Source organism: Macaca nemestrina, chromosome 4, assembly GCF_043159975.1.
Source record: "Macaca nemestrina isolate mMacNem1 chromosome 4, mMacNem.hap1, whole genome shotgun sequence".
Lineage (NCBI taxonomy): Eukaryota > Metazoa > Chordata > Mammalia > Primates > Cercopithecidae > Macaca > Macaca nemestrina.
The window spans coordinates 16,635,565-17,180,251 of NC_092128.1; the positions used below are offsets into that span (position 1 = coordinate 16,635,565).

A 544,687-nucleotide genomic window follows, 5' to 3' on the forward strand; every position below is an offset into this window, starting at 1 on the left:
TGATAAGATTCCATTACTGAGCAAAACTAGTTTTTTTTTTTTTTCTTTCAATGTTTTAGGTTGATTTAGGTTGATTTCATCAAGGGTGATTAACAAGCACCTTTGACTACATTCCACTTTCACCAAATCTTTAAAAATGTGGTTGTGGAAAGTGTGGTTATGGTGAGGAAGTTTTTTGCAGGATTATGAGTCTTTAGGAATATTACTATACCATAATTTTCTTTTTTTAGTGATTCTTCAATCAGCACAAATAACATAGTTTTCTTCACTCCAAAAGAACATTTGGAAATTCCAGCATTAGATATACTTCAGATACTTAACAGCACTGGTCATCAATCCTGTGTGAAGACACAATTGCTAGGAATACTACAGAAGTTACATGAAATACTAAGACTACTCATAATCATTCTGCATGATATTTCAAGTGGAGTCCCTTAATCACACTCCAGGATTCTGTATAAGAGGGCAATAACTTATTAGTTTTACAAACATCAAAGAGTATCAATTATACCCTTGACTTTTCCTATGAAAATAAAGGGAAGAGACTGATACAGTACAGTCCCAGGGAATGTCACAGTAAGAAGTGAAGAGAAAGGCAGATGTGAGCCTGTCCTTGGCAGATGATTGGTATGTGACCCCGTCTTAGGAGAACAAAGGTCCTCCCAGGCCATGGAAATAGTGAGGACAAACACAGAGGATGTAAAGACTGCTGAGTTTTAGAAAATGTTCAAAGAGCATTTGGTCATAGAAGGTAATTGGATCTGGGAGGTGAATGTCAGAAAGGAATCCCAGGGTCACAGAATGTATTTGGGGGAAAACTGGAAAGTATTTGCCCCTTTAGGAACAAGGGTGACTTTACCTTCCTCTGTGTTTTGGGAAGTACCTGACTGTGGCCTGAGGAGTGGAGATTAGGGCCGGAAGAAGGAAGACAGCAGAAGCAGCTCTAGGGCTCTCACAATGGCCAAGAGGCTCTTTGGTGATGTCTCCAACTGGGACCGGCTACCAGGTGATTCCAGTTGCTATAAGACCTTTCCTTAATTTTTCTAGGTATTGAAAACTTTGGGAGAGGGGAGAAGAGAGTTCATGGTGCACAGACCACCACTTTTCATCACCTTCTGCTCTATCTCTATTTTCAATCATCTTTCATTTTCTCTATCCTTGACTTTCCCCAAAATCTTGATTTCTTCTCCCCAAGTTGTATAAAGAAAACCCTGTTATTCTCCCTTCTACACTACGCTGTTATCAACAATCTTGACCACAAAATTAAATCCCTTGTCTTGAAAAGGAGCGCGCCAGCTGTTAAATTACAAACATTTCCTCTATCCCTGTAGCTTACTGTGTGGGCAAAGAAGGTAATGTTGCAGTCAACCTGCGGAAGCAGTACCTGTCCTCTGAGTAGGCTCTCTTGGCCTTGTTTTCTCCAGCCCTTGTTTCCTCCAACCCCGAATTGCAGAAAGCCCCAGGCTGTGGGTCCTAACATTCTAAATTGCCTTTCTTTCTCCCTGCAGTCCCCAGGTTCTCACAGATATGTCAGGGCTGAGGTTGCTCCACACTGGGCCCGGGAGGTTTGTGCACAGAATGTGGTTGGCTTTGTAGGGCTGTGCCAAGCTGCTGGCACAAAGATAAAGGGCCGAGTCCCCCAGCTCTAAGGTGCTCACATTCATCTCAGAGCGAGAGTTAGAGAACTGGCGCCCTGAGAATCGATTAGGGAAGTTTCCTTTTTGTCTCTGTGTCTCACTGAAGTATTCGAAGAGGAACTGAAGGCCCTGTCCTGGGGTCTGTTGGTACCAGGACACACTCCTATGCCCAGAGATAGGGGAGCAGCTCAATGTCGCTTGCTGTCCTCTCAGTTTGATCAGAGATCTTGGAGTTTGGGTGACTCCAGCCTCTACTGGGCCTGTGGGAAAAGCAGATGGAGGATGAGCACGGGAGACAGTGTGGTGGTACCTCCCCAAGGTAAAGTGGAAGACACAGGGGTGGGGCAGGCTCAGGATGGGGTGCTGTCCTGTCTGCAGGGACTCACCTGCTCCCAGGAGACAAAGCAGTGCCCAGCAGAGCAGCATGGAGCCCGTGGCACCAAGGGGCAGGCAGCAGTGTGTCTGTGCTCAGGGCTTGGTCCTCCTGGGGAAGAGCTGAGTTCTCAGCCTTGCTTTTCCTGGTGGGAGGGGCATCCTGTGATGTCACCGTCCTATGTCCTCCCCTTGCAGGCCTCCCGAGGTCCACTGCTCTCTGTTCTGCACAGCAGAATCCACTGGGCCTGTGAGGGAGGGAGACAAAGGCTGGGGCAAGAACACAGGAGGGAGCCTGAGGGTGCCTTGGATGAGGGGTGCTTCAGAGATATCCCACCTGTGTGAAGGATTCACTTGCTCCCAAGAGACAAAGGCCTTCCCATCAGAGGTACCTGGAGCCCATGGCCGGGTGGGACAGAGCTGGTCAGGTGTCACCCTGCGAGGGATACTGGTCCTCTGAGAGCTGGGGTTTTGGGCATCACATCTCTGATCGGATGTTAGGCTGTGATGTCACTGCTCTGATGTCATCTCTGCAGGTTCCCCTGCACCCTGCCTTCCTTGTTATGCCCCTGGCTTACCTGATCAAAGACCTCTGCTCTGTGCTGTACTCTCACATACCATGTGGGGTTGGTCTGGGCTGCTCTGAGCTGGAATGAGGTTAGGCTGCATGTCCCCCCTCCACCCCAAGTTCCTTTGCTTTTCCCTCCAGGCTGTTGTTCCTCTGTCTGTCCCTGCCGGGGACATGCAGGTTGTCCCATCCCAGCATGGGACAGCCCATTTTCATTCTCCCTTGCAAGCTCACGGAGACTTCCTAACCCACGCAGAGCTGAAGTGCATGGCTCCCTGAAGAGAGGCACACCTGCAATTTTACGTATCTGCCATCACATTTTTAGTGAGCACAAACATCAAGCAAGGCTGCTCCTTAACCCTCCGTGTCCCAGGCTCCTGGCTCTGTGCACACCCCAGAGACATTTGGAGCTCAGTGGTTCCACAGCACCCCCGTGTGGCCCGCTGCGCAGTAACCAAGATTTTGCCATTGTTAACCGACTGAATATGTATGTCCCTCCAAAATACAACCCCCAGGGAGACAATATTTGACGATAGGGTCTTTATAGAGAAAACTATGTTTACATGAGCTTATAAAAGTGGAGCTCTGATCCAGTATGATTAATGTCCTCTGGGATGGGGCACTCGATGCCTGGCTTGTTCTCTCTCCACCATGTGAGGATTCAACTGGAAGAGGGTGCTCTGCAAGCCAGGAGGAGGGCCCTCACCAGAGCCCCGCATGCTGGCATCCCCTTTTCACACTCTGGAGATGTGAGAAAAAAAAAGATTTGTGTTTAACCCGTGCAGTCTGTGCTGTTTGCTGTGGCTGTCTGAGCTGATGGATACAGCCTTTCTAACACGGTGCATGGGACATGTTTAAATTAGGAACGATTTCACCATCTTGACTATTATACTTTTTCTCTAGGGGAACTAAAAGAAGCCCCCACATTTTAAAATTTATGTCCTTCAAGATCACTTTTTGCATTGTAAAAGGGGAAAAAGTGATAGAGAAGACATTTTACCTTTGAGAAAATTCTGATGAAGGAGATGAGGCAAACCCGGCCTAGCTCATGTAGGTGTGCTACGGGAAGAACTGTGCCAGAAATCACACCGAGTCATCCCGTCCCCCTCGCTGCAGGCAGACTCTCAGGGATTTGTGGGTGATTGATTATTAAAGTTCTTCTTTCTGTGATGACTCCAGCCAACTTCCTCAAAGCAGACCTTTCAGACCGCTCTGTGCTACGTACCAACTAATCAGCTTATCCAAAAATAAAGAAAACAATACCCACTGTTGCCATGCTGCTGGGGAATTTGTTTCTTTCCCATCCATACTCTCTCTCTTAGAAATCCTCTTTTTGCTGATTTCACTGACAATATCCTCTTGCCCATTTTCCCATATATGAGTAAAGATATGTGCAGAAAATGATTAAATTTCTAAGATTCTATTTGTGGTTCTATACTTAGTAAGCGAAGGAGGAGAGGCCAGACTGGATTTAAAAAAGAAACATGAGACTTGGGAAAACAGAATCTGAGAAAGAGTCCATTATAGAACCACTATCTTTCACTTGCTTCTTCTGATTTAGTTTATTTCCAATCCAAATTTCTTTAAATATCGACATTTGACATATCTGTCATCGAATTTTAATAATAGTTACATATGTAGAGCAAGTCTAGATATTGTCATTATGAAGTATTTCTTGATATTTAAGTCCAAAGGCAAACGACCCCATGAGAAATCAATGAGAAGAGGTTCCAATCCAGCTGCATCTGACATTAGCAGTCACTAGCCAATGTGCCAGTGAGATGTGATCAATAACCAGTACCTCTTCCAAGAGGCCATCACAAAAATACCCTACTGTGGGAGTATTCATGGATATAAACCTGTTAAAATTATCTCAAGTTCAGATGGCAGTGTTCTACAACTTAATACTTTTTATAGATTTTCTGCATACCTAACTCTCCAAAACCTTTCATAATAGAAGCTGATTTTCTGATGTGGTTTCTGATCCTAGGGAAGGTAAAGCTACTACACAAAATCATAAACATATAAACTATCCGTAGAAGTCACGTTAAGAAAAACTATGTATTTTTGCTTTAAAAGGAATGCCTAAAATTTTTCTGATTCAACTAAATAAAATTGCTAGAATACTGGTCAATTCTTTACTAGAAAAAGAAACAAAACAGATATCTAGATTGCCTCTGAGATGCCTCATATCCCATGATGAATAGCCATTATATTCAGAGAAGAGAAGGCTTAGATAATATTATAAAAATGTGTGAAATACCAAAGCACTCGATCTGACTCCCCATAAAATTGCAGACTTGTAGCATCTCCTGGCTCCTTCCCCAGGGAAACCTGATCAGACAAGATATAACTAAGAAACCAGAAACAAACTGAAAACCATGAGAATCTTCTGGTAAGATTGAAGCTATTTGGGGCCAGAGTATGAAGAGATGAGTGGTGAGCCCAAGACTGCAGTGAGAAAACAAACCGTGGACATTGGCTAAGCTCTGCCCTGTCTGACTTCCTCCTTGCGTGGAGACAATCTGATCTACATTTAAATTTTAGAAATCAATAGCAGAAGCCAGGCATGGTGGCTCATACCTGTATCCCCAGCACTTTGGGAGGTAAACGCAGGAGGATCACCAGAGCTCAAGAGTTTGAGAGAAACCTGGCAATGTAGCAAGACCTCATCTCTACCAAAAATGTAAACAAAAAAGTTAGCGAGTGGTGGTGGTGTGTGCCTGTAGTCATAGCTACCTGGGAGGCTGAGGTGGGAGGATTGCTTGAATCCCAGAGGTTGAGGCTGCAGTGAGCCACGATTGCACCACTGTACTCCAGCTTGGGTGACAGAAAGAGACCCTGTTTTTAAAAAAGACAAGGCTCTGCTACCTCAATTCTTACAGAGATAGAAACTTTAGAGGAAAAAATAACCATTGTAACCCCAGAAAATATAACTTGATTAACAGCAGCTAGCCAGTTACAATTAAGTGAGGACAAATAAGTAAAAGAGAAACACAAAAATGTCAGATGTTAATCAAATAAACTACAATTAAAGGTAAAATATAAATGGAAAGGACAATAAGAAAGAGGGAAGTCTGAGAAGCATGGTGACTGCAGGTTTCAGGAAAAGCTTCCCAGAGAAAAATAGGGAGCTAAGTAGAGATCTTGGCTACCTTGTACTAAGCAAAGGGGCTAAATGATTACCTGGCACACAGTTGTGTTAATGATTTGAGACAGTGTGTGGAGTAATTACAGATGAGAGAATCTAAATGAAAGCACAATATTAGGAAGCTGCATCCTCCATTAGAACGCGTACTGAGTTTTCCGTTTTACTTCAATTTATAGCATTTCGGCCCAAATGCCTCCATTTTCACCTCCATGGCCTTGCTCATGTAGCGCCTCTATAACCACAATTGGGCATTATCAGAGAACCCCACTTCTGCCTCTGGCTGAAATCTAGTGTTGCTGACTTGGTGAAGACATTGCCCACTTTTCCCACCCTCTAAGGCAGGAGGAAACCCTTCTTTCACAGAAACTCCAAAGCCATTAGCATGTACTTCTTTCTAGAGGTGATTAAATTTCTCTTTATGAGAACTCGTTTGTTCCTTCCAGCCTCATAATTCTGTGAGAGCACAATCATATAAAGGGACATGTAGACAGCACTAGCCCTGGGCAATATACACATAAAACAAGATTTACTGGGGAAAACTCACAAGCAAGAAGCAGGAACACTGACTCAATTATTCACCCCGTCCTTAGTCCATGCAGAGATGTGCTTGGATAGGCATAGCTCCATGCATTGTGGAAAGTCTGCCAAAAGAAGGATCCATCACCATTCTGCCATATGTATTACGGAGAGAGTGGGAGGTGTGCATTTAAGGTCTACTCATGGTAGAATACATAGCAGGGGTAGCTTCTGGGCTGGCAAAATGGTCTCGTGTGATTGGAGACCAGAGGTATATCCAAGCCAGTGTTGCGAGGACTAGCTAGAACCCTTTGCATATCTCAATCTGACTGAATTAATTACCTGCCTAATACTGATAAGGGTGAAGGTAGAGAGAAAACAAAAGGAGAAAGAAGGGTACTCTCATTTCATAGGGATTGTGTTCAGGTACCATCAAGAAAGTGGAAAGGAAAATTTTCAGACCGAGGAAAAAGTTTCACAATACATGTATTGGACTAGAATACTGTATCCAGATTATATAAAGGATTCCTATAAATCAATATAAAAGGTATATAATTTAACTTTTAAAACTGGGCAAAAGCATTAATAATAGGTATATGAAAAAGACATATCCGCAAATGATAATAAAAACATTAAAATGTACTCAACATCATTAATCCTTAGAGAAATGCAAATTAGAACTCCAATGAAAGATTAATATTATGCCAATAAATTCAACAGCAGACAAAATAAACAAATTCCCCAAGAAACACAATTACTCACTCAAAAAGCAGTAGATAACTTGAATGTCCATAGGGATATTAAAAAATACACAAAGATGAAGTTTTAAAAATTGAACTCATAATAATTAAAAGCTTTTCCAGAAAGAAAACTCCAGACCCAGCTTACTTTATTGATGAAATTGACCAAGTTTATCAATTTACAAATTGTGAGGAATAAATAGTACTAATATTAACATAGAAGCAAAAATCCTTAACAAAAATAAAGTAAATTTAACTCACAATGTATAAAAAGATTAATATCTAATCAGTAAGTGAGATTTGCCCCAGGAATGCATAATTGGTTCTATATTTAAAAAGCAATTAATGTAAGTCACCATATTTAAAAATTATTTAATTCGATGCGAAAATTTTTAACAAAATATTGGCAAACTGTATCCAGCAGCACATCAAAAAGTTTATCTACCACAATCAAGTAGGCTTCATTCCTGGGATGCAACATTGGTTCAACATACACAAATCAACAAATGTGATTCACCACCTAAACAGAACTAAAAACAAACCCAGATGATCATCTCAATAAATACAGAAAAGGCTTTTGATAAAATTAAACATTCCTTCATGTTAAAACCCCTTCAACAAACTAGGCATTGAAAGTACATATTTCAAAATATTAAGAACTATCTATGACATACCACAACTAATAACACACTGAAGCAGCAAAAACTGGAAGCATTCCTGTGAACAAGACAAGGATGCTCATTCTCACCATTCCCAATCGACACAGCAGTGGCAGACATAGCAAGAGCAATCACAAAAGAGAAAGAATAGAAGACATTCAGCCGGGCGCGGTGGTTCAAGCCTGTAATCCCAGCACTTTAGGAGGCTGAGACGGGCGGATCACGAGGTCAGGAGATCACGACCATCCTGGCTAACATGGTGAAATCCCGTCTCTATTAAAAAATACAAAAAAAAAAAAAACTCTAGCCAGGCGTGGTGGCGGGCGCCTGTAGTCCCAGCTACTTGGGAGGCTGAGGCAGGAGAACGGCAGTAAACCCAGGAGGCAGAGCTTGCAGTGAGCCGAGCTCCGGCCACTGCACCCCAGCCTGGGCGACAGAGCAAGACTGCATCTCAAAAAAGAAAAATGAGCAAAGGACATGAATAGACACTTTTCAAAAGAAGAAATGCATGAAGCCTACAAGCCTATGAAAAAAATGTTCAATATAACTAATTAGTAGGAAAAATGCAAATGAAAACCACCATGAGATACCATCTTACACCAGTTAGAATAACTGTTATTAAAAAGTCAAAATATAACAGATGCTGGCAAGATTGCAGAGAAAATGGAAAGCTTATACATTGTTGGTGGGAATGTAAATTAGTTCAACCGCTGTAGAAAGTAGTCTGGATATTTTTCAAACAACAACAACAAAAAAACCCTACCATTCGGCCCAGCAATCCAATTAATATACCAAAAGAAATACAGCACTCTACCATAAAGATAACATGCACACGATGTTCAATGTAGCACTATTCACAATAGCAAAGACATAGAATCAACCTCAATGCCCATCAATGTGGACTGGATAAAGAAAATGTGCTACATATACACCATGAAATACTATGCATCCATAAAAAGAACAAGAACACATTCGTTTCAGCAACATAGAGAGAGCTGGAGGACATTATCCTAAGTGAATTAACCCAGGAACAGAAATCCAGATACCACACATGTTCTCACTTATAAGTGGGAGCTAAACATTGAGCACACATAGACACAAACAAAGGATCAGTAGACACTGGGGCTTACAGAAAGGTGGGGGGTGAGAGGAAGGTAGGGATTAAAAAACTACCAATTGGGTATTGAACGGATTACTTGGGTGACAAAATTATCTGGATACCAAATACCCACGACATGCAATTTACCCATGTAACAAACCTGCACATGTAGCCCTTAAAACTAAAATAGAACTTGGAAAGAAAAAATTTTTTATAATCATCTTAATAGATATAGAAAAATTATTTCCCAAAAATTCAATGTTCTGATTAAAAACTCTTAGCAAACTAGGAACAACAACAACAAAAAAAGTCCTCTACCTTATAAAAGGCATTCATGGAACATCTATAGCTAATATCATACTTAATGGTCAAAAACTGAAAAAATGACTGAATTTTTTCCCCAAAGATTAGGAAGAAGAACAGGATGCCCATCCTCATCCCTTCTTTTCAACATGACCATGGAGCTCCTAGCAAAGCACAGAGGGTAGGGGATGATGTTAAACAGTCTTTATTCACAGAGGACCCAAGCACCTATGTGGAAAACCCTAAACAGGGTACAAAATTCTACCAGAAATAATAAATGAGTCTAGCACAATTTTAGGATACATTTTAAATATACCAAATTAAACTGTATTTCTATGTAAATGTGAAAGCAAGAAAAATTTGGAATTAAGGAGTGCCATTAAAAATATTATCATTTGAAAAGTGTTCATGTCCTTTGCCCATCTTTAAATGGGGTTACTTGTCTTCTGCTTGTTGATTTGTCTAAATTCATTATAGCTTCTGTATATTGGGAACAGAAAACCAAATACATGCATACTCTCACTTACAAGTTGGAGCTAAACATTGAGCACACGTGGACATAAACATGCAAAGAATAGACACTGCGGATTACTAGAGGGAGGAGTGGAGAAGGGGGCATGGGTTGAAAAACTACCTATTGGGTACTATGTTCACTACCTGGGTGCAATATACCCAAGTAACAAACCTGCATATGTACCCCCTGTATCTAAAATAAAGGTTGAAATTTAAAAAATATATAGTATCAAAAATACTAACTACTTAGGGACATTTTAATAAAATTTGCCCTGGGTTTCAGGGGACATTGAAAGAAAGGGGAACACTTCCTCTTAGGAAGTGATAAAATACTCCACATTTTGGTCGTGGTGGTGTTACTGGAGTGACTGCATTTGATAAAATGCATGTAACTGAACACTTAATACTACGTAGTTCACTGAGAGTAACAAAAATATATCCCATTCTCCAGAGTTAACAATCATTAATATTGCTGCATTTATTCTTTCAACTAGCACTTTTCTAAAATGACTTATGTAAATGTGATTAGACGTTCACAGAGCTCACTACACAGTTGTTACAAACGAAGGCCACGTATTCACGGGTATCCGAATGGCACTAATTCTGGGCCTGAACATACCAGCATCCCTGGAAGTCCAGCCTCACCCAGGGCTTGATTTCCTTATATTCCTAAGGAGCCCAGAGTTGTTTACTGTTCACAAAATACATTGCCCCTTCGGTTGAGCTCTGTAAGGGTTGCCTCATGGGTGCTGCTGGCCAGGGTTTCCCAAAGGTCCTGCCTTTCTTCCCACCTGCCTGAAACACTGGCCTTGCCTGCTGCTGCCAGGGGCAGGGACTGGGGAGGGAAAGGGTCTTTTGCTGCAAATAAAGTCCCCAGTACTCAGGTGTCTGCATTGCTAAGCTTGAGAGCCAGATTCTGCCTGTGTGCTCAGACTTTTGTGGTTCTTTAAGGACTGTGCTCCTGAATCAGGGCAGATCTGTCAGGGAAACCCCACAGCAAAACTCCCTTCCCATTTTCCCCATGACCTCCCCACCGCATCAGGGTGGCTGGGTCCGGAGGCTTTAAAGTATCAACTCATCTACTGCTACTGTAAGGGAAAATGCAAAATAAATAAAAGAGGCTTAATTTTCCCTGTGAAAAGTAATGCAAGAAACTCCTCCTCACCCCTTTTCTAAGAACATTTAGTTTCAAAGCCTTGAAATTCAAAATTCTTCCTTTGTCTCTTTGAAATGTGTGTAAATCCTGTTAAAATCGATATAAATTTCTTGCCAGTTTTATGACCCAGGAATGCCTTTCCCAAGACCTTCTTTTCCCAGGCTTTCCTGGGAACCATATTTTGAGATGTAATCATCATGGAAGATAGAGTCCCTGTCGCCCAGTTTTTGTGGGAGGGTAAGAGCCCAATTTAGGATCCTAACTTAACTTAGGCAAAAGGCTAATTTTGACGACTAACTTAAAAGGTTGCTTTCCCCCAAGTTGTGAAGCTACCTCATTTCATAAAACTGTGACAAGAATATCTTCTCTTTTGATACAGCACAAATGACCGTATATCTTGGGATAGGGAGCCTTTTGTCTCTATCATAAATGAATGAATGAATTAGTGAATGAAAAAAGACGTAAACAGAACAGCCAGGACCCACTCTCCTCTCTAAAGGCTAATGTAGAGCTCTGGAGGCATCTAGCTCTGAGCCTGATGATTTAACACACTGGGAATAAAGAGACCGTAGGGGGAAAATAATCCTTCAAAAGTCAGTCTGGAGAGGAAATCCAGGGAGGAGCTGAGACCTGAAACCAACAAGGAGACTTCCAGCCAAGGGAAGGAGAGTGGATGAGTCAGGAAGCTTCTAGACCATGATCCACAGGCTCTAGAGCAAGGGGAGCAGACAGAGGCACGTTTGCTGCCTGCAGGGTTCAGAGAAGGTGTCTGTGCACATTCGGAGCTTTGATCAGGGCTAGAATCCACAGTCTAGCTTTCAGTGTAAAAACGAGAAAATAGAGAACAGACAAACTGGAATATAGAACAATAGAAGTGGTGAAAATTGATAAATATTTCTCAAACACATTTCCCAAAGAGTAAGTCTACTACTGTCCTCTCTAGCTGACTTCTGGACTGGGACCCTTGCCTGGAAGTTCGTTCTCTGATTTCGCAATGCTCAGTGCTGCTTGACTCTGCATGACAACAACCTATGATGGAAGGGAACCCTTGGTCCCAAAGAAGAGTCATGAAAACCACTGGACGTGAAGTGTCAGGAGAACATAGCTCCTCACAGGACGGTGTCTGACCTAGTGCAAGGTGTAACTCTGTGGTGACACAGGTGATTATTTAGAGGGTTCTTCTAAAATTTTAAGCTAAAAAATCCTTAGAGCATGCTTGCTTCATTTCAGAATTATTATTATTTTTATTATTATTATTATTAGATGGTATCTCACTCTGTCACCCAGGCTGGAGTACAGTGGTGCAGCCTCGGCTCACAGCAACCTCCACCTCCCGAGTTCAAGCGATTCTCCCGCCTCATAAGTAGCTGGGATTACAGGCATATGCCACCACGCCCAGCTAATTTTTGTATTTTTAGTAGAGACAGCGTTTCACCATATTGGCCAGGCTGGTCTCAAACTCCTGACCTCATGATCTGCCCGTCTCGGCCTCCCAAAGTACTGGGATTACAGGCCAGGCCTGAGCCACCATGCCCAGCCTATTTCATGATTTTAAAAAAGCATTTTTTAAAAGTAGATCTGAATATGTTTATCTTTTTTTCAAAGCAGTTGACAGGGCAGTCACACTCAGGCAAAAGAAAACCCACACTCTAAATATGTGCACAGGATGTAAAGTTGCCACATGGATGAATTAGCAGGTGCTGTGATGTTCTGAAGCTTCTGTCGGGGCTCTTGCAGGAAATGCTCACCCGAGCCCTCCGTGGCCCCCACAGCTTCCTGGCAGGCCCCGAAGGTTTCTGCACAGGAAAGCGATGACTCTGCAAGGCTGTGTCTTGGCTGCTGGCGCAGAGATACAGGGCTGAGTCTTCTGGCTGCAGAGCGCGTAGGTGAAGGTGTAAGAGAGAGCTCTTGGAGCATTCAGGTGAGAAGCGACTGGGCACACTTTCATTAATAGAGAGTTTCTCATAGTTGTAGATAAACATGATCTCCGGCGGCTTCTTAGCTTTCTGCTTGTACCAGTACATAGCATTGTGTCCCAGATGTTGTTCACATTTCAAAGACTTCTTATTTGTCATTCCCATGACCAGGTGCTTTGGTGTCTGGGTAACTCCTGTGTCTGTGGGGACTGTAGGAGGAAAGGGACAAAATTCAGGCAGAGCCCAGGAGGAGGGTTGTTGCTGCAGCCACAAGGAAAAAGCTTGGAGTTCAAGGACAGACAGTTTGAACCTAACTCACCTGCTCCCAGGAGACAGAGAACCGCACAGCAGAGCAGCCTGCAGCCCATGCTAGCCTCGGGTCTGAGATGAGGCCTCTGACTGGGGTCCTCTGGGTGAGGCACTGGGCTCTGGTCTCCTTGGCCCTGATTGGTGGTTTTCCCTGTGATGTCACTGCTCCTGACAGTTTCCCCAGACCCAGGGGATGTTTCTTCCTAGCCGTTTTACATCCTTTCTAAGTTCTGATAGAAGGTAGATTTGAATAGTCTGGGCTGGGATGAATGGGCTGGGCAGAAAGGACAGAGCCAGCTTTTTACCCCCAAGGATATTCCTCTGGCAGGGGCTCTTTGCTCTCAGCTGCTTCCTCATTAAGTGGATCCTCCCTCTATCTCTGTCTCCCTGTCTTTCAGGACCCCTCTCAGCAACAGACCACTCCCATTCAAGGAATCTCCTTCTGTCCTGCGGGATCACACAAGACAGAACCATTCAAAACGTCCCTTCCCTCAATGCCTAAGCACGGTGGAGCCCTCTTTGCCTGGCTCTGTGGAGGGAGGATGACTGCATGACCACAGATGCAGTGCGGACCAGCGCCCATCATTCAAGGGTATGACTGTGATGCCAACCAGCAACCAGGCACTGGGGAGGGAGCTGAGGGAGCACGAAAGGGATGAGCCACCCTCTGTCCCTGAAGCGGAGGGCATGAGGCTTGGCTGGGCTTAGAGCTAACATACACAGGATGCTGAAAAAGAACAACGCAAGGTGTGTGGTGCAAAGGAAAGGGAAATCAGCTTGAAGCTGATGTTAGTGTGCTTGACCTGAGTACAGCCATGCTCTCATTTGAGGTACGGATGGCTCCCCGTGGGCAAGATCCCTCCTGGGCCATCTCTCCTCTCACTCTCTATCCCTCCCCAGGTCCCTGCCTCAGAGGTTTCACGGGAGCACAGCTCCTCCCTGTGGCCAAAGCAGCACTTGGCCACTCACCAACCCAGTGTCAGGATCCAGACTGGATCCATATCCCACATCCCTGAGCAGCAGGGATGGGTTTGAAAGGCCAGGGGAGAATGAAAAGGAAAGAGATGTTGGCAACAATACAGAGCGTCAACAGTCGGAACACCAGGTATCCCCACACCTAAGACATTCTAAAGTTTTACTCAACAGAAATTGTCTATGTCTGAGTCTGGGCACCATTGCAACACCTTATCTCTACAAAAATTACCAAAAATTAGCCGGATGTAATGGTGCATGTCTGTAGTCCCAGTCACTCAAGAGGCCGAGGTGGGAGGATTGCTTGAGCAGGGAAGTCAAGGCTGTAGTGAGCCTTGTGTTACTGCACTCCAGACAGAGCAAGACCCTGACCAGCTAGAGAATAAAAATGTATCTTACATGAACTTTAGGAAATGTAATCAGTATGTCAGTGTTCCATCACTTCATATATGTGATGCCACATTTCCTCATATATTAAATCAGGGGAACTGAAAGGAGATGATCTCCAAAGCCCTTCCATTTCTAAAATGTTAGAAACCACATTAGGTCATCAGTTCTGTGGAGAGTTTTCCAACTTGAAACCAGCTCGATGAATTCCTATGGGTCATTTCTATTTCGCTGCATACGCTATTTATGCTTCGTGACCATTTATTGAAATATCATCAATTTTCTTAAAATGTAAAGTTATGCCAATATTGACTTTTCATTCTAGAACATGTGAAGATACAAATGAACACAAATAAACACAAAAATGAGATGATTCATACTTTCTAAGGGATTTTTACCATCTATTTATTGTTGTATTACAGCAGTATTACCATTTTGTGATGATCATTGTAATTGTAGGAGTGAGATTAGGGTCGTAAATCTATGTTATATGTAAATCTACACTCGGCCTAGGGAGGATACTTATCCATGATTTTAGTCAAGGATATATAATTTAGGTTTGTTTTAACCTGGGGATATGTTCAGTCAGGAAGAAAATTTTAGCATTCCTCTAATGTATACATATTATCAGATTTTCGTTGTGGCCCATAAAGCAAAAAAAAAAAAAAAAAAAAAAAGGTAAAGGAATGTAGATAGGATTTTAAGAAAGTGGGGTTGAATATTCTTCCCCTCAACGGGTTACATATAGGATGGACCTCTAACCTGCTATACTAGATAAAAACCTAAAATTAATCTTGTTTCAAACTCTAATATCATTCCTATTAAAATTATTTCAATTGGTATCTACTTCAGCAAGAAAACACTTTGGTCCTTCTACAAAGAAATAGAACAAATTTGAACAAATAAAAATTTATTGCATTGTTTAGTTCCCAATAAGTAAACCCAATTGCAAGGAAAATGGAAAAAAAAAAAGCAATAGAGTTTAAACAGAAATCTTAAATAAGGCTGGAAGTAAAAGGTTTAACTTTCCTGAGGACAATAGCTAACTTATGTTAGCATTTCCCACAACAAGGGGCGGTGACCAGAGAGCTCAAGTCATCTGAATTAGGAATGGATCTAAGAAGGAAAATGATCTCAGGATCGTGTGAATTGCAAGAAGAGTGAAGAGTGGAATGGTAAATATGAAAAAAGTCAAGCAAACATATTTATATAAAATAGAAGCAGTATATGTGATTGAAGACAAGAGGACTTAACTGACTCCAAGACAGCTGGGATTTAGGACACAGAGTACTAACAAGGAGCCCCAAGAACTCGTGTAAGAAAATCTTTTTTAATTTTTATTTTTCTTTCTGGGCCAGATCCTAAGTTGTGCATGCAGAGGGTGGCACTCCTGAAGGCCCAGCAGGGAACAAACTCTGGAAGGCTGAAGACATGGGCAGGGATGTCAGAAGATACTCAGGCCCAGAAGGCATTCAGACCCAGTGAGAGTGGAGAGTCATGGTGGGAACACCATGATTCCCACTAAGACCCTGGAAAGGCATGCACTAGCAATGATGACCACATGCTGGGGCTCCCTAAGAGGGGGGGCAAAGCTGAAATAGACCCTAGCTAGTCCTACATTCAACCTTCCCAGATAAAACCCAATACTATTTCCAAGAGATAACATAAACCAGAGCCTCAAGCCTATGTCATCCACAATGTTTCTCATAAACCCTTTCTAACCTTTCATGTAGGATATTTAGAAGTCTCCTAATCCTTCATGCTACCCAAAAATCTATCTCCTTTCTGATCCATACTACTACCAGTGTTCCTGTACCAAAATAACAGTTTCATCATGTTGTTTCACTTGGAGTAGGACCAATGGCTCACCACTGCCTAGAGATTTGTGTCCAAAGTCCTTTCCGTGTCTCCCAATATCCCCAGTCATCCAGCTGTCGCCTACTCTTGAGAAGAGTTCAAGATGACATTCATCAGAATTGGAGAGACACTTGCTTGTCACACTTCTTGAAGAGAAGGAGTCTACAAGGCACAAGTCTGCCTCCACCGGCTTCTCCTCAACACTTTCCAGTTTACCTATTGTCATGGAATTTCATGTCTCTCCAAATATTTTTCTGTTAAATAAAGTACTTACTGATCATCAGAATTGTCTCTTGATCTTAGAAATATTTCCCTCCCCCTCCTTTATGCTTGTGCTCATCAACCGTTTTTAGCAATCATATTTTTTTCATAATGTTATATAAAATATGAACAAATGTGTGCAGCACAGAAAGACAAGAAAAGGTTTCCTCCATCAGTTAAGATCTTTAGTGCTTGAAACAGGCTCCGTTTTTGTTTGTGGGGCCCTAATACTTCAGTGGCTTTGTTGTGAAGCCCTGCCCTAGCCGAGAAAAAATTCTGTGAGACTCTGTGTGCATACAATGGAGGATTTCTCCACTGGGTGCACTAGCCATCTGTACTACAGACTGAAACTCCATCAGAGGCCATCAGACAGTGGAGACTGGAGCCTTGGGTGCAGGTGCACACACTAGCCCACAGCTTCCTGGCTGAGCCGGGAGGTTTGTGCACAAGCACGTGATGCATCTGCAAGGCTGTGCCTTGGCTGCTGGCACAGAAATACACAGCAGAGTCACCAAGCTCCACAGACTTGATGTGAAGATTTAAATGAGCTTTGTCTAGAGATTCAGGTGAGAAGCGATTTGGAACTGTTTCATTTAAAATGGGCTCCTTATTACTGTAGATAAACATTATCTTCAGCAATTTCTTGGAGTCCTGCTTATACCAATACATAGTATCATGACCCAGATTTTGTTCACATTTAAGGGACTCCTTCTTTCCCATCTGTGTGACCAGGTATTTTGGAGTCTGGAAAACAGCTGTGTCCAAGGGACCTGAAAAGGAGAGAAGCAGAATTCAGGCAAATCCCAGAAGGTAGCCTGCTGTTGTCATGGTGAAAAGGTTTAGGGACTCCAACAGTATCATGTCACCTGGTCCCAGGACTCACCTGCTTGGAGGAGGCAGAGGACCACACAGCAGAGGAGCCTGCAGCCCATGGCAGAGTCAGGCAGACCAGGCAAGGCCCAGGGCAGGATTCTGGTGTGCAGTGGTGAGAAGTCTAGGCTGTGCTTTCCACTGCCGCTGAGAGGGGCTGCGCCAGTGAGGTCACAGCCTGTAATTATTTCCCCACTCCCAGGCTCTCCTCTAGCATGGCTCCTGCTTTTCATGTCCTGCACTTGCTACATTGAAGAGTTTTTGGAATTTCTGGGAATAGTTGAGAGCCTGGACTTGTGGCCTCCAGGATGTGTCTCTGACAGTCATTCCTGTGCCATCAGCCCCCTCCCTCCCCGCTTCTTACCCAGGATTGACCACCCCCTCCCTTCCTCTCCCTTTCATGCCCTTCCCTCAGAGTCAGGCTGCTGTTCCTCTCTGGATCCTTTGCTTCCCCTTCACAATAATGCAGAACATTGTTTTGCTCTCTTGAATCTTTGTTCACGTGAAGGTTTGATTAATGGTCAGCTGGCCCCCTGATTCAGAAGAGACTGGCCTGAGATTTCACCTGAGTACCAGCTATAGTCACCTAACCCACATGACTGCGATGCTAGTTCAGAGAAAACCCTGTTGAAGGGTCATTGTTGGGAGTGAACTGCAGCCCTGCTCCCTCTGATGCTCGTGTCTATCCAAGGGGCAGATCTATGAGGAAACAGGAGGCTGCTAGACAATATGTAGACACCGTGTGCTGGGAACGAATGGCGATGAATGTAAACAACATGGCAGTCATGGAAAACAAAAGTAGGTGATGTCACTGCCCTTGAGTTGTCTGCAGATTATCCTCCTTCTTGGTACAAAGTTTGCAACCCAAGCTTATTGCGGGGTTTCTCAACTTGGGCACTACTGCATGTTGGATCAGGTGATTGTTGTAGGGGTCTGTCCTGTTCAGCTAGGATGCTTATTGGCATCCTTGGGCCCTACCTACCTGTGCCAATGGGACAACACAACATGCCTTCGTGTTTTGTGAATTATCCCCTGTTGAGCACCTCTGTCCCCGTTATTCTTGCTGATGGTACTCCCCTCCTCTGCCAGCCATCAACCACCCAACCTCGGAGGGTGTGGCCAGGCCGCAGCTCCTCCTACTTTGGTCAGCAAGGCCCAGCACTCAGACATCAGTGCCTCAGTAAGTGGCAGCAACCTCCAGGATTTCTGGTTGTTGTTTTGTTTTGTTTTGTTTACAGGAGACATGGAAAGCAAATGTGTTTTATTGTCCATCAAAAAATTGTCCTAAGGATAGAAAGGAGCAAATAAATTGATGATGTACGTCTTCTTTTCTGACAGGGCCCACTATGCTGCAGAAGGGGGAAAAAACTACAGAAAGGAGAGAGGATAGACGCTGGGATCCCTGGGAAGAGCCAGGCTTCCAACAAGAAAGTCAAAGAGGGAAGAAAACAGTAGTTTTATCATGGAGATAACTTAATCCACAAAAAGGTGGAGAGTTGTAGGGGCAAAGGGAATGAGGCAGAATGCTGCAGAAGTACAACACATTGAACTGAATGATATCATGTTGCATATTTTGAACACGAGTCATATTTTTGGCTGTCCAATATTTTGACCCCATCTTATATTTGGGCAGTTCCCCAAAGTTTGCGTCTCAGAAGGAAAGGCAAGTGTGTTGATATGTTTACAAGCAAAATTTTCCACCTTTGTAGAATCAAACTCTCCATCTCTGCCTCTTCTTTTTACACTTCTCATGGGGAAACCACTGCACCTGGCAGAGCTGTTTCCCTCCTCCAGCTCCCCAAGAACTCACGGGAAGACTGTGCTGGAATAGAATGGATGAACAATCTCTTGTGGCCAATTATATCAAATTTAGTTTCCTGAGCACAATCTTATGACAATTTCATTTCAACTGATTCCACCTCTCTCTTCACTGATGCTCAACACTGGGTTTCCAGATCTGCAACGGGACAAGGGCCATGGTTTCACTTCCGTTCGACCCAGCTGGCTGCTACTTACGGGAGGCAATGGTCTTGATTTAAAAAATATTCTTTCTGCTGACAAAAATACAAACATCAACATGCATCTCAGCTCATGGGATCATACCCCTGCAGGTCGACCAGCAGCTTCCAGTTTTCCAAATGAAATTCAGACCAAAACCAGATAAGACATCCCGTCACAGGCCATGTGTCCCTCACCTTTGCAAAGCATCAGTTCATGCTATTTGCCTATTGAGCTATTAAAATCTCTCTTGGCCACTTAAAAAGTTGATATTTATTATTTCTATTATTATATGGATCACAATGTTTAATCTGTAGTCATTTGTTAGCAACAATTAACACAAATTAAATGCAATGCCATGATGGATAGCGATTATTTATTAACAATGAAAAACGATTATACGTCATCTTATTTTTGTTACTGAGAAGAAGTTCTAGATTTTTTGTGAGGGTAGGAGTTTGAAAAGCCCAGGGGGACCCTGACTTTCCAACTCTTATGGTAGTCACTTTAAGTATTTAATATTGACCTTAGAAGTGTGTGTTTCTCATAGTCTGCTTTTATGACTTTAGAGGATTTGAAAATGGCCCATACTACAGAGAGTTAAGAAATTTAGATTCTAGCATGTAGACATGATTTTCCTATCTTCAATACATTCTTTTGTTCCATTCCAAAATAAACCGCAAAATTAACCTCCACGGGACGGCTAATGGTTTTCCTGTTAAACTTTTTAGCTAGACTTTCACTTCCAGGCAGCATGCTAGAATATATCTGGTAGAGTATAGAGATACTCTGAAGCTCTATCCTGATGAATAGCTAGAGCCTATATAAAATGTATCTTTGCTGTATTTTTGGATTTCCAAGAAGTAAGGAAAATTTCAACTGCTTTTTGAAAAGGTGAAACAGGAGCCTGTAGTGAAAACAAAATGAAGAGCCTGTTTCAGATGTGCATCCTGGAGGTCTGTCCACGCCACCTTCTTTCCTATCTGCAGCTGTTTTGGCATCATCTTTTGACATGTGGACAAGTCTAGCTTCCATGAGTCTTGGGAGACAGGGATAGATGTTGAAGCTGGAGGCTGGAAGGGAGTCTGGTGATGTTGTTTTGATAGAACCATTTGCTCAGACCCAGGAGACGGGTGTCCTATCCTTAGAAATTCTTGCTCCAAGAACTTAGAGGAACATTCAGAGGAGGAAAAAGAAAAAAGAAAACCCTTTCTAGCTTAAGTCTTTCATCATTTAGAGTCAGGGGAATGGCGCTGCAGGTATTCTTTGGTCTGATAAGTAGATTTCCCTTGGTAATTACTCTCTTTGCAAGATCCCTCGAGGAAGCCCTGATTTGTCAGGCTCACTGCCCAGGTCTCAGGAAGTCATTTCATGGCAGGATTGAGCTGGAGCAGAGACCCAGTGTCCAGAGCCTCTCTTATTCCTCTCAGGAAGGGGTCCTCCCCCGGCATCTGCTTGTGAGCGCTCCTCTTTCCCATCTCCCCCTTTCTCATCCCATGCAGGGTCACATGCAACAAATCTGGCAGTCTAGGCTCTTTGCTAGAACAAAAGCACCTGCACAGCAAGGCAAATGAACAGTCTGTATTTAACCTCTCACATTTCAGCATTAACACAGCTTCTGCAGACCATATTTTCCCCTGTTGTAAATAAACCCAACATTTCTTTTAACTGTCTCCCATGCAGAGAATTCTCTGTCCTTCCTCTGAGTTTCCTTAATCTCAGTAGAGTCACAGCTCCTCCTTGTGGTAAAAGGTCAAACGTGTGAAGACTCTGTCCCATGGTGGACCAAAGGCAGAAGTGGGGTAGAGCTCTTAGAAATGGAGATATGTGGCCGGGTGCGGTGGTTCATGCCTGTAATCCCAACACTTTGGGAGGCCAAGGTGAGCAGATGATGAGATCAAAACGCCGAGATCATCCCGGCCAAGATGGTGAAACCCCTTGTCTACCAAAAATACAAAAATTAGCTGGGTGTGGTGGCGCATGCCTGTAATCTCAGCTACTCCAGAGGCTGAGGGAAGAGAATCACTTGAACCCGGGAGGTGGAGGTTGCAGTGCGCCAAGATCGCCCCATTGCACTGCAGCCTAGGTGACACAAGAAAGACTCGGTCTCAAAAAAAAAAAAAAAAAACAAAAACAAAAAGAAGACAGAGAGGTTCACTTCTTCCTTTCTTCAAGAGGCTTCTACCTAAAATACAAACATACAAAATTGCACCTCACCTTTGACAAATATAAAAACTGGCTTTCGGAGTTAATAGACTAAGTTTTGCAGAACAACATTCCCACCAAAAACAACTAGAAAAACTTAATAAAATATAAAAATAAATGTTTGAAGACACTTGGAGCCACTGAGGAATTCAGAACTTAAGGGATTGGGATCTCAACGAGAAAAAAGAGATCTAACAGACCACTTTTGCCTCTAAGTCATTTGCCAATTGTATATCATTGGCTAAGTGGCTGAGGAAAAAAGGGAAGACAGAGTGTAGCAGGCTTTGAGGAGCATCCACCACCTTTCTGATCTGGAGAACATTTATGTTCAGTGACTACTGAATAGGAGAGGAGCCTGGCAAAGGCCCCAGGCCTTGGTGCTGGGGGCAGAAGCAGGGATTGACTGAAAAAGAGCACAAAGGAACTATCTGGGTGGGGAGGATGAAATGTTTTACAGCTGGATCAAGGTGATTGTTGCACAACTCCACAAATTTATCAAAATTCGTTGAATTGCATACTTACAATAGCAAATATTATGTTATGCAATTAACACTTTGATTAAGCTGTTAAACTCCAGACATCTAGTTGGAACTTAAATGGCTAAGACCGAAGGCGAGCAGCCGTGAGGCAGGCTGAAGCTCAGCTCTGATCCAGCTCAGTCATAAGCTCAATTAAGGTGATCTGCCCCTGCTACAATTCCCAGCAGAAGCAAAAGTGAATCATTTGAGGAAGATGAAATCATTCAGAGCCTCAGATTATCTCTATAGTTTTTATATACAATATCTAGCATTCGAATAAATTACTAGTTGTGTGAGAAAACAAAATCACATGTCCAGAAACCAAACAGAGAAAACAGAAAAAAGAAACAGACCCAAACAGATTCAGACGTTAAAGTTATCCAAAACTGGCTTTAAAATGATGAATGTTAATATAGTCAACAAAGTAAATGACAAAATGTAGAATTTTAGCAGACAACTGGAAATTGTAGTAAGATTTAAGTGGAAATTCCAGAACTGAAATATACAAAATACCTAAAATTTAGAATTCAGTAGATATGTTTAAAAGACAAATAGTTTCTTAAATGAAACTCAAGAAGTTAATCTGGCTGCCTCATGTTAAGTTGAAAGTGACAAATTCATTCCTGCCTCTGCCTCTAGATGCCTCTTGACTTTTGCTGCTGAATTCTGTTCCTGCACTGCCTGACTTTATTCTGGCGATTCTCATGCTAATCTAGACCTCTGTTGACCTTGAAATGGTGTGAAATGGTGTCCCAATATTAGACTCCATGTTTTCTACTCTCTTAACTTGTTATTTTGTGAGCTAGCGTCATTAGCCCAAATGCATCACGCCAGGTTGACAGGGTCATCAGATTGTTCTGCTCTTGACCACATGCTGAGCAAGACTCATTGATATTGAGGCCCTTGTACGAAGCCCCTTCTCTTTCTGAAGGTTCCCATGGGGACCCTCTATATTCTCATGGAAATACCTGAACTCCCACTCAGTAATCATCTTGCAATTCTTTGGGTCAAAATATGTTTTCCTAAACAACTAAAACAAAAAAAAAATTCTAATAAAAATGGCAAAATGGGAATAAAGAAAAGATATTGGTTATGTGGTCGTGTACAATTGTCCTATACTCAGAGTCCACAGTCACACCTTCTAGTATCTGTAAAAGTTCTTCAAATCCTACAGTATCTGGCCATTTCTGCCCAAGATATCTTTGGGAATTTAATTTCAGATATCTGTCTATTTGGAGATGGCTGCAAGAACAAACCCAACCAGATACTTCCTTTTCTTAGACAGGAAGTGGGAGCTGGCGGCTGGGAGGGAGACAGATCTATGAGGGTTTTTGAACAGGCTGGAGGTGTCTTTGCAAGGCTGTGGCTTCACTGCTGGCACAGAAGTACATGGCTGAGTCCTCCAGCATTGTGGACTGGATCTTCAGAGTGAAATTTGATCCATCAGGCCTTTCAACTGAGAATCGATCATCGAACATTTCAGACTTGTCTGAGATCTTATCATTATAGAAGTAAACCAGAAACTCGACTTTCTGCCCCAAGATTTGTCTGTACCAATAGAAGTAGAAATGATTAGAGATGGGGACACACCGCAAGATCACTTCCTGTCCCATCTGTGTGACCTGATGGCTGGGAGTCTGGGTGACTGCAGGTTCTGTGTGTCCTGTGGGAAAAGAAAGAAGATTAAGAGAATGGTTTAGAACTGTCTTAGGTAAGTTCAAAGCAAGAATTTCCTAGAGTCCTAAGCATCGACCTGCTTTCAAGAGACTAAAAATTGCCCAGCATAGGAGCCAAGTATCCATGGCAGGATCACAGCAGGAATGAGGCCTCCCCTAGCTCAGGCATCTGGTCCTGTGGAGGAAAGGAGTGGCATTTTGAGCTCCCATGGCCCCACAGGCAAGGTCTGGCAGAATTACTGTTGTCTCTGGCAGCACCCACCGTCCCTGGAGCGCCCTCTATAGGAGAGAGGAGGGATCCTTTGTGTTGGTGCAGAAACCTGACAGTGCAGGGCTCTGCTCAGCCCTGGGGTCTGATGGTGTGTGCAGGACTGAGGGCCGTTACTAAGAGCAGTGCTGGAAAATATGGGGCTCAGCAAGGTAACCCTGAGTACAAAGTCCGGCTCAGAAAACCCAGGAAGTCTTCTTGTCTTATTACCTGCTGTGAGTAACAATTCAGGTGCAACAGACTCTACCACTGATAATGGATGCCAAGAAAACGCGGTATTGGGATTAAAAAGACAGAATGAAAAGAATAAGTGTGAAAGTTTTAAATCCTGAGAGGAAGAGAGAAACCAACAAGAAGTTGAAACTGCACATGCTCCTGAGAGAGTGAACTAGAGAACAATGATCCAAACCCCATGGGGAACTACTGTCCTCAGAGTCAGGCACTGATACAGCCACCTAAGGAGGGGACAGGGGGAAAAAAAAGAAAGAAAAAGAAAGAAAGAAAAAAAAAAAGAAAAGTTCTGACCTGCCGCGGTGCCTCACACTTGTAATCCTAGCACTTTGGGAGGCTGAGGTGAGCAGATCATGAGGTCAAGAGATGGAGAAATATGAGAATATGGTGAAATCCCATCTCTGCTAACAATACAAACATTAGCCAGTTGTGGTGGCAGTGCCTGTAGTCCCAGCTACCCGGGAGGCTGAGGCAGGAGAATCGCTTGAACCCAGAAGGCGGAGGTTGCAGTGAGCTGAGATCACCTGCCCCACTGCATTCCAGCCTGGTGACAGAGTGAAACTCCGTCTCAAAAACCATACCAAACAAACAAACAAACAAAAAACAAAGAAACAAACAAAAACAATAGAAAAGGTCTGAGCACATTTGGAGCTGGGATGAGGGCTGTGATTCAGGGTCTAACTTGGGTGGAAAGAAAAGTCAAAAAAGCTTCATATTGGAAGGTGGATTGGTGTGGCCAGAGTATTAAATGCTTCACACAAGATTTCCCAGAGGCACAAACCAACTGGAAGATACTTGGAACAACTTAAACTTGACATCATCGGTCTTCCATTCAAGTTCAGGCACAGTCTTGTTCAAGACAAACTCAGGCCACAGGCTGCTGGTGTCAGGGCAATGCAGCATTGTTATATCCAATAAATGACAGTATTATGGTCTGAGATTTCTGCCGAGGTCCTACGGAATGCTGAACCAAGTGTTGAGGCTCTGCTGGACGCGTTGCCCCCACAGGTTCCTGTCGCACAGGGAGGCGATGACTCTGCAGGGCTGTGTCTTGGCTGCTGTGTCTTCTGGCTGCAGCGCGACCACATGAAGGCATAAGCGAGAGCTGTCAGGGCATTCAGGTGTAGAGTGATTTGGCACAGTCTCGTTTTCAATAATTCCTTATAGTTGCAGTAAAACCTGAACTCCAGGGATTTCTTAGCTTTCTCTCTGTGCCAATACAAAGAATCATGTCCCAGATGTTGCTCATATTTCAGTGTCCTTTTACTCCCCATTCCTGTGACCAGGTATTTTGGTGTCTGGGTAATTCCAGTATCTGTGGGGCCTGTGAAAGTAGGAAGTAAATTCAGACTAAGCCCAGGACAGAGTCTTCTGGGGCAGTTCCATGAAAAAAGCCAAATATCGAAAGACACAAATGTCCCACCTGTGCCCAGGATTCACCTGAGAAAAAGGATGACACCACAGTGGAGCCTGCGCACACCGCAGGGTCACATGGAGCGGGAAGGGGGGACCCTGAGTCTCCCTGCTTGGCATTCTGGTCCTCTGGGTGTGCTTCCCTGGCCCTGAGACAGGGGCTGCTTGGGAAAGTCTGCTCCTGTTGGTGTCACTCTTAGTGTCTACAGCTCACACTTCCTCTTTCCCTTCCAAGCTTTGTGCCGCCACCTCAAGAGGTGGGTATAAACTAGCTTGTCAGGGCCAGGTGTGCAGGGAAGGTTCCTCAGATAGTTGCTTTTTTCTTAGCAACTAACTGCCTGCCCTCCTCACAATGAATGACTGGGTCTCCCCTTCCTCTTTCTACTTGTGGCTCCCCTCCTCCCTAACACACAGACTCCTTACCTTTGCGCAGATGCCTTCCCCATTCTTGTCTTAGACCCAGGATGAGCACACTCCGGCTCCACTCCCTCATCTCGGTGAATTCCAGGAGGCCACCTCGCCTGGCTCAGTGGAGCCCTTCCCTGGAGCCAGCTGTGCATCATTTTAAGACCCAGTAATGTAATGCCAAGTAGGGAGGGAGCATCCTTCAGCGGGTGCTGAGGGGGCGCGAGAGGAATAATCTGCGAACTCTACACCCAGGGAGCATCTCACCTACTTAGGATGCCGGACCTGAACACAGACTAGAATAACAGAAGGCCCTAAGGGCATGAGCAGAGGGACTGCAGAGACAATGCTACGCAGGTCCAGGTGGAATGGATTCAGTGTCTTCATGTTGTCCACACATGATCTCTCAACTAGCATAAGGAGAAAATTCTGATGCCAGAGCATTTGATTCCTTCCTTAGTCCTTTCCTCCCTCCTGCCTCTCTTCTCCTCCCTCCACTTGACTCAGGAATGTCCCTAAAGTCACAGCTCCTCCTGGAGGTGAAAGTGGCACATGGCCTTCGTCTCAGCCATCTGCCCACAGTCCTCCAGATACAGCATTGGGAGCATAGATACACAAAGGGATTCCACAGGGGAACGCACAAAGCAAGAAGGCATTTGAAACACCAAAGTAAAGCCTTAGCAACTCTAACTCCCATCTACTGGTGAAATGCCTCCAACAGCCTCCACAAATACACTTAAGTAATAAAAAATAAATATGATCCAATAGGTATTTATGGAACACATAACTATATGGCAGGCACTGTTTGAGAACCAGGAATAGAGCAGTGAATAAAACCAACTCTCATGGGCACATGGCCATTTTAACTTGTTCAAGAAGCTTTTGTGAATAATGTTCTCATCCTCTAAGTGCTTCAGAGATTCCAGGAGCTGATAAGACATGTTTGACATGTTTACAGATAACATCTAATTTGGAAAGTTTTACAGGGTATGCTTTAGGAAAGTTAAAGTAATTGGTGTTTAGGTGCCTAAATCATTTCATATACTGACCTTCTCATTTCCTCATCCTTGACATCTGGTTGTAGGGAGAGGCTGAAATAATTTTCCCCAACTGTCTACCCAGCTCTGAAACAATGTAAGCCAAGCAGGGTAGACTTCATTAGGCTGCTGTGCCAGAAGCTTACATGCTTCACGGCCCCTATCAAAATACTTTACAGAGTACAGGTGCTTAATATATGTTTGCTTAATTGCTCAATGGATAGATGGGTAGAATGGAAAACAGTAAATTCCACAGGTAAAAGGTAGGTCTAAGCACTTAAAAATTGTGTTTCTAATGTGCTATGGTTGGCATTGGTATATTTGTATCTGTAAATCTGCAGAAATCAGGTCATAGTCTCAGTATGTAAGGCTGGAATGTAACTGATAAAAATAATTTTTATTTCAAAGGTTTTATTAATAAATGATAATTTTTCAATGTTGATGATGCATTGTCCAAAGGAGATATGGAAATAGAGGGGGTGTTACTTCTTAAATTCTCCTTCCTGTCAGGGTCCCCATCATTCTTTGAGCATTTCCTTACTTTATGGCACAAGGGGTTCTAGGCTTTTCCTGCCTGTCTTGGTATCTACTATTTGTCCAAAAGTCCTGTTTCCTTCTCATGGACAATGGTATTTAGAAAACAGAATATGGACACTAGATGTTTTGGGGTGAACTACCCTTAGGCATCACAGTGGACAGAGCTGTACATATACATGTATTTTCACAGTATACATATATTTACAAGTATCTTTAATTCCTCTTTAGACATATTAAGAAGCGATGAGTTCACACTAGTTCCCTTCCAATATTATTAGGTTTATTGTTGTGTTCCACTGTTCTCTCTTTCCACATTTGCAACTCCCTTATCCAACACTGAGAAGCCTGATTCTGTTAACCTTACAGATTTACATATTTGATCAGTCCCTTTGCTTGTAACTACGTGTATGCTATGGCTGTCACCACCACTCCCTTGTAAATGGCCTCATCCCTCCATTCAAGTTCTGACTTCCTGTGCCAGGGAGACCACCTAGGAGAGTTGAAACTCTCCTCACCTCAGTCCAATTTGTGACATACCACACAAGGGATACCTTGCTCTACGCAGTGTCCTTTGCAATTTGCCGGGGCTTCCACAATCTGCAGGAGGCTGTTTTCCACACCCCATTTGGACTCCACCCCACTTTTGGGGAGACACTTTCCACATGCTGCATGGTCTCTATCTCCTTCCAACAGACCTCCCTTCTATGCAGACACAAAGAAATGCACATTATTCTTCTGTATTCATGTCACTGTGTGTTTATTGCATAACTTGAGGCACCTGACATGGGCGATGAGCAGGGAAGGCCTCAGGACCTTTTAGGAAGATCTTCTTAGTGTACAGGGTAATGGTTGTTGCTAATGAGTTTGTTTGTAGTTGATTTGTCTGGGCTTCCCTGAGCCCTGTGTAGTTCTATGATTCTTCACCTCGTTTTTCAGGGAGGAATGCTAATTTTGTGGTTCTAAAAATCCTAGGGTTTTCCTTCCATACTAACACATGTTGATGTAAGTACTTGTCTCCCTTACTCAATTGGATCTTCTTAAGGTCACCGGCTGTATCTTAATCACTTTCTTTTTTCTCCTTCCTCATGCAACCACCCACCTTACGTGCCAGCGTTTGCAGAACACCTTAAAGGTGCAACAGCAGCTGCTCCAGATAGCCCACCACATGCCTCTTTCCATTCTCTCCCTTGAAAGTGGGAGCTGGGGGTCCCCTTCCAATATTTTCAGGTGTACAGGCATTCTAATCACCTCTCATTCATCTTGCTAGGACCAAAGGCTTGAGAACCACAACCAGATGTTTTCTTCTCAGCATTCGAAGGCCTGTCTGAAGACTTGGTTCAAGGACTGATCCTATGCTCTGTTCTGGTTACTGAACACCCATTGACCACAGATATATAGAAGGACCCTGATTGCAATGGGTACCACGTGAAAGGGGAAAATAAGTCAATACAAATGAAAAAAACTCATAGGACATACATCCTTGTTTTCAGTGTGTGTCAATATTCTAGATGGTAAGACTGAGCCAACATTGAGATGACACAGCTTTTTAAAATCATGGATGATATTTGACTGATCATTAAGTAATGTGGCACAAACTATTCTCATCAGCATTCAAAGACTATGTAGAAAACCAGTTATCAGTTGGGAATTGATGCAATAACAGAAGGTTTTTTGAAGGAGAAGACTTCAAGGCAGATCTTAGAGCAATCCACCTAGTCCATTCCAACTATTTTTTTCTAAGAAACTATTTCTGCTGGATTATCTAGAAAGAAGCCAGCATCAACTTTGACTACTAGTACCGGGCATGCTATGCCCCAGGAATGGGGAGACACTTTTGAGATTTCCTTTCACAATGTGTAGCTGCTACCTAAAGAGAAAAATGTATATTAGTTGGGCTAGGGTTTTCACTTATCCGACTCATCTTTAACTATTTTAGAACCTACAATCTTCTTTGGGCTTTGTTGACTACTTACCTTCTTATTATGCCTCTCCTGATCCTATGTCCACAAGGTATAGGACCAAGAGCAAAAGATTCAAAGCTCTAAGGAGACGATTTTCTGGCTCGACAGAAGGAAGAATTTTCCAGAAGGTACTGTGGTCTCCTGTCCAGAATAGAGGCTGGGTGACTGTTGGTGAAGATGTTTTAGACAAGGCTTAAGTGCCCAATGCAGCAAAGAAGAAGTTTAGCATTTACTCTAGGCCAGACACAGTGTCATAAGCTGGGGATTTTAACATACAATATTTTCTTCAGAAGCTCATAATCCAGTTGAAGAAATGGATAAGGAAATCAAATCCTGCAACAAAATTGAAAAGTTATAGCAACATACACAGCATCTTAAAAGGGTACCAAAAAGGAATAGAACTGGTTTGCCTCTAATAAATTGGGGTGTTATAAGGGTGGAGTTAGGGGAGGGCATTGAGAATAATGAGAATAAAGTGGCAAAAGTAATCCTTCAAGTGTCAGTCTGGAGAGGAAATCCAGTGGGGAGCTGAGATCTGAAACCGACAAGGAGACTTCCAGCCAAGGGAAGGAGAGTGGGTGAGTTAGGAAGCTTCCAGACCATGGTCCATGGGCTCTGCAGCAAGGGGAGCAGACAGAGGCACGTTTGCTGCCTGAAGGGTTCAGAGAAGGTGTCTATGCACATTTGGAGCTTTGATCAGAGCTAGAATCCACAGTCTAGCTTTGAGTGTTAAAAGGAGAAATTAAGGAATGGACAAGCAGGAATAGAGAATAATAGAAGTGGTGAAAATAGATACATATTTCTCAAACCCATTTCCCAAAGGGTGAGTCTCCTACTGTCTTCTCCAGTTGGCTTCTGAACTGGGTCCCTTGTCTGGAAATTCCTTCTCTGATTTCCCAATGCTCAGTGCTGCTTGACTCAGCATGACAAAAACCTATAACGAAGGGAACCCTTGGTCTCAAAGAAGAGTCATGGAAACCACTGAGCACAAAGTGTCAGGAGAACTCAGCTCCTCACAGGACGGTGTCTGGCTCAGTGCAGGGTGTGACTCTGTGATGATACAAGTGATTGCTTGGAGGGTTCTTATGTAACCTTAAGCTAAACAATCTTTTTACAGGATGCTTGCTTTATTTCATGATTTCTTTTTTTCCTTCTTTTTTCTTTACTTTTTATTTTTTTTGAGATGGAATCTCGCTCTGTTGTCCAGGCTGGAGTTCAGTGGCGCAATCTTGGCTCACTACAACCTCCACATCCTAGGCTCAAGCGATTCTCCTGCCTCAGGTTCCTGAGTAGCTGGAAAGGCATGCACTAGCAATGCTGCCCACATGCTGGGGCTCCCTAAAAGGGAGGACAAAGTTGAAATAGACCCTAGCTAATCATATATTCAACCCTCCCAGAATAAAACCCAATACTATTTCCAAGAAATAACATAAACCAGAGCCTCAAGCCTATGTTGTCCACAATGCTTCACATAAACTCTTTCTAATCTTTCATGTAGGATATTTAGAAGTCTCCTAATTCTTCATGCCACCCAAAAATCTATCTCTTTTCTGATCCATACTACTACCAGTGTTCCTGTACCAAAATACCAGTTTCGTCATGTTGATTCACTTGGAGTAGGACCAATGGCTCACCACTGCCTAGAGATTTGTGTCCAAAGTCCTTTCAGGTCTCCCGATATCCCCAGTCATCTGACTATTGCCTACTCTTGAGGAGAATTCAAGATGACCTTCATCAGAATTGGGAGAGACGCTTGCTAGTCACCCTTCTTGAAGAGACGGAGCCTACAATGCACAAGGCTGCCTCCACTAGCTTCTCCTCAACACTTTCCAGTTTACCTATTGCCATGGAATTTCATGCCTCTCCAAATATTTTTCTGTTAAATAAAGTACTTACTGATCATCAGAATTGTCTCTTGATCTTAGAAATATTTCCTTCCCCCTCCTTTATGCTTGTGCTCATCAACAATTTTTAGCAATCATGTGTTTTTGATCATAATGTTATATAAAATATGAACCCATGTGTGCAGCACAGAAAGACAAGAAATGGTTTCCTCCACCAGTTCAGATCTTCAGTGCATGGGACAGGCTCCGTTTTTGTTTGTGGAACCCTAATACTTCAGTGGCTTTGTTGTGAAACCCTGCTCCAGCTGAGAAACAATTCCGTGAGACTTTGTGCGCATAATATAGAGGACTTCTCCACTGGGTGCACTAGCCGTCTGTACTACAGACTGAAACTCCATCAGAGGCCATCAGACAGTGGAGACTGGAGCCTTGGGTGCAGGTGCACACACTGGCCCACAGCTTCCTGGCTGAGCTGGGAGGTTTGTGCACAGGAATGCGGTGACTCTGCAGGGCTGTGCCTTGGCTGCTGGCACAGAAATATACAGCAGAGTCACCAAGCTCCAGGGGCTTGATGTGAAGAATTAAACGAGCTTTGTCTGGAGAGTCAGGTGAGAAGCGATTTGAAACTGTTTCATTTATAAAGAGCTTCTTGTTATTGTAGCTAAACATTATCTTCAGCAATTTCTTAGAGTCCTGCTTATACCAATACATAGTATCATGACCCAGATTTTGTTCACATTTAAGGTACTCCTCCTTTCCTGTCTGTGTGACCAGGTATTTTGGAATCTGGGAAACAGCTGTGTCCAAGGAACCTGCAAAGGAAAGAAGTAGAATTCAGGCAAATCCCAGGAGATAGCCTGCTGTTGTTGTCATGGTGAAAAGACTTAGGGACTCCAACAGGATCATGTCACCTGGGCCCAGGACTCACCTGCTTGGAGGAGGCAGAGGGTCACACAGCAGAGGAGCCTGCAGCCCATGGCAGAGTCAGGCAGACCAGGCAAGGCCCGGGGCAGGATTCTGGTGTGCAGTGGTGAGAAGTCTAGGCTGTGCTTTCCACTGCCGCTGAGAGGGGCTGCGCCAGTGAGGTCACAGCCTGTAATCATTTCCCCATTCCCAGGCTCTCCTCTAGCATGGCTCCTCCTTTTCATGCCCTGCACTTGCTGCTTTAAAAGTTTTTGAAATTTCTGGGAAAAGTTGAGAGGGTTGAATTGTGGCCTCCAGGATGTGTCTCTGACAGTCATTCCTGTGCCATCAGCCCCCTCCCTCCCTGCTTCTTACCCGGGATTGACCACCCCCTTCCTCTCCCTTTCATGCCCTTCCCTCAGAGTCAGGCTGCTGTTCCTCTCTGGATCCTTTTCTTCCCCTTCACAATAATACAGGACATTGTTTTGCTCTCTTGAATCTTTGCAAAGATTAATTCTGATTAACGGTCAGTGGTTCCCTTTTTTCAGGAAAGACTGGCCTAAGATTTCACCTGAGTACCAGCTACAGTCACCTAACCCACATGACTGTGATGCTAGTTCAGAGAAAACCTTGTTGAAGGGTCATTGTTGGGAGTGAACTGCAGCCCTACTCCCTCTGATGTCCTTATCTGTCCAAGGGGTAGATCTATGAGGAAACAGGAGGATGCTGGACAATATGCAGTTACTGTGTGCTGTGACTGAATGGCAATAAAGGTAAACAACAGGGTTGTTGCGGAAAACAAATGCAGGTGACGGTACTGCTCTTGAGTTGTCTGCAGATAATCCTCCTTGTTAGTACAAAGTTTGTAACTCAAGCTTATAGCAGAGTTTCTCAATTTCAGCCCGAGTGCCATGTTGGATCAGGTGATTGTTGGTTGTGGAGGGCCGTCCTGTTCAGCTAGGATGCTTAGCGGCATCCTTGGGCCCTACCCACCTGACGCCAATGTGACAACACAACATGCCTTTGTGTTTTCTGGATTATCCCCTGTTGAGGACCCCGTCCCCTTTATTCTTGCCCATGGTACTCCCCTCCTCTGCCAGCCATCAAACACCCAACCTTGGGGGTGTGGCAGGGCCGCAGCTCCTCCTGCTCTGGTCAGCAAGGTCCAGCACTCAGATCTCAATGCCTCTGTCAGTGACCCCAGGGCAGGAACCTCCAGGAGGAAAACCAGGGACCAGCACAGCCAGAATGGCATTTCACACACACATACACACACACACTTTGGTAGTGTTGTCATCTACAGGTGAATCCCCTGCAAACACAGACCCTGATGGTTCATTTGTGATTTACTAAACACAGAACTTGAACTAAACAAAAGAAAAATGACCACCATCCTTCTTGGAACGTCAAGGATGCTTTATTTGTTTATAGTCATTGAATGTCTACTTAGTGCCAAGCATGAGTAAACTATATTCTCACTCTCATGATGCTTATAATCCAATAGAGCAAAAACACATTCACACATTACCTGTAGACTAAGAATATGAAATGCATGTTACATGGTGGCCAGCAATATAGTTACTGCTTGCATTTAAATACTTTTTTAAAAGCATCCCATTTCCTGATCTATGAAACAGTGGGCAGAAGTAAATAATTTTCAACATTCTGTCTAGTTCTACAATTCTGTGAACAGAAGCAGGTACCCCGCTAGATGTGGGTCTTATTCAGTACTTACCTCATTGCACCACACAGCTGACATGGGAAGCTTTTCTAATGAGGAAAGGAAGGAAGGGAGGGAAGATAATGAAATGACAAGAGGCTGTATACAACGGTGATGATGATAACTATATAAAGATGTAACCACTCTTAAAGAGTAGACTTTAAATAAATATGTATCTCAGTATTTTACGCAAGAGTTTTTACCAAATCAGATGGACAGCATCTGGGAGAGTCACTGGAATGAAAATGATAGAAAGAAACTAGCCTCACATGAGGCAATGTTAGTTCTGGGTGTTGTTTTGTTTTGTGTTTTACAGGAGACATGAAAAGCAAAAGTGTTTTATTGCCCTTCAAGAATTGTCTAGGCCGGGCACAGTGGTTCATGCCTGTAATCCCAGCACTTTGGGAGGCTGAGGGGGGCGGATCACTAGGTCAGGAGATCGAGACCATCCTGGCTAACATGGGGAAACCCCGTCTCTACTAAAAATACAAAAAAATTAGCCGGGCATGGTGTCTGGAGCCTGTAGTCCCAGCTATTCAGGAGGCTGAGGCAGGAGAAGGCGTGAACCCAGTAGGCGGAGCTTGCAGTGAGCCAAGATTGTGACACTGCGCTCCAGTCTGTACGACAGAGCGAGATTCAGTCTCAACGGAAAAAAAAAAAAAAAAAAAAAAAAAAAAAGGAATTGTCCAAAGGATAAAAAGGAACAAATAAATTGATCAGGTATGTATTTTCTGACAGGGCCCACTATGCTGCAGAAGGGGAAAAAAGCTACAGAAAGGAGAGAGGATAGACGCTTATATCCCTGGGAAGAGCCAGGCTTCCAACAAGAAAGTCAAAGAAGGAACAAAATATAATAACTTTATCATGGATATAACTTAATCCACAAAAAGGCAGAGAGTTGTAGGGACAAAGGGAATGAGACAGAAGGCTGCAGAAGAACCAGAACACGTCGAACTGAATGATACCACGATGCATATTTTGAACATGGGTCATATTTTTGGCTGCCCTATAGTTAAACCTCGTCTTATATTTGGGCAATTCCCCCAAAGTTTGTGTCTTAGCGAGAAAGGCAAGTGTGTTGATATGTTTACAAACAAAATCTTCCACCCTTCTAGAATCAAAATCTCCATCTCCGCCTCTTCTTTTTACACTCCTCATGAGGAAACCACTCTACCTGGCAGAGCTGTCTCCCTCCTCCAGCTCCCCAAGAACTCACAGGAAAACCATGCTGTCTGCTCTGGTGGAATAGAACAGACAATCTCTTGTGCCCAATTATGTCATATTTAGTTTCCTGAGCAGAATCTTATGTCGATTTCATGTCATCTGATTCTGTCTCTCTCTTCACTGATGCTCATCACTGGGTTTCCAGGTCTGCAATGGGACCAGGGCCATGGTTTCACTTCCATTCGACCCAGCTGGCTGCTTGTTACTGGAGACAATGATCCTGATTTAAAAAATTCTTTCAAGCTGACAAAAACATACAAAAGTCAACATGCATCTCAGCTCATGGGATCATATCTCTGCAGGTCAACCAGCAGCTGCCAGTTTTCCAAATGAAATTCAGACCAAAGCCAGATAAGACATCCTGTCACAGGCCATGTGTCCCTCACCTTTGCGAAGCGTCAGTTCATGCTATTTGCCTGTTGAGTTATTAAAATCGCTTGTCCACTTAAAATATTTGCATTTATTATTTCTAATATTATATGGATCACAAATGTTTAATCTGTAGTCCTTTGTTAGCAACAATTAACACAAATTAAATGCAATGCCATGATGGATAGAGATTGTTTATTAACAATGAGAAATGATTATACGTCATCTTACTTTTGTTACTGAGAAGAAGTTCTAGATTTTTTGTGAGGGTAGGAGTTTGAAAAGCCCAAGGGGACCCTGACTCTCCAACTCTTATGGTAGTCACCTTAAATATTTAATATTGAGCTTAGAAGTGTGTGTTTCGCATAGTCTGCTTTTATAACTTTTAGTACATTTGAAAATGGCTCATACTACAGAAAGCTAAGAAATTTAGAATCTAGCATGTAGAAATGAGTTTCCTACCTTCAATACATTCTTTTCTTCCATTCCAAGATAAATGGCAAAATTAACCTCCACAGCACGGCTAATGGTTTTCCTGTTAAACTGTCTGGCTAGACTTTCACTTCCAGGCAGCGTGCTAGAATATATCTGGTAGAGTATAGAGATACTCTGAAGCTCCATCCTGATGAATAGCTAGAGCCCACATAAAATGTATCTTTGCTGCATTTTTGGATTTCCAAGAAGTGAGGAAAATTTCAACTGCTTTTTGAAAAGGTGAAACGGGAGCCTGTAGTGAAAACAAAATGAAGAGCCTGTTTCAGATGTGCATCCTGGAGGTCTGACCATGCCACCTTCCTTCCCATCTCCAACTGTTTGGCATCATCTTTTGACATCTGGACAAGTCTAGCTTCCGTGGGTCTTGGGAGACAGGGATAGATGTTGAAGCTGGAGGCTGGAAGGGAGTCTGATGATGCTGTTTTGATAGAACCATTTGCTCAGACCCAGGAGACAGGTTTCCTATCCTTAGAAACTCTTGCTCCAAGAACTTAGAGGAACATCCAGAAGAGGAAAAAGAAAAAAAAATACCCTTTCTAGTTTAAGTCTTTCATCACTTAGAGTCAGGGGAATGGTGCTCCAGGTATTCTTTGGTCTGATAAGTAGATTTCCCTTGGTAATTACTCTCTTTGCAATATCCCTCGAGGAAGCCCTGATTTGTCAGGCTCACTGCCCAGATCTCAGGAAGTCATTTCCTGGCAGGATTGAGCTGGAGCAGAGGCCCAGTGTCCAGAGCCTCTCTTATTCCTCTCAGGAAGGGGTCCTCCCCCGGCATCTGCTTGTGAGCGCTCCTCTTTCCCATCTCCCCCTTTCTCATCCCATGCAGGGTCACATGCAACAAATCTGGCAGTCTAGGCTCTTTGCTAGAACAAAAGCACCTGCACAGCAAGGCAAATGAACAGTCTGTATTTAACCTCTCACATTTCAGCATTAACACAGCTTCTGCAGACCACATTTTCACCTGTTGCAAATAAACCCGATATTTCTTTTAACTGTCTTCCATCCAGAGAATACTCTGTCCTTCCTCTGAGTTCCCTTAATCTCAGTAGAGTCACAGCTCCTCCTTGTGGTAAAAGGTCAAACATGTCAACACTGTCCCATGGTGGACCAAAGGCAGCAGGGATGTTGAGGTCTTAGAAATAGAGATATGCAGCCAGGCATGGTGGCTCATGCCTGTAATCCCAACACTTCGGGAGTCCGAGGATGGCAGATCATGAGCTCAAGAGGCCGAGACCATCCTGGCGAACATGGTGAAACCCCGTCTCTATTAAAAATATAAAAATTAGCCGGGTATGGTGGCATGCGCCTGTAATCCCAGCTAGTCTGGAGGCTGAGGCAGGAGAATCACTTGAATACGGGAGGTGGAGGTTGCAGTGTGCCGAGATCGCCCCAATGCACTCCAGCCTGGGCAACATGAGAGAGAATCCATCTCAAAACGGAAAAAAGAAGATAAAAACGGGAAATCAGAGAGGTTCACTCCTTCCTTTCTTCAAGAGGCTTCTACCTAAAATTAAAACATGCAAAATTGTACCTCACCTTTAACAAATGTAAAAACTGGCTTTCAGAGTTAACAGACTGAATTTTTGCAGAACAGCATTCCCACCAAAAACTAGATAAACTTAACAAAATATAAAAATAAATGCTTGAAAGCACTTGGAGCTACTGAGGCAGTAAGAACCTAACGGACTGGGATCTCAAGGAGAAAGGAGAGATCTAACAGACCACTTTTCCCTTTAAGTCATTTGCCAATTTTATATCGCTGCCTAAGTAGCTGAGGGAAAAAAGGGAAGACTGAGAGTGTAGCGGGCTTTGAGGAGCATCCACCACCTTTCTGGTCTGGAGAGCGTTTATGTTCAGTGACTACTGAATCGGAGAGGAGCCTGGCAAAGACCCCAGGCCTTGGTGCTAGGGGCAGAAGCAGGGATTGACTGAAAATGAGCACGAAGGAACTTTCTGGGTGGGGAGGATGAAATGTTTTACAGCTGGATCACGGTGATTGTTGCACAACTCCACAAATTTATCAAAATTCATTGAATTGCACACTCACAATGGGCAAATATTATGTTATGTAATTTACACTTTAATTAAGCTGTTACACTCCAGACATCTAGTTGGAACTTAAATGGCTAAGACCAAAGGCGAGCAGCCATCACGGAGGCTGAAGTCCAGCTCTGATCCAGCTCAGTCACTAGCTCAATTAAGGTGATCTGCCCCTGCTACAATTCCCGGCAGAAGCAAAAGTGAATCATTTGAGGAAGATGAAATCACTCAGAGCCTCAGATTATCTCTATAGTTTTTATATACAATATCCAGCATTCAAATAAATCACTAGTTGTGTGAGAAAACAAAATCACATGCCCAGAAAAGAAACAGAGAAAACAGAAAAAAGAAACAGATCCAAACAGATTCAGATGTTAAAGGTGTCCAAAACTGGCTTTCAAATGTTGGATGTTAATATAGTCAACAAAGTAAATGACAAAATGTAGAATTTTAGCAGACAGCTGGAAATTGTAGTAAGATTTAAGTGGAAATTCTAGAACTGAAATATACAAAATACCTAAAATTTAGAATTCAATAGATATGTTTAAAAGAGCAATAGTTTCTTAAATGAAACTCAAGAAGTTAATCTGGCTGCCTTATGTTAAGTTGAAAGTGACAAATTCATTCCTGCCTCTGCCTCTAGATGCCTCTTGACTTTTGCTGCTGAATTCTGTTCCTGCACTGCCTGGCTTTATTCTGGCGATTCTCATGCTGGTCTAGACCTCTGTTGACCTTGAAATGGTGTAAAATGGTATCCTAATATTAGACTCCATGTTTTCTACTCTCTTAACTTGTTATTTTGTGAGCTAGCATCATTAGACCAAATGTAGCACACCGGGGTGACAGGATCATTAGATAGTTCTGCTCTTGACCACATTCTGAACAAGACCGATTGATATTGAGTTCCTTGTACCAAGCCCCTTCTCCTTCTGAAGATTTCTGTGGCAATCCTCTGTATTCTCATGGGAATACCTGAACTCCCACTCCATAATCATCTCGCTATCCTAGGAGTTAAAATATGTTTTCCTAAAAAACTAAAACAAAAAAATTCTAATGAAGATGCAAAATGGGAATAGGGAGAAGATACAGGTTACTTGGTCGTGTACAATTCTCCCATATTCAGAGCCCACCATCACACTCTGTAGTATCTGTAAACATTCTTCAAATCCTACAGCATCTGGACATTCCTGTCCAACATATCTTTGTTAATTCAATTTCGGATATCTGTTTATTTGGAGACGGCAGCAAGAACAAACCCAACCAGAGACTTCCTTTTCTTAGACAGGAAGTGGGTGCTGGCGGCTGGGAGGGAGGCAGATCTATGAGGGTTTTTGAGCAGGCTGGAGGTGTCTTTGCAAGGCTGTGGCTTCACTGCTGGCACAGAAGTACATGGCTGAGTCCTCCAGCTTTGTGGACTTGATCTTCAGCGTGAAATGTACTCCATCAGACCTTCCAACTGAGAATTGATCTTCAAATATTTCAGACTGCTCTGAGATCTTACCATTATAGAAGGAAACCAGAAACTCGACTTTCTGCCCCAAGATTTGTCTGTACCAATAGAAGTAGAAATGATTAGAGATGGGGACACACCGCAAGATCACTTCCTGTCCCATCTGTGTGACCTGATGGCTGGGAGTCTGGGTGACTTCAGGTTCTGTGTGTCCTGTGGGAAAAGAAGAAGATTAAGAGAATGGTTTAGAATTGTCTTAGGTAAGTTCAAAACAAGAATCTCCTAGAGTCCTAAGCATCGACCTGCTTTCAAGAGACTAAAAATTGCCCAACATAGGAGCCAGGTATCCATGGCAGGATCACAGCAGGAATGAGGGCTCTCCTAGCTCAGGCATCTGGTCCTGTGGAGGAAAGGAGTGGCATTTTGAGTTCCCATGGACCCCAGGCAAGGTCTGGCAGAATTGCTGGTGTCTGGGGCAACACCCACCATCCCTGGAGCGCCCTCTATAGGAGAGAGGAGGGAGCCTTTGTGTTGGTGCCGAAACCTGACAGTGCAGGGCTCTGCTCAGGGGTCTGACGGTGTGTGCAGAACTGAGGGCCGTTAATTATTAAGAGCAGTGCTGGAAAATACGGGGCTTAGCAAGGTAACCCTGAGTACAAAGTCCGGCTCAGAAATTCCAGGAGGTCGCCTTCTCTTATTACCTGCTGTGAGCAACAATTCAGGTGCAACAGACTCCATGGCTGATAATGGATGCCGCGAAAACTTGGTATTAGGATTAAAGAGACAGAAGGAAAAACAATCAAGTTTGAAAGTTTTAAATCCTGAGTGGAAGAGAGAAGCCAACAAGAAGTTGAAACTCTGCACATGCCCCAGGGAGAGTGAACTAGAGAACAATGATGCAAACCCCATGGGGAACCACTGTCCTCAGGGTCAGGCACTGATACAGCCACCTGAGGAGGGCATTGGGTATTCTTTATTTAAAAAAAAAAGAAAAAGGAGCTGCCGGGTGCGGTGGTTCACGCCTGTAATCCCAGCACTTTGGGAGCCCGACGGGGGCAAATCAAGGAGTTAAGAGCTTGAGACCATCCTGGCCAACATGGCAAAACCACGTCTCTACTAAAAATACAAAAATTAGCTGGTTGTGGTGGCAGGCGCCTGTCATTCCAGCTACCCGGAAGGCTGAGGCAGGAGAATTGCTTGAACCTGGGAGGTGGAGGTGGCAGTGAACCGAGATCACGCCACTGCACTACTCCAGCCTGGTGACAGAGTGAGACTTCATCTAAAAACAAACAAGCAAACAAAAAACAAAAGAAAAGGTCTGAGCAGATTTTGAGCTGGGATGAGGGGTGAGATCCAGGGTCTAACTTGGGTGGAAAGATAAATAAAAAAGGTTCATATTGGAAGGCAGATTGGTGTGGCCAGAGTGTTAAATGCTACACACAAGATTTCCTGAGGCACAAATGAACTGGAAGATACTTGGAAAAACTTAAACTTGACAGCATCTGTCCTGCATTCAAGTTCAGGCACAGTCTCATTCAAGACAAAGTCAGGACGTGGGCTGCAGGTGTCTGGGCAATTGTCACATCCAATAAATGACAGTATTATAGTCTGAGATTTCTGCCGAGGCCCTCCGTGATGCTCAACTGAGTGTTGAGGCTCAGCTGGACATGTTGCCCCCACGGGTTCTTCACTAGACCCAGGAGGTTTGTGCATAGGGAGGCGATGACTCTGCAGGGTTGTGCCTTGGCTGCTGAAACAGAGATTCACAGCTGAGTCTTCTAGCTGCAGCATGACCACATGAAGGTGTACACAAGAGCTGTTGGCATTCAGGTGTGACACTGTGTTGGCACAGTCTCGTTTTGAATGAGTTCCTTATAGTTGTAGTGAAACATGAACTCCAGGGATTTCTTAGCTTTCTGTCTGTAGCAGTATATAGAATCATGTCCCAGATGCTCACGTTTCATCGTCCTTTTACTCCTCATTGCTGTGACCAGGTATTTTGGTGTCTGGGTAATTCCAGTATCCATGGAGCCTGTGAAAATAAGAAGCCAAATTCAGACGAAGCCTAGGACAGAGTATTCTGAGGCAGTTCCATGAAAAAAGCAAAAAATTCAAGGACAGAAATGTCCCACCTGTATCCAGGACTCACCTGAGACAATGGACCACACCACAGTGGAGGCTGCAGCCCATGGCAGGGTCACACGGGCAGAGGCGTGGGGACCCTGAGTCTCCCTGCTTGGCATTCTGGTCTTGTGGGTGTGCTTCCCTGGCCCTGAGACTTGGGCTGCTTGGGAAGTCTGCGCTCCTGCTGGTGTCACTGTTAGTGTCTACAGCTCACACTTCCTCTTTCCCTTTCAAGCTTTGTGTAGACACCTCAAAAGGTGGGTTTAGACTAGCTTGTCAGGGCCAGATGTGCACGGCAGCTTCCTCAGACAGTTGGTTTTTTCTTAGCCACTGCCCGTCCTCACCATAATGAATAACTGGATCTCTCCTTCCTCTTTCTACTTGTGGCTCCCCTCCTCCCCATCATACAGACCCCTTCCCTTTGGGCAGATGCCTTCCCCATGCCTGTCTTGGACCTAGGACAAGCGCACTCTGGCTCCCCTCTCTCATTTCAGAGAACTCCAGGAGGCCTCCTCAGCAGGCTCAGCTGAGCCCTTCCCTGGGGCCAGCTGTGCATAAGTTTAAGACCCAGTAATGTGATGCCAACTAGGGAGGAAGCACCCTTCAGTGGGTGCTGAGTGGGCACGAGAGGGATACTCTGTGACTCCTACCCCCGGGGAGCATCTCACCTACTTAGGATGACAGACCTGAACACAGACTCGAATAACAGGAGGCCCTCCAAGCATGAGCAGAAGGACTGCAGAGATGAGGCTACACAGGTCAAGGTGGAATGAACTTTAGTGTCTTCATGTTGTCTACACATGATCTCTCAACTAGCACAGGAGCAAACTCTGATGCCAGAGCATTTGATTCCTTCCTTAGTCCTTTTCTCCCTTCTGCCTCTCTTCTCCTCTTTCCATTTGACTCGAGAATGTCCCTAAAGTCACAGCTCCTCCTGGTGGTGAAAGAGGCACATGGCCTTCTTCTCAGCCATCTGCCCACAGTCCTCCAGATACAGGACTGGGAGCATAGATACACAAAAGGATTCCGCAGGGGCATACACAAAGCAAGAAGACATTTGAAACCCCGAAGTAAAGGCTTAGCAACTCTCACTGCCCCTTACTGGTGAAACGCCTCCAACAGCCTCCATATACACACATAAGATATCAAAATAATATGATCCCCTAGGTATTTATGGAACACAGAACTATATGTCAGGCACTGTTTGAGGACCAGGAATAGAGCAATGAATAAAACCAACTCTCATGGGCACATGGGCCATTTTAATTTGTTCAAAAAGCTTTTGTGAATAATGTTCACATTCTCAAAGTGCTTCAGGGATTACAGGAGCTATAAGACATGTTTGACGTGGGCTGGGCACGGTGGCTCACACCTGTAATCCTAGCACTTTGGGAGATAGAGGTGGGTGGAATACGAGGTCATGAGTTTCAGACCAGCCTAGCCAATGTGGTGAGACCTCATCTCTACTAAAAATACAAAAAAACTTAGCTGGTGGGGGTGGCGTGCACCTGAAGTCCCAGATACTCAGAAGGCTGAGGTAGGAGAATCACTTGAACTTGGGAGGCGGAGGTTGCAGTGAGCCAAGATCGCGCCACTGCACTCCAGCCTGGGCGACAGAGCGAGACTCTGTCTCAAAAAAACAAAACAAAACAAAACAAAAAAACACATGTTTGACATGTTTACAGATAACATCTAATTTGGAAAGTTTTACAGGGTATGCTTTAGGAAGGTTAAAGTAATTGGTGTTTAGGTGTCTAAATCATTTCATCTACCAACCTCATTTTCTCATCCTTGAAATCTGGATGTGGGGAGAGACTGAAATAATTTTCTCCAACTCTACACAGCTCTGAAACAATGAAAGCCAAGCAGGATAGACTTCACCAGGTTGCTATGCCAGAAGCTTCCATGGTTCACAGCCCCTATCAAAATACTTTACAGAGTGCAGGGGCTTAATACGTATTTGCTTAATTGGTCAATGAATAGATGGGTGGAATGGAAAACAGTAAAATCCACAGGTAAAAGGTAGGTCTAAGCACTTAAAAATTGTGTTTCTAATGTGCTGTGGTTGGCATTGGTATATTTGTATCTGTACCTCCTCAGAAATCAGGTCATAGTCTCAGTATGTAAGGCTGGAATGTAACTGATAAAAATAATTTTTATTTCAAAGGCTATATTTATAAATAATTATGTTTAAATGTTGATGAAGCGTTGTCCAAAGGAGATATGGAAATAGAGGGATTGTTAATTCTTAAATTCTCCTTCTTGTCAGGGTTCACATCATTCTTTGAGCATTTCTTTACTTGATGGCACAAGGGGTTCTAGGCTTTTCCTGCCTGTCTTGGTATCTACTATTTGTCCAAAAGTTCTGCTTCCTTCTAGTGGACAATGATATTTAGAAAACAGAATATGGACACTAGATCTTTTGGGGTGCTTCCGGGGTGAACTACACTTAGGCGTCACAATGGACAGAGCTGTACATACACATGTGTATTCACAGTACATATATATTGACAGGTATCTTTAATTCCTCTTTAGACATATTGAGAAGTGATGAGTTCACACTAGTTCCCATCCAATATTATGTTTATTGTTGTGTCAACTGCTCTCTCTTTCCACATTTGCAACTTCCTTATCCAACACTGAGAAGACTGGTTCTGTTATCCATATAGATCTGCATATTTGATCAATCCCTTTGCATGTAACTACATGTATGCTGCGGCTGTCACCATCTCTCCCTTGTAAATGGCCTTATCCCTCCATTCAAGTTCTGACTTCCTGTGCCAGGGAGACCACCCAGGAGAGTTGAAACTCTCCTCACCTCAGTCCAATTTCTAACACACCACACAAGGGATGCCTTGCCCCACCCAGTGCCCTTTGCAATTTGCTGGGGCTTCCACAATCTGCAGGAGGCTGCTTTCCACACCCCATCTGGACTCACTCCACTTTTGCGGAGACACTTTCCACATGCTGCATGGTCTCTATCTCCTTCCAACAGGCCTCCCTTCTACACAGATACAAAGAAACACACCACTTTGGTCCACTGTATATCATGTCACAGTGTCTTTATTGCATAACTTGAGGCACCTGACATGGGTGATGAGCAGGGAAGGCCTCAGGACCTTTTAGGAAAATCTTCTTAGTGTATAGGGTGATGGTTGCAACTAGTGAGTTTGCTTGTACTTGATCCGTCTGGGCTTCTCTGAGCCCTGTGTAGTTTTATGATTCTTCACCTTGTTCTTCAGGGAGCAATGCCCATTTCATCTTTCTAAAAATCCTAGGGTTTTCCTTCCGTACTAACACACGTTCTTGTGAGTACTTGTCTCCCTTACTCAATTGGATCTTCCTAAGGTCACAGGCTGTATCTTAATCACTTTCTCTTTTCTCCTTCCTAATGCAACCACCCGCCTCACCTGCCAGCATTTGCAGAACACCTTAAAGGTAAAATAGCAGCTGCTCCTTATAGCCCACCACATGCCTCTTTCCATTCTCTCCCTTGAAAGTGGGAGCTGGGGGTCCCCTTCCAATATTTTCAGGTGCACAGTCATTCTTGCTAGGACCAAAAGCTTGAGAACCACAACCAGATGTTTTCTTCTCAGCATTTGAAGGCCTGCCTGAAGTCTCAGTTCCTCAAGGACCCATGCTCTGTTCTGCTTAGTGAACACCTCTGACTACAAATATATAGAAAGACTCTGATTGCGATGGGTACCATGTGAAAGGGAAAAATAAATCACTACATTGAAAAAAGCCCATAGGACATACATCTTTGTTTTTAGTGTGTGTGAATATTCTAGATGGTGAGACTGAGCCAACATTGAGCTGAAACGACTTTTTAAAATCACTAGGTGATATTTGGCGGATCATCAAATAATGGGGCACAAGCTATTCTCATCAACATTCAAAGACTATGTAGAAAACCAGTTATCAGTTGGGTATTGATGCAATGAGAGAAGGTTTTTTGAAGGAGACGACTTCAAGGCAGATCTTAGAGCAATCTACCTAGTCCTGCTCCAACTATTTTTTTCTAAGAAACTATTTCCGCTAGATTATCTACAAAGAAGCCAGCATCAGCTTTGACTACTAGTACCGGGCATGCTATGTCCCTGGAATGGGGAGACACTTTTGAGATTGGCTTTCACAATTTGTAACTGCTACCTAAAGAGAAATATGTGTATTTGCTGGGCTGGAGTTTTCACTTATCCGACTCATCTTTAGCTATTTTAGAACCCACAATCTTCTTTTGGCTTTGTTGACTACTTACCTTCTTACTGTGCCTCTCCTGATCCCATGTTCCCAAGGTATAAGACTGAGAGCAAAAGATTCATAGCCCTGAGGAGAAGACTTTCGGGCTCGACAGGAGGAAGAATTTTCCAGAAGTAGGTACAGTGGTTTCCTGTCCACAATGGAGGCTGGAGGACTATTGGACTATTGGTGGGGATGTTTTGGACAAGGCTTAAGTCCCCAATGCAGCAACGAAGGAGCTTAGCATTTACTCTAGGCCAGAGACAGTGTCATAAACTGGGGATTTTGACATATAATATTTTTTCAGAAGCTCATAATCTAGTTGAAGGAACAGGTAAGGAAATCAAAGCCTGCAACAAAATTGAAAAGTTATAACAGCAACACACGCAACATTTTAAAAGGGCACCAAGAAGAACAGAAAGGGTTAGTATCTAACAAATTGGGGCCTTATAAGGGTGGAGGTAGGGCAGGGCATTGGGAATAAAGAGAACAAAGTGGGAAACATAATCCTTCAAGTGTCAGTCTGGAGAGGAAATCCAGGGAGGAGCTGAGGCCTGAAACCAACAAGGAGACTTCCAGCTGAGGGAAGGAGAGTGGATGAGTCAGGAAGCTTCTAGACCATGATCCACGGGCTCTGCAGCAAGGGGAGCAGACAGAGGCACGTTTGCTGCCTGAAGGGTTCAGAGAAGGTGTCTGTGCACATTTGGAGCTTTGATCAGAGCTAGAAATCACAGTCTAGCTTTGAGTGTTAAAAGGAGAAATTAAGGAATAGACAAGCAGGAATATAGAATAATAGAAGTGGTGAAAATAGATGCATATTTCTCAAACCCATTTCTCAAAGGGTGAGTCTCTTACTGTCCTCTCCAGCTGGCTTCTGCACTGGGATCCTTGCCTGGAAGTTCGTTCTCTGATTTCCCAATGCTCAGAGCTGCTTGACTCTGCGTGACAAAAACCTATAACGAAGGGAACCCTTGGTCCCAAAGAAGAGTCATGGAAACCACGGAACATGAAGTGTCAGGAGAACTCAGTTCCTCGCAGGACGGTGTCTGGCCCAGTGCTGGGTGTGACTCGGTGGTGACACAGGTGATTGCTTGGAGGGTTCTTATGTAACCTTAAGCTAAACAATCTTTTTTAGAGGATGTTTGCTTTATTTCATGATTTCTTTTTCTTTTTCTTTTTCTTTTTTTTTTTGAGATGGAATCTCGCTCTGTTGTCCAGGCTGGAGTAAAGTGGTGCAATCTTGGCTCATTGCAACCTCTGCTTTCCAGGCCCAAGCAATTCTCTGTCTCAGCCTCCTGAGTAGCTGGGACTACAGAGCTGGGACTACAGGCGCGTGCCACCATGCCCAGCTAATTTTTTGTATTTTTAGTAGTGACGGGATTTCACCACATAGGCCAGGCAGGTTTCAAACTCCTGACCTCATGATCCGCCCGTCTCGGCCTCCCAAAGTGCTGGGATCACAGGGGTGAGCCACCATGCCCGGCCTATTTCATGATTTAAAAAAGCATTTTTAAAAAGTAGATCTGAATATGTTTATCGTTTTTCAAATCAGTTGGCAGGGCAGAGTCACACTCAGGCAAAAGAAAACCCACACTCTAAATATGTGCACAGGATGTAAAGTTGCCGCATGGATGAATTAGCAGGTGCTGTGATGTTCTGAAGCTTCTGTCGGGGCTCTTGCAGGAAATGCTCACCCGAGCCCTCCGTGGCCCCCACAGCTTCCTGGCAGGCCCCGAAGGTTTCTGCACAGGAAAGTGATGACTCTGCAAGGCTGTGTCTTGGCTGCTGGCGCAGAGATACAGGGCTGAGTCTTCTGGCTGCAGAGCGCGTAGGTGAAGGTAGAAGAGAGAGCTCTGGGAACATTCAGGTGAGAAGCGACTGGGCACACTTTCATTAATAGAAAGTTTCTCATAGTTGTACATAAACATGATCTCCGGCGGCTTCTTAACTTTCTGCTTGTACCAGTACACAGCCCTGTGTCCCATATGTTGTTCACATTTCAAAGACTTCTTGTTTGTCATTCCCATGACCAGGTGCTTTGGTGTTTGGGTAACTCCACTGTCTATGGGGACTGTAGGAGGAAAGGGACAAAATTCAGGCAGAGCCCAGGAGGAGGGTTGTTGCTGCAGCCACAAGGAAAAGGCTTGGATTTCAAGGACAGTCGATTTGAAGCCAACTCACCTGCTCCCAGGAGACAGAGAACCACACAGCAGAGCAGCCTGCAGCCCATGCTAGCGTCCGGTCTGAGATGAGGCCTCTGACTGGGGTCCTCTGGGTGAGGCACTGGGCTCTGGTCTCCTTGGCCCTGATTGGTGGTTTTACCTGTGATGTCACTGATTCTGACAGCTTCCCCAGACCCAGGGGATAATTATTCCTGGCCATTTTACATCCTTTCTGGGTCCTGATAGAAGGTAGATTTGAATAGTCTGGGCTGGGATGAATGGGCTGGGCAGAAAGGACAGAGCCAGCTTTTTACCCCCCAAGGATATTCCTCTGGCAGGGGCTCTTTGCTCTCAGCTGCTTCCTCATTAAGTGGATCCTCCCTCTATCTCTGTCTCCCTGTCTTTCAGGACCCCTCTCAGCAACAGACCACTCCCGTTCAAGGAATCTCCTTCTGTCCTGCATGATCACACAAGACAGAAGCATTCAAAATGTCCCTTCCCTTATTGTCTAAGCACGGTAGAGCCCTTTTTGCCTGGCTCTGTGGAGGGAGGATGACTGCATGACCACAGATGCAGTGTGGACCAGTGCCCATCATTCAAAGGCATGGCTGATGCCAACCAGCAACCAGGCACTGGGGAGGGAGCTGAGGGAGCACGAAAGGGATGAGCCACCCTCTGTCCCTGAAGCGGAGGGCATGAGGCTTGGCTGGGCTTCGAGCTAACATACACAGGATGCTGAAAAAGAACAACGCAAGGTGTGTGGTGCAAAGGAAAGGGAAAATAGCTTGAAGCTGATGTCAGTGTGCTTGACCTGAGTACAGCCATGCTCTCATTCGAGGTACGGATGGTTCCCCATGGGCAAGATCCCTCCTGGCCCATCTCTCCTCTCACTCTCTATCCCTTCCCCAGGTCCCTGCCTCAGAGGTTTCACGGGAGCACAGCTCCTCCCTGTGGCCAAAGCAGCATTTGGCCACTCACCAACCCAGTGTCCGAATCCAGACTAGATCCATATCCCACATCCCTGAGCAGCAGGGATGGGTTTCAAAGGCCAGGGGAGAATGAAGAGGAAGGAAGTGTTGGCAACAACACAGAGAGTCAGCAGCCAGAACACCAGGTATCCCCACACCTAAGACATTCTAAATTTTTACTCAGCAGAAATTGTCTATGTCTGAGTCTGGGCACCATTGCAACACCTTATCTCTACAAAAATTGCCAAAACTTAGCCAGATGTAATGGTGCATGTCTGTAGTCCCAGCTATTCAAGAGGCTGAAGTAGAAGGATCACTTGAGCCATGGAAGTCAAGACTGTAGTGAGTCTTGATTGCATCACTGCACTCAGGACAGAGTAAGACCCTGCACCCACTAAGCCCCTCAAAAGAAAAAAAAGAAAAGAAAAGAAAAGAAAAGAAATGAAATGAAATGAAACAAAGAAAAGGAAAGAAAAGAAAAGAAAAGAAAATTATCTGTGTCTGGATCCCTAGTAATGAGCAGAACAGACAGTACCCCAGCCCTCTGGAACTTATGGGCCAGTCTGACTTGTTCAACAAATACTCCTTGAGTAACAGCTAGGAACAAGCAGAAAGTCACCAACATTTTCACCCCCAGAATTCTATTTGAGTAGGGCAAGTCAACATATTCAGAAAACAACTAAAGAATAAAAATCTATCTTACATAAAGTTTGAGACATGTAATCAGTATGTCATTGTTCAATCACTTCATATATGTGATGCCATATTTCCTCACATATTAAATCAGGAGAGCGGAAATGAGATGATCTCCAAAGCCCTTCCATTTCTCAAATGTTAGAAACCAAATTGGTCATCAGCTCTGTGGAGAACTTTCCAACTAGAAACCAGCTGGATGACTTCCTATGGGTCTTCTCTACTTCACTGCATAAGCTATTTATGCTTTGTGACCATTTAGTTATTAGAATATCATCAATTTTCTTAAAATGTACTGCTATGCCCATATTGACTTTTCATTCTAGACCATTTAAAGATACAAATGAACACAAATAAACACAAAATGAGATGATTCATACTTTCTAAATGATTTTTACCATCTATTTATTGTTGTATTACAGTGGTATTACCATTTTGTGATGATAATTATAATTGTAGGACTGAGATTACGGTCGTAAATCCATATTATATGTAAATCTACACTGCGATAAGACACTTATCCATGATTTAAGTCAAGGGTTTATAATTTAGATTTGTTTTAACCTGGGGATGTGCTCGGTCAGGAGGAAAACTTTAGCATTCTTCTAATGTATAAATTTCATCAGATTTTCAATGTGGCCCGAAAAACAAACATAAAAAATGTAAAGGATGTAGATTAGAATTTAAGGGTGTTGAATATTCTCCTTCTCAACAGGTTACATATAGTATCGATCTCTAACCTGCTACAGTTGGAGATATTCTATTCACTAGATAAAAACCTAAAATTGCCTTATTTTAAACACTAGTATCATTACCATTAAAATTTTTTCAATTGGTATCTACTTCAGCAAGAAAATACTCTGGCCCTTCTACAAAGAAGTAGAACAAATGCGAACAAATAAAATCGTATTGTATGTTTGGTTCCCAATAAGTAAACCAAATTGCAAAGGAAATAAAAATAAAGCAATAGAATTTAAACTGAAAACTTGAAAAATAGTGAAAGTGAAAGGTTTAATTGTCCTGAGGATAAAAGCTAACATAAGCGTTTCCCACAACAAGGGGTGGTGACCAGAGAGCTCAGGTCATCTGAATTAGGGATGGACCTAAGAAGGAAAATGATCTCAGGACCGTGTGAATTGCAAGAAGAGCGAAAAGTGGAATGGTAAACATGAAGAGAAGCCAAGTAAACATATTTATATAAAATAGAAGTAGTACATGTGATTGAAGATAAGAGGACATAACTGACTCCTAGACAGCTGGGATTTAGGACACAGAGTACTAACAAGGAGCCCCAAGAACCTGTGTAAGAAATTTTTTTTTATTTTTTATTTTTCTTTGTGGGCCAGATCCTAAGTTGTGCATGCAGAGGGTGGCACTCCTGAAGGCCCAGCAGGGAACAAACTCTGGAAGGCTGAAGACATGGGTAGGGATGTCAGAAGATACTCAGGGCCAGAAGGGATTGGCATTCAGACCCAGTGAGAGTGGAGAGTCGTGGTGGGAACACCGTGATTCCCACTAAGACCCTGGAAAGGCATGCACTAGCAAAGCTGACCACATGCTGGGGCTCCCTAAGAGGGAGGGCAAAGCTGAAGTAGACCCTAGCTAGTCATATATTCAACCCTCCCAGAATAAAACCCAATATTATTTCCAAGAAATAACATAATCCAGAGCCTCAAGCCTATGTTGTCCACAATGCTTCACATAAACTCTTTCTAATCTTTCATGTAGGATATTTAGAAGTCTCCTAATTCTTCATGCCACCCAAAAATCTATCTCCTTTCTGATCCATACTACTACCAGTGTTCCTGTACCAAAATATCAGTTTCGTCATGTTGTTTCACTTGGAGTAGGACCAATGGCTCACCACTGCCTAGAGATTTGTGTCCAAAGTCCTTTCAGGTCTCCCAATATCCTCAGTCATCTGACTATTGCCTACTCTTGAGGAGAGTTCAAGATGACCTTCATCAGAATTGGAAGCGACGCTTGCTGGTCACCCTTCTTGAAAAGAAGGAGCCTACAATGCACGAGGCTGCCTCCACCGGCTTCTCCTCAACACTTTCCAGTTTATCTATTGCCATGGAATTTCATGCCTCTCCAAATATTTTTCTGTTAAATAAAGTACTTACTGATCATCAGAATTGTCTCTTGATCTTAGAAATATTTCCTTCCCCCTCCTTTATGCTTGTGCTCATCAACCATTTTTAGCAATCATATTTTTTTCATAATGTTATATAAAATATGGACACATGTGTGCAGCACAGAAAGACAAGAAATAGCTTCCTCCACCAGTTCAGATCTTCAGTGCATGGGACAGGCTCCGTTTTTGTTTGTGGAGCCCTAATACTTCAGTGGCTTTGTTGTGAAGCCCTGCTCTAGCTGAGAAACAATTCTGTGAGACTTTCGTGTGCGTAAAATAGAGGATTTCTCCACTGGGTGCACTAGCCGTCTGTACTACAGACTGAAACTCCATCAGAGGCCATCAGACAGTGGAGACTAGAGCCTTGGGTGCAGGTGCACACACTGGCCCACAGCTTCCTGGCTGAGCTGGGAAGTTTGTGCACAGGAATGCGGTGACTCTGCAGGGCTGTGCCTTGGCTGCTGGCACAGAAATATACAGCAGAGTCACCAAGCTCCAGGGACTTGATGTGAAGATTTAAATGAGCTTTGTCTGGAGAGTCAGGTGAGATGCGATTTGGAACTGTTTCATTTATAATGAGCTGCTTGTTATTGTAGCTAAACATTATCTTCAGCAATTTCTTAGAGTCCTGCTTATACCAATACATAGTATCATGGCCCAGATTTTGTTCACATTTAAGGTACTCGTTCTTTCCTGTCTGTGTGACCAGGTATTTTGGAGTCTGGGAAACAGCTGTGTCCAAGGAACCTGTAAAGGAAAGAAGCAGAATTCAGGCAAATCCCAGGAGGTAGCCTGCTGTCGTCATGGTGAAAAGGTTTAGGGACTCCAACAGGATCATGTCACCTGGGCCCAGGACTCACCTGCTTGGAGGAGGCAGAGGGCCACACAGCAGAGGAGCCTGCAGCTCATGGCAGAGTCAGGCAGACCAGGCAAGGCCCGGGGCAGGATTCTGGTGTGCAGTGGTGAGAAGTCTAGGCTGTGCTTTCCACTGCCGCTGAGAGGGGCTGTGCCAGTGAGGTCACAGCCTGTAATCATTTCCCCATTCCCAGGCTCTCCTCTAGCATGGCTCCTGCTTTCACACCCTTCACTTGCTGCTTTAAAGGATTTTTTGGAACTTCTGGGAAAAGTTGAGAGGGTTGAATTGTGGCCTCCAGGGTGTGTCTCTGACAGTCATTCCTGTGCCATCAGCCCCCTCCCTCCTCACTTCTTACCCCAGATTGACCATCTCCTCCCTTCCTCTCCCTTTCATGCCCTTCCCCGAGAGTCAGGCTGCTGTTCCTCTCTGGATCCTTTGCTTCCCCTTCACAATAAAGCAGAACATTGTTTTGCTCTCTTGAATCTCCGTTCACTTGAAGTTCTGATTAATGGTCAGCAGTCCCCCTGATTCAGAAGAGACTGGCCTGAGATTTCACCTGAGTACCAGCTACAGCCACCTAACCCACATGACTGTGATGCTAGTTCAGAGAAAACCCTGTTCAAGGGTCATTGTTGGGAGTGAACTGCAGCCCTGCTCCCTCTGATGTTCTTATCTGTCCAAGGGGTAGATCTATGAGGAAACAGGAGGCTGTTGGACAACATGCAGACACCGTGTGCTGGGAAAGAATGGCGATGGAGGTCAACAACACGGCAGTCAGGGAAAACAAAAGTAGGTGACGGTACTGCCCTTGAATTGTCTGCTGATAATCCTCCTTGTTGGTACAAAGTTTACAACACAAGCTTATTGCAGAGTTTCTCAATTTCAGCCTGAGTGCCATGTTGGATCAGGTGATTGTTTGTTGTGGGGGGCTGACCTGTGCAGGTAGGATGCTTAGTGGCATCCTTGGGCCCTACCTACCTGATGCCAATGTGACAACACAACATGCCTTCGTGTTTTCTGAATTATCCCCTGTTGAGGACTCCTGTCCCCTTTATTCTTGCCGATGGTACTCCTCTTTTCTGCCAGGCATCATCCACCCAGCTTCAGGGGTGTGGTCGGGCCACAGCTCCTCCTGCCGTGGTCAGCAAGGCCCAGCACTCAGACCTCAGTGCCTCTGTCAGTGGCCCCAGGGCAGCAACCTCTAGGAGGAAAACCAGGGACCAGCACTGCTAGAAAGGCATTTCTCACACACACACATATGCACGCATGCACGTGCATGCACACACAAACAACACACACACACACTAACTTTGGTAATGCTGTCATCTAATGGTGAAACCCCTCCAAAGACAGACCCTGATGGTTCATTTGTGATTTGCTAAACACACAACTAGTACTAAACAAAAGAAAAATGACCACCGTCCTTCTTGGAACTTCAAGCATGCTTTATTTGTTTGCAGTCATTGAATGGCTACTTAGTGCGAATCATGAGTAAACAATATTCTCACTCTCATGATGCTTATAATCCCGTAGGAGCAAAAACACATTCACACATTATCTGTAGACTAAGAACATGAAATACAGGTTGCATGGAGGCCAGCAATATAGTTACTATTTACATTTAAACACTTTTTTAAAAACATCTCATTTCTTCATCTATGAAACAATGGGCATAAATAAATAATTTTCAACCCTCTGTCTAGCTCTAAAATTCTGTGAACACAACTAGATACCCCCTAGATGTGAGTCTTATTCAGTACCTATCTCATTGCACCACACAGCTGACATGGGAAGCCTTTCAAAGAAGGAATGGAAGTGAGGGAAGATAGTGAAATGACAAGAGGCTACATACAATGGTGATGATAACTACATAAAGATGTAACCATTCTTAAAGAGTAAACTTTAAATAAATAAGTATCTCATTATCTTACGCAAGTGTTTTTACCAAATCACATGGATAGTCTCCGGGAGAGGCACTGGAATGAAACTGATAGAAAGACACTCGCCTCACATGAAGCAATGTTAGTTCTGGTTGTTGTTTTGTTTTGTGTTTTACAGGAGACATGAAAAGCAAAAGTGTTTTATTGTCCATCAAGAATTGTCCAGCCTGGGGAATAGCGGCTCACGCCTGTAATCCCAGCACTTTGGGAGGCCGAGGCGGGTGGATCACAAAGTCAGGAGATCAAGGCCATCTTGGCTAACACGGGGAAACCCCGTCTCTACGAAAAACACAAAAAAATTAACCAGGCGTGGTGTCGAGCGCCTGTAGTCCCAGCTACTCTAGAGGCTGAGGCATGAGAATGGCATGAACTTGGGAGGTGGAGCTTGCAGTGAGCGGAGATCGTGCCAAGGCATTCCAGCCTGGGCGACAGAGCAAGACTCTGTTTCAAAAAAAAAAAAAAAAAAAAGGTCTGAGTACAAAAAGGAGCAAATGAATTGATGACGTACCTCTTTTCTAACAGAGCCGACTCTGCTGCACAAGGGGAAAAAAGCTACAGAAGGGAGAGAGGATAGACGCTGGGATCCCTGGGAAGAGTCAGGCTTCCAACAAGAAAGTCAAACGGGGAAGAAAACGTAATAATGTTATCCTGGGGATAACTTAATCCACAAAAAGGCAGAGAGTTGTAGGGGCAAAGGGAACGAGGCAGGAGGCTGCGGAAGAACTAGAACACGTCGAACTGAATGATATCACGATGCATATTTTGAACATGGGTGATATTTTTGGCTGTCCAATATTTCAGCCCCGTGTTATATTTGGGCAATTCCCCCAAAGTTTGGGGGAATAATTAACACAAATTAAATGCAATGCCATGATGGATAGAGATTATTTACTAACAAGGAAAAATGATTATATGTCACTTTTGGTTTTTTTTTTACTGAGAAGAAACTCTAGATTTCTTTGTGAGGGTAGAAGTTCGAAAAGTCCAGGGGGATCCTGACTCTCCAACTCTTACTTACGTTAGTCACTTTAAATATTTAATATTGAGCTTAGAAGTGTGCGTTTTGAATAGTCTGGTTTTATGACTTTACCAGATTTGAAAATGGCTCATACTACAGAAAGTTAAGAAATTTAGATTCTAGCATGTAGACATGAGTTTCCTATCTTAATACGTGCTTTTTTTCCATTCCAAAATAAACTGCAAAATTAACCTCCACAGGACGGCTAATGGTTTTCCTGTTAAACTGTTTGGCTAGACTTTCACTTCCAGGCAGCATGGTGGAAAATCGTAGAGTATAGAGATATTTTCAAGCTCCCTCCTGCTGAATAGCTAACGCCTATATAAAATGTATCTTTGCTGTATTTTTGGATTTCCAAGAAGTAAGGGAAATTTCAACTGCTTTTTGAAAAGGCGAAACAGGAGCCTGTAGTGAAAACAAAATGAAGAGCCTGTTTCAGATGTGCATCCTGGAGGTCTGTCCACGCCGCCTTCTTTCCCATCTGCAGCTGTTTTGGCATCATCTTTTGACATCTGGCCAAGTCCAGCTTCCATGGGTCTTGGGAGACAGGGATAGATGTTGAAGCTGGAGGCTGGAAGGGAGTCTGGTGATGCAGTTTTGATGAACCATTTGCTCAGACCCAGGAGACAGGTTTCCTATCCTTCCAAGCTCTTGCTCCAAGAACTTAGAGGAACATCCAGAAGAGGAAAAAGAAAAGAAAATCCCCTTCTAGCTTAAGTCTTTCATCATTTACAGTCAGGGGAATGGTGCTGCAGGTATTCTTTGGTCTGATAAGTAGATTTCCCTTGGTAATTACTCTCTTTGCAAGATCCCTCGAGGAAGCCCTGATTTGTCAGGCTCACTGCCCAGGTCTCAGGAAGTCATTTCCTGGCAGGATTGAGCTGGAGCAGAGGCCCAGCATCCAGAGGTTCTCTTATTCCTCTCAGGAGCGGGTCCTCCACTGTCATCTGCCTGTGAACTCTCCTCTTTCCCGCCTCAAACTCTCCCCCTTCCTCATCCCATGCAAGGTCACATGCAACAAATCTGGCAGTCTAGGCTCTTTGCTAGAACAAAAGCACCTGCACAGCAAGGCAAATGAACAGTCTGTATTTAACCTCTCACATTTCAGCATTAACACAGCTTCTGCAGACCACATTTTCCCCTGTTGCAAATACACCCGATATTTCTTTTAACTGTCTCCCATGCAGAGAATGCTCTGTCCTTCCTCTGAGTTTCCTTAATCTCAGTAGAGTCACAGCTCCTCCTTGTGGTAAAAGGTCAAACGTGTCAAGACTCTGTCCCATGGTGGACCAAAGGCAGCAGGGTGGTAGAGGTCTTAGAAATAGGGATATGCAGCCAGGCACGGTGGCTCATGCCTGTAATCCCAACACTTTGGGAGGCCGAGGTGGGTGGATCACGAGGTTGAGAGGCCGAGACCAACCTGGCCAATGTGGTGAATCCCGTCTCTACTCAAAATACAAAAATTAGCCGGTTGTGGTGGCATGCACCTGTAATCCCAGCTACTCCAGAGGCTGAGGCAGGAGAATCACTGGAAACCGGGAGGTGGAGGTTGCAGTGTGCCGAGATCGCCCCAATGCACTCCAGCCTGGGTGACATGAGCGAGACTCTATCTCAAAAAGAAAAAAAAAAATGGGAAGGCGGAGAGGCTCACTCCTTCCTTTCTTCAAGAGGCTTCTATTTAAAATACAAACATACAAAATTTTACCTCACCTTTAATAAATATAAAAACTGGCTTTTGGAGTTAATAGACTGAATTTTTGCAGAACAACATTCTTATCAAAAAAACTACATAAACTTAACAAAATATAAAGATAAATGTTTGAAGGCATTTGGAGCTACTGAGGCAGTAAGAACCTAACGGACTGGGATCTCAAGGAGAAAGGAGAGATCTAACAGACTACTTTTCCCTCTAAGTCATTTGCCAGTTTTGTATCGCTGCCTAAGTAGCTGAGAAAAAAAGGGAAGACTGAGAGTATAGCGGGCTTTGAGGAGCATCCACCACGTTTCTGATCTGGAGAACATTTACGTTCAGTGACTACTGAATAGGAGAGGAGCCTGGCAAAGGCCCCAGGCCTTGGTGCTGGGGGCAGGAGCAGGGATTGACTGAAAATGAGCACGAAGGAACTTTCTGGGTGGGGAGGATGAAATGTTTTACAGCTGGATCATGGTGATTGTTGCACAACTCCACAAATTTATCAAAATTCATTGAATTGCATACTTGCAATGGGCAAATATTATGTTATGTAATTTACACTTTAATTAAGCTGTTACACTCCAGACATCTAGTTGGAACTTAAATGGCTAAGACCAAAGGCGAGCAGCCATCACACAGGCCAAATCCCAGCTCTGATCCAGCTCAGTCATCAGCTCAATTAAGGTGATCTGCCCCTGCTACAATTCCCAGCAGAAGCAAAAGTGAATCATCTGGGGAAGATGAAATCATTCAGAGTCTCAGATTATCTCTATAGTTTTTATATACAATATCCAGCATTCAAATAAATCACTAGTTGTATGAGAAAACAAAATCACATGCCCAGAAACCAAACAGAGAAAACAGAAAAAAGAAAGAGACCCAAACAGATTCAGATGTTAAAGTTATCCAAAACTGGCTTTCAAATGACAGATGTTAATATAGTCAATGAAGTAAATGGCAAAATGTAGAATTTTAGCAGACAGCTGCAAATTGTAGGAAGATTTAAGTGGAAATTCCAGAACCCAAAAACACGAATACCTAGAATTTAGATTTCAATAGGTATGTTTAAAACAGCAATAGTTTCTTAAATGAAACTCAAAAAGTTAATCTGGCTGCCTCATGTTAAGTTGAAAGTGACAAATTCATTCCTACCTCTGCCTCTAGGTGCCTCTTGACTTTTGTTGCTGAATTCTGTTCCTGCACTGCCTGGCTTTATTCTGGCGATTCTCATGCTGGTCTAGACCTCTGTTGACTTTGAAATGGTGTAAAATGGTGTCCCAATATTAGACTCCATGTTTTCTACTCTCTTAACTTGTTATTTTGTGAGCTAGCATCATTAGCCCAAATGCATCACACCAGGTTGACAGGGTCATCAGATTGTTCTGCTCTTGACCACATGCTGAGCAAGACTCATTGATAATTGAGTTCCTTGTACCAAGCCCCTTTTCCTTCTGAAGATTTCCGTGGGGATCCTCTATATTCTCATGGAAATACCTGAACGCCCACTCAGTAATCATTTCACCATCCTAGGAGTTAAAATATGTTTTCCTAAGCAACTAAATCCAAAAAATTCTAATAAAAATGACAAAATGAGAATAAAGAAAAGATACAGGTTACTTGGTTGGGTACAATTCTCCCATATTCAGAGCCCACCATCACACTCTGTGGTATCTATAAACATTCTTCAACCCCTACAGTATGTCGTCATTTCTGCCCAAGATATCTTTGGGAATTTCATTTCAGATATCTGTCTTTTTGGAGACATTTGCAAGAACGAACCCAACCAGAGACTTCCTTTTCTTAGACAGGAAGTGGGTGCTGGCGGCTGGGAGGGAGACAGATCTATGAGGGTTTTTGAACAGGCTGGAGGTGTCTTTGTAAGGCTGTGGCTTCACTGCTGGCACAGAAGTACATGGCTGAGTCCTCCAGCTTTGTGGACTTGATCTTCAGAGTGAAATTTGATCCATCAGGCCTTTCAACTGAGAATTGATCATCGAACATTTCAGACTTGTCTGAGATCTTATCATTAACAAAGGAAACCAGAAACTCGACTTTCTGCCCCAAGATTTGTCTGTACCAATAGAAGTATAAGTGATTAGAGATGGGGACACACCGCAAGATCACTTCCTGTCCCATCTGTGTGACCTGATGGCTGGGAGTCTGGGTGACTTCAGGTTCTGTGTGTCCTGTGGGAAAAGAAGAAGATTAAGAGAATGGTTTAGAACTGTCTTAGGTAAGTTCAAAGCAAGAATTTCCTAGAGTCCTAAGCATCGACCTGCTTTCAAGAGACTAAAAATTGCCCAGCATAGGAGCCAGGTATCCATGGTAGGATCACAGCAGGAATGAGGCCTCTCCTAGCTCGGGCATCTGGTCCTGTGGAGGAAAGGAGGGGCATTTTGAGCTCCCATGACCCCACAGGCAAGGTCTGGCAGAATTGCTGGTGTCTGGGGCAACACCCACCGTCCCTGGAGCGCCCTCTATAGGAGAGAGGAGGGATCCTTTGTGTTGGTGCCGAAACCTGACAGTGCAGGGCTCTGCTCAGGGGTCTGACGGTGTGTGCAGGACTGAGGGCCGTTAATTATTAAGAACAGTGCTGGAAAATGTGGGGCTCAGCAAGGTAACGCTGAGTACATAGTCCGGCTCAGAAATTCCAGGAGGTCGCCTTCTCTTATTACCTGCTGTGAGCAACAATTCAGGTGCAACAGAATCCACGGTTGATAATGGATGCCAAGAAAACTTGGTATTAGGATTAAAGAGACAGGAGGAAAAACAATCAAGTTTGAAAGTTTTAAATCCTGAGTGGAAGAGAGAAGCCAACAAGAAGTTGAAACTCTGCACACGCCCCAGGGAGAGTGAACTAGAGAACAATGATGCAAACCCCATGGGGAACCCCTGTCCTCAGGGTCAGGCACTGATACAGCCACCTGAGGAGGGCATTGGGTATTCTTTATTTTTTAAAAAAGAAAAGAAAAGGACCTGCCAGGTGCGGTGGTTCACGCCTGTAATCCCAGCACTTTGGGGGTCCGAGGGGGGCAAATCAAGAAGTTAAGAGTTTGAGACCATCCTGGCCAACATGATAAAACCACGTCTCTACTAAAAATAGCTGGTTGTGGTGGTAGCGCCTGTAGTTCCAGCTACCCAGGAGGCTGAGGCAGGAGAATCACTTGAACCTGGGAGGTGGAGGTGGCAGTGAGCCGAGATCACGCCACTGCACTATTCCAGCCTGGCAACAAAGTGAGACTCCATCTAAAAAAAAAAAAAAGAAAGAAAGAAAGAAAAGAAAAGGTCTGACCATATTTGGATCTGGGATGAGGGCTGAGATCCAGGGTCTAACTTGAGTCAAAAGAAAAGTCAAAAAACGGTTCATTTTGGAAGGTGGATTAGTGTGGCCAGAGTGTTAAATACTTCACACAACATTTTCCAGAGGCACAAGCCAACTGGAAGATACTTGGAACAACTTAAATGTGACAGCTTCTGTCCTACATTCAAACTCAGGCATAGTCTCGTTCAAGACAAAGTCATGCCCCAGGCTGCAGGTGTCTGGGCAATTTAGCGTTGTCACATCCAATAAATGACAGTATTATGGTCTGAGATTTCTGCCGAGGTCCTACGGAATGCTGAACCGAGTGTTGAGGCTCAGCTGAACGCGTTGCCCCCATGGATCTCTGACTAGACTTAGGAGGAGGTTTGTGCACAGGGAGGCGGTGACTGTGCAGGGCTGTATCTTGGCTACTGGTACAGAGACACAGAGCTGAGTCTTCTGGCTGCAGCGCGAACACATGAAGGTATAAGCGAGAGCTGTCAGGGCATTCAGGTGTGAAGTGACTTGGCACAGTCTTGTTCTCAGTGAGTTCCTTACAGTTGTAGTAAAACATGAACACCAGGGATTTCTTAGCTTTCTGTCTGAGCCAATACAAAGAATCATGTCCCAGATGCTCACGTTTCATCATCCTTTTACTCCTCATTCCTGTGACCAGGTATTTTGGTGTCTGCGTAATTTCAGTATCCATGGAGCCTGTGAAAATAAGAAGCCAAATTCAGACGAAGCCTAGGACAGAGTATTCTGAGGCAGTTCCATGAAAAAAGCAAAAAATCCAAGGACAGAAATGTCCCACCTGTGCCCAGGACTCACCTGAGACAATGGACCACACCACAGTGGAGGCTGCAGCCCATGGCAGGGTCACACGGGCAGAGGCGTGGGGACCCTGAGTCTCCCTGCTTGGCATTCTGGTCTTATGGGTGTGCTTCCCTGGCCCTGAGACAGGGGCTGCTTGGGAAGTCTCTGCTCCTGTTAGTGTTACTGTTAGTGTCTACAGCTCACACTTCCTCTTTCCCTTCCACCTTTGTGCCTGCACCTCAAGAGGTGGGTTTAGACTAGCTTCTCAGGGCCAGGTGTGCATGGCAGTTTCCTCAGACAGTCGCATTTTTCTTAGCAACTGCCTGCCCTCCCCACAATGAATGACTGGGTCTCCCCTTCCTCTTTCTACTTGTGGCTCCCCTCCTCCCTGACACTCAGACCCCTTCCCTTTGGGCAGATGCCTTCCTGATGCCTGTCTTGGACCCAGGCGAGCGCATTCCAGCTCCACTCCCTCACCTCGGTGAACTCCAGGAGGCCTCCTCACCTGGCTCAGCTGAGCCCTTCCCTGGAGCCAGCTGTGCATCATTTTAAGACCCAGTAATGTAATACCAACTAGGGAGGGAGCACCCTTCAGTGGGTGCTGAGGGGGCGCGAGAGGAATAATCTGCAACCCCTACCCCCGGGGAGCATCTCACCTACTTAGGATGACAGACCTGAACACAGACTTGAATAACAGAAGGCCCTAATGGCGTGTGCAGAGGGACTGCAGAGACGAGGCTACGCAGGTCCAGGTGGAATGGACTTCAGTGTCTTTGTGTTGTCCACACATGGTCTCTCAACTAGCACAAGGAGCAAACCCTGATGCCAGAGCATTTGATTCTTCCTTAGTCCTTTCCTCCCTCCTGCCTCTCTTCTCCTCCCTCCACTTGACTCAGGAATGTCCCTAAAGTCACAGCTCCTCCTGGTGGTGAAAGAGGCACATGGCCTTCTTCTCAGCCATCTGCCCACAGTCCTCCAGATACAGCACTGGGAGCATAGATACACAAAAGGATTCCGCAGGGGAATACACAAAGCAAGAAGGCATTTGAAACACCAAAGTAAAGGCTTAGCAACTCTCACTGCCCCTTACTGGTGAAACGCCTCCAACAGCCTCCATATACACACTTAAGATATCAAAAAATATGATCTACTAGGTATTTATGGAACACAGAACTATATGTCAGGCACTGTTTGAAGACCAGGAATAGAGCAATGAATAAAACCAACTCTCATGGGCACATGGACCATTTTAATTTGTTCAAAAAGCTTTTGTGAATAATGTTCTCATTCTCAAAGTGCTTCAGGGATTACAGTAGCTACAAGACATGTTTGACATGGGCTGGGTGCAGTGGCTCACACCTGTAATCCTAGCACTTTGGGAGGCAGAGGTGGGCAGATTACAAAGTCAGGAATTTCAGACCAGCCTGGCCAATATGGTGAAACCTCATCTCTACTAAAAATACAAAAAAATTAGCCAGGTGTGGTGGCGTGCGCCTGACGTCCCAGCTACTCGGGAGGCTGAGGCAGGAGAATCACTTGAACTCGGGAGGCGGAGGTTGCAGTAAGCCACGATTGCACCACTGCACTCCAGCCTGGGTGACAGAGCAAGACTCTATCTCAAAAAAATAAAAATAAATAAATAAAAAATAAGACATGTTTGACATGTTTACAGATAAAATCTAATTTGGAAAGTTTTACAGGGTGTGCTTTAGGAAGGTGAAAGTAATTGGTTTTTAGGTGTCTAAATCATTTCATCTACCGACTCTCTCATTTCCTCATCCTTGAAATTCGGATGTGGGGAGAGACTGAAATAATTTTCTCTGTCTACCCAGCTCTGAAACACTGTAAGCCAAGAAGGGTAGACTTCACTAGGCTGCTGTGCCAGAACCTTATATGCTTCACGGCCCCTATCAAAATACTTTACAGAGTACAGGTGCTTAATACATGTTTGCTTAATTGGTCAATAAATAGATGGATGGAATGGAAAACAGTAAAAATCTACCTTTTAGGTAGGCCTAAGCACTTAAAAATTGTGTTTCTAATGTGCTACGGTTGGCATTGGTATATTTATATCTGTAAATCTACAAAAATCAGGTTGTAGTCTCAGTATGTAAGGCTGGATGCAACTGATAAAAATAATTTTTATTTCAAAGGCTTTATTTATGAATAATAATCTTTCAATGTTGATGATGCATTGTCCAAAGGAGATATGGAAATAGAGGGTTGTTACTTCCTAAATTCTCCTTCCTGTCAGGGTCCCCATCATTCCTTGAACATTTCCTTACTTTATGGCACAGGGGGTTCTAGGCTTTTCCTGCCTGGCTTGGTTTCTACTATTTGTCCAAAAAGTCCTGGTTCCTTCTAGCGGACAGTGGTATTTAGAAAACAGAATATGGACCCTAGATCTTTTGGGGTGCTTTTGGGGTGAACTACCCTTAGGCATCACAGTGGACAGAGCTATACATACACGTGTATACTCACAGTACATATATCTTTACAGGTATCTTTCATTGCTCTTTAGACATATTGAGAAGTGATGAGTTCACACTAATTCCAATCCAGTATTATAAGGTTTATTCTTGTGTTCTGGTGTTCTCTCTCTCTCCATATTTGCAACTCCCTTATCCAATACTGAGAAATGTGGTTGTGTTATCCTTATAGATTTATATATTTGATTAATCCCTTTCCATGTGACTATGTGTATGCTGCAGCTGCCACTGTCTCTCCCTTGTAAATGGCCTCCTCTCTCCATTCACGTTCTGACTTCCTGTGCCAGGGAGACCACCCATGTTGAAACTCTCCTCACCTCAGTCCAATTTCTAACACACCACACAAGGGATGTCTTGCTCCACAGAGTGCGCTTTGCAATCTGCTTGGGCTTCCACAGTCTGCAGGAGGCTGCTTTCCACCCCCCATTTGGACTCACCCTTCTTTTGGGGAGACACTTTCCACGTGCTGCATGGTCCCTATCGCCGTCCAGCAGGCCTCCCTTCTATGCAGATACAAAGAAATGCACGTTAGTCCTCTGTATTTCATGTCACTGTGTGTTTATTGCATAACTTGAGGCACCTGACCTGGGTGATGACCTGGGAAGACCTCAGGACCTTTTAGGAAGATCTTCTTAGTGTACAGGGTGATGGCTGCAGCTAATGAGCTTGTTTGTAGTTGATTTGTCTGGGCTTCTCTGAGCCCTGTGTAGTTCTATTATTCTTCACCTTGTTCTCCAGGGAGGAATGCTAATTTCATGGTTCTAAAAGTTCTAGGTTTTTCCTTCCATACTAACATATATTTATGTCAGTACTTGTCTCCCTTACTGGATTGAATCTTCCTAAGGTCACAGGCTGTATCTTAATCACTTTCTTTTTTCTTCTTCCTAATGCAACCTCCTTCCTCTCCTGCCAGTGTTTACAGAACACCTTAAAGGTGCAACAGCAGCTGCTCCAGATAGCCCAACACATGCCTCTTTCCATTCTTTGCCTTCAAAGTGGGAGCTGGGGGTCACCTTCCAATACTTTCAGGTGCACAGACATTCTAACCACCTCTCATTCATCTTGCTAGAACCAAAGGCTTGAGAACCACAACCAGATGTTTTGTTCTCAGCATTTGAAGGCCTGCCTGAGTCTAACTTCCTCAAGGACTGATCCTATGCTCTGTTCTAGTTACTGAACACCCATTGACCACAAATATATAGAAGGACTGTGATTGCAATGGGTACCATGTGAAAGGGGGAATAAATCCATACAAATAAAAAAAACCTATAGGTTATTCATCTTTGTTTTCAGTGTGTGTGAATATTCTAGATGGTGTGACCGAGCCAATATTGAGAAGAAACAACTTTTTAAAAGCGCTGTATGATATTTGACTAATCATCAAATAATGGGGCACAAGTTATTCTCATCAGCATTCAAAGACTATGTAGAAAACCAGTTATCAGTTGGGGATTGATGCAATTAGAGAAGGTCTCTTGAAGGAGAGGACTTTAAGCCAGATCTTAGGGCAATCTACCTAAGCCTGCTCCAACTATTTTTTTTTCCTAAGAAACTGTTTCTGCTGAATTGTCTACAAAGAAGTCAACATTAGCTTTGACTACTAGTACCTGGCATGCTATGTCCCAGGAATGGGGAGACATTTTTGAGACTGGCTTTCACAATTTGTAGCTGCTATCTAAAGAGAAAAATGTATATTTGCTGGGCTGGAGTTTTCACTTATCTGACTCGTCTTTAACTCTTTTAGAACCTACAATCTTCTTTTGGCTTTGTTGACTACTTACCTTCTTTCTATATCTCTCCTGATCCTATGTCCCCAAGGTATAGGACCGAGAGCAAAAAATTCAAAGTGCTAAGAAGATGATTTTCCGGCTTGACAGAAGGAAGAATTTTCCAGGAAGTACTGTGGTTTCCTGTCCAGAATAGAGGCTGGTTGACTGTTGGTGGGGATGTTTTGGACAAGGCATAAGTGCCCATTGGGGCAAAGAAGAACTGAAGCATCTACTCTAGGCCAGAGACAGTGTTATAAACTGGAAATTTTAACATAAAGCATTTTCTTCAAAAGCTCATAATCTAGTTGAAGAGACAAGGAAATCAAAACCTGCAACCAAATTCAAAAGTTATAATAGCAACATGCACAGGGTTTTACAATGGCACCAATAAGGAACAGAAAGGACTAGCATCTAACAAATTGGGCCATTATGGGGGTGGAGTTAGGGGAGGAAATAGGTTAATGTCAGAGATTAATTATAGATAGAAATGATACTTTAGGTAAATTTAATGGATGACTAGAAGTTCACCAGCAAAGAGGGAAAGTAACCTCATTCATTCATTCATTCAGCAATTATTCACCGAGCAATTACTCTGTGCCACGTACATACTGACTTTGAGGCATAATAGTGAGCAAATCAGACATTATTTATGCCCTCAGGAATTTTAAACCACCTGGAAAAAGTAGACATTAGGCAGATATTTATACAAGTAATATGTGACTGGAAGTAAATGTAATGAAAGTAAAGGCTGCCTAGAAAGTTCAGGAAGGACTGATTTTAGCTGGAGAATGCAGGTGGATTTCAGAGTTCTCCACGGTTAGAGTTGAAGAATGACAGGAGTTAACCAGGTAAGGTGTATGTGGAAGGCACAGAGGTTTAAAACAGCATAGAGTGTCCAAGAACATGAACTTTAGTGATGGAACTTAAACTTATCCTGGTGTCAATGTGGAGCCGCCAAAGCATTGTAAGCAGGAAAATGTAATGATCCTTGTGCATTTTAGAAAGATTACTCTATGTGGAGAGTGAATTGAAGGAGAATAAAGCCACAAACAAGGAAGTGGTTTTAGCATGATTTCAATAATTCAGGAGAGAAAATGTGACACTGAACCAAGTCATAGGTGGTTGAATTGAAGGAAAAATCAAGAATCTTCAAAGAAAAGTCCAGGATCTTTAAGACAGGTAAAATTGTCAAGACTTTGAATACAGGTGGTGAGCAAGGTGGGTAAACAAGTTAAGGGTGGGCCGGGCATGGTAGCTCACGCCTGTAATCCCAGCACTTTGGAAGCCGAAGGCAGGTGAATCACCTGAGGCTGGGAGTTCGAGACCAGCCTGGCCAACATGACGAAATCCCATCTCTACTAAAAATACAAAAATAACCGGGCGTGGTGGCACGCGCCTGTAATCCCAATTACTTGGGAGGCTGAGGCAGGAGAATCGCTTGAACCCAGGAGAAGGAGGTTGCAGTGGGCCGAGATCACACCATTTGCATTCCAGCCTGGGTGATAAGAGTGAAACTCCATCAAAAAAAAAAAAAGTTAAGGGTGGCTTCCGTGTTTCAAGTTTGGTTAACCATATGTGTGTAGCTTCATTGCACTGACAGAAAATATAGAAAGAGAAAGCTATGATGAATTCAGCGCTGAACTAGTTGACCCAAGGTACAGGAGCAGATATGTTTAGTAGAAGTTGGGTCTGAGAAAAGCTCAGGAGAGAGTAGGTATTTCAAGGACTGATTATGAATGATAAGAAATTAGATCATAAAAAGGCAAAGAGAGGTAATGTGTACAGTGAGAGAAGAATTTATCTATTAGTTGTATTGAAAGCATTCCCTCTTCAAGTAATGCAGCTCTGTTTAACAGTGCTTTTTGTGTTACCATAGTAAAATCTTATTAAATCAGGAAGGCCATAAGTAGTCCTTAACCAGCTGGGGTCTGTAAATCCCATACTTCCCTCTGACGGCATGTTTATGAATAACCTCAGCAACAATATCTGCCATACTTGAGAAATGAAGAATCCTCTTGATGAATGTCCGGGTGTCTCCTATCATGGTCTTGCTATTTCTCAGAGGTCTTGGAATATCAATAAAGTTGGTTCGTTCAAGGGATGTAAAGGGGACTATTCCCTCATTTTTCTTCATCATTGAGTGAATTCAGAGAGCCACCATGAAGAACATTATCTTTGTCATGTTCCTAGAATTGCTGATAAGTGCTTTACTTTCTTTAATATTGTAGAAAGAGAGAGTGATAGAGAATGAACTTTCAGCATCTATTGTCTCTTGTGTAGGTCAGAAACTCAACAGAAAATTTGTGAATTTCCATTCCTCCTATAATAGCATGGAGAAATAGAAAACTTCCCCCCCATGCAAAATACTTGCATGCAACATACTCCTCATTCACCCTCCGGTTCTGATAATCACCTGAGACTTTGCTATATAACTAGAGTGAATATGCAATTTATTGACCAAATAGGGACATTTTTGAGAAAGAAAAGTGATGCAATTTGTAACTGTCCCAGGACAGCATGCATAAATCAGACTGTTCTTAGCAAATCAAGACTTAGAGTCCATTTACATTTAATAGTAATGCACCAGGCCAACGTTGTTGGTCCTTGCCCTTCTCAGCTTTCTCCTCTCTAAAGTCTAGGATTCAGACTTGGTAAAAGGTGAGATTTGTATGATCTGAAGAGAAACCAGGGAATGGATTCAGACTTGGATAACAGTCCAAAGAGATGTGGAGTTTTTATAATTTTACTGAATCAATAAGTAGTTCTAGTACTGATTTCTCTACTCTTCATAACCAATCATGTTTGTGTTTTCTTACTGGGAGATCCCTGAAGATATGTCTGTGAAATTTGTTAAGCTTTCAAAAGTATTTTAGAGTTGATAAATTCATTGTTTCAAACGATCTGCAAAATAGCATATAAAATAGAGCCTAATTTGTGAAAAATGTATCCTGTGTACATGTGTGGATGTGCGGATGTGTGCAGGTATATACAAAGACAAATACCTATAGGAATTACTGCTGCAAATTTACAGTGATTGATTTCTTTCTTTTCTTTTCTTTCTTTCTTCTTTCTTTCTTTCTTTCTTTCTTTCTTTCTTTCTTTCTTTCTTTCTTTCTTTCCCTCCCTCCCTCCCTCCCTCCCTCCCTCCCTCCCTCCCTCCCTCTCTCTCTCTCTCTCTCTCTTTCTTTCTTTCTTTCTTTCTTTCTTTCTTTCTTTCTTTCTTTCTTTCTTTCTTTCTTTCTTTCTCTTTTTTTTTTTTGACAGGGTCTTGCTCTGTCACCCAGGCTGGAGGGCAGTGGCATGGTCTCTGCTAACAGCAACCTCCACCTCCTGGGTTCATGTAATTCTCCTGCCTCAGCCACCCGAGTAGCTGGGACTACAGGTGCACGCCACCATACCTGGTTAACTTTTGTACTTTTAGTAGAGACGGGGTTTCACCATGTTGGCCTGGCTGGTCTTGAACTCCTGCCCTCAAGTGATCCACCCACCTCAGCTTCCCAAAGTGTTGGGATTACAGGCATGTGCCACTGCACCAAGCCTGTTATTTTCAATAAGTAGAATTTGGGATAATTTTTATCTCAACATTGCTTAATTTATACTGTACTATAGTTCTGCTTAGATTTCCTACATGATATTACATGTTACAACAGTAGATATAAAAGCCTTTTTCATTTGGGAAAAGAAGAGGTAATGAAAGATCTAGGCTAGCAGAACATTGGCAGTGTTCCCCCACAGAAGGCTATAGTGAATGTTTTTTAATCTACCTCTTATTCAGAAACTTTGGGACAAAACGTAATCTTTGTTTCGTTCCCTCCCTTCTCCTTCTCATCTCTAGAGGCTTTAACCATGGATTGTGACAATGACAATGACCAGATGGTTGGGGGCTATACCTGTAACAAGAATGCCTCCCCCTGCCAGGTGTCCCTGTACATTGGATCTCACCTATCTGGGGCTCTCATCAGCAGCCAGTGGGGGCTGTGGGCAGCTCACTGCCATTGACCATGGTGTGGACCCTGGAGTGTCCCTAGAGGATGTTCATTCCTCCTGTGGGTTGCCTTCCTTGGTCTGAGGTCTGCTGATTCATCCTGTTAGGAAACAAGGCCTTGGCAGAGAGGTGCAGGAGTGAAAAAGGAAATGTGTCTTACAGTGCTCTTCTTGAGCATCCTCTTCTCTCTAGGAAAAAATATCTCCCTTTTCTTTTCCATGGTTCTCTGATCTTGTGACCTGAATCCCAATACTATTGTCTTCACCAGTCTCCAGCCTTTCAAATTAACTTCAAGGTCTCCCTCTCCATGGACACCTGACTTTCTGCTGGCAGTACACACATTGTTCTCTTCTCTCTTGACACATTTCTGGCAGCTGGTAGTGCAACTTCTAGCTGCTGAGAAAGAGTTTCAAAAATGAGAGTACTCAGCTCACTGCATCCATTTTTGCATGGAACAGAGTCCCCCAGCTGACAAAGCTTTTTTTAAGGTTCACTAGTGGGCCCAGCTTTGTCTCTGGGCCAGTTCATTTGCTTGCAAGGTTCTGATGTGGTGACGCAGAATGGGCAATGGGTATGAAAGTAAGACCCAGCTGCTTAGTAAAAGCTCTGCAGCCTCTTTCTTTCTTTCTGGACAATTCCAGGTGAGATTAGGAGAACCTAATCTTGCAGCTCCTGGAGGGACTGAACAGCTCATTAATGCAGTTAAGATCATCATACACTCCAAATACAAGAGGGCAACCATGGGACATTACCTCGTACTAATCAAGCTGGCCAAACCTGCTGTCCTCAACAAAAGCATAAACACCAGCTCCCGACCCAGCTCCCGACCCAAAAGCAGTACTCGGTGCCTGATCTGAGATTGAGACAGCACACAGCTTTCTGCCAGTGGGTGAGCCTCAGTGTGACTCAGTTACAGGAGAGTTGGAGTTCAGTTAGGCTGTGGGATGGTTGAGGCTGAGGGATGGAAACTTTGGTTTCCTCCTCTGAAACATGGGAATAAAAATAATAATAATTCCTAGCTCACTAGTTGAGTTTAAGGATTAGATAATGCAATATATAAAATAAGTTTAGATCATTATCCTCAGCAAACTAACACAGGAACAGAAAACCAAACACCGCATGTTCTCACTTGTAAGTGGGAGCCGAATGATGAGAACACATGGACACAGGGAGGGAAACAACACACACTGGGGCCTGTTGGGAGGATGGGTGGGGAGGTAGAACATTAGGAAAAATAGCTAATGCATGCTGGGCTTAATGCCTAGGTGAATAGTTGACCTATGTAACAAACCTGCACATCCTGCACGTATACCCCAGAACTCAAAATAAAAATAAACTTTTAAAAATAAATAAATAAACAAAATGAGCTGAGAACAGTAAGTGCTCAAGAAATGTTCATTGTTATTATAATTATTATTATCGGCTTGTTGCTGCCCTTTGGGGGACCTGACCCTCTGGGGAGTTTGGAAAGAGGGGCACTAGGAGGGTTTGGAGAAGTTCATATCTTTGGGGTATGGGTGTCACTTATTGTCTGAGGATAACGGTTATCACCATGTATTTTATTCAAGAATGAGTTCTTCCACAGAATACAGTTCAAAGAGTAAAGAAAAGGCTGGATCCTAGCTCCCTAATTCCTTGCAATGTTTAAAAGGGCCTGTGCACTCCAACAGCACATGCTATGAAGCCTTCCTGGGCCCGATTAGTGACAGCATGGTGTTCCTGGCTTTCTTGAGCACAGGAAGAATGCCTGTCAGCTGGGTTTAATTTATCCCTACCCTGGACCCTGCATCTGCTCAGGAGGTAGGCACACTTCTGATACTCACTTTCTCTCCCTTTGGGATGACTCTAGTTGTCATGTGGTCTGCAATGGAATTCCTCAGGGTATTGTTTCCATGGGTGCAGGCTGTGCCCACAAAGGCAAACCTGGCATTTATACCAAAGTTTGCAACTACATCAAATGGATCCAGACATCATGGAAAGCCAACTGAGGGATTTCTATCATCCCTGGGTCCAGGTCCAGAACCTGGAATCCACTGTAACTGTCTTACCTCTGGAGGGGCTCATATTTCTCAGATAGAGATATCAATAAAATACCTTCACTAAAACTGGTGTTGCCATCCTTTAAAATTATTCCAGGTTTCAAGGGAAAGATTTAGAGTAGTGTTTCACCAAAATGAGGTCGACAAATCACCTACATTAGAATAATTCCAAGGAGTTTTTAAAAATGTTATACTACTGGGTTCTACCAATAATCAAAATTCTTCCACATTTCTAACCACAACTTTCTTATGATGTTTATGGGCTCCAGGGTTAGAGAACATTGGCCCAGAAAAGATCTTTCCTTCCTCTGCAACCTTTGGCTGAGCTCAGCTTACTACTATGAGGGCATTAGCCATGCTTAGTCAGACCAGCACAGGCTGCTACCATGATTTTCTTTAAACCTATACAACTGGCAGCTACAGAGATAGCTTGCTTCAGAGCACCTCAAACATCAAAGTCTACTTATTTATGTGAAAAAGTAAATGCTTAAGTGATAAATACCAAGATAAAACAAAGTTTACCAAGGAACATCAAAACCTGCCCTTCCAACAGTAAGAAAAGAACCTTATAAATCTATCCTCCTGTATCATGTAAAGATGAGCTTCTTCTTGCTACCCAGATGAGTTGCCATCCATTCTTACAAAGTTCTTTGTTGCATTAAATGATGACATGTTCTTTTGTGACTTCCACTTCTTTGTGTGTGTCCTGTCATCTAGAATCCCGTGGCTTGATTCTGTGCTTCTAACACAAGAGTGCTTCAGATGTTCGAGAGTAACTAACACATTCCTTTAGCATATCTTTTCCAGGCCCTGGTCTCTAGCCACCACTGAGTGATGGGGTCTGCACTCCTCTAACCAAGTCCTCAAGACAGAGTTCCCTTTGGCTATATCTGTTCAAGTCACGGTAGTTGGAGCAGATGCTCTCCACAGGCGCCAAAATTGGGCAGTAGGATTGGCAGCGCAGTGATGGAGGATTTTGACTGAGAACAGGGGAAAGCTCAAGAAGGTAGCTGCCAGCTTCAGAGAAACTGGAAGAAGGCTTGGGGTTGTCAATTTGGTCATGGGGACTGGTAAGAGCAACAATGAATGTTGTCTTGAAGGAGTCAGGATACCAGCATGGATATTAGCACAGAAAACTGGGGACAGGCGAGCATCCATTTACTGGAGATGGTGTCAAATGTGGACTTGGTCACAGGGAACAGGGCAAAGCTGAGATGCCTGAACAGAGAAGAGACAAGATCTCAGGTGGGCAACCAGCAAAGGTAGCCTGTTGCTGTGTCGCTGGCCTCTCCGTCTCCTTAGATTCCACTTGTCTAGGAATGACATTATATCTAATTGTGAGTGAAAACAAAGTCTGATACTAGTACTTAAAAGACTAGGATGATTGGAGAGCTATTAGTATGAGCTAGGCAGATTTTTACATGGAGTGTGATTTCTTTGTGTCTTAAATCAATCTTTGGTGGCATTGATTCTTCTCAGCTTTGAGTCATTAGTAAATCAGCTGTTTGGCTTCTATGTTCTCAAATCAGAGACAGTAGGGATTTTCTTACTGGAGTTCATACGGGCTGTGAGACAAGACTTGAGAGAACTTCTGTTAATCAACAGCATCTACCTTGTAGTATCACATCAAGAACCTTAACTGCAAAAATATCATGAAAAAATCAACAAGTACTTTGCAGAAAACAAGTGTGCTAGGTTCCAGATCTTCTCCTCATTCTGCAACCTAATAAGCTCACCCAAAGGAAAATGGGTTTAGTTTGACATGACTTGCTCTTAGTGAACCAGTGTTCTCTGCTAAATTCACTAAATATTCCTAATCTGGCGACTGTCACTCAGAGGGAGTGGGGTGGGGAGAGTGACAATGATTCTGAAGCTCTAAGGGTCACTGCATTTGTGAATTGTTTGCTCACAATGTGTCTCCTTGTGTCTTAGTGGGACCGAGTCATTCTTCCCAGGTTGTAATTCAAGATGCTTATAAGTTTCTGTTTTCTACTCTCCAAACTAAAATTTCCAAAATTGTAACAGGAAAGCATGGCTGAACTAAGTAACATTTCTCTTTGCATATCAATTTATTTGGATTTAGGAAATGCATCCCATAATATTAAGGTGGGTCTATTAAAGGGGGCTGGGATAATGGAGCTAGGAGGAAATAAAAAATACAGTTAGAATTAATAAATCCTAATGTTCAATAGCGGAGTAGGGTGACTATAGTTAACAACAATGTACTATATATTTCAAAATAGCTAGAAGAGAGGATTGGAAATGTTCCCAACACATAGAAATGATTAATACTCTAGACGATGGATACCCCAAACACCCTGAATTGACCATTACACATTCTGTGCATGTAACAAAATATCATGTGCATCCCATAAATGTGTGCAAATGTTATGCATCCATGAAAAAATTTTTTAAAATTATTAAGTTCCTATTATATGCTCAACATGGTTGTGGGGATATAACTATATTTGACAGAAATTGTCTTTATCTAAAAGTTAACATGAAGTATGTATTATACATTAAAAATTAATATGAGGTGCATATTATACATTCTTTCCATGTTTCATGTCATTTATCACTTACGATGCTCTATTTGGTTGTTAGCTTCAATTTAATCTCCGTTTTCATCTCTGTTTTTCTTCCTAATCCCATTTCCTTCTGATCTAATAGAATGCTTTCTCTCCATAAATTCCTCACTGACCCCTTATATTCAGAAGTGGCAAATTTGCAATTATTTCATGATAGCATTTGTGCATGTTCTGACAGCTGTGGGTTTCACATATACACACTTGTCTGTTTCTGTGATAAAACAATTTCTTTTGTTAGGTATGCTTTACCATCGAATTTTATGTGATGGAGGTAGAATATGGGCATGAACAGGAATACAGAGCAATGTAAAGTAAATTCTGACAGAGACGTAAATTTGTACCTTAACAAAACTCTAATACGTGGATGAAAAAATTGTGTTAGTTTGTCCTATTTTCCCATTAGTTTCTGTGGGTATTCATTTTGTATTATTTTAAATCCAGAGACCAATAAAAAGCTAGAAACAGAATAAAGTCTAGAACGCTGGTCACCACATTTAAATGTTCTTTCTCCACATTTTATTGTTTCCGATACTTTGATGTACATTTTCTGTCTCCATCAATATTTCCTTTTTTTCCTGCATTATTCTCTGTCACTCTAATACCCCAGCCCTAAATATCCATTCCTCCACTTCTTCCTTTCTCCCGAAAGCATTTGGAGTGAAGTAAAAAGTGAGATATTCTCAATAAGATTACTAATTTTATTTTAAGCCATTCTTGATCATTGAAACTGAACCACCATTTAATTTTCGATCTAGAGACAGGGTATGAAAATGGTTTCTTCCCTATCTTCTAGAGCAGGGTTGACCAATTATGGCCTGAGGAAAAAATCTGGCCTACAGCTGACTTTAGTAAAGAAGCTTTTACTGAAACACAGCCACACTCATTTATTTACATGCTTTCATTGCAGGCCAGCAGAGTATTCATGACAGACTACATTGCCGGCCAAGCATGTGAAATATTTACTGTTAGGGCTTCCCTTGGAAAGGTTTGCTGAGCCCTGCAAATGATTTTATGGAGAGAATCACATGTAGCCAGAGTAAAAATGCCTCCAAACTAATTCCACCCTTGAGTGGGTTCTCAAGAAAACTTAGATCTGGTTCTAGGGTTCAATTTCTCCAGAAAGATCATTCTATTCACTAATAATGATTTTCTATATGTTACAAAGATGAGCAATTCAGCTTAATGTAGACTTCCAGGTTCACAAGCATATACTTTACACCTTGTTCTCTTTTGCACTTTTTTTCCCCTGACTGTTTATGGGGTGTGGTGTGTGTGTGTGTGTGTGTGTGTGTGTTAGTACTCATTTTTTTTTCAGGAAAAAAATTTTTACTTAAAATTGTCTCCACACACTAGAGTGGTTAAAAGCCAGCATGATCTAGTGATGCATTAGCTACAAAAGTGGCTGGAGAAGATAAGAAAAACAAAAAACGTCTATGGAGAAAAAGAGTATGAAATTGCCTTTAGAGTCTGGAGCCTTTTCTTCTTGCCAATACAAATGTCAATATATTTGCTGGAACCTAATCAGCCCCTAAGTTAGGCACAAGTTCAAATAGTCTTCCAAAGCCACTAAGTCGTGTGCGTGGGAAAAAGAGGTGACAAATACAGGCTAGTTAAATGTTGGCATCTGCCTATGGGTCACCCTGTGTTTGAAGTTTGGAAAAGAAGTATGGATACTGAACCACTCTACTGAGCAAAAGAAAAAATATGGGCATTCCCCACAGCTGATGGATCTTGTGAGATGAGGCTGAGGAAGGAGGCCCCCACACGCTGTAGCATGTCCAGTATTGATTACAAATAATAATTTATTGATGTCATCGGGAACAGAAGTTTTGCACACATAAAATGCAGACAAAAATACTTCATCGAGTCTGAGAACTTTCAACCCACTTCTCCAGTGTCACACTTTACAAAATGACTCACAGTATCTCAGAAACACAGGATATCTTACAGGTCCAAGCTCCCACACAATAATGTAAGAATATTTGACTCAGATGTACTCAGCTGTATTCACACGAATGACAGATACACATGCATATGTACAAAGGCATCTCATATTAATCCTGTATTCACCTGGCCTTTTCTACAGGGAGCATTCTCCTAATCACTTTCACTTAACATCCCAATCCACTCTGCTCCACACCCCTTCCACTCACAGGCAACACTGCAGCACCACCATTATCCTTGGTTTTGCCCACCCTCATTTCCCCAGTCATCTACCTAACACCATGTTTCCCGAAGACTGGTAGACTCATCACTAGCAGTCCTCAACATAATTTTAGATAGTACTCAGATGAGCATTTTTATTTGATAAGCATATGTTCATTTTAGTATGCATTAGATAAAAAAGCCACCAACACTAGAGATGTCGATGTCATTGCTAAAAAGAGTCTAAAAAAGAAGTCTATTTAAAAATAAAAATGTAAGTGGTTTACATGCAAAAAAAAAAAAAAAAGTTAAAGCAACTGAAGTCTGGAAACTGAAGTCTAGAAACCATCACTTAACATTTTCCTCACATGCCCTCCACTGCTTTAGATGGCTAGAGAACCATCCCAGTAGCCAGACAGGACTATTTTCTTGTCTCAGGATTTTTTGTGTGGGAAATTGCAACTGTTCCTAGATGATAACCCACACCACCTACTCCCAATCTGGCAACTCTCACTCTTTCGCTCCTGGAAGGAGTCCAGATGATCAAGCCCAGGGCACACCACAGGCAGCTTTCTAGGCCAAAAGAGTACATGAGCCAATTATTCTAAAAAGTTCTACAATGCTGTATTTTTTATATGGGCCAAGATCTCTGAGGAATCTCTGGGGAAGTTCCAAGAATGATGTAGAATTAAACAAGTTCTATCACCTCACAGGTTAAAGTATCAGCAATGGAAAATATTGAACAGGCTAAGAAGACTCCCCCTTTCTCATTTGGGCACCGCTCCTTCCCTTACTCCTTAATATTTTCTGATCTTTAGGAATCAATTAAAGGCAGCTCCCCACTTTGGGTGTCATTTATTCAGTAGTTATTGAGCGTCTATATTGTCCCACAGCTCAAGGCACTTTTTAAAGGCTATCACCTTAGAAGCAAAGCCCCATTTCCCTTCTTTCTCCCTTAGAGCTCTGGTTCTCAACTGGGGGTGATTTTGCCTCCCAGGTGACATTTGGCAATGTCTGGTGACATTCTTGGTCATTACGACTGGGAGACAAAGGTATTGCTTTTTCTTCCGGATACCAGACATATGCAGATAAACATCCTGCAATGCACAGGACAGTTACCCACAACCAAGAAATATCTGGCCCAGCATGTCTGTAGTGCCAAGGTTGAGAAACTCTGCTGATGAGTAAGTCATCTTGATAGCAGTAGTAGTTCAAATGTAAAAGAAGCAGAAACTACTTCAGGAGTGATAATTTGCTTAAGCAGAAATAGATCCCGATAGGATGTTTCAAATGTTTTGCATAGATGTCAAATCTAGCTACATCTGGCCAGGAGTTACTTCTCACTGAGATTCACTCAACTGTATGTTTCTGTCATGTTGTATTAATTCTTAAAACTCCTACTCTAGCAACCTCTTTCTTGGATTTTCCAGAATTCCAAATAGTCCTTGAAGTTAGCCATTAGTTTGGTAGAGTTCAAACTGTTCTCCCTTTTTTTATTTCATTTTTGTTTTTTGAGACAGAGACTCACTCTGTTGCCAGGCTGGAGTGCAGTGGCGTGATCTCGGCTCACTGCAACCTCCACTCCCAGGTTCAAGCGATTCCCCTGCCTCAGCCTCCTGAGTAGCTGGGACTACAGGTGTCCGCCACCATGCCTGGCTAATTTTTTGTGTGTTTTAGTAGAGACCGGTTTTCACCATGTTGGCCAGGATGGTCTCAATCTCCTGACCTCGTGATCTGCCCACCTCAGCCTCCCAAAGTGCTGGGATTATAGGCGTGAGCCACTGCGCCTGACCTTGTTCTCTCTTATTATATTCATGGCATCACTGTTGAGAGCATGAAACCTGAAGTGAGGCTGTTTAAGTTTTAACCATAGATTGGCCACTTAACAGCTATGAAACTTTGATATACTCACTTGACTTCTTTTAGCCTCTTTCTCCACATCTCTTAAATGGTGAAATTTGTAGTTTAACATTTACAGTGCTGCTTGCGAAGATTGAATGAGTTGATGCACATAATCCACTTCCACAATGCTGGACACACAGTAAATACTTTATAAATTTCAGTTGTGTTATCATTGTCCAATAATTTTGCATTATCCTGGCATCCAGATTTTGGTGAACTTACTGAGATAAGTGTTTCACAGTGGTCAGGATCACAGACTCCGAAGGAAGATTTTTCTGGGTTGGAATGCTGATGTTACCAGGTATTTGCTATGTGATTTTGGTCAAATCCCCTACAGTTTTGTGTGCCTTAGTTTTCACATCTGTAAAGTGGGAATTATAATAGGTATCTTATATGGTTGTTGTGAAGATTGCTAAATTAATATAGGCAAATACTTAAAATATCCCTGACATACACAGCAAACTGTACTTATGTACTTACTCAATAAGTACTTAGAATAAGTACAGTAAGCTCAAGATAATTATAAGCTCAAGATAATTATCAGTTATTAGCATTTTTAAACTTTCCTTTTTTTCTCTAAGTTCAATTAATAGCAATCTTCTTTTTCTTAGGGAAACAAGCTGTTCCTTTAATAATGAAAAGGTGAAGTACCACCTGTTGGGTACTATGCTTACTGCCTGGGTGATGAGGTTGTTGGGACTCCAAGCCTCAGTATCACGTAATTTACTTATGTAAAAAACCTGCACGTGTACCATTTAATTTGTAATAAGAGTTGAAATTTAAAAAAGAGAAAAGCTAACATGGATATATAAGACCAGAGCGGTCATAAAACAAATGCATAATTGTAAAAGAGTCCACATTATGAAACTTCAAAAGTGCAGTAGTTCTTAGAATAGACATTTATAGTTGAGACGCCCAACTACTTAAGATTTTTTATCTGGGAATCTGGACACCTGCAACTCTGCCCTGTGACCTTACTTACCTATTATGGGGCACAGTTTTCACCAGGTGGTTTTATTACTTTCAGTCCCATGACCCCCTAGAAAAGCAGGCAAATGTTAATGTTTAAACTTAATGTTAAGTTATCTTCCATATGTCACAGAATTTAGATTTAGATTTGTGAGTTTATAGTGAAATCACTTTTCTGGCACATGTGGCCATGAATGTCAAGACAAGTCCAGAGGATAAATAGCTGTGGAAAAAAAGCTGTCATCCTATTTCCCAGTCCAGGTGAAGTGAGCAACCATGAAGACCTTCATCTTCCTTGCTCTCCTGGGAGCTGCTGGTGAGTCTCTTTTAATGAGTGAATCAGTGGGTGTCTAACATAAACTTAAGTTTGTACTTTACACTCTGGAAGACAACAATGAATGTTGAATCTGGTCTCTGTATTCAAGAAGCTTAAAATATTGAAACAATTGTGTAAAATACATAGGTTTGTGGATAATTAAATTTCACTTGGAGGAAGATCACAGTTAGCAAAAGTGATCAGAGTAGAAAATATAAAGACACAGGACTTGCTCTCAACTTCTGGGTAAAATTAATGAAGAAGGAGAGAAAAGGAAAAGACAGCTCAGATTAAGGAGGTGCTTATCCTGACCTTTCCAAGAATTTGGAGTTAATAATCTCTGGCTGTCTATTCTGTTCCATTGGTCTATGTGCCTGTTTTTGTATCATACCATGCTGTTTTAGTCACTGTAGCTCTTGTAGTATAGTTTGAAGTCAGGTAACTTGCTTCCTTCAGCTTTATTCTTTCTGCTTAGCCTTGCCTTGGCTATTTGGGCTTTTTTTTTTTTTGGTTCCATATAAATTTTAAAATATTTTTTCTAATTCTGTGAAGAATGTCATTGATAGTTTAATAGGAGTAGCATTGAATCTATAAATTGTTTTGGGAAATATAGCCATTTTAGTGTTCTAAAAATTCTTTAGTGTAGCATCCAGAACAATTTTTATTTTTGCTACTGTATTTTAGTTTTGAATCTGATTTGGACAATGGAATAAAATTGTAGTTAGACAAGCTTTAACATTGGCTTGGGGCAAAAGATGATCCACATCTGGGTAACAAGAATGAGGCAGGATGGGGAAGGTATATTTCTTTGTCAATCATAACAGTTACCAAATGTTAGAAATAAAATGTCTTCACACCATAGAAAATTTATCTCCCCATAGCTCTGGGTTCCACCAAAGATTTTTCCTCAGACATTGTATTACTCCAGATTCATTCAGGAAATACAAACCATATCAGCAATATAAAGAGGAGAAATTTTAGTATAAAGAACTATTAACTTTTGGCCGGGTGCAGTGGCTCATGCCTGCAATCCCAGCACTTTGTGAGGCTGAGGCAGGAGGATCTCTTGAGGCCAGGAGATTGAGACCAGCCTGGGCAACATAGCAAGGCTTTGTCTCAATAATAATAATAAGAAGAAGAAGAAGAAGAAGAAGAATTAGTGGGGTGTGGTGGTGCATGCTTGCAGGTCCAGGTATTCAGGAGGCTGAGGCAGGAGAATCACTTGAGAAAAAAGAATTATTTACTTTTTTGGTGAGAGAAAAAATATAGAGAATGGGGCAAAGCAAAAAGATCATTTTGCAGTGCCTGACATGTTAATGCGAACAACTCTAAAAGGAGTGAAGGTTTTTATTGTTGTTTCATATTTGTGTTCCTTTTCTGCATTTTTCTTGATAAACAAGTGTTAGGTTTTATAAAACAAAGATAACATTTGTCTTTAATGAAATTTCCAGGATGTTTGGCTTATAAAATTTAGTATTAATCTTTCTCACCTTACAAAAATCCCTTAATCCACCCTAATCTACAGGAAGAAAGCCAGCTGACAATGAGTGCAACCCAGTCAGGCAAGGAGGTTTCCCAGCACTGACCTCCTCCATCCTCTCATCCCCCCACATCTTTTCTGAGCCTCATGCTTGTCACAAGATGTCCCTAGTGAAACATGAGTAGAATTGTAGGGAGTAATACATTTTCTCGTAGAAAGAGGGGTATTGAGCTAGGAAGAGCTGAAGCCTAAGAAGCCCAGTAATTCTGAATTCCTAACTTCAGGAGGGACCCATTTCTGGGACATTGCTGGAGCCAAATCACACAATTCTGTGAACTAGTAGCATCCAGAAGATTTTCTCCTTTCTAGTACTCAGGAGTTTTGCAGAGGTGAAAAAGATGATAGTCACGATAACTCGTATTTATTATCTTCTGTTTGTCATATACTATGCTTAAGTGTTTTTAAATAATATTTAATCCTCATGACTATCTTATGAGGTAAGTACTAATCTTCTTTCCATTTTATAGCACAGAATACTGAGGCTTAAGAGAGTTAAACGTCTTCAGGATAAGGCAGCTGATAAGTCAATAGGAATTTAACTCTATCAGCCAACTCCAAAGCCCACGCTCTTAATCATGTTAAAAACAAAACAAAACAAAACAAAAAACACACAAGAAAATATCATAAAGATTTAAGAACATCACAATATTTTTACATTAAGATAAATTACTGTTCCTGAAAGCCTGGAAAATATGGGAATCCTAAAGTTACAGTTATTTTATTTTATTTAACTAACATTTAAATATACTATTTGTTAGGCAGTGTTCAAAGCCACTTTAAAAACATGAACTCTTTTCATTTTCCTAAAAACAATCGATGTGATGGGCTCTTCATTTTATAGGAAAGCAAACTGATAAAGACAGAGATAAAAAACTTGCCCAAGGGCGTATGACTACAAAATGTGTCATAATCAGAGCTCATTAATATCAAGCTTCAGAGGCTACCATGAGAATTATAGGCAGTATATTATGAATGACTCATACTCTTATCTTTTCTACCGTAGATTCCAACATCTTCTCTCATAGGAGCATTGTCTAATCTTTTTTCTATTTTACTCCTAAAGGTGAAAAGAATCACACCTCACGCTCCCTTTAAACTGCCCCACCAAAATCTTCTCCAGATGATCTTGATCCTTTCCTCCATCAAGCCACCACTCCTCAGAATTGAGGGTTAAACATGAAATTAAAGCAAACTAATGAACCCAGATAAATTGTTTTTGAGTCCTTCAGGATTGAGAGGACACAACAGTGGAACTGGGAACCACTCAGGCAGAGTCACCCCCTTGGAACACTTGCTTCACCTGCCACCATTATAAAATGGAGTAGAGTTGGAAACGATTTGTCTCCTGTCCTGGTTATTGATTACTGCATAGAAAACCACCTCAAATTTAGCAGAGTATGGCAATGTCAATCACTTGCTATTACTATTTCTCATGGCTTCAGGGTGTGACTGGGCTCCTCTAGGCATCATTGCTGGGAATCTCTCATGCTTTGCAGGCAGCTGGTGACTGGGCTTGGAGCCATCTCAAAGACTTCCTCACTCATAGGTCTGGTGGCTGATACTGGCTGTCAGCTGGGCCTTCAGCCTGATTTTTGGCCAGAGCACCTGTGCATGGCTTCTCTATGTGCCTCCAGATGGGATGGCTTGGGCTTACTTATAGCAAAGCATATGTACTCTAAGAATATTTGAAGAAGAGAGCCAGACGGAAATTTATTGACTTTTAGAATCTGTTCTCCAAAATTATGCCAGTTCACATTTAAGAGGAACCAAATTAGAATTTACATATTGTAGAGAAGAGAGCCAAACAATAAAGGAGTACTGTCTAAGCCACCACATCATCTCACATCCAGGAAAAATCTCTTGGAAACTGAATTATGATTTTTTAGAAGTTGTATTTTAGGTTTTGGGGTACATGTAAAGGTTTGTTACATAGATAAACACGTGCCATAGGGGTTTGTTGTACATATTATTATATCACCCAGGTATTAAGCTCAGTACCCAATAGTTATCTTTTCTGCTCCTCTCCCTTCTCCCACCATCCCCCGTCAAGTAGACCTCAGTGTATGATGTCTCCTTCTCGTGTTCATAAGTTCTTATCATTCAGCTCTCACTTACATGTGAGATCGTGTGGTATTTGGTTTTCCTTTCCCGTGTTAGTTTGCTAATTTGATGATAGCCTTTAGCTCCATCCATGTTCCTACAAAAGACATGATCTCATTCTTTTCTATGGATGCATAATATTTCATGGGGTATATGTACCACATTTATTTTATCCAGTGTGTCATTGATGGGCATTTAGGTTGATTCCATGTCTTTGCTATTGTGAGGAGTGCTGCAATGAACATTTACGTGCATGTCTCTTTATGGTAGAACCCTTTATATTCCTCTGGGTATATACCCAGTAATGAGATTGCTGGGTCAAATGGTAGTTCTGCTTTTAGCTCATTGAGGGATTGTTGTGCTGCTTTCAACAATGGTTGAACTAATTTACACTCCCATCAACAGTGTATAAGTGTTCCCTTTTCTCTGAAACCTTGCCAGTCTCTGTTACTTTTTGACTTTTTAATAATAGCCATTCTGAGTGGTGTGAGACATCTCCTTGTGGTTTTGATTCGTATTTACCTTATGATCAGTGGTATTGAGCTTTTTTCATATGCTTGTTGGCCACATGTATGTCTTCTTTTGAGAAGTGTTTGTTTATGTCCTTTGCTCACTTTTTAATAGGGTCGTTTGTTTTCCTTTTGTAAGTTTGCTTAAGTTCCTTATAGATGCTGGATATTAGACCTATGTCAGTGTGTAAAAATTTTCTCCCATTCTGAAGGTTGTCTGTTTACTCTGTTGATAGTTTCTTTTGCTGTGCAGAAACTCTTAAGCTTAATTAGATCCCACTTGTCAATTTTTTCTTTTGTTGTGATTGCTTTTGGTGCCTTTGTCATTAATACGGTTTGGCTATATCCCCACCCAAATCTCAACTTGAATTCCCATTTGTTATGGGAGGGACCTGGTGCGAGGTAACTGAATCATGGCAACAAGTCTTTCTCATGCTATTTCTGTGATAGTGAATAAGTCTCACAAGATCTGATGGCTTTAAAAAGAGTAGTTCCCCTGCACAAGGTCTGTCTCTTTGCCTGCTGTCATCATGTAAGATGTGACTTACTCTTTCTTGCCTTCTGCCATGATTGTAAGGCTTCCCCAGCCACATGGAACTGTAAGTCCAGTTAAATCTCTTTCTTTTGTAAATTGCCAAGTCTTGGGTATGTCTTTATCAGCAGCATGCAAACTGACTAATACAGTCATGAAATCTTTGCCTATTCCTAGGTACAGGATGGTATTGCCTAGCTTGTCTTCCAGGGTTTTTATAGTTGTGGGTTTTACATTTTAGTCTTCAATACATATTGAGTTGATTTTTGTACATGGTGTAAAGAAGGGGTCCAGTTTCAATCTCCATTGGCTAGCCAGGTATACCAGCACCATTTATTGAATAGCGAGGCTCTGTCCCATTGCTTGTTTTTGCCAGCTTTGTCAAAGATCAGATGTTATAGATGTGCAGCCTTATTTCTAGGCTGTCTATTCTGTTTCATTGGTCTATGTGCCTGTTTTTGTACCATACCATGCTGTTTTAGTCACTGTAGCTCTTGTAGTATAGTTTGAAGTCAGGTAACTTGCTTCCTTCAGCTTTGTTCTTTTTGCTTAGCATTGCCTTGGCTATTTGGGCTTATTTTTTTGGTTCCATATAAATTTTAAAATATTTTTTCTAATTCTGTGAAGAATGTCATTGATAGTTTAATAAGAGTAGCATTGAATCTATAAATTGTTTTGGGAAGTATAGACATTTTAATGATATTGATCCTTCCTATCTGTGAGCATGGGATATTTCTCCACTTTTTGTGTCTTATCTGATTTCTTTGAGCAGTGTTTTGTAATTCACAGTGTGGAGATCTTTCACCCCCTGATTAGCTGTATTCCTAGGTTTTGGAGTTTTTGTTTGTTTGTTTATTTGTTTGTGCATGGCAATTGTGAATTGGACTGCCTAATTGGCTCTCAGTTTGTTGGTGGTGTATAGGAATGCTAGTGATTTTTGTACATTGATTTTGTATCCTGCAATTTTGATGAAGCTGTTTAGCACTGAAGGAGCTTGGGGGCCAACACTATACGGTTTTCTTGATGTAGAATCATGTCATCTGCAAACAGAGATAGTTTGACTTCCTCTTTTCCTATTTGGTTGCCTTTTATTTCTTTCTCTTGCTTGATTGCTCTGGCTAGGACTTCTAATACTATGTTGAATAGAAGTGGTGAGAGGGGGCATCTTTGTCCTGTGCCAGTTTTCAAGGGGAATGCTTCCAACTTTTGCCCATTTAGTATAATGTTGGCTGTGGTTTTGTCATAGATGGTTCTTACTATTTTGAGGTATGTTCCTTCAATACCTAATTTATTCAGAGTTTTTAATATGAAGTGATGGTGAATCTTATCAAAAGCCTTTTCTGCGTTTATTGAGATAATCATGTGATTTTTATCATTAGTTCTGTTTATGTGATGAGTCACATTTATTGATTTTTATATGTTGAACCAAACTTGCATCCCAAGGATGAAGCCTATTTGATCATGGTGGGATTAGCTTTATGATGTGCTTCTGGATTCAGTTTGTAAGTATTTTGTTGAGGGCTTTTACATCTATGTTCATCAAAGATACTGGCCTGAAGTTTTTTTTCTTGTTTCTCTGCCAGGTTGTGGTATCAAGATGATGCTGGCCTCATAGAATGAGTTGGGGAGAAATCCTTCCTTCTCAATTTTTTGGAATTGTTTCTGTAGGAATGGTATCAGTTTTTCCTTGTACATATAGTGGAATTCAGCTGTGAATCCATCAGGTCCTGTGCTTTTATTGGTTGGTAGGCTATTTATTGCTGATTAAATTTTAGAGCTCATTATTGGTCTGTTCAGGGATTCAGTTTCTTTCTGGCTCAGTCTAGGGAGGGTGTATGTATCCAAAAATGTGTTCATCTCCTCTAGGTTTGCTAGTTTGTGTATGTAGAAGTGTACATAGTGGTTTCTGATGGTTGTTTTCATTTCTGTGGGGTCAGTAGTAACATTCCCTTCATCATTTCTAATTGTGTATGTTTGGATCTTCTCTTTTTCCTTCTTAATTAGCTAACTAGTGGCCTATTTTATTTTATTTTATTTTTCAAAAAACCAACTCCTGGATTCTTTGGTCTTTTGAATGGTTTATCTGTGCCTTTATTTCCTTCATTTCAGCTCTTATTTGTGTTATTCCTTATCCTCTTTTGGGGTTGATTTGTTCTTGCCTCTCTAATTCTTTCAGTTGTGAAGTTAGGTTGTTAATTTGAGATCTTTCTAATTTTTTGATGTGGACATTTAGTGCTATGAATTTTCCTCTTAACACTGCCTTAGCTGTGTCCCAGAGATTCTGGTTTGTTGTATGTTTGTTCTCATTATTTTCAGAGAACTTCTTGATTTCCACCTTCATTTCATTGTTTACCCAAAACTCATTTAGCAGCATGTTAATTTCCATGTAATTGTGCTTTTTTGAGAAATTTTCATTGTGTTGACTTCTATTTTTATTTCACTGTGATCCAAGAGTGTGATTGGTATATATTGGTTCTTTTGTTGAGGATTATTTCATGTCTAATTACATGGTCAATTTTAGATCATGTGCCATGTGATAATGAGAAAAATGCATATTCTCTTGTTGTGGGGTGGAGACTTCTGTGAAGGTTTATCAGATCCATTTGGTCCAATGCTGAGTTTAGGTCCTAAATATCTTTGTTACTTTTCTGCCTCGATGATCTAATACTGGCAGCGGAATGTTGAAGTATCCCACTATCATAGTGTAGGGATCTATATCTCTTTGTAGGTCTCTAAGAACTTGCTTTATGGATCTGGATGCTCCTGTGTTGGATGAATATGTATTTAGGATAGTTAGGTCTTCTTGTTGAACTGAACCCTTTACCATTATGTAATGCCCTGCCTTGTCTTTTGTTGATCTTTGTTTTGTCTGAAATTGGAATTGCAACCCCTGCATTTTTCTGTTTTCTAATTGTTTGGTAGCTTTTTCTCCATCCCTTTATTTAGAGGCTATTAGTGTCATTACATGTGAGATGAATCTCTTGAAGACAACATACCATTGGGTCATGTGTTTTTATCCAGCTTGTTACTCTGTGCCTTTTAAGTAGAGTATTTAGCCTGTTTACATTAAAAGTTAGTTTTGATGTGTGAATTTAATCCCGCCATTGTGCTGTTAGCTGTTTATTATGTTGGCTTGTTTGTGTGGTTGCTTTACAGTGATGCTGGTCTGTGTGTTTAAGTGTGTTTTTGTATTAGCTGATAGCAGTCATTCCTTTCTGTATTTAGTGTTCCTTTCAAGATCCCTTGTAAGCCAGGTCTGGTGATAATAAAGTCTCTCAACATTCGCTTATCTGAAAAAGATCTTATTTCTCCTTCACGTAGGAAGCTTAGTTTGCTGGATAGGAAATGCTTGGTTGAAGACTTTTTTCTTTGATAATCTTGAATATAGACCCGCAATCTCTTCTGGTTTCTAGGGTTTTTCCAGCTACATCCTACAGGTGCTTTTGGGCTGCCAATATGTCTGTACCTCCCTGGAACAAAACTCCCAGAGGCAGGGACAGGTTACCGTCTTTGCTGTTTTGCAGTCTTCGTTGGTGACAACTCCAGGTTCTAGAAAATCCAAGGTGACTAGAGACTGGAGCAGGCCCCAAGCATATTGCAGCAACCCTACAGAAAAGTGGCCAGACTGGTACATAGGTGCCTATTCCCGTATCTCCTCACTAGGCAGGTCCTCCAGGCCTGGGGCTCCAGCCACTCCTCACCAGAGCTATCAAGCCAGTACCAACTCAGCAACTCCCTGGTCAGAACCTCCAGGGGAAACTGACAGCTCTAGGCCACTGCCTCTGCAGTGAATTATGCTTGCCGAGGACACCACTGAGTGACCTTTATCTTTTATGAGAATATTATATGAGAAATTATAAAGAAGATAGTGACTATAATCTCTTATATCCATTAAATAAATTATATCCTCCCACTTCTTTACAAAGCAAATAGTTGTATTTAGCCTATTCTTTCCATAAGAGAAAAGAAAAGAAAAAGACAATTTAAAAGAAAGGAAACTAACAATAGTTGCCTTCATATTCTCATTGGTGAGGCTTTGTGGGAGGGAGGCAGAGACTGAGACCAGAGAGAGAAAATATGGATTTCTCAATATAAGATAGTAACAAAAATTTTCAGTTCTCTTCTGATAGTTTAAAAGGGTAGATGTTTGTCTGTCTCTACTTGGGGCTTCTGGGCAGCAGAAATGTGAGCTGACTAAAGACATGAAGAAAAAAACAGAAAAGAAAAGGAATTCAGGGTAGGTTCCAGCAATGTGGCAGAAACCAGGCTATAGGTAATAGACTCCGTGGACTGTAGGTGATTCATAAACATTCACAAAGTGATTTCTGATATACTATTTAAAGATGTTTTCAAGCTGGTGCAAAAATTTCCCATAATATCTCCAAAGCTTCAGTTAAAGTCTGAAACTCATCCTAGCATTAGGTTAGTGGTGAATTAAGAAATAAAATGAAGAGAGCTGTTTTCATGTGCTGGGACAAAGAAGGCTGGAGATAAGCAAAGAACTTAGCAGAAATAAGGCCCAGTCCTACCAGATAAATCATTGGAACAAGTAGAGGGATGCTGGATTTCCTAAAATGTTGGTGGTCATGGGCTTCAACAGTATGGTTGTAAGTTGTTGGGAGCAGGCCCTCCAAAATCTGGCCATAAACTGGCCCCAAGACTGGCCATGAACAAAATCTCTGCAGCACTGTAACATGTTCATAATGGCCCTAATGCCCGCACTGGAAGGTTGTGGGTTTACGGGAATGAGGGCAAGGAACACCTGGCCCGCCCAGGGCAGAAAACCACTTAAAGGCATTCTTAAGCCACAAACAATAGCATGAGCAATCTATGCCTTAAGGACATGCTCCTGCTGCAGTTAACTAGCCCAACCTATTCCTTTAATTTGGCCTATCCCTTTGTTTCCCATAATGGATACTTTTAGTTAATTTAATATCTATAGAAACAATTCTAATGACTGGTTTGCTGTTAATAAACGTGTGGGTAAATCTCTGTTTGGGGCGCTCAGCTCTGAAGGCTGTGAGACCCCTGATTTCCCACTTCACACCTCTATATTTCTGTGTGTGTGTGTGTCTTTAATTCCTCTAGCGCCACTGGGTTAGAGTCTCCCCGACTGAGCTGGTCTCGGCAAGTGGCATCCATTCGTGGAGGCTTGAATCCAGGTCGAAGGGTCACTGGAGTAACAGCTGGAATGGAAAACTAGCTGGAGGACACCCGAGTACTCTTAAAGCAATCCCCGTGGTGAGTAAGAAGGGGAGCTCAGAAGCGTCAGGATAACAATGGGACAGGTATGGGGTCTGGTTGGTTTCACCTTGGAATTTTTTCACACTGATGATGAGGAGGAAGGAGGGTATAGCGAAGTAACAAAAGAGGTTACAGAGCATGTTTATTTACCAGCTAAAGCTAAAGCAGCAAAGGAAGGAGAGGTTCATCCCTACCTACTTCTGTACCCCCTCATTATTATTTTGAAGAAAAAGACCCTCCAGATCTTTATTTTCCAGAGGACACTGGGAATAAAGTAGTTGCCCCAGTGACTGTTCAAGCAGCACCTCGAGTGACCGCTCTTAGTTCTATTCAGGCAGGAATTCAGCAAGCTAGATGAGATGGCGATTTAGAGGCTTGTCAGTTCCCTGTTAGAATACACCCCCCAGAACAACAGGGAAATATTATAACTACATTTGAGCCTTTTCCTTTTAAATTTGGGAAAGCACATTTAGTTGATTATATCAAGGCCTGTGATGGTATCAGAGGTAATCTGCATAAAGCTACCTTGTTGGCACAGGCAATGGCAGGACTGAGAGTGGATAAAAAAAATACTCCATTTCCTGGAGCTTGTTTTAACTGTGGGATGCGTGGTCATACTAAAAAAGAATGTAGAAAAAATCAGTCAGTCAGGCCGCCAGATAGGGGAAAAAAGAAAACTGCTGATCCTGAAATATTTACAAAATGTAAAAAAGGAAAACACTGGGCTAGTCAGTGTCACTCTAAGTTTGATAAAGAAGGGAACCCAATTTCGGGAAATGCCATGAGGGGCCCATCCTGGGCCCCATTCTAAACCAGGGCATTTCCAGCTCAAGTCATTCCCTCACCCCTGTACAACGTCTGTCTCCCGCCACAGCCAGGAGCGCCACAGTAGATTTATGCTGCACAAAAGCTGTGAGCCTTCCGCCTGGGGAACCCCAGCAAAAGGTCCCAACAGGAGTCTGTGGACCCTTGCCAGCAGGTACGATAAGATTACTTTTTGGAAGGTCTAGTGTAAGTTTAAAAGGGGTACAAATACATACAGGAGTCATTGATTCAGATTACAATGGGGAAATTCAAATTGTTTTATCTACTTCTGTTCCCTGGAAAGCAGAGCCAGGAGAGCGCATAGCCCAGCTCCTGATTGTGCTGTTTGTGGGAATGGGAAAAGGTGAACTTAAACTAACAGGAGGATTTGGAAGCACAGATAAACAAGGCAAAGCAGCTTACTGGATAAATCAAATTAGTGATAAACGTCCTACCTGTGAAATAACTATTCAAGGAAAGAAATTTAAAGATTTGGTAGATACAGGAGTGGACATTTCAATCATTTCTCTACAGCACTGGCTGTCCACGTGGCCAATTCAACCCGCACAATTTAACATAGTTGGAGTTGGTAAAGCTGCTGAAGTATATCAAAGTGGTTATATTTTGCACTGTGAAGGGCCCGATGGACAACCTGGGACTGACTATTCAACCAATTATAACTTCTGTACCTATAAATTTATGGGGAAGAGATTTATTACAACAATAGGGAGCACAAGTTCTAATTCCAGAACAATTATATAGCCCTCAAAGTCAACATATGATGCATGAAATGGGGTATGTCCTTGGTACGGGACTAGAAAAAAGTTTGCAAGGTTTGAAATAACTGCTTCAAGTGGAAAAACAAAGTTCCCGCCAAAGATTAGCAAATAATTTTTGAAGGCAGCCATTGTTAAGCCTCCAGAGCCTATACCTTTAAAATGGTTAACAGATAAGCCAATTTGGATAGAGCAATAGCCGGTAAGTAAAGAGAAACTGGAGGCTTTATAGAAATCAGTTACTAAACAATGAGAAATGCACACATAGCTCCAACATTTCCCCTTGGAATTCTCCAGGTTTTGTAATTAAGAAAAAATCAGGTAAATGGAGAATGTTAACTGACTTAAGAGCCATCAATTCAGTTATACAACCTATGGGAGCATTACAGCCAGGATTGCCTTCCCCGGCTATAATTCCAAAAAACTGGCCTTTAATAGTTACAGATTTAAAAGACTGTTTCTTTACTATCCCTTTAGCTGAGCAAGACTGCGAACGGTTTGCATTTACAATTCCTGCAGTAAACAACCTGCAGCCTGCAAAGTGTTATCCTTGGAAAGTGTTGCCACAGGGCATGTCAAACAGCCCAACAATCTGCCAGACATATGTGGGGCAAGCAATTGAACCTACTGGTAAAAAATTTTCACAGTGTTACATTATTCAATATATGGATGATATACTTTGTGCTGCCCCCACTCAAAAAATACTACTCCAATGTTTTGATCGCTTGCAAAATTTGATTTCTTGCACTGGTTTAATTATAGCTCCTGACAAAATTCAGACTGCTACTCCTTACTCCCAATTGGGGACCTTAGTAAATGACACTACCATTGTGCCACAGAAAGTAACCATACATAGGGATCAACTAGAAACATTAAATGACTTTCAAAAATTACTAGGGGATATTAATTGGATAGACCTGCTCTAGGCATTTCTACCTATGCCATGAGTAATCTGTTTTCTATCCTTAGAGGCAATCCTAGTCTCACTAGCCCTCCGCAATTAACAAAGGAGGCGGAGGCAGAGTTACAACTGATTGAGAAGCAAGTCCATAAAGCTCAGATAAATAGAATAGATCCAGAGAAGACTCTAGATTTGCTAATTTTTTCGACACAGCATTCACCTACTGGTGTTATTGTCTAAGAACACAACTTAGTAGAGTGGTTTTTTCTTCCACGTACTAACTCATAGACTCTAACTCCTTATTTAGATCAAATTGCTACTATGATAGGGATTGGGGGAACTCAGATATGATGGATTACATGGATATGATCCTGGAAATATTATTGTCCCTCTCACGAAGGCACAAATACAGCAAGCGTTTATAAATAGTCTTACTTGGCAAACCCATTTAGCTGACTTTGTGGGTATTCTCGATAATCATTTTCCTAAAACGAAGCTGTTTCAGTTTTTGAAATTAACTAATTGGATTCTCCCTAAAATAACTAAATTTAAACCAACTGAAGGTGCTGAGAATGTTTTTACAGATGGGCCTAGTAATGGTAAAGCTTCTTATTCTCGATTGAAAAGTAAAGTTTTCCAGATGTCCCATATTTCAGCTCAAAAAGCAGAGCTTGTAGCTATAATTGAGGTATTGATTGCTTTTGATATGCCTATTAATGTGATTTCTGATTCTTCATATGTGGTTCATTCCACACAGTTAATTGAAAATGCTCAGTTATGATTTCATACAGATGAACAACTTATGACTTTATTTACCCAATTGCAAGCAGCAGTTAGGAATAGAATGCACCCTTTTTATATCACTCACATTAGAGCTCATACACCTCTTCCAGGACCTTTGACTGAAGGGAATCAGATGGCTGATCGCCTGGTTGCTACTGCAATATCTAATGCTACCGCTTTCACTATTTGACCCACGTTAATGTCTCTGGTCTCAAACGCAGACACAGCATTACCTGGAAAGAAGCTAAAGCTATTAAATAATAACTTGAGGTAGAAGTTATGCTTGTATTTCTCCAGGTCAAAATCAATAGCTGATTTGGGTACCATCAAGACACCTGAAACCTTATCATAAGCCAGATGCCAAGGAATAGACTCTGGGAGAATCCCGAGGACCCCCCAGTTGCAGCCATGTCAAGACTGATGCTGAGGAGGACCCCAACTGTCACGAGCAACACCCATCCAACACAGCCACCCACCTCGGGACAGATCAAGAAGCTGTTACAGATGGCGGAAGAAAACCTGAGGAAAGCAGGACAGTCACAATGAATAATTTAATGGTAGCTATGATAGCAGTTATCACCACTGCCGTGAGTATTCCTTCAATAAGGACTGGTAATAATGTCTAGATGCAATCACTCTATAACACTGTTACACATGCTTTCTGATCTCAGTGTTTACCATAATCAATCTGCTCCTATAATTGAGGCATACAGCCCTTAAAAACCTATTTGTAAGCAGGATTGGATCCAGTTAGAAAAAATGAACGTACTTGTTTAGGAAGATTGCTTTGCAGAACAGGCAGAGGTGCTGCACAATGATTCCTATGGAATCATTAATTGGTCCCCTAAGGGGATGTTTAGCTTGAATTGCACCTCTCAGTCTGCATGCCACGGTTACACTATATTCAGATGATCTGAACAAAACCGTCAGATGGTAGAAATGATAAGAAGTATGGCAAAATTCCTATTATCTGGAACCATGGCGGTATAGTGGCACCTCAACCTCAAATGATATGGCCCGCTCTAGGAGCTAAACATAAGAATTTGTGGAAACTATTAAATCCTCTTAATAAGATCACAATTTGGGAAAAACTAAAAGAGCATCTAGAAGGACACTCTACAAACTTGTTTTTGGATATAGCAAAATTAAAAGAACAAATATTTAAAGCATCCCAGGCACACCTGACCTTAATGCCAGGGACTAGAGTGCTTAAAGGAGCTGCAGACAAAGTAGCAGCTAGTAACCCATTAAAATGGATAAAAACACTTGGAAGCTCTGTGATTTCAATGATGACTGTGCTTTTAATCTATATTGTTTGTCTTTGTACAGTCTGCCGATGCAGACCCTGACTCCTGAGAGAAGTAGCTCATCGTGACAAAGTTGCCCTTGCTTTTATGTCTTTACAAATCAGAGAAGGGGGACATGTTGAAAGCAAGCCCCCCACAATCTGGCCATAAACTGGCCCCAAGACTGGCCATAAACAAAATCTCTGCAGCACTGTAACATGTTCATAATGGCCCTAATGCCTGCACTGGAAGGTTGTGGGTTTACGGGAATGAGGACAAGGAACGTCTGTCCCGCCCAGGGCAGAAAACCACTTAAAGGCATTCTTAAGCCACAAACAATAGCATGAGCAATCCATGCCTTAAGGACATGCTCCTGCTGCAGTTAACTAGCTCAACCTATTCCTTTAATTTGGCCTATCCCTTTGTTTCCCATAAGGGATACTTTTAGTTAATTTAATATCTATAGAAACAATACTAATGACTGGTTTGCTGTTAATAAATGTGTGGGTAAATCTCTGTTTGGGGCGCTCAGCTCTGAAGGCTGTGAGACCCCTGATTTCCCACTTCACACCTCTATATTTCTGTGTGTGTGTGTGTCTTTAATTCCTCTAGTGCCGCTGGGTTAGGGTCTCTCCAACTGAGCTGGTCTCGGCAGTAAGCAAGGTTTTTAACCATATAGAGCTTCAGCTTGAAAGTGAGTAGGCCGGGTGCGGTGGCTCATGCCTGTAATCCCAGCACTTTGGGAGGCCGAGGCGGGTGGATCACAAGGTCAGGAGATCGAGACCACGGTGAAACCCCGTCTCTACTAAAAATACAAAAAATTAGCCGGGCGCGGTTGTGGGCGCCTGTAGTCCCAGCTACTCGGGAGGCTGAGGCAGGAGAATGGCGTGAACCCGGGAGGCGGAGCTTGCAGTGAGCCGAGATGGCGCCACTGCACTCCAGCCTGGGCTGGGCGACAGAGCGAGACTCCGTCTCAAAAAAAAAAAAAAAAGAAAGTGAGTAATAATGATATTTAATGTATAGGCCTGTGATAAAGGATAAATTAGTCACACATGCTGCGCATATAACACGGTATTTTTCACATGGTACAAAACAAATACTGACTTTATTATTATAACTATTATTATTTTAAAACCTTTGGGTACTAAAGAAATGTTGTCTCCAAAAGTTTAGAGTACATGGGAACATACTGATGACATGTTTTAAGTTAATAATTAAATTTTAGGAGAACTAAGTCTGCCTACAATTTTTACAGATATAGGAATGTTATGTTTATGGACTTGTATAACTGTCAGCTCTTTAATTACTTTGATAAAAGTCAGTTTGATCCCAATCAGTTTGCATTTGTCCAGTCTACTCTATACAAAATGTGGGATTGAACCTACTGTTATTACTTGCCTCTGTGGGACAGCCTGGAAGTTATCATACAAGGGTAGCTAATAAAAAGAAAATATGGGGTGCATTTTGAGAGAATAATCAGCATAGAAGACAAAAAGTGAACTAGTAAGGAGTCTGGTTGTATTCAGACCACCCAATAGGAGAGCATACCAGATCTGAAGATTATGAAGTGTCTTGGCAGGGTGGTTTTGCCCTGGACCTTTTATAGGGAGAGAAATATAAGTTTGAGGTGGGGAGATTTATAGTTGGGGTTGTTTTACAATCAGGGGGAAGTCTCGGTCAGTTGGCTGAATAGGATATGTTTATTTTTGAATGTAGCTACTTTTGAGAAGACAAATCATTCTAATCTCAGCTAAACATTTTTGAAACAAAAAATGGGGAGTTGGATGGTCTGTGTCTGGCCATGTCAGCAAGTATGGGCAAAAGAGGAAAGGTCTGTGTTTAATGTGTCACGGGTAAGCAAGAGAACCATGGGAAATTTTCTGGAAGTTGGGAGATAGAAGGGGGAGAGAGTCTTATCTAAGGCATATGGGAAAGGTAGTTCTTTGTGGTAATTCATTTCCAAGAACACAAAATGGTGGGGGGATTTCTTAACCATTGCTTTTTTCTGGGAACACAGGCTAAGATAGGGTTCAGCCTTGACACAGAGAATATGGAGACTGAGTTCTGAGTCCTGTCTTTGCCACTAACTTCCAAGAGAACCACAGCTTCCTCATCACTAAAATTAGAAGGGATGAAAAAAGCAATGCTTTATTCAGTGCATTTCATACCCCAATCTTCTGGAAGTCTCTGGAAGAGGTGAGAGGGCAGCCGGGGGGGGGGGGGGGCAAGGAGAGAGGTTTAAGTCACAGAGGGAGGAGGGGACAACAAAGAAAGGTTGTGTCACAGAGACGGGAGGGAAAATCAGCAGGTACATAATGACTCTGGGCAAGATTTGTAGGATAGGAAAGGGGGCACCAGGACCTTGGTTTGGTCTGTGCCACTATCTTTCACCCACATCAGACACGGCTCCCAGCAATGCCGTATATATTTGGGTCTTGATAAGGACTCGTTTGAAGACTGCTCTCTTCTCATCTCTCTTCTGCCCATAATTAGTGTTTCTCCACAGCTGTTCCTGACAAGAACACTTGGACTAAAGATTGGGACAGTTTACAGCTTAATCAACTTGTCTGCTCCTGGCGAGATCAGTCTGCCATGAAGGGTTTTCTCATCGTCGCTCTCTTGAGTGCAGCTGGTGAGAGTTTGGGTCTTTGTTTCTGCCTAGCGTGACACCCAGGGTAGTCTATGAAAGATGGGAAAGAGGATTAGCTGGGCACAACTAAAGAGCTAGGAACTGGAGGACACTTAAATAAAACAACTGTTGAAGAAAACAAAAGGAACCACATTAGAGGACATGGGCCTGGAAAAGGAGAGTGAGCTGGGTCAGGGGCTCTGGAAGCCCTAAGCTTTTCTATTTATTTCATCACCAAAGTCAGGCAGTAATTTTTTTATCCCAATTTATGGCAAAAGTGAATTTAAAAAAAAAATTTCAAGTCGTCATTTTTTCACCTTTGTAACACACAAGCCCTGCCAGTAAGAGTTTCTGATCAGCATGTAATTTAGTTTCACAGAATTTTTATGTAATTTCATCTCAGCAAAGCTATGTGTCAGTTTTCGTATTGTGTATAACTTGGGGGACATGCCTAATTTTCTTTGATTAAAATATAAAAGATAAATTGAAGACCTTTATATTACGTTTGAAAACCTTAGGTTAGGGAAAACTACCCTAGTCAGTTGTGGCCTTTTAACTTCTTTGTCTCTTTCAACCTATGGCCCCTTGATTCTCCAGGAGCTGTTCTGGCTAAAGACTCTAAAGATAATCAGGAATCATCATACAATTTTACTATTCCTTACATGGTCTATCTTCAGTCCTTCCCAGAACCCTGTGTGGGGTCTCTCATTCATCCTGACTGGGTATTGACAGCTGCCCACTGCCCCTTACCGTAAGTATCCCTTTCTCTTGTGAGCCAGGAGGAATCTGTTCAAACAAATGTAGATCTGGTGAAGCATCCCAGAAAATTTTTAGTAAAATCAGAAGACACGGAAAAAGAGAGACTCTTGTTCCCAATGGGAAATAGAATACAAATTTGGGCAGTTTAGGAGGAGATCAGTAGGAAGATGTCAGAGGATTCCCTCTCATGGGTAGTAAATAATATTCATTCATCAACAATACTTGTTAAACATTTATTATATAGCAAGGGCTGTTTAATCACTGATAAAACTGTGAAGGAACAAGATGAAAATAAATGTTCCCTCATGGAGCTTACATTTTGGTAGAGGGTGTAGCCAACACAAATAAACTGCCAAAAACAAAGTGTTGTTTTTTTTTCGTTTTTTTTTTTTTTAATGGCAAGCTGTAATATATGGGCATGAAACAAGAGATCTGCTTTAGTTAATGTGGTCATGTCCATCATCTCTGAAGAGGTGAGTTCCATAGGAAGAGGAGCCAGCCAAATGAATAAATCCTGGGGGATATTCCAGACCAAGGAAACAATATTCATATAATCCCTGAAGTAGCAAAGACATTAAGGTATTTGGCAAGCAGAGAAATCAGCAGGAACTAAGGGTAATGAGTAGGGGGGATGCCCATAGGATGAGGTCAAAGATTTAGGCAAAAGGAGTATCACGCAGTGACAGTAGAGGGCACGGGAGCACAGTACAAAATAAAGCAATTCCTTGCAAATCTCAGTGTTTCTGCTGTATGTGAGAATGTGTTGTGTGATCAAGACCTACTCAGTTTCGTGAGTATAGAAGGATCCTTTCAAATTCAGAAATCTCAGCCATCTGGCTGCTCAAGGCAGTTTAGTTTAACACAGACTAACCTCTGCTCTGTGATATATGGGAAATACAAAGGAAATACACAGTTCACATCCTTCCAGAATAAGAATTGAAAGCGCAGATGCTGTTTCTTACATCCATACTTAACCCATGAACAGGATGTGTGGTGCCTCTCTATTAGCTGCTAATTCAGATGATAAAAATCTTAATAACAAGGCTCCACTGACTGTGTTTTAGGTGCCAGACCCCATGTCAGACATTTTACAAATTTATGTCTCTAATAGAACAATTCTGTAAATTATTGCTATTATTTTATAGACAAAGGAAGGCCATGTCTGTTCTCAGGTTAAGAAATAAAGTTAAAACAATTAAGGAGGGTGGCCTGTAGCATTTCTTGTAATCTGTCATCCTATGACTCTCTTTCTTCTCATCTCTCTGCCCTCTTTCTTCCAAAGTGTTGAAATCCGACTGGGAGTTTCTCAACCTAGCATCACAAATAAGAAACAACAGATACGAAACTATTCATCGATTGTGACCTACCCTGACTTTGATGCAAAATCTTTGAACAATGACCTAATGATGATCAAACTGTCAACGCCTGCTTCACTCAACCCACATGTGGGGACTATAGCCATAGCCTTGGAACCCATTCCATTTAATGAGTCCTGCTTTATTCCAACCTGGACCTGGAATGAATATAAAAACCGTAAGTGTTGGATGCTGTGTTCTTTATGCTGAGGAGGTTGGAGCCGGGAGAAAATGTAGTGGGATGTCCCTAATGGAAATCACTGCTATGAGACAAAGTTATCCACCATAGAGGGATTCCTGCCAGGGCCCCAAACCACCATCACTGGAGGTCAAAGATAAAATTTGGGCCGGGCGTGGTGGCTCAAGCCTGTAATCCCAGCACTTTGGGAGGCCGAGACGGGAGGATCATGAGGTCAGGAGATCGAGACCATCCTGGCTAACACGGTGAAACCCCGTCTCTACTAAAAATACAAAAAACTAGCCGGGCGAGGTGGCGGGCGCCTGTAGTCGCAGCTACTCGGGAGGCTGAGGCAGGAGAATGGCGTAAACCCGGGAGGCGGAGCTAGCAGTGAGCCGAGATCGCACCACTGCACTCCAGCCTGGGCAACAGAGCGAGACTCCGCCTTAAAAAAAAAAAAAAAGAAAATGATAAATTTCAAAGAGACTGATAAAGGGCAGCCGCTCTGACATCAAAAAATGGAGCAGACAGTAATTTTTATATCTCTAGAATATTGAAGACAAGAGTCCAGAGAACTGGATTGAAATACAGGTGGGAGAAATAGGAGTCCTCATGCACAAAAGACAGCATGAAGGCAGTCTGTGGGAGGGTGACTTAGTCGTTGATAGTTGCTGAAAACCCATCACACAATGGAAGAACAGTGGGGGAAATGAACATAAAATATATGTGATGCGGTGAAGCAGCAGAGGATGCTTCCTGCCCCCTCCACAGAGAACCCAATTATGTGCAGAGAACCCTGGGAGACAAGAGAGTGGTTGAGGGAGCACCTGTCCTGTCACCAGAGCTGGTTCCCTGCACAGAGTGCTACTCATACCTACTCCTCCATCCCAGAGTTCCCACTAAGAGGTGGAGACTTGGGTGGTTCATAAGGAAATTGATTATTATGGCATAATCAGTTGGTATCTCCCTGGCCTGACATGCTTCATGGGAAAAACAGTGGCAGCCCATGTTGTAAGCACACACCTGTCTCCCCTGTGAGCTGAAACTGGGATGAGCAGAAAGATCTGGTCTCTGCAGGAGTCTGTCTAGTAAAGAACACTTATGAAGAAAGTTACTTTCTTTTTTTTTTTTTTTTTTTTTTTTTTTTTTTTTTTTTGAGACGGAGTCTCGCTCTGTCGCCCAGGCTGGAGTGCAGTGGCCGGATCTCAGCTCACTGCAAGCTCCGCCTCCCGGGTTCACGCCATTCTCCTGCCTCAGCCTCCCGAGTAGCTGGGACTACAGGCGCCCGCCACCTCGCCCGGCTAGTTTTTTGTATTTTTTAGTAGAGACGGGGTTTCACCGTGTTAGCCAGGATAGTCTCGATCTCCTGACCTCGTGATCCACCCGTCTCGGCCTCCCAAAGTGCTGGGATTACAGGCTTGAGCCACCGCGCCCGGCCGAAAGTTACTTTCTAATGTGTTTGTTGGTCCTTGTTGGCTGTTACTCCACTATTCTCTCTTTAGGTATTGTTGAGGATAAGGATGCCACCACTTCATATCTGAAATGAAATGACAAACCTAAATCTATTGCTTATTACAGCAAGTCAGAGCAATGCTGACCAGGCACCATCCCACTAAGCAAAGTGGAGTGCTGATTAGCATATGGGGTTTGTGGAAAGCTTGGAGTTGAGGGATTGGAGGACTTTCAGAGGTATGAATGGGTCCCATCATCTGTCGAGGCCTGGCTACTTCAGGGGGATTGCTGTTGATTGGTTGGTGCTTTGAGACGTGTCTGTCAGAGGACCTCTGATCCTGATCAGCTGATTTTAAGAAGTGAAGGCTGACATTGATTATCTTGCAAAAGCCATGTTCGCTCAAGCAAGTTGTCCTGGATCTATTAATCAGGTTTAAATCTTTCTCTGGTGGCTACAGAACAATGTACCTGTTCTGTAAAAGCAATTAAAAGTGGAATTTTAAAAGTCAGTCTTTGATTAAAAAAAAAAACAGAAATAAAAAGCAGAAACTATTATATTCTCCGTATTTTGCAGCTTCATTTTTCAATTTAGAAACAAAGTACTTGGGAATCTAGGTGAACATGTTTTCTGAACAATTGCAGCTTGGATGATTTTTGTCCTTTATAAGTCTTATTCAAAGTAATTGAATCACAATTTACAGATGTAATTTATTCCTTACTATTTGAAAACAAAACAAAACTATACAGAGGTATACAGGTTCTGAATGTCAAAATCACAGTGACAAACGATACCTCTATAAGCTTTCTGGTACAGGACTTCCAATATTTGTTAGAAATTCATTATTTTAAGTAACTTAACTTACTTTCACCTAGCTTTTTACACGTATTTTAATTTAGTTCCCATAAAAACATAAAACTGAACATAATTTCTCTTTCTTCTCTGACCTGACACCTTCTGGCCTAATCTGCTTTAGGGCATTTGATTGGATGCACTCTATCAGAAAAAACCCTGCTCCTTAAACAACACTGGACTTAGTTTGAGCAATCTCTGGTCAATGTTTTTTTTTTTCCTCTCTCTTTGCTATTCTCTACCAGAAATTTAAATTACATAATACCTTGGTTAAAGTCCCTGTATCCTGAAGTTGACAGTATAATAGCAATTGCTATTATGGAGTTGAACAACATGGCAACTACTTAGGGGGAAACATATATGTATATTTATATCAATACACATACTATAAACACTTATAAATAATCTGTTTAACTTCAACAGCAGTTTTATATGCATTAAAATAGTTTTTCCCTTTATAACTAAACGTGAAAAAGATCAAGTAGATACCCAATAAAGGTGTATGTGTAGGGGCAAAATCTTTGGGACGATGGCTTCATTACTGTCTCTTTCTCCTTGTGGTCACTAATAACTCACAGTTTTTTCAATTTTTTTATAAAAGATGCATAGTACAGAAAGAACTATGGATTTGATATCTGACAAAGGGGACTTATAAACCTACTTCTCCACCATGGAGATTACTGAACAAGGAATCCTATGGAGAATGGAGTGTCTGCTGCTACCTGCATTGAATATTCTCAGGACTGAATTTATTTACAAAACAGGATCTGGTTACAAGAGCTCTTGTGATAAGAGGAGTCACTCTGGAGTTTGTTTTCTCTTTCCCACAGTCAGTGATCCTGACATCCTGACATGGATCAACCAACATTCTCTTCCATTCCATGACTGTCAGGATAGACTCAAAGAAGAACAGGCAGGAAACATCATTTGTGTGGGACACCCTCTAAGGATCCTATCTGAAAACAAGGTATTTCTCCCTTCTGTATACAGGAAGATAGCAAGAGTCCCAAGGGACGAGTGGTGATATGCAGAATCAAAGAGCACTCATCCAAAAGGCCTCCCGAGAGTGAGGAGCAAAGAGCTGAAGTCCCTCTCCCTTCCCTACTCACCTCTGGGTTTCTAACCACTGCCCTTCTCATCTTTCAGAGTGGCAGAGATTTAGGGTAGAACTATTTGTCCTTTGTCTTGCTTGCTCTGGGGTTGGGTCAAGCTTGAACCTTAGAGGTAAGACTTCTGTGGATGTAAAGAGAGGTCTGCCACCTCTCAAGAAAAATAAGCCCATTCTCTTAGATGGTTTTGCTATTCTTATGTGCCACTTTTTGGCATTTACTTTTTTTTGTTTTTTTTTTTGGAGATGTTGTCCACTCTGTCACCCAGCCTGGAGTGCAGTGATCTTGGCTCACTGCAACCTCCTTCTCCCAGGTTCCAGCGATTCTCCTGCCTTAGCCTGCTGAGTAGCTGGGGCTACAGGCACGCACCACCACGCCCGGCTAATTTTTGTATTTTAGTAGAGATGGGGTTTCACCATTTGGCCAGGATGGTCTTGATCTCCTGACCTTGTGATTCACCCACCTTGGCCTCCCAAAGTACTGGTATTACAGGCTTGAGCCACCACGCCCAGTTGGCATTTACTCTTGTTCCGTAAGGACAAGGACACATTGACCTTCTGTTCCTTCTCTCTATAAGGAAGTTTCGGCAGCCCCAGCCATCTGCAATGGGAGGTTGCATGGAATCTTGTCCTGGGCAGAAGGAAGCGTCACCCTAGGAAGTGAAGGATTCTTCATAGATGTTCATCACTATGCAAGATGGATCTTGAAAATTATGGATACCCACTGAGGCGTCTCTGTTCCCCAAATCCCCTCAGTACCACCTCTTCATAATTTCTACACTGGATCTACAACTCTCTTCATCTTTGTTATTTTGGAACAAAATCCAAAGAGGAAACATCTGATTAAAAAAAAAAATGAGTGGCTAAGAACCCATGCCATGACTCCTGATGCCTTTGTCATGTGAACTTTGAGGATAATGAGAAATTTAGCAACCTCTTCACCTTGTGTTTATTCATTCAAAAATTAACCACTAGCTGTTTAGTAGGCACTGCCTTTGCTAAGGATGCCTGAGTGACTATGACATGACCTTGGCCATCAGTTAGCTAATTATAGTACCTTGTGATAACTGCTACAACAGAGATGAGCAGTAAGCTCCATGAACACATAAAATAAAACATTCTGAGTGGCAGTGTCAGGAGAAGTAACACCAGAGAGGCAGACAAATTAGGGGAGGATATTGTAAAACTGAGCACATAGTTTATTAAAAGGTAAAAAAGCATATGAAAGTGTGGTAAAGTCTGGAAAATATATGTAAATAAGCAATCCTTGAGGGTAGAAAATAAATTGTAGAGAAGGAAAAATAATGTAACAAAATATTATTCTATATAGGCAGGCAAAAGTTGGGTGATGAAGGGCCTGACCTACTCTATAAAGGAACTTAGATTTTTTATCTCATAGGAATTAGAGGGGGTGTCATTGAAGCTTTTACAGTAAACAGAATACCATGCAATTTCTGATTTGAGAGATACTAAGGAAATAACATCTGTAAGATTTGTACATACTTACTGTAAGAAGAAAAGGCAAGGGAGGTGTCAGATATAACTCCTAAGTCTTTTGACTTGGACAACAGGTAAGATGGTGATTCTCAAAGATAATATGAGGATAACAAGTGCATTTGTGTGCAAGATATCAAGAGCATGGTCCTGCATGAGGAGACAGGTGGCCTGCTATATTGAAATCCTTTAAGGATGTAGAGGTGGTTATTTCCAGCAGGCAGTTGGAGACAGTGATCTGAAACCCAGATGCTGCCTGAGGAGTGACTAACAAATAGGAGTCCTACATTGGTGGGTGGGAGCTGCAGGGTTTGGGAGGGCTTTCTGCTATGGAGAAGAGCTGTGATGGGTGCTCAGCCCTTCTCGCACACTGGCATATGTTGGGGAGATATGCAGCATCCCATAGTCACTGACTAAAGCATCTTAAAACAGAGACAGAGTTAAGGGGATTCTGAGTGGCCCCCCAAACTTAGGGGTTTGAGTGACATAGGGGAGACCAAAGAGCACCAGGGAGAAAAGGGTCAATGTGACATAGGGACCTTATGTTAAAAAAGAAAAGATGGGCAGAGGAGGCCAGTGAAGATGGGAACAGAGAACCACACCATAGGAGAAAACCTCTGTGGGAGGCATAAAGAGGTTTGAGGTTTTTTCCCTTGAGGGGCGCAGTGAATCTAGGACACCTATAAAGGCCACAGAGGTGAGTGGGCTTTTGGACCCTGAACCTGGATGCCTGAATGTGTTTTCTCTTCTCCTAAAGCAAAAAAACAAAACAAAACAAAACCCACATGTGATGACTCATGTCTATACTCCCAGCACTTTTGGAGGCTGAGGTGGGAGGATTGTTTGAGACCAGGAGTTTAAGACCAGCCTTGGCAACATAGAGAGACCTTTGTCTCTACGTAAAACAGTAATAAAAAAAAACTCCTAACTCATGGGAGGCTGACAGAGGAAGAGGTCGCGGCTGCAATGAGTCATTATTGTGCCACTGAATTCCAGCCTGGGTGACAGAGCAAGACCCTGTCTTTCAAACAACAACAAAAACCAAAACCAGAGAGCTTAGGTGCATCTGAGACCAATAGCTTGTTCTGGCCCATTCACAGAAATTTTCTTTTTTCTCAAATCTAGATACTAAGGCCATTTCATTCACTGTATGACTTTTTTTCTGTAATCCCTGGCCCCATCTGAACAGCACATCCTCAGTTTGCCAGTCTTCTCTCACATTTTCCCCAGTTTCCTGTCTCTGACTCACTGCCCAAAGCACCTTTAATGAATCATGTCTGTATTTGTGCCAGAGGTTTTTTGTGTTTTTTTTTTTATTTCAACTTGTATTTTAGATGCGGGGGGACATGTGTAGGTATGTTACATGGGTATATCGTGTTATACTGAGGTTTGGGGTATGGATCCCATCACCCAGGGAGTAAGCACAGTACCTGGTAGGTAGTTTTTCAACCCATGCCCCTCTCCCTCCCTCTCCCTTCTAGTAATCTGCAGTGTCTATTGTTCTCGTGTTTATGTCCATGTGTGCTCAATGTTTAGCTGCCACTTATAAGTGAGAACATGCAATATTTAGTTTTCTGTTCCTGTGTTAATTCACTTAGGATTATAGAGCTCAACTAATCACTTCTTGTAACTCTTGAATTACATTTTTAGCACTTATTGGCAATCCTATCTTCTCCAAGTAAATTGTTTGTATAATTCTCCGCAGTAGCAATTTCAAACCCTCTCCTCTCTCCTCAAACTTTCAATGCTCACTTTTAGCAGATGACATCTAGTGTGTGATTAGGGAAAAGTCAAAACCAGCAGAAGATACCTCCCTGAAATTGCCACCACCAAAACTGCAAACATACCTGCTTTCCCCCACCTTTTTTCTTTTTCATTCTTCCTGCTATATTGGAAGCAAGACTTCATTATTTACAGCCTCTAGCTCTACCTGTGAAATGGACCCCATCTTCTCTGACTTCCTCATGGACTTGCTTTATTGATTAGCTCCAATTTTCCCTATCTATCACCTTCTTCCTGTTATCATTTAAGGAAAATAAAGCCTCATTCATCTAAAATACAGAACCCAAGGACATGTTTCTTTGACCTACTCTCTGGTTGCCTCCTCTATCTCCTTTGCAGGCAGTTCTTACTTGACAAATCCTGCAAAGTCTGTTTCATAGGATTCTCCTATCTGTGTCTCCTTGCCTGTCTCTCTCTCCATTCTCTTTTTTACATTCCATGTTCTTCTTGGAGCTCTGGTTCATCCACCTGGAGATTTCTTCCCCAGCTCTTCATTTGGCTAACTTCTACTCATCCTTCAAGTCTCAGACTTCACTTCCCAAAGGAGGTCTTCTTCTGACTTTATATTAGGGTCCTGTGACATGTTTCTCTACCTCCCTTTTCTTTTGACATTCATGATGATTATTCTTATTACATCTGTGTCCCCCTCATTAAGCATTATGATGTATGAGAGCAAGCTTCTCATCTCCCTTGCCATGGAATCATTAGTATTGAATACAATGCATCCAGTATGCATTTGTATTAGTTTTCTATTGCTGTGTAAAAACATCACAAATTTAATGGCTTAATAAAAATACACATTTAGGAGGAGTTCAAGAAAAAATGGTGGATAGGAGCAGGACTGGCTTGCAGCTCCCACTGGGAGGGACACAACAGAATGTGGATACCCACATCATGAACTTTTTCTCCAAGAATTACTGCAGGAACATATCAGGAAAGCCAAGAGAATCCACAGACCCTTTGAAGGAGGTGGATTGCCACTGCAGGCTCTGTGGGATAGCCGAGGAACTCTGAAGACAAAGGATATAATCTCTTGGGAGCTCTATGGCCTGAGAAACCTGAATACTTATCCAAAGGTGACCCTAGGGAAAGCTTGTATTGTTCTTATACAATCACAGCTGATGTGCACCTAAAAGCACCACCTCCTGGCTGGAGGCCAACCAACACAAAACCAGTGCACTTAACAAAAATGCAACCAAGGACCTTCACAGAGTCCACTTCACTCCCTGCTACCTCCACTGGAGCGGGTGCTGGTATCCACAGCTGAGAGACCTGAATACAGATCACATCACAGAACTCTTTGGACCAGCCTGGAGCCTGGAAGCTCTTCTGAGTGGCTAGATCCAGAAAAGAAACAACAATCAGTGCAGTTCAGCACTCAGAAAGCCCCAACCCTAGAGGAAAGGGGAGAGCACTGCATCAAGGGAGCACCCCTGTGGGACAAAAGAATCTGAACAGTAGCCCCTGAGTCCCAGATATTCTCAGTGACATAGTCTACCCAAATGAGAAGGAAACAGAAAACAAACCTGGTAATATGACAAAACAAGATTCTTTAATGCCCCCAAAAGACCACAGTAGATCATGAGCAATGGGTTCAAACCAAGAAAAAAATCTCTGAATTACCAGGAAAAGAATTCAGAAGGTTGATTATTAAGCCAATCAAGGAGGCACCAGAGAAAGGTGAAGTCCAGCTTAAAGAAAGCAAAATGTTATACAGGATATGATTGGAAAAATCTCCAGATAGCATAAATCAAAAACAGTCACAACTTCTGGAAATGAAGGACACACTTAGAGAAATGCAAAATGCATTGAAAACTCTCAGCAATAGAATCAAATGCATAGAAAAAAGAACTTCAGAGCTTGAAGGAAAGGCTTTCAAATTAACCCAATCCAACAAAGACAAAGAAAAAAGAATTTAAAAAAAATGAACAAAGCCTCCAAAAAGTTTGGGATTATGTTAAATAACCAAACCTAAGAATAATTGGTGTTCTCAAGGAGGAATAGAAATCTAGAAGTTTGGAAACATATTTGAAGGAATAATTGAGGAAGACTTTCCTGGTCTTGATAGAGATCTAGACATTCAAAAATAAGAAGCTCAAAGAACACCTGGGAAATTCATCACAAAAAGATTATTGCCTAGGCACATACTCAGCAGGTTATCTAAAGTCAAAACAAAGGAAATAATCTTAAGAGTCATGAGGCAGGCTGGGCGCGGTGGCTCAAGCCTGTAATCCCAGCACTTTGGGAGGCCGAGACGGGCGGATCACGAGGTCAGGAGATCGAGACCATCCTGGGTAACACAGTGAAACCCCGTCTCTACTAAAAATACAAAAACTTAGCCAGGCGAGGTGGCAGGTGCCTGTAGTCCCAGCTACTCGGGAAGCTGAGGCAGGAGAATGGCGTGAACCCGGGAGGCGGAGCTTGCAGTGAGCTGAGATCCGGCCACTACACTCCAGCCTGGGTGACAGAGCGAGACTCCGTCTCAAAAAAAAAAAAAAAAAAAAAAAAAAAAAAAAAAAAAAAAAAAAAGAGTCATGAGGCAAAAGCATCCGGTAACCTAAAAAAGAAAATTTATCAGATTAACAGCAGTTTTCTCAGCAGAAATCCTACAAGCTGGAAAGGATTGGGGTCCTATCTTTAGGCTTGTAAACAAAACAATTATCAGGTAAAAATTTTGTGTCCAGTGAAACTAAGCTTCATAAATGAAGGAAAGGTACAGTCTTTCTCAGACAAACAAATGCTAAGAGAATTTGCCACTACCAAGCCAACACTACAAGAAAACTGCTAGAAGGCACTCTAAATCTTGAAACAAATCCTTGAAATACACAAAAATAGAAACTCCTTAAAGCATAAACATCACAGGACCCATAAAACAATAACACAATTTTTATAAAAAGGTATTCAGGCAATAAATAGCATGACGAATAAAGTAGTACCTCATATCTCAATGCCAACATTGAATGTAAATGGCCTAAACGCTCCACTTAAAAGATACAGAATGGCAGAATGGAAAAGAACTCACCAAATTATCTGCTGTCTTCAAGAGACTCACCAAACACATAAGGACTCACATAAACTTAAGGTAAAGGGGTGGAAAAAGATATTCCATGCAAATGGACACCAAAAGTGAGTAGGAGTAGCTATTCTTATATCAGACAAAACAAACTTTAAAGCAACAGCAGTTTAAAAAGACAAAGAGTGACATTATGTAACTTTTTTAAAGGACTAGTCAAACAGGAAAATATCACAATTCTAAATATATATGCAGCTAACACTTGATCTTCCAAATTTATAAAACAATTACCACTAGACCTGAGAAATGAGATAGACCGCAACACAATAATAGTGGGGGGACTTTAATACTCCACTGACAGCACTAGACAGATCATCAAGACAGAAAGTCAACAACAACAAAAAAATGAACTTAAATTATACCCAAGAACAAATGGACTTAACAGATATTTACAGAACATTCTACCCAACAACTGCAGAATATATATTCTTTTCATCAGTACATGGAACTTTCTAATAGGTCACAAAACAAATCTCAACAAATTCAAGGAAATCGAAATTATATCAAGTACTCTCTCAGACCACAGTGGAATAAAATTAGAAATCAACTCCAAAAGAAACCCCCCAAATCATGCAAATACATGGAAATTAAATAACCTGCTCCTGAACAATCACTGGATCAACAATGAAATCAAGATGGAAGTTTAAAAATTCTTTGAACTGAACAATAATAGTGACACAACCTATCAAAACCTCAGGTATACAGCAAAAGAGATGCAAGAGGAAAGTTCATAGAATTAAATGCCTACATCAAAAAGTGTGAAATTGCACAAATAGACAATCTAAGGTTACACCTCAAGGAACTAGAGAAACAAGAATAAACCAAACCCAAACCCAGAAGAAGAAAAGAAATAACCAAGATTAGAGCAAAAGTAAATGAGATGGAAATAAAAACAAAAGAAAATACAAAACAAAAATGAAAAAAAACCTGGTTCTTTGAAAAGATAAATAGAATTGATAGACTATTAGTGAGATTAACCAAGAAAAGAAAAGGGAAGATCCAGATAAGCTCAACTAGAAATGAAATGGGAGACATTACAACTGATACCACAGAAATACAAAAGATCATTCAAGGCTACTATGAACACCTTCACATACATAAACTAGAAAATCTAGAGGAGATGGATACATTCCTGGAAATATACAACCCTCCTAGATTAAACCAAGAAGAAATAGAAACTCTGAACAGACCAATAACAAGCAGTAAGATTGAAATGTTAATTAAAAAGTTGCCAACAAAAAAAGTCCAGGATCAGATAGATTCACAGCTGAATTCTATCAGACATTCAAAGAAGAATTGGTACCAATCCTACTGACATTATTCCAAAAGATATTGATGCTATTCCAAAAAGGGAATCCTCTCTAAATCATTCTATGAAGGCAGTATCACCCTAATATCAAAACCAGGAAAGGACATAACAAAAAAGAAAACTACAGGCCAATATCCATGATGAATATGGATGCAAAAATCCTCAACAAAATACTAGCTAACAGAATCCAACAGCATATTAAAAAGATAATCCACCATGATCAAGTGGGTTTCATACTAAGGATGCAGGGATCATTTAACATCTGCAAGGCAACCAATGTGATATGTCATATAAAAAGAATTAAAACAAAAATCACATGATTATCTCAGTAGATGCAGAAAAAGCATTTGACAAAATCCAACATCTCTTTATGATTAACACCCTTAGCAAAATTGGCAAAATGTGGTATAGAAGGGACGTACCCTAAGGTAATAAAAGCTGTCTATAACAAACCCACAGCCATTATACTGAATTGGGAAAAGTTGAAAGCATTCCCCCTAAGAAATGGAATAAGACAAGGGTGCCCACTTTCATCACTTCTATTCAACATAGTACTGAAAGTCCTAGCCAGAGCAATCAGACAAGAGAAAGAAATAAATGGCATCCAAATTAGTAATGAGAAAGTCAAACTCTCATTGTTTGCTGATGGCATGATCGCATACCTAGAAAACCCTAAAGACTCATCCAAAAAGCTCCTAGAACTGGTATATGAATTCAGCAAAGTTTCAGGACACAAAACTGATGTACACAAATAAGTAGCACTGCTATGCACCAACAGCAACTAAGCTGAGAATCAAATCAAGAGCTCAATCCCTTTTACAATAGCTGCCAAAAAAAATAAATTAATTAATTAACTAAAAAAAGAAAAAAAGAATATAGTTAACCAAGGAGGTGAAATACCTCGACAGAGAAAACTACAAAACACTGCTGAAAGAAATCATAGAAGACACAAACAAATGAAAACACATTCCATGCCCATGGATGAGTAGAATAAATATTGTGAAAATGATCATACTGCTAAAAGCAATCTACAAATTCAATTCAATTCCCACCAAAATACCACCATCATTCTTCACAGAACTAGAAAAAGTAATTCTAAAATTCATGTGGAACCAAAAAAGAGCCCACATAGCCAAAGCAAGACTAAGCAAAAAGAACAAAACTGGAGGTATCACATTACCTGACTTCAAACTATACTTTAAGATCATAGCCACCAAAACAGAATGGTCCTGGTATAAAAATAGGCATATAGCCCAATGGAACAGAATAGAGAACTCAGAAATAAAGCCAAATACTTATAATCAACTGATTTTCGACAAAGTAAACAAAAATATAAAGTGGGGAAAGGACAGCCAATTCAACAAATGGCACTGGGATAATTGGTAAGCCACATGTAGAAGAATGAAACTAGTCTCATCTCTCACTCTACACAAAAATCAACTCAAGATAGACCAAAGGCTTAAATCTGAGACCTGAAACTGTACAATTTCTAGAAGATAATATAGGAAAAACCCTTCTAGACAATGGTTTAGACAAAGACTTTATGATCAAGAACCCAAAAGCAAATGCAACAAAAACAAAGATAAATAGATGGTACTTAATTAAACTAAAAAACTTCTGCACAGCAAAAGAAATAATCTGCAGAGTAAACAGACAACCCTGAGAAAATCTTTGCAATCTATATATCTGACAAAGGACTAATATTCAGAATCGACAAAGTGCTCAAACAAATCAGCAAGAAAAAAACAATCCCATCAAAAAGTGGGCTAAGGACATGAATAGATAATTCTTAAAAAAAAATACATACAAATGACCAAAAAACATATGAAAAAAATGCTCAACGTCACTAGTGATCAGGGAAATGCAAATCAAAACCACAGTGTGATGCCACCTTTCTCCTGCAAGAATGGCAATAATCAAAACATCAAAAAATAATAGATGCTGGAATGGATGTGGTGGAAAGGGAACACTTTTACACTGTTGCTGGGATTGTAAACTAGTACAACCACTATGGAAAACAGTGTGGAGATTCCTTAAAGAACTGAAAGTAGATCTACCATATGATCCAGCAATCCCACTGCTCTGCTCAGTATCTATCCAGACGAAAAGAAGTCATTATAGGAAAAAGGTTCTTGCATACACATATGTCTTCATAGCTTTGCCTTCCCCAGAATGTCATATAATTGGAATTGTATGGTATATAATCTTTTCAGACTAGCTCTTTTCACTTAGCAACATGCATATAAGTTTACTCCTTGTCTTTTCACGACTTGAGAGTTAAGTTTTTTAAATCATAAAATCTCTGAATAACATTTCATTATACGGATGAATCACACTTTGCTTATCCATTTGTCTATTGAAGGACATGTTGGTTTCTTCCAAGATTTGGCAACTTTGAACAAAGACGTTATAAATATTTATGTGTAGGATTTTTTGTGAAGACAAGTTTTCAAATCTTTTGGTGTATCAAGAAGTGTAATAGCTGTGTCATATAGTAAGGTTATGTTGAGCTTAATAAGAAACTTCCAAACTATTTTCTAAAGTGACTGTACCATTTGGCACTCTCATCAGCAATAAATTCTCACCAGCATCAGTTCCTGATACTTCATATCCTCACTAGCATCTGTTTTTTTTTTACTCTTTGGATTTAAGCCCTTCCACAGGGTATGTAGTGGTATCCTATTGTTGTTGTAATTCCCTAATGACATACTAAGTTAAGAAGTTTTTCATATGCCATTTACCATCTGTTTATATTCTCTGGTGTTATCTTCCACATCACTGCAAAATATATCTGTTTGAAGCCCTAAACCTTAATGCAACTCTATTGAAGATAGGGCCTAAAAGGAACTAATTAAGGCTAAATTAGGTTAGAAGGGTGGGACCCTGATCCAATAGGATTTGTGTCCTTATAAAAAGAGTCACCAGAGAGCTTTCTTTCCCTCTTTCTCTCTGTGTGCACAGAGGAAAGGCCATGTGAGGACACGGTAAGAAGGTGATCATCCACAAGCCAGGGAGAGAGGCCTCACCAGAAACTGAATTTGATAGCACCTTGATCATGGACTTCTGACCTCCAGAACTATAAGAAAGTAAGTTATCTGTCATGTAAGACACCTAGACTGTGGTATTTTTTTATGGTAGTCCAAGCAGACTAAAACATTTGGTAAGGATCTTTGGCCCACTTTTAGGTTGTGTTGTTTTCTTAATGTTGAATTTTAATATTTGCTTATCATGAATTATTTAACAGATATGTGTTTTGCAAATATTTGTGTCTAGTCTGTGACATATCTCAATTTTTAGCCCTGAATACTTTGTTTCATAACCATCAGCTTAAGTATCTTTCCCACTAGTCTGTAAGCCCTTGGAAGGTAAGGAAGAAGTCCGTAAATTGAGGCAACCCCAACAGCAAGCACAGATCCTGGCACAAGTTAGATACATAAGATAAATAATTTGCAGGTTGGTTCACAGAATAAATGGATAAACAGTGACATGAAGGAAAAGGTTAACGTATTTTGAAGAGGAGTTTAATGTCAGGCAGAGGAAGCAATGTCAGCTCCACAGGGCTACGTTATGTCCACTGGAGAAAAATACCATCTCATAGTGGGGGATAGCATCACACAGACAGGAGGGGCAGCAGCCCACACATAGTTTAAAGGGGCACCTGCCTGCCAAGGCTGGCAAAAAGGAGACCAGACAGGAGGTGGCTATAGAGACATCATGAACTTCAACTTACCTTAGCTTTGGTACTTTCTTCCCTGAAGACGGAGTGCAGAACTCTGAATTCCAGAATCATTTCAGTCGTATTGGGGACCAGTCACTTGATTCTATTCTTATCTCTCTGACAGACGACACTACGTCCTCCTCTGAGTAATGGACACCATTTCTAAAACTGAATCTTGCTACTAAAATAATTCAGATGATATATTTTTCCAATTCTAGAATCTTGCTTTATTTTATTTAGTCGTTTTCTCTCTCTCTTCCATGTTTTCCAGAGACTGCAGCTAAACTGGGCTTTCAACATCAACATGAAGTTTATCCTCCTTTGGGCTCTCTTGAATCTGACTGGTGAGTGTGTGCATATTTGTCTCTTTACTCACCAAAGAGAAATCCTGGGAAAAGCATGAAAGATGAGTAACAGCGAGAGGTGTCATTCCAGAGCTCAAGTGTAGAATGGTTCTCTGTCCCTCCCCACTGCCCTGTTCCCATCAAGTATCCTCCTGTGATAGTGCCTGCCTGCCTGCCACAGGAGGATTGCTTATGTGCTTTTGGGGGAGGTGTGGACATTGTCACTCAAATACCAGACCCACTCCTAAGAGCTGACTCTGGACCTGCCTGCAACAGAATTGATGTTCTGCACCACAGAGGGCAGAGCAGAACATTGAAGAGTCAGATATCTCCTGGCACAGTTCCTGTTACTCAGGCATAAACCCAGGTTTATGCATAAACCTTCTCTTTCTCTCATACCCCACATTTGATCTCTTAGAAAAACGTTATTGGCTTTATCTTCTAAATGTATCCTAAATCCAATCACATCTCACCATCTCCACTGCTCACAATGATCCAAGCCACCACCTCTTGCCTGGATTAGCAAATTATTCTCCGAACAGATCGCTCTACCTCTATACTTCTGCACTCTACAGGTTCTCCATGAGGAGACTGTCATCACTTCTTTGCACAAATCCTTGAGTGGTTCCATTTGTACTCAGGAAACAAGGCCGAGTTCTTACAATAGTCTACAAAACCCTCCATTCACCTTTGAGCCCCTTTCCTGCTCTGCTCCTCTTCATTCACTCTGGGTCAGTAGCCATGGCCTCTGTGACATAACTGACACAAGCCTCAGGACCCATGTTGCAGCTGTTTCCTCTGCCTGGAGTCCCTTCACCCAGATATTTGACTATGCATCTTCATGTTATTGTTCAACATTGCCCATGAAGTTCTATTCTGATGACTGGTTTAATATTACCTGAGGCTGGATGTGGTGGCTCACGCCTATAATCCCAGCACTTTGGGAAGCTGAGGTGGGAGGATCACTTGAGCCCAAGAGTTTGAGACCAGCCTGGGCAACATAGCAAGACTCCATCTCAATAAAAAAAAAATTCAAAAATTTAAAAATTAGCCAGATGTAGTGGCACACACCTGTAGTCCAAGCTACTCAGGAAGATTGCTTGAGCCCAGGAGGTTGAGGCTGCAGTGAGCCTGATCTTGCCACTGCATTCCAATCTGGGCAACAGAGTGAGATCCTGTCTCAAACAAACAACAAACAAATACCACCTGATACCCCTCCTTCTCCCCCAACACACAATTGGTAATACCTTTCTCTCTTTCCCTGTCCTACTTTTATTTCCATAGCACTAATCAACATTTAACATCATATGTAGTTTACTTGTGTGTTTTTCCAGAGCACTAATCACCATTTAATAACCTACATAGTTTATTTGTGTGTTGTGTTTATTATTACTGAATATATTCATTAATCGTAGTAAATGAGAGCAGGAATATCTACTTTGTTCACTATTTAGCCCAAGCTCCTAAAACAGAGCTTGACATATAGTAGGTGCTCAATGTATATTTGTTAAAACAATAAATTATTTTTCCCCTCCTCAGACTCTTAGCATTTGGTCTGTTCTTGTCGTGATACTTACATAATTCTGTCTTGAGTTGTTGTTGGGAAAAAGAGATAAGACTTATTAAAGCATTCTAAAATTGCTAGTAAAAAAAAATGCATTGACTTAGCATACAACCCACTAAATTGTGGAAGGTATTTAAGAAAGTTTAACATTTAATTTGAAAGACTTTATTGACAACGAAAAAGCTAAACACTTTTTGTTTTTCAAAAGAGATATGTTTCTACCATTTATCATTTTCTTCATGTTTTAGAACAAAGTAAGTCATTTTACAGATTTAGTTTACAGATAAAGTTGCTAGAGAAAAGGGTAGGGGAACTTGGAGCCTATTAAATGACTTTCCTGAAGTTCTTCTAGTGAAATCTTGGAATTTCTTTTCTATGCTTCTCTTTCCAGTTGCTTTGGCCTTTAATCCAGATTACACAGTCAGTTCCACTCCTCCCTACTTGGTCTACTTGAAATCTGACTACTTGCCCTGCGCTGGAGTCCTGATCCACCCACTTTGGGTGATCACAGCTGCACACTGCAATTTACCGTGAGTGATAAGCCTTCAAAGGTATTCCATTCTTTTGGTTCTCAGGTTGGGCACAGACTCTCACTCTCTGAGACCATCTCCCAATTAAATGGGATTAGAAAGGCCTTTGGGAGACATAGGAGGGTACAGAAAAAGGTCTGTGGGGAGGAACAATATAATAATATAGGCTCACAAAGATGGAGAAGCCATCTCTGTTAAGTCCACTCATAAACGTCTATATTGTTCCAGAAAGCTTCGGGTGATACTGGGGGTTACAATCCCAGCAGACTCCAATGAAAACCATCTGCAAGTGATTGGCTATGAGAAGATGATTCATCACCCACGCTTCTCAATCACGTCTATCGATCATGACCTCATGCTCATCAAGCTGAAAACAGAGGCTGAACTCAACGACTATGTGAAACTAGCCAACCTGCCCTACCAAACTCTCTCTGAGAATACCATGTGCTCTGTCTCCACTTGGAGCTACAACGTGTGTGATATCTGTGAGTTCCAGACAACGTTCTCTCAGAATTAGACATGCTTCTACACCTTTGCAACTCTTGGCTTCTTCAATTCTGCCTAGTGAAGCTTTCTTCTAACCACTTTATTCATCCTCTTTCTCCCCTTTCCTTTTCTCTGTACCTCACTGAAGGAGTGCTTCAAGGTTTTTGGGTTTTTTACTCACTCACTGTATCTTTCTATCATTTTCTCTTTCATATATGGTAGAAGCGGTTTTAGTGGAAAGAAAACATTTGTATTCTAATCCTAATTTTGTATGTGACAGCAGATCATTTTACCTTGGAGCCTCAATTTCCTTAACTCTAAAATAAAGCAGACTACGACGTTGTGTATTTTCAAACCATTTCAGGCAATAAAGCAACTTGAAATAAATATCAATGTATTAAATGTAAAATCAATGCATCATATTTTACTAAATGAGATAGAACTTCCTTATGAAAGATTGTAATAAAGGTACACAGTTAAAACTTTAAGAAGAACTTCTGAAGTCAACATTTTTAACTGGTAACATTCTAAGCATTCACTCATTTCTTCAGAAAACTGACAGAGTTCCCATTATTTTTATCAATGAAAATATTCTATACATAAATTGAAACTCCTGAACTAGATATTCTATCTAAGCTTTCTTCTATGCCTCATATTTCATATTCCATAAAAAACTCCCACAACTCAACTCAGCTTTCTGTTTTCTAAGTTGCATCCCCATCTGCCCATTACCCCATCTCCAAATTTTTATGCAAACCCTAATTAACTGCCTATAGTTGTTAATTATGAGAGTTGAGAGTAGTGGTGAAGGGGAGTTGATTAACTTTTAGCAAAATAGAACAATGATATAATCCCTCAGGAAGAATTATTAACGCAACTTTACTCATAAGTTTGAGTATGTATAATACACATCATACACTAGATACTATAGTGTGAAAAGGAGTTTTATTTGAAACAAGCCTGTCAGGTTACATTCATCTATCCATCACCACTTTCTTTTTATAGAAGCCAGTGGGCAGATATATACTTATTCTATCATTGTTGCCATGATTCAAGCCTTTTAAATCTACTGCTTAGTAAATACCTTCAGATTTGGAGCACATTTTCTTGCATATATTAAGAAGTAGAAATTATTTGTCCTCTGACAGTCAATCTGATTTTTGGAAAGAGCCAAATGTCCTTTCAGTGACCAGTATGTTTGATTCATCTGGGTTATGGCACATGGGTCAAAACGAGATATAACTTCAAAAAAAATGCATCTTATTTTTATCTGGCTCATGAAGTAGTTAAGTAAGAATTTCCTACGGAAGTATTCCCAAAAGAAATGTTTAGCCATGAAATTATTGCTTGGAAAATAAAGTGAAGGACCTCAAACATTTTCTTTTCAAGACCTAACACATTATTTTCAAATAAAAACATTAAACATACTCCTCCATTATTAAAAAAAAAAAATCTTAAAATTCAGCACTTCTTCCCAAAGAAACGTCTGTGGAAAGAACATGTGCCACATGTGTTCATACTACTTTGTTGCTTTTCTCATTTTGTTTCAGATTGGACAAATTTTGTTATAAGTGTGCACAGTTCACACTTTGTGGACCATTGACATAAAGAAAAGAACTTTAATTAGGAACCAGGAAACCCAGTTTTAAATCCCAGCTTTACCACATACTAGCTTTATATGTTTAAGAAAACTGTTTTTTCAGTGACTTTTTTGTGCAGATACTTGTTTTTGTTTTGACCTGACAAATGAGAAAGTAGGCCAGATATCTGTAAATTCCTCCAGATTCTAAAAATTACATGTCAAAGGAAACTCTTTGAATGCTTAAATTTTGAGAAAAGTTTTTTTTTTTGAGATGGAGTCTCTTGTCACCCAGGCTGGAGTGCAATGACAGGGTCTCAGCTCACAGCAACCTCCACCTCCCAAATTCCAGTGATTCTCCTGCCTCCCAAGTAGCTGGGATTACAGGCTCTCAGCACCACACTCAGCTAATTTTTCTACTTTTAGTAGAGAGAGGGTTTTACCATGTTGGCCAAGCTGGTCTCGAACTCCTGACCTCAGGTGATCCGCCTGTCTGGGCCTCCCAAAGTGCTGGGATTACAGGCGTGAGCCACTGTGCCCAGCCAAATTTCCAAAAAAGTTTAAAACAAAGTGTTTCATTTCATTGCAGGAGTGTCTCATATTTAGATATAACTTCCAAGAATTTGATCGCTTTTATAAGGTCAGACATTTGCATCATAAGAAATTGTTAATCTGATCATCTTCTGCACCTTCGTTGTCCTAAGTGCCACAGTTCTGATTTCTCTGAATGTTTGATCTCTTTTAATTTCTGATGGCAGGAGAAGAAAAGTTTTTTAGAAGAAAGTTTAATACCTAAGAGAACTCTTAAGAAAGTTTGACTTCTGTCTTTTCTTTAGACAAGGAACCTGATTCACTGCAAACTGTGAACATCTCTGTAATCTCCAAGCCTCAGTGCCGCGATGCCTATCAAACCTACAACATCAGGGAAAATATGCTGTGTGTGGGCATCGTGCCAGGAAGGAGGCAGCCCTGCAAGGTAAAATACTCTCCATGCTTTAATTTTCCCATTTTCTTCCTTCTGTCTTGCCAGAAAGATAACCTGCTTTTTTGTTGCTGTTATTATTGTTTTCCTGGCAGGAAGTTTCTGCTGCCCCGGCAATCTGCAATGGGATGCTTCAAGGAATCCTGTCTTTTGCGGATGGATGTGTTTTGAGAGCCGATGTTGGCATCTATGCCAAAATTTTTTACTATGTACCCTGGATTGAAAATGTAATCCAAAATAACTGAGCTCCTGCGGCAGTTGTGGACCATGTGACACGGCTTGTCTCCATCGTTCAGCTTTAGAACTGAATATAAATTAATTCCTTACATTGCCCCATGCATACCTGTCTCACTTCTGCTAAACAGAATGGGTGCTTGAGCAGTTTTACTTGTACATATCTTCACTGTGATTATTCCTAACAACCCTTCTTGCCTTCTAGATAAGAATGGAAAACCCCAAATTCCTTAGATAACTGAAGTTTATGAAGTGGGAATTATGTTCTCTGTGACGAATTGGTAACTGACATAAAATAAAGACCACTCCACAGCCATTAGACAATGTGTGATTTTGGCACATTACTATGCTGATTGAAAAAAGAAAGTCTAATAAAGAGTCATCTAATTAGAAGTGTAGGGGAGGGCAAAGGTGAGAGGGAGGTATTACACTAAACTTCTCCTTGCCCATACAGCTCTCAATGCCATAGATGGATTCTGGTCATTCATTTTGCAGGATTCTGGGTGTTTGCTGGAGACATGAGGAGTTACCATAAAAGTTAACTGAGGTTTATGACACAGCAGATAAATGGGAAATCAATGACAGATTTTCCTAGTACATACTTGCCTTTTATATAAAGCTAGTTGCCCAGGAACTCCACTTTCTCACTCTATAGTATTTTTTCCTCCCTTCCTTCCTTCTCTTTCAACTTCACCCTGTAGTCTGTTACCTCCTGAGAGTTTTAATTGATAGTTTTACGTGGGGAGGTGTTTTTTTGGCCAGTTGACTGAGTATTTAAAAAAACAAAAACAAGAACAGATTTTAGAGAGTTCAGCCTGTGGCTGCTACAAGTGGACTACTGGTGTCTTTCAGCCCAGCTAGGGAAGAAGAGAACCCCCTCAGGAAGCAGAAGTTCCAGTAGGAAGACTTGATCTCTCCAGGGCTCTAAAACCCCTAAATCAGTAATGCCTAGCTGGCAGTGTGGAGAAGCTAAATTTTGAGTGTGAATTATTAAGTGCAACTGTGAGAGCTTCATCTTCACATATTTTATTAACTGAAATTTTAGTTTGGGAGAAAAATGGTTGGGAGGCCACTTTTCAGAGGAGCACCTTAGCCTCCAAAGATGTTTCCCAACTTGAGCTTGTCCTAAAATTGCAATAGATCAGAGTGATATTGTATAAGGTCAGCTGATCCTAGGTGGTGAAACATGGAAAGGTCACTGGATTTCATGAGCATTAGCACTATCCATAAGACTCCACTAGCACAGTGAGGTGACCTCCTTGGTTGGAGAACACATCATTTTTGTGTGGAATGCAATAAGGCGTTCAGAGAATCCAAGGGATGTGACGCTAGGACAGTAACGGTGATGGGGAAAGAAAATCCAAATTCAGTATATGTTATTTTGAGTGAGGACAAGTAGCTACTCCCTCTGGCCTGAGCTGCACCATGCTGCCCATTTCTTTCTTACTGTACATGTGCTAACAAAAAAGGGAAGATGGAGCTTCCATGGTGGACATGCCTGGCCCCCAGATACACCTTTTCTTCTGGTGTAGCTGCAGGCATCCCCCCATGCAAGTTTCCAGCTTTCTTACCTACGTTTGTAGCTTAATATTTCTGTATGCTCTTTGTTAGGAAAAAAAAAAAAATGAGGCTAGGTGCAATGGCTTACTTACGCCTGTAATCCCAGCACTTTGGGAGGCCGAGGCAGGCAGATCACAAGGTCAGGAGATTGGGACCATCCTGGCTAACATGGTGAAACCCCATCTCTACTAAAAATACAAAAAAAAAAAAAAAAAAAAAAAAGCCAGGAGTGGTGGCGTGTGTCTGTAGTCCCAGCTACTTGGGAGACTGAGGCAGGAGAATTGTTGGAACCCGGGAGGTGGAGGTTGCAATGAACCAAGATCATACCACTACACTCCAGCCTGGGCAACAGTGAGACTCTGTCTCAAAAAAGAAGAAGAAGAAGAAGAAGAAGAAGAAGAAGAAGAAGAAGAAGAAGGAGAAGGAGAAGGAGAAGGAGAAGGAGAAGGAGAAGGAGAAGGAGAAGGAGAAGGAGAAGGAGAAGGAGAAGGAGAAGGAGAAGGAGAAGGAGAAGGAGAAGGAGAAGGAGAAGGAGAAGGAGAAGGGAAGGAGAAGGAGAAGGAGGAAGAGAAAAGAAAAGAAAAGGAAAGGAAAAAGAAAAAGAAAAAGAAAAATCAAATCATTTCTTTGGCTGCTTTTTGTTGGAAGGGGAGCCCTGCCAAGGACTCTCTTGCCCTCACTACCTAAATAATTTTTCTATCAATTATTGTATCAATAAGAGTGTCATTTTTTAACCTCCTCAAACTCTAACAATATGTTAGGATTTGTAGAGAAAGTTGTTCTTGTAAAACCAAAGAATAATGACTGAGGCACGTTTCCATCAATTTAGAGGTTTATTTTGCTGCAATTGAGAACATATCCAGGGAAAAAGAGACACAAGCCACAGTAGGATCAGTGGCCTATACTTTTTCCAAAGAGGGTTTGGTACTTCAATAATTAAAGGGATTAATTAAATAATTAAAGAAGGGTTAGTAGGGGAAAGAGGAAAACAAAAGGGGGATGGTAGATCAATAAGGCAAGTGGGTGCATTCTTTTGAGGCCTTGATTAGCATTCACTAAATTCACATTTTACATCTGAAAAGAGGAGTAGAGGAATGGTCAACTACGCATTCCTCTCCACTCAGTGAATCTGCATTTTTACATAAGATAAACATAGAATAGAGGACACAGTCAGATATGTATTTGTCTCAGGTGAGGGGGGAATGACTCTTAGTTAAGTCTTTATCCATACCTGTAACAATAAGCTGCTGATTTACATTGTCAGGGTGGAATTCAACAGAACTCTCTTTTAAGATAAAGATCTTGCAGCCCACAAGGAATTTTCTTGTGAGAAAATTGTGAGGTGGGCTCCCTGGGAAGATGTGTGGCATCCTATCTTCGCAGCTATTATTTAAGAACAAAATGGGAGATGGTTTTGCACGCCTCAGTTCTGAAGCTTAACTGTTCCCTTTGGCATAGTGAGTTTAGGGTCTCAAGATTTTATTTGCCTTTCATGTGGTATTTAGTAAGAAAGATCCTCTATAAATACCTCTATCAAATTTGAAAAGCTATGATCTTAAAAGATAAATGCCCATTGATAGGACAAGATCTGACAAAAACAAGGTAGAGCCTATTTTTGTGCGCAGAGATGAACACTAGTTACTGCACTGATGAGACTTTCAAGACTTCTTAGAATTTGCAACTCTCCTCTTTGTGTATTCACTCCAGGAACAGGTGGATTTTGTAAATCACAAAACTGGTTTTGTGAAATAGGAAATCAGGGTAGAAAAAAGCGTTCATTTGAAGTCACTGACTATAACAGTTGGAATAGAATCAAATTGTCCACTGTAGTATAGTACAAAGAGCACAGATTTGAGATCAATCATTGATTCCAACTTCAACAGCTACTAGCTATGTGTCCTTAAGCCAATAATTAAGTAATTAAACCTTTCTGGTCCCACTTGCTTCATCTCTAAAATGAGATCAATAATATTTCTCTGGATTGTTGGGAATAAATAAAATGACTTATATAAGCCATGTAGTGTAGTACTTAGCACACAGTAGGCATTCAATAAATTGTAATTTCACTTATGTCTTTGACAAGGAATGATTGGTAATCTAGATCACCATTTTTTTTCACACTTGTCTTTGTCTATTTGTGCTGCTACAACAAAATAGCTGAGACTGGGTAATTCATAAACAAAAGAAAATTATTTCCTACGGTTCTGAAGACTGTAAAGTCCAAAATGAAGATGCCAGCATTCAGTGTCTGGTGAAGGCCTTTTGACTGCATCCTCACATGGCAGCAGGCAGAAGGCAAACAAGGGACTAGCTAGTTCCCAAGAGCCTTTTTATAAGGCTCTAATCCTCCCACGAGGGTGGACCCCATCACCTCCTGAAGGCTCCACCTCTTAACACTGGGGATTAAATTTCAATGCAAATGTCAGGGGGGACACAAACATTCAAACATAGCACCTGTGTTTATCTTTCTTCAATCAGAGTGGGAACTATTTTCATGTCCACAGAATAATTGATAACTCATAAGTCAGAGAGCCAAATATTCTAACTGAATTTGCCTATATATGTTATTCCTTCTCAAGTTTGAGGTACCTGTGCCTTACCCAGCCTGACTGAAAGAGAGGCCCTTAAATATAAAATATAGAGAAGATCTTTTTAAACAATAGTATTGTACTTCTTTGGATAGAGGTCTATAAATATAATAACCATAAGACAAGTACATTTTAACAACATTTTGGTAACCAATTTCTATATAAAGATGCTTTGCTATTGAAGTATTTCCCCCTGATCTCAGAATTAATAAACACCTATTGCAGAATATGAATAAAACCCCAAAATTAGCAAAAGAGTGTTAAAGTCGCCATACCCCATGTGACTAATTATACAAGTAATTGTGTAGAGTTTTCTAGTATTCTGTACTTCCTCCTCAGATTACTAGCTGCTAATTCATGTCAGGATTTGTTAAGTCCGCCAAACGCCATTTATCTGTTTATAGACTCCTTAATATTAGCTCCCAACAGGGAACGCTGGATGTGTGCCTAAGCTCAAGGGCCTCCCACTGACCCTGAAGCCCTAATACATATTAGCCCATTATGAACGCCTCCTCAGGTTCACCTGTGTCTAAGCCCCTACCTCTCCATTAGATCCATTTCTGTTCTCCTCCTCAGAAGCCCTGAAATAATGGGATATAGGCCATAAATTCAGGCTATGTTTCTGCTTGGTTTGCATAAATCTGGATGATAAAGGAGTATTCCCCTCTCTCTGCCTTCAGAACTGCAAGTGAATTTTTGAGCTCATGCTTTTTGTTCTCTGAGAATGTTTTAAATGAAGAAATAATAAAGGAAAGAAAAGGAGTAAAATCTGGAGGAAGTGAAGAGGAAATACGCCACATATTTCTTGAAATTCACAGTGTATCTAGTAAACATCTAAAAGTTGAATAAGTATCGTATACATTTATCGGTTAATTGAGAGGGTGACAGAGACAAGGGAGAATAAACAGCTCTGTTAAGTGGCTATATTCACTTACCAGTCTTAGAATTCCACAATATTTTTTGTGTGTGGAGAAGAGGAATGCATTAATTTGTAGGCTTTATTCTTATTTGAATAATTTTCTTTTTCCTTGCTAAACGTAAGAAAATGTCACAATGCTAACAAAATCATTTCTCATTATCGAAATTTTGAATGGATGGGAATTTTCCCATATTAAATGGCTGCTTTTCTGTTTCAAGAATACATTTTTTGGGGGGAATATTAAAAAGATAGCTTCTAATAGACAGATGCTTTAATAGGTAATAGACAGGCATAAGTGAAAAATAGACATAGGCTATTATAGTCAGGTTGACAAGTACATTTATTGGTAGTTGGACTTCTCATTACATAGGCCCTTATCTAATCATATTTATGCATAATTCATAACTCTTTATGCTTCACAGGACTATTGTGAAGGATAATTAAATGTTATTTACAAGTGGCAAATAAATAGTACACTTTCTGAAAAGTTTTGTAAATATTAAATCATACATTTTTATACCTAGCATGTGTAAGGAAAAAGAAACTCTTGGTGAATACTGTTCACAAGGTTAAAAAATCCTTTCTATGATATAAAGTCATATCTACTTTAATTGTTGTATAAATTCAGATTTCAAAACTTAGGCCATTTTACTAGCTGACTTTTGTGCAAACAATTATTTGTTTTATATGCTTGTATTATACACATACATATATATTGGCATATATATGTATGTAGAAAGAGCATTAAGAATTAGCTGTGAATTAGTAGATAATTAAAAGGAAGTAATTATCTTTTATTTACTTATAGTTTGGTGAATCTCTTTGCAAATCAGCAATATTGTCTTAGAAACTTAATTTTTATCTCTTGCCCATAGTTTCTTATTTTCTACCATTTTCAAATTTTAGAGAAATAAATTTAACCTCAAATTGGGTAACTAAACCACCAACAGTGGTCTAGTAAGATCTTCATTCCTTTCACAGACTGTAATTTAATTCATTTATAAGGGTAGTTGAGAATTTTCTGTAATTGGACTCTTTAGTGACAGTCTCTGTTGTAGACGCCCAATTAGTTAAATAGTTAATCTATCTGAGTACTGCTAGATGATAACTATTGGCAAGCATGTAATGTATTTTGTTCATACAAATAGTAAAAATTCAAATTTCTTTCTTAGAAGTTGTAATTTTTCAGAAGGTAAATTTGAAATAATTTTATTTGGTGGTGTGGCAATGACATTTTCTCAGATTTTAAAGTTAGTAAATTAAGCAGAGAGAAGTCACTTAAATACTTACTGAAAAACTATACTTAAATACTTTTTTAAAATCTCAACTTTTATTTTAAATACAGGGGCTACATGTGTTGGTTTGCTACGTGGGAATATTGCACCCAGGTAGTGAGCATAGTATTAGATAGGTAGTTTTTCAACCCACATCCCCTTTCCTCCCTCCCCTCTCTAGTAGTCCACAATGCCCCTTGTTCCCAAGTTTATGTCCATGTGTGCTCAATGTTTAGCTCCCACTTATAACAGTGAACATGCATATTTTATTTTCTACTCTTGCATTAATTTGCTTAGGATAATGGCCTCCAGATCCAACCATGTTTCTGCAAAGGACATGCTTTTATTCTTTTTTATGGCTGCATAGTATTCCATGGTGTATATATACCACATTTTCTTTATCCAGTCTGCCATTGATGGGCACCTAGGTCTTTGCTACTGTGGCCAGCATAAGGATGAACATATGAGTGCATGTGTCTTTTTGGTAGAATGATTTATATTCTTTTGGGTAATATAATTACCCAAATGGGATTGCTGGGTCAAATAGTAAATCTGTTTTAAGTTCTTTGAGAAATCCCCAAACTGTTCTCCACAGTGGCTGAACTAGTTTACATTGCCACCAACAATGTATAAGCATTTCCTTTTCTCTGCAGCTTCACCAGCATCTGTTGCTTTTTTGACTTTTTAATAATGTTCATTCTGACTTGTGTGAGATGCTATTGCGTTGTGGTTTTGATTTGCCTTTCTCTGATGATTAGTGATGATGAGCATTTTTCACGTTTGTCGGCTGCTCATATGTTTTCTTTCGAGAACTGTCTGTTCATCTCCTTTGCCTATTTTTTAACGGAGTTATTTGATTTATATCTTCTTAACTTATTTAAATTCCTTATCGAATCGGGACATTTGATTTTTGTTGGATGTATAGCTTGTGAATGTTTTCTTCCAATCTGTAGGTTATCTGTTCTGTTGATAGTTTCTCTCACTGTGCAGAACCTCTTTAGTTTAATTAAGTCTCACTTGTGAATTTTAATTTTTGTCGTAATTGCTTTGGGGGACTTAGCAAAACATTATTTGCCAAGGCCAATTTCAAGAAGGGCATTTTCTGGTTTCTTCTAGAATTTTTGTAGTTTTGAGGTCTTACATTTATTTATTTATTATTTATTTATTTATTTTGAGATGGAGACTTGCTCTGACACCCAGGTTGAAGTGCAGTGGCACCATCTCAGCTCCCTGCAACCTATGTCTCCCTGGTTCAAGCAATTGTCCTGCCTCAGTCTCCCCGGTAGCTGGGATTACAAGCACATGCCACCATGCCCAGCTAATTTTGTTGTATTTTTAGTAGAGATAGAGTTTCACCATGTTGGCCAGGCTGGTCTCGAACTCCTGACCTCAAGTGATCCACCTGCCTTAGCCTGTCAAGTCCTCTTAACTTGAGGAATATAGATGCTGTTTATCTTGAGAACATGTATATAGTAGGTTGTATCTGCTGGGCTGCACAGCAGAGGAGATTTCTTTCTGTTTTCACAATCTCTTTGCAGGTTGGCGTTAACTTGCATCACATTCTGGCTTAATGTTTATCTAATAATAACTAGTTTAACACCTGGGTGACAAAATAATCTGTGTAACTACCCCCCATGAAACAAGTTTACCTATATAACAAGCCTGCACATACATGTACCCCTGAACTTAAAATAAGTTAAAAAAAAAAAAAAAAGAAGATTTTTGGTCGGGCACAGCGGCTCACGCTTGTAATCAATCCCAGCACTTTGGGAGGCCGACGTGGGTGGATCACTTAAGGTCAGAAATTTGAGACCAGCGTGATCAATATGGTAAAACCCTGCCTTTACTAAAAGTATAAAAATTAACCATGCATGGTGGCGGGCACCTGTAGTCCCAGCTACTCCGGAGGCTGAGACAGGAGAATCGCTTGAACCTGGGAGGCAAACACTGCAGTGAGTTGAGATCACACCACTGCACTCCAGCCTGGGCGACAGAGCGAGACTCCATCTCAAAAAAAAAAAAGATTTTAAAGCTGTTTTTGTTATCATCTACCTTTGTAGAGAGGTTTTCTGAGATGGGGGATTTTTTTCTCCTTGAATTATTTCTAATAATATTTAATTACTTATGAAATATATTTAATTATATTTGATTAATTCATATAAGTATATAATATTCAATTATTTTACTGAAACTCAATAATAGATTTAGTTATATTTTCCCAACAACTCATAATGCTGCCACTACCCAGCAGTGTGACCTTGGGCTTCTGTAGCTTCATCCATAGGATGGAAATAATAACAAAAACTATAAATGGAGGGTCAATACATTTTAGAATAGAGCTTGGCACAGACCAAGCTTTCAGTAAGAGCTGACTTCTATGACTGCAATGGTAAATTTTAAATTCAATTAAAATATGACAACTGGTAGTCACTTCAGTCTTTAATTACCATTCACTTAGTACTCAACCGAGATTATGTACCCTAGAACTTGAAGTATAATTTTTTTAAAAAGCTTGAATTCTCATAATTTTTTTAATTTTTAAAATTATTTTTAAAAAATTTTATGGGTACATAGTAGGTGTAGGGTACATGAGATATTTTGATACAGGCATGCAATGTAAAATAAGCACATCAAGCATTTAGCCTAGGCTGGGTACAGTGGCTCATGCCTGTAATTCCAGCAGTTTGGAAGGCGGAGGCAGGCGCATCGCTTGAGCCCAGGAGTTTGAGACCAGTTTGGGCAACATGGTGATGTGCTGTCTCTACAAAAAATACAAAACTTAGCTGGGCATAGTGGTGTACACCTACAATCTCAGCTACTCAGGAGGCTGAGGCAGAAGGGTAGCCTGAGCCTGAGAGGTCCAGGCTGCAGTGAACCATGATTACGCCACTGCAATCCAGCCTAGGTGACAAGCTGAGACCTTGTCTCAATAAATAAATAAATAAATAAAAAGAATTTATCCTTTGAGTTACAAACAATCCAATTACATTCTTTAAGTTCAGCCATAAAAAAGAAGGAGATCCACCTATTTTTCAACATTGACAAGAGGCCTCATGTTTTCAGAAAGCTTGGAAACCAATCATCTGGGAAATTCGACTTAAAAGGCCCTGTATCCACCATCTCTCCAACCTCAGTGTTTTACAGAGAGCAAGAAGGAGGCACAGAGGAGTTTAGAAGCTGAACTTCACTATTTCAAGAACTGGGACTGCACTGCCCTCAGGTCAGTATCCCTCCTGCGGTGTCTTTCCTGTCACAGGCACTCAATAAATGCAGAAGGGAAGCAGGGTCAACCCCAGCCCCATCTCCCTAGAGAGCCCCATGTAGGTGTTGCAAAGGCCTGGCTTCCTGGGGTGGAAGCCAGATAAGGGTCCAGGAGAAGAGACCCCCTGAGTCTGCAGTCGCTGCTCCAGCTCTTTGGTGAGTACGTTGCCTCTTTGCTGAGGAGGGTGCTCTGGCCAGCAGGACAGATTGCAGGATAAGGGATCCTGGGCCCGTCTCAATTTACAGGACTGGCTCTCCTGTATCCTTGCTGCCCCCTCCCTTAATCCTCAAGTGAGATTGGGATCAGAGTGTCTCCGTGCACCTGTTATCTCTCTGGTGTTATTGCTCCTCAAGGTCAGTGCCTCCCAGGCTCCGACCTCTCCTCTCCTCTTGGCTCAGCTCTGGTCCTGGGCCAAGATACGCCTTTTGCTTCCAGGTGGCTGCCTAGCTCCCTACCTTCTCTGTCAGTCGTAGAGTTAGGGGTTGTGACTGCCCCCTTGGGGCATTTGTTTTCTCCCTCACCCCACCCCAGCTACTACTCAAGTGCTCACAGTAGCAGCAAACTACTTTAACTGAGTCCTTACCAGCTTTGAGGAGCTCAGTAGCTAAAACGAAGACTGCGCCTGCAATGAGAAGCTGTAAGCAGATCGCACTGGCATCCGTACACCCACACCTGAGCTGAATTCTTCTGTGGAGATGTGAGGTCCAGTCTGTATGGGAGAGGCCCTCAGGGCCCATGTCTTCTCCATTGTCAAATGGAGAGCCAGCAACCGGGAGTCAGATGAGGTGACTTCTAGCTCTAGGTCAGCTGTGTCAGTCTCCAGGGGGGAAATACTGTGGAGTTAGAGTCAGACTTTGATTTCTTCCCTAAGAAGCATCCAACAAATGTCACTGAATTCCTCCTCCAGAACAAGCCATGTGGAAATGCATGGCAGGGATCTGGTACCTGTGGGGTGTCTGTGGCCTAAGGAAATTATGGTCAGGGACCATGACCTGCCATTGACTCAAGGGGCATCAAGCACCACTCTTGTTATCCTTTGGAGCTCCCGTTTCACATCATCTAGAAATTAACTGGATTGGAATGTTTGGAAAACTAAGTGGCTCTAAAGTTCTTTTCTATTCTGGTGTTGTAATATTCTAACCTTCCTTCTATGTTGCTTACATTGTTTGCATAATACTAATGTGCTCAATCGGGCAAGTTCAGCCCGCCATGGAGCCATTAAACTAATTTCTCTGAAAGGTAATTGATGGCCGGAAGGGAAAGCACAAAGCATCCCAAAGGCGAACTCATGTTTATTTCTCACCTTCTCCCTCTTCTTCCCCTCACCTCCCCCTGCTTCCTGCTCCTCCCCAGGAGTGTGCAGAAAACCAAAGCTGCCCCAGACAACCATCTGAGAAGCTGATTATCCCTCCTCTCAGTGTCTTTCTAGGGATTAGTAGCAAAGCCTCCTCCAGCAGGTGGAAATCACAGCCTTCCCCGCAGTCCCTGCCAGCAACTTCCCTCCTTCCTGCACTGCACTGGGAAACTAAAAGACTAGGTTTACAAGGGGTCCCCATCCCTGCTAGAACTGCAGTTCTATGCATAGACAAAATGGAAAATACCTGTAAAAAGTGGGGTAGGGGCATATTCCAGAGGCAGAATGTCCTGTAAAGACATCCCAGGATAGAAGATGGAAGAGGGGGGCAGGAAGCAAGGGGGAGAAAAAGAAACTAAACTTTCTTGATTCTGCAGAGTCCCCACTGGCAGCATGCTGGCATGGGGTCAGGGTGGAAAGTCTAAATGACTCCATCCTGAGAATTTTCTGCCAGGCCCCTGCTTCAGAGTGAAAGCAACTTGCCCTGTATCCTCTCCAGGCACCTCTCACCTCCAGAGTTATGTAAGGGGCACCGCTCTGAACCTGAAGGATAATCAGATCAGAAGTGCCCCAGCCTGGCCCTCCCCCATGGCATGGTGCCTGGCCCAGGTAGGACATAAAACTCCGAAGCTCTCCAATGTTCCTCTGCAGGGGAGATGCTCCAGGTCCCAGGAGCCATGGCCCATGACCTTCTCTTCAGGCTTTTTCCGCTTTTGGCCCTGGCAGCCCCCTTACAAAGCAACCGCCCTGGCCCCACATCTCGCCTGCGCTATTCCAGGTTCCTAGATCCTTCCAATGTCATTTTCCTGTGTTGGGACTTTGACCTTGAGGCTGAAATCATCAGTTTTGAGCTCCAGGTCCGGACAGCTGGCTGGGTGGGCTTAGGTGTCACAAATCGCTACACCAATGTGGGAAGTGATCTGGTTGTTGGAGGAGTCTTGCCCAATGGCAATGTCTATTTCTCAGTAAGTCTGAGGGCGACTTGCTTCCAAGGATGAGGGTCTTTGTTGGGTTGAGGTTGGTTTCCTGTCCAGAAACAATCCACATTCCCCAAGGATATCTAAACACACTCCCAGAATGCCCGCTGAATGCTGGTTGTCTCCCTCCAGAAATAATCCACTGTAGAGTTTGAAATCTAGGTCTTCTATACCGCATGTCTCTAAGACTGCTGAGAGAATGAAACCATTAAATTGTGAGATACTTTTGCACTCCTTACTTGCTGATAGCCCACTAAATGCAGGTCACTGGGGAAAATTCAAAGCTGTTTGAGAAAGAGTTACATGAAGAGCCACATGAGAGAAAATGAATGTCATGCATACTTCAGATAATATGTGAGCCTTCAAGTATTAGGGATGCAGGAATATCAGACTTTATGGAGATGAGATTTGAAATGGGAGAAGTAAAGCAAGGTCAGGTGGTGAAACTCCATTATCCATAAAAGGGTGCTCTGCCATGTTCTTCAGCCCATGCTCTGCCCAAGGAGAAAACTACATAATAGAGAACACCTGGGTTCTGCTACTCTAGTATCCTAGGTGAGCTGAAGGGACAGCTACTGCTCCAAAGCATGAGTTCCTAGTTCTTACTTCTTGACCTTCACTGGACCCAAGGATCAGCACTTGGTAAATGGAGACACTCTGAAGGAGGATGGGAGCCAGGATGCTGAGCTGCTGGGGCTGACAGAAGATGCTGTCTACACCACCATGCGCTTTTCCAGGCCCTTCCGCTCCTGTGACCCGCATGACCTGGATATTACGGTAAAATAGCGAGCAGAGAAAAGCATTTAATCACAAGCAGGTTTTCCTTCTGGAGAGGTAGTTGCCTCCAGTCAGGCAGCTAGTCATCATTCCCAGGACTTCTATTCCTCTCAGCCTTCTCAGGTCATATTCCAATTGTGCCACCTGTTGAAATCCACAAGCCTTCCGCAGGGTGGCCTCCTACTGATTCACCTCCTGCCCACCCACCCCAGGGTTCTCCTCTTGAAGAATTCTAACCAGTTTCGTTGACCTTTAGAGCATCAGGATTTAAGAGTTTAATTCAGTCCTTTCATTTTACAGATGTGGCCACAGGCTTAGAGAGGGCATGCGAGAGGGAATGTGACTTGCTCAAGATCACCAGCAAGTGAGCCTCAGAGGCAGAAATAGAACCTGACCAGTTCTCACCCCTAGTGTGAAGCTCCTTCCATTCCACCATGTAGATATGAGCAAGTACCTTGTGTAGGTCCTTGGGTGCAGGGATATGCAGAGTGCTGCTCGGAGGTGGCAGCACCTCAATGTTCACGGCACCCCGCAGAGTGACACTGTGAGGGTGCTGGCCGCCTATGGTCTGGATGACACTCTGAAGCTGGATCAGGAGCGTACTTTTGTCAAGTCCATCTTTCTGCTACAAGTTGTCCACCCTGATGATCTGGATGTCCCCAAGGACACCATCATCCATGACTTGGAGATCACTGATGTAAGATGCCTTGGTCCCACCCAGCAGCCTCCAGCTCCCTTCTCCTTTCCCCACTCAACCCAGATTCCACCTCTAGCACTCAGTATTCAGTACATCCCTTGGGTGGAGATTACTCTGACTCTTCTCTGTCCCCTAAGGACTGCCAGTCTGACCCTAACATGAAACTCCTTCCCTGGCCTGGCCCTTACCCTATTTCTTTGGAGCCTCACTGTCATCTGGTTCAGCTTCTGTGCACCCTTCCACAGTTCCTCATTCCAGAGGATGACACCACGTACGCCTGCACCTTTCTTCCTCTCCCCATTGTTAGCGAGAAACATCACATTTACAAGGTATGGTGGACGAGATGGGGGGCATTGTCAAGGCAGGGAAGGGTGCTGGAGCGGAGCGGGGGGTGTGGTCAACCCCGGATGATGAAGTCTGGAAAATTTCTTGGAGGAAGCAAGAGGGAAGTAGTTGCAAGAACAGGGGGACAGGCAGGGCTTGGTGGAGGCCGTGGCTACATCATTTCCTGAGCCCAGAACTGTAACTCCCAGCTCTGTTTTATTTAAGCCCCACAATGCAACAGACATGTTGATGAAGGTTACGAATTAATAATTGTTTGCAAAGAACAAAGTATGAGCCTCAACCTGGCCCCAGAATTGTGCTTTCTTAGCCCAAGAGGAGGTAAAGGCAGGGAGAGGATGTGGCCAGGGGCTGTCAGGAGGTTAGTGAAGTCTGGCTAGAATGAACTCAAACTAGGTAACCCAATTTCATATTTGAGTGATTTCAATTTTGATCAAATAAATAAAGGTATGATGTCACAATCGTAAGTGACAAATGTGGAGACTTTTTTTCTTTAGGCAGATAATTTGAGAAGGCATGGCTACATGTTCAGATACAGTGAACTGAGGAGGTTACTAAGGGAAGGCAGAAGTCTTGGAATGTCCCTCGCTAGATTTCATATGTCTGCTCTCCAGAAGAGGCTTAAAGGAGGAGGGAGTTGAGAGAAGAGTCAAACTGAGTGGGTGGGAAAATGATAGCTTGGGGAACAAAACCAGAGAAAAAGGGAGAGAGACAAACAGAGAGAAGAGGGAATTGGGTATAGTTTTATTTGACAAAAAGGAAGGAAGATAATATGGATTTGATGTAGGTGGTCTTGATCATGCTCTGCTCTCCTTTTTCCACCCAGTTTGAGCCTAAGTTGGTCTACCACAATGAGACAATGGTGCATCACATCCTGGTGTATGCCTGTGGCAATGCTAGCGTTCTCCCCACAGGCATCAGCGACTGCTATGGGGCCGACCCTGCCTTCTCCCTCTGCTCACAGGTCATCGTGGGCTGGGCTGTCGGGGGCACTGTGAGTCCTGTGATGGGGGAAACACATGGCTAAGCAGGTGCATGTGGTTGGGTAATGAGATCACTGGGCTGGTGGAAGACCAGCGGATAGGGGAAGTCTGGGATGACAATTAGAAAACAAGGCCAGGAGCCCCGAGTCCCTACACCTGGTTCCCAGTCCTTCTTGCTGCCAGGTGTCCCTTCTTCCAACAGAGCTACCAGTTTCCAGATGATGTGGGTGTCTCTATTGGGACTCCCTTGGACCCTCAGTGGATCCGACTGGAGGTTCATTACAGCAATTTTAACAACCTGCCTGGTGAGCACTCAGAGGATTTAAGGAAGGGAGGCTGGTGGGGCTGGCTGGTTCTTTCGGTATTGGGAGCGCACTGTGGGATGTGTGCTGACTCTGTGTGGTCACAGCCCCACTCCAGCTTTCCTGGGCCTCTTTCTGTCTGCATTGTGACCCGCTCTCCTGCCTCCTGTGATTGACTTTTCCTCTCTGCACCAGGTGTGTATGATTCCTCGGGGATTCGCGTGTACTACACTTCTCAGCTGCGCAAATATGACATGGGCGTCCTCCAGCTGGGCTTCTTCACGTTTCCCATCCACTTCATCCCCCCGGGCGCTGAGTCCTTCCTGTCCTACGGGCTGTGTAGGACAGAGAAGTTTGAGGAGGTGGAGCTGGGAGGCGCACCCTTCCTGAGGAGGAGACACGCTCTCCTCGCCCCCCATCCCAGATCTGGTCTGATCCACAAGCCCACACAGCCTGAGCCCCAGACTTGGAGAATAATTACAGCCTGGTGCTCAGGAAATTCACTAACATGACTTTTGCAAGGAAGGGAAGGAGTAGGGGCTTTAAGAACAAGGGGAGTGGGGAAGGAAGAAGGGCCAGAAAGGTTTAATAAGAATTACATTGGCAAATGTCAGTCATCAGAGGAAGGTGTCAAATATCAAGGGAGGAAAATCAAGCAGCAGGTCAAGAACAGAGTCCTTAACAAATCAGGTGCACCTCTTCCCTGTTACAGATGAATGGAGCCCCCGTGCCTGACATACAGGTGTATGGCTACCTGCTGCACACCCACTTGGCTGGACTGGCTCTGCAAGCCGTGCAATACAGGTGAGGAAAGACCTCGAAGCTTTCCCTTCTGTAGTTGGGAATGAATTTTAAGAACAGTGATTTATTCTGTAGCATACAGTTATGCCCGGTTGAGAATAAGGAAGAGCTAGAACTATCTTTGGAGTAGAAATAACTGGAATAAGACTGTGGAAGAAGTTTTTTGTTTATTTTTGTGGATAATCTACTCACAGAATGACCCCACCCACGTGCTACATCTTTATTGGCAGATCCCTCTCTATTTCATCTTCTCTTTTTTACTGAATTCTCGCCTTCCTCTAGGAATGGAACACAACTTCGAACAATCTGTAAAGACGATTCCTACGACTTCAATCTGCAGGAGACTCGAGATTTGCCCTCTCGAGTGGAGATCAAGCCGGTGAGAGTCTGAGGGAGGCCAGAAGAGTTGGGGGCAGCAGCATCATATGTCATCACTGCCAGCCAAGAAAGTTCTCAAGCTGTACCAGTCCCTCTGTGTCTTACTCTCAGCCTTCATGTTTCACTCTGAACAGGGAGATGAATTGCTGGTTGAATGTCACTACCAGACACTGGACCGTGACTTCATGACATTTGTAAGTGACCTCTCTCCCCACCATGGTCACCATGGACCATAACCCCAGTGGAGAGCCCACTCATAGCTTTCGCTATCCAGTGACCCCTGTGATTTCACTGAAGCCCCTTCCTTCCTCCAATGGCATCACATATCCACACAGGGCTTTTCATGTTCTCACACCCCATGCATCTAAGATAGGAACAGGGATTTCTTACATTCTCTGCCAATAACCCACCAAGATCATGGAAATATAGTATGCTATAGCGACTAAGAACAGAGATGCTGGGGCCTCACTGCCTGGGTTTGAATGTCAGCACAATCATTTAGTACATTTTTAGACAAGTTATTTGACTTCTTTGTATCTCAGTTTCCCAATTTGCATAAGATTAATACTACTTTCTACCTCATAAAGATTGTTGTGAGAGTTGGTTGACACACGCAAAACACCTCGATCATTGCCTGACTTGTAGTAGATGATCAGTTAAAGTTGGCTATTGTTTCTATGATCACAAGAAAATCCCCTGTTTTGTGCATCAGGAGTGGTTCAGTGCTTGTGGGGTTCAAAAGGTGTTGCAGGCTACTGAGGAAAAAAATACTGTCCTACAAATGATTATAATATAAGGTAGTAAGTGATATATACCATGAAAGAAGAATGGGAATAATCCACTGGGGAAATTCACAGGAAAGAATCACGAGATCCTACCACAGTGAACTGAACATGTGATGTAGGTGAATGAGTCCTGTTTTAGGCACATAGAGAAGGGGAACTCCGGAGAAGGAGAAAACTGAGAAAGCCATATATAAGGAAAGCATGGGGTGCACATGAAGAAGTTTGGCTGGAAGTTAAAAATTGGGAAAAGATATCTGAAGGAATGGAATGAGGATGAGGATGATAAACTTGGAAACAGTCCTTGAAGCAGGGGTGATCCTGACCTACCTATATCCCCAGGACAGCAGGGCTAACTCTGTAAATATTTGCCAGGTAAGTAAATGGAATGAATGAATAGGTTGGAATTTCTTAGATAGAATCAAATAATTGGTTTAGTGATGACTGACTATTGTTTAATGGACTACTGGAAGCCACTGGAGGTTTCGGAATAGGCAAATGGCAGGATGCAAGCTCAATTATAAACAACTTGTCTGGCAGCTCTACAGAGGTCAGATTGCAATTAGAACAGATGAGTAACTGACACTAGTGGAGAGGCAGATGATCTAGCCCAAACCAGGATAGTGGCAGTGAAGCTGAGGACAGGGCAGATATATGGAATGGTTTTTTGGAAATAATATCAATAATTGTCCACCAGTGAAAACAGAGCAGCAAATAGGGGAGTGAGCTGGCTCTACCTTAAGGGAAAAGGAGAATGGCATCACTGGTAAGAAAACCACTTCAACTATTTTCTGTTTGCTTTGTCCTCCTCTCTCTGCGTGCCTTTGTATCTCTGTCTCTCTGTCTTTGTCTATTTCCTCCAGGGAGGCCCCAGCACCATTAATGAGATGTGCCTCATCTTCCTCTTCTACTATCCGCGAAATAACATCTCCAGCTGCATGGGGTACCCTGACATTATCTACGTGGCCCACGAACTGGGGGAGGAGGCATCAGAGTGAGTCATCCTGAAATATAAGACCTCGTGTGTTGGGGAGGGTCCTTGGGGAGGACTGGGGGAGGAAGAAAAGAAGCCCTACCCACTACCTCCTAAGCTGGTGAGCCAAGATTCCTTCAGGGGCTGCCTGACCAGCTCCTGCCCACCTCGCTCCTATTCCCATCAGGATCTAACTCTGAAAGCTCTGGCACAAGACAGGAATTTTTGTGGGACTTCTTTTCCCATATCAGCAAGGTCATTCAGAGGAACCGATAAATCTGAACCCTAGAAGTGAGATCCTTTATTTACAAATTCTTTGTCTGCCTTTTTTCGCATACACTACTTGACTCAGCCAAAGACTGTGTTTACTTTCAAGTCATGACCTTTCATTACTTTGGGGTAAGGATCCCCTCTGAGGTTCTCATGAGAACTATGAAATGTTTTTGCATGAAAAAAATGTACATCTGTGCAAATACATCCTATTTCACATACAATTTCAGGGCAATGAAATTGCTTCCAAGAAGGAGGCAATAAAGTGACTTCAGGAAACCTGTCTCACTCCATGCCCACCAGAGGAAGAACCACTTCCTAAAGAGTCAGAAGATCCGCTTTTTCATGTTTTAAAATTCTCATCTCTGAGTTCTCATATTTCTCTTTTCAAACTCCTTATAATTTTCTCTTTGTATTGTAAGACATTACTTATGGCTTTTGCTGACATGGAATTGATTCTAACAAAAATGAGGGTACATATTTTGCCAAAGCTCTAAGTCAACCCTAAACTACGATTTGTTCCCCCTGTCCTGATCCTACCACCCACGGCAGCTCCATGGAGGGAATCATGGCCATGAACAATGTCGAGTGGACCCCGGAGAGCATTAAGAAAGCTGAGAAAGCCTGCAAGGAGGCCCAGCAGACAGTGATAATAAAGACCATTGATGTGAGTGTCCCAGGAGAGACCACCCTCTAGAGTTAGAGATGGAGGGGTGGGGGCTGGTGCTGGTTGGCAGCAAGAAAAGAGAAGAATGAGGGACATGAATGGCAATGGTAGGAACACTGGGTCAGGGAACAGGGTGCTGAGAAGGCAGAAAGGTGAGTTGTTGCTGTCCTGGGTTGCAGATGTGGTCAGAGCCTCATGGTTAGCCTGTGAGCGCTGTGAGGACGGGGGATGATCTCAGGAAAGAAAAGGGAGATCTTTACCTTTAGCTTGTTTTTCCCCCTCTCTTGCAGGAGGTGGTGGAAAACACAACAGGCTGGATTCCAGACATCATCCCTACTCCCCGGGGGCCCTGCTTGGAGTCCTTGGGAGGCAAAGTGGAGGCCCACGACAAGACCCCTGCAGGCTTCAGGCCCTCTCAAGCTCTAGCAGGGCCACCCTGAGGCATCTCTCCCTGGCGGCCGTCCTGCTGGTGCAGCGCACACTCTCCTGGCTCCTGGCCATGCCGCAGACTGGAGTCTGATGCTGTCTCTTCATGTACATACCCACGACGCTCTCTCCTCAGTCCTCCCTTATTATCAAACACAGAAACTCCTCCCTGCGTTGTCCCCCGCCCCAAATCCCTCATCTGTGTTCCTTCTCATGACCCAGGTCTTGACACTGCAGGCCTGGGCACTGCACATATTCCATAAATATTCTTCTGTGACAAACTATGCAAATCATCCTCTAAAGCATTAGAATCACTGGTGGGGCCACATATTTTCTGGCAGAGTCTTGTTCCAAGCCTGGGTGTGAGGTAATGGATCCACTCTCTGAGAAGGCTGGTGCCCCAGCTTTCTTAAGAAGATGTATGGAAAGGAAGGGACTTGAATCAGAGAGAGAGCCCTGTAAACCTCCCTTGGCCCATACCTGGCCCTGGAGGTGGTTTCTGTTTCTCTTTCTTCTGGCATTTGTGCCTGGCCCTGTAAGTTGGGGAGAGAAAACAATAATTGCAGTAAAGGGAGGGGCTCTGTTTATAAAGGACACATCTCAATACATCGTATTAAAGAAAACTCGGCTCGCTTCCTGTTGCCATCTCTTTCCTTTGAGCTTTTATTCCAGAAGGGGCAGCTGGACGGTCTCAAATTGCTCTATATTAGGTCCTCAGGGGGCACTTGAGGACCTGGTTGTCCAAATGTGACATTTAATGCACAGCTTTGCTCTCCTCACCTGTATCCCTGCTGTCCAACGATCTTTGTTTATCCCATTGAGTATCACGTTGTCAAGACTGAGGCCACTAGGTTTCAAGAGCCTACCTGAGCAGGCAGGCTGGATTGAATGCTAAGATCAGGACAAGGGCAAGACAGAGAGAGGCAGTCTTTAGCACTGGAGCCCAGGCATGTCAAGGAGGTTCGCACAGGAACAGAGCAGTGACTAGGTGCAAATCGTTCATGGAGTCAGGCTGCAGTTCACAACTTCAGTTTTCAGGAAAGGACAATTTTCACTGTGGCTGCCTTGAGAATTTCTGGAGGTATTTATGTATTTTTCTAAGCTTGACAGGCTCAGCACCACCCTATTCTTCAAGTTTTAAAGTCACCATTCTCATCTATGAATCGCTTTGCTCATTGTTCATGTCATCTAAGAGGGACCCCTACTCTGGATATCCAAAGGTGTTTAGAGGGATCTGAATCCTCTGGAAACCAGGACTACGGCCTCAGCGAACTCTGTGTCACTACTCCAGAGGCCTAGTGTTGAACTAATATCATAGCTCTGCTTCCTGGCAGAGCAATATGTCCCTCTGGGATTGGTGACACGAGAGGTAATGAGCCCTTGGCCTTTGCTGTCTTTTCCCCTGGAGAATTCTGGATGCTCCACTTTGAGACTCTGCAAAATCCTCGGTGTTCACATTCAGTGCCTGCAGTCTCAACGTTGACCCTTCTCATAGATCAGCATCACTTCCAGGCCGTGTTTGAGCACGGGGCTTGCTGTACCTGAAGATGCGTTTTAAAGTTCGTGATTATGAAAAAAAACTAGGCTCAACTGAATCCTACGGTGTCTATATTCATTGCTGGTCTTCTCCTTTGTCACTATTCAAGGGAAATTAAAATTATCATTTTATGTAATAATCCAAAGATGTCTGCCCACTATTTGAGGTAAACACAATATAGTTGACCCTTGAACAACACAGGTTTGGACTGCATTGGTTCACTTATACATGAATTTTTTTCAACCAAATGTGCATATTGAGAATAGAGTATTTATGGGATGCAAAACCTGTATACATGGAGGACTGATTTTCTTTGTATACACACGTTGTGAAGGGCCCACTACGGGATTTGAGTATACTTGAAATTTGGTATCTATGGGCAGTCCTGGAATGAATCTTTCACGTATACCTAGGGATGACTGTACTCTCTACAGTATGAGGAAACACACAGATAAAAATATTAACTACATTAAAACTTAAAACAACCAGAACAGATCACTTGTTCTTCATTGCTTTGTCCAATTTGTGAGCAAGTCTATCATTTCTAATCCAACTTGTTTTTCTCCAAGTGTCCCCAAGCATACTCTTTCAGCATCTTTTAGGTAAACACACACACACACAAAACAAAACAAAACAAAATCCTTTTTGGCTGGATTTCAGATGCTATCCCTCAGTTTGTGCTGTAGTCTTACTCTTGGGCCTTTTCTAGCAGGTTCAAGCTGGGCAGCGCCCCCAGATTCTGCAGCCAGAACCTTCCAATGGCTCCCTTTGCCCAGGTCATGGCCAATAAGATTCCCAGGCTGTGCTGTTCTTCCTTGCTCTCTCCTTCAATTTTATATTCCTTTCTAGCCTCCTTTTTCTCCTTTTATTTTTCTATCTATTGCTCGTCTCAGCATTCAGTCATCATGAACATATTTATTGAGCACCGTCTATCTGCTTGACATCAGGTCAAGAACAGGTGCCACTGAAATAAACAGGAAATGGATCATGCATTTATCTTCCCTTACAGAGCTGCAGTTACATGCCTACAAGCCCCTCAGCAGCCATTCTCTCCCTGAGCTCACACTGTCCCCCTCTGAGCCTTACTCCATGCCACCTAATGTTTCCTCTTCCAATCGCCTCAGGAAATGGACTATATATTTGTCAACCTGTAGAGAATAATGCATTTCTATAGTTAAAAGGTATGTGTTCGTATTACACATATTAGACAGAGAGTGCATATGAATACCACTGGTAAAGTGCTTTAAACACTCCCACAGGTGGTGGGAGCTTGAACTCGATGACTTCAGGATCCTCTCCAGATCATACGTTCTGGATGGTAGTTTCCTGACTGCATTACACGCTGCAGGAGAAAAATATCCCAACTTCCTCCGAGAACACTCTGTCACTTGGGCCTGTCTGGCATCTCTCATCCTTCAGGGGTTTCTGAGGTCAGGTTTGCTCCTAGTGACTATGAGAATGTAATTCCTTTTCTCCCTCACCTCCTCTACTCACAACTCCATATTAAATGTGGAGGGTAAACAAAAGATGTATTCCTTAGTTTTACTTTTCTCTGTGGTTCTACAAGGACAAGAGGAACCATGGGCTAATGTTTACAGTGACTTTTGTCTTTTCCTGTGAATTAAGAATATTTTGATACAATTTCAAATTCATAAAGAAGGGCAGTAACTCACATATATTCTTTACCCAAATCTAACCATTGATTACATTTGGCTCCATTTCTTTCTCCTTCTGTTTTTTCTTATTTCTCCTCCTCCTTCTCCTCTTTCTGTCTTCCTCCCTCCCTCTCCATACCTTCGTGAGTCTAATAATTTAGTTTCTTCTCTCTGTTTGCGAGGGTTTCCATCAGTGTCTAATTCTCTGCTACTACTTAGTTAGCTGAGAATGAACAGGAAAGCTCTCAACTACACGAACCCAGTGGCTGTCAATCTTGACTGCATATTAGCATCACCTGATGATGAGGTACCACCCAGGCATTTGTAGATTATGGAATTCTCGAGGCATTTCTCCATTCTCATCTATGAATCGCTTTGCTCATTGTTCATGTCATCTAAGAGGAACTCCTACTCTGGATATCCAAAGGTGTTTAGAGGGATCTTAATCCCCTAGAAACCAGAACTATAGTCTCAGCAAACTCTGTGTCACTACTCCAGAGGCCTAGCGTTGAACAATATGCTATTAAGACTGAGGACCCCTGAATTAGAAGTTCAAATGTTCTTCACTAGCCTACTTCCTGGATGGAACAGAAATCACATTCTAATACCACACATTTAAGCCACAGCACAGGCATTGACCAGTCAAAATGAACATCAGTGGAAATAAATCCTGGAAGACCCCTGATTTCCTGTAGTTAGAATTTTAGTTGCTAGATTGTGAGACTATGTGGCGATCTCAGAGAAGGGGCACATTTAGAGGCCTTAGAAAGTGGCTATTACCGAACATTCCTCAATAAATAAATAGCAAAGAAAGACAAGTTCTTCCCATGCAAAATAGCAAATGCAGAAGGAATAAGGATATACAAAATCACTGTTTAACAAAATTCAGAGTAATAATTGATTCAGCAGGAATCATCAATGGATACCAAAACTAACAAATGGGATAGCTGCATAGCTTCAAAGTATTTTCTCACAATATATTTATTAATTATGCTGAGAAAATATAGTAGCTTTAGAAACCTGGAAGACACCACCTCAACCAAGTAATCCCACAGAAACTTAGCAATGATGGACAGATGGACACTGTGTGGCTCCTGATAGGGAAGACTGAGATGGGCTCAACATCATGCCTGTGTTATTTCCGTCAAAAGTGCATAACCTCGGTGCAATCATGAGGACTTATTAGGTAACCCCCAAGTATGAGGGATATTCTACAAATAACTGACTGGTAATCTTCAAATGTCAAAATCATGAAAAAAAAAAAAGAAACTAAGGAATAGTTCCATAATAGAGGAGAGTAAAAAAACAAGCAAAATAAAACAATGAAACAATTAAATGCAACACGCAATTGTGCTCCTGGACTAATTTCTTTTGTGTTGCTGTTGTTGTTTGTGCTTCCTATATAGGACATTATTGGTGCAATTGGTGAAATGTGACTGGGGTCTGTGCATTCTATGGTGGTGTTTTATACATGTTAGTTTCCTGGTTTGGATGGTTATGTTGTAGTTATGTGAGAATATGTTCTTGTCTTTTTAGGAAATACACACTAAAGTATTTTTGTGATAATGAAGCATATTGTATACAAACTGTCAAATGTTTGTGAGATAGACAGGGGAAAGGAAGAGAGAAAAAGAGAGAAAAGTGATAAAGTAAATATAGTGAACGATTTGTAATTTACAGGTGATAACTGGGAAATATGGATAAAGAGAACACTGGGATTTGTTACCGTACTTGCAATTTTTCTCCAAATTTAAGCTTATTCGAAAATGAAATATTAATTAAAGCAAAGAAACCAGTACAGGATTGATACAAAAACATAATAAAAAAAGGAGAATGTAGGAAAAACAGAAACAAGGCAGAGAAAGAGTAACCTGGAAAAAAATTAGAAAACTGTTGTTTCTAAACAAACCTGCATGTTTTCCCAAGCAAGAGTTCTTGACCAATTTTTATTCTCAGCACAGAACTTTCCATCTCCAGGCTATAGTATACCCCTGGACCCTTGGACTAATCTCAGCTGTCAAGCTGTCTGGCATAACAAGTAGTAACATCCAAGGCTTAAGGCTGCAAAATACCTAAATAGGATTTTATAGATAATTATTTAAATAACCACAAGATGGTGGAATTCAAATTATATATATATGTATTTATAAATTTTAAATATATATAAATATATATTTATAAATTATATATTATATATATTCTTTTTTAGCTACATGTTGTGAGACAGATGTTTTAGAGGAATGAGGAGTTTTAATCTGGATGATTGGTAAGAAAATAGTAGCCATTATCTAAAAAGTGAAACAGTATCAGAGAGATGGTTTAAGATGAAAAATTGAAGCTTCTGAGTAGACCTCTGGGAAGCCAGAATTTATCTCAGTACCAACAAAAATGTTTTTAAAGTAAATACTGCCCCAAAATTTAATGGGCAGCCTTTTGAGGATGTATAAATCACATGCTGATGAGACTGGAAATATATGGTGTGGACGAAACTGTTTTATGGGTGGAAATTTTAAACTACATATACCCTAAACTCTGTTCCTATTCTGGTGTACTTTTATCTGGGCATATATTGGGGGAAAGTTTCTGTTGCATCTTATAACACACACTGTCCTCTATATTATCAATTTTCCCTCTGACTAATCATCTATTTAAATTATCTAATAAAAGACTAAATTTCTCTCAAGTTGAAATTAGAAATACGTATCTTCATACAGGTCACAGGAATTGTTGTAATCATAAGTTATAATCTGCCAGGAAGAAAAATATAATGTCCAGTCTAATCTGATATTAGAATAGCTTGTATTACTCTTGTAATTATCACACCGTAAAAATCTAATATTGGGTGAAAATAATCCCCTGGAATTTTTAAAGCATCTTTTCCTCAAATAAATCAATCCTCAGCTGGATTACAATCCCCTTTTCTGAGGTTTTCCACTGCCTAATGTGATCTAGAAAACCCTCAAGCCATGGGAAAATCACTGCTTACTCTCCAACCACAGTACCATTACTGTCTTGCTCATAACCCCATATGCCAAATCACCATCCACAATATAATCCTCTGGGGTAACTCACCATCCTAAGGGCCCTCATCCACACACTCTTCTGCACAACCCCAGTCTAACTCCATCCCACACCTTCTCTTAAACCCCTCCACAATAAAAGACCTTTAGAAAGCAACAAACTCTCTCAAAGTTTCTACCATCTCTTTGCAATAAGTGGAGGTAGACTGACATCTTTCCTGCTCCCCTTTCCAATTTCTCTTCTTCTCTCAAACCCCAGCTCCTTTGAAAAGTTTGTACTAAGAACTTTACTACCCTCCACAGCTGCTCGTTGCTGTCATCCAACATCCTCTGCAAGTCACACCAGTCATCCATTGATGACTACAACCGTCTCTTCTACCACCACTCCTCCTGTGTCTTTTTGGAAATATCGATATTCACAGAGTGGTTCTGTCCAGCATACCAGCCTCTCAGTTTCTTGAACTCAGTCTTTTATTGTACTAACTTCCCTTCTTTCCCAGGCCAGATTCCATGGGCCAGAACTATAACTGCTTCCTTACAAACATCCTTACCTTTATTAACCCTCTCTCTCTTTCTGTCATATTTGCATAGTAATATCTCAGTTCTGGCCAAATTTTCTATCTACGTTTCTTTCCTTCAGTTGTACCCATGTAACTGACTGTTTCAGAAGAAGCAGCACTCATGCGTGTTTGCAACAAACTGGCGTACAACACAGCTTTCAATCCTTGTGTAGGTAGGTCCCTTGTCTTTTAATGTTTCTTCTTTCCAGGATGGCTATTTCACCTTCTTTCTTAAGCTTCCAACAACCACCTCCCCACATCTCTGATTCACAGCTGATGGCATCATCATATGCTTCATAGAAGAAATAAATCATTAAGCAAGTAGTTGTTTTATGAATCTGGGTGCTCCGATGTTGGCTGTCTATATACTTAAGATAGTTAAGTCTTCTTCTTGGCCAGTAATGGTCTTTCCTTTCCGTATTTGGCACTTCTCTAAGGACCTCTTATAAGGCAGGTCTGGTGGTAACTAATTTCCTTAGCATTTGCTTGTCTGAAAAGGAACTTATTTATCCTTTGTATACGAAGCTTAGTTTTGCTGGATATGAAATCCTTGGTTGGAATTTCTTCTCTTTAAGAATACTTGACCATAGGCCCCCAATCTCTTCTGGTTGGTAGGGTTACTGCTGAAATGTCTGTTCTTAGCATGATTGAGTTCCCTTTGTAGATTACCTGTCCCTTCTCTCTAGCTGCATTTAACATTTTTTCTTACATTTCAACCTTGGAGAATCTGATGATTATGTGTCTTTGGAATGGTTGTCTTGTATAATATCTCACAGGGTTCTCTGCATTTCCTGAATTTGAATGTTGACCTGTCTAGTGAGGTTGGGGAAATTTTCATGGACAATATTCTCAATATGTTTTCCAAGTTGCTTGCTTTTACTCCTTCTCTTCCAGGCACACCAATAAGTCATAGATTTCGTATTTTACATAATCCCATAATTCTTGGAGGTTTTGTTCATTCTTCTTTATTGTTTTTCCTTTTTATCTGACTATTTTGGCAATCCATTCTTCAAGCTCTGAGACTCTTTCCTCAGCTTGGTCAGTTCTGCTATTAGTACTTGTGATGGTATCTGCAATTCTCGAAGCGAGTTTTTCAGCTCTATCAGATCAGTTTAGTTCTTGCTTTAAATGGCCATTTTGTCTTTTGTCTCCTGTATTGTTTCACTGGATTCCTTAGATTCCTTGGATTAGGTTTTGACTTCTTCCTGGATATTGATGACCTTCATTACTATTCATATTCCGAATTCTATTTCTGACATTTCAGCCATTTCAGCCTAGTGAAAAACCATTACTGAGGAACTAGTACAGTTATTTGCAGGTAAGAAGACACTCTGGCTTTTTGAGTTGCCAGACATCTTGCACTGGTTCTTTCTCATCTGTGTGGGCTGACGTTTCTTCAATCTTTGAAGGCGCTCTACTTTGGATGGTTTTTTGTTTGTTTGCTTGCTTTTATTTTCTTTGACGCCCTTGGGGGTTTGATTGTGGTATAACATGGGTTCAGTTCACTGGGGTTGTTTCTGGAAGATTTTTGGGTCCCAAGGCTCAGCTCAGCACACCTGAGCCGTGTACTCTAACTCTAGGGAGCTGGTTCCAGGACCCCAGCTTTCTTCTCTGGCCCCTCAAGGCTAGGAACCCACTGTGCTGAGGGGCCGAGGTATTCCTGGTCCACTAGCCACAACACTCCGATGGGTTATGTTGGCAGCCGTGGCAGCACAGCAGGATGCGTGCATGTTGGCTGGGACAGGCAGGTACTGGCAGAAGCGGGACTGTGACATTCCTGCACAGGCTCACGCCAGCAGTGAGTCACAGGTGGAGACAGGGTTGTCAATGTGTGTGCTTGCACTGGCACCTGTGGCAGGGGTTGCTGGCCTCTGTGTGCATGATTACACTGGTGGCCATGGCAAAGTGAAGGGGAGGTGTGGGTAGCCAGTGTCCATGCACACATTCATGCTGTCAGTGGAGTCCTGAAATCTTATCCTTATGTAATTGTTTACCTATTTATTGTTAGCCTACCCTAATAGAATGTATTTTCTCCAAGGACAAGACTCTCTTGGCCACCACTGCTCGGCTTGGACAAGACTCTCTTGGCCACAGGTCAGTGTCTGGTGCAGAGGAGGAGCTGACTTCTTTAAGCTCTCAGAAATATTTTTAAACAGAGCTGGGGACCATGTGGTAGAAAGATCAATAGACTATGAATTGCCATAATACATTCGCAAATTGCTTAATCATTTAATCACTATGAACCTTACTTTCCACAGCAGTAAAATTAAGTAGTTTTGTAAAGTCATCTATAATATTCCCTATGGTTGTAAAATTATACAATTTTATGAACAGGGTGAGATTGAGTAATGGATGAATAATAATTTGGATATTAAAAATTGAATGTTAAATATAATACATTGAAAAATACCAAGATGTTATATCTTAATATTATTCTACTTCAAATGTGAATTATTTTTATAGATTATAAAATGTTTATAACTTATTTCAACAAATATTTCAATATTAATATCATATTTTGACAAAACATAAGTGAGTATAAATAGAACCGTGTGCAGACAAGTTGAGGGACAATTAGCATCCTGTGTATACCTCAGCTGAGGCTGGACACAGTTGGCTTTGGAAAAACACTGTGAAACTCAACATCTCACTGCCAGAACAGGAGACAAGCCAAGGTCTCTCTAAGCAATAATGATCACATTTATTCTGTGGATCACCATCAAATAACAGTGTTCCTAGAAGAACATTATGGCCGGGCACAGTGCAGTGTAATCGTACAGGATTATTCACCTGTAATCCCAGCACTTTGGGAGGCCGTGTGCGGATCACAAGGTCAGGAGTTCGAGACCAGCCTGACCAACATAGTGAAATCCCGTCTCTAGTAAAAATACAAAAATTAGCCACGCCTGTAATCCCAGCTACTCAGGAGGCCAAGGCAAGAGAATTGCTTGAACCCAGGAGGCAGAGGTTGCAGTGAGCCGAGATTGCACCTCTGCACTCCAGCCTGGGCGACAGAGCAAGGCTCTGTCTCAAAAAGGAAAGAAAGAAAGAACATGATGAAACACTATGTTTAATTTAATCACACAAACCAAAGAAAATTTTACTTGTATATTGCCACATAAAATAATGGTCAACCACACTCATACATTCAATATGCACTCTACTGACTGTTTCAAAATCTTTCTTGCCTGTTATTTGTTCATACATTTTGTGCTGAGCCAGAGCTTCTACAAGGCAACAAATGAATAGCAGCAAACATAAGAGGCTTAAGAAAAAAAAATGGAAAAATATCATAAAATTGGGATAACTGTATCCATGAACTATTTTATAAAGTGAGGAAAGATGAGCATTATTTAATTTAGCAGTGAAACATTTTGTTCAAGTTCAAATAAAAGCCCATTTTACCCACAATCACAGTTTGAGACACACTAGAGACACCTCTGGAGGAGATAGCTTTCCTTCACAAAGCTTCAGTTTGAAAAAAGGACTCACAGCAGCCTTATTACAAAGCACCAGGTGATACAGACAGGAGGCGGAAATGCTGGGTAGAAGAGGGTGGTTCCCCGGAAAAGGCCCCACCCTCAAGTCTGAAGACTCAAGGCTCTAAGTGAGGACAGGCAATTCTGTTTTGCCGCCATCCTGCCCACATATAAACCCTAGACCTTAGTGGGCACATGCAAGCAAGCTGATGAATGTTGGAACCAGTAGAACAGCAATGACAGAACAAGAGGTAGAGAAAGAGAGAAGAAAAAGGAGGTGGGGATACCTAGGGGAGTTCAGCTGGGGGCAGTTGGAGGAGAGTCTTTCTCCCACTGCTGGGTGGCCCAACTCAGGGGAAGACCACCTTCCCACTCCATCCCCCTTCTCTGGCTCCCCATTCATCTCATGAGATGCTATGCCACAGAGTTTTCCCTTATGTCTGGGAAAATTCCATAAAAACCAAATCCAATCAAGTGAAAAGATCCCTGGACTTGTATTCAGCAGACTGAGAGTCAACATTCAACTCTGCTTTTAGGAGTCCTCTGACTGTGGGAAGTCACTGGCTAGAGATAATCTTACTTATCTCTTGTGGTCACAGCACCCCTTCTGCATCTCTTATTTCTTGTTTCTTTTTAGCAGAGTACCTAGCTCTCCAGAAAACCTAGATTCCCATATATTTGAAGGGGTTCTTAGTTCTCTTCACACCACAACTCCTATCCTCTATTCCTAGTGTTGTATTAAAATTAAGTAATTACGTGCCACTGTTGACTGACTGAAATGGAGAATAGTTTCATCTCCACCACTCAATAAAAGCTTGCACTCATCCTTCAAGCCCACGTGTGATCTGATTCTTCCAATACACTGGGCAAGGACTTGAGATGCAGAAGGTTGTCACACTGGCCCCTGCACTTGTAATAAGGCAGAGGATCCACTAAGCTGATTAATACACAAGACATCTGCAGACAGCATATCTAAAAGAGCTTAGTAAGACACGTTCACTTGGGCTTCAGGAGTCTCAGACACTCACCCCTAGACACTGCCCTGGGGCTGGAGCCCTGAAGCGCTCATGCTGGTCTCCGCACCTGCCCGTCTGCATGCTCCCCCTATAGGGGGTTGAGCTGTGGGGTGACCAAGCACGCCACACCCTTGTCACATGTCCTGTGGGGGGAATCAGGGAACTCTCCTGTTTCACCAGCACTAGAGAGAAACTTCTCTGCTTCCAGAAGATCCAAGGGGAAGAAAAAGGAAGAAAAAAAAAAAAAAGGCTGAAATAGACATCAGAACACTCAGGGAATTATAGAATAACAATAATAAATAATAATAAACCTTTGTGCAGCATTTTACAGACTGAAAATGCATTTCCATGTACTTTATTGTAGTTCAGATGTTTACCTCATCCTCCAGATGTGGGAATTGAGGCAAGAAAGGAAAAAAAGTGTCCACCTGAAGCAACAGCCCCCACAGGAGGTGCTCTTAGCGCAAGTCCAGTGGAGTCTACTGCACGTATTGGGATCTGGCATCTGAGCCAGCTGAACTCAGGACTCAGAAGTAGCAAGCTGCTGGCCGGGCGCAGAGGCTCATGCCTATAATCCCAGCACTTTGGGAAGCCAAGGCAGGCAGATCACCTGAGGTCAGGAGTTCGAGATCAGCCTGACCAACATGGTGAAACCCCCATCTCTACTAAAATTACAAAAATTAACTGGATGTGTGGCGCATGCCTGTAATCCCAGCTCCTCGGGAGGCTGAGGTAGGAGAAGCGCTTGAACCTTGGAGGTAGATGTTACAGCAAGCTGAGATGGTGCCACTGCACTCCAGCCTGGGTGACAGCAAAACTCTGTATCAAAAAAAAAAAGTAGGAAGCTGCTAATTTGCTTTTACCTCTTCTATCTCCACACAGGCAGTCCGTCCCTGCCCATTGATGGCCTCTTCACTCTTTTCCTTATATCCAGGCACGAAGCTGCCTGTGTTCTTTTATCCTAACTTGTGGAGATACAATTCGTTCCACACCTTCAGCTCCCTTTCCAGAATGTCTGTTTACTTCCAAGACCAGATACTCTCCTGTGCTTTAAAATGTATTCTTTAATCCGTTTTCTCTGTTTCAATCCATCAACACTGACATATAATTACTTAATTTTAATACAAAACTAGGAATAGAGGATAGAAGTTGTGGTGGGAAGAGAACTAAGAACTCCTTCAAATGCATGGGAATCTAGGTTTTCTGGAGAGCTAGGTACCCTGCTAAAAAGAAATAGGGAAGAAATAAGAGATGAGGAAGGGGGGCTGTGACCACAAGAGATAAGATTATCTCTAGCCAGTGACTTTTCCAGTCAGAGGATGCCTAAAAGCAGAGTTGAATGTTGACTCTTAGTCTGCTGAATACAAATCCAGGGATCTTTTCACTTGATTGGACTTGGTTTTTATGGAATTTTCCCAGACATAAGGGAAAACTCTGTGGCATAGCATTTAATAATTCTGGCTCTGCCATCAGATGGCAAGTGTTCAAATCCCACCTCTGCTACTTACGAACTTGCCATCTTAAGCTAATTATTTAACTTATGTAAGCTTCAATTTCCCCATTTATAAGATGGAAATAAAATAGTATTTCTTTATATTTCTAATAGTATTGTTTTGCACATTTACTTCAATAACACATGTAATACATTTAGTACAATGCCACCAAATAATGTAAATGATAACTATGAAGCTGACGTCTGCCTAAGACATCATTCCCCATACGATGTGATTAATTCCCTACACAACCACAAATGACAAGCTCAAAAATAAAGAAAATGTGGTACATATACACTGTGGAATACTAAGCCATAAAAAGGATGCAATCATGTCCTTTGCAGAAACGTGGATGAAGCTGGTGGCAATAATTCTAAGCAAATTAATGCAGGAACAGAAAAGCAAATGCCACATGCTCTCACTTATAAGTGGGAGCTAAGCATTAGCTAGTCATGGACCTAAAGATGGCAACAACAGACAATGGGGACTGCTAGAGTGGGGAGGGAAGAAGGGAGATGAGATTTGGAAAACTGTTGGGTACTATGCTTACTACTTGTATGGTGGGATCAGTCATACACCAAACCTCAGCATCACATGATATACAAAGTTAACAAGTCTGCACATGCACACCCTGAATCTAAAATGAAATTGAAATTATATATATATATATATATATATATATTTTTTTTTTTTTTTTTTTTGAGACAGAGTCTCGCTCTGTCGCCCAGGCTGGAGTGCAGTGGCCGGATCTCAGCTCACTGCAAGCTCCGCCTCCCGGGTTCACGCCATTCTCCTGCCTCAGCCTCCCAAGTAGCTGGGACTACAGGCGCCCGCCCCCACGCCCAGCTAGTTTTTTTGTATTTTTTTTTTTTATTAGAGACGGGGTTTCACCGTGTTAGCCAGGATGGTCTCGATCTCCTGACCTCGTGATCCGCCCGTCTCGACCTCCCAAAGTGCTGGGATTATAGGCTTGAGCCACTGCGCCCAGCCAAATTGAAATTATATTTTTAAATAAATGAATACAAATTAAAAAAAACAAAGATTGGAAAAAATGGAGAGTACTACCTTTAAATGCATAGCTCATATTATAATCCCATTAAATGGAAAACATCGTGTAATGGGGAAAAAAAAATCCCATTCTTCTCTGGGCTGCCATGACAGAAGAGTAACAGGTAGTAGTAAAGAGGTTATTCAAAAACAGTGGAGCTGTTCCTTCAGTCTATCCTTTACACAACATATGGGGCAGGTCCTAGAGGCCAAGGCAGCCTGGGTCCCAGACAAGCTCTGTAGTCTGCCCTCTCCTGAAAACCGGGTATCTCCCGCCATCATGAGGAAGAGGCTTTCATTCCCTTCTCCTAATCTCCCAACATTTGCTTTAAGGATTTCTTCAATTTGGCCATCTTTGTATCCTTACCTAAAGTTCTTAGATTACATGGAGATTGTGTTCTGAAAGTTGATTTATAGGTAATATGCTTCCTACTTAGAAAGCATGTTGGTTAGGTTCCTGAGCTAGCCCACGAAATACTGTCTAACTCACACAGCAGAAATTAAAGAAAGTACGTCATTGTTCGGAATTGGTTTTCCTCATTTTTTTTTTAAAGCAATGATGTCCTTTCTTCAAATAAAATCTTATGCAAAAATACAGAAGAGAAAACACAAAAAACAAAGCAACTCTGATACAACTGGGAAGGAAGAGTTTGACCTTCCCTCACCCTAAAGCAGCTTTTAGGAACCCCAAGGGTTCTTCCTCAGGGGAAGTTTGAAATTATAATGCTATTTACAGGCGGGCAGATCTCATTGCAATCATTTCTCCAACACTTAACCTGATAAACAGTAACAGACCAGTTGTTTAATCCTCTGAACAACAGTTTTGTTTTTCTATTTCACATGTCTATAGAATTAAAAGGCTTAGCACAGGGTCTTTAGTAGATTAAATTTAGTAGATTAAATCTTTAGTAGATTTAAGAAAATGCCCTTTTATTCAAATAACTAATTGTGATCTTGTTGGAACTCCCCTCTGGAAAGGAAGAAGAAAGTCAGGACCTAAGAGAGAGAAAAATGGACTAATTAACAGACAGATATAGCTCAGACATCCTTTCTCTGAGAACGCAGTAAGAAAGGATGGATTCTTATCTTACAGAGAAAATGATCATAATTCTTATTCTCTGTTTCTTGTCTAGTATGCTTTCCTAAAACATTCAGTGGTTCCACCTTATCTCAACTGCATTCTAAAATAAGAGAAAGATAACAGTCTATATTGGACAGAGTATTGGAAGCAGCAGTGAGGGAGGGCTTGAACTCCAGATCAGTTTGAAGACTAGCTGAAATAGAGAAGAGGCAAAAGCACCTCTCCCTGAGACGCGTCCACCAATGCCATGTCACTCGACCTCTTCCCAGTTTATCACTGCCATGGCAACAACCAGAAGTTACAACCCTTTCCATGGCAACGACCTGGAAGTTGCCACGTCTTTTCTAGAAATTTCTGAATGACCTGCCCCTTAATTTACATGTAATTAAAAGTAGGTATAAATGAGGCTGCAGAACTGCCTCTGAGCTGCTACTCTGGGTACACTGCCTACAGATAGCCCTGTTCCACAAGAAGCAATGCCTCTGCTGCTGCTATACACTGCCACTTCAGTAAAAGTTCCTGTTCAGCACCACCTACTTGCCCTTGAATTATTTCCTGGGCAAAGCCAAGAACCCTCTCTGGCTGAGCCCCAATCTGTGGGCTTGCTTGTCCTGCATCAGCACTCCACTTCTGCCTGATGTCAGCATATGGAGGTGAAATTTATCAGTAAGTGACCACTAAGGAGCAATTAACCTCCCAGGGGAAGATTTAGAACCACAAGGTCTGTCAATTCTCCCTCTAATGCCACCTCTATGTCCAAACACATGCACCCTGAAGAGGCTCTTTGCATAGCTTACCCTCAAAAATTTGGGTTTTCCTTTGATTGAGAAAGATTATAATTTTCTTTTTATAGACAGTCAATAAATAAGAATCTTCCTCTACAAAAACTGCTGATGCATTACTAATTTAAGTAAAAGTAAATTTAAAAATGAATTATAAACATATTAAAATGGTGGTATTTGTTGAGAAGTCATTGAATTAGAGGGAGGAGCAAATGGCATATGGTGACCATGTTCCATGTCAAGCTTCACTCCTGTGTGGAGGCACGTGACAGAGCTACTCTGCGACACCTACTTTCTGCGTGCAGAGCTGCTCTTGGCCTTGCCCTCCAGGGCGTTGTGGGCATCTAGAATCAACTATTGCTGCTGTCTGACTTCATATTTCCATCCAGCAAAAGAGGGTAAGAAGGAAAGCAAAGGCAGAGTTAAAGGGTGTCAACTTCCAAGAAAAAAATGTAGAGATGTTCCCAAAGCACAGAACTTTTATTTGGAAATAAGATGTGAAAACATAATTGCAATTTGGGATACAGGCACAACAGGGTGGCCTCTGCTATATCCAGAGAACAAAGGAAAACTTTAAAGTTTTATTGAGGAAAGAGAAGGTTATGCAAGTTGTTTTGAAAGAAAGTTCATTGGCACTAACAGTGTCTTACAAGAGTTGGCGAGTTCTGATCAGCAACAGTCTGTAGTTGCTAGGTGGGATTTGTAATTTGGGAGTTACTGCAGGGCCCTTGCAGGAATTAGGTTTGTAAGACAGTGTGTCAGGCAAGTATTCTTGTGTAAGCAGCTAGCTGTCTTGGTGTGACTCATGTAAAAAGCTTCAGTTTGGAAAAATGTCCTGTGATAGTTCCTGTTATCAGTCAAATCATGTATGACAGCCCTCTCTCCAGGACCTTCCCTGACTCTATTTTGCCAGGGTTTGGCACAAGTGACTCCATTTTGAATCTTACCACTTTCATAAGGGGTTACTTTTCGTAAGTTCCACTCAATGTTTCTAATACATTGGCAACCTGGCAACCTCAACACAACTTATCTATTTATTGTTCATTTTAAAATTGTTATCAAAAAGGGAAGAATTTGGGAGAAAGGACCTAGGAAGTCAGACATCTCATCTTGGTGTATTAGCAGTAAGGAACAGAGTGGTCGGCTCTTTTTTTTTTTTTTTCCAGCTCTATTGAGGTATAATTGACAAATGAAATTGTATATATTCAAAGTTACAGGATGTTTTGATATACCAAAAAGAGTACCAAATTATGAGTTCTTGCTATACTAGGTATTTTCGTAGGCAATCCCTCAATCCTTCCATTTTACTAATGAAGGAATTAAATAAGGCTCAGAGAATTCAGGTAAGTTGATCCAGGTCACATAAATAAATAGGAATAATATCAGGACTCTCTTATAAGACTTTTTTGGTTCTAGAAGTGAGTTTTTGTTTATTTTATTTCATCACATCATGGCAAAGATGGACTTTCCTTAGGAGATGGAACCCTGAAACAGATGGGTAATAGGAAGTGAATCAGAAGGCCAAGCTCTACTGTGTGTTAAGAAACTGTGTTCTTGAAGCAGTCATTCAACCTTTCTAAGTCTTCCTTTCTGCTTCTGAGGAAAAAAAAGTGTAAGGATTCCTTCCCTCTCTGCCTCACAGCAGGAGTGGAACTAACTAAAACATTTGTGGGAGGCCCTTTGCAAACGATGGATTATGGTGCAAATATAAGGGGTTGTTTTTATGTAACAAGGCCCATAGATTGTACAAACCCCTTTACTTCTTCTCTTAAGCCCAACTTTTCTCAATTATATAGTAAAAAATTTCCAAAGCCACCTTCTCTGAAGCCATCAGAGATTGGCTAAGGTGAGAAAACCTCAAACTTCCTTTGGGTCCCAGATCTAACTTTTCTACTCCAAGTGATTCTCCATTTTTCCTCGGAATAAGTGATTTATAAAGCATTACAACGGTAAGGATGAATGTTCACCCATCATTCTAACAGATAAGAGCAATGTGAAATGAGGCAGTGTATGTCTTTTCTGTATTCTCAGGCTTTTCATTTTTTCTTAATCTTAGCCCCTCTTCCTCAATGCTAAGTTGAAATTCTTTTCTTATCCAGTCAACAGACCTCATCACTTTCTGGTCATTTGGAAGTTTTCAAGAATTTGTATCATCTAAATCGGTATGTCATTTTCACATCCATGTCAAGTTTTCTGCTTCCCCAGAGACCACCTCCAGCAGTGAGGAAGGGGATTATGGTCTATGCTTTCACACTTCCATATTCTCCTTCTCCTCTTCCTTGACTATTTCTGGGTATCCTTCACAACCAATGGAAATTAAAGGAAAAGACAAAGGTTCCCATGTGATGGATGCTATGGCAAGGCATCCTTGGGTACCCTCAGTGTGAGAGGACCCCAGTGTTGATTTCTTCTCATAGGCACATTAGTGAGTTTTTCAGAGACTCCTGGTGCAGCATCTAACATGAGGTGAGATGCAATCTGCATGACCTACTTTGACCTCTCCCCACTACAAACTTAGTTTCTACTCTTGGAAGTCCATCCACGACCTCTCATCACTCGAGTCTCTTCTCCACTGGACAGATTGCTTCATGACAGCCCTAGTCCAGCCGTCTCCTCACACCCATCTGAGGAGCTTCAGCTTCCTTGTCCATTGAACACTGTTGAGTCCAGGTTGCACCACTACTTCCCTGGCTCCACATCCACTACTGCAGGGTCTCCAATCCCTGCCACCTTTGGAATTCTCCTAGCGCCATTCTTTGTGATTTCATTGGCTTCCACACTCTGGGAGATGCATGACGAGGTTTCTGAAAACTTTGCCCATGTTCCACTGTATCACCTGGTGGGAGTGAGGGGCAAGAGATCCTGCAGTTCAGCGAGTGCCCAGCTGGGAGTGAGATGCCAGTCCCAGCTCCTCACAGGCACTCTTAATCTCCATGAGCAGTTCTTCTGCAGTGCCCTTCACACAGAGCACCACTCCACTCCCCATGGGGAAGGGGATGTGAAAACCAAAGCGTGCTCTAGCCCTATAAGTTCCTTTACTGGCATGAATACTCTTTCAACCCTCATTTGAATGTCTAATCTCATACACACTGAAGTTTGGTGATGGAAATTGATATATTTTAAATCTTGTCTCTTCTCACAATGCTCCTCCTGTAGAAATAGTGGACTATTTTATATCTCCTAATCATACTATATAAAGTCAGTCTCTTTGTCCAACTCATTCCCCAACTGAAAGACTTTCCATGACTCTTTCTTTTGTGCTATAGGGTACCTCCCAGCTTCCTCTACTCCTTGACGTATTCCTAAATACCTCTAGACTCCCAGTGAGTTTCCTGTTAATCCAAAACATCTGTCATCTGTATTCCTCACTGAAAAATTAACCATGCACTATGTGTGGCATCTCTTAAATAGTCAATATGTATAGTGTTTACATAGTGATGCTTGGAATACCAGAAAATGAAGTTTAAATTAATAACTAGAAATTTTAGGTGTAATAATAATGATGTCCATGGTAATGGTGAAGGTAGGAATGTGTCAAGTACCAGAAGTGTAGAAAAGTAAATTTCTTTATACTTAGAAAATGAGTTATAATCATTAGTACAAAATTAATATCACATATGTGGGTGACCCAGTGGGGCCAGTCATTATGGAGCTTAGGAGTTTCTTTAGACCTTGTAAATCAGAGTCCACGCACAGGTTTTGCTAATGTTGCCAATGGTAGTATTAGTGTGCCAACACTGCTCTCATGTTCTCTGAACCTGGTTCCAGGACCACTACTTGTGCATTGACTCCTGAGTTTCAATTCTCAAGTCTCTTCAAACATCTGACCAAAGTCCAGACTTTTGTATATTCAAAGTATTTCTTACCTTTTCAAAATTCCATAATTTCAATTATGTTCTATTTACATGTTTAAGACGTTGGACTTTGGTAGCTTCAGAACTATGCTTGTTCAAGCAGATTCATCTTCAGTTTTCCAAATCTCAGCTGCTTCAAGAGAAGTTGTTGGTCAGTGAATGAGCACTGGTATGGTGGGCTGGCAGCAGAATCTCACGGTGCCTTAGCACACAGAGCACTTTGTCCTGTATCAGAGTTTGTGGTGCCAACAAGACAAACGCACTAAGTTTCCCTCAGTAAAGATACAAGTGAGGGAGTCTGTGACCAAGCCCATAGAATTTTGAGTTTTGTTTTGAGTTGGAAGGTCAATTTAAGAGTCATATATACACAAGAATAAGGTCTATCAACTTTGTTCAGAGGACTGTAGCTTGTGGGTAGATTCCAAAAGGCAAATGTTGCTGACTGATGAATCTGTGCCCCTCATCTGGAGCACCATCAAATCGTCTGGACAATAGTACAGCTGGGCTGGCAGATCAAAAAGCTGGGCAGATGTGTTTGTAGACAGTGGAAGATATTCATGTGGAGTAAGTCACAGATGCTGGAGTACCTATATGCTGGGGAAGTTGATACTACACTTGACAAGGACATGAGAGTGGAAATAAGATGTTTCTGCCCACTTAAAGGAAGTTGTTCTCAAACTCTTTAGCTTCAGAATCCCTTTACATTCAAATTTGGTGAGGGCACTGTGCTTTATTTATGTGGGTTATATCTGCTAATATTTACTGCATTAGAAATCAAAATTGAGTCATTTGTAAAATATTTTTTAAATATTTATTTTTCGTTCATAAACAATAACATATTCACTTTGTGATAACATAAATATGTTTTTAATGAAAAATAACTATATTTTCCAAAGCAAAAAAAAATTAGTGAGAAGAATGGCATTATTTTACATTTTGTAAATCTGTTTAATGTCTAGCTTAACAGAGGACAGCTAGATTCTTTTTTCTGTTTCTATATTCATCTATTATGACACAATATGGCATAGAGTATCTGGACAGTGCCACTATACACTAATGAGACAATAAAACTGAAAAAACAAATAACTTAGTATCATTATGAAAGTAGATTTGAAGAACCTGTGTGCCCCAGAAAGTCTTGGGGAACCCCATGGATCCCTGAACTAAACTTTGAGAACACTGTCCTAGGGTTAAACCTACAATAGTATCCAACTGACCAGATTTGGTAATGACCATGGGTCTGCTCATGGGGGTCTGAGTGATCTAAGAAAAGAATGGATCAAGGATGAACGATGAATTTGGATATGAAAAACCAGGAATAGACTGAAAACCCTAACACAATGAAGGAGAGTCTGAACAGTGAAATTATAAGGGAAAAGCTTGTTTTAATAGAAGAAAATGCAAATAAGATTATGAACTCTGATTCCAATGTGGAGGCTGTTTTCCTTATGCTGTATATTTACATTCTCACCTCTGTCTGGGTAATTTCTGATTTATACTAGAGTCAGAGCCAGTCATTGGTGGTAACAGTGAGGCTTTAAGACTATCTCATAATTTAGATTAATTCTAAGTTTCTGAGAATACTCCACTGTCTACAAGTGGAAGTACTTATAAAATCTGTAGTAAGAGTATTAGTAGTACCTATGAAATAATGGTTACAACATTCAGGAATTTATGTTTTAGGATCTATAATAATTTTATTTTCTATGATAGTCAAACCCACATGTAATATTTATAATTTAAATTATTTCAGTGCCTGAAGTAAGGTTACACAAGATCTTCAATGGTAGCATGTTCCGTATCTGTAGCTACAGCTAGGATCTCTTCAGAAGCAATAATACTATTAGTATGTGTAATGCAAATGACTCTATTGGTAGATATGGCATTTGGAAAAGCCCATAGGAAAATAAAGTGCGTTTTTTTAGCATTACTAATTACATACTCTACTGTAATATCAATAACTGTTGGTATAGAAACCATTTGAGTGCCAGGAGTATCACCAGTGCTCTCAGTTATGGTATTATGCCATGTGACCCAAGAAACAAGTTGGGCTACTTCAATAACTACATCTAAGGCAATAGTATTTACAGAGCCTAATGTGGTGTTATCTGAGATACCAAAGTTACCTGTGAAATCTGTAGTAAGGATATATAGGATATATAAAACATCTGTAGTTTAACTGATGAAGTTATAGGGATAATAACTATAATTTAAAAGAATAAGAATACATATTATGGCTGCAAAATAAGTACCCACAGCTTCTTTGGTAAAATCTACAAGGTTTGTAAGCCTTCCTAAACATGTCTACAATGACAACAGTGTTTGGAGTAGCTGTGTCTTTTATGGCTAGAGTACTAACATTTGTGAAAACTTAAGTAGCATAAGATAGAGTATCTCATAACTGATTTTCTATATCTGTAATAGTTGTTTGAAGGAGTTATATGAGGTAACTACCCTGCCTTGAGTAGCAATCATGGAACTTGAGTAGCATTTATGGCATTTGTAATATAAGTAGGTGCAGTAGCAGAGGTATGTACTGTACTATCAGGAGTGGTAGTATTTAAAGCATGTTTTGTAATACTTGTAGTATCTTTGGTAGCACTAGTTGCAGTAATAGGTAAATAACTAGCCACAGAATTTGTTACCATGTGGGGAGTCTGTGAATCTAGACCAGTAGCTGTTATTGTGTCTGAGACTGTTGTGATATTTGAAACGGAAATGTGTGTAGTGTTACCTGTAACACTGCTGGAGTTATCTGCATCAGTAATATCCATGGTGCCTAGATTAGAATGATTTGTAGGAGCTAATGATGTGTGGCTTAAGGCCAGTGTTGTAGTAGTAGTAGAATGGGGAGTAGTGAACTGTGTGATGTGTGTGGTGAATTTGTCTGTGGAAGTAACTGTTGTATCTGGACTTATGGTATTATCTTTGGTGCTGGTAGTAGTGACCATAGCATCTATTATCATGGTACTTTTTGTATCAAGAGTGTTGAAAATCATGGTGTTTGCATTTGTAGGGGTAGTAAAATTAGTAATTTTATCAGTAGTGAATGTATTACTTGTTGAAAACATGCTCAAAATAGGAGTAAGAGTATGGGTAGGAGTGGTAGGAGAAGTTTGGTAATAAGTAGTCATGCCAGGAATAGTATTATTACTTGTAGTAGTAGCATCAGTACTTGGAGAAGGAGTAGTCACAATAGGAACACTATTACCAAAAGAAGTAGTTGTTATGGAAATACTATTACTAGTTGTATTACCAGCAGACATTGTAGCTAAAAGAGAATTTGTCACAGAAGCATCATTATTTGTGCTAGCAACATCAGCACTTGTAGGAGAAGTGGTTACCATAATAACAGCAGAGTCCATAGCATTACTATTTTCAGAGAAAGAAGTGGTCATAATAGAAAAACTGTTGCTAGTAGTGTCAACACCAGTATTTGCAAAAGAAGGAATAGCTGTAATTGGAACAGTATTATTAGGAACAGTATCATCAGTACTTGTATGAGAGGAGGTAGCAGTTATATTAGCAACATTAGTACTAGTGCTAGCATTAGTAGTATTTGTTTGAAAAGGAGTACTTATATCATTAATAGTAGTACTAGTGCTAACATCAGTAGTACTTGTTAGAGAAGGAGTAGTGGCAATAAGTACAGTAGTACTAATGGTGGCATCAGCAGTACTTGTCAGAGAAGGAGTCACTGAAATGGGAATGGTAGCAATAGTACTCACAGTAGTACTACCTGTAGGAGAAGGCATAGTGGTATTAGGAACAGTATTATTAGTGTTAGCATCTGCAGTATTTGTAGAGAAAGGTGTGGTTGTAATAGGAACACTAGCCCTAGTGCTAGCACCAGTACTACTTGTAGGGAAAGGAGCAGTTGTATCAGGAACAGTAGTACTAGTTGTAACACCAATAGTACTTGTTGCCAAAGGTGTGGTTGTGATGGGAACAGTAGCATTAGTGCTAGCAGTAGTAGTACTTGTAGGGAAAGGAGCAGTCGTATCAGGAACAATAGTACTAGTTGTAACACCAGTAGTACTTGTTGCCAAAGGTGTGGTTGTGATGGGAACAGTAGCATTAGTGCTAGCAGTAGTAGTAATTGTAGGGAAAGGAGCAGTCGTATCAGGAACAGTAGTACTAGTTGTAACACCAGTAGTACTTGTTGCCAAAGGTGTGGTTGTGATGGGAACAGTAGCATTAGTGCTAGCAGTAGTAGTACTTGTAGGGAAAGGAGCAGTCGTATCAGGAACAGTAGTACTAGTTGTAACACCAGTAGTACTTGTTGCCAAAGGTGTGGTTGTGATGGGAACAGTAGCATTAGTGCTAGCAGTAGTAGTAATTGTAGGGAAAGGAGCAGTCGTATCAGGAACAATAGTACTAGTTGTAACACCAGCAGTACTTGTTGCCAAAGGAGTGGTTGTGATAGGAACAGTAGCATTAGTGCTAGCAGTAGTAGTACTTGTAGGGAAAGGAGCAGTCGTATCAGGAACAATAGTACTAGTTGTAACACCAGTAGTACTTGTTGCCAAAGGTGTGGTTGTGATGGGAACAGTAGCATTAGTGCTAGCAGTAGTAGTAATTGTAGGGAAAGGAGCAGTCGTATCAGGAACAGTAGTACTAGTTGTAACACCAGTAGTACTTGTTGCCAAAGGTGTGGTTGTGATGGGAACAGTAGCATTAGTGCTAGCAGTAGTAGTAATTGTAGGGAAAGGAGCAGTCGTATCAGGAACAGTAGTACTAGTTGTAACACCAGTAGTACTTGTTGCCAAGGGTGCGGTTGTGATGGGAACAGTAGCATTAGTGCTAGCAGTAGTAGTACTTGTAGGGAAAGGAGCAGTTGTATCAGGAACAGTAGTACTAGTTGTAACACCAGTAGTACTTGTTTCAAAAAGTGTGGTTGTGATAGGAACAGTAGCATTAGTGCTAGCAGTAGTAGTACTTGTAGGGAAAGGAGCAGTCGTATCAGGAACAGTAGTACTAGTTGTAACACCAGTAGTACTTGTTGCCAAAGGTGTGATTGTGATGGGAACAGTAGCATTAGTGCTAGCAGTAGTAGTACTTGTAGGGAAAGGAGCAGTTGTATCAGGAACAGTAGTACTAGTTGTAACACCAGTAGTACTTGTTTCAAAAAGTGTGGTTGTGATAGGAACAGTAGCATTAGTGCTAGCAGTAGTAGTACTTGTAGGGAAAGGAGCAGTCGTATCAGGAACAATAGTACTAGTTGTAACACCAGTAGTACTTGTTGCCAAAGGTGTGGTTGTGATAGGAACAGTAGCATTAGTGCTAGCAGTAGTAGTACTTGTAGGGAAAGGAGCAGTTGTATCAGGAACAATAGTACTAGTTGTAACACCAGTAGTACTTGTTGCCAAAGGTGTGGTTGTGATGGGAACAGTAGCATCAGTGCTAGCAGTAGTAGTAATTGTAGGGAAAGGAGCAGTCGTATCAGGAACAGTAGTACTAGTTGTAACACCAGTAGTACTTGTTGCCAAAGGTGTGGTTGTGATAGGAACAGTAGCATTAGTGCTAGTAGTAGTAGTACTTGTAGGGAAAGGAGCAGTCGTATCAGGAACAGTAGTACTAGTTGTAACACCAGTAGTACTTGTTGCCAAAGGTGTGGTTGTGATAGGAACAGTAGCATTAGTGCTAGCAGTAGCATTTGTCAGGAAAGGGGCAGTCGTATTGGGAACAGTAGCATTAGTTGTAACACCAATAGTACTTGTTGGGAAAGATGTGGTTGTGATGGGAACAGTAGCAGTAGTGCCAGTGGTGGTATTTGCACTGGCAGAACTGGTGATTGTCTCAGAACTGGTGGCATTGGTAGTAGATGGAGAAGGATGAGAACTCATTGAGATGGTGCTTGTCTCAGTTGTAGTGGAAAGTACAGGATCACCATCAATCCAAATAACCTCAGTTAACTTTTCCAGGTTGATAGTGTTGTTAGTCAATTGAATAGTTAGTGTCTGCCAGAAAAGAAGAGATATAAATGCATATTTTGGAACTTAAATCTCACATGTAGGTCACCTCTTAAATTACAATTTAACAAAAAATGTTTATATCCAGCAATAGGATATAAACATTCCTTTTTAGGTTAGGTCACATTGATTTTGGTCAGATATTACAGAGAGATGCTCTGTGTGCATAATCCCTATGCTGGAAATCTTTTCTTTTCACTTCATTTAGTGTTTACAAATATTTGTAGCTGTGATTAAAACCAACATTTATTAAAATCTCTTTGCTTTGCCATTGGGTTTTAGTCCTCTTGACAGCAAGCTGGTTTCATGTTTTCCTCACTCCAGACAGTATAGTGTCTGGCACATACTAGGCATCAGATATGCCGTAGAGTTTTTAAAAAGAAGGTATTCAAGGATTTTGTGCACAATCTTAACTAGAAGCAATTACTTGCAAAGAGTGGTTTTGAACTCAATAGTCCAGGTAAAATGCTTTAAGGTAAGTACCCAGAAGAGGCTAGAGGGAGAAGATCTATTCGAGTGCTCAGAGGGGCCATCTTCCGAAGTCCAAATACCATCAGGTCACCCATTTCAGTTTTTAGAACACAAGAACTATGGTTATCCATTTTCACTTTTCTAAACCATCCCCTATGGGTTGCTGGTTCTGTATTTATGATGTCTTATGTTCTAAAAATGAGATACTTTTTTCTTTGTGGTTGCCTTTGGCAACTATTGGCATTTCGTCTTCCAAAATTCTGTTTTAGTTGGTTCTAGAATCCTCCGGTACGGCCTGCTATTTACGTCCCCCTGTTTTATCAACCTTTTATCTTATACCACAGGTGGGATGTATTCATTTGACAATTACCACAGTTTACTGCCAATTTTCATCCACCTGTAAGATCCATCAGTTTGATCAGGGACATGAATAACTGCAGGAAGCATGGGGGAAACCTTCGACAGCTTTAGGGAATCACCTTTGTTTTAGCCTTTGCAGCAGAAATAAGTTTTATTTTGCTAATGTGGAAGACTAATCTATCAAAACACAGTACAGTTTCTTTGGTAAATACATGGAGAGGATCTCATCAGGCCAGTGATCAATGACCCCTAGGCTATACCAGAAAGACCATTAATGTTGCACATCTTACAATATGATTCAACATTTGCAACTTTTCAGGAACATATCTATTGCACATATTTATAACCTTCTAATACACGAGAATATAACAATGATAATAATTTTAATTGTTAGCAAAATTATTGGTGATAATTTTGCAGAACGATAAAATTTACTTATGATATGCTAATATTCCTTTCAGACCTACCTGATTATGAGGGTCACTCGTGAAATTTGTCTCCATAAATTGCTGGTTGTCATAGGTGAAATTGACTTGTGTCACATAAGTAGAGTTCACACCCCAGATTCTAATATATCTAACTTTTAGTGGATTCGAGTCACTCAAATATTTATTGTGTATGGTCTGGATTTGCAGGATGTTCTATAAAGAATTCATAAAGAGAAAAAAATAACATATTGTTGATAGACTATGGTCCATATTAAAATATTAACAACAAACCTAAATTTACTTTTCTTCTATCAGTTTGCTATTTCTATTTATGTATTTACATTTTTATTGATACATAATAATTATACATATTTATGGAGAACGTGATATTTTGATACATGTATACAATGTGTAGTGATCAAATCAGGGTATTTAGGATATCCATTACCTCAAATATTCATCATTTCTGTTTGTTGGTTGGTTTTTTTTGAGACGGAGTCTCACTCTGTCACCCAGGCCGGAGTGCAGTGGTGTGTTCTGGGCTCACTGCAACCTCTGCCTCCTGAGTTCAAGCGATTCTCCTGCCTCAGCCTCCCAAGCAGCTGGGACTATAGGTGCGTGCCACCACACCCGGCTAATTTTTGTATTTTTAATAGAGACGGGGTTTCACTATGTCGGCCAGGCTGGTCTCCAATCCCTGACCACCCACCTCAGCCTACGAAAGTGCTGGAATTACGGGCCGGAGCCACCATGACCAGTCATATTCATCATTTCTTTGCATTGGAAACATTTCAAATCTTCTCTTCTAGCTATTTTGAAATTTACAATAAATTGTTGTTAACTATCATCACCCTACTATGTTACCAAACACAAGAACTCACTCCTGCTATTTAACTGTTTCTTTGTTCCCACTAACCAACCTCTCTTTATGGCTCCCACCCCTTCCCAGCCTCTGGTTATTATAATTCTACTCTCCACACACTTCATGAAGACATACTTCTTGAGTATCTGCTATAATAAATTTGGTAATGCCAAAAATAAGTTTATTGTACCAGCATTATGAAAGTTATTTCCCCTATATTATAAGTATTCTTATAACCATTTTGAAAAGAAAATATCATTATTGCTATCTTAGAGATAAGGAAACTGAAGCTCTGGAAAATGAAGTGAGTAGTCCAAAGCGACAAGGCTAGATAACAGAGGTAAAGTTGGAAGTGCAAGGTGCCCCTGTACATACTACTGCACGAGTTAATTTAGAGTGAACAAAGAAGTGTGCAAACAGTCCCTGGACTGAGAATAGTGTGCAAGAAACAGGAAGTTAACCAAATCATGAATTGTTTAAGTATCAATACAAGGGTTAAAATAATATGACATAAATTATGAGGTGGCACATGATGAAGGCCCAGATGAAAATCATAGTGGATATTTTTCATGGATGTGAAGAGAAAGGAAAAATTACACGGGAGGAAGAGGGTCAAGAGAGAACTTAGGAAGGACATGTAACTTCAGAACTCCTGGAAGTATGGGAAGGATTTATTATGAGACAGGAAATAAGGGTACGGGGACACATTGAACAAAGCCACATTCATTGAGGAGTGCAAGGGCAACCATAGCTGGTGCTGAGTAAACACAGACATGAGGCCAGTTAGGTATGTAAGGAAAGATTTTGAAGATTACGTGCAATAATCAAGGAGATCGTTGTAGCAGAGTGAAGCTATGCATTTCTCAATTATTATGGCTGCAGTAGGAAGAGAAAAAAGAAACGTTCAACTGGTATTATGAAGGATGAATAAGACTTTTGCTACTGGGCAGGCAGAATCAAGGAAAAAATTTATAGCTCAAAATAAATGGGTGTACTAAAGCTAGTAGATTTGAGAGAGTTGATTTTTAAATTTCCTAGAATTTTGCAAGCCAGATGATTCTTGAAATTGGTTAAGATGGTGGGAGCAGCTACACTACAGAAATTAGCAAATGTTACAAATTATCTCCCACCTCTACAAGCTGGTTTACCAACCAGGAAACCGTTGATAATAGTTATCCCCCAGGGAAAGTTGGGAGCTTTCTTTCATTTCAGGCCCCTTATTCTTAAGGAAAAAATTTATCAAACGTCACAGAAATAAGAATTCATTTATCAGAAAAATGGAATTTTGAAATTAGATGTTATTAAAGGGCAATCTAATGTTTTACAATTTTTTTAAAACTCAGATTAAACAGGGTGTCATTCCTAATTTGAATAATAGCAGTAGAAATAGAACTAAAATTCAGGATTTCCAGATCATTAAAATAATATTCATTAAAATAATATTTGAGAGGAAAAAATATGTACAGTCTTCAACCCAACTACTCTTGATTTAAGAGCAGAGAATACACAAATTTAATTAGTATACAATTAAATTTATACAAAGTCTGGCAGTTAGTTTCAGAGAGGCCAAATGCAGGATGGAACAATATGACCTGATAATCATGTCTATGAGAAGAATTTGAAGGTCTTAGCTGACCATGAGATTTATATGTGCCAAACATCTGATACATGTGTTAAAAAATAACGCAATGCAGTAACAGCAGAAAAAATATAGAATATAGCTAAAAAGAGGTAGTAGGCAATATGGAAGTCTGTCTCATCTTATAGAAATGTAAGGTAAACTATATATGTAACTGAATATTTTCTAGTAGTCACATTTTTTTAAAAAGTGAAAAGAAAAAGGGCAAATTAATTTCAAAACATATTTTATTTATATTATATAGCCAAAACGTTATTATTATGAAATTTTTCAATATAAAATTATTCATGAGATAATTTTTTTTTTTTTTTAAGACGGAGTTTCGCTCTTTCTATCCAGGCTGGAGTGCCATGGCATGATCTTGGCTCACCGCAACCTCCGCCTCCCAGGTTCAAGCGATTCTCCCACCTCAGTCTACCGAGTAGTGGGGATTACAGGCATGCGCCACCATGCCTGACTAATTTTTGCATTTTGAATAGAGACAGGGTTTCTCCATGTTGGTCAGTCTGGTCTCAAACTCCCAACCTCAGGTGATCCTCCTGCCTTGGCCTCCCAAAGTGTTGGCATTACAGGCATGAGCCACCGTGCCCAGCCAAATTTTTTTTTTTTAATTATACTTTAAGTTCTGGGATACATGTGCAGAACGTGCAGGTTTGTTACATAGGTATACATGTGCCATGGTGGTTTGCTGCATCTATCAACCTGTCATCTACATTAGGGATTTCTCCTGATGCTAGCCCTCTCCTTGCCCCCTTGCCCTAGTGTATGAAGTTCTCCTCCCTGTGCCTATATGTTCTCATTATTCAACTCCCACTTATCAGTGAGAACACGCAGAGTTTGGTTTTCTGTTCCTGTATTAGTTTGCTGAGTGTGATGGTTTCCAGCTTCACCCATATCCCTGAAAAGGACATGAACTCATTCTTTTTTTATGGCTGCATAGTATTCCATGGTATATATGTGCCACATTTTCTTCATCCAGTCTAACACTGATGGGCATTTGGGTTGGTTCCAAGTCTTTGCTATTGTGAACAGTGCTGCAATAAACAGACATGTGCATGTTTCTTTACAGTAGAATGATTTATAATCCTTTGGGTATATACCCAGTAATGGGATTGCTGGGTCAAATGATATTTCTGGTTCTAGATCCTTGAGGAATTGCCACACTGTTTTCCACAATGGTTGACCTAATTTACACTCCCAACCACAGTGTAAAAGTGTTCCTATTTCTCCGCCTCCTCTCCAGTGTCTGTTGTTTCCTGACTTTTTAATGATGGCCATTCTAACTGGTGTGAGATGATATCTCATTGTGGTTGTGATTTGCATTGGGCAGTATGACCATTTTCACGATATTGATTCTTCCTATCCATGAACATGGAATGTTTTTCCATTTGCTTGTGTCCTCTCTTATATCCTTGAGTAGTGGTTTGTAGTTCTCCTTGAAGAGGTCCTTCACATACCTTGTAAGTTGTATTCCTAGGTATCTTCCTCTCTTTGTAGCAATTGTGAGTGGGAGTTTGCTCATGATTTGGCTGTCTATTATTGGTGTATCAGAATGCTTGTGATTTTTGCACATTGATACTTTATCCTGAGACCTTGCTGGAGTCGCTTATCAGCTTAATGAGATTTTCGGCTGAGACAATGGGGTTTTCTAAATACACAGTCATGTCATCTGCAAACAGAGATAATTTGACTTCCTCTCTTCCTATTTGAATAAGCTTTATTTCTTTCTCTTGCCTGATTGCCCTGGCCAGAACTTCCAATATTATGTTGAATAGGAGTGGTGAGAGAGGGTATCCTTGTCTGGTACTGGTTTTCAAAGGGAATGCTCCCAGCCTTTTTCCATTCAGTATGATATTGGCTATGGGTTTGTCATAAATAGCTCTTATTATTTTGAGATCTGTTCCATCAATACCTAGTTTATTGAGTGTTTTTAGCATGAAGGGGTGTTGAATTTTATCAAAGGCCTTTACTGAATCTATTGAGATAATCATGTGGTTTTTGTCATTGGTTCTGTTTATGTGATGGATTACCATTATTGATTTGCATATGCTGAACCAGCCTTTCACCCCAAGGATGAAGCCAACTTGACTGTGGCTTTTTGATGTGCTGCTGGATTTGGTTTGCCAGTATTTTATTGAGGACTTTCGCATCGATGTTCATCAGGGATATTGGCCTGAAATTTTCTTTTTTTGTTTTGTCTCTGCCAGGTTTTGGTATCAGGATGATGCTGACCTCATAAAATGAGTTAGGGAGGAGTCCCTCTTGTTTGGAATAGTTTCAGAAGGAATGGTACCAGTTCCTCTTTGTACTTCTGGTAGAATTTGGCTGTGATCTGTTTGGTCCTAGTGCCTCAATTTCAGACCTTGTTTTTGGTCTAGTCAAGGATTCGACTTTTTCCTGTTTTTGCCTTGAGAGGGTGTATGTGTCCAGGAATTTATCCATTTCTTCTAGATTTTCTAGTTTATTTGCATAGAGGTGTTTATAGTATTCTCTGATGGCAGTTTGTATTTCTGTGGGATCAGTGGTGATCTCCCCTTTACCATTTTTTATTGTGTCTACTTGATTCGTCTCTCTTTTCTTCTTTATTAGTCTGGCTAGCAGTCTAACTATTCTGTTAATCATTTCAAAAAACAAGCTCCTGAAGTCATTGATTTTTTTGAAGAGTTTTTCGTGTCTCTCTCTCCTTCAGTTCTGCTCTGATCTTAGTTAATTTTTCTCTTCTGCTAGCTTTTGAATTTGTTTGCCCTTGCTTCTCTAGTTCTTTTAACTGTGATGCTAGGGTGTTGATTTTAGATCTTTCCTGTTTTCTCCTGTGGGCATTTAGTGCTATAAATTTCCCTCTAAAAACTCCTTCTAAAAACTCCCAGAGATTTTGGTATGTTGTGTCTTTGTTTTCATTGGTTTCAAATAACTTATTTATTTCTGCCTTAATTTCATTATTTACTCAGTAGTCATCCAGGAGCAGGCTGTTGAGTTTCCCTGTAGTTCTGTGGTTTTGAGTGAGTTTCTTAATCCTGAGTTCTAATTTGATTGCACTGCAGTCTGAGAGACTCCTTGTTATGAGTTCTGTTCTTTTTCATTTTCTGAAGAGTGTATTACTTCCAATTATGTGGTTGATTTTTGAATAAGTGCTACGTGGTGCTGAGAAGAATGTATATTCTGTTAATTTAGGGTGGAGAGTTCTGTAGATGTCTATTACATCTGCTTGGTCCAGAGTTGAGTTCAAGTCCTGAATATCCTTGTTAATTTTCTGTCTTGTTGATCTGTCTAATATTGACAGTGGGGTATTAAAATATCCCACTATTATTGTGTGGGTGTCTAAGTCTCTTGTAGGTCTCTAAGGACTTGCTTTATGAAACTGGGTGCTTCTGTATTGGGTGCATATATATTTAGGATAGTTAGCTCTTGTTGTTGCATTGATCCATTTACCATTACGTAATGGCCTTCTTTGTCTTTTTTGTTATTTGTTGGTTTAAAGTCTGTTTTACCAGACACTAAAATTGCAATCCCTGCTTTTTTTTTTTTTTTTTTTTTTTTTGTGCTTCCCATTTGATTGGTAAATCTTCCTGCATCCCTTTATTTTGAGCCTGTGTGTGTCTTTGCACGTGAGATGGGTCTCCTGAATACAGCACACCAGTGGGTCTTGGCTCTTTATCCAATTTGCCAGTCTGTGCCTTTTAATCAGAGCATTTAGCCCATCTAAATTTAAGGTTAATGCTGTTGTTTGTGAATTTGATCCTGCCATTATGATGCTAGCTGGTTATTTTGTCCATTAGTTGATGCAGTTTCTTCATAGTGTCAATGGTCTGGTACTGTTTTTTTCTTTTCCATATTTAGTGCTTTCTTCAGAAGCTCTTGTAAGGCAGGCCTGGTGGTGACAAAATCCCTCAGCATTTGCTTGTCTGTAAAGGATTTTATTTCTCCTTCACTTATGAAGCTTAGTTTGGCTGGATTTGAAATTCTGGGTTAAAAATTCTTTTCTTTAAGAATGTGGAATATTGGCCCCCATTCTCTTCTGGCTTGTGAGGTTTCTGCAAAGAGATCTGCTGTTAGTCTGATGGGCTTCCCTTTATGGGCAACCCAACCTTTCTAGCTGACCTTAATTTTTTCCTTCATTTCAACCTTCGTGAATCTGACAATTATGTGTCGTGGGGTTGCTCTTCTCAAGGAGTATTTTTTGTGGTGTTCTCTGTATTTCCTGAATTTGAATGTTGGCCTGTCTTGCTAGGTTGGAAAAGTTCTCCTGGATAATATCCTGAAGTGTGTTTTCCAACTTGGTTCCATTCTCCTCGTCACTTTCGGCTACACCAATCAAACATAGGTTTGGTCTTTTCACATAGTACCATATTTCTTGGAGGCTTTATTTGTTCCTTTTCATTCTTTTTTTTTCTAATTTTGTCTTCATGCTTTATTTCATTAAGTTGATCTTCAATCTCTGATATCCTTTCTTTTGCTTGATCTATTCAGTGATTGATACTTGTGTATGCTTCATGAAGTCTCGTGCTACATTTTTCAGCTCCATTAGGTCATTCAGGTTCTTCTCTAAACTGGTTATTCTAGTTAGCAATTCCTCTAACCTTTTATCAAGATTCTTAACTTCCTTGCATTGGGTGAGAACATGCTCCTTTAGCTCAGAGGAGTTTGTTATTACCCACCTTCTGAAGCCTACTTCTGTCAATTTGTCAAATTCATTCTCTCTCCAGTTTTGTTCCCTTGCTGGCGAGGAGCTGTGATCCTTTGGAGAAGGGGCATTATGGTTTTTGGAATTTTCAGGCTTTTTGAGCTGGTTTTTCCTCATCTTCGTGGATTTATCTACCTTTGGTCTTTGCTATTGGTGACCTTTGGATGGATTTTTTTGCATGGTCATCCTTTTTGTTGATGTTGATACTATTGCTTTCTGTTTGTTAGTTTTCCTTCTAACAGTCAGGCCTCTCTTCTACAGGTCTGCTGGAGTTTGCTGGAGGTCCACTCCAGACCCTGTTTGCCTGGGTATCACCAGTGGAGACTGCAGAGCAGTTAAGATTGCTGCCTGCTCCTTCCTCTGGAAGCTTCATCCCAGAGGGGCACCTACCAGATGCCAGCTGGAGCTCTCCTGTATGAGGTGTCTGTCGACCCCTGCTAGGAAGTGTCTCCCTGTCAGGAGGCATGGGGGTCAGGGACCCCATTGAGACGGCAGTCTGTCCCTTAGCAGAGCTCCAGCACTGTGCTGGGAGATCCACTGTTCTCTTCAGAGCTGGCAGGCAGGAAGGTTTAAGTCTGCTGAAGCTGTGTGTACAGCAGCCCCTTCCCCCAGGTGCTCTGTCCCAGAGAGATGAGAGTTTTATCTACAAGACCCTGACTGGGGCTGCTGCCTTTCTTTCAGAGATGCCCTGCCCAGAGAGGAGGAATCTAGAGAGGCAGTCTGGCTACAGTGGCTTTGTGGAGCTGTGGTGGGCTCTGCCCAGTTCAAACTTCCTGGTGGCTTTGTTTACACCATGAGGGGAAAACCACCCACTCAAGCCTCAGTAATGGCAGACGCCCATCCCTCCACCAAGCTCAAGCTTCCCACATCGACTTCAGACTGCTGTGCTGGCAGGGAGAACTTCAAGCCTGTGGATCTTAGCTTGCTGGGCTCTGTGGGGTTTGGATCCACTGAGCAAGACCACTCGGCTCCCTGGTTTTCCAGGGGAGTGAATGGTTCTGTCTCATTGGTGTTCCAGGCACCACTGGGGTATGAAAAAAAAAAACAAAAATACAAAACAAAACAAAACAAAAAAACGCCTGCAGCTAGCTTGGTGTCTGCCCAAACGGCCACCCAGTTTTGTGCTTGAAACCCAGGGTCCTGGTGGTGTAGGCACCTGAGGGAATCTCCTGGTCTGTGGGTTGCAAAGACCATGGGAAAAGCGTAGTATCTGGGCCGGATAGCACTGTCCCTCATAGTTTCCTTTGGCTACAGGGGGCTATCATACTGGATAGAACAGCTCTAAAATATGCTCTCAATTCTGGTGTTTTAAAAGAAATCTAAGTTAACTGGAGTCTAAACAGAATGATCAGATCTGGAAACCACTATAAGCAGGAAACAGAGGAAATATGAAGTTAGCCTGGTGATGTATAATTCTAAGAAGACAAAAGGAATAACTGAGAGACATCTTCAAATATGTGAATCACTGTTATAGAAAAAAAAAAGATTTCTGCTATACTACTCCTAGGTTAAAGTGACTAGGTAAAAATAGAGAAGCAGAATCCAGGTTTGACCTAGAATGATCCTCCTCATACTCTAATTAAAATTATATAGATTATCCATGGGATCATTTAACATGCAAGGTGCATTGATTGCATCACTGTTATGAATTATTCACCCCTTACAAATCCATACCCCTTTCCATGCAATTTTGCAATGCCTTCCCACTCCAGTTGAGGCATTCTGTCCCTCCTCTGTCTCTGGGCTCGACCATGTGATTTTGCTTTGGTAATGGGAAATTAGTCTACTCAATACAAAAAAATAAAAAATAAAAAGAATTAAGGGATCTCCACTTTTATTTTTTTATTTTAGCCCTCTTCCATAATTATGAAGAAGCCATGCCTAGACCTTCCCACAAGGCCATGATAAGCCGTATGAGAGTCAGCTGACCTCCCCAGATATGTGAATACACAGCCAAGATTATCTAAACAGCCCAATAGAACCAAGACTGACTGGAGATGTATGTGAGCTGGCAAAGATAAGCCAAAACCAGGCCCAGATTCTCTGAGCCCTGCAAGCTCATGAGCCAAGTAAGTGCTTATTATTAGATGCCACTAAGGTTTTGAGGTCTTTCATGCATTATTGCATAATTAATAACTTATATAGCATTTTCCTTTCAAAATTTATCAGCCAGTAAATTTCTTATCTTTGGGAAACATGTTATACATTTAAGGCCCCATTTTTTCGCCAGCATTGTATGAATTCCAAGTTTCTTTTCATAGAGATGCTATGCTGGAAAACTGTCAAAATAAGGATTGTTTCTTCCTTATTTTAAGGACAACAGACCTGGATTATAAAAGTAAAGGCAAGAAGAACCTCCTATTAAGATGTGGGATATTACATTTACACAGTTGACTGTAATGTTTAATCTGTAGACAACTGGGAAAAGATTTATAAAATGTAGTAAATTAGTCTTACCTGAGCTGCTATAAAGTTTGCCAAAAAATAATTTCCATTTTCATAGGTATCTGCAAACGAGGAAAAGAAAAGAATAAACAACTACTAACTGCTTCAATTGCAGCAAGTAATCTTGAGCATGGTCAGAAAATATCTCTGTGGGGTCACAGTTACTGATGGTTGTCACCTCTCTGAGGAGTACTGAAGATAGTGACTAAGAGACTATTTCACTGCATGTTAGTGTGGGGATGTGCAAACAGAAATGGGTACCTTGCTGGGGAGGTCAGAAGATTACAAATGCAAGAGACTCTGGGTTGGAACTAAGGATAGATTAGCTGAAGTGTGGAGACTACTGTTTGGTTATTCTGCACGAGACAGCAAGCATGTAGTCATAGGAGTTCACATAGCTATGATGTTAAAGACTATGATGATAAAGCAGAGGCAGGTGGTTAGGAATTTAGGCTCCCAAGTCAGGTAGACATGTATTGAAATCCCAACTCTTGTACTTAATAGTTGTGCAACCTCAGACAAGTTACTTAACATTTTATTATCTATTGAATGGAGATAATAGTACCCACTTAATGGCAATAAGGCACATAACATTCTTCTTGTGCAGAATAAGTACTTAAAATTGATTGTTCACTGTCATTGAAGTCATAATCAATCTTCACCTTCACCATTCTTCTCTCCCTACTCTTAGCTCATCCTCCCACAGTGCTCCAGATTCCAAGCACTTCTGCCTCTGTAGAATTTACTCCATCAGTTCTTCCCTATACCTTCTCTGCTTTTTCAAGCTACATTTATGCTCCAGAGTACTCTGTTCTGGTAACACTTTTACTTAATTCTATTTATATCAAGCTACTACCATGTCTCCTTTTTATTACCATACATCTTAAAAAGGTAACCTTTGCTGGGTTGGGCACGGTGGTTCACGCCTGTAATCCCAGCACTTTGGGAGGCCAAGGCAGGCAGATCACGAGGTCAGGAGATCAAGACCATCCTGGCTAACATGGTGAAACCCCATCTCTACTAAAAATACAAAAACAAAATTAGCCAGGTGTGGTGGTGGGTGCCTGTAGTCCCAGGTACTTGGGATGCTGATGTGGGAGAATGGCATGAACCCAGGAGGCAGAACTTGCAGAGAGCCAAGATCGTGCCACTGCACTCCAGCCTGAGAGACAGAGCGAGACTCCATCTCAAAAAATAAAAATAAATAAAAATAAATGAATAAATAAATGTAACCTTTGCTTGTTATGTCTGTGTACCCAACTCATAATTCAATCTTACATCTCCTAAACTCCAGCTCCTGTGTTTCCTTTTTCCATGGAATCTGACCCTTTCTAAGTCACCAGTGACATAGTATATAAACTCTAAATATCTCCTAATACTGTTCAGGATTTTTAGGTCACTTTGACCACACACCTCTCCTTTGAAATACTCCTTACTTTATGTCTCCTTCCCATATGGTTCCTATAACTCCCTGTTTCCTAAAAGTCAGTTTCATTTCATGTTCTGTTCTTGGCCCTTCTCAACATTCCAACTCTTGCCAGTATTCCAACATATTCTCTCCCAAACCAACTCACTCTCTAAGTATTCTAAATTACCTCCACTTTTATGGAAGCAATTATACAACCCATATTTTAAAATTTAGTCTTGGCTAGAAAATGTAACCTGGGCAAACACTACAGCCTCTTGTAGCCGTTAATAAAAAATTGTAAAGAATGGGATTCTGTCAACATGCTTTTTTAAGATTATCCTTGAACCAGCCATTATATCACCTTATGTGAGGAAAAGTTAAATAAATGGTTCCAAGTCTGTTAACAGAACATTTAAGTTACACTTACACTTACACTGTATCTTAGTAGTTTAAATTTGAATTTTTAAGCCTGTCTGATTTTTTAAAATGATAAAAAGTTCCATGAAAATTTAAAAGTTGGAAGTTTCAGGTACGATTAATTTTTAACCTTAAGACTAAAATATACTGTAACAGAAAGTTAAAATTTTGTAGGAAATGGCTTTATTTGTTTACATTTTTGAAACATATTGCTCATAGAGGGCTGATTTTGCATACTAATTGTGATGTTATTAACCTGCAATGACATCACTCATCTAGTTCTAATCAGTTAAACCTGTATCAAAGGACTTTCTATGTTCTCTTAAAACATTGATTCTCAACCAGCAGTAAATTTGCCTCTCTGGGGACATTTTACAGTATTTAGAGATCATGTAGTTATCTTGAAAATGACTTTGCTTTTGACATCAAGTGGGGAGAGGGCAGGGATGCTGCTAAACAGCTGTAATAACCAGCCCAGTCACCACCACAAAATAATTAGTTAGCCCAAAACGTCAATATTGTTGAGGTTGCAAAAACCTGCTTTAAAATAAGGCCCATTTTTGAAAACGAACAAAATTGAAGAACTCATGCTTCCTGATTTTAAAACGTACTACAAATCCACTGTAATCAAGACAGTGTAGTGCTGACATAAGAATAGACATGTAGATTAATACAATAGAACTGAAAATTCAGAAATAAATCCTGACATTAATGGTCTATTTATTTTTAACAAAAATTCCAAAATAATTCAATGAGAAAATAATAGTCTTTTCACAAATGGTTCTGGGAAAACTGGAATCCACACACAAAAGAAAGATGTTAGACCCCTGTCTCACACCATATACAAAAATTAACTCAAAAAGAACCAAAGAGTTAAATGTAAGAGCTAAAATTATAAAACTCTTAGAAGAAAACCTAGTAGCAAATCCTTGGGACTTTGTAATGGGCGATGGTTTCTTAGATATAACACCAAAAGCACATTAAACAAATGGAAAAAAAATAGATAAATTAGACTTCATCAAAATTTAAAAGTTTATGCCTCAAAAGAGGCACCTGCTAAATGAGAGAAAATATTTGAAAATCATGCATCAGATGAGGGACTTTTATCTAAATTCTATAAAGACTGTTTATGATTCAATAATAAAGACACTTTAATTTTACAATGTGAAAAGCATATCAAAAATCATTTCTCTGAAGAAAATGTACACATGGATAATAGGTACATGCAAAGATGTTCAACAACATTAGTTATCAGGAAAATATAAATTAATCAAAACCACAATAAACTACAGCTTTTCACCCACTAGAATGACTATAATCAAAAAGATAGATAATAAATGTTGATAAGGAAAAAGATAAATCAGAACCCTCATACACTGCTGATTGGGGTGTAAAATGGTGCTGCCTCTATAGAAAACAGCTGGATATTTCATCAACAGTTAAACATAGAGTTACCATATAAGCCAGAAATTTCACTCCCAGGTATGTATAGTACACAAGAGAGTTTTTAAAAGTGTGTCTATTCAAGAACTTATACTCAGATGTTCATAGCAGCATTATTTATAATTGCCAAAAAGTGGAAACAATCCAAATGTGCATCAATTGATGGATGAATATACACCAAGTACTTGTCATGATCTGATAACATAAAATAGTCTGCAGGCCCATTGGCAAAAGTGTCACTGAGGTACCAAAGTGTTGAATGTCTCATCATGGGCACTGACTCCTTTTATTATCATTCCTTCCTCACCTAGCAAACCCTTGATTAAACGTTCATCTTTCACAAAGGCTTAATTTGAGAAAAAAATGTACTTTCCCAAGAGACAAGAATATTAAAGTGCATTTAATAAATACAGTTATTAAATTTAAAAATTGGCACTGTAGTATATTATGCCCTTATAAGGCTCAAGTCCTGTCACAGCTTTGAAATCCAGGATGGCTGGTCAACCTCCTCTTTTTGACTTTTGGGTGCCTTATTCTTATTATCTTATTAACCACACTAATTTTATTTTATTTACTTATTTATTTTCATTTTGTTTTCATAAGTTAGATATGCTAATTTTAATGTAAAGTATCTCATATTAAGTGTTTAGAATAGAGTTTTATTTACTTTACATATAAATGACACATTTTATTCAGAACTCATGTGCCAGGAATGTTTTATGTATGTTAAATCATTTTATCCTCATAAAATTACAACAGAGGTGTATGTTGTAGATAATAAAGAAGAAATGGAGACAACAAAATGAAAGTAATTTTCCAGAAGACATACAACCAGAAAGTTACTGAGATGGTATTCAAACCTAGATCTATTTAATTTCAGAATACCACATGCCTCTCCTAGAGTTTCTTACCAGATTATGTTAAAAAGAAAGTCCAAAGACTAAACTGAGTTTTGAAGAGAGAAGTTGTTTAATTCCTTCATATTTTTTCTTTAGCAAGTTTTCACCCATAAATGGATAATAAAACCATTTGAAAAATATCTCTCATATATCATATTAAGTGAATATAGGGTTATAATATATTATCCATAAACTGTTAGGAGAAATTTAAAATATTATTTAAAATACCATCAAAAACTTAAAATACTTAGGACATATTTAACAAAATATGTACAAGATCCATACAGCGAAAAATTATAAAACATTGTTAAGAGTAATTAAAGAAGACCTAAGTAAATGGTAATTATATAGAGATAGATAGGTAGATAAGTACGTAAGTAGATGAGAGAAAGAGACAGAGGAAAAAAAGAGATGACAAATATTCAAAAATTGGTCTTAAGAATAAAAGCAATTCCAGTCAAAATTACAGAAGGTGGTCTTGTTGTTAAAAATTGATAAGTTGATTTAAAAACCTGTGTGAAATACAAAAGAGCTAAAATAAGCAAAGAAAAAGAAGAACATGAAGAGTATTTCCTTCTAGGATTTGTAGAGTTTGAGTTCTTACGTTTAAATCTTTAATCCGTCTCTAGTTAATTTTTTTACACAGTGAAAGGTAAGGGTTCAGTTTCATTCTTCTGCACATGGCTAGCCAGTTGTCCCAGCACCATTTATTGAATACAGAGTCTTTCTCCACTGCTTGTTTTTGTCAACTTTGTCAAACATCAGATGGTTGTAGTTATGTGGCTTTATTTCTGGATTTTCTATACTGTTCTATTGCTATGTGTCTGTTTTTATAACAGTACTATGCATGCTGTTTTGGTTACTTTAGCCTTCTAGTATAGCTTGATGTTGAGTAGTGTGATACCTCTGTCTTTGTTTCTTTCGCTTAGGATGGCTTTGGCTATTTGGGCTCTTTTTCTGGTTCCATAGGAGTTTTCAAATAGTTTTTTCTAATTCTGTGAAAAATGATGTTGCTAGTTTGATAAGAATAGTGTTGAATCTGTATATTGCTTTGATTCTTCGAATTCATGAGCATGGAATGTTTCTTTCCATTTATTTGTGTCTTGTCTGATTTCTCGACATTGGTCTTAGCAAAAAATTTTGGCTAAGTCCCCAAAAGCAATTACAACAAAAACAAAAATTGACAGGTTGAACTTAATTAAACTAAAGAGCTTCTTCACAGTGAAAAAAAGCTATCAACAGAGTAGACGACCTACAGAATAGGAGAGAGTATTCACAAGCTATGCATCCAACAAAGGTCTAACCTCCAGATTCTATAAGAAACTTAAATCAAGAAGCAAAAGTCAAATAACCCCATTGAACAGCCAAAAGACATGAACAGTCACTTCTCTAAAAAAGACATGTAAGTGGCAAATAAACATGAAAAAATGCTTATCATCACCAATCATTAGAGAAATGCAAATCAAACCCACTATTATTAAAAAGTCAAATAATAACATATGCTAGCAAGGCTGCAGAGAAAAGAAAACGCTTAAACACTGTTGGTGGAAATGTAAATTAGTTTAGCCACTGAGGAAAGTAGTCTGGAGATCTATCAAAGAAATTAAAACAGGACTACCATTCAACCCAGCAATCTCATTACTTGGTATGTACCCAAAGGAAAATAAATCATTCTACCAAAAGGACCCATGCACTCTCATGTTCCTCGCAGCACTAGTCAATTGCAAAGACATGGAATCAACACAGGTGCCTATCAACAAAGGATTGGATAAAGAAAAAGTGGTACATATACACCATGGAACACTACACAGCCATAAAAAAGAATGAAATCATGTCCTATGCAGCAGCATGGATGCAGTTGGAGGTCACAACCTTAAGAAAATTAACACAGAAAAAGAAAACCAAATAATGCATTTTCTTACTTTTAAGTGGGAGCTAAACACTGAGTACACATGGACATAAAGACAAGAACAATAGACACTGCAGGCTATTAGAGTGGGTTACAAGGAAGGGGGGCATGAGTTGAAAAACTACCCATTAGTTACTATGCTCACTGCCTGGGTGACGTGATCCATACCCCAAACCTCAGCATCATACAATATGTCCATGTAACAATTCTGCAAATGTACCTCCTGTATCTAAAATAAAAGTTGAAATTATAAAAATTTACCATTTTATATAAGGAACTTGAGCATCTGTGGAATTTGATATCCACAGGGGTCCTGGAACCAACCCCCTATGGATACCCAAGGACAGCTGTACTTCTTTCTAGCCAGCTTCTCCCCACTCCTGATCCTTCCTTCCAGGATCTGTCAACTACTGTTCTGCTTTCTGTCACTATAAATTAGATTTGTATTTTCTAAATTTTATGTGAATAGAATCACACAATATGTACTATTTTTTGTATTTTTAGCATCTTTAACTTAGCAAAATGCTTTTTACATTCATTCATGCTGTTGCATGTGAAAGGAATTAATTACTTTTTATTCCTAATAATAATCCATGGTGTCTTACATGGTAATATTCCATGACTATTGACCAATGTACTTATTGATGAATATTTTAGTGGTTTCATTTTTTGACCATTAAAATGAATCTGACATTATTATTTGAATGTAAGTTATTTTGTGGTGTAATATTTGCATATAACTTATACACATCCTCCCATGTACTTCAAATAATCTCCAGGGTACTTATAATACCTGATCCAATGTAAACATTATATAAATCATGGTATTCTGTATTGTTTACAAAATAATAACAAGAAAAACATGTCTGTACATGGTCAGTATAGATGCAACTATTGTAGGCTAACTGCATTTTCAAACCACAGTTGGATGAATCCAGAGGCTGACTATAAAAGGGGAACTTTTGGGGTTATAAAAATATTTCACATCTTTATTGTGGTAGTGGCTGTACAACTGTACACATTTGTCAAAACTTCACTGTATTCTTAAAATGGATGCATTTTATTTGTATAAATCACAACTCTTTTAAAGGTAATTAAAAGATAGTAATATCACTTCCAGGAATCTACTCTATGGACATATTCTAAAGTGGAAACAATGGTTAACACTCAAGGATGTTATTTATGGGCTGGGAACGGTGGCTGACACCTGTAATCTCAGCACTTTGGGAGGCCGAGGCAGGTGAATCATTTGAGGCCAAGAGTTCGAGACCAGCCTGGCCAACATGGTGAAACCCCATCTCTACTAAAAATACAAAAATTAGTGGGTGTTATGCCACACACCTGAAATCCCAGCTACTCTGGGAGGCTGAGCCAGGAGAATCACTTGAATTAGGGAGGAGGAGGTTGCAGTGAGCTGAGATCACGCCACTGCAGCCTGAACGAAAGAGTGAGACTCAAAAAAAAAAAAAAAAGAGAGAAAGGATGTTATTTATGACAATGAAAATCAAAACCGGCCAGGCGCGGTGGCTCATGCCTGTAATCCCAACACTTTGGGAGGCCGAGGCGGGCGGATCACAAGGTCAGGAGATCAAGACCACGGTGAAACCCCGTCTCTACTAAAAATACAAAAAATTAGCCGGGCGCGGTGGCGGGCACCTGTAGTCCCAGCTACTCAGGAGGCTGAGGCAGGAGAATGGCGTAAACCCAGGAGGCGGAGCTTGCAGTGAGCCGAGATCGCGCCACTGCACTCCAGCCTGGGCAACAGAGCGAGACTCCGTCTCAAAAAACAAAACAAAACAAACAAACAAACAAAAAAATCAAAACCATCCTGTATGTATCCTCTCAATAGAATATGATCATCATAATGGTATTTATAAGAAGTAAATAATAACATTCACACATGTTTCTGTCATTATGTTAGAGGAAAATAAACAGGATTCACAAATTAAATATGCAGAACATTTTCAGGCATATTAAAAATTAAGCATTTTATTAATATAAAAGCCAAAGTCAGTACAGCAAAAATATTAAAAGTGCTTGTATTTTTTTCTAATTTTCTATCTTTAACATGTGTTACAAAGAATATCTACTCCTTTAATGAGAATTTCTTATCTTTATAGTGAAGGAACCTAAAAGAGAAGGAATCTCTAGAAGTATTAGTAGTGAAAAACAAGCTATAATTTCAGAAAATGTGGTATGTTGCAAGATTAGAAGGTTCTGGTCCACAGTAATAAGCAGTGAAAATTGAGAGTCAGCTGGTAACAGTGTGTCCATATTTCTATAGAAAAGTCGGAGTTATAGGGTGTTCTGATTATAATGACAAATCTCACTTATCGAAAGTAGAACTAACATATCCTACCTTTAGTGGGGAAAGGAAGCATACAAAGTAATATTTCATTGATGTAAGTATCCTTTGAGCAATACTTAATTCCCAATTTACGAGTCACCAAGAAATTTTCTAACCTCTAAATTGCCTCCTGAGCAGGCCTATTTGCGAGGAACAGGGTGCCTGGTATAGATGGCTGACCCAAATAATAGAGTCATGTTAGTTCATGAGAATGAATTAACCATCAGCGTGATATTTGCATCCACACTTTTTTTAAATCAAGAGTGAGACAGTTATACAGAGATAGATCATCCCTGACTGATTGCATAACAGCAAGTTCCTGGACCTACAAAGGTAGGGACTGTACCCCATCTATACTAACTATAGTATAATACAAATGAGCAGGCAAAAGTTGGAAAAATTCTCCAAATGTTATTGCCTTATTGACAATAGGCAGAGAGAGGTTTTTGGTTCATGCTAATTATATGCCGAGCCTCTATGGTATGATTTTTCTCAATGATGTACAGGGACCCTGGAAAGTTTACACTCACCAATGCTTTGTCCATCATCCCAGAACACCTGGCCTTCAGCTTTCCCATTGTCATCCAAAGCAACAGTCAATCCCATAAAATTCTGTCGACTACCAAAAAAAAAAATGATGAGTTATTTTTCTCTAGATTGTAGGTTGTAAGAATAAAGAACGGACTGTGTTAAAACATTACTTATCTAGAAATAAATGTATTAAATATGCATATAAAGTTCTAAAAACAGGTAAAATAGATAAAATATAGGACACCTAAAAGTTAATGGAAAACATTTAAAATTTAATAAAACATTTGATTTAGCTTCAATTTCCAAAAATCAAATATACACACAAGTAATATAATGAAATATTAATTTCATAGGAAGAAAATCCCTGAAAAGAGAATCCTCAGTAACTTCCAGGTTGCCACAGAATAAAATGCAAAGTAGTGGGCTTGCCATTCACCATCCCCCAGGATCTGATCCTAACCTGCTGGAGTTTTACTTATTTTATCGCTTCCTTTATCTGTGCTCCAGTTAAACTGGATAGTTTACTGTTCCCAAATCCAACCCATTTTTCACCTTCAGTACTTTAATCTGACCAGGATCTCTCTTTCCTCTTTGTACATTCAAATCTCATTCATTATGCAAGATCCAGCTCAAAGCCCTCTTTCATTTAAACCATGCATTACGCCACAAGGCTGAAAGTTAACTTCTCTCCTTTTGAGTTGTTAATGTTTTTATGTGCCTTTCTTGATGTGACATGTTCTGTTTAATCAATGATTTTATAAATTTTTACATAGTATACGTGTAATTTATATATGTGTGTGTACATGCACACAACACACAAATATATCTTTCCTTGGTTGACCAAAGTAGACCCAGGAATGAGGACTAAGTCCTTGGATAGGACAAGGACTCAATCCTACCTAGTCCTTGTTCGATCACAAGGCAAAGAGCTCATTAACATTCCCTATTCCTTTTTAATAGTGTGGAAAGAGAAACATTTTTCTGCCTTCAGGAAAATTTTTGCCTTTGATACAGCACTACAGACAAAAAATACGTGTGTGTGTGTGTGTGTTATATATATGTGTGTGTGTGTATATATATATATATATATATATATATATATATATATATGTATATATCCCTAAGACTAACTTTATGAACTCATCTTCTTCCAGGTCCCACTCAGACAGCACTCACAGGATCTGACCAGTAAAGCTGTTTGGCAATTTAGTTTCTAATCCACATATCCCTGGTGAAGGTGGGACAGCCTCCTGTAAGGTTTCCTCATTAGGGCATAGCAAGAGACTGTGAGACATCACCTCTTCTCCTCACCTGGAGTGAGTGTTCATTGCAGGCTCTTGCCAGGGCAGGATGTAGCCTCCTCTGACATGAAGGTTGATGTGGTCAAGGGGAGCCTTCAGGATTTTCCTCTGACCTGCTGATTGGCTGCTAGTTCCCTAGAAAGGAGAATACAGGCAAAAAAATGATGGGCGATAAATATATTAAATGAGAGCATGTTTAATTACAAGTCCTTCCTTTCCTGGCAAGCATGTTAGAAAGTCAGCAAAAGACTGCAAACCTAAAGAAAAAAATCTCTAATCTTTCATTTTTGCTTAAGACTGAAAATCGAGACTGCTTCTCCAGAAAAGTTGAAAGGCAAGGGCAAGGGTGAGGGGGGAGCATCAATGAGATATAGGTGCTCAGATTTCATCTATGCTCTTATACATGCTTTCATTTAAACCAGCCTTGCCAAGGCTAAAAAGGTCAAAATTATTGCCTTAGAAAATATGTGCTTGGAAATAGAAGGCTCTATCGACTTCTCCACGTCTCCACCCTGCTGCATAGACCAACCTGGTTCTTCACAAATATATTAGTTCTTACCGTGCTATAGTCATACCAACGGGCTCTCGGAAAATAAGCAGAGATCTCAAATGTGCTCTGAAACATAAAATTGACATGTCATTATGAGTATTTCAATAAAAATGTTTCATTTTCATTTTCAAAACACTCTGTAGAATTAAGACAAAAAATGAAAATTTTATTAGTGATTGCAATCATTTGAGGGATTTTATTAAGAAAAATCCTGAAAAATTATTCCTCAAAACTACAGAAAAAAAATGTATTTTTAAAAAGTATATGACAAAATTTTAAAATGAGAAATCAGTCAGTGTAGTAAAGATTTCATTAACAGAGAGATCTTTTAAAAAAGAAGATCTCCTGTAGATGTTCTAGAAAGGCATTCGCCTGAAAATAGTGCGCTGGACAAAACCAGATGATCTTTAAAATGCTTTTCCCATGATTTCAGATCATGTGATTGAAGGGTTTCTGATCTACAGTGAAGAACTCACAGTTTCCAACACAGGGCTGATTAAGATAGCAGGACCCAACATGAACTGACGGTCTATATCCCATGTTGTCCTGTCATCCGTAAACCTTAAAAAATAAACGGGGAAAATTCACCTATCCTCTTATGACTGCTACAGAGGATTATTTGCAAGACATGCCTAAACCTGCTGCTTGGGGAAAGAGACTGTACTCACTCATGGAGAAGGGGTCGGACAACAGTGCTGCCCTCAACGTGAGCTTTATGCATCAGAGTATAGAGATAAGGAAGCAGGGTGTATCTGGTCTCTAGGACTTTTCTGGATAACATCTCAAAGGCTGAATTCCAGGCCACAGGATCTTGTCTCTGTAGGGATAAAGGAGCATATAGTGGATTACCTTTTCTTCATTCCATCCCAGTGGCATCAGAAAAGAATCAATGGGCATTTATTCAATATGTAGGTTACAAGCCACTTATCCCTTCATTCCTGGCCTACCCTTTCCCCCTTCTCTGTCACCCTACAAAATTAGAATTTCTTGCTTTCTCCTCTTTATCACTGATTCCTAAGTCCCTGGAATAGGTCCAGCTCTGGCCCTCTACATGTGTAGAGGGAGAGGTTTCTGTGTAGCACCAACATATCTTGGATGCGTTTGAGTAAAATACAAATTCGATATTCTTAAAAGCAAAGGGAGCTTCTTTTATTTTAGCCACATGGGGAACTATAAAAACTTTTCCTCATGGGTGCTAATTCTCCAGCAGATGAGAAAGGGTATATTTCTAAAAATTACTGATAATTCCAGAGTTCTGAACTCTGTGGATTTTCCAAGAAATTAAGATTCTGGTGATGTTCTCTGATTTTTATCAGGAAATGAGTATAATACTCCTGGGGGTTAAAAAGAAGTTATGATTTGAGGGTACGCAACACATGGAGCACAAACTGCTGCCTCACCCTTGTCCCGATGTTGTTGTGGTTTCTGGAAAATGGATAAAATGCCCCCAGCTGCATCCAGCGAACACACATCTCATATTCAGCATCTCCAAAGAACCCACAGATATCTGCTCCTGTCTGAGAAGATGCACAATGAGAGCATGAGGTGGGAATATCATGAGGCGCTGACTCACTAAAATCTGACTGGGCAATTAGTAATGGTCTGAATGTGACTTACATAAGGTATTCCAAAGAGACTGAACTCCATCATGCCTGCAAGGAGAAGACACAGCTGTGTTAGATGAAGGAGAACTTTGGGAGGAGAGTGAAGCCTTGGCCTGATTTTTCCTTACCCCATTAGAAAGCCCTGGACCATTCATGATGAAAATATTAAAAGATGGGTGTAAATTAAAATCCATGCCCAGAGAGAACTCAGTTCTTGTTAATTTTACCACCCACCTAGATGATGATACAGACATAACCAGTGCTGCCGAACAGCACAAACTCCAGTGCCCTCCTTGCCGGCACAGGCCCCTGGGTTGAGCCCACACACCAATGATAGATTTCCCCAGCTGGTCCCACGCAGCTGTATTGTCTCCCAGCCAGTGTCCTCCCCAGCGTCCAGAAGAGGGAAATGTGGAGCGGGTGATGACGACCCCTCGCTGTCCTGTCACCTCCTGCACAGCTCTGGTGGGAGGGGAACAAGGAGGTGAATTGAAGAAACGAACTCCTTTACAGAAAGTAACTGCAGCTTGGAGCATGAGGTGGTGAGGGTACTTTGGTCCGAGTCGGATAACTTCTTCCCGGAAAGAATCTGTTGTCTAAAAGCCATGCTAAAGATCCCAGCAAACTCCACAGCAAGACTAGAGGTATATCTGCACCTAGAATGTGTGTTTCATTTTTGAAAAATCTGATTAATTAACTATCTCCCTGGAGTAAGAGAAAGGGTTGGGAGTAAGGGGAAATATAGCTATTTATGGAACAATTCCTCTATCCTAGTATTATACCGGTCACTTTCCTATGTGGTGTCTCATAACATCATGAAAAGGTGTCTTTACACTCCTTTTACTGTTAAGAAGCTACGGTTCAGAGAAGTTAGAAAGGCGTTCACCTGAAAATAGTGAGCTGGACAAAATAAGACGATCTTCAAAATGCTTATCAAAGGTCATTTAAAGAGTAAAGAGGGTCGGGTATGGTGGCTCATGCCTATAATCCCAGCATTTTGGGAGGTCGAGGTGGGTGGATCGCTTGAGGTCAGGAGTTCAAGACCAGCCTGGCCAACATGGTGAAACCCTGTCTCTACTAAAAATACAAAACAAACAAACAAACAAACAAAATTAGCTGGGTGTGGTGTGCACACCTGTAATCCCAGCTACCCAGCAGGCTGAGGTAGGAGAATCATTTGAACCTGGGGATGTGGAGGTTACAGTGAGCCGAGATCATGCCACTGCCCTTCAGCCTAGGTGACAGAGCAAGACTCTGTCTCAAAAAAAAAAAAAAAAAAAAAAAAAAAAAAAAAAAAAAAAAGAGTAAAGAGGAGGCCAGGCGCAGTAACTCACACACGTAATCCCAGCACCTTGGGAGGCCAAGGCAGAGGACTGCTTGAGACCAGAAGTTCAAGACCAGCCTAGGCAACACATTGATACCCTATCTCTACAAAAAAATAAAATTAGCTGGGCAGGGTGGCACACGCGTGTCTGTAGTCATATGGCAGGAGGGGAAAGAGAAAAAAAGAATAAGGAGTCAGATCTGGGATCCAAATAAAAGCTACAGCATTTTGGAAATATTCACTCTGCTTTTCTAGACCTCAAAAAGCAGACATGTTTTGCACACAGAGGCAGATATACATAAAAGATGTTTATCTTTCAGTGGAAGATAGATCATCTGCACACGCCCTTAGAAAATAACAACAACTGTGTGAGGGAAAAATCAACTGAACAAAAGAGAAAGTCTATTAATAGATCCTAGTATGTATACAATCCAAGTATTTGCTTAAAAAAAGCATCACAGATCAACAGACACAGATGAATTAGTCAATAAACGATGTCAGGAAAAGTAGCTGACTACTGTTGTGGAAACTAATCCATTCGGGTCACTTCCAGTTTTTCACACCTAAACAAATCCAAAAATGAATGGAAATATGCACACACACACACACACACACACGTTCTATTAAAACTGAAAGAATACATAAACCGCCTGATTTCTACAAGAGAAAGGAATTTCAAATAAAAACAATGGACAAAACATAATGAAGTAAAAGGTATAGATTTAACCATACACAAATTGGAAGAATGCACATGTATGTACGTGTGATAAAGAAATGGAGGTAAGGATCACTTAGATTTTTATAATAGTCTAGATGAGAGGTAATGAAGACTTGGAATAAGGCAGGAAGATAGAGTAGTGACTGATGTAAAGAACTGAGTCACCAGCTGAAAGCAGGAAAAGAAGGAGAATCTAGGATGATCTAAATGACTAGTTAAACTTGGTTCCTTTCACTAAACTAAAGAACGCTGGAGAGGCCGTGCGCGGTGGCTCACACCTACAATCCCAGCACTTTGGGAGGCCAAGGCGGGCAGATCACCTGAAATCAGTAGTTTGAGACTGGCCTGTCCAACATGGCAAAACCCTGTCTCTAATAAAAATACAAAATTAGCCGGGCATGGTTGTATGCACCTCTAATCGCAGCTACTAGGGAGGCTGAGGCAGGAGAATTGCTCGAACCCAGGGAGGTGGAGGTTGCAGTAAGTTGAGATCAGGCCGATGCACTCCAGCCTGGGTGACAGAGTGAGACTCTATCTTAAAAAAGAAAGAAAGAAAGAAAAGACTGCCGGAGGACAGATTTAAGGGAGAGACAAATAGTTCAACATTTTAAGTATTAGGTTTGAAGTGCCTATGGGACATCATAAATGAGACATCTATGGGCAATTCTAGGTTTGAAGCTCAAGAGAGGTCTGGGTTGGGAACATAGATTTGGGGGCCATCTGAATCCAGAATGTATCCAGACTTTCTGGATCATCCCAGTAGAGTTAATTGATTTTCCCTCTCATGTTTGACTCCTGTAATCAGACAATGAGGTCCTTGAAAGCAGGGACTATGACTTATTCGTCCTTGTACTCTTCTGAGGTAAGGTTATTTCTAAGGGTACAAAACATCTATTTGTTTTGTGTGTATTTCATACATAGACATGGATGTTTTCCTGAAGAACTAGTTTTTCCTTGATTGGAAAAGCCTCAAGCTAGGTGTAGAAAGCAAGACTGCGAAAGAGCAACTGAAAGATGAAGATGTAAAGAAAGTGGGAAAGGGAAGAAGAATTTCTGTTCAGAAGACCATGTTGCCCCTGAGTGTGGGACACCCAGGGGCAACATGATCTATCACCTGTTGATAGCCCAAAATCAAATATATGAGGTTCTTGAAGCTCTGCGGACAGAAGGCAGAGAGCTTAGACACTTGAGCAGAAATGGGCAGTTGAACAGAAAAGATCACACTCTGTCCTGGGAAGAACTAAAGAACAAGTCTGAAATTTCCCAATGACATTGGAAAATGGCAAAATCTCAGAAGGATAAAAGAAAAGACAAAGGGACAGATAAATATTTATAGAAATAATGGCCAAAAACATATACGTTGAAAACTAAAAATAATTGTTGAAAAAATTAAAGATCTAAATAAGTGGAGAAACATCTCATGCTAATGAATCAAAAGAGACTTAATATTGTTAAGATGGTAATACTCCCCAAACTGATCTATAGACTCAATGTAAAACCTATCAAAATCCCTGTCTTCATATTAGACATAGAAGACAGAAAGTCTTCATAGAAGAAGTGACGTTTGAATGTTGCTTAAAAGAAGAGCAGAAATTTTCTTTTGGCAAAGAAGGGGTTTGCAGGGCAAAGAAAGCAGCAATAAGAAGATGTGAAAACTTGATAGAGTTCCTACCAAAAGTTCATCTTTCCCATGCACCATCCCCTCCTGTCTCTTCAGGGAAATTTGCTTTTCACACATCCGCATCCCATCGCCATCTTTCTCTTCACAGAAGCTTGCTATCTTGTCAAAACTGACAAACTGATTACAAAATTCATATCAAATGCAAGGGACCCATAGTAGCTAAAACAATCTTGAAAAAACAAAATTGGAAGAGTCACACTTCATCAGTTAAGACAGTGTGGTACTGGCATGAGGATAGATACATAGAGAGAGATCAATGAAATAGAATTGAGAACGCAGAAATAAGCCTTCTCATTTACTGTCAATTGATTTTTGACAAGATGCCAAGACAATAAAATGAAGGAAAGAATAAAATTGAACCACTACTCACACCATACACAAAAATAAACTTAAAATGGATGATAGATCTCAGTGTAATACCCACAACTATAAAGGTCTTAGAACAAGACACAGGAGTAAATCTTCATGACCTTGAATTAGGCAATAGTTCCTTGAATATGACACCAAAAGCACAAATGACAAATAAATAAGTAAGTAAATGAATAAATAGGACTTTATAAAAACTTTTAAAAATGTGCTCCAAAAGGCATGATTATGGAAGTGAAAAGTCTACAGAATGAGAGAAAATATCCTCAAACTATCTCATGAGAAGCTTGAATTTAGAATATTTAAAGAATTTTTATGATCCAATAATTTTTTTTTCTGTAGAGATAGTCTTACTTTGTTGTCCAGGCTGAAGTGCAGTGCCATCATAGTTCACTGCAGCCTCAAACTCCTAGGCTCAAGGGATCCTCCTACCTTAACCTCTCGATTAGCTGGGACTACAGGCATGCACCATTCTGCCTGGCTTATTTGTTTGTTTTTTGTAGAGACAGGGTCTCATTATGTTGCCCTAGCTGCCCTCAAACTCCTGGACTCAAGCAATCTTCCCACTTCAGCCTCCCAAAGTACTGAGATTACAGGTGTGAGCCACCATGCCTGACTACAACTCAATAATAATAATAAAAAAGATTCTATCAAAAATGAGCAAAGGATTTGAATAGATACTTGAATATATACAAATAGCCAATAGCATATGAAAAGATGCTCAATAACATTAGTATTAGCAAAATAAAGTGAAAACAACAATTAGACATCACTTTACCCCCATTAGAATGTCTGTAATTTTAAAAGGTGAATACCACCAAGTGTTGGCAAGGATGTGGAGGAATTGCAACCCTTATACATTTTATCATACATGCAGGTAAGAATGTAAAATGGTAGGCTAGGCATGATGGCTATGCCTGTAATCCCAGCCTCTGGGAGGCCGAGGCGGGTGGATCACCTGGGGTCAGGAGCTCGAGACCAGCCTGGCCAACATGGCAAAACCCTGTCTCTACTAAAAAACACAAAAATTAGCCAGGCATGGTGGTGCATGCTTGTAATCCCAGCTATTCAGGAGTCTGAGGCTGGAGAATCACTTGAACCCAGGAGGTAGAGGTTGCAATGAACCGAAATCACACCATTGCACTCCCGCCTGGGCGACAGAGCAAGACTCCATCCAAAAAAAAAAAAAAAAAAAAGAACTTAAATGGTACAGCCTCTTTAGAAAACAGCTTGATATTTCTTCAAAATATTAAAAATACAGTTCCTATATGACACAGAAGTTCTACTCTTGATACATACTCAAAACAAAGAAAACATGTCTACTCCAAATCTTGCACATAAATATTCACATAATCACTACTTATAATAGCCAAAAAAAGGAAATAACTTAGATGTTCACTCATTGGTAAACAGATAAGCAAAATATGGTGTATCTATACAATGAAATATTATTAATCAGTAACAAGAAATCAAGTACTGATACATGCTACAACATAGATGATCCTTGAAAACATTATGCCAAATGAAAGCAGCCAGATACAAAAGAGCACATATTGTGTGATTCAATTTTATAAAATGTCCAGAATAGGCAATCTACATAGACAGAAAATAGATGAGCAATGGCTAGGGCTCAGGAGGTAGGAACAAGCTGGAAGTGATTGCTAATGGGCAAAGGTTTTCCTTTTGGTGTTTTAAAAATGTTCTGAAATGTAATTTTTGTGATAGTTGCACAACTCTATGAATATACTAAACACTACCTCATTGCTCACTTTAAATAGGTAAATTTAGTAACCTACTTGATAAATGTGCTCAGAGGTGGTAACCATGCCTGAAATTTTGACATTAACCCATTTAACTGGGATCACGTAGATACATGCACAATGCAAATATGAAATGGCAAAAGGGACAATGTGGAAAACTATCTTGGCTGCCATGACAAAAAGACACTCACTCGTATGTGGGTCTGGTCTGGGACCACCCGTATAGGCTGTGCACATTGTAGTGTTTCACGGGGGAGCCGTCTGGCAGGATCTGCTGACTCTCCATGCACAGGGTCTTGCTGTTCAGGCCGTTGTCCCTAGATTCCAAATCTGAGGGGAAATGTCGAGTTATTTCCTAAACAACATAATTTGCACATTCACTAGAAATGCCCATCATTTTGGCATTTCTTTATTTCAGTCAACAACTTTGTTACAAGTAACAGGCCCAGTTTTATGAGTTTTTAGTCCATAGAAAACAACGTTCTGTGTCTTTGTAACTAATGAAGGGTAAGGATAAAATATGGAGCTGGGAAAAGCAGCTCCCCTTCTTTTTTCACCAACTCTGATTTAATGTATAGAGTGTTGTCATAGCCCTTTTGCCAACATAATAAACTCCTTCATTGTTAGGACTGTTTCTTCCACTAGATGGTAATGTTCTCCAGGGAATAAATCTTATTTCAATCATTTTTTGTATTTGTGTCTCTAGATCTTTCTGATATGACAGCATTTGCTTGATACATAAGTACAGATGATCCTCAACTTACAATGTGATTACATCCCCATGAACCCATCACAAGTTGAAAATATTGTAACTTGAAAGTGCATTGAGTGGACCTAACCTACTTTAAATGTGCTCAGACACTTACATTAGCCTAAGATGGGCAAAATTATCTAACACAAACCCTGTTTTAAAACAAAATGTTGAATATCTCTTGTAATTTACTGAACGCTATAGTGAAAGTGAAAAATAGAATGGCTATTTGGGTTCTCAAAGCTCGTTTCTACTGAATGTATGTCACTTTCTCATCGTTGTAAGGTTGAAAATCGTAAGTCAGACCATTGCAAGTCAAACACCCTCTGCATTAAATTAATGAAGGAGACAATGAATGAATGAATGAATGAGTGAGTGAGTGAGCAATGGGCAGCATAACAGTGATGTAGACATCAAGAAACTTGGATTCTAGATTCTGTCCCAAGATTACTCGTATAGTGTCTTTTGTTGTTGCTGTTTTTCTGTTTTGGGGTGTTTTTTTTTGTTTTGTTTTGTTTTTGTGTGTGTGTGGGGGGGGGGGGGTCTCACTATGTTGCCCAGGCTGGTCTCAAGACTCAAACTCCTGGTCTTGAACAATCCTCCCACCTCAGCCGTGGTACAGTACTTTTAGGAAGTAAGTCATTTCCTTCCTTCTTTCTCTGTTACATTAGATGATTCAACTTTCTGAGATCCTTTTGACTCCAACATTTTATTTTTGTTTGTACCACAGGATGACCAAGAAATATGCTTCATCAAATGTCTGTTTACACTGGCAGAGAGACTTCAGAAACTAAGTTTTAATTCTCTAATCCAAAGAACATCTCTGTAATCCTAGCACTTTGGGAGGCTGAGGTGGGCAGATTACCTGAGCTCAGGAGTTCGAGACCAGCCTGGCAACACAGCGAAACCTCGTCTCTACTAAAATACAAAAAATTAGCTGGGCGTGGCAGTGTGGGCCCATAGTCCCAGCTACTCGGGAGGCTGCGGCAGGAGAATTGCTTGAACCCGGGAGGCGGAGGTTGCAGTGAGCCAAGATTGCACCACTGCATTCCAGCCTGGGCGACAGAGTGAGACGCCGTCTCCAAAAAAAAGAACATCTCTCCGTGTGTGTGTGTTTGTGTGTGTGTGTGTGTGTGTGTTAGGGTTTATTTAAAATTATATCAATCCGTTCATAGTTATCAATGGAATCAAATGTATCACACATTGTGTGGCTTCTTTCACACCACATCATGTCATTATTTCTTGCTCATTTATCTGCACTTATTCAAGGTTATCTTACTTGGGATTTCATGGCATGTTGGAGAATGCTTTCTGTCTTCAACATTAGGCTTCACTTTGACAGTAAAAGGAAAACTTTTAGAGTCTTTGAGTAGGGAAGTAAGTTGATGAAGTAATTATCTTACATACATGGCATATAGGGTGGGTTATTTAGCATTTCATCGCTGCAGCCCCTGACAGATCCATCCACAAAGTTTGATGGCTCATTCATATCCTGAAATGAGTTAACAAAAAAAGATCCCATCATGTCAGGGGCAGGATGGCTTTGGCTATAGAGGACACTACCTCAGGGAGATGACTTTTGAAACCCTCACCTCAGCTGGTGGTTTAGTTCACTGTGTTTAATCCCTGGCATTGACCTAAATGGACTCTAAAAATGTGTAGTTTAATTCCTGGAATTGACCCAAATGGACTCTAAAAATGTATATCAGCCAAAGTGGAGTGCTAAACTCCTTCTTGCTTACCTGGCATTTTAAAACTTACAAGGATTGTTTTATAGTGGCAAAAATAGTGAGGTAATGCTGGATCCAGGACCTAAGGAAATCTCTTGATACAAATCCCCAACAGAGGTAACCCATCTTTGTTTTTCTGTGCATGGATTATTCACTTTTTAATCTGTGGCCAGAGGTTACTATTATCTTCGTCTATTTTACCTTAGTCCAATCGCTTGGACTAATTCTGATATTGGCATAGCCCAAACACGAGGAGAGTTATCTCACTTTCTGCCATAAATATATTTCTGAAAAGCTGTACATAACTCAGAAACAAGTTTGGAAATAAAAACGTGCTTTGGGGAATTTATTACTTAAATGCAAGGAGTAGGGGCTCCTAAGGGAATGCTCGCTTCACACTTAGACAATGGAACAGTTAAATTTTTGCATGCCAGACTATTTTAAATAGGACATATTAAAGACAAATGAAAGTACTTGAGGAACTATTCACTACTTTGAATTACCCAGCTATAGCTTTCCCTCCACTGGAAAAACAAATATGACCCCAGAGTTCTCAGTACATCTTATTTTCAAAGCTGCCCACAGCTCTTCACTGTCTGATTTGCCTGTTTGAGTTAATTTGTGTCCTTTCACGTGTCTACTCTGTGCCTAACTATCCCAAAGGTGCAGATGGCCAGGAAGGCCCCAGGAGTTTCAGTGGACTTTTGTCCACGGAATCACAAACTTCTTCCAGCCTGACCCAGCGTTGAACAGCCCTTCAGAGCTGGCCTAGAGCTTGCTTAAGATTTCAGGCCACTGGACAGTGGGGAAGGAAATCAGGACAGAAGAAAACATAGATAGAGTTGCCCTTGGACATATATCCCAGGGATATCTCAGGAAGTCCTGCTTTTAAGTCCAACTGGCATTTACAACAAACGTCTGAACAGGTCCTTTAAGCCATTCCCTCAGAGTTGTCTGCCCTAGTACTATGGTGAATGCCTACTTGCTCTCAGCTCCATGCCTCACCCACTCCCAGTTCTGCCCTGTAAGACGCCCTTACCAAAAGCTTTCAGGTAAATTTGGCCAGTGGGGGATATTGGCAAGAGACTGGAGATGGGAGGTGATTTCTCCCTCTCTCTTTTGCTCTGGCATCTCCAGCAGTAGCAATCTCCTCTGTGGGCTCCCACTTCCACCAGACAATATGTCCCTGGGCAGATCAGCAATGGTCTCTGCTTCTCTTGGTCCCTGCACCTCGATTCTGTAACAGCATTTCTCCCTTTCATCTCTTCAGTCATACGTCTCTGCTTTGCTAGTCTCTCCTCCCCATGTTTTGACTTGCTAATATTCAAAAAAAAAAAAGATAACCAACGGTGCACTTACAATCCACAATCCATCAAACTTCAGGCTCTTCTCTGGTTCTCGAGGGTTTGCATAGAGCTCTTCTATCTCTTTCTTCCACCACGCAGCTGTGCTATTACGAAAGAAGTCAGGAAAGGCAACGTAGGCCTTGTAGAGCTGTAAGAATAACACACACTGTCATGGTTGGGGTCTCAGCCTATCCAGGGGACCACAAATGGGAGACAAACAGGAATTTGTGCCTGCCCAGATCAGTCTCTGCTCTAATCTCAGATCTGCTGTTGCAGAGTTTACAACAGAAGCAGAGATTGGGGTCTGATTTCATTCTTTATTTTCTTAGAAGAAGGTTAGATTAAAATCCCTTTCAAATACAGGATTTGTTTTATAACTGGACATATAATCACAAGACTGGTAAATTAGCAATGTCTAAACAAGTGAACTTTAGAGATGCAAATACTTTTTCTTTTCTTCTTTTTTTTTTTTTTACTTAAAAACCAGTGAATGTAGCAAAAGCTTTTTTTTTTTTTTTTTTTTTTTTTTTTTTTTTTTTTTTTGCAGGCCAGTTTAATTCTCAACATACATACCACTTGAAATTGCAGAAAAGATGCATATTCTATAGGCTACTTTTTCTGGATATTTCTGTGCTTCATTATAGTTCATCTTCAGAAAGACACTGGCTTAACTTAGAAAATCATTTTAAAAAATTTTTTTATTATTATTATACTTTAAGTTCTAGGGTACGTGTGCACAACGTGCAGGTTTGTTACATATGTATACTTGTGCCATGTTGGTGTGCTGCACCTATCAACTCATCAGCACCCATCAACTCGTCATTTACATCAGTTATAACTCCCAATGCCATTCCTCCCCCCTTCCCCCAGAGCAAACACATTCAAAAGCTAACAGAAGGCAAGAAATAACTAAGATCAGAGCAGAACTGAAGGAGATAGAGACACAAAAAAGCCTTCCAAAAAATCAATGAATCCAGGAGCTGGTTTTATGAAAAGATCAACAAAATTGATAGACCACTAGTAAGACTAATAAAGAAGAAAAGAGAGAAGAATCAAATAGACACAATAAAAAATGATAAAGGGGATATCACCACCGACCCCATAGAAATACAAACTACCATCAGAGAATACTCTAAACACCTCTACGCAAATAAACTAGAAAACCTAGAAGAAATGGATAATTTCCTGGACACTTACACTCTCCCAATGAGATCACTTGGACATGGGAAGGGGAACAAAAGATTTTTCTAAACCAGTCAAATGAGATGAAGGAGGACTGTCATCCAGGGACAAGTAAACTCCAGAGTAGAGGGGATGCTAGATGACCAGGCTGAGATGAACAACTTTCCTTCATTCAACTGACTTGTATTTTCTTTTGTATGCAGATAATTTATTAAAATTCAGTCTGTTCATAATGGATTCCCCTCTAGTGAGAAAATGCAAGACTTTGGTTCATTATTTTTCAAGCGGCATAAAGTTAAAATAAATCACAGCCCATTAAAAGCACACTTATGAGAGATTTCATTGATGATTTCCTTCTACACATTTCCATGTTCACTGTTTGTTGAGCCTTCCACTCGAGGAGCTCTTTCTGCCAAGAAACTAGTAGTGGATAAGCACCTTCAAGTTAGGGCTACTTAACTCAAGGGTTAGCTACTCATTCATCAGGATGAAAAACATAAACATCCAGATGTTTAGGGCAATGTTGACAAAAATGTATATACAACTGTACCTTAACCTGAGTTGCATGGTCAAGGGATCCATCTACAATTATATTAGGCAGATCTGGCCAAACCTAGAGAAAAAGAAGGGCAATAAAAACCTTTAAAGATCACTGCATACAGACTATGAAATATTTCATGTGTTAGACTCTGATGACTTGCATCTCCACAAAACGCTTGGGAATCTTTGCCATAAATTAAACTGTAAAGGCAGAATCTACAAAATTACATTGGGTCTCTTGATTCATTCCACATGTTTTCAAAATTCTATATTTGAATTTAATAATTAACTGAATTTCTTTTAAACATATCCTCTGAACAACCAACTTTCAAGTGATTTCTCAGATCTCTGATCTCCTTGTCATAGACCTATAACAAAATTCACAGTAAGTGTGAAGTGTGACTCTAAAGAAATAAGATTGATTTCCATTCACAACCCATAAACCTCATCTCAACACTTTTAATCACTATCATGACTTATAGGGGACTCCAAGTATATGTAGCATTAAAAAAATCCATAGCATCAACCAATTTTACCTGTAACTACCAGGACATTAACTATACACACCCTGATTAATTGATTCAATCAACAGACACTTACTGAGTACTTCCTGTATGACAAGCACTCTTCCAGGATCTGTATTTACTGAGATTTAAGTAAGAAATAGTACTTGTTTCCTAAGAGTTCACAGATAGTACATAAATGCTACACTGTATCCTATACTGAAGGCAATATTACAGACAAGGGAAAATAGGAAAAACTAAAATAGGTACTAGCTGCTTCAAATGAGTTAAGATTTGAGTTGATCCTGAAGTGAAGATATTATCTGGGTAAGCTGAGAAGGTAATATTCAAAGTGAGCATGGGGCCAGGCGCAGTGGCTCACGTCTGTAATCCCAGCAATTTGTGAGGCCGACGCAGGTGAATCACCAGAAGTCATGAGTTCGAGACCAGCCTGGTCAACATGGTGAAACCCCATTGTTACTAAAAATACAAAAATTAATCGGGAGCGTTGGCGCACACATGTAATCCCAGCTACTCAGGAAGCTGAGGCAGGAGAATCGCTTGAACCTGGGAAGAGGAGGTTGCAGTGAGCCAAGATTACGCCACTGCACTCCAGCCTGGGTAACAGAGCGAGACTCAATCTCAAAAAAAAAAAAAAAAAAAAAGTGAGCATGGAATATGCTCAGAGCAGCAGGAAGTAGCATAGTATAATTAAGGAACAGAATTTAAATCTAGGCTAAAAGCTACTATCACCTGAAATCCACCTAAAATTCTATTGCTATAAATCAGACATATGAAGATGAAGACTGAAGCCATAAAGATGAATTAAAGGAAACAAGAGAAAGAGGAGAATCTATAGGATTTAATGATTCATTTAGATATGAAGGCAGATTAAGCACAATAGGTCAAAGATGAATGCATGCTTTGCATGTAGGTGGCTAAGAGACACAGATTTCAGTGTCATTCTAAAAGGGATTCTTAATGTTTATTAAGTGACCATGTGGAATAAATAAAGAGTGGGGACATCAGAGTATTTCCAGGCAATAGACAGTGCTCAATAATAATAGAGGATAAGATTTGTAACTTTGGTCTTATTAATGCTTATTGAGCTAATCAGCATCGGACAGATTTCTACTCATTCGTAATTTACTGATTGTCCAATATATTTTCCAACATGTATCAAGAGCTGTTTTATTTCAAGACATTGTGATGTTAATTAACTATAAGCACATTCCCCAAGCCTTACCTTCCCCCAGACAATGTCACTGGTGTCAGGCCATTTGATGAACACGTTATTTTCCTGTCCTCTAATGAATGGGAGATACTGTGTCTCATTGCCAGAAATGGCTGGGTCCTGCAGTAAAAGAATTTCAAACAGCAAATGTGAGGAAAACATCTCTAAGAAAATTTCTCTCCTACTAGTTGATAGTGCAGAAGGAAATGGTGAATCGCAATACCAAAAATAAAATGAATTAAAATAAAAAGCAATGATAATTTGTCTTATGTCTTACTGCATATATTACCATAGCCAATTGAAAAGAGATGGTGCCATGGGTACTCAACGTAAGATATAAAACCCTTATGCGGGGCAATTTCTTTCAAAGGGTATACAAATCTGTGTCAACAAACGAAGAAGCCTTTCTATATTACAAAAAGTTACCACCCAAAGCTATAAGTAATAAAATGAGAGGAAAGGGGACAATATGGCCAGCTAGATGCGGCTGGGAAGCACCTCTCCCACTGAGAAAAACCAAAATACTGAGTAAACTATCACACTTCAAACAGAGCTTTTGAAAGAAAACACTGACAGTCTATAGAGAAGCAATGCAAACACTGAGGTGTAAGAGGGAGAAAGTTGGAAATCCCACGCAGAGTTGCTGAGTGCCAGGACGCTCCTGGAACTGAACAGGTCCTAAGGAAGGGGTGAGTGAAGGGACACTCCCACAGCAGACATCCAGGATCCTAGCTACAACAGACGCCACAAACACCATAGACATTTGAATTGGCAAGAGAAACTGCCTGGAGAGTAGGCAGAGGCAGAGTTCAAGCCTGTGCAGAGACCAGACAGGGCATCTACAGCAAAACACGACCATGGGGACCCATCTGCAAAGGTTCTCGATCTTGCTCTGAGTAGCTCTAGTCCCTGCTGACAGCTGAGCTGGGAGACGGCAGCATTGTCTTTCCTGCAGAACCAGGGTGCATGCGATCTGCCTGCCACCCCTGTCTGCCAGCCCCTTCCAAGGCCACTGCTTGGCTGCTCCCAAAAGAGAATGCACACAGCACAGCCTCCACTGCCCTACCTGAGTTCTTTGCTGGTGGCCTGAAAGTACTCTGACCCCTAGCAGAGACGGTGCTTGACCCTAAGGCTAGAAAACAAAGCTGCAGGCCCAGTCCCAACCCACCAGAGTTTAAACACACAAATCAGGATTATCTAGCTGAGATTGGAACAGGAATTAAAGAAATTAAAGAATGTGTAAGCAAAAACTCAGTTATATGTAAGAAAACCCAATTTCCCCTGAAGAAGAGAAAGGGCTGGAGTCCTTTAAAATTAACTGTCTATTTTTCTGTGGCTAGCGAGCCTTATCTCTCCTTTTCCCAGGCATTGTGAAGACCCTGTTTCTCTAGCTGTGCAGATGCAAGGTCACTAGACAGATAATCTCAAGTTGTAAAACATGTTGTTCCTTGAAAAGTAAGAAATAATGTAATTCATGTCTTAATTGAATAACTGTCTTTGTTTCTCACTTCTGTAATATGCTTCTCCCTGCAGAGATCTCTCTCTGCCCCACAAAATGCTTAAAAGGTAGCTTGACTCTTTGTTTGGGGCTCAGTCCTTTGGATGTTAATCTGACTGGGTCAGTGCACCTAAATAATTAAATAATTCCTCCTCAACCCCTCGGTCTCTCTGATTCCTTAATTATCCCACTGCAAGATCTGTGGCTGAGGCTTGAGGAGAGGAGAAGCCCCACTCTCAGAATGCTGATGAGAGTGAGGTATGGGCTTGTGTGCTGGTGTGGGAGTTGGGCATGCCTCCCTCTGCAACACTGGTCTGGGAAGCATGTAACCTATTTACCAGCCACAGCCTCTGCCCAAGGGAGCTCCACAGCCCAGAACATCTAACAGACCAACAATCTGGGTGCAAAAGGCTTGGGACAAAACTAGATTGTCAGGGCAGCTACTGGGGCAGACATTGGAAGGAGACTCAGTCGGGGGAGAGCAAGCTGAGAAGTCCCCAAAGCCATCTGCTGTGCAGAAAATACTGGATCATGGCACCATATCAGCTGCACCCCTACAGCAACACTGCGGTGCCTGGGGATCTTCTGCCATTGAACCACTGCATCAACAGATCACCCCCAGACATACCCCACAACCCACTCCGACTCTGCCAAGTACAGAGGACCAACAGGGAGCTGCAGTTCTTATGGTGACCTGAACTTTGGCTCAGGCTGCCCCTAAGAGGGAAGAGCATAGCCTGTCAGGGATTCCCTTGGGGCTAAGAAAACATAGTCATGACATCAGTGATTAGAGGGGGCTTCCTCAAGCACCAAAAATCAACTTGGCAAGGGGGCCATCTCTGGATCTCCCATCTCCCTCACCCCATAGTACTATTGCAAATGTACTGAAATATGAAAGAGGCACGCAGCTGAGTAAGAGGCTATTTTCTGGTAAGTACTCTTAAATACCATCTACTGTATTGTAACCTAAATTACACCACCAAACAAAATTATTTTAGTATACACTGCCTGTGAAATCCAATGCAGGAATTCAACCACAGACAAAGATCTCTGAAAGAGCCCTGGGCCTCTGAAAGCACCCAGAAATGAAGCCAATCAACTATATTCAACATACACCACAGTCAAACCCTCAAGGAAAATAAAGACTTTAAAGGCAAAAAGCCATATCCAGAAGACAGCAACTTCAAAAAGATAAAGGAACATCTGCCCTCTCAGATGAGAAAGAATCAGCACAAGAATCCTAGCAATTCAAAAAGTCAGAGTATCTTCTGACCACCAAACAATTTCACTAGCTCCCCAGCAACGGTTCATAACCAGATTGAAGTGGCCTAAGTGACAGATATAGAATTCAAAATCTGGATGACAAGGACACTGAACAAGATTCAGGAGAATGTTGAAACTCAATCCAAAGAAGCCAGTAAAATGATCGAAGAGGTGAAAGATAACAGAGCCATTTTAACTGAATGGCTAAACTGAACTTCCTAAACTCAACTTCTGGAATTAAAACAAAAAATTATAACACAATTGCAAGTATTAACAACAGAATAGACCAAGCTGAGGAAAGAATCTCAGTACTCAAAGACCAGTCCCTGTAAACAACTCAGTTAGAAAAAAATATATTTTTAATAATTTTTAAAAATGAACAAAACCTCTGAGACATATAGAATTATGTAAAGAGGCCAAATCTGGCTGGGTGCGGTGGCTCACGCCTGTAATCCCAGCACTTTGTGAGGCTGAGACGGGCGGATCACGAGGTCAGGAGATCGAGAGCATCCTGGCTAACATGGTGAAACCCTGTCTCTACTAAAAATACAAAAAATTAGCCAGGTATGGTGGCAGGCACCTGTAGTCCCAGCTACTCGGGAGTTGGGAGGCTGAGGCAGGAGAATGGCATGAACCCAGGAGGTGGAGCTTGCAGTGAGCCAAGATTATGCCACTGCACTCCAGCCTGGGCGACAGAGCGAGACTCCGTCTCAAAAAAAAAAAAAAAAAAAAAAAAAGAGGCCAAATCTATGACTCATTCACATTCCTAAGAGAGAAGGAGAAACAAAAAATTATTTGGAAAGCATATTTGAAGATATCGTCCATGATAATTTCCCCAATCTTGCTAGAGAGGTCAACATGTGAATTTAAGAAATTCAGAGAATCCCTATGAAATATTATGCAAGATGATCATCCCTAAGACACACTAGGAAAGTTTATAGCCATAAATGCCTACATCAAGAAGTTAGAAAGATCTCAAATGAACAATCCAACTTCACAACTAGAAGAACAATAAAAACAGGAACAAACTTACCCCAAAGACAGCAGAAGAAAATAAATGATCAAAAGCAGAGCAGAGTTAAACAAAATTAAGACTCAAAAATTCATACAAGAGACCAACAAAAGCAATAGTTGCTTTTTGGAAAGGATAAACAAGATTATAGGCCACCAGCTAGATTAAGAAAAAAAGAGAGAAGATACAAATAAGTATAATCATAAATGACAAAGATGCCATTACAACCAGTCCCACAGATATACAGAATATCCTTAAAGATTTTTATGAACATCTCCATGCACACAAACTAGGAAATCTAGAGGAAATGAATAAATTCCTAGAAACACACAACCTCCCAAGATTGAACCAGAGAGGAAATAAAACCCTAAACAGACCAATAATAAATTCTAAAATTGTATCAGCAATAAAAAGCCCAGCAACCATAAAAAAAAGTCCTTAACCAAATGAATTCACAGTAAAATCCTACTAAATGTACATAGAGCTGGTACCAATCCTACTGAAATTCCAAAAACTTGAGGAGGGATGCCTCCCTAAGTGATTCTACAAAATCAGCATCATCCTGATACCAGTATCTGCCAGAGACAATAAAAAAAGAAAACTTCAGGCTGATATCCCCGATGAACACAGATGCAAAAATCCTCAACAAAAGATTAACAAATGAAACCCAGGAGCACATCAAAAAGTTAACTGACCATGTTCAAGTAGGCTTTTCCCCATAACACTGGGATGCAAGGTTGGGTCAACATAGGCAAATCAATAAATGTGATTCACCATATAAACAGAATTAAAAACAAAAGCCATATGATAGCTTCAATAGATGTAGAAAGAGCTTTTGATAAAATCCAACATTCCTTCATGATAAAACCCTCAAGAAATTAGGCATCAAAGGGAAGTACCTCAAAATAAGAGCTATCTCTGACAAACCCACAGCCAACATCATACTGAATGGGAAAAAGCTGGAGGCATTCTTCTTGAGGACTGGAACATGACAAGGATGCCCCCTTTCATCACTCCTATTTAACATAGTACTGAAAGCCCTTGCCAGAGCAATCAGGCAAGAGAAAAAAAATAAAACGCATCCACATAAGAAAAGAAGAAGTCAAACTGTCTCTCTACACAGATGACATCATTCCATATCTAGAAAACCCTAAACACTTTGCCAACAGGCTCCTAGAACTGATAAACAGCTTCAGTAAAGTTTCAAGAAACAAAATTAATGTACAAAAATTAGTAGTTTTTGTAATTCAAGAAACAAAATTAATGTACAAAAATTGTAGCATTTCTATATATATATATAAAACATCAATAATGTTCAAGCTGAGAAATCTCAAATTAGAAATCTCAAGTTAGAAAGACCTCAAATTAACGATCCAGCTTCACACCTAGAAGAACTATAAAAACAAGAATGTTTTATAGTTCATCAAGAATGCAATCCCATTTACAACAACAACAGAAAGGATAAAATACCGAGGAATACATCTAACCAAGCAGGTGAAAGATCTTTACAAGAAGTGCAAAATACTGTTGAAGGAAATCAGAGATGACACAAACAAATAAAAAAACATTTCATGCTCACGGACTGGAAGAATTAATATCAGTAAAAAGGTCACACTTCCCAAAGCAATTCATAGATTCAATGCTATATCTATTAAACTACAAATGTCATTTTTTGCATAATTAGAAAAACTATTCTAACATTCACATGGAACCAAAAAAGAGCCTGAATAGCCAAAGCAATTCTAAGCAAGAAGAACAAAGCTAGAGATATCACATTACCCAACCTCAAAGTATACTATCAAACACCTACAATTATTATCTGATCTTCAGAAAATTTGACAAAAATGAGTAAGAAGGAAAGAATATTTTATTAATAAATGGTGCTGGGATAACTGGCTCACCATATGCAAAAGAATGGTATTGGACTCCTACCTTTCACTGTATACAAAAATTAACTCAAGATAGATTAAAGACTTAAATGTAAGACCTCAAACTACAAAAATCCTAGAAGGAAATCTAGGAAATGTTCTTCTTGACATTGGCCTTAGCAAATAATTTATGACTAAGTCCTCAAAAGCAATTGCAATGAAAACAAAAATTGACAATGGATCTAATTAAAATAAACAGCTTCTGCACAGCAAGAGAAACTGTCAACAGAGTAACGAGGTAACCTACCAAATGGGAGGAAATATTAGCAAGTTATGATTCTGACAAAGGCCTAAAATCCAGAATATATATGGAACTTAAATCAACAAGTCAAAAACAAACAATCCCATTAAAAAGTAGGCAAAGGACATGAACAGACACTTCTCAAAAGAAAACATACAAGTGGCTAACAAACATATGAAAAAATGCTGAGCATAACTAATACAGAAATGCAAATCAAACCACAATGAGATACCATCTCACTTGAGTCAGAATGGCTTTTGTTGAAAAGTCAAAAAATAGATGTTGGTGGGGCTGTGGAGAAAAGAGAACACTTAACACACTGTTGGTGGGAATGTAAATTAGTTCATCCACAGTGGAAAGCAATTTGGAGATTTCTCAAATGACTAAGAATTGATCTAACATACCACCCAGCAACCCTAGTACTAGGTATATACCCTAAGGAAAATAAATTAATCGCTCAAAAAACATATGTACTTGTATGTTTATCACAGCATTATTCACAAGAGCAGAGACATGAAGTTAACCCAGGAGCCCATCAATGGTAGATTGGATAAAGAAAATATGGTAAATATATATCATGGAATAGTACACAGCCATAAAAAGAATGAAATTATGTTATTTGCAGCAGCATGGATATAGCTGTAGGCCATTATTCTATGTGAATTAATGCAGGAACAGAAATGCAAATACCACATGTTCTCACTTATAAGTGAGAGCTAAGTATTGTGTACACATAGGCATAAAGGTGGGAATAAGAGACACCAGAAACTACAAGAGAGGAGAGGGAGGGAGTGGGACAAGGGTTGATAAACTACCTGTTTGGTACAATGTTCACTATCTGGGTGATGGGTTCCATCATACTCTGATATGGTTTGGGTCTGTCCCTACCTAAATTTCATGTTGAATTCTCATGTGTTGTAAGAGGGACCTGGTAGGAGGTAATTGAATCATGGGGGCAGGTCCTTCCCTGCTGTTCTCATGACAGTGAATAAGTCTCATGACATCTGATGGTTTTAAAAAGGGGAGTTTCCCTGCACAAACTCTCTTCTTTTGTCTGCCACCATGAGAGACATGCCCTTCACCTTCTGCCATGATTGTGAGACCTCTCCAGCCATGTGGAACTGTGAGTCCATTAAACATCTTTCCTTTGTAAATTGCCCAGTCTCAGGTATGTCTTTATTGGCAGCATGAAAACAGACTAATACATACTCCAAACCTCAGCATTACATAATACACATTTGCAACAAACCTATATATGTACATACTGAATCTAAAATAAAAGTTAAAAAAACTTTAACCCTGAATTATTTAAATAAACAAATAAATAAGATGTTAAAAACCCCTATAGGAATTTAAATATGACATAAGTGATTTTTTTCCAATGACATAGAAATCTATTTTTACAAAGAGAGTTGAGAAGTAAAAGAATGTATTGGTGTTTCTCCACACAATTCTTGAGAAAAACTTTTGCTAGTGTTTGGAAACAACTCCTGGAGATAAACCAGGTTAATAAGACTTAATCTTCAAGCAGAGAGAGCCAATTTATTGTGTTTCCAGAGTATAATAGCAACATTCCTCAAAAACATGAAACTTCTTTATTGCCCTCTGTGTCCCAATGTGTCTATCTAAAGTAGCTTCCCCTGTTCACTCCATCCCATACCTGACCCAATTATTCTCTATAATATTATGCTGTTTCACAATTGTCATATAAATCACTACTGTCTGAAATTATCTTTTCAAATGTGTATTGGCTCTCTCCCTCCATTAGAATAAAAACTTTGTAAGAAAAAGGGCACTGTCCGGGCGCGGTGGCTCACGCCTGTAATCCCAGCACTTTGGGAGGCCGAGGCGGGCGGATCACAAGGTCAGGAGATCGAGACCACGGTGAAACCCCGTCTCTACTAAAAATACAAAAAAAATGAGCCGGGCGCAGTGGCGGGCGCCTGTAGTCCCAGCTACTCGGGAGGCTGGGGCAGGAGAATGGCGTGAACCCAGGAGGCGGAGCTTGCAGTGAGCCAGGATCGCGCCACTGCACTCCAGCTCGGGCGACAGAGCAAGACTCCGTCTCAAAAAAAAAAAAAAAAAAGAAAAAGAAAAAGGGCACTGTCTTGCTAATTTAGACTATGCATGCACCCTCACACATGCACACACAACTTGTAGAAGAGTGATTTTCAAATATTGTGTTCAATAAATACATGAATGAGTAAGTGAACAAAAGTCACCAAATAATGCTGTAATTTTTTGGAAGCTAGAAGGGAGAATCATTTGCAGGTAATTACCTCTGCATTTATCAAGACGCAGCTTCCTAGTAATATAAATTGGTATTCTGGATCTTAACTCAAATGTAAGTTCAAGAAGAAATGTCACCTGAGCCTTACCATTTCTGAGTGATGATACAACGTAAGAGATTTTTGAACCCCCTGAGGTAAAGATGAGACTAAGATACAGCTATTTTTCCTGAGACATAGCCTGAAACATTGAGATGCCCCTTTTTTTATTCTATCTTCAGTGCTTCAGCCCACAGTTGTTCTAACTCTACCAAGAGAACAATAATTATATTCCAGTGACAGTTATGGAAAATAAACATTATAATGTATCATATTTTAAAAGCCCCTTTTCATTTCTTTCTTTCATTTGCTTTTAAATTAAAAATAATAATTATAGATTCACCACAAGAAGTTGCAAAACAAAAAAAAAGTACAGAGTACAGGAACATTTCTTGTACCCTTCATCCAGTTTCCCACAATGGTGCTATTTTTAAACCATGAATATGGAAACATAAAGTAGGATCTAATCTGTCTCAATACCTACCAAAATGAGAATAAATCTCATGCCATTTTTCTTCATTTGCTCAATCAGAAGACTGAGGTTTTGAAAGTTGGCACTGAGGGTGAAATCCAGCTTCCGGTTCATGTAATCAATGTCTACATGCTGGACGTCCTGCAGAAAGAAGCAGCAAGGTGCTTGGAACCCTGCAGAAGGTGCCCTGCAGGTCACACTAACTGCTCTGCCAGGCCCCTGGTCCTGCTACCTGCCTGCCCCAGTCCAGGCCCCTCTTCATTCCTCATCTCATTACTTCCCTCTGCTGACTTTTCAGTTATGCAAATTGAAATTGCTTTCTGATGCCTGCATGCAGTTCACCTGTGCCCATCCTTCTTCTGTTTCCCCAGTTGGAACTCTATCCCCTTTCCTTTCCTCAATTCATGTCTTTCCTACTCTTCAAATCTCAAACTCAGTCTATCAAACAAAGTTCTAATTGAAATGTTCAAGGGTAGAAACTGGGACTTTCCTAGGAAACAAACAGGATTGTATATCTGGGTTTTCTTCTACAGTAAATATGGCTGATTGAAAACTCTCAATAAACTAGGTACTAAAGGAACATATCTCATAATAATAAGAGCCATAGATGACAAACCCACAGCCAATATCATACTGAATGAGCAAAAGCTGAAAGCATTCCCCTTGAAAACCAGCACAAGACAAGGTTTTCTCTCTCACCACTCCTATTCAGCGTAGTATTGGAAGTTCTGACCAGGGCAATCAGGCAAGAGAAATAAATAAAAGGGTCAGGCACAGTGGCTCATGCCTGTAATCCCAAGCACTTTGGGAGGCTGAGGCAGGTGGATCACCTGAGGTCAGGAGTTCGAGACCAGCCTGGCCAACATGGTGAAACCCCGTCTCTACTAAAAATATTTAAAAAAAAAAATTAGCTGAGCGTGGTGGCCTGTGCCTGTAGTCCCAGCTACTCAGGAGGCTGAGGCAGGAGAATCACTTGAACCCAGGAGGTGGAGGTTGCAGTGAGCCGAGATCGCACCACGGCACTCCAGCCTAGGCAGCAGAGGGAGACTCTGTTTCAAAAAAAAAAAAAAAAAAAAAAAACAGAGACAGAGAGAAAAAAAACAAAGGGCATTCAGATAGGAAAAGAGGAAGTCAAGCTATTCATATTTGCAGATGACATGATCTTGTATCTAGATACTAGATCTTGTCATATAGACAAGATCCTATATATAAAACTCCATCATCTCAGCCCAAAACTTTCTTAAGCTGATAAGCAACTTCAGCAAAGTCTCAGGATAGAAAATCAATGTACAAAAAACTCTACCATTTCTATGCACCACCAACAGTAAAGCCTAGAGCCAAACCACAAATGAACTCCCATTCCTAATTGCCACAAATAAAATACCTAGGAATACAGCTAACCAGGGAGTTGAAAGATCTCTACAAGGAGAACTACAAACCACTGTTCAAAGAAATCAGAGATGACACAAACAAATGGAAAAACATGCTCATAGATAGGAAGAATCGGTATCGTTAAAATGACCATACTGCCCAGAGCAATTTATAGATTCAATTCTATTCCCATTAAACTACCGTTGACATTCTTCACAGAACTAGAGAAAATTATTTTAAAATTCATATATGTAACCAAAAATGAGCCCGAATAGCCAAGGAAATCCTAAGCAAAAAGAACAAAGCTGGAGACATCAGACAATCCCACTTCAAACTATGCTACAGGGCTACAGTAATCAAAACAGCATGGTATTGGTACAAGAACAGACACAAAAACCAATGGCAAATAATAGAGAACCCAGAAACAAGACCATACACCTACAACTATCTGATCTTCTACAAAACTGACAAAAACAAGCAATGGGGAAAGGACTCCCTATTCAATAAATGTTGCTGGGAAAACTGGCTAGCCATATGTAGAATGGAAACTGAACCCCTTCCTTACACCAACATACAAGAACTACATTATTTTATAGCTTTCTTGAATGTCTAGATTTCTCTATGCAGTACCAACCCAGGTTTCTGCACATGAAACTTGCTCAAACCATGATAATTGAATAATAACTAAAGTGGTTAATATTTAGTAAAAAAAAAAAAAAAAAAAAGAAGTTGCTTCTTTTTAGCCCAAAGGGATAATCACCTGCATTGCCATATGACCCCAGGTGAAACTTGTTTGGTAAAACAGAGACTTGTGCATAAGCCAAAATTTGGAAAAGAATAAACCAGCATGTTATTAATGTTGATTACTTTGGTAAGGTATATCAATGGATTTTTTTCATCCTGTAATTTTCCTATTTTCTAATTTCTGTTTGATAAGTATATAGTATTATACTATATACAAAGAAAAAAATTCAGCCTGGATATATCAAGTTATCTTTGATAAGAACATCATAGTACTTCTAATAAAAAATTAGCCGCAAATTCCTGTAACTGATTACACCTCGGGCTGAGTGAGGGTTTCATACATAGGGAATCTGGGCTGCCACCATTGCATCATACAAACTGGAGATTTCAGCATCATTCTCGTATCCATAGCGACTCAACTGGAATCCCAAGGCCCAGTATGGAATCATTGCTGGCCGACCGATCAACTAGAATAAAAAGAAAAATGCATCCAGATGGACTTCTTAGGGAAGAAAAAAGGTAGTTGACTTATACTTGAATCAACTTGAGTGTTTCTGCTAAGTACTGTCTAAGAGGCCTCACCCAAGAAAGATAAGAAAGTACAATAAATGTGGAGCAACTACGGACATGCAGAATGATAGAAACATTGTAATTGGAGTTTTTTTATATTCCAGAGTTTTCATTCTAGGAAACCTGAGATTTGCTGGTTATTACTGATTAGCAATTCTTAGATAGGCTGTTTAGCAAGTGAGGGACACATGGGATATTAATGTGGCTTTATAGAACCATAATACTAAAATATGATTTCAGCAAAGGCAGTAATAATCTAGTAGTGACACTCAAGGGTCAAAAGAAAAAACTGCCTTATCTCAGTGCTAATAATGTGGTAATAGCCAATAAATATTTGACAATATATTGATGGACAGATTGGCTTCTAACCTCAGTGTATTGCTGAGTTACAAGTTCAGGGGTTGGCCCCAAAACAATGTAGAAGTCCAAAATTCCTCCGGTGGTGCGGTATGTCAGGGCAGGGGTGGGCTGTAATGTCACATCTGTAAGAAAAACAACATACATGAGGCACATCCTTGGAGGTGTAAATCACCCAGATAGAAAACCTGCTCTAAAATTTGCTTTCTTCACACTCTCTCTTTGATACCTGCCTTCTCTAGAAAATCTCTCATTCATTAGAATCAGAGGTGTATTTGCAGGTACCACAAATGTAATATGCAACCTCAACTGCTTTTATTACTCCATGAATAGGAGCCAAAGTTTCACAGTAAAATACGCTATGCCAGAGTAGGAGCCATAATTGGTCAAAATTCCACGCTTAACACCTGATCCAGAGTTCTTAATAAATCTTGAATAAATAGATGAATAAATGGAAAGTCAGTTTATTTGTTCCATTTCCCTTGCCCCCTGAATGCCTCTATTTCTATTGATAATCCAGGTCAAAATAGAGTGGTTACAGCTGTTTCTGGTGGTGCACGGGAGCTGTGCCTCTGCCTTACCCATGGCATTGCTATTTAGCAGGAGCACTCCATGGGCACTACCATCCTCCTCCAGTGCCATGTAGTAAGGGTGGACACCATAGGAATTCTTCTTGTACTGGGAGTCACGAGGGTAATAAACAAAAAGAAAATTCAAGATATTGTTTTCATACCATAACCCAAACAGCAAACTCTTACTCATCATTAAAGATTCAGCTCAATGTCATGTCCTTTGTTGGGCCTTCCTTGACCCTCCCTTCTACTCCAAGTTAAAAGCTGTGTCTTCCCCACTTCATGCCTTCCTCATTTACTATTATTTAATTCAATGATATATTGTTACATAACCCAGTGATTCCACTGTGCTATCACTATTTCCACTTCTATTTCTCTCACTAGCCTATAAGCCTCTGGAGAGCAAAGAGAGTGTCTTATTAAATCTGTAGCTAAGCACTTAGCAATGTGCCTGACACATAGAATATATTAAGTAAAAGTTTGTGAGATAAATAAAATCCATAATTGACAGAGGGAAATATATATATATATATATATATGCCTTTTCAGGACAAAAGAATGTGACATATGGCCTGTTAAAACTGAGAGCAGAATATAAGATGAAGTTGATGAGTAAGGTATCATATATAAGCATAAGGATTAAAAGAGATTTACATTGAGAGAAACTGATTGCTAAACTTATTCCATTGTCCCTACCGCAGGTGGCTCATCGCGAGCAAACATCCCCCATGTGTTCCAGGTCATGTTTCTTCTGAAAGTCGTGTGCTCAGTTTCCCCAAAGCCATAGATGTACTGAGAGGGCAGACGCGTAGAAATGGAGAGAAACATGTCATTGAAGGTGAAGCCAGGGAGTTGAGAATCCCAACTGCAACACAAAAGCAGACCACGCTGAGCTGGAGACCACTGGCCAGAGCTACTTGGAATGTGTTTGGAATGTCTAGTTGATTCCAAAGCCTCCTTAATTATTACAGGTTCAAATACTGTGACATGACCCAGAGGTCATAACAATGGCCCTGACTCAGGACCAAAGTTCCATGTTCACATTTCTGTTCTGTGGTTTGTCAGACTGAGATCTCCTTTTCTGGGTCCTTGAGAGCAAGGGCCGTGACTCATTCTTCTATTTATTTCAAGTTCTCAGTGCCTGGCTTATCGGCTTGAGTAAATATATAAATAAACAAATAGGGTTAAAGCAAACTTTCCAACAGAAAAATGTGAAACTCTTAGAACAATGTCTCTTGAGTTAGTCAAAGGACTTCCTACCAAAGAGGGCAACAGAGAGGAAATCACTCGCATAGCCAAAGAGAAAAGACATACACAGGAAGGCAAAGGTGCACACACAGGTGACAGCTTCTACTGGGACAGGGAACCTTGCCCCAGGCAAAATCCAGAGCTTCACTTCATTCTATTCAGCAGCAGGACAAGAGATGGGAGATGACAATTCCTTTTATGCTTAACATTGTGAAAAGGCTTGAAGGCTTCTGTGTCCACAGAAGCAAACATTACATGAAGTTATTTCTTTCTCCTTTTAAACATTTGCCCCTCTTTCTTGCCTCTTATTATTTCTTAATGAGACATAATATGGAACTCATTTGTATCTTAGGTTATCTACTGTACTTATTAAATAGAGTTTTCTGTTTTACTTAAGAACAATAAGTAGAACATGTATTTTTCTTTCTCTGAAATCAAACAATACTTCATTTCTTTAAACTTTGATTATCTTTGTTAACGACTAACCAAAAACAAATTACCCATTAAAGCATGGGAAACATAGATATACTCTAACAAATGCACACATATTTCCATAGCGTCTCTGAGATTAATATTTCACTTGAATTAACTGCAACCACTGTAATTAAATCTAGAACTACTCTAATTAGAACCAAATAAATAGTGCTTACATCACAGTGTTGGAGTTTTTGCGTTGGATCTGGATTCCAAAAGGATTGTTCTGAATCCTGACATCATACAAACGGTTTTCAGGGTCACCAACTGGTTGGGGAGGGGTGTTCAGTGATACTGGAACCTCATACCTTTTATTACTGGGGTCATAGATCTGGCAAGAAGAGAGAAGAAAACTTTCTGGTAGGGTATCATACCTAAAACCCCTCATGCCACCCCATATAATTCAGTTTCCACGTTTTTGACCAGTTTGTACCATATCAGTAGGCATCAAACATCCCCAAGCAAATGGGTGTGAGGCCTGCCTGCCCACTGTGCCCCATACAGATGCTGAAGTTCAAAAATGCCTCAGTAAAACCCATTCAAAGCCAAAGAGGGCTCTTCCTCTAAAGAACTTGTGATAGAAGGAGATAGAATTTCATAAATAGAATGTGTGTGTATATGTTTGTAAGTGCATGGCATGCAGACATGTATGTGCATAGAACTGTGTAAATTTGTATGTGTGTATGCATGTTAGGAATTAGAGAATTGAGTTTTCATGTGGACTCTGAGATCTCCTTACTGGTTGAGCTTCCAGATGTTGCACAGCTTTCCCATTCCTAAAGTTTCTTTTCTGTATCCACCCCTTGTTCCTACTTACCTAACAGGACTGACATGTGGGAAGAATAAAAGGAATGAAAAATGTAATGCAAGGACAAGGAGTATCACCATTATGAGTGACTATCCTCTTCCTCATATTATTAGCCCCAAATTTGTGGTTAGGTGAAGGTTTTCTTTCTTTCTTTCTTTCTTTCTTTCTTTCTTTCTTTCTTTCTTTCTTTCTTTCTTTCTTTCTTTCTTTCTTTCTTTTTATTATTATTATTTTTAGATGGATTCTCACTCTGTCGCCAGGCTGGAGTGCAGTGGTGCGACCTCGGCTCACTGCAATCTCCACCTCCTCCGTTCAAGTGATTCCCCTGCTTCAGCCTCCTGCGTAGCTAGAACTACAGGCGCGCACCACCACACCTGGCTAATTTTTTGTGTTTTAGTAGAGACAGGGTTTCACCATGTTGGCCAGGATGGTCTTGATCTCCTGACCTCACGATCACACACAGGTAGATCACACCTGCACATTGGTTAAATAAAATATTATTAAAATTAATTTCACTTTTCAAATATACATTTAAAAATGTGTCTACTGGAAAATATGTGTGGTTCACACTGTATTTCCAGTAGACATATTTTTTAAGTGCGCATAGCAGTAGGTCTCAAAGTTTGGTCTCTTGACCTGCAGTACCAGCCTCACCTGGGAGCTTGTTAGAAATACAGATTCTCGAGGCCAGGCATGGTGGCTCATGCCTGTAATCCTGGCACTTTGGGAGGCCAAGGCGGGTGGATCACCTGAGGTCAGGAGTTCGAGACCAGCCTGGCCAACATTGTGAAACCCCATTTCTACCAAAAACACAAAAAATTAGCTGGGCATAGATGCGGGTGCCTGTAATCTCAGCTACTTGGGAGGCTGAAGCAGGAGAATCGCTTGAACCTGGGAGGCAGAGGTTGCAATGAGCCGAGATTGTGCCACTATACTCCAGCCTGGGCAACAAGAGTGAAACTCCATTTCAAAAAAACAATAAGAAGAAAAAGAAATTCAAATTCTCAGGCTAGGCCCCAGCCTAGGTCTACTGAATTGGAAACCCTAGGGGTGAGGGCCAGAAATCTGGGTTTTAAAATGATTTGAAGGTGATTCTGATGCATGCTGCAATTTGAGAACTACTGCTAGAGAAAATAATTCTAATAGTGCAATTAAGTTAATGCCTCTCATATGAGTTTGCCACAAAGCAGATGCATTTTTCTCAGGGCTAAAGGATGATTCTTTGATGATGTTTGTGACCTAGAATACTCATCATTATAGGGAATTCACGGTTCTCATAGATCTAAGGTCACATCCTGGCTCTACCGTCTACTTTATGACCTTTACCTCTCTACAGGCCTTAGTTTCCTCATCTGTAATATGAGGGATTTGGATAAAAAGCTGTTTCAGCCAGGCACAGTGGCTCATGCCTGTAACCCCAGCACAGTGGGAGGTGGAGGGAGGTGAATTGCTTGAGGTCAGACATTTGAGAACAGCCTGGGAAACATGGCAAAATCCTGTCTCTACAAAAATTAGCCAGGTGTGTAGGCTCACACCTATAGTCCTGGCTACTTGGGAGGCTGAGGTGGGAAGATGGCTTGAGCCAGGGAGGTGGAGGTTACAGATTGTGCCCCTGCACTCCAGCCCTGTCTTGAAAAGAAAAAAAAAAATGTTTTAATTGTTTCAATGACTTCTATCCATACAGAACCATAAGTTAAAACTCCATATTGAGAACCAGAATCTGCAACATGGGCCTTACCTTGACCTGCAGCATGGTTGCTGTGTGATAGATCACATTCAGGCGGAGGAAGCTGATCTGTGCAGAGAGAGAATCAGAGGCAGCAGCAGCAGCAGCAGCAGCAGCAGCTGACTCAGAGGCCATCAGGAGGGAAAGGTCTGCAGTGATGCTGGTGCTCAGATACTGAATGTCACTAGCAGCATAATTAGGGATGGTGTCATAGTAACAGGTGGGCACTCCAGGAGTAGATGTGTCCTGCAACAACAGGAGAAAGTCTTGCTCAGCCTCTGATACAACACTGAGGCTGTCATTCCTGAAGAAGTTGGTTAACACAGACTAAGTCTCTGATACCATGTCCATGGTTATGGATTGAATTATGTCCCCCAAAATAGATGTTAAGTCCTAACCCTGATACCTGTAAATGTGACTATTTGGAAGTAGGGTTTCTGCCATGAACAAATTAAGATGAGGTCATTGGGACAGGCCCTGATCCGGTATTACTGGCATCTTTATTAATAAGGAAAATTTGGACACAGAGATAGACATGTACACATGTGACTATGAAGACAGAGAACGGGGTGATGCATCTACAAGCGAAGAAATACCCTCAAAGTCCTCAGAAGGAACCAGCTCCACTGACACCATGATCCCACTTCTAGACTCCAGAATTTTGAGCAAATAGATTCCTGTCGTTCTATGCCACTCAGTTTGTGGTACTCTGTTATGGTAGCCCTAGCAAATGCACACATCCATTTTTTAAACACACACATTGACCTATAATGAGTGAACAGTGACAGAGCAGCAGAAAGTTTGATCTAGAGACAGAAGCCTCCAGGCAGGCAGGGTTCTACTCCCCGGGTCCTTATTGCCTCCCATGTAATCTAGAGGAAATCAATTGTTCTTTCTAGTTTCCATTTTCCCTATTGTTCAAATAGAGAGGAACAGCCTGACCTTTTGCTTCCTGCTTGTGTTCTGCAACAGACAAAACAAGATCGGTTAAAATATGCAATGCAAAATGCATACCCAATGTATATTATTATGTTTAAAATTGGGTTTTTAATGATATGGTTGGAGTGGCAATGAAAATGGCAATAAACTTCTTCTGATCTGGGATATCTGGGGAAAATATTGATGACCTATCATGTAGAGTTGGCAAAAGGCATGTTGCACAGTGTCCTGGTTTTCTTCAAGCCACAGACATTTGAGGAGTGTTTTCTAGGTACCTAATTACCTGTGGGACAGTTTTTACAACTTCCTAATCTGTTTCTGGTCATTTACCTCCCAAAGACACCCCCGCTGCCGACAACCCTCCTCAGAGGCTGTTGGATCGTCAGGGTAGCAGTTGAACTTCTCCAGGTCACTGACAGGAAGATTCCACCTAATAGAGAATTCTTGTCCCAGTACCAGTCCTTGGAGATCAGTGATGGTTACCACCTGGGGAAAGAGACAGTCACAGTGACAAAGGAAGGGAGGGAAAGGCACCCAGAAAGAGTTCTTGGCTGCAAGTCTGGAAGTCAGGACAAGGGGATCTATTCCTTCCTCCAAAACCATTTTGCCATGAGATATTTGGAACTTGGCTGATTCCTGGGCTTTCTCACTTCATGGAGTCATTGTGGAAGTGTTGGATGGGAAGGGTTTTCATCATGCTAATGAGTGCAGATCACAGGCAGGACTGTCATTGTTAGGCTTACTGTCCTCTGGGTGTGATGCTTATCAATTTAATAAAGGTAGTAATAATAACAATAGCTAAACTTTATGGAGCATTCACACAAGCCAAGACTGTGACAACCACTTAATAAGCATGATCTCCATCAACCCTAGAGAGCAGTTCCATGCTGTCAATGTTATGACTATCTCCATTTTACAGAACAGAAAACTAAGATACCGAGACACCTAATACCCTCAGAGCTGAGATTGGAGCCCCATTCTGCCTAACTCTAAAAATCAAACTCTTACCTTATGCTATATGTCTTGTCAGCATGGAAAGGGGCTGATCTAAGAAATAATGAATTTCCCAGACCTTGAAATATTCAACTAACAATGTAAGGGAATCATTCAATAAGAGCAAAACTGGATTACTCCTTGGGTTACTCCACTCACATTTTATTAATGGCATGCAAATAGCCTAAAACAGTAAGGACAAATTTCAACTGTTTCTCAAAGAGATTCTCCCTTCAATGAGAGGATAAATGTGTAAATACCCATTGTACAATCTATTCACTATGTCACAGCTGGGATCAGAGTGTCTCATTTTAAGTGTGCCCAGAGAAGAACTTCCTTCTCTCAGGGTTCCAACTCCCACTATCTTCTACAGAGCCCTGATACAAACAAAGCAGAGAGGTCCTTCTTTAGCATGCACATGTTTCTCCTGCATCCTCCCTGTGATGTGTTGGACCTCCCAGCAAGTCAGTTGTGTCTGATTGCCCACGGTTAAAAGCAAAGTAGGGCCGGCTGTCAGAGCCAGGGCCTCTGGAAAGGACCCTGCAGAATGGAAGGCTCTCTTACCTTTGTGGAAGCATTGTAGACAACGCTTGGACTGGAGGTGGCGACATTATTCAGTAAGACGGTAAAATTAGCTGGCTGTTTGTCCATTCCCAAGATTGTGATATCTGTAAACATGAGGTTGTCAGTGTCCGTATAATTATTATTTATAATCTTTGCTCGTAGATGGTTCTGGGAGGGGAGAAGAAAAAGTCAGATTAGAAACCAGGTACTTCAGACTCTTATTATCCCTAAATACCAGTCAATGTCTCATTTTCTGACATCCAAGCTGTTTCCTTTTCTTTGTAGTTTCAAATGTTGCTAGGTCATCATCCCTAGGGAACTCGTTCACTCAGACTCTTATCAATCTTAAATTTTTAAAGTAATATTTCATCTTCCCTTTGGTTTGCTGGTTCTCTACTGATTCTATTACTCAGAAAATTTGTCCCTGACACTGTAGAATTTTCAAGCAGACAAGATAGGTACTCACACAGTAAATAAAAAGATAACGAGACTCGTTGGCACACAAAGATAGACATACACATATACACCAAAAGGGTCCAAGTAAGTTTTTCCTTTTATTTTACTAATAATGATGATAAGAGCTAAGAGTATTTGAGTGTATATTATGTGCCAGGCACTATGCTAAGCATTTTACATGTATTATTTCATTCAGTTTTCACAGCAGACTATGAGGTTGAAGCTATAATTACCCTGATTTTTCAGATGAGGAAACTGAAGCACAGAAAATTAAATAACTTATTTAGGGAACAAAGGTGAAACAGTTGAGCTATGACAAAGAAGAAGGTAGAAATTAAAACTGAAGGCTGGGCGCGGTGGCTCAAGCCTGTAATCCCAGCACTTTGGGAGGCCGAGATGGGCGGATCACGAGGTCAGGAGATCGAGACCATCCTGGCTAACACGGTGAAACCCCGTCTCTACTAAAAATACAAAAAACTAGCCGGGCGCGGTGGCGGGCGCCTGTAGTCCCAGCTACTCGGGAGGCTGAGGCAGGAGAATGGCGTAAACCCGGGAGGCGGAGCTTGCAGTGAGCTGAGATCCGGCCACTGCACTCCAGCCTGGGTGACAGAGCAAGACTCCGTCTCAAAAAAAAAAAAAAAAAAAAAAAAAGAAATTAAAACTGAAGAAAAAAGTGGCAGTTTGATAATTTAAAAAAATTAGAAGTCCCATACATATATGCCCAAATGATTTTTTACAAAGACAGATTTTTCAACAAAGATGTTGGGGCAACTGGACATATACAGGCAAAAGGTCAAACCCCAACCTAAATCTTACATGTTATGTAAAAATTAACTGAAAATAGATCACAGACTTAAAAGTAAAGGTAAGACTATATTTTTTTTAAATGGGAGATAATATTCAGAATCTAAGACTTGGCAAAGAGATCTTAAACTTGACATCAAAAAGCACAATCTATAAGGAAAAGAATGATAAATTAGATTCATCAAAATTAAAAATGTAAATATATAGATGGTAAATAGACATATGAAAAGATGTTCAACATCATTAGCCATCAGAGAAATACAAATTAAAAACACAATGAGCTATAACTACACATCAATCAGAAAAACCTTAAAAAAAATAGTGACAACATCAGATGTTGGCCATGATGCAAATAAATTAGATTACTCAAATGTTGCTGGTGGAAGTGTAAAATGGTACAGGCATTTTGGAAAACAGTTTGGAAGATTATTATAATACTAAATATGCACTACCATAAGACCCAGCAACTGTACTCTTTGGCACTTATTACAGAGAAATAAAAACTTATGGCCAGGCACGGTAGCTCACGCTTGTAATCCCAGCACTTTGGGAAGCCGAGGCAGGCGAATCATGAGGTCAGGGGTTTGAGACCAGCCTGACCAACATGGTGAAACCTCGTCTCTACTAAAAACAGAAAAATTAGCCAGGCATGGTGGCGCGTGCCTGCAATCCCAGCTACTCAGGAGGCTGAGGTAGGAGAATCTCTTGAACCCAGGAGGCAGAGGTTGCACTGGGCTGAGAATGTGCCATTTTACTGCAGCCTGGGTGACACAGCGAGACTCCATCTCGAAGCAAAACAAAACAAAAAAAAACTTATGTTCACACCAAAACCTATACATGAGTGTTAGTAGCAATTTTAATCTATTTGTAGCAGTTCACAACTGGAGCCAACTCAGACACTCTTTAGCAACTGAGTGATTTTTAAAAGGTGGTACATCCATAACTTGGAACACCACTCAGCAATAAAATGGAGCAAGCTGTTGTCACACGCAACTTGGATGGGTTTTGAGGGAACTATGCTGAATGAAAAAACCAATCCCAAAGATTGCAAACTGTTTAATTCTCTTTACAGAACACTCTTGAAAGGATACAATTATAGAAATGGCGAACAGATGATTGGTTGCCAAGAGCTGAGGAGGGATAGGGAGAGAAGCAAGTGGACATGCTGTTAAAGGGCAGCAGGAGAGATCTTTGTGCTAATGAAATGTTCTGTATCTCGACAGCATCAATGCCGGCATTCTGGTTGTGAGATTGTGCTATAGGTTTATACGATGTTACCATAGGAGAAACTGGGCAAAGGGTATATGGGAACTCTGTGCTAGTTCTTACAATTGCATGGGGATCTTTAATTATTTCAAAATAAAAAAGTTACTTTAAGATATATATTATATCTTATATAAATATAATATTTTATATATTCTATATCTCAAAGTAGATCCATTTTTATAGATATAGATGTAGATACATACACACACACACACACACACATATATATATATTTAAAAGAAAGGAGAAATAAGAGAGAGAGAGACCGCCTCAAAAGAAAGTTCTGCCTATACACGAACAGGCTTCTAAGAAAACCACGTCAGAATTCCCTCATTTTCTGCTAGCCTTGCTGCTTTTTATTCCTCAGTACCCTTGGGAAATAGATATGAGGCAAATGATGTTCTGTATCTTCCAGCCTTTGAAAATCACTGCTTGATACCTGTGCCAAAGGCCGAGTTTTACCTGCTACGAAGGAGAGCCGTTATGGAAGAACCTTAAAAAGGTGCTACACCACTCACTAACCCACCCACACCTCATATACACTTGCAAACGTCACAAAAGGCACATCTTGGAAGCCAGCACCCATCACATAAAATGCAAAGGCAATCGTTTTGTTTTGTTTTGTTTTTTCCCAGGGAAAAAAAGTTCTGCACGGAACTCATACCGGTTTTGTAGCAGCTTATAAGCCTGACACACATTAAACACTTTCATGTTCATTTGATTCCTTTTTGGAATCATGACAATAAAACTCTGTCTCTGTGCACATAACCATGTGTCTATATTAAACTAAAATTTCAAAGAGCCATCACAGCAAGGAACATACGCTGTGTGTTCCTCAAAAAAAGTACTTACAGAGGTAACAGAGAAATCATATAGAATATACTTCTTTTCAGTTACAGCATCTAGAAAAGAAAGAGGAGTACCCATTACTATGAGAAGCCATGCAGCTGGGAAGTCCTGCTCTTCTCTTCATTTCATCTGGAATTCCTTTACCAACCATCTAGTTCTGCTCATCTGAGTTCTGTGCATTTTTTTTTTTCAAACTTCTGCAAATATTTCCTGGACCATTTTCTCTAAATTCACATGTCAGTCTGTGGCACCATTTCACTGGCATGTAAAACACTTTGATTTGCATTATAGTTATCTACATATGCATTGTATCTAACCTGCTGGATCATGAGTTCCTCAAGGTCAACACAATACATACTAATTCCATGTAGGACAGGATTTTTATATAACCACATAAGCTCATGTGAGGTGTTTACATGGAAACCTTACAGTGAAAAGACACACTATTCAAATCAGATATTTCTTCCACAAACCAAAGCAGTATTTTCCAAAGCTATTAAAAAAGTGTATTATCTGTTATTAATAATAATGTCCAAGAAAGAGAATAATTAAGCTAAATGCAATAATGTCCGTTGCTTTGGTAGAGTCAGTAACACATAATTTGTGCATTTGAAGTCTATTTTAATGCATTGTGCTTGGCTAATGGAATTTTCAGAATGGATTTTAACCCATTGATTCTAAGCTACAGATGTAAACGACAGTGCTAGTAGGACTAGTGCCATATTGGGCAGCCTGTGATGACTAATTTTCAGGGAGAATCACAGTGATCCACAGGAATGGTGTCTTGAGAAAGTCTACCTTTAGATACACCGTCATCCCAGTACAGCTCTCCCTTCGCTTCTCTCTTATAGTCCAAGGCGATGATGAGTCCCAGGGAATTCCTCCGGCTGTAAAAGAGTAATTCCCAGTTTCAGCGAATGTAGATGAGATGGAACTATGTGAAACTAGCCGCCTTCATGCCCCAGGGACAGATAATCCAAGAGTCTACACCAGAAACTAAGTAGATGTTGATACTGGGTGGACACATAGGAGCTGGGTGTGGGCAGGGAGCAGGGATTGATAGTGAGTGGACATAAAGGGAAGGGTGGACAGAGGCAGTTCCTACTGAAAACTGTTTGGGTTGCAATACATAATATCAACAATTAGCCTTATTAGGTGCTTAGCATGTGCCAGGCACTCTTCTAGTGTCCCACACACATTATCATTTATATGAATTCATTTAACCCTCATAATAACTCTACAAAGTTAAACTGTCATCATCTCCAGTTTACCAATAATAAAAAGAAGCACAGAGAAGTAAGTTGCCCAAGGTAAACACAGCCCGTATGTAGCCCAAACCAAGGCTTGAACCCAGGTTCTGTAGAATCTGAGCTCTTGACCCCCAAACAATGTTGACTTCCACGTGATAACTTTCATCTCCTATTTAGCTCAAATTCTTTCACACAGTAGGGAATATACATAAAGACAGTTTCTGGGTATAGGGAAACTGACTTACCCCTTGGCTCATCCACAAAAATCCCTATTTGTCTTTCTCATAATGCCCTGCTCCATTAGAGCACCAGAATAGTCATACCTTAGAAGAGTGAGGAGCTTACCTGGCTTCTGTGGTTGTGTTCGGCTTCTGAGTGGGAAATATGTAGCCCCCTCGCAGATGAAGTCCTATCTTATCACCTGCGAGAAGCATATTCACCAACTGCTTCCTCCACGGGATGGCCACTCCCTAATCAGCAACAAAAACAATAGACCAGGTAATAAGTTGGGGCCTTAGATATCATGTCGTTCAGTTGACATATTTTAAAGAAGAGACAAACAGAGACCCCCAAAATGAAGTGACTTGCTGAAAGCATATGGGTAGTAGAGGGCAGAGCTGACACTCCAACCCCCTTTATTTATTTACATTACATCAAGCTGTCATTCCACACCTGGGCTTCAGTTTCTAGGCTATCACAGCCAAATGGCAAAGCCTAGTCCTGATAGCTACACAGTAGCCAGGTTGATATAATGAATTTCCATAAACTTACTCCAGTTATTCAAATTATTTCATCATACATTTGGAAAGGCCTTCTGCTATGGTCTGAATGCCGGTATACCTCCAAAATTTATATGTTGAAACTTAATACCCAGAGTGATAGTATTAAGGGGTGGGGCCTTTTGTGAGGTGATTAAGTCATGAGGGAGGAGCAAGGAGGTGCCATCATTGAAGCAGAGAGCGCCTTCACCAGACACGAAATCTGCCAGCACCTCGATCTTGGACTTTCCAGCCTCCAGAAAAGTGAGCAATAAACTCGTGTTGTTTATAAATTGCCCAGTGTAAGGTGTTTTGTTGTGCCATCCTGAACCAATTAAGATGCGTTTCTCACAGAAAAAGGACCACAATCAACTAACTGTAAATCTTGTACTATTATTCTATGGCAAGCTTCCAAGACTGCTGCTTTAGAATTGACCTCTGCTAGAGGCAGGTCTCTGAACCAACTGGGGCTGCCTTACTTACTGTCTCATAGTCATACCAGGTGGCATCAGGTATGTATGCTTTCACTTCGTCCACACCCTAGGTAAACAATAACAATAAGTAGCATTAGCATACCCCACTCTACAGTTTACAAAACACCTCCAAGCATCATTGCATGTGCTTATCTGAACAATCCTGAGAGATGGTTGAGATCATCCCATTCTACAAAGGAAAACACAGACACTTAAAGGTTGAGCAATTTACCCAAAGCAGAATGTGGCTAAAAATGATTTGTTCTGCTCAACGCTGCTGCACTTTCTAAGAGAAGCAGAGAACATCCATTCACTGAGTTAGTCACATAATTTGACAGTTAGGAGGACAGTGAGCCAGCCAGGTCCCAGGAAAGTCTCCCAGCAGAGCTACTGGTTGGTTAGCAGGACCTGTCATCAGATGGTGTGGCTAAAACACCAGCTCAAAGGGCCTTTGACATGGGTACATTGGCGATATTTCATGTCTACAAGCAGATCAGCATCATCCTTCTGATCCTTGCCCCACACTTTGCCACTCAGCCCTGCTTCCAATCACACTTAATAGGATACACATGGTCCTTCAGAGTTGGACTTCAGAGCATCACCTTCCCTTTGCCCAGCATTCCTCTCTCCCTCCCTTCTCGTCTCCACAGGTATTCTCTCTTTGAAGCCCAGCCTAACCCAATTCAAGAGCACACCCGCTCTGGACAAAGGAAAATACAGACAGATGTTCAGCACACACACCCCAAAGTATTTAAAGCCATTGTTAGTGCTGCAGCCATATGCCTACGGACTTAGGCTTTAATTTTAAGGCAATTTTACAACATGAAAATTGTTTTGTTTGGGGCAGTAGGACCAAGATTACTAGTTTTTTAAAACTTTCCAAACTTTCATGATCTCTCTCTCATTTATATTCATATTTTGATATAAATGCAGTCACAGATACTCAGAAACCAACTCATCCAGCTATAGAACCACGAGGACAAGCACAATACCCCCTTTCATTGTTTAGATTATAAACATACTTCATATAAAACAGGCGTGATGAGGAGTCCAGGTCCCCATAAGAACTGCTCATGCACATCCCACGTGGCTGAGTCCTGGTAGAACCTAGTAAAGAGGTAGCGCAGTGAAGGCAGGTGAAGTCTCCAAAACAGGACAATAGCACATTATGTAACAAGATCCTAACTAAGCTTGCTACCACAAACAAAGTCAAGTGAAACTACAAATCAGAAAGGGAGTCTTTGAGAATCAGGAAACTCACTCATGTACAAGGGGCCTTGCCACCGTCTCTCCCTGGGTGTGAGCACGGTAGAAAAGGGTATAGAGATAGGGCAGCAAGGTGTAGCGGATGTTCAGATAATGTCTGGAGGAACTCAGCAGCAGGGAATCAGCACCAAAGGCAGCAGGATCCTGGTCCTGTGAGAAAATGGGAAGGAAGGGCTGAATATTTCTTTCCATCATAGTTGAGAAGTTCTCTTACAATAAGAAGCTTTCCCAGATGAAAGCAGCCACTTCCTCCAACTTGAAGAACATCAAAGCATTTCTAGAACTGAAAAGATACTGATCCTACTCCTTCATTTTATACATGAAAAAACAATATTAAGGATTATATGACTTTCCCAATGGAGAATTGCAAGCAAGTGGCAGAGTTTAAATTTGGTGTCTATCGGCCGGATGAGGTGGCTCACGCCTGTAATTCCGGCACTTTGGGAGGCTGTGGCAGGTAGATCACGAGGTCAGGAGATGGAGACCATCGTGGCCAACACAGTGAAACCCTGTCTCTACTAAAAATACAAAAATTAGCTGGGTGAGGTGGCACATGCCTGTAATCCCAGCTACTTGGAAGGCTGAGGCAGGAGAATTGCTTGAACCAGGGAGTAGGAGGTTGCAGTGAGCTGAGATCGCACCACGGCACTCCAGCCTGGCAACAGAACGAGACAGTCCAAAAAAAAAAAAAAAAAGTTGATGTCTGTCCTCTGAGGGCAGTTTGCAGCATCCCCAGAGCGAAATGGAAGCCCCACAGAGGTTGCCATGGAGATAAAGTGGGACTTGCTCCCTCCAGGTTTGTTCCAATTTATTTCATATGTTGAGATTTCTCATAATATTTTATCTGGAAAATAATATAAGTTGTACAACTACTAAAAAAAAAAATCCATTGCCTTATAAGCCACAGTGCCTGCCACCATGGTCTGTAATCCACCATTTCCTTTTCATGTGCTTGTATGAATTTTAATTTTAACATTTTATGTCCAGTTTAATCTGTAATGTTTCCACCATCGACATTTGTTTTATTTTCCCTATCCCAAAGACTATGACCGCTATTTGTTCTTTGACATACGTTGTGCAAATAAATTATGAAGATGTTTTTTAGCAGATTTTATCCAAGAGTAAAAAACCCTTTAGAAGAAAAATCTAATTTTCCTTGGACCCAGAGATGGAAATTTTCCATCAATGGTCGGCATTCATTTTGTTCATTTCTCAAGTAATTTGGAAGATGCGAAAGATATACACATCATCTTTTGACTTGTCATCCTATACTGTGTTACTGAGAATGAGTTTTGGATAAAGTTACCTGAACTTTTCTTTTTCTTTTGCTCCCTAAGAGGCCCATGTCTCCCCTCTAAATAGAATGATTCCATGAGACCACTCTAGGAACCCAGCGTAGGGCTCATGAAAACCCTGAGGTCAAATATTAAAGAGAATAACACTCCACAGCCTCCATCACCCTGGTTGTCAACTGAGAAAGTCCAGAGCTGTGCTGCCCACTATGGTGGCCACGAACCACATGAAGCTACTGAATGCTTGAACTGTGTTTATTGAGACTGAGGAAGTAAACTTTACATTTTATTTGATGACAGTTACTTTAAATATAAATCTTAGAACTGAATCAGTGTAATTTTTGTTTCCATTAAACCAACTTTATTGCTTTGGTAGAATAGCATTTTACTTCAACTGCATACAAAAAATCTTAGCATACAAATTGAGATATACTACAAGTGTAAAATGCATACCAAATTTTGAAGACCTAGTAAAATGAAAAGGATATAAAATAGCTCGTTAATAATATTTTGTGTTAAACACAGGTTGAAATGATAATGCTATGTAATACACACACACGCACATCTATGTACACATATTGAGCTATATAAAGTATTTTTAAAATAATGTCCCTGTTTCTTTGTACTTTTTTTTTGAGACAGAATTTTGCTCTTGTTGCCCAGGCTGGAGTGCAATGGCGTGATCCTGGCACACTGCAACCTCTGCCTCCCGGGTTCAAGAGATACTCCTGCCTCAACCTCCCGAGCAGCTGGGATTACAGGCATGCACCACCACACCTGGCTAATTTTGTATTTTTAGTAGAGACAGGGTTTCTCCATGTTGGTCAGGCTGGTCTCAAACTCCCAACCTCAGGTGATCCTCCCACCTTGGCCTCCCAAAGTGCTGGGATTACAGGTGTGAGCCACCGTGCCCAGCCTCTTTGTACTTTTTAAATTTAAACTGACATATGTGGCTGTCCTTATAATTTTATTGAATAGAGCTAGTTTAGTCAAAAGAAAACATGTGTTTAAACCTAGCTTCCTGGGTTATCTGAGTGCCCTCATCTATGTAAGTCTTCCAGGACATGGCTGCATGAAGAGCACCCACCCACCTGCTCCCAGCCACCTGCTTAGACATTTAGAAATAATTCATCTCTCTCCAGATCATAAGTGGCCAGAAGAGCCCAGGGATAAAATACTTTGAAGGTTTGACTGTTAACCCTTCCTGGGTTAAAGACAAAGTCAAGAGCTGGAGCTAAAATGATCATTAGGAAGTTATTCTAATGAACCTATTAAGAGTTAAACCACTCAATTGAAAATATTTCAACTTAAGATTACTTTATTAAAAGAAAGGATATCTCACCCTACTTGCTTCTGCCATCATCATAACCACCTCCTTAGAGGGGACTTTGAACCCACTTCTATGTATTTGCCCATCAAAACTACTACTTTGGGTGGAAGATCCTAAAGGTGGAATGAGTCATGAGAAATAGTTGGTAAGTCCTCCCAACTATTCATAGAAAGGTAGAATGTTTCAACAAGGTGAAAGAAATTTTAAGATCACTGGCCTAAGCCTCTTTAAATTCTTTCTCCTTGCTCCTCCATACCTATGAGGGATTTCCCTTGTATTAATTGAAATAAAATACCAACAAATTCCAATTGCCCTATCTTATATAAGATAGTAACAGAAGTGATGGCAGCACCATAGCAACTTTAACAAATCTTCTCACTTTGTTGGTGAGTTTCCAAGAATAAAATCATTCAGTATATACATACCCCTTCCAATGCACCCTCACCTTGATTGATACCCTGCTTTTTAAGGCTATGATACAAGACTTTTTTATCCTTCTTCTGCAGTTAGTGCCAACCTGTAGTGCTATTTTCCTCAAATCCTCTTTAAGAGCCAGTAGATTAGCTAATCCAAAAAGTTTCCATCACTTCTCTTGGTGACCTTACCCTGAACCCAGGCCCATTGTGATTCCTTGGTAGTGGATAAAATGCTCCAAGCTGCATCCACCTTCTGCAGAGCTCCTCTGTGACATTGTTGGTATAACCACAGATGTTGGCACCTACCTGGAGAATTAACACACATACAAGCACAGTAGTCAATGAGATGTGAAAGCATGTAGTGAGTACTTACCTGATAAGGGAAAGGAGAACCTCTTAGTCACATCATTCCATGCTTAAGGAGATCCCAGAGTCACAGGGCACACTCCCAGGCAAAGGAGAGAAACAAGATAGAATCCATCACGGACTCACTGATAGTGCAAACAATGGTCTTTGTGTTGAGGCTGTTCCTTAATATTCAGTTCCCAATTTCATACTTTCTTATTTACTAATGCTCTCTTGATGGAATTTTCCTGTGATACTAATACATTTTATTCATGCTGTCTCCTTCCTATCTTCAGAGATTCCACGGATGACAACTCAGTGATAAAGTACTACCATTCTATCTTCAGAAGGCAGCTCAGGTAGCACATAAAAATTGATTTTTCCAATACATATCACCTTGGAACATGCTCCTTGGTTTTTCAGATAATCTCTAAGACTGCTAATTAAAAGAATGTCAACAGACAAAGGGTTAAAGTTCCCTGGTTGGAAATAAGGCTCACCATAGGGATGCCAAACAGGTTGAACTCAAGGATAGTGGGGATTGACCATCGGAGGTCATCCCATGTGGCCGCATTGTCCCCCAGCCAATGAGCAGCAAATTGGCCAGATCCAGCAAAAGTTGAACGGGATAAGATGAAGCTCCTATTATTCATGAAGACGGTCTCCAGGGCTCTGGAAAGGAATACAGCCAGTGGAGTGTGAGGTGGGCTGTGAATGTCTAGGACTCACCTTACAACAAGAGCAGCAATGGACTTTCTAACCAAACTGAGAAAACAACATGAGGGTGTCATAAACCAGGTGTCATAAACTTAGCACTATTTAAGAGCTTCTTTCCCATTTTTGGGTAAGGTTTCAGATCTCATATAAGACAGTACAAACCTCTATATTCTAGCCCCCACAGCAATTTCTTTAGGCTTCCATCCCCTGATTTTGTTTTCTCTATCTGGTTGGATCTGGTTGTGGTCTGGTCCTTTTGGTCAACAGTACATTGGAACCATGATTTGGGTTATTTGTCCCATCTTCTTTCTAATGTCCTTTGGTTCCACGAATTCCTGTCATGCATAATCCTGTTCAGCACAGCACCTGCTCCGATGGGAGCTCTGCACCCTCTGCTGGACTGAGAGGAGAGTTCATGCACCAGCTGGTACACCTCTGAAACTTCAGAACTTATCCCTGGGTTCCTCTGAAACTTCAGACTTATTCTTAGCAATTCTCAATGTTAGCAAATTTTAATCTAAGCAAAATAAGAGTCATTGAAATGAGTAAGTCTCAAAAGATCACATCTGATACTTTCTATAAAGTTAAAAACAACTAACATAGAAAATATTATTTTCATTGTATTATATATAAAATATTACACATTATGTAAAATGATATAGAAGTGAAAGCAGGCCGGGGCAGTGGCTCACGCCTGTAATCCCAGCACTTTGGGAGGCTGAGGCGGGTGGATCACGAGGTCAGAAGATCGAGACCAACCTGGCCAACATGGTGAAACCCCGTCCCTACTAAAAATACAGAAGTTAGCCAGACATGGTGGTGTATGCCTGTAGCCCCAGTTACTCATACTCAGAAGGCTGAGGCAGCGGAATCGCTTGAACCCAAGAGGCAGAGGTTGCAGTGAGCCGAGATCGTTCCACTGCACTCCAGCCTGGGCGACAGAGCAAGGTTCCGTCTCAGAAAAAAAAAAAAAAAAAGAAAGAAAGAAATGAAAGCAAAGAAATTAAAAGCATAGCATTCAGAATGGTAATTACTTCAGGGGCACAGATGAACAACAGTGGGGTAACCTATGGTTGGATGTAGGCTGTTTGTCTAGCTTTCATTCTGGACACCTTTTGAATAGGCATTTTATTGAAATGACTCTCCTCTTTTGTTTTTTCCCCCTGTGGTAAAAAGCCCACATCTTCCATTAGAGTTATAAAATTGAACAATAATACAATTAGAGGACAGGAAGACCTGAGCCACAATTGCTGCTAGCTCTTCACAGGCAAGCTCTTCTTTCCTGCTTTCTAATGCATGGTCTGAGACAAGTGTATCTTTTCCTAAAACCTCTCTCTGCAAATCTTTATCACCAGGTACCAGGCAATTCCTCAAGACACTATCACAGTCACCAAGGCCTCCTCACTTCATTTTCCTAGGGATGTTTGGAGAGTCTATAAATACTGAATGGCTTATAATGGCAAAAGGGAGAAAATGTTGAAATGGAAAACTGCTTTAAGAAAGTAAAGTGCTTCATTCTGTCAATTTACTGTCAAAAATAGGAGTAGGTTGGAGGAGAGGAGTCACTCAACTCCTATCCCCACTTCTACTTTAATGTAGACTGGCTGACACTTTGCTTTTATTACCACTGGCTGCAGGTTTATTATACTCTGTAATCATCAATCACGAAAGAAACACATTCAGCTTACAGAGAGTGAAACCGAAACAGGGTTGAAGATATCTGTGGTTACAGTTTATTTAGAAGCAGGCTGTTACTATGGTAAAACAGATTAGATAACTGCCGGGGGTTTTTTGTTTCGTTTTGTTTTTGTTCTTTTTACATATGAAAGGAACAGTCTTACTCAGGGACTTTGTGTTTTGTATTGTATCTTTTAGTTTTCTTTTTTCTATCCCCCAAGTCTGGCCAATTTATAATCAGGTTGTGATCACTGAAAGAATCTAGTCTCCTTCGGCTTTCAGCCTAGAGGTGGGGGTAATTTTATTCCTGCTTGACCCACTGTCCCCACACTATACTTCCATTTAAGGTTGAGCCAAATATTTATCAGACCAATGACTTTAGTTCTTCTGATGTCCAGATCCCATTGAATGAAAATCTTATCTTTTTTTTTTTTTTGAGACAGAGTCTTGCTCTGTTGCCCAGGCTGGAGTGCAGTGGCGCGATCTCAGCTCACTGCAACCTCCGCCTCCTCATTCTCCTGCCTCAGCCTCCCGAGTAGCTGGGACTACAGGCGCCCGCCACCTCGCCCGGCTAGTTTTTTGTATTTTTTTTAGTAGAGACAGGGTTTCACCGTGTTAGCCAGGATGGTCTCGATCTCCTGACCTCGTGATCCGCCCGTCTCGGCCTCCCAAAGTGCTGGGATTACAGGCTTGAGCCACCGCGCCCGGCCTAATCTTATCCATTTTTTGATCCACTTCTGCCTCTTGCCCAAAGACCAAGTTCCACTTATCTCCACTGTCCTCTGGGAGCATAGGCCATTATGCCTGGCCAGAGAAATTAGAAAGACACCTACCTATTCGTTCAATCACAATTACCTTTTAACTATTAACCATAACTATTAGAATATATTAACCAACCCATTCTTGATTTTATAGCACTTTTACCACATGGAGCCACTGGCAACAAAGCAATTTGAAACTTTCTTCCCCTCCTCCAACCCTTTTTTACACTTTCTTTCTTACCCTGACTATTCACTCTGTTTGCCACTTCTCATTCTTACATAGAAGCATCTAAGAATAAAAGTATATCAGAACAGAAGACTATGGGAATACCAACCCAACTCTCTCATTTCAGAGATGAGGAAACTGAGTCTTATTTATCCAGTTTATTTCTCAGGAAAAATAGAATGAGAGAGAAAAGACAAAGAAAGAGAAGACAATGAATCAGAAATATACGTCATTCTTCCTAGAGCTTTTTTTTTTTTTTTTTTTTTAACCAAAATACCAACTTTCACATTTTCTGGACAAGAACTCTCATCTGGACAATCTAACATAATGCAAAGTCATGAGGACAAAATAGTGCTGGAAAATAACACCGACCCAGTCTCTGCCTCGAAGTCATCAGGGGCTGGGTCCTGCCCTTCTTCTCTCTCTCAGGCCAGGCATTTATCCAACGAAGTGTCTTCAGTATACACACTATTGATAAAGCTAATGATATGAGGTGACTTTGCCCTCAAAAAACTTACAATCCAGCAGAGAGAAAATGAGCATCTAAAAATTGATACCATGTTTTTTGCGTACTAAGCATATTGGAATATGAACAAATGTGGCACAGAAAATGGGAAATAATCTTTTCCTAGAACTGTCAGGAAAGTTTCCAGAATTGAGATCTGAGGTGAGGTTTTATAGGTAAGTATAATGTGCAAAATGGACAGGGTCAGGAAGGCCATCTCGTGCAGGGCAAATAGCACATGAAAGGCATGGAAGAATGAACAGCCCTTGGATGTGGGAACAACAAGAAGCTGCAAAGGTGAGAGAAAAATTGTAAGAAAGGGTTAGATTATAAAGTACCTTACAGGTTATGCTAAGAATTTTACTGTATAAAAAATAGCAAGGCATAAATAATTTTACACCGGGGAGAGAAATGAGCAAACTGTGCTTTAGAAAGGTCACTTCGTCAGGAATGTACAGTAGTGCTTTCTAAATTTTAACATGCATTCAATATACCCAGGGATCTTGATAAAATGCAGGTTTTGGTTCCTAAGTTCAGGGTTGAGGTCCAAGATGCTAATGCTTTCTGGTGATGCTGATGCAGCTGTTCCTTGGACTATGCTTCAAGTAGAAAGGGTAGAGGACAGGTTATTGAGAGATAAGGGTAAATTCAGGGAGATTAGTTCTGGGCCTAGTGTAATGATTTGTGTGAGGGATGATGATAACCTAATTAAGAAGTATTCGTGGGGAAAAAGGGAGGTGGTTACAGAAATGTTTCAAAAGTAACATCACAAAGATCAAGGACTGATTGCATGTGAGGGCACAGAAGGCATAATGGATGGTGTCATGCTTCTCACTTGGGAGTCTGGGATGTAGGGATGCTGTTGCTACCAACCAAGATACAGAATTGAAGAGTTTCAGCCGGGCGTGGGGGCTCATGCCTGTAATCCCAGCACTTTGGGAGGCCGAGGCGGGTGGATCACCTGAGGTCGGGAGTTTGAGACTAGCCTGACCAACATGGAGAAACCCTGTCTCTACTAAAACTATAAAATTAGCTAGGCGTGGTGGTGCATGCCTGTAATCCAGCTACTGGAGAGACTGAGGCAGGAAAATCGCTTGAACCCGGGAGGCGGAGGTTTCAGTGAGCTGAGATCATGCCATTGCACTGCAGCCTGGGCAACAAAAGTGAAACTCTGTCTCGAAAAAAAAAGAATTTAACAGTTTTGAAAATGATCAGCTACAGTGGGAAGATTAGGTGAAAACAGGTAACAGAGCAAGGTGAACGGTGTTTGAGGTACTACAAAACATCCAAGTAGACAACATCAGAAGATGGTTTTGGATATTTGTGTCCAAAAATTGGGGAAAGACCCCAGGAAGAATTATAGATTTTAAAATCATTAGAATTAATTACAGTGAAAACCATGAAAAGAAATAAATTACCTATGTGTTGGCATCAACTGTAAAGAGAAGAGGCCAGAGGATGGACTCCTAAGAATCATCAACAGTGAAAGAGCTGATGGAAAAGATCCAGGCACACAGATGAGAGGGAACAGCTGGAAAGAGAGCAGAGGCACCAGGAAGAGCAGTATCTTTTTTTTTTTTTTTTTTTTTTTTGAGACGGAGTTTCACTCTTGTTGCCCAGGCTGGAGTGCAATGGCATGATCTCGGCTCACTGCAACCTCTGCTTCCCGGGTTCATATGATCCTCCTGCCTCAGCTTCCAAAATAGCTGGGATTACAGGCACCCAACACCACACCCGACTAATTTTTGCATTTTTAGTAGAGACAAGGTTTCACTATGTTGGCCAGGCTGGTCTCAAACTCCTGACCTCAGGTGATCTGCCCACCTCAGCCTCCCAAAGTGCTGGGATTATAGACGTGAGCCACCACACCCTTAAGAAACCACACCACACTCTTAAGAAACAGAGCAGTTTCTTAAGGACTGAAGGAGCTGAGTTTAAAGGAGTGGTTATGGCCTTGAGTACCACAGAGAAAGAGAAGTCAAGTAAGAAAAGGACTAAAACAGGTCCCATAAGCCTATCAAAGTCTCCCTGTCTTCTAGAGCACAACAGTGCTCTAGAAACACCAAAACAGGAGGAGAGAAGCCGAGAAAGACAAAGATGCTCTTTCCAAAGCCACTGGAGGATCCACAGCAGCTCTTCTAACACTTTAGTTTCCCCATCTGTGCTGCAAATTCAAATTAAAATCTTAAGCCTGGCCCCAAATTTTCTTGCCGTCTTAGGTATAATGATTGTATTATACCATCTTCCACAGAAGAAACTGCAGAGTGAGAAGAGGAGCTATTTCTCAGTTTACAAAGTCACAAGTAAACAATCTACCTGACAAGATATAAAGGATGTAATGGTTTGAAGAACACATTTGTCTCCTTGGTAGACTTTCATAATGGGTGGTGGTGGCAACAGCAGTAATGGAGATGGTGATAGTCATGGTGGTGATGGGGATAGTGATGATGGTGATGGTGGTGTAGGGATGGTGGTGGTGGTGATGGCAGTGATAGTGGTGTTGGTTATGATGGTGATGGTGAATGGTGGTCATGGTGGGTGGTGGTCATGGTGGTAGTGAGTGTGGTGGTGGTGGGGGATGGTGGTGACAACTGTGGTGGTGGTGATGGTGATAGTAGCAGTAGTGATGGTGGTGGTGATGGCAATAATGGTGGTAGTGGTGGTAATGGTAGTGGTTATGATAATGGTGATGGTGTTAGGTAATGATGGCAGTGGTGATGGTGATGGTGTGTGCACGTGTGTATGTGTGTCTTGGGGTAGAAGGGAGGATTATGAGGTAGACAAGCAGGACATTGGGAAGGAAATAGAAGGTCATGGTGTAGCATTTCCAGATAAATAAAGGAAATACAGGTAAATTCAAATTCCAAGTAAACAATGAATAATTTTTAGTATGAGAATGTCCCACATAAATTTAATTTGGTGTCCTGTATATTTATTTGCTAAAATCAAGCAATCCTAGTGCATTCAGTAAAAGGATCCAAGCAAGAGCTGACTTCTAGCTGAGGACTCTAAATGCCTTACATAGTATTGCCTGCTAGTATCCTTGAAATAAGCTCCTTAGCCATAAGCCAATCAAAAATAATCCTGTACAGAAACCAAGGAACTTGGTTCTTGAGAGGAACTCTTAAATACTCTCTAAGAACAGAGTTTTTCTGTTTCTATAAATGCAAAAATTATTTGAACAATATGTTACTTATAGAACAGAAGAAAAACCCTCCACCTCCACCTCCCACCTCCACATATCTAGAATTAGGGTGAAAACCAAGTCCTTACAAGTTTGTGGTTCTTGCCATGGAGTGGCCATACAAGCTGTGGATGTCATAGTGAAGGCCTCCATGAAACTCCGTGTCCATGCAGAGAGTTCTTGCAAAAAGTAAGTGATCCAGAACTCCTGGAGGGAAATACTCATTAGTGAGGCACTTCCTCATTAACCTTCTTTAACAAAATAGCAGCCCAATTATTTTCTTCCTGATTACAGTACCTTCCCCACCAATCTCCACCTGACCAAATCCATTCCAGATTTTAAATTCTATCCTAAATGCTATGTCCTGCCTGGGGCTCACACTGAGCCCTCCAAGGAGATGAATTATTAAAATTAATCTGCATTCCCTCGAGCTCACAAAGAATCCTGGTGAGGGGAGGCAACTGAGAAACGTGCTCAGAGTAAACACAGTGGATGTGAGCCTAAGTATAAAGCATATAATGTTTATCTACATATATTTAATCAAGAGAAATTGAGTGTACAATGTATAGGTATGAAGGCAGAGAAATGGAACTTTTTCTTTTTTATAATACAGTCACACTTAGAAGAAAAATAGGGGCCAGGCATGGTGGTTCACGCCTGTAATCCCAGCACTTTGGGAGGCCGAGGTGGGTGGATCACCTGAGGTCAAGAGCTCGAGACCAGCGTGACCAATATGGTGAATCCCCGTCTCTACTAAAATTACAAAAATTAGCCGGGCATGGTGGCGGGCGCCTGTAGTCCCAGCTACTTGGGAGGCTGAGGCAGGAGAATTGCTTGAGCTGGGGAGGCGGAAGTGGCAGTGAGCCGAGATCTCACCACTGCACTCCAGACTGGGCGACAGAGCGAGACTACATCTCCAAAAAGAAAAGAAAAGAAAAATAAGATGTGACATTTGGGTAGTTTGATAGTTTGATGTGTAAGTACTCAAATCCTGCCTCTGAGAATTCTCATTGTTCGCATTTTCCCCTTCCTCAAGCCTAAAACGGCCAGTCTTCTCTGCCACTTCCTCTCCTTGTGAACTCTTCACTGGGGCCGTATCTACCTTCCTTCACCAAGTCTTGCCCATACCTAGGACCTGAGCGTGAGGCACAATTCCAGAAAGTGGTGGGACCAGTAAAGATTGAGGTTGAGTTTTTCCTACCCAGTATAACAGAAGCAAGGTTTGGAGTTGGAAATTAAGTAGAAATGTAAGATGGGAAGAAAATTCTATTTCTTGCACAGCTTGGCGTGTGGCATGAGATTCACAACCACTTCAGTGCTCTTTCTCTTGCTAATTAATGTGCACTATGCAATCCTGGAAATGGGAGAGGCTGCCTGGCTATGAGCAAAAGTTGCCGGTCATATGTGAGTAGACAAAATGCTGAGGGTAGCGAGTGGGGTCCCCACCAGAAGCAAGCAGAAAGTGATAGGATTGAGGTTTTCTGTAGGGGGAAAAAAAATCAAAAACAAAAGTTAGTTTTGGCCAAAAAGAGGATTGAGAGATTAAGAAAAAACAAAACATGATAAACGAATCCAGAGTGGAAAAAAAATGGGGGAATACAGACAGAGCAGAGAAGAACAAAGAGTAAGTCGAAAAAGCAAACAGTAGATTTTGCAAGAGGTCAAGACTTCCTCCAAAAAATTATTTACTCCTTAAGTGACCAAAAGGAGTTAAAGAAACAGCTGTACCTTGGTCTCAGGGGTATAAGTAAAGTGGGCAAATCAGAATACACTGACTGTTCAGGTGCCCAACATGCCAGCGTTCTCTTCCTGGAAATATAAGAAGATTATACCTTCCCTTGAGGTTAAGCTGAGGCTACGTGACCAGATTCCAGCAAAGAAATTTGGGCAAATTGGGTACACCTCCCTTCTAGGCCTGCCCATAAAATCTTCTCCACCCTCTCTCTTCCTCACCCAGGAAGCCAGAAACAAAGGTCTCTGAGGAGATGGAAGAACCAGACATAGATCTGAGTCACCACTTGGATTCAAGTTACCCATCCCTCACCAGAGTATGATGTGGGCAAAAAACAAATGACTATGATGTGAGTAAAAAGTAAGCGATCATTGTGTTAATCCACTGAGATACTGGGATTTATTTGTTGCCAGAGCATAGTCTATTCTATACTGCCACCGCCACCCACCACCTCCACACATATTCTTTCAAAATCAGAAACTAGAAAATTGACCTTGACTAGAAATGGCACCTATAAATAGGACCTTGAAGGCACCACTGATGCTTTAAACTGTTGTTAATGATCAGAGAAAGAGGGAGGAAGGGAGGGAAAAAAGAAAAATGGAAGAAGGAAGGAAGGGAGGGTAAGGAGGAAAGAAGGAAGGAAAGAATAAAGAAAACAGTTAAGAAGATTACAGGTTTGCTTCAATTTAAGGTAGTTTGTATCCGAAAGTGTCCTGAAATTCTCATAGATTTTAAAATTGACACCTGAGGGATTTGGGGGAAATGAACAGGATGAAAGCATTTTGAACTCTAGACTGGAAGGGCAACCAGGGGAGGTAGGCAGGTTCAGACTTTGTCACACGCTTGCCCTGGAGTTATGACAGCAAAAGGGTAATCAGAGACCCGACACTGCTGCAAAGACTTCGGTAGAGGAGTGTTCAGATGTTTAGGAGACCCCTTGGACTGGGAAGTGAAATTGCTCCTGACCATACTGAGTGTTACTGAGGGTGTTTTAAACATGGCTTATTCCTACGTCACAGCAAACAGGTGAAAACTTACTAGGAAGAAAAGGAGGAAAGTTCAAGTTGTTGGATTCACACTGGTCATTAGAAGCTTGGAGTAAGCTAGCAACTTCATTCATTTCCTTCAAAGACACAAAACACACCAAGTGTAAAATGCGATTGAGCTACATTTAGCTGTTGAGAAATGCTTACTGAACTAGGAGCCAGGATATCTGGGTCCCTTATTAACCGCTTTTTGGATTTTAAATAATCTCCCTAACTTTTCTTACCCTTTGTTTTATCTTTTACAAAATTGAGTCATTGGATTAGGTTACATATTTGTACGGTATGTTCCACTTCTAAACGACATTTTTACCTTTTATCAATTGATTTCAATCAGCTAATTCAGAAATACTGTTTCAAAGGTTGATCCCTGCCTACAAATTGTAAAGATTTTATTGTTATTGGTAAGAACCTAAGATAAACTAACATTTCTATTGTATAACTGTCCTTATCCTTTATTCCTCTGAGTGAGGAACAATAAGAGAATACAATTAAGATCAAATCTATTTTCTTACATGAATTAAAAATAAGTATGTCTAATCTTGGTAACAAACAAATTTTTTTTAATCATTGCATATCTTAGTCATCAGAGTGCTTCTGAAAATGACTGCTCCAATGCCTTGCACATTGGCACTCAGAGAACATTTGTTGAAGAAATTCCTACTGTTCTTCCACAAAAATATAGACCCTCATTAAATTATTATCTAATGATTAATTTAAATTTTTATGAATGAATGCTACAAATAGTAGCAATTACAATACCATTTTAATAAAACAGTATTTTTAAACTGACAACCAGTTAATGGAGAAAGCAAAAACTTTATCAAAATGAAATAACCAGTTGATGAAAGATGCAAGATAAGAACCTAAGGCTCTTAGGAGCCTAATTCACTGGATATAGACGCAGCATTAAGTAAAATAATTTTTAATACTACTATGTAAAGCGAATTATTTTTTACTACACATCAAAGTCAAAACTCATCTGAAAATTTGGCATATCTGTTTCCAAATGAAATTTGAGTCTGCAATAATAACTTACAATCCACACTCCATCAAACTCCAGACGATCATGAAATTTAGCAACCTGATCTATCCACCACTCAGTGCATACTGGATTGGTATAATCGGGAAAGACTGTCGGTCCCGGATATCCCTAGGACACAAAGAGGAAGGCTGTGGCAATCAGCTTGGTTGAAGGTTTTTCATTTTTACAGACAATGATTTCTTCTATTAGGAGCCTCATTTTGCTTGTCATTTTAGAAATAAAATGTGTGACTCCCCCAACAGAAACTAAACAATAAAATGCATACAAGGAACAAGAGGAAGAAACAATAAAAGGAAAAGCAACTGAGTAAATCGATGAAAAGCCACCATAAGTCCTTTTCTGTGCAAAAAGAAAATTTGAAAAGTACAATTTCATTATGTCAGCCCAGTTGGGAGACAAATTGTTTAAAATACTAGAAAGTCTATAGAATATTTTTCAAGAGAATGAACTTTTTCCAAGTGTTCTTAATTGAAGGTCACATAAAGTCTACTTTGAATAATTATGATTATAAATAACCTGTTGATATTTTTGGCATATAAACACTATTTTATAAATGGTTGAATGAAGTTTGCACTTCTTACTCAGGTCATTTTTTAAATTCTACCTCCCTTTTCTGTCTATGCCTATCAAACAAAAGCTTTAAAGATTTTCCACAACAAAGATATAACCATAGCCAAATTTTTGAAAAATCGGAATTAAAAGGATACCAGTTTTTGTGAAAAAATTTTGTTCATTTTCCCCATAGATTTATAGATTGTAATTTAGGAACAACTTTACAGTCTGGGAACATAATGAATACATATTTTAAAATGTGGATAATTCTCAAAGCTCAAGATGGGAGCTTGAAGTACCCACAGGAAATGGATTGAGCTCCTGGCTCTTTGTGTTAGGTGATGGGCACCAACTAACCATTAGATGTAACTTTGCCCCCCAGGAAACAGGTGGTGTCACAAAACAGTCACCTACAGCAACATTCAATCTAGAGCAAGCCAGCAAATTTGATTCAACCAAGTGCGTTTAAAACAAACCACTGGCCAGGCACGGTGGCTCACACCTGTAATCCCAACACTTTGGGAGGCCAAGGCGGGTGGATCATGAGGTCAGGAGTTCGAGACCAGTCTGGCCAAGATGGTGAAATTCTGTCTCTACTAAAAATACAAAAATCAGCCAAGCACAGGGGCAGGCGCCTGTAATTCCAGCTACCTGGGAGGCTAAGACAGGAGAATCGCTTGAACCTGGGAGGCAGAGGTTACGGTGAGCTGAGATTGTGCCACTGCACTCCAGCCTGGGCGACAGAGCAGTACTCCATCTCAAAAAAAAAAAAAAAAAGAAAACAAAACAAAAAACATGCACCACTATGCACCTCCACTACTGCTATCTCTGCCAACATCTTAGATTAAATGATTCATGCCATTTATTGGTCAATGAAGTCAACCATCTAATTCATTCTTTGTAATTATATGCAAATTCTTAATTATATATCACTCAAACATGAGTACTATTGAAATGACTCATACGTGTGGATAAAATTTTAGGTGAGCAAAATAATTTTTATTTGACTATGGACTCTAAATGCAGTATATAAATATGGGCTTATCTAATATTTTAGAAATTAGCTTCTAACGAATCAGTAAAAGCAAAGACTTGGTGTGCAGAAGGAAGAAAACTTTCCTACTGCTTTATGAAAAGTTAGAATCAATGAAAAAAAAGTAAATAGAATTAAGCATCGAAAGAGTCAATGAAAGGAACTAAGTGAGCAGGGTTTGGTAAGGGATCATCCATAATCCTGAAAAGACAGTTCTGCAAAATAAACCACTCAGGAGCAACAAGTTCTGCAGTCACCTGAACTCTCTAGATGAAGCACCAATTTGAGTAAATCTTACAGAATCCAATTATCTAGGGCTGACCCTACATATAATTGAAATTGCCTATGTGATTTGATTTAAAGTCCTCTCAGAAATTTTGTTATCCTGAATATAGGCCCCAGCTCAGCCTATTCCAATGCCTGAGTCTGCTACCTTAGAATCAAAACCGTGCTCTATCTATAAGTCTTGTGTAAATTTAAAACATAGGCCGGGCACGGTGGCTCACACCTGTCATCCCAGCACTTTGGGAGGCTGAGGCAGGTGAATCACCCGAGGTCAGGAGTTCAAGATCAACCTGGCCAACATGGAGAAACCCCGTCTCTACTAAAAATACAAAAGTTAGTCGGGCCTGGTGGTGTGTGCCTCTAATCCCAGCTACTCGGGAGGCTGAGGTAGGAGAATCGCTTGAACCCGGGAGTCGGAGGTTGCAGTGAGTCAAGATCATGCCATTGCACTCCAGCCAGGGTGACAAAAGTGAAACTCCATCTCAAAAAAAAAAAAAATTAAAAATTAAAAAAATATATATATTAGCTGAGATCAGTTCCATATTAATCTATGAGTATCTTGCTATATTTTTGTAGTTGAATTTATGTCTTGGGAAAGAGAAATTTGGAGATGGGAGGGCTTTAGGAACTGATTTTTCTTCTAATTATATATTGCTTCTCAATTATCTATGGTATTAGAAGATCAAGGCTAGCTTTTTAAATGCTTCAGATTTTTAATCATTCTATTATTATATCTACTGGTTTAAAATAGTAATAAAAGAAACCTCTAAAGCCACGAAAACAGTAACAATATTGTAACTTGCCTTTCACCCATCTTCGTACCAAAAGTACAAACTCTCCAAAACAATCATAATTTATTTTTATTTTCTTAAGAAATTACCTCCCCAACAGCAAAGCCATTGTTCCCCAAGATCCACACTCTCTTTAGGCTTCCATTATTATAGGGCTCGTAGTTAGAGTTTTTGGAGATGCCAGGATTCTAATAAAGAAATATGATACAAATATTATTTTTATAAATTGTTTTGCACTGTGAAAGAAAAAAATAAAGTAACAAGTGTTTGAACATACCATAATAATAACATATTTCTGTCCATTTTCATGTAACTCCTTGACAAAATCTGGGAGACCAGAGTAAGCGACTTCATCAACAGTGAAATCCTTCTTTCCATCCATGTAGTCTATGTCAGAGTACTGGACGTCCTGAAAGAGAGCTCTGGCCAGTCAGAACCCAGGAAACAGCACTGTGCTGATGGGAAGTATTACAGCTCTGGTTCCTGACCATTGAAAATGAAACTACATTTCCTACTGATCCTGGAACTTCCAGGGCTTGGCTACTTCTTAGGAGTAAATAAGCCATCTTTGAAACACATGATTGCTGTTTGGTTGCAGTTTTACCTCCTTGTCCTGACAGGTGCATGTCATAAGGTATTGGGAGGGACTTAAGAGCAGGAATTACATCTTGTTCATCTCTGCAACTTGAGAGCTTGGATGCTTGACATAAAACAGATGCTCTTTAAATGATTGTTTGAATGAATTATATTATTAATGTTATAACCATGTACTAACTTAACCCAAGCATCAAGCCAGAATATATCATATGGGGAGAAAATGATCTTTTGCCCTATGAAAGTGCTAGAGTAATGATTAACAAAGATCAATGACAAAAAGATAAAGCCTTACTCAACTAAACTCTCAAGCACACATTTTTCCTTGTGTTTGCGTACCAGCCTATGGGGAGCAGGTGTTATTCTTAGTGAGCAAATTGAAATGTGAGGGAGTTCAGTGACATTTCCCAAAGTACGTGCCCTGGGAGGTGGGGTGGCTGATGAGGGCTTTGGGGACAGGCTCTTTGGCTTCAGATGCTCTTTTTTTCCCCAATCTGCCACTTTCCTCAAAGACAAAGGAAGTGTTCTTCTAAGTGTTCCTCAAGTATCATACAGTAGGAGTCTCGGCCTTACAGGCCTGAAGGAAAATGTGGCTTGTAGTCTGTTGCCCAAAGTGGCATCAACTGTTCTAATACTGGGCAATCATTTAGGACCCAGGTGTCCTCCACAAACACATACAGGGAAAGATTCTATTTGTGGAAGAAAATTCTTCCTCGAATTGGATGTTTGCAGATAGTAGATATGGGAGAAGTAAAATTAAACACAATCAGGTGTCCTCCACAAACACATACAGGGAAAGATTCTATTTGTGGAAGAAAATTCTTCCTCGAATTGGATGTTTGCAGATAGTAGATATGGGAGAAGTAAAATTAAACACAATCAATTCCCCTTTGACACCAAAACACATTGACCATCTATTTTTTTCACAGGAAAAATTGATCCTCCTGCCTGCCCTTATCACTACTCTGAGAGGGGATTGAAGAATCCTGAAAGCAGGCCAAAGCCATTTCCACATGTTCAGTCTTCCTTCGGATGTTCACATTTAACTTTTTTTTTTTTTTTTTTTTTTTTTTGAGACAGAGCCTCACTCTGTCACCCAGGCTGGAGGGCAGTGGCACTATCTCAGCTCACTACAACCTCTGCCTCCAGGCTCAAGTGATTCTCCTGCCTCAGCCTGCTTTGTAGCTGGGATTATAGGCATATGCCACCACACCTGGGTAATTTTTTTGTATTTTTAATAGAGACGGGGTGCCACCATATTGACCAGGCTGGTCTCAAAATCCTGACCTCAAGTGATCAACCCACCTTGGCCTCCCAAAGTGCTGAGATTACAGGTGTGAGCCACCACACTGGGCCAACACTATATTCTTACATCAAAGTTTCAAAATCCCAAAGAGCTACCCCAAATAAGTTGTTCTGATAAATTCTTTAGCCACATGTTATGCATCTCCTGGAGAAGATGATCAAATATTACACACTTAATAATTATCTTGACTTACTGGTGGACATGGAACATCATAAATACTGATGCAACCATGAAGCTTCAAAATTAGAGTTTGTCAGATCTGGGAGGAGTATACGAGGTCACCGTGAGAAACTCATTTACTGTAAGTCATTATAATCATCATCTCTTGTTACTCATGTCACCTCCGGTGTTGCTTTCTCTAATATCATAACAGCTAACTTTGATGATGTTCACCTTCTGTGCTAGATGCTTTACATGCACAGTACTTACTACCAGCCCATTCCTTACTACCAGCCCACCAAAGCAAGTCTTACATTCTTATTCTATAAAGGTGGAAACTAAGACTCAGACATGTTAATTAAGTAGCGCAACATTGCACAGAGCTAGGAAGAGGTAAAGCCAAAATTCAAAGCCATATCTATCTGACTTCATTAACAGTATACTTTTCATGCTCAGATACATAACTTAACATGCAAATTTCTGCCAGCAAGTGTGCCTGTCAATCTATTGATTTATCTACATTTTTCCTAATAAATTGAATTTAATGCAAAAAATAAAAATGGGAATTGGTGTCAAATGCATGCTAAAAGAAGTTTCAACTTACATATGGTATCTCAGCTAAACGATTTCGGCTTACAACTTCTTTCAATTTATTGATGCCACCATAATCCCTGCGACTAAGCTGGAACCCAAGACTCCAATAGGGAGGCAAGAATGGCCGTCCAACAAGCTGAAAAGATAAGCAAGTAAGTGTGTAGACTTTTAGCATAAACACTGTAGCCCCATGCCTAACACTGGAGGCATTAGCCCCATTTCATTTTCTGTAAAGTTCCCAGAGCTGAAAATGTCAGAGCTGAGAGTAATCCGCTAGAATAATTTGTGAAATCCCATAATCACATCCTTCTTTACTAAGTACATAAATGTATTCCCAACATCAGACACTGATAAAATTTGCAGAAAATGTTTCAATAATAGTGTCACCTTGGGGGGAAACCGGTGACATTCATTATTCTATAAGTGTTTTTCTGAGTATTTGTTCACAGTGTGGTAAGGGCTAAGATGGGCGCTTGGAATATGGTGGCACAGAACAAACATAGTCCTGCCCTCACAGAGCTTAGAGGAAATAAATAAATGTCTAATATAATTTCAGATAGTGGTATGTGCAAAGGGTAAAGGAATAAGAACTGATGAGATTAGGAGTGAGATTACGGACACATGCCACCACGCCCAGCTAATTTTTGTATTTTTAGTAGAGACAGAGCTCCGCCATGTTGGCCAGGCTGGTCTTGCCCTCCTGACCTCAAGCGATTTGCCTGCATTGGCCTCCCAAAGTGCTGGAAGTACAGGTGTTAGCCACTGTGTCCAACCTCAAGTTTCTTCCTTTTCTGTAATTTGAATCAAATATGAATAGCTAGCAAAGTTTATTTAGGTAGTTCCTTTTCACTGAATTTTAACTTATTGAATGAATAAGCTTTGCTGATTGGTGGGATACATGAATGGACCATGAGTTACTTGAAAGCAGGATGGTGTCTCACTTATTTTGCATTTCTCAAGCCTTGCACAGTGTCCTTTTGAATGCAGAAAGCACCAAATAAAGGTCATCAAAATAAATAAACAGTAGATGAAAGACTATCCCAGCATTTATAATCCATATAGTTTACTAATACCTTTTATTAATTTATAATGAGTATACGAGATAATAGCAGTAAATAAGGACTATCTAAATGCAAAAACATACCTCCAAGTATTGCTGAACCACTTGTTCTGGAGTGTTTCCTAGGAATACATAGAAGTCAAGAATGCCTCCAATCGTGCGATAAGTGATTGCAGGAGCTGGCTGAAGGGTAACCTCTGAAAAAATTATAATGAGATTTATTAGAATCTTCTGGTTGGAAGTAGACTCTTCTCTGCAGTATAAATAGCTGAGCTATCTAAAAGAGTCTCAGTCTCATTTTGAAAGGGATGAAAATCACACTGTTCTTTTTATCAGAGGATTGTTGTTGGAGTTTGTCAAAATATTTAATGTGTAAGACACCAATGAAGACTTGAGTTTGTTTGTTTTTTTTAAGAGAAAGAAGAACAAATTTTATTTTAACCTAGCCACATACAAATACAAGCTTCTGGGTTTTGTGAGTGGCTTCACCCAAAAAACCTTTTAAAAATTTTATTAGATGAGTTTGACTACAACTAAATATTTAAAAATAAGTAAAAATGCTTATTGGAGTACCATTAATCCAGAAGCTGGAGGAGGAAGATTTGGAGGGGAAAAGGGTGGCTGGGCTATGAGAAAGAGCCTACAAAACACAACCTTGTTGCCTACAGGCAGAAAGTACAATTTACACGTTGAAATCTACAGGTATTTTTGGAATGCATCTATCAGTGGATCCTATTTTCTATGGACTATAAGGGGAAACATTGTATCAAAGAAGACCCTTGCAGTGGTTTTCAATGAAAATAATGTCAAGTATGACCTGGATTTGTAGACAGGTTAACCTACTTTCAGGTTCCAGTTTCAGCAAAAGTATTGTAGGTTCAAAATGCTTTCTGTTCAACAGTGATCTCACCATAAAAGTAAGTTTTTCTAAAAGCAGAATCCTAAAACATATTCCTACCTACAGAAGACAAAAAGATGCTTCCTACCCATGGCATTACTGTTCATCAGAAAAACTCCAAAAGAGGAGCCACTGGCGTCTTCAAGGCACAAGAAGAATGTATGAGCTCCATACAGATTAATCATGTCCTGTCAGCAAAACAGAAGAACAGTAATAGTGTTATGTGTTAAGAAAGTTTTCATTCACCCTAAAATAAATTCAAAAGCCATCTATAACATATACTTGGTCAACACTTCATGTAGTATAACATTGTATCAAAAAGGCATTGAAATGATATTATCAACTGGAAAATGAATAAACAGAATACGGTATAGCTATACAATAGAATTCCATTCAACAATAATAAAATAATCATACACACTACAACATAAATAAACCTTGAAAGTGTTATGCTAAGGGAAAGAAACTGACACAAACAACCATATATTGTATGATTTCATTGATATGAAATATCTAGAAAAGTCAAATCTATAGGGACAGAAAGTAGGTTAGTATTTGGCTCGGGCTGAAGCAAGCTCTGGAGTTTAAGTCTCAAAGGGCAGAAAGGATCCTATTGCGGTGATGCCAAAGTTATAGAACTGGATTATGACGATGCTTGCACAACTCAGTATATGTGCTCAAAGTCATTGAATTGCACACTTAAAACAGATGAATTTTATGGCCTATACATTATAACTCAATCAAGTTATTTTGTAAACATATTTGCTATGATGTATACCAAAATATTAGCAGAAAGTGATGGTATTATGAGTAATTTTGAATTTTTTATGCCTAGTTGTATTTTCTAATGTTTCTGTAGTTAACATATAATACTTAAGTGGAAAAAAAGCTTAAAACTAATAAAAAGAGAAAGAAAAAATATTTAAATCTGTGACAAAGCTGTGATGAGCACTGATACAAGAAGAGATAATGTGAGTGTGTATGTGTGTGTGTGTGTGTGTGTGTGTGTGTGTGTGTGTGTGTGTATAACTCTAAGTGCCTTAAGAATAAAAGAAGTTGAGATCAGAATACGGAGAATGTTTTACAAGCTCCCTGTGTGACAGTATCATCATCTTAGCCACAGCATAAGGCAATAATACTGATAATGGTAAATACCAGGAGAGGGGGAAAAAAGAATCAACATAATTTGCAAAATTAAGAAGACCAATAAGCCTAGACTAGATGTAAAATTATAGCCAGGAAAACTAATGGCATGACACTTGGATAGCATACAGACAAAATTTTTAAAATACATTTTAAAGAAAGAAAAAAGCAGGAGAAAAAGAAAAGAAAAAAGAAAGGAAGAAAAACAGGAAGGGTAGAAGGCATTACATCTAATTTGTGACTACAATTTAGGAATGTCAGCTATAGAAAGTCAAACATAGTACGATTCATAGTTTTCAATATTTGCCAGGGTCCTTGACCAAACACTTATTACATGTGTTGGCCATTGCTTTTTTGTCTTTGCTCTGCTCTGCAAGGTCACTCCCTCCATTGTATCAGATGCTGTTAGCTAGGCTACAGGTTGATGTGCTACTTGCTTTGTTCATCTTCTGCCAAATATGAATTGCAAAATGTCAGCTCTCTGTCTCCCTTGCACCATACTTCAGCTTGCGGCTCTTGCACAGATCCAAGAAATATCATCAGCACCATGGAGGCTTCAAGACATGCTCTACAAACCTACGTGACTCAAAGCGTTGTCCATGGAACAATACCTCCTCAAATCCTTTGTTATCAGTCAACCGCAAGACAAGTACAAAAACCAAAAGTCAAAGTTTAGAAATTCTTTCCTAGTAATTGAAAAGGGTAATATTTTATGTCTGTTCAACTGAAAATTTAGGCTTTTTTGGTATGTCTTTGGATTTTTTATTTCATTTTTTCAGTAATATATTTTAATTGTATTTTACAGAAGTATTGCCCATGCTGGATTTTTTACTTTTTTTTTTTTTAAAGAAACTAGTCCTTCACTCCAGATAAGCTGAGAGGCACTAATCTAGAGCAGTCCTTCTCCCACTTTAATATGAATGTGAGTCACCGAGGGATCTTGTAAAAATGCAGATTTGGATCCAGTGGGTCTGGGCTATGACTTGAGATTCTGCATTTCTAACAACCTCCCAGGTGATGCCAACGCTGACGTCTCTGAAACATACTTTCACTAGCAAACACCTAGAACAGTATGAAAGCTGTCAAGAGACATTTTTAGTCCACTGAGTTCTACTGAGCATGGCGCCTACTGAAGCCCTCATTTCCTCAGTTATTAAACCAATACATAGTAATTTGGCAGAAGTATACTAGGTTCTAATATAATCATGAAATTATATTTCCCATTAAAAATGAAGTTTGTTTAAAAAAAATGCTACATTTCAAATTTGCTAGAAAATTTCTAATTTATTTTTTTATTTCTAATATTGCTATATTCTTGAATTTATAAGTCTCAAGAACAAATATTCCTCAACACTAACACATCTAAAATGATCGAAGTAAGATAGATGTATTCCCGCAGGCTACTTTTAGGAAAAGAGGAGGGTATCCCTTACTGTAGGCGATACTGAGGAGGAAAGTCACCTCACCTTGGTGGGGGTGGCATCCCGGGTGAAGATGGGCCAGGTCTTCCAGGTCATGTTGTGGCGGTACTGCTGGTGCACATGTTCTCCCAGCCCATACACATTGGCACTGGGTAGTCGGAAAGACAGTTGCAGGTACTGCTGGGCAAACTGGAGGGGCCCGATGCTAGTGTCCAACCTGGGCCGTAGGGTAAGTAGAGCAAGCATCACCAAAAAACACTCTTTCCTCTGCTAGAAAGCTATCTTTCCTTTCCACATACACTTAGACCTCTGTTGTTTCATGTGTTATCAATTTTCACACTACCTTTGAAGGCCTTTCTAGGGCACCTCTGGTTCTTTGATTCGAGAGGAAGACAGCATTAGTGGCAGGATGCCAGGAGCTCAGGTTGGACAATTGGGGAAAGAGAGCAGAGTTGACTTCATATTTAATGTGCGTCTACTACATTCCAGGCACCACTCTGGGTGTTTTATAAACAACGTCTCATTACCCCTAGCAAAAGTGGATATTTTGAGTCCCTTTTTTTGGTCAAGGAAACTGATACTGTTAAGAAGAGGTATTTTGTCTGATATATAACACAGTTGACTTACTGGTACCAGGATGTGAATACTGGTTTTACTGACACTAATACTTCTATTTACTCCAGTACAGTTTGTGAATTAAGCTCAAATTGTTGGTCACTGCTTGATAGCAAAATTCACAGTGAATAATAATTTAAAATAATAGACAATGAAGTTTGAGTTCCAGTATGAATAATAATTTAAAACAATAAAATCCCCTATTTTACAACATATGTAAGCCAGAAGTATATTTCTGTGTATATATAAATATATTATATTATACAACTAGATAAATATATTAAATATACTACATATTTAAATATATAAATATATATTATTGAATTTTATATAAATATTTAGATAAATAAAAATATATTATGCAAAATATATATTTATATTCAATATATTGATGTATATTAACATATATTAAATATTTATATTAAATATAAATTAATGTTTACTAAATATATTAAATATTTATATTACTATAATGTTTATTAAATACATTCTAATACATTAAATATTTACATTAAATCTAAATTAATGTATATTAAATATATATTAAACATTTATATTTAATATAAACATATAAATATGTGTAAATATATTCAATGTATAAATATGACATATTTGTATATTAAATACATATGTTATATATTATATTTAAAATATATTAATTTATATATATTTATATATGATTTAAATATATCTATATATTGTATATAATTATATAATTTAGCAAGCATTTTAGTATTACATTTTAGTATTCTGTTTTACGAGCATGATAGGCTAACACTGTTATTTTACAGCAAGCTCTTTGACATTTTTCTGATATTCAAACATTTTCTCTAGTTGTACTTAAATATTTAACTGCCCACCCACAGTAAATCAGAATGAGTAATATCAGAACTGTGTGTTCAAAGATGCACCAAGAGGGTTGAAAAGCTCACAAGACTTTTCTGTTGCTTGTCCTCATTATTTTGATGCTGAAAGGTTTATCAGTAACCTCCACATAATAGGTCAAATTGGAGGCATCAGCAGTCCCATCAACCAGCCTAATATTTTCATGGGAAACTTCATAGCGTATGTTATTATAGTCAGTGATCTGTCAAAATAAAAACAGAAGGGACAACTGCAGATAAGACCACTTCCTTGTAGACAGAGCTATAAAAGACATTCCATCTCAAATAGCACCCCATGAGAATAGCTTCTAATTCTTGACATTGTGGCTCCTGATTTGTGAAGTCACCCAATTACGTGTGCCCCATCAGATAAAAATTAGCCTGCCCATCCCATCCAGAGATTCCTGCAGAGAGGAAGAGAAGTACCTTCTGCTTCCACACTTCAAGCCCAATGTGGACACACTGCTTTCTTCAAAATGTATTTAGCAGTCACTCCCAAACCAACCTTAAAATGAAACCGATTGGATGTCTGATATTCAGCTGTGAAAAGGGTGGTGACGACATCATTTCCAAACAGAGATGGGGACGGCAACCTTTTCAACTGGGCAGTAAATCCTATGGGTGGCAAGATAGGGGGAGAGAAAGAGAAGGAGACTAACTTTTAGGGGTTTTTGTTTGTTTGTTTTTATTTTGAGATGGAGTCTTGCCCTGTAGCCCAGGCTGGAGTGTAAGGTGTGATCTTGGCTCACTGCAACGTCCACCTCCCAGGTTCAAACGATTCTCCTGCCTCTGCCTCCCGAGTAGCTGGAATGACAGTCACCTGCCACCATGCTCAGCTAATTTTTGTATTTTTAGTAGAGATGGGGTTTCATCACATTGATGGGCTGGTCTTGAACTCCTGACCTCATGATCCACCTGCGTCGGCCTCTCAAAGTGCTTGGATTACAGGCGTGAGCCACCGTGCCCGCCTGACTTTTACCTTTTATTTTACTTTGCAGTTGATGTATCTGGGCCATAAGGAGTTGTTCCCAGGCACAACATCAGGGCAGTGCTCACCTGTGCTTGTATTTGTATGGCCATTGCTGGCTTCATAGCCCCAGTTACAGGGGAAGAAGCACCTAGGGACATTGGCATCCTCCACAGGTGACCAGCAGCACTTATATTGCCATCTGCAGATATCCTGTAACAATGACACAGAGTTAGCAGTATATAAACTGAGGGAAGGAAAGTATTACCTATTTATTTATAATCCATTTTATTCCAAGGAGAATTTAAGATAGGTTATAATTACATTCACTAATTTATTTGTTCTTTATTTATTCATGCATCTATCCAACTGTCCAATATATATTTATTATCTACCAGACATGGAACTGATAATACAGATAAACAAGACAGAGCCTGTGCCCTCAGCAAACTTACTGTCTAGTGGCAAATCCATACAATTAGAAAAGCAATTACATACAGCATGATGATATGAGGTCTCCACCAAGTGTGTCCAGGAGCTGAGGGAACACACGGTCACTGTACCCAGCCTAGTAGGCTTGGAGTGGGGTAGGGAGAGCTTCCAGGTAAGTGAAAGGTAAGTGAAAGGTAACTCCCGTCATGAAGCACTAGGGGAGGTTAGATAGAGCAACAGTATTCCCAGCTGAGAAGGCAGCAATGCATGACAGACTCTGAAAAACCACACATTTCTTGTGCTGAAAACATTGAGTATGAGAATGAAGCTGGAAATCACATAGTATTTTTATTAGGAGTGGGTTGGAAGCCAGACCAAGAAGTTTGGACTTTCCCATGAGAAAGAGTCATGCAAGTGGCTAACAACACAGCAAAAAAAGAAATGCATTTCCAAAAAGTAAGCAAAGGGAAGCTAAGAAACTTAGAGATGATTAAAATAAAACTAGGACAGAGGGCAACATAGAAATTCACAATGTCTCTACTATGTCCAAGGCAAAAACAAATCACATGTGGTTCTTTCTCAGAGTGGCTTGATTATAAATATTTTTTGGTGTTATTTAGCAAGATTTATTTTGTAAAGGTCTTATAATTTTCACATTAATTTACATAAAATTATTTTGTTATGATAAATAAAACAAATGGCAACTGAGACCAATGTGTTAGAATAAACATAGGCATTCACCTTCCTCACCTAACTAAACTTACATGAAATGACAGAAGTGATTTTAAGAAAAACATTACAAATCTGTTTATAACACAGCAAAATAAAATGCAGTGTGGCAATTCAGAAATTCAATTACAATTGAATTTCTTTCTTTTTTTTTTTTTTTTTGAGACAGAGTTTCATTCTTGTTGCCCAGTCTGGAGTGCAATGGTGTAGTCTCGGCTCACTGCAATCTTCACCTCCTGAGTTCAAGTGATTCTACTGCCTCAGTCTCACAAGTAGCTGGGATTACAGGCTTCTACCACCACACCTGGCTAAGTTTTGTATTTTTAGTAGAGACAGGGTTTCACCATGTTGGCCAGGCTAGTCTTGAACTCCTGACTTCAGGTGATCCACCCACCTCAGCCTCCCAAAGTGCTGGGATTACCGACGTGAGTCATCGTGCCTGGCCTACAATTGAATTTCAATTATAATTACAACTACAGTTGGAGTTCCATTACAATTCAAGGTGAGATTTAGGTGGGTACACAGAGTCAAATCATGTCATTCTGCACCTGGCCCCTCTCAGATCTCATGTCCTCACATTTCAAAACATAATCATGCCCTTCCAATAGTCCCTTAAAGTTTTAACTCATTCCAGTGTTAATCCAAAAATACAAGTACAAATTCTTATCTGAGACAAGGCAAGTCTCTTTAGCCTATGAGCCTGTACAATCAAAAGCAATCAGTTTCTTCCTAGATACAATGGGGTACAGGCATTGGGTAAATATACCCATTCCGAATGGAGAAATTGATCAAAATGAAGGGGTTACAGGCCCCATGCAAGTCTGAAATCCAACGCGGCAGTCAAAGCCTAAAGCTCTGAAATAATCTCCTTTGACTCCATTTCTCACATCCAGGTCCTGCTGATGTGAGAGGTGGGCTCCCACAGCCTTGAGCAGCTCTGTGTCTGTGGCTCTGCAGGTACAGCCACCTTCCTGGCTGCTTTCATGAGCTGGCATTGAGTATCTGTGGCTTTTCCAGGCACACACTGCAAGCTGTCCGTGGACCTACCATTCCGGGAGTTGGAGGACAGTGGCTCTCTTCTCACAACTTCACTAGGCTGAGCCCCAGTGGAGACGCTGTGTGGGGACTCTGACCCCACATTTCCCTTCCACACTGCCCTAGCAGAGGATCTCCATAAGGATTCTACCCATGCAGAAAACTTGTGCCTGGACATCCAGGCATTTCCACACATCCTCTGAAATCTACGTAGAGGTTCCTATACCTCGATTCTTGACTTCTGTGCACCCACGGGCTCAACACCATGTAGAAGCAGCCAAGACGAGGGGCTTACACCCTCTGAAGCCACGGCCTGAGCTGTACCTTGGCCCCTTTTAGCCATGGCTGGAGCTGCTGGGACACAGAACACCAAGTCCCTAGGCTGCACACAGCAGGGGGATCCTGGGCCCAGCCCATGAAACCATTTTTCCCTCCTGGGCCTCCTTGCCTGTGATGGGAGGAGCTGCTGTGAAGACCTCTGACATGCCCTGGAGACATTTCCCCATTGTCTTGGCAATTAATATTTGGCTCCTTGTTACTTATGCAAATTTCTGTAGCTGGCTTGAATTTCTCCTCAGAAAATAGGCTTTTCTTTTCTATTGCATCATCAGGCTGCACATTTTCTGAACTGTTATGCTCTGCTTTCCTTTTAAACATAAGTTCCAATTCCAAACCATATCTTTGTGAATACATAAGCTGAATGCCTTTTATAGCACCCGAGTTACCTCTTAAACACTTTGCTGCTTAGAAATTTCTTCTGCCAGATACCCTAAATCATCTCTCTCAAGTTCAAAGTTCCACAGATCTCTAGGGCAGAGGTGAAATGCCACCAGTCTCTTTGATAAAACATAGCAAGAATCACCTTTATTCTAGTTCCCAACAAGTTCTTCATCTCCATCTGAGACAAGCAGCATTTGGTCAAAGTCATTCAACAAGTCTCAAGGAAGTGCCAAACTTTCCCACATCTTCCTGTCCTCTTCTGAGCCCTTCAAACTGTTCCAACCTCAGCTTGTTACCCAATTCCAAAGTCGCTTCCACATTTTCAGGTATCTTTACAGCAACACCCCACTACCTGGTACCAATTTACTGTATTAGTCAGTTCTCATGCTGCTAATAAAGACATTCCCAAGACTGTGTAATTTATAAAGGAAAGACATTTAATGGACTCACAGTTCCAAATGGCTGGGGAGGCCTCACAATCATGGTGGAAGATGAAGGAAGTACAATGGGATGTCTTACATGGTGGCAGGCAAGAGAGCTTGTGCAGGGGAAGTCCCCTTTATAAAACCATCAGATCTCATGAGCCTTATTCACTACCATAAGAACAGTATGGGGGAAACCGCCCCACAATTCAATTATCTCCACCTGGCCCCTTGACACATTGGGAGTATTAAAATTCAAGGTGAGATTTGGGTGGGGACACAGAGTCAAACCATCATTTCCATTTAAAAAAAAACAATGAGGAATGTGTAATGTTAAGATTTAGAACAACAAGATTTAAAGCTCCTTAATATTTGAACTGAATTACAAAAGAAAACAATGAAAGAGAAGTGTTATGAAAAAACTTTAAAAATCAAATTTCAAATATCCCAGAAAATAATATTAAAAAAATAAAGAAATGGAAAATATGAAAGAAAGAGTAGGTGAAGTGACTGACAGACTCAGACAGCAGCACTCAACTAAGAGCATTCCAGAAGGAGAAAGGAGAAGACAGATGAGGGAAAGAAAAGCAAATCAAATGTCATGGATCATGAACAACTCAATGTACAAACCAAGATACTAGAAAAGTACAAAATAAACCCACAAAAAGTGCATAAGATAATAAAAACAAAAGCAGTAATTATAAACTAGAATGTTCTGGTAACAAACTGAAAAAGCGCAGTCCAAATAAACAAGTAAACAAAAACATATAGGCCCATTTCACTTAAAAAACATAGATGTGCAAAATATCAATAAAATATTAGCAATTTGAATTCATTCATATATTAAAAGAATTAATACACAATATATGAATAGGTCTTATTAAGCAAAAGTTAGAATGGTTCCAAATTAAGAAATATTTTAATGTAATTCACGACACTGACGAAAGAAAATCATATGGTAATCTCAATGGAAGCAGTCTATTTTAAAAATATAATGTGGTAAATTTAAATGCCTTAAATTTAAAAAGCAAGTTGGAAAACTATATAGAATAATCAAATTTTTGTTAAAACAAAACAAATATATAGATGCAAAAGCTTATAAAGATCAAGAGAAGGATATACACTAAGCTACTGATTTGATTCTGGGTGATTCTGGGGGGGTAATTTGGAGATAGGAAGCTTTCTCATTTTATTCTCTACATAACTATAATGTCTGAATCTTTCCTGTTAAAGGACTGTGTTCAATGTAGATTGTGACACCAAAAATGAGAATATATCACAACACTACTCATTCGAAAAAGGCATAGTGCTGATAAGTATTTTAGATGCTAACATCTGATGTCATTTTCCTGAAAAGCCACAATGTAAATATAACTTAAGTCAGTGCTTCACACTTATTATAAACAAAGTAATTACATTATAACCATACAATCTTTGTAAATGTACTTATTAATTCTCCATAGATCTAATTGACATTCCTGTCTCAGTCTCTCTCTTCAGATAATAAAAAGGGCTGGAGGGATCAGTGAAGAAAGAATTTGGGGGTCTGGATGGCCTGTGGATAGTTGATTTTCCTAAGGCAGACATGAAGTACCTCTGCTCCCTCTGAAACTGGGGTCAGTGTAATTTAAAAGGTCAGCTCCATTGTCATAAATTGTTTCAAAGTCCACAGACCTCTATAAAAAGCAATAAACATTTAGGTAAGCGGTCTGCCCTAACACCCCTCCTTCAGTTTTCAACCATTACCAATATCCCAGACACCAAAGGTCAAACCCCAGAGGCAATTACTACTCAATCTTTCAGTCCCCGTGTATCTTCCACACGGATTTAGAATGGAGACAGGGAGACTTGTGAGTCTCCACTATAGTCCAGGCATGAGTTACAGTAACACAGACGCTAATGAACTGATGCCTGGGATATAGCAGTTGATTCACAACAAATCTCCCTGTCTCTGTTCTTTCTGTCGCACCAAACTTGAGTATTCTTCAGTTATCTTCCAAATAGATGTTATGTCATTTTTCATTAGAAATTGTTAATTAATATAATTTAAAAATTAACAATTAACTTGGAAATTGTCTAGTACAACTTCCATTTGATGCAGGGATTTCTTCAATAGAGTCTCTGATAGATGCTTAAAATCTGTAAATGGTATGTAACCAACTTCTTCCAAAACCAGGAAATTCCATTTCTATAATTAGTATTTTATTGCAATGTTATTTATTAGGTTTAGTTAAAATCAGTCTCCAGGAAGTTCCATTTTCTAAAACCTACTATAGCTGCATGTTGCCTTTCGGATAAACTGTCTCAAACTATATTGACAATTTAGAAAGAAAAGAGAATCTTATAACCTATGAGTTAAAAGACATGGAAGAAAATGGAATGCACATTGGAAAAAACTTCCAACTGTTATTATTTGCAGGTAACATTATCATATCAGAAAAAGCAAACGTCTACAAACTAGGACAATTAATAGGTAAATTTAAGATTTCTGGTTACAAGATCAGTATTCAAAAATCAGTTTTAAATCTATATATCAACAACAGAGAAACAGAAAATTAAAATTTAAGAATAAGACTTGAATAGAATCAAATAGAAAAAAAGTAGCAAAAACATGTGCAAAAGCTCTCTATCAAAAATTTCAAAACTAAAATCTCAGTGCATAGAAAGATAAATACCATGTTTAGGAATTGAAATATTCACCCTTGTAAAGATAGTAATTTTCCCAAATTTAACCTGTAAATTTTATGCAATCACAATAAAATTTCTAGTAAGTTTTGTGAGAAAACTGGCAGGCTGGTATGAGAGACACTAAAATTAAAATGTATTCAGAAACCTAAAGGGCAAAGAATAAGCTAGGCAATCTTGAGGAAAAGTAAGAATGATTTGGAGGACTTCTATAACCATACATTAAGACCTATCATAAAGCAATAGTAATTAAGGCAGTACAGTATTGGCAAAAGAACAAACTAATAACTCAACGAAATGCATTCCAGAAGCAGATCCATACCTATAAAGACATAATTTACAGTAAAGTTGCCACTAAAATGCAGAGGGAAAAAGATCGTCAGTTCAATAAGTGGTGACGGATCGATTAAAAATTCAAGAAAAAAAATGTTTCTGGGCCAGGTGCAGTGGCTCGCAGCACTTTGGGAGGCTGAGGTGAGCGAATCACAAGGTCAGGAGTTCAAGACCAGCCTTACCAAAATGGTGAAACCCCCATCTCTACTAAAAATACAAAAAATTAGCTGGACATGATGACGGGTGCTTGTAATCCCAGCTACTCAGGAAGCTGAGGTGGGAGAATCGCTTGAACCTGGGAGTGGAGGTTGCAGTGAGCCGAGATCGCGCCACTGCACTCCAGCCTGTAGACAGCAAGACTCCATCTCACACAAAAACAAAAGTGTCTGAACTCTTTACTGATACCATATACAAAAATCAGTACTATATTCATAAAAGATCTAAATTTGAAAGATAAAACAATAATGCTTTTAAGGGAAAGATAGTAATATATTTTTCTGACCTGGGAGTAGGCAAGAATTACTAAATAGAATATGAAATGAATCAACCACTGAAAAAGTGATAAAGTGAACTATTTTAAAATTATGAACTATTTGTCATCAACAGTCGCCATTAAGAGAGTTAAAAGACAAATAATAGACTAAGATATATGTCTAACAAAGGATTTGTATCCAGAATACATAAATAACTACTACAAAGCAAGAAAAAAGATGAACAGTTTAAATTAAAAATACATTTCATAAATATGATTACCAACTAGCCAATAAGCATTTCTAAAGATATTTAACCTTATTAGTCAAGAGAAACATGAAAATTAAAACCATAGAATGGTTAAATTGAAAAAGGAGAAAACACCAAGCGTTGATTAGGATGTAGAGCAAATGAACTCCTATATACTACTGAAAGAAATGCAAATTGATACAAATACTTTGAAAAATGATGTTGCAGTGTCAGTTAAAGTTTAACATGTACATATCCTATAGACTGGAGGTTCCATCCTTAGGTATAGAGCCAATAAAAATTCTTCCAACTGTTCACCCAAAGACACCCAAAAATTTGATGTAAATTTTTTTGAGTCGTGCTGTTCATAGCAGCACGACTCAAAAAAAACTCTAGATGAAAACTCACAAACGACTATCAAGAATAGGGTGGATACAGAAAAAAAAAAAAAATATATATATATATATATATATACACACACACACCCCTAATAGGCTAAATCTCATAAAATTAATTTTAATTTTGAGGTTGGGCACAGTGGCTCACCCCTGTAATTCTAGCACTTTGGGAGGCCAAAGGGGGTGGATCACAAGGTCAAGAGACCATTCTGGCCAATAAGGTGAAACCCCATCTCTACTAAAAATACAAAAATTAGTTGGGCATGGTGGTGCATGCCTGTAGTCCCAGCTACTCAGAAGGCTGAGGCAGGAGAATCGCTTGAACCGGGGAGGTAGAGGTTGCAGTGAGCCAAGATCGCACCAGTGCACTCCAGTCTGGCGACTGAGCGAGATTCCGTCCAAAAAAAAAAAAAGACATATTTAATAGAACTTGAAGTTTACAAATTTGAAAATATGGATGAAGTGGACACCATCCTACTATATGCCAAGAGAAGAATGGTTAAACTATGGCATACTCATATAATGGAATATCACTCAATGATACAAGGAATTATCTAATATTTGCAACAATAAAGATGAATCTCAAAAATGTGCTGAATGAAAGAGGCTTTACACTACACTGTATGATTCCATTCATATGAAGTTCTGCAACAAGCAAAACTAAACTAAGGTGGAGATAAATCATCAGTGATTACCTGTTAAGGGGTACAAGTCGGAATAACTATTGGGAAATGTCGTAAGATAACTTTCTGTAGTGATGGTAATATTCTGTACCTTTGGGTATAGAATGGTTTAGCTTACACATGTATAGACATCTGCCATAATTCAACAAATGTGCACCAAAGAATTGTGCAAAATGTATTAATAACAACTCTTCGTATGTGCGTTGTATATAAGTGTAATATCTGAAGATAAATAATTATAATCAAACTTTGGACTGTAGCCAATAATATACATGGTGAGAAATTTATGAAAAAGTGAACTGGTTTCTAGAACTTACTTTCAAATGCATAGAAATCAGATAGTTTAACAGATGAATGAAGTGTGGGATAAGTGATAAACATGAGAAAGCAAAGTAAAATACTAATGGTGAAATTTAAGTGGTAGGTAATGGGTATTATTGTAAACTTATTTCAGTCTTTCCATATGTTTGAAAAGTTCAATACAAAATTGTTGGAAAAAATCCATTTTCCATTTCTTTTTAAAAAAAAGTTAAAGTAAGAATATAAAGGTGGTTGCTAATATATATCAATAAAACAATTCTCTTAAGCCAGTAGCTAACTTTGTGCTTGATACTTTGACCACGAATTTCCATTAAAGTCAAGCACAAAATAAGGGTTGCCAACCATCATCACTTTAATTATATTATTCTGCAAGAAATAGACAATACAATTAGACATATGAATGTATAAGATAATATTAATACAAAGAAAAATTATCCTTATTTTAGTATAATGTAATTCTATACTTAATATCCAGAGAAGGGACTACAAAAATATTTTTTATAAACAATAGGAGATTTAACTTGATCAATTATATAATAAATAGAAATAAATATACTGTATAAACAATATAAAGTAAAAATAATAAATATAAAGTAATAGCAAGAAAAGAAGCATTATAATAAAAGAAGCACAACTTACAAAATATAATGGATTATATTTACAATAGAAACCAAGGATGTGAAATACCTAGGAAAAACATCATAATTCTTATGCAACAAAACATATAAGAGAAACATAAAACTCAGTTAAGAAATATATGTACACATGGGTTGGGCGCGGTGGCTCACACCTGTAAGCCCAGCATTTTGGGTGGCCGAGGCGGTGGATCACCTGTGGTCAGGAGTTCGAGGCCAGCCTGGCCAACACGGTGAAACCCCGTTTCTACTAAAAATACAAAAATTAGCTGGGCGTGGTGGTAGGCACCTGTAATCCCATCTACTCAGGAGGCTGAGGCACAAGAATTGCTTGAACCTGGGAGGCAGAGGTTGCAGTGAGCCAAGATCCGTGCCACTGCACTCCAGCCTGGTGACAAAGTGAGACTCTGTCTCAAAAAAAAGAAAAGAAAGAATTATATGTATGTATGAAAAGAACTGAAATGGAGATACTTTCTAAGTTTTTATAACAAGAAGATTCAAATCTATCAAAATGTCAATATTGTTTAAAATTTAACTGAAATTCAATACTGTCCTAATTAATATCTCAAGAAGATATTTAATTTAGAATATGGGGCAAATAAATAAAATTTAAATATATAAATACATACAACCTTTATGAAAAAGTCCCAAGCCACAACTAATCAGCGTTCAAGTAGCTGATATTTTATGGAAGCTACTCAGGGAGAAAACCTGTGTTCTTTAGTACATATTCACTGGGGCCTCTATTGCCAGTAACATAATTCCAGAGGGCGCTTGTTGTAGCAAGTTGCCTGAGTTCTGTAAGTGACTCAACCAGTGACTCAGGTAAATGCTAATCTATTTTCTATCACTATGGATTTCTCTATTTGCATGTGCTTAATGGCCTCTATTCTCAAAGAATACATAGTCTAGCCCACAAACTTTTAACCTTTCTACCACAATCCTTGGAATCACACGTAAAGTACCTTTAGTAGCACCTGTAATCTCCCTCCACTTTGGACTTTATAATCCACAGGTTAACATTCTTGTTAGCTTTTCCTACTCTTCCTTTTTCTCAAACACTGCTTCCCTCACGATCTTAATATTGTTATTTTAATAAGGTAAGAAAGAAAGAACTCCAAACAAATCAGAGGCCCAGAAGCCATGCCACCCCCGCCCTTTCCCCACTTCACATATTCATCTCTTTTCAATAACACCCCGTAGGCCACCAAAAGCGATCTTATTTCTCTGACCTCGGTCACCTCCTGGTCAGGTATGCAGTCTATCCTTTCCGAGTGGGGAATATCTGGGCACTCTGGAGTAAATGAAGTATCTGCATAGGAATTAAAGGATAAAGTTGAAAATGTGTAGTGTAATCACAGCTCCAGGAAGGAAGCCAGCAAAGTTACAGACTTTCAGTCAATTCTGCACACAACAGATCACCAGTAGCTGGTATCTACATTTGCATACAATGTTTAACACTTCTCCAAGCTGGTATCTATATTTGCATATGATGTTTAACACTTCTCCAAGGTTAAACACGTTTATTTCTACTTTGTTTGCTTTTTATACAGATACAATTTGTATACCATAAAATTCATCCTCTTAAAGTATATGTCAATGGTTTTTAGTTAAGAAGTTGTACAACCTATGACCACTATCGAATTCCAGAACAATTTCATCACCCCAAAAAGAAATGACATTCCCATGTTCTCCCAGTTCCTCCCAGTCCCTGGTAAACACTCATCTATTTTCTATCACTATGGATTTGCCTATTCTGAACATTTCCTATAAAAAGACTTTTTCTTTAGTCTTTAAAATTTTTTCTTTAAAATTTGTGGCCTTTTGTGTCTGGCTCCTTTCACCTGGTCTACGGTTTTGCAGGTTAATCCATGTTGTAGTATGTATCAGTGCTTCATTGCTTTTAATGGCTGAATCACATTTTGTGTGTGTGGATATACCACATTTTGTTTATCTATCCATCGGTTCATGTACATTTGGGTTGTTTCTACTTTTTGAGCATTATACATAATTCTGCCGTGAGCATTCAAAAGTTTTTCTATGAACTATGTTTTCAGGTCTCTTGGTTATATATCTAGAAGTGGAATTGTTAGGTCATATGATTAACTCTATCTTTAGCTTTCCGAGGAACTGACAAAGTTTTCCAAAGTAACCACACCATTTTGCATTCCCATTAGCCATGTAGAACAATTCCAGTTTCTCTGTAACCTCAGCAACACTTGTTTTTATCTGTTTTTAATTACAGTCATCCTAGTGGGTGTGAAAGCGATATGTTATTGTTTTGACTTGCGCTTCCCAAATAACTGATGATGTTGAATATACTTCCATGGGTTTAGTGGCCATTTATAGATTTCCTTGGGATAAATGTCTATTTAAATGTTTTACTCATTTAGAAACCTTTTTTTAAAAAAATTTGGATTTGTAGTATTTCTTTATACATCCTAAGAGAATATATTATCTTATATTCCAATGTATTATGTTAGAATGTATAAAGAAATATATTTGCAAATGATGTATCTGATAAGGGCCTAACATCAGATATGTTATCTGCAGATATGTCCCCTGAATCTGTGGATTGTTGTTCACATTCTTGATAGTTTTCTTCAAAGTGTGCTTCAAAGCACAAAGTTTTTTTCAATTTTGATGAAGTCCAATTTGCCTATTTTTTTCTTTGGTTGCTGTGCTTTGGGTATCGTCTAAGAAGCTGTTGTCTAATCCAAGGTCACAGACATTTTTATTTATGCTTTCTTAGAGTTTTATAGTTTTGGCCCTTATATTTAGGTTTTTGATAAATTTTGAGTTAATGTTTATATATGCTGTCAGGTAGGGATCCAACATTATTTTTGTTGTTGTTGTTACCAGGGAAGACCTGATTAAATAGCTGGGAAAGTCTTTTTTCTTACTGTTTTTTCTTTAGTCTCTTATATATAGGCACAGCTGCTTAAAGACACCAGATGACTCAGGCTACATATCAGGAAGATACTATTGGCCTCATTGGAAACAAACACCTTCACTCAACATTAGCTATTCTTACTTTAGCCTTTATCAAATTTGTGGAATCTTCTCCCCATAACAACAGCAGAAGTAGGACTGGCTCATGGACTCCATGAACCATCTGAAATCTAGAATTTCATCAGAATTTGGAGGAAACAGTTACTGTGGGCATTAGCAGGTGTCCGTTAATGCTTTTGTTTTGATTCAAAACAAAGCCCCCAAATATATTCACTATCACTATCTTTATGGCTTTACATTTGTATGTGTATATATGTATATATTTCAGTAAAAATTTGTCTTAAAACTGGATTCCGGCAATATGCAACAACATGGATGAACCTTGAGGACATTATGCAAAGTGAATTAAGCCAGTCACAAAAGGACAAATACTCTGGGATTCCACTTAAATAAACTATCTAAAATAGTCAAACTCATAGAGGCAAAGAAGAGAATGGTGGTTGTCAGGAGTTAGGGGAAACAGGGATTGCAGAGTTGCTAATCCCCATGTATAACATTTCAGTTATGCAAGATGAATAAGTTCCAGAAATCTGATGTACAACATCGTTTCAATAGATAACAATACTGTCTTATACACTTAAAAATCCAGTAAGAGGGTAGATGTTATGTTCACTGTTCTTACCACAATAAAAACAAATTGATTTTAAAGCCCCCCTTTCAACCCATGGAAATACATCTTCAAAAAAGAAAAAAAAAAAAAAAACCCAGAGAAAAGTTCAGTATGTAAGACAGTTAAAAGCATAACTACTCTGCATAAATCAGAATGTAGTTTAGGGTGAATGCAAGTGTGAAGATCTAGTTTTATATCAAATAAAAGAAACCAATTATTCATATACACTGGATAGCAATCTTATGAGACTTGCAATCTAAAAAATGTTTTAGAGGAGAGAAGTAGGAATAAGCTCAAAATGGCTTATATCAATGGTTTTCAGATCATCTTTCAAAGTTATAAATAGTCCCTAGAAAGTGTCTTAATGTTTACTGTGGAGAGAGATGAAAAGAGATGGAGCAGGTAGGGTTCTACTATCAGGACAGCTTCTTTTCACTGTAGGCTCAATTCACATCTATAAAGTGAGTTTGTCACGCAGAACAAAGCCCAAATTCAGCTTTACTGAAAATACATTTTTGAATTACATACATTTTATTATTTAGAGTACAATATGTGCTTGAAAGAGAAGGCATTCTGTTTGATGCTTCTGGGTGTCTGAGAGAGAGAGCGAGAGAGACAGATAGACAGATAGAACAGTTTCAAAGGCACCTATGAAGAAATTATAGCTATGTATGTTGGTATAACCAAGCCAACTTAATGTAATCTCCCTGTAACCTTTGTTTCCTTTTCCATAATATAATGGGGCTGGAGGCACTGTTACCTTAACAGTCCTTTCTCATTGAAGGCAGTATGACTTCATGACTCTGGGTTGAAGGGCAGGCATCTAGTGAGCCTAATTTTGCATCTTGTTAAAATTGCACCAAATGGGGCTTGGGAGACCCTAAATATCACTACCATTCAGGGTTTCAGTGCAGAAAAAGAACACTTATCTTTTGGAGTTTAACTTAAACTAATTGGGGATGTGAATTTTGAATACTGCAATGTAGTGGCATATTGAAAAGTAAAAGAATAAAATAATCTCTTTGGCATTTAGAGGGGACTTCCTTTACCCAGCCTTCCAACCCACAAGCATCTCCTTTACCTGAAGGTTCCTCCAACACAAGAAGCAGCAAGAGGATATCTATGACCACCACAATTAGGCAGAAGATGATCAGAAGGACTTCCAATACACTGAGCTTCCTTGCCATCTAGATAGACACAGATAATTGGGTTAAAACAAATCACAAAGCCCCACCAATCTAAGAGGATACATAATCATTGTGATTGTGAAATTGTTTGCAAGATGTGGTTGTTTGCAAGATGACCTTGATTATCAGCATCCTCTTTACATAATCTAAAGATTATTTGTTTCCATTTATCAGTGTCCCTAATTAACTCTAGCTTTACATCCAACACCTGTAAAGCCCTTGACTTTTTTGCATGCAGAGGAATTGAGGATTGTCCAAGGAAAAGTATATCAGGCATGAAGAACTGAAGGGAAAATGTTGTGGAATAACACACAGAAGATAGATGAGGGGCTGAAGTAGCTCACAAAATCCTTTAGATGTCACTTTGATCTTCACATCCACCTAATGTAGTAGACAGGAAGGTATGCTCAGGGAGAGAGAAAATAGCAAAGCTTGAATCTAAGTCTTCCTCTTTCAACTGCCCTAGGGATGATGCTGAAGTCACTGTTGAGGCTGTTTAAACATCACTGACATTCTTAAGGATCTGGTAGCAAAAACATCCTGATGCCCAGGATGAGGCTTGCTGGTATGTTCACACCACACAACTCACAGAAATTTGGTGGATCCCAGTAACCCTGAAGATCATTTACTGACCCAAAATTTAAAATATTTTCTATATTGGAGGATGTACTGAACTGGGAATCAAAGGGCTTGAATTCTTGTCCTGATTTTCTTACTAACAGATGGGCTATTTACCTATTTGGACCTGTATTTCTTCATCCACAAAAATGAGATCAGACACTGGATGTGTTCTCGTTTTTCTGCTCTGATTACAGTAAATCTAACATTATTACATGTCTCGCAGATCCATGACAGCCCTCAGCTGCCATGCCTTCATTGCCATTCCATCTCCATCATCCCCAAAAGTTAGCTAGCCCCTGGAATTTATCATCCTCAGAACTGTTCCACTTTTGAAATTGTAAATTCATATGTAAATGAGCAATGTCCTTTTACTATCTCATTGTCTTACTTTATTTTATTTATTTATTTATTTATTTATTTATTTTGAGACAGAGTTTTGCTCTCGTTGCTCAGGCTGGCACAATCTCAACTCACCGCAACCTCTGCCTCCTGGGTTCAAGCGATTCTCCTGCCTCAGCCTCCCGAGTAGCTGGGATTACAGGTATGTGTCCTGTAATCCCAGCTAATGTCCTGCTAATTTTGTATTTTTAGTAGAGACAAGGTTTCTCCATGTTGGTCAGGCTGGTCTTGAACTCCTGACCTCAGGTGATCTGCCCACCTCTGCCTCCCAAAGTGCTGGGATTACAGACGTGACCCACTACACCCGGCCTGTCTTACTTTATTTTAACAAAGTATTTTATCACATCAAGGCTACTGTTACCTTTCCATTTCCTTTTAATCTCCTAGCTCTTCCTAGCTGTTAGCCTGAAAAGACCTAGGCCTCAGTGTTGATGATTTCACTTCTCATTGCTCTCATCTTCCTTGTTCCCTATCTGCTAACGGAATCTGCAGGATGAAACTATCCGTCCAAACATCTGCCTCTGTGCTGACACACCCAGCTCAAGGGAGATGCCACTGAGGCTCATAATCTCCTAAATAAACTGGGCCTGCAAGCCAACTGATGGTCTTGACAGTGCCTCTCACTTTTCACAGCAGTAATTTTTATTTTATTTTATTTTATTTTATTTTTTTGGAGATGGAGTCTCACCCTGGGAGTGCAGGGGCATGATTTCAACTCGCTGTGACCTCCACCTCCCAGGTTCAAGGGATTCTCCTGTCTCAGCTTCCTGAGTAGCTGGGACTACAGGTGCGTGCCACTACGTCTGGCTAATTTTTTGTATTTTTAGTCGAGATGGGGTTTCACCATGTTAGCGAGTCTGATCTCAAATTCCTGACCTCAAATGATCCACCCACCTCGGCCTCCCAAAGTGCTGGGATTACAGGCGTGAGCCACTGTGCCTGGCCTCGTAGCAGTAATTTAAAAAATTGATCCTTCTATCCTTCTTTTCAGGCCTGACCGCTATTACCTACACTCTTATTCTCATACAATATCATCGCTGATATAAAATAGAAAGTAACCATTTTGCAGAAACTACTCCATCTCTCTGCTTCTCAACCCAAGCTTTTCCACAAAAGGTTATTCACATCTATGTAAATTCTTACTTTTCCCCCTCTATTCTCAGTGAAACAGTTTTTCCTCTTCTTGTGTAAGTATAATCCTTGCATTTATTGTCTAGATCTCACAGCTGTTGAATTTCTCAAAAATCTTATTCTGCCAATTATCTCTTCTTTTCTTGCAGAATCAATTTCACTCTCTGAGTATTTTTTCTTCATAAATATACCCCACATCACCTCAAACTCTGTTAATGACTCTGTGTGCTTCTCCAGGTAACATAATAACTTTCTTTTTCCTTTCATAGCTAATCCTCCAGAATGATAATTCCACACTTTCTATATTCCCTTCTTCATATTGTCTTGGCTGTTTTCTGCATTCCACTGGAAATGCTCCCACCAAGGTTACCAGTGACATGGTAGCTGAATACAATGGAAACTGTCTTGACCACTTAACCACTTCCTCCTCCATGAACCTTTCCACCTATGGATTCCTTGATAGGAATCTTGGCTTTCCACCTATATTTCTGGCTTATCTTCAATATTCTTTGTAGTCTCCTATTTCTTTTCTTCTTCTTCTTTTTTTTTTTTTTTTTTGAGACGTAGTCTCGCTCTGTTGCCCAGGCTGGTTCTCGGCCTGATCTCGCTTGATGGCACGATCTCGGCTCACTACAACCTCTGTCTCCCAGGTTCAAGCGATTTTCCGGCTTCAGGTCCCCAAGTAGCTGGGACCTGCCATCATGCCCGGCTGATTTTTCTATTTTTGTAGAGACGGGGTTTCATCATGTTGGCCAGGATGGTCTTGAACTCCTAACCTCAGGTGATCTGCCTGCCTTGGCCTCCCAAAGTACTGGGATTACAGGCATGAGCCACCACACTCGGCCCTATTTCATTAAATGTCGATGTCCCCCAAATTCTGATATAGGTTTCTTTTTAAAACTATGCACACTCCTTGAACAATCTCCACCCCTCATGTGACTTTATGTGACATGTGATGGCAATCCAATCTGTATTTCTAGCCCAGGGATTTAGATTCATATATTAAACTGCCTGTTGGATGTCCCACAGATTCAACCAAATTTAACATGTTTAAACCTGAAATCATCTCTCCCCACACTTCAGTCCCAGTTCCTACCAATTTGGCCAAATTATTTGTTCCTCAAATAATTAATAACTTGAGGAATAGAATCACATTAAAAAAAAAAAAAACCACCTAGGAATCTTTTTTTAATTCCTCTCATTCTGTTAGTTCTCACAGCCATTTACCAGTTCAGTCAGACTACTTTTCCGGTATCTTTGGGTCATTACCCAAGTGACCAGCACAAACAGGGTCATTTGGATCTCCTATATTCAAGCTTTTAGTGGATCTTTGAATAAACCAAAAACCCTTTAGCTTTGTGATCAAAGGTCTTCATGGCACCTCCTAACCCCAGCTGCTCAGCCTCTCCTCTCCCCATATTCCCACCATACTAAACCAGCACTTACGCAGCAACAAGCTATTAAATATAAGTCAACGGGGACAAAGAATGTTCTCTCTCTTGTTTTTATGTTTATTTTGCCTCTCCTCTTACTTTACATTTCCCTGTATCCTTGCTCTTCTCAACTCCTCCCCAATGCCATGACCATTTCTACAAATATTTTATATAGGTATATAGCTTCAATTTTTAATTACAGTAACCTTTAGGTTAATGCGTAATAATTCCATAAAAGAAGCAGTTGAATATTGAAATAGAGGTAAGGAACTAGGATCTACAGGTAATTTGACAACAGGCCTTTAGGAAAAACCCTTAACCCTTGGAGACTTGAGGTTTGGGATTAAAATTGGGGTTTATTAACTATTCTTTACTATTTACTTAAATTAATCAGTTTTCTCTCTTTTAGTCTAAATTATTTAAAAGATATACTCTAATCCCCATAAAATATATATTGTATTACTGTATTCTATAAAATCCCTGCATTGAAGCTGATCAGACAGATATCACGATTTCCATTTTACAGATGAATATTAAGGAATTTTGTCTAGTCACGGTTAGTGGTGGAACTGAGACAAACACTAAGAGCCGCTACTTTTTAAACTAGTACTTGAATACTCTCTCCACAATGTGCCCTAGGCTGCAGAGCTTAAAGACTTAGAGGATCGGTCTCCAATGGTGGAATTTCAGGTAGTGAAAGAAGTATGAAGGACCTACCCTGAGAGAGCTATGGTATCAAACTTCATTTCTTATACATACAGCCCACAACTCAATACCACACAAACGCATTATTCATCAATTGGTCTCTTTCTCCAAGTATTATTTCTCTCTACAGGGAGACTTTTTTCTTTCTAGCCTGTAAAAATCAGCAGCAGGGACCCACTCCACAGCTCCTCAATCCTCCTGAGGGAGCAGGTTCAGCACCTTAGCTCAGGAAGTTCAGGAACACTGGGAATAACCCTAGGTATTTTCCTGCCTTAGGAGCTATTGCCATTCAGACAGAGGACAGGATGGGGGTTCCGAAAGGTAGAAATTCTTCCCTACTTAGAAACCCTTCCTGCCCAAAGCTGGGAGGAATTCACCTTCCTCCAAATCCATGCCATCTTGAGATAGTTTCCAGAAGGATCCCAACTGTTTCCTCTGTCCTTAATTTCTCCCAGTGAGAGAGGAGGATCTCACACCAGACCTCCCCGAACCTGTCCTCCAAACACTGACAACACACACACACACACACACACACACACACACACACACACACACATCTCTCCTCTCCATCAACTGTCTCATCCTCACTCCTCATCTTTTATGGAAAAGGAAGAAAATATTAAGTCCAGGAGAAAAACATGGGCATCCAGATCACTTAACAGAGCAGCAGACAGAAAATCACACAAAGAGAAAGGGACCCCCCTGCCCTTGTTCAAAGCACTGCTTGCATGGAGAAGCGTACTCACCGCATCACCTTTTTTCTATGCTGTGTCTCTCCCTCAGCGATTCATAGGAAGCACTGAGCAAAGGTAACTGGGCCGAGGTAGCCAGCTTCTGCCACGATTAATTTATTGCCTATAAAGTTGACAGTAACTGGAGGAGGGGAGTGCATATTCCAATAGATCATAAAAGAACCCTTGCTCTCCATGTGACATAGAATGAAAGCTCCTTTTGTTAATAAAAGGGGAAGGTGGTGTTTTTTCTAATCATTGGCCCTCCTCTGTATCCCTGTTCATACCTGATTACTTTGATTGTCAAGTTATGCTTCCTCATCTGTACATGTAGCCTAAAGGGCTCAAGAGCTAGGGTCTTGTCTATCTTCTTCACTGTTGTATCTCCTGTGCTTAGCACTCTGCCCAATATCTATAGTTCTTTTTAAATGTATAGCTATTTATTTAATAGGTAAGTGAAAGAAGGATTAGCTCTCGGTTCATCACTTTGTTCTTTTCTCCATTTTCATCCTCCAGAGTTCTCTTGGTATAACTCAGCTTTTCATTAATTCAAATGATCCTTTCCACCAATTATTCTAAATAGTGAAGCACCATTAAGGTAGAAATTATGCAAACCTGTCCGGGCGCAGTGGGTCACACCTGTAATCCCAGCACTTTGGGAGGCCAAGGCGGGTAGATCACCTGAGGTCAGGAGTTCGAGACCAGCCTGGCCAATGTGGTAAAACCCTGTCCCTACAGCTAGGCGTGATGGCAGGCGGCTGTAATCCCAGCTACCCAGGAGGCTGAGGCAGGAGAATCGCTTGAACTCGGGAGGCGGAGGTTGCAGTGAGCTGAGATTGCCCCATTGCACTCCAGCCTGGGCAACAAGAGCAAAGCTCCATTTCAAAAAATAAAAATAAAAAAGAAAGAAAGTATACACACCTAAAATGGGAAGACGCCTCTAGTGGATATTTGTCATATTCTTTGATGGCTCAGCATCTTTCAAAACTTCTTGCTAAGATGGGGGAGGTGGGGAGGGAGACAAGGGTTGAAACACTATCTACTCACTACCTAGGTGACAGGTTCAATCACACCCCAAACCTCAGCATCCCACACAATATACCCTTGAAACAAACCTGTATATGTGCACCCTGAATCATAGACCTTGAATCTAAAATAAAAGTTGAAAAAAAATTATAAACAGAGGATCCTTAAAAGGACAAAAAAAAAAAAACAAAAAAAAACAAAAACAAAAACCTCTTACTTAAATCAACTTAAGGAATTTTTCTCCAAATCCTGCCTCCCCAAAGAAACAGCTGGAAATTCTCTTTCACAGCCTCTCTTTCACCCAAGGTAGAGGCAAGTGACTGGAGCTTTGTGAATGAGATATTCCCTTGAGTGACTTACATCCAGAAGAAGGTGTAGATAAGGAGGTACCATGTAAAACCTAGGATGTTGGAAAGATAGCTCGTTTCAGAGGCAGCGGGGACAAGAGACCTAGGGGCATCCTATGCTCAGTATTTGGGGTTGCAAGCTGCCAGATATGTGCTCAGGGCAGTGGCAGTAGAAACCCCTACAGGGTAACCTGGGGTTTGTCCTTAGCCACATGGCCTACAAACCTGACTCTCTAGTCCTACTGGAGTTTCAATGAGTCACCAATATCTTTTTAAAAGTTTTCTTAAGCTAGCTAAAGTGGATTTTTTAATTGACATATAATTTCCAAGCCATAAGATTCACTCTTTTAAAGTATACAATTCAGTGTTTTTTTAAAAAAAAATTACAAAATTCTGAAACTATCACCACTATCTAATTCCAGAATATTTTTGTCACACCCCCAGAAAAATAATTAGTGGTCACTCTCCATTCCCATCTCCCCCTGTTTCTGCAGCCGCTAACCTACTTTCTGTCCTTATGGATTTGCCTATTGTGAACATTTCATATAAATGCAGTCATACAATATGTGGCCATCTGTGTCTGGCTTCTTTTACTTGGCATAATATTTTCAAAGTTCATCAATGCCATTTCAGGTATCAGTGTTTGTTCCTTTCCATGTCTGGATAGTATCCCCTGCATGGATAGACCACATTTGGTTTATCCATGTATCAGTTGATATACATCTAGGTTGTTGATACTTTTTGCCTGTTATGAACAATGCTGCTACGAGCTGGCATGTTTTTTTAAAATTCTGCCTGGAACATACCTAGGAGTGGAATCACAGGTCATGTGATAAGTCTTTAACTTTTTGAAGGACTACAAAACTGCTTTCTAATGTGGCAGCATCATTTTACATCCCCATTCCTGCCAGTAATATATGAGGGTACAGAGGGCTCTTTTGGTGGCACCTAAGAACTGTAAATAACAGTGTTCATAGTAGTGAATCCTTTGTGTTTGCTTCAAATGCTCAGTATATGGAAAAGCACACATGCGCGCACGCACACACGCGCACACACACACACACAGAAAGAGAGAGAGAGAGAGAAAGAGAGACTAGGTTTCTGCATTTATGAACTCCTGGAATGACATATTCAGCTTTTCATCTGCCCCAGTACAAGGTGGACTTTGTTAGAGGGGAAACATACCAAGATTTCATTTCAAATTCGGAAGACATCCTGGCAAGATCAAGAAGGGAGATTTATTGTTACATAAGAGCTTTCTATTCTTTGTGTGATATTTTACCTTTAACTCCCCACACGCCGTGCACATTTGTGACTTCTTTTATGTAATAGTGGTAACCAGCAATCCCAGCTAATCTATAACCTGTTTCCTAAAGTGCAGAAAAGAGCTACCTTCACCATCCCTTCTTGCTAACTAACTGGAAGATATTGGATCACCGCACTGGTGTTGACCAACGAGAAAATAACAGAGCCACTTTGAAGGGTAGAGACAGGCACGTGACCCGACATCTTCCAGTTGTCTATCGGTAACAAGGCACAGTAAAGTTAGCTCTTGGTGGAACTCAAACAGTTGTCAAAGCAAGCTGCTGGTTGGAATCATCAGATCAGAAACTTGTAAAATGAGTCACCCCTAAGTTCCAGAACACCATTCTCCAAGGCCAGGTGCAAAACTCTCAATGACTCTGCTGCTATGATAAGAACAAAGAAATATTGTAGGGATCTTGACGATATCTGCCACGGCCAACAAAACCTTATCTTTGTAGGTATATATGACATTTAATGTTATAACATTAATAAGAAAGGAATAGATGTCTTCCTATTTAAGTGAAAGAGTTTGAGAGTATTATTTTTTATTTTGGCACACCTATGAAGAAATAAAGTAAAATTATGTGATCTGAAGAACAGAGCATATGTGGAAAAGGAAGGCCCCCAGCATCTTGCTGAATAGCTGGCCAGGAGTTGTAAGCATAGGTCCGTGTTGTAGGGGCTGCTCTGGGATGGCCACAAATGGATATGGTTCCATGAGAGGTGGTTCTCAGAGTGTGGTCTGAGGAACAACCTCTGGGGGTGTTATTGAGCAAAAGGGCTCACTCTTCAATGTGCTAGAAGCCAATAATCTGGCGAAGGGTTTTGAAGAAAAGGTTTTTATTGCAAGTCAACTCACAGGAGACAGGAGTCCAGCTCAAACCTGTCTTCCTGTGCTGGCTTTAAGGAAGTATTTTTATCAGAAAAGGCTTAGGGGATGGATGCTGGGATTAGCAGGTGATTGGTGAAAGAAAGGGGAGATCTAGAAAGTCCTCAGGCATGCACAGTTATCTCTTCAGGCCTCATCATGGGTCTCATGTGCAAATTTGCAAATTAGTATGAAACTGTGGTGGAAATTTAGGCTGTGACATCAGCAAGCTCTCTCTGCGCTAACTCCGGCAAGCCATATTGGTTCCAACCGATACATCTTTTTCATACATTTCTGGCTGAAATTTAGCATTTTGTTAGGTTATGAATGTAGACAACAGAGCACAGTAGTTTTCACAGAGCATGAGTTTGTCAAAAATGGAATCACAGCTCTTTCTACATTACGAGATTTTAGTGGATATCTCAAAATATTGTTGATGTTGATCATTACATTGAAATTATGGCATTGTTACTTCCACTATTGGATCTTTTCATTTAATTTGATAATGAAAAAACACATCTCATGGGTTACTATATCCATTTTTCTTTAATATTTGGATAAGTATCTTGTAATAAGTTTTCTTTGAAATAGCATGCATTTTGCTTGATGCATTTAAAAACAATGTTGTGAGGAGGAATTCTGTAGGTTTCACTAGGCTGTCAGTGGGGTCCCTGACACTTCACATGCTCCAAAACCCCACTGGCCTCACTAGGGCCTTGGCCGTCAGATTTATGTAGTCAGAATGCCTCTCCTTAAGCACTTTGTGGCAGCCAGAGCCAAATTCCATCAATATATCCTTGATGGTAACATTAAATATTTCTTAAATATCAAGTAAATAATGTTTCCATCATTGTGACCTTCCTGAGTTTGTTAGAGTTGACAAGTTTCCCAACTTTTTGACCAAAGGATTCCCATGGCCGGTTTTCTGTATTTCACCAGTTTTCTAGCTAGCTCAGGCCCTCATCCAAACGCCCCTTATTGTGATAATCACATGATTTAACAATATTGTTTGTCTCTAGCCTTACGCAGGCGCTGACACATGAGTGTGCAGGGAGAATGAATGACTTCCTGGTCATAAGAAAAGAAGAAAACACAGGGAAGCAGACTCACTCATTCCAAACACATTCATTTTCAGGTAACATCAAAACTTAATATTCCTGTTGAACATTAATATATAATTTATTTATCTCAAATTTTAACCCTATAGAATTTTAAGCAAGAGGGTTGCAACTCCTATTTTTACCGGAGTTGGTATTTTCCTAAATTTAGCAATTGCTATGATGATTAAAATAGTAATCAATAGACCCTTCCACAAACCTACATCTTATAAAAGACTCCTTGCAGAGATGTAAGAAAAAGACAATTATAAAGGTTATCATCCTATTGGTGGATTTGGCTGCAGGTTCTGTGATGCCAAAGAGAACCAGAAAGACAAACTCGTAAGAGTTTGCTAAACAACAACCTTAACCCCAAACAGAGATTACTCATGTTCAAAATAGCACAAAATTCAAAATTACTTGCAAATTCACTTGTTTTATTTTTATCCGGCATATAAATTGCATATTTTTCTGTGAAATGTGGTTATATACATTAGAAATAAGATTTACACACTTCAAAGCACACCACTGCAAAAATAAATTATTTTTAACCTCCAAACTCTCTTTTCAGCTTTGCCTGCTCAGATCTCAATCTCACCACTAGCCCTTTATGCTAAAGATTTCTCAAGACCCTCTTCTCTCAGGTGAGTTGACTCTTCCTTTTTCCTCCCCATGAGGCTGTTGATAATTTCACATTATGTTCTTACTATGATCACTTTTACTATCATCTTCTGTTTCCTCTGATCTTTCCTTGTGTTTGCCTCTTCTTTGCTTATCATGCTCCCCCCACCTATAACCAATTAGGTGTATTATTCCCCCTGTTGCCTATAATCAACTAGCAGATGTTCTTTCTGGAGACTTTCTTGAGATGCTGATTAGCTTCAAGACCTGGAACTGTCACGGAAAGCTTTTTCTTGTGTGTTTAACAAGAGAATGGGGTCCATTCCATGATTACACACATGGACATACACACACTTCATCATGGACCCGGTTCATCTTCAGTCAATGTCATATGATGAACAATCACTACCATACTAACCACATAGAGACATTCAGGTAATGCATAGATTTTCCACACCTCCCTAACTGCCCATCCCGCAGGGCTAAGATTTAACCTTTAGGGTTCACACACAAAACATATAACAAAATTAACAAAAATATTTCACCAACAGTGGGTATGAACCAATTAGCAACACACAATAATTTTTATGAGCATGAAGTATAAGTAGTTTCAAAGTCGTTCATAGTTAGAATCTTGCTCTAAAAATTCACGGAGTGCTTCTCCATGTCAATGAGGTAAAATTATGTACACTGATGTTTCTGTCAGTCACGTCGATGCTTAATACCTGTTAGGAACCAAAGGAAAAGAATTGGGCATCTGGTGTTGAAATTTACTGCATGCAAATAAATTAGGTGCAAGTATACGGTCCAAATAACCCCCTAATACTTCTATATTGTATTGTCTAGTTAAAAGATTGCCCTCAAAGTTTCAGATGAGAAAAGTGTTTTCTAATTTTTTAGAGTACAAAGAATATTCAATGGCAGAGATGGGCCTTTAATTCAAGATTTATTTAAATTATGTTTTAATATTTTATGTTTACCATTTAAAATATTAAATGGTAGAGACGGGCCAGGTGCGATGGCTCACACCAGTAATCCCAGCACTCTGGGAGGCCCAGGCAGTTGGATCATTTGAGGTCAGGAGTTTGAGACCAGCCTGGCCAACATGGTGGAACCCCGGCTCTACTAAAAATACAAAAGTTAGCCAGACGTGGTGGTGGGTGCTTGTAATCCCAGCTACTCGGGAGGCTGAGGCAGGAGAATCACTTGAACCTGGGAGGTGGAGACGGCAGTGAGCTAAGATTGCACCACTGTACTTCAGCCTGGGCAATAGAGTGAGACTCAATGTAAAAACAAAAACAAAAAAAAGAAAAAAAAAGTTCAATATGCAACCACTGAAGAGAAACAACTGCACAAACTGGAGAGAACGCCCTCTTTTCCATTCTACGGAGGTGCTGATTTTTCTTGGCACCACCCTTCTGTTTCCTTCTTCTCCTATTCCTCTATCCACCCCAGTGTTTGCCCAGCAAGAGTCCACTATTCCTGCTTCTTCCTAGGCAGATGCTGTCAAGAAGGTTTCACTGCATGTGCCCTCATCAGCTTGCATGTCTGTCCATGAGCTGGTCAGCAGCAGGATTGGGCAAAGTCCTTTAAGGCATAGTTGGGGAAGTTGTTGACAAGAAAACCACAAGTATGAGGAAATAAATGTAAAGAATGCAAAACTGAAAGAAAACTTTTGTTTCAGGTTTAATCATCAGGAAGGATTATGAAAGAAAAAAAGTTCAGGAAAAAAATAATAAGTAAACACACAAGGAAGAAAGTTTCATTTACCATCGGGATGATAAGTGTCAGGACCACTACACTGCATTAATCCCAAGGTAGAGATTTTTCATGCAACCAGAGTGTGTCTTGTAATCGATAACCATAGAATACTGTGAGCCAGGCAGCACTCATGGCATAATCATTATTGTCTGTGCCCGTGTAAGCTTCATTGCTATTACTGTGTTATGAATGGATGGACTGAAAACATTTAAGGATTATTATAGGAAGGAATAGTTAGTAAGATCAAGAAAGCACTAGGATAAAAATGTACATAAAGTGTGTCAGTGGCTCAGGAAAACACTTCATAGACACGAGTGGAAGGATTTTTATAAAGTGCTGAATCACCAACGCCTTTTGCAGTACAGAGGAAATATCTTACTAACACAGATTTTTCTTCAAAATAATAATAAATACAATAAACCATTTAAATAATAAAATAAAACAGTTTAACACAAATTTAAATAGTACAATTTAAATATGATACAAATTGGTTCAGCTATTTCTGGTGCTTCTTCACATGTAGGGTCTACCTCTTCTAAATTACTTTGAGGCAGAATCAGCAATATATCTCCACTTAACATTTTCCTCCATATTATCACCTACAATATTGAAACATATAGCTAAAAATTTATGTCTAAAGAAGTTTCAACAACTTTCTATAAGTTTATTATAAAAATTTGAGGCTGGGCACGGTTGCTCACACCTGTAATCACAGCACTTTGGGAGGCCGAGGCAGGCGGGTCACAAGGTCAGGAGATCGAGACCATCCTGGCTAACACGGTGAAAACCTGTTTCTACTAAAAATTCAAAAAATTAGCCAGGTGAGGTAGCGGGCGCCTGTAGTCCCAGCTACTTGGGAGGCTGAGGCAAGAGAATGGTGTGAACCTGGGAGGCAGGGCTTGCAGTGAGCTGAGATCATGCCACTGCAATCCAGCCTGGGCAACAGAGCAAGACTCCGTCTTAAAAAAAAAAAAAAAAAAAAGTGATAAGGAAGCATTCTATCATAGTTTTGTCATCCTTTTTTCTTTCTTTGTGGCACATGAAATAATGAAGCATATTTGATATATTTGGTATCATATTTGATAAAATATGATAGTTCAACCTATTTGGAAAGTTGATCTCTGAGGCAGAGGTGAGGGAGCCAAGACAAAGTTTTACATAGGTTTGCAGACAAGAAGACAAACATGGAAAGTAAGAATCCAGGCCATGCATTCCAAATGATGATAAACCATGATTTTTCATTCATCTCCATGTGGCCCATTCCTAACACACTGAAAACTCAGGGATTCCCAGAGGGCCTGGTAGGAGAGGGAATCATTTGGAAGGCAAGCAGTCAGGCGCTGCACTAGGCATATTAAGGGTGGAAAATACCATTCGCATTTTTCGCCAGTCACAAACCTGTGTCGTGGGGTCATTGTTGAAGGAGGGTGTTATGGCCATGCCGCTCACAGATATGCTGACACTGGTAATGGGGACACTGCCCACTCCCCAGATTTCAATGTAGCCCAGTTTCAAAGGATTTGTATCAGTGATGTAATTGTTGAAAATTATATGGCTTTGCATCGTATTCTGTCGAATTGGAGATTTAAAAAAAAGATAATAGCAGAATTAGTTCAAATTTTTTCTAACCTCTTTTTAGGCACAAATGTAGATCATAAAGTAAGACAATTTCAGAGTCACCATCTTGTGTCTTTGGATCACGGAAACCATGATTTCATCACTCTGTCTCCTATTGCCAACTCCCATCCACTTTGCATTGACAAGCAGCTGCAGGGTCTTTTGCACTGCCCTGAACTCTATAGGAGACAAAAGTCTCAACTGTCAAGATACTTATATTCTACAGGTGGAGGAATCACAAAATGTGCCGACCATTCCAAGGTAACTTAGGAACAAGGGCTAGATAACAGAAACAGCCCATCCATCTGTAACATGGTAAACTGGAATAATGATCATTACTGATGAGATGAGGATAGGTTTAATTGCAGAAAGCCTCCTGGGAGCATAGTAAATTTCCACCAGAAGTCTAGAGAAGTAGAAGAATGTGAATTAGCAAGATGAGCAATGAAGAATTTCTAGGTGGTATTTTATGCCCTTATGATATTCAGCATCCTCCTAAGCCAGTGGAATCTTATTCTCACTTCATATCAGTCACACTCACCTGGCTGGCAGAAAAGTTGGCCAAGTAATAGAGTCCTTTCCCATAGGTATCTGCAAACAGACAACAAGATAAACATGGCCTGGGCCTGTGCTGTAGAACTCTATGCTATAGAATATGTAAATACTCTTCTAATTTTCTACTTGTCTTGGAGAAGTAGACTTCCAAGTTACTTGTTGAGAGAGTAAGGCTTATCTTCATTTTTATTTTCTGTCTTTTGAGTGTTCTATTTTAAAATGTAAGCCCTCTTTATGGAGACTAATCAAACCCTGCACCAATACTCAGTTTGCACAAAATGTTTGAAATGAATGTGTATAGATGCATCTGTGTGACAGAGTCACTTCATATAACAGTTTCCTGACACCATTTTTAAGTCACTTCTCTTCCTTGTGGTCTACTATTCCCAGCATCTTCCTAATCAGCGCAGAATTTCCAGGTTTCTTTTGCTGTGTGTACACATGTCTGCACACACATTTATATGCACATACATACATAAACACCGACACTGGTGTCTTGGTGGGTTTATCTTGAGGTATTAGGCAAACTTAAAAATGTGATCTTCAGAGAACAAAGATGATCAAAGAAAAGGCTTCTTTGTCCTTTATCCTAAATGTGTGCCACAGGCCCACGAAGAATATGGAGTTCAGCACAGCCAGTGAAGGGGAACTAGTCAACAGTTTGGTTTCAAGTATTCCCATCCTACACCCTTCCCTCGTGGCTGTCATACTCTTCCCTGTGTGCTGGCCCCTTCCTTTTTCTTTCTCTTTTCTTTCTTTTTTTTTTTTTTTTTCTGAGATGGAGCCTCACTCTTGTTGCCCACGCTGGAGTGCAATGGTGCGATCTCGGCTCACTGCAACCTCTGCCTCCCGGGTACAAGCAATTCTCCTACCTCAGCCTCCCTAGTAGCTGGGATTACAGGCATGTGCCACCACACCTGGCTAATTTTTTCGTATTTTTAGTAGAAATGGGGTTTCTCCCTGTTGGTGAGGCTGGTCTCGAACTCCCGAACTCAGGTGATCTGGCCGCCTCGGCCTCTCAAAGTGCTGGGATTACAGGCATGAGCCACTGAGCCCGGTCGTGCTGGCCCCTTTATAAATGACTCACCACTCAGTCAGTTGCCACTGGCTATCCCTTACAACTGTGCTAAGAGAGTAGCCACTAATAAAATGTAATTGTTTAAACTTAAGCTTGTTAAGATTGAATAAAATTAAAAATTCAATTCTTCAGATGCACTTGTCACACATTTCAAGTGCTCGATAGCCACATATGCCTAGTAGATACAATATTGAACAGCAGAAGATATAGAACATTGTCATCACTGCAGAAAGTTCTGTTGGACAGCACTTGTCTAGAAATAGCTAATAATTTCTTGAGCAATCCTCCTGAGAGTTTACCAATTCCTATAAACTCCTAAGAGAAAATATCCCATAAAAAATACAATTGATAGAGGTATTACCCCTCTTACTGGGACAGTAAACCATGTAATTAGGCAACGTGTCCTTGACCATAAATCCTCTGAAATTTTATCTCAGCTGGCTACAGATAAACTTTCCCCATGGCTCCCATATTGCTACCTTCTACAGTGGATTACAACAGTTGCATAATGGGAGGTGATTCAGAACTGAGCTTCATTTACATGAGGAATAAAGATCACGTCCAATGTGGATTATACCCTTGAATTAACAAATGATTATATTTTAAAATGCAACATTGTTTTAACAGGGAAAAGGTGAAAGCAGGCCTGTAAGGTAATCCAGGAATGTAGTCAGTGCCATCGGCATGAATCCCAGGTGACCCCTACTCACCAATGCTTTGCCCATCATCCCAGAAGAGCCAGCCCTCAGCAGTTCCCTCATCATCCAAGGCAATTTTGAAGCCCATGAACTTCTGGCGGCTGCAGTGAGGCGGGAGAGAGCCATTAGCTAAAAGCAAAGCCACAGCCACACACCAAGAGTTTATATACAAACATAAAGCAGCAAAGGGAAGTGCTTTGGGGGATAAAGACTGCATACTAGAATTCAAGAGACTTGTGACTTAGTTCTAATTCTGTCTCCATCTGGCTATATGACTTCATATCATGAACAAATGAATTAGTGAATGAATCAAGAGGATTCTCCTTTAAGGCTCTTAACGTAATGACAACCAAACTAACTGGGTTCTTTCTTTACCTTTTGAAAGGAAAATCCTGATGCTGAAATCTTTCTGTTTTTGTGACCGAATATCCAAAACATGTAGAGGGAGTTCTACTTTCAAATGTCTTAAGTCCTTCATTTTTATTTAAATCTTTGGAATCAAATGAATAGGGAGTCTGAGAATTTTAGTATTGATACCAGAGAGATGTGAATTTTAGTCCACGTTCATGTACTTACTAGCTGTGTGACTCTGAGCAAATCACTTAGCCTTTTTGCTCATCTATGAAATAAATGGTGGTAACACTACTAACCTCACAGAATTTATGTTTTCCTTTTGCTAAGAAAAAATACATAATTTCCACATGGAAATGCCCATATTCATATAGCTCTAGGCACAGGGCAAGCATTCACTGGATGTTACTTATGGTTAATTTATACATAGACTTTGATCTAGATTTTTAACATCTTGTAGAGGAATAAACAATTTTTCAGCAACAGTTTTCTTAGGAAAGCTTCAATTAGACCCAATAGTATACTAAAACTATTATGAATCATGGCTGCTCCTCTTTTGACTTCCATTTCAACCATGAGATTGAAAGATGACACTCTTAGACCTATCATCTCACTCCCTTAAACATAAAAGAGCTGTTAATCATTAGTCGAAGAGGGTAGAGTCTGAAAAAGGTTAAAGTACAAACAAGCACAAAGAAAAAACAAGTGTTGAGTAAAATTGCATGTGGGCTTGAGAGTGATGCTTACATTTTGGTGGACTTCATTACAGATTGTTGAGCTAACTGACATGTAAAGGAAAACCTGAGTCCTGTCATTCACCTTAAGTGGGTGTTCAGTGCAGGCTCTTGCCAGGGCAGGATGTAGCCCCCACGGACATGAAGATTAATGTGGTCAAGAGGGGCTGGCAAGGTCTTCCACTCTCCTCTTGTGTTCATATCCACACCCTGTGGGCAGAAGAAGGTAAGAGATGATGAAGGAGAGGAAAGGACCCTCCGTGAACAACGCATCCTGCCAGACATCTCATCCTCCCCTCTGAACTTATGCCTGCTCATCACCCTTCACCACTTACCTGCCATTACCCATTCCGCATTCACCAAGTGCTGCATAAAATCTCGCAAGGCTGCTATCATATCTTGTTAGGGTCTACGTCTTTGCTTCCACTGTACAAACTACATTTGCCTGATGTGTGACAGGAAGAGGTGCTACTCTCTCACCTGAATCAGAAACCTAACCTAAGGGACCATCCTTCCATCCTACATGTTCTCAACTAGAGCAGGGCTTTTCAGTCTCAGCACTATTGAGATTTGGGGCCAGACACTTCTCTGGTGATGGGGCTATCTGTGCCTTTTGATATTCAGCAGAATCCTCAGACGTCAACAGCATCGCCTCTTCACCCCCACCCTGTTGTGCCAACAAAATATATCTCCAGGCATTGCCAAATGTTCCCTGGTAGGCAAAATCCTCTCATTTGAGAGCTGCTACTTTACAGGTAAGAAGCAATTACTGTTGACAACATGTAAACATATATGCATGGCTGTGTTCTAATAAAACTTTATGTGCAAATCAGCTAACAATCAGATTTGGTTGTGGGCCATAGTCTGCCAGCTTGTGCTCTAGAACGAGTAATAGGTACTCAAACTTGGGAAGATTAATTAACGTGACACTTCTTCATTAATGTTAACTATGAGATTCATCTTCATTTTAATTAAACATCAAAATTTCATCTTTTTCTAAACAGCTTTCACCATGATTTCTTTTGTCTTTCCCTCTTCAACCAAAGACATCTTCTGTTACTGAATGGGAGACTCAACATGCACACTCAGGACAAAGGCCAGTCTCACTTAAAGAAAGCTGGCCACTCTTCCTAGGGAAGACCTGGCTGGGAAGCACAGAGCAGAGCCTTAACATGTTACCACCCTAAGGGCAGATCCAGACTAGCAACAGGAAGGAGAGTCTAGAGCAGTGGGGAGGATTTTGGCTCCAACGGACTGCGAAGAGAAGGAACAAAATTGCACATCCTTCTCCAGTTTTCACCTAATCTCACTGCAATCCCCTTGGATGAAAGGGGCCAGCACGTGCTCTGCTTCTTGTAACCCTGTTTGCACCCCTTTGCTATATTGCCAGCCCTCAACTTTGTTCTCAGAAAGTCAGAAGAAGAGGCCTCATTAGAGACCAAGGAAATGCCTTCTTTGATTCTACCCCAAGAATCAGGGTCTGACTTGTCAGGGTCCCAGCAAGAGACCACCACCCCAGAGCTGCCCTGGAAGACCCTGGCTTCCCAGCTGAGTCTTTGGGAATGATACTAACAAAGAACTATGCGGCAAGGAGCTCTTCGTTGCTGCCCCATTTCTAAAGGCACTTGTGCTGCTTAGACTCACAAGGGTTGGGTGCCACACCTCTGTGTGTGTTTTGCACATTGCCTAATCACTTGCTTACCTTACATAATTATGTGCATCGCCCTTCTTTGAGCATCTATGCTATGGAAGGAGATATTTAATAAAAAGACAGAGACAAAAAGGCCTCTATGCTTACGAACTTACAGCAGGCAAAGATATCAACATTAAAAACAAAACCTATAGTTTGCAACACAATCTCAAATGTTGGCTAGCATCTGCCTTTACAAAATGTAGTAAATAGCAGTGATATAAGAAAATATTAAAAATTAACACAAAGAGAACACCCGCAAAAATCCAGACCCTGAGTGAGATGCTTCATGTGTTATTTCACAATGGTTCTATGAGGGAAGTGGTCTTACTCCACTTGGAGGTGAGAAAACTGAGGTTATAAGGGTTAAAGTGACTTATCTAAGACCACACAGCAGGTGGGTTACAGATCCAGCATTTGACCTAAGGTCCATCAGATGTAAAGCCTTTGTTCTCTCTACCATATTCCCGTGAAAACATTCAGAAAAACTTACCGTGTAGTAATCGTACCAGCGGGCTCTAGGGAAATATGCAGTGACATTTCTGGCATTCTAAAATGAAACACAAACAAGGTAAGGCAGTGGGCACCATTTTCCAGGACAGAGAAACCAAACTGCTTAGGAAAGAGGCGAAATAATTGTGATGGCCTTGGGCCCACTTGCTTTCATCTCTCAGGAGGTCGGCTATTGGGGAAACCTTCCACCCCCTTCTTCTTTTTCAAACAGGGGAAATTTGTCTACCCAAAACAAGTGCCATTCATAAAGCACTTTGGTATCCAGGACTTCGGGAACAAAAAAAATCAGTATTTGCTTATAGAAATAGGCTTATGCCATTCACTCTTAAAGAGACAAAAAACTGAGGTTGTGTCTGGGGCAGAAAAAAATTTTGTGGGTACAATCAGATCTGGGGGCTGGGCATGGGGTGGCTCACGTCTGTAATCCCAGCACTTTGGGAGGCTGAGGAGGGTGGATTATGAGGTAAGAAGATCAAGATCATCCTGGCTAACATGGTGAAACCTTGACTCTACTAAAAAAAAAAAAAAAAAATTAGCCAGTCATGGTGGCGGGCGCCTGTAGTCCTAGCTACATCAGGAGGCTGAGGCAGGAGAATCATTTGAACCTAGGAGGTAGAGGTTGCACTGAGCTGACATAGTGCCACTGCACTCCAGCCTGGACGACAGAGTAAGACTCTGTCTCAAAAAAAAAAAAAAAAAAAGATTTTGTGGAGGTGCAATTAACTGGTATTTTAATCAGAAGCCCAATCAACAACAGAAGTAAAGAAATGCCTTTTACTACTGGGAGGTAATCCTTCACAGGAAGGGAGGGTTAGCCAGCAGCAATACGAATACACACATTGCCAAGTAATACTTCTGAAGAGTTGTAATAGTGCTAGGAGATTGTTATGAATTCTTTACAATACTGCCCCCATCTGACCTTCTCTTCCTTATTTTAGTTAATGAAGAAATGATTGTGTCATTTAATACACTATGAGGTGTTTTCTTCTTGATCATCCTGTGAACCAGAATTGTTAGGCTCATTTTAAAGATGAAGGAGCTGAGGCCCAGAACACCTAAGTGATGGACTTCAGCTCAGAAGGGGAGGAACAGACACAGGGAGAATAAGAAACCATGTCTTAGGACCCCCACCAGCTCAGGTCTCTTCTCCTCGTCCTTTTCCCTAAGCCTCACAGCTGGGATCCTCCCCTCATCGGAGGCCTCCATACTCACGCGCTCCAGGACGGGGCTGACCAGGAAGGCTGGGCCCAGCAGGAACTGACTGTCTATGTCCCACGTCACCTGGTCTGACACAAACCTGGAAAGGGAAATGAAGGTGCCCAACAGAGCCCAACAGAGCCCCAGCCCGAGACTCGGAAGAAGCTCCTCAAGTTCAGATCCAGTCGGAAATCCAGCTGCCCCTGAGCCTGCCTTGCTTTTTCCCTAGGCCTAGCTTCATCAGGAGCACCAGCCTCTGCTCTCCCCACGGGATGTGCCTAAAATGCTCAGATGTATATGTGTTCTGTCCTGTAAAATACTTAACCACATTTCTTAACCATGTCACATTTTAAATGCAAGGATGGCCCTTTTCCCTCAAATCTCTTCCTGAAATCCTTCTCCTGTGACCTGGCTACATATAACCAAACTGCTACAAAAGGTAGATAGGTCTTTGCACAGCCAAATTAGAAAGAAATTATTCCATGCTGTACTGCATCATTTCAGTTTTGTTCATTCAATAAATAGCCTTTCATTAATGACCTATGGCATGTATAGCACTATGCTAAAAACAATAACGAAGTATGGTCTTCACCTGAAGAGCTCACGTCAAAAAGCAATCATGTCTTTAATTTGGAAGAATTCAACTCCCACCACATAGAATGCAGTAAGTCATCCATTAGTCATCGGGATCCCTGCTGGACACTCACTCATGAAGCAGAGGCCGCACAACAGTGACGCCCTCCGTGTGGGCCTTATACATCAAGGTATACAGATATGGCAACAGGGTGTATCTGGTCTGCAAGACATTTCTGGAAATGTTCACAAAAGCAGCATCCCAGGACACAGGGTCTTGTCTCTAAAGGAGAAAGAGAACAGTGTTGGGAGGTCACCCTGAAATTTCTAGGAGATTTAAGAAAGCATATTCCAGTTGAAGATCACTCACAGCTAAACAACAGATAACCATACATGAGGCCCAGAGAATATTCTTAATAGACTGGAAAAGGTTACTGTAGTTCTCCTAGGACAGCTAACGAAATTTCACTATAAGACATTCTTTTTGGGTACATTTGGTACATTTCTGCCTAAACAACAAGAACAAAATATAATCATAATCTAAAGACACAGAGGAATATGGTTCACTGAGGCCACAGCGCTTAATAATTTTTAAGGGTGTAGTGGCTCATGCCTGTGTCCCAGCACTTTCAGAGGCTGAGGCCAGGAGTTCAAGACCAGCTTGGGAAATATGGCAAGATCCCATCTGTACAAAACACAATAATTTTCTGGGCACATTGGTATGTGCTTGCAGTCCCAGCTATTCAAGAGGGTGAGGTGGGCGAGTCTCTTGAGCCCCAGAGACTGAGGCTGTAGTCAGCCATGATTGGGACACTGCACGATCCGGCCTAGGCAACAGAGTCAGTCCCTGTCTCAAAAGAAAAAAAAATTTTTTAAAGATATCGCAGGAAATCAGACTGCATTAACTTTAGATCAGAAATGGAGGTTGTGTTTCAAGTGAAACACGGGAGGCAGGAGCCACTGTCCTACCCTGGTCCCAATGGTGTTGTGGTTTCTTGAGAAGGGGTAAAAGGCCCCCAGCTGCATCCAGCGAACACACATCTCATATTCAGCGTCTTGAAAGAACCCACAGATATCTGCTCCTGTCTGAAACAAGAGGAAATAAAACAAGCCGGCTGATGATTTCTGAAAGATGTCCCCACCTTCTTGGTGCTTAGGAGGATCCCAAGGACACTCACATAGGATATGCCGAAGAGGCTGAACTCCATCATGCCTGCAATGAGAAGCACAGCAGTGTCACACCAGGCTCTCACCACCCGCCTCCTCGCCTCTTCCCCAAGGATCCCAACTCCCTGCCCTACCGGCACAGGCCCTGGGAAGGAGCCACGCACCAATGATAGATTTCTTCAGCTGATCCCACGCGGCCGTGTTGTCTCCCAGCCAATGTCCTGCCCAGCGGCCAGAAGAGGGAAATGTAGAGCGGGTGATGACGACCCCTCGCTGTCCCGTCACCTCCTGCATGGCTCTGGTTGGAGGGCAACAGGAAGTGAACTGAGGGCATGGTCACGGAGCAAAGGCCAGAGAGCTTCTGCTCCCAGAGCCCTTGAGCCTAGTCAATGTTTGCTGCGTGATTGGAGGGAACATGGAAGTCTGAGCTGTAATGGGGGATCCACTAATCCCAGACAATGGAGATAACGAGTCACGTGTTCTCACAGTGCTTTACAAAGAACTTCACTGTAGCAATCTCACTGGAGTGCCCCAAAAATAGAAAGAAATTACTAAATCTTGCTATTGGCTTGCTCAGTACTTAGTTTTCTATATTTGAAGAGGAACACAGTGAAGATCATAAGACTGTCCTTAGAAGAATTCATACCATTCGTTGAGCTTGCAAAGCAGGACTGTGCTAATTCAGTAGAATACCAATTACTCTCCACCAAGAATGGGCAAAAATAAAAAAAGTCTCCAAAGATGATTCACTTTGAAATAAAGGGGAGAGATGCCCAGTCTCTGTGTTCCCTTCACCTCCTGTAACTAAAGCTATTGCACCGCCGGCTGCCCTGTGTGATCATTATGGTGTCTCCATGTGTGTCGTTCCCACCAGGATCATTAAGTTTTTCACTGGTGGGACCATGTCTTATTTAAATCTGTCCTCCTCCTTTTCATCAGAGGGCCTGGCTCCACGTTAATGAGCATTTGTTTAATAAGAATCATTACACGGTTGTCATGAGAATCTTCTTAACCCCTGGAATGGGAATGAAAGAAAACAAGGTGGCTATGTCAGTCCCTGGCAATCCCTCCGGGTTGTGACAGCTGGAGAAGGCAGAGACTCACTCGTATGTGGGTCTGGTCTGGGACCACCCGTACAGGTTGTGCACATTGTAGTGCTGCACCGGGGAGCCGTCTGGGAGGATCTGCTGACTCTCCATGCACAGGGTCTTGCTGCTCAGGCCCCTGTCCCTGGACTCCAAATCTGAGGAGGAAGAACGGGTGAGATGAAATCCAGCCCTGATTCTGTTTATCCCTGACCTTTCTTCAAGGGATTGGACATTGGATCTTAAGACTGACTTGAGTCCTGCCTGTGTCACTCTCCATCTTCCCAGAGACATGAGCACAGCGACCCCAGCTCTGAGCTGCTATGGCACCTGCAGTGTTTCCAACATCAAGTTCACTGAAGAAAGCGGAGGTGTAAGGAAGAATGTACAGCTGTCAAACACTACATGACAGACTCTGATTTTGACTTTTGATGTGTCAATTATTTCATGTAATTCTTATAATTCTATGAAGAAGACTTCATTATCTGTCTTTTACAGTACATCAAACCGAAATTCGGAAATATCGCATAATCTGTGAAAAGTCACAAAACTCCTAGAGTGAACAATTTCTGGAGCTAAGATATGAATCCAAGTACAACTCCAAAGTCCATCAGCTCCACAATAATGACAAGCCAATAATTTCCACCCATTGATGACACCAAAAAATTCCTGTGATGGAATTCACATAAGCCTAAAAAACTAACAAGCCTAAGTGTGAGAACCCTTTGGTGGCATGAGCACTGCTAAGTGATTTCTGGACAAATTCAAGAAATTTGTGCAATGAGTCTAGTCACTTGCACATGCCCAGCTGGGTGAAGCATGTGCAGAGCTTTTGTCTCTGGTCCCCAGTAAACCACAGCAGCCTTGAGGATGTGCCCTGAGCTATCCAGGCACACCCCTGGCCTTGGAGCTCCTCCAATGTAATCCTTCTTCCAATCATGGCTCTGCCAAACAAGGAGGCCAAGGCTTCTTACATGGCATGTAGGGAGGGCGGTTCAGAGAGGTCTCCCTGCAGCCTGGAGAAACTGCCCCATTCACGAAACTTGATGGTTCATTCATATCCTAGAAATACCAAACACAGACATACCTTACTTTTTAAGATAATTACGTCCTGCCAATTCTGAGCCAAGGAAGCACTGAATAAATTGTTCAACATCCAGTAACTCCTGTAGATGCCAGCCCTGGGAGCTTCATCAAACCCTAGTGATAACTGGCTAGAAAGATTAATTCACCCCTGCAGAACAACTGGCTAGAGGGTTAAAAAAAAATCTCTCTCAAGGTGGGCGTGAGGCAGTGAAAGTTCCAAGAAATTCCTAGTCAATTGCCTCAGAGGTTTTATAGTAGGAACGTCAGGTCTGGTATAAGGTGTGAGGGCTATCAGGCTGTTCCCCTCCTGAGTGGAGGAAGTGTCTGATATGTCCAAAGTCTTCCTTGGACAATGACTATCCTCTTGACTGAAGGTCAGTGGTCCATATACTCAGTCACACAAAGATAGACAAGTGCCACAGGTACACACACACACACACACACTTACAATCCATAGGCCATCAAACTTCAAGCTCCTCTCTGGATTCTGTGGATTGTTGTACAGTTCTTCTATTTCCCTCTTCCACCACTTGGCAGTTGAATTACGGAAAAAGTCTGGGAAGGCCACATAAGCTCGATATAGCTGTAAAATATAAATATAATTTATTTATCCCACACAAATATATAAGACAGCAAGCAGGCACTTACCAAGAATGCAACTCACACAGATACTTGAGCTGCATGGTGACAGACGGCCTCAACATAAGCTAATAATGTTATTAGCTTATTAGAGAAATGTAGAATGAGAAGAGAAATTAGTGCAATTTGCACACCTTCCCAGCACTTGGAAAACTTCCAAAAACTGTTTTCTTCATATTGACATAGATGATGACAATCAATACCCGGAACTCATGACCTCATGCACTCGACGCCCAACCCTCAACGTCAGTCCCACCATTTCCTAAGCACTCCTCAAAGACAAAGCCAGGGAGAGACTGCAGACATGAGATGCGTGGTAACAGATTAGGAAGAAACACCCAGGGAGTCCCTCCTATATCATTCCCACTGAGAGAGGGGAGGAAGGAGTAAGATTACATTTCAGGATATTAGGCCAGTACACCTCAGTGTTTTCTACAATTTCAGAATCACATGACAACTACAGCTGTTGGAACATAAATTGAGAGGACTTAAAGAGGACATTTCAACTTCCCCTTGTTCTCATCTTTCTTCAGATAATAACAACATTGTTTTTGTTTTAACCTGAAAGATGGATTCAAGGTACAACTTCTTTTTTTTTTTTGAGATGGAGTCTTGCTCTATCACCCACGCAGGCTAGAGTGCAGTGGTGCTACCTCGGCTCACTGAAAACTCTGCCTTCCAGGTTCAAGCGATTCTTTTGCCTCAGCCTCCTGAGTAGGTGGGATTACAGGCACGCATCACCACACCTGGCTAATTTGTGTATTTCTAGTAGAGAGGTGGCTTCTTCATGTTGGCCAGGCTGTTCTTAAATTCCTGACCTCAAGTGATCCACCAACCTCAGCCTCCCAAAGTGATGCGATTACAGGCATGGGACACCGTGCCTAGCCAGATACAACTTCTTAACTACATTGTAGACTTTTGGGAGCAAGAAGCTGGTTTTATATTCATCTGAGTGATGAATATTATATTTTGCACAACGCTTAGCTTAGAACTTGACACAAATAGATACTCACTGTTTAATGGTGGGTTCACACCTCTTACAAGCAGCAAATAAATGTTGCTTGTTATGGAACATTATGGCCCTTTGTATGTCTCAGTAAATAGCCTCCTTTATGATAATCACACCATTGTAAGAGTTAAAGAGCTAAAGAATGCTGGTGAGAAGGGTGGGGTAGGCAACAGAAAGAGGACTTGGTCTAGGGGAACTCCAGTTCTTATACACAATAGACAAAAGGCAGGTAGGAACCCACATGTCTACATAAAGGGCAAGAAAAGGAACATGAGAAAACAGAAACAGATCAGCCTGCATGAGTTTGGCTGTCAAGGACGTGAGAAGACAGTGGCTCACATCAGCAGAATCTTGAGAGAAGTGGGCTTGCCAGGTATGCCTTTTGTTAGGAAATGGAGGTAGAAACCAGGAAACCCGACAAAGAGAACCTTTCATCAGAAACCGAGAGCTCCAGATCAGGCAGGGTTAGAAACAATGGGATAGGTGCGGGATGGAGAATTAGAATAAAGAGAGTATCAGCCACATCTGAGTCAGAATTGTATCCCATACGGGGTACACGTGGGGAACCCTGCCAGCCATGATGTAGGAACTTCCCTAAGTACTGCTCGGATGACCCCTACCAAATTCATAAAAATGTTCTGCCGTTCTCCAACTTGCTGGCTCTACCTTACACCTGTGCATATTCAAGTCTTGCCTTTGTGGCTTCTGCCTTCACTTTCTCCAGTCTTCAAACAGTGACGTACCCACCCACACACTGGGCCTCAGGATCACCTAGCAGTCTTTTTGTAGCACATCACATGCTACAAAATGCAATTCCTAGATCCCATCACAGACTTACTGAATTAAACCACTGGAGCTTTGGACTCAGAAATCTGCTTTCGTGGGACTGTTGGCTGTTTGTTTTATATTCAGTGAAGCCAGACCTGGACATCAGTGGCTTCATCCTCACCAGCTTCATCGAGTGGATCTTACTATAAATAATATAAATATTAGGTTGGTGCAAAGGTAATTGCAGTTTTTGTCATTACTTTTAATAACTTTCTTTCTTTCTTTTTCTGAGATGGAGTCTCGCTTTGTTGCCCAGGCTAGAGTGCAGTGGGTCAATCTTGGCTCACTGCAACCTCTGCTCCCGGGTTCAAGTGATTCTCCTGCCTCAGCCCCCTGAGTAACTGGGATTACAAGCATGTGCCGCCACGCTTGGCTAATTTTTGTATTTTCAGTACAGATGGGGTTTCACCATGTTGGTCAGGTTGGTCTCGAACTCCTGACCTCGTGACCAGCCTCCCAAAGTGCTGGGACTACAGGTGTGAGCCACCGTGCCCAGCCTACTTTTAATAACTTTCAGTGGCAAAAACGGCAATTACCTTTGTACCAACCAATAGTTATAATTATCCTATCTATGAAGACTTATCTCTTATGCGCTAACTGACAGATTCTGTGACTCCCTGATGAAGAGTTTCTCATCAGGGGCACAACTGGCATTTGAGGTGAGAGATATTTTGTGGAGAATTCCCTGCAATCAGAGCTATCAACATCCTTGAGCACTGCCCACTGAATGCCTCTGGTGTCCCTGTGATAACCAACACTGCTCTCAGATTTCCAATTGCCTCAGGATGGCAGTGTTGCCCCTACTGGCTGATGAACTGTGGGGTTCTGATACTGACTACTTGATAAAAGTCAAGAAGCCCATGACTCAGAACTTCTCTGGCTGGGCAAGTTCCTGTGTCCATGTGGGCTGCTTGGACCCCTAAGCTTCAAGTGATTCTCTGTGACAGGTGATGAGAGGACAGGAAGCTAAGTCTTCTCCCTTGAATATTATACATATATACATACATACATAGAGATAGATGGTAGATAAATAGGTAGATAGATGATAGATAGATAGATAGATAGATAGATAGATAGATAGATAGATAGAAGAGGGATTTGGATAGATAGGGTGAGTGGATGAATAAAGGTAGAGATAGATAGAGAATAGATAGATAGGATAGAATGATAGACAGATAGATATAAATGAATAGGGTGGCTGGATGGATGGATGGATAGATAGATAGATAGACAGATAGATAGATATAACCTGAGTAGATACAGTAGATAGACAGATAGATACAGATAGATTAAGTAGATGATAGATGATTGATAGATAGATAGATAGATAGATAGATAGATAGATAGATAGATAGAGTGTGTGGATGAATTAATAGATCGACCAGTAGATACATAGACATGATAGATTGAAGATAGATAGATAAATACATAGATATACATAAATAGATAGATACTTGTTCAGTAGTAGACAAAAGGAAACCAGCCTTGAACTGAGTCTGACTCATTCTTGCCAATCTTCAAAACCTGCCCCAGGTTCTGTTTTGCTCGTTTTGTTTTACTGCATCTACTGACAGTAAATAAAGACATGCAGTCCAATAGCCAAGCAGCCTGGTCCCAAGTGTGTCTCATTTTAAATTAAAAAGTGCTACTGCTGCCAACTGGCTCTGGGATCCAGGAAGTCAGAGACTGACACCAGAGAAGAACGCATCATGGGTTTGCAGTACCATCTGTTCTCCCTACCCTACTGGAGCTGTGCCAGGCCTTAGCCCCTGGCTCCAGATTGTGTGGTTCTGTCTAATATATGTCTTTCCCTCTAGGACTCACCACTTGCCCTGAAAATCAACTTATCTGGATAAGGCATGAATATTTGGCCTAACTCTTGCTAGTCACATTCCTGGTGACTGGAATGTTTCTCCTGCATCTCTGTCCATGGGCTACGATCTTACATTATGTAGAAAGAACTCCCAAAAGAGGCCTTCACGCCTGGGCTTCTGAGTGGCTGCTAACTGAATTTACAACTGCTGGGATTTGTTACAATATGGATATTTCTCTGATTAATACTTGACCCTGAGACAGTATCTAGTCTCTACAACATATACCACATTGCTGATTGCACAGGCCAGCTTCTTTATCCCTTCAATTCCTTGCAGGTGTCCTAGAGAAGAGGCCTTTTCCTTGTCTCCTCAGCTGTCCTGTGGGGGTCACATAGGCTACACATGCCCTGCTACAATTCCTACCCAGATAGAATAACCATTATTGAAGAACAGCTCAAGAGGTAGGGCAAGGTACTTGCTACCCAGGAAGTTCTCGGCCCCACCCTGAAAACCCTGTCTGTGGGAACTGTCACAACAATTGATAGTAAAGCACACAGGCTGCCTCAGTTTAGGAGACATGCATCTTGGCCAGAGGATGGGGCTGTAGGCTTCCTAGACCTGTAAGGAGCCATGTATTCATTCAAGCAAGAAATACTTAGTGAATCTGGAAAGAACTTCAGGTTCAGAAGCATGGGCTACCTGGATCCATTACAAGCAACAAACCGACCCCAGGAGTGAGCAGGTTTTACAATAAGGTTGGAAACTGAGAGGTAAAAGCAAAGTTGAGAAACCCAAGGAAGCATTGAGCTCAGAGGATGACTTGTAAGTGTGGAAATGGAGAAACGTGTTCATGAGGAAAAAAACAAAAATATATACAAATAAAAAGACCTAGTCAGTCTTCGAGGGTTGAAGACTGTTTAAAAGGGATAACCAAGGCAACAACAGTAAGTATACTAGTTCAGAGAAAAGATAGCACTTTTCAGAGGAAAAGTGGAAATTTTTGGGCCTTTGTAATCTGACAGCCTTGAAATTGAAATCAACACTCTGTCACCTAAAACCATGGACAAGTCACCTAAAACCTTGGACAAGTAATTTGAGCTCTCTGGTCTTAAATCCCAAGGATAATAACACATATCTACATCCCAGTGGGCAGTAAAGTATTACTCCATGTAAACTAATTGGCACAGACTGACACCCAAGACACATCCCCTAAGTGTTTCGCCCTTGCCAAGCCCATGTCCATGGTACAGGCATGTCTAGAATCCCAGGAAGGGCTGCTCCTGCCTAGAAACCCTGACTCCACCCAAATTTACAAAGACCCTTTTACCTCCACTTGATTGTCCCAGTCTAGAGATTCATTCACAACAACACCAGGAAAATCGGGCCAGACCTATGGAGAGAAACACGCTCAGTAGCGATGCATGAGACAGTTTCCCTTACATAGGATTTCCCTTACATTATATAAACCATGTCCTAGGAGCAATGATACTTTGATTATCATGTAGGATTCATGGAAAAGTGAATTCCATAACGCGTTACATTACTTTAAAAGTTGATAACGGGCCAGGCGCGGTGGCTCAAGCCTGTAGTCCCAGCACTTTGGGAGGCCGAGACGGGCGGATCACGAGGTCAGGAGATCGAGACCATCCTGGCGAACACGGTGAAACCCTGTCTCTACTAAAAAATACAAAAAAACTAGCCGGGCGAGGTGGCAGGTGCCTGTAGTCCCAGCTACTCGGGAGGCTGAGGCAGGAGAATGGTGTAAACCCGGGAGGTGGAGCTTGCAGTGAGCTGAGATCCGGCCACTGCACTCCAGCCCGGGCGACAGAGCCAGACTCCATCTCAAAAAAAAAAAAAAAAAGTTGATAACGGTATCAACAAATATTGTTTGACAAAAGGAGAGCATCTGACCTCAGAGCCCAAATAGAAAACGCCAGAAATAACATACACAGGCATGTGACCCACTAATCGTGACCCACCCTCAGGCTAGGGACTAGTGGATCATCCCTTAGGATTATACCTTTCCCCAGACAATGTCTCCATCATTTGGGTATTTGATGAAGACGTCATCCTCCAAGCCCCGAGTGAAGGCAGGATAGGGCTGTGTCTCATTGCCAGAAATGGCTGGATCCTGAAATCAAAGCATAAGTCATTTGGGAAAATCAAACCCAGGGAATGAAGAGAAACAGAATAAAGGAGAACTCCTCCAGGGCGAACTCGCTGGCTTCTACCTGAACTGTAGACTTTCTGTGAGTCCTGGGAAATACAGAATTCTTACTGCACTTCAATTTATCTACTTGCAATATGGAAATAAAGTATAACTCTTTCTCCACCAAAGCCCATACCTGCTCCCAAACAGACAGCACATATTCACATCAGGACTAACCAGAATGAGGATGACCCGCATCCCATCAGCCTTCATGCGGTTGATCAGAGCTGGAAACCCAGCAAACTTGGGGCTGAGGGTGAAGTCCAGCTGCCGCTCCATGTAGTCGATGTCTGAGTACTGCACGTCCTGCGGGAGGACACGGGGAGCTGAGTGGCTGCTGCTGTACACGCTCAAGCTTTACAGGAGAACAACCCTCCACTATACATGATGGAATTCCAAACAGCTTCTTGTTGATGCTTTCAAATCCCAGCTCTGCCATTTGTTAGGTACAGGTGCTGGGAAATTCACTTAATTTTTAAAATGTTCAGTGATCAAATAGAAAAAACCTTAAGTCAGCATAAAATAGGATGAGAATGCCTCTCTAACACAGCTATTCTGAGGATAAATAAGTACACTGGATTGGACAGTGCTTTGTAAACTGCCACCGTCAGGTGTGATTGTGATGACCTCCCCCAAGAGGCTTCCCCTGGTATCAGTGGTTCATGCTTAGAAAAAATACTGTTAACTACCCAGGGCTAATACAATGTGGATGATAAATCTACTGCAAAACATATCAAAACAAAGCAACAATGTATAGGTGCTTTGGAATACCCAACCCTGAGGGAAATCAGATACAACATTCTTATGGAGAATGAATACTGCATTTCACTATCCACTAATGGAAACACTATGCTCCACTAATGGAACTATTGTAAAACAATAGAAATGTAGAATAAAATTAGATATGCGATGGTACACTGGATTAATTCTCTGATGACTGGGTCCCCTCCCACTCTCCAGTGAAAGATAAGGTTTATTTATATATGTTTGCCCTCTGGAAACCCGTATCAGGATCCGTATATTCCATCAGTGATAGCTCAGAGTCGATAGGACACTGTGCTACAGCACCAGGGCTGTAGGAAATAAGGTCGTATCCACATATACAATGGTCTGATGGGGTTAGTTTTTTTCAAGAATTAAGTAAAAGAACTGTGGGATATCATTTATTCTTATGGAACCAAGGACGTTTTGACTAAATGTTTTGAAGACATGTGAAAGAAATGGAAGGAAGCATGAGATAGCAGAAAAAGCCCTGGAGCCAGCCTATCTCCCCCTCTGGCAAGTCATGGTGAATCTTGAGCTATCATCTCTAGAAGATGGAAACAAGCACCCTTACCTATATGACTGTGCTAGGGTGAGGCTGTGATATTGTCTGAAAAAGAACATTATGTTTTTATAGAATCCCACAAACATTAGACAAATGAACCCAGACACAGAGGCACCTGGGTTAGTTACAAAACTCCAGAGCCATGACTGAGAACGTACATAAGGGATCTGGGCGGCCACCATCTCATCATACAAGCTGGCGATCTCAGAGTCGTTCTGGTATCCATAGCGACACAGTTGGAAACCCAAAGACCAGTAAGGTACCATCACAGGCCGGCCAATCAACTAGAAAAAATAGACAGAATATATTAGTCCTCAGAACAGAGGCACCAGATTGAAGTTTTACATAAAGTAATAAGAGTATTTTTCCATGCCCCAAGCTAGACAACTGACTAATTGAAATCCACATCAAAACTGACAGGATATAGAGCCACTGGGATACTTGGAGAAAGCTTTCTGCTAGGCTTGAACTCCTTCTTAAAAATTATGGAAAAGCTGATTTTACTCCATTCCTAGAGACACTGTAGGTAACTCATTAAGAAGCCCAGAATCAGAGACAAATGCCTGGCTTAGCATACAGGCTCCAGTCCTGCTACCTGTGTGACTTTAGGCAAAAATTAAGTAAACTCTTAGTGCTTCAGTTTCTTCATCTGTAAATAAGGGTATAATAATAGCCTCTGCCTCAGAGTCCTTTTGTGAGGACTGAAGAAGTTATTATGTGCGAAGTGCTCTAACAGGCAGCAAGCAATAAATCAGTGATGTGCAGTAGGTAGTACATAAGTATTTGCTGCTGCTGCCAAAACCACCATGGTCACCACCACCATCACTATTTTCACCATCACCACCACTACCACTGTCATGCCCTCCACCACCATCATTACCATCATCATTACCCTTCACTACCATCACCACCACCCCACTACCACCCCCACCACCATCCCCACCATCACCACTATCATCACAACCACTATCACCAACATCACACTCCTCACACCACCCCACTGTCACCACCACCACCACCACCATAACCACCACCATCATCACCATCACTAACACAAACACCATCACCACCACAAACACCATCACCACCCCCACCATCATCAGTATTATCACAACCACTACCACCACCATACTCCTCGCACCACCTCACTGTCACCACCACTACCACCACCATATCCACCACCACCCCCATCATCATCATTACCACCATCACCAACACACCCATCAACACCACCCCCACCACTATCACCACCATCACCAACACTACCACTACTACCACCATCATTATCACCATTCCCACATCACTGTCCCCACCGTCAGCCCCTACTGCCATCATCACCATCACCACCACCATAACTACAAAAACCACCACCACCACACTATCACTACCATCACCACCACTGGTACCACCATAACATCTGCTCTTCTGCAATGCTTACAGAGGCTGTACATTTAATGATAATCTGTATGTGTTTATTTTTTCTTATTCTATAATCTCTCTCCAACAAAGACCAATATTTCCAGTTATCATCTGAGAGTTACACTAATCAATGTGGGCTCTGGCATCCAGAATGTGCTGTATAAGTGCTTGATAAAGAGCTGGATTTCCCCCTACCTCCGTGTACTGCTGGGTGACAAGCTCTGGAGTTGGCCCCAAGAACACATAAAAGTCCAGAACTCCCCCTGTGGTACGGTATGTCAAGGCAGGCAGGGGCTGGAACGTCACGTCTGAAAAGGAAGAAAAATGCCAAGCCAGATGGAAACCTTCCACATCACGAATCACCCCTGAAATCCACACATTCTCCATCTTCCTGCTCCCTCCCTATCACAGAGTGGTAAGAGCAGGCATTTTCTATCATCCACACACAGAACTGAAGAAGTTCAGTGGAAGTCTACAGGTCCCATTTCTGGGTTTGATTCCTTTTGGTGTACTTTACTATATTTTGTCATTCTACTCTTATAAAATTATTTTTACATTTCAACTTTTATTTTGGATAAAGAGGTACACATTCACGTTTGTTACATGGGAATATTGCATGATGCTGAGGTTTGGGGTAGGAATCCTGTTACCCAGATAGCAAACATAGTACCCAATAGGTAATTTTTCAATGTACCATACACCCTCATACCCCCAGACTAACTTCTCTGACCCATAGTTTTACCCTAATTCAAATTACATAACTGGCTTCCACGAGCTGGCCTCCAGGATATCTGGGACCCATGTGGTGTTACTATCCCTTCTTATGTGATTTTTACCAAAATGAGGGTTGGGTTAAATCCTCTTATCACATGATCCTATACTGAAATAAACAGAAAGGCTAAACACAAAGAAAAAATAAACACTAATGCCCGTAAAATGAAAATTTTGACTTCAAGGAACAGTTGGGCTAAAAACATTCTAAACTGACTCAAGCATGATTGGTAGCCCCCCAAAATAAGGGAGGCGCTGGACGGCCTTACCTATGGCATTGCTGTTCAGCAGGAACACTCCGTGGGCACTGCCATCCTCCTCCAGCCCCATATAGTAGGGGTGGACACCATAGGAATTCTTCTTGTACTGGAAAGTCATGGGGAGAAGCAGTAGGCGTTTAAAAGACATTACACCTGAGAAAGAAACTCAACATAAAAGTGTTTGCTAAGATGGGTCTAGTTTTCTCCATGAAATCAATAAAACACATGAAACAAAGGAGCCTGAGAATTGGCCCACTCGTCTAAACCAGAATGAGGGGACCAAGTGGAGTTTGGGAAGATGAAGCCCGAAGCCTGAGCAGTGTGGGTGGAGAGAAGCAGAGACACAGATCCCAAATGCTCTGTCCTTACCCCTGGGGGCTGGTCTCGGGAGAACATCCCCCAAGTGTGCCACTCCAAGTCTCTCCTATAGGATGTGTGCTCAGTTTCCCCAAAGCCATAGAGGTACTTGGAGGGAAGGCGGGTGGAGATGCGGATAAACATGTCATTGAAGGTGAAACCAAGGAGCTGAGAGTCCCAACTGAAACACAAAAAGGCAGATTTGAAACAGAAAATGGGTTTTCTCTCTGCTTCCAGCAGCTGACTTTTCAAGGACAACAGAATGCTTGATTTTTATCCAGAACCTGTTCATCTCCAAAACAAAACGGAAACTCAACTTGATTAAAATATCATAGAAATCCTCACTAAAAGCCCAGGAGTTATTCTTCATTCATCTGTTTCCCACTGTCACTGCCTCCTTTCACTGGTCCTCCACAACACAAACCAAAGCACTCCTCACCATCACAGCTGGGTACACCCCACACCAGCACCACCTTCCACCCTTGCACCCCTCAGCGCATTTTCTACAAAGCACTCAAAGTGATGTTTACTTATTATTGGTTGTCATGAGAAGAGAACCCTCAGTTGTCTATAAGGAGCAGCATCTACTCTAGACAAGGCACCCCATAAACATTTGTTGGATGAATCCTCAGGCACACTCAACTGCCTCAGTAATTATTTCCAGAATGCTAAAGATTTCCCATGAGAACAGGTCTGAAGGAAACAACTCATCCATGGATCTGGAAGTGGACAATGTGATGTTTGGAACCAGGATATACATCCAAGGACAATGGACCTGGCAGTGAAGGCACAAGTAGACACCAACTCTGAGTCACACTAGAAACCACTCACATTATAGTGCCTGTACTCTTGCGGCGAATTTCAATCCCAAATGGATTCTTCTTAATGAGGACATCATAGAGTTGACCCTCAGGGGTGCTGGATGGCACCGTGGGTACGTTCAGAGGAACTGGAACTTCATACCGATTGTTGTTGGGATCATAAATCTAGGCCAGAGGAAATCGATTTGAGGCAAGAATTGTGCTCTTGAAACCTATACCCTTAGCAGAATCTATTTATTTTCGGACAAAAAGTTCAGATGCTATATTTCTGTCTACTTTAAGTTGGTGATATCTGAGATTTAATTAATATATCAAATAACAACATAGGATTAAACATTTTTTCTGTCATTTCTCATTATTAAGGCCTCTATTACATTAATATACTCAATGGGATATTAGTGCTAATGTGGAAAATCATTCTGGAATCAGTATGGTATTTATGAATATGTTACTTTTTACTTTCTGTGGGCATATGAGTATATAAAAATACCTTAAAACCATTATGAATTGAAAAAAAACCCCGTCTCCCCAAAATGAAATCTATTTGATTAAAATTATCAGAATCTCCTTGCTGAAGGTGGTATCTAAACTGACTCATGAGTATCTACTACATCCCTGCCTGACACTGCACAAGACACTAGGGATGTGAGCTGTATAAGGCAGTGTTATGGTTTTACAAAATTCACATGCGAATGAGAAGTGAAATAGAGCAGCTCAAAACACCTGGGTGATGTGTGCTAAGGGACAGCTATGTAGACGTGCTGTGAGATTCTAGGGAAGAAAATGCCTAACATTGTTTCTGGAAGACTGAGATGGTGTCCCGGGAGAAATACAGTCTAGAGTATTAAAAGCTTGGTAGGCATTAACCAAACAAAGGAAGGAGATCAAGTCATTCTGCTGAAGAATAACAACCGGAAAGGCAGAGAGAATTAAAGTGGGTCAGAAGGAGGCAAATATTTTGGAAAGAGCTACTGTATCATCAAGAGGTAGAATAGGCAATGGTTAAGGCTAAAACTCCAAGGAGGTTCATTCATTTCAAACCCATTAGGTGCCTACAACATGCTAGTGCTATGATGTACAAACACACTACAACATCATCCCTGAATTAGAGGAGGTACAAAAACTCTGAATTCAGGTTGATGTCAGATTATAAAGAACCTCTCAGGCAATGTGACAATGTCCTGATCACTTTCACTTACTGTGTCAATAACATTACAGCGCTAACTATCTGCCAGGCTCTGTATTAGACTTCAGAAGCAGAAAAAGGAAAGGGCACGTTCCTGTCCTTGAGAAGCTTAATTTAATAGAAAAACAGACCTAATCTCTAGTCCATCCCTAGTCCTTAAATGCAATTAAATCCTGGAAAGAAATGAAATCACTGCACATTGGTGGCTATTTTATATATCTCAAATTCAGTATCCCAAACTGAACATATCATCTTACATTGATCAAGCACAAACCTTTTCAGTATTCCTATTCCAGTTAATGTCAGCACCATCCATATTAAGATGCAAGATACCAACACGGACATCACTCTTGATGCTTCCCTCTCCATTGTCACCTGCTTTCAATTGAGCGCCAGACCCGGTAACACAACTTCCTGAACCTTAAATAGGTGCACTCTTCTCCACCTGCATTCCAGTGTCTAGTCCAAGCCTAAGCCCTCAGCCGATCTGCTTAACTGGGAGCCTCCCAACTTGTCTCTCCGTACCCACTCTTTCTCTCCCAACCATTTTCCTAACAGTAGCCACAGTAATCTTTTCCAAATGAAAATCAGGGCAGGTCTCATTGTTCCCTCAATGATTTCTCACTGCTCTCTGGATAATGATCTAGTCTATTGTAGCATGATTAACTTATTTTAGGGTTCTGTGACCCGGACCAATAAAAGGTAATGGAACTGAAAAGGGTCAAGTCACCACCTGATACATGTGCTGTGTTTACCTTGAACTGCAGCATTTCATTCTTATGGTAAGTGACATCCAGGCGAAGGGGGTTCACGGGTGTGGAGGGGAAGGCATTGGCATACACGGAAGACTTTAAGGAGATGTCAGCTGTGGCCCCATGTGAATTATATTGAACATTACTGACAGAGTATAGATCGTTGACAAAATAGCAAATAGGGACCCCAGAAGAATTGGATGCCTGAAAAGTAAGGGTAAAGTCATAGATCAGCACAGCACATGGTCTTAAAGTTCTCTAACCTAAACAGGGGTAGAAACATCATTTTATACCACAATAAAACCAGCCCATCACTGATCACTTGGCAATAACATAACTTTAATTTCCTCGTCTCCAAGCAAAATACTCATTTTAAAAAGTTTCACACATGTCCCCACCTACTCATCACATCCAGATCATGTCCCTTAGGAAGTCCTTTCTATGGATTTTAAGTAGTTATGTAAGTACTACTGCTGTGCTTAAGAAACTATACATTAGGTGTGGAGACTTCCATGCACGTGAACCCCAGCAGCATGGTTACCTCCCAGATACAGCCACGGGCAATGCAGTTTTCTGCAGAAGCGCCATTCTCATCAGGGTAACAGTCTATTTTTTCATCATCCCTTATCTTTATATCCCACTCCACTGTGTATGCTTCTCCCAGGAGAAGATTGATGTCTGTGATAATGGCAACCTGTAGGAATGCAGAAATCACAAGGAAATTCATCTTTAGGAGATAGGCCTTGCAAGATATGAGGCTTTTTTTTTTTTTTTTTTTTTTTTTTACAAAAGAAAATAGAAATTTGATCAGACATCCAACCATCCAACCAACATATGACTTTAGCTTTTAAGAAGAGAAGTGCACATTGGGGGAATCTAATTAGCAGCAACAGGGCAAAGGTCTCCTCTCTAGCCGAATCTTGTACATAGAATAAAGAAAACAATTTGGTCAAAAAAAACCTGTTATGATCACCCCTTATTCTTTTCTGCTCTGACTCCTCTTAGCCCTCTGTGTCTTGTCTGGAGGGTGTCTTTTGCACTTCCTCTTTAGCATGACACATGGTGTCACCCAAAGTGAGCTGATCCCCTTGCTCTCCAGTCCCCAAACCAGTATCCCCATTGGCGTGGAGTGGTAGAAAGAACACAGCATTAAGAATCATATGATCTGGTTATCATGTCCACATTTCCATAGAACATTGAACAAATGATTTCTTTCTTTAATTTTTAATATTAACGGGTATACAGTAGGTATACATATTTATGGGTTATACGAAATATGTTGATTCAGGCATACAATGCATAATAATCACATCAGGGTGAGTCGGGTATTCTGTTTCATTTATTTGGGTTTCAATTTTAGCAACAGCAAAATTGAGAGGCTGAAAAAAATCATATATTTCTTTGCATTTCTAACACCCCAGCCTCTTCGCTTCTGTAACCCCAAAGACTCCAATTTTGAAACCTTCCTTGATTACCATTCATTCAAATAGTTAATATTTTTCTATATACTTTTCTTATCTTTGATATTTCTTTAAACAGCACTTCCCAAGTTCTCACTTGTCTGGAATAATAAAATCCCATTCTAAAATTATCATCCTTCTCCCAGTCTTCTCCCAGTCTAAACAATCTTGTACTTCCCCGTTCTACTAGTCCCCAAACTCACTCCCACTCCCAGCAATGCGCACACACAGTGGCACAGCCTTCATTCAAGGATCAACGTGAGGCCCTTTGACAATTAAATCAAGTTGGTATCTAAGACCCTCCAAAATCTGACCACAAGTTTCCTATGCAAACTAGCCTCTTTTTCAAAACTGAATCTTATCTATGCTATTCCAGTCATATAATTTTCACAGTCTAATAATGTAAGGCTGTTCCCCACTTTCCTAACTTTGCTCTTCTCGTGCCTCATTGTAATTATAATTCTATTTGAGGGAAAAGGAGGTGAAATCAGTTAGAGAGAGAAGAACATTGAGAGGCAGAGAAGGGAATAAGAAGGTAAACACCCAACTCATTCTAGCTCTGGCCACCTCATTTTATTCCCAGTCCTCTAACTTCTCCCAAACAGGCCTCATGGTTGCTCTGTTCCTTCAAGAACCCATGCAACCTTGGCAAAAAGGAACACCATGATACTATGGAGAATTCTCAATACATCATCTCAACAAAATGGAGTTTTACCTTCAGGTTAGAATCATAAGTGACTGTAGGAGAAGTCTGACTTGGGACACCATTGTGTTTCACTGTAACATTGCTAGGTTCCTCCGTCCCAAGAATTTTAATCTCATTAAATGCCAAATTATTGGGGTCCTTGTAGGTTGATTGTGAAATATTCACCTCCAAGCGGTTCTACAAAACAATTAAGTCCAATTATGCATAAAGGTATGCCTGTAATACACAGATTCTCAAGTCACTCAACTATTCCATTGCAGACCGGACACCCCCACTGCCCTGGATGCCTCTCTGCTTTCTCTACTAGTGTGTGCTCAAGAAATACAAAATTATTTTAATAATTTTCTAATTTAAAACAATCATAAAAACACACAGATATTTTTAAACTCTATTTACAAATGCTGTTTGCTATAGTAATGCCTTCTTTTGAAAACTCTGATGAAATCATAAATAGAAATGTGCTCACTCATAGCCAATAATGCATAGAAAGTTACAAATATAATCACACAGATACAATATACACAAGCACAGATGTGCTAATGGTCAGTCCAGAGCCCACACCTAAGATTCAGAAAAATATGATACTCACTTGAGTGACAGAAAACTCACATAAAAGATACACTTTATTGGCCACAGTATCTGCAAGTGAGAGAAAGTCAAGTCAGATTCCAGCTTGCCCACCACAGAAAAACAGATTTCACACCACCACTCTTTTCAGTTACATCCTGATGTCACAAATGGCAGTATTTCCGTTTCCTTATGGATGAATAATATTCCATTGTATTCATTCATCAATGTACACTTAGAATGTTTCCATATCTTGGCTGTTGCAAATCATGCTGTAATGAATATGGGAGGAGTGAGTATATCTCTTAGAGATCCTGGTTTCCTGTACTCTGGATATACACCCAGAAGCGGGATTTCATGGGATTGCAGGGAAGATCTGTTCTTAATTTTTTGAGGAACCTCCATACTATTTTGCATAACAGCTGTAATAATTTACATTCCCACCAACAGTCTAAAATATTCCATTTTCTCCACACCCTCGCCGGCACTTATCTCTTATCTTTTTTACGATTTCCATGCTAACAGGTGTGAGGGCATATCTCACTGTGATTTTTGATTTGCAATTTCTGTCATTTCCTGATGTTGAGCATCTTTTCACATACCAGTTAGCCACTTGTATGTCTTCCTTGGGAAAACATCTGTTCAGGTCCTTCACCCAGTTTGTAACTGGGTCATTGGGTCTTTTGCAGTTGCATGAGTTCCATATTTTTTATATTAATCTCTTCTGAGATATACGGTTTGCAAAGATTTTTATCCATTCTGTAGTTTGCCTTTTCACTTTGTTGATTGTTCCTTCTGCTGTGCAGGAGCCTCTTAGTTTGATGTAGTCATGCTTGTTGCCTTTTTGGCATTTTGCCTTTGCTTTTGGTGTCATATCCAAAAAGTCACTGCCAAGACTACGTCAAGGAGGTTTTTTCTATGTTTTCTTCTAGGAGCTTTACAATTTTAGCCCTTACATTTAAGTTTTTAATTTCTTTCCTCACAGTAGCCAAGATAAGAAAACAAGCTAAGTGTCTATTGGTAGACGCATAGATAAACATATTCTGGGATGAATATACAATAGAATATTTTTCAGACAAAAAAAGTACAACATTCTGCCATTTGCAACAGCATGAATGACTCTGGAGGACATTATACCAAGTGAAATAAGCCAGATACAGAAAGTCAAATACGGCATGGTCTCACTTCTATGTGGAATCTAAAAAAGTTCATCTCTTAGAAGCAGAGCCTACAACAGTTGTTCTGACAGCCTGCGGCCATGGAGAATGAGGAGATGATGGTCAAGGGTACAAATGTTCAGTTAGTAGATGAATAAGTTCTGGGGATCCAGTCTGCAGCATTGGTGGTGATGGATGTGTTCATTAAAATAGCTGTGGTAATCACTATACTATGCCTACGTATATTAAATCCTCACATTGTCCACCTTAAATATATTCAATCTTTATTTGCCAACTAAATATTTTACAACTAAATAAATAATTTTGAATCTACATATTGGATTAGATGGACAAGCATCTCCAAGGCCAACCCATTGTTTTTCCTCCTCTTTCCTACTGGAACATTGCAAAGATTCCCTTCTGAGGGCTTCCAAGGCATATGCTTCAAGGGAATCTATTTCCTAAACTTGAAGCACAAGAATTGTTTGTATACTGGAGCCGCAAATAGGCTAAAATGTATGGCTAGATGAGTACACACTGGAACAGTATATTCTCACTGCCTCACTGGCAGGGGCATGATTTTTATATCGTCAACGTTTGCTCATAAGAATTTTGGGAGGAAGACATTAACATTGAATTAGGGAACAGTCTTGAAACCTTTTCATCTAAGCACCCATTGACAATAAAATGAGAGCCTATTATAAATATCACTGACTAATGGGAGAATTGTCAGAGATACAAATGTATTTTTCTTTTGTCTGCAGTTCATCTACCACTATCCCTGAATGGTGCGACCAGAAACAAAATACTTCAGTGACTTGCTGCTGTGCCTGCTGAGATTTCTCCCATACCTCAATGACCAGCAGGAGGGAAGGACCCTAAGTCACAGGTGCGGGTTTGGAAACAGCAACATGATCGTAACAGCGCTCACCCTTTGTTTGCCCATCATCCCAGAAAAGTTCTCCTTTTGCTTCTTTGTTCTCATCTAGGGCAATGATAAGACCAAGAGGGTTCTTTCGACTGTGGGGAACAAGATTCAAGAGACAAAGATAGGAGTCAGAGAATTTTGCCAACTGAATTGAGAATACTTCTATCAAATATCAAACTTGAAAAGATACTAGCAGCAGATGGTTCTCAGAAAAGAGAAGTATCCCAAGAAGGGAGACTTCTGGTACTACAATTGCAACAGTCCTGGCAAATGAATGAGGCTGATCACCTGGCTGTTAGTGTGTTTTGAAAAGAAATTCAAAGGCTTTAAGGAAGGACATGAAGTACAATCTTTCAAAATCCATTGGATATGGTTCTAAAACAGCAGCTTCTGCAAAGCTATTGTGAATCGTGGCTGCTCCTATGTTGACTTCCATCTCAGATGTGAGATTAAAAATGACATGGCACAAGTATACATATGTAACAAACCTGCACGTTATGCACATGTACCGTAGAACTTAAAGTATAATAATAATAAAAAAAAAAATAAAAAAATAAAAATAAATAAATAAATAATAAATTTTTTAAAAAATGACATTCTTAGACCTATCATCTCACTCCCTTAGACTTCAAAGAGTTATTAATAATTAGTCAGAGTATCGAGTCTGAAAAAGATTAACATACAAACAAGCAAACAAAGAAAAACAAGTATTGAGTAAAATTGCATGTGGGCTTGAGAGTGATGCTTACGTTTTGGTGGGCTTCATTACAGATTGTTGAGCTAACTGACATGTAAAGGAAAACCTGAGTCTTGTCATTCACCTTAAGTGGGTGTTCAGTGCAGGCTCTTGCCAGGGCAGGATGTAGCCCCCACGGACATGAAGATTAATGTAGTCAAGAGGGGCTGGCAAGGTCTTCCACTCTCCTCTTGCATCAATATCCACACCCTGTGGGCAGAAGGTAAGAGATGATGAAGGAGAGGAAAGGACCCTTCCTGAACAACGCATCCTGCCAGACATCTCATCCTCCCCTCTGAACTTATGCCTGCTCATCACCCTTCACCACTTACCTGCCATTACCCATTCCGCATTCACCAAGTGCTGCATAAAATCTCGCAAGGCTGCTATCATATCTTGTTAGGGTCTATGCCTTTGCTTCCACCGTACAAAGTACATTTGCCTGATGTGTGACAGGAAGAGGTGCTACTCTCTCACCTGAATCAGAAATCTAACCTAAGGGACCATCCTTCCATCCTACATGTTGTCAACTAGAGCAGGGCTTTTCAGTCTCAGCACTATTGAGATTTGGGGCCACACACTTCTCTGGTGATGGGGTATCTGTGCCTTTTGATATTTAGCAAAATCCTCAGATGTCCACAGCATTGCCTCCTCACCCCCACCCTGTTGTGCCAACAAAAAATATCACAGGCACTGCCAAATGTCCCCTGGGAGGCAAAATCTTCTCATTTGAGAGCTACTACTTTACAGGTAAGAAGTTGTTATTGTTGAGAACTAGCAAATATGCATGGCTGTGTTCCAATAAAACTTTATATGCAAATCAGCAAACAACCAGATTTTTTTGTAGGCCATAGTTTGCCAGGCTGTGCTCTAGAACGAGTAATAAGTACCCAAACTTGGGAAGGTGACACTCCTTCATTAATCCTAACTATGAGATTCATCTTCAAAATTGTACATCCTTCTCCAGTTTTCACCTAATCTCACTGCAGTCCCCTTGGATGAAAGGGACCAGCACATGTTCTGCTTCTTGTTTCCCTGCTTGTACCCCTTTGCTGTATTGCCAGCCCTCAACTATGTTCTCCTCAGAAAGTCAGAAGAAGAAGCCTGGTTAGAAACGAAGGAAATACCTCCTTTGATTCTTCCTCATGAATCAGGGTCTGACTTCTCAGGGTCCCAGCAAGAGACCACCACCCCAGAGCTGCCCTGGAAGACCCTGGCTTCCCAGCTGAGTCTTTGGGAATCATACTAGCAATGAAACTATGCGGCAAGGAGCTCTTCATTGTTGCCTCATTTCTAAATGTACTTGCACTGCTTAGACTCACAAGGGTTGGGTCCCACACCTCTGTGTGTGTTTTGCATATTGTCTAATCACTTGTGTGCCTTAGGTAATTATGTGCATCGCCCTTCTTTGAGTGTCTATGCTATGGAAGGAGATATTTAATAAAAAGAGACAAAACGGCCTCTATGCTTACAAACTTACAGGAGGCAAAGATATCAACATTAAAAACAAAAACTACACTTGGCAACACAATCTCCAATGTTGGCTAGCATCTGCCTTTACACAACATGGTAAATAGCAGTGATATAAGGAAATATTAAAAACTAACACAAAGAGAACACCCACAAAAAACCAGACCCTGAGTATGATGCTTTATGTGTTATTTCACAATGGTTCTATGAGGGAAGTGGTCTAACCCCACTTGGAAGTAAGAAAACTGAGATTACAAGGGTTAAAGTGGCTTCTCTAAGAACACACAGCAGGTGGGTTACAGATCCAGCATTTGACCTAAGGTCCATCAGATGTAAAGCCTTTGTTTTCTCTACCATATTCCCATGTTGTATAAACATTCAGAAAAACTTACCGTGTAGTAATCGTACCAGCGGGCTCTAGGGAAATATGCAGTGACATTTCTGGCATTCTAAAATGGAACACAAACAAAGTGAGGCAGTGGGCACCATTTTCCAGGACAGAGAAATCAAACTGCTTAGGAAAGAGGTGAAATAATTCTGATGGCTTTAGACCCATCTGCCTCACATCTGGAGAGGTTAGCGACTGGGGAAACCTTCTTCCCGTTTTCTTTTTTAAACAGGAGAATTGCCTACCCAAAACAAGTGGCTTCATAAAGCACTTTGGTATCCAGGAGTTCGGGAAAAAATAAATCACTGTTGCTTATAAACACAGACTTACCCCATTTCCTCTTAAAGAGACAAACAACTGAGGTTGTGTTTGGGCAGAAGAAAATTTTGTGCGTACAGTAATATTTTGGGGCCAGGAGCGGTGGTTCATGCGTGAAATACCAGCTCTTTGGGAGGCCAAGGGGGGCGGATCATGAGGTCAGGATATCGAGACCACCCTGGCTAACATAGTGAAACCCTGTCTCTATTAATAATACAAAAAAAAATTAGCCAGGCATGGTGGCATGTGCCTGTAGTCCCAGCTACTCGAGAGGCTAAGGCAAGAGAATCACTAGAACCCGGGTGGCTGAAGTTACACCGAGCCAAGATCACACCACTGCACTCCAGCCTGGGCAACAAAGTGAGACTCTGTTTCAAAAAAAAAAAAAAAAAGATTTGGGGGAGGTACAATTAACTGGTATTTTAATCAGAAGCTTAATCAACAACAGAAGTAAAGAAAGGCTTTTACTGCTGGGAGGCACTCCTACACAGGAAGGGAAGGGGTAGCCAGCAGCAATACAAGTACACACATTGCCAAGTAATCCTTCTGAAGAGTTGTAATAGTGCTAGAGGACTCTTATACATTCTTTACGACACTGCCCCCATCTTTACGACACTGCCCCCATTTGACCTTCTATTCCTTATTTTAGTTAATGAAGAAATGATTGTGTCATTGAATACACCATGAGGTCTTTTCTTCTTGATCATCCTATGAAGCAGAGTTGTTAGGCTCATTTTAAAGATGAAGGAGCTGAGGCCCACAACACCTAAGTGACGGACTTCAGCTCAGAAGGAGAGAAATAGACACAGGGAGAATAAGAAACCATGTCTTATGACCCCCACCAGCTCAGGCCTCTCTCCTCGTCCTTTTCCCCAAGCCTCACAGCTGGGATCCTCCCCCCATCGGAGGCCTCCATACTCACACGCTCCAGGACGGGGCTGACCAGGAAGGCTGGGCCCAGCAGGAACTGACTGTCTATGTCCCACGTCACCTGGTCTGACACAAACCTGGAAAGGGAAATGAAGGTCCCCAACAGAGCCCAACAGAGCCCCAGCCCGAGACTGGGAAGAAGCTCCTCAAGTTCAGATCCAGTCAGAAATCCAGCTGCCCCTGAGCCTGCCTTGCCTTATCCCTAGGCCTAGCTTCATCAGGAGCACCAGCCTCTGCTCTCCCCACGGGATGTGCCTCAAACTTCAGAAATGCTGGGATGTAGATGTGTTCTCTCCTGTAAACTATTACCTCATTTCTTAACCATGGCACATTTTAAATGCAAGGATTGTGCTCCTCCCTCAAATCTCTTGCTGAAATTCTTCTTTTGTGACTTGGGTGCATATAACCAAACTGACAAAACATAGATAGGTCTTTGCACAGCCAAATCAGAATGAAACTATTCTATGCTATACAGCATGATTCAATTTTGTTCATTGAATACATAGCCTTTTTTCATGACCTATGGTACGTACAACACTGTGCTAAAGAGAGTAATAAAGTATGGTCTGGGCCTCAAGGGTTCATGTCAAAAGGCAAGCATGTCTTCAATCTGGAAGAATTGTGTATATCAACTCCCGCCATATAGAATGCAATAAGTCATCCATTAGTCATCAGGATCCCTGCTGGACACTCACTCATGAAGCAGAGGCCGCACAACAGTGACGCCCTCCGTGTGGGCCTTATACATCAAGGTATACAGATATGGCAACAGGGTGTATCTGGTCTGCAGGACATTTCTGGAAATGTTCACAAAAGCAGCATCCCAGGATACAGGGTCTTGTCTCTAAAGGAGAAAGAGAACAGTGTTGGGAGCTTGTCCTGGATGTTCTCGGGGATTTAAGAAGGTCACTGAAGGCATATTCCAACTGAAGATCACTCACAGCTAAACAAAAGAAAACTATACATGAGGCCCAGGGAATACTCTTAACAGACTGGAAAGAGTCACTGAAGCTCTCCTAGGACAGCAGATAAAATCTCACTGTAAGACATTCTTTTGGGTACAATTTTGCCTAAAATACAGGAAAAAAAATAATCTGAAGAACACTGAGGGATATGGTTCATTGAGACACTAGGTCGTAACAATTTTTAAGGGTACACTGGGTCATGCCTGTAATCCCAACACTTTCGGAGGCTGAGTCGAGTGGGTCACTTGAGCCCAGGAATCAGAGAATAGCTTGGGAAATATGGCAATACCACATCTTACAAAAAATGCAAAAATTAGGTGGGCACGTTGGTATGTGCCTGTAGTCCCAGTTACTCAGATGGCTGAGGTGGGACAATCGCTTTAGAACCAGAGGTCGAGGCTGCAGTCAGCCATGATTGGGACAAGGCACGATCCAGCCTAGACAAAGAGTAAGCACCTGTCCCCACTCCCGCAAACAACAACAACAACAACAACAACAATTTTTTAAAAGATATCCCAAGAAATACAAACTGCGTTAATTTTAGTATGGAAATGGAGATTGTCTTTCAAGTGACACAGAACACTGGAGGCAGGAGCCACTGTCCTACCCTGGTCCCAATGGTGTTGTGGTTTCTTGAGAAGGGGTAAAAGGCCCCCAGCTGCATCCAGCGAACACACATCTCATATTCAGCGTCTTGAAAGAACCCACAGATATCTGCTCCTGTCTGAAACAAGAGGAAATAAAACAAGCCGGCTGATGATTTCTGAAAGATGTCCCCACCTTCTTGGTGCTTAGGAGGATCCCAAGGACACTCACATAGGATATGCCGAAGAGGCTGAACTCCATCATGCCTGCAATGAGAAGCACAGCAGTGTCACACCAGGCTCTCACCACCTGCCTTCTCACCACTTCCCCAAGTATCCCAACTCCATGCCCTACCGGCACAGGCCCTGGGAAGGAGCCACGCACCAATGATAGATTTCTTCAGCTGATCCCACGCGGCCGTGTTGTCTCCCAGCCAATGTCCTGCCCAGCGGCCAGAAGAGGGAAATGTGGAGCGGGTGATGACGACCCCTCGCTGTCCCGTCACCTCCTGCATGGCTCTGGTTGGAGGGCAACAGGAGGTGAACTGAGGGCACGGCCAAGGGAGCAAAGGCCAGAGAGCTTCTGCTCTCAGAGCCCTTTAGCCTAGTCAATGTTTGCTGTGTGATTGGAGGGAAAATGGGAACTGATCCCCGATAATGGAGATAATGAGCCATGTGTTCTCACAGTGCTTTACAAAGAACTTCACTGTAGCAAACTCACAGGAGTGGCCAAAAATAGTAAGGAATTACTAAATTTTGCTATTGGTTTCCTCAATACGTAGTTGTCTATATTTGGGGAGGAACACAGTGAAGATCATAAGATTGTCCTTAGAAGAATTCATACCATCTGTTGAGCTTGCAAAGGGGACTGTGTTAATTTCATAGAATACCAGTTACCCTCCACCAAGAATGGCCAAAAAAAAAAAAATCTCAAAATATGATTCACTTTTGAAATAAAGGGGAGAGATGCCCAGTCTCTGTGTTCCCTTCACCTCCTGTAACTAAAGCTATTGCACCGCCGACTGCCCTGTGTGATCATTATGGTGTCTCCATGTGCGTCTTTAACAACAGGATCATTAAGTTTTTCACTGGTGGGACCATGTCTTATTTAAATCTGTCCTCCTCCTTTTCATCAGAGGGCCTGGCTCCACATCAATGAGCATTTGTTTAATAAGAATCATTACACGGTTGTCATGAGAATCTTCTTAACCCCTGGAATGGGAATGAAAGAAAACTAGGGTGGCTATGTCAGTCCCTGGCAATCCCTCCGGGTTGTGACAGCTGGAGAAGGCAGAGACTCACTCGTATGTGGGTCTGGTCTGGGACCACCCGTACAGGTTGTGCACGTTGTAGTGCTGCACCAGGGAGCCGTCTGGGAGGATCTGCTGACTCTCCATGCACAGGGTCTTGCTGCTCAGACCCCTGTCCCTGGACTCCAAATCTGAGGAGGAAGAACTGGTGAGGTGAAATCCAGCCCTGATTCTGTTTATCCCTGACCTCTCCTCAAGGGATTGAACACTGGATCTTAAGACTGACTTGAGTCCTGCCTGGGTCACTCTCCATCTTCCCAGAGATTGAGCACAGAGCCCCCAGCTCTGAGCTGCTATGGCACCTGCAGTGTTTCCAACATCAAGTTCACTGAAGAAAGCGGAGGTGTAAGGAAGAAGGTACAGCTGTCGAACACTACATGACAGACTCCTTTTTAGGCTTCTGACTTGCCAATTATGTCCATAATTCTATGAAGAACACATCATTATCTGTCTTTTACAGTTTAGCAAACCAAGATTTGGAAATATCCCATAATCTCTGAAAAGTCACAAAACTCCTAGAGAGAACAATTTCTGGAGCCAAGATATGAACTCAAGTATAACTCCAAAGTCCATCAGCTCCATCATAAGGGGAAGCCAATAATTCCCACCCATTGATGACACAAGAAATTCCTGTGATGGAATTCACACAAGCCGAAAAAACTAAGAAACCTAGCTGTGAGGATCCTTTGTGGCATGAGCACTGCTAACTGCTTTCTGGACAAATTCCAGGAAATTTGCTCAATGAATCTGGTCATTTGCACATGCCCATCTGGGTAAAGGAAGTGCAGCATTTTTGTCTCTGGTCCCCAGTAAACCACAGCAGCCATGAGGATGTGCCCTGAGCTGTGCAGGCACACCCCTGGCCTCTGGGCTCCTCCAGTGGCCATCCTTCTAGTCCTAGCTCTGCCAGTCAAGGAGACCAAGGGTTCTTACGTGGCATGTAGGGAGGGCGGTTCAGAGAGGCGTCCCTGCAGCCTGGAGAAACTGCCCCATTCACGAAACTTGATGGTTCATTCATATCCTAGAAATGCCAAACACAGACATACCTCACTCTTTAAGATAATTATGTCCAGCCAATTCTGAGCCAAGGAAGCAGTGAATAAACTGTGCAACATCCAGTAACCCCTGTAGATGCCAGCCCTGGGAACTTCAAATCCCGGTGAGAACTGGCTGGAAAGATTAATTCACTCCTACAGAATGACTGGCTAGAGGTTTTAAAAAATAAATCTCTTCCCAGGTGGCTGTGAGGCAATCAAATTTCTAAGAAATTCCTAGTAAATTGCCTCCAGGATTTTTGGGTTTTTGTTTTTTTTTTTCAATTTTTTGAGACGGAGTTTCACTCTTGTTTCCCAGGCTGGAGTGTAATGGTGCGATCTCGGCTCACTGCAACCTCTGCCTACTATGTTCAAGCGATTCTCCTGACTCAGCTTCCCAAGTAGCTGGGATTATAGGCATGCCCCACCACACCCAACTAAGTTTGTATTTTTAGTAGAGACAGGGTTTCTCCATGTTGGTCAGGCTGGTCTCAAACTCCCAACCTCAGGTGATCTGCCCACCTCAGCCTCCCAAAGGACTGGAATTACAGGCGTGAGCCACCACACCTGGTCCGGCCTGACAGGTTTTACAGTAGGAGCCTTAGGTCCGGTACACAGTCTGAGTGCTATCGGGGATGTCCCACTCCTGAGTGGAGGAAGTGTCTGATATGTCAACAGGCTTCCATGGACAATGACTATCCTCTTGACTGAAGGTCAGTGGTCCATATACTCAGGCACACAAAGATAGACAAGTGCCACAGGTACACACATACACACACACACTTACAATCCACAGGCCATCAAACTTCAAGCTCCTCTCTGGATTCTGTGGATTGTTGTACAGTTCTTCTATTTCCCTCTTCCACCACTTGGCAGTTGAATTACGGAAAAAGTCTGGGAAGGCCACGTAAGCTCGATATAGCTGTAAAATATAAATATAATTTATGTGTCCCACACAAATATATAAGACAGCAAACAGGCACTTACTGAGAATGCAACTCAAACAGATACTTGAGCTGCACGGTGACAGACGGCCTGAACAGGACCTAAATAATGTTATTAACTAATTAGAGAAATGTAGAATGAGAAGAGAAATTAGTGTAATTTGCACACATTCCCAGCATTTGGAAAACATCCAAAAACTGTTCTCTTCATATACACATGGTTGATGACAATCAATGACCTGAACTAGTGACCTCATGTAATCCATGCCCAACCCTCAACGTCAGTCCTGCCATTTCCTAAGCACTCCTCAAACACAAAGCCAGGGAGAGACTGCAGACATGAGAGGCATGGTAATAGGTTAGGAAGAAACACCTAGGGAGTCCCTCCTATATCATTCCCACTGAGAGAGGGGAGGAAGGAATAAGATGACATTTCAGGATATTTGACCAGTACACCTCAGTGTTTTCTACAATTTCAGAATCACAGGACAACTACAGCTGTTGGAGCATAAATTGAGAGGACTTAAAGAGGATGCATCAACTTCCCCTTATTTCCTTCTTCCCTCAAATAATAAAAGCAGTGTCTTTCCTTATCTGAAAGACAGATTCAAGACACAACTTTTTATCTACATTGCAGATTTTTGAGAGTAAGAAGTTTGCTTTATATTCTTCTGAGTGATATTTATATTGCCCACAATGTTCAGCTAAGAACCTGGCATAAAATACTCAGTGTTTAGTAGTGGTTTCACACCACTTAGAAGCAGCAAATAAATATCCATACATTTTAATATACTCATGTTGTTTGTTATGGAATATTATGGTCCTTTGTATGTCTCAGTAAATAGCCTCCTCTATGCTAATCACACCACTGTAAGAGTTAAAGAGCTAAAGAATGCTTGTGAGGAGGGTGGGGGAGGCAACAGAAAGAGGACTTGGGCTAGGGGAGCTCCAGTTCTTATACACCACAGATAAAAGGCAGGTAGGAACCCAGATGTCTAGATAAAGGGCAAAAGAAGGAACACAAGAAAACAGAAACAGATCAGCCTGCATGGGTCTGGCCGTCAAGGACGTGAGAAGACAGTGGCTCACATCACGCAGAATCTTGAGAGAAGTGGGCTTGCCAGGGATGACTTTTGTGAGGAAATGGAGGTAGAAACCAGGAAACCCAACAAACAGAACTTTTCACCAGAAACTGAGAGCTCCAGATCAGGCAGGGTTAGAAACAATGGGATGGGTGGGGAATGGAGAATTACAATAAAGAGAGTATCAGCCACATCTCAGTCAGAATTGTATCCCATATGGGGTACACGTGGGGAAACTGGCCAGCCATGACGTATGAACTTCCCTAAGTACTGCTCGGATGACCCCTACCAACTTCATAAAAATGCTCTGCCGTTCTCCAAGGTGCTGCCTTTGCCTGCCCATATTCAAGTCTTGCCTTGTGGCTTCTGCCTTCACTTTGTCCAGTCTGCAAACAGTGATGTACCCACCCACACACTGGGCCTCAGGATCACCTAGCAGTCTTTTTGTAGCACATCATATGCTTCAAAACGCAATTCATACATCCCATCACAGACTTATTGAATTAAATCACTGGAGCTTTGGACTCAGAAATCTGCTTTTCATAGGCTTCTTGGCTGTTTTATGCTCAGCGAAGCCAGGCCTAGACATCAGTGGCTTCATCCTCACCAGCCTCATCAAGTGGGTCTCACTATTAATAATATAAATATTAGATTGGTGCAAAGGTAATTGCGGTTTTGGAATTCGAAGTAATGGCAAATATTACCTGTGCACCAACCTAACAGTTACAATTATTCTATCTACCAATAATCTCTTATGAGCTACCTAAAAGATTACGTGAATCCCCTAATAAGTGTTTCTTATCAGAAACCCAACTGGCATTTGAGGCATACAATTTTTTGTGGAGAATTCCCTGCAGTCAGAGCTATTGGCATTCCTGCCTACAGCCCATTAAATGCCACCCGGTGTTCCTGTGATAACCAACACTGCCCTCAGATTTCCAAATGGCCTCAAGGTGGCAGTGTTGCTCCTACTGGCTGCTGAACTGTGGGACTCATAATGTAGTACCTGACTACTTCATAAAAGTCAGGAAGCCAATGACACAGAACTTCTCTGGTTGGGCAGGTTCCCGTGTCCATGTGAGCTGCCTGGACCCCTAAGCTTCAAGTTATTCACTGTAGGAAGTGACGAGAGGACAGGAAGCTACGTCTTCTCCTTTGAATACTTCTCTGATAGATGATACATAGATAGACAGATATAGAGTGGATATAGTAGGTAAATGGATAGATACAATAGATAAACAGATAGATAGATAGATAGATAGATAGATAGATAGATAGATAGATAGATAGATAGACAGACAGACAGATAGATAGATAGACAGACAGACAGACAGATATGCATAGATAGATACTTGTTCAGTACTAGATAAAGGGAAAACAGCCTTGAACTGAGTCTGACTCATTCTTGTCAATCTTTGAAACCTGCCCCAGCTTCTGTTTTGTTTGCATTGTTTTACTCAGTTTACCGACAGAAAATAAAGTCATGGACTCCAATAGCCAAGCAACCTGGTCCCAAGCGTGTCTCATTTTAAATCGAAAAGAGCAACTGCTGCCAACTGGCTCTGAGATCCAGGAAGTCAGAGACTGACAACAGAGAAGTAGGCATCACAGGCTTGCAGTACCTTCTGCTCTCACTACCCTGTTGGAGCTGTCCGAGGTCCCAGCCTCAGGCTCCAGATTTTGGGGTTCTATCTAATATAGGTCTTTCCCTCTAGGACTCACCACTTGCCCTCAAAACCAGCTTATCTGGATAAGGCATGAATTTTTGGCCTAACTCTTGCCAGTCACGTTCCTGGTGATGAGTGCTTCTCCTGCACCTCTCTCCGTGGGCGACAATCTTTCATCACGTAGAAAGAACCCCCAAAAGAGGTCTTCGCCCCTGGGCTTCTGAGTGGCTGCTAACTGAATTTACAGCTGCTGGGATTTGTTCCCACAATATGGATATTTCTCTGATTAACACTTGATCCTGAGAGAGTATCTAGACTCCACAACATATACCACATTGCTGACTGCACAGGCCAGCTTCTTTGTCCCTTCAATTCCTGGCACATGTCCTAGAAAAGAGGCCTTTTCCTTGTCTCCTCAGCTGTCCTGTGGGGGTCACATAGGCTACACATGCCCTGCTACAATTCCTGCCCAGAAAGAATAACCATTATTGAAGAACAGCTCAAGAGGTAGGGCAAGGTACTTGCTACCCAGGAAGTCCTCGGCCCCACCCTGACAACCCTGCCTGTGGGTACTGTCACAACAATCGGTAGTAAAGCACACAGGCTGCCTCAGTTCAGGAGACACACATCTTGGCCAGAGGATGGGGCTGTAGGCTTCCTAGACCTGTAAGGAGCCATGTATTCATTCAAGCAAGAAATGCTTAGTGAATCTGGAAAAAAATTCAGGTCCAGAAGCATGGGCTACCTGGATCCATTATAAGCAACAAACCGTCCACAGGAGAGAGCAGGTTTTATAATAAGGTTGGAAACTGAGAGGTAAAAGCAAAGTTGAGAAATGCAAGGAAGGATTGGGCTCAGAGGAGGACTTATAAGTGTGAAGATGGAGAACCTGTTCATGGGGAAAAAAAAGAAAGATATACAAAGAAAAAGACCTAGTCAGTCTTCCAGGGTTGAAGACTGTTAGAAAGGGAAAACCATGGCAACAACAGTAAGTATGCCAGTCCAGGGAGAAGATAGCACTTCTAGGAGGTATCACCCAGTGGAAATTTCCTGGGCCTTTGGAATCTGATAGCCTTGCAATTGAAATCACCACTTTGTCATGTAAAACTGGGGAAAAGTAATTTAAGCTCTCTGGTCTTGAATCCCAAGGATAATAATACATATTTACATCCCAGTGGACAGTAAAGTATTACTCCATATAAGGTAATGGGCACAGACTGACACCCAAGACACGTGACCTAAGTGTTTGTCCCTCGTCATGTCCATGTCCACGGTACAGGCATGTCCAGAATCCCAGGAACGGCGGCCCCTGCCTAGAAACACTGACGCCACCCAAATTGACAAAGTCCCTTTTACCTCCACTTGGGTGTCCCAGTCTAGAGAGTCATTCACAACAACACCAGGAAAATCGGGCCAGACCTATGGAGAGAAACATGCTAAGCAGCGATACACGAGACAGTTTCCCTTACACAGGTTTTCTGAAGAAATTGTTGTATAAACCATGTCCTAGGAGCAATGATACTTTGACTATCATGTAGGATTGACATAAAAGAAAAGTGAATTCCATAACATGTTACATTACTTTAAAAGTCATTAATTGCATCAACAAATATTGTTGAGAAAAAGAGAGCTTCAGACCTTGGGTCAAAATACAAAACGCCAAAAATAACATACACAGGCGTGTGACCCAGTAACCATGACCCACCCGCAGGCTAGGGACTAGTGGATCATCCCTTAGGATTATACCTTTCCCCAGACAATGTCTCCATCATTTGGGTATTTGATGAAGATGTCATCCTCCAAGCCCCGAGTGAAGGCAGGATAGGGCTGTGTCTCATTGCCAGAAATGGCTGGATCCTGAAATCAAAGCATAAGTCACTTGGGAAAACCAAAGCCAGAGAATGAGGAGAAACAGAATAAAGGAAAACTCCTCCAGGGTGAACTCGCTGGCTTCTACCTGAACTGTAGACTTTCTGTGAGTCCTGGGAAATACAGAATTGTTACTGCACTTCAATTTATCTACTTTCAACATGGAAATAAAGTATAACTCTTTCTCCACCAAAGCCCATACCTGCTCCCAAACTGACCACACACATTCACATCAGGACTAACCAGAATGAGGATGACCCGCATCCCATCAGCCTTCATGCGGTTGATCAGAGCTGGAAACCCAGCAAACTTGGGGCTGAGGGTGAAGTCCAGCTGCCGCTCCATGTAGTCGATGTCTGAGTACTGCACGTCCTGCGGGAGGACACGGGGAGCTGAGTGGCTGCCGCTGTACACGCTCAAGCTTTACAGGAGAACAACCCTCCACTATATATGATGGAATTCCAGACAGCTTCTCGTTGATGCTTTCAAATCCCAGCTCTGCTACTTCTTAGGTACAGGTGCTGGGAAATTCACTTAATTTTGTAAATGTTCAGTGACAAGATAGAAAAAAATCAAAGTCAGCATAAAATAGGATGAGAATGTGTCTCTAGCATGGCTATTCTGAGGAAAAGATAAAACACTGTTTGGAAAGTGCTTTGTAAATTGCCCATATCAGGTGTGATTGTGATGACGTCCTACAAGAGACTGCCCCTGGTATCAGTGGTTCACGTTGAGGAAAAATACTGTTAATTATCGACGGGTAATGGCAAATCTACTACAAAACAAAGTAAAGATGTATAGTTGCTTTGGAATACCGAATCTTGAGGGTAATCATACACAACATTCTTCCTGAGACTGTCATATTGCATTTCACTATCCACTAATGGAAACACTATGTTCCACTAATGGAACAATTGTAAACAATAGAAAACTGGGATAAAATTAAATGTGGGATGGTTCATGGGATCAATTCTCTGATGACTGGGTCCCCTCCCATCCTCCATTGAAGAATAAGGTTTATTTCCATCTGTATGTCCTCTGGAAACCCATCCCAGGATTTGTGTAATCCATCAGTTACTAGCTCAGAGCTGATGCAGGAACTGAGATTGTATTCACATGTACAGTTGTCTGACCGATTTGTGGTTAGTCTTTTCAAGAATTAAGTAAAAGAACTGTGGGATATTATTTATTCTCATGAAACCAAAGACGTTTTTGACTAAATGTTTTGAAGACATGTGAAAGAAATGGAAGGAAACATGAGACAGCAGAAAGAGCCCTGGAGCCAGCCTATCTCCCCCTCCGGGAAATCACAGTGAGTCTCGAGCTACCATCTCTAGAGGATGGAAACAAGCACCCTTAACTACATTACTGTGCTCGGGCTGTGATATTGCCTGAAAAAGAACATTATGTCTTTATAGAATCCCACAAACATTAGACAAATGAGCCCCGACACAGAGGCACCTGGGTTAGTTACAAAACTCCAGAGCCATGACTGAGAACGTACATAAGGGATCCGGGCGGCCACCATCTCATCATACAAGCTGGCGATCTCAGAGTCGTTCTGGTATCCATAGCGACACAGTTGGAAACCCAAGGACCAGTAAGGTACCATCACAGGCCGGCCAATCAACTAGAAAATAGACACAAAATATTAGTCCTCAAAACAGAGGCACCAGATTGAAGTTGTGCATCAAGTAACAAGAATATTTTTCCATGCCCCAAGCTAGACAACTAACTAATTGAAATCCACATCAAAACTGACAGGATATAGAGCCACTGGGAAACTTGGAGAAAGCTTTCTGCTAGGCTTGACCTCCTTCTTGAAAATTATGGAAAAGCTGATTTTACTCTATTCCTAGAGACACTGTAGGTAACTCATTAAGAAGCCCAAAATCAGAGACAAATGCCTGGCTTAGCATACAGGCTCCAATCCTGCTACCTGTGTGAACTTAGGCAAATATTAAGTAAACTCTTAATGCTTCAGTTTCTTCATCTTAAATAAGGGATAATAATAGCATCTGCCTCATAGCGTTCCTGTGAGGTATGAATGAGTTAATATGGGTGAAGTACTCGAACATGCAGCAAGTGATAAATCAGTGATGTGCACTTGGTAGTATATAAGTGTCTGTTGTTGCTGTACAACCACCATGGTCACTGTCACCATCATCATTATCAATGCCACCATCATCACTATTTTCACCATCACCAACAGTACCACAATCGTGCCCCCACCACCATCATTACCATTATCATTACCCTTCACTACCATCACCACCACCCCATTACCACCCCCACCACCATCCCATCATCACCACTATCATCACAACCACTATCACCAACATCACACTCCTCACACCACCCCACTGTCACCACCACCATCATAACCATAACCACCATCATCATCACCATCACTACCACAAATAGCATCATCACCATCACTACCACAAATACCATCATCACTCCCACCCTTGTGTCCATCACCACCACCATCATTATCACCAACACACCCATCACCACTACCACCACTATCATCACTATCACCACCACTACCACTACTACCACCATCATTATCACCATTCCCACATCACTATCCCCACCATCAGCCCCTACTGCCATCATCACCATCACCACCACCATAACCACAAACACCACCACCACCACACTATCACTACCATCACCACCACTGGTACCACTATAACTTCTGCTCTTCTGCAATGCTTACAGAGGCTGTACATTTAATGATAATCTGAATGTGTTTATTTTTTCTTATTCTATAATGTCTCTCCAAGAAAGACCAGTATTTCCAGTTATCATCTGAGAGTTACACTAATCAATGTGGGCTCTGGCATCCAGAATGTGCTGTATAAGTGCTTGATAAACAGATGGATTTCCCCCTACCTCAGTGTACTGCTGGGTGACAAGCTCTGGAGTTGGCCCCAAGAACACATAAAAGTCCAGAACTCCCCCTGTGGTACGGTATGTCAAGGCAGGCAGGGGCTGGAACGTCACGTCTGAAAAGGAAGAAAAATGCTAACCCAGATGGAAACCTTCCACATCACGAGGGAAACCTTCCACATCACCCCTGAAATCCACACATTCTCCATCTTCCTGCTCCCTCTCTATCATAGAATGGTAAGAACAGGTATTTTCTATCATACTCATAGAACTGAAGAAGATCAGTGGAAGTCTACAGGTCCTGTTCCTGGGTTTGATTCTCTTTGGGGTACTTTACTGTATTTTGTCATTCTACTCTTGTAAAATTACTGTATTTTACATTTCAAGTTTTATGTTGGATAAAGAGATACATGTTCAGGTTTCTTACATGGGAATATTGTACGATGCTGAGGTTTGGGGTATAGATCCCCTCACCCAGATAGTGAGCACAGTACCCTAGAGGCGGTTTTTCAACATACCTTACACACTCAGACCCCCAGAACAACTTCTCTGACCCATAGTTTTAGCTTAATTCAAATTATATAACTGGCTCCCACGAGCTGACCTCCAGGATATTTGGGACCCACGTGGTGTTACTATCCCTTCTTATCTGATTTTTACCAAAATAAGAGTTGGGTTAAATCTTCTTCTAACATGATCCTATACTGAAATAAATAGAAAGGCTAAACACAAAGGAAAATTAAATACCAATGCCCATAAAATGAAAATTTTGACTTCAAGGAAGAGTTAGGCTAAACACATTCTAAACTGACTCAAGCATGATTGGTAGCCCCCAAAATAAGGGAGGTGCTGGACGGCCTTACCCATGGCATTGCTGTTCAGCAGGAACACTCCGTGGGCACTGCCATCCTCCTCCAGCCCCACGTAGTAGGGGTGGACACCATAGGAATTCTTCTTGTACTGGAGAGTCATGGGGAGAAGCAGTAGGAGTTTAAAAGACATTACACCTGAGAAAGAAACTCAACAAAAATGTGTTTGCTAAGATGGGTCTAGTTTTCTCCATGAAATCAATTAAACACGTGAAACAAAGGAGACTGAGAATTGGCCCACTCGTCTAAACCAGAATGAGGGGACCAAGTGGAGTTTGGGAAGATGAAGCCCAAAGCCTGAGCACTGTGGGTGGAGAGAAGCAGAGACACAGATCCCAAATGCTCTGTCCTTACCCCTGGGGGCTGGTCTCGGGAGAACATCCCCCAAGTGTGCCACTCCAAGTCTCTCCTATAGGATGTGTGCTCAGTTTCCCCAAAGCCATAGAGGTACTTGGAGGCAAGGCGGGTGGAGATGCGGATAAACATGTCATTGAAGGTGAAGCCAAGGAGCTGAGAGTCCCAACTGAAACACAAAAAGGCAGATTTGAAACAGAAAATGGGCTTTTCCTTCTGCTTCCAGCAGCTGACTTTTCAAGGACAACAGAACGTTTGATTTTTATCCAGAACCTGTTCATCTCCAAAACAAAACAGAAACTCAACTTGATTAAAATATCATAGAAATCCTCGCTAAAAACCCATGAGTTATTCTTCATTCATCTGTTTCCCACTGTCACTGCCTCCTTTCAGTGGCCCTCACAGAACACACCCAAGCACTCCTCATCATCACAGCTGGGTACACGCCACACCAGCACCACCTTCCACCCTTGTACACCGCAGCGCATTTTTTTTACATAGCACTCAAAGTGATATTTACTTATTATTGGTTGTCATGAGAAGACAACCCTCAGCTGTCTACAAGGAGCAGCACCTCCTCTAGACAAGGCACCCCATAAACATTTGTTGGATGAATCCTCAGGCACACTCAACTGCCTCAGTAATTATTTCCAGAATGCTAAAGATTTCCCACAAGAACAGGTCTGAAGGAAACAACTCATCCATGGATCTGAAAGTGGACAATGTGATGTTTGGAACCAGGATATACATCCAAGGACAATGGACCTGGCAGCGAAGGCAAAGGTAGACATCAACTCTGAGTCACACTAAAAGCCACTCACATTATAGTGCCTGTACTCTTGCGGCGAATTTCAATCCCAAATGGATTCTTCTTAATGAGGACATCATAGAGTTGACCCTCAGGGGTGCCGGATGGCACCGTGGGTACGTTCAGAGGAACTGGAACTTCATACCGATTGTTGTTGGGATCATAAATCTAGGCCAGAGGAAATCGATTTTAGGCAAGAATAGTACTCTTGAAACCTATACCCTTAGCAGAATCTTTTTTATTTTTGGTAAAAAGTGCAGATGGTATGTTTCTGTCTTCTTTAAGTTGATGATATCTGAGATTTATTTAATATATCAAATAACAATATAAGTTTTAACATTTTTTCTGTCATTTCTCACTATTCAGGCCTCTGTTACATTAATATACTCTATGGGACATTGGTGCTGACTTGGAAAGTCATTCTGGAATCAGTGTAGTAGTTATGAATATGTTACTTGTTATTTTATGTGGGCATATGAGTATATATAAATACCTTAAAACCATTATGACTTGAAAAACAAACCTGTCTCCCCAAAATGAAATCAATTTAATTAAAATAATCTGAGTGTCCTTGCTGAAGGTGGTATCTAAACTGATTCATGAGTACCTAAGACATCCCTGCCTACACAAGACACTAGGGATGTGAGCTGTATAAGCAGTGTTATGATTTTACAAAATTCACATGCTAATGATTAGTGAAAGAGAGCAGCTCACAACACCTGGGTGACGTGTGCTAAGGGACAGCTATGTAGACGTGCTGTGAGATTCTAGCGAAGGAAATGCCTAACATTGTTTCTAGGAGACTGAGATGGTGTCATGGGAGAAACACATGATGACTCTTAAAAGCTTGGTAGTTATTAACCAAACAAACAAGGGAGATCAAGTCATTCTGCTGAAGAATAAAAACTGCACAGGCAGAGAGTACTAAAGTGGGCCCTAAAGAGGCAAATATTTTGGAAAGAGCTACTCTATGGTCAAGAGGTAGACTAGGCAGCGGTTGAGGCTAGAACTCCAAGGAAGTTCATTCACTTCAAACTCATTGGGTGCCTTCAACATGCTAGTACTATGATGTACAAACATACATTAGCATCATCCCTGCATTACAGGATGTACAAAAACTCAGAATTCGGGTTGATGTCAGATTATAAACAACCTTTTAGGCAATGCGACAACATCCTCATCACTTTCACTTACTGTGTCAATAACATTACAGCGCTAACCATGTGCCAGGTTCTGAATTAGACTTCAGAAACACAAAGAGGAAAGGGCACATTCCTGCCCTTAAGAAGCTTAGTTTAATAGAGAACTAGACATAACAGCTAGTCCATCCCTAGCCCTTAAATGCAATTAAATCTTGGAAAGGAATGAAATTACTGCATCTTGATGCCTATTTTACAGAAATCTCAAATTCGGTATCCCAAAATGAACATATCATCTGATATTTATCAAGCACATTTTCAGTATTCCTATTCCAGTTAAGGTCAGCACCATCCATATTAAGACGCAAGATAGAAACACGGTCTTCATTCTTGATTTTCCCTCTTCATTGTCACCTGCTTGCAAACGAGCACTATATCCTGTCACCCAACTTTCTCAACCTCAGACAGGTCCACTCTTCTCCACCTGCATTCCAGTGTCTAGTCCAAACCGAATCCCTCAACTGACCTGCCTATCTGGTAGCCTCCCAACTTGTCTCTCCGTACCCGCTCTTTCTCTCCCAACCATTTTCCTAACAGTAGCCACAGTAATCTTCTCCAAATGAAAATCAGGGCAGGTCTCATTGTTCCCTCAATGATTTCTCACTGCTCTCTGGATAATGATCTAGTCTATTGTAGCATGATTAACTTATTTTAGGGTTCTGTGACTCGGACCAATAAAAGGTAATGGAACTGAAAAGGGTCTCATCACTACCTGATACATATACTGTGTTTACCTTGAACTGCAGCATTTCATTCTTATGGTAAGTGACATCCAGGCGAAGGGGGTTCACGGGTGTGGAGGGGAAGGCATTGGCATACACGGAAGACTTTAAGGAGATGTCAGCTGTGGCCCCATGTGAATTATATTGAACATTACTGACAGAGTATAGATCGTTGACAAAATAGCAAAAAGGGACTCCAGAAGAATTGGATGCCTGAAAAGTAAGGGTAAAGTCATAGATCAGCTCAGCAAGTGGTCTTAAAGTTCTCTAACCTAAACAGGGGTAGAAACATCATTTTATACCACAATAAAACCAGCCCATCACTGATCACTTGGCAATAACATAACTTTAATTTCCTCGTCTCCAAGCAAAATATTCATTTTAAAAAGTTTCACACATGTCCCCACCTACTCATCACATCCAGATCATGTCCCTTAGGAAGTCCTTTCTATGGATTTTAAGTAGTTATGTAAGTACTACTGCTGTGCTTAAGAAACTATACATTAGGTGTGGAGACTTCCATGCACGTGAACCCCAGCAGCATAGTTACCTCCCAGATACAGCCACGGGCAATGCAGTTTTCTGCAGAAGCACCATTCTCATCAGGGTAACAGTCTATTTTTTCATCATCCCTTATCTTTATGCTCCACTCCACTGTGTATGCTTCTCCCAGGAGAAGATTGATGTCTGTGATAATGGCAACCTGTAGGAATGCAGAAATCACAAGGAAATTCATCTTTAGGAGATAGGCCTTGCAAGATATGAGGCTTTTTTTTTTTTAAGAAAGAAAATAGAAATTTGACCAGACATTCAACCATCCAACCAACATATGACTTTAGCTTATAAGAAGAGAAGTGCACATTGGGGGAATCTAATCAGCAGCAACAGGGCAAATGTCTCCTCTCTAGCAGAATCTTGTACATAGAATAAAGAAAACAACTCAGTCAAATGAAACCTGTCATGATCACCCCTTATTCTTTTCTGCTCTGACTCCTCTTAGCCCTCTGTGTCTTGTCAGGAAGGCTCTCTTCTGCACTTCCTCTTTAGCATGACACATGGTGTCACCCAAAGTGAGCTGATCCCCTTGCTCTCCAGTCCCCAAACTAGTATCCCCCATTGGCGTGGAGTGGTAGAAAGAACACAGCATTAAGAATCATATGACCATTTATCATGCCCCCATTTCTGTAGAATGTTGGACAAAGGATTTCTTTTATTAATTTTTAATTTTAATGGCTATATAGTAGGTATACATATTTATGGGTTATATGAGATATGTTGATTCAGGCACACAATGCATAAAAATCACATCAGGGTAAGACGAGTATTCTGTTTCATTTATTTGGGTTTCAATTTTAGCAACAGCAAAATTGAGAGGTTGAAAATAATCATATATTTCTTTCCATTTCTAACACCCTAGCCTCTTCGTTTCTGTAACCCCAAAGACTCCAATTTTGAAAACTTCCTTGATTATCATTCATTCAAATGTTTAATATTTTTCTATATACTTTTCTTATCTTTGACATTTCTTTAAACAGCACTTCCCAAGTTCTCACTTGTCTGGAATAATAAAATCCCATTCTAAAATTATCATCCTTCTCCCAGTCTTCTCCCAGTCTAAACCATCTTGTACTTCCCTGTTCTACTAGTCCCCAAACCCACTCCCACTCCCAGCAATGCTCACACACAGTGGCACAGCCTTCATTCAAGGATCAACGTGAGGCCCTTTGAGAATTAAATCAAGTTGGTAACTAAGACCCTCCAAAATCTGACCACAAGTTTCCTATGCAAACTAGCCTCTTTTTCAAAACTGAATCTTATCTATGCTATTCCAGTCATATAATTTTCACAGTCTAATAATGTAAGGCTGTTCCCCACTTTCCTAACTTTGCTCTTCTTGTGCCTCATTGTAATTATAATTCTATTTGAGGGAAAAGGAAGTGAAATCAGTTAGAGAGAGAAGAACATTGAGAGGCAGAGAAGGGAATAAGAAGGTAAACACCCAACTCATTCTAGCTCTGGCCACCTCATTTTATTCCCAGTCCTCTAACTTCCCCCAAACAGGCCTCATGGTTGCTCTGTTCCTTCAAGAACCCATGCAGTCTTGGCAAAAAGGAACACCATGATACTATGGAGAATTCTCAATACATCATCTCAACAAAATGGAGTTTTACCTTCAGGTTAGAATCATAAGTGACTGTAGGAGAAGTCTGACTTGGGACACCATTGTGTTTCACTGTAACATTGCTAGGTTCCTCCGTTCCAAGAATTTTAATCTCATTAAATGCTAAATTATTGGGGTCCTTGTAGGTTGATTGTGAAATATTCACCTCCAAGCGGTTCTACAAAACAATTAAGTCCAATTATGCATAAAGGTATGCCTGTAATACACAGATTCTCAAGTCACTCAAATATTCCATTGCAGACCGGACACCCCCACTGCCCTGGATGCCTCTCTGCTTTCTCTACTAGTGTGTGCTCAAGAAGCACAAAATTATTTTAATAATTTTCTAATTTAAAACAATCATAAAAACACACAGATATTTTTAAACTCTATTTACAAATGCTGTTTACTACAGTAATGCCTTCTTTTGAAAACTCTGATGAAATCATAAATAGAAATGTGCTCACTCATAGCCAATAATGCATAGAAAGTTACAAATATAATCACACAGATACAATATACACAAGCACAGATGTGCTAATGGTCAGTCCAGAGCCCACACCTAAGATTCAGAAAAATATGATACTCACTTGAGTGACAGAAAACTCACATAAAAGATACACTTTATTGGCCACAGTATCTGCAAGTGAGAGAAAGTCAAGTCAGATTCTGGCTTGCCCACCACAGAAAAACAGATTTCACACCACCACGCTTTTCAGTTACATCCTGATGTCACAAATGGCAGTATTTCCGTTTCCTTATGGATGAATAATATTCCATTGTATTCATTCATCAATGTACACTTAGAATGTTTCCATATCTTGGCTGTTGCAAATCATGCTGTAATGAATATGGGAGGAGTGAGTATATCTCTTAGAGATCCTGGTTTCCTGTACTCTGGATATACACCCAGAAGCGGGATTTCATGGGATTGCAGGGAAGATCTGTTCTTAATTTTTTGAGGAACCTCCATATTATTTTGCATAACAGCTGTAATAATTTACATTCCCACCAACAGTCTAAAATATTCCATTTTCTCCACACCCTCGCCGGCACTTATCTCTTACCTTTTTTACGATTTCCATGCTAACAGGTGTGAGGGCATATCTCACTGTGATTTTTGATTTGCAATTTCTGTCATTTCCTGATGTTGAGCATCTTTTCACATACCAGTTAGCCACTTGTATGTCTTCCTTGGGAAAACATCTGCTCAGGTCCTTCACCCAGTTTGTAATTGGGTCGTTGGATCTTTTGCAGTGGCGTGAGTTCCATATTTTTTATATTAATCTCTTCTGAGATATACGGTTTGCAAAGATTTTTATCCGTTCTGTAGTTTGCCTTTTCACTTTGTTGATTGTTTCTTTTGCTGTGCAGGAGCCTCTTAGTTTGATGTAGTCATGCTTGTTGCCTTTTTGGCATTTTGCCTTTGCTTTTGGTGTCATATCCAAAAAGTAACCGCCAAGACTACGTCAAGGAGGATTTTTCTACGTTTTCTTCTAGGAGCTTTACAATTTTAGCCCTTACATTTAAGTTTTTAATTTCTTTCCTCACAGTAGCCAAGATAAGAAAACAACCTAAGTGTCTATCGGTGGATGAATAGATAAACATATTCTGGGACGTATATACAGTAGAATATTTTTCAGACAAAAAAAGTACAACATTCTGCCATTTGCAACAGCATGAATGACTCTGGAGGACATTATACCAAGTGAAATAAGCCAGAGACAGAAAGTCAAATACAGCATGGTCTCACCTCTATGTGGAATCTAAAAAAGTTCATCTCTTAGAAGCAGAGCCTACAACAGTTGTTCTCACAGCCTGAGGCCATGGAAAATGGGGAGATGATGGTCAAGGGTAGAAACGTTCAGTTAGTAGATGAATAAGGTCTGGGGATCCAGTCTGCAGTATTGGTGGTGATGAATGTGTTCATTAAAATAGCTGTGGTAATCACTATACTATGCCTACGTATATTAAATCCTCATATTGTCCACCTTAAATATATTCAATCTTTATTTCCCAACTAAATATTTTACAACTAAATAAATGAACAATTTTGAATCTACATATTGGATTAGATGGACAAGCATCTCCAAGGCCAACCCATTGTTTTTCCTCCTCTTTCCTACTGGAACATTGTAAAGATTCCCTTCTGAGGGCTTCCAAGGCATATGCTTCAAGGGAATCTATTTCCTAAACTTGAAGCACAAGAATTGTTCGTATATGGGAGCCACAAATAGGCTAAAATGTACGGCTACATGAGTACACACTGGAACAGTATATTCTCACTGCCTCACTGGTAGGGGCATGATTTTTATATCGTCAACGTTTGCTCATAAGAATTTTGGGAGGAAGACATTAACATTGAATTAGGGAACAGTCTTGAAACCTTTTCATCTAAGCACCCATTGACAATAAAATGAGAGCCTATTATAGATATCACTGGCTAATGGGAGAATTGTTAGAGGTACACATGTATATTTCTTTCGTCTGCAGTTCATCTACCACTATCCCTGAATGGTGCGACCAGAAACAAAATACTTCAGTGACTCTTGCTGATGTGCCTGCTGAGATTTCTCCCACAGCTCAATGACCAGCAGGAGGGAAGGACCACAAGTCACAGGTGCGGGTTTGGAAACAGCAACATGATCGTAACAGCGCTCACCCTTTGTTTGCCCATCATCCCAGAAAAGTTCTCCTTTTGCTTCTTTGTTCTCATCTAGGGCAATGATAAGACCAAGAGGGTTCTTTCGACTGTGGGGAACAAGATTCAAGAGACAAGACAGGAGTCAGAGAATTTTGCCAACGGAGTTGAGAATATTTCCATCAGATTTCAAACTGGAAAAGATACTAGCAGCAGATGATTCTCAGAAATGAGAAGTATCCCAAGAGGGGAGACGTCTGGTACTAAAATTGCAACAGTCCTGGCAAACAAATGAGGTTGATCACCTGGCTGTTAGCGTATTTTGAAAAGCAATTCAAAGGGTTTAAGGAAGGACATGAACTACAGTCTTTCAAAATCCATTGGACACGGTTCTAAAACAGCAGCTTCTGCAAAGCTTTTGTCAATCGTGGCTGCTCCTATATTGACTTCCATCTCAGATGTGAGATTAAAAATGACGTTCTTAGACCTATCATCTCACTCCCTTAGACTTCAAAGAGTTATTAATAATTAGTCGACTATCGAGTCTGAAAAAGATTAACATACAAACAAGGAAACAAAGAAAAACAAGTGTTGAGTAAAATTGCATGTGGGCTTGAGAGTGATGCTTACGTTTTGGTGGGCTTCATTACAGATTGTTGAGCTAACTGACATGTAAAGGAAAACCTGAGTCCTGTCATTCACCTTAAGTGGGTGTTCAGTGCAGGCTCTTGCCAGGGCAGGATATAGCCCCCACGGACATGAAGATTAATGTGGTCAAGAGGGGCTGGCAAGGTCTTCCACTCTCCTCTTGCGTTCATATCCACACCCTGTGGGCAGAAGAAGGTAAGAGATGATGAAGGAGAGGAAAGGACTCTTCCTGAACAACGCATCCTGCCAGACATCTCATCCTCCCCTCTGAACTTATGCCTGCTCATCACCCTTCACCACTTACCTGCCATTACCCATTCCGCATTCACCAAGTGCTGCATAAAATCTCGCAAGGCTGCTATCATATCTTGTTAGGGTCTATGCCTTTGCTTCCACCATACAAACTACATTTGCCTGATGTGTGACAGGAAGAGGTGCTACTCTCTCACCTGAATCAGAAATCTAACCTAAGGGACCATCCTTCCATCCTACATGTTGTCAACTAGAGCAGGGCTTTTCAGTCTCAGCACTATTGAGATTTGGGGCCAGACACTTCCTGGTGATGGGGTATCTGTGCCTTTTGATATTTAGCAAAATCCTCAGATGTCCACAGCATCGCCTCCTCACCCCCACCCTGTTGTGCCAACAAAAAATATCACAGGCACTGCCAAATGTCCCCTGGGAGGCAAAATCTTCTCATTTGAGAGCTACTACTTTACAGGTAAGAAGCTATTATTGTTGAGAACTAGCGAATATGCATGGCTGTGTTCCAATAAAACTTTATATGCAAATCAGCAAACAACCAGATTTTTTTGTAGGCCGTAGTTTGCCAGGCTGTGCTCTAGAACCAGTAATAAGTACCCAAACTTGGGAAGGTGACACTTCTTCATTAATCCTAACTATGAGATTCATCTTCATTTTTTAATTAAACATCAAAAATTTCATCTCTCTCTTTTTCTTTTTCTTGAGACAAAAGCTCGTTCCATCGCCCAGGCTGGAGTTCAGTGGCACAGTCTCAGCTCACTGCAACCTCCGCCTCCCAGGTTCAAATGATTGTCCTGCCTCAGCCTCCCGAGTAGCTGGGACTACAGGTGATCTCCACTACAGCAGCTATTCTTTTTGTATTTTTAGTGAAGACAGGGTTTCACCATCTTAGCTAGGATGCTCTTGCTCTCCTGACCTTGTGAACCGCCCACCTTGGCCTCCCAAAAGTGCTGGGATTACAGGTGGGAGCCAGAGCGCCTGGCCCAACTTCATCTTTTTCTAAACCATTTGCTCCACGATTTCTTTTGTCTTTCCCTCTTCAATCAAAGACATCTTCTGTAAGTGAAGGGGAGACTCAACATAGACACTCAGGACAAAGGCCAGTCTCACTTAAAGAAAGCTGGCCACTCTTCCTAGGGAAGGCCTGGCTGGAAACCACATAGCAGAGCCTTAACATGTTACCACCCTAAGGGCAGATCCAGACTAGCAACAGGAAGGGGAGCCTGGGGCAGTGGAGGGGACTTGGGCTCCAACGGACTGAGAAGAGAAGGAACAAAATTCTACATCCTTCTCCAGTTTTCGCCTAATCTCACTGCAATCCCTTGGGATGAAAGGGGCCAGCACATGCTCTGCTTCTTGTTTCCCTGCTTGTACCCCTTTGCTGTATTGCCAGCCCTCAACTATGTTCTCCTCAGAAAGTCAGAAGAAGAAGCCTGGTTAGAAACGAAGGAAATACCTCCTTTGATTCTTCCCCAAGAATCAGGGTCTGACTTGTCAGGGTCCCAGCAAGAGACCACCACCCCAGAGCTGCCCTGGAAGACCCTGGCTTCCCAGCTGAGTCTTTGGGAATCATACTAGCAATGAAACTATGCGGCAAGGAGCTCTTCATTGCTGCCTCATTTCTAAATGTACTTGCACTGCTTAGACTCACAAGGGTTGGGTCCCACACCTCTGTGTGTGTTTTGCACATTGTCTAATCACTTGTGTGCCTTAGGTAATTATGTGCATCGCCCTTCTTTGAGTGTCTATGCTATGGAAGGAGATATTTAATAAAAAGAGACAAAACGGCCTCTATACTTACAAACTTACAGGAGGCAAAGATATCAACATTAAAAACAAAAACTACAGTTAGCAACACAATCTCAAATATTGGCTACCATCTGCCTTCACACAACATGGTAAATAGCAGTGATATAAGGAAATATTAAAAACTAACACAAAGAGAACACCCACAAAAATCCAGACCCTGAGTGAGATGCTTTATGTGTTACTTCACAAGGGTTCTATGAGGGAAGTCGTCTTACCCCACTTGGAGGTGAGAAAACTGAGATTACAAGGGTTAAAGTGGCTTCTCTAAGACCACATAGCAGGCGGGTTACAGATCCAGCATTTGACCTAAGGTCCATCAGATGTAAAGCCTTTGTTTTCTCCACCATATTCCCATGTTGTATAAACATTCAGAAAAACTTACCGTGTAGTAATCGTACCAGCGGGCTCTAGGGAAATATGCAGTGACATTTCTGGCATTCTAAAATGAAACACAAACAAGGTGAGGCAGTGGGCACCATATGCCAGGACAGAGAAATCAAACTGCTTAGGAAAGAGGTGAAATAATTGTGATGGCTTTAGACCCATCTGCCTCATATCTGGAGAGGTTAGCGACTGGGGAAACCTTCTTCCCGTTTTCTTTTTTAAATGGGAGATTTGTCTACCCAAAACAAGTGGCTTTCATAAAGCACTTTGGTATCCAGGACTTCGGGAAAAAATAAATCACTGTTGCTTATAAACAATGACTTACCCCATTTCCTCTTAAAGAGACAAACAACTGAGGTTGTGTTTGGGCAGAAGAAAATTTTGTGGGCACAGTAATATTTTGGGGCCAGGAGCAGTGGCTCACGTGTGAAAAACCAGCTCTTTGGAAGGCCGAGGGGGTCGAATCATGAGGTCAGAATATCGAGACCACCCTGGCTAACATAGTGAAACCCTGTCTCTATTAATAATACAAAAAAAAAATTAGCCAGGCATGGTGACATGTGCCTGTCTTCCCAGCAACTCGAGAGGCTAAGGCAAGAGAGTCACTAGAACCCAGGTGGCGGAAGTTACACCGAGCCAAGATCACGCCACTGCACTCCAGCCTGGGCAACAAAGTAAGACTCTGTCTCAAAAAAAAAAAGATTTGGGGGAGGTACAATTAACTGGTATTTTCATCAGAAGCCTAATGAACAACAGAAGTAAAGAAAGGCTTTTACTGCTGGGAGGTAATCCTGCACAGGAAGGGAAGGCGTGGCCAGCAGCAATACAAGTACACACATTGCCAAGTAATCCTTCTGAAGAGTTGTAATAGTGCTAGAGAACTCTTATAAATTCTTTACGACACTGCCCCCATCTTTACGACACTGCCCCCATCTTTACGACACTGCCCCCATCTGACCTTCTATTCCTTATTTTAGTTAATGAAGAAATGATTGTGTCATTGAATACACCATGAGGTCTTTTCTTCTTGATCATCCTATGAAGCAGAGTTGTTAGGCTCATTTTAAAGACGAAGGAGCTGCGGTCCAGAACACCTAAGTGACGGACTTCAGCTCAGAAGGAGAGGAATAGACACAGGGAAAATAAGAAACCATGTCTTAGGACCCCCACCAGCTCAGGCCTCTTCTCCTCGTCCTTTTCCCCAAGCCTCACAGCTGGGATCCTCTCCCCATCAGAGGCCTTCATACTCACGCGCTCCAGGACGGGGCTGACCAGGAAGGCTGGGCCCAGCAGGAACTGACTGTCTATGTCCCACGTCACCTGGTCTGACACAAACCTGGAAAGGGAAATGAAGGTGCCCAACAGAGCCCAACAGAGCCCCAGCCCGAGACTCGGAAGAAGCTCCTCAAGTTCAGATCCAGTCGGAAATCCAGCTGCCCCTGAGCCTGCCTTGCCTTATCCCTAGGCCTAGCTTCATCAGGAGCACCAGCCTCTGCTCTCCCCACGGGATGTGCCTCAAACGTCAGAAATGCTGGGATGTAGATGTGTTCTCTCCTGTAAACTATTACCTCATTTCTTAACCATGGCACATTTTAAATGCAAGGATTGTGCTCCTCCCTCAAATCTCTTGCTGAAATTCTTCTTTTGTGACTTGGGTGCATATAACCAAACTGACAAAACATAGATAGGTCTTTGCACAGCCAAATCAGAATGAAACACTTCTATGCTATACGGCATGATTCAATTTTGTTCATTGAATACATAGCCTTTTTTCATGACCTATGGTACGTACAACACTGTGCTAAAGAGAGTAATAAAGTATGGTCTGGGCCTCAAGGGTTCATGTCAAAAGGCAAGCATGTCTTCAATCTGGAAGAATTGTGTATATCAACTCCCGCCATATAGAATGCAATAAGTCATCCATTAGTCATCGGGATCCCTGCTGGACACTCACTCATGAAGCAGAGGCCGCACAACAGTGACGCCCTCCGTGTGGGCCTTATACATCAAGGTATACAGATATGGCAACAGGGTGTATCTGGTCTGCAGGACATTTCTGGAAATGTTCACAAAAGCAGCATCCCAGGACACAGGGTCTTGTCTCTAAAGGAGAAAGAGAACAGTGTTGGGAGCTCGCCCTGGAAGTTCTAGGGGATTTAAGAAGGTCACTGAAGGCATATTCCAACTGAAGATCACTCACAGCTAAACAAAAGAAAACTATACATGAGGCGCAGAGAATACTCTTAATAGACTGGAAAGAGTCACTGAAGCTCTCCTAGGACAGCTGATAAAATCTCACTGTAAGACATTCTTTTTGGTACAATTTTGCCTAAAATACAGGAAAAAAAAAAAATCTAAAGAACACTGAGGGATATGGTTCATTGAGACACTAGGTCTTAACAATTTTTAAGGGTGCACTGGGTCATGCCTGTAATCCCAACACTTTGGGAGGATGAGTCAAGTGGATCACTTGAGCCCAGGAGCCGGAGACCAGCTTGGGAAATATGGCAAGACCCCACCTCTACAAAAAATGCAAAAATTAGGTGGGCACGTTGGTATGTGCCTGTAGTCCCAGCTACTCAGACAGCTGAGGTGGGACAATCGCTTTAGAACCAGAGGTCGAGGCTGCAGTCAGCCATGATTGGGACACGGCACGATCCAGCCTAGACAAAGAGTAAGCACCTGTCCCCCCCAAAAAACAACAACAACAACAACAACAATTTTTTAAAAGATATCCCAAGAAATACAAACTGCGTTAATTTTAGCTCGGAAATGGAGATTGCATTTCTAGTGACACAGAACACGGGAGGCAGAAGCCACGGTCCTACCCTGGTCCCAATGGTGTTGTGGTTTCTTGAAAAGGGGTAAAAGGCCCCCAGCTGCATCCAGCGAACACACATCTCATATTCAGCATCTTGAAAGAACCCACAGATATCTGCTCCTGTCTGAAACAAGAGGAAACAAAACAAGCCGGCTGATGATTTCTGAAAGATGTCCCCACCTTCTTGGTGCTTAGGAGGATCCCAAGGACACTCACATAGGATATGCCAAAGAGGCTGAACTCCATCATGCCTGCAATGAGAAGCACAGCAGTGTCACACCAGGCTCTCACCACCCGCCTCCTCGCCTCTTCCCCAAGGATCCCAACTCCCTGCCCTACCGGCACAGGCCCTGGGAAGGAGCCACGCACCAATGATAGATTTCTTCAGCTGATCCCACGCGGCCGTGTTGTCTCCCAGCCAATGTCCTGCCCAGCGGCCAGAAGAGGGAAATGTGGAGCGGGTGATGACGACCCCTCGCTGTCCCGTCACCTCCTGCATGGCTCTGGTTGGAGGGCAACAGGAGGTGAACTGAGGGCACGGCCAAGGGAGCAAAGGCCAGAGAGCTTCTGCTCTCAGAGCCCTTTAGCCTAGTCAATGTTTGCTGTGTGATTGGAGGGAAAATGGGAACTGATCCCCGATAATGGAGATAATGAGTCATGTGTTCTCACAGTGCTTTACAAAGAACTTCACTGTAGCAAACTCACAGGAGTGGCCAAAAATAGTAAGGAATTACTAAATCTTGCTATTGGTTTCCTCCATACGTAGTTTTCTATATTTGGGGAGGAACACAGTGAAGATCATAAGATTGTCCTTAGAAGAATTCATACCATCTGTTGAGCTTGCAAAGGGGACTGTGTTAATTTCATAGAATACCAGTTACCCTCCATCAAGAATGGCCAAAAAAAAAAAAATCTCAAAATATGATTCACTTTTGAAATAAAGGGGAGAGATGCCCAGTCTCTGTGTTCCCTTCACCTCCTGTAACTAAAGCTATTGCACCGCCGGCTGCCCTGTGTGGTCATTATGGTGTCTCCATGTGCGTCTTTAACAACAGGATCATTAAGTTTTTCACTGGTGGGACCATGTCTTATTTAAATCTGTCCTCCTCCTTTTCATCAGAGGGCCTGGCTCCACATCAATGAGCATTTGTTTAATAAGAATCATTACACGGTTGTCATGAGAATCTTCTTAACCCCTGGAATGGGAATGAAAGAAAACTAGGGTGGCTACGTCAGTCCCTGGCAATCCCTCCGGGTTGTGACAGCTGGAGAAGGCAGAGACTCACTCGTATGTGGGTCTGGTCTGGGACCACCCGTACAGGTTGTGCACGTTGTAGTGCTGCACCGGGGAGCCGTCTGGGAGGATCTGCTGACTCTCCATGCACAGGGTCTTGCTGCTCAGACCCCTGTCCCTGGACTCCAAATCTGAGGAGGAAGAACTGGTGAGGTGAAATCCAGCCCTGATTCTGTTTATCCCTGACCTCTCCTCAAGGGATTGGATACTGGATCTTAAGACTGACTTGAGTCCTGCCTGGGTCACTCTCCATCTTCCCAGAGACATGAGCACAGAGCCCCCAGCTCTGAGCTGCTATGGCACCTGCAGTGTTTCCAACATCAAGTTCACTGAAGAAAGCGGAGGTGTAAGGAAGAAGGTACAGCTGTCGAACATTACATGACAGACTCCTTTTTAGGCTTCTGACTTGCCAATTATGTCCATAATTCTATGAAGAACACATCATTATCTGTCTTTTACAGCTTAGCAAACTAAGATTTGGAAATATCGCATAATCTCTGAAAAGTCACAAAACTCCTAGAGAGAACAATTTCTGGAGCCAAGATATGAACTCAAGTATAACTCCAAAGTCCATCAGCTCCATCATAAGGGGAAGCCAATAATTCCCACCCATTGATGACACAAGAAATTCCTGTGATGGAATTCACACAAGCCAAAAAACTAAGAAACCTAGCTCTGAGGATCCTTTGTGGCATGAGCACTGCTAACTGCTTTCTGGACAAATTCCAGGAAATTTGTTCAATGAATCTAGTCACTTGCACATGCCCATCTGGGTAAAGAAGTGCAGCGTTTTTGTCTCTGGTCCCCAGTAAACCACAGCAGCCATGAGGATGTGCCCTGAGCTGTGCAGGCACACCCCTGGCCTCTGGGGTCCTCCAGTGGCCATCCTTCTAGTCCTAGCTTTGCCAGTCAAGGAGACCAAGGGTTCTTACGTGGCATGTAGGGAGGGCGGTTCAGAGAGGCGTCCCTGCAGCCTGGAGAAACTGCCCCATTCACGAAGCTTGATGGTTCATTCATATCCTAGAAATGCCAAACACAGACATAACTCACTTTTTTAGATAATTTACCCAGCCAATTCTGAGCCAAGGAAGCAGTGAATAAATTGTTCAACATCCAGTAATCCCTGTAGATGCCAGCCCTGGGAACTTCAAATCCTGGTGAGAACTGGCTGGAAAGATTAATTCACTCCTACAGAATGACTGGCTAGAGGTTTTAAAAAATAAATCTCTTCCCAGGTGGCTGTGAGGCAATCAAATTTCTAAGAAATTCCTAGTAAATTGCCTCCAGGATTTTTTTTTTTTTTTCAATTTTTTGAGACGGAGTTTCGATCTTGTTTCCCAGGGTGGAGTGTAATGGTGCGATCTCGGCTCACCGCAAACTCTGCCTAGTATGTTCAAGCGATTCTCCTGACTCAGCCTCCCAAGTAGCTGGGATTATAGGCGTGCCCCACCACACCCGACTAAGTTTTTTTTTTTAGTAGAGACAGCGTTTCTCAAAGTTGGTCAGGCTGGTCTCAAACTCCCAACCTCAGGTGATCCGCCCACCTCAGCCTCCCAAAGGACTGGAATTACAGGCGTGAGCCACCACACCTGGTCCGGCCTGACAGGTTTCACAGTAGGAGTGTTAGGTCCGGTACACAGTCTGAGGGCTATCGGGGATGTCCCACTCCTGAGAGGAGGAAGTGTCTGATATGTCCAAAATCTTCCTTGGACAATGACTATCCTCTTGACTGAAGGTCAGTGGTCCATATACTCAGTCACACAAAGATAGACAAGTGCCACAGGTACACACACACACACACACACACACACACTTACAATCCACAGGCCATCAAACTTCAAGCTCTTCTCTGGATTCTGTGGATTGTTGTACAGTTCTTCTATTTCCCTCTTCCACCACTTGGCAGTTGAATTACGGAAAAAGTCTGGGAAGGCCACGTAAGCTCGATATAGCTGTAAAATATAAATATAATTTGTATGTCCCACACAAACATATAAGACAGCAGACAGACACTTATTGAGAATGCAACTCACACAGATACTTGAACTGCATGGTGACAGACGGCCTGAACAGGGCCTAAATAATGTTATTAACTAATTAGAGAAATGTAGAATGGGAAGAGAAATTAGTGCAATTTGCACACCTTCCCAGCATTTGGAAAACATCTAAAAACTCTTCTCTTCATATACACATGGTTAACGACAAGCAATGACCTGAACTAGTGTCCTCATGCATTCGATGCCCAACCCTCAAAGTCTTTCCTGCCATTTCCTAAGCACTCCTCAAAGACAAAGCCAGGGAGAGACTGCAGACATGAGATGCATGGTAACATGTTAGGAAGAAACACCCAGGGAGTCCCTCCTATGTCATCCCCACTGAGAGAGTGGAGGAAGGAATAAGATTACATTTCAGGATATTTGACCAGTACGCCTCAGTGTTTTCTACAATTTCAGAATCACAGGACAACTACAGCTGTTGGAGCATAAATTGAGAGGACTTTAAGAGGATGCATCAACTTCCCCTTATTCCCCTCTTCCCTCAAATAGTAAAAGTAGTGTCTTTACTTATCTGAAAGACAGATTCAAGGTACAACTTTTTATCTACATTGTAGATTTTTGCGAGTAAGAAGTTTGCTTTATATTCTTCAGAAACAGATCAGCCTGCATGGGTCTGGTTGCCAAGGATGTGAGAAGACAGTGGTTCACATCACGCAGAATCTTGAGAGAAGTGGGCATGCCAGGGATGCCTTTTGTGAGGAAATGGAGTTAGAAACCAGGAAACCCGACAAAGAGAACCTTTCACCAGAAACAGAGAGCTCCAGATCACGCAGAGTTAGGTACAATGGGATAGGTGGGGGATGGAGAATTAGAATAAAGAGAGTATCAGCCCCATCTGAGTCAGAATTGTATCCCATACGGGGTACACGTGGGTAAACTGGCCAGCCATGACGTATGAAATTCCCTAAGTACTGCTCAGATGACCCCTTCCACCTTCATAAAAATGTTCTGTCGTTCTCCAAGGTGCTGACTTTGCCTGCCCATTTGCCTTGTGGCTTCTGCCTTCACTTTCTCCAGTCTTCAAACAGTGATGTACCCACCCACGCACTGGGCCTCAGGATCACCTAGCAGTCTTTTTGTAGCACATCTACAAATGCTACAAATCTCAATTCATAGATCCCATCACAGATTTAATGAATCAAATTGCTGGAGCTTCGGACTCAGAAATCTGCTTTTCATAGGCTTCTTGGCTATTTTATGCTCAGTGAAGCCAGGCCTGGACATCAGTGGCTTCATCCTCACCAGCCTCGTCAAGTGGGTCTCACTATTAATATTACAAATATTAGATTGGTGCAAAGGCAATTGCGGTTTTGGAATTAAAAGTAATGGCAAATATTACCTGTGCACCAACCTAACAATTACAATTATTCTATCTACCAATAATCTCTTATGAGCTACCTAAAATTATGTGAATCCCCTAAAGAGTGTTTCTTATCAGAAACCCAACTGGCATTTGAGGCATACGATTTTTTGTGGAGAATTCCCTGCAATCAGAGCTATCGGCATCCCTGCCTACTGCCCATTAAAGGCCATCTGGTGTCCCTGTGATAACCAACACTACCCTCAGATTTCCAAATGGCCTCAAGGTGGCAGTGTTGCCCCTACTGGCCACTGAACTGTGGGGCTCATAATGTAGTACCTGACTACTTGATAAAAGTCAAGAGGCCAATGACCCAGAACTTATCTGGCTGGGCAGGTTCCTGTGTCCATGTGGGCTGCTTGGACCCCTAAGCTTCAAGTTATTCACTGTGAGAATGACAAGAGGACAGGAAGCTACGTCTTCTCCTTTGAATACTTATCTGATAGATGATAGATAGACAGATATAGAGTGGATATAGTAGGTAAATGGATAGATACGATAGATAGAGAGATAAATAGACAGACAGACAGACAGACATAGATAGATACTTGTTCAATACTAGATAAAAGGAAAACAGCCTTGAACTGAGTCCGACTCATTCTTGTCAATCTTTAAAACCTGCCCCAGCTTCTGTTTTGTTTGTATTGTTTTACTGAATTTACTAACAGAAAATAAAGACATGGACTCCAATAGCCAAGCAACCTCGTCCCAAGTGTGTCTCATTTTAAATTGAAAAGAGCAACTGCTGCCAACTGGCTCTGGGATCCAGGAAGTCAGAGACTGACAACAGAGAAGTAGGCATCACAGGCTTGCAGTACCTTCTGCTCTCACTACCCTGTTGGAGCTGTCCAAGGTCCCAGCCTCAGGCTCCAGATTTTGGGGTTCTATCTAATATATGTCTTTCCCTCTAGGACTCACCACTTGCCCTCAAAACCAGCTTATCTGGATAAGGCATGAATTTTTGGCCTAACTCTTGCCAGTCACGTTCCTGGTGATGAGTGTTTCTCCTGCACCTCTCTCCGTGGGCGACAATCTTTCATTATGTAGAAAGAACCCCAAAAAGAGGTCTTTGCCCCTGGGCTTCTGAGTGGCTGCTAACTGAATTTACAGCTGCTGGGATTTGTTCCCACAATATGGATATTTCTTTGATTAACACTTGATCCTGAGAGAGTATCTAGACTCCACAACATATACCACATTGCTGACTGCACAGGCCAGCTTCTTTGTCCCTTTAATTCCTGGCACATGTCCTAGAAAAGAGGCCTTTTCCTTGTCTCCTCAGCTCTCCTGTGTGGGTCACATAGGCTACATATGCCCTGCTACAATTTCTACACAGAAAGAATAACCATTATTGAAGAACAGCTCAAGAGGTAGGGCAAGGTACTTGCTCTCCAGGAAGTCCTCGGCCCCACCCTGACAATCCTGCCTGTGGGTACTGTCACAAAAATTGATAGTAAAGCACACAGGCTGCCTCAGTTCAGGAGACACACATCTTGGCCAGAGGATGGGGCTGTAGGCTTCCTAGACCTGTAAGGAGCCATGTATTCATTCAAGCAAGAAATACTTAGTGAATCTGGAAAAAAATTTAGGTCCAGAAGCATGGGCTACCTGGATCCATTATAAGCAACGAACTGTCCACAGGAGAGAGCAGGTTTTACAATAAGGTTGGAAACTGAGAGGTAAAAGCAAAGTTGAGAAATGCAAGGAAGGATTGGGCTCAGAGGAGGACTTATAAGTGTGAAGATGGAGAACCTGTTCATGGGGAAAAAAAGAAAGATATACAAAGAAAAAGACCTAGTCAGTCTTCCAGGGTTGAAGACTGTTAGAAAGGGAAAACCATGGCAACAACAGTAAGTATGCCAGTCCAGGGAAAGATAGCATTTCTAGGAGGTATCACCCAGTGGAAATTTCCTGGGCCTTTGGAATCTGACAGCCTTGGAATTGAAATCACCACTCTGTCACGTAAAACTGGGGAAAAATAATTTAAGCTCTCTGGGCTTGAATCCCAAGGATAATAATACATATCTACATCCCAGTGGACAGTAAAGTGTTACTTCATATAAGGTAATCGGCACAGACTGACACCCAAGACACGTGACCTAAGTGTTTGTCCCTCGTCATGTCCATGTCCACAGTACAGGCATGTCCAGTATCCCAGGAATGGCTGCTCCTGCCTAGAAACCCTGACTCCACCCAAATTGACAAAGACCCTTTTACCTCCACTTGGCTGTCCCAGTCTAGAGAGTCATTCACAACAACACCAGGAAAATCGGGCCAGACCTATGGAGAGAAACACACTAAGTAGCGATGCAAGAGACAGTTTCCCTTACACAGGATTTCTGAAGAAATTATTATATAAACCATGTCCTAGGAGCAATGACACTTTGTTTTTGTTTGTTTGTTTGTTTTGTTTTTTTTTTTTGAGACGGAGTCTCACTCTGTCACCCAGGCTGGAGTGCAGTGGCCGGATCTCAGCTCACTGCAAGCTCCACCTCCTGGGTTTACGCCATTCTCCTGCCTCAGCCTCCCGAGTAGCTGGGACTATAGGCGCCCGCCACCTCGCCCGGCTTGTTTTTTTGTATTTTTTAGTAGAGACAGGGTTTCACCGTATTAGCCAGGATGGTCTCGATCTCCTGACCTCGTGATCCGCCCGTCTCGGCCTCCCAAAGTGCTGGGATTACAGGCTTGAGCCACCGCGCCCGGCCGACACTTTGACTATCATGTAGGATTGACATAAAAGAAAAGTGAATTCCATAACACGTTACATTACTTTAAAGGTCATTAATTGTATCAACAATATTGCTTGAGAAAAGGAGAGCTTCACACCTTGGGTCAAAATAGAAAATGCCAAAAATCACACACACAGGTGTGTGACCCCCTAACCGTGACCCACCCTCAGGCTAGGGACTAGTGGATCATCACTTAGGATTATACCTTTCCCCAGACAATGTCTCCATCATTTGGGTATTTGATGAAGACGTCATCCTCCAAGCCCCGAGTGAAGGCAGGATAGGGCTGTGTCTCATTGCCAGAAATGGCTGGATCCTGAAATCAAAGCATAAGTCAGTTGGGAAAACCAAAGCCAGAGAATGAGGTGAAACAGAATAAAGGAGAACTCCTCCAGGGTGAACTCGCTGGCTTCTACCTGAACTGTAGACTTTCTGTGAGTCCTGGGAAATACAGAATTCTTACTGCACTTCAATTTATCTATTTGAAACATGGAAATAAAGTGTAACTCTTTCTCCACCAAAGCCCATACCTGCTCCCAAACTGACCACACACATTCACATCAGGACTAACCAGAATGAGGATGACCCGCATCCCATCAGCCTTCATGCGGTTGATCAGAGCTGGAAACCCAGCAAACTTGGGGCTGAGGGTGAAGTCCAGCTGCCGCTCCATGTAGTCGATGTCTGAGTACTGCACGTCCTGCGGGAGGACACGGGGAGCTGAGTGGCTGCTGCTGTACACGCTCAAGCTTTACAGGAGAACAACCCTCCACTATACATGGTGGAATTCCAGACAGCTTCTTGTTGATGCTTTCAAATCCCAGCTCTGCTATTTCTTAGGTACAGGTGCTGGGAAATTCACTTAATTTTGTAAATGTTCAGTGACAAGATAGAAAAAAATCAAAGTCAGCATAAAATAAGATGAGAATGTGTCTCTAGCATGGCTATTCTGAGGATAAGAAAAAACACTGTTTGGAAAGTGCTTTGTAAATTGCCCATATCAGGTGTGATTGTGATGATGTCCTACAAGAGACTGCCCCTGGTATCAGTGGTTCATGTTGAGGAAAAATACTGTTAATTATCCAGGGGTAATGGCAAATCTACTACAAAACAAAGTAAAGATGTATAGTTGCTTTGGAATACCGAATCTTGAGGGTAATCATACACAACATTCTTCCTGAGACTGTCATATTGCATTTCACTATCCACTAATGGAAACACTATGTTCCACTAATGGAACAATTGTAAACAATAGAAAAGTGGGATAAAATTAAATGTGGGATGGTTCATGGGATCAATTCTCTGATGACTGGGTCCCCTCCCATCCTCCATTGAAGAATAAGGTTTATTTCCATCTGTATGTCCTCTGGAAACCCATCCCAGGATTTGTGTAATCCATCAGTTACTAGCTCAGAGCTGATGCAGGAACTGAGATTGTATTCACATGTACAGTTGTCTGACCGATTTGTGGTTAGTCTTTTCAAGAATTAAGTAAAAGAACTGTGGGATATTATTTATTCTCATGAAACCAAAGATGTTTTTGATCAAATGTTTTGAAGTCATGTGAAAGAAATGGAAGGAAACATGAGACAGCAGAAATAGCCCTGGAGCCAGCCTATCTCCCCCTCCGGGAAATCACAGTGAGTCTTGAGTTATCATCTCTAGAAGATGGAAACAAGCACCCTTAACTACATTACTGTGCTGGGGTGAGGCTGTGATATTGTCTGAAACAGAACATTATGTCTTTATAGAATCCCACAAACATTAGACAAATGAACCCAGACACAGAGGCACCTGGGTTAGTTACACAACTCCAGAGACACGACTGAGAACGTACATAAGGGATCTGGGCGGCCATCATGTCATCATACAAGCTGGCGATCTCAGAGTCGTTCTGGTATCCATAGCGACACAGTTGGAAACCCAAAGACCAGTAAGGTACCATCACAGGCCGGCCAATCAACTAGAAAATAGACACAAAATATTAGTCCTCAAAACAGAGGCACCAGATTGAAGTTGTGCATCAAGTAACAAGAATATTTTTCCATGCCCCAAGCTAGACAACTAACTAATTGAAATCCACATCAAAACTGACAGGATATAGAGCCACTGGGATACTTGGAGAAAGCTTTCTGCTAGGCTTGAACTCCTTCTTGAAAATTATGGAAAAGCTGATTTTACTCTATTCCTAGAGACACTGTAGGTAACTCATTAAGAAGCCCAGAATCAGAGACAAATGCCTGGCTTAGCATACAGGCTCCAATCCTGCTACCTGTGTGAACTTAGGCAAAAATTAAGTAAGCTCTTAGTGCTTCAGTTTCTTCATCTGTAAATAAGGGATAATAGCGTCTGCCTCATAGCGTTCCTGTGAGGTATGAATGAGTTAATATGGGTGAAGTACTCGAACATGCAGCAAGTGATAAATCAGTGATGTGCACTTGGTAATATATAACTGTGTGTTGTTGCTGCACAACCACCATGGTCACAGTCACCATCGCCATTATCAATGCCACCATCATCACTATTTTCACCATCACCAACAGTACCATGATCATGCCCCCACCACCATCATTACCATTATCATTACCCTTCACTACCATCACCACCACCCCACTACCACCACCACCACCATCCCATCATCACCACTATCATCACAACCACTATCACCAACATCACACTCCTCACACCACCCCACTGTCACCACCACCACTATAACCATAACCACCATCATCACTACCACAAATAGCATCATCACCATCACTACCACAAATACCATTATTACCCCTACCCATGTCACCATCACCACCACTATCATTATCACCAATACACCCATCACCACCACTATCACCACTATCATCACCATCACCATCACCACCACTACTACCACCATCATTATCACCATTCCCACATCACTATCCCCACCATCAGCCCCTACTGCCATCATCACCATCACCACCACCATAACCACAATAACCACCACCAACAACCACACTATCACTACCATCACCACCACTGGTACCACTATATCTTCTGCTCTTCTGCAATGCTTACAGAGGCTATACATTTAATGATAATCTGAATGTGTTTATTTTTTCTTATTCTATAATCTCTCTCCAACAAAGACCAATATTTCCAGTTATCATCTAAGAGTTATACTAATGGATGTGGGCTCTGGCATCCAGAATGTGCTGTATAAGTGCTTGATAAACAACTGGATTTCTTCCTACCTCCGTGTACTGCTGGGTGACAAGCTCTGGAGTTGGCCCCAAGAACACATAAAAGTCCAGAACTCCCCCTGTGGTACGGTATGTCAAGGCAGGCAGGGGCTGGAACGTCACGTCTGAAAATGAAGAAAAATGCCAAGCCAGATGGAAACTTTTCACATCACGAATCACCCCTGAAATCCACACATTCTCCATCTTCCTGCTCCCTCCCTATCACAGAGTGGTAAGAGCAGGCATTTTCTATCACACTCACACAGAACTGAAGAAGATCAGTGGAAGTCTACAGGTCCTATTCCTGGGTTTGATTCTTTTTGGGGTACTTTACTATATTTTGTCATTCTACTCTTATAAAATTACTGTATTTTACATTTCAAGTTTTATGTTGGATACAGAGATACATGTTCAGGTTTCTTACATGGGAATATTGCGCAATGCTGAGGTTTGGGGTATGGATTCCATCACCCAGACAGTGAGCACAGTACCCTAGAGGCAGTTTTTCAATGTACCACACACACTCAGACCCCCAGACTAACGTCTCTGACCCACAGTTTTAGCCTAATTCAAATTATATAACTGGCTCCCATGAGCTGACCTCCAGGATATTTGGGACCCACGTAGTGTTACTATCCTTTCTTATGTGATTTTTACCAAAATAAGAGTTGGGGTAAATCTTCTTATAACATGATCCTATACTGAAATAAATAGAAAGGCTAAACACAAAGAAAAAATAAACATCAATGCCCATAAAATGAAAATTTTGACTTCAAGGAAGAGTTAGGCTAAACACATTCTAAACTGACTCAAGCATGATTGGTAGCCCCCAAAATAAGGGAGGCGCTGGACGGCCTTACCCATGGCATTGCTGTTCAGCAGGAACACTCCGTGGGCACTGCCGTCCTCCTCCAGCCCCACGTAGTAGGGGTGGACACCATAGGAATTCTTCTTGTACTGGAGAGTCATGGGGAGAAGCAGTAGGAGTTTAAAAGACATTATGCCTGAGAAAGAAACTCAACAAAAATGTGTTTGCTAAGATGGGTCTAGTTTTCTCCATGAAATCAATTAAACACGTGAAATAAAGAAGCCTTAGATGTGGCCCACTCCTCTAAAACCAGAATGAGACGACCAAGTGGAGTTTGGGAAGATGAAGCCCGAAGCCTGAGCAGTGTGGGTGGAGAGAAGCAGAGACACAGATCCCAAATGCTCTGTCCTTACCCCTGGGGGCTGGTCTCGGGAGAACATCCCCCAAGTGTGCCACTCCAAGTCTCTCCTATAGGATGTGTGCTCAGTTTCCCCAAAGCCATAGAGGTACTTGGAGGGAAGGCGGGTGGAGATGCGGATAAACATGTCATTGAAGGTGAAGCCAAGGAGCTGAGAGTCCCAACTGAAACACAAAAAGGCAGACTTGAAACAGAAAATGGGCTTTTCTTTCTGCTTCCAGCAGCTGACTTTTCAAGGACAACAGAATGCTTGATTTTTATCCAGAACCTGTTCATCTACAAAACAAAACGGAAACTCAACTTGATTAAAATATCATAGATATCTTCACTAAAAACCCATGAGTTATTCTCCATTCATCTGTTTCCCGCTGTCACTGCCTCCTTTCACTGGTCCTCCACAATACAAATTCAAGCACGCCTCACCATCACAGCTGGGTACACGCCACACCAGCTCCGCCTTCCACCCTTGCACCCCTCAGCGCATTTTCTACATAGCACTCAAAGTGATATCTACTTATTATTGGTTGTCATGAGAAGACAACCCTCAGCTGTCTACAAGGAGCAGCACCTCTTCTAGACAAGGCACCCCATAAACATTTGTTGGATGAATCCTCAGGCACACTCGACTGCCTCAGTAACTATTTCCAGAATGCTAAAGATTTCCCACAAGAACAGGTCTGAAGGAAACAACTCATCCATGGATCTGGAAGTGGACAATGTGATGTTTGGAACCAGGATATACATCCAAGGACAATGGACCTGGCAGCGAAGGCACAGGTAGACATCAACTCTGAGTCACACTAGAAGCTACTCACATTATGGTGCCTGTACTCCTGCGGCGAATTTCAATCCCAAATGGATTCTTCTTAATGAGGACATCATAGAGTTGACCCTCAGGGGTGCCGGATGGCACCATGGGTACGTTCAGAGGAACTGGAACTTCATACCGATTGTTGTTGGGATCATAAATCTAGGCCAGAGGAAATCGATTTTAGGCAAGAATAGTATTCTTGAAACCTATACCCTTAGCAGAATCTTTTTTATTTTTGGACAAAAAGTTCAGATGCTATGTTTCTGTCTTCTTTAAGTTCATGTTATCTCAGATTTAATTAATATATCAAATAACAATATAGGATTTAACATTTTTTCTGTCATTTCTCATTATTCAGGCCTCTGTTACATTAATATACTTTATGGGACATTGGTGCTGACTTAGAAAGTCATTCTGGAATCAGTGTAGTATTTATGAATATGTTACTTGTTATTTTATGTGGGTATATGAGTATATATAAATACCTTAAAACCATTATGACTTGAAAAACAAACCTGTCTCCCCAAAATGAAATCAATTTAATTAAAATAATCTGAATGTCCTTGCTGAAGGTGGTATCTAAACTGATTCATGAGTACCTAAGACATCCCTGCCTACACAAGACACTAGGGATGTGAGCTATATAAGGCAGTGTTATGATTTTACAAAATTCACATGCTAATGATTAGTGAAAGAGAGCAGCTCACAACACCTGGGTGACGTGTGCTAAGGGACAGCTATGTAGACGTGCTGTGAGATTCTAGCGAAGGAAATGCCTAACATTGTTTCTGGGAGACTGAGATGGTGTCATGGGAGAAACACATGATGACTCTTAAAAGCTTGGTAGTTATTAACCAAACAAACAAGGGAGATCAAGTCATTCTGCTGAAGAATAAAAACCGCACAGGCAGAGAGTACTAAAGTGGGCCCTAAAGAGGCAAATATTTTGGAAAGAGCTACTCTGTGGTCAAGAGGTAGACTAGGCAACGGTTGAGGCTAGAACTCCAAGGAAGTTCATTCACTTCAAACTCACTGGGTGCCTACAACATGCTAGTACTATGATGTACAAACATACATCAGCATCATCCCTGCATTACAGGATGTACAAAAACTCAGAGTTCGGATTGATGTCATATTATAAAGAACCTTTTAGGCAATGCGACAACATCCTCATCACTTTCACTTACTGTGTCAATAACATTACAGCGCTAACCATGTGCCAGGTTCTGAATTAGACTTCAGAAACACAAAGAGGAAAGGGCATATTCCTGCCCTTGAGAAGCTTAGTTCAATAGAGAACTAGACATAACAGCTAGTCCATCCCTAGCCCTTACATGCAATTAAATCTTGGAAAGGAATGAAATTACTGCATCTTGATGCCTATTTTACAGAAATCTCAAATTCATTATCCCAAAATGAACATATTATCTGATATTTATAAAGCACAAAGCTTTTCAGTATTCCTATTCCAGTTAAGGTCAGCACCATCCATATTAAGACGCAAGATAGAAACTTGGTCTTCATTCTTGATTTTCCCTCTTCATTGTCACCTGCTTACAATCGAGCACTATATCCTGTCACCCAACTTTCTCAACCTCAGACAGGTCTACTCTTCTCCACCTGCATTCCAGTGTCTAGTCCAAACCTAATCCCTCAACTGACCTGCCTATCTGGTAGCCTCCCAACTTGTCTCTCCGTACCCGCTCTTTCTCTCCCAACCATTTTCCTAACAGTAGCCACAGTAATCTTCTCCAAATGAAAATCAGGGCAGGTCTCATTGTTCCCTCAATGATTTCTCACTGCTCTCTGGATAATGATCTAGTCTATTGTAGCATGATTAACTTATTTTAGGGTACTGTGACTCGGACCAATAAAAGGTAATGGAACTGAAAAGGGTCTCATCACTACCTGATACATGTGCTGTGTTTACCTTGAACTGCAGCATTTCATTCTTATGGTAAGTGACATCCAGGCGAAGGGGGTTCACGGGTGTGGAGGGGAAGGCATTGGCATACACGGAAGACTTTAAGGAGATGTCAGCTGTGGCCCCATGTGAATTATATTGAACATTACTGACAGAGTATAGATCGTTGACAAAATAGCAAAAAGGGACTCCAGAAGAATTGGATGCCTGAAAAGTAAGGGTAAAGTCATAGATCAGCTCAGCACATGGTCTTAAAGTTCTCTAACCTAAACGGGGTAGAAACATCATTTTATCCGACAATAAAACCAGCCCATCACTGATCACTTTGCAATAACATAAATTCCTGGTCTCCAAGCAAAATATTCATTTTAAAAAGTTTCACACATGTCCCCACCTACTCATCACATCCAGATCATGTCCCTTAGGAAGTCCTTTCTATGGATTTTAAGTAGTTATGTAAGTACTACTGCAATGCTTAAGAAACTATACATTAGGTGTGGAGATTTCCATGCACGTGAACCCCAGCAGCATAGTTACCTCCCAGATACAGCCACGGGCAATGCAGTTTTCTGCAGAAGCGCCATTCTCATCAGGGTAACAGTCTATTTTTTCATTATCCCTTGTCTTTATATCCCACTCCACTGTGTATGCTTCTCCCAGGAGAAGATTGATGTCTGTGATAATGGCAACCTGTAGGAATGCAGAAATCACAAGGAAATTCATCTTTAGGAGATAGGCCTTGCAAGATCTGAGGCTTTTTTTTTTTTTTTGAGAAAGAAAATAGAAATTTGACCAGACATTCAACCATCCAACCAACATATGACTTTAGCTCATAAGAAGAGAACCGCACATTGGGGGAATCTAATTAGCAGCAACACGGCAAATGTCTCCTCTCTAGCAGAATGTTGTCCATAGCATAATGGAAAGTATTTGGTCAAATAAAACCCGTCATGATCACCCCTTACTCTTTTCTGCCCTGACTCCTCTTAGCCCTCTGTGTCTTGTCAGGAAGGCTCTCTTCTGCACTTCCTCTTTAGCATGACACATGGTGTCATCCCAAAGTGAGCTGATCCCCTTGCTCTCCAGTCCCCAAAGCAGTATCCCCCATTGGCGTGGAGTGGTAGAAAGAACACAGCATTAAGAATCATATCATCTGGTTATCATGTCCACATTTCCATAGAACATTGAACAAATGATTTCTTTAATTTTTAATATTAATGGGTATATAGTAGGTATAAATATTTATGGGTTATATGAAATATGTTGATTCAGGCACACAATGCATAATAATCACATCAGGGTAAGTCGGGTATTTTGTTTCATTTATTTGGGTTTCAATTTTAGCAACAGCAAAATTGAGAGGCTGAAAAAAATCATGTATTTCTTTCCATTTCTAACACCCTAGCCTCTTTGTTTCTGTAACCCCAAAGACTCCAATTTTGAAACCTTCCTTGCTTACCATTCATTCAAATATTTAATATTTTTCTACATACTTTTCTTATCTTTGACATTTCTTTAAACAGCACTTCCCAGGTTAAAGTTCTCACTTGTCTGGAGTAATAAAATCACATTCTAAAATTATCATCCTTCTCCCAGTCTCCTCCCAGTCTAAACCATCTTGTACTTCCCTGTTCTACTAGTCCCCAAACCCACTCCCACTCCCAGCAATGCTCACACACAGTAGCACAGCCTTCATTCAAGGATCAACGTGAGGCCTTTTGACAATTAAATCAAGTTGGTAACTAAGACCCTCCAAAATCTGACCACAAGTTTCCTATGCAAACTAGCCTCTTTTTCAAAACCAAATCTTATCTATGCTATTCCAGTCATGTAATTTTCACAGGCTAATAATGTAAGGCTGTTCCCCACTTTCCTAATTTTGCTCTTCTTGTGCCTCATTGTAATTATAATTCTATTTGAGGGAAAAGGAAGTGAAATCAGTCAGAGAGAGAAGAACATTGAGAGGCAGAAAAGTAATTAAGAAGGTAAACACCCAACTCATTCTAGCTCTTGCCACCTCATTTTATTCCCAGTCCTCTCACTTCCCCAAAACTGGCCTCATGGTTGCTCTGTTCCTTCAAGAACCCATGCAACCTTGGCAAGAAGGAACACCATGATACTATGGAGAATTCTCAATACATCATCTCAACATAATGGGTTTTTACCTTCAGGTTAGAATCGTAAGTGACTGTAGGAGAAGTCTGACTTGGGACACCATTGTGTTTCACTGTAACATTGCTAGGTTCCTCCGTCCCAAGAATTTTAATCTCATTAAATGCTAAATTATTGGGGTCCTTGTAGGTTGATTGTGAAATATTCACCTCCAAGCGGTTCTGCAAAACAATTAAGTCCAATTATGCATAAAGGTATGCCTGTAATACACAGATTTTCAAGTCACTCAAATATTCCATTCCAGACCAGATACCCCCCACTGCCCTGGATGCCTCTCTGCTTTCTCTACTAGTGTGTGCTCAGGAAGTACAAAATTATTTTGATACTCCTTTAATTTAAAACAATCATAAAAACACACACATATTTTTAAACTGTATTTAGAAACACTATTTGCTATATTAATGCCTCCTTTTGAAAACTTCGATGAAATCATAAATAGAAATGTGCTCACCTATAGCCAATAATGCACATAAAGTTACAAATATAATCACACATATACAATATACACAAGCACAGATGTGCTAATGGTCAGTCCAGCCCACACTTAAGATTCAGAAAAATATGTTACTCACTTGAGTGACAGAAAACTCACATAAAAGATACACTTTATTGGCCACAGTATCTGCAAGTGAGAGAAAGTCAAGTCAGATTCTGGCTTGCCCACCACAGAAAAACAGATTTCACACCCCCACGCTTTTCAGTTACATCCTGATGTCACAAATGGCAGTATTTCTGTTTCCTTATGGATGAATAATATTCCATTGTATTCATTCATCAATGTACACTTAGAATGTTTCCATATCTTGGCTGTTGCAAATCATGCTGTAATGAATATGGGAGGAGTGAGTATATCTCTTAAATGTACTGGTTTCATGTACTCTGGATATACACCCAGAAGCGGGATTTCATGGGATTGTATGGAAGATTTGTTTTTAATTTTTTGAGAAACCTCCATACTATTTTGCATAACAGTTGTAACAATTTACACTCCCATCAACAGTGTAAAAAATTCCATTTTCTCCACACCCTTGCCAGCAATTATCTCTTATCTTTTTTACGATTTCGATGCTAACAGGTGTGAGGGGATAGCTCACTGTGATTTTTGATTTGCAATTTCTGTCATTTCCTGATGTTGAGCATCTTTTCACATACCAGTTAGCCACTTGTATGTCTTCCTTGGGAAAACATCTGCTCAGGTCCTTCACCCAGTTTGTAATTGGGTCATTGGGTCTTTTGCAGTGGCGTGAGTTCCATATTTTTTATATTAATCTCTTCTGAGATATATGGTTTGCAAAGATTTTTATCCGTTCTGTAGTTTGCCTTTTCACTTTGTTGATTGTTTCTTTTGCTGTGCAGGAGCCTCTTAGTTTGATGTAGTCATGCTTGCTGCCTTTTTGGCATTTGCCTTTGCATTTGGTATCATATCCAAAAAGTAACCGCCAAGACTACGTCAAGGAGGTTTTTTCTATGTTTTCTTCTAGGAGCTTTACAATTTTAGCCCTTACATTTAAGTTTTTAATTACTTTCCTCACAGTAGCCAAGATAAGAAAACAACCTAAGTATCTATCGGTGGATGAATAGATAAACATATTCTGGGACGTATATACAGTAGAATATTTTTCAGACATAAAAAGTACAACATTCTGCCATTTGCAACAGCATGAATGACTCTGGAGGACATTATACCAAGTGAAATAAGCCAGAGACAGAAAGTCAAATACGGCATGGTCTCACGTCTATGTGGAATCTAAAAAAGTTCATCTCTTAGAAGCAGAGCCTACAACAGTTGTTCTCAGAGCCTGCGGCCATGGAAAATGGGGAGATGATGGTCAAGGGTACAAACGTTCAGTTAGTAGATGAATAAGTTCTGGGGATCCAGTCTGCAGCATTGGTGGTGATGGATGTGTTCATTAAAATAGCTGTGGTAATCACTATACTATGCCTACATATATTAAATCCTCACATTGTCCACCTTAACTATATTCAATCTTTATTTGCCAACTAAATATTTTACAACTAAATAAATAAATAAATTTTAATCTACATATTAGATTAGATGGACAAGTGTCTCCAAGGCCAACCCATTGTTTTTCCTTCTCTTTCCTACTGGAACATTGCAAAGATTCGCTTCCAAGGAATATGCTTCAAGGGAATCTATTTCCTAAACTTGAAGCACAAGAATTGTTAGTATATGGGAGCCACCAATAGGCTAAAATGTATGGCTAGATGAGTACACACTGAAACAGTATATTCTCACTGCCTCACTGGTAGGGGCATGATTTTTATATCGCCAACATTTGCTCATAAGAATTTTGGGAGGAAGACATTAACATTGAATTAGGGAACAGTCTTGAAACCTTTTCATCTAAGCACCCACTGACAATAAAATGAGAGCCTATTATAGATATCACTGGCTAATGGGAGAATTGTTAGAGGTACACATGTATATTTCTTTCGTCTGCAGTTCATCTACCACTATCCCTGAATGGTGCGACCAGAAACAAAATACTTCAGTGACTTGCTGCTGTGCCTGCTGAGATTTCTCCCACAGCTCAATGACCAGCAGGAGGGAAGGATCATAAGTCACAGGTGCAGGTTTGGAAACAGCAACATGATCGTAACAGTGCTCACCCTTTGTTTGCCCATCATCCCAGAAAAGTTCTCCTTTTGCTTCTTTGTTCTCATCTAGGGCAACGATAAGACCAAGAGGGTTCTTTCGACTGTGGGGAACAAGATTCAAGAGACAAAGACAGGAGTCAGAGAATTTTGTTAACTAAGCTGAAAATATTTCCATCAAATTTCATACTGGAAAAGACACTAGCAGCAGATGGTTCTGTTTCTTGAGGTACAAACACAAAATTGACAGACACATTTTTCTGTAATATCAACAGTGTCACAGGAGATAGCCACATCCCAAACATTAGCAATAACATCTATGTTGGAGGTAAGAATTTAAGCACCAGAGTCACTGCAATAGCTCAAATAAAAGCTGCTTCTGCAACTACCATTTAGAATAGAGACTATGAGAAGAGAAAGAAATCTTAGGCAATAACTCGTTCAGTCAGATCACTTTAGCAATGATGCCCTCAGGAGAAGTGTCCAGTGCTGTGAGGAAGATACATTTTCACCTGCCTAAGGACCATTTATACTCAGAAAGCAATAACATACAATAAGGTCCATCTATTTAGTAGTAACTTATCTGATAATCAGGTATTAGTTTCTTTTGAAAGAAAAACAAATCATTCTAATGATCTACTTCAGAATTTAGAATAGGAAACACAACACATTACTCAAAGACATGATAGAGTAGATGGACAGAGAGGAAGAGGAGGAGAGAGAGCAATTTTTATTTGGAATCTCTCCTCACTCTGTCACTATCTAGGCAACCTCTCAGTTTCCTGATCTTCCTGTTCCTCCTCTACCTGTCACTGGACTCACATTCTCCATTGCATTCTTTCACAGTTCAGCCTTTCACAATGCAAGAAAGTTAGTCTCCATTATCAACAAAATCATCTGCCTTCATTAAATATTCATATATTGAGTAGCAGTCATTTCTAGGAAGTCAATGAGATACAAAAGTTAACAAGTCACAACTCCTGACATGAATGGCCTTAAATGTTATAGGAAAAATTAGGCACATTCACTAAACAATGAAGGCAGACAGTGAAAACAACACAAAAGTTAGGATATTCTAGGAGTCCAGAACCACAGTTCCAGAAATATGGTGGACTGGATATTCTTCTGGAGACTTACCCAGTAAAATATTCCCTGATCCCAGATAAATTACAACACAAATTCCTGTTAAAGTGTTGTTGAATTTGCAAGAAAGTAAGGAATATATTCAAGAGACCAAAACAGTAACAGGATAACAAAACACTGAGCTAAAACTAAAGAGTGCTTGGTAAGCAAAACCTAGAATCTCCGTGCGGCAAATTCCCATAGCAAGGTTAAAATTGGGCTACTAGGCCTAGCAATCCAAGGTAGAGAATGTGAACCTCTGATTCCCACATGAAGCCGGGATCCTTGAAGGAATCTAACGTAATCCCAGCTGGAAGCAATTCTTGGCTTGCAAACAGAAGAGAAGGCAAATCATCTCTGGAGGAATGACACCCACATTTACATGGTTAAGATTATCACAGTATGAAACAAAAAATCAGCAGGCACACAAGGTAATAACTCAACATAAAGGAAAGTCAGCAAAAAAGAACTAACAATAGATTTAGATTGCCTTAAACACTTCAGATAATACAATTTTCTGGCACAGAGTATACAACTACTATTGAAATGCTAACACTATTAAAGAAGAAAGACAAAATCATCTAAGGAGCAAAATATATATATATATATTACAAATGACCAGAAACCTGGAGGTGGCAGTGCTTTCTCTGCTGAAAGATTAGGGAAAGATTTCTTGCTGCTAAAATGTAAAGTTTCATTTGGGTCATTAAGAATACACCAGGCAAAGATGTTGGAAAGGATAAATTCAAAAGCCCAAATGCAGCAAAATGCATAGGTATGTTTGGGAAATAGCCAGTTTGTTGGCATATCTGGTCTGTATGTACATGAAGGTGTGGCAGGAGATAAGAACTGTTAAGGTAACCTGGAACCAGGTTGTGATTGGTTTTGAATACCTTATTAATGAAAGACTTTGGACTTCAAGTCTAGGAGCCACCAGTTGAGATTTTCATTTTGGAAAAATCAGTTTGGTATCAGTGTACAGAACAGCTTGAAGGTGAACAGTTAGAAAAAGACAGCCAACTGGTATTGGATTTAGGAATATTTTCCATTAGTACCATAAAAAGTCTACAATTTGAAAAATTAAAGCAGTAAGAGAGGTTCAAAAGGAAAGACGGGTTTCTGGCTTCCAAAGAACTCCTAGTCTATTAAAGACAAGTAGGCTAATACTTTTAAAGCCATGAAGGTATAAATGTGCATCTCTTTAATACAGATGGAATCTATAATTTTGGAATCAATTACATATAAAGGAAAATTCAGTGACATAGAGTTTTGAGGTTTGCAGGAGGTAATTTTTGAATCAACTTTTGAATCACAAGAAAGAAATCTCTTAGCGGGAGAAAAGAAAGAGGAAGTTGAGATTCTAGGAGGGTGGCAAGTGGATTCCAACTCTCTAGAAATGAGAGCAAGTGAGTCAAGAGTAAAGAAACACGGATGGACACTGAGGCCACGGCAGATAGAGGCATCGACTGACCTGGTTTGCCCACAATTGAGAAGCATCCCAAGAGGGGAGACTTCTGGTACTAAAATTGTAACAGTCTTTGCAAACCAAGGAGGCTGACCACCTGGCTGTTAGCATGTTTTGAAAAGAAATTCAACAGGTTTAAGGAAGGACATGAATTACAGTCTGCCAAAATCCACTGGATACGGTTCTAGAACAACAGCTTCTGAAAAGCTGTTGTGAACTGTGGTTGCCGTTTTGACTTCCATCTCAGATGTGAGATTAAAAAATGACATTCTTAGACCTATCATCTCACTCCCTTAGACTTCAATGAGTTGTTAATAATTAGTCAAAGAGTATAGAGTCTGAAAAGGATTAACATACAAACAAGCAAACAAAGAAAAAACAAGTATTAGTAAAACTGCATGTGGGCTTGAGAGTGATGCTTACGTTTTGGTGGACTTCATTACAGATTGTTGAGCTAACTGACATGTAAAGGAAAACCTGAGTCCTGTCATTCACCTTAAGTGGGTGTTCACTGCAGGCTCTTGCCAGGGCAGGATGTAGCCCCCACGGATATGAAGATTAATGTAGTCAAGAGGGGCTGGCAAGGTCTTCCACTCTCCTCTTGCATCAATATCCACACCCTGTGGGCAGAAGAAGGTAAGAGATAACGAAGGAGAGGACAGGCCCCTCCCTGAATGATGCATCCTGCCAGACATCTCATCCTCCCCTCTGAACTTATGCCTGCTCATCGCCGTTCGCAGCATACCTCCTATTACCTATTCTGCATTCACCCAGTGCTGCATGAAATCTGACAAGGCTGCTATCATATCTTGTTAGGGTCTCTTGCCTTTGCTTCCACTGTACAAACTACATCTGCCTGATGTGTGACAGGAAGAGGTGTCACTCTCTCACCTGAATCAAAAACCTAACCTAAGGGACCATCCTTCCATCCTACATGTTCTCAACTAGAGAGGGCTTTTCAATCTCAGCATGATTGAGATTTAGGGCCATACAATTCTCTGGTGATGGGGCTATCCTGTGCCTTCAGAAATTTAGCAGAATCCTCAGTTGTCAGCAGCATCGCCTCCTCACCCCCACCCTGTTGTGCCAACAAAAAATATCTCCAGGCATTGCCAAATGTCCCCTTGTTGGCAAAACCGTCTCATTTCAGAGCTGCTACTTTACAGGTAAGAAGCAGTTATTGTTGACAACAAGCACACAAAAATGCATGGCTGTGTTCCAATAAAACATTATTTGCAAATCAGCTAACAACCAGATTTGACTGTGGGCCATAGTTTGCCAGCCAGTGCTCTAGAACGAGTAATAGGTACTCAAACTTGGGAAGATTAATCAAGGTGACACTACTTCATTAATCCTAACTATGAGATTCATCTTCATTTTATAATTAAACATCAAAAATTTCATTTATTTATTTTTTTTTTCCGAGACAAAGTTGCATTCCATCACCCACGCTGGGTAGTGGCACAATCTCAGCTCACTGCAACCTTCGCCTCCCAGGTTCAAACTATTGTCCTGTCTCAGTCTCCCGAGTAGCTGGGACTACAGGTGCATGCCACCACACCCAGCTAATTTTTTGTATTTTTCATAGAGACGGGCTTTCACCACGTTAGCTAGGATGGTCTCAGTCTCCTGATCTTGCGAACTGACCACTTCGGCTTCCCAAAGTGCTGCGATTACAGGTGTGAGCCACTGCACCTGACCCAATTTTATCTATTTCTAAACCATTTGCTCCACGATTTCTTTTGTCTTTCCCTCTTCGATCAAAGACATCTTCTGTTACTGAATGGGAGACTCAACACTCAGGACAAAGGCCAGTCTCACTTAAAGAAAGCTGGCCACCTCTTCCTAGGGAAGGCCTGGCTGGAAACCACATAGCAGAGCCTTAACATGTTACCACCCTAAGGGCAGATCCAGACTAGGAGCAGAAAGGGGAGCCTGGGGCAGTGGCGAGTACTTGGGGTCCAATGGACTGAGAAGAGAAGGAACAAAATTACACATCCTTCTCCAGTTTTCACCTAATCTCACTGCAGTCCCCTTGGATGAAAGGGGCCAGCACATGCTCTGCTTCTTGTTTCCCTGCTTGTACCCCTTTGCTGTATTGCCAGCCCTCAACTATGTTCTCCTCAGAAAGTCAGAAGAAGAAGCCTGGTTAGAAACGAAGGAAATACCTCCTTTGATTCTTCCCCAAGAATCAGGGTCTGACTTGTCAGGGTCCCAGCAAGAGACCACCACCCCAGAGCTGCCCTGGAAGACCCTGGCATCCCAGCTGAGTCTTTGGGAATCATACTAGCAATGAAACTATGAGGCAAGGAGCTCTTCATTGCTGCCTCATTTCTAAATGTACTTGCACTGCTTAGACTCACAAGGGTTGGGTCCCACATGTCTGTGTGTGTTTTGCACATTGCCTAATCACTTGTGTGCCTTAGGTAATTATGTGCATCGCCCTTCTTTGAGTGTCTATGCTATGGAAGGAGATATTTAATAAAAAGAGACAAAACGGCCTCTATACTTACAAACTTATAGCAGGCAAAGATACAAACATTAAAAACAAAAACTATAGTTTGCAACACAATCTCAAATGTTGACTAGCATGTTCCTTTACACAACATGGTAAATAGCAGTGATATAAGGAAATATTAAAAACTAACACAAAGAGAACACCCACAAAATCCAGACCCTGAGTGTGATGCTTTATGTGTTATTTCACAATGGTTCTATGAAGGAAGTGGTCTTCCCCACTTGGAGGTGAGAAAACTGAGATTACAAGGGTTAAGATGGCTTCTGTCAGACCACACAGCAGGTGGGTTACAGATCCAGCATTTGACCTAAGGTCCATCAGATGTAAAGCCTTTGTTCTCTCTACCATATTCCCATGTTGTATAAACATTCAGAAAAACTTACCGTGTAGTAATCGTACCAGCGGGCTCTAGGGAAATATGCAGTGACATTTCTGGCACTCTAAAATGAAACACAAGCAAGGTGAGGCAGTGGGCACCATGTTCCAGGACAGAGAAATCAAACTGCTTAGGAAAGAGGTGAAATAATTGTGGTGGCTTTGGATCCATCTGCCTCATGTCTGGAGAGGTTAGTAATTGGGGAAAACTTCTTCCCATTTTATTTTTCAAACGGGAGATTTGTCTACCCAAAACAAGTGGCTTTCATAAAGCACTTTGGTATCCAGGACTTCGGGAAAAAATAAATCACTGTTTCCTTATAGACATAGACTTACCCCATTTCCTCTTAAAGAGACAAACAACTGAGGTTGTGTTTGGCAGAAGAAAATTTTGTGGGTACAGTAAGATTTTGGGGTCGGGCACGGTGGCTCACGCATGTAATCCCAGCACTTTAGGAGGCTGAGGGGGGCAGATCATGAGGTCAGGATATCAAGACCATCCTGGCTAACAGTGTGAAATCCCCTCTCTATTAAAAATAAAAATAAATTAGCCTGGCATGGTGGCATGTGCCTGTAGTCCCAGCTACTCGAGAGGCTAAGGCAAGAGAATCACCAGAACCCGGGAGGCGGAGGTTGCAGTGAGCCAAGATCACATTACTACAGTACCCCCTGGACAACAGATAGAGACTCTGTCTCAAAAAAAAGAAAAAAAACATTGGGGGTAGGTTCAATTAACTGGTATTTTAATCAGAAGCCTAATCAACAATACAAGTAAAGAAATGGCTTTTACTGCTGGGAGGTAATCCTGCAATGCATGTACACACATTGCCAAGTAATCCTTCTGAAGAGTTGTAATAGTGCTAGAGAACTCTTATAAATTCTTTACGACACTGCCACCATCTGACCTTCTATTCCTTATTTTAGTTAATGAAGAAATGATTGTGTCATTGAATACACCATGAGGTCTTTTCTTCTTGATCATCCTATGAAGCAGAGTTGTTAGGCTCATTTTAAGATGAAGGAGCTGAGGCCCACAACACCTAAGTGACGGACTTCAGCTCAGAAGGAGAGGAATAGACACAGGGAGAATAAGAAACCATGTCTTAGGACCCCCACCAGCTCAGGCCTCTTCTCCTCGTCCTTTTCCCCAAGCCTCACAGCTGGGATCCTCTCCCCATCGGAGGCCTCCATACTCACGCGCTCCAGGACGGGGCTGACCAGGAAGGCTGGGCCCAGCAGGAACTGACTGTCTATGTCCCACGTCACCTGGTCTGACACAAACCTGGAAAGGGAAATGAAGGTGCCCAACAGAGCCCAACAGAGCCCCAGCCCGAGACTCGGAAGAAGTTCCTCAAGTTCAGATCCAGTCGGAAATCCAGCTGCCCCTGAGCCTTCCTTGCTTTTTCCCTAGGCCTAGCTTCATCAGGAGCACCAGCCTCTGCTCTCCCCACGGGATGTGCCTCAAACTTCAAAAATGCTGGGATGTAGATGTGTTCTCTCCTGTAAACTATTACCTCATTTCTTAACCATGGCACATTTTAAATGTAAGGATGATGCTCCTCCCTCAAATCTCTGGCTGAAATTCTTCTTTTGTGACCTGGGTCCATATAACCAAACTGCTACAAAAGATAGATAGGTCTTTGCACAGTCAAATGGGAATGAAACTATTCTATGCTGTATGGCATCACTTCAGTTTTGTTCATTCAATAAAAAGCCTTTTCTCATGACCTATGGTATGTATAACACTGTGCTAAAGAGAGTAATAAAGTATGGTCTGCGCCTGAGGGGCTCACGTCAAAGGCAATCATGTCTTCAATTTGCAAGAATTGTATATAGCAACTGCCACCACATAGAATGCAATAAGTCATACATTAATCATCAGGATCCCTGCTGGACACTCACTCATGAAGCAGAGGCCGCACAACCGTGACACCCTCCGTGTGGGCCTGATATATCAAGGTATACAGATATGGCAACAGGGTGTATCTGGTCTGCAGGACATTTCTGGAAATGTTCACAAAAGCAGTATCCCAGGACACAGGGTCTTGTCTCTAAAGAAGAAAGAGAACAGTGTTGGGAGCTCGCTCTAGAATTTCTAGGGGATTTAAGGTGGTCACTGAAAGCATATTCCAACTGAAGATCACTCACAGCTAAACAAAAGAAAACTATACATGAGGCCCAGAGAATACTCTTAATAGACTGAAAAGAGTCACTGAAGCTCTCCTAGGACAGCTGATGAAATTTCACTGTAAGACATCCTTTTTGGTACATTTGGTACAATTCTGCCTAAAATACAGGAAAAAAATAATAATCTAAAGAACACTGAGGGATATGGTTCATTGAGACACCAGGGCTTAACAATTTGTAACGGTGCAGTGGCTCATGCTTGTAATCCCAGCGCTTTCGGAGGCTGAGTCGAGTGGATCACTTCAGGCCAGGAGTTCGAGGCCAGCCTGGGAAATATGGCAAGATCCCACCTCTACAAAAAATGCAAAAATTAGGTGGGCACGTTGGTATGTGCCTGTAGTCCCAGCTACTCAGATGGCTGAGGTGGGACAATCGCTTTAGAACCAGAGGTCGAGGCTGCAGTCAGCCATGATTGGGACACAGCACGATCCAGCCTGGACAACAGAGTAAGTCCCTGTCTCAGAAAATAAATAAATAAATAAATAAATAAATAAATAAATAAATACATAACCTTTTAAAAAGATATCCCAGGAAATACAGACTGCATTAATTTTAGCTCGGAAATGGAGATTGTATTTCTAGTGACACAGAACACGGGAGGCAGAAGCCACTGTCCTACCCTGGTCCCAATGGTGTTGTGGTTTCTTGAGAAGGGGTAAAAGGCCCCCAGCTGCATCCAGCGAACACACATCTCGTATTCAGCATCTTGAAAGAACCCACAGATATCTGCTCCTGTCTGAAACAAGAGGAAACAAAACAAGCCGGCTGATGATTTCTGAAAGATGTCCCCACCTTCTTGGTGCTTAGGAGGATCCCAAGGACACTCACATAGGATATGCCGAAGAGGCTGAACTCCATCATGCCTGCAATGAGAAGCACAGCAGTGTCACACCAGGCTCTCACCACCCGCCTTCTCACTTCTTCCCCAAGGATCCCAACACCCTGCCCTACCGGCACAGGCCCTGGGAAGGAGCCACGCACCAATGATAGATTTCTTCAGCTGATCCCACGCAGCCGTGTTGTCTCCCAGCCAATGTCCTGCCCAGCGGCCAGAAGAGGGAAATGTAGAGCGGGTGATGACGACCCCTCGCTGTCCCGTCACCTCCTGCATGGCTCTGGTTGGAGGGCAACAGAAGGTGAACTGAGGGCACGGCCAGGGAGCAAAGGCCAGAGAGCTTCTGCTCCTAGAGCCCTCGAGCCTAGTTAATGTTTCCTGCGTGATTGGAGGGAACATGGGAATCTGAGCTGTAATGGGGGCCCCACTGATCCCAGATGATGGAGATAATGAGTCACGTGTTCTCACAGTGCTTTACAAAGAACTTCACTGTAGCAAACTCACTGGAGTGGCCAAAAATAGTAAGGAATTACTAAATCTTGCTATTGGTTTCCTCAATACGTAGTTTTCTATATTTGAGGAAGAACACAGTGAAGATTATAAGATTGCCCTTAGAAGAATTCATATCATTCATTGAGCTTGCAAAGCGGGACTGTGCTAATTCGGTAGAATATCAGTTACCCTCCCCTAAGAATGGCCAAAAACCAAAACAAAACAAAATCTCAAAATACAAAATATTATTTACTGTTGAAATAAAGGGGAGAGAGGACCAGTCCTCTGTGTTCCGTTCAACTCCTGTAACTAAAGCTACTGTACCGCAGGCTGCCCTGTGTGACCATTATGGTGTCTCCATGTGTGTCTTTAACACCAGGATCATTAAGTTTTTCACTGGTGGGACCATGTCTTATTTAAATCTGTCCTCCTCCTTTTCATCAGAGGGCCTGGCTCCACATCAATGAGCATTTGTTTAATAAGAATCATTACACGGTTGTCATGAGAATCTTCTTTACCCTTAGAATGCGGAATGAAAGGAAAACTAGGGTGGCTATGTCAGTCCCTGGCAATCCCTCCGGGTTGTGACAGCTGGAGAAGGCAGAGACTCACTCGTATGTGGGTCTGGTCTGGGACCACCCGTACAGGTTGTGCACGTTGTAGTGCTGCACCGGGGAGCCGTCTGGGAGGATCTGCTGACTCTCCATGCACAGGGTCTTGCTGCTCAGACCCCTGTCCCTGGACTCCAAATCTGAGGAGGAAGAACTGGTGAGGTGAAATCCAGCCCTGATTCTGTTTATCCCTGACCTTTCTTCAAGGGATTGGACATTGGATCTTAAGACTGACTTGAGTCCTGCCTGTGTCACTCTCCATCTTCCCAGAGACATGAGCACAGAGCCCCCAGCTCTGAGCTGCTATGGCACCTGCAGTGTTTCCAACATCAAGTTCACTGAAGAAAGCAGAGGTGTGAGGAAGAACATACAGCTGTCGAATACTACATGACAGGCACTGATTTAGGCTTTTGACTTACCGATTATGCCCATAATTCTATGAAGAAGACATCATTATCTGTCTTTCACAGTTTAGGAAACCAAGATTTGGAAATATCGCATAATCTGTGAAAAGTCACACAACTCCTAGAGAGAACAATTTCTGGAGCCAAATATGAACCCAAGTATAACTCCAAAGTCCACCCGCTCCATGACAAGGGGAAGCCAGTAATTTCTACCCATTGATGACACAAATTCCTGTGATGGAATTCACACAAGCCGAAAAACTAAGAAACCCAGCTGTGAGAACCCTTTGTGGCATGAGCACTGCTAAGTGCTTTCTGGACAAATTTCAAGAAATTTATTCAATGAGTCTAGTCACTTGCACGTGGCTGGCTGGGTAAAGCATGTGCAGAGCTTTTGTCTCTGGTCCCCAGTAAACCACAGCAGCCATGAGGATGTGCCCTGAGCTGTGCAGGCACACCCCTGGCCTCTGGGCTCCTCCAGTGGCCATCCTTCCAGTCCTAGCTCTGCCAGTCAAGGAGGCCAAAGATTCTTACATGGCATGTAGGGAGGGCGGTTCAGAGAGGCGTCCCTGCAGCCTGGAGAAACTGCCCCATTCACGAAACTTGATGGTTCATTCATATCCTAGAAATGCCAAACACAAACATACATCACTTTTTAAGATAATTATGTCCAGCCAATTCTGAGCCAAGGAAGCAGTGAATAAATTGTTCAACATCCAGTAATCCCTGTAGATGCCAGCCCTGGGAACTTCATCAAATCCTGGTGAGAACTGGCTGGAAAGATTAATTCACTCCTACAGAATGACTGGCTAGAGGTTTCAAGAAATAAATCTCTTCCCAGGTGGCTGTGAAGCAATCAAATTTCCAAGAAATTCCTAGTAAATTGCTTCCTAGGAATTTTTTTTTTTTCCATTTTTTGAGACGGCGTTTCACTTGTTTCCCAGGCTTGAGTGCACGTGTACGATCTTGACTCACCACAACCTCTGCCTCCTACGTTCAAGCAATTCTCCTGCCTCAGCCTCCCAAGTAGCTGGGATTATAGGCATGCCCCACCACACCTAACTAATTTTGTATTTTTAGTAGAGACAGGGTTTCTCCATGTTGGTCAGGCTGGTCTCAAACTCCCAATCTCAGGTGATCTGCCCACCTCAGCCTCCCAAAGGACTGGAATTACAGGCGTGAGCCACCACACCTGGTCCGGCCTGACAGGTTTCACAGTAGGAGCATAAGGTCCAGTACAAAGTCTATCAGGGCTGTTCCCCTCCTGAGTGGAGGAAGTGTCTGATATGTCAACAGGCTTCCATGGACAATGACTATCCTCTTGACTGAAGGTCAGTGGTCCATATACTCAGGCACACAAAGATAGACAAGTGCCACAGGTACACACATACACACACATACTTACAATCCACAGGCCATCAAACTTCAAGCTCCTCTCTGGATTCTGTGGATTGTTGTACAGTTCTTCTATTTCCCTCTTCCACCACTTGGCAGTTGAATTACGGAAAAAGTCTGGGAAGGCCACGTAAGCTCGATATAGCTGTAAAATATAAATATAATTTATGTGTCCCACACAAATATATAAGACAGCAAACAGGCACTTACTGAGAATGCAACTCACACAGATACTTGAGCTGCACGGTGACAGACGGCCTGAACAGGGCCTAAATAATGTTATTAACTAATTAGAGAAATGTAGAATGAGAAGAGAAATTAGTGCAATTTGCACACCTTCCCAGCATTTGGAAAACATCCAAAAACTGTTCTCTTCATATACACATGGTGGACGACAATCAATGACCTGAACTAGTGACCTCATGCATTCAATGCCCAATCCTCAACATCAGTCCTGCCATTTCCTAAGCACTCCTCAAAGACAAAGCCAGGGAGAGACTGCAGACATGAGATGCATGGTAATAGGTTAGGAAGAAACACCCAGGGAGTCCCTCCTATATCATTCCCACTGAGAGAGGGGAGGAAGGAATAAGATGACATTTCAGGATATTAGACCAGTACACCTCAGTGTTTTCTACAATTTCAGAATCACAGGACAACTACAGCTGTTGGAGCATAAATTGAGAGGACTTAAAGAGAATGCATCGACTTCCCCTTATTTTCCTCTTCCCTCAAATAATAAAAGCAGTGTCTTCACTTATCTGAAAGACAGATTCAAGATACAAGTTTTTAACTACATTGTAGATTTTTGAGAGTAGGAAGTTTGTTTTATATTCTTCTGAGTGATATTTATATTGCCCACAATGTTCAGCTAAGAACCTGGCATAAAATACTCAGTGTTTACTAGTGGGATCACACCACTTAGAAGCAGCAAATAAATATCCACACATTTTAATATACTCATGTTGTTTGTTATGGAATATTATGGTCCTTTGTATGTCTCAGTAAATAGCCTCCTCTATGCTAATCACACCACTGTAAGAGTTAAAGAGCTAAAGAATGCTTGTGAGGAGGGTGGGGGAGGCAACAGAAAGAGGACTTGGGCTAGGGGAACTCCAGTTCTTATACACCACAGATAAAAGGCAGGTAGGAACCCAGATGTCTAGATAAAGGGCAAAAGAAGGAACACAAGAAAACAGAAACAGATCAGCCTGCATGGGTCTGGCCGTCAAGGACGTGAGAAGACAGTGGCTCACATCACACAGAATCTTGAGAGAAGTGGGCTTGCCAAGGATGCCTTTTGTGAGGAAATGGAGGTAGAAACCAGGAAACCCGACAAAGAGAACCTTTCACCAGAAACAGAGAGCTCCAGATCAGGCAGGGTTAGAAACAATGGGATGGGTGGGGGATGGAGAATTACAATAAAGAGAGTATCAGCCACATCTCAGTCAGAATTGCATCCCATACTGGGTACACGTGGGGAAACTGGCCAGCCATGACGTAGGCTCTTCCCTAAGTACTGCTCGGACGACGCCTACCAACTTCATAAAAATGTTCTGCCGTTCTCCAAGGTGCTGCCTTTGCCTGCCCATATTCCAGTCTTGCCTTGTGGCTTCTGCCTTCACTTTCTCCAGTCTTCAAACAGTGATGTACCCACCCACACACTGGGCCTCAGGATCACCTAGCAGTCTTTTTGTAGAACATCACATGCTACAAATCGCAATTCATAGATCCCATCACAGACTTATTGAATTAAATCACTGGAGCTTTGGACTCAGAAATCTGCTTTTCATAGGCTTCTTGGCTGTTTTATGCTCAGCGAAGCCAGGCCTGGACATCAGTGGCTTCACCCTCACCAGCCTTGTCAAGCGGGTCTCACTATTAATAATATAAATATTAGATTGATGCAAAGGTAATTGTGGTTTTGGAATTAAAAGTAATGGCAAATATTACCTGTGCACCAACCTAACAATTACAATTATTCTATCTACCAATAATCTCTTATGAGCTACGTAAAAGATTATGTGAATCCCCTAATGAGTGTTTCTTATCAGAAACCCAACTGGCATTTGAGGCATACGATTTTTTGTGGAGAATTCCCTGCAATCAGAGCTATCGGCATCCCTGCCTACTGCCCATTAAATGCCACCTGGTATCCCTGTAATAACCAACACTGCCCTCAGATTTCCAAATGGCCTCAAGGTGGCAGTGTTACCCCTACTGGCTGCTGAACTGTGATAAAAGTCAGGAAGCCAATGATCCAGAACTCCTCTGGCTGGGCAGGTTCCTGTGTCCATGTGGGCTGCTTGGACCCCTAAGCTTCAAGTTATTCACTGTGAGAAGTGATGAGAGGACAGAAAGCTAGGTCTTCTCCTTTGAAAACTGATAGATGATAGATAGATAGACAGATATAGAGTGGATATAGTAGGTAAATGGATAGATACGATAGATAGATAGATAGATAGATAGATAGATAGATAGATAGATAGATAGACAGATGATACAGTGGATAGACAGATGGATAGGGTGAGGGGATAAATTGATAGAGATAGATGATAGATGGATAGACAGAAAATAGAGAGGGATACAAAAAGATGTTAGATAGATAGATAGAAAGATAGATATAGGCAGTTAGATAAATAGGTAAATAGAATGGAGGTATAGATAGATAGAGATAGATGATAGATAAATAGATTAGAGTGGGTGGATGGATAGATTGATTGATATATAGATAGATTAGATAGAGTGGGTGTATGGATAGATAGGTAAATATAGAAAGATGGGCAGATAGATAATAGACTAGAAAGACAGATGATAGAGTCATATGCAGAAAGATATTAGATAAACAGATAGATAATAGATACGTAAATATACATATACACACATACACATAGAGATGATAGTTAGATAGAGATAGAAGTTAGAGAGATAGATAGATAGATAGATAGATAGATAGATAGATAGACATAGATAGATACTTGTTCAGTACTAAATAAAAGGAAAACAGCCTTGAACTGAGTCTGACTCATTCTTGTCAATCTTCAAAACCTGCCCCAGCTTCTGTTTTGTTTGCATTGTTTTACTCAATTTACCAACAGAAAATAAAGACATGGAGTCCTATACCCAAGCAACCTGGTCCCAAATGTGTCTCATTTTAAATTGAAAAGAACAACTGCTGCCAACTGGCTCTGGGATCCAGGAAGTCAGAGACTGACAACAGAGAAGTAGGCATCACAGGCTTGCAGTACCTTCTGCTCTCACTACCCTGTTGGAGCTGTCCGAGGTCCCAGCCTCAGGCTCCAGATTTTGGGGTTCTATCTAATATATGTCTTTCCCTCTAGGACTCACCACTTGCCCTCAAAACCAGCTTATCTGGATAAGGCATGAATTTTTGGCCTAACTCTTGCCAGTCACGTTCCTGGTGATGACTGTTTCTCCTGCACCTCTCTCCGTGGGCTACAATCTTTCATTATGTAGAAAGAACCCCAAAAAGAGGTCTTTGCCCCTGGGCTTCTGAGTGGCTGCTAACTGAATTTACAGCTGTTGAGATTTGTTTCCACAATATGGATATTTCTCTGATTAACACTTGATCCTGAGAGAGTATCTAGACTCTACAACATATACCACATTGCTGACTGCACAGGACAGTTCCTTTGTCCCTTTAATTCCTGGCAGATGTGCTAGAAAAGAGGCCTTTTCCTTGTCTCCTCAGCTCTCCTGTGGGGGTCACACAGGCTACACATGCCCTGCTACAATTCCTGCCCAGAAAGAATAACCATTATTGAAGAACAGCTCAAGAGGTAGGGCAAGGTACTTGCTCTCCAGGAAGTCCTCGGCCCTACCCTGACAATCCTGCCTGTGGGTACTGTCACAAAAATTGATAGTAAAGCTCACAGGCTGCCTCAGTTCAGGAGACACACATCTTGGCCAGAGGATGGGGCTGTAGGCTTCCTAGACCTGTAAGGAGCCATGTATTCATTCAAGCAAGAAATACTTAGTGAATCTGGAAAAAAATTCAGGTCCAGAAGCATGGGCTACCTGGATCCATTACAAGCAACAAACCGACCCCAGGAGTGAGCAGGTTTTACAATAAGGCTGGAAACTGAGAGGTAAAAGCAAAGTTGAGAAATCCAAGGAAGAATTGGGCTCAGAGGAGGACTTATAAGTGTGAAGATGGAGAAACCTGTTCATGGGGAAAAAAAAGAAAAATATACAAAGAAAAAGACCTAGTCAGTCTTCAAGGGTTGAAGACTGTTAGAAAGGGAAAACCATGGCAACAACAGATGGTATGCCAGTTCAGGGAAAAGATAGCATTTCTAGGAGGTATCGCCCAGTGGAAATTTCCTGGGCCTTCGGAATCTGACAGCCTTGGAATTGAAATCACCACTCTGTCACCTAAAACTGGGGAAAAATAATTTAAGCTCTCCGGTCTTGAATCCCAAGGATAATAATACATATCTACATCCCAGTGGGCAGTAAAGTATTACTCCATATAAGGTAATGGGCACACAGAGTGACATCCAAGACACACGCCCTAAGGGTTTCTCCCTTGTCAAGCCCATGTCCACGGTACAGGCACGTCCAGAATCCCAGGAATGGCTGCCCCTGCCTAGAAACCCTGACTCCACCCAAATTTACAAAGACCCTTTTACCTCCACTTGACTGTCCCAGTCTAGAGAGTCATTCACAACAACACCAGGAAAATCGGGCCAGACCTATGGAGAGAAACACGTTCAGTAGCGATGCATGAGACAGTTTCCCTTACATAGGATTTCTGAAGAAATTGTTGTATAAACCATGTCCTAGGAGCAATGATACTTTGACTATCATGTAGGATTGACATAAAAGAAAAGTGAATTCCATAACATGTTACATTAGTTTAAAAGTCATTAATTGTATCAACAAATATTGTTTGAGAAAAGGAGGGTGTCTGACGTCAGAGCCCAAATAGAAAATGCCAAAAATAACATACACAGGCGTGTGACCCACTAACCGTGACCCACCCGCAGGCTAGGGACTAGTGGATCATCCCTTAGGATTATACCTTTCCCCAGACAATGTCTCCATCATTTGGGTATTTGATGAAGACGTCATCCTCCAAGCCCCGAGTGAAGGCAGGATAGGGCTGTGTCTCATTGCCAGAAATAGCTGGATCCTGAAATCAAAGCATAAGTCAGTTGGGAAAACCAAAGCCAGAGAATGAGGTGAAACAGAATAAAGGAGAACTCCTCCAGGGTGAACTCGCTGGCTTCTACCTGAACTGTAGACCATCTGTGAGTCCTGGGAAATACAGAATTCTTACTGCACTTCAATTTATCTATTTGCAACATGGAAATAAAGTATAACTCTTTCTCCACCAAAGCCCATACCTGCTCCCAAACAGACAGCACACATTCACATCAGGACTAACCAGAATGAGGATGACCCGCATCCCATCAGCCTTCATGCGGTTGATCAGAGCTGGAAACCCAGCAAACTTGGGGCTGAGGGTGAAGTCCAGCTGCCGCTCCATGTAGTCGATGTCTGAGTACTGCACGTCCTGCGGGAGGACACGGGGAGCTGAGTGGCTGCTGCTGTACACGCTCAACCTTTACAGGAGAACAACCCTCCACCACCCATGGTGGAATTCCAGACAGCTTCTTGTTGATGCTTTCAAATCCCAGCTCTGCCATTTGTTAGGTACAGGTGCTGGGAAATTCACTTAATTTTTACAATGTTCAGTGATAAGATAGAAAAAAATTGAAGTCAGCATAAGATAGGATGAGAATGTGTCTCTAGCATGGCTATTCTGAGGATAAGAAAAAACACTGTTTGGAAAGTGCTTTGTAAATTGACCATATCAGGTGTGATTGTGATGACCTTCCCCAAGAGGCTGCCCCTGGTATCAGTGGTTCACGTTGAGGAAAAATACTGTTAATTATCCAAGGCTAGTGGCAAATCTACTACAAAACAAAGTAAAGATGTATAGTTGCTTTGGAATCCTGAATCTTGAGGGTAATCATACACAACATTCTTCCTGAGACTGTCATATTGCATTTCACAATCCACTAATGGAAACACTATGTTCCACTAATGGAACAATTGTAAACAATGGAAAAGTGGGATAAAATTAAATGTGGGATGGTTCATGGGATCATTGTCTGATGACTGGGTCCGCTCCTGTCCTCTCCGGAAGGATAAGGTTTATTTCCATATGTATGTCCCCTGCAAACTCATCCCAGGATCTGTGTAATCCATCAGTTATTAGCTCAGAGCTGATGCAGGAACTGAGGTTGTATTCACATATACAATTGTCTGATCAATTTGTGGTTAGTCTTTTCAAGAATTAAGTAAAAGAACTGTGGGATATCATTTATTCTTATGGAACCAAGGACGTTTTGACAAATGTTTTGAAATCATGTGAAAGAAACGGAAGAAAGCATGAGATATCAGAAAGAGCCCTGGAGCCAGCCTATCCCCCTCTCTGGGAAATCACAGTGAGTCTTGAGCTACCACCTCTAGAGGATGGAAACAAGCACCCTTATCTGTATTACTGTGCTGGGGTGAGGCTAACTGTGATATTGTCTGAAAAATAAGCTTTTATCTCTATAGAATCCCACAAACATTAGACAAATGAACCCCGACACAGAGGCACCTGGGTTACTTATGAAACTCCAGAGCCATGACTGAGAACGTACATAAGGGATCTGGGCGGCCACCATCTCATCATACAAGCTGACGATCTCAGAGTCGTTCTGGTATCCATAGCGACACAGCTGGAAACCCAAAGACCAGTAAGGTACCATCACAGGCCGGCCAATCAACTAGAAAAAATAGACAGAAAATATTAGTCCTCAGAAAAGAGACACCAGATTAAAGTTTTACATCAAGTAATAAGAATATTTTTCGATGCCCAATCTAGACAACTGAAAGCTTTCTGCTAGACTTAAGCTCCTTCCTAAACATTATGGAAAATCTGATGTTACTCTGTTCCTAGAGACACTGTAGGTAACTCATTAAGAAGCCCAGAATCAGAGACAAATGCCTGGCTTAGCATAGAGGCTCCAGTCTTTCCAGCTGTGTGACCTAAGGCAAAAATTAAATAAACTCTTAGTGCTTCAGTTTCTTCCTCTGTAAATAAAGGATAATAATAGCATCTGCTTCACAGCATTCCTGTGAGGCATGAATGAGTTAATATGGGTGAAGTGCTCTAACATGCAGCAAGTGATAAATCAGTGATGTGCACTTGGTAGTATACAAGCGTCTGTTGTTGCTGCCACAACCACCATGGTCGTGGTCACCATCACCATCATCAACGCCAACATCATCACTATTTTCACCATCACCACCAGTAGCATGATTGTGCCCCCACCACTATCATTACCATTATCAATACCCTTCACTACCATCACGACCAACCTACTACCACCCCCACCACCATCCCCAACATCACCACTATCATCACAACCACTATCACCAACATCACACTCCTCACACCACCCCACTGTCACCACCACCACCATAACCACCACCATCATCACCATCACTACCACAAACACTCTCCTCACCCCCACCCTTGTCACTATCACCACCATCATTATCACCAATACACCCATCACCACCACTACCACCACTATCATCACCATCACCATCACTACCACTACTACCACCATCATTATCACCATTCCCACATCACTATCCCCACCATCAGCCCCTACCGCCACCATCACCACCACCACCACACTATCACTACCATCACCACCACTAGTACCACTATAACTTCTGCTCTTCTGCAATGCTTACAGAGGCTGTACATTTAATGATAATCTGTATGTGTTTATTTTTTCTTATTCTATAATCTCTCTCCAACAAAGACCAATATTTCCAGTTATCATCTGAGAGTTACACTAATCGATGTGGGCTCTGGCATCCAGAATGTGCTGTATAAGTGCTTGATAAAGAGCTGGATTTCCCCCTACCTCCGTGTACTGCTGGGTGACAAGCTCTGGAGTTGGCCCCAAGAACACATAAAAGTCCAGAACTCCCCCTGTGGTACGGTATGTCAAGGCAGGCAGGGGCTGGAACGTCACGTCTGAAAAGGAAGAAAAATGCCAAGCCAGATGGAAACCTTCCACATCACGAATCACCCCTGAAATCCACACATTCTCCATCTTCCTGCTCCCTCCCTATCACAGAGTGGTAAGAGCAGGCATTTTCTATCACACTCACACAGAACTGAAGAAGATCAGTGGAAGTCTACAGGTCCTATTCCTGGGTTTGATTCTCTTTGGGGTACTTTACTATATTTTGTCACTCTTCTCTTATAGAATTTATTTTTTACATTTCAACTTTTATTTTGGATAAACAGATACACGTTCACATTTGTTACATGGGAATATTGCATGATGCTGAGGTTTGGGGTAGGAATTCTGTTACCCAGATAGCAAATACAGTACCTGGTAGGTAATTTTTCAATGTACCATAAACCCTCATATACCCAGATTAACTTCTCTGACCCACAGTTTTACCCTAATTCAAATTATATAACTGGCTCCCATGAGCTGGCCTCCAGGATATTTGGGACCCACGTGGTGTTACTATCCTTTCTTATGTGATTTTTACCAAAATAAGAATTGGGTTAAATCCTCTTATCACATGATCCTATACTGAAATAAACAGAAAGGCTAAACACAAAGAAAAAATAAACACCAATGCCCATAAAATGAAAATTTTGACTTCAAGGAAGAGTTAGGCTAAACACATTCTAAACTGACTCAAGCATGATTGGTAGCCCCCCAAAATAAGGGAGGCGCTGGACGGCCTTACCCATGGCATTGCTGTTCAGCAGGAACACTCCGTGGGCACTGCCATCCTCCTCCAGCCCCATGTAGTAGGGGTGGACCCCATAGGAATTCTTCTTGTACTGGAGAGTCATGGGGAGAAGCAGTAGGAGTTTAAAAGACATCATGCCTGAGGAAAAAACTCAAGGAACATGTGCTTGCTGAGATAGGTCTAGTTTTCTCCATGAAATCCATTAAACACATGAAACAAAGGAGCCTGAGAATTGGCCCACTCGTCTAAAACCAGAATGAGAGGACCAAGTGGAGTTTGGGAAGATGAAGCCCGAAGCCTGAGTAGTGTGGGTGGAGAGAAGCAGAGACACAGATCCCAAATGCTCTGTCCTTACCCCTGGGGGCTGGTCTCGGGAGAACATCCCCCAAGTGTGCCACTCCAAGTCTCTCCTATAGGATGTGTGCTCAGTTTCCCCAAAGCCATAGAGGTACTTGGAGGCAAGGCGGGTGGAGATGCGGATAAACATGTCATTGAAGGTGAAACCAAGGAGCTGAGAGTCCCAACTGAAACACAAAAAGGCAGATTTAAAACAGAAAATGGGCTTTTCTCTCTGCTTCCAGCAGCTGACTTTTCAAGGACAACAAATGCGTGATTTTTATCCAGAACATGTTCATCTCCAAAACAAAACAGATACTCAGTTTGATTAAAATATCATAGAAATCCTCACTAAAAGCCCAGGAGTTTTTCTTCATTCATCTGTTTCCCACTGTCACTGCCTCCTTTCAGTGGTCCTCCACAATAAAAAGCCAAGCACCCCTCACCATCACAGCTGGGTACACGCCACACCAGCACCACCTTCCACCCTTGCACCCCTCAGCGCATTTTCTACATAGCACTCAAAGTGATGTTTACTTATTATTGGTTGTCATGAGAAGAGAACTCTCAGCTGTCTATAAGGAGCAGCACCTCCTCTAGACAAGACACCCCATAAACATTTGTTGGATGAATCCTCAGGCACACTCAACTGCCTCAGTAATTATTTCCAGAATGCTAAAGATTTCCCATGAGAACAGGTCTGAAGGAAACAACTCATCCATGGATCTGGAAGTGGACAATGTGATGTTTGGAACCAGGATACATTCAAGGACGATGGACCTGGCAGCACAGGACCTTGAGAAGGCACAGGTAGACATCAACTCTGAGTCACACTAGAAACCACTCACATTATAGTGCCTGTACTCTTGCGGCGAATTTCAATCCCAAACGGATTCTTCTTAATAAGGACATCATAGAGTTGACCCTCAGGGGTGCTGGAGGGCACCGTGGGTACGTTCAGAGGAACTGGAACTTCATACCGATTGTTGTTGGGATCATAAATCTAGGCCAGAGGAAATCGATTTTAGGCAAGAATAGTATTCTTGAAACCTATACCCTTAGCAGAACCTTTTTTATTTTTGGACAAAAAGTTCAGATGCTATCTTTCTGTCTTCTTTAAGTTTATGATATCTGAGATTTAATTAATATATCAAGTAACAATGTCAGATTAAACATTTTTCTGTCATTTCTCCTTATTAAGGCCTTTATTACATTAATATACTCTATGGGACATTGGTGCTAACATGGAAAATTATTCTCAAATCAGTGTGGCATTTATGAATATGTTGCTGGTTATTTTCTGGGGTATATGAGTATATAAAAATACCTGAAAATTTTTCTGAATTGAAAAAAAAAACCTGTCTCCCCAAAATGAAATCTATTTGATTAAAATAATCAGAACGTCCTTGCTGAAGGTGGTATCTAAACCGACTCATGAGTACCTACTACATCACTGCCTGACACTGCACAAGACAGTAGGGATGTGAGCTGAATAAGGAAGTGCTACAGTTTTACAAAATTCACAAGCAGATGAGAAGTAAAATAGAGCAGCTCACAACACCTGGGTGATGTGTGCTAAGGGAGAGCTATGTAGAAGTGCTGTGAGATTCTAGGGAAGGAAATGCCTAACATTGTTTCTGGGAGACTGAGATGGTGTCATGGGAGAAATACAGGATGAGTCTTAAAAGCTTGGTAGTCATTAACCAAAAAAAGAAAGGAGATCAAGTCATACTGGTGAAGAATAACAACCACAGAGAAATGTGGGCCAGAAACAGGCAAATATTTTGGAAACAGCTACTCTGTGTTCAAGAGGTAAAGTAGGCAATGGTTAAGGCTAGAACTCCAAGGAAGTTCATTCATTTAAAACCCACTAGGTGCCTACAACATGCTAGTGCTATGATGAGGATACAGACATACAAGAGCATCTTCCCTGCATTAGAGGATGTACAGGAACTCAGAATTCGGGTTGATGACAGATTGTTAAGAATCTTTCAGGCAATGCAACAATGTCTTGATCACTTTCACTTACTGTGTCAATAACATCACACCGCTAACTATCTGCCAGGCTCTGTATTCGATTTCAGAAGCACAAAGAAGAAAGGGCACATTCCTGTCCTTGAGAAGCTTAGTTTAATAGAGAAATAGACATAACAGCTGGCCCACTCCTAGTCCTTAGATGTAATTAAATCTTGGAAAGGAATGAAATTACTGCATACTGATGGCTATATACAGAAATCTCAAATTCAGTATCCCAAAATGAATATATCATCTGACATTGATCAAGCACAAACCTTTTCAGTATTCCTATTCCAGTTAATGTCAGCACCATCCATATTAAGAGGTAAGATACCAACACGGTCATCATTCTTGATTTTCCCTCTCCATTGTCACTTGCTTGCAATCAACCACCAGATCCTATAACCCAACTTTCTCAACCTCAGACAGATCCACTCTTCTCCACCTGCATTCCAGTGTCTTGTCCAAACCTAATCCCTCAACTGACCTGCCTAACTAGTAGCCTCCTGACTTGTCTGTCTGCATACACTCTTGCTCTCCCAACCATTTTCCTAACAGTAGCCACAGTAATCTTTTCCAAATGAAAATCAGGGCAGGTCTCATTGCTCCCTCAATGATTTCTCACTGCTCTCTGGATAATGATCTAGTCTATTGTCGCATGATTAACTTATTTTAGGGTTCTGTGACTCGGACCAATAAAAGGTAATGGGACTGAAAAGGGTCTAATCACCACCTGATACATGTACTGTGTTTACCTTGAACTGCAGCATTTCATTCTTATGGTAAGTGACATCCAGGCGAAGGGGGTTCACGGGTGTGGAGGGGAAGGCACTGGCATACACGGAAGACTTTAAGGAGATGTCAGCTGTGGCCCCATGTGAATTATATTGAACATTACTGACAGAGTATAGATCGTTGACAAAATAGCAAAAAGGGACCCCAGAAGAATTGGATGCCTGAAAAGTAAGGGTAAAGTCATAGATCAGCTCAGCAAGTGGTCTTAAAGTTCTCTAACCTAAACAGGGTTAATAAAGTCATTTCATACGACAATAAAACAAGCCCATCACTGATCACTTGGCAATAACATAAATTTAAATTCCTGGTCTCCAAGCAAAATATTCATTTAAAAAAGTTTCACACACATCCCCACCTACTCTTCATATCCAGACCATGTCCCTTAAGAAGTCCTTTCTTTCTATGGATTTTAAGTAGTTATGTAAGTACTACTGCTATGTTTAAGAAACTAGAGATTAGGTGTGGAGGATGTTCATGTACATGAACCCCAGCAGCATGGTTACCTCCCAGATACAGCCACGGGCAGCACAGTTTTCTGCAGAAGCCCCATTCTCATCAGGGTAACAGTCTATTTTTTCATCATCCCTTATCTTTATATCCCACTCCACTGTGTATGCTTCTCCCAGGAGAAGATTGATGTCTGTGATAATGGCAACCTGTAGGAATGCAGAAATCACAAGGAAATTCATCTTTAGGAGATAGGCCTTGCAAGATCTGAGGCTTTTGTTTTTCAAGAAAAAAGAAAATAGAAATTAGACCAGAGTTTCAACCATCCAACCAACATATGACTTGAGCTCATAAGAAGAGAACTGCACACTGGGGGAATCTACTTAGCAGCAACAGGGCAAATGTCTCCCCTCTAGTAGAATGTTGTCCATAGCATAATGAAAACAATTCGGTCAGATAAAACCTGTCATGATCACTCCTTATTCTTTTCTGCTCTGACTCCTCTTAGCCCTCTGTGTCTTGTTAGGAAGGCTCTCTTCTGCACTTCCTCTTCAGCATGACACATGGTGTCACCCAAAGTGAGCTGATCCCCTTGCTCTCCAGTCCCCAAACCAGTATCCCCCATTGGCGTGGAGTGGTAGAAAGATCACAGCAATAAGAATCATATGACCTAGTCATCATGCCCACATTTCTGTAGAATGTTGGACAAATGATTTTGTTTATTAATTTTTAATTTTAATGGGTATACAGTAGGTATACATATTTATGGATTATATGAAATATGTTGATTCAGGCATACAATGCATAATAATCACATCAGCGTAGGTCAGGTATTCTGTTTCATTTATTTGGGTTTCAATTGTAGCAACAGCAAAATTGAAAAGTTGAAAAAAATTTATATTTCTTTCCATTTCTAACGTCCCAGCCTCTTCATTTCTCTAAGCCCAAAGACTCCAATTTTGAAAACTTCCTTTAATACCATTAGTTCTAATATTTAATATTTTTCTATATATTTTTCTTATCTTTGATACTTCTTTAAACAGCACTTCCCAAGTTAAAGTTCTCACTTGTCTGGAGTAATAAAATCACATTCTAAAATTATCATCCTTCTCCCAGTCTCCTCCCAGTCTAAACCATCTTATACTTCCCTGTTCTACTAGTCCCCAAAACCCACTCTGACTCCCAGCAATGCTCACACACAGTAGCACAGCCTTCATTCAAGGATCAATGTGAGGCCCTTTGACAATTAAATCAAGTTGGTACCTAAGACCCTCCAAAATCTGACCACAAGTTTCCTATGCAAACTAGCCTATTTTTCAAAACTGAAACTTATCTATGCTATTCCAGTCATATAATTTTCACAGGCTAATAATGTAAGGCTGTTCCCCACTTTCCTAACTTTGCTCTTCTTGTGTCTCATCATAATTATAATTCTACTTTTGGGAAAAGTAAGTGGAACCAGTTAGAGAGAGAACATTGAGAGGCAGAGAAGAGAATAAGAAGGTAAACACCCAACTCATTCTAGCTCTGGCCGCCTCATATATTTCCCCAGTCCTCTAACTTCCCCAAAACAGGCTTCAAAGTTGCTCTGTTCCTTCAGGAACCCATGAGACCTTGGTAAGAAGGAACACCATGATACTATGGAGAATTCTCAATACACCATCTCAACAAAATGGGCTTTTACCTTCAGGTTAGAATCATAAGTGACTGTAGGAGAAGTCTGACTTGGGATACTATTGTGTTTCACTGTAACATTGCTAGGTTCCTCTGTCCCAAGAATTTTAATCTCATTAAATGCTAAATTATTGGGGTCCTTGTAGGTTGATTGTGAAATATTCACCTCCAAGCGGTTCTGCAAAACAATTAAGTCCAATTATGCATAAAGGTATGCCTGTAATACACAGATTCTCAAGTCTCTCAAATATTCCATTCCAGACCGGATACCCCCCACTGCCCTGGATGCCTCTCTGCTTTCTCTACTAGTGTGTGCTCAAGAAGCACAAAATTATTTTGATAATCCTCTAATTTAAAACAATCATAAAAACACAGAGACATTTAAAAACTGTATTTAAAAACACTACTTGCTATATGAATGCCTCTTTTTCAAAACTTCGATGAAATCATAAATAGAAATGTGCTCACCTATAGCCAATAATGCATATAAATTTACAAATACAATCACGCATATACAATATACACAAGCACAGATGTGCTTGCTAATGATCAGTCCAAAGCCCACACCTAAGATTCATAAAAGTATGCTACTTACTTGAGTGACAGAAAACTCACATAAAAGATACACTTTATTGGCCACAGTATCTGAAAGTGAGAGAAAGACAAGTCAGATTCTAGCCTTCCCACCACAGAAGAAAAGATTTCACTTGCCACTCCTTTCAGCTATGTCTTGAGGTCGCACATAGCAGTTTTCCTTTTCTTTATGGATGAATAATTTTCAATTGTATATATGTATCGCATTTCTTTATTCATTCATTCATCAATGTACAATTAGATTGTTTCTATATCTTGGTTGTTGCACATAATGCCATAATGAACATGGGAGTGACTATCTCTCTTAAAGACACTGATTTCATGTCCTCTGGATATCCACCCAGAGGTGGGATTTCATGAGATTGTATGGAAGTTCTGTTTTTAATTTTTTGAGGAACCTCCATACTATTTTCCATAACAGTTGTAACAATTTACACTCCCACCAATAGTCTAAAAAATTCCATTTTCTCCACACCCTCGCCAGCACTTATCTCTTACTTTTTTTACGATTTCCATGCTAACAGGTGTGAGGTGATATCTCACTGTGATTTCTGACTTGCATACCTGTGTCATTTAGTGATGTTGAGTATCTTTTCACACACCAGTTAGCCACTTGTATGTCTTCCTTGGAAAAACATCTGCTCAGGTCCTTCACCCAGTTTTTAATTGGGTTATTTGATGTTTTGCTACTGAGTTGCCTGAGTTCCTTATTTTTTTATATTAATCTCTTCTGAGATATATGGTTTGCAAACATTTTTATCCGTTCTGTAGTTTGCCTTTTCACTGTGTTGATTGTTTCTTTTGTTGTGCAGAAGCCTTTTTGTTTGATGTAATCATGCTTGTTTATTATTTGCTATTATTTGCTATTTTTCCTTTGATTTTGGTATCATATCCAAAAAGTCATTGCCAAGACTAATGTCAAGGAAGTTTTTTCCTGTTTTCTTCTAGGAGCTTCACAATTTCAGCCCTTACATTTAAGTGTTTAATTTTACATTGCACAGTAGCAAAGATATGAAAACAACCTAAATGTCCATCAATAGACGAATGAATAAAGAAATTGTGGTACATATATAGAATAGAATATTATTCAGACATAAAAAGAAGAAAATTCTGCCATTTACAACAGCATGGTTGACTCTGGAGGACATTATACTAAGTGAAACAAGCCAGAGACAGAAAGTCAAATACTGCATGGTCTCACTTACATGTGAAATCTAAAAAAGTTAAGCTCCTAGAAGCAGACAATGTAACAGTGGTTCTTAGAGCCTGCAGGTGTGGAAAATGGGGAGATGATGGTCAAGTACAAACTTCTAGTTATTAGATGAATAGGTTCTGGGGATGCAGTCTACAGTATGGATGGTGATGGATGTGTTTTTTAAAATAGCTGTGGTAACCATTATACTATGCCTATATATATATTAAATCCTAACATTGTCCACTTTGGATATATTTCATCTTTATTTGCCAATTAAATATTTTGCAATTAAAAAATAAATAAATATTTAAATCTACATATTGGATTAGATGGACAAGAGTCTCCAAGGTCAAGCCATCGTTTTTCCTTCTCTTTCCTACTGGAACATTGCAAAGCTTCCCTTCCAAAGGCTTCCAAGGCATACGCCTCAAGGGAATCTGTTTCCTAAACTTGAAGCACAGGAATTGTTAGTATACTGGACCCACAAATACTAAAAGGTATGGCTAGGTGAGTACACACTGGAACAGTATATTCTCACTGCCTCACTGGCAGGGGCATGATTTCTATATCGCCAACATTTGCTCATAAGAATTTTGGGAGGAAGACATTAACATTGAATTACAGGAACAGTCTTGAAACCATCTCTTCTAAGCACCCATTGACAATAAAAAGAGAGCCTATTGGCCAAGCGTGGTGGTTCACGCCTATAATCCCAGCACTTTGGGAGCCTGAGCCGGGTAGATCAAGAGCTTAGGAGACTGAGATCATCCTGGCTAACACGGTGAAACCTCGTCTCTACTAAACATACAAAAAATTAGCCAGGTGTGGTGGTAGGCACCTGTAGTCCTAGTTATGAGGGAGGCTGAGGCAGGAGAATCACTTAAGCCTGGGAGGCAGAGGTTGCAGTGAGCCGAAATTGTGCCACTGCACTCCAGCCTGGGCGACAAGAGCAAAACTCCACTGCAAACAAACAAACAAACAAAAGAGAGCCTATTATTGATATCACTGGCCAATAGAAGAATTGTCAGAGATAGAAATGTATTTTTCTTCCCTTTGTAGGTCATCTACCACTACCTCTGAATGGTGCAACCAGAAACAAAATACTTCAGTGACTCTTGCTGCTGTGCCTGCTGAGATTTCTCCCACAGCTCAATGACCAGCAGGAGGGAAGGACCATAAGTCACAGGTGCGGGTTTGGAAACAGCAACATGATTGTAACAGCGCTCACCCTTCGTTTCCCCATCATCCCAGAAAAGTTCTCCTTTTGCTTCTTTGTTCTCATCTAGGGCAATGATAAGACCAAGAGGGTTCTTTCGACTGTGGGGAACAAGATTCAAGAGACAAAGACAGGAGTCAGAATTTTGCCAACTGAGCTGAGAATGTTTCCATCAAATTTCAAATTGAAAAAGTTACCAGCAGCAGATGGTTCTGCTTTTCTTCAGGCACAAACACAAAATTGACAGGCTCCCCTATCTTTAATATCAACAGTGTCACAAGAGATAGAAATACCCCAAACATTAGCAATAACATCTATGTTGGAGGTAAGAATTTAAGCACCAGAAGCTCTTCAATAGCTCAAGTAAAAGCTGCTTCTGCAACTACTACTTAGAATACAGACTATGAGAAGAGAAAGAAATCTTAGGCAATAACTGGTTCAGTCAGATCATTTTAGCAATGATGCCCTCAGGAGAACTGTCCAGTGCTATGAGGAAGATACAGTTTCACCTGCCTAAGGACCATTTATACCCAGAAATCAACAACATACAATAAGGTCCATCTATTTAGTAGTAACTTATCTGATTATCAGGTATTAGTTTCTTTTGAAAGAAAAACAAATCATTCTAATGATCTACTTTATAATTTAGAATAAGAAACACAAAACATTACTCAAAGACATGGTGAAGTAGACAGACAGAGAGGAAGAGGGGGAGAGAGAGAAATTTTTATTTGGAATCTCTCCTCATTCTGTCACTCCTCTAGGCAACCTCCAAGTTTCCTGCTCTTCTTGTTTCTTCTCTATCTGTCACTGGACTCACATTCTCCATTGTATTATTTCACAGTTCAGCCTTTCACTATACAAGAGTTAGTTTTTATTATTAACAAAATCATCTGCTTTCATTAAATATTCATGTATTGAGTAGCAGTTATTTCTAGGAAGTCAATGAGATACAAAAATTAATAAATCACAAGTCCTGACCTGAATGACCTTAAATATTACTGGAAAAACTAGGCACATTCATTTAAAAAATGGAGGTGGACAGTGAACACAACACAAAAGTTAAGATATTCTAGGAGTCCAGAACCACAGTTCCAGAAATATGGTGGACTGGATATTCTTCTGGAGACTTACCCAGTAAAATATTCCCTGATCCTAGATAAATTACAACACATATTCCTGTTAAAATATTGTTGGATTTGCAAGAAAGTAAGAAATGCATCCAAGAGACCAAAACAATAACAGGATAACAAAACACTGAGTTAAAACTAAAAGGGTGCTTAGTAAGCAAAACCCAGAATCTCCGTGCGGCAAATTCCCATAGCAAGGTTAAAATTGGGCTACTAAGCCTAGCAATCCAAGGTAGAGAATGTGAACCTCTGATTCCCACGTGAAGCCGGGATCTTGAAGGAAGCTAACGTAATGCCAGTTGGAGGCAATTCTTGGCTTGCAAACAGAAGAGAAGGCAAATCATCTCTGGAGGAATGACACCCACATTTATAAGATTATCATAGCTTAAAAAAAATAAGATCACCGAGCACACAAGGTAATAAGTCAACATGAAAGAAAGTCAGCAAAGGTAAGTAACAATAGACTTAGATTCCCCTAAACATTTTAGATAATAAAATTTTCTAGCACAGAGTATACAACTATTATTGAAATGCTAACAGTATTAAGGAAGACAAAATCTTCTAAGGAGCAAAATATATATATATATATATGTGTGTGTGTGTGTGTGTGTGTGTGTGTGTGTGTGTATATATATGTATATATGTATATATGAAATGACCAGAAACTTGGAAGTGGCAGTGCTTCCTCTGCTGGAAGATTAGGGAAAGATTTCTTGCTGCTGAAATGTAAGTTTCATTCTGATCATTAAGAATACACCAGGGCAAAGATGTTGGAAAGGATAAATTCAAAAGCCCAAATGCAGTAAAATACATAGGTATGTCTGGGAAATAGCAGGCTTTTGGCATAGCTGGTCTGTATGTACATGAAGGTATGGCAGGAGATAAGAATTGTTAAGGTAACATGTAACCAGGTTGTGGTTGGTTTTAAATACCCTATTAATAGAAGACTTTGGACTTAAAGCCTGGGAGCAACCAGTCAAGATGTTCATTTTGGAAAAATCAATTTGGTATCACTGTGCAGAACAGCTTGAAAGTGAACAATTCGAAAAAGGAAGCCAACTGGTATTGGATTTAGGGACATTTTCCATTAGCATCATAAAAAGTCTACAATTTGGAAAATTAAAGCAGTAAGAGAGGTTCAAAAGAAAAGACAGGTTTCTGGCTTCCAAAGAACTCCTAGTCTACTAAAGACAAGTAGCCTAATACTCTCAAAAGCATGAAGATATAAATGCGTACCTCTTTAGTACAGATGGAATCTATTGTTTTGGAATCAATTAAGTATAAAGGAAAATTCAGTGACTTGGAGATTTGAGGTTTGCAGAAGGTAATGTTTGAATCACAAGAAAGAAAACTTAGTGGGAGAAAAGAAATACGAAGTTGAAATTCTAGGAGGGTGGAAATTGAATCTTGACTCTCTAGAAAAGAGAACAAGTGAGTCAAGAGTAAAGAAACACGGATGCACAGTGTGGCCAAAGCAGACAGAGGGATCAACTGACCTGGTTTGCCCAGAATCAAGAAGCATCCCAAGGAAAGGGACTTTTGGTGCTAAAACTGCAACAGTCCTGGCCAAACAAAAAAGGCTGACCACCTGGCTGTTAGTTTCAAAAAGAAATTCAAAGGGTTTCAGGAAGGATATCAATTCTTAAAGGACACTCCAGCCATGCTATACCTGGCCAGAGTGGTTGTATTTGGCTGCTGTGTGGGAAAGATGTAGCCTCCTCGAAGGTGAAGTCCAATTTTGTCTCCAGGAAGTTCCATCTCGACTTTTTGCTTCCTCCATCTCACTTGGTTTCCCTGATGCATGCAGATAAATCAAACACATTGGCATGACAGCATATTGCCCTCCACTGATTATCTATGTGCCAAGTGATCCACAATTCTCTCCCTTTTCCAATTAGTTGAATTATAGTCTAGCCAGGCAATCAAATAACAGAAGGAAAAAAATTAGGAATAACATGTTCTGCCACCAGTTGGGGGTTTGTGAAAACATTTATGCCATGCTGAGGCTACTTGATACATATTATATAAACTGATAGCTCTAAACAAATAATCCGATTCCTGACCAAGCTCACGTTGTCCATTAGTTCCTCCAATATTCATTTATGAGATACTATGTCAGCCTCTATCTTATTGCTGAATAAAGTATATGAAGGTATTTTTTCACATTTCATCATGACTGATGTTAGGGATTTAGGTTGACTTTACCCAGGTTCTGCTATGAAATTACAGAAAACACTACAAAAATACTCCTCAGCAGGTAGATGGATGTTTCTCTCTCGGGAAAGGTAATTTGTCTATGCAGCTGCAGCTACAGTCTTAAGGAGTAGAAGAAAAGTCAAAGCTACTCACAGTCTCGTAGTCATACCAGACAGCATCAGGCACATATGCCATCACTTTCTCTGCACCCTGAAATTAAAACAGTATAGTATCCCCTGAGGGAAATAAAATGGATTTCTTTTTATTATCTAGGGAACTTCTTAATCATACACAGAGAGGGCAGGAATGCCCTTTCCATCCTCTGTTATTATGCCTTTCTTCTGCTTCTCCTCTAATACAAATAATAGAAACTATAACTTGGCAACCCAGAGAGAAATCTCAAATGTAGCCACATTAGGAATAATAATAATAATAATAATAATAAAACATGTGTGGTGATAAACATTCCACCTTTACATGATTATATCATTCAATTTTCCCAACATTCCCAAATGGTAGGTACTATTATTATTATTATTATTATTACACCTCTACAGATGAGAAGCCAGTACAGCTGTCACCCCTGATCACACAGGCTCAAAGTGGTAGAGACAACAATCACATCCCGATCTGCCTGACTTTAGAGTGAGTGTTGGGACTGCTCCATCCTGTTTCTGCATCATGGAGCAAGTCAGGATCTGCTATGAGAATCCAAAAACAAATAGGACCACTCCTGATATAGTTTGGATGTTTGTCTCTGCCCAAATCTCATGCTGAAATGTAATCCCCAGTGTTGGAGGTGGAGTGTGGAGGGAGGTGACCGGATCATGAGGGCGGATTTCTCATGAATGGTTTACACCATTCCCTTGGTTCTGTCCTGGCGATAGTGAGTGAATTCTTATAAGATTTGGTTGTTTAAAAGTGTGCGGCAGCTGAGCGCAGTGACTCATGCTTGTAATCTCAGCACTTTGGAGGCCGAGGCAGGTGTATCATCTGAGGTTGGCAGTTTGAGACCAGCCTGGCTAACATGAAACCCCATCTCTACAAAAATACAAAATTAGCCGAGCATGGTGGCAGGTGCCTCTAATCCCAGCTTCTCGGGAGGCTGAGGCAGGAGAATCACGTGAACCTGGGAGTTGGAGGTTGCAGTGAGCTGAGCTTGTGCCACTGCATTACAGCCTGGGCGACAGAGTGAGACTCCATCTCAAAAAAAAAAAAAAAAAAAAAAAGTGCGTGGCAACTCCCCCCACTCTCTCTCTTGTTCCTGCTTTTGCTATGTGACATCCCTGCTCCCCTTCACCTTCCTCCATGACTGTAAGCTTCCTGAGGCCTCCCTAGAAGCTGCACAGATACCAGCATCATGCTTCTTGTAAAACTTTCAGAACTGTGAGACAATGAAATCTCTTTTCTTTGTAAATTAATCAGTGTCAGGAATTTCTTTATAGCAATGCAAGAACAACCTAACATAACTTTTAAATCTAGAGTTTCCAGTAGATGCTTCTAAACCGGTTGGGAACTTGATCGAGGGAAAAAAAAATTCTAGAAACAAAAATATGTAATTACCAGATGTCTAGCTTCTCAAAATCTAGCACACTCTCTTCAAGGCTGACTCAGTCCCAGATGTCAGAAATGAGTTTGGAATAAGGAGGAGAGAGGAATTTGCAGGGCAGCAGGAACAGAAGCGGAGATCCCTAGTGTATCTCTGTGGGAACACTTACTTCATCCAGAACTGGAGTGATGAGGAGGCCGGGCCCCCATAAGAACTGTTGGTGCACATCCCAAGTGCTGTTGTCCTCATAGAACCTGAAGACCAGAGAGACAGTTCACTGAGATTTGAGCCACTGCCAATGAGATTTATCGCAGTTCTACTCACAACCTGTTGAAAGCATACAGGCCGCCTGCCCGGGCAAACCTCCCAAATTATTCTGACACCTACTCAAGCCCCTCTGCACCCCAGGACAGATTCCCCTTCCCCAGCTTATGTCTCCTATTCTTCCCTCAGGATAAACAGATGTTTCTATCCAGTATGTATGCTAGGAAGGTCTCAGGCTGTAATTCTATTTTCCATATCCCTCCTTTTTAAAAAAAGTAAGTTGAGATCTAGATATCTGCATCAACATGGATAGAACTGGAGATCATTATGTTACATGAAATAAGCCAGGCATATAAAGACAAACATCACATGTTTTCACCTATTTGTGGGATCTAAAAACCAAGAATTTATGGATACAGAGAGTACAAGGATGGTTACCAGAGGCTGGGAAGGATAGTGAAGGGCTGGGAGGGAGGTCAAGATGGTTAACAGATACAAAAAAAAATAGTTAAAAAGAATGAGTAAAACCTACCATTTGATAGCAAAATAGGGTGACTATAGTCAATAATAACTTAATTGTACATTTAAAAGTAACTTAAAGAGTGTACTTGGATTCTTTATAACTGAAAGGATAAAGGCTGGAGGGGATGGATACCCCATTCCCATAATGTTCTTATTTCACATTGCATGCCTATGTCAAAACATTTCATATACCCCATAAATATATGCAACTTCTATATACCCACAAAAATTTAAAATTAAAAAATTAAGTTAAATAATCAATACATTTCATAACTTCAGCTGACGATCAAGAAACTGGATCTGATCATAAAATATACCAGATAATTTAACATTTTACTTTTTTCTCTTTCAGGATATCTTCCTTTTAAAAAGAAATTTCATGAACAGACAAAAACTTCCCAAAGTAATGAATATATGATAGCTTGATATGTGCCTGAGGGCCTCATATGTCACCCACATAAGGGAGTTGACTGTATTTTGACAAGAAAATGCTCTTAAGTGCCTTGTTTTAGAATTAAATTAGAGATGTTCATTGCCTGAGAAATAAGAATTCTGAAATCCTACAAATCCTTTATAATAGCCTCATTTGTATTTATATTATAGGCTCATTCCTATAGCTTGAACATATTATATCTGTTCTATATAATCTGTTATATATAATCTGGCATTATAGTGCATTACAGACAAGACCACCACAGTCAAGACTTCAAATCCTTTGAATTAAGACTGAAGAAACTAAAGAAAAAATGATTTGCCTAAGCTATAGAGTGAGTTAGTGAGCAACAGAACAAAGAAAAGACCTATAGTCCCATGACTTTTAGTCTAATTCTCTCACCAAAATGGAACAGGCGAGGTTTACAAATACCAACTAGGTATTCCAGTTAGATACATAAATGAATAGAGATAGATAGATTACAGATATAGATATAGATAGATATGAATAACTGCCCGAATTGTTTCGGTTTTCACTCCGATATTTGATGATATAGTCAATGTCACTCCAGATGCATTAATAAATTAGAGGAGGTTAGGTGAACTTACTCATGCAAAAGGGGCCTGGCCACCGTGTCCCCTCGGCTGTGAGCACGGAAGAAGAGGGTGTATAGGTAGGGCAATAGAGTATAGCGGATGTTAAGGTAGTGCCTGGAGGAATTCAACAGCAGGGAGTCAGCTCCAAAGGAGGCAGGATCCTGGTCCTGGGAGGAAATAGGAGTTTGCAGTTGTGGTTTGGCTGCAGGGTATCAGAAGCACCTGAGAATTCCAGACCTCATTCATCACAACCAAGAATTTCCCTCCTGAATGACAGAGGCCAAGGTTGCAAACCTCGCTTCTGAGCAGTACCAAGTAAGGGTCTCTCCTTGGGTTTTCAATTCATCCTGCCTCCCTCGTTCTTTAAGATTCCTCTCTTGGGAGGCTGCAATTTAAACAATTTTGAAGTATTTCCTTGTTTGCTTCTTATTTAAAAGCAAACAATGTAAATAAAGTGTACAGAAGTTTGATGAAAGACCTTTACAGACACACCATTTCCTTGAATGCAGCAGTAAATAACAGGCTGAGGCCATTGGACATTTCGATGATACAGCACAGGTTCTGGTTAATTGCACATGATGGTGCAAATCAGAGTAAGTGAAGACCAGGTAAGAGGTTGGTTCAGCAGATCTCTTGGCAAGGATGCAAACAGATCTAGTCCTAATGTACGCCAAATTCATTCTGACTCTATTTCCTAGGAGCCTTACCTTGAAGCCTTGGCCATTGTGATTTCTAGAAAATGGATAAAATGCGCCCAACTGCATCCACCGCCTACAGAGCTCCTCAGGGGCATCCAAGGCAAAGCCACATATGTCAGCACCCACCTGGAAGGACACACAGACAACAGGTATACCTCACTTCCTTCCACCACCCTCCTTTGCTTTCCACCAGGGACCTCCCAACTAAACCTTGCTTAAACTTCCTACTGAGAAGGCTAGGAGGGTGGTCAAAGTTCGGTCATAGCCTGTGTCCACTCTTGAATGCTGGATGACTTTGAGTAAGTTACTCAATCCTTCTGTGCCTCAATTTCCTCATTTTGTCAGTGAGTATTAAATTACTACACAGATATTTAGTAAATGAGTGAGATAATGAAAGTAATACACTTTACATACAAGAGCTTTTGGATGTATAGTACCTAATAATACTGCTGATATTATTATTTTGACCTCACCACTGTCAGTATTATTTTTCTAAAGCCTAACTCTGACCATGTCACTCACCTATTAAAAAATCTCCAGGACTTCCTTGCTGTTCATTCTTTTAGATCTTTAAAACCTGGTTCCAATCCATCTTTTTAGCATCATTTCTCATTCCAGTCCCACACAGCAATCCTCATAGATATATCAAATAATCCCCCTTCTACTGTTTGTGCTCACTTTTATTTCTCAGTGTTAAAATGAACTTCCCCCCTCATTAGTCAGATGAAAAAATACTCACCTTTCAAGGTTAATCTCAAATGTCATCTTTTCCATAAAGTGTCTCTTGACTCCCTGCCTTGATTCCTTTTGTCCCTCATAATTTTGTCAGATAAAACTCTTTCTCGGGATCTCCCGTAACATTTAACTCATATGTCCCTGTTGGTCTTTTTACCCTAGTTTGTCATAATTATTTGTTTACACATATGTCTCCTCTTACTAAACTGTAAACCCTTAGGGCAAAGAGAAGGTACATCTTTACTATATTTATGCTTTCCTTCCCCTCTCACCATGCCTACTCTGCTCAAGACCTTGAACATTCTAAGAGCTCAATTCATAAATATGTTGGATTTAACTAAAAAATGCCAAAGCCTGTAGGGTGCTGGCAATGTTATACTTCTTCATCTCGGCACTAAATACACAGAAGTGTTCAGTTGGTGAAATTCATCAGCTGTATTCTTAAGGATACATACACTTTTCTGTATAAAGTATGTTACACATGTTATACTTTAATAGAAAGATCAAAGTTACACCTTCTGTCTTCATAAGGCAGTACAGGAAAGAATGGTATGGTATCAAAGCCCTGCTGATGTGGATGAAACACATGCTCTCAAGACATTAAATTCCCAGCCATGGCAGGCAGGAGAGGGGAGCTTTGCAGCTTGAAAACTTTCTAGAATGAGGCTACCTGGGAATTCAGGTTCATAAGAGAGCTTGAGGTAGCAACTCACCATGGGGATGCCGAAAAGGTTGAACTCAAGGACACCAGGGATGGACCATCGCAGGTCATCCCAGGTGGCGGTGTTGTCTCCTAACCAATGTGCTGCAAACTTGCCAGAACCCGCAAAGGTAGAACGGGTCAGAATGAAGCTTCTGTTATTAGGGAACACAGTCTTGGCAGCTCTAGAAAGGGAGAGAGATTTAAGGAGCCAGTGTGAGATCTTAGCTTGTCTCAGTCCAGGGGATACAGAAACAATACCAAAGACATTAAAAGTGAACAACCCACTCTCTTCCAACTCTCTTTCGGTACAATTAGAGTCCCTGTGGGGAGCATTCTGTATCATTAAATATGTTTTGTTTTGCTTTGTTTTGTCTTAAGAAATTTTATGCATTAGCCCCATAATCTCCAAGAATTAAAAACATACATATATTCTTTATATTCAATAATTAGCAGGTCGTAGCCACAGTGGTCTTACTCTGCTGTGGCAACCGCCATGGAGTAGCCATACAGATTGTGAACGTCATACTGCTTGCCCCAGTGCTGCACTGCATCCATACAGAGAGTCTTGCAGAACAGGTACCCATCCAGGACTCCTGAAACCAAAGCGGGATCAATCAGCGACAGCCTAAGTTGCACATTTCCTGCTCCTTGACTATCACACAATCCGACATGACAGCACCCCAGGCAGACACTCTTGTGGGCATCCTGCAGTCACACTGCTCCCTCACTATGAGAACGCTATCCACATGGAGTAGTTCCTCTGACATATAAACGAATTCTGCTGACTCACACACATCCTCCCACCCAAGCTCTCATGTGATTAGAGGCAGACACTCGGAAGCAAAAAGATTCAGTCAGCCCTGAGGTTCAATCTGAATTCTCCAAACTGAGCTAAGTTAAGTGGTCCAAGAATAGAAATGCTGAATGAAAGTGTAAATTAATTTCTGACTCCTTCTCTCCCCTGATCATGTATTTTAGAGAATGATTTCCAGTCTCTCCTGTATTCATCTGTTCCTCTCTGCTCCCACTGCACCACTCTGGTTGAGATCCACATTATCTGTGGACCTTAACTATTACAGTAGCTTCGTCATGTCTTATTTACCTCCCATGTATCTATTTCTAGTTCACACTATATATTAATACCAGGTTCAAATTTCCAAAACCATCTGACTACCATGCTTCTCTCTTACTAAAAGACAAGTAGCTTCTAACACCAAAAGAATAAAATATGAACTGTTTAGCCTCTTATCCAAGCCCCTTAGCATTTGATTCTAACCTACCTGCCCCAATTTCCTCTCTTCCCACCATATTGAAGCCTTCATAAGTTATTATCATCTTAGCAGTTTTTTCCTCTCTCAAGATATAATTTGTCCTTGAACCTCCAGCATTCTTTAAACTATGGCCGATCCTATGATTCCAAGGCCACACCCTAAGAGATAGTGTTGTCCAAAGTTCAGTCAAAGCTGGGTATCATCACGTTCACTGACTTTGACCTCCCAAGTCACGAGTTCTGTCTTTTCATCCTGTGGCTCAGTTCTTCACACTGTGGACATGTCAGACATGACCCTCACCTTAAGACCAAGGCTGTTTACCTGGTGTCTCTCTAGTAAACCCTGGCCTGCGGGTGTATATTTGAGAATGACATAAACTTACCACTAGCCTCTGGCCTCTACACCATATCCTCTCTAGATCTTCCCTAGCAATAGCTTTGACTGTAAGTAGAAGTATTACATTGCCCCTTTTGAATTTGTGCCTCTTTTAGGAAAGCATAGCATGTTTTTATTTTCCTTCCTAGTGTTTCCTTACCCACATTTTTCTTTTCCTATGCACACTTATGAACAAATTCCCTTGTCAAATTTTTCGGATCTGTCCTTATGAATTTATAATATGAAATACACATTGCTACTTTAATCTGCTGACCACCAAGACTTACTGGGAGTGAATGGGGGATTATTTAGGTTGTTTGTGGAACATCCTGAGACCGAACCATCAACAAAGTTGGAGACTTCATTCATATCCTGCAAGATGAAGAGCAAAAACTATTAAGAAAAAGTAACATGTTATCTTATGATGTACTGATGGTGTCTTTTTTTAATTAATCAGATAAATTATCACAGATATTTTAAGGGAGTATTTATATATATGGAATAGAGTGGGTGTTCTTGTCTACCCACTGAAGGCTTCATGAAGAAGGTTCTTAACATTTCTTCAAATAATATGCCTATAACTGTTGAAAATGAACAATTCCCAAACATATCAGGTGAAAAAAATTTCAATTTATATGACATGTTTCAACTTATACATTTTCCATATATCAAAATAGAACTGTAAATACATACACATAAAAATACATATAAACATATATACACGGAGAGAAAAGGAGGGAGAGAGCACATGAGGGTCTAGAGAAATGCATTCTAACATATCGATAATAAATGTCTTTGGTTGCTATAATTTCGGAGGATTTTTGCTTTTATCTTTTTAACTCTCTGTATTGTTTGAATTTTCTACAGTTCTGTTAGAAAAAGAAAAAGTTTCAACTCTGGAGCTCCCTAAATTTTGCTAACCCTCGGCTGGGTTACTTTCTTTCACCTGACATCATATGACACATTTGTCTTTTTTTTTTTTTTTTTTTTTTTTTTTTTGAGATGGAGTCTCGCTCTGTCGCCCAGGCTGGAGTGCAGTGGCCGGATCTTAGCTCACTTCAAGCTCTGCCTCCCGGGTTTACGCCATTCTCCTGCCTCAGCCTCCTGAGCAGATAGGACTACAGGCGTCCGCCACCTCGCCCGGCTAGTTTTTTGTATTGTTTAGTAGAGACGGGGTTTCACCGGGTTAGCCAGGATGGTCTCAATCTCCTGACCTCGTGATCCGCCCATCTCGGCCTCCCAAAGTGCTGGGATTACAGGCTTGAGCCACCGCGCCCGGCCGAGACATTTTTCTTTACCACAGGCATAGTTTGTTCAAGCACCTGAGTGCTTTGGCTCTGATCAATTTGTTCAACATGTCCAAATGGAAGAGTCTTGAACTAGCAGTTGAACAATTTGTATACTTTGCAACAAGGTAAGGAGTACATGACCTGTTCTGAGTTCAGCTCATTCCTTTGAGGAAAGGAAAGGAAGAAAGAGAGAAAGAGAGAAAGAAAGAAAGAAAGAAAAGAAAAGAAAAGAAAGAAGGAAGGAGAGAGAGAGAGAGAGAGACAGAAAGCAAGCAAGCAAGCAAGCAAGAAGGAAAGAAGGAAAGAAAGAAAGGAAAAAAAAGAGCTAGACTTGGGAAAAAATTCCTGAGTTTCCTTTCAGCTCTAACATTTTGATTTTTATTCTAAGCTATGTGTTTTAGTGAGATTATTTGAATAGAAAGATAGTGAATATTGAGAATGATTGCTATACTTCCTTTCTTCTCCTCCTCCTCCTCTCCCTATGCTCCGTGACTCAAAGATACAGATATAGATACACACAATCTGAATATTTGTCACCCAATAATCCAAGTGTAAACAACTCACAATCCAGATTCCATCAAACTCCACTTGATTATGAAAAAGTTCAAATTCCTTTGTCCACCAAACAGCACAGTTGGGATTGGTATAATCAGGAAACACAGTTTGTCCAGGCCAGACCTTCAGGAGAAAAAGAAAAACACTGATAAGAGTAAATTAAACAAATACAGAATAAAATAAAGTACTTTGCAAAGAAATTCCTAACATGATCACAGCAACCGAGGTACCCAGGAACACATCCTATTTAGTTAGGAAGTTGCAGTGCTCAGAATATTTAAAATAAATGCCAGGGTCACTTGAAGAAAATGCATTTCAAAAAATGTTTAAGTCGTTAATGAATAAATTTGTGGATAAAGGCATTGTCTAACTTAGTCATCTTTAACTCTCTACACTTTTTTTGTTCTTAATTCTGGGAATAGTAAATGGGGGAAGAGCACTGTGTAAATTTCAGCTAGTCCATTATAAACTGTGGATTCTAACATCATTCACTTTTCTCTTTCTTTCCTGTCCAATTTCCCCCAGACCCTACACTCTGAAAAGGGACCTTAGAAGTGAACAAGCAGATGACACCTTCCTGAAAAAACAAGGACAAACAAACATTTGAGAAAGAAGTGGGTACACTTGTCAAATACTGCAGGAAAATTGAGTAAGAAGAGGCATGAAACAGTTCCGCTGGACTTACCAATGAGAAAGTAATGGGTGTTTTTTGCCAGAGCAGTGTCAGGGAAGTGATGGGGGAAGAAAGGAGACCACAGTCAGCTGCAGAGTGTGTGGGAGGTGAGAAAGTGGACACTCAGTGTGTGAGCTGTTGTTTAAAGGGACTTGGCTGTGAAAGGAATCAAAAATCTAGGATGGCCGGCATGCACTTGGGCACGAAAGGGCAGAGGAGAATTTATTCCCAGAATATATAAATATACTGAAAAGGTACAATAAAACAATTACATGCACAAACACACACACATTCACACACCCCTATGCAGCCCCTCTACCAGCCTCCAGCCTTCCCATTAAGTTACCTCCCCAATGAGTGGAGTCACTCCATCTGAACTATTCACCCATATCTTCATATCTGAACCCCTGTCATATGGGCCATAGGGTTTACTTGAGGAAGAGTTGTTGGAGATGGCTGGATCCTAAAAAGAGGAAGAATACAATGAAGAAACCAGCTGGAAGCTGGAGGCACTGAAAGGAGACTGGGAACTTGGGGAGAAAGCAAAGGAGATGGGTGTATGAAACGGAGGAGCAAATGCCTAATTTGGAGGAAAGAGGGCAGTACGTACCACAATGATGACAAGCTTCTGTCCATTTTTGTGTAAGTCATTGACAAATTCAGGGAAGCCTTTAAAATTCACTGGATCATAAGTGAAGTCCCTTCTCTCATCCATATAATCAATATCAGCATGCTGAACATCCTGAAAGAATATATAAAGTCCACAATTAGCGCCTAGGAATTTCCATGGTAAAACGAAATCAAATTTTCACTGTGATTATTCAGGATAAACAACAACTCTGTTCTGGGCTCTAAACAGAGTTCTTAATCAGTTCCTGGAACCTGAGTGCCTCTTTTCCAATGGTGATTTCAAAAACACATGACCGGTTGGTTCTCTAGGGCTTGGCCTCATCCCTGCCATCAGGTTAACTGCATCATCCTATCCTTGCCTGGCACTCTGGCATTAAAAACCAATCAAGCAAACAACACCAATTATGACAAACCCCTAAGACGATCAGACATATCCACCTAAGAAATGACCTAAATTTCACCTTATTCACAAGATAAAGAAGGGAAGAGATTGTCTCCCACATCTCCCTCATTTTATTACCCCACGTTTTATTTTGTTACTTCACTTCTACCCCACATCTTTGCTGTTTATGCTATCCCAACTTTACCTGTATAAACATAGTGAAGCCCAGAATAAAATGTACCCTTCTCTGCAACCTAGGTTTGTCTCCAAGGGCATAGAGCAGGGGAGAGAAGAAGATTATTCTAGAGACTACTGAGCTTTTCCCTTTGTATCTCTTGTTAAATTTCACACCCAATAGTACCCAATATCACAGGTACATTCAAAGTTAGCCATTCAAAGTACAAAAGGATTTTATTACATGTCCATACTATACCTTTTTGTTCACTTAAAGTGACAGATTTTAACATGTATACTGAACTCAGGTAATAGTGTTCAATTCCCTGTCTAAATACTCCCTTTCACATCTCACACCACTAGGCAGCAGTAATAGTCCAATTCTTTCATTTCCTGGATCGCTTAAAAAGAAAATGTCTATCTACATGTAAGGAAAATGGCATAAAAAGAGAGATGGCCACTATGATGTTAGAGATCTGGACTTGAAAACTAGTTCCTCTGGTTTTCTAATATTAAATGAGATTTCTAATCTTAAATGGAGTTTTGTGGGGGTTTTTTGTTTGTTTGTTTGTTTTTCCTCAAGACTGAGTCCAGCTCTGTCGCCCAGGCTGGAGTACAGTGGCACGATATCGGCTTACTGCAACCTCCACCTCCTGGGTTCAAGTGATTCTCATGTCTCAGCTTCCCAAATAGCTAGGATTACAGGTGCCTGCCACCATGCCCAGCTAATCTTTTTTTTTTTTTTTTTTTGTATTTTTAGAAGAGATGGGGTTTCACTGTGTTGGCCAGGCTGGGCTTGAACTCCTCACCTCGTGATCTGCCTGCCTCAGCTCCCCCACATGTATAAAGCCATGTTGTGCTGGAGAATGAGTAGTGGGACCCGCATCTAGGCTCAGAGTGGATTCATTGACCCAAACATCTTCATCTGCCCTGACTTTCTGCTTCCCCCATCTCCTCAGTGTTCCTAGGCTTTTTGAATCTCAATTCCGTTAAGCACTTTCTTTTACACTTCATATTTATGAACTCTCTTTCTGCCAAATTACAAAATGTCTACTGAAGTTCGGTTTCAATCGTGAAATGACCACACTACAGAGAAAGGCAAATTCTGCTTATTCCCAATTTAATAGTAATCAAAATACCAAAGTAAAAACACATGGACCTGAAACTTGTTGTATTATTTTTCACATCCATGTAGTCATGCAGTATTTGTTCTGTCATCAATTATCTATGCGGCCTTGATCATGTTATTTCCCCTGACAGCCTCAATTTACTGTGAAAAAAAAAATGATGCTAGCCCAGATGGCTCATGGTTCTTCCAGTAATATAATTATTTTGAGCTAAATTCATGGGGTCTAGAACTACTCCGCTTCCTCAATTCCTCTTTAAAACATCTGTTAAAACATAGGTAGGGAGACTGGGAATCTGCATCATTCATGACCTGACACTAAACCTAAGAAACTAAGAATTTAGACATTAAACCTTATGCCAGAATCTTAGAGGAATTTCTGAAATTATGATACAACTTTTATGGTAAGTTCCTGCCATGACACTTTTGAGTCAAAACAAACCAAGAACACGTGTAAGGCAAGAAAATCCCTACTGAGAAGCATTAAAATGCTACAATTCAAGCTGAAGAGACAAATGCCTTGAAAACTCAAATAAAAACACCTGTAAAATGTAGTCAATACAGTAAGCACAAAAAATGTTTACTAATAAAATACACGATAAGAAAAATAGAGACAAAAACAGATTACCTCCCAACACATAATTGTGGTCTCCTAGTCTATTTCATACTACAAAGAACTATGGTTCCTTCAAAAAATGATTGGTCCAACAAAAAAAGTCTAGTATTCTGACTATCTAAAATTCCTTTCATTACCAAATAAATAAATCAATCAAACTCAGGGAGAGAAAATATAAATAGTTGTTCTTTTTCTTCAAGGGAATTTCTTTACTTTTGGAGAACTATTGAAAACCTTGCTTACATAAGGGAGCTGTGCTGCGCGATTTCTCTCCACGACTTCTCTCATGTTGTCTAAGGTTCCATATTCATAACGACTAAGGTGAAATCCAAGTGCCCAGTAGGAGGGAAGGGCTGGCCGCCCAATAAGCTGAAAGAAATATGTGAAGTGAAAATTAGCAAATACTCTGGTTTTAATAAAAAGTTTTTGAAGCATTGCTTTCAGAGCACCAAACATAGTCCATTTCCCAACGCACTGATTCATTCATGTTAGAATGTTAGTCTATTTTTCCAACCCTTCATAAATGTTTGAGGGTAGGGCCATGTTTGGGGCATCTGTATATTCTCTCCCCTTCTTATAACATAAAAATGCTATACAGCAAGTTTCCATTGTATATATGAAATCTGTTCTTTAATATCTGAAATTTGTAACAGCAGATTTTGTGGGTCACACTTGCACATGAAATTTACTTTTATAAAATATTTGCTGTTTAAGATTTCCTCAGTCACAATCTTGACATCCTAAGTTTACCTCTAGATATTCTTGAACAACTTGCTCTGGAGTGTTTCCCAAGAACACATAGAAGTCGAGAATGCCCCCAGTGGTGCGGTAAGTGATGGCTGGCGCAGGCTGAAGGACAACCTCTTGAAAGGTTAAAAATGAAGAAAATACAAATCAGAATTGATTACTGAATAGTAACTACCAAGTTTTAAAATAACGCAGGATCACTAACCATGTGAACATGAACAAAGTGACCCTAGTGTCTCACATCTTGAATACCAAGGGACAAACCCTGACCATCCAAGTCCACCCTCACAGCACATGGCAGCCAAGGCATTTTTTCTGCGACAGATTTTAATAATACTGACTGGAGTGTCTTAGTGCCTTGTGCCAGGCCCCAGGCTCTGGGGAAAAAGCAGCCAGGCTCATGAAGGGGTCCAGAATAAGCCACTGTGACATAAAAAAAATTATTTTGGACTGAAGGCATTTAAGTTACTGAAATCCCTGATGTGCCTAAAAGCATAGCCTCCCAAAAAAACTCAATAAAAAGCAATTGTCATAAATCTGCGCCAAGGAGTACCTCTAATCTTTTCTGAGACAACAGGCACCATTCTCAGACAGACGGTGTCACAAGACTGTCTCATCCTCCCACCTATCTTCTAAGGGCCCATTTATCTTTCCAAAACGTCATTTGTTCTCTCCTAAGCGTCTTTCCTCCTTCCCTTTCACCTATTAATTAAGATGGTATAGAAGCCCCAAGTTCTAATCTCTGCTTTGAGTTACTCATCACTGAGAACTCCTGTGTGTATACGCATTACATGTGTAAATAAATTCTTTCTTTTCTATTGCTAGTCTACCTTTTTGCCAGTTTAATTTGCAGGCTCCCAAGAATTAACCCTAAGAGGTTAGAGGAAAAGCTTTTCCTCTCTGACTTTCACAACCACAGAACATGTCCCACCACATACCCCATCATTATTGTGAGAATATAATTCAACTAGACATGGACATAACTATCCTCAGTAAATCTCACATCAAACAAAAGCCAAACCAAAAAAAAAAAAAGTCAGAAATTGTGCCATAAATTCAAAATCCCTCTATGTGCCAATCACCATTCTCAAAAGTTGTGTCATTACACTGATTTGTATCCAGGAATAAAATGCCTCAAGAAATATTGCAATGTACTCTCTGGTCATAGGAACAACTCATACAGAGTATCTAGGATCTTGTGGCCTTGCCCACTAAGTCTGACTCATCTTATTTTCTGGTTCCTTTCACCTAGCTAAAACTGTACAGTCCTTGTATTATATTATCTCAGTCTATTCTTAGGTTGTTTGGCATTTCAAATACCTTAGGATCATCTAAGATTCTATTAGAATCATCTCAGATTCATCTCTTAGATGTCCTAGAATCATTTTAGATCATTTAGAGTGTTTCTCAGATATCTGTGTTGGAGAATCAGATCTTTATTTTGTTTAATTTCCATTTCACTGCAAGCTGATATTTTCATAAAACAACATGAAAATGAATTACTAGAAAAAGGTTCATGTGTGCATGTGGAGGCTACAGCACTGCTTACTCGCCATTTCTATACTCATCTTACTATAAACCTGAAACAATCTGTGACCCAGTCAGGGACCACACTTTGAGGAGCACTGATTGAATCAATGACTCTCAATTGAGAAGAGGTATCGATCAATACCCTATGTCCACCATCAATCCTGGCAGCTTCTGATACATCTTCTCTTCCCCTGTGGCAATTCATTGCCACTGGGATCTACTGACGAAAAGGCTGAGGACGGAGAAGAACACATTGGTGGAAACTATCTCAGAGTAAATTATAGGGAAGGGTTAGCTCCCTCAACTTGATAACAGAAAATATTCCAACAGAGGCCACCAGATTCAGGAAAATCATAAGCTAGGAGAAAATCCCCTACTCATGGCTACCATAGATCAACAGGTAATGAAGTAGGGATAGCACAATTAGATAATCTATATGGCCCTCCCTACACTATGTCTCAGTCACTCTTAAAGGGATCCATTCCTTTTATCATAGTGCTGTAAGAAAGGGACTGAAAATCACTCTTGCGCTTATTTTTTTCATGAATAGTCCTTTACCCATGGCATTGCTGTTCATCAGAAACACCCCAAAGGACAATCCACTAGCATCTTCAAGACACAGGAAGAATGTCTGCGCACCATACAAATTAGTTCCGTTCTGCAGAAAGATAATTAAAAACCAAAATTTACAACCAAGAAGCCTCAGCACCACACTGTGCGGTTGGTTTAGGAAATCAGTCCTAATCATGCAACTAATTGACAGGAAATTCATGGTCATCAAGACACATTTTTAAAAGATGGGGTCTATATCTAGTTGATGTTAACCAAGTGAACTCGTGTTTTCTTACAGAATGAGCCAGCTATGATCATTCATCCAGAAGGAATGTGAAGGCTGTGATGTTTTTTACAAGGTAAGAGGATAGGAATTTTTAAAACGTAATTCAAAAAAGCTGCCCTCTCAGAGGCCTGTCTTAACCTGACTTAACCTCATCAGCAAAAGCTCCATCAATATGCCTTAATATGAATCAGGTAGCTAGATGGAGCTCTAGTCTAGGCTTGTCTTCGAGACTCCAGAACAGGAGTTCTCAACCTAGACTGCATGCCAGACCAATTAAAACAGAATCCCTGGAGATAGAAGCAGACATAGCTGTTATTTTTTAATTTCCCCAGATAACTCCAACATGTAGTCACATTTGATAACTATTGCTCTGGAAAAGTGTTTCTCAAAATTTGGTGTATCCACAAATTACATGGGCACCTAAATGCAGATTTTCTTTTTTTTTTTTTTTTTCGGACAGGGTCTCACTCTGTTGCCCAGACTGGAGTGCACTGGCATGATCTTGGCTCACCGCAACCTCCACCTCCCAGGCTCAAGCAATTCTCCTGCCTCAGCCTCCTGAGTAGCTAGGATTACAGGTGCATGCCACTACCACCTGGCTAATTTTGTTTTTTTTTTTTTTTTTTTGAGACGGAGTCTCGCTTTGTTGCCCAGGCTGGAGTGCAGTGGCACGATCTCAGCTCACTGCAAGCTCCACCTCCCGGGTTCACACCATTCTCCTGCCTCAGCCTCCTGAGTAGCTGGGACTACAAGCACCTGCCACCATGCGCGGCTAGTTTTTTTGCATTTTTAGTAGAGATGGGGTTTCACCAGGTTGATCTTGAACTCCTGACCTCAAATGATCCAACTGCCTCGGCCTCCCAAAGTGTTGGGATTACAGGCATGAGCCACTACTCCTGGCCCTACATGCAGATTTTAATTCAATAGACGGAAGAAGGGGCTGAAAGCCCACCTCTCTCACATGGTGGTTCCCCTGCTACATACACACTTTGAGTAGCAAGGATCTGAGGCTCCTTAATGAAACAATTGTCACCAACTATTCCTAGGTTAAGTTGCTCTGACTCAACAGCTTTTCTACTTTTCTGATAGGCATATGTACAGTACAGAGCCTGAGCTTAAAACTACACAGAGAAGGGATTAGATTCTTCCTCTGTTCTTACAAACTCTTTTTTTTTCCTTTTCTTTTTCTTTTTTTTTTTTTTTTTTTTGAGATGGAGTCTCACTCTGTCCCCCAGGCTGGAGAGGAGTGGCGTGATCTCGGCTTACTGCAAGCTCCGCCTCCCAGGGTCAGGCCATTCTTGTTCTTACAAACTCTTTTGTCTTGAGCTATTAATTTGGCTTCTCTGGACCTCAGTTTTGTCTAACAAGAAATTATTATATTTTCTAGACTCTATGTCTAAATAAATATATATATATCTATATATATACACACACACACACATATATATGTGTGTGTATATATACATATATATATGTGTGTGTGTGTGTATATATATATAAATTGTTGACTAACAAATTATTGCTGTAATCTCCTTTCATCCATCCATTAATTCTGCTTAGTCAAGAAAGCCCAGCCGGGCACAGTGGCTCACATTTGTAATCCCAGCACTTAGGGGAGACCAAGGCCAGAGGATTGCTTGAGTCCAGGAGTTTGAGATCAGCTTGAATAAAATGGCAAAAACCAGTCTCTACAAAAAAATACAAAAAATATTAGCCAGGCATGGTGACACACACCTTTAGTCTCAGCTACTCCAGACACTGAGGTGGGAGGGTCACCTGAGCCCAGGGAGGTTGAGGCTAAAGTGAGTCATGGTTGTGCCACTGCACTTCAGCCTGGGCAACAGTGAGACCCCATCTCAACAAAAGAGAGAAGAAGAAAAGAAAAAGAAAGGCCCTGAACAATAGAGTATTGCCAAATCCAAAAAACAATATTATTTCAAATTTTAGCAGTCAAAACAAACAAAAGTGGAAATAAAATAAAACAATAACAATAAAACTCTGTCTATTCTTTCACTACCACAATCATTCTTTATACAAAAAATGATTGTTTTAGCTGAGACTTTATCCTATTTTGATAAACCTGGTAAGTCGGTGATTAAAGGAGAACCTAAAAGTATGGTGATCACAATCAACTGTTGTTCAGAGTACAGATATTAATAAGATCTTCTCCATATCTGGTTAGGAAACATATGAAGGAGTTGGCATTTACTGAGCACTTTCCTTCTGGCAGCCATTCTTCTAGATACTTTACATGTATCAGTTCATTTAATCCCCACCACTACCCTATTGAGACATTACTTCCATTTTATAGATAAGAAACTGAAAACACAGAGGTAAGTAACACCCAGAACCATGTAACTGGTGAGTAGCAAGACTAGAATTCAAAGCCAGGTATTCTCACTCTAGACTCTTACTCTTAAACACTACACTGTAATACTAGAGGTGACCTTCAAGAATGAGACTATGATATTCAGTGGAAAGGGACCCATCTGAAAGCTTACTCCATTGGGAGTTGTGTCCCTGTTAAATATGGGCCAGGTCTTCCAATTCATATCATGCCGGTACTGCTGGTGCACATGCTCTCCCAGGCCATACACATTAGCACTAGGCAGTCGGGTGGAGAGCTGCAAGAACTGGTTGGCAAACAGGAGGGGCCCAATGCTTGAGTCAAACCTAGACACAGGTGGAGAACAGAAGGATGGGTGAGCAAGCGGTGTGGAGAGAATGTAAGTGCTTGGAAAAGCATCCTTTATATCTCAATGACTCAATAGCCCCCATTCATTCAGTCCCATTTGCCATCCTGTGACATTTTTCTATGGACAACAAAAGATTAGGACTCCTTGAAGAAAGGGACCATGTGCAAATTTCTTACTCCCAGACCAGACAGCCTACCACATGACCAGAACACTATACTTACAATAGGAGATGTTCAGTAAATATTTACTGGTGGACAGCTGATTATATATTATAGATGGAGGGAAATAAAGGGAAAACTAAAGAGAAAAAAAAATGATTGTGCCAACAGAAGAAAGAAAAAAAAGTCAGAAAACAATATATACTTTAGAAGGTAAAGGGTCTGGTCAGTAATAATTGTCTCACAACCTTCAGGAATATTGTTGAAACACCCCCTTCTCCATGCTTACAGACCTCCCTGTAACCTTCTTACTCTGATCCTTCGATAGGTTTCCAAAACTTACAAAACACGATTGTTGCTTCTTCTGGTCACTTTGATGCTAAATGGCTCTCTGGAGATTTCAACTCCGTAGGTCAAAGAAGCAGCAGCATTTCCACTGAAGGACTGCACATGTTCGTGGGGTACTTCAAACCTGCTACTGGTTTGGTCGGTCAACTGTGCAGAGATAGAAATAGAAGGAAAGCCAAAATAAAAACTTGTCAGAGCTTCCCAATATCCCTACTTACGATACTGGAATCAGGTACTGATCAAACTGACCTCATATCTAAGGTAGATGTACTCATTATGTTACCAAATTCAAAGGGTTCACCTTTGGGCATAAGTTAGTCTTTAGGTAGAGACATACACAGCACATCTGCAAAGATGGATTGAAAGCTGTGATCTCCCTTATTTTATCTTCCTACCACATTCCACATGTTATCTAGAGTAAATAAATGAAAGCCAAACTCACTAGTAAACTGTAATACATATTCAGGAAGCTATCACACTAAATGAAGACTATTCTGTATATGTCTTTAACATACAGGTGCCAATTAATAATGACAGTAGAGAAAAATACCTCCAGTAGCAAATTTTTCTATTTTGTAGTAACTGCAGTCATCGGATAGGGAACAAAAGTCTCTCAAAAAAAACTTTAAAAAAATAAACAAATTACAACCTTAAAGTGGAAACGATTAGATGTCTGATATTCTGCTGTGAGAAGAACATTGTCAACATTGCTTCCGAACACGGGTGAAGAAGGCAGATTTTTCAACCGGGCTGTGAATCCTAACACAGGAGAAAAAAAAAAAAAAAAAAGGTTTTCATAGTTGACTCTGCAAATTCTCAAATAATACCTACACAAAAATTAGGATACATGGGGCTGGGTGCGGTGGCTCGCACCTGTAAACCCAGCACTTTGGGAGGCCGAGGCGGGTAGATCACCAGGTCAGGAGTTCGAGACCAGCCTGACCAACATGGTGAAACCCTGTCTTTACTAAAAATGCAAAAATTAGCTGGGAATGGTGGTGCATGCCTGTAATCCCAGCTACTCCGGAGGCTGAGGCAGGAGAATTGCTTCAACCCGGGAGGCAGAGATTGCAGTGAGCCGAGATCACGCCACTGCACTCTAGCCCACACAACAGAGTGAGACTCTGTCTCAAAAAAAAAAAAAAAGAAAAAGAAAAAGATTGGGATACATGTCAAAGGGATTGATGAAAAGCCTTTATTTCTCAAAAGAAGGGAAAAGACAGACATATACCCCATCATATGCACATACTATCTTTGGCAGATTATGGCACTAGATATCACCATTACATTATATAAAAATCTGTCTCTCTTCTATAAAATCTGATTGAAAACCTCCCCCAATAAGCCTAACACTCATACCACAAGCCCATCAGTCATTTGGTGTTAATCAGATTCCCTTTACATTCTCAGAATTGACATACATATACACAATTCCTTCTCAGTCATTTTCATATTGCATTATAGGTGATTATATCCATTGATGCCATCTCCCTAATTAAACGGTAAACCAGGTGAAAGCTGAGACCTTATTGGAACAGTCCATCAGGCCCAGAGCATCTGAAAGGGGAACATGCCTCTTCCTTTCTACTGAGAGCCTCCCTAAAGCGTCACCTTCTGCTATCCCCTAGAATGGTCATCATTATGTTCTGCATTTTTTGGGGGTGGGGTGTGGCTGGATGGAGTCTAGCTCTGTCACCCAGGCTGGAGTGCAGTGTCACGATCTCAGGTCACTGCAACCTCTGCCTCCTGGGTTCAAGCGATTCTCCTGCCTCAGCCTCCTGAGTAGCCAGGACTACAGGCGCATGCCACTACACCCTGCTAATTTTTGTATTTTTAGTAGAGATGGGGTTTTGCCGTGTTGGCCAGGCTGGTCTCAAACTCCTGCCCTCACATGATCCATCCATCTCGGCCTCCCAAAGTGCTGGGATTACAGGTGTGAGTCACTGTGCCCAGCCTATGCTCTGCATTTTAGAGTAAGAGGAAGAAGAGGGGCTACTCACTCCATGAACACTTATATTGACTTTCACAACATGTTTATAAAATTGGAATTATTTTCATTTCATAAAAATAGCACAAAATTAGAGTTAGAAGTAGTCTGAGAGGTTAGTGATTTCAAATCCCCCACTTTAAAAGGGATAAACTTGAAAACAAAAATGATCAATGATTATTGCAGTCATGAAGGTCCATAATGGGGAAGCTGGAAAGAGGACATGGCCCCTCAACTCCCAAGGCAGAGAATAATTCTTCCTTGGTGCCCAAATAGATTCTAGTCCTTGATTAAGAGCAGTGCCTACCTTCTGTCACATGTGGTTATGTGGTCCCACAGAGCAGAACTCTGCAGGCTGCCCCAGCTCTCCTCTGGGGGACATAGAGTCATCCTCCAGAGGGTCTGGACCTCCTGCATTGTGGCAGACTATGGCTTACCTGCATTTGTGTTTACAAGGTTGCCCTCCATGTGGTAGCTATGATTCTTGGAATAGTAGCACCAGGGAACACTTACAGCTCCCTGGGGATTCCAGCAACAGCCACGTTGGTCACATGTGGCCTGAAACAACAGGTTAGTCAAAGAAGCTCCATTTAGTCGTAGAACACAATCATTTATAAAGCATAAAACATCTAATCTGAGACTATGGTATCAAGAACTTCATTTACAAATAAGGCAACTGATATTTAGATAAATTGTGCCATATACCAAGAAATGGCAGAGCTTCTACCTATAACCAATTTTTCTGACCAGTGTCCTTCCTATGTAACAGTATGGGAAGCAAAATGCATTTTGTATCTTTTATCACAAAAAAACTCACAAACATATTTAAAGAGTCTAAACAATAATATAATTATATCACCAGTAATCCAAAATTACAAATGGAGCTTCATTTATATTTGCTTTGACTTTTAAAAATAAGACTTTGCAATCAATTCTATTCTGAAGCTTTCAAATCAAACTGATGTTGTTTTGACTTTTAAATATATGCCTTACATTCATGTGGATTATACATATGTGAGATATATGACATGTATACAGTCCCTCAACTCCTCCAGAGGCAGAAAGTAGTCCTTCTTGACACCCAAATAGATTCTTACTTAAGAAAGGTATGTGCCTTCTAACATAATTAATGACTGAATCAAGTGGAGGCCAAAATGAAGATAGTTTCTTTCTCACACCAACTAATTTGGGAGAAGCAACCAGGTTAAACACAAAAAAGAACGAAGAAGTCTCTCCTCTTGAGTGCGCACTGAATCAAGTGATTTGCAAGTAATAGAAACCAGAGAAAATAACACGATGTTGCTTTCAAGATTAGATCACAGAAAGACTGAAGCTTCTGTCTTGCTTGCTCTCTTTCACTTTCACTGTTGGAGTCCTCGTTCTGGAAGAGGCAAGTTGTCATACTGTGGAGGGGCTCACATGGCAAGGAACTGAGGGAGGTCTCCAGCTAGCAGCCCACAAGGAACTGAGGTTCTCAGTCCAACAACACCTGAAGAGCTGAATCCTGCCAACAACTGCATGAGTGAGCTTGAAAACAATCATCCCATAGTCCTGGAAGACACCTTGACTACAGCCTTCCAAGAGACACTGAGCCAGAGGCACCTAGCTAAGCCACGGTCAGATGTCTGACTACAGAAGCTGTGAGTAAATATTTGTCATATTAGGCCATTAAATTTTGGTATAGTTTATTACACAGCAATAGATAACTAATACCTCCTGCCAGATCATTTTACAGATGAATTACCTTCGGCCCAGAGTGGTAAAGCTTCTCCAAGGTACAGTGACCTGCCAAAGGTTACTCAGCTATTGAAAAGGCAAGAACATAACTTAGTTCTCTTACTATCCATTTCTTTTTTTTCTATACTCTGGGTTGAGTATCTCTAAGCACACTTTCAGGAGAATACAGCCTTGCAAATGGTAAGAAAAAATGTTTTGCTTAGTTATACGAACAATGAAATTTAATCAAATGCTATTTTTTACACTAATAGCCAATATGAGGGATAAACAATGATGTCCATACGTGGTTTATACTGCTGTAAGATCAGGTTCCACTGTGAACTCAACCTCAATCCACAGTTTTGTCTTTGTTCTTGTAAAACCCACTCAGATGAAACCTCAGCATAAAAAGAAAAAAGTGTTGAAAGGGAGGGTGTTAAGCATAACAGTTTTTGTATACAGCCTGGAGTTTAATAATTTTCCCATTAAACTGGAAAGGACAAAGATCAGAGTGGCCAAAAGAGCAAGGAATGCAAACAGTCTTTGTTGGCCAAGTCAAAAACGCCAGCTTCCACAGTAGAGCTGAGTCATTGCAAGAAGTGGGAAGAGACATGGAGCAAGACCCACATAATAAGAGAAAACAAAGTATATAAAACCTAGGAAAATAGATTTTAGAAAGAAACTATGGAAAATGATGGCATGCATAGAATTAGGGCACACAAAGAAATTAGGCCCAGGACAAAAAATGCCCCTTTAAGTTGGATATGAGAATTAAATATTTAAGGGAAACTGGCAAAATAACATAGAATGTGTAACTACCAAAACAGTACTGAAGCAAAATTGTCGGAGTTGGGGGGAGTGTGGAAATCCTCGATCCAAATAGTTAAGAAAAAAGACAAGTTTATGAAGGAGTGGGGGTGGGGACTAGCACATAAACAGAATGAAGAGAAAGCACAAAATGAGACCTTAGAAAGAATGTTCTATTCCTGCTCCCTGCCATCAATGGGATCTTTCAACTCTTGAGTTCTGGAATTGGGGATAAAAGACTTCATCAAGGAAGTGGAAAGGATTTTAGAATTCAAAGGTTCAGAATAAGTGTAGAGAGTTGTCTTTAAAATCTGCATAGAATTCTGTGAAGAAACTCATTGGTAGCTTGATGGGGATGGCATTGAATCTATAAATAACCTTGGGCAGTATGGCCATTTTCACGATATTGATTCTTCCTATCCATGAGCATGGTATGTTCTTCCATTTGTTTGTGTCCTCTTTTATTTCACTGAGCAGTGGTTTGTAGTTCTTCTTGAAGAGGTCTTTTACATCCCTTGTAAGTTGGATTCCTAGGTATTTTATTCTCTTTGAAGCTACAGAATGGGAGAAAATTTTTGCAATCTACTCATCTGACAAAGGGCTAATATCCAGAACCTACAAAGAACTCAAACAAATTTACAAGAAAAAAACAAACAGCCCCATCAAAAAGTGGGCAAAGGATATGAACAGACATTTCTCAAAAGAAGACATTCATACAGCCAACAGACACATGAAAAAATGCTCATCATCACTGGCCATCAGAGAAATGCAAATCAAAACCACAATGAGATACCATCTCACACCAGTCAGAATGGCGATCATTAAAAAGTCAGGAAACAACAGGTGCTGGAGAGGATGTGGAGAAATAGGAACACTTTTACACTGTTGGTGGGATTGTAAACTAGTTCAACCATTATGGAAAACAGTATGGCGATTCCTCAAGGATCTAGAACTGGATGTACCATATGACCCAGCCATCCCATTACTGGGTATATACCCAAAGGATTATAAATCATGCTGCTATAAAGACACATGCACACGTATGTTTATTGCGGCACTATTCACAATAGCAAAGACTTGGAATCAACCCAAATGTCCATCAGTGACAGACTGGATTAAGAAAATGTGGCACATATACACCATGGAATACTATGTAGCCATAAAAAAGGATGAGTTTGTATCCTTTGTAGGGACATGGATGCAGCTGGAAACCATCATTCTCAGCAAACTATCGCAAGAACAGAAAACCAAACACCGCATGTTCTCACTCATAGGTGGGAACTGAACAATGAGATCACTTGGACTCGGGAAGGGGAACATCACACACCGGGGCCTATCATGGGGAGGGGGGAGGGGGGAGGGATTGCATTGGGAGTTATACCTGATGTAAATGACGAGTTGATGGGTGCTGACGAGTTGATGGGTGCAGCACAGCAACATGGCACAAGTACACATATGTAACAAACCTGCACGTTATGCACATGTACCCTAGAACTTAAAGTATAATAATAATAAAAAATAATTAAAAAATAAAAAAAAAACAAAAACAAAAACAAAACAAAAAATCTGCATAGAAGTATAGCCTAAGTGAACCCATAGAGGCACAGAGGTAGGGTCTTAGATGACAGAAGACAGTGTTTGAACTTGACTCAACATACAGTAATAAACCACTATATGTACTGGAGTTGGGTAGAAATAACAACAAAAGTTGGATGTAAAAAAGAGCAATTCTAATCTCTCATGTAACGGAATGGATGGGAGAAATGGAATTCAGAAGGGATGCCAGGGGGCACCTGGAGCAACCCAAGCATGAGGAAATGATGATCTAGGGATGGCAGAGAGAATGGAAATGAAATGCCTCTTCCGGAAAATATTGTTAAGGAAAATATTTTAAAATACATGAAATACTGGCCAAAGGGATAGAAGGGATGAGCCAAGCAGAAGTTCTGCTGTTTCTGCCTCAAGAACTAGAAGCTTAATAGAATTACTAACAGAAATCTGGTAGCTGAGAAGGAAAAGCAGATTTGGTGAGGAGGTAATGAGTTCAGCTGATGTGACAGGAAGGGATTCAATGAAGATGCTCTCTAACCAGTTTCAAGCCGAGAACTAAAGATATGAACTACAGTTAGATAATTGAGTGATCTTTTTTTCTAAGATCCATGAAGGGGACTCCTAGAGTCCATTCTCTCGACAAAGAAGAGTCTCCCAAGAGTACTCAGGGTGTCAGGGTGGCTTGATACATTACTTCCTTCTGTACTGGAAAAGGATTCCCTCCCATAATTGGTAGAATGAAACAATGGTATTTACAACAAGAACCATCTGCAGAGAAAGTTATTCTTTTAGTTCTTTTACATATAATCTTGGAGGACAGATGATAAGAATGAAAAAATTATATGGGAATGGCTTCAACACCAGAACATTCTGCCTACCCTATCTGTTGTGTTCATAACTTCTTCCCACCATCCTCTTTCAGCTATATTCCCTTTAATGTGAACGTCATACAAACACATCACTATCCATAGCCTCAGCTCTTAACAACAATCTGGATCAGCATACAGCTCTCAGGATTCGTGAAACATACAACAAAAGGCCTAAGATGTACCTTCTATAAGAAAATGAATCATTGAAAGTGCCAGTATTTCTCTCTGGCTGAGCAAAAAAGGAGCATGCCAATTAATACACGCCAAGGTCATGGAGTAATTCAGTTGGGTATGACATGTAGAAAAGCCAAAGATCATTTATTGAACTTCAATCTTGATACCATAGTACTTATCAAAAGATCTTAAAATAAAGCACCAAAGAACCATTACTATGGCTGTTTCTGAAGTTCACCAATACCCAATAACAAGATGGAGTGTTGCAGTAGCGTGACATACGGAGAATGTGATAATCTAGGTGAGCTTCCAAGTAATTAGTGAGCTATTGAGTACAGCCCAATTGAGCTATTGAGTAACTTGCAAAATATGACAGGGAAAGTAAATGCGTGTGCATCAGCTTTCTGTAAGTTTCGCACAACAAACATAGGGTGTGGGCAAAGTACTTTATAATCATCATAATTAGCTGGACTTCAGCCGATAATCTAGAAACACTGGGCTAAAGTAAATACCCAGATGTCTGCACTATCTTTAATCTGGCATTAATTACCTTATAGCATAAGGTAATTCCAAAACATAGCCCTTGAAACTTTGCCCTTATTTTAAATAATGCTTTGTGCACACGTACGAATTTTTACTGTAGATCCCAGATGAGCTTTGGAAATTCTGAAAGGAGAAGGAGAGACATACAGGGCAAGAACAGAGGCAGAAAGAACTAGTAATCATGTAGTGTTGCCATATAAAAGACAAATACATTTTTAGTAAGTAAGCCCAAAATCTTTCATGGGACACACTTATACTAAAACCTGATTCATTGTTTTTCTGAAATTTGAATTTGGCTGGGCAATCACACTTTTATTTGCTGAATCTGGCAACCCAAGGGAATATTCCAGGTCTTCCTTTCCCAAAGCTGCACTGTCATACAAGCATGGACAAAGGTTAATTTGCCTGAGCGGCTAATGGCTGCAACGTAAACACCTCTCTTGAGAGTCACTAATGAAGAAAACCAAAACAAAATGAAAACAAACAAAAAAACTATCAAGTTGCATAAATTCTGAAATGGAAACAAAATTCATAACTCAAACCTTTGTTGGTGGCTGGTCAGGGATGCAATTAATTCGTTCCAATTCATTTACCACGGGACATTCAGCAGAAACAGGAGTGGTACCAGTTGTTCCAGGATCTAGGGGACCCATTGTCCTAGGATGCGTGGAACCAGTTGTTCCAGGATCTGGGGGACCAGTTGTCCTAGACTGCGTGGAAGTGGTTGTTCCAGGATCTGGGGTACCAGTTGTCCCGGGATCTGGGGCTATATCAAAAGCAAACATAAAATGACCATTAAACAAATTTAATTTCACAGACATTCAATAGTTCTCAGCACCTCCAATTAACTCCACTACTGAGTGGGCTTCACTCTGATGACCTCAAAATTTATGCATTCACTTTATAAAATGTCACTTTGTTCCTGCTGACTGTATTTACCTCTGTGTGTCTCTACATCATCTCCTTCTACTCCCAACTCCATCCCCTACAAGATGGTATGTGTAAGAATAAGCACTCCACCTTTAGACTAGAAGCTCATGAAGTTGGGGACCACCCTTCCTTTAGTCTGGGGGTCAGTAACTATGGCCTTCAGGCCAAATTAAGTCAAAGCCTGTTTTACAAACAAAGTATTACTGGAAAATTACACACATGCACATTACATGTTATACACATTACATACTCATTTATTTTTAGCTGCTTTGTGCTACAAGGGCAAACTTAAGTCATATGGCAGAGTCTGTATGGCTCACAAAATCTAAAACATTTACTATCTGGTCCTTTACAGTAAAGTCTGCAGACCTCTGATCTGATTCTTTACTTCCAACCCCAGCAGCAAGGGCACACAGAACATGTGCAGTACAAGTGCCATCCTAGTCACAGTAACCTTAACTTTGCTTGCTCAGTCAACAGCCCATCCCCAGGACAAAGAATGCTTCTGAGCAACATCATTCTTCTGTAAATACAAAGTCCTATATGACAAAAGATGTAAAGGGAGCCCACCAGTCTAAAAACTGACAGCTAGGACTTACCTAAGGGCTGGAGAACTTTGATTTCAGATTTAAAAATCAGTAAATTAGAAAAGGTGTTTTTATTGTATCCTAAAATAAGGAGGTGAGCTTTCTTGAAGGTGTTCTACAATAAATTAATAATGACATTAAGACAAAACAGTTAGTCTTTTGATTGGTTTTCCTTTCATTCGGGGTTTCAGATTCAAATTGTGCCAATGTCTGCACAACGGTTTTAGTTACATCTTTAGAATCACATAATTTTAAGAGTTGAGCAACCTTTGAGACTTTTTTCTATAAAAAGTAGAAATTGTTGTAACAAGGGATGGGGTAGGAGGGGCAGAGAAGCCACAGGTTAACCTTTGATTGCCTGGTTCTCCTAGGAAGTTGCTCCTAGATGAATCAGATAAGAAACCATGGATAACTCTGCATAATCCAGCTCCTTTTGGGGATATAAAAATTCAATAAACAAAAAAACTTTGATTAGATGAGGGTCTTCAGAAAGTCCATGAAAAATATGTATTATGAAAAAATGATGTAGAAATTTCAAATATTTTTGGTACTAAAATAAACTCACAGTAGATTGTTACAATGTGTCTGAACAGGACTTAGCTTGAGGAAACAGGAAAGATAAGGCATCAGTTTGAAAAGAGTGCCTATCAGAGCAACACAAATTCTGCTAAAATTGAAGCAAGAACAAACATCAAACTCATGATGAAGCTTGGGTGGAAAAATGGTGAAATCACTGATACTTACAAAAAGTTTATGGGGACAATGCCCCCAAAGAAATCAACAGTTTATAAAGGAATAACTCATTTTAAGAAGGGCCAATACAATATTGAAGATGAAGCCCACAGCAGCAGACCATCCACATCCATTTGTGAAGATAAAAATTAATTTTGTCATGCCCTAATGAAGAGGACTGACAAACAACAGCAGAAACAATAGTCAAAACCATGGATGTCTCAAGCGGTTCAGCTTACAGAGTTCTGACTGAAAAAATGAAAGTTGAGCACACTTTCTACTCTACGGACACCAAAGTTGTTGCACCCATATCAGCTGCAAACGAGAGGAGAACCTTAAATGGAAATTTTAAACAAGTGGGGATCAAGATTCTGAAGTATTTCTTTCAAGAGTTGTAACAGGAGATGGAACATGGCTTTACCAGTGCGAGCCTTAAGACAAAGCATGGCCGGGCGCGGTGGCTCAAGCCTGTAATCCCAGCACTTTGGGAGGCCGAGACGGGCGGATCACGAGGTCAGGAGATCGAGACCATCCTGGCTAACACGGTGAAACCCCGTCTCTGCTAAAAAATACAAAAAACTAGCCGGGCGCGGTGGCGGGCGCCTGTAGTCCTAACTACTCGGGAGGCTGAGGCAGGAGAATGGCGTGAACCCGGGAGGCGGAGCTTGCAGTGAGCTGAGATCCGGCCACTGCACTCCAGCCTGGGCGGCAGAGCCAGACTCTGTCTCAAAAAAAAAAAAAAAAAAAAAAAAAGACAAAGCACAAGGCAATGGCTCCCAAGAGGGGAAAGTGGCCCAGTCACAGCAAAAGCGGACCAGCCAAGAGCAAAGGTCATGCAACAGTTTTTTGAGATGCTCAAGGCATTTTCCTTGTTGACTTTCTGGAAGGCCAAAGAGCAGTAACATCTACTTATTATGAGAGTGCTTTGAGAAAGTTAGCCAAAGCTTTAGCAGAAAAAGCGCCCAGGAAAGCTTCACAGAGTCCTTCTCCACCACCACAAAGCTCCTGCTCATTTCGTCATCAAACAAAGGCAATTTTGCAAGAGTTTTGATGGGAAATCCACCTTATGGTTCTTATTTGGCTCCTTTTGACTTCTTTTAGTTTCCTAATCTTAAAAAAATCTATAAAGGGCACTCATTTTTTTCAGTTAATAATGTAAAAAAGACTGCATTAAAAAGGTTAAATTCCTAGGACCCTTAGTTCTTATGGATGGACTAAATGGCTGGTATCATCTTTTACAAAAGTGTCCTGAACTTGATGGAGTTTACATTGAGAAATAAAGTTTATTGTTTTTATTTTTATCTTTCTGTCTTTCTATTTCTATATTTCTATTTTTCCACAAACTTTTTGAAGTCTCTTATATACTCATTTGCTTGCCTTTCACATAAGGGTATTGTTAATTACCATTCTTAGCAGAATTAGAGCTATTTAAGGAAATTTGGCAAATGTATTTAAAATGTCAATCATGGAATCCTGCAATGCATTAATTGCTAAATCAAAGTATCACAACTTAAACCTACAATGAATATCTACTGAGCTGCCCAAAACATGTAGAACACACACATATAACAGCCCCCGCAACAAACACACACACACGAGCATGAAAGCATTACTTTCCTGCCATTGATGAAGATTTGCTCTAATAAAAACAACACATGGAGAGAGCCCCAGAGTTACTTCTTACCTGTTGATTTCAATGACTCCTTGGCTAAAAGCACAATTAGAACAATACTGATGATAAACAACACGAGCAGAAGAACACTGAGCACAATCTCCAAAGTAGTAAATTTTTGCAGCTTCTTTCTTGCCATCTCTAAAAAGTAAAAGAAAACAATTTTAGATGTGAATTTGATTTACTATATAACTAGTAAGATTTTTAATGGAAAAGCTCAAATGTATGCAATGGATACTATAACAAGCCTCCCAAGCCCCCATTATCTAAATTAAAAAATTATCAACTCATGGCCAATTCATTCTGTCTTTATTCTGGTCCACTTTTCTCCCTACCCCGAATTACTCTGAAGCAAATCTCAGGTCTCATGTCTTTTAATCTAAAAATACTCAGCATGTTTCTTTAAAAGATAAGAAATCTTGCAAAAGGCAAAATATTATCACACCTAACATATGTTTAGCATTTTTCCATGTTTTTTGGCCACTTGTATGCCTTTTTTGGGAAAAATATCTGTTCATGTCCTTTGCCCACTTTTTAATGGGGTTATGTGTTTGTTTGTTTGTTTTTTTCCTGTTGAGTTGTTTGAGTTACTTATAGATTCTGGATATTAGCCCTTTGTCAGATACATTGTTTGCAAATATTTTATCCCACTCTGTAGGTTGTCTGTTTACTCTATTTTATTTTTTTTACTGTGCAGAAGCTTTTTAGTTTAATTAAGTATCCTATTGTCTAATTTTGTTTCTGTTGTGGTTTCTTTTGAGGACTTGGTCATAAATTCTCTGCCTAGGCCAATGTTCAGAGAGATTTTCCTAGGTTTTTCTTCCAGGAATTTTATAGTTTCAGGTCTTACATTTAAGTCTTTAATCCATCTTGAGTTAATTTTTGTACATGGTGAGAGATTTCATTCTTCTGCAGATGACATTCCAGTGTTCCCAGTACCATTTATTGAATAGGGAGTCCTTTCGCCAGTGCATATTTTTGTCAAGAATCAGTTGATTGTAGGTATGTAGCTATATTTCTGAGTTCTCTGTTCTTTTTTACTGATTTATATGTTTATTTCTATACCAGTACTGTGCTGTTTCGGTTACTATAGTCTTTTAGAGTAATTTGAAGTCAGGTAATGTGATACCTCCAGCTTTATTCTTTTTGCTTAGGATTACTTGGGCTACTTACACTCTTTCAGGGTTCCATATGAATTTTAGGATTGTTTTTTCTAAACCTGTGAAGAATAATGTTGGTAATTTGATAACAATTGCACTGAATCTGTAGATTGCTTTGGGCAGTATGGTCATTTTGATGATACCGATTCCTCCAATCCTTGAGCATGGGATGTTTTCCAATTTGTGTCTTCTACAATTTCTTTCATCAGTGTTTTATAGTTGTCTGTAGACATCCTTGAACCTCCTTAGTCAAATGTATTACTAGGTATTTTATTTTATTTTATTTTATTTTATTTTATTTTATTGTAAATGGGATTGAGTTCTTGATTTGGTTCTCAGCTTGATTGTTATTGGTGTATGGAAATGCTACTAATTTTTGTACATTAATTTTGTGTCCTGAAACTTTACTGAAGTCATTTATTAAATCTAGGAGTCTTTTGGAGGGTTTAGAGTTTTCTAGGTATAAGATTATATCATCAGTAAACAGAGGTAATTTGACTTCCTCTTTTCCAGTTTGGATGCGTGTTATTTTCTTCTATTGCCTGATTGCTGTAGCTAGGACTTCCAGTACTAAGTTGAATATGAGTGGTGACAATGGGTGTCCTTGTCTTGTCTCCATTTAGGGGGAATGCTTTCAATCATACTGAACTTTTCCTTGCTCAGTATGATTTTGGCTATGGGTTTTTCATATATGGCTTTCACTATTTTGAGGTATGGTCCTTCTACCCCAAGGTTGTTAGGGGTTTTTATATGAAGGAATGCTGGATTTTATCAAATACTTTTTCTACATCTATTAATATGATCATATGGGTTTTGTTTTTAATTCTGTTTGTGTGATGAATCACATTTATAGAATTGTGCATGTTGAACTATCCTTGCATATCTGTAATAAAACTCACTGATCGTGGTGTATTATCTTTTCCACGTGCTGTTGGATTCAGTATGTTAGTATTTTGTCAAGAATGTTTGAATCTATGTTAATAAGGGATATTGGTCTGTAGTTTTATTCTTTTGTTGTGTCTTTGTCTGGCTTCGTTATCAGGGTGATGTTGGCTTCAATATTAGTTTTTAAAAGTCATTTTCAAGTGAGTCACAGAAATCTCACACTATTCTATTTCTTCCTTTCACAAAAGACACATGTGCTAAACATTTCATTAGTGTCTTATTTTTTTTTATTCTATCCCAAGTTCTTCTCGGAAGAGAGGGCAGTGCTAAATAGAGCACGAGAATCCCTGAGCTCGATTTCCAACCCTACCATTTTTTGCTGTGGTAGCTATAACAATTTATGTAATACTCTTGAGTCTCAATTTTCCTATCTGTAAAATGAAACTACAATTTCTTCTGTTATTATTATCTATTGCCAGCTTCTTATTGTGGAAATCAAATAAAAATATTCTAAGTCATAAAGCATAGGTCTCATTATATTATTATTTACCAAAGAGAAGACAGGTAGTGGGTCCTGGGTAAGAAACAGAATGTTTCTACAAAATATGTCAGTCCTACTTTCCCTGAGTATGGCACCACACCCGACTTGGTGTTCTGGTAGAGCAGCTGATGAACAATGCTGACTGCTGTCCTGGTTCACTTGCTCTGGTATGACCCCCATTAAGTGCTTTATGGCCCCATGTGTTGAATGACTCATGCATTGCCTGGGACATAAGTGTAGAAAGCCAGGAAGAGGAGCCATAGCTACAGTCTTGCCTATACAAGACCTACTTTCCCCACCAACCCACCAACACTTGCTTTCCCAGGCTGCCTTGTAAATCATACTCTCTTTACTCAAAAAGAACATCCCCTTTCTTCTCCTGTGAGGTCTTAGTTCATGACTCCCTAAATCAGGAATTGTTTGATATTCCCTTGCAATCTCATTCTCCACCCAATCAACGTTTCCTCCCATATTCTCTTCAGTAGGAAGCAGTCTTCCTTAGTCATTTATCCAAGGACTGGTTGAATAAGAGGACTTACTTCTTATACATTGATAAGAAACTGCTATTAGTCAACATAATGCCCTCTTACTATGCAAAAGGAAATGGAGCTGTGAAAGCAACCTTTCTCTACAACAAGGATTGCCTTGTGTTTTCTAGAATAAATTACTCCAATTCTAGTCTTTCTTACCATGACTGTCTCCACTATCTCACATTCCAAAGAGCTTCATAAGAAATCCTATAAAATTAAACTTGCTTGTTAAATTCCATAAAGATTAATAACCTCTCATGCCTGGTATAATTAAATGAACTAATAAAGCAAAGAGTGATCTTATGTTCACTAATAAGAAGAGGAGTTAGAATGTCTATCCAAGTGACCATGTCTCCTGTTTGGTAGATGCTAATAGTTGTAAGATGTGAGATTGCTTTTTATAACAATATTTAATTTTTTTTCAAATGTTTATTAACACACTATGTTAGACACTATGAAGAAACACCCACCCATTGCTGGTCAAACTATAAATACCCTATGCTCAATGAAGACTCAGCAAAAACTATTAAAATTACTCATGCCCATTACCCAGCAATTGCATTTATAGAAATTCATACCATAAATACACTTACACATTTGGGAATCAATGTATATACAAATAAAGGTTTTCCATCACAGTATTACATGTAATAGCAAAAGATTGAGGACAGTGTAAATATCCATAGAGACAGTACTCAGTAAATATGTGAAGTAAAATATAATTCAATGTTACTTAAAATCATGACATGGCAGGTGTTTTTAATTTCACAAATTATTTGATACTCCTCTCTTGAAGAGGTAGGCCAAGTCCCCACCACCCCCCGCTTTGAGGATGAGCTGGACTTAGTGACTCACTCTCAACAGATGGGATATGGAGAAGGGATAGCATCTAACTTTCAAGACTAGGCTTTACAGCTTCTTCCTTGCTCTTTCTCTTGGATCATTTCCTGAAGAAAACAGTTGCCATGCCATCATAAATTCAAGCAGGACTATGGAAATTTCTAGCAAACAACTGAGGTCTTTTGCTAAGAGCCATCTGAGTGAGCTCCCTTGAAAGCAGGCCTCTATCCCCATTCAAGCCTTCACATGACTGCAGTCCTGGCTGACATCTCGGCCAGACTCATGAGAGACCCTGAATCAGCACCACTCAGCTAACCCACTCCCATATTTCTGTCCTGCATAAATTGGGAGATAATAAATGTTTGTTGTTTTAAACTACAAAATTGTAAGGTAATTTGTTACCCTGCAATAGATAACTAATATGCATAGGTAAATATGACTTTTTAATAAAATATCATTAACATTTTTTTTAAAACTTGCTGTTTATCAATAGTCCTTTTGCGCCATATATTCAAATATGGTTACTTGCGCTACGGAACAATAATATCTATTTTCTAGCTATACAAGAGAAAGGTTTCCTTAAACCTTAAAAAAAACTCCAGCATTATCTGATTGACCTTACTTCCTGCATTATAGAACCCTTGATGGTGAAGCTTCCTATCTCAATTAGAAATGCAATTGAAGAAAAACTAAGATCAAGAAAAATGGCAAGAGGCAAATAAAAAAGGAAATAATTTAAATAGGGTTAAGTGCTTTTAAAAATGTTTTTTTTAAAAACCGCTACTTGGCAATCTGTCCTTAATCTCTGACTATTATTTTTATAGGACAAATATATAATTATGCAATTTTAATGCTAATGATAATAATGGTTAACAGTGATTGAGCAGATATCCTAAGAGGCTTCCATAATTTGTCACATGCAATTTTTATAACAACTGCAAGTTGATTATGGCTACTATCCTCACTTGCAGATGAAAAAATTAAGCTTCAGAAACATCAAATAACCTGCCTGATGTCATACAGCTGATAAGGAGCAAAGCCCCAATTTGAACACCTGCCCTTTGGACTCCACAGCCATGGCTTTCAACCGTTACTCTATAGTCTATGCTATAATGCTCCACGGTGTACACCAGCTTGGGCTTTCTGTGAGATTGTAGTTTAATCAAATAAAACCACATTAAGTTTATGGCCCATAGCACTGTTTTAAATTACCTGGGAGACCTAGAAGAAGCTACTGATGTGCCTTATGTGCCACGTTCATTCATCATTATCTAAGCTATATCTCTGGAAGAAAGAAATCTGCTTGCAGTTTATTTATTCATTCATGAATTATTTATTAAGTCCCTACAATGTGCCAAGCATTCTTTCAAACACTGGCTATACAACAATGAACAAAACAGATAAAAATCCCTGCCCTCGTGATTCTTACATTCCCACAAGTAGAAAAAAGAGACAATAAACAAAATAAATAAATATACAATAGGTTATACTGTATAAGTATATGGAGAAAAAGTGGGAGATAAATGAGGAATGTTGGGGTAAGGGTTGCAATTTTAATTAGGTTGGTCAGAAAAAACATCGTACTGAAATGTAAGAATTATTACTATATATATATATAGGAACGCTTTTACACTGTTTGGCGTGTAAATTAGTTCAACCATTGTGGAAGACGGTGTGGCAATTCCTTGAGGATCTACAACTAGAAATACCATCTGACCCAGCAATCCCATTACTGGGTATATACTCAAAAGATTATAAATCATTCTATTATGAAGACACATGCACATGTATGTTTACTGCAGCACTATTTACAATAGCAAAGACTGGGAACCAACCCAAATGCCCATCAATAATAAACTGAATAAAGAAAATGTGGCACATATACACCATGGAATACTATGCAGTCATATAAAAGAATGGGTTCATGTCCTTTGCAGGGACATAGATGAAACTGGAAGCCATCATTCTCAGCAAACTAACACAGGAACAGAAAACCAAATACTACATGTTCTCACTCATAAGTGGGAGTTGAACAATGAGAACACATGGATATGGGGAGGGGAACATCACACACCGGGGCCTGTCAGGGGATGGGGGACTAGGCGATGGAGAGAATTATGACAAATACGCAATGCATGTGGGGCTTAAGACCTAGATGATGGGTTGATAGGTGCAGCAAACCACCATGGTACATGTATACCCATGTAACAGACCTGCACGTTCTGCACATGTATCCCAGAATTTAAAGTAAAATTTTAAAAAAGAATTATTTATATATATATACATTATGCAAAAGCAATAGAATTTTTTTCTTCTTGAATTATTTAGTATATGAATAATTGTCAAAGCTCATTGTCCTGGTACTGTCATAGTGCTTTAGGCAAAGTAGACAAATCACATGGGGGCCCAAATTACTAAAATGGCTATCTAAATTAATTTGGAAAAACTAGATATTTGTCCTCTTTTCGGCATTATGGCCAGTGTTTGATGTGTACATGGAGGTCTAAGCCATTCTTTTAAAATCCTTTGCTAACACAAGGCATGAGATCTAGTAGAAAAGAGGATTCATTGTAGATAGACCAAGAAAAACTTGCAAAGAGGACCCCAGCAAGCCATAGCTATTCATCAAAAATGCTGGGCAATATTAGTAGGTTGGGTCATCCTTTCCCAGCTGCTTGGTGAGTGGAAGGGATAAGGTAGCTAATGAATGGCTTTTTTCTTGCAAGTCTGGTCACATCCAAAGTGAGAGATCTAAGAGTCAGCTCTTACCCTAGACTGCTGTGTGACCTTGGAAAAACAACTTAACCCCTCTGGGTCTCAGTTTCCCCATCTGAACTGCAAAGGGATCATCTCTAGGAGACAGCTAACTCCTCCTCGAGCCCAGCAACAGAGTGTGCGAAGGCTTATATTTCTCATCACATTCCACAGCTGCCACCTGAACCAATTTTAAATGGAAAATTTCTTATTCTAGTTCCATTCCCTGCTTACAGAACAATTTTTATAGTAATTTTATTAGCTCATTAAAATTTATTGGTGAGGGAATTCCTGATAATAAAAAATGATCATTGGCATCTTCTCAAAGTGTGAGTGAAATAGCAATGAGCTGTCTTAAATTTAGCGTAGCACTTCATTTGATCCCTGGTAGCACAGGGTCCTACCAGCACAACAAACTAAAGACCCCCTCCATCTCACCCCCTCTTGGCACACCTGCAGACATACACTTATTGTCCCACACCAGGACACAGACTGTAGACAGTTTGGACACTGGGAGGTCCTCCTTGCCCAGCAAAGCCGCTGATTAGATTCTGCAACAAAAACCTACTGATATCCTGTTTCAGGGAGACCCATGGGGATTAGTCTCAATTTCTTTCTCTCCCCCAAGAGTAACTCTCCCTTCCCACCTCTGTAACCAGTCAGAAAAGAAATGCCTGCATGTGTCTAGCTAGACTCTGGCAACTAGTAAGGATCCAATTTTTTTTTTATTTTAAGTTTTACCAGGGAGGGCCAAAAACAATTTATCACCTTCTCATCTTCCCACGGGCACTCCCATTCTACTCCACACATGACTGCCAGGACAGATACCCTACTTTTCTCTTTATGACCTCCTTCCAGATTCCACAGGAAACCACTCCTAACCCCCAGTGCATACCAACTCATAAATGCATCCCAGTTTGTTACACACACCCTCAGTCTATTCCCTAAAATTATTCTGTATTTGATCAACAGAGATACCAAACCCATAAGCATTGTGATAGATTTCTCAATTTTCTGACTATAATTGGTTCTCCAATTACATTTTCTCAATCACAACTCCACATCCTTTCAGAGAGAAATGCTCTAATCTCACTCCCAAATTCTTTTTTTTTTTTTAATTTATTTATTATTATTATACTTTAAGTTGTAGGGTACATGTGCATAACGTGCAGGTTTGTTACATATGTATACTTGTGCCATGTTGCTGTGCTGCACCCATCAACTCGTCATTTACATCAGGTATAACTCCCAATGCAATCCCTTCCCCCTCCCCCCTCCCCATGATAGGCCCCTGTGTGTGATGTTCCCCTTCCTGAGTCCAAGTGATCTCATTGTTCAGTTCCCACCTATGAGTGAGAACATGCGGTGTTTGGTTTTCTGTTCTTGTGATAGTTTGCTAAGAATGATGGTTTCCAGCTGCATCCATGTCCCTACAAAGGACACAAACTCATCCTTTTTGATGGCTGCATAGTATTCCATGGTGTATATGTGCCACATTTTCTTAATCCAATCTGTCACTGATGGACATTTGGGTTGATTCCAAGTCTTTGCTATTGCGAATAGTGCCGCAATAAACATACGTGTGCATGTGTCTTTATAGCAGCATAATTTATAATCCTTTGGGTATATACCCAGTAATGGGATGGCTGGGTCATATGGTACATCCAGTTCTAGATCCTTGAGGAATCGCCATACTGTTTTCCATAATGGTTGAACTAGTTTACAATCCCACCAACAGTGTAAAAGTGTTCCTATTTCTCCACATCCTCTCCAGCACCTGTTGTTTCCTGACATTTTAATGATCGCCATTCTGACTGGTGTGAGATGGTATCTCATTGTGGTTTTGATTTGCATTTCTCTGATGGCCGGTGATGATGAGCATTTTTTCATGTGTCTGTTGGCTGTATGAATGTCTACCTGACTTCAAACTATACTACAAGGCTACAGTAACCAAAACAGCATGGTACTGGTACCAAAACAGAGATATAGACCAATGGAACAGAACAGAGTCCTCAGAAATAATACCACACATCTACAGCCATCTGATCTTTGACAAACCTGAGAGAAACAAGAAATGGGGAAAGGATTCCCTATTTAATAAATGGTGCTGGGAAAATTGGCTAGCCATGAGTAGAAAGCTGAAACTGGATCCTTTCCTTACTCCTTATACGAAAATTAATTCAAGATGGATTAGAGACTTAAATGTTAGACCTAATACCATAAAAATCCTAGAGGAAAACCTAGGTAGTACCATTCAGGACATAGGCATGGGCAAAGACTTCATGTCTAAAACACCAAAAGCAACGGCAGCAAAAGCCAAAATTGACAAATGGGATCTCATTAAACTAAAGAGCTTCTGCACAGCAAAAGAAACTACCATCAGAGTGAACAGGCAACCTACAGAATGGGAGAAAATTTTTGCAATCTACTCATCTGACAAACGGCTAATATCCAGAACCTACAAAGAACTCAAACAAATTTACAAGAAAAAAACAAACAACCCCATCAAAAAGTGGGCAAAGGATATGAACAGACATTTCTCACTCCCAAATTCTAACTCCTTTTATTCATTTCTCTCACCTCATATCCAGAATCTGAAAGAATTTCTGCCTGCTGCCTCAACCTAAGTATTAAGTAATTCATCACACCTCACACAGAAACACACACATAAACACACAGGTTTCACTACAATCAGGCTTATAGATCTGGCCTTAGTTCAGAAAAATATACACACACTAAGAAAAAAAGATGAATGAGAATTTTGTTCCATGTGTATGCATGTGCATAATTTTTGATTTATTATTGGTGTTGTTTATCTTTGTCTGTGTTTAACAAATTGACAAGGGCATTTTGACTAAAAGAGACCAACTCACATTCACACACACTTGTAGACACACATCTGTAACCACAAAAGAACCCAAGGTTCACAAACATACCTCATTACCTCCTGCAGCCGCTCCCTCTCTGTCTGAAGGATGGCTTAGCAATAAAAGCAGAGGAGCACAGTCCACCAAAGCAACCAAAGATCTGGTAACTATTTACTGACCTATCAAGAAAATGTTAATGGCTTTCAAATGCAAATGAATGGCCAGCTTTTATTTCCAGGATCAGAATTTTTAGTTAATTAGTAATCATGGTCTTGCTCTAAGAAGGACATCCCTACGACTTTTGGAAGGAAATGTCAGCTCCCATGACCCACTCCATCCCCTCCAGGCACTGAATCAGTGGTAAGGACACTCCGTGTGTCTGCTAAGAGAACACAGACACAATTTGTAGATGATAAAGAGCAAAAAATAAATGACCTCAGTATTCCAAAAGAGCCCTGGTATCTTACAGTGACTCCGAACCTCTCAGGAACTCATTGACATTTAGTAGCACAATCTGATGATTGCGATGGAAGGAAGTTGTTTTAAAAATGTTTTAAAAATTGTTTTCTTCTTTCTTCTTTGAGGTGTCCTTAAGCTTGTTTGCAGTATGGAAATCCTTTAATAGTCTGGTGACTCTTGAACTGCCTTTGCAGAATTATAAATAAGAGAAATCTAACATGACTGACTCCATCTTGCTTCTAACCTCCCAGGCTAAATTATGTTTTCTGGGGGATTTTTTTTTTTTTTTTTTTTGGTTGGCTTTTTGCTTATTCTACTACAAAGGCCAACATAACTATGAGAGGGATTTAGTTTATAGTTAAACTTGGAGTCAAGGGAAAATGATCCCCCTCCTTGCCTGGAGCTTAAAGCCACATTCATAAGGCAAGGTTGGAATTATGGTAGGGGCTTGGACTTTGCTAAAGAATAGGCATAAACAATGTCCCGCCATGGCTTAGTTTGTTTTCTGTAAGTTGCTTACTGCCCCAGTCACATAACCAATGTCACAAAATGTATAACTTCCCCAACTACCAAAGATAACATCACTGTATTGGTCTGTTTTCACACTGCTATAAAGACATACTTGAGACTGGGTAATTTATAAAGAAAAGAGGTTTAGTTGACTCACAGTTCCGCAAGGCCGGGGAGGCCTCAGGAAACAATCATGGTGGAAGGAGAATCAGGCACATCTTAACATGGCAGCATGCCAGAGAGAGAGTGAGCAAGAGCAGGGAAAACTGCTTTATAAAACCATCAGATCTCGCGAGAACTCACTATCAAGAGAACAACACGGGGGAAACCACCCCCATGATCCAATCACCTCCCACCTGGTCCCTCCCTGGACACCTGGGGATTATGGGGATTACAATTCAAGATGAGATCTGGGTTCGGACACAAAGCCTAACCATATCAATCGCTATTGTGAAACCTAAATAACTGGTCTTTTAGATATTTGTTAGCGTTTCAGTAGACCAAGAGACACCACCTAGTCTTGAGGCCCCCCCAACACACACACCCCTCCCGGGAACTGACTCAGCTGCACAAAGACAGTTTCAGGTGCTCCCGTGATTTCATTCCCCGCCAATCAATTACACAAGTTCTCCAGCCCCATGCCCACCAAAGTACCCTTTACAAACCTCAGCCTTTGAATCCTGGGGGAGATAGGATTGAGAAGTTTTTCCCTGCTCTTGTTTGGCCAGCCCTGTGATTACTAAACTCTTTATTTACTACAATGCCAGTTTAATAGTGCATTCAAGAATATATTGCTCTGTTTTATAGGTGTGCATTCCCCAAAGTGCTCGGAGGAGTGCTAGCCACTCCTTAAGTCCCTGCCCACAGAGCTTCCTCAAACTCTCTGTCAAAGCCAGACCCACATGAAGAGCCCATTCTGAATGCTAAGCCCAGACGGGACAGATGAGGCCCCGTGTGCATTCTTCCTCCTCCTACATGGAACATGACTTTGTATTCTCCCTTCCTGGAATAAAATCCTTGTAGAAAATAATAATTTTATCTGTGTGGATTTTACTGGTAATTAACGGTGGGTGGATTAGGCATCCCTAAAAGTATCCTTTTAGTATGAAATTGTCAAACATAGTATTTCATTCAAGATGAATTATTTCTTGGAGAGTATTTTCATGTTAAATTTTTAGATGATTTAATCTGAAAATTTGGGGAATTTTCCATAAAAATTGGGGAATTTTGGAAAATTTGGAGAATGCTCCTTAGGGATTCTCAGCCCCCATACAGCAGCAAGAGGATCACTTGAGCCCAGGAGATTGAGGCTGCAGAGAGCTATGACAGCACCACTGCACTTCATCCTGGGCAGCACAGCAAGACCCTGTCTCTAATAAAAAAAAAAAAAAAAAAGGAAGAACATGGACTTTCAAATCAAACTAGCCTGGGCTTAAATATGAGGTCCTCTACTTACTTTCTGCAGAACTTGGACAATCATTTCAATTTTCTGAAGCTCAGTTGCCTTATCTGGAAATCAGGGATGATCATGAGTACTTCATGATGTTACTTTGAGCCTAAGCTGACATAAGTACCTGACATCCAATGTCAGTTTCCCAACCCCTCCTCAGCCAGTCTTTTCTGAAAATGAAATAATATCCAACAAGCAGTATCATTAGCTTAAATTCTGTTAAGAACTACTCCTCCAGTTCCTCAACCCTTAGGAATAGCCACAGTAAACAGTCAACACATCCCACACTGAACTGATTCCACAGGCCAATGGAGAAAAACCATTACTACAAGACTCTCTCTCTCTCTCTCTCTCCCTCTCCCCCTCTCTCTCTGTTTCTCTCACATATGTGCGCGCGTGCGCGCACACACACACACACATTCACAAGCGAATGGCATCTACACCCCCTACCTATCAAAATGATGTCTCACAGTCTTCATAGCCTACAAACATTAATTTTTACCTCTGTTTTTGTTGCAGCCAAGTTGCTTTCCTTCTTTCGTCCTATATAAAAGACCTTAACATCACATGCCACCTGCAAAGGGCAAAAAGGAGTTGGTTGGAGGAGGAGTAATTTATCTGCCCAGAAATGTTCAGAGGAAGGTAAGAGCAGAAACAATGTACACAGGACATTACAGCATTTCCTTGTCTTGTGAAATGTCTATTATTTAGCAGCTTTACACTGTCTTCTACTCCTTCCTCTTCACCACCACAGACAAGAACACATGCACATACAAGTATGAGTACAGAGAGAATTTTAGGAATAACACATCACCTAGTATTCACATAAAACTTTACATTTGGCCATGCACGGTGGCTCATGCCTATAATCCCAGCACTTTGGGAGGCCGAAGTGGGTGGATCACCTGAGGTCAGGAGTTCGAGACCAACCTGGCCAACATGGTGAAACCTTGTCTCTACTAAAGATACAAAAATTAGCCAGGCGTGGTGGCAGGTGCCTGTAATCTCAGCTACTCAGGAGGCTGAGGCAGGAGAATCGCTTGAACTTGGGAGACAGAGATTGCAGTGAGCTGAGATCACGCCACTGCACTCCAGCCTGGGTGACAGAGTGAGACTATCTCAAAACAAACAAACAAACAAAAAACAAACAAAAAAAACTTTGCATTTGTGTGACACTTTGCAGTTTTCAGAGTACCTTTTAAATTTTTTTTTTTTTTTTTTTTTTTTTTTTGAGACAGAGTCTTGCTCTGTCGCCCAGGTGCAATGGTGTGATCTCGGCTCACAGTAACCTCCTCCTCCTGGTTTCAACCAATTCTTCCACCTCAGCCTCCGGAGTAGCTGGGATTACAGGCATGCACCACCACGCCCGGCTAATCTTTGTATTTTTAGTAGCAATGGTATTTCACCATGTTGGCCAGTCTTGAACTCCTGACCTCAGGTGATCCACACACCTTGACCTCCCAAAGTGCTGAAATTAAAGGCATGAGCCACCACACCCAGCCCCAGAGTACTTTAATCTGTACTATTTCATTGATCACAACAATCCTTTAAGATAGGGCAGGTATTTTTAATGACCATGTATAAATGAGGAAACAGAAACTAAGAGAAATGAGTTGCTAAAGGTCACTTTCTCTCTCTCTCTCTCTCTCCCCCCCGCCCCCCCCCCCCCACTTCTTCTCTCCCTCTCTCCCTCCCACTTCTTCTCTACCTCTCTCCACTCTTGCGCATTCTGGTCCCAAGGTCTAATAGGTTTAATATTGGATAAGTTAGTAATTGCATTCAGCTTCTGATAATAATGTTCCAAGCATTGTGGCTTAAGGACATAAGAGTTTCCCACTATCACATAATGAGAAGGCTGGAAAAGAGTAGTTGCTGGTGTGGTTTCAGCCGTCAAGGATTTCAGAGTGAAGCCTTTGAGATTCTCTTGGCTTTTGCCTCATGGTTAGAGTCCAACAATAACATTCGAGTTCAGGCACAGAAAAAGGGAAATGCAACAAGGGCTTTCTAAGAAATTCCATCCAATTACTTTTTCTTGTGTCATTTGGACATTCCTATCTGAAAGAAGGATGAGATTTGTAGTTCTTTTAAATTGGGAATACTGACATGCCTAATAAACACCGAAGTTCCGTTGACAATGGGGAGAATATGCATAGGCAATTGGTAGTAACTACCCTGGAAAGAATGGCAAGTTGGGTGTATGGATTCTACCTAGGCCTACTGCTTGCTTCAACCCAACTGATGCCAGGGCTCTGCAGCGAGAGCTGTTGGGTGCTGCTGTCACATTTAAAAGAGTAATACCCACATTACACCCCTTTGCTGCTGTTCTTCTCAGGTAACAGCAATAACTGGCAGAGCTAGATTTGGGAATTACTGGAACTCTTGGCGCTATATCACCTAAAACCATCAAAGGCCTTCTTCAATTTCTAACAAGAGTCTGAATCTCACTTACAGTGGAGCATTCAGGTGAATGGCAATTAACTCCTACTGCTAAAAAAAAAACCCAATATGGGTCCTGAATAAAGTTTCAGCACCCAAGTGATGTTTAATCTCTGTGAAATGTGGCTCATTGCTGAAGTCCTAGAAAATCATCCTCTCTTATATCCCAGTAGTTGTCAAACATGAGTGTGCATCAGAATCACCTGAATGGCTTGTTAGAACACACAGTCATGAACACCTTCAGAGGTTTCTATTCAATAGGTCGGGGGCCTTACATTTCTAACAAGTCCCCTGGTGATCCTGATCTCCCTAGTGTGGGGTATCTTAAGCCTTGAGAATTATTGATATAGCTTATAAAAATCCATATTACTGGAGCTCACCTGAATGAATCTTTACTGCTTGCAGCCAAAAGCGCCTACTTAATGAATTGTTCTTTGGATTCAGACAGAGTCCATAGGACTAGAACAGAGGACAAGGCCTCATAGCAAACACCATGTCCCCCAGACAAGAGCCTGCCTACACTTTGGTGCCTACAGTTTTGTTACTGGATCATTTCACTACCTAATTTTTTCTTCTCTTAGGATGAGTGCCCTCCTGAATGGCTACATAATGGGTTATAAAGACATTCAGCCTTTGATCTTCTGTGCAGAATACATGTTAGAATCCCAGGAAACCAGATGCGGTGGCTCACGCCTGTTATCCCAGCACTTTGGGAGGCTGAGTAGGGCAGATGGCTTGAGCTCAGGGGATTGAGACCAGCCTGGGCAACATGGTGAAACCCTGTCTCTACAAAAAAATACAAAACTTAGCTGGGCATAGAGGCGTGCGCCTGTAGTCCCAGATACTCTGGAGGCTGAGGCGGGAGGATGGCTTAATCCCGTGAGGCAGAAGTTGTAGTGAGCCGAGATCACACCACTGCACTCCAGCCTGGGCAACAGAGTAAGGCCCTGTCTCATAAAAGGAAATAAATATAAAAAGAATCCCAGGAGTGAATTCACCTAGATTTAAGCAAGGCCAATGTACCTACATTCATAAGAAAGCAAGGTTGGTCAAACCATTACTTTGGATTTAAAGTGAATGGCCAAATAAACCAACAAAAATCTAATTACTTGTCATATACAGTAAGGAGTAAAAAAAGAACAATACATAATCCCTACTCTTGAAGAACGCAATATAATTGAGGATACCCACGTAAACAAATACTTTTTTTTGAGATGGAGTTTTGCTCTATCGCTCACGCTGGAGTGCAGTGGGGCGATCTCGGCTCACTGCAAGTTCTGCCTCTAGGGTTCACACTTCTCCTGCCTCAGCCTCCCAAGTAGCTGGGACTACCGGTGCCCACTACCACATCTGGCTAATTTTTTTTGTATTTTTAGTAGAGATGGGGTTTCACCGTGTTAAGCAGGATGGTCTTGATCTCCTGACCTTGTGATCTGCCCGCCTCAGCCTCCGAAAGTGCTGGGGTTACAGGCGTGAGCCATCGCGCCCGGCCACAAATACATATTTCAATACATATGGTAAGTGCTACAATAGTGCTATGAACAAAGTATAATGGAAGCAAAGAAGATATAGGAAGCCTGTAGGAAGTGAGTAAAGGAAGACATCATCCCAGACCCACCTGAAAAAATTCTGAGGAATTTCCTTTTATGCTCTAACTTATGAATAGCTATGTTAACCTGTTGCACAGATCGACATGTTCTTTCAACCAGCGCAGCGAAATTTTCCCCCACTCCTTTCCCTTACCAGAACAGTGGTCTCCTGAGATATAAACCTATCCAGGCTCAATTTTTCTTTCTCTCCTGGGAATGGAATGAGCTATCACCCGCCTCCCTCTATCGCCCTGAGGAGTCCACAAGAGCAATTGCACTCCCCCTGCCCACACACACACACACACACACACACACACAAAACACAAGAAAAAGAAAGAAAAAAGCTCAGATAGGGCTGAGGTAGGAAAAAATGTTACCAGGCATCTTATCAAAGCAAGGGTATCTCCTCCAGCCCATACTCTAGATTGGGAGTTAGGCTTAGAGGAAGGAACGCCAGAAGTGAAATCAGAATACCTGTGGTTGGAATCCCAGCTCCTCAGTAGGTTAGTTCCCTTGGCCAAGATATTTAACTGTTTAACCTTCCTGAAACCACTTTCTCATCAGTACAATGGAAATATCATTACATTCTTCGCAGGGCAACAGTGAGATTCAAGGAAATTCAGACTATCATAATGCAGTAAGTGGAGTCTAAAATTTCAGTTGCGTGAGATAGGGGACCACATTACTGCTAGATTTAAATGGCTGAGGTGAGGATGCACCGCGAGACTGCCAGGAATTCCAGGCCTCGCGGTGTTCTGGCGCCACCTGGTGGGAGCTCTTAAATAGCGATCGGGGAGGACCCGGTCGCAGGGGAGCTGGAACTTCCTGGAAAAGCTGGAGTCCATTGCTTTGCCTGATTATTTGGGGAGATTGGAGGTCAGAGACTCCTCCTAGGTCTGTTCTTTCCCAGCTGTCTCGCTGTTCTAGGAATTCGGGCAGGGGGAGAACGGGAGATACCCAATCACGGGGGAAGAATGGGAGATAGCCAATCACTGGTTACTTTATATTGTAATCTCGCGGTAGTGGAAGAAGTCGCCCTGGCCCTGAGCCCAGTCTCACCTCCAGTCTCACCTGTGGCTACAAGCCAGCCACGCGGGCCTCCCGTCTCCCCGTGAAAGCACCGAGCTCCTTCCTGCCTCATCGACTTCCTAGGTGCCATTTCATCTGTCTTGAGTGCTGTTGATGATGGCCACTGCCAGTGTTTCCTATTGACACTACCCCAATTGTCTGTTTCCGGTCCGTAGTCTCTCCCCCAACATTGTTTCTTTCAGTTAACTCTGCTATCTGAAGTCATCTAGTGGTGTTTTTCCTCTAAAGTAAGGTATGACTTACTTTAAGCTTTATGGCTTTACTTTTACGGCTTTAAGCTGTGCTCTTTCAGTTCCTCTAATACCCTTTGTTCACCAGTGTGTCCTCAGTGCCCATTACAACTGGAATATATTTTGTTCTTAATAAACATATATTGGTATGTCCATTTCTCTAGTCATTGGAAACATCTAAGCAAGGTATTTTAAGGGAATGAAGTTTGATATTACTAATAATAGTGTTCTTCTGTCAAGCTAACGAAGACCAGTTTTTAAAAATCAATCCAAAGAATGGAATTCCAATCTCCAAAAATAAATGGCAGCAAAAGTCTAAACACAAATTTATATAGGTTAAGAATTTTTAACATCTGTTTAGTTGCAAAATCCAGGGACTAAGATTTTTTTTATTACATCTGATAAAGATGTGATCACTGACTTACATCACTACTAATAACAAATAAGGAGCTTTCATGTGCCTACCACTGCTATTACTGGCATTGCAGTTGACTTTACTGTTTTTATTTTCCTGAGTAAACCATTTTTCAAAAAATAGCCAATTGCTAAGGATTATCTACAAAAGAGATTATTTAGATAATTCCAAACAATGTGTGTACATAAGTCAAATGGAGGGGAAGTATAAATGAAGGTTTGTGTTACCTTTCTCTGAAAGAGCCCTTGATTATTGAAATTTTTATTTTATTTTTTATTTATTTATTTATTTTTGAGACAGAGTCTCACTCTGTCTCCCAGGCTGTAGTGCAGTGGCACAATCTCAGCTCACTGCAAGCTCTGACTCCCAGGTTCATACCATTCTCCTGCCTCAGCCTCCCGAGTAGCTGGCACTACAGGTGCCCACCACCACGCCCAGCTAATTTTTTTGTATTTTTAGTAGAGACGGGGTTTTCACCGTGTTAACCAGGATGGTCTCGATTACTGAAAAATTAAGGCTGGATCTGGTGTTCCTAGAAATAAAGAACTTTATTTTTTTAATAAAAGGTTATAATCTTAATATAAATGGCTCTAACTGTACAGTTATATATCTCTGCTTGTGCAGTGGAGCGAGTTTCTACCTAGACTTTTTAGGGAGGCAAACATCTTTTCTAAACACCTTTAGTGCAAACCGCCACCTGGTGTGGTGAAGACAAGGAGAAAATTAGCTTAAGTTGAAAGTGCAGAACTCTGTCTGTGTTTGACACTCTGTAAGATTGACCCAAATGAAGTGGTCACAAACACAATTAATTAAATACAATTGCAACATCATGATACACAAATAAGGACTATATAAATATCTGTATATGAACAGTTCAGAATAAAACAAGAGTGAACATCTTTAGTAATCACTGACTTATGTCACTACTAATAATACATAAGGAGCTTTAGTCAAAACATAAAAAAAACATAAAAAAAGAAAACATAAAAAATACAAAGAGAAGCATCTAAAAACACCAACAGGGCAGCACCAATAACTCTTGAAGGATTAAAGGAGTATTTTAAATGAATATGCAAAAAAGAGGACTGGGTGAGGAATATCAAGAGCAACACATTAGAACAGTGGTAATAATAACTAACATTTATTGATTGGGCCATCATGTGCCAGTCACAATTCCAAGCACATCACGTGTGTTAAGTTAGGTAATCCTTGCATCCCTCTGAGGTATGCATTATTTTGATCATCTCCATTTCATCTGAGATGAATGGAAAGAGTTCGATCACTTGTCAAGATCACACAGTGAGTAAGCAGGAGAGCCAGACCTTAACTCAAGGTGGCCTGGATCCAAAGCCCACACTCTCAACACAAGCCTTTGCCTCTAAGCTGGGAGCACACTTAGAGAAAGTAGGATGCCCAAAGTGTGGCTGTGTATAAAGAGTAAGTTGAGGGGGCCAGCAAAGCACTAGGCAGAGCAAGCTCCACTTCTTAGAGAAGATGTTATCACACAAGAGATAGCAAGCCAAGGCAGAGCCACTCAACTGCTCCTCTCCTTCCATCTTCACTTGTTCCCCAGTATGAGTGAGTGAAACGTGAAGAGCAATCATAAAAGAACTGGAAAAGTCATAGCATTTATAAAAATGGGAAAGAAGCACCAGAGTGGGAGGAAACGTTGGAAAATAACAACCAGTCTCTAAATAATCCGTTTTCCAATCTCCACTGAGTAACTAGCCTGAATTTTTCCAAAGCTTATAGATGTGATCATGAAATCCATCCAATTCCTTTAGAAATGAAGGAGAGTTAGAAATATTGGAAGGCCAGAGCTCAACAAATATTTGAAAATGTTTACAAGGGGAAAAAGCTAGACTTCAGAAATTATAGACATATATGTTATAATATAATTCCTGGAACGTTAAAAATATAATACAACGGCCGGGCGCGGTGGCTCAAGCCTGTAATCCCAGCACTCTGGGAGGCCGAGGCGGGTGGATCACGAGGTCAGGAGATCGAGACTATCCTGGCTAACATGGTGAAACCCCGTCTCTACTAAAAATACAAAAAACTAGCTGGGCGTGGTGGCGGGCGCCTGTAGTCCCAGCTACTTGGGAGGCTGAGGCGGGAGAATGGCGTGAACCCGGGAGGCGGAGCTTGCAGTGAGCCGAGATCACGCCACTGCACTCCAGCCTGGGAGACACAGCGAGACTCCATCTCAAAAAATATATATATATAAAATACAACATTATGTTATAAATATAACGTGGGGATGCTATAGACTACTAAATGTTTCGTTTACAAAAATTTCATTCATTCAAAAATACATGTTAAGTAATAAATACCCTCATGAAGCTTACATTTTTAGTGGGGGGTGGTAGGTATAGACAATAAATAACTGAATATATGCAGAAATACAAAACAGGTTAAGTATTATAGTATGCACCTAATATAGGGCAAGGGATACGATTCATAGGGAAAGTCTCTCTAATAAGATGACTTTTGAGAGGAGATCTTTTAAAAATAAAGTGGGACTCGGGAGGACGTAGAAGAAAAATAATTCAGGGAATGAAAAGTGCAAGTTCAATGGTTCTGTGGTAGGAGGGTGCTTGGTGAATTCACAGAACAGGAACAAGGTCCATGAGGCTGGTATGGAAACAGAGACGAAGATGACATCTGAGCAGGAACAGAGGCTCTGATTATATGGGACCTGTAGGCCACTGTAGGAACTTAGTTTTTTATAGTGTTAAATCCAGCTTAGCCTAAAGCTACCTTACTACATATTTTAAGTTCAGCCTAAACGTTTCTCTGTACATTGTGAACTGTAACATAAACGGAGTTGTAAACAGACCATAGCCTACTCTTGTGCCAATCACCAAATTTTGACCAATCAGTGGTGGCCAACTATTCAAACTGTGTTCAAATATGGCTGATGCTGAGCTGTAAGCAATCCTGCTGTTTCTGTACCTTACTTCTGTTTTCTGTACATCACTTTCCTTTCTCTGTTCCTGAATCTTCCACCACGTGGCTGTGTTGGAGTCTCTGTGCCTACTCTGGCTCTGAAGGCTGCCCAATTCATCAATTGTTCTTTGCTCAACTAAACTCTGTTAAACTTAATTTGGATAAGGTTTTTCTTTTAACAATAGTGAGGGAGTTTAAAGGCCCTGAAAGGTTTAAACAGGGGAATGACAGGCTCTAAGTTATATCTTGTCAAGATTGCTACTGTTGCTTTGTGGAAAATAGAGTAAGGGAATTGGGAAACAGAAAGAACAGTTAAAAGGCTCCTGTAATAATTCAAGCCAGCACTGTTCACAATAGCTAAGACTTGGAAGCAACCCAAATACGCATCAATGACAGACTGGATAAAGAAAATGTGGCAAATATACACCATGGAATACTATGCAGCCATAAAAAAGGATGAGTTCATGTCCTTTGCAGGGACATGGGTGAAGCTGGAAACCATCATTCTCAGCAAACTAAAACAAGAACAGAAAACCAAACGCCACATGTTCTCACTCATAAGTAGCAGTTGAACAATGAGAACACATGGACACAGAGAGGGGAACATCACACACCAGGGCCTGTCAGGGGGTGGGGGGCAAGAGGAAGGACAGCATTAGGAGAAATACCTAACGTAGATAACGGGTTGATGGGTGCAGCAAACCACCATGGCACGTGTATGCCTATGTAACAAACCTGCATGTTCTGCACATGTACCCCGGAACTTAAAGTATATTAATTAAAAAAATAAAAATAATACTAATCTGAACCAGCTATGCCCCCTTTCCTCTCCCTTCATGACACAGTGCTAGTCTTGTTCATGTTAATATTCTCCTTGCCAAGCACAGTGCCTGGCATAATAATGATGATTGCATGAAACCTTTGGCAACAGCAAATAAAACTGCAGTTATACACTGACACATGGAAAGGAACCATGCGTTTGTCTATATTAAAAACACAGCCTGTGATAAGTCATTACTTCACAGGTGAGAGAAGGAATGCAAATGAAAAGAGACTCTATTTCGAACCTTAGATCACCAAGAATAACTGCTTTGCCTACTGCGGGTTTTCTCAAAACCCATAAGCAAATCCTGTTCTCTTCTCTACTCTCACAGGTCCAGATGGGCATGCAAAACTGGATTTGGGAAATTGAGGCTCTGTTTTGTTTGCATCCCTGATGCTGTGCTGTGGCCTTCTGGGGAGGCGGTTGTACAGGAACACCTGGATGTATTAATCTTGCATCACCCAAGAGGCAGAACCATCAGCCTTCCACCGTATGATAAGCTCTTACATGTATCCAAGAGATGTTCTAGAGAAACAACATCCCTCTAAGTTTCCTGCCAGAACTTTTGATGCTCTTGCTTTGGGATAGATCTAGGGAAAGAACTGGATGCTTTGTGAAGGAAAGGTCCTGGCTTGGAACGTACATTTACCTCTCTCCACTGGGTAGCCACTAGGTCTTTAGAGTAGCCAACTAGAGAAGATTAGCCAACTAGAGAAGAGAAGTAGAATAGCCAATTAGAGAAGTGACATCATGTTAACTCTAACTCACATCTGCACTGTGTCCTATGAAGTCAGGAGCACATTTCTGTTCATTTCAGTCCTGGAGTTTGCAGTGGGGTTTCTGACCAACGCCTTCATTTCCTTGGTGAATTTTTGGGACGTAGTGAAGAGGCAGCCACTGAGCAACAGTGATTGTGTGCTTCTGTGTCTCAGCATCAGCCGGCTTTTCCTGCATGGACTGCTCTTCCTGAGTGCTATCCAGCTTACCCACTTCCAGAAGTTGAGTGAACCACTGAACCACAGCTACCAAGCCATCCTCATGCTATGGATGATTGCAAACCAAGCCAACCTCTGGCTTGCCGCCTGCCTCAGCCTGCTCTACTGCTCCAAGCTCATCCGTTTCTCTCACACCTTCCTGATCTGCTTGGCAAGCTGGGTCTCCAGGAAGATATCCCAGATGCTCCTGGGTATTATTCTTTGCTCCTGCATCTGCACTGTCCTCTGTGTTTGGTGCTTTTTTGGCAGACTTCACTTCACAGTCACAACTGTGCTATTCATGAATAACAATACAAGGCTCAACTGGCAGATTAAAGATCTCAACTTATTTTATTCCTTTCTCTTCTGCTATCTGTGGTCTGTCCCTCCTTTCCTATTGTTTCTGGTTTCTTCTGGGATGCTGACTGTCTCCCTGGGAAGGCACATGAGGACAATGAAGGTCTATACCAGAGACTCTCGTGACCCCAGCCTGGAGGCCCACATTAAAGCCCTCAAGTCTCTTATCTCCTTTTTCTGCTTCTTTGTGATATCATCCTGTGCCGCCTTCATCTCAGTGCCCCTACTTATTCTGTGGCATGACAAAATAGGGGTGATGGTTTGTGTTGGGATAATGGCAGCTTGTCCTTCTGGGCATGCAGCCATCCTGATCTCAGGCAATGCCAAGTTGAGGAGAGCTGTGACAACCATTCTGCTCTGGGCTCAGAGCAGCCTGAAGGTAAGAGCCGACCACATGGCAGATTCCAGGACACTGTGCTGAGAATGGATATAAAATGAACTCTTCCTTAATACGCCTGTGAGTCCTCATGAATATGCCTCTGATTCCTCAGGAATACAACTCTGATTCCTCACAAAGCCTTCCGATTTCTTCTGTAAAACACAACTGAAAGTCTCTCCACTTTGTATCAATGAACTAACTTATAGATGAATAAAATAATTATGCACTATACATGGCCTAGGCAAGAATAATGTTGGTGGCACCCTAGGTTTGTTTTGATAAAATGAACAAAATAATTAGGTGAGGTATTTGGTGTAAATCCTTTATATACTATAGCTTATTATTGGTATGAATCAAACCATGAGAAATCACCTCTTCTGAAATACCTATATCCCAAAATAATATGTTTGACTTTTAACATGACTGCTAAACTTCTTTCTCAGAACTGGTGCTAGCATCATATTTGGAAATATTCACTACTACAATAAGTGTATAATCCTCTTCAAACTCCACAATTTTCATGGAAACAAAAACAAACTTGGAAAGATAATTATGTCATAATTTCAGCTTCAAGAGGTACCACGTAACTTCAACTTCAAGAGGCACAAGAAAATAGTGTATTTTGTCTGAAAATACACTGATTCGGAAATGCACTTTGACCTACTTTATAATGATGGAAGAGAAGCAGATATTTGTCATCCAGTAGGTGACCTGGATGCCAGTAGGTGCCTTGTGTGGACTTTCTGGCTATGCCCAATTTGCCTTTGAAGATGGTGCTTTGCCTGGTACCAAGTATTTGTCTCTCTAGTTGGGGGCCCTATCAAAATCGCCCAGCTGAAAGGTATATTGTAGAGATTTGGCATTCTCTGTATTCCTGCACAGGAACCCAGCCAGGAAGGCGCTCCTCAAATCAAGTACTGAAAGACTCAGGAGAAAACAAGGTATTCCAGACATTTAAATCTTGATAGGCTTCACAGTTCACAGGCTTCACAGTTGTAGCAGCTCACCACCAAGGCTCTTAGTTCTGCTAGCTGTGGGGCCAGAGAACTGTTTCCTCCTCTCAGGCACTTGGTCTTAATAGATCCAAATCTTCACCTCAGTTTTCCTCCAAAAATTAGCCATTTCTTCACCTCCAGTGGCTACAAAATTTGCAACTTCATCTGGCTTCCTCTCCTTGGTGGACACTGAAGTTGTCACAGGATTCCCTCAAAGACGTCGGTCCTTGCTCTTGGCTGCACATTGAAATTATCTAAGGGGCTTTTTAAAAATCTCAATGTCCAGGCCAAATATGACCAATAAAATCAAATATCTTGAGATACAATGAGGCTTCTTTTTCTTTAATGCTCCTCAGGTGATTTCAGGGTGCAGCCAATGTTGAGATCCACTCTTCTAGATGCCCTGTCGGTGTAGAGATGGAGCATCTTTTCATATGTTTATTTGTATGGCTTTATTTTTAACATTGTATTTCTGAGATTCACCCATAATATTATATGAGTCACTGCTTGCTTACTTACTCACTATTTCTGAACATTTTGCATTGCCTACAGTGTGGAGCTACTATGAATAAAGTTTCTATACACATTCTTGAATCCATTTCTTTGTAGGCATAGGTTCATTTCTCAAGTGAATACCTAGGAGTGAAATTACTATGTTAAAACATTTATATTCATTTAACTTTATAAAAACTGTTAAAGAGTTTTCCAAAGTGATCCTAACATTTTATGCTCCCCTCAATAATGTAGGAGAGCTGTTCCACATTCTCAACAACATTTGGTGTTGTCAGTCTTTTTAATTTTGGCCATTCTAGTGGGGATGAAATGGTATCTCATTGTGGTTTCCATTGCATTTGTCTTCCAACTCATGATATGCAGAACAATTTTGTGTGCTTCTTGGCTATTTGTATTTTTTCTATTATAAAGTAACTGCCCATTTTAATATTGAGTTATCTTTTTATTACTGATTTATAAGAGTTTATTGATTTGTAGCATTTGTGTATGTCTGATAATATACATATATGTATTCTTATACAACTCCTATGTATACACAACTGTTTTACATTAAGTTGTCTTTTTATTATGGATTTGTAGAAGTTTATTGATTTGTGTGTGTATATATACATACATATATGTATATGAAAAATATACATGTATATATAACATATACGGATACAAGTCCTTTGTCTGATATATGCATTGTGAATATTATGACCCAGACTGTGGTTTTCCTTTTTATTTTTTAATAGTGTGCTGATAAGCACAAATGATGACTTTAGTAAAATCTAATGTCATTTTTTTCTACAATGCTTGTGCTTTTTGTGTCTGCTATAAAGAATATCTGCCTGCCTCTGACATGCAAAAACAGTCTCTATGATTTTCTCTAGAATTTTCACAGTTTTTACTTGTTTGGGACTATAATTGATCTTGAATTAATTTTTTTGTGTAGTATTAAGTAGGGCTGAACTTCACTGTTTTTATATGTCTATCTAAGTATGCCAGTATCATTCATTGAAGAGTTTTATTTTCTAATTGACTTGAACTCTTGTTGAAAATCATACAACTATATATGCATGAATCTTCTTCTGGTTTCTATGTTGTGTTCCAGTGATCTATTTGTCCAGTCTTTAACCAATACCTCACTTTTGGATTATGGTAGATTACTGGTAAGTTTTTAAATATTCAAAAATATTCTGTCTGAAAATCTATAAACATATCTCTTTATTTTTTGTCTTTATCTCAACAATGTTTTGTAATTTTTAGTGTAAATAATTTTTTGGTAAAATTATTCTTAAGTATTTAATATTTAATAATGTTATTGTATATAGAGTTGTTTACATTTTTATTCGCTACCAGCATGTAAAAATACAATTGATTTTTGTATGTTAACCATTATCTGACAACTATACCAAATTAATATATTGGTTCTAGTAGCTGTTTGAAGACTCTTTGAAATTTTATACTTAATCATGTCATCAGCAAATAAAGACAATTTTATTTCTTCTTTCTCCATATATATGCCCTTTATTTATTTTTTAAAAATTTATTTCACTGGCTAGGATCTCCAGTGTAGTGCTGATTAGATTTAATGTGAATACACATTCTGGCCTTGTTCCTGTTTTTAGGAAGAAAATATTCACTGTTTCATCATTGGGTATAAAGTTAACTGTAGGTCATTTTTAGATTCCCTTTGTCAGATGTAAAAAGCCCATTTGTATTCCTACTTTGCTAACAATTTTTACCATTAATGAGTCTTGAATTTTATTTTAAAATTTTTTGTATTTATTGAGATGATTCTACAGTTTTTCTTCTCCATTTTGTTAACATGGTGAATCACACTGATTAATCTTTGAATGTTAAATAAACTCTGCATTCCTGGTATAAGCCTCACTTAGTCATAGTGTATTATTCTCTTTATACGTTGCTCTACTTTATTTGCTAATATATTGTTAAGGATCTTTGTATATATGTTTATGTGGAATACCAACCTCTATTTTTCTTTTTTCTTTTTTTAATTACATATCTTTGTCAAGATTTGGTGACAAGGTTATTCTGGCCTAATGAAACAAGTTAGAAAACATTTCCTCCATCTTTATTTTCTTAAAACTTTGTGTAAGATTGGTATTATTTCTTCTCTAAATATTTGATATGATTCACCAGAGAAACCATTTGGACCTGAAGTTTTTTATTCATGAAGGTTTGCTTTTTTCAAAGTAATTACAACCTATTTAATAGATATAGTACTATTAAGATTTTCTGTTTCTTCTTGTGTCTATTTTGGTTTCATTTTTTAAGGAGTTTGTCCATTTTATCTAAGTTTTTAACTTTTTGCCATAAATTTGACCAGAATGCCTGTAGTAGATGGTTTTCTATTCCCTCATTCTCAGTTTTGATTACTTTGTTGTCTCTTTTTATTTATTGTTCTAGCCAGTGATTCATCAACTTGTTGATGTCTACAAGCAATCATCATTTGGTTTCATCTGATTTTCTCTACTTCTTTTATTTCCTCCTATTTATGTTCTATTATTTATTATTTATTTGGTTTAATTTCTCTTCCTGTTTTAGCTTCTTAAGGCAGAGAATTTGATCAATAATTTAACTTTTTTTGTTCTAATATAAACATTTAAGCTTTACGTTTCCTGCTCAACACTTCTTTGCTGCATCACACAAATTTTGATAGGTTGCATTTTCATTTTTAAGTTCAATTTGAACTTTTATCTAATTATACTTTACATTTGTGGTTTAACCAATGTTTTATGTAGAATTGCATTGTTTAATTTCCAAGAATTTGGGACTTCGCTAGATACCTTATTGGTTCTAATTTTTATTTAATTCCATTGCCATCAGAAAACATATTCTGTAATATTTCAATCTTTTGAAATTTATCAAGACTTACTTTATAGCCCAGCATATTGTGTATCTTTGTGAATAATTCATGTATATTTGAAAAATATATGCTGTTGTTGAATGTAGTGCCCCATAACTATCAATTGGGTCAAGGTGCTTGATAGTGTTATTTAGATCTTCTACATTCTTACTGACTTTTTGTCTCATTTTAATGTCAAATAATGAGAGAGAAGTGTAAAAATCTTTCACCACAATTATGGATTTGTCTACTTCTCTCTGTAGTCCTCTCAGTGTTTGCTTCATCCTTTTTGAAGCTCTGATATTAAATTCTTACATGTTTATAATTGCTATGTGTATTTGATGAATTTACCCTTTTATAATTTTAGAATTATAAAATAATTTACAATTACCTTTATCTCTCATAATACTTTATCTCTTATAATACTTGCCTTGAAGTTCACTTTGATATTAAAATAGTCACTCTAGCTTTCACATGCTTTTCGTTTTCTTGGTGTGTTAGGTCATTCTTGCATTGCTGTAAACAAATATCTGAGGCTGGGTAATATATAAGAAAAGAGGTTTAATTGGCCCATGGTTCTGCAAGCTGTACAGGAAGCACAGCGACAGCATCTGCTTCTGGTGAGACCTCAGGAAGTTTACAGTCATGATGGGAAGTGAAGAGGGAGCAGGCATCTCACATGGCAAGAGCCGGAGCAAGAGAGAGAGGGGAGGGGAGATGCGCTATACTTTTAAACATCCAGATCTCATGAGAACTCACTCACTATCCTAAGGAAAGCACAAAGCCACAAGAAATCTGCCCTCATAGTTTAAACACAATCCACCAGGCCCCACCTCCAACATTAAGGATTACCTTTCAGCATGAGATTTAGAGAGAACAACATCCAAACTATATCACTTGGTTAATTTTTCTATCCTACTACTTTCAAATATCTCTTTATTTTTCAAACATGTCTCTTAAGAGAAAGACACTGGACCAATATATTCAAAGTGCTAAAAACAACACTGTCAATCATCCTGTATTCAATAAACTGTCCTTCGAATGTGAGGAAGAAATTAAGACATTTTCAAACAAAGAAAATCTGACAGAGTTCATTACCAGCAGATCTGCTCTGCAAGAAGTGCTTAAGGGAGCCCCTGCAAGGTGAAACAAAACAGCACTAGATAGGAATTCAAAGCTGTATGAAAAAAAAAAAAGAGCTTAATAAAGCTACATGGGCAGTTAATAAAAGCTAGCGTAAGTTAGTAACAACACTTTGTAACTCCACTTTTTGTTCTCTACATGATTAAAGGGACTAATACACTTAAAAATTATGAGTCTAAAAGCTAGTTTTATTGTAACTTTGGTTTGTAACTCCACGTTTTGTTTTGTACATAATTTAAAAGACTAATTTAGGCTGGGCAAGGTGGCTCATTTTTAAGTGCCTGTAATCCTAGCACTTTGGGAGGCTGAGGTGGGTGGATCACTTGAGGTCAGGAGTTGGAGACCAGCCTGGCCAACATGGTGAAACCCTGTCTCTACTAAAAATACAAAAATTAGCCAGGCATTGTGGCATGCACCTGTAATCCCAGCTACTAGGGAGGCTGAGGCAGGAGAATTGCTTGAACCTGGGAGGCAGAGGCTGCAGTGAGCCAAGATGGCACCACTGAACTCCAGCCTGGGTGACAGAGTAAGACTCCGTTAAAAAAAAAAAAAAAAAAAAAAAAGACTAATTTATTTAAAGAATTATTAGTTTAGAAAAGGAAAGAGGAAGGGATGGAGCAAGGTGGCTGAATATAAGCCTATGCACCTCCCCATCCCTTGGCAACAGTCACATGGCATGGAGAATCTGTGTGCTTGAGGGAGGGCACAGCAGGTGTGAGGCTTTGCATTGAACTCAGTGCTGCCCTGTCACAGCAGAAAGCAGAACCAAGTAAAATTCAGCTGACATCTATCCACGGAGGGAGCATTTGAACTGGTCCTAGCCAGAAAGGAATTGCCTATCCCAGTGGCCAGAACAAGATGGAGTGCTCTAGGGCTCTAAGTAAACTTGAGGGGCAGATTGGGCCACAAGGATTGCAATTCCTAGTCAAATCTTAGTGCTAGGCTACGCTCAGAGCCAGTGGACTTGGGGGGCAAGTGACCTAGGTCAGAGTGGCTAAGAGAGTGTTTGTGCCACCCTGCCCACACACCCTGGAAGCAGCCACACAATGTGGAGAATCCATTTCTTTGGCATAGGGAGAGTGCAGTGATTGAGAGACTGTACATTGAACTCAGTGCTGCCCTGTCAAAGTGGAGACCTGGCAGGATGCATCACCTACAGACTAAAGAGACCCTGGGCCCTGAATAACCAACAGTGATATCCACGTAATATGCTGCAGTTTGGGCTCTGAGACATGTTGGCTTTGGGTGTGATCCAGCACATCTCCAGCTGTGGTGGTTACGGGGAAAGACTCCCTTCTGTTTGAGAAAAGCAAGAGGAAAAGAAAATGGGGCTTTGTCTTCCACCTTAGGTCCCAATTTAGCCACAGTAGGTTAGAGCACCAAGCAGGATCTTGGGGTCCCTGAATCCAGGCCTAGGCTCTTGGTCAGTATTTCTGAGTCTGTCCTGGGCTGGAGGGAAATCTACTACCTTGAAGAATGAGCTCTAGGCCTGGCAGCATTCATCGCAAGCTGACTGAAGAGCTCTTAATCTTTAAGTGAACATCAGTGGAGGCCTGGCAGAGCTCCCTGTGGAACCGTGATGGTGGTGGCCACAAAGAGAGGCTCCTCTGCCTGGGGAAAGGGCAGAGAAGAATGGGAAGAACTTTGTCTTGTGGTTCGAGTGCCAGCTTAGCTTCAGTAGAATGGGACACCAGGTAAATTTCTAAGGTTTTTTACTTCAATCCCTGGCTCCCAGATATCATCTGTGGACCCTCCCAGGGCCTAGGGTAACTCGCCGCTCTGAAGGTGGAAACACAAACCTCTAGCAGGTATTTGGACCTGAGAAGATTGTGTATTGGGCCCTGGACCCTGCTGCTTGGGCCTGCTCCCACACTGTGGAGTATGTTTTCATTTTCAATACATCTTTGCTTTTGCTGCTTCATTCCAAAAAAAGGGGGGGTGGGGGGGCAAAGGACTTGAATGGACATTTCTCCAAAGAAGATACACAAATGGCCAATAAACACGTGAAAAGATGTTTGACAACATTGATCAGTGGGAAAATGCAAATCAAAATTATAATGATTAAAACCCTCAACAAAATCAGCATAGAAGGGACTACCTTAAGGTCATAAAAGCCATCTATGACAAACCCACAGCCAACATTATACTAAACGGGGAAAAGTTGAAAGGATTTCATCTGAGAACTATAACAAGTCAAAGATGCCCACTTTCACCACTTCTATTCAACATGGTACTAGAAGTTCAAGCCAGAGCAATCCAAGAGAAAAAAATAAGGGGCATCCAAATTGGCAAAGAGGAAGTCAAACTGTCACTGTTTGCTGATGATCGTATACATAGAAAACAGTATGGCAATTCCTCAAGGATCTAGAACTAGATGTACCATATGACCCAGCCATCCCATTACTGGGTATATACCCAAAGGATTATAAATCATGCTGCTATAAAGACACATGCACACGTATGTTTATTGCGGCACTATTCACAATAGCAAAGACTTGGAATCAACCCAAATGTCCATCAGTGACAGACTGGATTAAGAAAATGTGGCACATATACACCATGGAATACTATGCAGCCATAAAAAAGGATGAGTTTGTATCCTTTGTAGGGACATGGATGCAGTTGGAAACCATCATTCTCAGCAAACTATCGCAAGAACAGAAAACCAAACACCGCATGTTCTCACTCATAGGTGGGAACTGAACAATGAGATCACTTGGACTCAGGAAGGGGAACATCACACACCGGGGCCTATCATGGGGAGGGGGGAGGGGGGAGGGATTGCATTGGGAGTTATACCTGATGTAAATGACGAGTTGATGGGTGCTGACGAGTTGATGGCTGCAGCACAGCAACATGGCACAAGTATACATATGTAACAAACCTGCACGTTATGCACATGTACCCTAGAACTTAAAGTATAATAATAATAATCAATAAATTTAAAAAATAAATAAATAAATAAATAAAAAGACTTATCCAAAAAGCTCCTAGAACTGGTAAATGAATTCAGAAAAGTTTCAGGATGCAAAATTAATGTACACAAATCAGTAGCTCTGCCATATGCTAACAGTGACCAAACTGAGAATCAAATCATGAACTCAACCCTTTTCACAAGAGCTACCAAAAAAAAAAAAAAAAAAAAAAAAAAAACCAACTTAGGAATATACCTGTATACCTAACCAAGGATGTGAAAGACCTCTACAAGGAAAACTACAAAACACTGCTGAAAGAAATAATAGATGACACAAACAAATGGAAACATATCTCATGCTCATGGGTGGGTAGAATCAATATTGTGAAAATGACCAGCCTGCCAAAGCAATCTACAAATTCAATGCAATACCCATCAAAATGCCACATGTTGTGGAATGCCTAAATCAAGTTAGTTAGCATATGCATTACCTCACATACATACCTTTTTTTTGTGATGAAAACACTTAAAACCTACTCTCTTAGCAATTTTCAATAATACAATACATGGTTATTAACTATAGTCACTATGTCGTACAGTACTTCTATGAATTCAACTTTTTTAAATTCCACATTGGATTTTTTCTTGAAATTGTCAGTTATATTTTCAAGAAACTAAGAGAAGAGAAAATATAGTTGTTTATATTTGCCCACATACTAGCCATTTCTAGTACCGTGCATTTAGGCTCGAAGGGTGATGCAGAGTAATAATACGTGGTCTGTTTAGCATAGAACCTTCAATTTAGTTGAGGGTTACACACAAACATATAGGAAACATTTAAATAGCAATAAGAGTTTGCATCTAATTAGGTATCAAAATTATTGGCATAAACAAACTGTGTAACCAGGCTTTGGATCGGAAAGCAAGCGAATGTCATAGACAAAGGTTTAGAGGTGGGAATGAGCATAGCAAGTTCTCTACAGCAGGTAGAGGTCAGATTATGGAGCTAAACTCGAGACTTGGGGCTTTTTCATGTTAGTGGTTATAACGGAATCTTAAGGAAGTGACACAATCACAGCAGTTATTTTATGTGCAGGATTTATTTGAAGAGGAGGAGGCAGAGGATTTGAACCATGTACACATCAGTTACAATAAAAGGAAATTTGGTCTGGGACGGAGGTAGTAGGAATGATGAAGAAGGAATAGATTGAGAGACCTTTGGAAAAACATCATCAACTAGTGTCTTGATGTAGTGGTTGATAGGGAAGGAAGAACCAGGGAGGATTTCATGGTGGGGTTCTAATATGATGTAATCACGTAAGAAAAATTGAAGAAGTTGAGAAAGGAAGTTGGTTTGAATTTGGAAGAAATAGTAAAACTTGGAATGTATTACAACTGGGTAGACATCATGTTTTCCACTTAGAAAACACCAGCAGACCTTTGAAAATGAAGAAGTGAAACTCAGATTAGAGGTTAGAACTAGAAATAGACTTGTAGTGATCAAAAGAGAGGCTGCCCTGAAAAACAGATTTGATTTGGGTTATAAAGGTAGAAGGAAAATGCTGGGAAGGTTAGAGGCTGTAAAATTCTGGGAGGAGCAAGTGGGCAAGAGGTAGTGGGGATGGTTGGAAAAGGCTTTTTTTTTTTTTTTTTTTTTTTTTTTTTTTTTTGCCTTTTAAGTCCCTCCTTTCTTCAGGGAACAACCACCTCCACCTTCTCGTCGTGCTGCCACCAAGAATTCTCCGTGATCCTGCCCTTTACCATATTTGATGGATCCATTGTTAGCCCATTCAAAGTCTATTTTTGGGAATTTTCTAACTTGATCAAAGAAAACATCGGTAAGACATGAAATACAGCAGCTTCTCATATCTATATTCTCTACCATTTAGCCTATTACACACAGAAACGAACAGAGACAAGAAGTGAATATAGCTAAAACCTGCTTTTATTCAGTTCCTGATGTTCCAGAGGTCCAGCTATATCCTTGCCCTGTTTTGGTTTCATTGTATAACCCTTTATCATATTCCATGAACCAATACATACCACTTTTGCCTAAATCTGTTTGAACTGAATTTCTGGCCTTTGCTACCAAAAGATGTATGCTGCGCTGAGTGGTACAAAATCACATAAATGGAACAATTAAGTCCTTGAGCAGACACAGAGAGAAGGGATAAACGCATAAGTTAGTTGTGGACCAGGGAAAAAAAGCATCATTCTTAGAATGGCCTGTCTCAGACTCAATGGGAAATCTAAATAGAAGATTAAATTTCAGTACCAAAAAAAAAAAAAAGAACTGTCAGAGAAGATCTAAAGATCTTACACAGATTGTTTTATTCTACCTGATCCACTTTGTTTGCAAGGTATATTTAACTTGACAGGTTTATGATTAAATTTAAGTAAAGGTTTATTTATTTAATGGTGCTATTCACTTAAATACTGCCTGAGCAGGTGTTGCACTTTTTAAAAAGATTGGGGGAAGAAATGATGACACAGGCGTTAACCCCGAGCTTTTCTGTGCTTTTCTGTATATTTCTTAAATATACACAACTATTTAGTAGTTTGTAATTATGTTGGGAGAATGTTCCAAGTCCCTCTCATTCCAGGTCATCTCTTCTACTAATCATTCAGCAAATATGCTGTGTGCACTTGAGGGGCATCCATGCCCATAATAGAGGTAGGGGAAACTGAAGAAGAATTGATGAAGACAAAGTATATGGACTTCACTGTTTTACTGAGGGCCAGCCTCTCCCAAGTTGCAGACACAGTTCAGGTCCTCAGGCATCGCCTAGTTGGAGCAGAGAGGTAGTGGAGCCCTTCATATGTGGAAGTGTGAACACAGATATACATAGCCTGAGGAAAACAAGAGAAACCTAATCATCCATCTATGAACTTTAAGGATTTCCAGAGTTAGCCCCAGACATTCCAACCTCAGATTAATTACAGAAATAATTAATAAGAGCCTGGAGCAGGTGATATTTGAGTGCCTTTTGACTTGTTTAAATACCTGGTGGAATTAAGTAATTGTTTTTACACATGGTTTAGTTTGGTATAAACCAGGGGATTCTTACTGCACTACTTTGTGTCTTTTATTTTTCATTTAGATCTTCGAGCAATGAGTTTGAATATCATGTATAGAGGTTTTTCCACTACTTTTTGCTTCTAGGATATGAACTTTCAGAGAGACTCCAATTGAAAATAGTGTAGTCAGTTGTTTAGCCTGGGGGTTCTGGAGTCATAGTGGCTGATAATTGCAAATCTCAGCTCCAACACAGACCAAATTAGAAACATCAAATACCTATTAATAGATAAATGGATAAACACATTGTGATATATTCATGCAATGGTGTGCTACACAGCAGTGCAACTGAACATGGATGACCTCACAAACATATTGCTGAATGAACAAAGAAAGTTTTAGGGCAATTCGTATACTAGGATACCATTATTGCAGTTCTTAAATATCTACAAAACACCACATATTATACAGGGTTCCGTAAGTGTGTCAGAAAACAGGAAGAAATGTGTGAGAATTATAAACACCTCATTCAGGAGCGTGGTTACTGCTGATGGAAGAGTAGTATAAAAAGAGATTCCATTATTTTGTAGTGGTTCAGCTCTTAGGTTAGGAGATAGGTGTTTATTATTATTATATTATCATTTATACTTTTATGTATACCTGAAATATTATGATATATATTTTGAGATGGAGTTTTGCTCTTTCACCCAGGTTGGAGTGCAGTGGTGTGATCTCACCTCACTGCAACCTCTGTCTTCTGGTTTCAAGCGATTCTCCTGCCTCAGCCTCTCGAGTAGTTGGGATTACAGGCGCCTGCCACCATGCCTGGCTAATTTTTGTATTTTCAGTAGAAACAAGGTTTCACCATGTTGGCCAGGCTGGTCTTGAACTCCTGACCTCGTGATCCGCCCACCTCAGCCTCACAAAGTGTTGGGATTACGGGTGTGAGCCACCACATCCGGCCCTGTAAAATATTTTTTAAAGATTACATCACAGATTTGGCTCTGTTTTGTTAACATTACACACTATGTAAGCATTTTAAATATTTCTCTGACAGGACATTTACATGTAGATAACACAATTGTATAATGAGTTTCTCTCATTCTTAGAAAGTATTTTTTGGAAGGCATATTAACCATAAACAATTTAGTCTACTTCCTATGGCAGAATTAGTCTTCAAAAATGAAACACGACACAAAATAAATTCTAAGATTATAAAATGAAAGATTAATTTCTAGCATATGTTCTCTACCTTTAAAATTATTGGGCAAATATTCTATCTATATTTAGAAGAATCTATACTTGAAACAACTATTTTCCATTCTGAGTTAGAATGAAATTAAACATAGTTCCTAGTTAGTGGATTGAAGACAATATTTTGTAATTCACATTATTATGAACAAATTAACTTGAAATTATAATCTGCAAAAGAAAAAAGACTAGGTTTCTACTTCCAAATAAAAGGTATAATGAATTATGAAAATATAATTTAATGATGAAACATTTCCAATTATCAATTTATATTTTTCTTTTTTTTTTCCTTTGGTTGTTCTTTGGTTTTTTGTTTGTTTGTTTGCTTGTTTATTGAGATGGAGACTCGCTCTGTCACCCAGGCTGGAGGGCCATGGTGCAATCTCAGTTCATGCAACCTCTGCCTCCTGGGTTCCAGTGATTCTCCTGCCTCAGCCTCCTGAGTAGTTGGGATTATGGGCGCATGCCACCATGCCTGGCTAATTTTTGTATTTTTAGTGGAGACAGGGTTTCACCATGTTGGCCAGGCTGGTCTCAAACTCCTGACCTTAAGTGATCCATCTGCCTCAGCCTCCCAATGTGTGGGATTACAGGCATGAGTGGCCATGTCCACCCCAGTTTGTATTTTTTCAATGAATTTAATATATTTTCTCCAATATTATGCATGTTTGTGTCATGAGTTTCATTCAGTAAAATAAGGTCTTATAGTTCAGACAGACATTTTTCTCATCCCTGGTTGACTTCACACGTTATACTAATTTTCAGACCCTTACAGGTATTTGAGTTTATACACCATCGGTTTATAGGCCACAACACTATAAAAACATATAAAGAGATCTTGCTTTGGCAGAATTATATGCATTATCCATCACCAAACAAAATAATGAACCTTTAGTTTGATGTACCTTCATAGTAGTCAATTTACCATTTATGGTTTGGCTGTGTCCCCACCCAAATCTCACTTTGAATTGTAATAATCCCCACGTCTCAAGGGCGGGGCCAGGAGGAGATAAATGAATCATGGGGCAGTTTCCCCCATACTGTTCTGATGGTCTCATGAGATCTGATGGTTTTATAAATGAGAGTTCCCCTACACAATCTCTTTTGCCTGCCACCATGTAAGCCATGCTTTTGCTTCTCCTTTGCCTTCCACCATGATTGTGAGGCTTCCCTAGCCATGTGGAACTGTGAAACCGATTCCATTAAACATCTTTCCTTTATAAATTACCCAGTGTCAGGTATGTGGGTTTTTGTTGTTGTTGTTGTTGTTGTTTTGAGGGAGTTTTGCCTTGCTCTGTCACCCAGGCTGTAGTACAATGGTGCAATCTCTGCTCACTGCCACCTCTACCTCCTGGGTTCAAGCAATTCCCCTGCCTCAGCCTCCTGAGTAGCTGGGATTACAGCTGCCTGCCACCACTTCCAGCTAATTTTTGTATTTTTAGTAGAGACGGGGTTTCACCATGTTGGTCAGGCTGGTCTCGAACACCTGACCTCAGGTGATCCACCTGCCTTGGCCTCCCAAAGTGCTGGGATTACAGGCATGAGCCACTGCGCCCAGCCAGGTATGTTTTTATTAGCAGCGTGAGAACAGACTAATACAACCAGCCCCAGCCACAATCACAAAATTTGTAAGTCTCACCTTTATAATTGTGTGTCTGTGTAATTCAAAATATTTCCTAAATTCAAAGACTAGCATTCCTCAAAAGTGATTTCAAATTTAATCTTATCACAGAAATTGCTGCTTTCAAATGATACTTTCTGGCAGCTTATGCGTTACAATTCTTCCAAAATCATAGGGCCATATTTTAGCTAGGGCACTTCAAAACTTCTATTTCTCAAGTCAATTTTGTTAAGTTCTATTTATATAGCTATTTATCTACTTTTTATAAGTTTAAAATTGTAATGGCTTAAATTTGTGGCATTCTCTTATTATCATATTTCACAGAATCTCAGATAATGTCAATCATAAGATGCACCATAATTTTATATAGCACTGAGAAAGAAAAATTAAAATCTGCCTTTTAAAATACTGCACAGTGCCTTCTTATCATTGACTAAGACATATCCCAAATTCAGAGATGGTATTAAAAATAATGTGCAACATGGCACAAGTATACATATGTAACAAGCCTGCACGTTGTGCACATGTACCCTAGAACTTAAAGTATAATAAAAATAAATAAATAAATAAATAATAATAATGTGCAAAATCAATGCAATGTAGCACTCTTTTAAACCTCTGTGTACCTATATTTCTTTTCTTCATTTATGTTTTTTAGTACACATGTGGAATACAACAGATTATCGTGTTATGAATCCAATTCATTATACAAAGCACTGAATATTTTATGGTCCTATACATTCAAGCATGTCTGGTATACTACGTTAACTACCACATCTATAAATACTTTAGTACAATGTGTTTCCTGATGAATGATGCAATAAACAAACTTCAGTTCCTTGCCATTGCAAAATGTTGCCACAGTGGTTTTAAATTCACGAATAAGTCTTTTAGATGTGTCATCACAGAATTTCTGTAGAGTCACACTTACTAATTTGATTTCTCTACAGTAGAATATCAAGGATTTTCTTGGCACACAAAAATGTCATTCCTTGATATTTTATGTATCATGGGTACCCTTTTAATGAATTCATTGGTTGAATAAAATTTTTCATCAGTACCAGTAGTAAATATCACTAGCTGCTTAGAATTATTATTTATATCTTCGTTTTCATCAGCTGTAATATAAAACACCACAGAACATTTCATTTTTCTCCAATAAGTCTTCACGTATGGTCACTATTCTCAGCAACAGTATTTCTCATTCACTCCATAGTTTCACTCTTTGAAAAACTCATCATCTATAAAAGATTTACAGCCACTTTTTCACAATAGCATCACCTATTTTATTTGCATTCAGAAATTCATCCTGTGGAAATTCTAGTTCTTTTAGTTAATTAAGTTTTAATCATGTATGTTTTCTAGATAACTGTTGTTCTTTAATTTGTTTCACAATGGTATCTTTAGTGGTATTTTTTGCAAAGTCACACTTGGCATAGAATATTGTCTAATTTTCACAAAGAAATATGTTCCCTCAGGGCTCAGTCACCCTTGATACGGTTTCCAATTCTACACCTCTAGGTTGTCCTGTGTGGCCAATCCAGATAGCTGCCGTATACAACAGCCTCCTGGTGACCAGCTCACTATAGGTCAGCTGGATGCAACCTGCTCTACTGGCCGCCCGCACACCCAACATGGACTATGCAGACATGCTGCAGTGACCACCTCTGTGTGCCCCTGGAACTTACGCCTGCTTGCTTTAAATGCACCAATTAAAACTCCATGTGGAAAATCTGTTTAGATGATGTCTTGACCCCAATAAAGTGTCGGCTCACAGGTCCCTTTCTCTCTTTCCCTGCCTGTGCTTCCTGACCTCCAGGTATGCCATGTAGCCTCCAGGGTCCGCAAACACAAAAATCTCTTAAACTTTCTCTCTCTCTCTCTCTCTCTCTCTCTCTCTTTCTTTGTGTGTGTGTGTGTGTATCTTCTATGTATATATGTGTATATCCATGTTTTTCATTGTTCTGGAAGCCTGTGGTCTCTTCATTCTATCTTTTGTTTTCCCTCTTTCAATAGATGTATGACTGTAAACCATTTTCACTCTACTCTGAGGAAAAAACAGCTTTGCATGCATGACAATGGCTGGCAACTGGATTCCTTCCACAGGGGTGGTGAGACTGGAGACAGAGTTGATGAGGCCTGACTCCTGCTCCAGCTGACCACTGGCCTATGCAAATGTGTTCTCCATAGTGTGAGATCTCCTAAGTAATGGGATATTTGTTGAAATCTAAATTTCAATATGTTGATCCAAATTTTTTAAAACACTGAACAGGTCAAACTAAATACAGCTGCATACTGAGTGCAACCTATGGGCCACCAGTTTGCAACCTCTCTCCAATGGGGGGTGAGAGTGTATTTCTGCTTTCGAGCACTTGCTTACAAGGAATAAGGAACTGAGACAGAGAACTGTGAAATAAACTCTTTAAAAGATGCTATTTTGGCTGGGTATGGTGACTCACACCTGTAATCCCAGCACTTTGGGAGATCAAATCGGGCAGATCACCCAAGGTCAGGAGTTTGAGACCAGCCTGGCCAACATGGTAAAACCCTGCCTCTACTGAAAATACAAAAATTAGCTGGATGTGGTAGTGCATGCCTGTGATCCCAGCTACTCAGACGACTGAGGCACAAGAATCGCTTGAACCTAGGACGCAGAAGTTGCAGTGAGACAAGATTGTGCCACTGCACTCCAACTTGGATGACAGAGTGAGACTATCTCAAAACACTAAACGAATAAATAAAAATGATGCTATTTAGGTTGAATAACCAGAATATAATGATAGATTATTGTATTCTGGTGTCATTTTTCTGTGGAATTCTTCTGAAGAAAGTCAAATGTCTAGACTAGAGAGGATAGACCCTTTCCTCTTACCAGGCATCCCATTAGACCATAGGGCTCTGAAAACTTTGCGTTAGAGGGAGTACAAGTTGGGCTATAAATCACAAATTCTAACAGCCACATCCCTGCGCAATTTTAAGTTGAATCTGGATTGTATTTTACTTTTATTATTAGTTTCTGAGTCACAACATTTCACTATCAAAACCCTAGATGTTTATCTATGATCATCTAGGATTTAGAATATTTCAACAAATATTTTAAAGGCACTTAATATTTTATTTGTTCACAGATTTTTCTACTCAGAAGCTTCCAGAATATTTCTTTTTTAAAGAAATCACCAATGTCTAGGTTTAGATTTCCTTTCATTGATTTTGCCTAATTTTCAGCTTTTTCACTTATATTTTCTTTCACAATTACTTTGATTATTGCTGTTCTTACATGTTATATTTTCACACTTTCTCTTTTGCAAGCCACAGCATGTATAAGGATCTGTTGGATCTTATATAAATATCTCTCTTTCTTTACCCTCTACTTGCATTTCTTTTTCACTTTTTCTCTGAATTCCAAATTAATATTTCAATATCTTCTGATTTACCTATTTTCTTTCTATTGTATCCAATCAGCTATTCAGAGCCCTTCACTTCATTTTTTTTTTAAGCCAGCAATTAAACCTCAAAGCGTTTGTCGGTCCATTTCATTATATTAAGTCATATTTCTTTCATAGAATTAGTGTTCTTTCAAATCTTAATAAAAACATATGAGGTGTTTTGTAACATTTCCTATGTCTTGTAATGATTTTGTTTCACAGACAGACATTGGACCTCTTTCTTCAGAATGCTTATCTTATTTTGAGTATTCTCGCATTCTCATTGTTTTTCCCATGTGTTAAAATTTGAAGTGAGAAATGAGAGAGTTTTGCCCATATTCAAAGTTCTAAAGCCTAGTGATGGGTTCTGATAGATATTGCAAATGCCAAATCTTAGAGGATTTGATCAAGGAAAATGGGGGAAGTTTTATATTTACTCTAGTTCTGTGTTGCCAGGCTAGAGACGAACTGAGCAGGAAGTTTGACCACTGAGCATAGTGTTTCTTTTGCTTGGTGCTGGGGCAAACTTATATTAATGGGGTAACGTCATCATCATCCAACTGGAATGATAGTTCTCTGCAATAGGACTTCCAGTTCATTTAAGGAGTCACTGGACAAAGTAGAAGCCAAGTGTATCTCTGCTGCTGGTAGGCTCCAGAACCACACAGCCTTCCTGCAAGCTCTAAATCATCCTGTCTGCAGGCCCCACAGCCTCCCCTCACCCCAAAGCTCTGACACATCAGATTCAGGTGTATGTAATAGTTTTACTAGAGGTTCCTTCTAATTATTGCCAAAGCAGCCTTTTTCTGTGCATTGTATGAATTCTGGTGTGTATTATCTGAGCAGCAATTTACTTTAAAATATATAGTAGTATTAATATGGTAAGGGTGAATATAAGTTAACTCTATTTACAAACTAGGGGATGGTTCATTATTATTTAAAGTGCTACAATCACAATGCATACTCCAAGGTGGTTATTTGAGATAGAAAAATTTAATTAGGAATGAATACTTTTGGAGATGGTCTGGCACTTAAATGATCATTCTTGAAAACTATGACAGCAAATTTGTCTATGAGTATAAAGAATATTGCACAAATTTTTGATTGGTTAGAAATATTTTTTAGGCCTTACCATGCTCTCACAAATAAAGGTTTAGATTACAAGGCTAAAAGCCTAACTCCATGGTGCAGTGCTCTGAGCACTGTGGATATGCTGGAGCTTCAACAGTGAAGAAGACAGACCCAGCCCTGCATTCCTGACTTTATAGAGTCTAGTAGAGGAAGCAAACAAGTGCATTATCATGCAATAAGTGCTCCCAAGGAAAAAAATACATAATAGTATGGGACACCAAATATAACAGTCACTAAACCCAACTGGGCCAGGGAAAGAGAATTGGTAAGAAAGTTTTTCTGAAAAGATGAGACCTGAAGGATGAGTTCAGACCTGAAAGATGCGTCAGAATTACTTAGTCAAAGAGGATATAGGATTATATGTGTGTGCTTAGAAGACAGCAGGTGGTGCCATTAGTGCTTTGCACATATTATGTTCTCAATAAACCAGTGTCAGATAAATATTTGAAGAGTTGGATCCAGGAGAGAGTGCATAAAAAACTAGAAGTTTCATGTCACTAGCAGACAATGGTAGGGTAGATGTGGTGCCATGAGAGGTACAGAAGAACCAGCACATGGTCCTCATTGCCCAGAAGAGTATCTGGTTCATGGTAGCACTCAGCAACGTTTGCTGAAAGAACGAACACGCAAAGACTTAAAGACCATGTTAAGGGGCCCAAGCCTTATCCTAAGTGCAACAGAATGTTACTAAAATGTTTAATCATGGGAATTATATAATCAAGTTTGCAGTTAGATCATTCTGACTAAAGAGTGGAGAACTATTAAAGGCAAGATTATGGCAGAAATGTTTCTTTGGAGGTTACTGAAGGAGTCAAGGAGAGGGCCAAGGGGTAGCAGAGACAAAGTAGTAAAGAGGATAGATTTTATAGACTCTGAGGAGGTAAAGTCACCATGACTTGGAGTTTTATTAGATGGTGTATTGGGGTTCTCTAGAGGGACAGAACTGATAGGATAGATGTATATATGAAGGGGAGTTCATTAAGAAGTATTGACTCATACTATCACAAGGTGAAGTCCCACAATAGGCTGTCTGCAAGTTGAGGAACAAGGAAGCCAGTCAGAGTCCCAAAACCTCAAATGTAGGGAAGCTGACAGTGCAGCCATCATCTGTGGTCGACAGTCAGAGGGCCGCTAGCAAACCACTGGTTTAAGTCCGAGAGTCCAAAAGCTGAAGGACTTGGAGTCCAATGTTTGAGGGCAGGAAGCCTCCAGTACAGGAGAAAGATGAAGGCCAGAAGACTCAACTGGTCTAGTCCTTCCACATTCCTCTGCCTGCTTTTATCCTAGCCGCGCTGGCAGCTGATTAGATGGTGCCCACCCAAATCGAGGGTGGGTCTGCCTCTCCCAGCCCACTGACTCAAATGTTAATCTCCTTTGGCAACACCCTCACAGACACACCCAGGAACAATAGTTTGCATCCTCCAATCCAATCAAGTTGACACTCAATATTAACCATCATAGATGGCATGGAATGAGAGAAACCAAGGATAATACCCACACTTCATGATTCAGGCAACTAAACAAATGGTCTTTACATTTAGAGACGTGAAACTTAAGAGAATGAACATGTTTTGGCCATGGTACAGCAATTAATCCATTTTGGGAAATGGTGACTCTGGGGTATCTGTGAAGCACCTCAATAAAAAATGTAACTAGTCAGAGATAGATAGATCTGAAGCTCTCTGATAAAGATTTAGCAATCAGCTTCATGAACATGGTGATTAAAACCGTGAGATGAAGAGAGGGGGGATAACTACAGAATTTGACGAATAGGCAGAGGAGAAAATAATCAATGGAGAGGCCAGGGAGAAGGGAAGAAAGCCAGGAGAATGTAAAATTATGGAGATCAAGAAAAAGATTATACAATGTAGGCTAATGTAGGCCCCTGCCACAAGTGGCATAAAGACTGAAAGGAGCCCATTTAATTCATCGAGTAGGAGTCAGCATCAGCACTTAGTGATGTGGTCATAGTGGAACTCAGACTGGCATGAGGTGAGGAGAAAGCGGGAGGTGGACAATAGGGGGCTCTGAAAACTGGCAAAATTCTGACTCTGAAGATAAGGGGAAACAACAGGTCTCTTTCAAATTTTCAGGTTTTCTCACTAAACTGCCTGAGATAATTCCTGCAATATACATTTAAGGAAATATACATATATTTACATATATATATACATATATATGCCTACAAATGAGGCTCAAGAGACAGTACTAGTCTTTATTGTCTTGAGATACAAAACAAAATTATGTCTGTAAATATTCATGTTTATATCACTTTGAAACTCCAATTAATGAATCATAGGATGTCCTTTCTTTTTTTGGTTTCCTTTCTGGATACCCCATGGACACCTAATCCAAATGTGGCAGTTACAGTTCCTACTTTGACAAAGTCTGGTCAGTCCACCAAGCTGGTATTGTTGCTGCCACTGTCACCATAGGGTAAGCATTCTGAAAATAGCAGTCCAGCTGTGCGGTGCCATACCCTATCGGCATCAACAGGTGATCCTGGGAGCTGGAGTAAGAAAACTTTATAGATCCTGTTTTTGCTCTTATTAGGATAGAAGAGCTCTTAATGACTATCCATGTCAATACACACACATACACACACACACACACTCACACACACTGTCTTTTTCCCCCACAACACACACACGATATACCCAGAAGCCTTGTTTAGCCATACACCGTGTCCCTTCCAAATTCCCTATAATTGTGGGCACGGTCTTCTTATCTCTTTGGTAATTATAACGTAGAGCTGACTCTGTTGTCTGCTCAGGCAATTATAATATTGCATAATACAGTCCCTAAAGACAGCATTTCCAACGTAATGTCACATGAAGATTGCCAAAGTTAAATTTCAGTTTTACTCTTTAATAAAACTTTTTTTCTTTATTTTTGGGACTCAGCCTAGTGGAAAAAATCTAATTTGACTCACTAAGCAGAGAATTTATTATCCCAGTCTATAACAACTGATCAAAAATTAGTGATCTCATGTTTTTCCCCCCCAGAAAATGTGTGGGTATTTCCTTACAACTGTGTAACTAGAAGTCCCTTTCTTATTATTTTCCCAAAGCAATGGGCATGGGCCCCCAGTGCTATTGACTTCATCTCTAGTAACCCCTCAGTGGCATTTGCCATTGCAGGTATCAGCTTTTTTTTAGCAAGGTTTCTGATAATGTCAAGTTTAAGGAAAGCATTGGAGTCCAAAGCCTTGAATAAGAATTTAGATTTTTCTTTAGATTTTCTAGCAGAGCAGAGGTGTCCCACTATGCATCAGTTAGAGTACTATCCCCTAAACTTCTGTGTGCATCCTTTTATACTATGACATTTTCTCCTCTTTTGATGGTATTTGAAAGATCTCTTATACCTTTTTGTTATAAAAGATTCACTTGCTATCCATGTGTATAGATTTTATTTATTCAGAAAGTCTCTGTTGAAAAGTTTCTAAATAATTACAAGTCTCCTGAATCCCATACTTCCTAACATAGTTGGGATAATTGGCCATATTTATTGTCCAACAAATATGTGGATCCTTCTGGACAGCAATCTAGGATCTAGAAGTAATTATCTTGTGACCAGATAAATCAGGTTCAATGAGATTTTTCAAAAACTCAGAGGATTATCCAAGTAAAACAAAACACAACTTTAATGTTCCAAAGCCCTCCAAATGTACATGTTTTTTGATCCAGCATTTACATTTCTGATAACTTAGCCCAAGAAAATTATTAGGGACATGTAAAAGGATGCATGCACTTAGCTGTTCACTGTGCATTGGGTGTTTTAGAAAATAGTTAGAATACTAAGGGTTTATGTTAAGATGCTGAGTATCACGCTATTGAAATTATAAGCATTACCTTGCTCATTTCTCAGAACAATCCTATGTGGTATTTACTATAATTACTCCAATTTATAGATAAAGAAATGGAAGTTAAAGAGACTCAGTAACTTAATCAAGGATGTTCAGCTAGTGAAGGTCAGATCCAGGAATCAAAACCAGGAATGATTTCTAAAACTTTGTTCTTGTCCATCACACTTTACTAGAAGATTTGTGGTCATGCAATTGTTAAATAAATAATATACTTTTACACCTGAATAAATCATATACTTTTAGCCCTGAATGCTATGCACATATTAAATAATACATTATCAAAATCTGTATTTTGACATCAAAAGATATATATATAACATAGTGTTAGCTTAATCTTGAGCGGATAGATTACAAAACAATTTGCACAATATGTTCCCGTTGTTCTATGTGAACCAGTGATTTTCTATCTATCTGTCCATCCATCCATCTATCTATCTATCTATCTATCTATCTATCTATCTATCTATCTATCCATCTCTCTTTCTAGCTGCCTACTCATTTTGAAAGGATACACCCTGAGGTGCTAGCAATGACTATAACTAAATGTACAAGGTTATAAATGTTTTTTGTTTTCTCAATTTTCCTTTTTAATATTTTCCAGCCACTTTTTTTTTTTTTTTTTTTTTTTTTGTCATGAGTACATGTAGCTTTCATAGCAGGGAAAATAAAAGCAAATTTTCAAATTTAATATGCAATTTAAAACTCCTTGATAATAGGACTCGAGTATTGTTCACCCCAGCCCACTGCTGTATCCAGCAGAGTGCCATGCTCAAGAAACACTTCTGGAAGGTGAGCAGGTGGTGCCAGAGAGGAGTCCACGATAAAGGGGACTGAGCAGAGCTCCAGCAAATGGAGCAAATGGAACAGCAAGGACCTACTCATTAAGATTAGTGTCTTCAACTAGATTTCTTTTCTTAACATTTTTAACTTGACATGATTTCAGACTTGCAGAAATGTTGTAAGGAAAGTACAAATAACTTCCAGCTACCTTTTATCTAGATTCAACGTTTGTTAAAACTTTACTACATTTCTCTCCCCACTGTATTTCAAGGAGATTTAGACACAGAGGAAGGGTGAGTCTGTGTTGACGTATTTCGTTCTCCAAATTGTCCTTAAAATGTTCCTCTGTATTAGAACTCCCCTGGCAGGAACTCTGTTCTTGCCACCACTAGGACTACAGACTCTCTTCCCTTCTTTGCCCCGCCTGCTCCCTTTGCCAAGAACACCGAACAGGAAGAAGTATTTCGCGGGGATGCCACCAAGGCAGAGACTGTGAAGAAGGAAGAACGTTGCTTGGGCAGAAGGAGCATATTCTCAGGAGACGGGGACCCTGCCTGCCACACCAAGCATTGGGCCACCAGGAAGACCCCCATCTGCAATCCAGCCTAGACTTCCAGGGAGAAAGAGGTGAGTCTGTCTGTCTGTCCTGGCTGCATGGACTGTTGAGCAATGCCAAGACCTTCAGGGATGCCTGTCCTGTCTGTCTCCTACCCCTGGTATTTGGAAGATTGAGGCTTCTGACAACTGAAGTCAGTATGGTGAAGGCTACAAACTAAGGTCCTTGGGAACAAGGGTCATTGCAAGGATAAGGGTTCTCAAAATACAGGAGAGGGTTTAATTATTAGACAGAATTTAGGAGGCCACAAATAGGGCAAGGCTGAGGCCCAGAGTAGGGAATGAGTGAAGGAGAGGCAGCATGCCAAGTTCCAAGGCTCCAATCAATACTTGTTTCTTTCTGTGTTCTGGGCCCATGCTGGATCACCTCCTGGTACCTATCAATGTCATGCCTGTCTTCCGAGTCTGCCTCGCTTTGGGTACTCTGAGCGAGAGGCAGGAATATGTCCTGGTGAAAAGCAGCCTTGTTCCCGAATTCTGATGCTGCCGTGCTCTAATCTTCACAGGCCCCTGCAGCTCCTTCACCATGAACTGGCACTCGATCATCTCTGGGCTTATTGTGGTGGTGCTTAAAGTTGTCGGAATGACTTTCTTTCTACTTTATTGTGAGTATTTGAGCAACCTCTTGCCCTAACCTCCACGTTGTTTGGCTCATTGACTCTTCTCTTAGAAAGCAAGGTTGGGTATACAGGTTTCATACCCAAGTCTTTCCATCTGAGACTAACTGGCCCAATCTGAGGTCAATTGGCAATGCCTTTCTCACTCCCCAGCACACACAGTGGGCCAGGCTCCTTGGTCTACCTTGGAGATATAGAACTTAACAGTCTCTGATGGTTAGAACCCCATGCAAAGCTTTTGCTAATGGAGTATTAGTTGGGTGATCTCAGCTGAAGTACTTGGCAGTGCTTGTTATTGTTGCCAAAATCTAAAATTACAGCTCCAGTTCAACCCAATGATAAGGCCGTGGTGAGAGCTGAATTATAATGTAACAGGATTTAACTGAGAAAGAAATTTCTCTCTGTGTACATATAAATCAATTCATCCAAATGCCTAGTAAAAGAAGCCTCCTAGGAAAGGATTTTACTGCAATCAGAAACTAGAATCTTCTCCAGCCCCAGAAGCCAGTAGGGAAAATAAATGAGGAAGGAAATGTGAGTAGGAGGCAGTAGTTAGCTAAGAGGTGTCTTCCCCATGATGCAATCTGAAGGTGCAATTCCTGTCATGTCAGACAGCAGGAAAGAAATAGGAATAAGTGAATGTAGTCACAAAACCACATTTACGCATCTTCACTGAGTCAGAGAGTTCAGTATTTCCCACTAATAGTCACAGTACCCTAGTAGCCCCTGTGCTGATACGTGTTTGCCATATTCATCATGCAGTCACATTTGGGGCTGAGCCAACAGCTGATTTTCTTTTCAGTTCCACAGATTTTTAACAAAAGTAACGATGGTTTCACCACCACCAGGAGCTATGGAACAGGTAATCTGCATGGTGGTAAATCTTCTCCCCCTCCTCCTGCTATTTCTATGCTGAATTTCTAGAGACCTTCCACACAGGCTCCTTTCCCAAGAAATTCTTTTGTACAATGGTCCATAAAGATCTTCCAATTAATTCCCCTTCTTTTACATATGAGAAAACCAAGAGCAGACTGAGGGAAATTTCTGATCCTCAAGTTTCCTCCTGGATATGGGGATGATTTATATCTAATCATTGTAATAGAATGTGAAAGTGTTTAATAGCCAGGAGCTATGGGAGCTAGAGAGATGAGTGGGGCATGGTTCTCCCGTCCCTGTTAAACCAGCTTCCTCCTGAAGCCTTTCCCAACAACATCCTCTCACTTCCTGTTAAGACACCTATTACGACTGACATCGTTAGGAGAAAGACCACTTCTCATTTATCTTAGTATAAACAGAGGCAACCCAATACAGTGAGCCGTATGGAAAAAATACCCATAAAATACTTATAGAGTCCTTAAGTTATAATCTCAAAGTAGTTTCTGATGAAAACCAGGCTATTACATCTTAGAGTCTATAAACTAAACAAAAAGTGAATGTCAATTTGTTTCATTAAGATAAATGTAAGTAACTAATTTGATGTCAGAGTAAAGTGGTCTTCCACCACAATGGACAAATAACTGGCACCCCGATGAGATGTTTGACCAGCCTCTGAAGTCACTACAGCTGCCTGCTCAGACAGTCACTGTTCCCAGGAAAATGAGGCCCCTATATGGATTTCTAGAAATGAATGGACCCTTCCCTGCTTATAGAAAATCTCCCTAAAGTTCACTTGCTTCCTTGTCTGCTAATATCCCCTTGGTCCTGAAATTTTGTTCCAATTAGCCTCAATCCTTAGAGCTAATACAGTGCTAATGAGAAAAGGGTCCCAGAGCTGCCCAGGGTTATGAATTTTCCTATTGAATCTGGGACATCAGAAATAGAAAGAACAGCAAAGATGCTGTGTGGAGCCTGGGGGAGAAGTACTCCAAACAGTCCTTTGGAGAAAACACTGTCAAAGGTTTATATAAGATAGGAGTGTGAGAGTTTCTCTCTGATACTAAATTCCTCCATTACTTTTCCTTTCTTCTGTTCTTTTTCTCAGGATTTGATGCCTACCGCTACATCAGAAAAAAAGGAGACATGAAATAGGATTTGGGTGTCGAGCATGACAAATAATGGCAGTAGTTACATGGAAGGCTCAAAGAAAGAAATTGTCTGAAACGTTCTAGCTCAGAGTAGCCAAGAGCTTCTGGTCATCTCCATGATTCAGATAGTCACACAGCCCATACTCTGATGTTTCTGTTTCTGTGTTGTATTTGTCATACCATAACCTTCAGGTTTTCTTTTCACTTAAGTCTCACAGATTTTTGGGAGCAGTTCCCCAAGTCCTAATGGCTTCATTCCCACAAGGAGCTATGGAACAGGTAAAGTGCAAGGTTCCAACCTACTCTCCATCCCCTAGGTTCTCATGCACTGAATTCTTAGAGACTTCTCCCGTTGTCATTATTCTTATGGAATTTTTTTGCTCAAAGGGACCATAAAGACCTTCCAGTTCATTCTCTTTACATACATTATTTAGGCTTTTTAAAAATTTTTCTGAGTACATGGTAGGTATATATATTTATAGGTTACATGATATATATTGATAAAGGCATGCAATATGTAACAATTATATCAGGGTAAATGGAGTATCCATCACCTCAAGCATTTATCTTTTGTATTACAAACAATCCAATTATACTCTTAGTTATGTTTAAATCTGCAATTAAACTATGTTTGACTATAGTCACCCTGTTGTGCCAGCAAATACTACGTCTTATTTAGTCTTTCTATTTTTTAGTACCCATTAACAAGCCCCACTTCTCCCCCATACCTCCCCCCACAACTACCCTTTCCAGCCTCTGGTAACCATCCTTCCATGCTCTGTCTCCATGAGTTCAATTGTTTCAAATTTCAGCTCCTGCAAATAAGTGAAAACATGTGAAGTTTGTCTTTCTCTGCCTGGCTTATTTCATGTAACATAATGACCTCCAGTTCCATTCATGTTGTTGCAAATAACAGGATCTGATTTTTTTATGGACAAATAATACTCCATTGTGTATAAATACCACATTTCTTTATCCATCCATCTGTTGATGGACACATAGGTTGGCTATTGTGAATAGTGTTGCGATAAAAACAGGAGTGCAGATGTCTCTTCAATATACTGATTTCCTTTCTTTTGGGCCTATACTTAGGAGTGGAATTGCTGGGCCATATGGTAGCTCTATTTACAGTTTTTTGAGGAATTCCAAACTCTTCTCCATAGTTGGACTAGTTTACATTCCCACCAACAGTGTATGAGGGCTCCCTTTTCTCCAAATCCTTTCCAGTATTGGTATTGCCAGCCTTTTGGATAAAAGCCATTTTAACTGGGTTGAGATGATATCTCATGGTAGTTTTGATTTGAAATTCTATAATGAGGAATGGTGTTGAGCACCTTTTTATATTTCTATTTACCATTTGTACTATTTCTTTAGAGAAATGTCTATTCAAATCTTTTGCCCATTTTTTAACTAGATTATTAGATTTTTTTTTTCCTATACAGTTGTTTGGGCTCCTTACATATTCTGCTTATTAATCCCTTGTCAAATGGGTAGTTTTCAAACATTTTCTTCCATTCTGTGGGTTGTCTCTTCACTTCGTTGATTGTTTCCTTTGCTGGGCAGAAGCTTTTTTAACTTACTATGATCTCATTTATCTATATTTCCTTTGGTTGCCTGTGCTTGTGGGATATTACTCAAGAAATCTTTGCTCACTTCAATGTCCTACAGAGTTTCCAGAAGGTTTTCTTTTATTTTGATAGCTTGAGATTTTAGATTTCAATCTTTAATCCATTTTGATGTAGTTTTTGTATATGTCAAGAGATAAGGGTCTCATTTTATTCTTCTGTGTATGAATATCCAGTTTTCCCAGCACCATTTATTGAAGACACTGTCCCTTCCTCAATGCATGTTCTTGGTACCATTGTCAACAATGAGTTTACTGTGGATGTATAGAATTATTTATGAGTTCTCTCTTCTGTTCTGGTGTATATGTCTGTTGTTATGCCAGTACCATAGCATTTTGGTAACTGAAGCTCTGCAGTGTAATTTGAAATCAGGTAATGTGATTCCTCCAGTTTGGTTATTTTTTTGCTTAGGATAGCTTTGGATAGTCTGGGCCTTCTGTGGTTCCATGTACATTTTAGGATAATTTTTTCTATTTATGTGAATAATGTCATTGGATTATTGACAAAGATTGCAATAAATCTGTAGATTGCTTTGAGTAGAATGGACATTTTAACAATATTGATTCTTCCAATCCACAAACATGGAATATTTTTCCTTTTTTTTTTTTTTTTTTGGTGTCCTTGTCAATTTCTTTCGTCCATGTTTTATAGTTTTCATTGTATAGAACTTTCACTTCTTTGGTTAAATTAATTCCTAGGTATTTTATTTTATTTGTAGCTATTATAAATGGGGTTAGTCTCTCAATTTCTTTTCAGAGTGTTCACTGTTGGCATGTAGAAATGCTACTGATTTTTGTCTGTTGATTTTGTATCCTGGAGATTTACTGAATTTGTTTATCAGTTCTAATAGTTTTTTGGTGGAATCTTTAGGTTTTTACAAATATAAGGTCATATCATCTGCAAACAAGGATAATTTGTCTTCATCCTTTCCAATTTGGATGTCCTTTATCTCTTTCTCTTGTCTGACTGCTTTAGCTAAGCCTTCCAGTACTATGTAGAAAAAGAATGATGAAAGGGTGTGCAGCCTTGCCATGTTCCAGATCTTACAGGAAAGGCTTTCATTTTTTCCCCATTCAATATATGCTGGCTGTAGGTCTGTCATATATGGCTTTTATTTTGTTGAGGGATGTTCCTTCAATACCCTGCTTTTTGAGAGTTTTTCTCATGAAGGGATGTTGACTTTTATCAAATAATTTCTCAGCATCAATTGAAATGGTCGTATGGTTTTTGTCCTTCATTCTGTTGGTATAATGTATTACACTGATTAATTTGCATATCTTGAACCATCCTTGCATTCCTGGGATAAATCTCACTTGGTCATGATGAATGATCTTTTTAATATGTTGTTGAATTCAGCTTGCTAGTATTTTGTTGAGGTGTTTTGCATCAATATTGATTGGTATATTTGCCTGTAGTTTCATTTTTTGATGTGTCTTAGTCTGTTTTTGGTATCAGGGTAATGTAGGCTTCATAGAATAAATTTGGAAGTATTCCCTCTTTCTCTATTTTTCAGAACAGTTTGAGTAGGATTGGTATTATCTCTTCTTTAAATACTTGGCATAATTCAGCAGTGAAGCCATTGGATCCTGGGCTTTTCTTTACTGGGAGAGTTTTCATCATGGCTTTCATCTCATCACTTGTTATTGATCTGTTCAGGTTTTGGATTTCTTTGTGGTTTAATCTTGATAGGTTGTACGTGTCTAGGAATTTGCCCATTTCTTCTAGACTTTACAATTTATTGGCATATAGTTGCTCACAGTAGTCACTAATGATCCTTTGAATTTCTGTGCCATCCATTGTAATGTCTCTAATGTCTCCTTTTTCATCTCTGATTTTATTAATTTGGGTCATCTCTCTTTATTTATTTATTTTTTTGGTCTGGCTAAAGGATTATTGATTTTATTTATCTTTTCAAAAAGCCAAATTTCTTTGCATTGATGTTTTGTATTGTTTTCTTCATTTCATTTCTGCTATGATTTTTTTGTTGTTGTTGTTCTACCAATTTTGGGTTTAATTTGTGCTTGCTTTTTTAGTTCTTTAAGATTTGTCATCAGATGTTTTGTTTGAAGTTTTTCTTTTTTCTTTTTCTCCTTTTTCTTCTTTTTTTTTTTTTTTTTTTTTTTTTTTTTTTTTGATGTAGGCACTTATAGGTATAAATTTCCATCTTAATATCCTATAGGTTTCCGTATGCTGTGTTTTCATTATCATTTGTTTCAAGAAATTTTTCAATTCCCTTCTTAATTTCTTTATTGACTTATTGGTCATTCAGGAGCATATTGTTTAATTTCCATGTATTTGTACAGTTTCCAAACTTCCTCTTGTTATTGACTTCTATTTAATTCCATTGTGGTCAGAGAAGACGCTTAACATCATTTCAATTTTTTGAATGTTTTAAGGCTTGTTTTGTTACCTAACATATGGTCTATCCTTGAGAATGATCCATGGGCTGAAGAAAAGAATGTGTATTCTGTAGCTGATGTATAGAATGTTCTATAAATATCTATTATGTTCATTTGGTCTACAGTATAGATTAAGTCCAATGTTACTTTATTGATTTTCCATCTGAAAGATCAGTCCAATGCTGAACGCAGAGTGTTAAACTCTCCAGCTGTTATTGTATTGGAGGCTATCTATTTCTTTAGCTCTAATAATATTTGCCTTACATATCTGGGTGTGCCAGTATTGGGTGCATATGTATTTACAATTGTTATATCCTCTTGCTGAATTGACCCCTTTTTCATTATATAGTGACCTTCTTTGTCTCTTCTTACAGTTTTTGTCTCAAGATCTATTTTGTCTGATATAAGTATAGCTACTGTTGCTCCTTTTTGGTTTCCATTGGGATGAAATGTCTCTTTTTATCCCTTCATTTTCAGTCTGTATGTATCTTTATAGGTGGAGTGGAGTGTGTTTCTTGTGGAAAACAGATCATTAGGTCTTGTTTTTTCATCCATTCAGCCACTCTACATACTTTGATTGGAAAGTTTAATCCATTTACATTCAATATTATTATTAATAAGTAAGCACTTACTTCTGCCATTTTGTTATTTGTTTTCTGGTTGTTTTTTGGTCTTCTTCTCCTTCTTTCTTTCCTTCCTGTCTTCCTTTTAGTGAAGGTGATTTTCTCTGGTGGTATGATTTAATTTCCTGCTTTTTGTTTTTCATATATCTACTGTATTTTTTTTATTCAAGGTTACTATGAGGCTTGCAAATACTATCTTATAACCCATTATTGTAAGGTGATAACAACTTAACTCTGCATAAACAAACAAGTAAGCAAAAAAAGAAAACTAATACTCTACATTTTAACTTTGTCTCTCACTTTTTAACTTTTTGTTTCCATTTATAACTTTGTTTTTACTGTCTATGTCTTGAAAAGTTGTTGCAGTTATCATTTTTATTGGTTCATCTTTTAGTCTTTCTACTTAAGAGTACTTTACATACCACAGTTACACTGTTATGATTATTGTGTTTTTCCATGTACCTACTATAATCAGTGAATTTCATATATTCAGATGATTTCTTATTGCTCATTAATGTCCTTTACTTTCAGATTGAAGAGCTATTTTTAGCATTTCTTATGGGACTGGTGTGCAGTTAATTAAATCCCTCAGCTTTTATTTGTCTGGGAAAGTCTTTATTTCTCCTTCATGTTTGAAGGATATTTTCATCAGATATGCTATTCTAGGGTAAAGGGTTTTTTCCTTCAGCAACTTAAATATGCCATGCATATTAAATCTCCTGGCCTGTAAGATTTCCACTTGGGGGACATCCCAAGCCCAGTAACAATGTGGGTCTGCTACCAGACATATTGGAGCTCCATTGTACATTATTTGTTTCTTTTCTCTTGCTGGTTTTAGGATCCTTTCATTATCCTTGACCTGTAAGATTTCCACTTGGGGGACATCCCAAGCCCAGTAACAATGTGGGTCTGCTACCAGACATATTGGAGCTCCATTGTACATTATTTGTTTCTTTTCTCTTGCTGGTTTTAGGATCCTTTCATTATCCTTGACCTTTGGGAGTCTGATTATTAGGTGCCTTAAGGTAGGCTTCTTTGGGTTAAATCTACTTGGTGTTCTATAACCTTCTTGTACTTGGATATTGATATCCTTCTCTAGGTTTGGGAAGTTCTCTGTTATTATCCCTTCGCATAAACTTTCTACCCCTATCTATTTCTCTACTTCCTCTTTAAGGCCAGTAACTCTTACATTTGCCCTTTTGAGGCAATTTTTTAGACCTTACGAATGTGTTTCATTGTTTCTTATTCTTTTTTCTTTTGTCTCCTTTGACTTCTGTGACCCCTCTGGTTCTGTTATTACAATATTCTGATGTATTCCTCAGTATGTGAATTTCATTTTTTAACTCCAGAATTTCTGCTTGATCCTTTTTAATTATTTCAATCTCTTAGTTTATCTGATAGAATTCTGAATTTCTTCTCTGTGTTATCTTGAATTTATTTGAGTTTCCTCAACACAGCTATTTTGGATTCTCTGTCTAACAGGTCACATATTTCTGTTTCTCCAGGATTGGTCCCTGGTGTCTTATTTACCTCAATTGGTGAGGTCATGTTTTCCTGAATGGTCTTGATACTTGTCGATGTTCATCAGTGTCTGGGCATAGAAGAGAGGTATTTATTGTAGCTTTCATGATCTGGGTTTGTTTACATCCATCCTTTTTGGGAAGGCTTTCCAGGTATTCAAAAGGACTTGGGTGTTGTGACCTAAGCTCTATCTGCATGGGGGACATCCCAAGCCCAGTAACTCTGTGGGTCTTATAGACTAGTACAGGTACCCACCTGGTTGGTCTTGGATAAGATCTGAAAGATTTATCTGGATTACCAGACAGAGACTCTTGTTCTTTTTCCTTACTTTTTCCCAAACAGAATCTCTTTCTCTGTGCTGAGCTGCCCAGAGCTGGGAGTGGGGTGACACAAGCATCCCTGTGACCACCAGCACTGGGACTGCATTGGGTCAGACCTGAAGCCAGCACAGCACTGAGTCTCACTCAAGGCCCACTACAACCACTACCTGGCTACTGTTTATGTTTTGTCAAGATCTTACGGCTCTATAATCAGCATATGGTGAAGCTAGCCAAGCCTGTGACCTTCCCTTCAGGGCAGTGAGTTCCACCAGGCCTTAAATACGTCCAGAGATGCTGTCTTAGAACCAGGGACTGGAGTCAAACACCTTATAAATCTACCTGGTGTTCTATCCCCCTGTAGCTGAGCCAAAACTCCAATCATGAGACATAGTTCTTTCCACTCTTCCCTCCCCTTTCCGCAGGCAGTGGAGCTTCACCCTATGACCACTACCATCACAGGCCCACAGGGTCACTGCCAGACTACCACTGATTTTTGTTTAAGGTACAAGGGCTCTTTGGTCAGCTTGTCACAAATGCTGCCAGGCCTAGAACCCACCCTTTATGTCTGTGGGCTTCTATCTGGTCCAGGGCAGGTCCAGAAATGCTATTCAAGAGTCAAGGCCTGGAATCTTGGACCCCAAAAGCTGACCTTTACTTCTCTGTGGCCAGGCTGTTACATAAGGTGCAAGACAAAGCCCCCTTTACTTTTCTCTCTTCTTTTCTCAAGCAGAAGAATGTGCTGGGTTTCATTTGAAGCCCGAGACATCTCAGTCTCACCCAAGGCCCATAACATACTACCTGGGGATTGCTGCTTGTTATTCAGGGGCCAAGAATTCTTTCATCAGCAGGTGAGGGGTCCTTTCAGAACTGTGTACTTATCTTCAAGACAGAGGATTCACTTTTGTCCCAGGGTATGTCTAGGTGTGCCTACAAATGTCTTTCAGGAACTAGAGTTTGGAATGGGGACCTCACAACTCTGACTAGTGCCCTATTCTACTGTGGCTTGTATCCAAGATGCAAGACAAAGTGCTCTTTACTCTTCCCTCTCCTCTTCTCAAGCAGAAAGCAAGGGTCTCTTCTGGAGCTGCAAGTTGTGCTCCCTGGGGTTGAGAGAGCAATGGCACAAGCATTCCCTTGGTCACCCTGGCTGGTATCTCAGTAGGTGCCCTTTAATTCCACTGGCTCAAAGCCCAGCTCAGCACAAGGACTTGCCTCGGAGTTGCAGTCCTTGTGGCCTAGACTACCTTTCAAGTTTATTTAGGGCCCCAAAGCCATTCAGCTCACAGTGGGCAAGGCTTGCCAGAACTCAAGTTTCAACCACTGGGTGGGTTATTCCCCTCTGGCTAGCATTCATCTAAATGCTTCCTCCATGGGTGGGCATCAGCTGAGTTTGGTCCATTTTGCCCTCCACTGTGAGAGGGCAGCACTGAGTCCAATGTAAAGTCTCACGATCCCTGCACACTCCCTCTCCCATGCACACAGACTTTACCATGCCATGCTGTCACTGCAGCAGGGATAGGGCAGGGGTGGTGTCAGCAATTCAAGACTGTCTTTCCTACCCTCTGCAGTGCCTCTTTCAGCTACCCAGGAACTGCGTGTTCATCTGATTTTTTGTTCTCATGTATGTATATGTGCTTTTTTATGTGTAGATAGTTGTCAGACTTGGTGTTCCTGTAGGGGGATGACTAATGGAAACTTCTATTCAACCATTGTGATCTTCTCCTTATTCTCCTTAGATTATTGTCAGGGAACCAGACTAGACTGGGTGGAATTTCTTCCTGGATGGGGAATAATTTTTACCAATATAATCATTAAAACAAAAATATGTATCGCTGTTTTATGACTTAATTCCAGGATTTATACCCCAAACCAGTAAACTCATACTCTCCTTTCTTGGACCTCTTCAGTCTGCCCCAAAGACTGGGAATTTTATCAAGAAAGATGTTTTCTCTTACCTACTTCTGAATCATCTTGGAATGAAAGCAGGGACTTTTGCAAAAGAAAAGGATCCACATTGGCAATTGTCAACACGCCAGAGAAACTGGTGAGGACACTGGAATGGTACAGTAAAGCCACACACTCTACACAGCCTCAGTGGGTGGGATGGGGTGGAAATTTCGGGAAGCGGGGATGGGATTGAGTGAGGAATGGACAGGTGGCTGGCTGAAAAACTGAAGCTATTTGTTCTGGACTGGGGGTTAGGAGACTCTTCTTAGTAGCAGTGAAGCAGCATGTTTTTCAGTTTCATTTAACCACAGAAATTCACACCTTGTGGTTTTAATGAGCTGATATCCTGGGGCTGGGCCAAGATATTTAAAGTGAAGCAAATGACCAAATGAGATGATGTGTGTAAAAGTAGTTTAACAACTAAAAGAATACCTCATAGATGTGATGTCAATGCATCATCCCAGTCTGCATAGTAAATAAGGAAGACGTGAATTGACAAAATTAGCAATGTGAAAAACTAAGAATCAGGTCATAGAACTGAATTTGCAGTAGATGATCATGATAATAATCATGAAGATGTATTACTATCCACATTTTATAACTGGCAACTAGGAGACAGAAAAGTAATTTGCCCAAGGTCAAATAACAAAACACAGAATTGAATTCAGATCTCTCTGACTCCGAAATCCATACTCTAATCTGTGCTACATACACTATACTCTTGTTTCTCTCACTTCTATCCCTTTATTCCTCCTCTAAAAAGTCCTCCTGTGATTTAGAAGAACTTGTAAGATGATCTCCTTTCTGAATCTTGGTAATAGATGACCAAGGGATCTGGATGCTACAAACCCTCTAGGGCTAAGTACCCAGGTAGCAAGGGAAAATGTCCTAAGGTGGAAAAACAGGAGCAAGACAGGGGAATGAAAAGAGGAAAGGAGGGAAGGCAAAGGGAAGAAGCAAGTGTGACAAGTCTGCTACACCCATTAAGTTTTGTGGATCCCAATTTGCATCCTTGGTGATGAAAAAGGTCATCATGGCCAGCCTGGCCAACATGGTGAAACCATGTCTCTACTAAAAATTAGCCAGGTGAGGTGGTGCACACCTGAAATCCCAGCTACTTAAGTGGCTGAGACAGAGGAATTGCTTGAACCCAGGAGGCAGAGGCTGCAGTGAGCCATGATTGTGCCACTACACTCCAGCCTGGGCAACAGAGCAAGGCTCTGCCTCGGAAAAAAAAAAAAAGGAAAAGAAAAAGACAAAGGTCATCATGCCAATGGTTTGCTGGTGACTCTCAAGTCTGTATCTCCAGCTCATCTCCTCCAAACAGGTATATCAAATTCCACTTTGATGTTTCAAGAGTCCCACAAACTCACTATGTTCAAAACTGAGTCAATTATATTTGACCCCACCACTACTCCTTTTACATTTCAAATACTGGTGAGTATTCATGTCACCCAAGATTGAAGGCTAAGAGTTTTCTGGGACTTTACCTTGTCTTTTCCTCCTCAATTATTTGCTAACCAAGTCCTTTTCTCTCTATGCCCATAACAAATAGTTCAGTTCTTACCTGGATTTCTTCAGAATTCTTCTAATCCATCTCCTTGCCTCCTGTTTTGCACTCTTTCTAGCTATCCTCCTCAGAACTGACATCATAATACCTCCAAGGCTCTAAACTGTGCCATTTTCCAAATTAAAATGGGTTAAACCCCAGTTCTCCTAGCATGGCATATGTTAGGTTCATGACCACGCCAAATGTCACACTCATGGTCAGGTTCCAGCCCATGCTGAGGTCCTAGGGGAGAGAGTGGGTGGCAGATAGCTGAAGGAACACTCAGGGGGCCATAAGCAGGTGAAATGTAGTTTTATTCAGCAACTCTTTCATCAGCAGCTTTCTCACACTGTCTGTCTGGCTGCTTGATCCAGCCACTCCCATACACAGCTGCGCAGCCAGCTCTCCCTTGTGTTCAGGGTCAGCAGCTTAACTCTTTCTCCCTCTGGATATGAGTGCATGCTGAGCTATGTCCTGGCTCCCCTCTGTCCAACTGCAAGATGGACAGCCTTGGTTCGCTCTCTCTTTCTCTGGGCACCAGCGCCTGTACCATGTCAAGACACACTGAGCCAAGCCAAGCTGCGTGCACAACATCGGCAGGTCAATTATACCTTTTTCAAACAACAGTGGCTCTGAGCTAAGCATCAGCTTACACAAACAGGTTATATAGCAAGTGTATATATATATGCATGCCTGCTCCCTAAACTCACTGAGTCACTTTGGCCCGGATGTCTGCCTCATTCTACTCCTTGACCAAAGCACATCCATGTACCTTACATCGTATCAGGCCTTGCACAGTGCCGCCTCTGCCTTCTCTCCAGCCTTGTCTCTCAAACCACCTCCCTGCCACCTCTGCACTAACTACGCTGAGCATCTTGCAGTTCCTCAAATGCTCCAGGCTGCTTCCCCACCTGCCTATAATCCATGCTGTCTTCCAGAAGTCCATACTCTCCCCGACAGTTTGTCTGACAAACTTAGCTATCTCCTAAAATTCATCTCAGGTATCACCTCATCTATCATTCTAGAAAAACTTCAGATCTATGTAGAATGATCGCTTCCTCCTTTCTGCGTCTTCCAGATCTAGTATATAATTCCCTAGTACAACACCTGAGATACTTCATTATGCTAGTTAAGCTGGTTGTCTTCCCTCATTAAACCTGTGGTTCTTCAAACAGACTCTCACTCTGGAATCAGTGGTTCAAAGACCACTGACTTTTTTTAAATGGTGATAAAATCTATGTACCTCTTCCCAGAAACATTACATAAGCAAAATATTTTTCATAATATTCCAGTGGTTCCATAGTTTTCCTGGGAAACCATCCATGGCTTCCAGCGCGAGAGTTCAGCATTAAGGATTCTGGTTTTAGACTATGGGTCAGAACACTTTTTTTAAAAAGGGTCAGATAATACACATTTTAAGCTTTTCAGGGCATTGGTCTCTGCTGTTGTAACTTGAAAGCAGCCATAGATAATATGTAAACAGTGGGCATGGGTGCATTCCAATAAAACATTTACCAAAACAGGATGAAGTCTGGATTTGGCCCACTGGCTGTAGTTTGCCAACCCTCTTGATTATAATTTCTTTGAGGAGAAATATATTTGCTTCCATATCCTCATCCTAATACAACGCATGGCACATAATAGACACTCAAAAGATGTTTGGTAAATGAGAACATTCAGTAATTAATTAAAAAGTAATGAAATAAGATATTTCAGAAAAGGAGAACATTGAAAAGGGAGAAACTAAGGAAACAGACATGGGGATGGAAAGAATAAGACTTGGATACCCACTGATTATGGGATGTATAGAAAACACTTCTGGCTGAAATGATTTGTAACTTATCAAATAAATACAGAACAAAGATGTCTAGGACTAGTGTCAAATTAGCAAATATTCAACAAGCACTTGCTTATTTCTTCTTGGATTACACTTCTAAAAGCAATATACTTCTAAATCTCACTGTTTTCCTTTCCTAAGTACTCAATAAATAGAAACACATTGTATTAACACTTGATTCAGCTTTACTTAGCATTCAAAATTTCTGGTAACAAAAACAATCCTATGGATAGAAGCATGACATATTTTTTTAAATGACCCTATTTTTGATTGCATAGTACCCCTTCCCCTTTATTATCACAGTGTGGTCCCTGGACAGAAACATCAGTATCACTTGGGCATTTTGTAGAAAAGTAAATTATTGGTTCCCTTCACTAGACCTACTTAACCAGGAGCCCAGCAATCTGTTTTAACAAGACTTCAGGCTTTCCAGATTCCCTGTGAAGCCTGACAACGACTTCTTTAGGCTTAGTGATGAGTCCCAGCTGTAGCTGGTCTCAGCGTTCCCTACCAGCCTTCCTTATTCCCAGGATCAGATACAATCATGGGCACATTGGCTCAAGAGAGGTGTCATTAAAAGAGTCACTGTTGAAATTTTTTTTTTTTAATTTCTAGAAGTTTCTTCAGGACATAGCTGATACAGAGAAGTATTTTATTGGCTTAATTTACAATCGTGAAGAGAAAAGGTGGCGTTGGATCAACAACTCTGTGTTCAATGGCAAGTACGTGAACATCCCACAGTTTCCTGGGGATCTTGGTTTGCTTCAAAAGACCAAACCTGAGATTGGTGGGTTCACTCTGGAATAGCTCAAACGCTGACACTTGACTCTGTTCTGCTCTTCTCCTTTCTTCCAACCCATCCATTCCCTGAGACACATTTTAATAAACTTTTTCTTATGAAAGAGATCAAACTTTCATAAGGAGAGAGAAGAGTATTCATATAGCAAATTATTTTATTCAAATCAGGATCCAAACAAATCCACATACATAGCACTCATTTGATGTATCGTGTAGCTCTCTTTAGATGCTAGTTTGTATAGCACTGAGCATTTCTGACTGATCAAAAAAGCTTAGTTTCTTGACTTCAAACAGACTAGATATGAGTCTAGACTGGATGCTAGCTATCTCAAGGAGACACGGTCAGTTTTATGGAGGCAACCCAGTTGGTATAGAGATGAGATCTATTTTTATAACACCTAGCATTTCTGACTGATCAAAGGGCTTCATCTTTTAACCCACAGATCACATTTTATTACAAAGTACCTACAAGTTTCCCCAGATGTGCCTTCTTTATCTAAATAAAAGTTATTATAAGCAACGTGTCTATGCCTCAAAGCTATGAACTTCTGACCCCCAAGAGCTATCTCCTGTGAATTGTTCCATGGAGATTAGGATTGGTGAGAACACCAATAATTTTCCCAGTGTTTGTACGAAAGTAGTGATTCAAACAGAGGTCAAGTCAGTCCCCCAGCCTGTAACTGGGCTTCCCTACAGGGAGGAGGAAATTGATATTTATTCAGTGTCTGCTAATGCCAGCACTATGCTAAACACTTTGCATATGTTGTTTCCTGAAATATTCCCCATGATGCTACATGAAAAGCTTTTATCACTCCCCATTTCACAGACAGTTGAACTGAGGACAAGAAAAACTTAGAAATGTGTTAAATATCATACAGCTAGTCCAAAACACATGACATTTCTCTGAAACCAGAGTCTTTTCAGTCAGACTGAAACAGACTGAATGACAGAAAAAGAGGTGGGAGAGCCAACACATACCTCCACCAAGTTTTTCTGAAGCCACTATGGTCTGGAAAGGGATGCACAACCTCTCTCCTTTTCCTTCCTGTCCTCCTGCTGTGAACACATGTACTGTCCTAAACAGTACTTTTGGAAGAAGAGACAGTCCATGAGATGCTTCTAACCGAACGCCACAGTGAGTGAGTTAGTCTAAGACTGTGAATCCGTACAAGCTCGCAGAAGAGCTGACAGGAAAGGGTCGGTTTACAGCTGCATTTGTGGAGCTGGATTAGGAGAGGGATCTGAGCTAAAAAGGAGGCTTCCCAAATGGAGGCCTGTGTGGGCCCGGTAGTCTGCTGCCCCTCCAGGCAAAATTCCTGCAAGACTCTCACTCTGGAATCAGAAGAGCCTGGGCTAAAATGATGGGCCATTACCATGCTTTGTTTTTTTGTTTGTTTGTTTTGTTTTGTCTTCTCATTTAGTGTTACCAATCAGAATCAGAATTTCAACTGCGCGACCATTGGCCTAACAAAGACATTTGATGCTGCATCATGTGACATCCGCTACCGCAGGATCTGTGAGAAGAATGCCAAATGATCACAGTTCCCTGTGACAAGAACCATACTTGCAACTCTTTTTGAATCCACACAGGTCATCTGGCCAGTGATCCTTTTACTTACCTATCTGTCTACCAGCAGCGGTCCTTGCCCATTTGAGAAACTGAGCTTCTTTCTTCTGCACTGGGGGACTGGATACTAGCCATCTCCAGGAGACAGGATCAGTCTTATGGAAACAACTCAGTTGGTATAGAGATGAGGTCTGCTTCTGTAGTACTGAGCATTTCCGACTGATCAAAAGGGCCTAGTCTGTTGACAGGGTTTGTTTTATTTTAGCCTCAGAGTATCTACCGTACTACCAGGGAGCAACTGTAGAGTGAGCAATTATAAACATTATTTAGGGATTACCATGGTGGAAGAGGGATAAACGTAGCTCCTGTGACCTCATCTCTGTTCTCAAGGGAACCCCATTCACATGCCCATCCTAACTCCACAAGCTGGGGTAGCAGAGGCTCTCCTCAGTCTGAACTAAGGCTGGGCCTTGGGGAGGGCTCCTAGTGCTGAGCTTGGAGCAGCACAGACAGCAGCATTGTTTATGGGAATGGAGAGACGTCTGGGCAGGATAGGAACCTTCTTGGAGACCCCTTTGAAGAAAACCAGACAGCCAAGGGAACAAAACACACTAGGTTTCTGTTCTTCAGCAAAGCCCTGAAGGGACACTTAAGCTAAAAATTCCCTTGTCATATTTCTGAAACTCCATTATAACATATGTAACTCCTTTGTAACCAAAATTTAGGTAAGCAGGCTTCCTTTGCTCTGAAGGTTTTGAGTACCTGACTGTATTTGTTGAGTATATTTTTAAAATTTTGGATAGTCTCTTAGGCAACAATAATCACAATATATTCGTCCCTTAGTTCTAGAGAGAACCTGATATCAGGCACAGCCTACTGACCCAAGGACCCTGGCACTGGTTGGCATCACATTGATCTAGAACAGGTCCAGCTGATGAAGCAATAGAAAAAGAGGAGGGCTGCTCAGGGAAACATTGGCTGGGGGCAAGGAATAAGCACATAGTAGAAAGGGAACATCAGGGTCAAATGGAAATCACCTGAGACAGGAAACAGAGCATTCATTTGGCCACACTGGAAGAAAGGCAAGAAAGAGGAAGAAAAGTCTTGGAGTACCCTGGCTGTTCTCTACATTCACAAGACATCAGCTATTTACCCTGCTTGGTGCATGAGAAAGATAAAAGAGATGCCTTGTGTGTTTTGAGTAAGAATAAGTAAACCATAAGGAAGACCATGTATAAAACTGATGGAAATAATAGTCACCTAAGTACAATGCATACCATTTTGTGTCTAATAACAATGTACCACAGTCATGACTGTACATATCATTATATGCATACCAAACAAGATGTTGTAAATCATATTTTTTATTACAACACTAAGTTCTGTTTCTGCATTCCTAGGTTTCATCATTTTTGGCTCCTTAGCATGGCCACTTACAATTTTTAAAAATGAGATAACACATCAGGTGTCAGAACTTGCTTAAAGAGAATCACCAGAAGTAATTTGTGTTTGAGATGGGGTGGAAATTGGAATTATATTAGCAGCCTGTGGAGATACAAGTTCTCTGACTGTGTTGGGAAAGAATAAGTGCTACCGTTGAGAAGGGAAGTAAGGCTGAGTCTAAGTGGAGAGAAAAATCAACAATTGATTTTTCTCTCTAAGTGGAGAGAAAAATCAATTCTAGCCAAAGGCAAGCCCCAGAACTCAGACAACAGAAAGGAAATCCTAATCCTTCTGTTTTGAGAAGAGAGAACTATAGTTGCTTCACTTCCTGTTTCATGACAGAATAACTGCAAACTTTTAAGATCAGGAAATGTAGACATCTAGTGATTTCTTTAGTAGACAGTTTAAATTTCCCCCAAGATTAGGAGACACTTCTGTGCAGGTTCTAAAAGGAGCCCAGTGGCCTGGAGTGGGAGTGGGGAGTAGATAGGGAAAATGTGGGCTTTGGTTTAAGTTTACCATTGGGAGAGTTCCTGGATCCTTGCAAGCTTAGATAAATGTGATCTTTATTAGATAGCAGTGGCATGCTTTAAAAAAAAAAAAGGCAATGAAATTTGAATTTGAGTTTTGACTTTGCTTCTAATATGCTGTGTGAATCAGTACAGTTTTCCTACTCTTTCTTGGTCTTAGTTTCCTTACTGATAAAATGGGGTAGTAATACCTATCTCAAAAAATTATTGCACATATTAAATAACATTCCTCTATGTATCTCAATGGCATTAGACATTAGGAGAAGAATTTTGTAGAGGATTTGAAGTTGAGATCTTCATCCAAGAAGCAGCTTTTCAATTTGCTAGAAGCTTAATGTAGGCAAGCCACTTAATGTTTCAGAACTTGTTAACTCATTTATAATACGGGAATAAAAATTTGCCCAAGTCAGAGAAGGGTGCCTCAAAAATGTTGTGGCCAAGCCACATGGAGATCAAAGGCACACTTTTCATGATTCAAATGTGGGCCCAGCCTAGGTCAGCCAACCCCCATACAACCCTTAGACTCATGAACAAATCCACCTGAGAGCAGCAGAGCCACCCTAGATCAGCAGAAACTCTAAGCATGAAAATAAAAGCTTATCACTGTATACCACTGGAGTTTTCTGGTTATGTCTCATATAGCAAAATCTAACTGATGCAATCTCCACCTGGCCTTCATCCTTCTCCCTTTATTGTCCTTTCATGTATTGTTCATCCAGCAACCAGGATGATCTTGTTAAGACATTAAACAGATTCTGTTACTCTTCTTCAGCCCCCTGTGATGGTTTTCCAATGTGCTTCTGGAAAGAGCAAACATCTTTAAAAGGATCTAAAACTAGAAATGCCATTTGACCCAGTGATCCCATTACTGGGTATATACCCAAAGGATTATAAATCATTCTACTATAAAGACACATGCACACGTATGTTTATTGTGGCACTATTCACAATAGCAAAGACTTGGAACCAACCCAAATGTCCATCAGTGATAGACTGGATTAAGAAAATGTAGCACATATACACCATGGAATACTATGCATCCATAAAAAACGATGAGTTCACGTCCTTTGTAGGGACATGGATGAAGCTGGAAACCATCATTCTCAGCAAACTATTGCAAAGACAGAAAACCAAACACCACATGTTCTCACTCATAGGTGGAAATTGAACAATGAGAACATTTGGACACAGGGCAGGGAACATCACACACCAGGGCCTGTCATGGAGTGTGGGGATGGGGGAGGGATAGCATTAGGAGAAATAACTAATATAAATGACGAGTTAATGGGTGCAGCACACCAACATGGCACATGTTGTGCACATGTACCCTAGAACATAAAGTATAAGAAAAAAAGAAAAAAAAAGTAAAATAATATTATCTTTTTGCATACCTGGAAAAAAAAAAAAGGCTCACAAGGCTCTACATGGTCTGCATTCCAGTTACCACTCTGACTGCAATTGCTTTCTCCTTTGCACACTCCATTTCAGTGTCTTTGCTATGCCTTCCCTAGGATCTCCCACTTATTACTCACTATGCCTGGAATGTTCTTTAACAGGTTTCCGAATGTATCACCACCTTACCTCTCTCAATCCTTCCCTGAAAACCTTATTTGAAATTTCAACACTCCTGCAAGAGATATTCCCTTTCATTCCTGTTTCACTTTTCTTCACAATACTTCTTCACCATCTAATATACTATTTTCAATAGCTTTATTGAAATATAATTCACATTCCATAAAATTAACTCATTGAAAATGTACAGCTCAATGGTGTTTGGTATATTCGTAGATATTTACAGCCATCATCTCAAAAAGAAAGCCTGTACCCCTTAGCTATCACTACCCTATGTCTGCATTCCCCTCAGCCCTAAGCAACCACTAGTCAACTTTCTAGACTACATAGATAGTCTATCTCTGACATTTAATTTTTCAAAGTTTAATTGTTAAATCATTATATCTTAAGAAAGGCAGATGATAGATAGCTAGATAGATAGCAAGACATGTCTTAAAAACAATAAACTGAGTTTCAAGTAACAACTAACCATATTAAAAACCATAGCTGTAACTTAAAAGTCTTTTGTTGCACACTAATTATTTGATAATGGTAATAATTATGATGCAGTTCAAAGATGAGCAAGTTCTTTTCAGATTATTCTAGAATCCATACTAAGTGCTTCATCATGTAAAATGTCTCAGAGCAAGGCTAATTCCTGAATAGTTGACAGCAGCATTTCACGCCATCCCGAAGGGCCTCTATGATTTTATCATTCCGGAGGGTGAAGATGAAATGATTGAGGAAAGGAGTCACTACTGAAACCATCAAGGAAACTACCCGATTGTAATCAACTGCCTGCATTTGCTTGGGTTTCAAGTAGAGAAACAAGCAGCTGCTGTAGCCGATCACAACACAGGTGAAGTGGGAGGCACAAGTGGAGAAGGATTTCCTCCGGCCAGAGGCTGACGGGATCTTGAGAATGGTGGAGATGATGTAGAAGTACAAGACAATTGTAGGGATCAAAGAAGCAAAGAGAACAAAAACAGCCATTAAAAAGAGGATAAACTCCATGAAAAGAGTATTATTGCAGGATAGTTTGAACAATTGCCCTCGGTCACAGAAAAAATTGTTCACCACATTTGATTTGTAGTAAGTAAGCTGAAGTGTGACGTAGACTGGCCAGATTTGAAAAAGAAACCCAAACACCCATGACACAAGAACCACAAAGTTGCAGGTGTGTCTGTTCATAATCATGTTGCACCTCAAAGGGTTACACACAGCAATATAACAGTCCACAGCCATTGCTCCAAGTAATGTCCCCATATAAAGGTATGGGAAGAGCTGGACAACACAGGCAGACAAAGATACTGTTTGCGTCCCAGGGAGCAGCAATCCCAGAAGCATCCCGGGGACAATTATGGTTGTGACCAGGATCTCCAGGGCAGACAGGTGGCCGAGGAAGAAATACATGGGGGACTGCAGACGTTTATCCACACAGACAATCACGATGATGACGGTGTTTCCCATTAATGTCACCAAGTAGAAAAAGAAGAATATAGCAAAAAGGATATAATGTAGTTCTTCAGAGCCAGGGAAACAAAGGAGATAAAATTAAGTGGCACTAGAGTAATTCATCAACATTTAGTTCTAAGCCCTTGTTCCTTGTGAAATCTAGAGACCAAAAGAGGGAGAACAACTGCTTCTATTCTAAAAAGATTAAGGGCATTTCAGGTTGAAAAAACATTCCTCTCCTGCTCCTCAACTCCATAACCTGTCTCTACTATTTTCTACACAAGGTTGATGTCAAATACTTCATGAAGAATATATATCTTACAAAGATAAATGTGTATGTTCAAGAAGATGAAATCCAGTCATGAATACCAAATAATAAACATGAAAACCAACCCACCCTAGCATGCACTCTTTCTCAATACACTGGACATCTGCCTCCAACTCCACTCTTACCGGCCACCCTGTCTGCTTCCATGATGTATGACTGTTACAAGGTGAACCACTTCATAATAATTGCAATCACTACCAAGATCAAGAAACAGAAGTTTGATAGCAGTCACATAAATCCATTTGTGTGTTCCATTACAATTGCAATGCTCCTATCATCAGCAGAAACTACAATTCTCAACCTTTAAGAAATTACTGCCTTGCTTTCCTGAATAGTTTAATCATCCTAGTTTGAATCGTTATGCATTATAACTTAGTGTTGTCCATTTTGTAATTCCATATGCTTTAAGTCTATTTTAATTGATAGATTCTCTGTATAGCCCATTCACTTTCTTCCAATCTACTTGTTGAAGAACTCAGGTATTTTGACAGTAGAGTTTTCCATAATGTCGGTTTTGCTAATTTCATCCACATGGTGCAATTGAACGTATTCATCTGTTTCTAGCTTCTCTTACAGGTTTCCTGTTCTAAATCTGGAATCAGTCATTTCTCCAAGAAGCCCTAGATTCTCACACCAAGAAAAATTATTGCAATACAACAATCTGAACCTAGGAATGATGATATTTATTGGAATGGTCAATGTTATTGGAATTTTGAGTGGACAAAGCCAGCAGGTAAATAGGTAAATGGGTGGTAGATAGGTAGATAGATTAACCATGAATCCATCATACATATAATTTAAACAGAAGACTCTAACGACTTTCCCTAAGCTCCTCTATATTACATTTAAAATTAGAATATTCACTAAACATTCATTTGCTTTATCTGACATTACACATGCAACAGTTTTAAAATATGAATACTATATTCCTGAATATATTTACTGAAAACATTTTTTAAATATTTGCATATACTAAAACATGCCAAAATGTAAAGACCATCGATGCTAGGAAGAAACTGCATCAACTGATGAGCAAAATAACCAGCTAACATCATAATGACAGGATCAAGTTCACACATAACAATATTAACCTTAAATGTAAATGGGCTAAATGGTCCAATGAAAAGACACAGACTGGCAAATTGGATAAAGAGTCAAGACCCATCAGTTTGCTGTATTCAGGAGACCCATCTCACGTGCAGAGACACACATAGGCTCAAAATAAAGGGATGGAGGAAGATCTACCAAGCAAATGGAAAACAAAAAAAGGCAGGGGTTGCAATCCTAGTCTCTGATAAAACAGACTTTAAACCAACAAGGATCAAAAAAGACAAAGAAGGCCATTACATAATGGTAAAGGGATCAATTCAACAAGAAGAGCTAACTATCCTAAATATAAATGCACCCAATACAGGAGCACCCAGATTCATAAAGCAAGTCCTTAGAGACTTACAAAGAGACTTAGACTCCCACACAATAATAATGGGAGACTTTAACACCGCACTGTCAACATTAGACAGATCAATGAGACAGAAAGTTAACAGGATATCCAGGAATTGAACTCAACTCTGCACCAAGCAGACCTAATAGACATCTACAGAACTCTCCATCCCAAATCAACAGAATATACATTCTGCTCAGCACCACATCACACTTATTCCAAAATTGACCACATAGTTGGAAGTAAAGCACTCCTCAGCAAATGTAAAAGAACAGAAATTATAACAAACTGTCTCTCAGAACACAGTGCAATCAAACTAGAACTCAGGACGAAGAAACTCAATCAAAACCACTCAACTACATGGAAACTGAACTACCTGCTCCTGAGTGACTACTGGGTACATAATGAAATGAAGGCAGAAATAAAGATGTTCTTTGAAATCAATGAGAACAAAGATACAACATACCAGAATCTCTGAGACACATTTAAAGCACTGTGTAGAGGGAAACTGATACCACTAAATGCCCACAAGAGAAAGCAGGAAAGATCTAAAATTGACACCCTAACATCACAACTTAAAGAACTAGAGAAGCAAGAGCAAACACATTCAAAAGCTAACAGAAGGCAAGAAATAACTAAGATCAGAGCAGGACTGAAAGAGATAGAGATACAAAAAAACCTTCAAAAAGTCAATGAATCCAGGAACTGGTTTTTTGAAAATATCAACAAAATTGATAGACCGCTAGCAAGACTAATAAAGGAGAAAAGAGAGAACAATCAAATAGACACAATAAAAAATGATAAAGGGGATATCACCACCGACCCCACAGAAATCCAAACTACCATCAGAGAATACTATAAACACCTCTATGCAAATAAACTAGAAAACCTAGAAGAAATGGATAAATTCCTGGACACATACACTCTCCCAAGACTAAACCAGGAAGAAGTCGAATCCCTGAATAGACCAATAACAGGCTGTGAAATTGAGGCAATAACTAATAGCCTGCCAACCAAAAAAAGTTCAGGACCAGATGGATTCACAGCCGAATTCTACCAGAGGCACAAGGAGGAGTTGCTACCATTCCTTCTGAAACTATTTCAATCAATAGAAAAGAGGGAATCCTCCCTAACTCATTTTATGAGGCCAACATCATCCTGATACCAAAGCCTGGCAGAGACACAACAAAAAAAGAGAATTTTAGACCAATATCCCTGAAGAACATGGATGCAAAAATCCTCAATAAAATACTGGCAAACCAAATCCAGCAGCACATCAAAAAGCTTATCCACTATGATCAAGTGGGCTTCATTCCTGGGATGAAAGGCTGGTTCAACATACACAAATCAATAGACATAATCTAGCATATAAACGGAACCAAAGACAAAAACCACATGACTATCTCAATAGATGCAGAAAAGGCCTTTGACAAAATTCAACAGCCCTTCATGCTAAAAACTCTCAATAAATTTGGTATTGATGGAATGTATCTCAAAATAATAAGATCTATTTATGATAAACCCACAGCAAATATCATACTGAATGGGCAAAAACTGGAAGAATTACCCTTAAAAACTGGCACAAGACAGGGATGCCCTCTCTCACCACTCCTATTCAACATAGTGTTGGAAGTTCTGGCTAGGGCAATCAGGCAAGAGAAAGAAATAAAGGATATTCAATTAGGAAAAGAAGAAGTCAAATTGTCCCTCTTTGCAGATGACATGATTGTCTACTTAGAAAACCCCATCATCTCAGTCCAAAATCTCCTCAAGCTGATAAGCAACTTCAGCAAAGTCTCAGGATACAAAATCAATGTGCAAAAATCACAAGCCTTCTTATACACCAATAACAGACAAACAGAGAGCCAAATCATGAATAAAGTCCCATTCACAATTACTACAAAGAGAATAAAATACCTAGGAAGACCTCTTCAAGGAGAACTATAAACCACAGCTCAATGAAATAAAAGAGGACACAAACAAATGGAAGAATATTCCATGCTCATGGATAGGAAGAATCAAAATCCTGAAAATGGCCATACTGCCCAAGGTAATTTATAGATTCAATGCCATCCCCATTAAGCTACCAATGACTTTCTTCACAGAATTGGAAAAAACTATTTTAAAGTTCATATGGAACCAAAAAAGAGCCCGCATTGCCAAGACAATCGTAAGTCAAAAGAACAAAGCTGGAGGCATCATGCTACCTGACTTCAAACTATACTACAAAGCTACAGTAACCAAAACAGCATGGTACTGGTACCAAAACAGAGATATAGACCAATGGAACAGAACAGAGCCCTGAGAAAGAATACCACACAACTACAGCCATCTGATCTTTGACAAGCTTGACAAAAACAAGAAATGGGGAATGAATTCCCTATTTAATAAATGGTGCTGGGAAAACTGGCTAGCCATAAGTAGAAAGCTGAAACTGGATCCCTTCCTTACTTCTTATGCAAAAATTAATTCAAGATGCATTAGAGACTTAAATGTTAGACCTAAAACCATAAAAACCCTAGAAGAAAACCTAGGCAATGCCATTCAGGACATAGGCATAGGCGAGGACTTCACGTCTAAAACACCAAACACAATGGCAAAACAATGATCCTGGGAGGCGGAGGTTGCAGTGAGCCAAGATCACGCCACTGCACTCCAGCCTGAGTGACAGATTTGGACCAAAACAATGGCAACAAAAGCCAAAACAATGGCAACAAAAGCCAAAAGCCAAAGAGAAATGAGATCTAATTAAACTAAAGAGCTTCTGCACAGCAAAAGAAACTACCATCAGAGTGAACAGGCAACCTACAGAATGGGAGAAAATTTTTGCAATCTACTCATCTGACAAAGGGCTAATATCCAGAATCTACAAAGAACTCAAACAAATTTACAAGAAAAAAACAAACAACCCCATCAAAAAGTGGGCAAAGGATATGAACAGACACTTCTCAAAAGACGACATTTATGCAGCCAACAGACACATGAAAATTGCTTATCATCGCTAGCCATCAGAGAAATGCAAATCAAAACCACAATGAGATACCATCTCACACCAGTTAGAATGGCAATCATTAAAAAGTCAGGAAACAACAGATGCTGGAGAGGATGTGGAGAAATAGGAACACTTTTACACTGTTAGTGGGACTGTAAACTAGTTTAACCACTGTGGAAGACAGTGTGGCAATTCCTCAAGGATCTAGAACTAGAAATACCGTTTGACCCAGCCATCCCATTACTGGGTATATACCCAAAGGATTATAAATCATGCTGCTATAAAGACACATGCACACGTATGTTTATTGCGGCACTATTCACAATAGCAAAGACTTGGAATCAACCCAAATGTCCATCAGTGACAGACTGGATTAAGAAAATGTGGGATATATACACCACGGAATACTATGCAACCACAAAAAGGGATGAGTTCGTGTCCTTTGTAGGGACATGGATGCAGCTGGAGACCATCGGTCTCAGCAAACTATCACAAGAACAGAAAACCAAACACCGCATGTTCTCACTCATAGGTGGGAATTGAACAATGAGATCACTTGGACACAGGAGGGGGAGCATCACACACTGGGGCCTGTTGTGAGGTGAGGGGAGAGGGGAGGGATAGCATTAGGAGATATACCTAATGTAAATGACGAGTTAGTGGGTGCAGCACACCAACATGACACATGTATACATATGTAACAAACCTGCACGTTGTGCACATGTACCCTAGAATATAAAATATAATAAAATATATATATTTGTATATACTATCCCCATTCTTCTCTTTTTAAAAACATTGTCCTACTGCATCTACATTGTCAAACCATATAGATTTTTTTTTTTAAGACGGAGTCTAACTCTGTCACTCAGGCTGGAGTGCAGTGGCGTGATCTTGGCTCACTGCAACCTCTGCCTCCCAGGATCAAGTGATTCTCATGCCTTGGCCTTCTGAGTAGCTGGGATTACAGGCACATGCCACCACGCCTGGCTAATTTTTAAAAATTTTTAGTAGAGACAGGGTTTCATCATTTTGGCCACACTGGTCTCAAACTCCTGACCTCAAGTGATCTGCCTGCTTCAGCCTCCAAAAGTGCTGGGATTACAGGCATGAGCCACTGCGCTCAGCCCTAGATATTTTAAAAGACAATTTTTTAATCTTTTGAATAAAAAATTAGTTAACAACATATGCACATACAAATCACAAAAGAAATTATTAATTTGACAAAAGGAAAATTAATACTTTTACATGACAAGATTTCATTAAAAACTAAAAAGTCAAAAAACAGATTAAAAAATATATTTTCAACATACATAAGATAATATAAGTAATACCCACAATGGCTAAAGAATATCTCTATATTTTTATAAAAGTAGTGAAGGCCTCAGGATAAGAAAAATGTGAAGCTCCAACTCTTCTCCCTTATTATTCTTCCATTTATCCTACTTAGCTCCAGGGAAACTTTACAAAATATTCAGAGTTAATAAAGACCCTTCTGCCAAAATATCTCCTTTGTTACAATCTATTATGTGGATAAACAAGCAAACTTTCCTTGGCAATTAGAAGCAGAATGAAGTCTTTTATTTTTGAGATAGTATGGCATTATTGTAAAGTAGAAGTGAAAGCAATGTACACAGCTGTACCATAAACAGCTTTCCTTCACAGACCATTCCTATAAATGTCATTCCCAAAAACACATCCCCAAGGTAACCCATTTCCTGGTTTCCCTCTCAGATGTTTCTTTATGCAACTATATGCAAATATGAATATAAATTAAGTTGTACTTTGTTCTTACAAAAAGGAAACAAATAAACATTTTCTCTTCTTCACTTTTCTTACTCAACAGTATATCTTGGAGATATATATATACACACACATACATATATATACACACACACACACACACACACATATATATATATATATATATATATATATTTTTTTTTTTTTCCTGAGACAGAGTCTCACTCTGTCGCCCAGGCTAGTGTGTAATGGCACGATTTTAGCTCACTGCTACCTCTGCCTCCCGGGTTCAAGCGATTCTCCTGCCTCAGCCTCCCAAAGTGATACTGAAGCTGGGATTACAGGTGCACGCCACCACGCCCGGCTAATTTTTGTATTTTTAGTAGACACGGGGTTTCATTATGTTGGTCAGGCTGGTGTCGAACTCCTGACCTTGTGATCTGCCCACTCAGCCTCCCAAAGTGCTGGGATTACAGCCACTGTAATCCCAGTTGCTTTCTATTGATACAGAAAACCCTCATGTTTCCAACCCTCATATAACAGCAACTGAAGGAAAGTCCCATAAAATATATAAGTGGTTATCTTTTGATGTCCATTTGGGTTGCCACCAGACTTGTGTAATCACTTGTGTAATGATGCTGAAAAATGTGTCATGCAATACGGAAATATTAATTGCAAATTGTGAATATGACAGGAACTAGGGAGAGGATGGGACAATACAGGAACTGAGATACAGGAATTAAGGGAGTTCAGTGTAGAGCTAGAAGGCAGCTTGGTAAACTTGGGTTTTGTGAGAAAACAAGGGGGAAAAGAAACAAACAAATGAATCTGGTAGTCACAGAGAGAGATGCAAAAAGGAATTCAGAAAGAAACTGAGCAGGAAGTGGGAGAGCGAAGGGAGCACTGAGGACAAAAGTGCTATTTCAGGATTGAAGAATGTGTAAGACACAAGAAAAGGGGCTCCCTCTGCCCTCTCTCCATTCCACCCTCAGCCCAAAGACACAGAAAGCCCAGCTGTCCCTTATCACATCACCTCCCAGACAGAACACAGCTCCATTTCCTTCCCTCATTTGAAGCTGGCATAATGACGTGGGTGACATTAGATAAAATGCTTCTCTCTAAGATCTTCCATCCACACCTGAGAAGGTCCACCAATTTGAGATGCACCTGTAAGAGCACACATTCAGCCTTAAGATTGCTAGGCAGTTAGGGTAGAGGAGTGAGTTCACTCTTACAAACGCCAATCAAAAAACCCAAAGAAAGGCACTATCGCTATTGGACACTGCAAGCAGGAATCAACAAGGAAAGTTTGAAGCTTGTGCTGGTCCTGAGATTACTCAGAGAAGTACTGGTGAGTTTACACAATAAGACGACACCTTGAAACCATATGGCAATATAGAGGAAGATAATCTCAGCACCTAGGATCAAATATGTATGTCAGATGTAAGAAAATATATCACACTTGGCCAGGCGCAGTGGCTCACGCCTGTAATCCCAGCACTTTGGGAGGCCGAGGCGGATGGATCACAAGGTCAGGAGATCAAGACCATCCTGGCATGGTGAAACCCCATCTCTACTAAAAGATACAAAAAAATTAGCCGTGCCCGGTGGCGGGCGCCTGTAGCTCCAGCTACTTGGGAGGCTGAGGCAGGAGAATAGCGTGAAACCAGGAGGCAGAGGTTGCAGTGAGCTGAGATCGAGCCACTGCACTTCAGCCTGGGTGACAGAGCAAGACTCTGTCTCAAAAAAAAAAAAAAAGAAAAAGAAAATATATCACACTTCTCTTGTTTTTCCCACTATCAGGTCAAAGGGTTCAAAACACTGAACATCTTTCAGATGTTTACACTTCTCACATTTATTTTACAACATGCATTATAAGTATGGAGGGCTAATAAATTTATATATCTATTTAAAAAATAACGAGGTGATCTTCCATGGAAAAAGAATTTAATATAAATTGAAGCCATGTCATAGCTTACATACCCACTGTAGATCATGAGCTGTTTGATTTTGAGAATGATCATTTTGTTTCAATTAGTACTATCAGATTACTCAAATCCATGATGAGGATTTGAACTGTACTCAGGACAGACTTAATTTTTAAGGAGTTGATAGCAGCGTTTCATGCCATCTCCAAAGGCCTGTATGAATTTGTCATTCCTCAGGGTGAAGATGAAAGGGTACAGAAAAGGGGTCACCACTAAAACCAGCAGTGACGCTACCCTGTTATACTCGGCTGCCTGCGTTTGTTTGGGTTTCACGTAGAGAAACAAGCAGCTGCCGTAGCCGATCACAACATAGGTGAAGTGGGAGGCACAAGTGGAAAAGGATTTCCTCCGGCCAGAGGCTGACGGGATCTTGAGGATGGTGGAGATGATGTAGGTGTAGGAGACAATTGTAGGGATCAAAGAACCAATGATAATGAAAACAGCCATTAGAAAAAGAATAACCTCTGTGAAAAGAGTGTTCTCACAGGATACTTTGAGCAATTGTCCCCAGTCACAGTAAAAATGGTCTAACACATTTGATTTGCAGAAAGTAAGCTGAAAAGTGGCATAAACTGGCCAGATTTCAGAAAGAAACCCAAAAACCCATGACACAATTACCACCCAACTGCAGGTGCTGCTGTTCATAATGATGTTGTACCTCAAAGGGTTACACACAGCCACATAACGGTCCACAGCCATCACTCCCATTAATGCCAACTCCGAGGTACCCAAAGAAAGGTATAAATATAGCTGTGCAGCACAGGCTGTCAAAGATATGATCTGAGTGCCTGGAAGCAGCAACCCCCCGAGCATAAAAGGGACAGCGGTGGATGTGATCAGGATCTCCAGGACAGAGAGGTGACCCAGGAAAAAATACATGGGGGACTGCAGACGTTTATCAACACAGACAGTGACGATGATGACCGTGTTTCCCATCACTGTCACTGCGTACAAGAAGAAGAAGGTTGCAAAAAAGATACAGCGTACTTCTTGGGAGCCAGGGAAGCCTAAGAGAAAAAATTCAGTGGTGCTAGAGCAATTCCCCAACATTTACTTCTGAGTGTTTTTTCCTTCTGAAATCTAGAGAAAAAAAAAAGAGTTAATATGGTTTCCCATCTCAACAGAAGTAGAAACTGTTCTGAAATCCCCCTTCTGCTCACAGGCTGCACACCATGACTAGAATGGTAGGCGTTCATCTTCTATTATTCCCTGTATATGGTCAGGGGCAATTTTTCTTTTCTTTTCTTTTTTTTTTTTTTTTTTTTTGAGATGGAGTTTCACTCTTGTCACCCAGGCTGGAGTGCAATAGCACGATCTTGACTCACTGTAACCTCCACCTCCCAGGTTCAAGAGATATTCCTGCCTCAGCCTCCTGGGTAGCTGAGATTACAGGCATGTGCCACCACATCCAGCGAATTTTTTTGTATTATTAGTAGAGATGGGGTTTCACCATGTTGGCCAGGCTAGTCTCAAACTCCTGACCTCAGGTGATCCACCCTCCTTAGTCTCCCAAAGTACTGGGATTGTAGGTATGAGCCACCGTGCCCAGTTTAGGGGCAATTTTTCTAACTATGCACAATATGCCAAGAAAATTGCGTTGATGATCCCAGTCCCCAGTGCCATACTGTAGACATGAGAACCTGTACCCTGCCCAGCATGCACCATTGCACCCTCAATGCTCAGTTCACCTGCCTCCCACTCTGCTCTGAACAGCCAGCAGTCAGCCTCCAGGACCACAGTGTGTTCCCTTCTACCACTAACTCCCTTCCACCTGGAAGCTCCTAAACTACTCTGTCTGCCAGGTATTTTCTGTCTTGTAAATTCCTGCTCCAGTATCATGTTCTATACAAAAGTTTTCCTGGCCAACGCCCCTGAGCTGGTTACTTGATTTCTTTGTTTCATCAGAATGTAGGTTCCATTTATAGGATGTTTATTTTAAAGCTTCTGCTTTACTTTCATCATCATTGCTATGTGCTGATGTGCCGGTGAGAGTGAGGATAGGGAAGTCTCCTGAGGAATTTCTGTAAATTCTCGAGGGCAAGGACTGAGGAGCTCTCAATCTACTGGTCAGCTGGTTCCCTGCATGGATTACTCCTTTCTTCCTCCCTATCTTGGGAAGAAAGGCTCCCTTGCTCCTGTCCTCAGTAAATGTGTCTTCTCACAGAAGGCTGGCAGCCAGCACCTGGGTTGAGTTGAGCCTGACCATCTCTCTCCAAGACTCTGACAACTCTTTTCACTGTTCTTAGAGAAAGAAAATTCAGACGAAATACAGAGGAAGAAATTTACCTCTGTACCTCAGCCTCTACCTGTCCCACACTGAACTTGTACTGGGTCTGACAAATAGGAGACTTTAGTCCAATTTCAACATCCTCTGCCTTCAGGATAATCCAAAGCCCTGGATCCATCAGGAGCCCAAAGCCACCAAGTGTGACATCTGGGTTCAGGCCGCGTCCTAAATACAGATGACTCTGGTCTCAGTCTAACAGTAAATTTAGGAAGTCACCTCAGAGCCTATATTTCTTCTATGAACACATTTTTCTCCCAAAATCATATTAAAGATTCTGCTGTCACATATATGAAACAGAACCTGCATCCTGAGTAACTTAGAATTCCTGGGCTTTATTTTTCACTTCTTTCAGGTTTTTGGTCAAGTATCTGAGTTCAAGTTTTCTCTTCATGCTGTCTAAAAGAACACACACAACCCTTCACTCTCTGTCACCTCATTAGAATATATTTATCTTTTTAGTGCTCATCAAGAGAAATTATATGTTTACTTTTTATTTTCTGACTCACTTTACAATGTAAGCACCATGAAAGCAAAAAGATTGTCTTTTTTGTTCACTATATCTCATATAGAATGAAGTGGTACTGCTTTTGAGTGAATCAATGAATTGATCAGTTAAAGAACGAATCTATGAACGAAGCCCCTCCAAATCTGGCTATGGCCAACATTGAAAGAAACTGCTTTCTTTCCCTTCTGTCTTCACTGAGACATTGCTCACTCATAACTCAGTCCTCTCTCTGAGACTCCTTATAAAATGGCAGTTGGGTAACAAGGACAGACTTGATGGAAGAGCTCAGTAGAGTGATTTCCACAATCTCTCTTTGCCCAGGACCAGATGAAAAGAAAGTAGAGATGATGTCAAGGATGGTTTTGACAATAGCAAGGAGTTGTACTGCATCCAGCAGTGAATCAGAGAAGAGCTGAAAGTGCTCTCTGCTGTACAGGAGGAATTTGGAGATGAGCCAATCTCCTTTGCCTCTCTCATAGCTTACCCAGTAGGGTCTGAATGTCCTTGTTCTAGAAAGTTGGCAGGTCTAGAACTTTCCATCCTGAACCTCTCTCACTCTTTTCTACACAGATGGAAACTGCTGGAATTCACTTACCTTCAACGAAATTGAAGTGAAAACCCGTATGACTAAGTCTCAACCCAGACTACATCATGCCTGATTAGTGCTGAGACTGCTCTGTGGGTCAGAAGAAGCTACTACTTCTTCCCTCTCAGTGGAAGAGAAAACTGTCTTCACATATGTATTTAGGAAAAGGTACAGAAATCACAGTACCTCACAGTTTCCCTCTTTCTCTCTCCCTCTGTCTTTTCTTCCACAACGTGTCTCTAGGAATGTTATTCATTGAGGAAAGTTAGTTCAGAAAAACCCAAGGGATGCAGTAAAGGAGAAAACAAAGAAAGTTTCAGATCTTCCCTCCTGAGGCTAATCAAGATTTAGAACTCCTAGAAGTTTGGTATAATAAGGAAAGTTAAAATCTTCCTCATCAAGAGTCTGCCAACATCCAGGCTTCCTTTGTCTACACTTTGAATCCTGGTTAGCATCAAACTGTTCGAGTCAGGCCCCTGTGCTTTTTTTTATTTTTTATTTTTTATTTTTTAGACAGAGTCTCACTGTCACCCAGGCTGGAGTGTGGTGCTACAGTCTAGGCTCACTGCAACCTCCGCCTCCCCGGTTCAAGCGATTCTCCTGCCTCAGTCTCTTGAGTAGCTGGGATTACAGGCACGCACCACCACACCCAGCTAATTTTTGTATTTTTAGTACAGACAGGGTTTTAACATGTTGACCAGGATGGTCTTGATCTCTTGACCTCGTGATCTGCCTGCCTTGGCTTCCCAATGTGCTCTTATGTTTATTTCCCTAATTCCACTTAGCCCTACAAAGCCCAAGTTATCAGCAAGCAGAAGACTCCATAAAAGTTTCCCAGACACACATCAAAAATCCTCAGGGCAGGGAATGGTGCGTGATGTGAGCAAAATATTAGCCTAGGAAGCTCCAATTCCTTTCCCTCCAGAGAAACAAAAGAAAACAGCAGAAACTGTCAGAACCAACTTCGCCAGAACTCTGGAAAACATTCAAAGTTTTTCAGGAACCAAGTAAACACTGATTCAAGAAGAAAACAACTTTAAAATGTTAGGAAAACTTTATCATGTTTTTATTTGCCTGTGCCTACACTATCTCCAGCTCAGCGGCAGTCTGCATCTCCAGTATGGAACTCTGGACCCCACTTCCAGAGGGAGCAGAACAAGCCTTAATCAGAAAGTACTGTGTATGTCTATTCAAATAGGTCTGGGGCGACCTGAAGGACTCACACAAGGTCCTCACCTTGTTCACCCAACATAGCAGAACTCACTCATGGTGAAAAGTAGCAGGTATTGCTCAAGAACATTATAAGAACAACTATAATCCTACGGTTACCTAAAGATTACTATTGAGACCTGCAACCCACCATCTAATGCCTCACAGGAAATGTTTGGGAAAGTTTTTTTTTTTTTTTTTTTGGGGGGGGGAATTATGGAGTTCAAATGTACCTGTGGGGGAAATGATGGCCAACTACACACAGCCATGGAGCTCCTCTCCCACTGAGAGAGCTCAAAATATCAAGTAGACCAACATATTTCAAACAGATCTTCATAGAGAAAACAGAGTTTATAGAGAAGCTATGCAAATGCCTAAGCTGAAGAGGGAGGAAGCTGGAAATCCTGTACAAGGTTTCTGAGCACTAATACTAGTTACCAGCCCTAAATACCTCCTAAGTAAGGGGTGAATAAATTGATTGCACAGATACTCACTCTTGCTGCAGACCTCTGGGATAATAGCTACAAAAGACCCCACAACCCCTACAGACATGTAAATTGGCAGAGAGATCGTCCCAAAAAGTAGGCAGAGACAGCTCCAGCCTAGTGGAGTCTAGGAGATTTTTGCACATTGTGCAGCTGCAGCAAAATGCTACCATACGTGCCCATTCTCCAAGGCTCTCATCTTCCTCTGAGTACCTCTAACCCCCACTGGCTACTGGACCAGGAGAGAACAGGGCTTCCTGTGTACTTGTGGCATTTCTGTTCTGCATGCCCCTTATCTGCCAGCTCCTTCCAAGTCAACTGCCTGGCTGCTCCCACAAGGGCATGTACACAGCACAGCCTTCACTGTCCAGCATAAGTGCTTTGCTGGCAGCCCCACCTGAATGCTTTCCCAGGGGCCTGGAAGCACTTTGACTCCCCTAACACAGCCAGCACCCAACCTTGAGAGGTCAGAGGACAAAGCTATGAGCCAGGTCCCAACACCCCAAAAAGGAACAGTACACAATTCAGGAGTGCCAAACTGACATCTTTGGCTAGTGATTATGCAGGGCAAGAGCCCCTACTCTCAGAACACTGAGAAGACTAAGACGCAAGCTCATGGGCAGGTGTAGCAGTGGGGCATTCCTCTCTCCACAGGGCAGGTCCAGAAAGGGTGTGGCCTGTCTGTCAAATGTAGGTTTTGCCCAGGGGAACCCCATGGTTTGGAACACCAAACAAATGAAATGCAGGCATGGTGCCAGTGATTGGAGGAGGCTCCCGTAAAACCTGGCAATGGAACTGGCGAGGATGTCATCTCTCTCCCACCGCCACCCCCACCACAGAATACTGCTGCAAATGCACTGAAAGAGAAAAGATCCATACAGTTGAGTAAGAGCCTATCTGCTGGCTATTACTCTTCAGTGCTATCTATTGGATCGTAGCCCAAATTACTACACCAAAAATGTTGTTCCAGTACACACCACCTGTAAAACCCAGGGCAAGAACCTAGCGACCAATAAAGGTCCTGTGCAGAGGCTTGACCCTCTGAAAGGACTCAGAGGCAAAGCCAATCAACTATACTCACCTTATACCACAATTAAACCCTCAAGAAAAATAAAGAATTTTTCAAAGCCCCATTCAAATGAAAGCAAATTCAAAAAGACAAAGGGACACCAGCCTTCTCAAGAAAGAATCAGCACAAGAACACTGGCAATTCAGAAAGTCAGAGAGTCCCCTTACCTCCAAATGAGCATACTGGCTCCCCAGCAATGGTTCTTAAACAGATTGAAATGACAGATATTGAATTCAGAACTGGAATGGTAAGGAAGCTCACCAAGATAAAGGGAAAAGTTTAAATCAATCCAATGAATCCATTAAAATGATGCAAGAGTTGAAAGATGAAATGGCCATATTAAGAAACAACCCAACAGAACTTCTGATATTAAAACATTCATTACAAGAAATTCAAAATACAATCTGGAAAAATAACAACAGAATAGACCAAGCTGAGGAAAGAATCTGAGACCTTGAAGACAGGTCTTTCAAACAAAGTCAGTGAGACAAAAATAAAGAAAAAAGAATTTTTAAATATGAAGTAAATTTCTGAGAAATATGAGAATATGTGAAGAGACCAAACCTATGACACACTGGTATTCATGACAGAGGAGAGAGAGTAGGCAACCTGGAAAACACATTCAAGGATATTATTCTTGAAAATTTCCCCAATCTCACTAGAGATGTTGCCATGCAAATTCAAGAAATATAGAAACCTCTGCAAGATACTATACAAGACAATCATCCACAAGACACTAAGTCATCAGATTCACCAAGCTAAATAAAAAAGAAAAATCTTCAAGGCAGCTAGAGAGAAAGGTTAGGTCACTTACAAAGGGAACTCTATTAGGTTAAGAGCAGATGTCTCACCAGAAATCTTAGGAGCCAGAAGAGGTTGTCAGCCTATTGTCAGCATTCTTAAAATTTTAACGGAGAATTTCATATCCTACCAAGCTAAGCTGTGTAAACAAATGAGAAATAAAATTCATATCAGACAAGCAAACACTAAGGGAATTTGTAATCACTAAACAAGCCTTACAAGAGGTGCTTAAGGGAGTACTTGACATGGAAACAAAAGGATACCTGCTACCACAAAAACACACTTAAGCACAAAGGCCACAGATACTATAAAGCAATTACTTCAAGCCCACAAAACAACAAGCTAACAAAACAATGAAAGGATGAAAATCTCACATATTAATATAAATGGTCTTCAACATAAATGGTCTAAATTACCCACTTGTAAGGTATAGAATGATAAGTTAGAGTAAAAAATAAGACTCAACTGTCTGCTGTCTTCAAGAGACCAATCTCACATGGAAAGACACTCACAGGCTCAAGGTAAAGATATGGGGGGCCGGGTGCAATGGCTCATGCCTGTAATCCTAGCACTGTGGGAGGCCAAGGTAGGCAGATCACGAGATCAGGAGATCAAGACCATCCTGGCTAACATGGTGAAACCCCATCTCTACTAAAAATACAAAAAATTAGCTGGGTGTGGTGGCAAGTGCCTGTAATCCCAGCTACTCGGGAGGCTGAGGCAGGAGAATCACTTGAATCCAGGAGGCAGAGGTTGTAGTGAGCTGAGACTGCACCATTGCACTCCAGCCTGGGTGATAGAGCGAGACTCTGTCTCAAAAAAAAAAAAAAAAAAAAAAAAAGATACGGGGAAAGATAGATCATGGAAACAAAAACCAAAAAGCATGGGCCATTATTCCTATATCATATAAAATCGACTTTAAACCAACAACAATCAAGAAGAATGGAGAAGAGAATTACATAATAATAAAGGGTTCAGTTCAACAAGAAGACTGAGCTATCCTGAATATATATACACCCGACATAGAAGGATCCAGTCTTTTAAAATAAGTTCTTCTTGGCCTATTAAATGACAGTGACAAAATAATACTGGGAGAGCTCAACACCCTATTGGCAGCATTAGACAAATCATCAAGGCAAAAAACTAAGAAATTCTAGATTAAAAACTTAACACTCAACCAATTAGACATCTACGAAATATTCCACTCAATAACCACAGAATATACATGTTTCTCCTCTGCACATGGAGCATATTCTAAGATTGACAACATGCTCAGTAATAAACAAGTCTTAATAAATTCAAAAAATTTAAATTATACCAAGCATACTCTCAGACAATAGCGCAATAAAAATAGAAATGAATATCAAGGATTTCTCTTCATGGAAATTTAACAACTTGCTCCTGAACAACTTTTGGGTGAATGATGAAATGATGAATGATGAAATGAAAGATTCTTTGATTCTTCAAAGAATCAAAAAATTCTTTGAAGTTAATGAAAATTGACACGCAACACATCAAAAATTTTGGCCTGCAGCAAAAGCAGTGTTGATGAAAGTTTATAGTGCTAAACACCTACATCAAGAAGTTACAAACATCTCAAATTAACAATCTGCTATCACACCTACAGGAGCTAGAAAAAAAAAAGAACAAACCAATCCTGAGGCTAACAGAAGAAAAGAAATAACTAAAATCGGAGAAGAACTGGACAGAATCAAGATGCAAAAATCCATACAAAATATCAATGAAACCAAAAGTTTGTTTTTTGAAAGTATAAATGAGAGATAGACTGTTAGCTAGATTACCAACAAAAGAGAGAGAGAAGATCCAAATAAGTACAATGAGAAATGACAAAGATGACACTACAACTGATCCCATGGAAATACAAAATATGTTCAGAGATTATGAACACCTCTATGCACATAAATTAGAAAATCTAGAGCAGTTTAAGAGAGCAAGATGGTCAACTAGTCGCAGCCAGGTGGAACAGCTGCCACGAGGTACCCAGATGACTGCTGCCCTACTTACAGATCTTCAGAGGGAAAGCACTGAGACCGAACAGAGGAAAGACACAGAAGCTGTTCTAAAGGGGAAGGAAGCTGGGAAACTGGGAGCTGCACAGAGCTACCATGCATTGAGACTGACTTCTGGTCCCACACGACTCCAGGGAAACAGGTGAGTTGAACTGGCAAGGAGCAACCTGTTCTCACCATGGGACTTTGCAATCCTGGCAGGAGACACATTGACCACCATGGACACCTGAGTTGACAGGGAATGCTACTTAGAGAAGTGGTAGGGGCAGCACACCAGCTGAAGGTGAGCCCAGGTTTGGTGCGGGAGCGTCTATAGTGGAGCATGTCCAGGGAAGTACATCTCTCCAAGTTCGATTTGCTACCATAAGAGAATTTAACCCTAGGGGGAAGGTCAGACCTAAATTCTGCAGGGCAGTCTTGGCCATCAGATAGGACTGCTCTGAACTGAGCACCCCTGGGTCTGCTGGCATCTCCTGGGGCCCCAGTCTGGTAGCACCTGCTTAGAGGGCAGCCTTGGGTGTCTTGGGGACCCAAACCATAGCTCCTGTGCTGATGGACAGTACCTGGCTAGCAGAGAACTCCACTGAGGCAGCCCCTGTGGCCACTCAGCAGCCTGCCTGCTCCCTCCCCACACTGTAGCTTTCTCAGTGCCCACAGAAACCCTTCACATTGCCTTGCTGGTATGAGTGTGCACAGGCAGGTTTGGCCTTCCTTGCACTGCCAGCAAGCCTGTGTGCATGCACCCCACAATGCCACTGCTGCAATGGGAGTACACTCCACTCCCCCTTTCCCCACAAGACCACCATTGCAGTCAAAGCCTTGGTAGGCACACAGCCAGTCCTGCTCCTTCCAGCACCCTGCCTTTGTGCCAACACTGCCACAGAAGTGAAACTAGGCACAGAGAACAGTGAAATCTCCCCCGTCCTGAGCTACCACTCTTGCCTGAGGCACACAGAAAATGCACACAGACCTGCACCTATCAGCTGCCTACCACTGTGCTACCACCACCACCAGTGCAACTCTGTATAAAGTTGCCAGCAGGGGTACCTACACTCCAGAACCCTGCTGCCTCTACCACTGTAGAAGAGAGAAGATCCAAATACAATCAGAAATGACAAAGGAGATATTACCACTGACCCCACAGAAGTACAAAAAACCCTCAGAGACTACTATGAACACTGCTATGCACACAAGCTACAAAACCTAGAAGAAACATGTAAATTCCTGGAAACATACAGCCTAACAAGATTGTACCAGAAGGAAATTAAATTTATGAACAGACTAATAATGAATTCCAAAATTGAATCAGTAATAAAAGGCCTACCAATCAGAAAATCTCCAGGACCAGACAGATTCATAGCCGAATTCTACTAGATGTATAAAGAAGAGCTGGTACCATTCCTAATGTAACTATTCCAAAAAACTGAAGAGGAGGAATTACTCCCTAACTCATTCTATGAGGCTAGCATTATCCTGATACCAAAATTTGGCAGAAACAAAACAAAAAAGAAAACTTCAAGCCAACATCCTTGATGAAGATAGATGCAAAAATTCTCAACAAAATATTGGCCAACTGAATCCAGCAACACATCTAAACGCTAATCCTCCACGGTCAAGTAGGCTTTATCCCTGGGATGCAAAGTTGTTTCAATAATACAAATCAATAAATGTGATTTATCACATAAACAGAACTAAACATAAAAACCACATGATTATCTCAATAGAGGGAGAAAAGGTTTGGGATAATATTCAAAACCCCATCATGTTAAAAACTCTCAATAAACTCTCAATAAATGAAGGAACATACCTCAAAATAATAAGAGCCGTCTATGACAAACCGACAGCTAACATCATACTGAATGGGCAAAAGCTAGAAGCATTCACCTTGAAAGCCAAAACAAGAAACTCTCTCTCACCACTCCTATTTAACATAATATTGGAAGTCCTGGCCAGAGCAATCAGGCAAGAGAAAGAAGTAAGACACCTAAGTAGGAAGAGAAGAAATTAAACTATCCCTGTTTGCAGATGACATGATGCACTCCTATACAACAACAACAGTCAATCTGAAAGCCAAATGAGGAATGCAATTCTATTCACAGTTGCCCCCCCCCCCCACACACACACACCTCCCCCGCCCCAAGAATACAGCTAACCAGGAAAATGAAAGATCTCTGCAAAGAAAACTGAAAAACGCTGCTAAAAAAAAATCAGACGTTACACAAACAAATGGAAAAACGTTACATGCTTGTGGATAGGAAGAATCAATATCATTAAAATGGCCTTAATGCCTAAAGCAACGTATAGATTCAGTGTTATTCCTACTAAACTACCAATGACATTCTTCACAGAACTGGAAAAAAAAACTACTTTAAAATTCATAGAGAACCAAGAAAAAGATCCCGAATAGCCAAGGCAATCCTAAGAAAAGGTAGGCCATAGAAGCCACAGGTCTTGGTCAGGCCTCAGTGCTACAAATCTCAATGGCCATATGATTTCAGTGAGAGCCAAGGCTACATCAACCTCAGCGGCCATGGGATTCCTTCTGTGGCAGCCTGGCCTTAGAGCACCCCCTAGTGATGCAACAGATGAAGCAATCACAAGCACGGGGACTCTACCAGTAAACCTGCCCTGAATCTCTCAAAACTAGCTTACTGTTGAAGAACACGGGAAAACAAAGGCAGACTGTGAAGACTGCGTTAAGTCTGTATTTCACTGTACAAACATTGACACACAGCCACAAGGTCAAGAAAAATCAGAGAATCATGACATCACTAAGCAGGCAAAATAAGGTGCCATTGAACAAAATAAAGTGCCACTGACTGAACCTAAAGAGATGGAGCTGGAAGAACAGCCTAACAAAGAATTCAAAGTTCCTATTTTAATGAAGCTTAGAGAATCTCAAGAAAATATAGAAAAACAATATAAAAATTAATGAGAAACTTAACAGATAAATAGAAATTAAAAAGGAAATCCTGAAGCTGAAATATATAATAAACTAAATTTTAAATCCCAATACATAACATCAACAGCAGAATTGACCAAACAGAAGAAATAATGTGTGAACTCAAAGTATTTAACAATATAGAGCACGAGTAAAAAACAGAATGAAAAGAAATTTTAAAATCTTATGGGATAATATCAAAAGACCAAAAGTATGGATCATCAGGACTCAAAAGAAGGCATAGAAAGTGAAAGGGGTATAAATAGTATTTAAGAAACAATAGTAGAAAACTTTCCAAACCTAGAGAAAGATGTAACTATCTAGGTATAAGATATGAAGTATCAGATTCAATCCAAATGAGATACCCCATGACATACTATAATCAGTAGCAGACCTAAGATAAAGAGAGGATTCTAAAAGTAGCAACATAAAAAGATGCTAGAAGCTCTGCTTCATCAAAACTTGGAAGCAAACCAAAAAAGAAGAAGACAGTAAAGTTGGTAAAATGAAAGCCATCGCATGAGAACTGTGAATGGATGTCCCTGGACAAGAGCTCTATACCAGGCCTACAGAACACAAAGCCAGAGCTTTGTTAGGTTTAAGTTTGGGATGTGTGTAGAACTATTTGGGGAGGGGGGGAAGGAATTGCAGTTAAAAATTAATAAGTAACTTATTAATTACAGAAAGAATGAAGTTGATAAATTAAGAAATATTTATATAAGCATATTATTACTAAATATGTACCAAAAAAATAGTTGGAGGTGTTTGACTCTGGAGTAGTACCATGAGTAAAATGGGAAAGAGAAACAATCTGCCATTTTTCTATATCAATCACTTACAATTACTTGAAATTGTTTTTATCTATGCCTATATGATTATGATTTTTAAATATTTAAATTAAAAATATAAATATAGTTAAAACATCACAGTTAATGATGAAAGTACAATTAAAAACATTTTCTTGGCAAAAACTACCACAAATTCAACACTATTTTTACACAAACTTCTGTTTATATTCACTACAATAGCACAAATACACACTTGAAAGATACATGTAATCAAAACATGTTCTATGTTATGACTACTTACTATCCATGTAGGTCCATATTGTGATCTGAAAAGTTGGGAACTTCTGCCTACTTGTTTGCTAATATAAGATCATTTGACATGGTGCATAGAAGATTATGACCTAAACAGAAAATGAACAATGAAAATTCTGGAAATAATTTTCTAAGGGAAGATAGTGCAGAAGGTAGATTTACTATACATGAGCTATACAGATGCTTTCTTGTGTCCCTTTGGTTTCAGCTGTTTCCTTTTAGTTTGGAGTCCAAGGGTTATTAATAGAAAATTATATAAGTATTTACATATAAAAATGAGTATGTGAGTATAAAAATAACTGTTTAGGCAGTTCTTTTGAATAGGGAGACTCCAAGTTTGGGTAGACTCCTCTGATGCAGAGTCTATAATAAGCTCAGAGTTGCTAACCACTGATAGTGTACCTGAGTGGAAAAGATGACATCAGGCATGATATTCAAAAACAATATTAACTCTTTGGATTGAAGCTATAGGAACTAAAATGGATGACAATTCTAAAATAATGATCTGATAAATGAACATGGCTTCTGAGGAGTTGCAAAGCCTGTTAGATAGTTTTGTACACTGCTGTCATGGCAATAGAAAGATATAAGATTTAAGCATAAAGTCACTGGCACACACTGATGGAAGACTTGTGAGGAAGCCTGATGCTATGGAGAAGAGATAAATATGCCTAAATTAAAAATAAGACTTGAGAACATGTATGGTAGACAGAAAAAATTAGGGATTGACTTCCGACCACCAAAGGATTGCCATTCGACCATGCGGTCAGGGTAAACATTTAGAAGTACACATGAATTGAAAGAATCCTATTCCTTGAGGCTTTAAGACAATTTGATCTAAGGTTTCAATACATTCCTAATCAAAATGTCAGCAAGTTTTTAGTGGATACCTACAGACCGATTTCAATATTTACATGGAAAGGCAATGGTTAGAGAATAGCCAAAGCAGTTCTGAAAAAGAAAAGTAATTTCTTAAATTCTTTCTTTATTCATTCATTCATTTATATTACATATTTATAAAATATCAATATTTTATAAGTTATTCAAACTACGTCATTTAATTTGCTAAATTTTTCTAGCTTTGGCCATTGGGAGCTGCTATAGACTGAATATTTGTGTTCCCCCCAAATTCTTGAAACACAGTCTCCAAGATGATGGCATTCAGAGGTTGGACTTTTGGAAGGTGATTAGGTCATGATGAAAGAACCCTTATAAGTGTGATTAGTGACTCTATTAAAACTACCCCAGTGACCTCCCTTGCTCCTTCTACCACCACTAGACACCACATGTGCTAGTGCTTTAATCTTGAATTTCTCAGCCTCAAGTGCTGTGAGCAGTACATTTCTATTATGTATCAGCTATGCAGTCTATAGTATTCCATTATAGCATCCCACAGGGACTAAGACTGAGACTCGGGTTGGGTCCTGTATCCCTTTGACATGCTCCACCCTTTTGTTTTGAAAAGCATTTCTTCTGGCTAGGGCAATCAGGCAAGAGAAAGAAATCAAGGGTATTCAGTTAGGAAAAGAAGAAGTCAAATTGTCCCTGTTTGCAGATGACATGATTGTATATTTAGAAAACCCCATTGTCTCAGCCCAAAATCTCCTTAAGCTGATAAGCAACTTCAGCAAAGTCTCAGGATACAAAATTAATGTGCAAAAATCACAAGCATTCTTATACACCAGTAACAGACAAACAGAGAGCCAAATCAGGAATGAACTTCCATTCACAATTGCTTCAAAGAGAATCAAATACCTAGGAATCCAACTTACAAGGGATGTAAAGGACCTCTTCAAGGAGAACTACAAACCACTGCTCAGTGAAATAAAAGAGGACACAAACAAATGGAAGAACATACCATGCTCATGGATAGGAAGAATCAATATCGTGAAAATGGCCATACTGCCCAAGGTAATTTATAGATTCAATGCCATCCCCATCAAGCTACCAATGACTTTCTTCACAGAATTGGAAAAAACTACTTTAAAGTTCATATGGAACCAAAAAAGAGCCCGCATCTCCAAGACAATCCTAAGTCAAAAGAACAAAGCTGGAGGCATCACGCTACCTGACTTCAAACTATACTACAAGGCTACAGTAACCAAAACAGCATGGTACTGGTACCAAAACAGAGATACAGACCAATGGAACAGAACAGAGTCCTCAGAAATAATACCACACATCTACAGCCATCTGATCTTTGACAAACCTGAGAGAAACAAGAAATGGGGAAAGGATTCCCTATTTAATAAATGGTGCTGGGAAAATTGGCTAGCCATAAGTAGAAAGCTGAAACTGGATCCTTTCCTTACTCCTTATACGAAAATTAATTCAAGATGGATTAGAGACTTAAATGTTAGACCTAATACCATAAAAATCCTAGAGGAAAACGTAGGTAGTACCATTCAGGACATAGGCATGGGCAAAGACTTCATGTCTAAAACACCAAAAGCAACGGCAGCAAAAGCCAAAATTGACAAATGGGATCTAATTAAACTAAAGAGCTTCTGCACAGCAAAAGACACTACCATCAGAGTGAACAGGCAACCTACAGAATGGGAGAACATTTTTGCAATCTACTCATCTGACAAAGGGCTAATATCCAGAACCTACAAAGAACTCCAACAAATTTACAAGAAAAAAACAAACAACCCCATCAAAAAGTGGGCAAAGGATATGAACAGACATTTCTCAAAAGAAGACATGCATACAGCCAACAGACACATGAAAAAATGCTCATCATCACTGGCCATCAGAGAAATGCAAATCAAAACCACAATGAGATACCATCTCACACCAGTTAGAATGGCAATCATTAAAAAGTCAGGAAACAACAGGTGCTGGAGAGGATGTGGAGAAATAGGAACACTTTTACACTGTTGGTGGGACTGTAAACTAGTTCAACCATTATGGAAAACAGTATGGCGATTCCTCAAGGATCTAGAACTAGATGTACCATATGACCCAGCCATCCCATTACTGGGTATATACCCAAAGGATTATAAATTATGCTGCTATAAAGACACATGCACACGTATGTTTATTGCAGCACTATTCACAATAGCAAACACTTGGAATCAACCCAAATGTCCATCAGTGACAGATTGGATTAAGAAAATGTGGCACATATACACCATGGAATACTATGCAGCCATAAAAAAGGATGAGTTTGAGTCCTTTGTAGGGACATGGATGCAGCTGGAATCCATCATTCTTAGCAAACTATCACAAGAACAGAAAACCAAACACCGCATGTTCTCACTCATAGGTGGGAACTGAACAATGAGATCACTTGGACTCAGGAAGGGGAACGTCACACACCGGGGCCTATCATGGGGAGTGGGGAGGGGGGAGGGATTGCATTGGGAGTTATACCTGATGTAAATGACGCGTTGATGGGTGCAGCACAGCAACATGGCACAAGTATACATATGTAACAAACCTGCATGTTATGCACATGTACCCTACAACTTAAAGTATAATAATAATAAATAAATTAAAAAAATAAAAAATAAAAAAATAAAAAAAAAAAGAAAAAAAAAAAAAAAAAGAAAAAAAGACAACTAAATTCAGCCCTGCAGACATCTTTGTCCATATAGCTTCCCAGGGAACCAGAAAGCAATAGGACCATGTGAGTTGGAAAGTTAACTTTGTTCCTGGTCATTTGATTTCGATTTTCCAGGAGATCTATAACCTGATGGCCTAGGTTACTGGATTATGGCACAGAGGAATTGGCAAGATTGACCTTCAGATAAGAGCAAGAGGGAAGCCCAATGTAGTATGGACCTCAATCTTGTCTTTATTGGATACTTGGTCTGACATGATTTGAATGGAGAAGGTAGTCTGTGTTAAACATATAAAGAGCATAAATTTTGGAAGAACCAACAACCTAACCCCTCCTTGTCCTATCCACTTCCTGGTCATCTCTTCTCCATAGATCTTCCCTGACCTATGGCTATTCTCCCTCTTCCATGGGTTCTCACTGTAGTATTTGCCCACTTGCTTCCTTTCTTTCATTCATAGCAATCTTTCCTACACCATTTTCTTCCTAGCCCCACAAGCTAGAAAGATCTTGTTAGATAGAGTTTCTGTAACTGGTTTGGTAAAATATTGGTTACAGAGCCTGAATATTCTTAAAGATTATGCTGTCGCTATTCTGTTTTGTTTCCTCACCACTGTTCTACCACCTGCTCCTGGATGATCTCATCCATTCTTAATATTTTAACATTCACTGAGTTCCTGAGAATGTCCAGATCCCAGTCTCCAGATCTCCATGGTGAGCTGCAGAGGCCTAAAACAAGCCAACTGGTGCCTCAAATGCACTGCACGCGCACCATCATGTCACATTCTGCCAACCTCCCCTCTCATGCTGCTCCTCCTCCTTTGTTCTCGAAATCAGCCAATGAAACCAATATTTATCTAGTCAATCTAGTCATTTGAGCCAAAATCTGGGAATCACCCTCATTTTCCCTTTCACTGAATCTCAGCTTCAATCAGTCACCTCACCCTGCTGGCTTTTGCACAACACCCCTCAACCTCCCTCCTCTCCTCCATCCTTATCATCATTACCTCAGAGGAGACCATCCCTAGACCACTACATTTCTCTCCAAACTGGACTGCTCTTTCCTCCTCAAATCTATCCTCAAAATGGTTATCAGAGCATTTAACTTAAAATAATCCTTACCTTGATATTTGACTGTCTAAAAACTTTCAATGATTTATTTTTTCTAACACAAATTACAAGCTTCTTAACATGTTGCACAATGATGTCTATAATCACAAAGCTTCTAACTCCATGACCTCTTGCTGAAGGTTCTACCAGTTCTCATGTTCCAGCAATACTGAACTTCCCAGTTTTCTGGATACTTTATAGTATTCATACATCAGTGTCTTTGTTTATGCTCATTTCTTAACCAGGAACATACTTCTCTTTTTTCCTTTGATTGCCCTCATAACTCTCAGGATTCAGATTTCAAATCAACTCTTTCTAGAAGCTTCTTTAGGTGCTTTCCCACCAGTTGAGTTAAATGACCCTCTTTTGGTTTCTTGTTATAGTCTATGCTTTTCTAAATCCCAGAATTTACCACATGGTATAGTAATTTACTGTCTATTTATTATTTCCATAATACAATGAACTTCTACAAAGAAAGGAATGTGGATTTATTTATAGATTCCCAAGCCTGGCACAATTGCCTCATGGTCAAGAGCATAAATTTTGGAACCAGAAAAACAAGGATTTGAAACCTGGTTTTGCTGCTAACTAACTGCTTTGATGATGGACTTTGCATCTTCATCTTTAGCCTTCTGATTCCCCATCTTCAAAGTAGAGAATATGAACAGTACTTAGCTTAGTGTGTTATTATAAGGATTCAATGAGAAATGCATGTGATATAATTTTCACAGTCCCTGGCACATGGTAAATATCAGCTATTAAATATTTAATAAATGATTCATATGATTGTGATAAACATTTTGAACTAAACTTTGGATGGGTCTATTTAAAAAAAAAAAAAAAAAAAAAAAAAAAAAAGAAAAGCATTTCTTTTTTTTATTGTGAATTTTTTTTTCTTTTACTATACTTTAAGATCTAGGGTACATGTACACAATGTGCAGATTTGTTACATAGGTATACATGTGTCACGTTGGTTTGCTGCACCCATCAACTCATCATTTACATTAGGTATTTCTACTAATGCTATCCCTCCCCAAGGCCCCCACCCCCTACAGGCCCCAGTGTGTGATGTTTCCCGCCCTGTGTCCATGTGTTCTTGTTGTTCAACTCCAACCTATGAGAACATGCGGTGTTTGGTTTTCTGTCCTTGTGATAGTTTGCTTAGAATGATGGTTTCCAACTTCATCCATGTCCCTGCAAAGGACATGAACTCATCCTCTTTACGGCTGCATAGTATTCCATGTTGTATATGTGCCACATTTTCTTAATCCAATCTATCATTGATGGGCATTTGGGTTGTTTCCAAGTCTTTGCTATTGTGAACAGTGCTGCCACAAACATACATGTGCATGTGTCTTTATAGTAGAATGATTTCTAATCCTTTGGGTATATACCCAGTAATGGGATGGCTGGGTCAAATGGGATTGCTAGTTCTAGATCCTTGAGGAATCACCACACTGTCTTCCACAATGGCTGAACTAATTTACACTCCCACCAACAGTGTAAAAGTGTTCCTATTTCTCCACATCCTCTCCAGCATCTGTTGTTTCCTGACTTTTTAATGATTACCATTCTAACTGGCATGAGATGGTATCTCATTGTGGGTTTGATTTGCATTTATCTAATGACCAGTGATGATTAGCATTTTTTCATGTTTGTTGGCTGCATAAATGTCTTCTTTTGAGAAGTGTCTGTTCATATCCTTTGCCCACTTTTTGATGGGACTGTTTTTTTCTTGTACATTTGTTTGAGTTATTTGTAGATTCTGGATATTAGCCCTTTGTCAGATGGGTAGATTGCAAAAATTTTCTCCCATTCTGTAGGTTGCCTGTTCACTCTGATGATCGTTTCTTTTTTTGTTTTGAGACTGAGTCTCGCTCTGTCGCCCGGGCTGGAGTGCAGTGGCCGGATCTCAGCTCACTGCAAGCTCCGCCTTCCGGGTTTACGCCATTCTCCTGCCTCAGCCTCCCGAATAGCTGGGACTACAGGCGCCCGCCACCTCACCCGGCTAGTTTTTTGTATTTTTTTTTAGTAGAGACGGGGTTTCACCGTGTTAGCCAGGATGGTCTCCATCTCCTGACCTCGTGATCCGCCCGCCTCGGCCTCCCAGAGTGCTGGGATTACAGGCTTGAGCCACCGCGCCCGGCCTGATGATAGTTTCTTTTGCTGTGCAGAAGCTCTTTAGTTTACTTAGATCCCATTTGTCTATTTTGGCTTTTGTTGCCATTGCTTTTGGTGTTTTAGTCATGAAGTTCTTGCCCATGCCTATGTCCTGAATGGTATTGCCTAGGTTTTCTTCTAGGATTTTTATGGTGTTAGGTCTTATATTTAAGTATTTAATCCATCTTGAGTTAATTTTTGTATAAGGTATAAGGAAGAGATCCAGTTTCAGCTTTTTCCATATGACTAGCCAGTTTTCCCAGCACCATTTATTAAATAGGGAATCCTTTCCCCGTTGATTGTTTTTGTCAGGTTTGTCAAAGATCAGATGGTTGTAGATGTGTGGTGTTACTTCTGAGGCCTCTGTTCTGTTCCACTGGTCTATATATCTGTTTTGGTATCAGTACGATGCTGTTTTGGTTACTGTAGCCTTGTAGTATAGTTTGAAGTCAGGTAGCGTGATGCCTCCAGTTTTGTTCTTTTGGCTTAGGATTGTCTTGGCAATGCAGGCTCTTTTTTGGTTCCATATGAACTTTAAAGTAGTTTTTTCCAATTCTGTGAAGAAAGTTAGTGGTAGCTTGACGGGGATGGCATTGAATCTATAAATTACCTTAGGCAGTATGGCCATTTTCATGATATTCATTCTTCCTATCCATGAGCATGGAATGTTCTTCCATTTGTTTGTGTCCTCTTTTATTTCGTTGAGCAGTGGTTTGTAGTTTTCCTTAAAGAGGTCCTTCACATCCTTTGTGAGTTGTATTCCTAGGTATTTTATTCTCTTTGTAGTAATTGTGAATGGGAGTTTACTCATGATTTGGCTCTCTTTGTCTATTATTGGTGTATAGGAATGCTTGTAATTTTTGCACATTGATTTTGTATCCTGAAACTTTGCTGAAGTTGCTTATCAGCTTGAGGAGATTTTGGGCTGAGACGATGGGGTTTTCTAAATATACAATCATGTCATCTGCAAACAGAGACAATTTGACTTCCTCTTTTCCTCATTGAATACCCTTTATTTCTTTCTCTTGCCTGATTGCCCTAGCCAGAACTTCCAACATTATGTTGAATAGAAGCGGTGAGAGAAGACATCCTTGTCTTGTGCCAGTTTTGTTTTGAAAAGCATTTCTGTAGATGCTCCAGCCTCATCTTGATTTTTCTTGTTGAGACCCTGAATCAGCCACATCTCCAAGGAGCCCTGGTTTATGTTATTGGATATTATTACAAAACAAGATCCCAACACAAGGTAGAGAAATAATTACTGTTTCTAGGTTTTCTCAGCAGACAGATCTAGGAACTAAATATATGTATCTATAATAATTTTCATATCTATCCATCTGCCTCTATATCAAGCTAAACATGAGCTCCAGCTGATGTCTTTGACTCTAATTCAGTACCACATGGTGCATTCTGCCCTTTTCTGCCTGCATCTCTTTAACTTTTCTCTTCTTAGTGGGGTTATTGCCATCCGCAACCCTTTTTGTACTTGTTGAACCCCAGTTTACATGTACAGAAATTTCAAAATTGTTAACACTTTTCTCCATTAGAATCAACTTTAGTAATGAGAGTACAGTGATGGTGTATAGTTCTACTTTTCGCCTTACAGTTTTCATCAAAATACTGTTTTCCAAAGTTAATTAAGGCAGTTCTATTTTCCCCCACTGTCTTCAGTGATGTTATATCACACAAAAATTATTCTTTCACAGTCTGCATTCTATCTTAAGATCCCCAGCTTCCTCTGATATTTTTATATTTCCATACGTCAAAGCTTTTTTTTCTGCTGTAAAATTTTATGAGCTTGGCAAATGCATAATGTATCTGATCACATAGGTTAATCCCATCACCCCAAATCCCTCTATAATTCTCTAGTCAAATACTTCTTCCTTACGTATCTCAAAGACAAAAGTATCTGCTTATCTTTTTCTCATCTCTATAACTTTCTCCTTTGTTATAGATTGTCATTAGAATTGAATCATATGATACATTGCCTTTTGCTATAGCTTTGTTCACTTAGTAAAATTCATTTGAGATTCATCCATTTTGTAATGAAAATTATTAGCACTCTGCTTTTTATCACTGAATAGTATTCCCTTTGTATAAATGGATTACAATTGCTTTAACCATTCACTTATTGAAGGACATTTTGGTTGCTTTGCTTTGTTGACAATTATGAATAAATTTTCTATAAATAGTCATGTGCAGGTTTTTGCACTGATTTGAATTATCACTTCCCTTGGGGAAATACCTTGCAAGCAAAATTACTGCCTTATATGTGAAGTCTGTGTTTAACTATACAAGAAACATCAAAACTGCCTTCTCCAGTGGTTTAAATATTTTGCACTCCAAGCAGCAATAAATGAGAGCTTCTGATGCTACACATCCTTCTCAGCATTTCGAATTTGTCAGTAGTCTTTTTATTTTAGCTAATCTAATAGGGTTATAGTGGTATCTCACTGTTGTTTTAATTTGCATTTCCCTAATGACGAATGATATTGAGCATCTTTTCATGTGAAAACATATCACCTGACATCTTCTTTAGGATATATCTATTTAGATCTTTTCCATAATTTTTTGAGCTGTTCATTTTCTTATTATTGAGTTTCCAGGTGTGTGTGTGTGTGCGCGCGCACGCGTGTGCATGTGAATGTACTGGATACAAATTATCAGATATGAGATTTTCAAATATTTACTTCCAGCCAGTGCCTTATCTTTTTGTTCTCTTCATAGTGACTTTTCTACAGCAAAAGTTTTCAATTTTGACAATTTTTTTTCTTTTACTCATTGTGTTTTTAGTATTTTATCTAAAACTTAACCACCAAACTTAAGGTCACGTAGATTTTCTCCTAGATGTTTCATAATCTTGCATTTACATTAAAGTCATTTTATCTAATTTTAGGTAAGTCACAATTTACATGCTGAAATTCATTTTTTTTTAAGAAAACTTTTATTTTAGGCTCAGGGGTACATGTGCAGGTTTGTTACACAGGTAAATCGCATGTCATGAGGGTTTGGTGTATTGACAATTTCATCACACAGGTAATCAGCATAGTACCCAATAGGTAGTTTTTGGTGAGGACCCTTCTCCCATCCTCCACCCTCAAGTAGGCCCTGATAACTGTTGTTCCATTATTTTTGTCTACATGTACTCAACATTTAGCTCCCTCTTATAAGTGAGAACATGCAGTATTTGGTTTTCTGTTCCTGTGTTGGTTTGTTAGGATGTGGCTTCCAGCTCCATCCATTTTGCAACAAAGGACATAATCTCATTCTTTTTTATGGTTGTGTAATATTCCATGGTGCATATTTCCTTTTTTATACATATTTTATATATATTGCATAGAAACATTGAACTATTCTAACACTGTTTTTTGGAAAAATTACCCCTTCTTCACTGAATTTCCTTTGCAATGTTGTGGAAACTAAGTTGACAGTTGTTTAGATCTGTTTCTAGGCTCTCTACTCTCTTTCATTAATCTTATATGCCTATCATTTTGCAACACCACACTGTCTTGATATTGTAACGTTACTAAAAGCCTTCACATTGTGTAATGTGAGTCTTCTTTGTTCTTTTTCAATGTTGTTTGGGCCATTCTATAACTTTTGCCTCTCTTTATAAATTTTAAAATTATTTTGTTACTATCTGCATTAAAGCTTGCTAAAATTTTGTTGGGATTGCCCTGAATCCATTAATGAAATTGGAAATAATTAACATATTAACAATATTGTGTCTTCCAATCCATGAATGGATAATCCAATCCAGGATGTGTAAGATTCATACCTAGTACTTCTTTTTTTTGGAGATATCAAAAATGATATTATTTTATAGATTTTAATTTTAATTGTTCATTGTTAGTAATTTCTTTTGCATGTTGACCTTGTCTCTTTCAGGCTTGCTAAAATATATTATCACTTACAGGAGTTTGCTGGTAGAATCTTAGAGGCTTTCTATCTAGACAATTATGTCATCAGTTAATCATCAGGAAACAATGGTCACATGGTTATTCATCATACTGCATTCTTTACCATGCTTTCCTGTCTCACTTCATTTTCCTTTGCTATAGTAGAAGTACATCCCCCCCACAAATAAACCTTTAGCACTTAATCCCTGCCTAAGGCTGTGATTTCTTGAGGTCCAGGTTGTCATCAACCTTTAACCTATCTCAAAATAAATAAACTATTTTTTAAATAAATATCAAAATCAGAAATTGAAACTGTTAGAATATATAGAGAAGGTTAAATCATTTTATTTTAAAGTGAAACATGTATATAGAAACACTACACTGAACACATGTATAGCTTAAGAAATTATTTTGCAACCACCCCATGGATCAATAAATACAACTTTCATAGCAACCCCAGAAGCCCATTCATGTGTCCTATTCCAATTCACTCATGACATCCTCAGAAGCAATGATAGTCTTTACCTTTAAGTAATCATTTATTTGTATTCCTTAAAGATTTTATCACTCCAGTTTAAATTGTCACACACTATAGCTTAGTCTTCTACATTTTTTAATTTGATATGTTCTTGACATCTATTCTAATCTTCAGATTCTCTCTATAGCCTTTTCACCTCTTTCCAATCTATTTGTTGAGAAACTCAGGTGTTTTTATGGTAGAATTCTTATAATCTGCATTTTCCCAATTCCTGTTCTCTACATATTTTTCTGTAAGTTGGTAAGTTCACAGAAGCTTGGATCTGATGAATAATAAATATTATCTTTGGAAGGTGATTACTTTTTTAAATATTGTGAACTCATACATTGAAAAATAGTTGATAGGTTGGAAGCACAACTTCTTTCATCTTTGGTCAGTAGAAGTCTCCTCTAATTGAGTCCTGAATATTCTAACATGACTCTAGTAATCTTTCATATCTGGTATGATATGATTTTTCAACTTCATCTTGTGGATTCTCCATCCTAGATGAAAAATCAGTCATTTCTCCAAGAAGCCCTAATTTCTCTTACCAGGAAATTGTATTGCAAAACTACAATATGGGCCTAGGAATGTTCATTGTAATCGAATTGGCCAGTGTTGCTAAGTTATGGCAATGAACACAGCCAGGAGTAAGAGACAGAGAAAGAGAGAGAGAGCACATGTACTGAGTCTGCCCATGTATAGAGATTTACCTAAGCTCCTCCATAATATATTAAGAAATAGAATATTCCATATTTATTTGAAATAAAGGACACATTTCCTTTTTTTCACATTATACTCGCAACCATCCTGGAATACTATCTCCATCAATATGATTACTGAAAATTTTTTTTAAACTTTTGCACATGCTTTCCCATTATTCTCTTTATTAAAATAAAAACTATTGTATTACGTCTGCCCTGTCAGGGCATGTAAATATTACAATGGACTTTTGTTAAATCATTTGAACAGATAAAAACTTTTTAAATGATTACAGAAATATATATTATAAAAGTAATAATTAACTGGACAAAAGCAAAATGAATACCTCTATATGACAGATGATTTCATTAAGATGCAAAGAGTTAAAAAAAAAACAGACTGGACAAAGATAATTTCAACACACATAAGATAATTAAAAGAAGCTCCTGCAATATTCAAACAGTGTATTCTTACAAAAGTAGTGAAGGCCTCAGAATGAGAGAAATGTGAAGTTCCATCTCTTCTCCCTTATTATTCTCCCATTACCACTACTCAGCTCTGCGGCTCTGCGGAAACATTACAAAGTATCTAGAGTTACTAAAGATTCTTCTGTCAAAATATGTCCTTTGTTACAATCAGATATTTGGATAAGCAAGCACACTTTCCTTGGCAATTAGAAGCAGAATGATGTCTTTTATTTTTCAGTTGGTAACACATTATTATGAAGCAGCAGTGACAGCAATGTACACAGCTGCATCATAAACAGCCTGCCTCACAGACTATTCCCATGTATTTCAGATGTTTACACTTGTCATATTTATTTTGGGACATGTATCTATATACATTAAAAAGAATAAATTGATTTCCCTTATAGAAGTCACCCAATAATAAATTGAAGCACTGTCTATACCCTAAATATCCCTTGTAGATTACAAACTATTTGATGATGAGAACTGTCATTTTAGGTTTAAATTAGATTTAAAACCTTCAGATTACTGAAGTCCATGATGAGGATTGTCCCCAGGACAGAGCTAAATTCTGAGGAGTTGATAGCAGCGTTTCATGCCATCTCCAGAGGCCTGTATGAATTTGTCATTCCTCAGGGTGAAGATGAAAGGGTTCAGAAAAGGGGTCACCACTAAAACCAGCAGCAGTTCTACTGGATACAGAGTACTTCTTAAGAGCCAGGGAAGCCTAAGAGAAAAAAATCAATGGTGCTAGAGTAATTCCTCAACATTTACTTCTGAGTGCTTTTCCCTTCTGAAATCTAGAAAACAAAAGAGAGTTAATATGGCTTCCCGTCCCAACAGAAGTAGAAATTTTTCTGAAATCCCCCTCCTGCTCACAGGCTGCACACCATGACTAGAAGGGTAGGCATTCAACTATTCCCTGTATATGGTTAGTGGCACTTTCTCTAAATATGCACAATGTGTGAGAAAAATTCCCAGTCCCTAGTGCCATACCGTACACATATCTTGTCCTCCATCCCAGCATGCACCACTGCACCCCTCAATGCTCAGTTCACCTGCCTCCCGCTCCGCTCTGAACAGCCAGCAGTCAGCCTCCAGGACCACAGTGTGTTCCCTTCTACCACTAACTCCCTTCCATCTAAAATGTCCGAAATTACTCGTTTGCCACGTATTTTCTGTCCTGTCAGTTCCTGCTCCAGTGTCATGTTCTATACAACAGCTTTCCTGGCCAATGCCTCTGAGCTGGATTCTTGGTTTCTTTGTTTCATCAGAATGTAGGTTCCATTTACAGGATGTTTATTTTAAAGCTTTTGCTTTACCTTATCATCATTGTTGTGTGTTGTTGAGAGTAGGGAACTCTCCGGAGAAATTTCTGAAAATTCTCGAAGGCAAGGACTGAGTATCTCTCAATCTATTGGTCAGCTGGTTCCCTGCATGGATTACTCCTTTCTTCCTCCCTATCTTGGGGATGAAAGCCTCCCTTGCTCCTGTCCTCAGTGAATGTTGTCTTCTCACGAAGGCAGGCAGCCAGCACCTCGGCTGATTTGAGCCTGGCCATCTCTAAGACTCTGACAACTCTTTTCATCATTGTGAGAGAAGAAAGATTCAGACAGGATACATAAGAGGGACTTTTACCCTCAGCCTCTATCTGTCCCACACTGACCTCACACTGGGGCTGCCAAACAAGAGACTTTAGGTTCAATTTCAACATCCCCTGCCTCCAGGAGTGTTCAAAGCCCTGAATCCATCAGGGAGCCAAAGCCACCAATTGTGACACCTGGGTGCAGCCCAGGTCTCAAATACAGACGGCTCTGATCTCAGGCTAACAGAAAATTTGGGAAGTCACAAAGTCAATGTTCCTTCTGTAAACACATTTTTCTCTCAACATCATATGAGAAATTTAAGATTCAGCTGTCACTGACATGAAATACACCCCATATCCTGAGCACCTTAGGACTTGTAGACTTTACTCCTCACTTCTTTCAGGTCTTTGCCCAAGTGTCCAAGCTCAGGGAGACTTTCTTCTTTATTCTCTCTAAAAGAATGCACACTACACTTCACTCTCTATCACCTCATTAGAATATATTTATCATTTTAGCCTTTATCACCAGAAAATATTTGTTTACCTTATGTTTATTTTCTGTCACACATTTTTCAGTGTAAGCACCATGAAAACAAGAAATGTATTGTTCTTGTTTACTGTATCTCATACAGAATGAGGTGGTACTATTTCTGAATTAATCAATGAATTGATCAATTAAAGAAAAAATCTACAAACAAAGCCTTTCCAGACCTGGTTATGGCTAATGCTGAAGGAAACTGCTTTCTCGCCCTTCTGTCCTCACTGAGACAATGCCCAGTAATCTATTAGTCCTCTCTCTGAGGCCTCTTATAAAATGACAGTCAGGTAACAAGGACCAACTTGATGAAAGAGCTCAGTCCAATTTCCACAATCTCTGTTTACCTAGAACCACCTGAAAAGAAAGGAGAGATAATGGTTCTGACAACGGCAAGGAGCTGTGCTATATCCGGCATTGGGCCACAGAAGATATGAAAGTGATTTCTGCTATGAAGGAGGGATTTGGAGTTCAGCCCATCTACTCTGCTGCTACACTAGCCCACAATTCAGGATCTGGGTGTCTCTGTTCTAGATGGTATGCCGACTCAGAACATCCCATCCCATCCTGAAACTTACTCTTTTTTCCACAGAGAAAATCTACTGGAAGGCATTTACCTTCAAGAAAGAAACTGAACTGAAATGTTGTATGGCCCTCTGGATCTGCCTGATAGGTGCTGAGGTGGCTCTGTGGGTCAGAGGAAGCTGCTGCTGTCTTAACCCTCATTGAAAAAGGAAACTGTCTTCACACAATCATTTAGGAAAGAGTCTAGGAATTACAGCACCATGGGATGCTGCACTGTTTTACTCTTTCTCTCTCCCTTCACACTGTGTCCCTGAGGAATGTTATTCATTGAGGAAAGCTAGTTCAGGGAAACTCTGGGGACACAGTTAAGGAGAGAAAAAGGAAAGTTTCAACTCTTCTATTCTGAGGCCGATCAAGTCTTAGAACGCTTAAAAGTTTTATATACTGAGTGAATTTAAAATCTTCCTTGTCAAGAGTGTATCAACACTCACGCTGCCTTCCTCTATGCTACAAGTCCTGATTAGTATCAAACGGTTCAAGTAAGCCCCATGTTCTCTTACATTCATTTTCTTAATCCATTTAGCCCTTCAAAGCCAAAGCTGTTCACAAGCAGAAGCCTCCATAAAAGTTTCCAAGATACACATTAAAAATCCTCAGGGCAGGGAACTGTGAGTGATGTGAGCAGAATATTGGACTAGAAAGCTCCAAGCTCCTGTCCCTTCAGAGGAATAAAAGAAAACAGCATAAACTATCAGAACCAACTTTACAATGTTCCTTATACAGTCCCATTTTTCTCCCAAAATCATACCAGAAATTAAAGAGTCAGCTGTCACTAACGTAAAATAGATCTCATCTCCTGAGTATCTTAGAGTTTCTCGGCTTTATCCCTTACTTCCTTCAGGTCTTTGCTTAAGTGTCCAAGTTCAGGGAAACTGTCCTCATCATTCTGTCTAAAAAAACACATACCACCCTTCACTCGCTATCTCCTCACTAAGATCTACTTTTCTCTTTAGCCTTCATCACTTGAAATTACACGTTTCCTTTTTGTTTACTTTCTGTCACTCATTTTACAATGTAAGCACCATGAAAGCAAGAAGATTGTCATCCTTGTTGATTGTGTCTCACAATCTAGTACTATTTCTGAATGAATTCATCCATTAAAGGATGAATCTATGATCAGAGCCTAGGCACACTTGGCTATGGTCAATGCTGAAGGCAGCTGCTTTCTCTCCCTTCTGTCCTCAATGAGACACTGCCCAGTCATCATTCACTCCTCTCTATGAGACCTCTTTTTTTTTTTTTTTTTTTTTTTTTTTGAGACGGGGTCTTGCTCTGTCGCCCAGGCTGGAGTACAGTGGAGCAATCTCGGCTTACTGCAAACTCTGCCTCCCAGATTCACGCCATTCTCCTGCCTCAGCCTCCTGAGTAGCTGGGACTACAGGCGCCCGCCACCATGCCTGGCTAATTTTTTAATTATTATTTTTAGTAGAGGCGGGGTTTCATCATGTTAGCCAGGATGGTCTCGATCTCCTGACCTTGTGATCCGCTGACCTTGGCCTCCCAAAGTGCTGGGATTACAGGTGTGAGCCACCGCACCTGGCTCTGAGACCTCTTGTAAAATGATATTTGGGTAACAAGGACCCACTTGATGGAAGAACTCAGTCTGATTTCCACCATCTTTGCTTACATGGGACCCACTGAAATGAAAGGAGAGATGATGGTTCTAACAATAGCAAGGACCTGTGCCTATGTCAAGCACTGAGTCAGAGAATACCTGAAGGTGCTTTCTGCTATGCAAGAAGAATTTGAAGATGAGCCTATGACTCTTTAAAATCTGAATATCCTCATCCTAGAGGGCAAACAAGCCCAGAACTTCCCATCCTGAGCCTCTCCTAGTTTCTCCTTCACAGAGCAGAACTCCTGGAAAACACTCACCTCCAGAGAAATACCCTGAAGTAAAAAGTTGAATGGCTGCCTAGGACTCGACCCAGGCTGCCTCCTGACTGATTAGTGCTGAGATCGCTCTGTGCACCAGAGGAAGCTGCTGCTTCTTCACTCTCAGTGAAAGAGAAAACTGATTTCACACAAACATTGAGGAGCAAGTCTAGAAATCATAATGCCATGGGATGCCCCCACTGTTTCCCTCTTTCTCTTTCCCTCCTTCTTTCACTCTGCAATGCATCCCTAAGGAATATTATTCACTAAGTTAGTTCAGAGAAACCCTGGGGATGCAGTGAAGGAAACACCAAAGAAACTTTCAGCTCTTGTCTCCTGAGACTAATCAGGTTTGAGAACTCTTAAAAGTTTTGAGTAATGGGAAAACTTGAAATCTCCCTCATCAAGAGTTTCTCAAAACCCAGGCTGTCTTTCTCTAGGCTCTAAGTCCTGGTTATAAACAGGTCAAGTCAGTCTTGCACTCTCTCATGTGCATCTCTCTAATTCCATTTAACCCTACAGAGACTACACTCTCTGTGATGGTTAACACAGGTGTCAGCTTGACTGGATTGAGAGATGCCTAGATGGACAGTGAAGCATTGTTTCTGGGAGTGTCTGTGAGGGTGTTTCCAGGGAGACTGACATGTGGGTCAGTGGACTGGAAGAGAAGGCTTTATTCTAGCCATGGGTGAGGCTAGAATAAAGTTTGCAGAAGGGGGACATTCAGCTTTCTTACATTCCTCTCTCTTTCTTTTTCTCTCTGCCTTCTACAGTGAGATGTCTTTTTTCCTCCTGCCCTTGAACATCAGACCCCAGGTTCTTCAGCCTTTGGACTCTAGGACTTGCACCAGCAACCTGCCTCAGACTGGAAGCTATACTGTCAGCTTTCCTGGTCTTGAGGCTTTTGAACTGGGACTGAGCTACACTACCAGCTTTTCTCATTTCCCACCTTGGAGGCAACCTATTTGGGGACTTCACCTTTGTAATCATGTGAGCCAATTCTCCCTAATAAATTCCCTTTCATATACATATGAAAGGGAGTGTATGTGTATGTGTGTGTGTGCATGTGCATGTGTGTATACACATATACTATTCGCTCTCTTCCTCTAGAGAAACCTGATGAATACACATCAAAACCCAGAGGCCAGGGATGAGTAGCATGAGAAAATAGTGGAATAGGCAGCTTCAAGCTCCTGACTCTTAATTGAAAAGACAAAAACAACCCGAAACTCCCAAAATCAACTTTATTAGAACTTCAGAAAACATTCAGTTTTTCAGCAACCAAGTGAACACTGATACAAGAAAAAAACACAACTCAAAAACATTAGGAAAGCTTCACGGTGTTTTTACTTACCTTTGCCCACCCTCTCCCCACCTCACCAGCAGTCTTGAAAATGACAGCCTGTATCCCCTGTATCACCCTCTGGTTCCAGAGGGTGCAGAGCAAACCTCATTCACAAAGTATTATGTATGTCTATTCTAATCTGTCTGGACTACCTGAAGGACTGGAACAATGTGCTAATCTTTGTTTCACTTAACACAGATTCTACTCATGGCAAAAAGTGGCAGCCATTGTGTAAGAATATCATAAAACAAAAATTCTGCAGGGCAAAAGATTACTATTGAGACATATAATACACCATCTAAAGTCTCAGAGGAAATGTCAGGGAAAGTTTCTTTGGGAAACTATGGAACTCAAAAGAAACAATATATACTGGGAAATTTAGAAAATCACACATTTATCTAGGGGCAAAATACACGATCAGAAAAGATCAAAAAAGATCCTAACCGTTTACTTTTGACTGACGTCTAGGTTCAGTTTAAGCCTGGTTACGTACTGGAGAACTACACCAGCACAGAGTCAACCTACTAAGATGAAAGAGATTGTTTGGGTGGTTTTTTTTTTTGTTGTTTCCTTGTTTACTTGTGTTTTGACTTTTTTGTTGTTTGTTAGCTTTTGAAGTTTTTGTTTTGTTTTGTTTTTTTGTATTGTGTTCCAGGAATTCAGTGAAATCTCTGTCAAAACATTAGCTAAACACAGCTAAACAAACAGAGACTTCAATGACCATATATGTCTAGGAATACAGTCTTTATAAAATTAGTATTACAAAATCACTAAACAAGTGGATGTCTACTTCAACAATAAAAAAAAGGCTTCAACAATAAAAAAACAGCAACAAACTTTTGGGAAGACAAATAATTTGACTCACAGAATTGTGACTCTATAATATCCAAATGTCTGCGGTTCAACAAAAAAATCACAAAGTATTCAAAGAAATAAGAAAGTATAGTCCATTCAAAAGAACAAAATAAATCAACATCAACAGAAACCATTCCTGAGGAAGACCAGTATTGAACTTAATAAACCAAGGCATTAAATCACTGTCTTAAATATGTTCAAAAGAACTAAAGAAAAATAGGTACAAAGAACTAAAGGCACTCAGGAAAATGATGTATGAAAAAAATGAGAATGTCAATAAATACATTTTTAAAATGTTTAGAGAAAAATATTTTAATAGAAAAAAAGGTACCAAACAGAAATTCTAGAGCTAAAGAGTATAATAATTAATAAAGCGGGAAATTTATTAAAGAGGTTCAATGGCATATTTAAGCTAGAAGAAATAATCAGCAAACTTGAAGACACGACAATTGCTATTATCCAGTTTGAGGAGCAGAAAGAAGAAAGAAGAAAAGTGAACACAGACTAAGGTACCTGTGGGACACCATCAAGCACTTGAACATACACATAATGGAAACCCCAGAAGGAAGAAATAAAGAGAAATGTGCATAAAAAGTATTTAAGAAATAATGGCCTAAAACTTCCCAAATTTGTTGAAAACATGAATCTACACATCACTGAAGCTCAACGAACTCAAACTGGAGAAACTTAGAGAGATCCACACAAAGGCACATTATAATCAGTCAAAAAACAAAGAGAGAAACTTGAAAGCAGCAAAAGAGAAGCACCTTGTCACATACATGGGATTCTCATAAGATCAACTGTCAGTTTTTTATCAGAAATTATGTAGGCTAAAAGTAGTAAGGTAGTACATTTAATACTTAGAGGAAAAAAATTCTTCAACTAAGAATTTTGTGTTCAGCTAAACCATCCTTCAAAAAAACAGGAAGAAATTAAGACATTCTCAGATATACGAAAGTTAAGGGAGTTTGGTACCAGTATCTTCCCTACATGAAATACTAAAAAGAGTCCTTCAGGTTGAAGAGGAAGAACCCTAGACAGAAACTTCAAGTTAATGAGTATATAAAGATCTTAACTAAAGATAACTACATGGACGAATATAAAAATGTTTTATTGTATTTTTGGTTGTTGTAACTCCACCTTTTATTTCATACAAAATTTACAAGACAAAAGAATTAAAATTATAAATCTATTTTCTTGGTTATGCAATAGACAAAGATATACTTTATGACAACAACATGAAAGGGGGGACTGGAGCTATATAGACTAGAGTTTGTGCATGATATTGCAGTTAAATGGGTATCAATACAAACCATAGTGTTATAAATTTAGGATATAAAACATAATCTCCTAGGTAAACACAAAGAAAACAATTTTTATTTTATTTATTCATTTATTTTTAGGATGGGGCCTCATTCTCTCACCAAGTCTGGAGCATAGTGGTGTAATCACAGCTCACTGCAACCTCAAACTCCTGAACTCAAGGGATTTTTGTGCCTCCACCTCCCAAGTAGCTGAGACAGGCATAAGCCACTATACCCAGTTACATTTTTAGATTTTTCTGTAGAGACAGTGTCTCACCACCTTGCTCAGATTGATCTCAGACTCCTGGGCTCAAGTGATCCTCCTACCTCAGCCTCCTAAAAAATGTTGGGATTATGAGTGAGGCACCATGTCCAGCCAGAAAATAGTTTTTTCAGTTCCAAATGAGTTTAATTCTTTACATTTTAGCTAGAACTGGCTGAACAGTATAAGAAAAATGAAATCTCAAACTGGCCTTGAATTAGTTTTATCTCAATACCCGTAGCTTAATAACAGTAGATTCAAAGCAGGCAGAAAAAGAAAGAGAAATAGAGAGCTTTAGAAGACTCTACTTAATTCTATAGTTGTAGATTAACCATCTGAACTCTGAATTTTTCTTGTTGTAATTTGCCCATCAGTTTTAAAATGTGCACAAGAAAGGGACACAATATGTAACCAGCTGGAGGATTAGAAAACCATGGCTTTGAACTTCTGCAGAAGTTTCTACCCTTTCTCCCTTTCCTGCTCTAATGATTTGTGATTAGCCAGTCTTATTGCAATAACATTTACTATCATTATCATACTTTAATATCTTGGCTTCTTGCAATAGGTATTCAGTCCTTGCCAGTGTTTTCCAAGCATCCCTGTACTCATGCGGTGGCCCACAAAGGTTGTGCAGTTGGGCAACTCCACTTCACATAGACATTGCTGACTGCCCAGGGATTCCCCACCATAGACACCCATTCCTGGCTCGATGTTTGTTCTCTCTGACCCCGTTTGTGATGCTAGTTGTAACAAGAGAAATCCAGAATCATATTTTTAAAAAACCTTCCCCTCAAAGTAGGAGGGAGCCAAGAGACCAAAGAATGACTCAGACAAGTCCAGCTTGGCCAGTGGATAAGTTTATTAGGACTTACATATGAGACACTCCTAGATAGCAGAGGACAGCTTTAGAGACCTGCCTCACTTTGCATCTCTAAGCTGCTTTTAAGCTAATTTTCTGGCTCTTTGCCTACTGTGTGTGCATGATGGGACTGTTTTCCTTAGGTTCTCAGATATTTTCTGTGATGTTTGGGTACTCAAGGACACCTGCTCCGTGGCTGGGCACCATGGCCTTGACTCACCACTTGGCCATCAAGGACACCTGCTCCATTGGCCATTAAGGTTCAAGCAGTGGCCATACACCCTTAAGTAACCCGGTGGGGGACCTGCAACCCTACACCAGTAACAAGGCCTACTTCTCATCATCTGCCACATGTAACTTTGGGAAAATCACTCAGATTCTCTCTGCTTCAGTTCTGCCACCCACACACCAGAAATAATGATACCAGGCCCAGCCCTATCTCTTCTTTCTAAGGTTGTTGTGACATTTGGAATGAGATTATGGGTTTAAGAAACTTTAAAGTGTTAGAGTGATACAAAGTATAATGAATTTTACATCTCAGACTAATCTGATATAAAATCCCTACTAACAAGTCCATAAAGATCTTAGCTCAGTGTCTAGGATTCAGTCAATGCTTAGAGGATATCAGCTATTAGTGTTACCACTCTTTTTCTTGTTAGACTGTGCTCCCAGTTATCCAAGGATGACTTTGGTAGTCTATTATTAGCCTGAATCTTTAAGTATTAGAGGTACTGCCTTCTGAATTGTCACGAGGCCTAATGTCATCTAGACTGTAAACAATTCCCCAACTATCAAGATAACTGTTCTATGAATGCTTTTCATTTCCATATTTTCTTGGCTCAATGCTGTTGGTCAGGACAACAAACACCAACTTAGTGCTGATGACTGAGTGATGAAATAGTGATCAAAGGGACACATGAAGCTAGTGTAACAAAGATGGGAGGGGCTGGGGAGAGTATAAGTAACTATTAGGAAGTTCACAGCAAACCTCAGGACACTTTCTCTGTGAGCTAAGGTAAAGAATATTGTCCCTCACAGCCCTGGTCTCAGAAACTCTGTGGGGAAGATAAGTCCTGAGCCTAGAGCTGCCATTTCCACAGACCATTGAACTACCCTCAAATAGATATGCTTTTAGGGGTACCAGATAGAAGGAGCTGAATCCAGGAGTTTCCTTCCCTGAAATGCGCCAACAGAGGCACAGTCCTCCACCTTCCCTGGAACAGAAGGGCTTTCATCTCTCACTCTGAAGCCATCTCCCTCCCCTGTTTATGCCCAGAGCTGCTTTCCAATCCCATGGAGTGTCCCCGTACCTAACCATAGCCACTGAGTCTACCAGGTGTTCCTGAGGAGACAACTAAGCAACCACTCCACACTCTGCTGATTTTCTTCTACATCTTACAGGGGGAAGAGCTGGATCACCATGAAATTTATCTTCTATTTGGGTGTCCTCACTGGTATGTACTCCAGACCTTGTACTCTGTCCTGTAAGGCATAGGTTAACGGATGGGGTGAGACAGAGGCTGGACTGCGAAGGGTGCAGAAAAAGAGTCAAAAATAGTGTCATCGGCAGAATTAGGGGTCCTGCCTCTTAGACTCCATCCAAAGGCTCTCCAGATAGGCTGAGCCCACTTTTCTAGTGTTAAGCTATAGGGTGGGTTAAGGCACACATGTGCCCCGGAGAAGGCTTAACAGTGAGTGTCCTCCTGCCAACCCTAATGATTGAAAAAGGTGAGCCTCATCACCATCCAGCTAAGTCCCAGTGTGGTCACAAGGACACAGAACTCATTTTGACCTCTGATATTCATCTGTTTCTAAAACTTTGAAGACTCAGAATGCAGGAAACAGAGAAGGTAGAAACAAAAGATCAAATACTAGGGCCCTGCCTTCTGTAGTCCCTGCCCCACGTGGGGTTCTTCTGATGACCAAATTTGGAGGTGAGGCATTTCCCACCACTCTCTGACTGCCTAGGTTGTATCACACATTAGCTGTGTGAGATTAGCCAATTAATTCTTCTGTGCTTCAATTTCTTCAAAATGGGGGTATAACTACCTATATTATAGAATTATTGTGAAGATTAAATAAATCTATGTAAAGCACTTAGAATAGTGCCTGCTAGAGAGAGCTCAATGTCTCTTGCCCTTGTTGATAGTCTACCCTTTCTCTTTGGGGTTCCTAACTGTGTGATCACACAGAAGGGTGTGGTGAGGTACAGGCCCAGGCTTGGGGAAGATTAACAGGAGTACCAAGAGAAGACAAGACAAGAACAGTGCTTTATTTCTGGTACTAGAATCAGCCTTATTCCCCTTTATTCTCTAGGGTATGTTTTAAATAATTCATTTATAAAAACAATATACGTTCATATTACAAAATTTAGACATTTTTTAAGTAGAAAAATAAGCATCATTCATAATCCCACCTCTTAGTCAACACATGCTAACACTTCGAGTTTACTCCCAGACTCTATATATTTTTTGCATTTACATGGTTTTTCATTTATGTTTTGAGACAAATAGATTATATCCACAATTTTCTTGTTCTTTTTAACTTAAATAAGCATTATTAATATTTATCTCACTGTTTAATATTCTAAATAGTTTAATTTTTATTACATGATGTTCCACTTTTTCATGTGCTTCATTTCAATGTCCAACACTACTATGTCAGATGTTTATGTTTCCAACGTTCAGCTATTATAAATAGTACTAATATGAGCATACTTGTTTGTAAACCTTGTCTATACTGAGTTTTTCCTTTAGAATGGATTCTTGGGGTTAGAATGATTAGGTCACAGGTTATAAACAATGTATGATTCTTGATGCCTATTTCTAAATTGCTTTTCAAGAAGATGGAATCAATTTACTAGCAGTGATGAGAGTCTCATTATACTCAGATTGAATATTATCAATATTAAACAAAATTATTATAAATATGAGATAAAATGGCATATCATTTTAATTTACATTCTTATTAGAAAAACATGTCAAAGATGTTAACACTTCCTGGCCAATTGGTAACTGTTTAAGAGTCATCCAGATTCCTTTTCAAGTAGGAGACTGTTTACCTTATTTTTGTAATTTTCTCAGGGACATTTTTATTTGCTGACTCATCTGTTCAGAAAGAAGACCCTGCTCCCTATTTGGTATACCTGAAGTCTCACTTCAACCCCTGTGTGGGCGTCCTCATCAAACCCAGCTGGGTGCTGGCCCCAGCTCACTGCTATTTACCGTTGAGTATTTGGGCATCCCCAACCTCAAAACAGCTACTGTTCATTCTAGATCAGTGGTTCTCAAATAAGGGTGACTTCTCCCCAGGGTACAGTTGGCAATGTCTGAAGATAGTTTTGGTTGTCACAACCAGGGGGCACTACATTAAAGAACACGACATGAAAATGTAGTGAAGGGCTCCACTACTTACTATATCACCCTGAGTGAATTACTCCTATGTGCCCCATTAATTCATGCACTAAATGGGGATAAAAATAGAATCCACTGCATAGACTTGTGAGTCAAATGAGATAATCCAGAAAAAGCACTTGGTATAATTCCTGGCACTTTGTAACATTCAGTATCTTAGCAATGATGATGATGATGATGATAATGATTACTTCCAACTCCTCTCCCTCCAGAAATCTGAAAGTGATGCTGGGAAATTTCAAGAGTAGAGTCAGAGATGGTACTGAACAGACAATTAACCCCATTCAGATCGTCCGCTATTGGAACTACAGTGATAGTGCCCCACAGGATGACCTCATGCTCATCAAGCTGGCTAAGCCTGCCATGCTCAATCCCAAAGTCCAGCCCCTTCCCCTTGCTACCACCAATGTCCGGCCAGGCACTGTCTGTCTACTTTCAGGTTTGGACTGGAGCCAAGAAAACAGTGGTAAGTGTGCCTTCCACAGCAAATCAGGGTCAACAGCTGCCCTTTAAGAGGAACATCCATATCCTCATAGCTGAGAGGAGGAAAGGAGAATGAAAGGAGACCCAGTGGAGATGCTACCTGAGTGGTCTGGCAAACAGAGACGTGCCCAGAGAAACAAAACTCCTCCTTTCCCAGGGTGTCTAATGCCCCACTGCCTCTGCAGGGCTTTGGCAGCTGGAGCCACCAGGCCATCTGACTCTGCACAGAGGCCCAGCCCTTCCTGATTGGCAGAGGCACAATTCACATGAAGAAGGTGTGGTCCTACTTCTCATACACGCCATTTCACTTGTAAAGGACCCCTCTGAGAACTGACTCAGGCCACCAATTAAAACTAAACTCTACCTTAAAGAGACATAAAGCCTTTTTCAAAATCCTCAAGATTAGCTCATAACCATGCTCTTGATGATTTCTCCCTTTTCGCATTCCTTATTTTCTTTAAACACACACAAAAAGATACCAGTTGAAATATAGGCTGGTGGTTAGAAGGACTAAATAACAATTGTCAACAGGATGTTTTATTTTATCCCCATCTCCCTCAGGCCGACACCCTGACTTGCGGCAGAACCTGGAGGCCCCTGTGATGTCTGATAAAGAATGCCAGAAAACAGAACAAGGAAAAAGCCACAGGAATTCCTTATGTGTGAAATTTGTGAAAGTATTCAGCCGAATTTTTGGGGTAATCTTTTCTCTGTATTCAGCTTTCATTTACCTGCATATGCCCAGTTAACTATTTACCTTGATGTAAAAACTTTTTTAGATGTCTAAATGATTTCTTGAGAATTTGATAAGGCTGCTGTGAAGCCAGCATTGTTTCTTCAGTAATGGGCTCCCCTTAAATTGTCTTTATTCATTAAAGGACATTATAAAGTACTTCCAGTTAAACACACCATTTGCTAGGTATTCATTCTTACAACTACAAGTAAAATTGTGAAAACAGGCATTTCTTTAAAAAGAAATCAGACTTTTCACAAATAGAAAATGCCTTCACCAGTTCAAAAAATGGAGTCTCACCCATTTTACATGTGATTTCTAGACAGACTGTCCTCTGACTTTCTCAAGGTCACACAAAGCTAATTACAGCAAAGTGAGAGAAAGGCTCAAGCTTCCTGCCCCCGATTCAGTCCTCTTTTCATGAGTCCAGCATACGCCTGCAGACAGGGCTCACCCAAGCGGGACACTAGGGTTCCTGTGAGATCTGACTCTCTCTCTGTGTGTCTCTCTCTCTCTCTCTTTCTCTCTCTATCTCTATCTCTTCACGATCTCTGGTAGGAGGTGGCCGTTGCTACTGTCATCTGCAAAGACAAGCTCCAGGGGATCGAGGTCGGGCACTTCATGGGAGGGGATGTCGGCATCTACACCAATGTTTACAAATATGTATCCTGGATTGAGAACACTGCTAAGGACAAGTGAGACCCTACTTCTCCCTCTGCATTCCACTGGCTCTGCCATGGACTATACAAGCAGATAATTTTCCCTCAGTTGAAAATAAAATCTCCAAATGAAAATTTGGGAATGTAGCATACCAGTAGCCAATGTTTTCTTGTTTGTGTCTCTGTATGCTACAATGATGTGAAGAACTAAGATCAAATCATGAAATGAGCATTTACTACACTGTCCTGGATTACATTCATCATCTCATTTAATGCTTATAACAAACCTTTGAGGTTATCTTTTGTTCCAGCTTTACAAATGAGAAAATGCAGGCTAAAAGAGGTTATTTAACATTGCCCATAGCTGGTGGATACCAGAGCCTGAAATGGAACCCAAAATTGTCAGATTCTAAATCCCTTGCTATTAGCCTCAGTGTTACATGGGAGTCTACAGCATCACAAAAGATGTTGGCTCCTATTCATTTGCCTCCCTCTCTTTCCACTCAAAGGACTTGAAGCTCTCACTTGTGGCTAAGATCTTGGGTACTGGGATAAGCTCTCCTAAAAAAAGTCATACCTCATCTCAGTGCGACATAGATTGCAGTATGTTCAGAGAGAGAGTGAGTTAGTGGAAGAGTAGAAAGTGAAAAACAAAACTTCAGAACAAGGCAACAATCATAAATCAAGTCCACAAGCGAGTTTGGCAGCTCCAGTGAAAGGTGAAGATGTCATATAAATCCAAAGAAGATACAGGCAGCAACAGAGCTTGAAAGGCAGAGATGGCTGAGATGAGGTGAAGGGCAGAAACTGGGCTTAGCCACAGACCATGGGCCTAAAATAGTCAGTCCTATGCTTGAGAAATTGGTAAAGCACTACAGACTGAGTGTTTGTGTCCCCCCAAAATTCGTAAGTTGAAACCTAATCCCCAAAGTGATGGTATTTGGAGGTGAGGCCTTCAGGAAGTGATGAGTTCATGAAGGCAGAACCCTCACAAATGGGATTCATGCCCTCATAAAAGAGAGCCCAGAGAGCTCACCTCCTCCTTTTGCCATGTGAGGTTACAGCGAGAGACAGCAGTCTATGAACCAGGAAGTGAATTTCATCTTACACCAAATCTGCTATTGCCTGGATCCTGAATTTCCCAGACTCCGGAACCGTGAGAAATAAATTGTTGTTGTTTATAAGCCTCACACAGTCCACAGCATTCTGTTATAGGTGATGGAGTAATTCCAGATATCCAAAAGATTGGGACATGTAGGACAAGAATGGGTAAAGTAACCTTCGAGCAGGTGAAGAGTCAAGAAAAAACTGCACATTCTCCTTGGGTAATATTTTCTACTCTTATGGTTTAAAATACAATTTATACTTTAATGAGTTTTGTAGTAGGCAGAATAATGGCCCTGCAAAGATGTCCACACTCTAATCTCATGAATATAATATAATATAATCAGATGTGATTCCGGTTATGAACATCGAAATTGGGAGATTATCCTAGATTATCTGGTGAGTCAAATGTCACCACATAGGCCTTAAAAGTGAAAACGGCCGGGCACGGTGGCTCACAACTGTAATCCCAGCACTTTGGGAAGCCGAGGCAGGCGGATCACGAGGTCAGAAGATTGAGACCGTTCTGGCTAACGCAGTGACTCCGTCTCTACTAAAAATGCAAAAACAAAATTAGCCAGGCGTGGTGGCGGGTGCCTATAGTGCCAGCTACTTGGGAGGCTGAGGCGGGAGAATGGCGTGAACTCGGGAGGCAGAGCTTGCAGTGAGCCGAGATCGCACCCCTGCACTCCAGCCTGGGCGACAGAACAAGATTCTGTCTCAAAAACAAAAAACAAACAAAAAAAGTGCAAAAGGAAGGCAGAAGATTTTGTTGGGGAGATGCAATAACAGAACAAGAGGCAGGAGAGATTCAAAGCATGAGAAGAAACTGACCAGCTATTGAAGGCTTTGAAAACAGAAAAAATAAAAAGGGAACCACAAGGCACAGAATGTGAGCAGTGCCTAGAAGCTGGGAAGGGCTCTTACCTGACAACTGGCAGGGAAATGGGGATTTTAGTTTTAGAATCACAGCTGTACTGAATTCTGCAACCAATCTGAATGAGCAAGGAAACAGACTCTCTCCAGAAAGGGGCGTAACTCTGTTGACACCTTGATTTTAGTCCAGTAAAATCTTCGAAACTTCTGACCTAGAGTACTGTAACATAATAAATTTGTGTTGCTTTAGACTACCTGTAGTAATTTTTATGGCAGCCATAGAAAACAAACTTTTAAATCCACATATCCAAAAATAGCTATTAGTACTTTTTATAGTGCAATGTTAAAACCTTCAATGGCTCCCAGCTTTCCTGAAAATAAATTCTAAATTCTAGGCTTAGAATGGTAAACTTAGAACTCTAAACTTAGAATGGTATCTAAGCTTTCTTGAGACTTCCCATACACCTCTTCCCATTACCCAAAAAAAAAAAAAAGGTATTTTTCAGTACATAGCCTGCCAGTTGGCATTGTTTTCTGACCCTGTGAAATGCAAATTTGGGTACAAAAGAATGTCAGAGAAAAATAAAAGGAAGAGCCCAATACCCTCCCTTTAAGTTGATAACCTTGTCAAGACCCAAATGTAACAAAGCTAGATCCATTTAAAAAGCAACACAGGCTAGGCACAGTGGCACACACCTCTAATCCCAGCAATTTGGGAGGTGGAGGCAGGCGGATTACTTGAGCTCAGGAGTTTGAGAGCAGCCTGGACAACATGGCAAAACCCTGTCTCTACAAAAAAAAAAAAAGTAAAAATGGTGGTGTGTGCCTGTGGTCCCAGCTACTCAGGAGGCTGAGGTGGGCAGATCACCTGATCCCAGGAGGTCAAGGCTGCAGTGAGCCGTGATCACGCCACTCTATTCCAGCCTGGGTGACAGAGGGAGACCCTGCCTCAAAAACAACAACAACAATGACCAACTTTTTTGAGCTGAAATTAAATCTTCAAGCATTGAAATCATGTCCCAGGCAATGGGAAATATTTTCTCTTTTCCCAATTGCCTATAACTTAGGCAAAGGCAAATCATACCGATTACTATTCAATTAACTCCTCTATTTTGTTTTCTTTTCCCAGTTAGAGTGCTGTTCTCCAGGCACAGTCACCAACAACATCGGCTTCAAAGCTGAATCATCAAAAGGATACTTTGCCTGACTGTGGGGGCTACTCCCCTAAGATCTCTTGCCCTCTACTCCTCCCTCCGCTCCTGGCTCTTACATCTGAGGTTGTACTGTGCTCAAGCCTTCAGGGAGGTGTCAGCTGATCTTCACTGATGTTATTTCACTGATCTCAATCCCCAACCTCCCAAAGGGCTTGAGATTGTATTCCAGCTTTGACAGAGAGGCAAGTTTACTCCAAAAAAAAAAAAAAAAAAATTTAAACAGGGCCCAGTAAGGTTTCCTTGTTTTCTTAGAATAGTTCCTCATTTTAGAGAGTTCTCCTTGTTTTCTTAGAATAGTTCCTCATCTTAGAGAGAACCTCAGGGTCATATTGCTGATACATTGGAGTCTGAGATTATCATGACAAAATCTGCCTCGCTCATTTGTATGAACTTAATGGAGGTGGGGGGAAGGGGAAAATGGAGTTAGTTCATGGGTACAAAAATATAGTTAGAATGAATAAGATCTAGTATTTGATAGCATAACAGGATAGCATTATAGTTAATAATTTATTGTACATTTTAAAATAACTAAAATAGTATAATCGAAATGTTTGCTATACAAAGAAAGGATAAATGCCTGACATGATGGATACCCCATTTATGCTGGTGTAATTATTATGCATTGTATGCCTATATCAAAATATTTCATGTAACCATAACTATATACATCTACTATCTACCCATAAAAACTTAAAATTTAAAATGTTTTAAAAGACAATACAGGAAGATAAGCTACCATTTTTTTAATATCTACTATATATCAGGCACTGTGTTAGACATTTTGACATGCATTATACTCTTCAAAAGTAGTTATATTCCCTGCTTACTTGAGGTTTCTGAAGAAAAGCAAGTTAGTAACTTGCCCAAGTTAGTAAATGGCATCTTAAGTCAGGGACTGTATGTGTTCTGAAGATGATTAAATTATACCAAATCTATATTGCAAATATTAGTTGCTAAAACTAAGCAGGATAGAAATCTATTTCCTTTGATTATATGATTTTTAGAAATATAAAAATGGCAGAGCTGTGATTCTAACCTTTGTGTGACTGACTCCAAAGCCTGTGCCACTTCCCTTACATCTTTCCATGGCTACATTTCTAGATACGCAAGTGTTTCCTGAATACTTTCACTTATGC

At 40.7% G+C, this 544,687-nt stretch overlaps 11 protein-coding genes, 4 long non-coding RNA genes and 4 gene segments (V, D, J or C); 9 read left to right on the plus strand and 10 right to left on the minus strand.

Annotated features, from left to right (window-relative positions):
- Positions 1-1,850: 1,850 nt before the first annotated feature.
- LOC105471204 (T cell receptor beta variable 4-1-like) lies at positions 1,851-13,093 on the minus strand. The segment is given in 3 exon segments: positions 1,851-6,369; positions 12,463-12,839; positions 12,950-13,093. Coding segments are annotated over 3 exon segments (492 nt in total).
- On the plus strand, positions 12,546-16,507 carry LOC105471203 (uncharacterized). 2 transcript variants are annotated; one of them, XR_011621896.1, is made up of 3 exons: positions 12,546-12,635; positions 13,338-15,613; positions 16,222-16,507. It is a non-coding gene; the product is annotated as an uncharacterized lncRNA (long non-coding RNA). The 2 variants fall into 2 exon arrangements; XR_981032.3 differs by having other exon boundaries at positions 13,338-13,531; positions 15,657-16,493.
- A 14,819-nt stretch (positions 16,508-31,326) lies between these two features.
- Positions 31,327-32,840, minus strand: LOC139362709 (uncharacterized). The gene is made up of 2 exons (XM_071094345.1): positions 32,308-32,840; positions 31,327-32,191 (listed from the first exon to the last, which is right to left on the minus strand). Exons 1-2 carry the CDS (start codon positions 32,618-32,620, stop codon positions 31,746-31,748), a joined length of 759 nt encoding a protein of 252 aa, XP_070950446.1. The 5' UTR covers positions 32,621-32,840; the 3' UTR covers positions 31,327-31,745.
- A 6,870-nt stretch (positions 32,841-39,710) lies between these two features.
- Positions 39,711-41,981, minus strand: LOC139362711 (uncharacterized). The gene is made up of 3 exons (XR_011621897.1): positions 41,730-41,981; positions 40,282-41,612; positions 39,711-39,793 (listed from the first exon to the last, which is right to left on the minus strand). It is a non-coding gene; the product is annotated as an uncharacterized lncRNA (long non-coding RNA).
- Positions 41,982-47,380: 5,399 nt separating this feature from the next.
- Positions 47,381-48,247, minus strand: LOC105471200 (T cell receptor beta variable 4-1-like). The segment is given in 2 exon segments: positions 47,381-48,014; positions 48,125-48,247. Coding segments are annotated over 2 exon segments (525 nt in total).
- A 3,950-nt stretch (positions 48,248-52,197) lies between these two features.
- On the minus strand, positions 52,198-52,939 carry LOC139362710 (T cell receptor beta variable 3-1-like). The segment is given in 2 exon segments: positions 52,198-52,650; positions 52,764-52,939. Coding segments are annotated over 2 exon segments (621 nt in total).
- Positions 52,362-53,241, plus strand: LOC139362712 (uncharacterized). Its single transcript, XR_011621898.1, has 2 exons — positions 52,362-52,446; positions 52,613-53,241. It is a non-coding gene; the product is annotated as an uncharacterized lncRNA (long non-coding RNA).
- A 6,011-nt stretch (positions 53,242-59,252) lies between these two features.
- Positions 59,253-61,697, minus strand: LOC139362614 (T cell receptor beta variable 2-like). The segment is given in 3 exon segments: positions 59,253-59,596; positions 61,351-61,425; positions 61,543-61,697. Coding segments are annotated over 3 exon segments (513 nt in total).
- A 17,769-nt stretch (positions 61,698-79,466) lies between these two features.
- LOC112424840 (uncharacterized) lies at positions 79,467-95,128 on the plus strand. Its single transcript, XR_003015780.2, has 3 exons — positions 79,467-79,729; positions 89,499-89,651; positions 93,216-95,128. It is a non-coding gene; the product is annotated as an uncharacterized lncRNA (long non-coding RNA).
- Positions 95,129-96,479: 1,351 nt separating this feature from the next.
- Positions 96,480-103,464, plus strand: LOC105471254 (serine protease 58-like). 2 transcript variants are annotated; one of them, XM_011723612.3, is made up of 5 exons: positions 96,500-96,836; positions 97,431-97,584; positions 98,875-99,125; positions 102,258-102,394; positions 103,114-103,464. In XM_011723612.3, exons 1-5 carry the CDS (start codon positions 96,797-96,799, stop codon positions 103,261-103,263), a joined length of 732 nt encoding a protein of 243 aa, XP_011721914.1. In that variant the 5' UTR covers positions 96,500-96,796; the 3' UTR covers positions 103,264-103,464. The 2 variants fall into 2 exon arrangements, with proteins under 2 accessions (XP_024645304.1, XP_011721914.1); XM_024789536.2 differs by lacking the exons at positions 102,258-102,394; positions 103,114-103,464 and adding an exon at positions 100,628-101,089 and having other exon boundaries at positions 96,480-96,836.
- A 10,375-nt stretch (positions 103,465-113,839) lies between these two features.
- On the plus strand, positions 113,840-119,789 carry LOC105471253 (serine protease 58). Of its 2 annotated transcripts, none has more exons than XM_011723611.2 (6): positions 113,840-113,933; positions 114,183-114,255; positions 116,211-116,349; positions 116,578-116,834; positions 119,251-119,390; positions 119,492-119,789. In XM_011723611.2, the coding sequence occupies exons 2-6, from the start codon at positions 114,216-114,218 to the stop codon at positions 119,639-119,641; spliced, it is 726 nt and encodes a 241-aa protein (XP_011721913.1). In that variant the 5' UTR covers positions 113,840-113,933; positions 114,183-114,215; the 3' UTR covers positions 119,642-119,789. The 2 variants fall into 2 exon arrangements, with proteins under 2 accessions (XP_011721913.1, XP_011721912.1); XM_011723610.3 differs by having other exon boundaries at positions 113,847-114,057.
- Positions 119,790-131,264: 11,475 nt separating this feature from the next.
- On the plus strand, positions 131,265-139,275 carry LOC105471251 (putative DBH-like monooxygenase protein 2). The gene is made up of 13 exons (XM_011723609.2): positions 131,265-131,552; positions 132,195-132,341; positions 132,877-133,038; positions 133,284-133,367; positions 134,207-134,374; positions 134,566-134,668; positions 134,861-135,027; positions 135,378-135,469; positions 135,749-135,845; positions 135,979-136,038; positions 137,490-137,620; positions 138,422-138,536; positions 138,827-139,275. Exons 1-13 carry the CDS (start codon positions 131,265-131,267, stop codon positions 138,974-138,976), a joined length of 1,764 nt encoding a protein of 587 aa, XP_011721911.2. The 3' UTR covers positions 138,977-139,275.
- A 20,105-nt stretch (positions 139,276-159,380) lies between these two features.
- On the minus strand, positions 159,381-255,851 carry LOC105471250 (maltase-glucoamylase 2 (putative)). Its single transcript, XM_071094122.1, has 46 exons — positions 255,663-255,851; positions 253,785-253,908; positions 253,234-253,343; positions 252,777-252,931; positions 251,275-251,446; positions 248,754-248,853; positions 247,852-247,964; positions 246,718-246,843; positions 244,332-244,463; positions 244,144-244,242; positions 241,388-241,501; positions 240,344-240,428; positions 237,660-237,777; positions 231,001-231,172; positions 230,345-230,461; positions 227,113-227,267; positions 226,874-226,958; positions 225,862-225,918; positions 224,966-225,090; positions 224,169-224,257; positions 223,374-223,423; positions 219,996-220,163; positions 218,769-218,924; positions 217,512-217,745; positions 215,142-215,296; positions 213,940-214,108; positions 213,253-213,349; positions 212,684-212,796; positions 212,086-212,211; positions 209,642-209,770; positions 200,901-201,008; positions 199,162-199,224; positions 197,443-197,577; positions 195,761-195,845; positions 193,794-193,932; positions 188,082-188,215; positions 187,767-187,801; positions 187,550-187,666; positions 186,818-186,966; positions 186,626-186,710; positions 186,159-186,215; positions 185,610-185,734; positions 184,298-184,386; positions 175,357-175,406; positions 165,757-165,930; positions 159,381-164,446 (listed from the first exon to the last, which is right to left on the minus strand). The coding sequence occupies exons 1-46, from the start codon at positions 255,849-255,851 to the stop codon at positions 160,958-160,960; spliced, it is 8,868 nt and encodes a 2,955-aa protein (XP_070950223.1). The 3' UTR covers positions 159,381-160,957.
- Positions 255,852-277,696: 21,845 nt separating this feature from the next.
- Positions 277,697-435,392, minus strand: LOC105471255 (maltase-glucoamylase). Of its 5 annotated transcripts, XM_071094349.1 has the most exons (118): positions 435,281-435,390; positions 434,785-434,837; positions 422,795-422,923; positions 419,404-419,627; positions 413,639-413,759; positions 411,864-411,973; positions 411,210-411,361; positions 410,514-410,685; positions 407,733-407,832; positions 405,648-405,760; positions 405,141-405,266; positions 402,580-402,711; positions 402,316-402,432; positions 401,306-401,419; positions 399,740-399,824; positions 398,282-398,399; positions 397,817-397,988; positions 396,378-396,494; positions 395,683-395,837; positions 394,025-394,109; positions 392,460-392,516; positions 391,780-391,904; positions 388,993-389,081; positions 386,571-386,620; positions 385,986-386,153; positions 384,358-384,510; positions 383,815-384,015; positions 381,892-382,046; positions 381,063-381,231; positions 380,702-380,798; positions 379,855-379,967; positions 378,574-378,699; positions 377,307-377,435; positions 376,941-377,051; positions 376,549-376,611; positions 371,907-372,041; positions 371,036-371,123; positions 370,099-370,237; positions 369,141-369,274; positions 368,988-369,022; positions 368,779-368,895; positions 367,875-368,023; positions 367,170-367,254; positions 365,981-366,037; positions 363,575-363,699; positions 360,508-360,596; positions 358,449-358,498; positions 357,870-358,037; positions 356,242-356,394; positions 355,711-355,911; positions 353,785-353,939; positions 352,965-353,133; positions 352,604-352,700; positions 351,756-351,868; positions 350,366-350,491; positions 349,100-349,228; positions 348,734-348,844; positions 348,017-348,079; positions 344,200-344,334; positions 343,315-343,402; positions 342,375-342,513; positions 341,458-341,591; positions 341,305-341,339; positions 341,096-341,212; positions 340,222-340,370; positions 339,519-339,603; positions 338,266-338,322; positions 335,865-335,989; positions 335,184-335,272; positions 333,112-333,161; positions 332,532-332,699; positions 330,911-331,063; positions 330,373-330,573; positions 328,453-328,607; positions 327,632-327,800; positions 327,272-327,368; positions 326,412-326,524; positions 325,018-325,143; positions 323,757-323,885; positions 323,391-323,501; positions 323,001-323,063; positions 318,739-318,873; positions 317,851-317,938; positions 316,910-317,048; positions 315,993-316,126; positions 315,840-315,874; positions 315,631-315,747; positions 314,754-314,902; positions 314,051-314,135; positions 312,815-312,871; positions 311,038-311,162; positions 310,220-310,308; positions 308,154-308,203; positions 307,574-307,741; positions 305,940-306,092; positions 305,402-305,602; positions 303,471-303,625; positions 302,652-302,820; positions 302,292-302,388; positions 301,447-301,559; positions 299,991-300,116; positions 298,683-298,811; positions 298,317-298,427; positions 297,624-297,686; positions 292,455-292,589; positions 291,895-291,982; positions 290,940-291,078; positions 290,000-290,133; positions 289,847-289,881; positions 289,638-289,754; positions 288,803-288,951; positions 288,111-288,195; positions 286,879-286,935; positions 284,781-284,905; positions 283,623-283,711; positions 281,821-281,870; positions 281,061-281,231; positions 277,697-278,626 (listed from the first exon to the last, which is right to left on the minus strand). In XM_071094349.1, the coding sequence occupies exons 3-118, from the start codon at positions 422,919-422,921 to the stop codon at positions 278,549-278,551; spliced, it is 13,662 nt and encodes a 4,553-aa protein (XP_070950450.1). In that variant the 5' UTR covers positions 422,922-422,923; positions 434,785-434,837; positions 435,281-435,390; the 3' UTR covers positions 277,697-278,548. The 5 variants fall into 5 exon arrangements, with proteins under 5 accessions (XP_070950450.1, XP_070950449.1, XP_070950448.1 ...); XM_071094348.1 differs by lacking the exon at positions 434,785-434,837; XM_071094347.1 differs by lacking the exons at positions 434,785-434,837; positions 435,281-435,390 and adding an exon at positions 432,429-432,512.
- A 9,565-nt stretch (positions 435,393-444,957) lies between these two features.
- Positions 444,958-446,824, plus strand: LOC105471256 (taste 2 receptor member 38). Its single transcript, XM_011723616.3, has one exon. The coding sequence runs from the start codon at positions 445,060-445,062 to the stop codon at positions 446,059-446,061; it is 1,002 nt and encodes a 333-aa protein (XP_011721918.2). The 5' UTR covers positions 444,958-445,059; the 3' UTR covers positions 446,062-446,824.
- Positions 446,825-469,838: 23,014 nt separating this feature from the next.
- Positions 469,839-489,705, plus strand: LOC105471257 (C-type lectin domain containing 5A). The gene is made up of 7 exons (XM_024789537.2): positions 469,839-470,151; positions 470,646-470,744; positions 471,559-471,618; positions 472,991-473,059; positions 481,176-481,312; positions 485,217-485,323; positions 486,821-489,705. Exons 2-7 carry the CDS (start codon positions 470,666-470,668, stop codon positions 486,933-486,935), a joined length of 567 nt encoding a protein of 188 aa, XP_024645305.1. The 5' UTR covers positions 469,839-470,151; positions 470,646-470,665; the 3' UTR covers positions 486,936-489,705.
- An 85-nt stretch (positions 489,706-489,790) lies between these two features.
- LOC105471258 (olfactory receptor family 9 subfamily A member 4) lies at positions 489,791-493,261 on the minus strand. The gene has a single exon (XM_011723618.3). The coding sequence runs from the start codon at positions 491,958-491,960 to the stop codon at positions 491,142-491,144; it is 819 nt and encodes a 272-aa protein (XP_011721920.2). The 5' UTR covers positions 491,961-493,261; the 3' UTR covers positions 489,791-491,141.
- Positions 493,262-500,479: 7,218 nt separating this feature from the next.
- On the minus strand, positions 500,480-501,677 carry LOC105471259 (olfactory receptor 9A1). The gene has a single exon (XM_011723619.3). The coding sequence runs from the start codon at positions 501,485-501,487 to the stop codon at positions 500,543-500,545; it is 945 nt and encodes a 314-aa protein (XP_011721921.2). The 5' UTR covers positions 501,488-501,677; the 3' UTR covers positions 500,480-500,542.
- Positions 501,678-535,995: 34,318 nt separating this feature from the next.
- Positions 535,996-540,500, plus strand: LOC105471260 (serine protease 37). Its single transcript, XM_011723620.2, has 6 exons — positions 535,996-536,084; positions 536,471-536,523; positions 538,153-538,294; positions 538,695-538,948; positions 539,527-539,663; positions 540,257-540,500. Exons 2-6 carry the CDS (start codon positions 536,490-536,492, stop codon positions 540,395-540,397), a joined length of 708 nt encoding a protein of 235 aa, XP_011721922.1. The 5' UTR covers positions 535,996-536,084; positions 536,471-536,489; the 3' UTR covers positions 540,398-540,500.
- Positions 540,501-544,687: the final 4,187 nt, after the last annotated feature.

Coding starts and splice junctions, on each gene's coding strand:
- LOC105471254 (XM_011723612.3), top strand. CDS start 96,797: ATGAAGGGTTTTCTCATCGTCGCTCTCTTGAGTGCAGCTG. Junction 96,837..97,430: donor CGCTCTCTTGAGTGCAGCTG/GTGAGAGTTTGG, acceptor TTGATTCTCCAG/GAGCTGTTCTGGCTAAAGAC. Junction 97,585..98,874: donor GCTGCCCACTGCCCCTTACC/GTAAGTATCCCT, acceptor TTTCTTCCAAAG/TGTTGAAATCCGACTGGGAG.
- LOC105471258 (XM_011723618.3), bottom strand. CDS start 491,960: ATGGGAAACACCGTCATCATCGTGATTGTCTGTGTGGATAAACGTCTG.
- LOC105471250 (XM_071094122.1), bottom strand. CDS start 255,851: ATGCCAGCTCATGAAAGCAGCCAGGAAGGTGGCTGTACCTGCAGAGCC. Junction 199,225..200,900: donor GTGACATTGTCTGGGGGAAG/GTAAGGCTTGGG, acceptor CTTTTTCTCTAG/GTTTGGCCAGATCTGCCTAA. Junction 184,387..185,609: donor GCAATGAACACTCACTCCAG/GTGAGGAGAAGA, acceptor TTTTTTTGGTAG/TCGACAGAATTTTATGGGAT.
- LOC105471253 (XM_011723611.2), top strand. CDS start 114,216: ATGAAGTTTATCCTCCTTTGGGCTCTCTTGAATCTGACTG. Junction 114,256..116,210: donor GGCTCTCTTGAATCTGACTG/GTGAGTGTGTGC, acceptor TTCTCTTTCCAG/TTGCTTTGGCCTTTAATCCA. Junction 119,391..119,491: donor GAAGGAGGCAGCCCTGCAAG/GTAAAATACTCT, acceptor TTTTCCTGGCAG/GAAGTTTCTGCTGCCCCGGC.
- LOC105471260 (XM_011723620.2), top strand. CDS start 536,490: ATGAAATTTATCTTCTATTTGGGTGTCCTCACTG. Junction 538,949..539,526: donor CTGGAGCCAAGAAAACAGTG/GTAAGTGTGCCT, acceptor CATCTCCCTCAG/GCCGACACCCTGACTTGCGG. Junction 539,664..540,256: donor TATTCAGCCGAATTTTTGGG/GTAATCTTTTCT, acceptor GATCTCTGGTAG/GAGGTGGCCGTTGCTACTGT.
- LOC139362709 (XM_071094345.1), bottom strand. CDS start 32,620: ATGACTGTCAGAGACACATCCTGGAGGCCACAATTCAACCCTCTCAAC. Junction 32,192..32,307: donor CCTCTGCCTCCTCCAAGCAG/GTGAGTCCTGGG, acceptor TTTCCTTTGCAG/GTTCCTTGGACACAGCTGTT.
- LOC105471257 (XM_024789537.2), top strand. CDS start 470,666: ATGAACTGGCACTCGATCATCTCTGGGCTTATTGTGGTGGTGCTTAAA. Junction 471,619..472,990: donor CACCAGGAGCTATGGAACAG/GTAATCTGCATG, acceptor TTTTCACTTAAG/TCTCACAGATTTTTGGGAGC. Junction 473,060..481,175: donor CACAAGGAGCTATGGAACAG/GTAAAGTGCAAG, acceptor GGACCTCTTCAG/TCTGCCCCAAAGACTGGGAA.
- LOC105471259 (XM_011723619.3), bottom strand. CDS start 501,487: ATGTTGGGGAATTGCTCTAGCACCACTGAATTTTTTCTCTTAGGCTTC.
- LOC105471256 (XM_011723616.3), top strand. CDS start 445,060: ATGTTAACTCTAACTCACATCTGCACTGTGTCCTATGAAGTCAGGAGC.
- LOC105471251 (XM_011723609.2), top strand. CDS start 131,265: ATGGCCCATGACCTTCTCTTCAGGCTTTTTCCGCTTTTGGCCCTGGCA. Junction 133,039..133,283: donor ATGACTTGGAGATCACTGAT/GTAAGATGCCTT, acceptor ACCCTTCCACAG/TTCCTCATTCCAGAGGATGA. Junction 133,368..134,206: donor AGAAACATCACATTTACAAG/GTATGGTGGACG, acceptor TTTTCCACCCAG/TTTGAGCCTAAGTTGGTCTA.
- LOC105471255 (XM_071094348.1), bottom strand. CDS start 422,921: ATGGCAAGAAAGAAGCTGCAAAAATTTACTACTTTGGAGATTGTGCTC. Junction 358,499..360,507: donor GGATGATGGGCAAACAAAGG/GTGAGCACTGTT, acceptor TCTCACTTGCAG/ATACTGTGGCCAATAAAGTG. Junction 327,369..327,631: donor CCCGAGACCAGCCCCCAGGG/GTAAGGACAGAG, acceptor ATGACTCTCCAG/TACAAGAAGAATTCCTATGG.